At 43.1% G+C, this 491,774-nt stretch overlaps 43 protein-coding genes, 4 long non-coding RNA genes and 1 other non-coding gene across 120 annotated transcripts; 22 read left to right on the top strand and 26 right to left on the bottom strand.

Moving 5' to 3' along the window:
- Positions 1–5,606: 5,606 nt before the first annotated feature.
- Positions 5,607–11,685, bottom strand: zdhhc18a (zDHHC palmitoyltransferase 18a). 4 transcript variants are annotated; one of them, XM_011605536.2, is made up of 10 exons: positions 11,058–11,683; positions 10,793–10,953; positions 10,418–10,567; positions 9,871–10,008; positions 9,616–9,667; positions 8,916–9,018; positions 8,703–8,815; positions 8,469–8,574; positions 7,495–7,567; positions 6,782–6,919 (listed from the first exon to the last, which is right to left on the bottom strand). In XM_011605536.2, the coding sequence occupies exons 1-9, from the start codon at positions 11,288–11,290 to the stop codon at positions 7,526–7,528; spliced, it is 1,098 nt and encodes a 365-aa protein (XP_011603838.1). In that variant the 5' UTR covers positions 11,291–11,683; the 3' UTR covers positions 6,782–6,919; positions 7,495–7,525. The 4 variants fall into 4 exon arrangements, with proteins under 4 accessions (XP_011603837.1, XP_011603838.1, XP_011603840.1 ...); XM_011605538.2 differs by having other exon boundaries at positions 6,783–6,919; positions 7,484–7,567; XM_011605535.2 differs by lacking the exon at positions 7,495–7,567 and having other exon boundaries at positions 5,607–6,919; positions 11,058–11,685.
- Positions 11,684–12,939, top strand: LOC105416674 (uncharacterized). The gene is made up of 4 exons (XR_964669.2): positions 11,684–11,825; positions 12,220–12,483; positions 12,566–12,612; positions 12,815–12,939. It is a non-coding gene; the product is annotated as an uncharacterized lncRNA (long non-coding RNA).
- On the bottom strand, positions 12,532–15,279 carry pigv (phosphatidylinositol glycan anchor biosynthesis, class V). The gene is made up of 3 exons (XM_011605539.2): positions 14,936–15,279; positions 13,582–14,748; positions 12,532–13,493 (listed from the first exon to the last, which is right to left on the bottom strand). The coding sequence occupies exons 1-3, from the start codon at positions 14,996–14,998 to the stop codon at positions 13,206–13,208; spliced, it is 1,518 nt and encodes a 505-aa protein (XP_011603841.2). The 5' UTR covers positions 14,999–15,279; the 3' UTR covers positions 12,532–13,205.
- Positions 15,280–16,326: 1,047 nt separating this feature from the next.
- arid1aa (AT-rich interaction domain 1Aa) lies at positions 16,327–32,038 on the bottom strand. Of its 5 annotated transcripts, XM_029838411.1 has the most exons (21): positions 30,835–32,038; positions 28,551–28,594; positions 28,376–28,511; positions 27,698–28,285; positions 27,493–27,588; positions 26,640–26,880; positions 25,341–25,430; positions 25,078–25,248; positions 24,206–24,539; positions 23,979–24,124; positions 23,803–23,888; positions 23,498–23,707; positions 23,198–23,402; positions 22,915–23,068; positions 22,602–22,771; positions 22,311–22,509; positions 21,408–21,533; positions 20,754–20,844; positions 19,737–20,580; positions 19,531–19,661; positions 16,327–19,456 (listed from the first exon to the last, which is right to left on the bottom strand). In XM_029838411.1, the coding sequence occupies exons 1-21, from the start codon at positions 31,753–31,755 to the stop codon at positions 17,603–17,605; spliced, it is 6,837 nt and encodes a 2,278-aa protein (XP_029694271.1). In that variant the 5' UTR covers positions 31,756–32,038; the 3' UTR covers positions 16,327–17,602. The 5 variants fall into 5 exon arrangements, with proteins under 5 accessions (XP_029694271.1, XP_011603831.2, XP_029694270.1 ...); XM_011605529.2 differs by having other exon boundaries at positions 28,376–28,594; XM_029838410.1 differs by having other exon boundaries at positions 19,737–20,582; positions 20,759–20,844; positions 28,376–28,594.
- Positions 32,039–34,258: 2,220 nt separating this feature from the next.
- On the bottom strand, positions 34,259–37,388 carry gpn2 (GPN-loop GTPase 2). Its single transcript, XM_003965998.3, has 6 exons — positions 37,301–37,388; positions 36,738–37,169; positions 36,457–36,613; positions 36,182–36,342; positions 35,012–35,142; positions 34,259–34,829 (listed from the first exon to the last, which is right to left on the bottom strand). Exons 2-6 carry the CDS (start codon positions 37,158–37,160, stop codon positions 34,757–34,759), a joined length of 945 nt encoding a protein of 314 aa, XP_003966047.1. The 5' UTR covers positions 37,161–37,169; positions 37,301–37,388; the 3' UTR covers positions 34,259–34,756.
- Positions 37,389–37,590: 202 nt separating this feature from the next.
- On the bottom strand, positions 37,591–40,079 carry gpatch3 (G patch domain containing 3). The gene is made up of 7 exons (XM_003966054.3): positions 39,618–40,079; positions 38,811–39,298; positions 38,536–38,710; positions 38,343–38,402; positions 38,151–38,272; positions 37,944–38,071; positions 37,591–37,859 (listed from the first exon to the last, which is right to left on the bottom strand). The coding sequence occupies exons 1-7, from the start codon at positions 40,027–40,029 to the stop codon at positions 37,676–37,678; spliced, it is 1,569 nt and encodes a 522-aa protein (XP_003966103.1). The 5' UTR covers positions 40,030–40,079; the 3' UTR covers positions 37,591–37,675.
- A 4,291-nt stretch (positions 40,080–44,370) lies between these two features.
- Positions 44,371–45,423, top strand: nr0b2a (nuclear receptor subfamily 0, group B, member 2a). 2 transcript variants are annotated; one of them, XM_011605527.2, is made up of 3 exons: positions 44,371–44,611; positions 44,684–44,966; positions 45,049–45,423. In XM_011605527.2, exons 1-3 carry the CDS (start codon positions 44,432–44,434, stop codon positions 45,288–45,290), a joined length of 705 nt encoding a protein of 234 aa, XP_011603829.1. In that variant the 5' UTR covers positions 44,371–44,431; the 3' UTR covers positions 45,291–45,423. The 2 variants fall into 2 exon arrangements, with proteins under 2 accessions (XP_011603829.1, XP_003966046.1); XM_003965997.3 differs by having other exon boundaries at positions 44,371–44,966.
- Positions 45,424–45,864: 441 nt separating this feature from the next.
- kdf1a (keratinocyte differentiation factor 1a) lies at positions 45,865–49,847 on the bottom strand. 3 transcript variants are annotated; one of them, XM_029839294.1, is made up of 5 exons: positions 49,522–49,847; positions 49,331–49,444; positions 48,194–49,242; positions 47,823–47,897; positions 45,865–47,305 (listed from the first exon to the last, which is right to left on the bottom strand). In XM_029839294.1, exons 3-5 carry the CDS (start codon positions 49,221–49,223, stop codon positions 47,217–47,219), a joined length of 1,194 nt encoding a protein of 397 aa, XP_029695154.1. In that variant the 5' UTR covers positions 49,224–49,242; positions 49,331–49,444; positions 49,522–49,847; the 3' UTR covers positions 45,865–47,216. The 3 variants fall into 3 exon arrangements, with proteins under 3 accessions (XP_029695154.1, XP_011603825.1, XP_003966102.1); XM_011605523.2 differs by having other exon boundaries at positions 49,384–49,444; XM_003966053.3 differs by lacking the exon at positions 49,331–49,444.
- A 480-nt stretch (positions 49,848–50,327) lies between these two features.
- LOC101067166 (trophoblast glycoprotein-like) lies at positions 50,328–52,269 on the bottom strand. 2 transcript variants are annotated; one of them, XM_003966052.3, is made up of 2 exons: positions 51,826–52,269; positions 50,328–51,653 (listed from the first exon to the last, which is right to left on the bottom strand). In XM_003966052.3, the coding sequence occupies exons 1-2, from the start codon at positions 52,083–52,085 to the stop codon at positions 50,675–50,677; spliced, it is 1,239 nt and encodes a 412-aa protein (XP_003966101.2). In that variant the 5' UTR covers positions 52,086–52,269; the 3' UTR covers positions 50,328–50,674. The 2 variants fall into 2 exon arrangements, with proteins under 2 accessions (XP_003966101.2, XP_029694202.1); XM_029838342.1 differs by having other exon boundaries at positions 50,328–51,731; positions 51,826–51,946.
- Positions 52,270–52,422: 153 nt separating this feature from the next.
- On the bottom strand, positions 52,423–54,618 carry LOC101066940 (transmembrane protein 222). Its single transcript, XM_003966051.3, has 6 exons — positions 54,232–54,618; positions 53,970–54,054; positions 53,769–53,800; positions 53,583–53,679; positions 53,379–53,509; positions 52,423–52,840 (listed from the first exon to the last, which is right to left on the bottom strand). Exons 1-6 carry the CDS (start codon positions 54,348–54,350, stop codon positions 52,753–52,755), a joined length of 552 nt encoding a protein of 183 aa, XP_003966100.2. The 5' UTR covers positions 54,351–54,618; the 3' UTR covers positions 52,423–52,752.
- Positions 54,619–54,861: 243 nt separating this feature from the next.
- On the bottom strand, positions 54,862–60,615 carry wdtc1 (WD and tetratricopeptide repeats 1). 2 transcript variants are annotated; one of them, XM_011605522.2, is made up of 16 exons: positions 60,458–60,615; positions 59,854–59,974; positions 59,681–59,764; positions 59,436–59,482; positions 59,054–59,165; positions 58,715–58,902; positions 58,452–58,634; positions 58,257–58,351; positions 58,068–58,183; positions 57,909–57,984; positions 57,734–57,833; positions 57,486–57,656; positions 57,155–57,390; positions 56,822–56,990; positions 56,401–56,593; positions 54,862–56,265 (listed from the first exon to the last, which is right to left on the bottom strand). In XM_011605522.2, exons 2-16 carry the CDS (start codon positions 59,899–59,901, stop codon positions 56,068–56,070), a joined length of 2,016 nt encoding a protein of 671 aa, XP_011603824.1. In that variant the 5' UTR covers positions 59,902–59,974; positions 60,458–60,615; the 3' UTR covers positions 54,862–56,067. The 2 variants fall into 2 exon arrangements, with proteins under 2 accessions (XP_011603824.1, XP_003966045.1); XM_003965996.3 differs by having other exon boundaries at positions 57,734–57,830; positions 60,458–60,614.
- A 516-nt stretch (positions 60,616–61,131) lies between these two features.
- Positions 61,132–70,672, top strand: cep85 (centrosomal protein 85). Of its 6 annotated transcripts, XM_011605520.2 has the most exons (15): positions 61,685–62,090; positions 62,523–62,582; positions 62,692–62,823; positions 64,760–65,020; positions 65,105–65,541; positions 65,983–66,101; positions 66,271–66,388; positions 66,494–66,679; positions 67,228–67,380; positions 67,464–67,618; positions 67,725–67,842; positions 68,143–68,193; positions 68,409–68,516; positions 68,602–68,845; positions 68,924–70,672. In XM_011605520.2, the coding sequence occupies exons 1-15, from the start codon at positions 62,024–62,026 to the stop codon at positions 69,085–69,087; spliced, it is 2,373 nt and encodes a 790-aa protein (XP_011603822.1). In that variant the 5' UTR covers positions 61,685–62,023; the 3' UTR covers positions 69,088–70,672. The 6 variants fall into 6 exon arrangements, with proteins under 6 accessions (XP_029694198.1, XP_011603823.1, XP_011603821.1 ...); XM_029838338.1 differs by lacking the exon at positions 61,685–62,090 and adding an exon at positions 61,132–61,175 and having other exon boundaries at positions 64,760–65,541; XM_011605521.2 differs by lacking the exon at positions 61,685–62,090 and adding an exon at positions 61,482–61,670 and having other exon boundaries at positions 64,760–65,541.
- ubxn11 (UBX domain protein 11) lies at positions 70,483–73,398 on the bottom strand. The gene is made up of 14 exons (XM_029838341.1): positions 73,194–73,398; positions 73,089–73,129; positions 72,783–72,866; positions 72,600–72,700; positions 72,475–72,526; positions 72,310–72,389; positions 72,162–72,231; positions 71,866–72,080; positions 71,716–71,793; positions 71,596–71,644; positions 71,403–71,506; positions 71,258–71,328; positions 70,946–71,074; positions 70,483–70,877 (listed from the first exon to the last, which is right to left on the bottom strand). The coding sequence occupies exons 1-14, from the start codon at positions 73,247–73,249 to the stop codon at positions 70,742–70,744; spliced, it is 1,266 nt and encodes a 421-aa protein (XP_029694201.1). The 5' UTR covers positions 73,250–73,398; the 3' UTR covers positions 70,483–70,741.
- A 39-nt stretch (positions 73,399–73,437) lies between these two features.
- fez2a (fasciculation and elongation protein zeta 2a) lies at positions 73,438–77,860 on the top strand. Of its 3 annotated transcripts, none has more exons than XM_029838345.1 (10): positions 73,438–73,507; positions 73,833–74,377; positions 75,078–75,186; positions 75,340–75,459; positions 75,536–75,665; positions 75,773–76,047; positions 76,129–76,209; positions 76,329–76,404; positions 76,478–76,543; positions 77,117–77,860. In XM_029838345.1, exons 2-10 carry the CDS (start codon positions 74,046–74,048, stop codon positions 77,131–77,133), a joined length of 1,206 nt encoding a protein of 401 aa, XP_029694205.1. In that variant the 5' UTR covers positions 73,438–73,507; positions 73,833–74,045; the 3' UTR covers positions 77,134–77,860. The 3 variants fall into 3 exon arrangements, with proteins under 3 accessions (XP_029694205.1, XP_029694204.1, XP_011603907.2); XM_029838344.1 differs by having other exon boundaries at positions 73,463–73,580; XM_011605605.2 differs by lacking the exon at positions 77,117–77,860 and adding an exon at positions 76,723–77,107 and having other exon boundaries at positions 73,463–73,580.
- A 535-nt stretch (positions 77,861–78,395) lies between these two features.
- Positions 78,396–80,717, top strand: clec3ba (C-type lectin domain family 3, member Ba). The gene is made up of 3 exons (XM_003966047.3): positions 78,396–78,686; positions 79,265–79,363; positions 79,436–80,717. Exons 1-3 carry the CDS (start codon positions 78,587–78,589, stop codon positions 79,834–79,836), a joined length of 600 nt encoding a protein of 199 aa, XP_003966096.1. The 5' UTR covers positions 78,396–78,586; the 3' UTR covers positions 79,837–80,717.
- On the bottom strand, positions 80,058–85,598 carry cdcp1a (CUB domain containing protein 1a). Its single transcript, XM_011605517.2, has 9 exons — positions 85,335–85,598; positions 84,544–84,747; positions 84,102–84,458; positions 83,649–84,017; positions 82,887–83,078; positions 82,362–82,724; positions 81,926–82,282; positions 81,634–81,721; positions 80,058–81,546 (listed from the first exon to the last, which is right to left on the bottom strand). The coding sequence occupies exons 1-9, from the start codon at positions 85,396–85,398 to the stop codon at positions 81,186–81,188; spliced, it is 2,355 nt and encodes a 784-aa protein (XP_011603819.2). The 5' UTR covers positions 85,399–85,598; the 3' UTR covers positions 80,058–81,185.
- Positions 85,599–86,308: 710 nt separating this feature from the next.
- On the top strand, positions 86,309–89,215 carry LOC101065584 (axonemal dynein light intermediate polypeptide 1-like). 2 transcript variants are annotated; one of them, XM_029838962.1, is made up of 8 exons: positions 86,309–86,360; positions 86,616–86,699; positions 87,117–87,208; positions 87,281–87,450; positions 87,561–87,626; positions 87,684–87,739; positions 87,922–88,086; positions 88,166–89,215. In XM_029838962.1, the coding sequence occupies exons 1-8, from the start codon at positions 86,337–86,339 to the stop codon at positions 88,199–88,201; spliced, it is 693 nt and encodes a 230-aa protein (XP_029694822.1). In that variant the 5' UTR covers positions 86,309–86,336; the 3' UTR covers positions 88,202–89,215. The 2 variants fall into 2 exon arrangements, with proteins under 2 accessions (XP_029694822.1, XP_029694821.1); XM_029838961.1 differs by having other exon boundaries at positions 87,561–87,739; positions 88,166–89,211.
- A 407-nt stretch (positions 89,216–89,622) lies between these two features.
- Positions 89,623–91,172, top strand: LOC101065353 (axonemal dynein light intermediate polypeptide 1-like). The gene is made up of 6 exons (XM_003966044.3): positions 89,623–89,676; positions 89,945–90,039; positions 90,114–90,283; positions 90,393–90,571; positions 90,750–90,914; positions 90,994–91,172. Exons 1-6 carry the CDS (start codon positions 89,653–89,655, stop codon positions 91,027–91,029), a joined length of 669 nt encoding a protein of 222 aa, XP_003966093.2. The 5' UTR covers positions 89,623–89,652; the 3' UTR covers positions 91,030–91,172.
- Positions 91,173–91,927: 755 nt separating this feature from the next.
- Positions 91,928–93,499, bottom strand: tmem158 (transmembrane protein 158). The gene has a single exon (XM_011605516.2). The coding sequence runs from the start codon at positions 93,183–93,185 to the stop codon at positions 92,484–92,486; it is 702 nt and encodes a 233-aa protein (XP_011603818.1). The 5' UTR covers positions 93,186–93,499; the 3' UTR covers positions 91,928–92,483.
- A 5,688-nt stretch (positions 93,500–99,187) lies between these two features.
- lars2 (leucyl-tRNA synthetase 2, mitochondrial) lies at positions 99,188–118,369 on the top strand. The gene is made up of 21 exons (XM_011605515.2): positions 99,188–99,334; positions 101,326–101,567; positions 102,756–102,887; positions 105,807–105,898; positions 105,975–106,035; positions 106,115–106,204; positions 106,344–106,487; positions 108,562–108,669; positions 109,242–109,401; positions 109,651–109,755; positions 109,854–109,969; positions 110,049–110,332; positions 112,639–112,737; positions 114,140–114,277; positions 114,351–114,454; positions 114,957–115,136; positions 115,255–115,424; positions 116,140–116,217; positions 116,302–116,413; positions 117,173–117,300; positions 118,045–118,369. The coding sequence occupies exons 2-21, from the start codon at positions 101,337–101,339 to the stop codon at positions 118,222–118,224; spliced, it is 2,712 nt and encodes a 903-aa protein (XP_011603817.1). The 5' UTR covers positions 99,188–99,334; positions 101,326–101,336; the 3' UTR covers positions 118,225–118,369.
- LOC115250513 (uncharacterized) lies at positions 114,980–115,711 on the bottom strand. The gene is made up of 3 exons (XR_003889080.1): positions 115,570–115,711; positions 115,250–115,358; positions 114,980–115,122 (listed from the first exon to the last, which is right to left on the bottom strand). It is a non-coding gene; the product is annotated as an uncharacterized lncRNA (long non-coding RNA).
- Positions 118,370–120,632: 2,263 nt separating the features above from the next.
- LOC105416671 (LIM domain-containing protein 1) lies at positions 120,633–133,287 on the top strand. The gene is made up of 8 exons (XM_011605514.2): positions 120,633–122,323; positions 125,596–125,697; positions 129,280–129,347; positions 129,776–129,838; positions 130,115–130,245; positions 130,841–130,892; positions 131,697–131,765; positions 132,237–133,287. The coding sequence occupies exons 1-8, from the start codon at positions 121,129–121,131 to the stop codon at positions 132,366–132,368; spliced, it is 1,812 nt and encodes a 603-aa protein (XP_011603816.2). The 5' UTR covers positions 120,633–121,128; the 3' UTR covers positions 132,369–133,287.
- Positions 133,288–134,567: 1,280 nt separating this feature from the next.
- On the top strand, positions 134,568–148,892 carry deptor (DEP domain containing MTOR-interacting protein). Of its 4 annotated transcripts, none has more exons than XM_029838288.1 (11): positions 134,568–134,707; positions 134,781–134,953; positions 135,132–135,224; positions 137,052–137,230; positions 137,573–137,696; positions 140,706–140,884; positions 142,282–142,464; positions 143,109–143,246; positions 144,251–144,321; positions 144,636–144,740; positions 146,773–148,892. In XM_029838288.1, exons 3-11 carry the CDS (start codon positions 135,139–135,141, stop codon positions 146,893–146,895), a joined length of 1,188 nt encoding a protein of 395 aa, XP_029694148.1. In that variant the 5' UTR covers positions 134,568–134,707; positions 134,781–134,953; positions 135,132–135,138; the 3' UTR covers positions 146,896–148,892. The 4 variants fall into 4 exon arrangements, 3 of the variants coding, with proteins under 3 accessions (XP_029694148.1, XP_011603814.1, XP_011603815.1); XR_003888879.1 differs by having other exon boundaries at positions 134,573–134,953; positions 146,773–146,972; positions 148,339–148,892; XM_011605512.2 differs by having other exon boundaries at positions 134,573–134,953.
- Positions 148,893–154,625: 5,733 nt separating this feature from the next.
- On the top strand, positions 154,626–218,496 carry col14a1a (collagen, type XIV, alpha 1a). Of its 4 annotated transcripts, none has more exons than XM_029838423.1 (49): positions 154,626–154,863; positions 156,011–156,126; positions 162,606–162,722; positions 163,834–163,899; positions 164,717–164,860; positions 165,026–165,121; positions 176,374–176,529; positions 176,664–176,783; positions 176,973–177,137; positions 177,231–177,395; positions 177,649–177,806; positions 178,594–178,723; positions 178,915–179,060; positions 179,283–179,412; positions 179,625–179,764; positions 180,005–180,131; positions 181,475–181,614; positions 181,915–182,047; positions 182,361–182,396; positions 183,176–183,312; positions 184,902–185,034; positions 185,876–185,998; positions 186,446–186,595; positions 189,475–189,591; positions 190,611–190,757; positions 191,154–191,228; positions 192,778–192,917; positions 194,575–194,698; positions 196,738–196,881; positions 197,056–197,220; positions 197,381–197,419; positions 197,530–197,668; positions 198,289–198,431; positions 198,767–198,876; positions 201,325–201,483; positions 201,961–202,038; positions 202,593–202,679; positions 204,250–204,303; positions 205,226–205,321; positions 205,717–205,770; positions 208,334–208,387; positions 209,744–209,797; positions 209,895–209,966; positions 211,563–211,598; positions 212,423–212,489; positions 212,597–212,788; positions 214,221–214,298; positions 215,171–215,326; positions 216,388–218,496. In XM_029838423.1, the coding sequence occupies exons 2-49, from the start codon at positions 156,033–156,035 to the stop codon at positions 216,402–216,404; spliced, it is 5,403 nt and encodes a 1,800-aa protein (XP_029694283.1). In that variant the 5' UTR covers positions 154,626–154,863; positions 156,011–156,032; the 3' UTR covers positions 216,405–218,496. The 4 variants fall into 4 exon arrangements, with proteins under 4 accessions (XP_029694283.1, XP_029694282.1, XP_011603811.2 ...); XM_029838422.1 differs by having other exon boundaries at positions 216,383–218,496; XM_011605509.2 differs by lacking the exon at positions 163,834–163,899 and having other exon boundaries at positions 216,383–218,496.
- Positions 218,497–218,501: 5 nt separating this feature from the next.
- mrpl13 (mitochondrial ribosomal protein L13) lies at positions 218,502–225,238 on the bottom strand. Of its 3 annotated transcripts, none has more exons than XM_029838424.1 (7): positions 225,001–225,238; positions 224,201–224,416; positions 223,942–224,060; positions 223,782–223,842; positions 222,961–223,047; positions 221,644–221,765; positions 218,502–218,904 (listed from the first exon to the last, which is right to left on the bottom strand). In XM_029838424.1, exons 1-7 carry the CDS (start codon positions 225,025–225,027, stop codon positions 218,880–218,882), a joined length of 657 nt encoding a protein of 218 aa, XP_029694284.1. In that variant the 5' UTR covers positions 225,028–225,238; the 3' UTR covers positions 218,502–218,879. The 3 variants fall into 3 exon arrangements, with proteins under 3 accessions (XP_029694284.1, XP_011603810.1, XP_003966044.1); XM_011605508.2 differs by having other exon boundaries at positions 223,942–223,981; positions 224,293–224,416; positions 225,001–225,223; XM_003965995.3 differs by having other exon boundaries at positions 223,942–224,035; positions 224,293–224,416; positions 225,001–225,158.
- Positions 225,239–225,537: 299 nt separating this feature from the next.
- On the top strand, positions 225,538–228,086 carry dscc1 (DNA replication and sister chromatid cohesion 1). Its single transcript, XM_003966039.3, has 9 exons — positions 225,538–225,854; positions 226,205–226,373; positions 226,458–226,592; positions 226,716–226,806; positions 226,883–227,021; positions 227,097–227,149; positions 227,238–227,392; positions 227,519–227,667; positions 227,779–228,086. The coding sequence occupies exons 1-9, from the start codon at positions 225,685–225,687 to the stop codon at positions 227,888–227,890; spliced, it is 1,173 nt and encodes a 390-aa protein (XP_003966088.1). The 5' UTR covers positions 225,538–225,684; the 3' UTR covers positions 227,891–228,086.
- A 4,896-nt stretch (positions 228,087–232,982) lies between these two features.
- On the top strand, positions 232,983–237,912 carry LOC115250494 (high-affinity choline transporter 1-like). Its single transcript, XM_029839205.1, has 8 exons — positions 232,983–233,344; positions 233,466–233,579; positions 234,528–234,683; positions 234,772–234,920; positions 235,020–235,154; positions 235,936–236,089; positions 236,311–236,528; positions 236,597–237,912. The coding sequence occupies exons 1-8, from the start codon at positions 233,161–233,163 to the stop codon at positions 237,089–237,091; spliced, it is 1,605 nt and encodes a 534-aa protein (XP_029695065.1). The 5' UTR covers positions 232,983–233,160; the 3' UTR covers positions 237,092–237,912.
- Positions 237,913–238,517: 605 nt separating this feature from the next.
- LOC101064025 (high-affinity choline transporter 1-like) lies at positions 238,518–264,251 on the top strand. 2 transcript variants are annotated; one of them, XM_029839207.1, is made up of 8 exons: positions 238,518–238,569; positions 260,098–260,211; positions 261,114–261,269; positions 261,358–261,506; positions 261,616–261,750; positions 262,261–262,414; positions 262,636–262,853; positions 262,922–264,251. In XM_029839207.1, exons 2-8 carry the CDS (start codon positions 260,124–260,126, stop codon positions 263,414–263,416), a joined length of 1,395 nt encoding a protein of 464 aa, XP_029695067.1. In that variant the 5' UTR covers positions 238,518–238,569; positions 260,098–260,123; the 3' UTR covers positions 263,417–264,251. The 2 variants fall into 2 exon arrangements, with proteins under 2 accessions (XP_029695067.1, XP_003966087.2); XM_003966038.3 differs by lacking the exon at positions 238,518–238,569 and adding an exon at positions 259,674–259,976.
- Positions 264,252–271,129: 6,878 nt separating this feature from the next.
- Positions 271,130–272,157, top strand: LOC115250542 (uncharacterized). Its single transcript, XR_003889117.1, has 2 exons — positions 271,130–271,928; positions 272,010–272,157. It is a non-coding gene; the product is annotated as an uncharacterized lncRNA (long non-coding RNA).
- A 2,241-nt stretch (positions 272,158–274,398) lies between these two features.
- Positions 274,399–285,510, bottom strand: LOC101063801 (carboxypeptidase Q). 6 transcript variants are annotated; one of them, XM_029838322.1, is made up of 13 exons: positions 285,210–285,510; positions 284,617–284,698; positions 283,883–284,024; positions 283,299–283,514; positions 283,094–283,210; positions 282,815–283,022; positions 282,496–282,703; positions 279,641–279,752; positions 279,318–279,409; positions 278,785–278,880; positions 278,565–278,670; positions 278,227–278,383; positions 274,399–274,451 (listed from the first exon to the last, which is right to left on the bottom strand). In XM_029838322.1, the coding sequence occupies exons 3-13, from the start codon at positions 284,022–284,024 to the stop codon at positions 274,409–274,411; spliced, it is 1,497 nt and encodes a 498-aa protein (XP_029694182.1). In that variant the 5' UTR covers positions 284,617–284,698; positions 285,210–285,510; the 3' UTR covers positions 274,399–274,408. The 6 variants fall into 6 exon arrangements, with proteins under 6 accessions (XP_029694182.1, XP_029694184.1, XP_029694181.1 ...); XM_029838324.1 differs by lacking the exon at positions 274,399–274,451 and adding an exon at positions 274,846–274,879; XM_029838321.1 differs by lacking the exon at positions 274,399–274,451 and adding an exon at positions 274,955–275,015.
- Positions 285,511–286,670: 1,160 nt separating this feature from the next.
- On the bottom strand, positions 286,671–294,436 carry LOC101063580 (syndecan-2-like). 2 transcript variants are annotated; one of them, XM_029838326.1, is made up of 6 exons: positions 294,160–294,436; positions 294,039–294,062; positions 290,780–290,906; positions 289,313–289,503; positions 288,865–289,156; positions 286,671–288,773 (listed from the first exon to the last, which is right to left on the bottom strand). In XM_029838326.1, exons 1-6 carry the CDS (start codon positions 294,217–294,219, stop codon positions 288,610–288,612), a joined length of 858 nt encoding a protein of 285 aa, XP_029694186.1. In that variant the 5' UTR covers positions 294,220–294,436; the 3' UTR covers positions 286,671–288,609. The 2 variants fall into 2 exon arrangements, with proteins under 2 accessions (XP_029694186.1, XP_003966085.1); XM_003966036.3 differs by lacking the exon at positions 294,039–294,062 and having other exon boundaries at positions 294,160–294,434.
- Positions 294,437–294,973: 537 nt separating this feature from the next.
- Positions 294,974–302,284, bottom strand: mrs2 (magnesium transporter MRS2). 2 transcript variants are annotated; one of them, XM_029839110.1, is made up of 12 exons: positions 301,402–302,284; positions 300,424–300,505; positions 300,162–300,265; positions 299,959–300,071; positions 297,627–297,788; positions 297,369–297,499; positions 297,161–297,277; positions 296,443–296,512; positions 296,182–296,264; positions 295,924–296,041; positions 295,711–295,824; positions 294,974–295,620 (listed from the first exon to the last, which is right to left on the bottom strand). In XM_029839110.1, the coding sequence occupies exons 3-12, from the start codon at positions 300,196–300,198 to the stop codon at positions 295,561–295,563; spliced, it is 1,005 nt and encodes a 334-aa protein (XP_029694970.1). In that variant the 5' UTR covers positions 300,199–300,265; positions 300,424–300,505; positions 301,402–302,284; the 3' UTR covers positions 294,974–295,560. The 2 variants fall into 2 exon arrangements, with proteins under 2 accessions (XP_029694970.1, XP_011603807.1); XM_011605505.2 differs by having other exon boundaries at positions 300,162–300,198; positions 300,441–300,505.
- trnar-ucg (transfer RNA arginine (anticodon UCG)) lies at positions 296,836–296,908 on the top strand. The gene has a single exon. It is a non-coding gene; the product is annotated as a tRNA-Arg (tRNA).
- On the top strand, positions 297,967–300,120 carry LOC105416669 (integrin beta-1-like). Of its 2 annotated transcripts, none has more exons than XM_011605504.2 (7): positions 297,967–298,074; positions 298,158–298,412; positions 298,495–298,705; positions 298,783–298,906; positions 299,010–299,313; positions 299,382–299,660; positions 299,748–300,120. In XM_011605504.2, exons 2-7 carry the CDS (start codon positions 298,159–298,161, stop codon positions 299,923–299,925), a joined length of 1,350 nt encoding a protein of 449 aa, XP_011603806.2. In that variant the 5' UTR covers positions 297,967–298,074; position 298,158; the 3' UTR covers positions 299,926–300,120. The 2 variants fall into 2 exon arrangements, with proteins under 2 accessions (XP_011603806.2, XP_011603805.2); XM_011605503.2 differs by having other exon boundaries at positions 298,771–298,906.
- A 179-nt stretch (positions 302,285–302,463) lies between the features above and the next one.
- Positions 302,464–306,892, top strand: LOC101063134 (cleft lip and palate transmembrane protein 1-like protein). Of its 2 annotated transcripts, none has more exons than XM_029839109.1 (17): positions 302,464–303,054; positions 303,411–303,502; positions 303,582–303,759; positions 303,859–303,968; positions 304,063–304,141; positions 304,228–304,345; positions 304,473–304,567; positions 304,652–304,736; positions 304,815–304,915; positions 304,985–305,044; positions 305,158–305,208; positions 305,477–305,559; positions 305,682–305,716; positions 305,813–305,868; positions 305,968–306,012; positions 306,125–306,258; positions 306,354–306,892. In XM_029839109.1, the coding sequence occupies exons 1-17, from the start codon at positions 302,854–302,856 to the stop codon at positions 306,418–306,420; spliced, it is 1,590 nt and encodes a 529-aa protein (XP_029694969.1). In that variant the 5' UTR covers positions 302,464–302,853; the 3' UTR covers positions 306,421–306,892. The 2 variants fall into 2 exon arrangements, with proteins under 2 accessions (XP_029694969.1, XP_011603905.1); XM_011605603.2 differs by having other exon boundaries at positions 303,856–303,968.
- Positions 306,893–307,886: 994 nt separating this feature from the next.
- On the top strand, positions 307,887–309,322 carry LOC105416668 (lymphocyte antigen 6D). The gene is made up of 3 exons (XM_011605501.2): positions 307,887–308,015; positions 308,740–308,856; positions 308,964–309,322. The coding sequence occupies exons 1-3, from the start codon at positions 307,910–307,912 to the stop codon at positions 309,167–309,169; spliced, it is 429 nt and encodes a 142-aa protein (XP_011603803.2). The 5' UTR covers positions 307,887–307,909; the 3' UTR covers positions 309,170–309,322.
- LOC101062908 (focal adhesion kinase 1) lies at positions 309,316–343,168 on the bottom strand. 25 transcript variants are annotated; one of them, XM_029838919.1, is made up of 37 exons: positions 342,937–343,168; positions 338,867–338,893; positions 333,482–333,768; positions 333,224–333,390; positions 332,201–332,288; positions 332,033–332,112; positions 331,843–331,905; positions 331,695–331,749; positions 331,411–331,551; positions 331,010–331,087; positions 330,369–330,476; positions 329,882–329,999; positions 329,573–329,603; positions 329,225–329,295; positions 328,828–328,845; positions 328,201–328,257; positions 327,229–327,249; positions 326,096–326,193; positions 325,852–325,936; positions 325,675–325,775; positions 325,114–325,229; positions 324,799–324,899; positions 324,588–324,677; positions 324,300–324,504; positions 321,278–321,389; positions 319,020–319,892; positions 316,586–316,663; positions 316,308–316,484; positions 315,894–316,019; positions 314,506–314,568; positions 313,137–313,185; positions 312,774–312,868; positions 312,508–312,516; positions 311,624–311,779; positions 311,415–311,495; positions 311,239–311,324; positions 309,316–311,094 (listed from the first exon to the last, which is right to left on the bottom strand). In XM_029838919.1, exons 3-37 carry the CDS (start codon positions 333,722–333,724, stop codon positions 310,968–310,970), a joined length of 4,167 nt encoding a protein of 1,388 aa, XP_029694779.1. In that variant the 5' UTR covers positions 333,725–333,768; positions 338,867–338,893; positions 342,937–343,168; the 3' UTR covers positions 309,316–310,967. The 25 variants fall into 25 exon arrangements, 22 of the variants coding, with proteins under 22 accessions (XP_029694779.1, XP_029694772.1, XP_029694773.1 ...); XM_029838912.1 differs by lacking the exon at positions 342,937–343,168 and adding an exon at positions 341,143–341,312; XM_029838913.1 differs by lacking the exon at positions 342,937–343,168 and adding an exon at positions 341,143–341,310 and having other exon boundaries at positions 313,137–313,176.
- Positions 343,169–344,915: 1,747 nt separating this feature from the next.
- LOC101073364 (protein NDRG1-like) lies at positions 344,916–348,482 on the bottom strand. Its single transcript, XM_003965994.2, has 12 exons — positions 347,586–348,482; positions 347,254–347,359; positions 346,984–347,104; positions 346,841–346,903; positions 346,665–346,725; positions 346,450–346,536; positions 346,305–346,361; positions 346,060–346,226; positions 345,869–345,968; positions 345,727–345,762; positions 345,601–345,652; positions 344,916–345,426 (listed from the first exon to the last, which is right to left on the bottom strand). Exons 1-12 carry the CDS (start codon positions 347,634–347,636, stop codon positions 345,194–345,196), a joined length of 1,134 nt encoding a protein of 377 aa, XP_003966043.1. The 5' UTR covers positions 347,637–348,482; the 3' UTR covers positions 344,916–345,193.
- A 2,928-nt stretch (positions 348,483–351,410) lies between these two features.
- On the bottom strand, positions 351,411–352,165 carry LOC115250417 (uncharacterized). The gene is made up of 2 exons (XR_003888969.1): positions 352,034–352,165; positions 351,411–351,791 (listed from the first exon to the last, which is right to left on the bottom strand). It is a non-coding gene; the product is annotated as an uncharacterized lncRNA (long non-coding RNA).
- Positions 352,166–352,812: 647 nt separating this feature from the next.
- On the top strand, positions 352,813–357,775 carry LOC101062689 (protein tyrosine phosphatase 4A3). 3 transcript variants are annotated; one of them, XM_011605494.2, is made up of 8 exons: positions 352,813–353,444; positions 353,898–354,011; positions 354,652–355,101; positions 355,397–355,514; positions 355,589–355,681; positions 355,762–355,892; positions 355,983–356,057; positions 356,196–357,775. In XM_011605494.2, the coding sequence occupies exons 4-8, from the start codon at positions 355,419–355,421 to the stop codon at positions 356,311–356,313; spliced, it is 513 nt and encodes a 170-aa protein (XP_011603796.1). In that variant the 5' UTR covers positions 352,813–353,444; positions 353,898–354,011; positions 354,652–355,101; positions 355,397–355,418; the 3' UTR covers positions 356,314–357,775. The 3 variants fall into 3 exon arrangements, with proteins under 3 accessions (XP_011603796.1, XP_003966081.2, XP_029694793.1); XM_003966032.3 differs by lacking the exon at positions 353,898–354,011; XM_029838933.1 differs by lacking the exons at positions 352,813–353,444; positions 353,898–354,011 and adding an exon at positions 353,713–353,854.
- Positions 357,776–358,027: 252 nt separating this feature from the next.
- On the top strand, positions 358,028–366,356 carry zfat (zinc finger and AT hook domain containing). 5 transcript variants are annotated; one of them, XM_011605491.2, is made up of 24 exons: positions 358,028–358,217; positions 358,798–358,953; positions 359,114–359,281; positions 359,549–359,671; positions 359,767–359,871; positions 359,957–360,079; positions 360,178–360,251; positions 360,635–360,705; positions 360,836–360,919; positions 361,173–361,321; positions 361,493–361,584; positions 361,730–361,878; positions 361,971–362,628; positions 362,845–362,950; positions 363,070–363,302; positions 363,402–363,483; positions 363,611–363,730; positions 364,113–364,286; positions 364,453–364,541; positions 364,658–364,796; positions 364,960–365,066; positions 365,431–365,518; positions 365,640–365,737; positions 365,809–366,356. In XM_011605491.2, the coding sequence occupies exons 1-24, from the start codon at positions 358,199–358,201 to the stop codon at positions 366,049–366,051; spliced, it is 3,450 nt and encodes a 1,149-aa protein (XP_011603793.2). In that variant the 5' UTR covers positions 358,028–358,198; the 3' UTR covers positions 366,052–366,356. The 5 variants fall into 5 exon arrangements, with proteins under 5 accessions (XP_011603793.2, XP_011603792.2, XP_011603794.1 ...); XM_011605490.2 differs by having other exon boundaries at positions 359,767–359,880; positions 365,815–366,356; XM_011605492.2 differs by having other exon boundaries at positions 358,029–358,217; positions 359,767–359,880.
- Positions 366,357–366,589: 233 nt separating this feature from the next.
- mtbp (MDM2 binding protein) lies at positions 366,590–383,208 on the top strand. 3 transcript variants are annotated; one of them, XM_011605489.2, is made up of 23 exons: positions 366,590–366,791; positions 367,005–367,088; positions 367,159–367,232; positions 367,767–367,915; positions 368,140–368,198; positions 368,860–369,004; positions 369,302–369,416; positions 371,266–371,370; positions 373,835–373,929; positions 374,003–374,069; positions 374,247–374,364; positions 374,648–374,668; positions 376,048–376,161; positions 376,792–376,953; positions 377,844–377,937; positions 378,011–378,169; positions 378,513–378,608; positions 378,751–379,014; positions 379,683–379,858; positions 380,880–380,992; positions 382,346–382,459; positions 382,676–382,741; positions 382,812–383,208. In XM_011605489.2, exons 1-23 carry the CDS (start codon positions 366,725–366,727, stop codon positions 382,848–382,850), a joined length of 2,496 nt encoding a protein of 831 aa, XP_011603791.2. In that variant the 5' UTR covers positions 366,590–366,724; the 3' UTR covers positions 382,851–383,208. The 3 variants fall into 3 exon arrangements, with proteins under 3 accessions (XP_011603791.2, XP_029694791.1, XP_011603789.2); XM_011605487.2 differs by having other exon boundaries at positions 366,591–366,791; positions 374,648–374,821; XM_029838931.1 differs by lacking the exon at positions 378,513–378,608 and having other exon boundaries at positions 374,648–374,821.
- Positions 383,209–386,474: 3,266 nt separating this feature from the next.
- On the bottom strand, positions 386,475–411,046 carry sntb1 (syntrophin, basic 1). The gene is made up of 8 exons (XM_011605486.2): positions 410,337–411,046; positions 401,897–402,140; positions 396,275–396,392; positions 396,058–396,147; positions 394,707–394,843; positions 394,240–394,436; positions 389,905–390,137; positions 386,475–388,678 (listed from the first exon to the last, which is right to left on the bottom strand). Exons 1-8 carry the CDS (start codon positions 410,863–410,865, stop codon positions 388,586–388,588), a joined length of 1,641 nt encoding a protein of 546 aa, XP_011603788.2. The 5' UTR covers positions 410,866–411,046; the 3' UTR covers positions 386,475–388,585.
- Positions 411,047–415,435: 4,389 nt separating this feature from the next.
- On the bottom strand, positions 415,436–418,138 carry ccn3 (cellular communication network factor 3). Its single transcript, XM_011605602.2, has 5 exons — positions 417,967–418,138; positions 417,583–417,802; positions 417,233–417,487; positions 416,719–416,948; positions 415,436–416,629 (listed from the first exon to the last, which is right to left on the bottom strand). The coding sequence occupies exons 1-5, from the start codon at positions 418,006–418,008 to the stop codon at positions 416,336–416,338; spliced, it is 1,041 nt and encodes a 346-aa protein (XP_011603904.2). The 5' UTR covers positions 418,009–418,138; the 3' UTR covers positions 415,436–416,335.
- Positions 418,139–422,757: 4,619 nt separating this feature from the next.
- scgn (secretagogin, EF-hand calcium binding protein) lies at positions 422,758–427,968 on the bottom strand. Its single transcript, XM_003965993.3, has 11 exons — positions 427,793–427,968; positions 427,533–427,603; positions 426,651–426,743; positions 425,709–425,798; positions 425,414–425,470; positions 425,120–425,197; positions 424,605–424,660; positions 424,422–424,467; positions 424,233–424,292; positions 423,294–423,362; positions 422,758–423,192 (listed from the first exon to the last, which is right to left on the bottom strand). The coding sequence occupies exons 1-11, from the start codon at positions 427,860–427,862 to the stop codon at positions 423,070–423,072; spliced, it is 813 nt and encodes a 270-aa protein (XP_003966042.1). The 5' UTR covers positions 427,863–427,968; the 3' UTR covers positions 422,758–423,069.
- A 179-nt stretch (positions 427,969–428,147) lies between these two features.
- Positions 428,148–461,996, bottom strand: LOC101061786 (F-actin-uncapping protein LRRC16A). Of its 3 annotated transcripts, none has more exons than XM_029838872.1 (39): positions 461,547–461,995; positions 458,633–458,730; positions 450,420–450,470; positions 447,741–447,800; positions 447,002–447,123; positions 446,647–446,744; positions 446,459–446,529; positions 446,297–446,370; positions 446,117–446,192; positions 443,409–443,497; positions 443,091–443,185; positions 442,684–442,770; positions 441,863–441,966; positions 441,215–441,292; positions 440,714–440,790; positions 440,081–440,185; positions 439,666–439,735; positions 438,838–438,849; positions 438,602–438,683; positions 438,405–438,504; positions 438,228–438,282; positions 436,740–436,912; positions 436,548–436,616; positions 435,717–435,810; positions 435,526–435,624; positions 435,331–435,459; positions 435,119–435,250; positions 434,828–435,003; positions 434,642–434,729; positions 434,267–434,407; positions 433,309–433,375; positions 433,000–433,211; positions 432,721–432,830; positions 432,383–432,619; positions 432,088–432,298; positions 431,304–431,340; positions 430,980–431,216; positions 430,763–430,903; positions 428,148–430,461 (listed from the first exon to the last, which is right to left on the bottom strand). In XM_029838872.1, exons 1-39 carry the CDS (start codon positions 461,584–461,586, stop codon positions 430,283–430,285), a joined length of 4,176 nt encoding a protein of 1,391 aa, XP_029694732.1. In that variant the 5' UTR covers positions 461,587–461,995; the 3' UTR covers positions 428,148–430,282. The 3 variants fall into 3 exon arrangements, with proteins under 3 accessions (XP_029694732.1, XP_003966077.2, XP_029694733.1); XM_029838873.1 differs by having other exon boundaries at positions 430,334–430,461; positions 430,713–430,903; positions 461,547–461,996; XM_003966028.3 differs by lacking the exon at positions 438,838–438,849.
- Positions 461,997–462,744: 748 nt separating this feature from the next.
- Positions 462,745–464,904, bottom strand: LOC101061564 (tumor necrosis factor receptor superfamily member 11B-like). The gene is made up of 5 exons (XM_011605485.2): positions 464,780–464,904; positions 463,801–464,194; positions 463,497–463,676; positions 463,333–463,414; positions 462,745–463,251 (listed from the first exon to the last, which is right to left on the bottom strand). Exons 1-5 carry the CDS (start codon positions 464,780–464,782, stop codon positions 463,059–463,061), a joined length of 852 nt encoding a protein of 283 aa, XP_011603787.2. The 5' UTR covers positions 464,783–464,904; the 3' UTR covers positions 462,745–463,058.
- A 1,046-nt stretch (positions 464,905–465,950) lies between these two features.
- LOC101061342 (tumor necrosis factor receptor superfamily member 11B) lies at positions 465,951–477,779 on the bottom strand. The gene is made up of 6 exons (XM_011605484.2): positions 477,667–477,779; positions 472,007–472,234; positions 471,618–471,762; positions 468,935–469,150; positions 467,125–467,349; positions 465,951–467,049 (listed from the first exon to the last, which is right to left on the bottom strand). Exons 1-6 carry the CDS (start codon positions 477,712–477,714, stop codon positions 466,655–466,657), a joined length of 1,257 nt encoding a protein of 418 aa, XP_011603786.1. The 5' UTR covers positions 477,715–477,779; the 3' UTR covers positions 465,951–466,654.
- Between the last annotated feature and the right edge of the window lie 13,995 nt (positions 477,780–491,774).

The raw sequence follows: 491,774 nt of genomic DNA, 5'->3' as shown, positions 1-491,774 counted from the left end.
TCGTGGTCAGGAGGTCTTAATAGTCCTGCAAGCATATAATTTGGACCAAAGTCACTTCCTCTTTTAAAAGGGCCCGAGTGTCTCAGGGCGAGCGGCTCGTACTTGGTCACTCAGCGTTTTAATGCACCTGTAAAATGTTTACAAGAGAGTAAAGTTCACTCGGCGATTGGCCTGTTATGTTTTTGAGTTCTCCTGCAATAAATCGCGCTTGGAAACCAGGGCCGTTACGTGGGAGCGCACGCAGACCTCCTCAAACGCATTTTTGGGCGTGTTTAGCCAACGACTCCTGTTGGCCTTTGTATCCTGATGTCCCCGTGTGAGCTGCAGCGGACCAGATATGCCACCGCGGAGACGGGGCCGAGGGCACGCACCGGATCCAGCTTCCTGGAGGATCTTCTCAAATCCTGTAAGGTCAACATAATGCTGTTTCCCGGGCAACAGCATCTCCGGTTATCTGGCAGCTGGGCAGAGGCGTCTCCAGTGGAGGGTCCTACCAGGTGCTGCTGCGTCATCCAGCTATAAATAACCCTCCGTACAACAACACTGCATTCTGGGAAGGGAGCCGGCGAACACACGGGGTGGGGGGCTCGGGAAGGGGTGGGGGGGGTCTCAGGTTACCTCACATGTCAGAGGCGAGGGCAGCGCTTTCGTATGGTGGAATCAAACATTTCTGCACGTTATTGTCCGCGGCACATATATTAAAACACATATATATCAAACACATATATTTGCCCATTTAGCCTCTCTGGATCTTCTGTTTATCCCTCGCTTGACATCCTGTTGCAGCCATGACAACTGTGACTGTGAGTCTTCCAGGCGTGGTGCGATAATCAGTATTTAAACACACCTTAAACAAATGATGCATCAGACAGGCTTACACTCCAGCCCTGACCAGGATCAAACAAAGCTACCACCGAGAAATCTTCCACCAGTAAACAAACACACGTTTTGAATCACCGATGACAGGAATCACACATGTCTTTGTTTCTCTTCATGGCCCGCAGAGCTCTTCGGGCTTTATTGTTTGTTTTTTTAATGTCAAGAGCCACAATGGGACCGAGTTTGCTCTATTGTGCCAGCAATCTTTGAACTCAAAATTCCGGCTGAACTGAGCATAATAAATCGGTATTAAAGGCCTTCGGCACAAGATTTGCTCCTTTTGTCCTCTGAGAAAAGGCAGCCATGTTTATTCAGAGGAAGAAAAGTTGCCGAGCTAAAGTTAGGCTTATCATCATAATGATAAAACAATCCCTCGAGACAAAAGGGGAAGTGTGTGTCCGTATGTGTGTGAACTACTACAAACGCACGCGGCAGCAGGTTTTACGTCTTTGTCTTTATCAGAAGGTCAGTAAGAGGAAGAACGTGGATCCGACTGTAAAAGCTGGGTCGAATATTGATGTCGCTAAACGACCAGCTGCGTAGCTGCAGCCAACGCTTGCGTGGAGACAGATAACTGAGGGAAGACTTCATCTCATTGGACAGGTTATAATATACGCGGAGACCAAACTGTTGCTATAACTGCACTGTTCGGCGTGTTCATTACGGTGGCTAAAATGGCGACGCAGCTGCCACCACGCTGCATAGCACTTTAATTTTAGACAATCCTTTGATCTTGTTTATATCAGGCTCTCTGGCTCAAGCTGCCACGGTGACGGAACCCTTTTTCTATACCAACCGGGTCGGCTTGACCACACCAGTGGGCCCAATAGAGGGCGGGACGTGCGATAAGGCAGGTAAATTTGTTTTTCTGGATTGCTCCAGACGACACGGCTATGGGGCAGTGGAAACGGGTTACGCAAGCAGCCGTGCCTTTGACGTCAGGCACCGTCCGCTGCCTGCTTGATTTATTACAATAGCACTTGGCAAAGCAGACAAGAGTGCTTCTGGGTAAAAAAACATCGCTCACACACACATCGACACACCTGAAGTGTCTTCTGTCCACACAGACTGGAATGGAACACTGACTGTAATGGAACAAAATGCTAAATGGGGACAAAACAGGGACAGTGGACTGTTTTATGTCCACTGGTGACTCCTTTATTACGCGTACATGTGAGATATTTCCTGTGGTTCTGTAGCTCTAGGGGTGAAAGTATCACTGGATAAGGGAGGTTATGGTATAGTTCATGCACACTGGAGCTCAACGGTCAAAAGTGCTGGGCTAAACGTTGCATAAGGCACGCCTCATCTTACACCCCCCATCCCTGATGAACACGGGAGGAAAAAGAGAAAATTTAATTTTACTTTAGGAAGAGTAGAACTTCAAGGCCTTTGATTCTATGCAATGGTCGAAGGGAGAGCTGACGATTGTTGTCCTCTCATTCTTATAGTTTATACCAAGTTACGCAACGGCTCCAAACCAGCCCAACAAGACACCAAGAGTCCCGTTTTGAATCCCGAACGCCCCACGAGAGCTACATCTTTCAGCAGCTCAGGATTCAACGGCTGGTCAAACAGGTTCGAACATCAGGAACGCAGAAGGACCCTGACAGCTGCCTCTAATGGGAACCAACGTCCTCATTATAAATAGAAAATAAATCTGCCCTCTAGTTTTTGCACCTGGCGAATATTGCATATCACACTGGGGGGAACTGGTTCCCTCCGCTCTCTGAAACATTCACCAGACATGAGAGGGAACCCCTTTTAGCAGCACGCTCTGGTTTCATTCCCAAAAATACTTTCTCCTCTCCCCCATTTGGGACCGGGGGGTGGGTGACCTGTTGTTATGCAAACCCACCGGAGACCTTCGAGGTCAAGCCTCGCAGATAACGAGGGCTAATGTCACCGTGATACCGGCTGGAGTGACCCCGGCCCCGGCCCGAAACGACACAGCAGCTCTGAAACTGCCTCTCCCGGCTCCTGGACACTATCCGGCACACCCGTAGAGACCCCTAAATAAACCAGGTCTGAGTGATCCGTGTTGGAAGGTCCTGATGTGCAGGTCGAGACAGCTGTGATCAGAGGAAGCAGGTAGGCTTTTTCCCCTTTACGCAACTTTTAAGTAACATACGCAAACGCGATAAGCCGAGCAGAGCTTAAAGGTGCACTGCGGCCCTTTTGTCACCGTGGGAGGCTGTGTGGTGGGGCCCTCTCACTGACTCAGCAGAAACTCTCTACCTGCCAGTCACCTGCTATCGCCTCTCAACTTTATTGTGATTGCCACACCATCCTGGCCCGTGTCCAAGTCCCCAGATTAGCACATTATGGCTGTCTGAGAAACGCCTCCACGATATCAGATATGAAGCTGCAGCATTAATTAGCATCCAAATGAACATCCAAAGTGAGCAAGGCACAATCACCCCCATTCCAGGCTGGCGCCGGGTTGGTACACAGGTGGGTACATCAGTGCGGTTCGAATCAGTGAAATCAGAATAAGATGAATAGTTAATAAAAACAATAACAGTCGACTCTACAACAGGATTAGAGAAGAGGGACATGTTGTTGACACAAGACAAGAATTCCCAAGACAGGAAGAACATTCAGCACCTCTCTGCAGATGAAGCAGCAGGAAGTCAGATATTAGCTGATCAGACCTCCAGACCTTGGACACACAGACAGATGGAGGTCGCTCCAGGACCGATCCGGTCTGATTGCCTCGCGTGCTTTGGTTTGATATTTTTCAAACGTGCGTGAAGCGTTGCTGCCGCTCAGGTTCCCGTGACGACAGCGCGCCCAGGACTGGACTACTGGAGTCAGAAATTATGGGCTCCATAAGACATGTTGACAGATTCATCCCAACGGTAACGGCAGTCTCTTCTCGTATATGTATGTAATATTTCGGGGGCTGCCTGTTACTGATACGGATACGGTTGCCATGGTGACAAACCCTCCCGACTGCATTACACATAGTGTGGAATTTGTTGTATGTGCTCAACCCCCAGCCCACTGGTGGTGACACACCGACCTCCAGGCCCATCTCATGGAGAAAGAACTCAGTCCAGTCCCAGAGGGAGACATTTTCCAGTCCAGAATCATGTGCGGTTTCCACTCATCTCCCATCCACCTCAAGTGGAGAATGATGGGGGGAAAAAGGGATCCATAGCATCACATTCTGTTTATTCTGACTGTGTTGGGCCAAATCCAGTGTGTCAGTGTCTCACAGGACCGGCAGTCACGACATGTCCCTGGAGAGCAGCACTACATAAAAACACGCTGCTCGAGGTGGTCGTCTGAGTTTCCAGTAATAAATGTCGATATTGAACAGATCCTTATTTATATCGGAAGCCTCTGCCCCCCTGAAATTGCTGGAAATTTAGTTTTGTATGAAAGGACATCGATACTGAAGTCCTCACGTTAGTTGTCTCACACCCGAAATTCAGATTTAATCAGGTTAAAAGGTGTAAATGTGATAGTTGAGCTTTGATATTAAATGCCAGTAAATGGCCGTCAGCCAGCAACTATTTAAAATGAGTCATACAGCTGTTACAGCTGTGTACAGTTTGCACAGTGTGGAAAGACCAAACTCCAAATTCTCAAGGTCGTTGTTACAGCAGCTCTGAGTTAATGTTCCCTGCAAGAATCTCCAAGTTTTGGTTTGTTTTTTTAAAAACAAAATTGGTGCTGCAGGTTTTCAGACGCCCGAGCAAAGAGCCTGGCGGCACTCAAAACCTGGCGCCCTGGCACGTTCAGTCCTCCAGGAGCGGCCTCGGCCAGTTCTCCTGCCAGGTCAGACCTACGACTGGCTCCTTTATGATGCATGCGCACGGCTAGGTTGCCATGGCTCCAATACGTCAGTTTTAAAGTAGCACCGGTGCTAATACATCACTGTCAGCGCTTTTAAGGAACACATCTCGCGTCTGTTACAGCTTTATCAGCCAGATCCATAAAAATGTCAACGTTTTATCTTTCCAGCGTATTTGGTCACATCCCTGCCCAATGTTTCATAGATGTTCTGTAAATCTGTGATACACAGCAGCACAGGGGGCGCCAGTGGAACCTTTAGTTGCTGGATCTCCTGCAGCCTGACGGCTGCCTCGCTGGTCCTCCTGCCGCCATCACGGCTGGTCATGGCAATTTTCCTCCGGTTTCAATAATTACAGGCACAAACTTTCTTTCTCTCCCTCGTCTAAGTCAAACCCTGGGCACAGGCTCAGCAGCGCCAGGGAAACCATTTTGGTGACCACAGTAAAGGACGATACTCTGTTTTGCTTGGTTGTGTATAAAAGATGGAAAATTCTGTCAAAGCCCACAATTGGAGCGATTTGATCTTATTAGGTGAAAGAACATCTCTGGAGACAAACACAGTCACATCTGTGAATTTAATTCACTGTTTTCTTTTAATATCTCCTACTCTCTAGACTGCGCACGCACACACACGCGCGCGCGCGCACACACACACACAAAAAGGGATGACTCCCTCTGTCTTTGATTTACTGTCTTCACCATATGAGAATGCTTTGATTGATCTCAATGCAGTTTATATAAATATCCTGGATATGGTTTTGATATGGGACTTAGCTGCACAGCACATTTGGGGGTTCTTTAGAAAGAAAGGGTGAACTAAGCAGTTAGTCTGAGCCAGCCTGAAATGCAGATTCCACGCTGTAAGTTTCTGTTGGGAACCACCATTTGGTGCACAGTAAAATAATTCAGAAAAACGACTGCCATCCGTTATTTATTTGTTTTTTATTTCATCAAATGTTTCAGTTCCACTGACACATCCTACAAAATATGACAATATGACCTCGTCTTCTCACACAAGCACGGCTTGTAAGCACAAAACCTACTGGACCCACTGACTAAGGCAAATTCACAATCTATGTCCAGCTTTGACGCTCAAATTTTAAAAAAAGAGAGAAAAAAAGATGATGATAAAAACAAGTAGTAGCACTATTCTGCTGGACCGGGCTGCATTGTCTGTCTTTTGCTGCCCCCTAGTGGCAGCCTCTACAGCTGTTTCTTTTGCAGGATTACTCTGATACTGTAAATAATGGAGAGCAGTTCCAAGACGTGATTGACAGTAGTCTTAAAGAAGCTCACGTATACAGTTTGATACTGGGCAAGGAGGCGCACGTTTGAGCTCACAGACTTTGACATTTAACAGATTTGTTGAGCTATTTCAGATGGTTAGCATCCAGTTGTACAGGACAAAATGAAGACACACTGCAGTAACCGCTACGTCAATAACCTCCATATGCCTTCATTCGAATTAAGTATATGTCCATCTTTAAAAGTGGATTTTGATAATGATGCACTGGGTTTTCTTTTGAGTCCTACTCCACTGTCCAGAGCACAGATGTACGTATATACATGTATGTATTTTACAACAAATGTGCCCAGATTTGAAGCCTTGCTTGCATACGATCTTAGCAACTTTACACTGTGGATGTGACATATGGCTTTAAGGTTCAGTGATAGACAGTGATAGAGGCATGTCCTGGGCGTCTTCATAAAAAGCTGTTAAAAAAATACTTCTATTTTGTGCTTCCAAACTTTACTAAGATTAACCTTCATATTGAAAGACACGAGCGGGGTATAAACTCACAGAACACACCAGCGAACTGTCAGCTGAGGTCCCGCCGACTCCTCTGTGAGGAGCATTGAGGACATGAGCTACGCCCGCCTCGGGTTTAGGCCCTTCTCAAGGCAGCGGCACAAAACTGACCTCCGGCGCATCCTCAAGAACAAAACCAGCCCGGCTCAATGACGGCGAGGGAGAAGCCAGGCGGAAAGCCGGGTTAGTGGAGTGCAGCGAGTCCCTCTTGTTGATTCTGCTGAAGTGGGGGCAAGGGGTCACCACAGACTGAAGGGTGGGCTGTGGCGCACAGCTGACCGAGGCTGAAGGTTGTGCAGAAAGCGCCACCGAGCTGGAACCCTCCGGGCCCATCGGGGTGGTCTTTGGGGTGCCGGGGGGGCACAGTTCGTGAAAATCGAGGGAGCGAACCACTCTCCCCAGCATGCCCTTGGTGCTCTGAGTGCACTGTGGAAGTGTGAGAGAAGAAGACACGTTCAGACGCGTCTGGTGGCTGTGACAGGAGAAATAAGACAAGCAGGAGAAATCTGTTGGGTTCGCTTCGACGCTCATGCACAGTGAAAGCAAAGGCGGTCCTGATGATGACGGCAGTCGGGTTCATATGAGACATGGAAAAAGTGAGTTAAGAGGCAGACAGATACACGCAGAGAAGCCAAATATGCACAGAAAAGCCACTTTGTCCCCGCTTTTCTTCCCATCGTGGAAGGAGACGCAATCTGCAGGCTCGCGTCGGCTCTCATGCGCACAAATTCATCGGCCCGAGAAAAGACATCGCGTAAATACAGACGGGGGTCGTGACCTTCAGCCAGCGCCGAGTCAGTCATCGATTTTCAGTGACAGAAGAATGAGTGACAGTGAAGCATGCACATTCAGGAGTAGGTCAGTGAAGCCCTCGCACCAAACACAGCAGACAGAGACTGAAGCAAACGTGTCTGTGCACTGCTGAGGGAGACGCTGCGTTATGAAGGTGACAATGGGAAGTGGAGAGATGTGATTGGCCCAACGTTCTACCTTATTCTTACCATCGACCGGCCTTACAGGTAGCAGTGGCCTTCAGGCTGTGCAGGACAAAGCAAAATCCTGACAGTTCTCCTCCTGGCAGGGGGGAACGGATACAGTGTGACACCGACTGTAAGGTGTTTTCATCGCAACAACGGAAAACAAACGCTCCCGTCCGGGCAACGGCTCACACAATCTTAAGAGTAACGGCAGAAAATGTAAAAATCCGGGCACAAAGAACAGGCAGTCTGAACTGAAACACAAAAAAAGTAGCAAAATATAGAACAAATTTTATTTGAAATATAAAAAGCTGTTTTAACAAATCAGATGTGTAAACAACAAAAGGGCATTTAAGAGTGCGTTTTGTCACAACAGCGTGATAAAGTGCTGGTAAAACAAAAATATGACCGTCACCATTCGCATCAGCTGTTTATGCAGGAAAATCCAACTGTCTGCTACAGGAAGCACAGAGGAAATTCTGATAACTTGCAAGCAGTTGTCATGGGTTGAAAATGTGTTTACTGTCCCACAGCAGGTAATAGCCAGATTAATATCTGCAGCCGTATGATGACCAGCTCAACAGCTGCTTAGCTGACGTCTGGCTGCAGCAGCCGTCCACCTGCTCGTCTTCTGAGGTGCTCAGAGATGCTGATACTGATTTGGGTGGTTCCCGTCACATTATAGCTTAAAAAAAGCCGCTTCCCTCACACTCCAGTTCTAAGTAACGTGCATATTTACTTTTACATCGCATCAGGTCCGATTTATAGCTTGGTAAAGTTGTTCCAGTCAAGTCTGCGACTGTCTGAGCAACATCCTTTTTCTGATATTATCGACAAAACCACAAAAAAAAAAGTACCTCAAGTCTGAATCAATGTGCTGCAGTTTGGCAAATCAACTCCAAGGACAGAAGCTAGAGGATGAATTAGTATAAAATAGACGGGAGGAGTCTAATGAGAACACGGGGACATGGGAGGGACCAGGAGCTGGTTCATCCTACCATGTGAGCATCGTTCTTGGCCACAAACGTGGGCAGCTCCATCTCCGAGGTAGAGGCAGTGGGGATCATCTCTTCCAGGGGCAGCCAGCCTCTCCTGTCTATCAAACTGGAGAACAGGGCAGAAAATCCCCATTTTACACACAGCCAAAGGATGAAGACATGACTGAGGCAGGAAAATGTGTATAGATGCTGAAAAATGAGACACACAGAGGTGTCAGTGCCAATCTTACTGACCTCGGGGGCATGGGGCCACATAATGTAGCACAGCAGTTGGTTATAATACTGTTGTAGCTGTATGGGTTTCCGTACTCCTCTCCGGCTCTTTTACTTGACCAGGAGCCCTTAATCTGCAAAATTAAAGGACATCGCGAGCGGTGAGTGAGCAGACATCTTGAGCCACAATGACTGTATCAGATGTTCTGCCAAAAACCACACACAGGTACTTACATCTTCATTTGTTGTGAGGTTAGAGGCTATTAAGTATGTATGGAAGCCTGAGAGTCCCAGAATGGACCAGATGGAGAAGAAGCAAATCACCAGTTCGACCACAGTGCACAAGCAGAGTCAAGGTTGGTAACACTTAATGCACAAAATGTCAAAGCCTACTTCTACCATTTCTTTAGCTTCTCATGATATCTACATTTATACACAGTCAGTGGAGAAGGTTATCTTACAATAATGTTAAAAATACAAAAGGGAATTTAAGAATTCCATTTTGAAGATGAGTGAACCTGTAATACTTAGGAATGTGCATCCACTGGAATGTAAACCAACTCATCAAGAAGTTGAGGGATGCAGGTGGTGGCATGCACGTTGTGTAATCATGTAGCAAGGCGTGGTGAACATAAACAGGTAAATTACCCCACACCCTCAAATCCAGCTGCAGTCACGCCAACAATGGCATTGTCTCAGTGAGAAAGGAGGCAGCAAACCGCCTGCTGGAACGCCATCTGCCTAAAAGTGGCGCCTCATTGCACGTTAACGCTGATCCTATTAAGGCCGGGCTTAGTCCGAGGAGTCGCTCCAAAGGCCTTGTCAACAGTCTGACTCGTTCCATTTGCTGGCATAAAACAACAGCAAATTCTAAAGAAAAGTTAATCCGTGGCCCAAAAAGGGTGATGGTGCAGCTGGCATTTCAGAAGGATATCTGGCCGGGCTCTCTTGAATGGCTTGAATAAGGCTTTTACCTGCTTGTGAACCTGATGAAAGAAACAGAAAGTCAATTAAATTATGTGCAAAATAAGCAGTAAAATCAGAGAACAAAGCAAAACAATGACGCAATTCCAAATGACTGCTATTATTTGTTTTTAATAACAGGACAACTACCGAGTACCTTTGTGCATGCATGCATGTTTGTGTGTGTGTGTGTGTGTGTGTGTGTGTGCAGAATGAGGATACTTACGCAAAGTAATGTGCGTGATGACACAGCCAAATATGAAAGATGTCAGGAAAGACAGCGAGACGATGAAGCTGTAGAAGAAGCGGTAATTGCGCTTGCCAACACAGTTGCCCACCCATGGACAGTGGTGGTCAAACCGCTCTGGGGGTAAAACCAGCCACAAAGATTAGAGTCAGCTTTACAATGTGTTAAAAGTATTGGGAATATTCAAGAGTAATGTATTCTGTCAGGACTGGATAAAGGTTTTTCAGACCACACAAATATACTAAAAAGAAGATGTGTAGATTTCACTATTTTCTCAGTTAAATCTTGTACATGTACATGTCAAATTCCTTCAAAGATCTTAACCATTTTCTTATGGAAAGCAGGAGAAAGATGCCAGTAAGCCATGTAGGGTGATTATGTTGGGACACGCAGTGAGGATAAATTAAAAATAAATAAATTCTCGATCTATTCTGTTGCTGGTGTTTCTAAAACAGTGTGTGCACAGTGCCTCTCCTCCATTTTATATATATATATATATATATAACAATTCCCACCGGATTCTTACCCACACAGTTGTCACACAAGCTGCAATGGGAGGTCCGAGGAGGTCGGAAGGTTTTACAAGTGAAGCAGTATTTGAGCTTCACCACCTGCTGGTTGATGAGGACCTCCTTGGTTCTCGGAGGTGGGCGATATGAAGATGATCCTGAGGTATCTTGAAATAGAGAAGTTCAAGGGAGGAGCTGAGACTAAAATATGTGACCAAGACACACACTCAAAAGGTCTGTGAAAGCAATAACACAGAAAGCCAGACTGCTCTTTAACTTAAACAGTAAGCTACTTAGGTCTACAGTTACATTTCTAGCAGCCTCCATATGGCAAAGCTTTTTAGCCCATCTGGCCTGCGGCGAACCGCCACGGCCTCCATGTCGGCCCTTACCTATTTGTTTCTCTATGTCCGCTGCTTCGTCTGGCGTGGCCCTAGGTAAGATACCTGGATCTGTAAAGCTGGTTCTCAGCAGAGAGATGATCACAAACACAAAAAGCACGCCACCGATCACAGGTATGAAGACGGTGAGGTGCTCCACAAGGAATGGGCAACTGTGGAGAGGAAAAAGAATTTGTTGCCACGGTGATAAGTTGAGTCCCACGTGTATATTCTACAAAGTGGGATGTTGCGCTTAATGGACAGACAAGATACTTACTCGAATGCAAAGAAAAGGCCACATGTGACAACAATAAGGACCAGAGTCATTGGAAGGACACCATTCTGCCTGGCCAGGATGAGTCGTCCATCACAGAAAAACCTGTTTTTCCCTGGAAACACTTCCCATTTCCTCCGCGGCCGCTGCGACCTCTTCCCGATGTGGTTCTCCGCGGACGAGGGCGACACGGACAGCGCCCGCGGGTCTATCTGCTGGTACTCGCAGTTCTTCATGGCGTAAACGGTATCAGCACAGTTCAGTGGGAGAGAAAGGCACGAAGTAATCGCTCTTCTCGCCGAGTTATCTAGAGTCAAAACTCTCAAGTATCAGTCATTGTACGCGGACATCTCGCTCGTTCCGATAGCGCTCAGCAGGACATCCTGAAAGCTAACGTTAGCTAGCTAGTGGGACAGCGAAGACATTTCGCTCCGCCGCAGATTTTAACGAGCTGAACCACTTCCCCGGTTGATTCGACGCAAATGAACATGTTTGGGGTTCAAGCTAAATCCAATCGCAAATGCTGGCGAACATTTCGTAGTATTAAAAACATCACAAACGGGCTCGAAGTGACGCTCGTTGGAACGGGTCACGGCTACTTTTCGCCGTCGCTAATCTACGTCACGAGGAGGATGTGGACGTAGTCGCGAGAACACCCACTGACGTCACATTTCAGTGTCTCTCGCGACCAACCTGCAGAGATCCGGAAGCTGGAGGAGCAGATGGTTGCAGAGCTAGAGATGGTTTGATTCACGGTTTAGTAAAGCCCAGGTTAGTTTTCCCAGCTCGTTTATGGAGAAGGATAAATATGATGCTGCAGCAGACAACATGAATAATCTTGTTGGGGAACTTTGGCCCTGAGCTGGCAGAACAGATGATGCCAATAAGATTTTTTTTTCGTAGAAGAAGAAATCCATAATCAACGCTAATGAAACCACTACAATAACTATGAAACGTAGAAATAAAAAGTCGACTAACAATATCAATATTGCAACAATCGTGACATAATCAAAGGTTATTATAGACATTGCGAAACCATTATCTGTAACTTATCATTTCAATCTGTTTTCATTTCTGCATGAAATGACAGTAAAAGTCAGTTAGAAATTACTCCATACTGCCACAGGTTTCTAAAAACTAATAATAGACTGGATTTTCTTTACAGTTAAATATCATCTACTCAATCACTGCCATTATGGATTCAGAGAAAAAAGATCAACACCACGGCAGAGTCCACCCCTGGAGGAGCCGCCAGTTCATTACAGAGCCCGACAAGCATTTGGGGGTTCGGTACCTTGCTCAAGGGTACCTTGGCATTGCTCTAAAGTTGTTCTGGAACCTACCACCTACCTCAGCCCCAGTTCCCAACAGACTGAGCTACCACCACCCCACAATATTAGACTCAATTGTACCCAATCCCACAGATGAAGTAATTACAAATTATAATTACAATAAATGGAATAATGAGCAAGTTGAGTAACATTTTTGCCTGTTTAATTCTGTATTGACAGATTCTACACTGGAAAAAAGAACAAAGACAGAGTTGTCTTTACATCAGGTGACCATGTTTTTTTATATCCTTGAGTCTTTTTTAAAAACTCAAATATGTATTCCTTCACTAATGTCATGACCTCTATTGCTTTTAAAATAGACATTTCTAAATTTCAAGGTAAAGTCAAAAGGACAAAATACAAAGGCAAATCATGTACGCTGTACTTTATAAAACAAATAAATAAAATAAATCAATCATTTCATTACAGGAGAACACCAAAAAAGCACTGGCTTTACAAGGACTACAAATAAATGAGAACTATAAAACAGCTACAATTTCTATGAGTTCCTAAACATTCAGAATTCCCCGTGTGTCATTCAAAAATCATTAAAAGCATGCAGTGCAATATCAACATTATGGAGGACTTCAGAAAGCTGCTGGAAACACATTTAACAGGGAAAAGAGGTTATTGCTCAAACAGAGTTCTAAACATGAATGATCAATTTATTATGTAATAAAGCGTGGAATAAGGAAACGAAGCATTCAAGTAGTTTCCTAACAATTACCACAACAAAAGTGAGATTTTGACGTCCTGTTAGAAAACGCCATTCTGTAGATTTGAGTGGGAATAAAAATGTGGTAAAGGCGCAGTTATTTCTTTATGTCCATGGAAAAAAGTTACAGTGAAGAGCAAGTCCCAACACCCAGTAAGAGAGGAAATATCCCAAGATGCTTTGTGTTATTGGACAACAGGTTGTGAAATGTGGAAGAAGGGCAATGATGGGGTTTGGGGCTGCGTGCTTGCATCCCCCTCTGGCCGCTGTCAGCAGCTGAATGTTGGGATTTGATGTTTTCCTGCGATGAAGAAGAGGTTCATTGAGGAGGAGCAGGTGAGCACTTATCCAGAAGGGCACGGGAGACGAAGACGCCAGGAATCTGGTCAGAACCTTGAAATATCAATGAAAAACAAAGGCAATGAGAATGTGTAAGGGACAGCTGTGATGTTCTAGACATGGATTTATATGATTTACATACCTGAACATGCATGCATAATGTCCCAAAAGCCAGAAGAACTGTTGAATGCACCACATATACAAACACTTTTGGATTGAACAGTCCAGGTATGGGTTTGTCAAGCCCCCTATTTGTGCCTGTCTCCCAAAGTCCAAGTCTCAGGCACAGTTCCGGATTTGCTTGAAGATAAGCATAAGCTGCCATTATACCGAGAGTAGCCATAGGTAGAGCTAGAAGGAAGTTTGGTATCTGTTTTAATTCAAAGTAGCGGAAGAATCCCACATCCCAATATACATCCTGGATATGAGAATAAAGAATGGGGAGGGGTCTCATACACCAAAGGGGTGGTGGGCCATTTTCATCTGGGACTCGGTAGCCCTTCCGTTCACCCAGTGACAAGAGTGCAAGGGGGACCCTTTCCAAGGACAGGGATGGCGTGCAAAAAGTCCTATATCCATAGTACTGAAAAGCACAAAATGGAAGGGCGATAACCATAGTCCCCAAGATGGAGGTTAATAACAGACGACTTATTACCCAAACATATTGGAGGACTTTCCTGTGGCCTTTCGTTGTCACTCGATATACACGAATCTGGGAAATTGCACGCAATGATGGAAGGTAGAGCAGAAACCCGATGTTTACCAGTCCATTGGATCGTGCTGCAGTGGCTATGCTGAGGGCCAGACAGGCTCGGAAGGTGAATCCTTTCTCCAGCAGGTACAGGCCACCAAATGTGAGAGCAGCAAACAGGCTCTCAGAATATCCAGCAGTCATGAAAACATTAGCAGGTGTAATGCAGTACAGCAGAGTGGACAGCATAGCGAGACGTCTGTCCTGGAGGACGGTTCTACTAAGGGCGTGCAAAGCAACCACACTCAACAGAAAAAGTGCACTGTTCCCCAAAGCCACAGCCACCAGCAGCCGCCCACGCATGCCCAGCCAGCTGCTTACTGGCCAGAGCAGCGTATCTGCCAAGCCCCTGAGCAAAATGGGGAAAAGTGGGAAGAATGCAAAGTTGTGCTCATAAAGGTATCCCCTCTCAGCAATGAAGAGGAAATGCTCAGCATCCCAGCGAGAGAGGCCACTGAGCAGCCAGTCCACCGTGGAGTCCAAGTACAGGGGCTCCTCTGTCCTTGGTGGCATGAATGCTTCAGCATTATGGTCAGGGATGACAGCATTAAAGGCAGCCTGCGGAGGAAATGATTTTATAAGGTAAATCTGCAGTTACAAATAGGAATGTGCCGTCAACAGAAACAAATAAGCACATTGTCACCAGGAGGTGAGTCAAAAATCAGGTAAACCGAGGACTTACAGCCAGCATTACTATAGCTACGAATTTCGCTTCTTGAGAAATTTACCACGAACCAAACTTTACCTGCAGAAACAGTGATAAGCCCCTGGTGACAGCGGCAAAGTGTACAACTGTTCTGACATCCATTGTTATTGCTGAAATGAGCAAAAATGGACAAAGCAGGTTGTGACAGGTCTCGGCATTGTCGCTGTAACAAATCGGTTTTTCCTTTTCAACAGTCCGATTACAGAAAAGTTCAATTCTGTGATTGTCGCAATTCCATTCATTTTACGGTGAAGGTGGACGCCCGTTTCTATTTTATAGCTGCCATTGTTAAACACAAGTTTTATGTCCGTCCATATACCGATCTCTTCTCGTTCTCCCGCAGTGCCTCAGCTCTTTTCTTCGTTGTTTGCCAGAAGGCGGCTTACGACCCATAGCGCCACCTATTGTATCGGTAGGCACCGGCAACGTTAGACTATAAATATATATCAATTAATCAATGTATATGTATGCTTATATATGTTTATTTTAGCTTATACATAACCGCATAACCGCTTTCTATGTATTTTAATCATCTTACCGATGACTTTATTGAATTCTTAAGATTCTCTAAGTCTAAACAGATATTTAACTTCCGGCGTCACTGCAGATCCAATTTCAAAATAAAAGCTCAGGGCCAACTTGATGCGGCACTATAGGATTCTCCGAGATATTCGGAGAAAACATGTCAGGAGTTTTTTTTTTTTTTTACAATTATATCAAGAATTATTCTCTGAAATGTCTGATCTGTGCATTAATTCACGTTTTGATTAGGTTCATTTATTTATTTTTCCACACTTCATACTCTGAATTATGACAAAAATCCTAAAATATAGTCTGGTCTCATCAGACAGCCGAAGTCTATAATTTGAGGAACAACCGCAAACATTTCCATATCTTGTAGCGTCCACCAGAGACAATGTGTATCATGGGACTGTGGGTAACATGATGCTATACTCATTAAAATTCAATCCGAAACCATCTTTTAACAAGTATATAGCACCTCTCCTCACACCTGCAGCTAACAGTGACTTGTATTTATTTATATTTAGTATGACACGGTCTTTAGTGTAATATACAAAAGTTCTGCAGCAAAACAAGATCTAAGGATTTTATCCAGAAAGAAATTACATTAAAAATCAAAACTGCATCCAATTCAATTCCACATGCACATGTAAAATTAAGGAAACCATTTGTGGTTAAAATAATATTCTATGCATTATTGCTGTTAACTTACTTTAAAGCATGTCAAAACTGCACATACAATATACTCATGAAGTTTAATCAGTTATTGACACTTTAATTTTTTTTAAAGGCCAACTCATCTGCCAAGTCAGTTGAATCTGAATAATATATTTTGTTATTTTCCTGAGGATAAATACCCATAAAAGTGCCTTAACGTCCAGGATTTTTCCAGAAGAAAACCAAACAGCTTACCAAGATTTAATGTACATTTATTTTTACCACGTGGAACATATAGTATAAAGATTTCATACTGATAAATGATATTCATTGAGCCAAAAAAGGGAAAGGGAGGAATTTACATGTGTTAGCTACATAATCTGAAATACAAATATGCAGAATCCATGACTGAAGAAAAATTGTCAAATGTGTACTTCATCTAGTTTATTTTCATTGTACCAGGAGATAACAGGTTTGAGCCGTGTCCGCTGTACTAAGGAGCTGTGGAGTTACCAGAGGAGTGATCTAATCGGCAGGGACTGGAGGTCACAGACCACACTCACATCAGCCTCAATCCCTCACCAATAACAAGTGTGAGAATAGTGACATAGACAGACACAGAGAAAGGAAGTGTAATGTACAACATTATATATACTGTATATATATATTTTTTTTATATATATACATACACCACAGCAAAGCTGTATTTGAAGTTGAAAACCAGTCCTAAGAGGTGATTTCTTTCCATAGGGCTATTCATACAATCAAGGGATAAGAGGAGGTAAGGGTGTTGTAGGTTCTTGATACTTTGGGGAAGAAAGCCATTTTCTGTTTAACACCAAACTAAAATGGTCTCAAAACTCTAGAAGAGCTGCATGATTTGCTTCTGTCTGAAACATGTTACACTCAAGAGCAGCACGGTACAGAAAATGTCCTACAATCTACTGCACACTGCACAGGCCTCCCCGGTGAAGGTGTCTAGTGACAGCACTTTTTCTACTGTCAGGCTAACTGGTGAGAATCCAACTCCAGCAACTATAACCAGTAAGCCACTTTTCCGTCTGCTTCACCTCTGTCAACCAATTATTGACTCATTGTGCCCTCAACAGGAGAGCTAGGGCACGCTATTCCTCCCAAACTCACTGTAAACGAGACAGCAACTTTGGTTACAGTTTTTGTTTTACTTTATTTATTTATCTTTATTAAAAAGTACTCTCCCCAAGTGCAGAACCGTCTCCCAAACTAAAACTGTGGTGCTCTGCTCTGTCATCCCATTGGCAATCACCTTCCAAGTAGTGTCACTTTGTGGGCATCTCTGGTTTGTAGTCCACTACAGCTCTGCGATTACCCTCCTCCACCAAGAACAACCTGGGGAGGGCTGAAAGAATGGAATCTTCAAGATTTTCATAAATTAAAAGACAGTCACTTGAACTTTCTTTGCCCTGTTATACACACAAGCCAGGCTTCTACGAGGAGGGGGTCGGGGATAAAACCCCTCAAACATGGAGCCACGGCCCCCTACAGCTGTCATGACTGGCCAATTAAAAAGAGTACGTCACAGATAACATGGGAAACCAGTGAGTTCATTAAGGGAGACACTGAAAGGTCGAGGAGCCGGGATTCGTGTAGTGTGAATTCTCCGTGGTTCTCCTCCACCCTGGCTAAGGCATGCAGTGCCCGGGCAGCTCGCCGCATCATGTCCGGGCTGGTGGGCTCAAAGTGCATCCCCTGCAGGTGTAGCAGAGAGCTCTGGCTCTGCTGCAGCTGTGTGGCAGCCAAACTATCCTCTAGAAAGCCAAGCAAGTTGCCCACGCTGCCTTTTTGGACAGCAATCGCTCGAGCTGCCAGAGTGTCTCCCTGGGCTAGGTTGGCCAGTAGGACCACAGCCATCTCCCTGCAGACTGCAATCTTCCTGTCTCCAATTAGTCGCACAAGGTTTCCGTACAGCTTCTCTAACCGAACAAAGGGCGGAGTGGCCAAGATGAGGTCCACATTGTTGTCTTGGATGCTCAGCTTGCTTAGTGTCTCAAGAACCAGTCTCTGAGGTGACAAAGTGCTGTTAGGGCCCAGGGTGGGGAATGGGTCTTGAGCCTCTGCTGAGGGGCAGACGGCCCAGTGGAGGAGACCATCCAACAGAGGCAAACAGATGCTCTCACTGTAAAGGGAGAGATCTAGCTGGCCTGAGATGTTTGCCAACGTGACCAGTGTGTTCTCCCTCAGGAGCTCCAAACAGTCCCACCACCATTCATCTCTTTGTCCGATGCCATCATCCGACTCTTCGTCCTTCTCATACGTGAGCGGAGCCTGTTTGCGTTCGGGGTGCCTATGGTGAAGCAGAATCAGGCGTCCCAGTATCAGGAGAAGCCCTGGGTGTTTGGACATCTCGTGGTCATTGCCTGGCACAAAAGACAGGCTGCGGACTATGTTGGAAATACAAATGCAACGGCGGGCTAAAGAATCCTGCCAGTCAGCAAGTGCAATGAGCGGCCCCTCGTCTTTGCTGTGAGGTTCATCTTCCAGGATAGTACTACTCTGCTCGGACTTCTGGGTTAAAATGCTGGAGGAAAGAATGGGTCTATTATTCTCTTGGTGGCTTTTAACGCCTCTCTCAATCACATTTGTCTCAGGATCTGTTTTTCCCTCCTCGCCATGGACTGGAGGGCTGGTTTTGTCTGGTGCTGTATTTTTCTCTAAGGAAGAGGACCCTCTGGAGTCATCCTCTTCGCACTTCTGTTTCTCCTCTTCGCCTGATAGAAAGTCTTCCTGCATTTCTTCTTCTGGGGCCTGTCGCCTCAGCAAAACTGGGGGTAAAGTTACTCGCTCTCGTCGCTCAAGGAAGTCTTTGCATGGTTCGAAGTGAGTCTGGATGTGATCTGTTGAATCGCCTCCTCCGGCACTCCAGTGAAGCAACCCGCTATCAAACTCCTGCAGTTTGCCATGATTGTTGGAATGTCCATCCACAAATGGGTCTCTCTTTCGTACCACCTTTAATGGAAACTTGTCAAACTTGCTGGCCTGTTTAGGTCTCTGGTGGGTAGTTAAGGACTCCGATGGAGCCGTCTGTTCAGACAAAGTACCCTTTCTTTTTCGCTCCTCATCTGGATCTCGCAAATCTTGGCACTGTTCTTTCTCCTTCTCCTCTTTGACACGAGTCTGGCCATATGCATCCGGCTCTTCCTCCTCCTCCTCCTCTTCTTTCCCGTGTTCCATCTCCTCTGCCTCTTGTTCTTCATCCGTGTTGTCACAATCACTTTTCAAGGCATCGGGATCAAGTAGTGTCCTCTGGCCGGGGTCTCCAACTTCATACTCTTTCAGAATTCCAAAGATTTCAATGAGACAACGTCGGAAATACTCAACCACCAACTCCAAAAGGCCAGGCAACTGGAGAAAATAGATGAAAAAATATTAGACATCACATCAATTGCCACTATAAAGGATCTGACGTCAATTCTTACTGTGTTGAGATCAAAAGTGGAAATGGTGCTGTCATCATAGAGGAGAACATTGATTGTATCCAAGGCCCATGTACTTTCACCCAGTAAACCAGACTTTAGTGACATCATGACTCTCCAGGCCTCAGGTGTTCCTAACAGTCAAGGAGAAAAATAGTTAACCACAACAACAAAAACAACAACAACAATAATAATAAATATCATCATACCGATATCTTTCACAGTGAGTCTCCGACGTGGTTTTAGAACTGGATGAGAAGCTTCTATAGAGCCTGGGGGAAAAGGCATGTCCCGCCTTATTAGAGGCGACTGCACTGGAGGGGGCACTATATGAGAAGCAGGTACTGGGGGGCCAGCCTTCTGCATCTTCATTACTCCGTGCATATAAGGAGATTTACTAGGTGATGTCCTACTCTCCATGGGGCGGGGCATGGAGGCTGGGCTGGACACCTGTGGAATGTGGTTCTGTACACCCTGAGGGGGCTGGTAGTTGGCCTGTACTGACCGAGGCATAGCTTGACCTGGCCCTCCTGGACCATAAGGAGGCTGTCGAGGTCCCATCTGACCCCCCCACTGGCCATCATGATTCATGCGCTGTTCTGTAGACATAATTTCCTCTGAGCGGTTCATGCCTGGGTAACCAGGTCCCTGAGGTGGGCCCCCAGGTCCACCCTGCCGACCAGGGTAATTCTGATAGTTTATGTCTCGTGGTCCCTGCCACATAGCACCCTGAGGACCTTCAGGGCCTGACTGCATCATATGAGGGGGCATGTTTGGCTGAGCATTGGGCCCTGTTGCTCCCTGCATACGTTCACGGCCAAAGGGAAATGGGAACTGATTGCCCGGGCCAGTTGGACGGCGATCGGCACCAGGATATGGGCCGCCACCACTGAACTGATTGTATGTTTCCGGCTGTCCTGAAGAGGGCGCTGAAGCACCACCCTGCTGTTGTTGCTGCTGTGGGGGTTGCTGACCACCATGGAAAGGCCCACTGTACTCTGCTTCATGACGTTTTGACGGAGGATAAACCCCATCAACAGGACGCTTGTAACTCTACAAGAAGAAAAAAAAAGCCACTTATTTTACTGAGAACTGAGACCTAGATGAAAACAACATAACGACAGTCTCCCACCCAACAAAGAGCTTCAGAGAAATAAATGCAACACAAGAAAGTGACATTCAATGACCCCTTACAACATTTTGTCAAGAATAAATGAAAAAGTGACCTGTTGTTGGTACAATCCAGGCTGCTGATTTGGGTAGGAGCCAGTAGGGGGCGTTCCCTGTCCAGGATACTGATTACCATAGGAATCATGTCTGTAAAGATAAAGCTTTTTTAGTGGCACCACAAAATAATGTACACAATAGTTTAAAATGTTACAGCTGGAAATGCATATATTCAAAACAATGGTAACATTAACTGTACTTATTTTACACATGATCCACATCCAATTTACTTTTCTATTTAACATTATCTGTCTAAAAAACTGTAAATAAAACCATCAATTTCTTAACCCTGGGGCTCGAATGTCTACTCAAACAATCTTCCTGATTGTACAATCATAATCCTTGAGACTAGAAAACAACAATATCTTTTCTGGTATTTAACAGCAGTCTACTTTGTGCTTGAATCATTACATCCACCCACACTAATCTTAAATCTAACAGCTCTGAATGCTAGTTAGAAATCAGAGTGAATTTTCAAACTCTGAATAATTTTCTATGTTTTCTTACAATCATACAAACATTCAATTCATACACAATTATACGCTATTTACCTAAAAGAAAATACACTCTTTGCATATCACACAGTTTAAGCCTTAAGAAAGGCTATTTATTTTAGCACCATCATTTTCTACCCAATTATTTGGCAAACTAACCTTGACTGCTGTGGTGGGAAGCGATTTGGCGAATACATCCCAGTGTCGGTGTTTGCAGACATCATAGGATTTGGCTGAGGAGCACCAGATCCCATGTTGCCCTCTGGGCCCATTCCTTGCTCAGATCTGGTATTGAAAACAACAAAATTTATTATTGATTCAAGCCCGGAAATTTAACAAAAACACAGTGAAAGATTTTATAATCATATCTTCTACAGTATACTGGATGCATTTTACAAACAGCTATTAAGCATTTTCTTTACACTACAATACACTATAGATTTTCCCATCCCTCAACTATTATGTTACACGATAAAGGTACAAGAGGAGTATAACGATACCCATCAATTAGAAATGTGGCACAGCTCCTTTGTAATAATACAGATGCGCTCAGAAATGACAAAGTTAAGTTCATATCAGCCATTTTGCTTTGCTAGCAACAGGCTGGGTGTGCGTCAGTATGGGCGCACTGTTCTGAGCTTTGCTCATGTTCCTAATGGATAATGTGGGCGTGCCAAACGGCTGCTTGCTTTCAGAGACAGAAGCAGAAAAAGAGGCATGGCTGCTGTTTCATTTAATAATAGTTCTCTACGTTTTAATGAGGTATTATTTCATGTCTGATGACAAAACTAACACGAATAATTTATTCAAATAGAAGATGGTTACTGTTTCACTAAAAATATCAAATGAATTGGAGTCCAATTTGTTGGGATAATGTAGTAGCAATATACCAGCCATCCTCTTAAAAATCTGTCTACCCATTTTTTGCCCAAACACGTTAAATAACATAGAGCCTCAGCAATTATAGATGATGACAGCAAGAAAAAAAAGCAACAACCAAAGAACAAAAATGATCAATGACTACAAAGGCCAGCTACCCTACCCTTCAGCTACCCTTCGTACCTCCTGTCATAGCCTGGTCCATAAGGATACTGCTGTCTGGGCCCCATTGGCATTGTACCCATGGCCCCTGGTGGTCCCCTGTTAAATGGAGGCTGTGGCGGCGGCTGCTGCTGCTGCTGCTGCTGTGATGGTTGCTGCTGTTGCTGGTCACCCACCCCACTGTTAGAACCCTGGTTAGCAGGCAGAAATTGCTCTCCAACTGCAAATGCATTCAGACATAAAAATTCAGATTTGATGCACCACATGAGCACTTATATATTTTAAAAATATATATTCATCTCAAGTGCCCACCTTTCCTCATGTTCCCAAAGGGATCCTTGTTGGGCTCGTAAGTGCCCATGCGTCCTTGCATGTCTGGTGTGTTCATGCCGGCCTGGTAGGCCGAGTTGGGTGTCAGGTTCTTCCTGGGAAAAGCAGGGTCGTTTCCCTCAGAAAAAGGATCCTGTAGGTTTACACTGCTCCTACAGAGAAGCAGAGGTGAGGGGGGAGAAAATAAAAGGACAAGTGGGGATAAAAAGAAATAGGCAGAAAGACATTAGTTTATTTTAATAAAACAAGGAAGTGGATTGTGATCATTTTATTTATTTATATATTTTACAGTCACCTGGACCCTGGTGGCAAGGGGGGCATCTGGGTGTGTGGGGTAGAGGCAGGGGTCGGGGGTTTAAGGTCTCCGCCTTCAGCCATAGAACTACTGGTGGACTGTGGTGTCTGTGGACCTTGCAAGGAGCCCGACCCAGCTGTAGAGCTAAGGGATGCTTCAGTTTGAAATAAGAGACAACCAGACAGACAAGTTATCGCTTAATGTCAGTGATTAAATGTCGTGGACGTGTTGAACTGCACTAACACATGCTTATTTGAAAAGAAGGCATAAATAAGGCTCTAACCTGGAGACGGAGGCTGGACTTTGGCAGGCTGGCTCTTTTTGTTGTCTGTAAAAATCTCAGGAGGGGGGTCCTCGCCACGCTCGATTTTGCATTCGAAGGCATACAGACACTGGATGTACTGTTTCTTCAAAGAGCTGGCAGCACTGCTGGATGTACCCACATTCAGGGAAGCAGCCAGATCACGCCACTTCTTATTTTTATTCACCTGAGTGACAAAAGACATTTTACCAAACAAATTGTAACAAGGGACAGCAGATAATGTAATTTTGGACTTCTTGTTGCCAATCACATCTCATTAACCTGCGACATTCCGCCAAATCCTTTAACCGATGTGTACAGCAGGAAGAGGTCGAGGGGTTTACGGCCTACAGCAGGCAGGTTTGTCAAGCCCATGGCTTTCTCCTCAACAAAAGCCAAATAACGCTCCACCCACATCTTCCTGTCTGGCTCTGGTCCTAAGTCATACAGCCGTGTTATCTTTTCATTCGATGTGGTCGAAGAGTTCGATTTCTGTGCATTAAAAGAGATAAAAGTAGACGTGAAAATTAGATATATTTTGTGAGCAGATATAGATATAATGCCCCCAAAAAATATGTAGAACATACCTTTGCTTTAGGTTCTGGCTTGGGCGTTGTATTCCCATCGACTTTGTTATTCATTTTATTGTTTACTTCGGGGCCAGAGGCCATACCTAAACAAGATTATATGATTTTAAATTTGCTCTAAATCTATCACATGTAAAGCAACAGGCTGAAACTTAAAGTGGAGTCTGCAAACTTACCACTTGAATTATTGGCTATGTTTGGCCCTATTGCATAAGGTGAGCCACCTTGTGTGTTCATCATTCCAGGCATACTATTCATTGGTGGACCATAGTGGGGTCCAGACCCCATCATTCCTGGAGACATGTTATGGTAACCAGGCATCCTGGACAATGGACCAAAGGTGAGCATTCATATGAATGTATCTATGCTCTGTAAATATGGAAACTATTTATCATAAACAAACCTGTTGTGCATCGAGTTACTGGGAGGGTGCTGCATGGCGGCAGGGTCTTGGGGTTTTCTGTTCATCACTGGAGGAGGACACATTCCCGAGCTCACCTGAGGTGGCATATTGGCCATGTTGGGAGGCATGTTCGGCCCCATGTTGGGCCCCATATTTGGACCCATATTAGGACCATATGGACGTGCCCCCATTTGATTTGGAGGCATTCTTCCTGGAGGCATTCCACTATATGGTGATCCTGCACCTTGCCCTGTCATTGGGTTCATTGGACCCATACCCACGCCGGGGTAATTTGCATTGGGCATACTGCCATAACCAGGTTGCCGGGGATAACCTAAAAGGACGAGATTTTTTTTTTTTTTTTTTAAAGGAAACTTTTTTGACTGAAAAATCAACACAATATAAATTCATGTGGAAAATATTTTTCTTTTGGAATTAAATTAAAAACAAGTTGCTAAAGATAAGTCTAAAAAGAGCTTTACTGAGAAGACAGTTTCCCCTTCTGCTGTGCTAGCAGAGAGCAGTACACCCTGAGCAACAAGCCTTCGTCACAGTCGTCTCAGCTCCACTGACAGGAGGCTCTGCTACGTCAGCTGACTCTTTGCTTCACAGCTATAAATAGCTGCAACAGTCAGAGGGAGGGACCAATGATAACTAGGTATTCCTGTGTGCATATGCTTTTCTAATGGGATTTGAAGATGGGAACTAACTCCAAATTGGTCAAATAGCAAAATGAAGTAAATGAAAAAGTCGATACGTGTTGCTTAAAAACTTGTGTTTTCCCCCCCACAATATTACAAGAATTTCACTAACATTGAGCTGACTTCTTGAAATTACTCAAACTTTAGCAGAGACCATTATAAGATTTATACCTTGGGGACCATATTGCCCTCCCTGCTGTGCATAGACACCCATTGAGTTGTTCTGCTGATATGGACCCATCCCAGGATGCATCTGCCCACCAGAGGACTGACGTGGCGACAAAGCAGAGGCAGACTGAGGGGAACCATAAGGTGGCATCTGGGGATTTCTCTGCATAAACCCTGAAAATGACAAAAAAGGGCAAATGTTAACAACGTGTACTGAACTCTGTGTAGTTTTCTAAATATTTTGATTTATTTTAGAGGCAGCATACCTCTGTCCTGGGCCATTGGGGACTGGCTCATGGCTGGATGTAGACTCCCATCTGACTGCACGCTCGATGGTCTGGGAGGCATCTGGGTACCTAAAAAGTAACATTAAAGTAAAAGAAGTGTAAAGCTTAGTTGTTTAAGCCAAAAACTTGGTGTGAATTCAATATTCCTCAAAAATGCTAGCTTCCCAGCCTTTTCAATGTCATCTTTTTTAATGCAGGAGAACTATATATCCTGTAAAATATTTATTATATTCATTCATTGCTATTCAGATTTACACAAGGCTTTCTTGTGTATACACTCAAAATTAATATTCTTGGACAAATCAAATTCATGCCAACCAGTGGGATTCAATGTGTGCATATAGTATAGATTTCTAAACTTCAAAATTCATTTTCATACTTGTGTCAGCAGTTGCATCATTAATTAAGAACACTTAAGTTACATAAACATCTTTTTCATAACTGGATCCCATTAAGATGTGAAACCTAAACCATCATTACATCACACATGAAGATCAGCATCCACTTACCGACAGTGGAGGACTCTTAGTGGAACATTAGTCCACGTTTGTGAAGGGCCTTTTGAAGTGCTCTTGTAATGTATAAAAATCACAGCACACTCTTGCCATGCATTTTAAAAGTTGGCCCTAGTTTGCTTTGTCATGGTAACAGTGTAGGGACATCACAAAACCTCTAATGGCTCTATTGCTGTTGTGTACAAGTTTAAAGAAACCGTGTGTGTGTGCGGGGGGTTATTTGTGCAATGTTCTGTCTGAAAGAGGTTACCACAATATTTGTCAGATGCTTTACATCTTGTTTTACATCACAAGCTGTTGTTTTTCTTCTCCGTAGATTTTTTTTCCTATCGTTTAAAGTTGGTCTTGGGTTCATCTGTCCAAAGTACCTGATTCACAACTGATCAGGCAGGCAGCCTAATTGGGCCTTCCAGTTTTTAAACTGCAGTATAGTTTTTGTTTACTATCACAATGTCCAAGTCAGTATGGCCCCAACGGTGCAACTTCATGTTGTTATGTTACATTGTTTCACAAGTAAATCTCGATGCGGAGGCTTCACTAGAATGAAGATTTAGGAAATGAAAGCAGAAATCCCTCTCAGTCATTTTTTCCACTTCAAATGAGTAAGTTGGTGGAAAGTTTTTTTAAATATGAACATCAGTAATATTTTTGTCTCACATTTAATATATTCCAGGTATCATATTTAATAATTTAACAAGTTGCAAATGAAGGTGTCAGCATTTGCTTACTAATCGTCATGTGATGGGGAGAAGATATAACTAACCTGGCATATTGGCAGGGGACAGCGGTCCTGTGCGTGGGGTGCTGGAACTGGCAGGGGAGCCAGCCGGGGAAGGGGAAGGCCCCCGAATGCCAGGCAGGTGAGGAGATGTGTGAGGAGAGAAGGGTGACTGAGCCTGGTTACTCTGCTCACCCTGGTTGCTAGACACACCTGATGTGCTCACGCCAGGACTCAGAGCACCCTCTGTGCCTGTGGGCAGGTCATCAATGGACCCTGACAGATCCTGAAAACATACAGTAAGGGATAGGCCTCAAAAATATGAACACCGTCTTAAAACTAGACATTGGAAACTTAATCATTTGCATTTTGAAATAATTCATCTTGCATAAACAGATTTATGGCTTATTCATGTTTACACTCACTCTAGTATTTACATGATGAAAGTCCCCAGATACAAAGCAGCAAACAAGCAAATAGTTTATGCAGACAAACACCAGAGGCCCTTGTCCTTATTCATCTCTTTCAAAGAAAAAAAACTGAGTGCACATTAGTGCCCGGGGTTGTCATGGTTACCAAGGTTTGCAGGATGGGAGCTGAATCAGCATGTAGCAGCAGCCTTGCCGAGTGATTTCAAAACATAAACTCTCCTGCTTACGCATCAGTCACACCGTCGTACAATACAGCCATGGCACACAAGCTGACGTCAACAAGCCAAGTTTTTAAAATGTTAACACTCAACATTCAGTCACAACAAGTGCTTCAAATGTGACAAGCCTGGTGCTGTTCCTCGTTTATAAGCTGCGACTCCAGATTAATGAAAACTACCATTCAAAGACAAGCCCCAAAGCAAGTGTTTCTTTTACGTCTCAATATTGACAACACAAGCACAACTAACCGGAAGGCTGGAGGGGCGGCCTTGACTATCCTCTGTGCCAGATTTAGGCTGAGTGGACGGAGGGACGTTGGACTGAAATGAGTCTTGGGATACCTCCTAAAGTAATCGGAACACAAGCTTAAGTATAATACCAGAACTACAGGGCAGCATTCCTAGGAGCCCACAGGCAAAAAGATAATTCCGTGCTCAAATGTGAGGACGTTACCTGCTGGGGTGGAGGGAAGCGCTGATAAGGTGACTGTTGTGCTTGCTGCTGCTGAGGATAAGCAACAGGCTGACCTTGTGGATGTTGGCTGTGTCCAGTTGGCTGTGGTGGAGCCTGAGACTGTGGTTGCTGCTGCGAGGGGGGCTGTGGAGGGACCTGTGTGGATCCGGGGTAACTGGGTTGGCCCTGTGATCCAGGTGTATCCTGGGAACTCTGCTGTTGCTGCTGGGCCTGGTTAGGAGGAACCTGCTGTTGACCATACATCGACTGACCAGACTGTGGGCCTGATGCTTGGGAGTACGGTGGCTGGGCCTGAGGAGACCCTTGGGCTGAAGCCGACAGAGGACCCTGGGATTGTGGGGGCATGTGGGGCTGCTGATACGGTGGGCCGGCTTGCCCGTGCGAAGCAGTCGATGGAGGGTGGGGTTGTCCTGGATAAGGAGTCTGGCCACTTGGTTGTCCTTGTGGAGATGGTGAATAAGGAGTCTGCTGTTGGCCTGTGTGAGGAGCCTGGCTAGGCTGGCCATAATATGGTGCCTGCCCTTGTGAGCCATACCCTCCAGGGCCCTGCTGTCCATAAGAACCCATCTAAAAGAGTAAACAGAGTATTGAAACATAACTGAAGACCATGTTCACTCATTTCCAAATAATTTACAATCATTTCCCTTTGTGAAATACCTGTGGAGCATATGGCATTCCACCGATGCCTCCAGGAGCACGTCCTTGCATTCCCACTGGATATCGCTGTTGACCTGGTGAGCCATAACCCTGGCCAGGGTAACCAGGCCCTTGTTGTGGTACAGTGGGGGGCCCTTGTTGTGACTGCTGACTGTATGGACTGCCCGCTCCGTATGGCTGGCCTCTCATTTTTGCCATTGGGTCCATGGAACCAGGTGGCTGGACACAGCAGGGACAAGAGAATATACATCAACCACAAAAAGACAAAACTGAATGAGAGCAAAATTAAATACTTGATTTCTGAAAAGAAATGATCTGAAAGACAGAATATTAATACACTTTCAATGGCGTAACTTTTTCTTTTCAGACTTTTGCAACAGTTGTAATCTTTATGAGCTTTAAGTGAACGAGGACATATTTTCTTTTATGTTCTTTCCCACGGTCATTATCTTAACCTCACTTTGCTATAGCACTGAAAGTCAGAAGAGCTATATTTATCTACTTTCAAATGAAGGGCAGTCTGCCCAAACTTAAACATATCCCAGCTGTGCTCCTGTTCTGACTCTCATCCAAGGAGGTTTGGCAGATTGGCACTGAATGAATGACACCAAGAGAAGGAAACACTTTCACAACCGCAATAGAGTGTGAAAAATGAAAATGAAACCCTTACAATAGACCAAATGCTTTGTACAAAAAAAATTCAGGTAATAAACCAAGCGATGTGTAAACTAAGAAGAATAATAGCTGTGCTTACATCAGAGCACATCATCTCAGCAAAACTGGCACACCAGAAAAAATCCTAACTTAAATTCCCGCTGACCTAAAGCGTATGATCTCATATCAACTAAATGCCTAGACGTGTGTCCTCACTTCCCAGGGAGCACTTGACAAATAGCATGCAAAAGGCATTATGTGAGATTTTGCAGAATCAAGATAATGAAAAGAAATAAATAAGAGCAGCACATGGCTAATCTGCATAAGACAGAGAAGAAACTCCCTTGGCTGGTGAGAGATGGTGGACTGCTTTCTGATTGGCTTGGGGGGAGGATTGGGGGAATTCTTTGCAGTCACAGTCAAACTTGTGTGGCATGCCAGACACAGCAGAAACACACACATATACACCCACACGTATATCCCATTTCCTCCGGAGCAGACGTCAGCCTTTGGCCGGCAAAGGAAAACAAGTAACAAAATAGGAATTTAACATCAGGTGCCCACCTGCCCATAACTTGTTTTACTAGGAAACGCAAAGTACTTAGTAGATTGTGAGAACCCCAAAGAAGAGCTAGTGTTATCTTAATTAAATGTTTATGGCTGGTGACTTAAGTATAATACGTATTCAGGCAATGACCAACAGTGCCATGTTTAATATGCAGTCACCTACTTAATGCAACAAGTAATGAAATATAGCTATTGAAAACATATTGATGTACAGATCAAGAGTTCATAATTAGTCATTACCAGCAAACCACAACCTCGCTGAGTGTTTTGTTGTAACAGAAATGTGGAGCAGAGGATTGAACCTGTGAGACCTCTGGTGACCCTATAATGACTTAATGCTCTGTTATCAGCTACTGCTGCCTTGCATCACATGTAATTAGAAATGGCCATGAGCAGCGGATCAGGAGCCAATCAGATTCCAGCTAGCATGTCAACCAAAGACCAACTATCTCCTGGCTTTGACAGCAGGATTTTACCTCCACAATTCAAATCCCAGAGCAAACTAATCTACAGGCAGCAGCCACTCGTGCACATCCTATATGGCTGGACTGTTGACAAGCCAGCGTGCGCGTAAACTCCGGTCACTCTCCAGAAAATAAGATTATAATAAAAGGTGCGTGCATAATATAATTATGCAGCACCTTTACCAACACATGACGAGACATCTTGGACTTTTAAACGAGGCTTTTGACGAAGCAGGAGATTTGAAACGTTCGCCTTCGAAGTTGGCTACATCATTACATCTTATCAGTCAAAAAAAACAAGCACGGATGTGATGATATAAACAGGTTCCCTAAAATAAATTCAATCACAACAGATTCAACTGTTATACACGTGTTTACTATACAGATTACCACCGTAAACACTCTAAATTCGGTGTAAAAACAACTAAAATGACAAGTGAAAGGGCAAAAAACGAGCCGATTCCCTACGCGGTGGATTTTTTCGCCCGTTTTCAAAGACGAAGCTTATTAGCTTCCAGGAAGTCGTTACGTTGTTTCTGTAATTTATATGGTCTTGGACGAACATTCCTCAAACACTACGTGGCTTTAGGGGTTGCTAAAATGTTATTTAACAGTGTAGTGTAAAGGAAAAAACACACACGAGAGGCAGCCATTTTAGAGTCTTTGCGAACTAGTATCAGACAATGGCTGGCCTGCTACGTTGTGAACTAGCTAGGAGGAGGGAAACTGGGCTGCTAAAGCCTACACAATGTTCCTGTGATAGCGTGTCTTTACCTGGTTCCTAACTAGCGGCTGCCCGGCACTTCCCGGGCTCATAGGCGACGGGAGATGACTTCTTTGTTGCCAAGCCGGATTGCTCCCTCCATACAACCCGCTACTGCCCATGTCACTCGGCCCCTTACTAGCTCCTTCTTGGCTACTGTAGTCGCTAGACGGGTAGTTTGAATATGCCCTCGTCGAGCTGGGTGACGTTAAAAGTTTGTTGAGTGTCGGTGTGGATGTTGGCTGAGGGTTTCCAATATTGTATCGCTGGTTATTGTAAGATCCAACCATCGCCGTTGGTCCTCCCGACGGTGGCGGTTGCTTCACGTTAGCTGGCTGCCCCCCAGCTGTCGGCGCCTGGTTACTGCGAGGGGAGTTCATGGCGTATGCTTGGCCGGGGTATGGAGTCCTGTTCGGGAATGGGCTGTAACTGTTAAATTGATGGTTCGAAAAGCCATGGTCGTGTGAATTAGGTTGATATGGGTCCATTATGTTGCCCGACTGTACGACCGGACCCGCAGCAGCTGCCATGCCAGGGCTTTGTTGTCCGCCATGTTGATGAAAAGGGGCCCGTCCGTAATGCTGACTGTATCCGTAGGAAGGTGGAGGAAAAGCTGGTCCGTGGTGATGTACAAAACCGGGATGGTTATTTCCCTCCGGTCCGGCAGAGTCATTCTGGTTATTATTGTTAGCCCTGGGTGGGTTCCCATTCCCGTTCTTCATCTCAGGTTCCCCTCCTCCCCCTGCATTTCCAGAGTCGCTCCCGTCCTGCAGATCCCCCCGGCCCGGCGATCCGCTGTCCAAGCCCGGCTGCTTTTTATCTGACTGCTTCTCCCCCGGTACCGACTCTTCCTTTGGGTCTCGATCCGGCTTTTTGAGTTCGGAAGGCGGGCTAGTGTTAAGAGTGGTGGCGCTGGCGACCTGAGCGGCCATGATATACCCCCCCACCTCTCTCACTCTCTCGGCGAGTCAGTCACAATCAAAAGCTAGCATTAATGAATATAAATAATTGTTCATAGCCATTTATCCTTGTGCCGAATCATTCCCACCCCTCACACCGGACAAAATCCGGCTTCCATCCCCCGATTCTGGTTTCCTCCCAGCTCAGAAATGTGATGTAGGCTCCATACAGTGCGTAAAAAGCGACAGAAATTGTTGTGGGAGTTGTGTTACTGAGCCCGGGTAGAGGCAGGGAGCGAACCCAACCAACACGAGGCTCCTCGAGATACAGCCATTTTACTGAGCCGCGGATGGCCGCAAAACACGGACTGGATCAGCTCCAGTACAAAGTGGACTTTTGAAAATAAGGGGGGGGGGGGGGGGGTCGCCTTATAACCACCATGGAAACATCGGGCTTTAGAAGATATGCACATGACGAATTTAATAATTCAAAGAATAAAAGTAAATATGTATGTTAAACTAACGTCAGTTTGTACAGTTGTGACATGTGTGGGCAGACTTGCCACACACTATTAAACCTTGTTTGAGGAGAAAATTGGAGTAAACGCAGTAATTTGATTGGCAAATCTCTTCTTGTGGCTCGTCGTCGATCTCTTTGCGTTCATGCTTTGATTACTTCTACTTCAACGTGTAAATGGTATTTAGGCGAAAAGAAGCAACTCGGGTTTTTTTTTTTCCAGAGCAAAAGGAGGAAGCCTTGCAGCAAACAAGACTACCAATGCACATTCCCTCTAGTTCCCTCCCCTGCCTGCTCCGCTCTGCTCTGCTCTTTTACCACCCCCTCTCTCCTTTCTGTCTGTCTCTCACTCCGGCAGAAACACTCCTCTGCTGAGTGTGGGGGGATGGGTGCACAGACTCTCTCTCTCACCCTGCTAACGTTGAACTGCGCTGCACAGGGGAGAAAAAAACTCTTATCTGTTCCAGAGAAAGGATGCATGAACAGTTGCAGAGTCTCCAAAGAATTTGGGGAGAAAGTGAGCATTTGTATTCTTCTCCATTCTGCCAAATGAAGCAGATTGTTGTTGTTGTTTTTTTGTTGTTGTTTTTTACATGCACGGTGTGGGTACAGCATTGAGCAGGGTTGGGGTGGTAATGAGAAGCGTGTACGTGTGGTTTCTCGGGGCGTGTGCGTGTATGTGTGTGCGTGCGTGCTGGGGGGAGTTTTTAATATAAAAGTACAAAATATAAATTCACCTCGGGGCAAATTGGTGGTTAGTAAAACGATTCTGCACTGACGAACATTCCCATTTTCGGTTTAAGCGGAACAAACGTGGCTCACACAAACCGTCTCACCTTCTTTCACACACGCGCGCACGCAAGCGCGCACCAACGCACATCTACCTCTAGGGGGCTTGCAGGCGGAAAAAAGGCAGGAAGTACCAGCGAGCAGGCATACTTGATCACATGTACAAACATCGGAGCAGTTTAACATTCTGCCTGACACACCCCCCTAATGCACGGAGAGCAGATCCTGTGCAGGCGATGTGCTGCCCCGCATGTAAATTCACAGCCACATCATTCCACACGGAGATAATGTGATTTCCCACACCGGTGCGAGTTCGCAAAGTGGATCAGACGTTATTATAGTCCGATTATGAAGATGCATGCACGCACACGGAGCCTCGCGTTTTGATATTCGGATAAGGGGGTCTGGTTCGTGTCTATAGACCAGAAATCTTTTCTTTTTATTTTTTACATTCGCATGACTGGCATGGAAACGAGGTTTCACAGCTGAGACGGAGTACAATAACAGCAGTGAAACTTCGTTCAAGTTAAAACCAGAGTTTTGGTTGCCTTTAGAAAGACAGTCTTCCATCCCAAGGAGCAGACACAGGGCCAGTTGTGCAGAAACAGATTTAATGTAGCTTCCTCTCCCCGCCTGACTAAATTTTTCTGGTTTGGCCTCTGAAAAAACCCGGGCAGGACTTTGAAGGATCTGGGAAGGACGGATTCGCAAAGCCGTGCACCACCTGCTGGAGAAAAGACAAATCCAACCTACAAGGACTTTGGCAAAGTCATCTTTTATTTGTCTTGTTGATGCTACAGTGGCATTCGCGTTATTATTTAGCGGCAAGGAAATGATGTTACTCGGATTTTTAACCTCGTTGGGGTTTGATCTTATTAGATCATTATGATTCGGATGATGACCTGGTGTGTTTTTGCTTCTGTACATGTAAGCCATCGAGTTGTAACCTAATTTAAAAGGCTCACAATTATTTCTGGTAGCCATTCATTCAGAATACATTGATTTTAAGGTGGATCTTTCGACAAAAATATCTGGAAGACTGGCTGCTAGCAGATCAAAGGGTACGTGTTTTGTCCCCTTGTAACTTTTAGGAATAGGTTAAGATTTCCCTCGGGACCTGAACTGGTATTTGGCAACTGGTTGACTGGTGCCCCAGTATCAACGTGTAAAATGTGTAGGGAATTTAAGATCATGCAAACGACCTGCATAAAAAAACATGACCAAAGAGGTTGCTGATAAGAATCCTTTAATCAGTGACTAAAACTCCTCTTTACTCCACACTAGACATAATCTTGAATGCAGATACACAACTGCTAGTGTGACCTAACATTCAAGGTCACACTAGCCTCTTGAAAATATTTTTTCAAAAGTTCTTTGGACAGAAAATGCCAAGAGAAGCTTGGGTCTTAGTGATGCAGGAGAGAAACATGAAATAAGTGAAGTGTGGGCACGTGCAGCAGCCACCAGAAAAGGCTCACCTGTGTTTATGAACTGTTAACAGCAGCAGAGGCCATTCTGAACTGAACAGGTCCTAACTTATTACAAACCACACATATTCAACATGTGCCTCAGTAGAATTCAGGCAGGCATCAATTCCAATTAAAGTTCTCCCCAAAAAGTTTCACTTCAAGTGCATCAATGAAGTTGTTCCTTTATTGATTCATCATGAATATGGCTTCATATTAATGTGGAGACCATTAACAAGTCAAATTTGCATTGTATTTTTATTTACAGGTCCATCATCTCCTCCTCCACAGTCCTTCCACCAGTGTTGAGGTATCGCTCTTGTACTCCCAGAGTACTTTAGGTGCTGTTAAGGAAAACATTGCATTCATAAATCTACTCTAAGAATCAGGTTTTAGGTGAAGAGATCTCCATTCGCGACTGATTCGTTCAGTGCTTTTGCTCCCTTCTTCATCTTTATGTCTTCACTTTAAAACGGGTGACTCAGAGTGAGTCACAGCTACGATTAGGAAAGGATACGAGCTGAACTGGAAGTCTGCCCCGACAGCGGCTGACATCATGGCCTGGAGGTTTCTCTCTTCCAGGTTACCAAAGCAGCAGCCGTTGGCTTTGTCCACTGCTCGCAGGACCTGAATCATGCTTTCTTTGTCCTGAAGGCACAATTAGGTACATTATTATTACTGGAAAACCTCTTAATGAACAATGTTCTGTTTATGTGAGGCATCAAAATTCCCTAAAACAAACACAGAAGTATTCATGTTGCATGATGAAGCCTCAGTCAGGCCTGCTGCATGTTAATCAAATACACTGATAGACTTTTAAACCCTTGAACACACACACAGACACACACACTTCAATATATAAGGTTCCGTTGGTAACGAGGGAATTTTAAATTTCACCAGAACAAAAGACAAATGATTCTCAAATCTTTATCCTCACCTTGATGGAGGAGATTTAATGTGACACTGACATTGAAATAAACTAGTCATGCCCCAAGCAGAGTCTAGACACACACACTCGGTCTCCATAAAGAAATAATCTCAGGGAATTAATACAGTATGCAGACAGCAGGCTCCCTTTTAACGGGCCGATCCATCTGCAGACAATTGATTTAGTGCTCGCTTTCAGATTATGATTTATGATTTGCCTGTTGATTAAATGAAAATAAAAATGTGATTTGTAGGCACCATTTGGAATAGGTGTATTACTGAATTAAATGGCTCCGAGCCTGTGATGGATATACCGATGCTGTTCTGGCTAATGCCACCACTCGCCATCGACTCCGGATGGCTTCACTTAAATGACTACAGACAATTTTCAGACTGTGCGGTTAAGCAGAAAAAAAGATATATTATCAGCTCTGACTTTGTTTTCAGCCATAACATGTAATGGTTCATGTACTGAGTAAAAATTGTCTCCAAGGCCTCGTTGTTGAGTGTTACAGTGATAAAGAGGCTTCGGTTTGAGGCTTTCAGATTAAATTCTGAGAAGACAATGAGTAGAATATTATCACGGTACATTATCCACACTTCTTTGGTAGACCAAAGTATATAGTATCTACAATTCTATTAAAATTTGAATTAAACACTATTCGACAGATGGGTCCAGAAAGTGTGGATCATTCATAGAGCACCTCTGTGGGAGCACTATAAAGCTACAGACATCTTTTATCTATGTCCTTGGTCTTACCTGCACATTCAGGGGCACAAAGGACACCAGGCTGTAATCTTGAATGACTTCTGCTATCTTCTCGTTCAGCAATCTGAACTTCTTGAAGAAAGGGTCGGCGGCCAGGTGATCTAGAAGGTAGCTCAGGTCCATGACTTCAGTGTAGAAGTCAAGGTTAAAGGCTGGGCCGACGCAGCAGCAGAAAGGGGATTGGGTTTGAGATTTAATAGCTGTGCCTACATCAGTATCATTCAAGCTGATTATTTTGTGGGTGCGGTGAAGGTTTCCAAACCTACCCAATTTGCCGTACTGCTCAATCAGGTCCATCTTGGATAGGACATTGACATGCGGAAGCTCCACGTGAAGCATGGTGGACAGAGAGGTGCAGAGCACAGAGATGAACTTGGCAGGGTCGGCACAGTAATGAGAGTCCACAAGGTGCACCGCTGTCAGCTGAGAGAGGTGGGAGACATGTTGGAGGAACTGGTCAAGACTCAGAGGACAGTAGTGAGACAAACGCGTTTCTATTTCATACGCATTGTGGCTTAAGTTAGTATTTCACATTTCAGACTCTCACCCTGAAGTTCCACTTGGCCAGCTGGGAAAATATATTCTTTACTGAGTTCTGATGGGTGTAGAGTTCCACTTGGCCAGGACAGTCAAACAAGAAATAACAGTCCTTGTGTTGTTTTAGTTTGTTTTCCAACCAGTCCAGATTGGCCTCCACATACTCCATACAGTAGAGGAGCCCACCATTAGGTCCCAGTTTCAAACCATCCATGACATCGTCCAGAGTCACCAGCTCGGAGATGTCTACTCCACAGGAATAGGGCAGTCCGTCATTAGCTGGATCCATATTCACCACAACCACCTTTCGTCCCAGTTGAGTCAGAAAATCCTGCATTCCCTGGCAGTAGGTGGTTTTCCCAGAACCCGGGGGCCCGATGACAACTTGACCAAAGTGTAAAGAAGGTGGCGGTCGCCTCTCGCTGGACATCATTTTACCGTGCTAGGAAGAAGAGTGCACTTCTACGTCATACGATTAACGTTAAAAAGGTATGACACAAAAACAAGAATGACCAAGAAGCAACTACAATTTCGCTGCTAAATATTGCAATGTTAATAACTGTGGAAAATTACCTGCGCCGCACTTCCATTCACATGTATACAACAAGTAGCTAACAAGCTACAAAATACATCCGGGTCACAAACTTTCACAATAAAGGACTTGTATTTAAATGTTCTGCCTGCTAAACAAGAGCTCAACAATTTAATGTTTATAGTTCTCTCTGTATTATTTACCACGCATTAATAATGTTACATATGGTAACACGAGTTATTGTAATACCACAATGTTACCAATTGCTTCACATCATGGATAATCACATATACGAAACAACAGAGACAAACACAAAACCAGAACGCAAGAATTAAAAAGTCAGGGAGCAACTTTAATGTCACTGTTGGAGAAGTGAGAACATCACAAAAATAAATAAAATCGTCACAATATTCCGGTCATTTCTTTTGACCAATGCTGCCCCCTGGCTGCCACCCACGGTACTTCATACTAGTGCTGGGTTGACGTCTCAGCAACGTGTCACCACCATCGATGTGTTTGGCCTTGTCATATACTGTAGATATATAAAAATCTGTTTTGGCCTTTTTTCCAGGATTTGGGAGCAATTTCTCTCCATGGTACCTTAAAGAAATAGTGAAATTCAATCAGCGCGAGACTAACCAATGCTCACAACATATCAGTCATTTTATTTGCGTTTATACACACCCAAAACCTCTTTTACAGTAAGGATGCTGGCCTTCATTCTCAAGGGCTTCAGAAATCCCTACCCGGCTGTGTCCCAATCCGTCCCCATCTTTCCAGCCTTGCTGTTCCATTACCCGACGGCCAAAACCCTGAAATAAAAAATAACATTTTAAACGTGCTTAGAGAGGCCATATAATGAACAACAGGTGATATAAGTCATCGGCACACCTTAGTAAACCTCTCAAAACTGCCAATGGACTGGTTGTATCCAGATGTGTCTTCCACACCTTCCCTCAGCCTTTTCTCATACCGCATTCGGACACTGTCACGTGCATCCATGTCACCGCCATCTGTGTGGGGAAGTGAGAAGTTTAAAAATAAAAACCTCCCCAGAATTTAGAGAAAAGAATCCCCGCATACCTTGATCGTAGTAAATGCTCATATCAACATCCCAGTCATCTGCTGTTTCTTCGTCGAAGTCTTAGTTAAAAAACAGAAGAGGTGATTCCATCATTCATTAAGTTAATATTCTCTCTGCTGATTTGAATCATTGTAATAAAGTATTAAAATCCATAGCAACTTCTACCAAAAATTCAAGAAAAAAAAAACATACCTCCTTCTTCCTCCTGCCAGTACTGGGCATCGGTGTAGAACACCAGGCCTGAACCACCTTTCTCCCACTTTAGTTCAATCTCCTCTTCATACAGCCTCTCTTTGCTTCGCTCCTGGCTTGTTACATCATCGTGCAAAGCTTCGTGCCGCTCCCACTCCTCACAGCGGTCATCGTCCTAAAATCCACAAGATTACGCAAGAGCAAGCCATAATTTATACAGATTCAGACACCATTGCAAAGGCTAGCAACAAACATGCACTTAACAGTTAACCTACATCATCTGCATTGGATTGTTGGTCCTCTTCCTCATCATCTGCATTGGATTGTTGGTCCTCTTCCTCTTCTTCTCGTGGCTCATCATCATCTGTCGTTGCAGTGTGATCTGATAAATGTCCCTTTCCTGAAGCTGGAGCAGCTAAAAATCCTGGTCCTGATATTTCGTGACCATTAGCTGTTAACACTGTCTCTTCCAAGACTGGAAGTGTCTGAGTGTTCTGATATTGGAAAGGTACGTTGCCATAACGACGATTGGAGCCGGTCTTTGGAAAAGTGAGGCCCAGTTTGCGAATGATTCGCGGAGGCAGTCTGCAGGCCTGGATGAGCTGCAGGAAGACTTTCACGGGGGTCCCCACGTTCCCATTAGGCATCAGAGCCGGGGGGTTCAACTCCGACAAGTTTCCAAGGTCGGCCTCGGTGAAACACTCCGTCAAAGATGACCTGTGCCGCTGCTCGTGCTTTGTTTTGTAAGGGAAGGAGCCATTATCTGAAACCATAACAAACAAACAAGTAAACCAATTATTATCCTTACCATTACATGCATGACACATGTAAATAATCATTGTGCATGTAGTCGACTATGAGGTTTTTTAAGAAACAATTTTTGAACGGTTAAGTATAATGAAAACTTTGACTGGAGCCTGTGTTATAACTTTTTAAGGCATTTACGTAATAAAAGCTTTATAATGCAGCTGATTGACAGCTGGAATCTTTGAGCTGGTATTATTTTCTACGTTCTATTCGAAGAATAGAAAACAAACCTCCACGGAGACCACTTTTAATGATTTTTAACGTGGTTTACTGACCTTTGTCGTTTGAAACTTTGACTCTTTTGACGACACAGCGTCGAGCCAACAGGTTCCCCTTAGAGGAAACCCAGTGGTTCCCCGCGTACATTCGGACAAATCTGTCCGCGTCTTTTGCGCGAACTGCAACGACACAGCAGCGCGACTTCGTCGTTCTCTTCTTCGCAGAGCTGACCGGCGTTCCTTGCTCGTTTTCGGTGTCCGGTGGTGGGGAGCTCCCCTGGTCTCCGCTGACGAGTTCGGGCCGGTCGTGTTCCCTGATTATCTCCGGTCGATGTCGGTAGTGAAAACACTGAAAACCACCGCTTTCTACGAACTGACTAAAGTAATTTCTCAGGTCCGCAGAGTGGAACGACTCAGGAATGCTGCTTATAGCAAAATATATCGAAGAATTTGGTTCCGAATCCGCCATATTTGTTTTTTTATTCGTCACTGAATCGTTACGTACAGACACGTATGACGTCACAAACGTATTTTTCTTCTTCCTCTTTTTCTTCTTCTTCTCTTTTTGTCTTCTTCTTCCTCTTCTGCTCTGCAGCTCAAAGTCCAACAGCACCACCTCACGGTGCAAAGAGAACTGCAGTTAAAACGTCGCCTGTACAAGTCACGACACAGAAACAGAAACACGTAAATGACATCAAAACAGATTTTCTTTCATTCCCCAAAACTCATCAGTGCCCATGTCTTCTGATAACTGCAGAAATTCTGACTAAAATCAACTATAACAACTAATCTTTTACATGATATTGGCCAGATACCACATCAATTACGGTACATTATCCTGCCATCCCTTTTTAAACAACTCCTTTCACACTTTTCCTCCACCACACTACATGTCTCCAAAATACACGACAAAGAGCAACTCATTATCAAATACTGGTCTGATATTTCATGACATTTATCTCTGTTTGGTCCGCCCACACGTTTTCAGTTACAGATTTTCTTATTCTTATTCACCATTAACATTTGTTACTTCAGTTATAAACCTTGTTTGAATCTGTTTTATCTATTCTGACAATGGCAGACTAGTCCACCTTTATTAAAAATACCAAGAATAAACATTAAAATAAAAAGTTCATTTTATCTTAATCTTAATCTTAAAACAAACACATCTGTATTCTTAGCAACAACTGAAAGCTCAGTTTTGTGCTGATGCAGCCTGTAAGTGGTGTTCTTAAGATATTGGTGGATCAGCAGTGCTATTGCCTCTAAAGCGAAGCAGAGACCAAATTAAATACAGTAGCCGAAAATGACCTTTGTTAAGTTTAAACGTTAAACCTGTTGAAATGATTCCAAAGATTTATAGAAGAAACCGTAAAGTTTACATGTACAGTATATATTTCATTTGATTTCCTTAACATCCCAGAAACAAGTCTGGAGTTCATTCACCCGGAGCTAACAGTTCAGCTGACCTTCACCTCACTTTTATTGTCATGTTGTGTTGGTAATAGTCCGTACAGCATGGATTTAGCCAGTCTGACATGACTTCACTCATGATGATTACTCAGATTTTGGCATCTCTCCCAGTTCACATTAATCTTTAACAGACTATTAGAAATTACTCATGAAAAGATGTCTACTTTAAAATGTGTTGACGCCAGCTTAACTTCACAGAACGGATTATTGGCGTTAGTTTGAAATTCATTTTTCCTTACAAAAATATCTTTTAAATCAAATACAGAAAAAAATAAATTTATAATATAAAACGTTATTTTATAATGGAGTGCTTTTGTTTTAATATCTTTTAAATGAATTACATCACTACTGTGCATTTTGTCATCACAATAATCCATAATTTGTGGAGAGTTTCAATCAAACCAGGTGATAAAACAGTTTTCAAAATCAGCAACATTATATCATTATATCATCACAATATCATTCAAATTTAATTTGAATTCCTGAATGACAGAAATGTCGTAACAGTGTAAAAATAACAGTCACCTTCAGGTCGATGACCCCAGAGGAGCAGACCTTCACTCTATTAGAGGGAAGTCAAGGACAAGTGTAAATTACCACATGGTGTCCATCATGCACTGCGAGGTCGACGGCCCAGGAAGCATAAATATAAACATAAAAGTCAATATTTGAGGGGGGGGGTTTATGTGAAAAGTAAACCGAGTCTTACTTTCAGGGGTGAGGCACACTTGGCATCAGAAATAATGGAATAATGACATTTACATTCACATTTCACTTCTGCCCTTTGAATACATTTATGAGCATTTTTAGTTCGGGGGTACAGTTCAGGTGTGGGCACCGTCCATGGGCCAGTACAACAATATTACTCCTGAACAAGATGGTTTTGCCCATCTGATCTCATTGTTCACTATTTGTTCCATTTGCGGGATGAAGGCCGTTACATTTTTACGGTCCCAGTTGGAGATAAGCGTCTGTCCTCCGTGTCTGTCTCTGCCTGCTCCCAACCTCTATAAACACCAGCCTTATCACAGGTATTTACAACCCTCCTTATGCCTCACCGAGCCAGAGGGCTGCCGAGGGCATTATATGTCACCTGTCCTGAAGCTCCAGAGCATTACATCATGTGTTTCACACAGACTTAAGATGTGGTGGTTCAACTCCCTTCAGACAAAAAGTGACTGTGTCATATCAAGATAACTTCATGGGGGAGCTAGAGAGGCGAGATCTGCTGTAGAATATTCTGGTACCAGGAGTAAAAACCATAAATTCAGTGACCGGTGCTGCCAGTAGTGTCTGGCTTTTAATCTCTTTATTCATTTATTGATTTATAGTTTATTATTCACAATCCGACCTTGACACTGTGTCGACACTCAGGATGACAGGATGGTGTGGGATCCTGGGTACTCAGCATTGAATTCAGCATTGGAACATTGAATTCATTGAATTCAGCATTGAATTCAGCATTGGAACTGTTTATTTGTGACAATAATAAAACAATTAGCTTATCATTCTCACACCCGTGTGCCAGGCACCACGGAGATAACAAAACAAGAAAAAATTGACTTAAATGACTTGTAGATTGTGGCACTACCAGCTACAGATGTCATAAACTGATGATCTCTTGGAAAGATTATGTCCAGAAGAAGACCCAAAACAAAGAAAAACTTGGAAATGTACATTTTTTTAAGTTTACCAACGGTTAAATTTGGACCCCTCGTGTGACCTGATCTTACGCAAGATGAACCCACCTCATTTAATCACCCATTGATCCACCATAAGAGGAGCGTGACATAAAGTTACCTCGCGTCAACAGGTTTATTCCGTTAATAACATGCACTAAAGGTGGCACCATAATCATTTAAATTCACAAATTGTTTTAGTTTATTCAAATCACACAAGGTACTCAGTCATCCAGGTCACGTGAAGTGTTCCAGTCTGTCCACTTTCCTGGGTTTTTAAAGATAATATCCCTCTCAACCCAAGGACCCTTTCAGGTTCTTCACTTTATCTATTTAATCTGTATTTATTTGTTAATCTCTTTGTTGTTGTGCTGGGCGTCTCATTCACAATGGAATGGATGCCTCAATGACACCAGGATTCCTACATTTCTCTCATTGTTGCCAGCTGTTTGAAGTGACACATTGTAGGGAGCGGAGACAGGAGAAACAGGACCAGTCAGGATCAACAGGCAGCAAGCAAGTAGAAACTAGCAGGGCCGCAGTGAACGGCACCGCCTGGTTGCCAAGCGTCTGCAGGCTTCTCGGCTTCTTAACGGTAAAACATGACGAGGTTCTGCAGTTGATCCTGTTCAGAACAGGGAGGAATCCACCCAGGCCAGCTTCAGTCACACCCAGGCCAGCTTCAGTCACAGCCCTGTAAACACAGCTGTTACCAACAGTGATGAAGGGTCAGTTCCATTTTGAGTTATGTGTTAGTTGATGTGGAAAAAGCTCTCTCTCCCCCCTCTCTCATGCTAATATGGGTATGCTAATATGCGAAACTAAACCAATCGACCTTTACATCAGTTTTTAAACTTCTATTTACACAATGATGCACAAACTCTCAGCACAGACCTGTGGTAGGAATATGAGCTTGACTTTATTTGTGTGATACGTCTATGTAGAGTTAGAGAGGTGGATTCAAATAAAAATGAATTAGGTCAATGGTCAAAAAGTAATCAAGCAGGAGTTTTCGTGAATTTTATGACAGATTATCACCTGTTAATATTTTTTGGACTCATCTGTTTTAGGTGTATTTCATATAAATGATTTACATATCAGCTGTGTGTGTAGACCACACTCAAGGCTCAGCATCACATCTGGAGATTCAGTTTCTGGGTGTTTCCTTATTGAGGGCTCCTCATGAAGTTTCATATCATCACAATTTAATGTTGATTTCAATGCATTTTTTGCCATAAAGCAGGCACACAGACAAATAGGCCAGCCCAAACCTTAAAATAAAGTCATTGACTGCTTCACCCGATGAGGACTTGTAGGTCAATGCCCTTTTTTCCCAGTCTTGCAGGTGTGAGCTGGCAGTTTGCAGGGACGCTTGCAGTGTGTGGCCGGTTATCACTACAGTCCTTGGTAGCTTGGTACTGCCTGGGTTAATGACACTGGTTATAGGAGATAAGGCCAAACCCTATTTGATATCCAGCTCAACTCCGGCAGCTCCTTTCATTGAGAAAAGCTTATCAATTTCTCAGGGTTATTCCATCTGTCACCTGGCTGGAGACAGACTTGTTTATGCAGAGTATATTGACAAGTCAAGGTTCAGTAAAGCAGGGAGGGTTGGCCTTATAAATACAGACCTCGCAGAGGAGGCAGCAGTAGTACTGACGAGCTCATCTGCAGAGGATTATTCGCATTTGGTTTTGTAGATCTTCGTGGTGTTAAAAAATGGATAACAAGTGTCCCTGTTCAACCGGCAGTGACAGGCCTTCTAATCCAATCCTCTTCAACATTCTCAGCCAAATGGATACCAGTGAGCCTGGCCAGAGCAGCCTCAGCTACACTTCAATGCCTCACAGGTGCAACTGTGAACAGCGACGGACGGTGTGTTTAAAAAGACCCTCTGAGGTGTGTAAAAAAGCGACAGCGGTTCTGGTCAAAACAGTCCAGTTCATGAAGAACCTGCCTGCATTTAACCAGATGCCGCCCAACGATCAGTTCTCGCTCCTCAGGAGCTGCTGGGCGCCGCTCTTTATTTTGGGTTTGGCTCAGGAACGAGTGGACTTCGAGGTGACGGACACCCCAGCTGACAGCATGCTGAAAAGGATTCTCCTAAACCGTCAGGAGAGCCCAAGGGCGGAGAAGGAGCAGCCCACCTTGGCTGGGGTCAGCAAACTCAGGTCCTGTCTTAAAAAGTTCTGGAGTTTGGATTTAAGTCCAAAGGAGTACGCATACCTCAAAGGGACAGCAATATTTAATCCAGGTGAGAATTCTTATGGTGCATTTTCCCCTCACCCGTTACATCTGTGTCATATAACCAACTCCGGTGTCTTTACTTTCAACAGATGTGCCAGATTTAAAAGCAGCTCTGTTTGTTGAAAGCTTGCAACAGGAAGCCCAGCATGCCCTCAGGGAGGTGGTCCTGCTCCTTCACCAGGAGGACCACGAACGATTTGCCCGGATCCTCCTCACTGCCTCCATGCTGCAGAGCATCACACCCAGCCTCATCTCTGAACTCTTCTTCAGGCCCGTCATAGGCCAGGCCGATCTGCTGGAACTGATGGTGGACATGCTCTTCTTCAGATAGGACATCCGCAACCGTCAGTGACTCGCTGACTTATTTACGCTGCTTCTATTTACACTGAAGTTGAGGTCACTTATTATTTTTGTCTGTTGGGCTGAAGAGATTTGACTTTTTCCATTCAGCACTCAATGTTATGTTGAAGACCTTTTGTGTGCTTCAGTGTTGTGAATAAGTGTCAATATTGTGAATTTTTTTCCTAATAAATATATTTTTGTACATGAACACATTAAGATTCAAATGGAATCTGTTATATGTTCTCATGCCTGTTCATTTTTGCTGTGTCTTGTTGCAGTTTATTCATTTTTAAAGTTCAAGACAGCAGATGTATCATTGTGTGGATTTATACACGAGAGAAATACTAAAATATGATTGCATACTTGAGGATCTATTAGCAGAAACTACTTTGGAGGTTAAATAAGCAAAGTAACCGAGTCGCTTCTGTGGTTCCAGTCTGGCCATGATGCGATTTCTTTTGATACTTTGTCTCCCTCTCCTGGAAAACAGCGGAAGTAGAGAATATGACCTGGCCTCATTCTTGCACATTTGAGAAAAATGTAAACCTGATCGAAAGCAAGGCTCATTTTATAATGCATTTAATTCACCTGAAAAACACAGAGTGTAGTTCATCCAAAAAGTGCACAGAAATGTTTTTGCCCTAACCTGCAGGCTTCACTCGATAAACAAGCCCTCATGATTCAGTGCAGTTTGTGGTATGTTCGTTGTGAAACAGTGAGCCTTTGCCTGACACCACACATCATACAGGTAAAACAGGAATGTGGTGGTGGGGGCAGAGAGCCAGAGGAAACAGGGTCGCCCGGGTCAGCTAAACCAAAAATACAAAGGCAGCAAGTCTGATTTTTGATCAATTGCCTGCTTGTGGTCTCGAGGGATCGGTTGAGTCAGATGTTCTTCCTAAATAAAGCAGGAGTGAAAATCTGATTATTGTCAGAGTCGTTGTCTTGATGGGTGCTCAGTCTCCTGAGGAGGAACGTGCAAATATCAAAATTAAGGTGGATGTGTGGTTTCATTGAGACCATAAAGAGACCCAAAGCTTGAGAACGGATTTCTGAAATCAAGCAGATTTTCCACACTTCCTCTTTCCACTGCACCTAATGACTAAGACAAACGCGGGGATTTTATTTCATTTCGCCAGAACCTGCTAAACTAGTTTTTCCTTTTGCTGAAGGCAGAAAAGGCCTGCCTGGTACAGCACAGTGACCTCCGGAGATGAGCCTGACAACAATCATCCAGCATTCTGCAGAAAATTCAAAAACTTTCCACGATGCCCTTCAAACATCAAAACAACATACAGTGAAACAGATGCAGCTGTCGACACTCTCACGCATCACTGAACGTGCACAGAGATGTAAACAAGACAATTTTTTATTTTCTTAAAAACAGGACCTACCCATGAAATTAAAAAACAACAAAAAATAACGACACACACGGGGGGGAAAAAATGAAGGCTGGATTTAAAAATATGTGCATCAAAATATGGCTTGACTATGCATTTTTTTCAGAGCAGCACATGCTTTCAGAGAAGTCTAAATGGCAGGAGTGTGTAACCACGTACAATGCACAAAAGCTTGCATAAACAGCCACACTGGCAAGAATGAGGACGGTTATGTTCTGCTGTCAGTCTCTGTCCTCTGGACACACGGCTACATGTAGCAACTAAACACTGTATGCAGAATACACATCAACTTGGACTGTCTCTGCATCAAAAAAATAAAATCTTGGACTAGCTACATCCACAAAAACAAGAAAAAGTCCACGGAATGGAACTTCGGCCGCAAAACCACGGCCAAACCAGAAAGGCGAAGAACAGCTGCTGAGGATAAAAAAAAGGTGCTCCGTTCAGTAACAGCCAAAACAGACCCCACAGGGACGGACCGCGGTTCCCATCGGCTACAATACTCGTGGTGATCTTCACAGGAGGAGGGGAGCGCCTGAAGAGTCTATGTCGGTGTAATGGTGGCGAGGCGAGGAGTACGCCGTGGCGGTGCCAGAGGAATATGCTGAAGTCAGAGAGGGCAGAAAGAAGGCAGCGTGTGAAAAAGAGGTGACGGCCGACTGTGGCAGATCGGCTGTTCAGACACGAAACGGAACACCTGACCGCTTCATCCAGGACACAACAACGAGAGAGGCCGTGGCGGCGTAATCCAGCGGAAACCAGAGCCCTTTTCTAAAGTTACATGATTAAAAAAACTCACGGACAGGCGTATATTTAATGAGACCTGATCCGCTGCTCCAGAGGGCAGTGAAGCGTGGGGTCAGATTGATAGGCGGGTGTAAGGTGGCGTGTAATGACTACGGGATTGTTATGAGCAAAGAAAGGCAACAGGAATGTGGGGCTTTTACTCTTGAAAGCGTGGCGTGCTACTGGAAAGTAGAGAGGAGGTGAGAAAACGCCTGCAGGTGCAGCAGGTACAATGGATGAAACCTCGCTGACCAGGACAAAGAACGACATCCAAAAAGTCTCCAGGAAAACCTGCAAACGGCCGATCAGCCATCATCTAAAATCCCCAAACTCACTTCTCCCGCTGTGGAGCCTCATTTTCCTGGCCAGCTCATCCGATGGCGTCTGCTCCGACACCTTCACCTCCGGAACTGTGATGAGAGAGCAAAGCGAGGGCGTGAGCGCCAGAGGTTCCGATCAACAATGTGACCTGGCTCGCCTGCTGCTGTCAGACGTGTCTCCAGACCCAGCGCCTGTACGGACTTGCCTCCAAAGAAGCATTTGCTATTGGGTCAGCGGCTGTCGGATATTTGCTTTACAAGGAAGCGGGCTTTGGCAGCATTCCGACAGATCAGATGAAAGAAAACACCAGTGTTTGTAACATGTGTTAGCAGAATTAGCACCGAGGGCTCATTTCTATTTAGCGCGCCTGGCAATCGATTCTTACCGTCACTGAAGGTGTTGGTCATGGTTTCGTTCCCACTGTCAGGCAGCGTCCCGTCGCTCCTGCCGTTCGGGCGCTGTCCTCCCGACTGGTAGCTCCTGTTTCTCTTGCCCTTCCTGGTGCTGATGCGGATGACCCCGTGCACCAGCTTGCACTCAGCCTCCTGCTCTTCCAGGTTGTAGTCCTGCGCAATGCTGTAGATGAGCTCGCTGATCTCGTTGGTCTTGCGGGAGAAGGACGAGTCGGAGGTGCACTTGGCCAGCTGGTCGATCTGATGCAGCGCGTAGAGCTCCAGCAGCTTCTTGGTGATCAGGGAGTCAATGTCTGTGCCCGTGTCGCTCACGTCCAGGTCGTAGTTTTCACACGACAAAAGGCTGGTGTTGCTCACGGGCCGCTGGCTGTCCCCTTTCCCTGGGGTTCGGGTCCGCTTGGGGGCCGAAACCTGGTACCTGACCGTCCGCCCTGCGATGCGCACATCGGGGTAGCGGAAGCTGTCGCTGGTGGGCAACTTGGAGGGTTTGGCAGACTTGTTCGCCTCCAGTGGAACGCCACACGTGGGGTTGGTCAGGGGCAGGCCGTTGGGAGGGTGGGGGTCGCCTCCCGCTTTGGTGGGCTGGTCTGTGGAGCTCTCGTTAACAGGCAGGCAGGGCTCCCTGCTGCCGTAAAATCCACACGTCAGTACGCAGCAGATAAGCGCCTTGCAGCCGCTCCAGCCCATGGAGGCGCAGGAGCCACAGGCAGGTCTGTTGGCGGGGGTGCTGTCTGCTGAGCCCGGGATGAACCCTATCGTCTCGGAGCCCCGTCCGGCGCCATTCCTCGGGTGGCTCCTGCTGCGGCCGTGCTTGTTCTCTGGGCGTCTGTAGTGGTCGGCATGCTGCTCCTGCTCCCTGTGGGGATCCCTGTAGAGGTCCTGGCTGGCCGTGCTCTCCTTGGAGGCCGACCGAGTCTGCCGGTACTTTTCTGCCCTGGAGCTGGGGCCGTGGTGTCTGTGATGGCGAGACGATTGGTGGGCTCCCGTGTTGTAGCCAGACATGGCTCACAACGCCTGGAACCTGGCGTGGGAGAGGACTGTTCAAATAATCGGGCACAAAATGCTCGCTCTCTCTTTAACTCCACACAGGCTTGTGCCATTAAACGCACCACATCAAAATAACTTGTGCATCTTCCCGCGGAAATGATGGGATTAAACCCACCGATTGCTGTCGCCTCAACAACTTTAGATCTCCTCTTGAATGCTCGTTTGGCCGACACAAACTATGCAGTAAAAGCAGGTTAAACCAAAGGACATTATCCTTTAAATTTCACATGTCACCATCAAAACGTTGACTCACCGCATATGAGGACACGCTTGTCGTCTTTTGCTGCAGACAACTTGTTCAGCGAGCAAACCGCGGAAGTTGAGCAGAGAAAACTTCTGCTGGCGCTTCAAACACTCACGCAAGAAAGCCAAAATACGAGTTGGAGCAAATTCGGGAGACTTTAACGCGAACGAAACGCCAATGACCGCAAGGCAAGCGGGCGACCAACACTCCCCGGCCCATCCGCGTCGTCTCCTGTGGGTAAAATGTAATCTTCTGTGAGAGTCTCCCGGTGTTTGGCTGTTACCTGCGGCCACAGCTAATTCCAGACCTGCACCCACCCACAGGTGGGCCGTGACGTAATCCGGAGGCGGACTCGAAAGAAAAGGTAGGCTTAAAAAAGAGACAACATAAAGTAATATGGTAGAATAATCTTACAATTATATATATATAAACATATGTTTCTTTGTTTTATTTTATTTTTTTGCGTCATTTATTAGAATTCGGTGCCAGGTGATAGTACACGAGGAATCGATCTGCGTCGCGTTCATTTGGATGTGAAGATGCCGTGAACACACACGCGCGATCCCAGGTAGGTCACGAAGGTGCACAGCTGCAGAGCCAGCAGGTGTTTCCCGAGCCCCTATCCTTCATTCTGCCCCATTTTCCCCCTCCGTTGAAACACTTAATCACGTTTTGAACTGAAGAAGTGGGGGCACCTCACATGAAGAAAAAAACAAACTCAAATCCTCCTCTCATAATGCCCCCCCCCCCCCCCAATCCTCAGAATACAAACCATACATTTCATAGCAAGATTTTTTTTAAATGATTATTTATTGAAACATCTACAATTCTGCGCAATTTAACACTTATGTATTTCCCATGCCATGTGACTTCTGATGTATCTATGTAGCCATGACACTGATATTAGGTGAAAAACAATCATAGTAAAGTAAATAACAATGCATTGACCTGTTCTTATGTACACTTATAAAATGAACTTATATATATATGTATATATGTGTGTGTGTATATATATAATACTACAATGCCTTGAAAACACAAAGGCCCTTTTTAAAGTGAGATGTTAAACTGCAGTACATGCAGCATGCTCTTGCTACTTATTTGATTCTATAGAAACCATTCACAACCACATGCTTTTTTCTGTCAGATTATTGGGGCTTTGTTACAGCCTCACAGGCTCACGGTGGGGAGAGGTCGTCAACTGTTCCGCATTTGGGTTCGAAGGAACGCGAGTGATGCAGGTGTCACTTGGAAGTTGCTGGGACAGAGGGATTTCTGGGTTCCTCCGTGTCCTCCCGTTCTGCGACGAAATGTGACCCAGATGAGGGTCCGAGTCGATCTCGAACCTGTAGTTGTATCCCTCCAGCACGTCTCGACACGCGTCTCTCATTTCAATGATCCAATTTTTCATCCCGTGGCGATTCAGGTAGAGCACAAAGAGGAAGACCATCCCCACCAACCCCAGCACCAGCCCGAGAAAGACGTAAGACGTCTGCAGCGTGAGGTCGGCCACCTCCGCCTGCGCTGGAACGACACATCCAATAGCCAGGATGCTGATCCCCCACAGCTGGGTGTTGCTTAACTCTCTCGGTGAGGCACACCTGAGCGCGTCCACGTCTACCTGAGCTCTCGATTCGTTCAACCAGGCCACAAAATTTCGGATGTCGCAGGAGCAGGTGTAGGGGTTCTCCCCCAGGAGGATCTGAATGTTCCCTAGCCTGTCCAGCTCTTGGAGAGCATCGGTCCTGAATGTAGTAAAGGCATTGTGCATGAGGTCCAACATCTGTAGATGGCTCATGCCTGAAAAGGTTCCTCCATAGAGGGCCACCAGAGAGTTGTTAGCGAGGAATAGCTGCTGAAGGCTGGGGAGGTGGGAGAACATGCCTGGGGGCAGGAGAGTGAGCTGGTTCCCTGAAAGGTCCAGGCGGAGGAGACCTCGGAGGCCACCCCAGCGCAGGGCCGTGGTGAGATCCGTCAGGGAGGTGGAGTTGTACAGCGAGCGGCTGAGGTTGAGATCCTGGAGGGGACTGGCAGGAATGCTAAGAGCTTCTGGGTGGATGAGCATGAGCCGGTTCCCACTGAGGTCGAGGAAGTGCAAGTTTAGGAGGGTCGAGAAGCTGTATGAATCCAGCGCTGTAATTCTGTGGAAATAACTGTTCCTGTCACATCTGTTCTGAGGCATTTTAAATCACTTTCATGCAGGAATGTAGCAGCAGATACTGTAAACAAGCAGCAACATTTATTTACTATACACACGTCGTAGCATTAAGGCTCAATAAACATGCATACGTATACCAAAGGCTAACATCTCACCTATTATTGCTTAAAATGATGCTGGTCACGTTGGTGAGTTCTGCAAATGAATCGGGTCCAATCTGGGAAATATGATTCCCCGTGATGATGAGAGTCCGCGTGTATCCAGGGACACTTTGGGGAACCGCTTGGAGATTCGATGAAATGCATTTCACTGTACGAGTGACTGCGAAGCACTCGCAACCGAAGGGACACTCCAAGCACCGGCAGGGTGAACAAAGGAGGATTCCCAAAAACACTCGGAAAACAAAAACACTCATTTCTTATCTGTAGATAAAAAAGAGAGTGAGTCTGGGGCTGGAATCCTGCCAGGAATGCAAATAGCGCTGCAGCATCGGCCTCTTTCAAGAAGCTCCACTCCGGGAGTGAGGACTCCTGGAAATTGATGTGAGTTCATATCACGCACAATCTGGTGGAAGAAAAAGGTGCGCTGTTCCCTTAAAGGTACAGAGGACAATTAGGACATCCACAGCAGTCAGCCAGAGGAGACAGGTCTGCACAGCACATCCGAAACAGTACAGAAACAGGAATGCACAGCAAGAAGAATACATTCTGGGCTCACACACACACTAAAAAGATCCAATAAATACATTTTTGATATCATGAGAGATTTCTACAGTTTGAAAGATGGTAACATTCCAGAGTGAGGGCGCCGAGGCAAACAATACTTCACAGATTTGTCTTTGTCCACCCGGAGATGGAGATTTTTTACATGTGTTACAGGCTCTTTGGTTGCAGCTGAGCAAACCGCGGCGATCACTTCACCATCCCCGGGAACTACACCGACCCCACCGTGGACGCATTTCTCAGGGGGAAGAACCCGTCTCCTCCTTCTGAAACCGGCTCGTGTCAAAAACAGATCTGCAAAGCATTCGTCAGTTCAAAGGTCAGCGGGGGAACGAAGGAGCGTCCTGTCACGACAAAGCCCTACTGAAGGTAGAACGTCAGCCCGAACGTGGCGAGGACTCCGCAGAGCATTAGGCACGGAAGCCAGGTCTTGAGGAGCGCTGCCCAGCTGGAGGACGCAGAAAAGTTGGTGTGTGTTAGAATGATCATCAACACCTGAACACCTGTGTGTGTGTGTGTGTGTAACAGTGGGGGTGTGATGCACCCTCGGTTGTATATTTTTAGACAGATAAGGTCATGGATCACATGCGTCACAGAGGCCAATCGCTGTACTCCCAAATGCCCACAGCTCCCTCACCACCCCCCCACCCCAGTCAAAGGTGACCTTCCGCGGTGAGACCAGGGGCGGGGGCTCCTGTGTCAGTGATAAATTACATGACGCCAATGCTTTTATAAAAAAAAAAAAAGGGCTCCGGTTGTTGGGGGGCGTAGCGTAGGGGGGCGTAGCCTAGTCTCTTAGAGGCAGCACAAACAGTGACACCAGACCTCTCTATGTGGGTCAGTGGAGACTATTGGGGGGTTCTTCTCAAACCCTTAGACACCGTGCTGCACACCAACATCAAAGCAGCAGAAAGACACTTATGTACGCACATTAAAAATGTAATACATATGTAATAGTGATGTTGTTATAGGGTGATAACACTTACCTCACATGCTTTCCATAGATGAAAGACCTGATGCACAGGTTCACCATGTTCCACGATGCGCTGTTGTCGTAGCACATGAGGTTGAGGGCCATGGCAACATGGGAATGGCAGTTGTCTAAGCACAGATTGTGCTTGAACACCAAAGAGAAGGGCACCATGAGAGTATGAATAATGTCATGAAAGAAACTGTAAACAGTTTCTTACCGGTCTACATTTGTATTCCTCTGACGCATCATGCACGGCTTTGTCCCACGTGGCAGCGCCATTGCCACACACTTTGTCCACGTCAAGCTTCCAGTACCTGCAATATGAAGGACAATATGTTCATTCGTTCACTCGGACGCTAGATGAGACACTGAATGAATGGAGAATTATAACTAAGACACCTACTTGGTTGGTTTACCAAAGCCCATGTTGTCCTCCTGGGAGGCAAAAATAAAAATTCAGAGCATTTAATTCCTTACATATTTATGTTCACATGAACTTGTTATATGCTTAAAGTTAAGCCATACAGGATACTGCAAAAGACACACACATTAATCTCAGGTCACATATGTGCACGCTCATTTCTAGAGCCTGAAAACAACTCACCGAGACAAAGTATGATCCTGCAAAATCCCTTATAATCCCCGAAGAGGTGCATATGCCCATGTGACCAATGAACGGAAACAGCCACCTGCAGGATAGTGCAACAGTACGTCGACAACTGATTTAATCTTAATACAACGGACTGAACATATCACACAAGACCTACAGAATAACCACGACTAATCGGCTCATACATCTGGCCTAATGCGGTGTTAAGATTAAAAGCAACAGATTAGTTAGCAAGACGTGTGCGCTAGCCTCTTACGATAAAATCGGAATAGGCGTCCAAACGATGCAGTAGGGGTAGCGTGGGCTTTTTCTGTCGCTTTTAACGAAATCGACTTGGTAATTCATCATGACGTCGGTCTCGCAAACGTCCGCCATCACTGTCTGGAGTGACCGGAGCTGGATGACAGTGACGCACAGGCGGGGCGAGGATGCGTAGAGGCGCAAGCGCGCACTCGGCTGGTCCTTGAACGCAACATCGCCGATTCGCCTTGCTTTTGTTTCGGCCTCTTATGATTTAAGCTTTCTTCCAATAATTGGTAATTCGATTCCACTTTTATTAATACACCCATTCAGTGTCCCTGCCTTTTGCATTTCGCATTTGTCGTCTCTGTCCTTTTCAGGACCACTGCTAAAGCTGGGTCACCTCATTATTGTATAACATGCGGGGACAGGAGAATCCAGCTGCTCATGTTTATGATGTATGATGCTCATATTTGTGCCTGCTAGTCAGCAAAAGGGGGAGCAGGGCAGATGCTGATGATAAATGGGCAGAATATCCTAGAATTCATATTGTAGCTACAGAACATCTTCACACTCTCCAAGTCGTTACTCAGCATCAAAGCCGTGCAGCTAAAATAGTAATAAATGTAAAACGAACAACGGAAAATGAAGTGTTGAATAGCTTTATTCTTTGCTCAATTTCAAAAGAAATGTTATGGAATCTCTCAAAGAAAAGCTGTATCTTAAATTAAAGAAGAAAGAAAAAACATGGAAGCCGAGTGTTGCATGTTATTACCGAGGGCCCATTCTGGAGCAAGAAACCCAAAATGTTCCCTTCCTGGGATGGCTCTGTGTCCTTTTTTTTTTTTGCCTACAACTTAAGTCAGAGAAGCGTTGCGCAAGCAGGACTCAACTGACTGCAGCTACAGCAATGCAGCTAAGCAGGCTGGAATCCCCACAGACACTTAGTGCATCAGTTGTCATACAACACAAAACATGTCCCACCTTCACCAACAAAGGTTTCACAGTGACTTTCACGTTAGCAATCAATCTAAAACACTTGGATTTTTTTTTTTCAAACTTAACTTGTTGCAGTAAAACTTCTTAACTAAAAAAAGCACAGTGTGCCAAAATTATGTTTCCATGAAACAAAGAAAACAAATACTATTCCTTGGCCACTTAATTGGTCAAACTTTGGCACCCTTTGTCCCCCCCTCCACACAACTTTGAACTAAACAAAGCTCATAAATGATTTTTTTTTTAGAGATACACTTGCAACTTTCACAAGGTGGCAAGTGAAAAAATTAAATGCGCGCTTTCTTTGACATAAGCGCCACACAAAATACAGTCAAGTTGAACTTGGAAGCAATGACTTGGATGTCGAAGCCTTTCTGAGGTGAGCAGGCATCCAGCTGCGGCTCCATCTGAAGAGCAGACTGGAGGCAGCATACGGATCTGTCCTCTGATTCTCCGAGCACGATGCAGCGACCTGAAAATAGGCCATCCTGCCACAGGATTCTCCTTCCATGCGTGGCCCCTCCAACGTCGGCCTGAAGAGTGCTGAATAATGAACTCTTACTCTTGGAGAAACTGGGTAGTGACATGGAAGGCGTTCTCCTCAAAGTTGTCCCCCGGTGGTGATTTTGAGGTGTTGTCGGTGCTTTGAAGGGGCAGGATGGATGTGCCAGCCTTCACAGAGTCCTCTCCCTCTCGTGGTTTTTACCAGTCCACTTGTTGGACAAAGGAGGGTGATGCATAGTGCAGTAATGTGACATGACATTCACTCAATGTTCTAGTCAGACGGGGGAGAATTAAGATTCTAAAATAGCACTTTGCTTCCTATAGCCATTCTATAGAAAGCTCAAGAGTTTTCTTAGCTAGGCCGACACTGCACTTGTCCCTCTGAGCTGTCTTCTTCATCTGAGCCATCAGGGCCTACGCCGCGCAGACCTGTGATGCGATAGCCCATGTTGAGCAGCATCACCTCCAATGGATCCGCGTTCATACGTCGCTGATTGGCTTGAGCAGCACTGTCCATGTCCTCCACCACTCGGCCATTTTCAGAGTCCGTCTGTGGTGCCAGGTAGCATGGGGTAAGCAGACAATACCAATATCGATGCATGCTTAGATTAATAATTTGGTAGAACTGTGTGAAGTCAGAGCAATGTTTTGCAGGGAATTTAAAACAAACTGTCGGGTGTTTTACCTCTGGTCTAGGGTTCCATAACCGTACAACAGGGTCAATACCACTGGTTGCAAGGAAGCAGTAGCTGGGGTGGGGCTGCAGGCAGTTAACGATGGATTCATCCCCCTGCAGGATCCGCACCAGATTTGTTGTCTCTTTCTCCCAGATGAAGAAGGAGCCGTCGTCTGAACCACTAACAATGTACTGGCCTTTGCTGTTCACATTGGAAAAAAACAAAAAATCAAATGTTGTCTTTATTTGGTGTTTAGGGATTTTTACACTTTTACATGGGATATTTAAAATTTACAGCATATTTGCAGCCCTTCAAAACCACACGAAATAATCACATTTTCTGCTTCTTATTCTTTTAGACAGGATAGAAGACGGCTCTTGGCTGCCCTCTAGCGATGTCTTATCAGACTGACTGAAGGGATTCACCTACCTTCCAAAGAAGTTGGCCTCCTTGATGTCAGTAGTGGTGTTGCAGTGGCCACAGTATCTATGCTTGTAGTCAAAGCTACGCTCTCTCAGCACCAGCTCATCCTCAGGGATGGACTCTTTTCGACTGAATGAGTGGAATCGAACGGAGCTGTTTGCCTTCTTGTCTTCGGCTGGCACAAAAAGATGAATCCCACATTTTAGTGGGTTTAAAAACACAACCTTTTTACTTCTTAAATGCGTAGGTAAAACAGATGCACAGATGTGTGCCTAAATTGTGCAGAGTATAGTTTTAAAAATGATCTAAAGGGGTTCACAAAAACCCTTAATTGAATACCTGACTCTGGTTTGGAGTAGAGAGCTGCCTTGATATCTTTGTCCAAAGCATTACAGGCACTACTGTTGGCCTGCTCTGGGAACTTCCCTTTGAAATCATCCAGACACTCAAGAGCCTCAGCCAAATACTTCAACTCAAACAGACACCTGGCCAGCCTGAAATGAGCCTTCAGGTGCCCGGGGTTTAGGGTGAGAGCTTTTAGGCAGTCCCTGAGGGCGTCATAATGGTCTCCATCCCTGAGAATCATAGATGTAAACACACACTTGATAACTGGATTCAAGACCAATCATCTCTGCACACACTGGCACCTACTAAGATAACTGGCACCTACCACTTGCGTTTCATATAAGCTGCAGCGCGGTTCCCATACAGCATGGCGTTCCAGCTGGCCTGATGAATGCCTAAACTGTACAACTGGATGGCCTGTGTCCACTGCTGCCGTGCAAATGCATCGTTAGCTTGTTGCTTTATCTTTTCCAAGTGTGGAGGGAGGTCAGCGGAACTGAGAGATAGTAGAACAATCACAACCTGTGTGAAGGGCAGTCGGACTTGGTATGGGTAGAATCCATGAACTTTTACCTTGAACAAAACCTTTCCGCAAAGTCAATATGTGTGGTTGGCAATGGTAAATGAAGTCTATTTGAGACACCATTGGTTGTCTTTCCATTCTGTATATCTGCTGGAAAACCAAAGAAATTCAGTCACGGTTCTAATCATCTCAGCCCCATTTAAAGTCAGTACGGCGCAATCTAACCTGAAGATGTTTGGCACTTTTTGGGAAGTAAGAAGGTGTATGGCCTCTGTTTGAATGTCAAGTCGAAAAGATAAACCTAGAAAGAAGCAATAAGAAATGCTGTAATCCCAAACCAGAGTGTAATCCCTCCTCTCCCCACTTCTCGACAGTTGTAATTACCTGTTCCCCGCCCATGTTCACGAGTAACTCGGTGCCATCTGGACTGAAGGTGACATATGTGGCCACCAGGATCCTCAGTCGGTTATTGTAGTCTGGAAGTTTCACTGGAAGGTGACCTGGAGAATTTAAACAGAAGGTATTTAACGACTGGATGCACTTATATCAGTTAAATATATCTGTTATCAGCACCTGCAACATAATACTGCCCGGCTCCATCTGGAATCGGTTTTTGCCTTTCACAGAACGTATGCACGGCTGCTGATGTTCCCTGAAGCGCAGACTTCCTGTGTAAGAAAAGAGGCATATGTAACGCCAGAACTGGAAGATCTGCCATATCCAGGAGGTAACTGTGATTATCCACACTGAATGACGTCAAATGCCAACCTGTAGTTGTGAATCATCCTGATGTCATAAAGGCGAACGAAAGGCCCGTTAGCGCCGACCGCCAGATAATTGTTGTCCCGTGGGTTCACGGCTAAGCACTTAGCCTCAACCAGCTGACCGCAGAACTCTGTCAGGTCGATCAGTACCTCAGAGCGCTTGCTGCTCTCCCGTAGGTCATACTGCCTGTAGTAATAAGCACAACGCTCGTAGCAGTTCACCATCAGATATCTGAGAAGCAATGTCACCGGTGCACGGGATCCGACCTGATGGTTCCATCCTCCGCCGCGCTCCAGAAAGTGTTGGGCCACATGGGAGCTGTGGCGATGCGTTTGACTCTGTTGGTGTGGTCAGAAAACATGTGGATGGTTTCTTTCACCGACACATCGTGCACATGCACCTTGGTGTCAGCTGCACCTGTCACCAGAATTCTGTCTCCAGAGTGAGGAAGGAACTTTAGTAGGAGGGAAAAAACAAACAAATAAAAAGATTCAAGTATTACGAGTCGCAGCTTAATACAAATCAGAGCCATTTAGATAAAGTTGTGTATGTCGAAAGTGTTATTTCTGACTTCTAACACATCGATCACACCAAGGCCTCCTTACCTTAACGGAGAATATGTTTGCTGCGTGACCAGTGTGCATAGTTGTAAGCTTCTTGTGTTTGAATGGATCCCAGATGATGGCATGCTGATCATCGGAGCCTGAAGCCAGTAAACTGAATAAAAAAAAGTGAGTGAGCCTTTAAAGGTCTGCAGAAGGTGGCTTCAAATGCCTGATTGAGTTTAAACCAGCTGAGAGAACTTTAATCAAACAGTATTTTTGAAAAGCCACTATTGATCCTTTATAGAACAGGCTATTTTTTAGTGATACAGCAGAATGATTTACACTTGCTGCCTCACAGAAGAATGAGGGCCTGGGGATTATTACTATACAAGACTGGTATGTCAGACAAGATCTTTATATATGTATATCAAAAACAACTTACTTCCCCTGTTCATTCCATTCCAAGCAGTTCACACAGCCAGTATGGCCCTACAGAGATAGGAAAGTAAAATTTTTAAAAACATACAAAGCAAGTTTTAGAAACTGGATTCTTGTTCAAGAACCAATCATTTAATGAGCACATTTACATATTTACACCCAAATACAATTGAAACAGTTATTTTGTCATGATGTTACATAATTTCTAGAAACTTCTAGAGTGATTTTAGGCAAATTTGACAAGAGCACCTGAAGTTCAGCTTCCAATCCAAGTCTCTTGATGAAGGGCTCGGTGACATGATAAGCCCTCTGGAAGCCTGGTGCGTTCCTATCCTATGGGCATGAATAGAATTACTGTATGTCTTACTGTCTCAACTTAACCCACATTTTTTCTTTTGATGATAACCTAAATGCTTGCTTACTCTGATCTGCCTGTGCAGGATGTCTCTGGTGATATTACCAGCAGTCATGACAAATAAAGTTCGGGCTAGTGCTTCCAGGTGTTAGACGTCACTGACATGAACTCTATTTCTCGGGAATCGCCTGTAAAAAAAGTAAATGAATAAATGCGTATTGCAGGGAGACACATTCCAGCATGCTTGAGGGCAAATCAATAAACAAGGTGGTCATCGGGTAATCTAAACAGTCAAGCAGGGTGCCTATTTCAAGAACATCAAACCATTCGGTATCACGCCAAAGGAGAAACGAGAATCCAGACTTTGGCCACTCCAGTACCAAAATGCGAGTTTAACAACTTAGCCAAGTAGCTAGTATTAGCTGTGCACATCTATCTTAAAAGCCATGCAAATCTCAAAACACTGACATTTACTTAAACGTTGACACCCGTCAGCCTGTCAGAACCTTAGAACCCCTGTGCACCGGGCCCTTGAGACGCCAGTCATTAACCAGGTAGCTGGCGTTAGCGGTATTTGCGCTACCTTGCTAGCTAAACAATACGTCCACTTTAAATAACGTCAAGGTTTGGGACGCTGAAATATACCTATACCATTGCGGTACAATCCTCACCGTTTCTCTTGCGCGAACACTGTGTTTGTCAAAAATTGTCCATTTATCAGACGTCATAAATCCCACTCTGTGAGTTTGTTGACAATGTTCACGCTAATTCCTTCCCCGACTTGGACACAAACGAATCACGCAACTTTGTTCCGCCAGCGAAAACAGTGTAGGCACTTCCGCTATGTGTATTTCAGAATAAAAGCATAGTTTGTAAACCATTAAAAACCAATAATTATGTACGGGCCAAAAATGGAAAACCCGCCTTGTCCAATTGAATTTAAACACACAAACCCAATGAAAATGCTTGTTGCAAACAGGCACAACGCATCTAATATGAGGATATTTCTGTAAGCCCTTAAGTAAACGCGTTTATCTAAATTATAATTGCGTGACTGTCGACAGTTTGGTTGCGCTTACTCCAATCATCCAGTTCTGGTCCACATCAGAACCAGACACAGTCCCAAACAGTTACAATTTTCTTATACAGTATACTTTATACATATCGTATATGAGCCCTCCAGTCGCTGACAAATTCCCCAGGTTGAGATAAAGTACACCCGTCTCCGAAACTATGAACTATCTGATTTGTACAAAAAAATCAAAGGACAAAGAAGCTTTGATACAAACCATCATACTATTTCCCAACACGTTACATGTATTACAACTGCTCTATTAATTTCCATCATTGAACAACTAAATAGAAATATAAAATTCAACTGAATACAAGGTTAGACATTGAAAACCAAAGCCACGATTCTGTCCGCCACCGTTTGTCGTCCTTTTCCAAATTCTCAACATCTAACTTGATTCTGCCTCATTTAGGTGACGCATTGATGTTGGAACAAAAAAGACAGACATCAAAGTGTATTCCAAATATAAGAAAACTGTTTTCCGTGTTAAAATTAATATAAAAACACGGCGCCTCTTCCAAAGGGGGTTTTATTTTGAGGTTTCTCGAGTTTGTGTGTACGGGCACTGATCCGGGAGGCGGGCGTGAAGAATCTAACGGTTTTTTCCTGACGATAGGAGGCTTCGCTACACGACGGGCGGCGCTGTAACATTAAACAAGCAGCCATTGTATCTTTGATGGGTCGCCCGTCCTCGAAGGAGATTTGCTCAGTTGGCTAGCGGAACAACGGCAGCGGATGGTACAGATTAGGCTTCGGTTGCCATCCTCACACCGAGATTTGTAGCTGAAATTCGGGTTTATGTGAAACGGAAGGTGAGGTAAATTTTCTTCAGCGCCGACAGCGGACTAGAGACGTTAGATAACCACGTAGGCGAACTGAGATTTGTGGCTCGTGTGCTGAACCAACTGGTAACGTTGTATTAGCGGCTAGCGTTAGCCAGCTCGTTAGTGGGGAAGGGATTTGTCATGGATTAGCTTAAATGGTTAACGACCCAGGGCATCGCAGCAACGTTAGGGCAACAGCCTTTGTTCGGAAACGCGAGGCGAACTTGAAGAAGTTTCCGCTTCAAGGCCGTGCGGATTTGAAAATGCTCTGTCGCATTTAGCTGGCGTCTATAAAACGTCTTTCAGTTTCACAGTTCATCGCGTCTAGCTCGGTTTGATGAATGGACTGGTTAAGTTTGCAGCAACGTGGCGAAATATCCGACTGCTCCTGTCCAACAGAAATACTCGGTGAGCTCGCCAGGAGGGCTGTAACCCTCGCAGTGTCGTCTTGGGGGGGTTTAATGTTTGTGTAACACGTTATATAACGTTAAGACATGTGCTCATGTTGTTATTTCTGTTCCTGCTAAGAAAAATATGTCACATATCTGCGACATGTGGAGAGGTAGATTGCATTTGATAGGCGAGATCAGTCAGTACCCAACAGCTGTTTCGTCCCAGGCTAAGGAGGCTTATAATTGTACATTGTTCAAGAGAAGAGATCATTTTCTGTATCATCCCGAGAGCCAAAATAATGTGCAAGGATTGAACTAGATCTCAGTAATAATGTAGCTTTATTTGAGGCAATGTAGGTATGCCTCGAGTCATTTGTGTTTTAAAACCTTAACTCCCCGAGAACAATCATGTCTTTATTAAAATGTTGTTGTTTCCTCTTTTATTCAGGTGACATTCATTTTGATGGAATGATGACTTCTCAGAGATATATGGAGTCAAAACCAGCGGGTAAGTGGGGGGGGGGGGGGGTGCTTGCAGTGAAAATTGCCTAGATCTCTATCAATGCACCGCCATGTTGACATAATCGGTGCGTGATTCTCATTCACTTAAACATTAGCTCGGTTCACTGACATGGAATGGCAGACTCCAGCTGTGTCGGAGAAGTTCCAAAGCCGTTTTGGCCGACGTCCCGGAACAGCGGACAGCGGGGACACTGGTCTCGGTACCTCGGCATCTGACAGCACAGAAGGTGATGACTTTTGTATGGAACCTCGCTCGAACATTGTTTGCTTGAACATTGCTTTTTTCCAATGTTTACAGCAGAGTTCCAGTTTACGCTGTGCAGAAAGGCAGCACGCTGTTCTATTAGATAACTGGGGTCATAGCAGGACAGGCCTTCTCCTGTAACACCAAACCTCACTTCCAAAGCACTCGCCCTGTTTTTATAGGGTGTTTTTGGGAGTTAAATCTCAGCGGAGATGGTGCACGGATGTGTGTGATAGAGAGATTTTGTTTTCATGCACACACAGATGTGGTGGAAAATATAACGGGCGTGCACAGCAGGAAGCAGCAACAAATAATCGGGTGGAAAATGACTTTTCAGCATTTTGGGGTGCATTCGCAACATAACATCCCAGTTGGAAACTAGGCAAAATGTCAACAAATGGGTTTTTGCTCATCTCACACACCTATATGCTTTGGCTGCCTCGAGCGTCGTCGGTTTCTGAACACAAATGTTTTTGCTTTTTCTTTCCAAGTGGTTAAATTTTTAGTTTGAGTGGGCTTTGTGTGTGTGTGTGTGTGTGTGTGTGTGTGTGCGTGCGCGCACTTTACAAGTTTACCCACTTAACTCCAACTGTTGATCATACTTCTGTTGCTGGTACAGCTCTGGTCTGGCCACTTCCCTGACAACTGCGCTTAGCAACGTGACAATTACCCCCAACTTTAGCCTCAATAATGACCTGTTGTAGATCTGGTGTAAATTAAACAGCAGACGGGGTTGGGGTATTAAAATGCAGTCTTTTTCAACTTAGCTGTTTATTTAATACTATAGTTTTGCCGTTGAAGTTTACACGTTGCGTAACAATAGTTTCCAAAGACAGGAATGTCTGCTGAGCAAAATGTTGTTGGGGTTTTTTGGTCTAGACTTGTTCCAGCTGGTTATGAATTCTGGATGCTTCTGGAGGTTTTCCCCTCCTGAAAGCTTAATATTCACACACAGACCTCACTTGTCAGTATCAAACCCATATTAATTCAATTAAACAGACAGAGCAGCTTTCGGTCTTTAAGAAAGACCTGTTTTCCTCAGCCTTCAGCACTTTGACTTTGGATGTACACACGTGTGTTTGACAGTGGGGGAGGAAAGGTGCCGAAATAAGCGGTACTCACCGATCACTCTGTAACACGAGAGGTGGCCTATAAATACCCCTAACCTTTCCTGTGTATGCCTGCCTGTGTGTTTGCGTAAAGCTCCATGCAGACTGGTGCTTCAGCCGTCGGGAGACAATACAAGCCTCGTCTGCTGCCACATCAGTTTTAGCGTTAGGGAGAGTTTTTGCTGTTAACCAGAGATGCCGAGGGGAGAGAGCTTTGGTTCGCTTCTGCTCAGCTCACCTTTAGGGACAAAATGCCTCCGCCGATGACGTGTTTGTTGTCTTGGACTGAACGCCAGACTTGCAAACTTCAACAGGTCTCTGAGGTCGGTAATGTTGTTAAAATGAAGAGCTCTTGTTGTTATGCATGTTTCTCGGAGGGAAATGAGATGCGCGCAGTTTATTATTAGCCTCATACGTTGATCAGGGATTTATCGGTTGTGTTAGTTTGAAGGAAGAGTCGGTTCCGTTTTTAGCAGAACTCTGCAGGTTTTTCAAGAAAGGCAGGCTCGAGTGGAGTCGGTCCACCACGTAATATAAAAGAGGATTTCATGTCATACGGCCATACATTGGCTTTGCAAATTATATAATCGTTTTTAATTCCGTGCCTTGAAGTCTATTATAAGCCTATTCCCTTGGTTGACTCATTCAGAGCAGTTAATTCTTTCAGCGGTGACACCTCATCATCAAAGTAGGACAATCTCAAATCCTTCTGCGATGTCATTGGCTGAATATAGAGAGAAAGGCCTGCAGTATTTCTCTAAATATTCCACATTGCTTAATCGCGCTATTTTAATCTTTGTTTTGCTTTAGGTGACTTCCGCAGTACCAGCAGCAGCCCCCCCTTCCAACCAATCCGCAGTCAGATTCCCATTCCCACCGCACATGTCATGCCCTCCACGGCCGGAGCCCCGGCCTCCAAGCCCCAGTCGTGTCACCAGGATGACTCCTTGAGCTCTGAGGGCAACAGGTCTTCTTCTGGCTCCAGAACTCCAAGCGGCTCCACCTCAAAGTCTTCCTCCCTCTCCAAATCAGCATCTTCTCCTAACTTGGATGCTCAGGCCAATCCTGGAGGTGAACCTGTGGCGCCAAATCCAGACTGCCTGAGTCGATACCGCAGCCTTGTGAATGGACTTGACCACTCCCTTTTCCCCTCAGATCTCACACGTGTGGATGATGTCCAGAAGTTTGACACTCCCGCTGTGGAGCCCACGCTAAATCAGTCAGCACTGCTGGGGGGGTTATGCTCCGATGTCAGACTCCGATTACAGGCGACCGGGATTAGAGATCCCTCAGACTGTACGTCTGATGCCTACAGAGGCGTCATGGACCACAGCTACAAAGTTCTACCTGAAGGTAGGCCTGGAGTTCCTGGCCCGTCAGAAACGTCTACGCAGAGGAGCAGTCAGCCCAGTGTACCTGGATTCTCTGGAGTTTACACAAACCACCTTGGCCTGCAAACACAATCTCTGCTGAGGGAGCACGCAGGCTCCAAAGGCTACGAGTCGCTGCGACAGGACAGATGTGGTGAGATGTCCAGCTGGCAACACAAGCAGCAACTGGAGAATTTACGGCTGCAGGTTCAGCAAATGCAGGTACGTGAAGGTGCTTTTTCCTCCTCTTGCCATACATATTTGTTGGCTGTCTCTAACTAATGCAAACGTGATTACATTAAAGATTACTAAAGGGGTAATTGTTGATGGTCTGTGTATGTCTGGTTCCCCATTAAACTAGGTCAGATGCTGGAGAAATGACTCTAAATTGCCTGAAGCCACAGACACACTGTCCTATTTTCTAGCTGTAGCAGGACGGATCAAGTCTGGCATCAAATACGACGTCAAAACTTTCATTTTGACGCAAGATTTAATTTGCTGCACGATCGCTGTGATGATGTCGTAATAGTTGTTGCGCAGTCAAGTCGGCAGAACATTCAAGCCTTCCTCATTTTTTTTGTGTGTGTTGCGAAAAGTAGGAGTGATAAGAAATATCTGACTGCAGATGTTAAACAGTTTTGCCATGTTGTGTTTTTGCTACAGTTAATGAGTCAGTACCCATCTTTGTACTCGACACCTGCTCACTCCGAGTCTGGCAAATGGGACGCTCTGGTCAAAGCTAGTGAGAGTCTGCTGAAGGAGAAGGAGCTCATCATTGAGAGGTGACCGTTCTCACAATATATATTGAAATACTTCATTCTAAATGTATTTTTTTTAACTGAATATAAAGGATCAGGAGTGTTTTTCTTTTCCCTAAGTACTGAAACATTGTACTCTGGACTTTATGCTGTGTTGCTGCTGATAATGACTTTAAATCTGGCTGTGAACCAGGCAAAAGCAACATATGGCCCAGTTGGAACAACGTCTGAGAGAGAGTGACCTGCAGGTGCACGGAGCCCTCTTGGGTCGCGGAGCATCGTATGGGGACATGTGTGTGCTGCGCCTACAGGTCAGGAAAAACACGAGAAAGCTCCCAACAACAAGAAGAAATGATGTTTTAATAGCTTTCTAGTAACACTATCACAATCCCTGTCATCACACGGTGGCTTTGCAGGAGCTTCAGAGAGAGAACGTGTTCCTGAGGGCACAGTTTGCTGAATGCACCGATTGTGCTGCTCTTGAAAAGGCGGAGGCAGAGCGCAGGCTCGGCGCGGTCGAAGCCGAGACGCGGCGGCTGACGGAGAGCCTGAAGGAGACCTGTGAGAGGCACGCAGAGGAAATGAAGAAACAGGAAGAGAGGGTTTGTTCTTGCTTAACCCATCTTCCCCAACTTTGTTGCAAGCAAGCAGATAAATGGATTCTGATGAGTGCTGCACATCTGTAGCATGTGTGTGTCAACATATTTTTTACCTGGAATGTTATGCCAGGAAATTTCTGGGACGGTGAGGGGTCATGTCCGTAAATTATGCTTAAATGGAAGAGAACCAGAAGGGTGACATTCACACGGAGACGCGAAAGCATTCTTTAGCCTCTCTAAAGTGATGTCCATTGCAAAGAAGAGGATGTAACAGTAAAGGTTACTGAACTATCACACTGTGGAGGGAGTTTTTTCCCTCCCCAATAAGCTGACATACTGATAAAAGCAACTTGAACAGACAGAAATTTTGTATGGTCATTTTTGCGTCGTCAGTAACATCAAGAAAGGTGTTAAAACCACTTCATTGGGGTGTGTGTGTGTCTGTGTGTGAGTGTGAGTGGGTCTGTCTGTGTGTGTGTGTGAGTGTGAATGGGTCTGTGTGTCCTAATCACTTTACAATCTTTTAGCTGTGTTGTTTATGGTTTTTTCAGATCCGCAGTCGAGACAAACACATTAACAACCTGAAGAAAAAATGCCAGAAGGAGTCTGAGCTGAAGAGAGAAAACCAGCAGCGCATCGAGACTCTGGAGCGTTACCTGGCGGATCTGCCCACCTTGGAGGACTACCAGAGCCAGAACAAACAGGTAAGAACAGGTTCCGTCAGCTCTTGCTGTGGTTGATCGTATTAATCTGTACACGCACGAAACATGATTCTGTTGTGTTTCAGCTTCTGGAGGCCGAACAGCAGGCAGCCCAACTCCAAGAAAAAGCCCGGGAGTTGGAAGTCTGCCTGGAGACGATGCGATTACAACTACGGGAAAAAGACGCCCATCTGGAAGAACAGAAACGCAAGGAGAGAGAACTTCTGACCACTGTCACAGAGTATGTAGAAGCATATTCTCCCAGCAATGCTCCCTCTGCATCCAGCAAAACTGCATCCTGTTGGTTGATTCTTTGGGGGGGGGGTTATTTTTCTTGTCACACTCAGCATGCAGCAGCGGGTTCAGCAGGGCCTGGAGGATGGAGCAAGACTGCCCTGCCTGGATCTGGAGAAGCTAAGAGGAGAGAACAACAGTCTGAGAGAAGAGCAGCAGAGGCTCAAAAAGGTCCGTAGTTACCTGTTGTCACCAATTGAGTTACTACATTTGCGTCCTGTGTGTTTCATCTGTAAATAATTTCAGTCTAATACACACACGCCCTGTCCCATCAAGCTGAGGTCACAGCCTCAGTGTTTCAAGAAGATGCAATTTTATATTGAAATTACATAATCAGACATTCCTGAAAGCCTCTGTCAGAATGGGATGTTGTTCTAGACTTGGTAAAACACTATTAAATTGTGAGGCCTTTTGGAGTTCTGCATTTTCTTTTGTTTTTAAGAAAGAGACCGTTTATGTTGCTCTTTGCAGGTAATCGAGAAGCAGCACAGGATGATGGAGCAGCTCGGCTCTCAGATTAAGGTGTTTATCTCTTCACGCTTGAGACTTTTACACAAACCAATACCCAGATTCATAGAGCCAATCTTTTCTGGTGTCTGATGGACAGTTTGCGTCCCTCTTTAAGTCAATGATACTCTTCCTCTGCTTGCCTGTTTTCAAAGATGTTAATCTAGAGATTTGTTGGGAGGACTCCATTGCTTGTGCGTTTACTTCCGTTTTATTCATTGTGTCTTTAGACTTTGGAGGAGCAGATCTCCCAGGAAGATAGTGCCTCTCAGGCTCTCAGAGAGGAGGTGTTGGCCAAAGAACGAAACATGTTGGAGCTCCGCACAGCCATGAAGGAGGTGCAGCAGACTTCCTTTCCTCCTCACGTTCTACCCATTTGTTGCCTATCATTGGCTGATATGAACTCTGGCTACTCTGTTTTAGCTGTCAGCCCAGAACCAGGAACTCCTGGAGCAGAACCTCACTCTCCAGGAGCAACTGAGCGATGCGGATCAGCAGGGCGGCAGTCAGGCTTCGTCTTCCCTGCCGCCGTCCGGGGCTCGCCTCACGCAGAAGCTGCACGCAGAAATCGCCTCTTGCCTCAGCGACCTACGCTCTCTGTGCAGCATTCTGACCCAAAGAGCTCAGGGAAAAGACCCCAATCTGTCCCTACTACTTGGCCTCACAGGTAAGCACTGGTTCATTTTTATTTCTTTATTTTTGTGGGGCCACCAGCACAAAACAGAAGATTTATTTCCCCCCGCAGCAACACAGTCGGCGACAGAGCCAGCAGAAGACTGGATGGATCCAGAGGTGCTGCAGAGGAAGCTGGTGGAAGCCCAACAGCTCCGGCGAGACGTCGAAGAGCTACGCAAAGTAATACTGGACCGCTACGCACAGGACATGGGAGAGAACTGCATCACCCAATAACGTTGCCAGCAGATGATGGAAGACGGCGGATTCAACCCAGCTTCATCTCCGATGCCTAAAACGGACGTGTGAACTCGAGGGCCGGGGCTTCGTTTTCTTGAAATGAGGACAGAGGAAAGCTCAGATGGCTTCGTTTGTGTATTCGAATACTCAAGCCTGCTCGTAGCTCCGAACCCATCCCAACTCCCCCAGTGAGTCCAGCTAATTCAGTCCAAGGGCTAACAGGAATTAACTTACCTCTAATACTTGATCCATTTTACGTGTGCTTTTTTTGTCGAGTGACGACGTACTGTCGGTAACCAAACAGTCTTAGATTTTTGATTCCACTCTAGTGGGTTAGTATTTGTGTAGAAATCCCACAAATATAATTTATTTTACCTGTAATTTCCCTCTGGATTGGGGAAAGTTTTCCAATAAGTGGTTGACAATCAACTGAAACTATTTTAACTGAACTTTGAACTGAATTCACACGTTACTAACGCGCCGTTATTTCCAAATGGCCAGCGCGGTAACATCGGACTCTGCTGCGAGTGGAGACACGACAGCCGATGAAGGGTTTAATACCAAATCAGCTCCTTGCACCAACAGGCCTCTGTCAGCTTTTTTTTTGTAACCAAAGAAACTCCAGGTGACACAGTTGTGCAAGTCTGTGAATGTTTTGGGGAACTTCTCTCCACCACAGGCTGTTCTCGCTCCGATCAAACACCAGCCACGTGCCTTTTTCTGTCACATTTGCAACCACAATGCTAATTCTGTTATCGACCAACCACAATACGCCGCTCGCTGCCGACTCCTCTCTGTAGGAGCCTGCGGGGCAGCGATACATTCCCTGATGCTAACTGTAACGGATCACATGATACTCCCATTGGTCCTGCTAGAGTTAAGTGTGTGTGTGTGTGTGTGTGTGTGTGTAGGTGAGTAACCCCACATGAATACTGTACGTTTCAGGTTAGTAACAGTTGAATTGCATTTCACAGTATTAACAGTTAGTATTATTTATTTGTTTGCATCGACAACTCAGTGAGTCTTCCTAAAGTGTTACGCTTGTGTTGATATCTTTAAGCAGATTTTTTCGTCCATGAAGGGCAAAGGTCCCATTTACTGACCGCTTGAGAGTATTTTTTTCCTTCCTGTAATTTTTTTTTACGCGAGATGTTGGGTCTGATTTTATGTCGGGATGATTGTTGTTGTTTACGCTCTTTCGCACACACTCGATGATGATGATGATGATCGGGCTGGCCGGATCACCCCAACATCACCAGTTTTATTTTACCCGTTGGAAGTTTATAAAAGATAAGCCATTAAAAAAGAAGATTTGAGAGGAAGAGAAGGGATTTTTCAGAATATGCAACAGCGGTTATTATTTTGGACAATAAATATTCAGAACCCAGGAAAACACGAGCCATTTTTATTGTCATGGGACCTTTTTAAAAAAAATCAGCACAAAGATGTATCATTGGAAAACCAGGCCCTGCATGCCTTAACGTCTCAGATGCTTGTTTTTTTGCAAAAGGGAAAAAAAGATGTTTATATTTTCATATTTTTGTCCTCGTTTGTACTTTTAGAAATAAAGATTTTCATCATTTGCTGTTTCACATTTGGAATTTCTGACAGGTGCGACTCTTCTCTGTGGCTTCCTGCTTCTGAGAAGAGTTCAGCGTTTCCTCTTCCTCCGCAGCAGCAGCGCGCTGTTGCCCGTGAACCCGCAACAGCCGAGCGTCTGGCTCTCATCGCTGTAGCAGCGCCGCGGGTACGCGCTGATGATGTCATAACCACAGAGACCACTTCCTCTGTAACACAAGGCGCAGACGGTGTTGCGTTTGGGATGCCGTCGACGTGCAGGCTGACACGGTCTCACCTGTGCTCGTCCAGGTACCGCCGCAGGTGCCCAATGGTTTCCGAAAAGCACATTTTCAGTATGAACACGCAGTTCCCGTCTTCTGACTTTATCTTCAGGGTGAAGAGGTCAGAGCTGGCGGGTTGCACCCTGCGAAGTGTTTCCATTGAGTTTATTTTTTTAAAAGAGCTTTTAGTAATGTTTTTGCTCTGTTTTGGAGCCAAACAATATTAGCGCTGGAAATGCTTATGTCATTTGGGTAAGTTATATTCAATCAAAGCTTAATTCTATAGATTCAGTCAAATGTATTGAATGGTGTGTAACGTGTAATACCTCCTTTCATCCGCGCGCAGCGCTGGTGTGTTAATGATCACCGAGGGGATCGTCTGGGTTTTGGTTGAACCCTGTCAGGAAGCACACGTTAACTCACGATGGTGCACAATTAGCAGGAAGCATGAGAAGCATTAGAAAGTGTCACCTGCAGAGTGTCCCTCAGAGAGTTCCTGATGTCAATCACATGACCATTTTTTATGACCACCTTTGGTAACCGGTTCAGGAACTGCTCTGCCCTCACCTTCTTACCTGGGGTCACATGAAAATCAGAGAGAGACAAAGTGAGCACTGGCTCAACCTTAGTGAGAATCGCTGTGATGTTCTCCAGCCTGTCTCACCAGGAAATGTGAGCCTGGAGGTGAACTCCTCGTTTCTTCTGTCACAAACCTGCTCAAAAGAAGAAGGAAGCTGCAGAATTGCCTGTTTGCTGCACTCCTCCCTTCACTAAGTCAACAAACCTCAAAAGGGGTGCCGTCGGGGAATCTGCTTTGAAGTTCGGATGGAAAATACCCATCCATCAGGTCTCGTATGAACTGCTGCAAATGAGAGTGAAGGTGTGAAGCAGCGGTGAGGAGCAGCAGCGTGGTCTTTCCCTGCGGCGCGCTCACCTGTGTGCTGTGTTCCTGGTAAGACCGGAAAGGGCCATCGAACAAGACGATCCCATCCCTGTAGAGGCTCAGCCGGACAGACTCCTTTGTGGCCAACTGGGCCCCTTTAGCTGTCAACCGCACGAAACTTTCTCCTTCGCCAGCAATGACGTTCAGTTCCCTTATCCTCTGAAGCACCAGGTCAAAGTTCACCCCAAAGCTGGGTGTAGAAGCGTCTGTGACGGGGCAAAGCCAGAGTTAGCCTGTTTTAGCACAGACAATAACTCTCTTTTTATAGAATCTGCAGAGTAGCTGACCGCTCCCGCCACCAGGATCGGATCCTCCGACGTCCCCCACCCAGATTAAGCCATAGTCTTTTAGAAAACTCTGCAACACACAGATTAGACATCGCTGTCAATCACCTTCGCCACAGCCCCCTGAATTAAAGGTTCCCTCAAATCCGACCTCCATCTCCCACACTTGGTTCTGCAGATGCTCGCATCTCTTTTCCAGAGAGCTTCTGGCACTCTGATCATCCGTGCCATCTGCAAACACACACGCAGGAAATAAAATCAGGACATTTCTTCTCAAAAATAGGACCTGAATCAACCTGTGTATGTGGACGTTCACCTGATTCATGCAGCGGCGGCGCTTTCCTCTCCAAGGCTGCAATCTTTTGATCCTGCAGACACCAAAGGTCAGTTTTTGATAGGTATTAAAGATCTCCATGCTCTTCGAGAAGGATGTGGCTTCACCTTGAGCTTGATCTCCTTAGCTTGGCTCCTGACCATCGTCTCCAGGAGGGTCACCCGCTTCATCATGGCCGACAGCAGCTCCGTGTTGCTGGGTGGAGCGCCTGAATACCAGGAGGGCGAAGAGAAGTGCCGAAACATTGGGTGTCACAGCTAATAACTGGTGTGCTCCACATTCCTTTTTACCTTTTCGTGGCGGAATCTGTGGTGCTGAAGTGGAGGCATCTGACGCGTGAGATGGATCAGAGGGTTCCAATTCAGCTGTAACCTCTGGCAGAAACACCGCAGACACGGTCCAGTTCATGCCACAAAATATCATTTAACTCTTAATGTGAGCAATTTAATGAGACTTTCATGGGGCGAGTTTCTTTATCCAGCCTTACAACAGAAGGTCCGTCCCAACGTGAATAAATACAGCTGGAAAATATCTAAAATAACAAATATACCGTTGTTGCGTTCCTATGTCACATTATCCTCCAGTTATCCTCATACCTTTCAGCAGATTCCTCCTGAAGGGCACACCCTGGCTTTGCCTGTCAAAGACAAAGCTGTGAGATTTTACAATTTTCAAGGACTTTCCCAGGTGAGTTGACCTGCCTGTGCACATCCAGACACGTGCGCTTCTTCTTCAGCACCGCCAAAGGTGAACTCATTTCTGCCCTGAAATGCTTCAATCCGAAATGAACAATCCCACTGGAGACCAGCGTTTACTGTGTCTTCAAGTTGCTTGGAGTCTGTTACCAATGGCAACGGACAGGCAACGGTTCAGAGGGGAGGGGGGAAACGCCTGGTTGGCTCCCGATGAGTCCACAAGAGGTCGCTTTGTTCCTTAAAAAATTGTCAAATTTGCGCTTTGTCTGTGAAAGTCATTTGGATTTATCCCAACCACGCACGTCTGGCCTCGCGCGACAGTAAGTTTCACCAATTAGTCTAAACATCAAAGCATCACTGAGGCTTTGAAACGTGATCTTTCAAGGATCAAAGGTCAGTGCATTCCAATTCCTGCTCAACACTATTTTTCTTCTCGGAAAATAAATTCGCTGGAAACAAAACAAACGCTACAAAATAAAATAAGAATCTTGGAAACTCGTTCCCACCAATTTGCTCAGTTCTTTGTCACTGTATATGCTTCCTGTATTTCTATAAAACAGGCATGCAGAATTATTACATCGCTCTTTTAGATGTCAGTTTAACCTAAACGTGTGTGTTTTCTCTCTCTCTCTCTCTTTCTATCAGATTATGCTGTCAGAAAGCTCTCAGGACCTCACGGACACTTGATCTGCTGCACTGGTCATTTATTATTCAGTCGGTGGAGGCTCGCAGCGGCCATACTGTCTGGATCAGCCTGTTTTATGGTGGAAGGGAGCGGGCTCGCAGAGAGGATGCTGAGGCCTGCCAGTCCCCCAGAATACCCGTCTGTAACCCGCGGCTATTAGGCCGGCGGAGGACATGGCTGCATCGCTGCTGCACTTCGACGACGAGGCGTCGGTTTTGGATGATTCCAGCTTTTCAGAGCCGAGGTGGCGGCCGCAGAAGGACCGCTTCACCGCCACGGTGGAAGCGACACAAGCTCTGCTGCGCGCCCGGGATGGCAGCGGCGTCCCCCCGCTGCACGGCGGCAGCTCCTCGCCCGCGCACGTCGTCGCTTTGACGTGCGCGGAGGACGCGGCGAAGCATTTGGACGAGACCATATCGGTTTGTTTCAGAAGTGTTCACGCCAGGACAGACACGGCTGACCCAGTGAGTTCGATCTCCGAGGACTCGTTGCTGGAGGATGACGAGTGAGTGTTTTCACTGGGTGCGTGTGCGCGCACGCACGCACGCACGACGGTTTCAACATGGAGACTCTTAAGATAGATGAAATTATTTTATTTGGAATTGGAACATTTGTTCTGACAGGATTACAACCCCCCCCCCCCCCCCCCCACACACACACACACATACATACACACATACATACTTTCATGTCTGACGTCATGAATATCACTATCGTTGTGAGGACCCCAAAAGATCGAATACACCCGCCACCTCCTTGCTAAAAACCCTTTAGCTTATCCTAAACTATAGTGCATCTGAATTTATTATTAATATTTCAAAGGCCTGTTTGATTTCCTGTTGACTCTAAAAGCAGAAAAGCGCAAAGGAGACATTAGGAGTTCATTTTAGGTTTTGTTGTCCTCCCCGTGGAATACTGAATTGTCTTTAAAGTGTAGCTGAGATGAAAAGACTCGTGTGACGCCTCCAGAATCAAGAATCCTCATCGTAATCCCTGATCTGCGGTGTGCTCTACACGCTACATTCAATATAGGATTATGCTTTCAGCCCCGGAGAAGAGTTTAATCCGAGTGTAAGGTCTGTGGATGTGGATGGCATCTAAAAGTAATTCTGTGCGCGGTCACGAAAGGGCCTGAGATGATGTGATCACATGATATCTGTCCTAAAATCAAATCTCTGGATTTGAACCCCTCTCCCCCCCCCCAGAGTGTGGATTGCTCTGACCAGCAACTACGGCCTCGTCAGGCCGGTGGACTGGAAACAGTCTCAAACCTGTTGCCTCCGGACCCCCGCAGTCAACGTGAAGGAGCAGCCTGTGAGTGTCGCCGCCCCTCCCATCTAACTGTCCCACTTTCCTTTCTTTCCCCACCCCCCCCCCCCAAAACCGTGGCACAAATCTCCTGATGCTTGTTGCGCTGGGTTTTAGCGCCTTGATTAATTTCCCTCCCCCTGGTCCGTCTCTGACTAGAGGAGGGTCGCGGTCGCTGCCGAGGAGCCGTCGGACGAGGAGGAGCTGAGGGAGCAGCTGGACATGCACTCCATCATCGTGTCCTGCCTCGCCGAGGAGCCGCTCCTGACCGCCGAGCAGGTCAGGTCCACGCAGGCGGGAGAAGACCGCGCAGAAAGAAGACCTGGACCTCATCTTTGTTTCTCTTCCATTGCAGGTGATTGAGGAGATAGAGGAAATAATGCAGGACTCCCCTGGGGTGGAGGCGGACCACCCACCTCGCTCAGGCCTCTCCGCCGTGTCTGCGGAGGTCCGGCGGGCCACCAGTAGCCCCAGCTTTGAGAAGAGTGAGTGGGTTCCAGTTGGATTCCCTCCCTTCAACAAGGTTCTGAAAACATTAACATAGTAATGCCACGCAGTTGTGCTCTAAGCTGATTTCTGCGTCCTCCCCCAGGGTTGAGGGCTCTGAGCGTCGCCAACCTCAATGAGCATCTGGAGGGGACGGAGACGGACATCAGGAGGTTCTCTGAGGAGCTGGTGCAGCAGCTGGCCCTGCGAGATGAGCTGGACTTTGAGAAGGAGGTGAAGAACACCTTCATCTCCACCCTCATCGACGTGCAGAACCGTCAGAAGGAGCAGCGGGAGCTGATGAAGAGGAAGAGGAGGGAGAGGAATCACCGGGGTGGAGCCGGGACGCCGCAGGGCAGCGCGGAGAAGTCGCCGGCGCCGGTGAGCCGTTGTTGTTTCAGCGACGGCGCCACTGGAGCTTCTGCCTCTCACATCTCCTCTTTGTCCTTCTCTCCTCCTCAGCGCTTCAGCATGGAGGCGCTCTCCTCGGCCATTCAGAGCAGCTTCCGGAACACCTTTGGGAGCAGCTGCAGCGAACCACAGGTGATCCCTTCAGCTGATCCCTTCAGCTGATCCCTTCAGCTGATCTTCCTCTTCCTCTCCCCACCATGGATGACGATGTTCTCGGCTCTCCTTTATGCTTCTCCTTCTTTGCCTGACAGTATTTAACCACCGTCATTCCCTATGAGAAAAAGGGACGACCTCCTTCACTCAGGGATCTCCAGATCCTGACCAAGAGTAGGTCTCCTCACGCTATCGGGGCATCGCCCGGATCGGGTCGATCCACTCACGACTGCGTTCTGCCTTTCAGTTCTACAGGCGATGAGAGACGACAGCGACAAAGTGCCCGGCCTTTTAACTGATTACATTCTTCAAGGTGAGATTTATTTTGTGGGGTTTTTATTTTTTTAGGGATTATATTTCTTAACGGAGCAAAGTTAAGCGTGATCCCCTGAGATCCTCGGTGGGGTCCTCCAACCATCTGCGCTGCTGATGTCAGACTGTCACATTTTCATGCTGTCGTCTTCTCTGTCTCTCTGCTCCTCGCGGCCTCAGCTCTGGTGTGAGAGGTTTGTGAAGCACTCCCACGTCAGCCTGTGTGCACCGTTGTTTTGTGTCGCTCACAGTGACCCCCCCCCCCCACCAAGACACCCCCGACGTTGTCCTGTCTCACGTCTCCCCTCTGGCCACGGCCACACAGTGGATCCTTGCAATGACTTGCTGCCACGCACCTTTCAGCTCCATAGACACTGTGGATGTTGATATTAGCAGATTTAAGCTGCGTTAAATCTGTTAAACCCCACCCACCCTATTCAGAAATTGGTTTGAGTCTTAAAGGTTAACCTCCGGCGAGGCTCCAGGAGGATTTACCCTGTTGTTGGTGTCCTGTTATTCCTCTGGTGTGCTCCATCTTTAGTGGCGCGGCCGTTCACCTCTGCTGTTTTTACAGTGCTTTGCCCGACGTAGACCAGTGGGACGGCGCCCCCATCTCTGCCGAAGCTTCGGGTGGACGGAGACGGCATCAGAGCGAAGACCCTCCCTCACGTTTTCTCCGTGGTGTCTTTGTTTCCTTTTGCCTCCGTTATTTGTAGTTCTGTTTGCGTTGACTTGTGTGATTCGTGCGTCCGCCTCTGCTCTTTTTGGCTCGAACAGGTCGAGGTTTTAGTGTTTATGTGCGGTGCTTAACGATCTCTGAGCAGGCAATAAATGCACAGAGTATAAGTAGTATAAGAGCGAATCTGGGGATATTGAACGTTTTTTCTTAATTTCCAGGAAGAGAAACAGCAGCAGGATAGATGTATAAAAAATAAGTTTACTTATTCGTGACCTAAGTGTTTATTTTAGCCTTTTGGACTTAAGATGACTGAACCAGTTACGTGATTCTTTATCAGAACAAGCAAGCAAACAAATGTCTTACTAACCCAGCTGCTGACGCCTGCGCTGAAATGACCTAACTATGCATCCGGATGTAGGCAGCAGAGGCTGAACTGTGACTCCTGCACGCCGCCCTGGAGGTGTGTTCACAGGACAGCGTGCACACTCCTTCATATCAACGCTCTGCCTTTGCTGTAACTTTTGTACGTCACAACTGAATGATGTTCAATGAATGTCCCATTTCTGGACTTCATACAGAATTCCATTTTGTCAATTTCTTTTTGCAAGTATTTTGCTTCAAATATATTTTTTAAAAAGCACTCGGTTCTTCTCAGCTCAGCGTGTTTTCTTCCCAGCGACCCGTACACTGAACTTGAACAGGAATCACACGCGATGACCGTAAGCGGGGAGAGAAACTTTAACTGGTTGCAGAAACATCACATTCACAAAGGTTGTTCCTCCATTATCTGCTGCCACGTGTCAGCTGCAGCCAGTCCGGCTCGCTGAGGACTTCCAGATGTGGACTGGATGAGGCAAACACCAAAACACCCAAACCTCTGGCTGGTTGGAGCCTCGGGATCGCCACAGGCACCAGCTCATTACGAAAGAATTTAGCATCAGTTTATGTAACAAATCTGGTTCAACAGACTCACGACTGCACAACAAACATGAACTTTTAAACTTCTACCATAAACGACACCTACCCAGGTGCTGCGCCTTCAATCGGGCCTTTGAAGTTCAAGCTCACACCCTCACACACACATGTGGTTTAGTGATGACCACATGGAACTTGAGTCATGCTTGTCTGAAGGCTGTTAAACCCTCCACAATATTTCCCCATCCAGCTTTTCAATAGCAAAACAAACGTCTGTTAGACATCTGTAAAACATTTGTTCCCTCTCAGATAAGATTTCCCCATCTACTCTGTGTGTGTTAGACACTTTTGTCAGGCTCCTAGTTGCCAGCAGCTCGTTGTGGTGTCGCTTTCCCCCCTAAAAACATTGACTTTTCGGCGTTTTGTTTCTCCCTTTTGAAATCTTCAAACATGAATGGAAGATGGTTCAGATTTATCTTTTGCCTTCTCCTACTGGCACACAGCTCGCTGCAGCAGACTGCTGAGAAGAAGAGACGGAATGGGAAGAAAGGTAGGGTTTGACGTTAACATTCATGCATGGGTTATGAAAACCTCAGAAAATTTATTCTCAGGTTACAACAGAGATAAAAAATAGATTCTATCATCGTCTTGATCAGTTTAATCCGCGAGTTACTGTACATAAAATGAACCACAATGTACTGACAACAGACAGTCGTTACCCGTGGGTGACCTTTTATGGAGGATTGAGCAGGAGGTTTCACGGTTACACGCCTGATTACCTGGTGACCAGTGCGGTTTTAGGAATGTTTTTTTAATTACGAAGGTTGCCCGTTAGGTGGCGGTGTAAGCACGCTAAAGTTGGCTGTAACCGTGTCAACATAATAATTCGATTTATGAATAAATTGTTATAAATACCTTCTTAGTACCTGTGCATTTAGTAGTGGATTCGTGTGACATTATCAAATCAACCCTAATGTAATTATTATATTATTGTGTACTGTATGATAGCTTCTAGCGCAGTAAATAGTCTTAAAATATTATCCTATTTTTGCCAGATATTTATAATCCTCATATTTTCCTTTTCCATTTGAAACTTGCTTTCTAATATTTTTGGCACTTTCTCAACAGACTCTGCCAACAGTTCTGCAATAGAGGAGCTGAGAAAACAGATTAATGACCTTGCTCAAGAGCTGAACTTACTGAAAGAGCAGCAGGCTTTACAGACAGGTACCGTATATATGTTTTTGTACATTTATTTTACACTACCCATTAGACACCTGATCCATTTCTCTCCCTCAGTGTGTCTGCGAGGCACCAAGATAATCGGCAAGTGTTTCCTGGCTGATCCGGTGAAGAGGACCTTTCATGCCGCCAGTGAAGACTGCATCGCCAAAGGAGGGGTCCTCAGCACGCCGACCTCAGGATACGAGAATGACGAGCTCTACGACTACGTGCGCCAGAGCATCGGCCCAGAGGAGCACATCTGGCTGGGCATCAATGATGTGGTGACTGACGGTCAGTGGTTGGACCACTCAAGCTCCAACGTACGCTTCAAGAACTGGGAGACAGACATCACCCTGCAGCCAGACGGAGGCCGCAGCCAGAACTGCGCCATCCTCTCCACCACGGCCAACGGGAAGTGGTTCGATGAGAGCTGCCGGGATGAGAAGGCTTCCGTGTGCGAGTTCAACATCGTCTGAGGGACCAGTCCTGAAGTCAGCATCAGATAATCACACCATCAACATGCCGCTCGCAGGGAAGTATATATGGAGGATGGCCTGTGCTATGCGTTAATAGTCCATGTTATGCATCTTTTCATAAGCTTTTCCTTTCTAAGCCATTCTGATGTTAATACATGATGGTTGTTGGGATTTGGGATGCCAGTAAAGGAGCAAGAGGGAGAAATTACATTCAATTCATGTTCAAAACGTTACTTTTTCTTTTTATTAAGGTAAACATCACTGGTTTCTGGATGGCTTCTCCTGTTTCTTTTTAAAATGACTTTCTATACAGTATAAACAAAGTTGATTTTTGACTTATGCTCTAGCAGTTTTGTCAAATTTTTCTTCTGACATTACATTGTATAAAGTTAATAAAAAAAAGATGACAATGACTTAGTCAATTTTCGTCATGGTAATTTTGTTCCTGTGTTGCACTCAGGATCATTTACCCACCCAAAGGGGGATTACGTCAGATTCAGGATGTTTGGGCGTCACTACGGAAACCTAAAAACATGAACAGCACCACATTTGTTGATCCTGTACTCATCCAACTCTAATCAGTCGGACTGCATATTTATTGTCATAATATTTATGACAGGAAATTTACTTTCTTTTTTTTAGTCCAGTAAAACAGACAAATGTGGACTTTGTCTCCCTCTGCAGTTCGTTTACTGAACTGCGGGAGCGACATTTCAACTCCGACCATGATTTGATTAATTTCCTCCTTTTAGACTTAACGTGTTGCTGAAATCAATGCTATAATTGTTTGAAATATCCAAATTAAAGTTAAAATATCCTATTAATGTATAAATTGTATTGTGAAACAATAAAAACATTTTTTGGCTTGTTTTGTAACTTGACAATGTACGTCACACTTCTAATATTGTCTAATTAAAGGTCCAAGCTTCTTACCAAAGCAGCAGCTTTAAAAATTTTTTTGTCAACTTTCAAATAACAACTAACAGTATAAAATTGTTTTAATGTTACTTTAGCCCAGGAAAAAGGACCTATTACTGCTGTCACAAACGCAATATAAGAAAACCAGAATTCCCAAGTGTAAACATTTTGAAGCCACGTACAGTTTATGCTGGGAAATGATCTCAATCAGCAAGCTCCCCTCATCTTCACCTGAGAAAGAAAATGCAGTTTGCAGGGTCGCTTCCTGCGTCTGCGCTGCAAAACTGTGCTGGAGGCAAACGACAAAGGCTGGACATCGAGTTATCGCACAGATGCCGGGCAATCCTTTATCCCCCAAAGCTCCGGTGGGTCGAGTAAAAAAAACAAGAAGAGTGAAAAATATAAAGAAAAATATGAGGATGAATCCAATCTCAGTTCCCTCCCTCCGGCTCCAACCGTGGACCCAGATTTGGGGAGTGTTCCACTTCACTCTGGCCGTCCGTCTGGTAAATCACATTGTCCACCAAGCCCTGGTCATTGCCGCTGGGGGCCGGAGGCGGCTTACACGCCTCCGTGCGCCCTGTAAAGGGCCGGTAAGTGTCAGTCTCTCCATAGATGTCGATCTCCTTCCCCTGTCTCAGCAGGTGGGTGTAGACCAGCGTGTCCTCGATGGAGGTGTACACGTGATCGTCGTCTTCACGCGTTTCTGGGAAGCCATTGTGTCCCGGCAGGAAGCTGGTGCCGTTTGGATTGTAGATGGACACTTGATGACTCAGTTTCTTCTTTTTCTTCCTGTTGAAGTGGAAAAGATACATTTGAGTTTACAAAACCTGTGAATAATAATTATGGCCAAACTCTAAAAAAAAAAAAAGCACTCACCTAATTACCACGCAAACCACAATCAGCACGATGATAAAAATGACCAACAGGACGGCCACCACGCTCAGGACGATGCTCAGGAGACGGTCTATAGTCAACAAAAGTAAAAAATAAATGCAACACCGCGTCCAACAACATCAAATCCCTAAAATGTCGGCCACGGCAGGTTGCATTCTCAGGGGAATCGAACCCTAATCATCCCTTGGTGTTGTGACCTGACTCCCTTAACCCCTAATGAAAGGTGAACTGAAAAGGTTTGGAGCCTTTGTTCAAACATAAACTGTCTTCTTACTGATGCTGTTCTGCAGGGTGATCTTGGTGATGACGCTAAAGTGACCTCTTTCGGGCCTGCAGTTGGACATGTTGAGGTAAAAGCTGCCGGGCACGGTGATCTCGCTCTCGGCCTCCTCGTCCTCCCGCCGGCTGTAGACCTCCTCTCGGTGGCCGATTTGCAGGACCTTGATGTTGGTGTGCCGCGTGTGGCATTTGGGCTGGCTGAGGTTAAAGAACATGAGGTGGGCCTCCATTTTCTCCGGAACAGAGACGATCCAGGAGATGGTGGAGTCATCCTGCATTCCCGACGGCCAGCCGGGAGTAGCCAAAAAGACGGGCGTGTTCCTCTTTGGAGATACGGTGACGATGTATCTTTCTTGGAAGGAAGTAAAAAAAAAAAATTTGATCTCACTGTAAAAATGTTTTGACTAAATTCATTTGAATCAGTCTCTTACCAGATATCTCCTCCTTTATCAACGCGCTCATCACGTGTTCGGAGAGGTTTTTACCCCCCGTGTGGGACACAGTGACGGTCACGTTACAGTGGTGGATTTGGATCTTCTGGATGGCTCCCTGGGGGCAGAACTGTCCAATGGTGCCAAGGTCTTCCTCTAGGTTAATAACAACGCTGTCGTTGCACGGCTGATCAGGGAAGGACTGCCTCATGTATCCCTGAGGACTGGTCAGCTCCACTGTGGCCTGGCGGGGAGGACTGACAGTCCAAGTCATGTTGCTCAGAGGGGCAGGGAAGCAGGCTGGGAGCAGAGGAATCACCAGGCGGGACGCAGTCTTTGGACAGTCTTTGAGGTGACGACACACTGATATAAAAGCACATCAGCACATCAGAATGGACGGCCTCCGTTGAGATAAGGCAAAGAATTTCTAGATACAGTAAGAAAATCTCACTATTACAATAAAAATGGATTGTCGTAACTCTCCAGGACAGAAAACTGCCGCTAAGCGCTGGAATGTGGGTTTACCTATGGTTGTCTCAGCAGTGATTTGCACATCTTCAGGGAGGCAGTCTTGAAAAGACACGTCAGCCTTCGACGTGAGGGTGACCTCCTCCTTTAGAACAGAGTTCACCTTCATCTCACACTGAGACGTCGGCCTCATCTTCTTAACACGAAGAGAATCCACCCCCAGTTCGCCCACGTCCACATTACAAGACACTAGAAAGAAACAAAACATAATGTGTCTCATTCTGTCTCACGCACCAGGACGATGTTTGGAAGGTTCATGGCGAGTATGTGCAGACGTGTGATTTCTGTAAATTCCTGGTAATTCCTAGTAATGATTCCAGGTAAAAGGCCTCAGATGTCATCTGTGACTCAGTGATGAGGCAATCTCTGAGCTCCCCTACACCGAGCCCCTCTTTCATTACTCATCCGCACCGAGGTTCTCTCCGTCACACCCTGACTGCTCAGTGCTCGTCCTTGTTATAACACGATGGGACAACTTAAAATCAGCATATATATTTAGTAATCCCACACCTGCTACAGCATGTACATCAAATCTCCTTAAAACCCACGATAAACTCTGAACAATGGACCCTCTGTCAGTACTGAGGACACAAAATTTAGTTTAAACGTTAAATCAGCATTTCTATTTAGTGTCCAAGGACACTGCAATGGAATATAATGTAGAATACTAGTAAATATATAAAGAAGGATGTATATATTCAGCATATAATTTTAGATGTATGGATACTTTAGGTACGGACTGAAGATTCCATGACACACCTGGGAAACTCTCACTTGAAGAAGACACCAGGAGCCTTACGGCGAGTCCAGAAGATCCAGATCTTCTTCTGTCCATCTCACAGTTCCTCAGGGTCAGGGTGAAGTTCCCCTGTCTCTGTTCCGGCTGAGGGGCTGCCAGTCCCACCACCACTGCGCCCCTGGCCCTGTTGTGGTACTCCACCGCAGTGTTCTTCTTCAGACAGACCGGCTCTGTCAGCCTCTCCAACCGAACCGCCACCTTGTGTTTATTCGGGACCTCAAAGTACCACTCCATCACGTCATCGTCAGGGAAACTTTCCGGGTAGTTCGGAGACAGCAGCTCCAGGGACGATGTCCCTTTTGGCAGCATCAGGGTAATTCTAGCAAGAGCTGTGAGACGGAAAGATCAGAAATCTGATGATATCACCTGAAACACAAAAGAAAAGTGGTTATCCTGCATTTAAAACCACTCACATTTGATTTCATCACCCAGGTGCACATCAAACTGAGCCCTCTGCAGCTTCTCTCCTGCTGGAATGTCCACAGAAAAGTCTCCTTGATTCAGGATCTGGACGTTAGCGATCCGGCCCACTCTGCAGTATTTACCGATGACCACGCCACCTGTAGCCTGAAAGGCCTGCAGGGTGTAGCTATGTCCATCTGGACATCTGTCTGTCACTTTGATTTGTCTCAGACCCCCATCAGAGAAGTCTATTTCAAAGGCCTTTGCTGACTTCAGGTTCCACGAGAACCTGCGGTTGAAACGCGCCAAGGCCAGCGGGCCGGAGTCGGCCAGGACGATGTGGCTGTTGCACGACTTTGTAGTACATTCTGAAAGACATTTGATCAGATTGACTGTCAACACAATAAACCCAGCTTCCCAGTAAACGCTCTGTTTGACTTCACCCCCTCTTACCTATGTTTCGCACAATTTCCACGTTGAACACGTCCTCGGGTCTGCTGCAGTCAAACGCCACCGTCAGAGAAGCGTTCACCTCTAAGTAAGTATTGCACAGTTTTGTGCGTCCAGAGCCGGTGCACACTTTACAACCGTTGACCTGACGACTCCTGATCCTGATCGTGCTGCCCCTCTCGGGGGCAAGGGTCAGCGCTTGGACACCTGAACATGAGGACATGGCAGAAAACATGCAGATTAAAGCCAGAATTATATGTGGATGTGAAATCTGTCTGTGAATTTAACTGCAATCGGATTGCAAGACGTTTCGTTTATTTTAAGCTTTTTGTTTTTTTTATTCACAGCTTACGAAGCTGTAATGACTAACTTGATCCTGGAAACACTCCTGTGATTTACCAAGCCTGTCTGAAGTAAATATTGCCAGCACACATTAGCCATAGTCTGTTCTCTCTGTGTTTATGTAGTTTACACTTGATTTTCTGAAGGCTTCTGAAATGAAACTGAGATGATCTGGAAATGATGCATGAAATTGTTGGATCCGGTTCAGTCTGATCTAGACAAGAACTGTTTAAAAAGCCAGTGAAGTAAATTATTACCTATCAAATTATTGATCAGCCACTAAAAAGAGTATTCAAGTCCCAGCTGTTCACCAACGCCCATATCGAAAGCAATTACAGCTTATTAAATAGAGCACTGAGTGAGCAAATCTATGTAAATCAACAAAGTTAAATTTTTAGAGATGTTTAAGATAAAATCCGTCACATTTCGATAATGATTAAACTGTACCTTACCTGAAACAGCAGTGAGAATGATTGTTAGCAGTAAAACCAGATGGCTGGCTGTTAATGAGAACATACTGTCCGACACTTCTATTAATTTGACTTTGAATTTGATTGAAATCGAAGCTTTTTTCAACGTCTTTCGGCCCTCTTGCGCCACATTTTCCCTCCTGTATACGTGCAGATCGGTTTCTTGTCCCACCGGTCCACTTCCTTAAAGACTCTGCTCAGCGTAAATGTCCAGTGAGGGCGTGGTCACCTCCACTGGGCGTGGTCAGAGCGGCCATTTTGACAGGTGAGGGAGGTGAGAGACTCCGCCCTCTCGTGTCGGTTCCGGAAAAAATATTTCTTTTTTGCGCATTTTTCCATATATCAGCAACAATTTGGCCATTTGCTAACCAGCTCGCGGCACGTTTGTTCTTATTGCCAACCCCGTGCCAACACGAAGGCTTTGACAGGTTGATCAGGGTTTTTTAAAATATAAAATAAACCTGATCGTTTTGCTATTGTAACCTTATAAATTGGGTGTTATGTTAGTATACACAATATATTTTAACCAATACATCAGTAAATATAATATAACCTTTTAAAAAACAGTTACCATCAATGTAAAAGAGAATTGGGAGAATATTGTTTTATTACTTTAACTAGGAGGAAGATATTGGGCAGACCTGAGGTTAACAGGTTAGAATGAAATAGACAGCTATAATGCTGTGCACCCCTGCATGAACCGCAAGGTGCACAGACCACCATTTACATTTCACAGACCACAGTTTGTGTAGTCACCAAAATCTGCATCTGGACCCGGAACAGTGTGAAAACTCAATATTTCTGCAAATATTTGGCCCAATGCAATAAATTGAGAAGACGTTGTTTTGGTCGGACAGATTTGTTACCTGTCATGGCCAAATTTGATCTTTCATTGATCAAAGCTTAAAATACCTTTGATTCAAAGCAACATACATTATTAGATTGTATTACAACTTCCCTCTATAGTTTGCATTAATTTCGACCATGGAAAGAACTAGAAAATATGAGGTAAAATATTAACGATATATGTTTATTTTGGTATCGCTGTATGAAATGCAAGGTGCACAAAACATTACACAATCTGCTGTATGTCAATGTGGATGTAACATCTAAGTGTTTGCAAATTTTAAACAAAAGTGTGCTACATTTTAGAAAAATGCTTTTTGTGTTACAAAGTGGATTCATTGTCTATAAATACAACGAAGGTGCCTCCAACACAATTTTATGGTAATTTCTCACGCCTTTTTTCGGGCCTGACACAAGTGGCGACCTGAGGGAGGAGCATGCACAGGAAGCGACCAGAAGCCAGAGGTCTGCAGCCAGACTCTCCTGAAAAAATCAACAAAGGTTTTTATTTTCATTTCTTTGTTTATTAAATAACTTGGAGAAAAACAATTTAATAAGCACATGAATATATTTAGTCAATGTACATTCAGAATATTAAGCATTATGTTTTAAGAAAAAAACATCCTCAGGGTGTTATTAACATAAAGCGGCGATAAATTAGGCAATCAAGAGAGACGTGTGGCTGATGTGACCACGCAGAAGCCCAGCATTTCGATTTCATAATTTGTGCTAACAAGAAAATAAACTTTTTTCCATCCAAATGAAGTTGTCATTCAGAAGACACTTCAACTTGGATCAAGAACTTTTACTTAATAATTACTATTACTGTCATATTTTTCTGCACACAAGACCTACTGCAGGTGCGAACAACAAAATAACATGAAACATTTAACATGAAATCCTACCAAATTACCACAGGTGAGGTTTCCCCCTTCTCCTCCACGCTCAGATGAGTCTGTCCACAGAGAGAGCAACAACTGGCTGATCCTGGACACCATATTTCCACCCAAGTGTGTTTCAACAGTAAATTGGTAGGGAAAAAATGTTACACTATGAGAAATACTCAACCAATTATGTTCTAGGCAATGGTCAGATGGAGAAGGCACGTGGATACAGCGAGTGTCCAGTGACCCTTCTACAAGAGCCGATGTTATTCAGCTCGAACAATCTCTGAACAGAGAATTACAGCGAAGACATGCAAGACAGAATGGAATGTGCCCCATACGTAGCGAGCTTTATTCCCAGTGCTTCGGTAAGGAGGTGGCGGGGGGATAAACGCCTCTGGGGTTCAGATAATACTTCAAGACCAACATACAGAAGACGTACTCTTATCACATTACTCCTTCGCTTTTTTTTGTTAAGATGAACTGATCAGACAGATGACCGTCAACTGTGGTGAGAGGGGTCTGCTTCTCTCCCGTGTCAGAGGTGAAAGTCAATTAACTATTGCTGCCTACATGAATCTCTATGAAAGCTCCATATCTGTTGGCATCAGGAAGGCACTGCTGGCAGAGAAGGCCAAGGCTGACAAGGAGAAAAGAGTTAAGCATAAGACCCTAAATTCAGATAGTTTTATCTTATAACATTTATTAAAAGATTAAATCTCTGAACTACTCAGCTATTTACTCAGCAGAGAGTACTGTTTAAGAGTTAGGGTTAGCAAATGACAACTGTTGACCCGATAGTCAAAGGCTTACATCTATCTAACTTATTAAAACCCTAGATTGCTGATCTGGTGAAGGAGAATGAAGAGCTGAAGAAGCAAGTGACTGAACAGAGAGCTAAAAATGATATAATTGAAATTCAAGAGATTGACAGACAACAACAGGAGAAAAAGAGGCAAAAAGATGAGCTAGAGGCCCTGAAGAGGATCAAACAGCTGCTCATGGTGCCGTTTCCTGTCATGGCAACGAAGTAACCATTATTTTAATACCATTAATAACTCTTATAACTGTCTTCCCATTCAGGACCAAGTGCTAAAAGTTTTAACACCAAAGATGTAACTAACATCAACCAAGAAGGAATCAGTCTCATATTGAATCTCAACAAAAGAACAGGTCACAAACGCAAACCTCTACTCATCACTGTGTGGACGGAGGGATATTAAGTGTCCACATTTTATCCAAAGTGACTTACAAGTGAGACATGCAATCAAGCTACAATGTAACTGAGACCAATGTAAATAAAAATACTGCCTTATAGGCCTACACCACCGGATACAAGTGCAACTGCTAGTGCAGCATTATGGAGAGGGAGTGAAGGGGGATGTTTACAGGAGAGAAATAAAAGAGAGGAAGAGAGAACAGAGAGGAGGAGAAAGATATGTGCTGTTAGAAGAGCAGGTGCTCTTCAAGACCTTTTGGAAGGAGGAGAGGGTCACATCTGCTCTGTCAAAGCTCGAGCGGCCGTTCCACCATTGGAGAACAAGGTATGAAAATCCCCTGGATTGTCTGGAGAGACCCTCATGTGCAGAACGCAGCAGATGATGGGCAGCGTGGGCTCTGAAAGATTGTTCACGACAGAGGGAGCAGGACCAGCTAGTGGCTCAGCTTAAGTGACTTGAACTTAATGTGGGCAGCTACAGGTAGGAAGGGGAACTAGATAAGCAGCAAAGTAACATGGGTCCACTTGTTGGTTGAAGACCAAACCCATCGCCACATTGCTGACCATCTAGAGCAGCTTCACCACGCACATTTGAAGGGTAGCTCAGTAGTCCATGTGGGAGATGACCATGACTTGTGACAGCAGATGTGCGTAAGTAATATTATTCATGTTATGAACTGTTGTTTTTTTCAGCCAATAAACGCCTCTCAATATCACATTCTCACATAATAATTCACATCAGAGCAAATAAATGTAAAACAATACAAATAAGAAGCATGAAGAAAGAATTATGGCTCATTCCTCATTGATCAAACAAAGTGGCACAATCCAATTTGTTCAATGGGGAACGACGCTGTACAAACCCATGAATTTCAAAATCCTGATGGTACACATGCTGATAATATTGCCATTATCCTGTGCTCAATGACTGTAGTATCATGCCAAGTCTAAGTAAAGTTGAAGCCATGAATTCTTGCCTCACGTCTCTTCTTTCTATCATGCCACATTTATCTTCTACAATGTAAAAATCCCATTATATAAATACATCTCAAAATAGCAGTAGTTTCTAGTGATAATGTGATACTGAGCACCCACTGTGTGTCTGCATCCCAGAAGCGCGTGACAGCGGTTTCATTGGCAGAGTAAAGATGTTACTTTATACAGGGAAAAGCTTTGGTGCACAGATAGCATCAAAGGGTTAAAAATTCAAGCTTTGTCATTTGATCTTATCAATGATCCAAAGTCAAATTAGCTTTGATTCAAGACAACTTACTAAATTACAACTTTTTTACATTATATTGTAACTACCTCCTGTACAACTCGTATTTATTCATATAAACAGTCAGAAACTATGAAAAGCACAAAATCCAACAAGGTAAGATGTTGACAAAAGCCATTATTCTGAGTCTGTGCACAGTTGCTCTATAACGGTCATTCCTACTATCTAGTAGGTTTCACATCGATACATGTGTTCTCTGTGTGTGTTCTCTGTTAAAAATGCAGTGCCCTGTCATGATATACAATTATATTATGTATAATTTAATTATAATACAAATGTATTTTTATTGACACCTGCTTGCTTGAGTGCTATTAAAATAAGTGCAAGCAACACAATATGTAACATGAAATTCTCATTACTCCAGGATAGGGTTTCCCCTTCTCCACCATCCGAAAAAGAGATGGCTGTCCACAAAAGGGGCAGTAATCAAGAGATTCTGAACATCATCTTTCCACCCAAGTATGTCTCAGCAGCTTATTGGTAGAAAAAAATAAGAATGCGCGGTCACAGATTCTCAACCAATTGTGTTCTAGGCAATGGTCAGATGGAAAAGGCACGTGGATGCAGCGCGCGTCCAGTGCACCTTCTACCAGAGCCGATGTCATTCAGCTACAACAATTGCTGAACACAGAGTTACAGATCAGACATGCCAGACACACAGGAATCTGCCCCATACGTAGCGAGCTTTATTCCCAGTGCTTCGGTAAGGAGGTGGCGGGGGGTAAACCCCTCTGTGGTTGGGATTGACTTTAGGGTTAGGGGTTACAAGGCGTTAAACCCTCACCCTAACTCTTGTGTTCCTTTTTCGTTAGATGAGATAATCAGACAGATGACCGTTAACTGTGGCGAGAGGGGTCTGCTTCTCTCCCGCGTCAGAGATGAGAGTCAGATGACTATCGCTGCCTACAGGACTGTCTATGAAAGCAGCATAGCCTTTGGCATAAGGAAAGCACTGCAGGGAGACAAGTGCAAGGCTGAAATGAAGAAAAGAGTTAAGCGCTTGAATTTAATAACCAAATCATTGAATTATAGCAGGATCTTTAAAAAATTTAGTGTATTAGTGATCTAAACAAAATTGAGTAGTTTGTTTTTCAAGATTTTGCAAGGACAACAGTTCAGCATGTTTATCCAGCTTAAAGCTTACATCTAACTGACATATAACAAACTAGATTTCTGATCTGGAGAAGGAGAATGAGGAACTCGAGGAGCAAGTGACGGAACAAACAGCCCAAAATATTGAAATTGAAACGAGAGAGATTGAGAGACAACAACAGGTGGAAAAGACGAACATTGAAGAGACTGAGGCCCTGAAGACGACCAAACAGGAACTCATGGTGCCGTTTTCTTTTATAGCACTGAAGTAACTGTATATTTAATGCCATTAATAACCCTCACAATTGTTTCCTTATTCAGGAGCAACTGGTAAAAATGGTTACACCAAAGAAGTAAATTCATCGAACAAGAAGGACTCAATCTCATCTTGAATCTCAAAAAAGGAAGGGATGGACAAAAACAAAATGAAACTGAAATAATGCGTCCAGCTCCTTAATAAAAAAAGCAAACAACACCAAAATAAAATCCTTACTTCTGTGGTTTTGTGTAAGTGATCATGTGCTCCAGAAAAGATCCCATTTTGTTACAGATATTCCAAAACTGTGAATACACACCTCATGAGCTGATTGGAGTTTGCAAACCAATCGACAGGGAGCTCCGGTCTTCGTTGTATAAGGGACGCGAGGTGATATGCATTGTTTTCTTATTTTCTATAGAAAACATCACCAGAGGATGGAGCATGGGGGCCATGTTTTCTAAATGTTGATCCTGGCCAGAGATCACCCACCAGATCAGCCATAAAGGTGACCCAGATGTGCACACAAATATCAGCTCACACCTTAATAGCCTCTGTAACAGTCCCTGTGGGTTAGGGTTCGGCTTCACTTTGAGCAGTGGGCAGTTTCAGGCCTTTTCTGTCCACATCTTGTATTCCACATGCGTTTGCCACTGTCAGCTCATCTCCAACCACCTGCTTAGTTATAACAAGTGCCACTTGCACAGGTTCAGCAGCATTAAAATAAGGTTACAGCTTGGATTTAAAACTGGAAAATTAGGATTAAGAAATACATTAATACATATGAAAACTCTGGACATTGATTGTTATCATATAAATGAGGTAACATCCTACCTGGTGCCTACAGTGGCAGTGAACCGTGACCAGTCATCCTGATCATGAGGGGTAAAATCTTTCCAAATACACATAAGACTATGACATTCTGGAAAAAGCGTGGTTTAAATCAAAGTGCACTTAAAATGGATCATGTATTACATGTGTTACATAGAACAGGACACAGAAAGACCCAGTAAGTTTTATTGTAATTTAAACTTTTATAACATTGATACAAATAAACACACATATTGAACTTGACATTATAAATTGTACAATGCAAATACTGAAACCTTCTCAGTCATATTATGTTAACTTTGAAGATGACAATAGTCTGTGTTATGGGTATATATGTGAGCATATATATGGGTATACAAACGTATTCTCACACACTATTTTTAAAGTTCAGTCTTCAGTGCAAAAGTCCTACACATTAATAAGGCAAAAACCTTTCTAGAAAGATTAAAAACTATACAAACACTGAGAAATCTGATGCTCACGTAATCTATAGGAACTCTTAACAATGGTATACAAAACACGTCAGTGTTGGTCCCAGTAAAGATTAATATTGGCTAATATAATCCATCATACTTTACCTTGATAGAGGTGTAATGACATCCAGACTGAAAGAATCTAACCAAAAAGGTCGTCCAAACTTCCACAATCATTCATTCTCGAATGGCTACAATTATATTATAGGCAGCACGGGCTAAATATAACTAAATTATTTGAATTACTCCAATTATCTCGGTCTCCGCTGCTCCATCCCGTTTGGGAGGAAACCAGCAATGATCGGAACCGGCCATATGAGGGCAGCAACGCTCCACACGATGATGACCAAAGTCATGAAACAAGCCACAAGTGTTGACTCGATGGGTTTTCGGTTCAGCCTCCAACTTTTGTCCCCCTTCAGCTCGTCTAGGCTGAAATCCACGCAGCAGAAGGCGATCTGATCACCGCTATTCTGGCCCCTCGACCTGCCCTGGCTGAACCTGCGGTAGCGGGACATCCCGCATCCCACGCACAGTCTCAACTCCTGCTGACCCCCGGTGACCCCGAGGTGCTCGATAACGACGGGCGAGATGGCCCTGTTGAAGGACGCGGAGAAAAAAGCCCTCCCGTGGTTGTTGGTGGTGTAGATGAGGACATCACACTGGAAACCGAAGCTGCTGTCCCAGCGCGCCACCAGAGAAGTGGGCAGCAGCCTCTGGACGCTGACGTTGCACTGGGACACAGTCTGTTGGGGGGACGCGTCGGGCGAGGCTTCGCTCTCCTCCACGGACCTCTTGGAGAAGCGCACGTCGACCCCCAGGTTGGCCAAGAACCTGCTGGAGGAGTTGATGGGCGGCAGCAGCAGGTCCTCGTCGCTCCAGCCTTGGCATCGCAGCAAAAGTCCGGCCACCGCGGTCAGCGCCACCAGGAGAGACAGAGAGTCGTTCAGCATGGCACAAGGCGCGTCTCTCCCGCTCGCATGGTGATGTGACGACCCGCAGGCGATGTTTGAAAACGCCACTGAGGGATTTAAAAGGGGGAAAAAAATCAAAATGCCGCTCTCGTTGGAGATGTGCAGTTCCCCGTCAGAAATCCGATCGTCCAAAAGCGGTCACATGCACCCCCCTCCCTGCTGAATATTTTCCTCTTGATAGATCTCCAAATGTGCGTTGCATTAGATTAAGAGGAGGATCATTGCGAGCGGAGCCGTGCGCCGAGCTCCAATCCTCCTTTGTGACTTTAGGTGTGAGCACGAAAACACAGAGGAGTGGCGAAGGGAGAGTCTCCAGTGCGCAGGACTTCGACGCGCATCTTTCATTCAACAGCCCAGATAAAAGCCCAAACTTTCTCAGCCCAAATGCATGAAATCACAACCTCCCTCTCCCGAGAGAGATCAGAGGATTGGATACCAAAGTCTCAAGCATGGAATCCAATATAATTGCGGTAACCTCTGTGGATAAAGTTTTTTTTTTTTTTTAAAAAAGAAAAGAAAGTATGTTTTGCAGGATTATTTGTGTGGAGTCAGTTTGTATTTAAAAATATGGCTACTCTGAGCTAAATAAATTGCTTTTTTTCTTTCGCTTAATTTGCAGTTACTAGATTGAAAGTGGACTATTGATGGTTAAATTGGTGATGTCATCCCAGTGATTGCTCCAAAAGATTGGAAAGTGCAGCAGCGGTGATTGAATTTTTAGCCGTTATGCAACCACAATGCTCACTGAATGAAGAGTGCGGGGGTCTTGAGTGCCTTGCTCAACAGCAAATTGGCAGAGTCAGTGAGGTGAAAGCAAGCAGCTAATGTCTTAAGTAATTTCCATTAAAGTCAAAAGCTTACGTGATATTTTCCAAACATACAATCGTGCCTGCTCCGGAAACTGAAAAGTGTCATGTCTTCAGAGGTTTTGTCCTTTATTCATTCTTTTCCCGCTCAGTATTAAATCAAGTCTTCTGTGCACTGCATGATCATTTGTCACGGTTGCCTATAGCGATGTGCTGCAGGTAGAAATGCTCTTTGGTTCATTCCCCCTGCATGATGAGCTGTCAAAGCTTCGTACACTGTGTTCAAAACAAATAACTAATTCATGATCCTGAGATTCCTGATATTTGCATCACTTCTACCCTTTCCCTCTCTGCACATGGGTTAGCAAGCACAAAAGTGCCAAGTTTTGACCAAAACTGCTAAAGCTGATGCATCACTGCGTTAAAAATGCTTCCACTCTGACTAAATTTAACCCCTTGTTACCCTAAAGGTGCGTAATCCCTTCCCTTGTTTGTTCATCTGTTCTCTGCTTTGAGCGCAGTCTGGTTGGTGATGTTTGCTTCCCTCAGCCTGACAGAGATGTAAACACACCGTTCATCTCCAGTGTGCCAGCAGAGGTTTGTGACACACAGCCAACCCGATGAGCATTAAGCCCAGGACACAGCTGCAGTTAATCTCAATTCCGTGGACTTTAAATGTTGCAGCAAGTGGATGAACACCTGGTCTACTTTGTCAGGACCAGGTTACAAATCTCACTGAATTCTGGGTAAATTGTTCTGTTTTAAACTGGGCAGACTCACCCCCCTCTCTCTGTACACCCTTGATTGTACAATATCTTTTTGCACATTGGTACAGAACGCCTCCATGTTAACCCCAGATTATATTAGAATCATTTTATTAGTTGATTGATTGGTTTTTCCTATTCCCCTTGTCCTGTTCTGAACACTCTGGTTGTCATGTCAGCATGAAAAGGATGAGAAAGAGAAACCTGGCTCAATTAAAATGAGAAACTGAACAGGTTCTTAAGACTACCTGGTTTAAGGTTCCCACTTCAGTTAGTTTAAGAGAGCTTGTCATTCAAGGTCCTGTGTGGGAGATTTGGCAGCATCTAGTGGTGAGAATATAGAATAGATCTCTTCAACCTGCTCCTTTTTCACAAACATCTAAGAACTAAGAACAAAATAGATTAAAAAAAATCAATACTAATGTTTATTGGTTCGAGTATGGTTGTCCATTCTGGGCTCCTGTAGCAGTAGCTTTCTGTTGTATTATGTGTATTTTATTCTCAAAGAGCAAACACACACACACACACACACACACACACACACACACAAAATAAGCTCTGTGCATTACACACAATAAAAAGCACCTAAATCAGATTTAGCAGTTATTTCACAATTAAAAGATGAACACTGTGGACTTTGAACAACAAAGATTTTCTTCCTCATCCATATGAGAGGCTAATGTTATAACTGATTATATATTTTCCGCATAAAGAATCTAATTTTTTTGCATGATGTTTGCTGTGTTTTGTGAAGGTCAGTAGCGTTTGATAGGTTTTATCATCCCCCACCTGTCACTCACCTAAAGGTCCATTTGGCTCTCTGCTGCTTCTGGAGTATAAATGTTCCTATATTTATTAATGGGGGAAACACTTTGGCCTTTTGTTTGAATTCATAATATCTGTGAACTACTCTGTTTCATCTGCAGAGGCTTGAAAACATAAACAGCTCTTGTGTTGAATATTTCCTTTTTTAAATGGTGTAATCTGCTGGAGAGGTCTGCCTCCATGTGTTTGATGTGAGCACTGGCTGAAGTGAAAGCCGCTTTAGCCTCTATTTGCACTTGAAAGCGACTGAACATCCTCCTCCCTGTTTAGACTGCGATGACGCTTCCTCCACAATCTGCCTGAAAATAATCATGTAACTGTTTTATTCTCTGTGTATAAACTCAGACATCGCCCCTCTAAACGGGCAGCGCTCTCCCGACAACGTAGCGGTGAGCGAGTGAATATGTAAATGACTTTCTTGTTCATTAATTATGCCATAAAAATGTAAATTGCTTTGGTGACATAAATGCAAATGGGACTAAGATAAAAGTCTCTTTTGCCAAAGGAGAGGGAATGAAAGATTTAGTTGTTCAAAAAAGGGCTTTTTTTTCAGGAAAGCAAAATAAAAGGCCTGCATGTGACCCCTGGCTGGCCGTTGGCTGCCCTGTGCTCGATCAGATACCATTAGTCTGACCCACAGTCACCGCTTGTCTCCGGCACCACTAATTACTGCTGGGACTCATCAGTGGCGCAAAGCAACACCGACTTCCTGGAAGTGAAGGTGAATGCATGTGGAGCAATATGAACACTGAAATAAGATGGTCACAAGTCTGCAACGATATCTTTGCCAGTTTCACTCCAATCTCAGATTTCCTTGCATTACTGCTGAGCCCGTAGAGGTCAGAAAACAAAATATCTCAGCAATCTTGTCATTTTATTGATTTGCCTTCATCCTCTTATTGGTTTGGCCTCGATGGGTGATTGTGGCTTTATTGCAGATTATGGAATTAAAATACACAAATGGGTGCTGAGTTCAATTTTTTTCCGCAGCATTTTGACATGGTTCATTATTGCATGGCCTCAGTGAGAAAGTGAGAAAGAGGAGTAAGCAGTCAACACAAAGATGGCCCAGGGAGTATTAAAAGCGCCTTTACATATGGGATTATAATGTGTTTCTGTGAATGGATTACAATCAGAAAGTACTTCAGTGCTTATGTTTACTCCCAAGTGTGATATTAATCCAATATTGGTTGTTGCTGCCTTTCCTGGCGGCAGACGGCACCGTTAGTCTTTTCAGGGTGTTAAAAAAAACAACGGCTCTAGAATCAAAATAGTCAAGGAAAAAGTTCTTCAAGAAGAAAAGTTATTCAATCGCCAAAAGATGTGGTCTTTTAGAATAAGATGACAAAAATATTTATTTGTGCCTCACTAGCTGCTCTCACAGTGTGTACCTGCAGCCTGGACCCACTGTTTCTAATGGATAGCTGCTCTGACATCTAAAAAGTAAACTGGCAGCCAGGCACAAATATGTATGTCGGTTCATCAAACTAAAGATCACACCAGGAAAAACAATAAAATTCTGCCAAAGATTTTATATGATCTCACTTGAAAGCTACTCATTTCTACTGCAGGTGTCTCCCCAAGGATTTTTGTCTGCGGGAACAGCTAAATGAAGGATACATGGTGCTGTCAATGTGAAATAGGGCCTGGAAGCAACATCACACTTATCAGGTAAACGGAAACCAGCATCTGTGATCGTCCCCGCCGATCTCCGCTAGCATAGCTGCTGCGGGAGATTGCTTCTCTGTAGCACCAGCAGCTTTTTTCTCATCAATGTGGATTGTGAAGCACACACACACACACACCCATCCACCCACACACACACACACACACACACACACACACACACACACATAAAGGTCAGCGTGTATAGGTTAAAACAAGTCCCCCCCACTACTATTGGCTCAGTGCCATCTGTTTTCTCCATCATATTACACACAGCTGCTGTAGCTGCTCCGCGTGGTCGTTTGTCATCGGGTTTTCTGCTGGTAGAATGTAATCGGCCTCTGAAACAGGAAGAAATGGGATGATTACCATGAGTTGTCTGTACTGGTGGGACTGGGGAGGCAGGTGTGGGTGAGTAAGGGAAAAGCGGATGATTACATTGCTTCAAAAGTAATTTCTTTTTTTAGACACGCGCACAAAAAAGAAAAAAACAAGCTGGTTATACTTGAGACCAATGCAGCACTCCAAAAACCAACTTGACAAAAATCTAAAAATAAATAGTGGCGCGAAGATGACGGGCGTGCTGGTTTACTTTTAATTAGCGGACACAGAAAGAGGTGGAACACTGGGTGAAACTGGCAACTAGACAGAGGATGAGACTTCCAGACTTTCAAGTGGTTCCATGTTTTATCTCAATGTTGCTGTAAATATTGTCAGTAATAAACTGGCTCAGCTTGCTTAGATGCTCCCTGTGGATGCTTGGTCTCCATCTGCTCGATATAATACAAATCAACTTCCATATATGTCAGAGAAGAGTGGAGAAAATCATTTATAATAAAAAATACTCTTTAAAGAGACATATGCTTGCTTATTAAAGTGAAGGCACAGATTTTGAAGTTTCACTTTTCTTGATAAGCACTGTCAATGGAAGGAACTCCTATAATTTAGCTTATTTGATGGTTGTGATGCTGCAGGGGTTCTTCATGAGAGCCGAATTGCTACTGGAGAGTTTAGCATGAGTGTTCCTATATTGCTATATTTTACATTAAAGTTAAAATTTGGGAAACACCCCCTGCTGCCCTCCACAGTGCAGAACTGCCAGGTTGGAATGAACATCTGCAACGGTTTGTGTGTGGACAGTTGTGTGTCTCCAGTGTGGAGGGAGCCAATTTCCTATTTCAATTTCATCCCTTCAACAACATCCTGTTTTGCTCTGTACAGAAGCATTAAACTTTGCTGTAGGACAACAGGCTGGAGCCAGCAGGCTTAGCTCACTGACATCAGGCTGCTCTCTCTGTCTCCTGCCAATGATACCCCATCCTCCCTGTTTCCCCTGCATCTGACTTCTTTGGTCCTTCACTGATTCTATCTAGATGACACTTCAAAGGTAAAAGCTACAGGGAGGACATGTATGAAAGAAGGCTCTGATGAGACATTGCCCCCTCCTTTGCTTAGATCTTTCCAGCTCTGTGATAAAGATTAGAGTGAGAAAAGGTACGCTGACAGTTGGCAGTTGAGACAGAGAGAAATAAGACTTCTATCATATATAAGCCTCTCATTGTGAGTCCTGTTGGCTATAAAATGTTGTAACATTGTTACTTGAATGAATTCCTTTTTTAATGTGAAATTTTTAATGTGAATAAAAAAATAAAATAAAACAATAAACATGCCGGCAATGCAAAATAAAATGACAACAAAACAATTTTTATGTTCAAAAAGAGTGGTAGGCAATCAAACTTATTCAATCTCGCCACTCCTCCTTATGTTGATTCAACATATACTATAATAAGAAATAAAATATTTATTTAAAATAACATAAATAAATCTTAAATACAAACACATATTATGGGCTGACACAGGGCAAACTATAGACCAACGCATGTGTCAGCCTACATGTTGTCAATAAAGTTTATTCAAATCCAAAATGGCGGCGCCCGTAGAGAAGTCGTGATATTTGGAAACAGGGCGGTTATACTATATTTTGTCGCACAAGACGATTGTAATTAAATGGAGTGGATGCATATAATTTCGAACATAACGGCGATACAAAGAATCTGGAAATAAAAACGTGAGTACAATAAAATAGATTTAACAAAATTATTAAAATGAGACCCATAACCTGCTGACTTAGAAGATGTGACAAGAATTACCAGGAGGCTTATTTATAAGTTTGCTGATTTGCGCTTTGAGGGACATTTTATTCATTATTAGTGTCAGCACACGTTCGATAGCAAAATACTTTGTTTAATGTCGCAGATTTTGAATTTGGTTGGTTATAGCTCTTACAGATGCAAAATATTTAGGTTTCTGATTACAGTTATCATGGTAAATAATTTAACCAGTCTTTCAGCTTATAAAGCAATAATTCATATGTACATAATCATAATACATGTGTTTAAAACATTTAAAAAGGCTTCCTGTTAAATTAAGTGAATCACTTTTCTTGTCTATATGCAGCTAGATATACATCTTTAATGTTAACATTGACAATGACATCTAACAAAAATTTAAAATATTCCATCAAACACTATGTTAAATCTATCATTACTACTGACTACTGATTTAAAAGTGGGGTCATAATAGAGACTGAAAGTGTGCACATATGTCAGTTTTATGTCAGCAGAAGTTGTCCATCATTCCTTTTAGGAAGCACTGAAATGCACGAGTCCAGTCACCATAGAAACATTTTTCTCAGTCTCTCGCCTCAGCCCACTCACTCACACCTTCAGTGATGCGCACAACCTTGGGTGTTCATTCCTCCCAGCCTCAGGATGAAGGTCTGTTGACTTCTGCAGATGCTTACATTACACTGGTGAAAATTATTTCACTCCAAACGGCCCTTCATATAGCGCTACTTAAATTTTTATGTTTATTACATTTCATCTATGTGCTCAGTTTGGGTGCATGTTTTCACAGAATATTCAGTCCCCTGATTTTATTCTTTCTGTATGTTAATCAGCATTGACTGTGGAAATGTCAGGCTGTCTAGGATTTAGGTGCAACAAATCCCTATCGTTTTATCACCAAGAGGAAAATACTGATATTTTCGTTACCTTGGAAACTTCATATACATGTCTATGTCCAGATGGTGTTCAAACAGCAAATATAGGTCATTATTACACACACTATTGCCTGAGTGCCCTATATATACACACAAGTAAAGCCTCACCTATATGCTTTATTTATTACCCTAAGGATAGAATTGAAACAGCTTTTGTTAATTCTAATACAGAATGATTCTCAGTTATTACCCAGAGATGCACAAAATACCCTTGGCTTTGGACACCCTTTTACCTCTCCCAATACAGGAGCTTATGTGACAGCTGGCGTTTGTCTGTTTATGAGTTAGCAAAATAACTCAAAATGTGATGAAGAGATTTTCATGACATTTTCACAAAATGTTGATAATGGGGCCAAGAACAGATGATTTAATGACGGAAATCAACCTGCCTTATCAACCTTATGTACTCTTATATACGCAGCATATAGGCAGTAGTAATAATACTACTGCTATTGGTAACTTGTACATTTAGACGTTGAACAACCTCCATTAAAGGTGAGGTAGGCAGTCCAAAGAAATCTGAGTGAGCAAAGGAAAACCTAAAAATTTAAGGCACGTTCTCCGACCAGTTGCACGGCAGACCAAAATACTCTTTTTCACATCTGAGCAGATCAGGGTTGCTTTAGTGACGAGAGTCCATCGCTGACATCTCAGCTGACAGCATAATGACATCTCGCTGAATGAGCCTCTGATTTCACAAATCCATGTGTGAGTGACGTGGAGAGAAGTGTGAAACAGGAGTGATGATCACATGGCGAGCTGCTCGCCCACCTCCTCAGTCACTGGGACAGAATCACATGCACTGTTCATGTGCCAAAACTAGAGTATCAATTGTATTTTTTTTTTTTAAATGTTAAATTTAGCTGTTTTTTTTAGAGAAAACATGAAAATAATCAAAACACGCCGAAACATATATGTGTAATGTATTTTTTCTTTGGGGTTGATATCCTAACAAACTGTGTTTTTGCATGCTCAGCTCTTATTTCTCTCTTTTTCAGGCGACTGGGTCATGCAGGGGTCAGTCAGACGGTTGGCTCAGTACCCGCTGGGTGTTGTGTGGTCTGGCCATGTCAGAGGTGCTCTTCGAGGGCCATCTCCTTGCCTCCTTTTTCCTAGCATCAGGACTCTCTTCAGTGAGACAGGAGTATGGGAGAAGGTCTATCAACCAGAGACCCGACGCAGGGTGGAGGAATGGTGGCACCCACGAATTATGGCACGGTGGAGGGAGTCAGCAGAAGAGGTGAGATGGGCTTTCACTGTTCAGAGTTTTCTTTTACGAGACAAGGCTGAACCTTGAGAGCAGAAATTATAACCAGGATCCCAGAACAAAAATTCTTGATGACATCTATGTGTACGAAGCTACAGTCAATTGCATTTGCAGAAACAAGGTCATTTTTAATCAAGGCTATGGTGCATTTGCAGGCTCTAGTAATTTTAGTTAGAGAATAGGAAAATGAATTTGGAAGAATAACCATGGTCTTGTTGGTGAACATTTCCATGGTGATTATAATGTAAACACCATCTTTCATAGCATAAATTGTTGTTATTAAGGGGTAATGGCATCATATTTAGCTACAGGGCCAGCGTATTTCTAAGTGGTCGAACCATAACATTGTGGAGGTGGAGTGCAGCTTTCTACATGGTTATAATACATTTTTGTTGCTGTCAGGTTCAGATGATTTGATAACACAATGGCAATGATCCTTACAAAGAGCCGTCCTCATCTTTAAAGTGCTGAAATTGTTTTCCTTTCTCTGCATGAAGTCATTTCCTAGCTCTAATCAAAGCAACTTGAAGCACAGGGCAATTTTTTTTGTGTTGTCTTGTGAACTGTCAATGGTGCTTTTATTGTGTTAGTTTAGTTAAAATAGTGAAACAAATGAAACAAAAAAACCTTAAAGCATCCTTCCTGTTATTTCCTGCTATTACTGGCAGTGACTCTGGCAGCTCGTCTCAGAGCCGGAGGTTTGGCTCATTATATATCCTAATGGTCTCAATGTGCAGCCGTCTGCAGCAGACCGACAGTGATTAAGTGTATTCACGACAGACCTGGGCCTAATGATTTTATTGAAAAATTCATGGCTCAGGGTTGCTGTAATCACATATAGCTGAGTGTAACCAGTACTTACTGCGTTGCCATGGGAACAGTGTTTTGACTGTAAGCCATCCACTATCAGAGCCAACGCAGATCAGACACTATAATCAGATACTCTGAGTCTCAAACAGTTATACAGAAACAGGCCATTGGCTCTCACTCTGTGATGTGATGAGTTATTATTCCTTGACCTCATAGGTTAATCCGGTGTCTTATTTAACACTCATCTGGAAAGCGAATGGATAATAGAGGCTCATGCCCTCTTATTCTGCTCAATATGAAAATAAGATTTTATGCCATTACTCATTCTTCATTTTTTTTTTTAAATCACAGGGTTCCAAGAGGAAAAAGTTTTATGTCCTCTCCATGTTTCCGTACCCATCTGGACGCTTGCATATGGGCCATGTACGCGTATATACCATCAGTGACACGATAGGTCACTTCCAGAGAATGAGAGGCCATCAGGTTTGTCTGCTTTTCATCTTACGTTCTGTGACAAATTTCCTCTAAAGCTCACAGACGAGAGCAACAACCCAGAGCTGGTGTTAAAGAGAAATTCACCCACAACTCTCAGTGAGAAAACTGGTAAAGAGTACCTTTTAACTCCCTATGCTATCCTGCTACTATGATGAATTCTGAACTTTAGAATAAATGGAGTGTCCGGCATCTGTTACATGATGATAATCTAGAAAAATAGCAAGTTTATTTATTTTTTTAAAGCAAATGACTTTACTTCTAACTAGCATAGTCATTCTCAATGGTGAAATCCGTTTTCTCATGATCATATTACACCATCCTAGAAGGGTGTCATTTTACTCCATCTATTTCTATTTCTGGTGAGGAATATTACATGTTTATTTTAAACATTTTGCACTAGCACTGAAAAAGAGACCTTTGATTAGATGCAGCACATCAGTGCAGTTTGTTTTAAAAACCTGCCACTGTAGAGGTAAAATTTATCCTTCCAGTTTCAAGTCAAAGCCTCGCAGTGGGTATTTAACGCTCAGCTTGATTTCAGTAAACAGCTGGAGTCGATGGTGCTCTGATTGGCGTTTGTCAGGCGAATCATGCTCCTGCAGTCACACACACACACACACACACACACGCACACACACGCTTCTTATAGAGCTAACTCATTCTTTCTTCAATGTTTGATTTTTCCAGCAGGTTTTGTGTCTCTCTCACCTGTAGAGGAAATCTCCACTTCCCTCTTTCCTCCCTGAACAGAATCACAGTTTTACCTGACTGGAAACCATTTCCTGTCCAGCACTCTGCTCTCTCTCAGCATCTGTCACGATGCATACCTTGTTCCGCTGCATGAGCACAGTCTTTTCCATTCAGTAATGAAGAAGGGTTTGTTCTGTCAATTTAGTTCACCTTAAATGCATCTCATGGCTTTTAAATTACATTTCTTGGGGGTTTTTTATATGAGGAAAAATAACAGTTTTATACTATTATTAATGCGTTTCTCATCTTATATCCGATCTATAGTAGAATGTTACAAATATGTCACCAGATTCACGACCTTGTTACTTGTTCACCCTGTTTGAGTTATGAAAAGCATTGTTCTTTATAAAAAAGTGGATCCGAAGTAAGCTTGACAGATAGGCAGCCCTTTGAGCAACTGTAGCTGATTCTGTCATTATTTCATGACAAATTAAAGATTTAAAAATTATCTGGAGTTAATTCTAGTGTTAAAAAATTCAAGAGAGTTATCACTACGGGAAAAAATAAAAAGCAGAGAAACCCTAAAATAGCCAACATCATTGGCAAAGTCTATGATGAATATACCCTTTCATTAATGTAACTTCAGAGAGAGGTTAAAAACTAGTAAATTAAAACCTGGAAAATCAAATTATTCAGAAAAATCTCCAAAATTGGGGTTGGCACTGCAGCGGCATGTATGGAGGCTGATGTAACTGGCTCACTGCTCTTGATTCATGTGACACATCTTTCTGTGTATTTCTCCTCACAAATTTTTGCACATAAATGACCAGTTCATCAATTGTGGGTTGTGGTGGTTTTTTTTGTGATGAATGCTGGCTTCCATGAGAAAAAGTGTCTTAGGGATAGAAATTGTTTGGCGTGATGGCAATCGATCGGATCGAACGGTTGATTACAGAGGAAATGCTGTCTTTCTCTGATCCTGGAGCTTGATGAGGAAACATGCATTTTGATGCTGCCACAGATGGAGAGAAGCCTCTCGCTGTGTGGGTGGACACTTGCATGCAGCCGAGTGGCGTGACATTGACAAGTCTCAACATTTCTGTCATCGTTGTCGACTCTGTCGGCTGCGGAGTGATGCATCTCTCCCGGGCTGGCACTGACATGCTTCATAGTGCAGAAGAGCAATTTGAGGCAAGGTGGCATCTACAGGAGTGAATGTATTTTTCACTGAATGTCCTCTGACTCCTGCTGGTGGCCATCTTTCATGGCCGTACTGTGAGCCGCCAGTTGACAGGTCGGTGTCTGATATCCTGGCTGTAGGGACAAACACACACCTGAAACAGCGAATGATGAATGAATCTGACCTTATCTCGAACACTGTCGTGTTCCACATGCTACACACACATGACTAAACAGCTCAGGAGCACGGCCATGTTTAAAAAAGCTGTTTTTCTGTTTTAGGTTTGTGCCCCACTCTCAGTTTTCCTCCTGGGGAGCCACAGTCACAACGATTTGCTCTTCTTAGCGCTCTTATCCTGATACCGTCCAACCCCGGCTTTACAAATGAGTGCCATGCAGTTACCATAGATACCAATCCATCAGAAACCTCAGACCCATTACAGTCCAAACACTGATCCACTCTGGTCCTCGACTTCTTCCCCACTCCTGTGTCCAGCCTTTTTACACTCTTCTGCCTTTTTTGTCACCTACAAGTAGAAAAATACGAATAAAAGCGCTGATAGATCGTAACTGAGAAAGTTTGCTTTGTGAATCATTTGTCTTGGACTGGCTACTTGAGTTCTTCAATACAAAGCTTTGTCGGGCTTGTTTTCCTCTCGATTTGACATTATGTAACTGATGTGGTTACATAAATTTGACAGAATCTGAATGCATTAACCATCACAGAGTGCATAATGGATCTGAGATCACAGAGAAGCACACATTATCATATATAATTCTACTACTTACAGGCTAGAGCATTTCAGAAATGTTTCTCTTTTATGGACACTGTCACAAATTTGGAAAAGTGGTGTGTAAATCTTATAAGCAGTAGACGCCGGACACCATGAATTTCTTTTGTATCGTGTTTTTTTATCTACATAATTGCAAAGAAGACAAAAGAAATGGATTAAATACATCTTTTATTAAATATATATGCGTATGTCACTTAGCTGTGAATCACTCAGGCATCCATTTCTGATATTCTCACATCCACAGGTGTTGAATCCAATGGGTTGGGATGCTTTCGGACTTCCAGCGGAAAATGCAGCCATTGAGAGAGGCCTTGATCCAGAGGAGTGGACTAAGAGGTACGTGTAAACGCCAGTGTCTTCCTACCAATCTTTAGCCTGTACCAGCTTTAACATTGCCCCCGTGTCACCTCAGTAACATCCAGTCCATGAGGGAGCAGCTGGACAGCCTCGGACTTTGCTTCGACTGGGACAGGGTGAGAAAGAAGTGAAGGCTTGTTCCGGTTTGCTCTGTTATGAACGATTAACCGCTGACCGACTGGCTTTGCCCAACAGGAAGTGACCACCTGTCTTCCAGACTACTACAGGTGGACGCAGTATCTGTTCATCAAGCTGTATGAAGCAGGACTGGCATACCAGAAAGAGGTTAAGAAATGTCTTGAAACTACTGTTAGGATTGCTTTAGATATTAGAGACACTCTTTGGGGTAGAAAAGAGAGTATTAAACATAAAATCAAAGCAAGAGGATTGAGCTCTGAGCAACTTTTCATGTCTGTGTTTGCAGGCTGTGGTGAACTGGGATCCTGTTGATCAGACGGTGCTAGCTGATGAGCAGGTGGATGAAAATGGTCGATCCTGGAGGTCTGGAGCTGTGGTGGAGCAGAAGATGCTCAAGCAGTGGTTCATCAAGACTACAAACTATGCCAAGGTAGGACTCGTTGGAGTGCCTGTGCTTGACAAGTGGTGTTTGAAGAGCTGATAGCAATCATGGCTGAGGCATAAGTCAGAGCAGCTGCAGCACTGGCTCTGCAATCAGACCCCTGGAAGCGGTCGCCTTTAGCCTGGCGTTTTCTGACAGAGAGTAATGTCATCAGTAGGCTGGTCTTGTTGATGAGGAGCCTGCACCTTTTCAGAGCGCAGAGCCAAGCCTGGGCCTGCTGCAGGGCAAAATCGCCCTCCTTGGACCCAATTCCCCACAGGAAAGATGGAATGTAGAGCACAAACACATGCAGCACATCGCTGTTGTTTTCTTACAAATACACAATGCGCAGGTGAGGACAAAGAGGTTTTCAGTCCTTTGTAAGGAACTCAAAAATTCTGTTGTGGGATTGACTTTGAGGAATTGCAAAATCAGAATAAAAAACCTTGTGATGAAGTGTTGTCCATATATATTATATTCAACGTGTTATTTACTGTACAGAAAAAGAATAAGAGGGAGATCTGCCTCCAAACGTTTCTATTGTTTGAAATTGAACAGTAAATAAATGTTTTTTGATGAGTTTTTTTTTTTAAAAATGTATCTGCGACTTCCATTATTTGAAGAAAAAAAAAATCTTGGTCCACGGTAGGAGGTCTCCCAGTTCTAGCTGCAGCGCTGAAGTCGGCCATTCTTGTCGGTGTCAGAGGTGTAAGAGGAGGTGGAAGCAGCCTGCTGTGACAATGTGTTCCTGCATTTCTAATTTTCTGAACAAAGAGGTGGGAATGTAAAAGAAATGCAAGGTGTTGAGGAAGAGAAGTGAGAGATGGAGAGGAAGAGGAAGGCAGACGCGATCAGTCCACTGCCTGCCAAATAAAAAGCTCTGTAATTGGACTGATTTGCTAAGTTGATGTTTCTCTGCTTGCCTTCTGTGCATGTTTGAGACAAAAAACATTAGCTCCCAATGATGCTTATTCAGAGGTCGTCAATTTTACCTGTCCTCCTTGTTCCACATTGCACCACGTGAGTCGTTACCATGTTGCTTCTTCCATAATGCGGATGACTGCATTTTATTGCTTTCATGGATTTTTAGAAATGGGACCTGAAGATGCAAAATGTTCACATTGCAGCGCTACATAGATTTCGATTTCTTGCATGATCACACTTCAGCACACGCACCCTGGGCACCTGCACATTACACTTCACTCCAATGTGTATTGCCCAACTGATGTTTAACTCTAATGTTTGTAGCTGTGCTTGATGTCATTTAAGTATGTCAGGAGGCGTTTACAAGGACGTGCACCGATACTGAACCGTATTCAGGTGACCACAGAGCTTCTGCCCTTGCTCGGAAATTTATAAATACGCATTCTTGTGCACTAAACACTATGCTAATCTAGGATTGTGAAAACATTTGCTTCTTTTAATAGATTATCTGTAGGTTATTTCTGGTTTCCTCACCCCCTCTTCTGTCAGAGTTCACAGTCACTGGGATCATCTTCCATTATTCAGAAATTCTATAACCGAGGTTAAGTCACGCTAGTGATGAATAACTTGTGTTCATGTTTGTTACTGCCTGTGCTGCGATGGGGTAGTGCATACGATGTTGCATAATCAATTGTGACAAACTTAGAATGAAATATAGAGCGGCATCGTCTCTGCCTTCAAACCAGCTGCGGCTTTTTGGCCTAAGCCTTGTTGTTATGCATAGCCTCCTTTAATCTCACAGAATAACTGTTGTTGGGATGCACGTGCGTTTGGGACAGAGCACGTGTGTGGGCTTTATAGGCGATTGCTTTGCGATATCAAGCAAAGTAGGACGAGTGGAGGTCAGGATTTTTGAAAATCCTTCTTTTTTTGCATAATGTGGCCTGGTTGTCTCTGCTGCTTTGTTAAAATAAATTGGCTGGAATTCTAAATATGCACACTGACTGGATTGGACTCAATTGCTTCATTCTCCAGCACTTTAGACAACCGTATAATTATCGAGAACTGGTTGCCCACTTGCAGAACATACATACATTTTCTCTTCAGAACTTGTAAAAAGAAGTAAACTTGTGTCTTTGTTTTCATCTTCCTCCTCCAGCCTCTCCTGGATGCTTTGGCAGACCTTCCGGAGTGGTATGGGGTCAAAGCCATGCAGGCAAACTGGATTGGAGAGTGTTCAGGCTGCTATTTCGATTTCAAACTCAAGGTAAATTTGTGCTCACTGCTTGGTTTTTATTCATTCATCATCCCGGCTTTCTTTCAATCTCAGGCTGTCCACCAAAGGTTGCTCCCTCTTTTCTCTGTTTTCTGCTTTTCATCTCATCCTTTCTCAACACTGATTGCTGGTTTTCTTCTGGACTGCTCTGTTCACATTTGTGTTTCTATTAAAAAGGCAGCACCAAAGGAATAAGTAATGGCATCTTGGTTTTCAATTACTGCTGTATGTTTAAGTTCATGGTGCCATAATCAGGCATTGCTTTCTCACACACTTTCAAGAGCTGTAATGTTTTAAATTTGGAGGGACTCTTTAATTTCCTGCCCTTAGTGCTAATCATATACAGTATATCAAAATGGATCAAGGTAAAATCCTTTTGCCTTATACAACTGAATCAGTTATTTTATGGACAGATGGTATAATGTATTAAACATACATTTCATTTCATTCTATTTTCAAATCAAGTAATTGTGGCAGACTAATGAGGCAGAAGGGCCTCCTCATTAACTTCAGTGCAGCTGTTGATACATGGAGGCTGAGAGGTCGCCCCTCTTATCTTCCAGGTGAATGGTGAGGAGACGGGAGAGACCTTGTCAGCCTACAGCTCCTCCCCAGAGACTGTGTTTGGAGCGGCTTACCTGGCTATCCTCCCCACCCACAGACTGCTGTACGGTAACAGCTCAGTCCGCCCTACCCTGGAGAAAGCCTTTAAGCCTGGCAGAGGTGAGTAGACTGTGAAGGATGCCTTCAAAAAAAGCATTTAAAATTGCCTAAACAGTAAAAAAAACCCACAAAAACTATATTCTTTACACACATACCTCATGTATGATTGCATGTTTGAAGAATTCTAACATGTTCATGTAGACACCAGAGTCCTGGTTAATTGCGATTTCTCTGGGCTTGATTGTTGATAATGAGCTACCAGGGGAAGCAGCGGTGCCTCTCTCACACCCCCTGCCCTCTCTTTTCCAGACTGTCTAACAGAAGTCACCGCCTGCAATCTTTTCACCGGCCTCGAGGTTCCATTGGTCGTCTCGCACAAGGAGGCATTTGATGGTTATCTAGATACCGTAATTGGTGAGTTTTTTTGATGTGAGCACATCATGACTAGAGTAATTTATAGAATATTCAGTTCTAATGGAGCCAAAGTTCATGCTTTCACCTCTGTCCAACAGGTATCCCTGACTGCAGCGAGGAAGATCTGTCGATTGCCAGATCGCTGAACCTGAGCTGGAACACTGCGCTGAAAGAAGATGATAATGGGATACAGATGCTCATCAATTCTGCTGAGGTCAGCGCTCTTTACGATTAACACAATTATTAAATTATAAATATGGGTTTTTCCACTTTATTTTATTTCCTTTCTGTAGTTCTCAGGCCTCACCAGGCAGCAGGGATTTGACTCTATAACCCAAAAGGCCAGAGAACAGAAAGTTGGAGGCCACCTTACCAGCCCTAAACTCAGGGACTGGCTGATATCGAGACAGCGGTACTGGGGCACGCCTATCCCTGTTGTACACTGTGCATCTTGCGGTACAGTGGCTGTCCCTGAAGAGGAGCTACCAGTTCTGTTACCAAAACTGGCATCGCTCACAGGAAAAGGGGCTTCTCCTCTGGAGGCAGCTCATGACTGGGTCGACTGCAAATGTCCCAGGTAAGAAAATCCAAATTAATTGTTTTAATATTTTATTTAGTACAGTACGGTGGTGCTACATTTTCAGGTAGTCTGGTTCCTCCCACAGACCAAAAACATGAACAAAATGTTGTCTGGAGACTAAATTGGCCCAGGATGTGAGTGAATGGCATGTGTGGTGGACTGATAACATATCCAAGCTCGATTCCTGCCTCTCACCTGGTGACTGCTGGAATAGCCTCCAACGTCCCTTGTGAGAGCAGAAACAGAAAACAGACTGATGGATTCCTTTACTTATTTATGCAGTACCACGTTATGTTTATTATCCTTTTTTCTAGTAATATTTCTTTACTCAAGTTACCCATCATATTTTTAACTTCCCCTTAAATCCCTTCATATGCTAGGTGCCGACTGACAATTAAATTATTGTACGTGGTGCGTACTCAGAAGGTGTAATGCTGATGAAATGAGCATGCAGCCAGTCAGCCTGAGAGGTCTGACAGCATTACAAGAACACAGAGCACTGACGGGGAGCTGTGATGTGTGATTAATAATTGAGTCCTGACAGGGTTTGTAATAAGTGGCATCTGTGACAGAAGGAGCAGGAGATGATGATGATGATGATGATGATGATGCTGATGGAGGTTATGCAAACCAGCAGCGCCTACACAGACACACGTTGTGTTGTACATTTCAAACTTGAACAGAACATTGTACATTTCAAACTTGAACAGAATTTTATTCCGCACACCAGCAGTTTTCCCTCACTGACATGGAAATTCCTTTCGGAATAGAGCGAATCGCTTGCTGATATGGCAACACGTTGATTAAAACGATGGCCGTCCCCAGTCGCAGATGGCACTAGTCAACGGATTATGTGCGCACACTTCCACAATACTACTGTAACAATACTACTGTGACATTGTTATTGCCAGTCTTCCCATCTCCCCTCTGTTGTTAAGTGACTGTCGAAATTTGTTCTGCTCATTCCTCGACCATGTCCAATTAAAGTCTGAGAGGAACAAAGATGGGGTGGGTAATGAGAGATTGCTTTATTTGTCCTTTAGGTAAAGTAATTTCCTGTGTGCTTGTTTCCTGGGGAAGCCATCAGCAGTACTGTAAATGGGGCTGCCAGTTGAACCCTAGCCTAGTTTGGCTAGGCTCAGCTGGGAGATTGTGTGCAGGTAAAGACAGGGATCACCTAGTTAAGACAGGCACAGAGACAGCAGATGGTGGGCTGTATTCTGGGAAGAGAGCTTTTGTGGAGTGGGCAGATGCATCTCTTTCCTCATCTGTTTAAGAGCCTTTTGGCTCTTTTTGGCTCATCCTGCAAACACTCACTCACACTTCACAGGACTTTTGTGTAGAGGTTGTTCCAGCTTTAGTTGCCCACTGCTGTTGCAAACTCCTTAGAGACTGGGGTGCACCTGTGCATTGTCTGTTGTTGCAGTTGTGCATCAGATGACCACAAACTGGCAGAGGGGAGAATTGTTGAACTCACCGCTTTGATTCCTTGTTATAACGGTGCTGGGTTTTTATGATTTTTTTGATTTGAAAGAACAACTGTCTTTGGAATATTAACCATGGTACACCTTGGTCTTGTTGCTAGGCAACCTTTGGTTCCTACCTCATCAGCACACCCTTATTATAGACCAGTATAGTAAATGGTCATAGGGTTTTGGTTGGTGTGCCTGTCTGTGTCACTGCCTCTGACAAAGAAATATTTGAGACAGACAAAACATAAATATCCCACAAGATCTCGAAACAATATGTGCTCTGTTGCACATAGTAAAGCTCAGAGCTGAGCGACTGTTTATCTTTCCGGGATGCTGATTTCAACTCTAGAGACTCATTATGAAGTAAAAAGGCAGATGCTCCCAGTGTTCCATTTTGTGCTATCCATCAAAAATCTAAGCAGAAAAAAGTCCAAAGCTTTTAAAGAGTCTTTGTGTATGTCCTCTCCTTCACCGTGAAAGTACGGTAATGTTTAGCAGATTCCCATCACGTTCCAAAGCGCCGTTTGGCTTGGATAGCAAGGGGTACAAAGTGACATTTCCAACACAAACACATGATCATGTGTGCCGACCTGTCAGTCAGGCCCCTGTTAGCACAGCCCGTCGGTCAGGGCGCAGGAACAAGAGCGCCGCTGCCAGTGTGGCCTCAGCTGTGTCTCTCTGCAGGGACGTCCAGCCAGATTTGCACACACATTACACGCATCAACACAATTTGTCATTTCAATAAGCTTACAAACACTGTGCGATCATTTGCTCGGGTAATGATTCGTTTGGTCGTTGCAGTGCCCTTGCCAACTCTTTGTCTCCCGTTAGGTGTAAAGGCCCAGCCAGGAGAGAGACAGACACCATGGACACATTTGTGGACTCAGCCTGGTATTACTTCAGATACACGGACCCTCGTAACCCACGCAGGTATTTAAGGCCACCTCTCGAGACTTTAATTTGCAGTTTTCCCAAACACTGACTCAGAGCAAAGCCTGCAGCATTCAGTATTTTTGTTCTGGTCTCCTTTTTTTTTTTTTTTTTTTTTTTAGCACAATCTACACTGTGCTCTTTTAAATTAAAATGAAATGTCGGGAAAGCAAAAATACCTCCAGCAATGGGTGTCTGCATTCCTTGAGATATATTTTTAAAACTTTTCCTCTATTAAATCTGCCGTGTAAACAGAAACTTCTGCGTTCATTTTCTATGAGCGTCATTTAAAAGTTAATACTCGAACAACGACTTTAATTATGTTCACTGTTAAAAACGCCCACTAACCCGGTATAAACAGGCAAATTCAGCCGTGTACAATCACTCTCATGCTCTCACTCATCTGGAAGTTGCATTCCCCGGCCTGTAGAGCTTAGGAGGCCATGGCTGTCACCTGCTGGGATGATGGCGATACCCTGAGTCTAACAAAAGAGATTAATTTCCCAGTGACCTGACCTCACTGTAAAGCTGCTTTAAAAAGGAGAGGGAGACTTCTTTCCTCATCACTTTTCATAGCAGGACAGATTACTGCTCTACAGAAAAAGCAATTACGTTATTTGTGCATTTCGGTTAGCCTGCTGAGCCTCGCGTGCGCCATGGGAAACGATGTGAAAATAAGAAGCAGGAGATGGTGAAAGTAGCAAATAAGAAGGTGTTATACGTAAGTGTGGGGGGATGCAGGGTTATATATTAGAGTTCCCCAGCCTGAGTCTGGCAAACAGGCTAAATTACTTTCAGCTTTGTGAGTTCATAAGTTCTTTCCCTGGTTTAATTATCCACAAACATCACGCCATCAGCCAGAGAGAAACTAGTGACTAGTGAGAAATGGGACACAAAGATTTAAAAAGAAGGAAAAAGCAGTGAAAAGCGTCACTAGATGGAATTCCTGCCTTTCTTTTCATCATAGCATTTTAAAAGAAAGTCTTAACTTCTTTTTTATCATTTGAAGAGCCAGGTTACAAAAATATCACTGCTGGATTAAAAATGTAGTATTTTATTCATGTTGTGAGTATCCAGTCAGAGAGAAGAGACTTCAGAAGAGTCTTTAGAGTGCTTTCCCTCATTCCTGTGAATTCTTGTGCATTAGCTTCAGCCTGCCCTCTAGAGGACATTTTTTGTTCATATTTATTGAGCTTGTCCCAGTCAGCCATTGCTCAGCAATGTAAGTTATAGACCAGGTTTATCCTGAGGTGACATTAGATGTGCTGATGAAATGAAAAGTTTTGATGAATTTTTTCACAATGTTTTTTTTTCCCACCTAAATGTGCTCTATTTATTACAACTGTGACAATTAAAGAGAAACTCACAGTAACAGATTCACAATCTTGCTCCTCCCTTTTAGACCATTTGAAAGACAACTAGCAGATCACTGGTTACCTGTGGATGTGTACATTGGAGGGAAGGAGCACGCTGTCATGCACTTGTACTACGCACGCTTTCTGAGCCACTTCTGCAAGGATCTGGGTCTGGTCTCTCACAGGTGCAGTAACAAGGGCTTCATCCTTTATTCCATGGAAATGTGCTAATTAACTGCATTTCTCCTTCACTCTCAGGGAACCATTTTGGAAGCTGCTGGTCCAGGGCCTTATTAAAGGCCAGACTTTTAAGCTGGCTGACAGTGGCCAGTATCTCAAGAGAGAAGAAATAGACTTCACAGGTGACAGTTAACCTTTGTTCTCAGTGTGTTTTTCTTTGTCCTTCTCAGAGTTCTTATCAGTCCTCCTAAATTATGCTGCAAATTAAAAGTGGCATCAAAATCCAGGCTTTGTGATCAATATAACAGTCTCTCTGGTTTGCTTAGAGTGTTTTCAAATGACTGCCACTGATTGCCTTTCGTAACTGTCTCTGTGATCAAAGATCTTCCGTCTCGCTTTATAGCTCGGATAAATCGGATCAATAAGAAATGCAGTAGTTACAGAGAAATGGAAACCTTGATTTTTGTTTTATGGATATAGATTGTTTGTTCTTCTGCAATTCAATTGCCTTCTAAATAATTGGTTGTTGAAGAGGAGCCAGTATTGATGTTATGACATTCAGTGCACAGAATGAAACCAAATCACTGTGGAGAAAACACATTATTTTAATAATTTGCACAAATGCAGGAACTTTCACTGGCTTTTTTCCACCAGCTGCTGATCTCTGCGTCCTTCCTCTTCCAGGTAAAGAACCAGTTGCCTGTGGTGGCGGTCGCGTCGAGGTGACCTTTGAAAAGATGAGCAAGTCCAAGCACAACGGCCTCGATCCTCAAGACGTGGTCCAGCAGTATGGTGTGGACACAATGCGACTGTATGTCCTTTACGCTGCGCCCCCAGAACAGGACATCCTCTGGAATGTTAAGAGTGAGCAGTGATGCTGACATCTCGAGTTATTTATAAGCATAGATTGAATGTAACGCTAGGTCATACATTAGACTGGCATGCATAATGCTCACAATGTCTGAATATATTTTTACCCCAGCGGATGCCCTCCCTGGAGTACTGCGTTGGCAGTCACGCCTGTGGCAGCTAGTGACCAAGCTGCGGGAAGTTCGACAACATGGAGACGTGCCTATCCCTTCATCTCTGAAAAAGAAGGAGCTGGCTGAGGCAAGAAAGATTTGGGAGAACATGAACTACGCCATTCAAGAGGTAACGACTGATATGTCTCCTGTTTGGGGACAGTTGGTGTGAAAAATAACAGCCAGCGCTCATCATCCTTAAATAGCATTCAGTTTCTCTTATTGTTATTTACACTCAACTGTAAACTTTGAAAAAAAATAATAATTTGATTTACCTGCTGTAGATTGTGCTTTTTAACAGTTTCAAGGTCATACACTGGTCCAAGGTCTTAGGGCGGTTATTGAGAGCCATGGCCTCGCCATTCTCATGCACTGTAACCTGAGACTCTCCCAGGGTAAAAAGTAAAAAAAAAAAAAAAGAAGGGGACGTAAATTGATTTTAGATCCACTCCATCTGCTTTCGGACTATAAATAATCTCCACAGCCTGCCAGGTTTTTGTACACTGTCTTTGCCCCTGAGGACTAGAGCTTTTAGAGGACCTCAGGCTGTTTGTTATTAGCCCCCACAGCCAAGAGAGTCCTTTGATCCATCCCTCTGAATAGCCCTGTGATCGACCTCTTGCTCCCTGTAGGCCTTCCCAACAGGGTTCCTCTTCCCAGAAGGCTAAACAGAAGGCTGTTTACAATGTGTGCGTTTAGCTGTTACATTTGAGTGTAAACAGAGAGGCTCCTGCGTGGCTGTGTAATTTTTCTCTCACAATTACTAACGGCCAAACCCAGAAATTTACCATAACCAAAAGTAAAAACCTTTTTACTACCCCAGCTATTTCTGTGTTTTCTGCCAGGTGACAACTCACTTTACAGAGGACTTCCTTTTTAATACAGCCATCTCTCGCCTTATGGGACTTTCTAATACACTGAATGTGAGTGCGCTCTCCAGTATGTTGAAATAGACATGCAACAGTTATTTTTAGCTTGAGGAAGTCACTTTTTTGTGTCATTTTCAGGGTGCAACAGCCAAGGTGGTGCAGCACAGTTTGGAGTTTGAGGAAGCTCTCGCTGTGCTGGTCTTGATGACAGCACCTATGGCCCCTCACCTGTCGTCTGAACTTTGGGCAGGTCGATGGCATATAAAATATTTGCACATAATCCTTGAGATGATGATTTTAAAGATGTGTAGAGAGTGAAATGCTTTGAAAAACAGGGAAAAGGGGTTAATATTGGAAAAACATGTCTTTTAAGTTTGTTTTTCTTTTGACTAAATGTGCATTTTAGATTTATTATACTCAGAGTATCATCCTGTCTTGCAGTAGATTGATCTTGAACGCGAGCATGTGAGTTTTTTAGCAGAGTAGCATAATGTCTCTGTAAGAGGACGTTGTCTTAGTCTAGTACCCTTGTGTGATTAGCGCAACAATATACCGCTGATGAAATCAGAGCAACTGATCACGACAGTTGCCCAACACATGACAAGAAGTTATGTTCTGCCACTTTAAATCATCCCCTGATTGTCAAAAATGAAATAAGATGTGGGAAAAAATGTGTTGTGGTCGAGATCTGCACTCAGGTTAATTCGATAAATACATAGAAAGAGGAAGAAGCCGAGACGTGTTTGTGTTTCTACACGTTAAAAGGTGTCATGTGACCTGCGCTTTCACTTCGGATGGAGGAAGTTCACATCCTTCCCCTGTGCATTCAAAGAGAGGTTAAATGAGGCCTGATGTGTGTGTATGTGTGTGTGTGTGTGTGGGGGGGGTGGGGGGGGTTTTTTTTTTTTAGATTTTTAGCATACATCAGAACAAGGACAGCAACCTTAGCTTTGCTCAGTTGTAAACCGACACAAGAGATCCTTCAAACCTTGAATATTGTTTTCCCCAGGTCTCTGTCAAGTGAATAACCCCCTCAGTGACCTAATACAGCGGGGAGGGGATGTCCTGCAGCAGCAGTGGCCAACGGTGGACCCTAAATACCTGGATGTTCCTGAGTTTGTAGAGCTCTCTGTAATGGTAGGAACAAACACACACACACACACACGTGACATGTGATGAGAGCAGAACTCTGCCTGTTTTTCATGGTTTGATTTGGTATTTATTCTGGGGGGGAAAAGGAAATGAAACTTGAAAAGTGAAATGAAACCTACTGTTTTGTTAGACTTCCATTAATTTGGGGATTGCGTTCAATGTCAAGCCATTGAAATGAGGACATTCCTCTAATAGGATGTCAGTTTTCACCACCTCAGAGGGATTTTTTCATGTTTTTTCACCTTTCTGATAGGAACAACCATACACACACACACAGTTGAAATATTTGAGCTCCCAGTGCTCAGTGATGATGAAGTTGGTTTTACTTTTGACTGAACACTCTGTTGTGGGTTTCTTGCCTACCCGGAAAATCTTACTCTCTCAGGCCTTTAATCATGTGCTCTAGAAAGGGACACATACACACACACACATACACACACACACAGACATTAATTTCCCGCTACTTCCAAGATGTGGTCAATTTGCCCATGTGCACACATCCTCGGCTTGAATGTCAGACCCAGAGGACTTCTCCCATGCCTGCCACTAAATATGCCTTTCATATATTTAGTGTATATGTGACGGAAAAGGGGGAGCTGTTATTTTTTAGATATTTACGCCACAAAGAGGGATGGATTCACAGCCAGACAATACAAACCTTCAGCAGAGGTTCAAATCTGTTGATCCTGGGTTAACGGTAACATTTTATTTTCTTTCTCTCACACTCAGATAAACAACAAAGCCTGTGGGACAGTGACAATCCCTCTGCAGGCTTCCAAGGATTTAGAACTGGTGCGGCAGCTCGTTCTCGAGAGCCCACTCGGACAGAAGCTACTGGCAGGGTGCTTCATCAAGAGAGCCATCTTGTCCCCAAGGACAGCACTAATCAATTTCCTTATTGATGAGTGATGTTTGTGCGGCTTGTGTCACTGCTGGTCGTCGTTGGCTGGTGTCTTTTGATGAGATACATTCAGCCAGAATAACTTAAGTGTACATATTTCAAGATATTTTTTTAAGTTAAATGTGTTCTTTTAATAAAAAAAAGTGAAATGAGTCACCTCTTTTAAACACTTTAATCGCAACATCTTGAGTCCAAATAGCACTCCCAGCCCATAAAACCACTTGGCACCATCGAGCACTACATCACACCTCTCTCCTGCTATATGCTGCTTTTGGCTCAGCCACACATTTGTGACATTCCTTATCAGTGTTTGTTTCAAACAGTTTCTACATTTAGCTGCTGATCTCTTCTGTGTGAAGCATTTGGACCAGCCGATTGGCTCCTGGGCTCCAAACATCCCTCTATCAGTAGGTGCTGGAAGTCACGCTGGTTATTTTTCAGCACTGTGACACTATCGTGGCTGTTCATTGCTGTGTGTTTATCAGTTTTGAGTCACTGAGACAACATTTCCAGTGACGTTTGAATGGAGCATATGAGTAGTCAAACTTATTCATATGTAATCTATCTAGTCTTCGGGAGGCTGGTTCACCAATTTCTGTGGCTTTTAAACAAGATCTAATACTTTGTATGATTATGAGTCATTAACTATTTTGTTATAATTAGAGAACCATTTGAATCACAGAAGATTTTAATAAAAGGTGAAGATGTGCAGACAGAATGCAGGGTTTGATCACCCCAATGACACCCCCCCACTTCTCCCATGATGTATCTCAGACAACCAGGTGACAGGAAGTGACCCACAGGACAGACAGAATAACAGGAAAAGAAGCCAGAAATATGAACAGAAAGCAAAAAGCCAAAGTTATACTTTGACTTCTCTGCATTGCAATGCAATGCAATGTCTAGATTTGATCCCCATCTGACGCAAAATGTCAGACACGGTACTGGAAAATAAATTCCACCCTCATCTGAGAAATAGCAATTATTAGATCTGCCTGGCTATTACTTCTCATTCAGTATTGTTATATATTCTTTTCATTCTTCTAACACTGTTTTTAGCTTTCACTATTAAATAGATCTGACATTGAACTGGCATTTCAAGAAAAACTGGTATTGTTGACATTTAAATGGATCAGGAAAGTGAGCAAAAACTCCAAACGTTGGAAGCAAATAGTAAGCAAGGGACTTCTGACTTCATTTCTTATAACCAATTTATGTTGTCACTCACAGCCCCTGTAGCATTTAACAATTTTCAACAGGGCCACTGTTTCCATGACAACCAGGAGTATTATTGAATAGGCAGGAATAGACCTCCGTGAATCATTTTCTCTTCAGCTCGCTGCCTCTTAGATGACATGTACAGCATGAATTGTCTCTGCTGGGTTAAAGAAAATCACTTCCTGTTAAGAGACTCTTGGTGGAAGATAAGGGTGGGGTGGGAGACACCAGAGTCCAGTTGAGTCCCACAGGGAACACAGTAATGCTACAGCTCATTATCTTGTGAGCCTTGAGGCCAATAACTGGGTTGTCTGAATATTTTCAAGTCATTACATGTGTGCAGATATTAGTCATTATAAAGTGTATAATGGTGAACAAGTCTACTGTCTTTTTATTTTAGATATCTTCTAATTGGTCAAGGACAAAATTATGTATTGATATATTGTTATTTTTGGTATTACAATGGCTAGTTTTGAAAGCTATAGGTGGCTGTATGACCCTCGATTTATTGACATCAGGCTTTACAGAGCAAACATGCTCAGTTTCCATCCCGCTTACACAGTAGATGTCTTTCTCATCCACTTTATAACAACATGCAATCTCAAATTCCATCACGGGGCCGCAATGTATGTGCATGGCTGTGTTTCATGGGGTAGGATGTGTGATACCAGTTAATGAACACAGTGCAGGAAAATGAAAAATGACCTGCTGGTTTCATTTACATGTCAACGTACAGCCATAGGTTTTCCAAGCAATATATGGATGCATGGTAGGAAAATTGCAAGTGAACTCTAAGAGACCTTACTCTATTTAACCAGTGAATAATGGTATTGCAAGAAATAAGTGGCTATTTACATATATTATTAAAAAACAAATTTGAATTTACATGTGGAAATAACTCCATGTAATATTACTATGCTTAAAGGACCATGATGATGCCTCTGAGTTCTTAGAACAGGCTCAGACAACTCAACTTTTGGGTTGTGTTTTGAATAAAATGAACCTAAACGTCACTATAGTGCACGCGTTTAATCTCGATAGTCAGTGAGCCAATCAAGACACGAAATATAGGAACCATTTGTATACGTACTGCTATTTAAAGATAAGACGTCACGAGTGGGTGACAGCGACACTGAACTTCACGTAACTTTGTCGGGTGCCTTAAAGGGGACACTGTACCTTTAAAACCAACTGTTCCTCTTTGAGGTCCCGACTGTTGACTGGTGGCCACGTTCGGCTACGCAACTCGCTTTAGCGGTCTTGTCCGTGACTTTAAGCATTTACCAGTCAACCTTCGCGACGTCTCCGACGCGCTTATCTCGGCGGGATTTACATCCATGGAGCTGCGGAGGATATAAAGTTTTGAATGAAGCATTCCCGCTGGGGCTGTGGAGCGGGGAGGAGCGGGGTCGTCTGGGCTATCGGATCTGGGATCTCCTTCACGTCTCTAACCAGACAGACGACGGATCGTCCGGTGATACGCTGAGCCGGACGGACGGAGCGACGAGCGGATTCACCGCCGAGGACGTGGACCCTTCATCTGCTGGTGTCCAAAATAACCCGCAACTTTAGACTGAAGACTGAAAAGTTTGTCCCCGTCTCCTGTCAAGTTTTCGGGCTGCTGGACAGTAAGCTGGTGTTTCATTCTGGAAACTTTGTAAGTGACTTTGCCGAAGTAGACAACGCAGATCAGAATGGATAAATACGAGGACCTGGGACTGGAGGCGAGCAAGTTTATCGAGGACTTGAACATGTACGAAGCATCGAGAGATGGTTTGTTTCGCACGAGAAGAGATGTAGGAAACAACCCAGATTTTGAAGAGACCAGGAAAGTTTTTGCCTCCAAAATGACTAAAATCCACATGCAGAAACACCAAGAGGAAATGGCAAGAAACAGCCCGGCGATGAAAATGAATGGTGGCCACGCCAGTGGGTATCACACCAAGGACAGACCGCCTATTAATAGCAACAGACAAGCGGGTGAAGCGGCGGCAAAGCCCCCGATGCTCTCTGGCCCTGCGCCGGGCACCGCGGCCGCGAATCAGTGCGCTCCGTTTGACGGCCAGAAACACCACACGGGCGCGCAGCCTGAACTCCCAACCGGAAGGGCATATGGCTACGGAAACAATTATGATAATACGGAGAGTTTAGAGCCACATGCATACCAGCGCGCCACCCATACTCCCCCCAGCCCAGGAAACGCGTCTCCCAGCGCGCCCACACATGCTCGTCACCCCATCAGCCAGTCTGCGGTTTGGGCCCCATCCACTGAGAGCCAGATTTCCACTGCTGGCTCTGGGAGCAGTGCTGCATCTCAGCTGCCCCGCCAGCCGACACCACCCAGTAGCATCAGCGTCCCGCCCCAGCACTTTCAGACAGGCACCTCATCAGGAAACTGGACTTCACCTTCTTCTTCCAGGGGATTGTTAAGGGAGTCCAAACCAGACCTCATCCCATCCTTGCCTTTAAGTGCCTTCATCGGAGGAGATGACTTGCACATGCAGCAGCCCACCACGCAGGCCTCAGCCTATTACGACCCACAATCCCCAAGACCCTCCTCCTCCCGTAATGGTTCCGCACCAGTTTCCCCAGTTCCACCTTCTCCCCACGAAACGCCTCAACTCAAAGCACAGGAGGCTTCTTCGGCATCAGCACCAGGCAGCATTGCCAGGAGCAGCAGCCAGATTCAGTCCAAGAGCCCAGTGCCTGGCAATGTCCGTGGCTTTGAGGCAGATGTCCCGTGCTCCCCAAAGTCTGCCCAGCTGGTTTCTCAGTCTCTCCTCACTCAGCCGCAAGAGCAGGGATCCTCAGCGGCTGAAATGAAATTAGAGGCCATCGCTAAACGGCTGGAAAAAGAGATGGATGCTCAAGCGAAGGGTGACTTCTTTGGTAAGATATATTAGTCTGCCTGGCCTCAAAGAGGGCTGCCTGTCAGTTAATCCACCACTATAAACCATGTTTGACTGCGACTAAACGCCCACCCACACTTAACCCCTCAACCCTCGCATAAATGCACTTGTTAATTCAATGTATGCGTCGTCGTCCTCTGTCCCGATGGTTTCCCCTGAGACTGTCCTGTCAGAAGTACCTTGAATCTTGCGGTAATATGGATGATATTTGCTGCTGTCAAAGCTGGACGTTATTGGGTAATAACAGTGGCGGGACCATGAAGGAAACGTGCGTCTCAAAGGTCTCCCTGAGACCAAATGCCTTAATGTTGAGGCAACAAATGTTTTAGTTGAGTTGGCTTAACTGGCGCTGATAGTCATTGTTCTCTGAACGAGGTCATGCTACAGACGCAGCACATTTCTGATGACTCTTTTTGTGAGCATGCCACGCACGCCTGTGCGACTGACGCGCACGTGCAAATGGGGAAGACGGTAATGAAAAACGGCAGCTGTGACTGTCCCCTAGAGGCACGTATTTAAAATCTGGACGAAATGTGCTTTTCCTTGAAGATTTCTTTTACAAATTCAGGGCATTATTCACCAGTGTGTGGAAAGGGAATACCTCCAAATACACCTCTCTATATAACTTCATTCAACACTTAAGTTGCCCTTGAAGTATGTTATGTAAAAACCTGAACTGTCATATATTGAGAATTTAATGCACCATCCATGTGATATGCTTTTCTGTGGTGCGGGTTGCCAGGTTTGACTACAGCTGCTTATACAGTAAATGTCTAACTTTGCTGCAGAGAGAGCTGATAATCACGTGGTTGCCAGGTGTTTTTTCCCAGCCTGGGATATTCATGGAAAATCTGCGTCCCACTAGACTGTGAGGGAAGGAGTGTGGAATGGCTGATATGGTGTTCACAGCTGCAGAAGACCCTCCTCGTCCTCGCTGGAGGGATTTCCTGTTGGAATGTCTGCTGGAGTTCAAGGGAAGATGCTCTCGTTAGCGCCCCTGTCACGAGGAGACTCAGAAATAGCAAAATGACGCAAATATTGCAGCGGCGGTCAGCAAAAGGGCAGGATTTAGTAATGTCGAATATATCTTTTTCAACACAGATCTTCCCACATAGCCCACACAAAGTTTCCCACTAGACCACAGCTCATCCTCTGACTCACGCTTCCATGCTGGGAGAAAAAAAACCAAACTGTGTAGGCTAGTTTTCATTGTGCAAAACGGTATAGATGCCCATAAATGTAGGGCTTTAGGCCGTAGACAAAGGCCTAAGAAACAAGGTCAAATAATATATTAAGTGGCCGATTATATCTGTTGTACTGAAAATATCTCATTTCTAAGTTTAAAAGGTCAGAAACTTTTTTTTTTAGATTCAATTTTACTTCTCCAACGCTCAGATCCTGCTGGCCAGCGGTCCCGACTGCATCCTGAGTCCGTTTGCTGAGAGCTGATTGCAGCTGGAGGTTCTGGGAAAATCAGTCCGGTGTCAAACTGTTTCACCGGGGGAACGCTGGGGAATGTCTGCCGGAAAAGCGTAAAGAATGTTAGAAGTGAGGTCTTGGAAGCAGAGGGGAGACGAGTCCCACATACGTTCTGAGGTCCCTGCGGTGGTTTTGAATGGGCCAGAGGACTAAGGGGGAGATTTAGGGAGCAGTTCACAGCTGCTTCTTTGTCCTTGACCGCAAACGTCTGTGGGGTGATGGGATTTGTGGACGGGTTCTGGTGAGTGGGGAGAAGCGGGCTCACGTGTTGAGCCTCCCCATTTCCTTTTTCGCACATTCAGTTGAACATTTAAATAGAGGATTAATTCATCCCATCTGTGGAGTGGAAACCAGTTCGCAGCAGCTCCTCCCAGGGATTTTTGGCATCCATGCTGCCGGCTTTAGGAGGCTGACATCTGTGTCGGGGAGAATGCAATATTCTCGTGGTCACGGCTACGTGTCAGTAAACACGCTCCGTCACCTTTAGGTGTGGCGCCTGTGCTCCGTTTCTAAAAGGGAGAAGACGATGGCTTCTCCAGCGATCCATATGGAGACATATGGTGTTTGTTTTGTTTCGATGGGATTTTTGTTCAGCTGTTGATGCACAAATCATCTTTGCTGTGACTTTGAATCAGTAATGTGACTAAAGCCCCGAGCTTGCACATACCTGCACAGTCACAAGTTCATGTTTTTGTTTTTTTTTCTTTCAGACTGCATGTCGGCGTGTTTTTCCTCCCCCCCCCTCCCCCCCCTCTCACTCGGTACCAAAATAATCTTGCCATTTTGGGGAGAAAAAAAAAGATTGCCCAAACTGATGAGACGGCTACTTTACTTTTGGTGCAACTTATTTTTAGCCATCATTTATAACAAAAACGCTCTACAGTGCAGGGGAAAAAGCCTGATCTATGTGTTTATGCTGTTAGGTAATGAAATAACGTTCTGCTGCGTTCTATTATCTGCTGTCTCCTGTGCCGCTGTTGGGGCCCTGATGATCCGTCCTCTGTTGTGGCATCAGGGGAGGTTTAGGTTGGATTATATATAGGCCCGCCGTGCGTTGGATTCCTGGACGTTTATGGAGGGTAACATTTGAAGATGGTTATTAAATAGCGGCGCGTTCTTGGCTATGGTGGCCGCGTGATACGTGTCGGACACGGCGGGAACAGAAGTCTCTTTGTGTGCGTTTGAGGAGGACCAAACCAGAACTGGGTTGGGATCAGCCACACTCCTCTGCTCGGCTGCCCTGCCCTGTCGCCAGGGCCGTTCTAGCAACACACACAACCTCATGCGCTGATATTTCAAAGGGTCTCACCATTTTCCATTAAGACCATTGAGTCATGTGATGACATCACACCACATCTGGTAGAGTTATAATCTTGACAACTTCCTAATTACGCTCATTAGTGTTGCCACTCGCCGTAGTCTTCTCCAGTTACTCCATCATTTGTGTGTCACTTGCGCTGAGCAATGAAATGTAGTATTTCCAGGAAAATATGTTGAAACTGAAGTTGTAGCGCTTTGAGCTCCCATACACAGTAATGTTGCTGTTCATAGTCTGTAATTATGCAATCTTGCCTGACATCCTCACATGTGATTTTCCTGTTTTCTGCACAGCGTTGCATAACTATTATTATCTCACATGCTCTGTAATATTCGGTAAAGCCTTCATATGACAGCTTATATTCAAAGACATCATTAGATGGTTCCTCAGTGACTGAGTCAAAATGGCAATACTGAAGTTCCTTTAACTTTTCTAAATGCCCTTTGTTGTTCCAGGAACCTGCGTTAAGTGCAACAAGGAGGTCTACGGAGCCAACCAGGCCTGCCAGGCAATGGGGAACCTTTACCATGACAACTGCTTCACCTGCAGCGCCTGCAGTAAGCGCACACGCTGTACTTTGAACACTGCCCCACGCATCTGCCAATTTTGCACATTTTTAAGCTTTGCCTCCCAACCAAAGAGCAGAGGCTCGCTCTTTATTCGTTCTCAGACGCACAGTCATTAGGGGATTATTGTCCTGTGTCATTGGTGTTTGTTTTCTGGGCGCGCCCGCCACTCCTCGGACACACAGACCAGAACATTTACTGAGCTAATGCCACTCTGTAAAGGAGCGCTCACTTTAAATTCATGTGTCATGAGAGCGAACATAATTATTCTCTGAACTCACTCCTAAACCACACTGAAGAAAGGTGAGAATTATAAGTGTCAGTTTATAGCTGAGGGGACATGAAGCACTAACTGCTTGTCACACCTTGTGCTGATTCACTGCAGGACATATTCATTAAAATACAGTGGCTTCAAAAGCTTTTGTGATCGGTTTTTAATGCCGTCTCTCCTTTCTTAAGCTATTATAAGTGACTACACTACCTAAGTCTGACATTTTAGTAAGTGCTGTGAATCATTACCTCATGCAAAACACACAATAGGTCATTTTCTGAACAGAAATGTGTTTTCTTCAGCGATCTGAAGTGGGTAAGAGTTGAAAGGAGTTGTGTGAATTGTGTGCTCGTGGACTGCTTGCCGAGCACGTTTTCAGCCCGCTAATTAGATAAAACTAGGTATCGCTTGCAGTTTATCATGCTGTCCTGTGTACGTTTGACCTGCTTCCTGGGTAGACAATAGCCCCGTGTCCTAGCCCCGGTTTGACCTTCCTCACTTCTCCAACCAATTAAATTCTCTGTTCCAAGTATCAGATGCTGGGTATGTGGAGTATTTGTGGCTCATCTGACATCTGCTCCCGTTTTGCTCTGCAGCACCTTTGACCTCACAAGTGAGCAAGTTATGCTTCCAAATGTACGAGTAACAGCCCATTTTCCCCCATTTAGGCTCCATGTTGTGTGTTTTCTGGGATGGGGGGGTGAAGATGAAAACAAGGACTTGGATGGTCGCCTACAATGAAACTGCTGTACGGAATCAGGGGTGGGGGGGGTTGTAGTTTACCCACCACATACCTCTCATAGTTTTCTTATGTGAGGGCAGAGGGGCTGTTGTGCTCGCTGTGAGTGGCCCCGGGGAAAAGCATCTCAGCTGGGGTGGAATGCAGGCACAGAGGCCCTCTGTAGGTCTGGGTCCAGGCGGGCAGTGGGTGCTGTTATGTCAGCTGGGGGGGGAATAAAAGATTGGAAAACAACATGGGACAGGGAGAGCATTCAGTAGAAGCAGCAACCCATCATGTACAGCAGAGGCATGCTGACCTGGCGTATAATGTACAGTATTCATGCCAGCAGCGGGGCGCATGAACTCCACTGTTGCACCAGATTTCCCAGTATCCTCCTCAAGATTCTGTATTTCAACAACCTGCTTACGTAACAGGATATAGACACTGTTTATCGCCTGTCAGTTCTCTACCAGTTTCCACAAAAGGGCTTGAGAAAATATACAGGCCGCAATCATCGGGGATTCAGCACTTCTGGGGGGTGGGGGGTGGGGGGGGGTCTGTCTCTGGGGTGCTTATTGACTGTTTACAGTTAAGCTGCCCAGTCAAGTCTCACTTCTGAACACAGCTCAGGTCTTTAACTATGGCTTTAAATTCTGTTTTCATAATATCAGCTTCCATATCCCACCCCCAAAAGACAAGAGAAGGTCTAACCGCTACTGGATCCACTCATATCTTAACATCTGTTCAGTAGACTTTCTGAACCTTAAAAAAATAACGTTCCAGGCGCTAAAAATGTACTTGGACCTCCAAAAACCTCCTTTTTTCATCATCAGTCAAACCCTCATGACGCAAGTTTTACTCTTTTTTTTTTTTTACTCTTTATGTGATTTCATAAAGGGATGTCGTGGGACCTTTGAATTTGCAAATACACTTTTGTTGTGTTATGTTCTGTCCTGCAAGTGTTTTATAGTTTTATGAAATGGTCACCATTCCCGCTGGTGCCTTTCCAACAGTAAGCCCTGACTCCTGACTTTAATTAAGCCTTTATCTTTTCCACAAGGCTCAGAGCCTTCCGTCTTTCACTCACGGGGAAATAAAAGACAGGATGAAGAATGTGGAGAGGAGCTTTGGACCATATCTTACTTTCACCCCCTTCACTCTTAACTCTTCTCTTTAGGGACGTGGCTCCCAGACTGTTCCTCAGTAATTACACACGGGGCCCGGGCTACACCTTTGGCCTGCTGAAATGAATGGCCTGCTCGGGCCTATTGTGTGAGCCTTGGATAGACTTGCTGCATAACAATTGTCACTGTACCAAAGTATCATAATGTAAGGGTCAGTAATTGCTTTAAAGAATTCCATCTGTCATGGTTCATAAAAAGGGGTCGATTTTCATCTTTTTCTCCTCCCGTTCAGCACTGTATTCCAGCCGTTAATTGGGTGTCATCAAGCTTGTTTTGTTCTTTTCAAATTCCTCCAGACAGTCAAATTATCGCAGCAGACGGCAGGTTTTAGAAGAATATTTTTTTCCTCCCACAGTAAAGCAAAACATTGACTCCTTCCCTTTAACGGTGGATTGCAGCTGGTTTGGTTTAAAACATCACGCTGCCATTTGCAAAATTGACTCCTTGGATATTAAAGGAACGATAATTAAAGCAATTAAGCCATCTGACACCATGAGTTAGCAGCTTTATGTCTAGTATTCACAGCGCTCTTTAGGGGGCACTACAGAAATTAGTCCAGCTATGTAGAGCTAAAGCCATCATGTCGGTGCCATATTTGTTTATGCTTGGCACTTTTTCTTTTTTCCTCCTTTTCTGCTACATTTCTGGCATTTTGACCCCATATTTTTATTATTGCAAAGTTTCTGAAAGAAGAAGCCGGGCAGAGATGAAACATGGCTGATAAAGGAGGCTCCTTTCCTACGACAACCCCTCCTCCTCCTTCTCTGCTGTCCCCTCTTTTACCTTCCCAGTCCAAAAAAATGTCAGGAATGTTGAGTCTTCCTGTGGGATCTTAACAGGAGTGGCTTTGGGATGTGTGCAAACAAATTCCGACTCACGTAGATGTCCGTGTGACAGCATTTTGTTTTGCAGGCTAAATTCTAGGCGCTGCAATGGTAGGCTACACAAGTAAATTCTCTCGGTAGATTGAATCGAGATTCTTGTTAAATCTGTTGCACTTGTCTTGTAATTGGATTTAGCTGATGTTTTTTTCCATGTGTGTCACTGACCCAGTGAAACCTGCTCTGGGTGATGAAGAATACAGTACAACGCTCATCCATCAGTAATTTGATTTATCTGCCTGGGATCCAGCAGGATATAATGAATATTGTAGGAGTATCCATTACCTTTGAATGGGACTAATTAATCATCGTGGTCTTGTAGTTTGCCTGCAACTGCTTTTGCAGGACTTTCCTCCACGACTCTTTTAACACCGGCTCCCATTTTCTTGTCTGATATATGATCACCTTGTCAATATGATATTCAGTCATACGGGAAGATTGTTAGTTTTTCTTGGCTGTGCTGAAATTATATCGTATAAATGAATGTATTAATGACTCTGTTATCCGTGTCTGCAGGTCGACGGCTGAGAGGAAAGGCGTTTTACTACGTGGGTGGGAAGGTTTTCTGCGAAGAGGACTTTCTGGTGAGCCAGCAGTACAACATTAATATTTTGTTTATGGAGCAAAATTCTGGGAAAAGACCTCTCGGTGCCTCGTTTGAAGTCTTTAGCTCGTTTCCTTCAGTTCACTCGTGTCTCAAAAACGGCATTAACACCTTTAATTTAAAAAGCGACCCACAGACTTGATAATGACGTCTTATCCTTCAAATGTGGTGCAGTTTGGATGGATTTTTTTTAATGTTTCCAAGTATGGCTGAGTGAGGGCTGTTAATGTAACTGTGCCAATTAAGTAAACATACGGGGATAATTGGCACGGCTACGATAACAGCCCTCACTCAGCCATACTTGGACACTGTTAAATTAAACCCCGACTTTGCACTCCTGCCTTGGGTCAGTAGTGTTTCAGGCATACATGGAATTCCACAGAACTCACTCTCTCCTGTGTGTTGCAGTACTCTGGTTTCCAGCAGTCTGCAGACAAGTGCAATGCCTGTGGACACCTGATCATGGACATGGTGAGTGTCTGTGCTGCTACTTCTCTCTGTGTGTGTCTGTGAGAGACAGCGAGGGGGATCTTTGTGGACAAACCTGTCCCGGATCTTTCCCATCTGCACATTTGATATCCTTTTAGTGGAATTCAGGTCCATTTTTCTGTCCGCAGTACCTTTTCCTTTGCGCAGTACATGTCATCCATCCGCGTCTTAACCGAAAATACCCTCGTTCAGTCATATCGTAAATGGCACTGGCGACATACAGTCAGCTCCGATTTTCTTCTCTTGCTTCCGTTATAGATCCTACAAGCCCTGGGGAAGTCCTACCACCCAGGCTGTTTCCGCTGCGTCATCTGTAACGAGAGCCTTGATGGAGTGCCCTTCACCGTGGACACGGAAAATAAGATCTACTGCCTCAAAGATTACCACAGGTGAAGAGCACCTGCCGGAGGAATGCTGTCGGCTTTTGTGCCGCGGCGGTTTAACACGACAACAAGGTGTCGTGTTACAGGTGGACCGACAACGCGGCTCCTTAACGTTCCCTCGCTGCCACGGGATCAGCTGGAGAACGGCCGAGCAACTCTGCCTCTGCCACGTGTGTCGGACACACGACACAAATGGAAAATGTGTCCAGTCAGGGTGGGAATGGTGATCCCCCCCCCACTGGTACAGAGAGCAGGCACATGTCTGACCATCGCCCGGCAGCTCCCACCTGTGATCTCAGCGCTGATTTCATCAGTAAAACCTCGATTGTGTAAAGAGCATGTGTTTGACTTTTAGCCACAGTCACGCCTCTCTGCTCCGACAGGCGCTCTCTTATTCCCCCCCGGCAGCCATGTGGCAGCCATGTGTGTGGAAATAATGAATTTATTTTGCGCTTTGTTTGTCTAGAAATTGTGCGCGAGATAGCACGTCCAGTACAGTCAAATCAAATATTAACTCAGCACGGTTGCACAATCAAGTTCATTCTGTGAGTAAATCACAGTTCACTTGCATTAACGTTGGTTTTGATTTTCTTTTCTTTAGGGTCCTCGCACCAAAATGCTCAGCCTGCAACCAGCCCATCCTGCCATCAGAGGTAAGTTAGCGCCACGTTGGCCTTACCATCTATGCCTGGATCGAACTTTTCTCAACGAAACATACAAATTCTAAATAATGGTGCCATATGTGAAATAGCAGCTTGGAAATCGAGGCAGAGAAACATGTTGTGAATATTTAAACATTTTTACATCCAGGCCGCCTTCACTGACTGCTCACATCGTTCACCGGCAGATTGCACATTTTTTAGAATCATGACCCAAATTCAGAATCCAGCTGATAACTCATTATACAGTAGTTTCACCCCCCCTCAGACTACAGGTGGAAGTCTGAAGAATGTTTGATTTGATGCGCTGTCAGTGAAGAACAGACCAATAGTTACAGACAAAACTTGTTGGCAAAAGCAATTAAACATCCAAAATTAGAGTTGACTTTCCTGGAATGTCCCCTGCCCTCCCTTTGAGTATTGAAGCTGGTATTCAGAGAAGTGTGTGTGTGTGTGTGTGTGTGTGTGTGTGTGTGTGTGTGTGTGTGTGTGTGTGTGTGTGTGTGTGTGTGTGTGTGTGTGTGTGTGTGTGTGTGTGTGTTGGGAAAGGGCTTTTTCTGATTCGCATCCTCCCAAACTGTAATTGGAGAAGGTGACTACACATTTCCCACGTTTTGAATGACTGGGAAGAGGCAACGATCACAACCGCTTAGATGTGTGGGACGCTTGTCCTGATTTGAACGTTCAGTCCACCAACCTGGACGTGTCAGCAGTCCTTTGAACAGCTCGTCCATGTGGTCGTTTCGGTGATGCGCCGCCAGGAAATGTGCTGATGAGATCTTCTCTCCGCTGTTTTAGGGCTCGGATGAGACAATCCGAGTTGTGTCCATGGATAAAGACTATCACGTGGAATGCTACCGCTGCGAGGTACGCCCCCCCCACCCCCCAACCTCCGCCCGTTCTTCTTTTACAGAAATTAGACTAAAATCGCGTGTGTTTGTGCGGCTGTGATCCGGGAGAATCCTGACCTGCTCATTAAGACAAAATACATCCTATGCAGATCTCCCACCTTAATTACAGCCTTGGTGGTAATTATGGATTGCTCAAGAGAGTTGGCATGCAGCCCCTCATCATCTCTGCTCATCAAGTGACTTTTCTTCTCGAGATTGATTGACAGCTGATTTGTTTCACTTAACAAAAGGTGTCCTGTGAGGCATAAGTGCGCTCCAATCTTTCCATTTCTGTGATATGGCTGCATCGCTCTGCATCATCATTTAAAGTCTTTTATATCTCAATTGTGTCTTTCTAGACAGAGTTATTGATTTGCTTCCTGGATCTCGAAAGAGACAAAATGCCCTCCATGTATTTTTGACATCGTCTTTTCTGCTGTGCACTTAGGAATGCAAGATAGAGCTGAATGACGAGGAGGGCCACCGCTGCTACCCTCTGAACGGCCACCTTCTCTGCCACTCCTGCCACCTCAAGAACATCCAGGGCTGCGCCCCCTCCATCACCGCCTCCTCCTATTAACAGCGGAGGGAGCCACCTGGTGGACGTATGGAGGAACTGCCACAGCGTGACGAGGCTGGAGTTGATACTGACAATTCTTGTTGTAGAGGATTGATTCATGTGTTAAATCGATTAAATCATCATCATTGGAGGTGTATTTCAGTGGAATGTTCATGAGCTTATGCATAAAAGGAAGCTTAGTATTAAAGCTTAGTATTGTGTGAGATTTTATTAGTACAGCTGCCTTGGTTCTGTGAATATCTGGCATGCTGCACCATGTTCACATTGCTGCAGTGGAATTACTGTTCACAGATTTAAAATGGGCTGTTCAGGTACCACATGTGCCTTTACATTAGTTCCCGGCCAACATAAAATATACTGTTTTTATGGAAGAATTGAATCATGGACTGGTAAAGCACTGTAAAGTCAGTTTTTCCTCTTCGTTCATTGATAATCTGGACCCATCACTATAGTCCACATTGAAAGAAAGTCAAAGCTAGTCATTATGGAACACAGCCATGCCTCTAATGTTCACAGTGCCTTTATCCTTGATGAAATGCTTTTCTGTGCTTTGTGATAATGGTTTCACCTCTGCTTCGGTTTAAAACTATTCTTCGGGAGGTCAGGTTGCTATTATTATCTTTGTGAATTTATCTGTAGGTAAAAAAAACAACAAAACAACAACCCAAAAACCTTTAGAAGTAGATCTGCTTGTAGGATTTGTATTTTTAAAAAAGATTAATAGTTGGAGTATAGTCAACCAATTTTCTTTGACTTGCTTAGAGAAGCAGTTCCATGGTCTCGGCAATCTGTGTATATGCCTGCCTTTTGTTTGCTTTTCCTTTGAGTTCCTAATTTCTTAGCTGATAATTATAATAAAGGTCAGACATGTAGACGTGTATGATTCTCAATATTTAATAAATGCCTTCAAATATGCCACATTTTCAGTTGTTTGGTCTTCTTTAGAGGGAGGCAAATTGTAAGCAAAGCATAACTCTACAATTAAATTTGACTTACCATAAAATCATTTAATTAATCACATAAATGAACTCCAAACTAACAAAGGTGATTCAGTAATGAACATGACTTAGAGGAATGAACATCTGAGAGTCATTAAAATGAACTCTAATCATTATCCACCTCGGTGAGAACCGCTACATTTGGAAAATGAATGCGCGCATCAAGGTTTTAACTTAATTTAATTACGGGCCAAGATGATAACGCAGAATGAAACTGCATCTTATTTGTCCCATATTTGCCGACGTAATCGAGTAAGATGGCGAAAGGAACCCGTTTAGTTGTAATGTCCCAAATTCAGCCACCAGGTGGAGCAAGTTCCATTGTTTAAGTTGAGATTGTTTTCCCATTTAAGAAAAAACTAATTTTCCTTTCTGTAAATGCGGTCAATCCCAAAAGGGGCAAAGTTACTAATCTGGCAGATGCTTTAATAAAAAGAGCAGAAAATTATGATTCGAAAGTTCAATTTACGCGCTAATAATAATAATAATAATAATAATAATAATAATAATAATAATAATAATAATAATTACTGGCTTGATGAAGCAGGCAACGGTGTATTCTTTTATATCCTTTTTAATCAACAATACAATTGCAATGGAATATACTCAGTTAAGTTCCACGTCGTCTAAACTGTACAGCCTTATTTCTGCCATATCTGTCAATTATCACATCATCCATGCGTAATAAAAACACAAAAACTCAGCGACATAAAAAGAAACATCCATAAAAAGACTGATAAAATGGCAGATTGATAAAATATATCACCCATTGATAACCTATATTTAAAATGGATCACCACAGTATCATTTGGCACTAGATTGAAGCCGTCAGGCGGAAAATAAAACAGTCAACCACTAAATAAGTAGGTAGAGTGCAGTAAACTGGATGAAAGAAAGCTCTGGTTACAGACATGGCCTGTAAATATATGTTTGGCTTGTCTTTTCAGAAGAAAATCCTGAATTTATGGAGTTTACATTACTTATATAGCGTATTGTCTTCATAGTTTATAGTGCAAACAGCATAAAAGTCTTTAAAAGGTCCTCTAAACTCACCACCACCATTAATTAAGATTAACAACCACCAATTTCACCCTTTACGAAGCTTTCCCGCATGACGCGGTGTTGGAAACGAGCGCACCCAGGCGCCCCGTTAGCCCCGCCTCTCCGGTTAACTCCCCCACTGACGACACCAGAGTCCTCCCAATGCGGCCAGTTTGTACAAAGGACAGTGGCAGCGTCGTGGGGGAAAACGTGCCCCCGTCCCGTGTTGTGTGTCAGTCAGCATCGGTGACAAACCCGCTGGAGCTGCAGCGCTGAGAGCCGCCAAGCTTCCCCGCACAGGTGCGGCTTAACAGCGTTCGCACGGGGTCGAACCCGCATCTATGCATCGGTGTGGGTGTGCAGATGTCTGCAGGTTTTGGAGGAATTAAGAGGGGAGCGCGGCTGATGGAGATTCTTGGACTTTGGGCTCTGGGAGTTTCCGACTGGCTGCAAGTGTTGCCTTTAATTCCCGTCACGTAAAAGAAAAAAAAAAAATCTCGTCAAACGTCGGAGGGAAAAGATCAACTTCTTCATTGTATTGAACAGGTGAGAGGAGGGGGAAAGGACCGTGTGTATTTGAGATCAACCTTTGGATCGTTGCCTGTTTTCACATTTTTTATACGCCCTTTTTAAGAAAAGACAAAAGCATGTTAAAAGAACATGCGAGGCTGGCGCATTTTCCCCGCTGCAGAATGATGTCTTTGTTGTGTGCGTCGTGTTCCAGCACAAGCATGGACGGGATCGGGAACACCATGCAGAAGAAGGCTGCAGAGCTGGAGCGGCTGGCCGAGGTGCTGATCACCGGAGAGCAACTGAGGTGCGTGCTCCCGCCCTGACCGTGTCACCCTGGCAGGGAATTATCGGTGTTGGGATATGCATGAGGAGGAGCGGGTGTTGCACGCGCGGAGGTGTCCGACTCTCGGACCCAGTTGAAGCTCCGCTGCAGCAGAAAGACGTCCCAGTGCTCACTGCAGCAGGACCCCGCTGAGCTCCGCTGCCCTCATAAGCCAGCAGTCCATTCGGTTGCTCCAGTAACCTTTGAGCGGGGAACCATCAACTCTCTCACCCGGTATTATGATCCCCCCCTGCCCGTTCATTCAAAAGGGACGGTTGCACCACAAAGACTGGCATTTCGGACCCTTTGACCTAGTGTATGTTGTGTTGTTTTTTTCTTCCGAGGGCCCCCACGTGTTCCCGGTAATGAATAGAGGCTCAGTAGGTAAAGCATGGCATCAATGCCTGGAATTCCACCCCCCCCCCCCCCCAGCCCACTGAGTAAAATACCCTGAGTTGTAGTTTCCAGCTGGGGAGTAGACAGCAAGTTACTGCTGGTGATGAAGTAGAAATACGCGCCGTCCTGTTCTGCAAGTCCGTGAAAAGAGCTTGGCCACTCATGTCTGGATATGCTCTTGTGGGTTGTTTGTCCCCAAGTGTCTCTGCCGTGTGTGTGTGTGTGTGTGTGTGTGTGTGTGTTTATTGGTGTTCCTGGCACTGCTGCACTTTACACCGGGGGCTGCCAGCTGGCCGCACGGATGGCGTCTGTCCTCTTCTCCGCCGCTCCAGGGAAAGGTCTTGAGGTTTTAACCTTTGTCTGTGTGGAAGCGAAGCCCCCCAAAACAAGAACTTTCACCAGTTTTCATCGTTCTCTCACCCCACCTCCACCCCCACCCCAACCACTTCGACTCACAACCAGCGACCTTTGACACAAATATACTTCCTCCTATTGTCATAAAGTGATGCCAGCGCATCCTGCACATCTGGAGTGTCTCCATGTATGCCCGTAGCGTGCACTAGCATGGCAGGATGCACCGCCACTGTCAAGGTGATGAAACTGTGGGAAAGAAAACAAAACCGGCGCTGTTATGCTACAATAGTGCAGCCACTGGAGAGGATACGTTATAGCTTAATGATTGACGGCCATTCTCAATATTTGACCAGGATTTTTCCGATTTGAGTCAATAATTCAGAGAGTTTCAGCATGTGAGCAATAAAGGGGACCCGATCTGATAACAAACGCCTGACAGTGCATTATCTGGTATTTTGGTGTGCCCATTTGCAGCTGGCCATCCATTCATATGATGAGCTCCAGGCTGGGAGCCAATGTGACACTGATATCATGACAATCACGGCTGTTTCACAAAGTCTTGTGACCCGCTCGCGGCGGTGAGAAGGGCGTTTGTGATACGTTTGTGAGCATTTCCCCATTCTTTTAGTCATACACTGAGACAATTGTCAACATTGGAGCAAAACCTCCAAACCAGAATGCTTTGGGGAGCGATCCCAGGGTTGTCAGTGCTAATCCAGAGTGATGCTAGCCAGCTGCACAGACCCAGCAGGATGTGGAACTAGCTAGCTGCAGGAAGCCTGGCTGAAGCCGCAACGGGTTGTTTCACAACTCTCAGGCTCGGGGTCGTGTTGACGATGTGAAAGCAGCATTCAGGTCACCCAGAGAAACGGAGGAGCGCTGTTACGTCATCGTGGCGAATGCAATTGCATCAAGGGGAGAAAGAGTGTACGCGCATGAATGCAAAGAAGTTCTTCTGTGTACAGGTTCTCTACAGAGTCTTGAATTTCAAGCTGGTGTCTGTAGCATTGGTTGCTAAATGTGTTGTTTACCTTTGGTGACCCCTTCGCTGTCGGTCAGGCTGCGGCTCCACGAGGGGAAGGTGATCAAGGACCGCCGGCATCACCTGCGCACGTATCCCAACTGCTTCGTGGCCAAGGAGCTCATCGACTGGCTCATCGAGCACAAGGAGGCGATGGACCGAGACACGGCCATCAAGATCGTGCAGAAGCTTCTGGACCAGAGCATCGTTCACCACGGTGAGGTTGCGCCGTGTCCGTTCGGTCTTCTCACAGAGGAAATGCGGGCTCTTAGTCATTCTTGACATTTTCTGGGAAGGACGCGCACCTCTCGGCCCGTGTTTGGCTCCAGGGAAGCTGTTGCCAGACAGGCTGACGTTCAGCCATATTCCACCGTCGCAGCTGTAGCTGAATGATTTAATGATCATCAAAATTCCCATGAGCTCATTTACCAGCTGATATTTTAACTCCTCAGGTTGAAACGGGTTTTATCTGTATGCGTCCACGATGTCTGCTGCAGCGTTGCCATGGTTTCCCTGTCCCATGCTAATTTCATACCTCTGCTCGCTCCTGTGTTTCCAGTCTGCGACGAGCACCGAGAGTTCAAAGACCTGAAGCTGTTTTACCGCTTCCGGAAAGACGACGGCACCTTCCCGCTGGACAGCGAGGCCAAAGTCTTCATGAGGGGACAGAGGATCTATGAGAAGTACGAACACACAAACGCACCGCGCAGAACACCGACAACCAGTCGGACGAGTTTGTCAGAGATGAACTGCGAGATAGAGCTGCGAATTCTTGAGTCCTGAAGTGGAGGCAGCTATTCTCCAAACCTGTTACGTTTGGGCATCTTAAAGTCGATACAGCCTTTATTTTATCTGTTAATCTGCATTAGTGTCGAAGGGATTTGTTAAATTGGCAGCAGTCCTTAGAAATTACTTCTTCGACAAAATCTTTTATATGGTCAGCAAAGAACTGAGGGGTTAAAGGTTTAGACAGAATTTAACATTGACATTATACTTTTCTTCCTCTCTTTGGATACTTTCTGGTTTCACTCTTAAAGTTGAAGTGATTATTTACTGTGTGACTGTGTGACGCTTTGAACTCTGTTGTTGGTCAAAATGTGAACATATTGAGTTCATTACGGGACACCCGTCAAACATGCAGGTCAAGACCTCAAAGTCTGTCGTTTTAAATGTGATGCTTGAGAATATTCATATAGATTAATAAACGCAGAATGAGAAACACAAATGAAGTCAACACATAGTTTTAGTCTCCAAAAGACACAAACAGATCAATTTCCTCCTCTACTTATCCCACAACCAGCACAAGTAAACTCCAGTTTAGCACACACACACACACACACACACACACACACACACACACGTTGCGTAAGAGGAAGAAGAAATATAGTTCAAGGGAGACATCTGTCGTTTTAGCACTCCAAGCTATGTGTTTATGTAATCACCATGGTGCGGTGCAGGACACACACACACACACACACACACATACACACACACACACACATATGCAAACACACACTTCACTCAGCTTCATTCTTGATGTTTTTCTTAATGGTTCTTCTCTTTCCGTCCACCTCTCTGTCCTGCATCCTTCTTGGATGATGTTTGGAAAATCTGCTTCTCAGCCTCACAAACACATTAAAAATGCACAAGAGAGTTTTCCGAGATGGTCGTGTTGATCTTTTACTGCTGAGGCGAGTTGGAGTTGGAAATGCTAAATTCCCCGAGGGAATCAAACTAATCTGGTAACTTCTAAGATCCGAATACTGTCTGTGTTGGAACAGTTCAAAGTGTTCCTCCTGTGCAGCCTGGATGGGAATCTAAATCAGTCTCCATGTTTGGGGTCGGTGCAAAAATATCTCACTGTGCGGAGGAGTCCTAAAATTTGATCAAGACACTCACATGGGGTATGAAGACCTAAATACTTGACCTCACAATCCCGTTCTGTTCAGCTGGACTCTCTGAGGACGCATCAGTGTGAACACACACCACGCTACAATGGTGAACGCTCCTCAGTCCTGTTGCTATAGATACAAGCAAAGTCAAGAGCAGAGGTCCTGTGGACTGAAGTACATCCTGCTGGATGGGTGAGCAGCACAAGAAAAAAAACACAATCATCCAAACTGCCACAGGACTAGAGACTCTCGCTCCTCGGTCGGTCCCTCTTTAAATATTTGCTGTGGCTCGTTATTAGAGCCACCCCTCATGTGACAGGCTGGGAGCTCTTTGGCACCAGTGGGAACCTTTAACCTTTAAAGGATGGAAACTGAATACAAGAGAGTGATGAGCAGCCTGTTAAAAGCCTGCTTTTCTCAGTCTGACAGGGTTATTCCCTCACTTCCCCTGTTCATCTGTTTGTGTTTTATACGTATCATTCCTGCTGAAAACTGGCTAATTACATTAGCTGCTCCCTGTTGGTGAGAGTCCAACATTCTCTCCTGATTCTGTGAAGACTCTTGACAGTTCCCAGTTATTGCTCAAAAATGTAACTAATGTCAGTAATCGTACCATAAAGTGTTGCGTTTTCTCCGGACTATTTAGACCAATCCTAATCTGTTCGACCTTGATAAGATTTCACAGGTTGACCTGAGAATAAAGACAGTAAAACTGAGTCACATTCCACATGAAATGATTAAATGCCATTATCTGAGGGTGTGTCTGTTCCAGAATTCAACCTGGGCTCTTTGGGTTACAGGTCAGTGCTGCTCACTTATTGTTTTATGAATACAAACATCAAAATTAGCTGCTCTTTACCTCCCCAGCTGAGAGGATCTTGATAAATATGACCCACTTACTCACAGTCATAAAGCTGAGTGTTACGGTGCACGTGTAACGGCCTGGCCCGCTGTCATAAAGCCTGTGGCGTGGTGCTGCTGGAGGAACACCAGTGCTCCCAGCTTCATGCCATTTTCCAGGATACTTGGAGAATGCAGCGACTCTCCCGTGCACATGCAGCTTCTTCTTCTGTTGGTTTAAGATGTTGATAGGGATTAAATGGCATTGTATACACAGCCAAGTTTGGCGGAACATCGTGGCCTGTTATTTCTGGGCCGTATGTGGGGCGTAACAGAGCACCGAAGCTTCACATCCATCAAAATTTGACACATATAAGACAAGTTTGGCCAGCGTCAGCATAGAAAAGCTGTGTTTCTCCTACCGACCTCCTGCTAAAGCAGCTTTTACGTGGCTACTATAAGGCTACTCCTCTTACGGCTCTGCCTTTGCAAACACGTAGCTTGGTTTATCCCAAAGGTAACAGGCCTCCTGGCACCACTGAGCCCATATTTAGATGTTTTGTACATTTAATCTCTGTTAATTAAGCCAGTTTTATGGCAGCATCCAAAACAATCTCTTCAGTGAATGATTGATCGACTGATATGTGCAGTAGGAAGACAAAGTGGGTTATCTCGTGCGTTTTCTTTAACAGAATTAAGTTGAGCAAGTCCTTTTCTTGCATCCCCTGGGATTTCACCAAATTTGGACCTCTGTTTATTTCCAATAAAGCAGATCTGCAGTGGTTTTTCTCAACCTTTACCTTGTCATCGCGCTAATCTACTTGAGGAATAACAGTTCTGAGACGTCTGGAACCCTGCACTGCAGTGATTGTGCTTAATAAAACACATAGAAGCGTGTAGCAATGGGAGAGGTTGCTGGTTTGAATCCACATTAGAGTTGTGTGTATTTTTTGTCTCCAGGCTGATGAATACAGAAAACAACCTTTTACAGACCAGGGAGGAGGATGGCGGGGCGTTTGAGCGGGCGCTGGTGGCATCTGAGTTCATCGACTGGCTGCTGCAGGAGGGGGAGATGGGAACACGGGCAGAGGCGGAGCAGCTGGGACGGCGGCTCCTCGAGCACGGCATCGTCCAGCACGGTGAGGTTACTGCTCTCGGGGTAAAGTCCAGAAAATGCGATTCTCCCGCAGCGCCGGGCTCATCCGGGTCGCCTTTGCTTTGGCTACCACTGCAGACGTATCTTTACACTCAAACTTAACATGCTGGGCCAGTTTTGGACTACAGGTCGCTCTGGTGAGGATTGTGTTTCACCTGATTCTCTGACTCCGTCATGACCTGTCACATTTCAGGCCAGGGTCAGTAGTGAATCGAGTTACAGAGTGAAACACAGGGAACCCACGCCACCACACCACCCCACTGACCACTAGCACTTGGTACTTCGTGTCATCTTTCTAGAGAGAAAACAAGAAAGTAATTGTTTCACATAATAGAAGCGCCCCCCCACTTCTCTTCCTCACATATTGGCAGATCTTTGAGCCAATTAAAGGCCCATCTGGTCGCTGGTGGGAGTCCCTGTTGACACGAGCTCTGCATGAATTTGTTAAAAGAAAATTTGAACGCGAAGCGCACGCTGACCGCCGTGTGATAGCCCGCACTTGTGTTTTACGCTGAGATTCGGTTCTTTCTCCACCGCGTGACATCAAATTTGATTTACCGGTCACTCGGTCGCTAATGGTATTTTCACGGGAGGGGGGTGGGTCACAAGGTTTTGCTGCCAGCGTAGCTGCACACATTAGTGCGCTTCTGTTTGATGTAACTGTGCATTGTGTGTTACGCAGATGATAATTGGACTCATGCATTTACAGTCTTCAGCTTTATTAGAAGCTGTATGTTCAGAGCGTTTACAGAGAAAGAGATCATTGAAACTAGGGAGGCCAGCTGTGTGTGCACAGGTCACACACACACACACACACACACACACACACACACATGCGCGGTCTGGTGTATATAGAACGCAGGTCTAGATGCATCTGTAGTGTCTCTTTATCATTGTTAACCGTTGGCCAGCGCGGAGGCTGCTGAGACTGGCGGATCCCAGCACAAAGAACCAGGACAGTTCAGAAACAAACTGGGTGCACAGATCACACCAAGGTCCCGCAGTGATCTAAGGACGAACCGAAGAATTGACCAATTTTAATTCAGTACCCTTAAATGGCCATTAAATTTACTTGAAAAGGGGAGACAAATGCATTTTATTTCATTATCTACAGTGGAGCAACATGTTAAAGTCTAGAAACACTAAACCAACTGCAGAATTCGCTCATGTTGTCTGGCACATGTGAAATCCTCCCTGGGTCGGTTCAGGCCTCAGGTGGTGCAGTTTAGGTCAACGCTCCCCCTGGTCGCCTCCTGTTTGCTCAGCAGAGGTTTGTTTAGTCTGCGCTCCGCTGGTTTCAGAGTTCTGGTCCTGGCTGAGCTGGGCTCGAGTGTTTGGAGCTTTGGCATGATTCCCCCCTCTTATCCTCTCTGTCTGCAGTCACCAACAAGCATCACTTTGCTGACGGGCCGCTCCTCTACCAGTTCAGGATGAATTTCCGACGGCGGCGGCGGCTGATCGAACTTTTGCACGAGCGTGGCCGAGGCATCCCCGAGAGCCACGACAGCCCCTTCTGCCTCCGCAAGCAGAACTCGGATGGAGGCAACACCAGCTTCCTCTCAGGTAGAAGCACGTTTAGTTAAGACATTCCTCAAGTTTAGTGAGCACGCAGGGAGGACAACCGCAGTAACATATTAACTTTACAGACCAGGGAGGAGGCCCACACGCCCACACACGAGATAACCGGTGTCCTTGGTGATTTCTGCCACAGAGATAATAGAGGTTATGAGTGAGTTCTTTGATTGGGCCACAGTGGCTACAGTGATGCAGAAATGGACAGAAATAAATCATGCTGTCTCTAAATATGGCAGTGCAGTGAAATGCAGGGATTCTATAGAATAAATATAAAATAATGAAATAATTGTATTGTCTAAAATATGATGTGATGTGGGTTTCAGTAGAGGTGTGCAGGTGATAGAAAAGTTCATTATCCTGCACATTCAAACACTTGTTTCCCTTATTTCCACACAAATAATATGCATCATCAGATGCATGGAAATGGTGAATAATGGCTGCAACAAAGTGCTCCCAGTCCTGTCACAGGGAAGAGGGAGGAATCAGGATCAGGAGAAATTATCGGAAGAACGCTTTAGACACTCGGGGAAAGTTTTGCTGGCCCCAGTTAGATCAAGTCCATATCCTGCCTTTCTGTCCATATCCAGTTGGGTCTTTGTCTTCATTCTAATGTCTCTGTATGTGTGTGTCAGTGAGTCCCTCTAAAGAGATTAAGGTGGTGATCGGAGTTCGGCGGAGCAGCTTGAGCAGCAGCTGTGGCAGCAGCGGTTATTACAGCAGCAGTCCTACGCTCAGCAGCAGCCCACCCGTCCTTTGCAATCCCAAATCCGGTAAGATTAAGGGCAAGCACATACATCCTTGTACTTGTAGCTCCTTTATAGACAAAATATATTCCCCGGTACCTTAAACCCGTCAAAATGTCTTCACTTCCAAACAATGTCCACAAACCAATATAAATGTCTTCTGTTGAGGCAAATGTGGTTTGTACTTCATATGTGATCTGGTGGGTGCGATTGTGACCCTGCAGTCAGTGTTGTGCAACATTAGCTGTCCTCTTCAAACCAGCTTTACTCCACTGGCTACGCTGGTATGGAAGAACAATCAGGATCGTCATTCAGAAGAGTGCTTTCACTTGAGAGTGGCAATTTGGATAAAAAGCTAATGCCTTTAAGCGTGTGTGTGTGTGTGTGTGTTGCTTCCATGTTGTGTGTCGTTACTACTCTGAGGTTTCCTTTGGGCTGTTAAATCCCCCCAGAGTCCTTGAGGGAGTCTCTTTGTAGCAGCCGAGGCCCTCCAGCATGAGAGCTCACACACTCCATATACAATGAACAGGAAAAGGAAGGCGCACACAAAATTCCTCTCTGCGTAATGTGACTTTGAACATTTGTTTAGACAGAAGCGTCCAGCAACACAACACATTTAGAGCAGCGTGTGATGGTGCATAGTTCCTGGAAAGGGGCTCCTCTTTATTTATCTTAGATTATGGAAATATCCAAATCAAATTTCTCAATTGACTTGAGAAGAGGAGGAAAGCTTTGATCCTTTTAATGAGTATATAGGATGAACACATATGAATATAGGGATCTCTGTTCATATGTGGAGACATGAATAGTGTGACTGACTGTAAAGGTACGTTTTTGTTTTGTCACAGTCATGTCGGGGTGAGTAACAACTTGGAGATAGAGGTATAGCTAGATTTCTAGGAAATGACGAACCTCCAGGCTGTGTTCACATACAGCTGAATTCAGCTCTTTTGCACATTAACACACATGTGCACAGTATTTCCACACACGACTGAACATTTAATCATATGTCTTTGTGTCTCGTTCAACAGTTCTGAAGAGACAAGTGAGTCCAGAGGAGCTGCAGACGCCAGGAGGACCTTTCCTGAAGAAGACCTTCACTGTAAGCTCTGACACAGACTTCGGTTGCATAGATGTGAAACGCACAAAGTTGGGACTTTAATTACAGAACATGCATTCATTTATACCCCAATTTCCTCTCTCCTTCCAATGCCGTGTACAATGGAATGAACCCTTTCACATACCCACACCACACTTCCCACGCCAAAGACCTGCTTCCTTCAGGGCGAAACCGCCCGCTGAAGGATGTGGAAACTGTTGTGGACTGGGTGGAGATGTGCCAGCAGCAGCTAAAAACTGCAAGGTTGCAGATCTTCACGTCAGTTGTTTTATTTCCTGTTGGTGTTTTGCTCCCAGATTGTTGGCGATGCTGTGGGCTGGGGCTTCGTGGTCCGAGGCAGCAAACCCTGTCACATCCAGGCCGTGGACCCCGGTGGACCTGCGGCTGCTGCTGGCATGAAGGTAAATTTGAGAACCAGAAACGACCTCGCGTAGCGTGTGTGAATGAAGAGGTGGTTTATGACATAAAGAGAAGGTGCGCCTTGAATGTTTGTTCTCCGTCATTTGAGCTCTTGTAATCGAAGAAGGTTGCTTGAAAAAAATGAAACGAGATTGAAAAAACAGAAGAGAAAAGCTTCCTGGAGCCAAGGCCCATGTGAGGAAGGTGTGTTGGGTCAGGAGGAGAGAAGAGAAGCAGGAAAGATCCTGAAAGAGGCAAACAGGGTAGTCGTGGATTGGTTACCACAGCCGGCATGAAGGTATGTAGGCAGAGTGGCAGCAAGGAATCCTGGGAATGTGGAGTGCAGCAACTTAGACCACAACATGGATAAGGGTGAGGAGGACCAAGTGGAAAAAGCAGCTGGAGCCAGAAGAGGAAAATGGGAGAGCAACTAAGTCAGAAGGGACAGGATCGAATATTCCGGACGTCTTTTACGAAGAGGAGGGAAAAGGGGAGTGAAGGGTGAAGAAAAGATGGTATCGCTGAAAGAGGAAATAGCCTGCATTCAAATCCTATCACCTACTTTGGAATATCACTGTCCACGGTAATATTTAATTGCCAGCTAACTATGTTTACTCCCAGGTCATAAAGCGTGTGAATTCTGTGATTTACGCCCGCACGCCAAAAGGCCTGAGTGAGGCCAAACACCTTTTGAGAAGGAGAATATTTAACTAGGAATAGGAGATTTCTGCTCCCTCTCGACACAGTGCTGGGAGACAGCCCTGTCTTCATATCTGGAGCAGGTTGATAATTAAGCTGTAACGCAATACCGGAGAGGCAGCAGAGCCCTGTGAGGTGTCAAAAAGAAAGCTGCACCCGCTGACCTCAGGGGGCGAGGTAGTAAAGTGCATTACGGGGCTCTTCACATCACGCACAGGCGTCCTGTCCACCACTTTGCGCCTGCTCGTGGGCTTTTTTCCCACCGCACACAAGACGCAAACATCAGCACTACTGTGATATAAGGGGCCCGAGCTCTCCCGCAGCTGGTGGAACCAGTGCTGATGCACTTCTGTGAGGCGGCGATCACAACAGTGTTTGTCCAATGAGATACCGTTTACCATTTCCACCTCCCACCACCAGTGAGTTTAGTAGAACAGTCGAACCCTCATAGTTTCATCTGTAGGTGTCTGATTCCCAAAGTCTCAGCCCTTCTTGTGATATTGCACAGCTGTTTCTCTCCACTGAGTGTTGTTTACGGGCTCCACACGTCTCCTGTTTATGCGTGTTGGTCCCCCCCCCCCCTCGACGCGCATGTGAGTTTAACCCTGCGAGGAGCCGACTGGTCCGGCTGGGCCCGGGCCAAGAGCAACAAGGCCACCGCCTGAAAGGAGAGATGCATCACCAGGAGAGAAAAGACAGGAGGTTTTAAAAATAAACGTGAAATGCAGTGAAAAAGGAATCATTTTACCACACAGATGTCTTTGAGGGAACGTATTTAGAATTTACAGGGTACAGGTTGACCAAACCTGACAAAACTTGAATTGGGTGAGGGTCTGAACCCCCCCTCTGTCTCTCTATCGCTCTTAATGAGTCCTCCGCTCCGTCAGTCCCTCCTCTCCCAAAACAACTGCAACAGCAGCGACGTGGATTTAAGCGTCTGCGCTGTCAGACACTTCCTCATCTGTGAGCCACATCTGGAACAGCTTTGCTTCCATCGTCGCTCAGCAGGCTGTTCTTTGCATTTTTTTTTACATTTTTTTTGCATGTTAAAAGAAGAGAGTGCAGAACGTGGCTCAGACAGGGTCGACCTTATCTGGGTCCGACCCGCTCAGCTGGAGCTGCTGGTAATCAGCGATAACAGAGGTGCGGTCCCGGCGTGACCAGGGAGTGATTCCATCGCGGCTCTTGAATCAGCGCTTGTTGACCTGTCTATGCTACAAGGCTAAATTCTTTATAATGCTGTTAAATTATGCAGTGAATAAATTCTCTTCACGAGGGATAAAAGTCAAACCCATCGTTGCCGCACCATCATTCACGCGGCTTCTCTTTGTTCAGGTGTGCCAGTTTGTGGTGTCTGTGAATGGACTGAACGTCCTCTCCCAAGACTACCGGACCGTCAGTAACCTGATCCTGACCGGACCCAGGACAATCGTCATGGAGGTGATGGAGGAGGCATAAGCACGAGGAGACGAAGGACCGACTCCCCCACGCCTGGATGAGTAGTGCGGCGGCGGCACAAGAACTATCAGGAATCGGTACGACCTAGAGGTTCAACGCACACGCACGCCTGCGGCCATGTTTGGAGAAGGTGGATGACTTACAGATGCAGTGTGTTCAAGAATTCAAGTCACGTAAAGGAAGTCCACCCGTAGGACGTAGACACACAACTAGCACTTAATTAAGGGGGAAAGTGCCATAACTCTTATATTTAAGAAATCATCATGAAGCATTTATATAAATCAAATGGTTGAATTTCAACCCATTAGCATAAACTATAGAGTTGAGGAATATTTAGTGTTGACACCAGTCAGTGACCTCTACTAGTTCCTGTTCTAGCAGACGGTCGGTGTCTTGTTGCTGCCTCCTAGAGGGAAGACAAAATAAGACACCGAGAGACCGTCTGTCCCAGAGTAGATCTTTGGAGAAAATATTCTTTTAAATAAAAATGACCCCCCCACCCTAGATGTTGTGTAGGTGCTAGGATTTATTCTACTAAAAGAACTGCAGTATTAAACTGTATGTGACATTAATGGCACAGTGTACATAGGAAAGTTAGTCACAGGTTTATGCATAAACATTGTAAAGAAACCCTGAAACCTCATAAACGTGCACTGAAAATTAAGGATTTGGAAGATAAACAGTAACAGAAAATCTTCACTGGAATTATTTAGCTCTTCTATCAAAAAATACATTTTCAAATAAAATTTAGATACTAAGGGGAAAAGCACACTCAGTTTACTGAAAATGTAGCATTTGCATTGATGTTGGCCATTTGAATATAGAAAGGGCTTTGTGCGCTTTAAAAAAATTGTACAAAAGCTTTGTTTTAAAAAGTCAAATTCAGAAAACCCCCACAGAGACTATAGAAAGATCTCCTAACAGCAGCATAAAACCTGCACATTTTATTTAATTGTATTGTTATTAATTAAGTATGTGATTGAAACAACAAAGTCTTACAGTCATTAAGAGCCTGAGGTGTGTTTCTAGCTGGCATTAAAGCTAATAATATTAATAATACGTATATGTGGTCATACAGAAAGTGTCTGTACTCAGTGAGCAAACAATCCATTACTTTTCTCCTTTTAGAACCAATAAAACTGCCCGGTTTGTGGACTAGACACAGCAATAACAGCAATAACTTTTTAACTTTTTCCTCATGAGCTACCTTCAGGAAATCTATAATGCCAAACCATCTAACGTACAATCAGCCTTCGAGTGTTTTTCAGCACATATCTCATGTTTTTTTGTTTTGTTGTTTTTTTGTTTTAACTCTCAGGACTGACTGAATGAATTGAAAGTATTGTTGTATAACAGGTTCACATCATGTTTCCTGTGTCGGCATGTGAGTCCAGGCTCTGATGGTGTTTTGTTCAAACATCACTTCTGATCCCAAATTTTCAGAGTTAAGCAGAAACTGTCTGAAGGGAGGTTTGGAAAGTGCACGAAGGCAGTTGTGGTGGAAGCGTTGAGGAAGCATAAACATGCTGAGTGAGTGTTTCAGAATGTTTTAGAATTCTCTGAACCGGCTCTGACTGTTGAAAAATAATCCTCAAAGGATTTTGCTGCTAATCACAACTGTGCTCACCCAGGTCCTTGGTTTGGTTCCAGCTCTGTTATCTCTGAATGGGAGTTTAAAGTGATCGTGGCTCACTTCCATTGACAATCATCTTTCTTCTTTAGATCCGACAGCCTACAAAAGCACAACAGCCCTTTTTTACTCTGACTGATGCTGTACTGCCTTCTGTCTTTGATACTGCGCTATCCTGTTTTGATTATCAGTTCAGTAAATCAATGAAGGGATTCTTCATTTCGTATTCCTGTCACCAGGAGTAGAATGTTGGGTTTGATAAGCTCACAGTAGCACAGTCTGTGTTTCACAAAGCTCTTTCTGATGTATGAAATAGTTGGTTCAATAAACGAATCTCTGAACCCGAAGCTTCGTCTTCAGACCCGAAGATCATCTTCTCATTATTTTTCTTGCATGTCTGCCTATTGATAGTGGAGAAAAGAGGATGTGCCTCTCAAGTCATGAACAAAAATAACTGAACTTCAGCTTACAGAAGATAATGTGACCTTCATCTTGTGAAAAACCACACGTTCCTCTTTTTTCTGTATTATCACAGCACATGTTCCAAATCAGTGCACGTGTTCATTTGCTCAAGAGGCGGATAGTAAACAAACAAACAAACAAGCGATAAACTAAATGTACTTGGGGGGGGGGGGGGCGCACAATCCCCTGACATAAATCAGAAGGCAGGCAGAGATTTACTGGAAAAATTATAAATAGTACAAATCGTGTCTATTTTTCCTTTTTGTCTGTTTTGTGATGGTGTTAAGATGCATTACTTGTATGCTACCAGCAGGGGGAAACCTCGTACTGCCAGCGTAAGATAAAGGCGCCTTTTCCTTCTATTTCTTTCTTTTTTGCCCTTTATGAATGCATAAAAATATATTTGCAAAAAAAGAAATCACCCCAAATCAGAAACGCCATATAATGATAGATGGAGAGCAGTAAATTTGTTTACTTTCATATTACTGATGTCCATTTATTTATTTATTTTTATTTATCAACATTGAGTTCAACAACATACTTGAGCACTTGTCTCAAACCGCACAGACTTGAGAGCGTGATGCATTAAAACAGGAATTGTTTTAACAGGCTTTGCTGCTAAAATGCAAAAGAAAATATACGATACTGCTGGACTGGTTTAATCATGGCGCAGATAAATATCTGCTTCTGCAAGAAAATGATTAACCCTCCAGACAGGGTTTTCTCTCACTGAATTGCTTGTGTGCACACAGGTTTCTGTCTACCCTCTTTATCTCCATCACCCATACATTTTCAGGCCAGAGTCAACAGAAATAGACCCTCATCAATTTCCCTCCATTTATAATTCATCTGTCCTTGTATTCACCAACCTGGATCCCAGGGTACCTTCGACTTATTCATCCATCTGTGTGTTTATTCTCGGCATCTGATGCATCTGCACAGGAAATTAAGCACATATACACACGCCTGCTGGATGCATTCCTTGAGGGGAAGATCTAAAAAGATTAGGAGGTCTCCCATTTAAAGCATAAGTGAAACAGCTGATAAGAAATGTGTTTATTTAACAAGAGAAGCAGCAGACAGCTCATAAACAATTTATGAGGTTAGCAGAGAATACATGGGTTTCGGTGAACCGTGTGTATTTTTATGAGTGAATTATGTTTTATTATTAGGAGCTCAGAGGAGTACAGCTCCGACGAGATGCAGCGCTGCCAAAGTTTTGATTCCGCTGAGGCCAAAATAGCAGAAAATGCATGTGTTGAGAGGAGTCTGGGATGAGAGCATTCACATAGTTTACAAGATTGTAATAGACTGAAAACCCCAGTTGCTTTAGTTAAAGGAACACCAGTGCAGGGACAAACCAATCAAAAGTCAAATAAGAAAATCCTGTTGTTAAAGTGACCAAAGCCAAAACATACAAGTATAAAGGGCAAAATAAGAACCAAAACAGGACAGATCAGATTGTCTTTCTTCACATCCTTTTTTGGGTGATGTTTTTCCAAACGTTTTTATTTGAAGTATGATTTTGTGAATAAGCAAGATAAAATCACTCCCCTCAAAAAAAAAGTGTTGAAGGAGGCTTTGACACGGAGCGAACAAATGCGACTGCAGGACTGATGGAACAACGGCAATAAAGTGAAGGGCGGAAAGAAAAGAGGTGTATGAATGGCTCTTCATTGTCTGAATGCCTTGGAGGTACGTTTTAGGGATTGCAGGTCATCCTCTTCCCCATTCCCGTCCATCAGGACAGAAATCAGGACGAGTCACAGCGTGCAGAAGCAAAACACACTCGCAATGCAGCAAAGAATATAGAAGAATAGTTTTCTTCATGAAGGTGGATGTGCGATCACCATGTCTTTGCTCACGAGTGTCACATTTTATCGTTATATTCAACGCATGAAAACCGCCCATTTTGCTTTAGTGCATGAATACAACCATATGCAGGGTAACAATAAGACATTTTAAGTCATTTAGTGATCACAAATGGGGGGAAAAACCCACATGAAAACATGCGGTTGTGTGTTATCATCCTACATGTAATATGAATCATTAAAAATGAGAGGTAATGACATATTTGAGCATATTTACATGTTGCCCAGCATTATATAGAAAAGTTCTGTTGTCTTTTGCCCTACGGAGGTCAATACTTTCTCAAGTTTATGTACATATAGTTATGAGTGGAATTCCACAGGGTAGTGTATGAAGTTCATTAGAATTTTAAAAAGTTTAGCAACACCCTCAGAATGAGCGAGGTAAATGTAGGCAGATGATGAGATGGGGAATACGTCTCATGTCCAGCAAAAAAGTAAAGGTGAATTATGTCAACATTGTGGATCAGACTGCAACTTCAGCGCCATTATTCCAGACCTGTAACATCACAGACACCCGTCGCTCTGTGAATAAGTAGCTTATCAAGCAATCACAGCTAGCCGGGTGGGCAGAAACGGGATTAATCAAGCGAATTTCCAAGGTCTGAGGGTTGTTTGAATGTAACGTTAAACAACACTCAGGGCAACCAACAGTAAAACCTCTGTCCGTCTCCTTAGGTGGGCTCTTAAATCAATAACACTATTTCCCTGCATCCATCACCTCCGGCCCTTCTCAGCGTGAAAAGTTGGATAACGGTCTCAAGAGCTGCCAGGTTAGCAGCAGTCTGGGAACAGCAAGGCCAATGCCAGATGACACGGCGGCTAATGACTGTGACTAGCTGCACTAATCAGTAGTCTGTGGTCAGCTGAGTCCACCGCTGCCCTAATATTACCCTGCTGTTTGTTATTAACACATGGCTCCACAATGTGTCTGACTCTGTGTGTGTGTGTGTGCGTGTGTGTGCCCCAGAAAAAAGGTCAAAACTCACAAAATGAGGTGTGTCTGAGTTCAGGTCTATGCACACATTTGTACGTGTCAACTCTATTTGAACTTGTGTGGGTCAGGACTTTTGTTTGAGCTTCCAAGCCAAACAAACGGTCTTAAACCCGTGTGTGTCCGTGTGTGTGCATGTCGTGACGAGGCATTCTGGATTGAGTGCTTAGCACCCCCCCACCCCCCCCACCCAGGGTTAGGGTTCTCTGAAACTTGCTGTAGGGCAGGGGTCTCCTGCGCAAAAGAGAAGAGTTTGAAACCTCCTAGCTATGAAAAATGATTATTTGTGTCTTTAGGTGTGTGTTTAAGTGTAGGAGAGATATTTCCTGCACAAAACCGAGATACTGAGATTACCGGGGGGTTGTGAATGAACGATTGAAGGAACTCTTCACCTGACTGTCTTAGTTCAGTTCAAACTTAAACACACGCTTCTTTAAACACTGATCCAAAGGTTCCTGTTTCCTGGAATAAATCTTCTGCTGCCTGGAAAATTGCGCTTTCTGTGTTTGTCTAAGCAACAACGCCGTCCAGTTTATACTAATTATGGTGAGGGGCAGGAAAAATGACAGGCCGCGGTGGAGTTTGATCACTTTTATTATCACAATATGTTGGTTACGTGCAAACAGTGTGGGTGCACATCAAAGGCAACGCCACTGGAATCAAGGAAACAGCTGCAGCGTGGATTATCGATCAAAGTTGTGTCTCAGCTGTTGCCCAGAACTTCGAAAAGGTGCATAATTTAGGTAAAAATATGCTTGTGGAGGCCTGAAATGGATCAGTCACAGTTGGTTTGTCGTGTCTGGTGCTGGTAATCCCTTCCCAAAAGTTTTTCTTTCACTCTGTCACGTTTAAAAGTATGAGCGGATCTGCATTTTTCTAATTCCTGTGGTGTTTTATCGGTAAAGTTATTTGAGGTGAAGTGAAGTAACCCACATGTCGTGTCACAGACTGCCTGCACCAGTGGAGAAAACAGATATTTGCAAAGACTTTGAAAAGTTGCTGAAGCTTCACAGTTGGACCATATGGCGCTAAGCTAAGTGACCCATGGATCAGCTCATGAGTGATGCATTTATTCACCAGAGCTACGGTGATGAGATGGAGGGAGACGGCCAAGACGCAGGATGGGGACACACAGAGTGATCAAAATGCAAAGAAAGAACGTGATGAAGTCAAAGAGAAACTCGATAAAAGACGGGGGAGGTGAATAAAAGTCCGCTCTAGAATGCAGGACCTCAAAGACATGCAGCTTCTTTAACACAGATTAAAAGAAAGACAAGGCTTTAATGTGGTCTGTATTAGTAAATTGTATGATTTATCTTGGATTTTGAATCTGCGCATAACAACATAGTCAGCCAGCACTAAAGAAACTTGGAGAAAACTCACACATGCAGAGCAATCCATGGAAAAAGAAATCAAGTATGGGCAAAAATGAGCTTTAAACATTAGTGAAACAGCACCAAAAATCTAGCGTATATATCTTCCATCATTCCACATTTGTGTAAACAGAGGAGAGCTTAGCGACTATGAGGAATTTAAATTCCTCGTTCCTCATATATAAAGGATATAAATATAACCACATTAATCCGGTTTTATAGATCATGTAAAGGTCAAAGGGTCTGGCCCTCCCTGCAGACACACAGTAGCAGAGCATCTGCCAGCGCTGTATTTGTTTAGTGAGCAAACTGGCAGCAGATGAAGTGATGACAGACAGACAGACAGACAGACAGACAGGAAGACAGGAAGACAGGAAGGACCAAGGGGAAGAGGAGGATGGAGGGAGGGGGAAGAATCCTTATCCACTTGATTATAGTGTTTGTGGCGCTTGGACAGTTGCTTGGCCAGCCGCTGTGTGTGTGTGTGTGTGTGTGTGTGTGTGTGTGTGTGTGTGTGTGTGTGTGTGTGTGTGGACGCACCTGGACTTCAGCTATTCAGCGTTTCAACTCGACCAGCTACTGGTGCATTTCTCTCTGCTCTCTGTTTCCCATGACTCCCACTCCTCTCCCCTCAGGCTCAGTCACAAAGACGAACCTCGGCATATAGAGGAGGATTACACAAGTGCACCCGAAGCTTTTTCCGTGGCCCGAGAGAAGAAGAAAGTATTGCTCACTTAAGATAAGAAAAGAAAGAGTTTTGATCTGAAATATAAGACGTTTCCCACTCGCTCGTGTGCCCACTGGATGTGAAAATAGCCACCAGTTTCCCTAAAGAACTGGGAAAAGACACATTATCCATCATAAGTCACACGCAAAAGAAATAACGACGCAAATTAGTCAAGAGTTGATCAGTAGTGACGTAACAGTTGTTAAAGCCTGTTTGATGTTGAGCCATCAATCACTAAAAGAAAAACATCTCTCTGTCTGTTCATAATCACTTCTTAAAGTTTGTTTTGTGTATTGGCCATAATAATTACACAATTTAAGACTCTGTTTCTTCTAACGTACTCTTTTTTTTGGAGAACCACTTGCGTTAAACTGCGTCATTGCGCCTTTATCGGAGCTCAACGCGCGGCGAAGAACGGTCAAGCACCTGCTCCGGGAGCGCGCACTGAGCTCTGTCCTTCCGAGTGAAACACACGGATTGAGTTGTAGCATTAAATCCACATCGCAGTTTATCTAATTGTGATTGCAGAAGTGCACAAGAAAGATCCTTAAAAAAAACTCCGCAGGTTGGCGGAAGAGGCTTTTACGCAGCCTCTCTCTCTCTCCCTCTCTCCCTCTCTCCCTCCATCTCTCTCTCTCTCTCTCTAAAATGAACTGGAGGTTAGAAGACTGTGAGACTGTGACAGGAGAGTAACAACCGGAGGGAGGGATGGCTAAATAACGACCAGAGGAACACCCACTCCGGACTGACCCAATTGCATCCGGACAGAGAGAGAGAGAAAGCGAGAGAGAGGAAGAGAGGAAGGAAAGAAAGAGGGAGAGGAGAGAGCAGCCCACTGAGAGGCAGCAGTCGTTGGCATTCAGAGGATTATTTCCTTTGGGAATAGCTGGCGCCGTGAATCGATGATCGGAGAGGTACGAGGCGCGAATTCATTCATAGACGCACACGTGTTTGTTTGGGTGCCTGTGTGTGCGTGTGTGTGTGTGTGTGTTTGCGTGTGTGTTGTCTCTGGAGCATAAATCTGATAGTTTAACTCAAACCTGATGAAAAAAACTTCATTTGCAACGCAGCGAACGCAGCTGAAGACAGATCTATTGAGTCAAACGCGCGCCTACATTTTTCTCTTCTATTGAACGTGATGGATGAGATTAGAATACTTGTTTATTGTTGTCAATAATGACTTTTCAGCAAAGGATCAAACAGTTGCCTTCTGGGTAGGACGGAGCAACTTTCTCAACTTAAAGAAAAGTTTTAACCAACCTGACCGGCATTTTCTGAAATGTTCAATAATGATTACCCAATTTCTCACCTCATTTTGGAGAGAATGGGCTTCTCTCTATCTAATTTCCCCTCATTGTGTCCCGGGGCAGCTCTATATAAAAGAATTAATTCTATTTCAAAGATTCTGCTCATTAATATGCATTCTAATTACCGTAACCTTTTGACACCGTCTGAATGGAAGACGCCGGCTGTCCTCTCTGTATCGTGGGGTTACCAGCACATCAGAGGATAGCTCAGTCATGAAATGACTATTGCTGCTCACGCTGCTTCATTTGCACCATTATCCGAGAGCGGGTTTTATCTGGAGCCAGCAGTAAATGAGTGGCAGTCTTGAGCAGTGGTGAGGAGGGGAAGAGGGACGAGGCAGAGGTGAGAGAAGGAGATAGGGAGAAAATGAGTCCATGTGTTTGCTCTGACAGTGCAGCTTGTGAGCGGCTCCTCCGCGGGAAACTGCGCCCCCCCCGTCTTTCATTTTGTGTATCCCGCATCATTTCTTTCCCCCTTCTCTTCTTTTTGTTTGTTTCCTCTCGTCTTTCACGTGACAAAGTCCACTGTTAGTGCCCTCAGCCTGCTGAGATGTAGCTGGGGGGCCCGATCAGCCTGCCAGACAACTGGCTGTTCCTCTAGCTTGTGTGGGCAAAGCAGGTCTCAGATCTCATGCGAGGATGCACGAGGTTCACAATGCTTGAGAAGAAGAAATGATTTACCTGCCTCTAAGGGGGGGTGGGGGTTCTTGTTTCTCTGCTTTTTCTCACAGTTGTCTTTAACGTCTCTCTTCAGGTCTGAGCTGCTGGATGTGAGGATGCTGTCTACAGGGAAGATTAGGTGGTGTTTGTGGGCTCCGCTGGTATTACTGGCCTTAGTTTCTGGTGTCCCCAGTAAAGCACAGGATATGGGTAAGTGCTCTCCACCCCCCCTGCTTCTTTCTCTTGTTTCAGGCCTTCATCCTACACCCACCCTGTCCCCAGGTGATTCGCTCTCAGTCTCCCCTGATCTTTACCCCTCATCACTCTCCTCTCCACTTCTCACCTCTCCTCATTTCTCTGCCTCCGCTCTTTTCTATTTCCACATCATCTCGCTTGTTTGATGTGCAGGCTCACTCCCCTCAGATTACACGATCGCGTCCCCACCGTTTCACTCAAGTCTTTTGCCAGATCACACACATGTCAGAGGGGTGTAATTCATGCACGCGCAATGGTTTTGCGTCATACTGTGATCAAGCCGCCAATGCACAATGCTCCCGCAGGCTTTGCCTTGACACTTTGACTCAGTAAAGCTTATTTAATCAACCTAATCTCCTACACCTTCAACAACACAACACACGCACAGCGTCAGCATGCTGACACACCTTTGGCATGCTGGCATCGCTTTTTATTTTCAGATCTTATTTAAGTGTAACAGTAGTATTCACTTTCTTTTTACCACACTTTGTTAAAAGCAGCTTTAGAGGGAAAACTGGTAATTCCCAGATTTCCGATCTCTGTTTGCACTCAAATGTAAACTAACCGAAACAAAAAGATGTCAAGATTTACTTTATCTAGAGGAGGAAGGGGTGGGAATTATTATTTACAGCTGACAGTCTGTGTGGAGCTCAAAGCACACCTTAATTATCTGGCTAAAGATCAAAAGAAAAGGACCCAAGGGGACACTTAGCTGTGTCTCCTTTGTGTGCGTGTGTGTTTGTGTGTGTGTGTGTGTGTGTGTGTGTTTGTGTGTAAGCAGAAGCTGTTTTTGCAGTAGGACCACACAAAACTGTTTTAATCTCCACCGTTTAAAAATGCAGATAAGCTTCAAGTACACATGTGCATTTTATGCAATTTGAAAGCAGTTCCTTGGTGATGTAATCGTGGTGGTTTTTCTCCAATCCTTTCCTGTAAAAATCTGAATGGATCCACAGACTATTTGTATTCCAGCACTGCTTACTCTTCTTCCTCCAGCCTCTCTTGCCGTTTCTCTCTGCGTATCTGTGTTCTCTCCTCCCTATCTTAATAGAATTCTCATCAGCAGGTCTCCAGGTCATGTTTTTCATTGCGGGCAGGCAGAAATGAGAGGTGACAGAGAAGTGTAACAGCATAAATTACGCTGTTATTTGATCCCAATGAATCACGGCCAAGTATGGATGACCCTGCTGACACCAGGGGAGCGTGCCCTCCTCAATCCCCTCATTAGGGACATGTGATAGCCCTTCAATTTAGGCTTATCTGTCCCCTACAAGCTGCAACATCTGGTCAAAGGGGATTTGAGTGTGAGGATTAGCGTGATGGTTGTTTGTGTGTACAAAACATAAGTCTGGAGCTCATCAAGAACTCCCACTACCAGAGCGGGTCAATCCAGGGAGGAGTTTCACCGCTCGAGCAGTCACAAAGTCACCATTAACAGAAGGATGTTATTATATTATTTTCTTTTGTACTGAACAGGAAGTGGGTTTATTTTAGGTTGTAATGGACGGTGTGTTGTAAACCTTGCAACAGGACCCCTGGGATGGTTTTAAAAAAGGGTTAAGATCGTTGGCTCGGTCACTAAAGGGAACTAAGTGTTTGGACTACATTTTATTTAGTCCAATCCAATACAAATCATGTTGGTATTTAACTACAAGAAAAGGTCAGTGACCAAAAGGGTGAGTGAAATATTTCTAAAAAAATATGTAATGACAGATCACAGCTCCATTACACTATTAAAAGTTGAATTTCTATCTCAGTCAAATCTCCAAAAGGTTGATTCCCACATAAGTGTTTTTTACAGATTAGGAAATAATGTATATTTTGTGTAAAGGAGGGTTTGTTTGTTTGCCACTCGATCGTTCTCGGGGGAACAGCCGTGACGCTGCTCCCGCTGTAGGAATTGATCAACGTGCTGTGCACTGCATTGTTGCACTTGTTTGTTGGTTTTTCCTTTTTTCTTTGCTCTAGCTTCAACTTTAGAGCCACTCTGAGTGGGGAGATGTAAATTGGTTCCTGCTCAGTAAATGTAAATGTTTCCTCCTCAGCGCTCAGAAGGAAGCGTCCCAGTGCCTGATGTTTGTATCTTTAATGCAGCACTGACAGAAGCCTGATAGATAGTGGAAGGATGCACGATGGGGGTGGATTGCCACTCTTACGTTCAAAACAGACACATTGTACCCTATTATTAAACAAGCCTTTATCTGTGTGTTTATGGGTCTGCTGCCGTGATAGCTCTCCAAAATATTGCACAACGATGTTTGCTCTTGTTTACCTGCTTCACAGGTTTGTGTGAGTAGTGAAGTATCCGTAAAATATGATGGCTAACATTTGTCAATAACTTGGTTATTGCTGCCATTAAGTGGGCAGTATATATACAAGTATACATTTCAGAAATGAATGAGAAAAAGAGATGAAAAAACTGTTAAATCATTCAGATCTTGATGACTGGGACCCTGTATAACTTGGAAGAAGCCACTTGGCACTAACTGTTTCAGGAAACTCTCTGCAGGAGGCTCTGGTTTTACCCCCACTCATTTAGGAACATGGTAGAATGCTCTTTAATTTAGAATTCGAAGAGAACTAATACAGGATAAACCCCACTGAGATATTCCGTCCACTTTATATGCATGGAAATGGCAAACTAACTGTATGTGTACTGCAGCATAGGCAGGAATAAAGTGTGCCAGGTGAAGTGGCTGAGGTCTGAAGCGGTGCACTTTAAGCCTTTGGGAACATAGAAACGTTCCCAAAAAGTGGAAAAGCATTTAAAGCCTCAAGTGACTCTGTCTGGAAGGATGGTAAAAAGTTGGGAATTCCACATAAACATCTATTCAAAATAAAACTTTCAAATCTAACAAGACGAAATAAGCCTGAATATTGTTCTTTTCTATGTTGATCGGGGACTGTCAAACCGCGTCAGCCGGCTGCTCACAGGATCATCGGCTGCTTTTATGATATTCAGTCAATCCTTACGAGGGATTATGCACACACACATTGTGCAGCGGCAGAGAAACAGCTTTCAAAGGGAAATGATCATTTACGCAGGTGCAGCAATGATAGAGAGTAAAAAAGGAGCAGAGAGTAGTGGGAGAAAACAAGAGGTGTGTGCGCGTGTGTGGGGAGTGGGTGTGTATGTGGGGGGGGGGGGGGGTGGGTGTGTGTGTGTGGGGTGTGTGTGTGAAGGGATTAAATTCATAGATGTGTTGGGGGGGCTGCTAAAGAAGTGAAGTGTTCCATGAGAGTGAGATATCAACGAGGTGATAAAAAGGGAGGTGAATAGAAAAAAGGCAGAGTGGATTTTATTTTGGCAAAAGGAGGGGTGCACGTTCCAGCAAGCCTGCATGCACATCAAATGACACATGCGCGCGTGTGTGCGCGCGCGCGTCTGTCTCCCTCATGTACAGTACGATCATGTTGTGACAGTACAAGCGAGCGGTTGTCACCCACAAATCCTGAGCATTAGTGATGCTACTGTAGCCTGGATGCTGTCTGGACAGGGGGGCTAATCTGCAGAGAGGAAGACATAAACAGGGAATTTGAGAGGAGGTGCAGGAGAAGACGAGGAGGGGAGAATGAAACCAGCAAGAAGGAATCAAATAAGGTGACAGCTACGATAAAATGAAGAAGGATAAAATGGATGGGTGTGGTGAAGAAAGGGGGAGATGGATGGTGGAGGCTTTGGGGAGCTTAGAAATGAAAAAAAATATCTCGAAAGCTCAGGAAATACAAAAGAAAAAAAGGGGAGGAAGTGAAAATGAGATCTGGCAACGAAGGCAGCATGAAAAGTAGGCAGCATCCAACAGGAGCTTGAGCCCAATGAGGAGTTGGGAAAGTTGCTCCAGATGAGACGAGGTGTGGAGAAAGCAGATGACGCGAGGGATTGGACGGTGAGCATTGATCCTCTACCTACCAGAATTCTCCGCTAGCTAATCCTGAAAAAGAAGAAACCAGGCTGTCAGGCCGCCCGTCTTTCTCCACATCCTTCTCCCAAATTTTTTCTCGTCCACACTTCATACAGTCTCAGGCGAGTCCTGGATTTCATAAATAAGTCTCCTTTGAAACCGCCAATCAAACACGGAGTGAGAGCAGGTTAAAAGCTATATTTAAAGAAATACCTGTGATATTTTTTTGAGGCTCTGCTGTAATTTCTCCTCATCGAGGTTTCAGCCGCTCAGACGATTTACAGCAGCCAAATGTTGTTGCGTGGGAGTAGCTGCCAAAGTTCTGCCAAGTAGCCCAGATCACATTTACCGCCTGGCAGGAGGATCGCGCACGTTGAAGTTTGGGGCTTCATTGATTCCTGTGGCGAATCTTCCAGATGAATGGCTCTGGTCTGTGTGATATACTGTTACGCTGCACATGCGCGACCTCCCGCTGAGGGTCTTGGGGCAGACTATAGCAGCAAATATTCATGCAAAGCGATTTATCGTGTGATCCAGAGGGAGCATATCTAATGACCTTTCACAGAGGCATCTTGGCACGCGGAGTCAGAAGCAGAAGTGTGCTTTTGAGCGATGTTCATGGCTCTACAGTGGTAAACAAGTGGTTTGTGAAGGGTAATTTATATCAGAGACACTCATTCACAGCCACTGGAGCTACTCTGTCCATTTGTATTAATCACTGTTTTCTCTGTGGATAGTCCTCAGTTTTACAGACCTTTGCACGAGTTGGTTCATTCAGTTTCAACATGTTCTAATTCTAGGTGCAAGCGCATGTGAGGATCTATATGTGTGCATTCATTTATAAGACAACGATATTCGAGGCAATTTTCACCCACTTATTAGTACCCTTCAGCCGCCGCCTTCATTCATCCACTATCACGCACACAAGAAACGACGCTGGAGTAATGATCAGCTCTGAGAGTGACTTGAATTATTCATAGACTCTTATTGTGTGGTGTAATTACACTGTTTCATCCTGTGCATTTTGAGTGTGTGATATACGTGGTGCGGTGATTATTTAAGGAAAGAAGTGAGAGCTGTGTAAAGGTGCGCTTGGTGAAGCAGCATCACAAGTTCTGCTGGAGAAAGCTTCGAGTCCCTCCTCACTATGCTGAACTTTTGTTTCTTTATTTGTTCCCAAAGAGATAAACACAATAAAACTATATTCAGAAAAATGCAAATGCAAGACAAAGCTGAATTTCTCTCCAAGCTGAATCTTCCCGCTTTCGTCCTGCAACAAAAGCATCCGGTAACAAAGTGTGGAGAGTAAACGCCGCGCTCTGATGTGTCACCACCGATGGGAGCTTTTTTCTTTTTGCTGGCATTGAGAAAGATGGAGGTTTGTCCTCATCATCCAGTGAAAGTCCTGCACAGTACCCCTCAGGTTTGTCTGACCCATTTCACCCCCCCCCCCCCACCCATGTAGTTTCTCCATAAAGGCTGATGCAGTCGCTACCTGTCAGCACACTCATTGATCTCGTCACTTCCAATCCAAGGATCAGCATCAAATCAATGAAGAGGGCAACAGTCTCTGCAGCTTTATTCGAGTTGAAAGGGATTTGTTTGATGCCCATTAATTTTCCACTGTTGTCATCAGGCATTTAAGTATTGTTTGGCCAACAGGAGGCAATTTAGGGTTGACATGTTCACCTGAGTTAGTGCTGACAGGTAAGGTGACAGATTTATGGGTGTAGATGCAATAAAGGAGCTGTGGGATTTAGTCTTTACCTGGTTAAAGTTACTGAAATGGTGATATGTGACATACAGGTTGGTGTCAGAGACTGTAGTTTTCATCTGAGGTGAATTTGTAGCGTTCTGCACTTCTTCATGCCTGGCTTAGTGCTCTGATCTTTTTAAAATATAGATTGAACCAGTCAAATTCTCAGCTTCCACGGCTGCTGTCACCATTTTTAACAGACCACTGCCCACATCACCCAGAGTCTGGAAACCCTTCGGATTCCCTGCGGGAGTCATTGTAAGATCAAGCACATCAGAAGATCCCGTTTGTCACATCATTTTTCCATGAAAATGCATCTGGTCTGAGAATTTGACTGGTGCTCTTTTCTTTAACATGCATCTTCTGGAACCTTTTTCTAGTTCAGGGTTGAACCGCTAGCCCTTTTTACAGAAAGTTCACGCTCAGCAGCAACATAACGCTCATTCTGTCAGCAGCAGCTAAGACACGAGAAACTAATGAGACATAAAACACAAGCAGCAGCACAAGCAGAAGCAAAGCTGACAAAAAGCTAAGAGTAAAAGCTGAGATTTCTGTCACAATTACCTGATAACTCCTGTGAAGCACCTTCACACAGATATTACTGCTCAGCCAGGTCTGTGACAAAAGTAAAAAGGGCTACTCACTTTATTCTGCATTAACTGGTGGAAGGAAATAAACTGCTTGTTTGAGCCACATGTAAATTATTTGTAGTCATTCTCAGATATACTGGAATATATTTAAATTTGTTTTAATTGACGCATTGATTTTGCTTTCAGTTCCAGCTCCAAGAAGACTGCGTTTCAAAGTGCTGAGCTCAAGCAAACTCCTTATTTCCTGGAAAGAGCCCAAAGGAGACTTTGACAGCTATCTGTTCCTCTACAACAGTGTACCAGGTAGGATCATTCAGCAACACATACACTTGTAGAACATGTTGATGGAAGGATTCAATTATGCAATGTTTTTTTTTGGGGGGGGGGGAGGGGCTGTCAGAAAGGCACAGCAATTTAGTCCTTATCAGTTTTAATTTGAAGGATTTGAGGAAGAGGCTCCTCAGAGCTGTGGAAGTCTCACAGTCCTTCCTTCAACTCTGCCAAGTTAGAGACAAAGTGTTTCCTGGAGTGTGTCAGCAGATTTGAAAATGCAGGGCTGATAGGAAGCAGAGATGACAGGACCTACAGCTTGACAGAGTTCAGTCAGGGACGGGCGAAAGCAAGGGCATCCTTAGCAGTTGCTCATTCAGCATTTAACTTCATTATCGCCGGGTGGTCGTGTGGGTATGATGGATGTCTGACATCCGGCTTTTTTCCCCCTTTTTTACGAGTAACCGATGATTACACAGACGCAGGGCATGACCTCGTCTCTTTCTTGGTGTGCGGAACAAAGTCGGTAATCACCCCACTTCTCACTGATGTCCCCTTTTTTCAGCAATCACAGCGAACCTTCCTCCACAGTCTCTCATTCACATCAGTTCCTGAGCCTTCCTGCATGCATTTATTCAGTTTTAAAGCAGCGCTGAACACAGCAGAAAATTATTTCACAGCTGCCGTAAAAATGAATTAAAAAGAAAGACTCAGTGCAATTCTCACTTGCCAGAGAAGTATAGAGTCAGATCATGGCGATTAAAGCAGTGCAATCAGAGATGTCCTTGTTGCATGGGTTTCATAAGGACAAAGACCTGTCCTCTCTTCTGAGGTACTGCCCATCTAAGTCATAATAAGAACATAATGGGCAGAACAGGTGACTCAGGACTTTTTCTTTGAGTATCAGCTGATGAATTATATGACAGATGCCATGGTGACAGGAAAAAGACATTTGATAATATTCCATCCATTTGGCTGTTAATAGGACTCACTGATCAGGGTCGCAATTAGAGTTTTTAGAAATAATTTAATTAATTTGGCCTTAAATTCAATCTAGCGAAACAAGATTGTAACGATAACCACCAGGGGGCGATCGCGACGTGCTGAGGCGTGTACCTAATTATCGTGGGTGTAATTATCTCAGGTACCGACAGGGGGCAGCGACGAGCCCAAACCGCACTCGGAAACATATTCGTGAATCACTTCAAAGGTACGATACAGCTTTCATAAACTTCCCAGTTAAGTTCCCAAATAAAGCGGCCAAAGTTTTATGATTAAGGAGTTTACTTTCCAAAGTTAGGACTGATTATTTGTTGCCCTTGCATTTAACAGCGTCCCAACACGTGGTGTCATTGTTGCTAATGCTGGGAAGTGCTAAAGAGGCGACTTTCACATCACCGTGCATGGCCATCAATATAGGATGTAACACTTGTTGCACTTACTAAATTAAGTTTTTAATTAATAGCAACATTAATGTCTTTATTTCTGGGCGGGCCTGTGTTTCCTCCCTTAACCTGCTGTCCTAACCAGTGGGCTCTTCCCTCCACTGAGGGTGTCATTAGTCACCTCACTGGGGGCCGGGGGCCAGGAGAGCTGAGGAAGCACACGAGACACCTTTATCGACGGCTGTATCGATTGCAGGGTCAGCAAAAGGTTGAAATAAGGCGATAATGTGACCCTTTGGCCCGTTAATGATTTAGTGCTACAGAGATGACACACAGGTACACACCAAAGAACATTTTAGGGGCAAATTATTTTCCTCCACTGAGTCGACTGCTTTTACCAACAAGTGTCACCAACACTATCAATCAGGGGGTTAGGATACGCTCTTCATGGGTTTTTCCTGATTATGTTATATGTGCTACACTATCCCACACATAATAATATATTATGACCCCGAACATGATGTGGGACGTTAGAATGGAAAATATTAACCGGCTCCTCTGTGGAAATAAACTCCTAATGGTTCGTTTATGTGAGGATCTGATCGTGCTGGCTGACCATTGATCTTCATTTCTGTTTTCCAGGTGGGCAGCAGAGGGAGATCATAGTATCTAAATCTGACACGAAGGTGTTGATAACAGACTTCAACCCCTCTAAGGACTATATTGTCAGTGTGAGCGCTGTCAGCGGCACTGTGCAGAGCAGACCCCTCCAGGGGAGGTATAAAGGTATACATCTTTCCTCCTATTTCTGATTTATTTGTATCAATTTCTCCATTCTAGGTTTTATCTTGATATACCCTTATCTAATCATTGTCCTTATTAGAGGACAAATTCTCTTTAAGAACTCAAAAATAACAATTTCTTCCTTTTGTGATGAATCTCCCTCTGCAGCTGAAGGAGGTGAGAATGCAGGTGGAGGCAAGACTGAGCCCCAAAGGCAGGCAGAATCAGTTGCACCTCCTGAGGATGCCAACGAGATCGTTGGAGGTAGGACGAATGCATGCAAACACTATTTCCAGAAGAGGATGCTCACATAGGCAGAATTATGCCCAGGTGCTGGTGTCGCCGTTGGATTGTTGCTGGGTCAAACCCCCCGCAAAATATTTCAGTTTGAGAGTCAAACTCACAAGGATTTCCAGCAATACAGCAGTCTGTTTACCCAAGTAATGATGTCCAAATCACCTCTGTGGTGCTTTGTGGAAAAAAGGGACACTGCGTCGTACAGAAGGAGACGGTGATATTAGCGGACGAATGACCCACACTATCCATTTGTGCCTCTGCGGTCGCCCATTAATCTGAGCTCCATTCCTCAGCATGACCGTCTGGCTTTTCTGTTTGCTATCGTAACCAAGTTCTTTTGGTTGGCAGTGTTCATGTCCTCACATTTAAATGTCCAATATTTCAACCTGCAGTGAAATGCGAGAAAAGAAAAGACGCCATTCACTGTCGGCTTGCGTGTATATGTGTCTGTTCACTGAGAGACCGCCCGCCGTTGATGTCTTTGCCATAAATGCCGCTGCTGCGGGGAGTCTTTGGCTATAGACCCTTCTGTGTGTGATGTGGCTTGCTGTGTAAGGTCAGGTGTGTATTACAGAAAAGCGAAACCTGTCATTTTGCAGACATGAGGCTGAAACTGAACGTCTCACAGCTGCTGAAGTGTTACAGTTCCTAAACAATCGCACAGGTTGTATCAGTTCAAATCTCCTGCATTTTTATGTATATATGTTTTTTTTGCAGAATGATTATTTCTGAATATAGTTATCACCACAGTTATGCTATGCTCTGATTGGTATAGGCCACAACCCACATATAATATTTGTGCACGCTAGATGAGCCCTGGAATGCATTTTGTGTTTAGTACTGAATGGCCGTGTTGGAAAAGGACACACGCTCACACATAATTGAGAGAGAGAGAGAGCAATTAGACATGTTATAAAACTTATTTACAGCCCATTTGCATCCTTGAATGCATAATAAGTTGGCATGATGCTAGTGAATTGGCGAATTTAATTTTGTCTCCAGTCTCTGGTAACACTGGAGATGTTCAGAGTCCAAACTGAGCGGCTGCGCTATTCACAATAAAGAATGTAGGAAGGCATCTTTATCAGATATGACAAATGAATAGAAAACAAAAACAGCCTTCTTCTGAAGTGAAGAACATTCCTCTGTTGGGCACCTGCCATAGATGTTCTTATGGATTAGGCGTCAGCTCTCAGAAATCGATTTAGTGGCAATATTGTAACATTTTAATTCAGGCGGCGCATTAATCTTTACAGATTGTGTGACCTTTAGAGATGCTTGTTTATGGAACGCTAAATTATTATTTTATTCTGTGGTCAACCTCTCGCCAAGCTTTGGAATATATTTTATCTCCGATATTCATAACTGCAGAGACAAATATCAACCCCTCACCTGGATAGTTTGACCTGACATGAAACAATAAACTGCACTTCCCCCCCCCCCCCCCCCACACACACACACACTCACACATTCCAGTGTTTGATGCTCTTCATCTTCCTCCCTCCTCTTCTTCCTGTCAGTGCTTAGATTAAACGCTGGATTTCCTTCGGTCTGCTGTTATCAGGAGCACCCTTAATTTGTGGCTGTAGAGGTGACCTTGCTTGGCGTTCTGCCCCCTACCTGTTAAAGATTGTGATAATATCCTGTGTTTTTGCCTTGATTGTGCATTCGCCAGCATGGGTGTTCAATGTGTGCTGCTTTGTGTGCTGTAGTACGGTAGCTTTTTATTGCTGTCCTGTGACTGTCTCCTTTTATCTTCCTCTCATCCTGCCCTGCATGTATGTGTATTTATGTTCTATAGCGATAAATCCAGTGTTCCATAGAGCTACAGAGCAATGTTGTTGTATGCAATCCCCATTCGTGGGTGTGTGTGTGTGTGTGTGTTATCATTGCTAACCATGTACATCACTGCATGTTCATTGAGTGGCTGGGATTTATGCCTGAACGTGTTTATAAGATTTTTTTTTTTTGTGAACAGCTCGCTCAAACACTGGTCTCGGTGTGTGTCCATTTTTGGCAGAGGGCTCTTTTTGGTGAGCATGCAAGCAAGAAGCTTAGACACGTGTTTGCTCGAACTTTTTGTATGGACAGGCGCGTTCTTTTTACAAAGAACCAGCATTTTCAGCCATGGAGCAGAGTTATTGCAGCAAGTTGTAAGGTTTTTCTCACTTATTATAAAAGTGCTTCTTCTGGAAACACAGCAGAGGTCATTTCTGTCTGGCCTTGGACTATTAATGAGTGACTGGTCTGGTTCTGGGATAGCAGAAAAGGTTTTGATGGCTGTTTTAGGCAGAACTTTCCAGCACTGATGACAACACAAGTGTTGTTCTCGGTCCATCCTTAAACAGTTTATGATTTAAAGCATTGGTCAGAGAGCACCAGGTCAAACTCTCAGTTTGAATAGAAATGTAGTGTATTCTCACAGATCCGAGCAGTAGATTTTGCTGCTCACTGCGGGAAATGTTTCAAATTCCTTTTCTCCTTGAATCAGTGAGTGGAACCGTCTGACTTTTTCTTTTTGCTGTGTCATTGTCTGCGGAGAAAGGCAGGATAAATAGAACCGCATGATCAAACAAGGCAAAAAAAAAAGAAACCCACAAAGACTGTACAGTGTAGATCGGAGTATGACTTCAAATTTAAATAATTGTCATTGCAAAGCAATTCAAGCTCATGAATTCACTTCTGTGAAATGTCAGAGTGTCACTTAAAGTTATTTCAACTGTGGGTCTTCACTGTGAGGAAATTCAGTTAGCATATGTTTCATCCTTCAGTTGTGTTATTAAAATCTAATTTCAACCCTTAAGGGAAGGATTTTCTTAGATGGCTTCTGAAGACCTGCAGAAGTTTGCTGGATGCGGGGGTGCGAGGCCCAGTAATGCAATAAAGGTACGATAAGATCGTGGTTGGTCTGGCTCGGAAGTTTGCTCGCCTCGTTTGCTCGACAGATGTCGATGCGATGGAGTAGGAGACCAGTCCGGTCCGTACAGACATTTTGAGAGGTTCGTCTCCTGCAATTTTCACAGTGACCAGAGCTGAAGCAAAGAGACAAGATGTTTTAGAGAGCAGATCTGGAGAAATGTGGCTGCCTGGGGTCCCACATAGCCCACACAAGCCAGGGGTTAACGTCAGTCCGGGGCGAGTATCCCTTTATCAACGGAGGAATGTTAAACTTTGGCGAGACGATGTCTCGTCTGGCTCTGCATGTGCTGTCTACACACACGCGGGACGCTTCTGTTAGCCGAAAACGTTTCCTCAGCGTTTCAGAGAGGTTCGGGTGATGTTGCGGGGAAGCTGCAGACGGTTGCCCAAGGCTTCACAGCCAATGACACAGTTCTCTGTTGGTGAAGGGTTTAAATGTAACTTGAATTTAATTTGGCTCGGATTGAATCAAAGACCTATTAAATTAACCACTGTTGCATTGTTCTGTATTTGCTGTAATCACGTTACGGTGCAAAGCTTATGAATGGAAGCTATTGACATGTAACATATTTGTCCTTTACAGTAAAAAGATGCATTTGCCTGTCATTCATTCATATTTTCTTTCTGTATATCTAACAGCATTTTGAGGTTAAACCTAACAAAACACAGCGCCTTTGCTGTTTTATCTCCACTGCTGCTGGGTTTTTATCTTTTCAAAGTCAATAAAGAATTCTTCAGCCAAGAATAATAAATGCAAAAGCAAGAACAAATCCATTATTACAGGATCTTTTTGTGTTTCCATCGTAAATAGAATGTTCAAAAGTAAAAGCCGCTATTTGGACAGCTGCAGTTATAGATTAGAAGATGTGTGTGTGTGTGTGTGTGTGTGTGTGTGTGTGTGTGTGTGTGTGTGTGTGTGTGTGCGTGTGCGTGTGATTGTGTGTGTTATAGTTAGAAGATACTGCAATTCACTAGCTAATCCAGGCTTATTGCTACATTCTCCACAGCTCCCCCACCTTTAGAAAATGACCATTTGAATTTTGACAAATATACCGTATTAAGGTGCAGACCAGAATGAGAAGATGCTGATTATTACCAACTGGACATGGATGCCAGTACGACTCGACTGATTAGACAGTTGACTCGACAAAAATTGATAAAGTAAATTAAATGAAGTGGAAATGAAGGCACGAGGATGGAGGAAAAAGTCTCCTCTTCCATCTACTATCGCCTTTTTACACACTATCATCATCTGAGTGGAGAACTGCTACCCACATGTGCTCCACACACACACACACACACACACACACACACACACACACACACACACACACACACAGTGAGACAGACTCATAGGACAGATGTTAAAGTTGAACTAGAGGCCAATGAGATTCGGTTGACGCTCCCAGCTCATGACAAAGAGCAAAGACACGTTCCTTCCATCTGCTGAGGGTAAATCACCCTTTTATTTCAAACTCTTTTGAAATAGCATTGTCATTATTTCAGTTTTGGCTCAATCCGTGCATATGTCTTATACGGTATTTACCATTGTGTACACTATGGTGATTCATAGTCATCTCTTCGTATGCTCGTTTATTTTGCTTTTACTTATCGCACTGTTTGTGCAGAGGATTACCATTTAAACACAAACATCCGTTTTTATGCTAGCATTATGGTGGTTTAATTCCATCCCTCCATTTTTAATAATGCTCAGTAAGCACATCTAATACACAATAAACATACTGCATGATGACATGCAACATTGAATGCCCTTTATTTATATCGTGCCCTAGATTGCATTAAAGTCTCCCAGAAAAAGAAATGTTGCGGCAAATACACATTTTTAATATGAGCCAGTGAGCAGCGTGAAGGGCAACGGAAGGGTAGTGTGAGGGAGAAGTGTATAAGAGGATGCATTAATGTAAACCACAATGAGGGGTGAGGCGACAAAGAGGGCACAGAGAAAATGTGCTCCACAAATGCAGGTTTAATTTCCATTTGTCTTGTCTTACGCCCATCACTGGAAGTTGTGTTTTACATTTTGCTTTGGACCGCAGCCATGTGCTGAGTTATTCCATTGAGATCAATTATGAAATGTGTGTGCACGTGTGTGTGGTCTCAATGCTAGCCTGGCTTCTTTCTTTGCCCTTGACTACAGTAAAGCAGGTGGTTCATGGCTGACTAATTGTACAACGGTGGCTGCGTGTCTCAAATGTAGAGGTAAATTCACATCATTAGCTCCAGCTTCATCTTTGCTTCTCCATTGGACCCTGTTTTTGCTCATGAACGTCAACAGAACTTCCACGACACTCTGCCAAATTTGGGCAGCGCTGCAGGTGTTGCCCAAATGAATACAACTTTCATATGCACCCAATTGCCATGTCATTAAATTAGAATTGTATTATTTTTCTGCACATCCGGGTTGTTTTATATTACACACTTAATTCCGTGCACAGGCTTCCCCTGGGCTTTTACGCTCTTATTCTTTCCACGTGGTTTGTCCCATCAGCTTTGTTTCCTATTCCTTTGAATCCTCTCCTCGCCTTCGTCTCAGATCTTCCCTGCTTTGTGAGCCCAGTATTTGTGGTTGCTCAAACACAGCAGACCTTGACCCTGTTGTTGGCGCTGCTCGTCTAGGACGGTAAAATCAACCACATCCCCATATTTTCGAGAAAGGCTCATTCAGTGGTCAGAAGAATGCGGTTCGGTGGTTGACATCATTTGTGTAACATAGACAAATTCTAGCTTTGCATGCTTTTCCAGGATTGTCCGGGGGCTCGGAATAACTAGTTTAGCAGCAGGAAGTTGGACTGAGAATATTTCCTGATTGTGTCACAGCAGCAGTTGGATTTAGCTGACCTGTACTACCATAGCAACATGTGCTAAAAGATACTAAGATGTGATAAAGGCTTGACTGTTGAAAACGGTGTTAAGTTTGTCAATTCTGATTGTATATTATTCTATTGAATAACACACTAACACACTTTAGTTTGATTCATATTCTGAGTCATTTGAAATCTTTAAGTCATAGTCTAACACAAATATCACAAGAGATTTAGTCACTTAAATCTATAGTGGATTTAGTACACTAGAATGTATATCCAGAATTTCCATTCGTTAGAAATACCCAACAATTATGGTTGAATAGCAACTGCTAGTCTAGAATCCCTCTGTATATGGAACAGCAACCAATCTCTCTGCTCTAAACATTAAAGCTGTATTTCTGGATGAGGGGGCTGCAGATGTTGCTTCCAGTTGGTGTTTTTCCCTCTGATTTTTGCTCCACACGGAGCGTCCTGTTGTCCTCGCTGTCACGTTCTTCGTCTTAGTTGTAAAGCCTGCGCTGACATTTCTGCTTTCTTCATGACACATCCCTTTGCACTCGGACCACGTAGTAGAGTTGCTTCTAACGACTCGGTTGAAGCCAGTTTTGAATCCGGTGCTCTTCTTCCGGAGAGATCCTTCCCTTCCCTCACGAAATGATTTCGTCTGGATCTCTTCTCCATTCAGCCCTCCCCAATATTTCCCTCTCCTTTTGATTCATTTACCATTTTGTCATATTTTGTCAAAGTCTTCTTCATTGTAGCTGACTTTTTAGTTCGCGTTTATTCAGTTATTCAGGTTTGTTGGCGATTATTTTTCTTCATACTCTTTATAAAAAAAATAAACACTGCTTAGAAACGAGTGTGAGTGTGAATCAGAAAGTGAGATTAGACAAAGCTTAAACAGCAAAGGAGGAACTGTGTGGTGGATGTGTTAGGTCATGTTTTACGCTCTGCATACATATGGAATCGGTACTCTTAGAACCTGGTAGAACCCAAGACAGTGGATTAAAGATCAGCACAGGCAGAAGAGTCTCTGGTTGAATGACACAGACCGTCTATAAGATCTGTCGGCTTACATTTTAAAACCCAGCAGATCTCTCTCTCTCTCGGTTACACACACACACACACACACACACACACACACACACACACACACACACACACACACACACACACACACAGAGCAGCGCAGACTCACATGCACTCAAACCATCAGGCACACAAACTCTCACGTAGGCCTGCAGGTCTCAGAGATGAATATGAATGTTTGTGCCTGGCTGAGTTGGAGCTCTGCTGAGAGCCACTGAGCTAACAACAGGTGTATCAATGTGCTGCCTGTCTGTCCTGATTGAATAAATGGGCCAATAAAACAAAGAAAATATTGTTTGTGGAACATTTCTGTAGCGGTGTTCCTGTAAAGAAGCAATCTTAGACTGGATAGAGGTAAGGGGGGGTTTGCCCTCTGCAGTTCCTATGGTTTTATTTATCAAAAACAGGTTTGTTTCTCAGCAGTTGACAGTAAACTTTGAGCCTTTTACCTTTCAGCTCCAGACCTGAACAAATACTACTAGAATGACATCAGTGTGAGTTGATGAATTTAAATATTTCAGGTTATTTTGAAGCAGTAATGGAGCAGTTCATCTGGAATAAATAACTCACAAGCTAAATACTCACAAGCTAAAATGGATCACATATTAGACATCATCACTGAACCTATCACAGGATGTGAATTGCAATCACTCAAATTGCAAGTAATTTTGTGAAGCCATAAGCCTTTTTTTAAAAGAGTCTGTGGCTCAGATGTGATGGTTTCTGTGAAAAATACGTGATAAGAAAAGTAATGAGATCGTTGTAATGACTCGATTCATAGACCCATCATCTATTAATTGTATTTACAGATGTTAACTTTATTATGTGGTTTTGGGTTTTATTTATTCCTATCTTTTTCAATACTATCTGCATTTCAGTCGGTCTGGCAGAACTCCCAGCAAACACACCCACACAGGAGCAGATAAAACAGACAGGATCAGGCTGTATCGGTTTCAGGTAGTAATTTTGAACAATAGGACAACATCAAACTGCCTATGGGCAGACATTAGATTATTCACAAATCACAGCAGGTATGAAAATGGCCCCTTGTTATTCATCCTGCAATGATATAATAAGGTAAAAACATGCTCCCCCCTGCATCATATTAAATCAATCCACTAAAGAGTTTTCTATTGTAAAATTAATCGAGCCATCAACCATAAAATTGCATTGGACTTAAAAAGGGAAAAAAGGTCCAAGTGCTAACAACTGGTCTTGTCTTGGAGGTGAATACCTCTTCAAAAAGATAAGGGACAGGTTCTCGGTGATGGTGGAACTGCTGCTGTGCCATTAATCTGCATGTCGGTCAGCATTAACCAGAGCCTCTAACACAGACACAGCGGCTGCGGAAATAAAACCCAACTAGCAAGAGATTGGTGTGACAGCACACTCCGCTGATCCTCCCGCTATATATGGTCCAGTGATAAATGTGAGCCAGCAGGAAAGCGCTCCTGCTAATGAAATCTGTGACACTTGTCCTGGGAAAGTTTTAAGCTGACAGCATGTGATTAAAGGCATGCTGTACATACACTTCGGTTTACCACCTCTCTGTTGGTTACTATTGTGCCATGTCTGTCTACACTCTGGGTTGCAGCCAGTTAACGGTGGCGTCTGACAGTGCGCTCCCATATTTTACCTCCATTTTCCTCTCCCATGCAAGTTAATTCAATTGTAACGCAGCCACTTATTTTTTTTCTTTCCTCACAGCTCTGCACACTGGGCTCGGGTGTAAAACACGGCAGCCTGCTCTGTCACAGACGCCAGGTGGACGGTCTGTCCGATCGCGCGCTCGCGGGCCAATTCTGCGTTGTGTTTTCCCAATTATGCGCTTAGTTAAAAAGGTTTAATGATGACTGCGCCTCCTCTAATCAAGTCTCTCTATGCAAATATAGGGTTCAGATGTAGTTCAAGCAGCCGTTTGCAAACATTAAATATACAGTATGTTACAAATCTGCTGATTCAGCTCCATTATGAACGTTTGGGCAGCAGTAGCTTGTTTGTTTGAGTTCTGCATTGTTAACATTGGCTCAGTTTGACTCGCCTACTGGTCTGTCTTCAGCAGAGCGGAGCGGATCCAGTAAAGCTGTGCTGTGAAACAAAAATGTCTTGTTTGTCTTTTAGATTTTTTTTAGAGTTAAAATATTGAGTAGAATTAATATACATGTGAGCTTTTGGCCTAAAGGAGAAAAAGAACATTTACTGGTATGTGATAGGAAGAGAGGTCCTTAGTGAATTATGAAGTGGGTTGCTGAAATTTCTACAGACGTGCCAGTATGTCTCTTGGCAAGTAAGAAAAAGAAAAGCAAGAGCCAAAAAAGAGTAACCAAAGACTGACAAGAGTTGCTAGTCTTTATCTGCAGTATTTGATCAAACAACAAACACAGTGGGTGTCATTTTTCCCCCCTTTGCTTTCACACCATCCCTCCCTACATGAGCGCACAGCTCCCCACTGTTCCCCCGATAACTATGGCCAAGGTGTTAGATGAGATGAGAAGGCACAAAGGGAAGATGAGGACAAAGAATGGAGAATATCACATGGGTCTTGAAGGAGCATAAGGGCTGAGTAGTCTTGTGTTGAGGCAGAGAGGGGTTCAACAGCTGTGAACTTGTGTTCTTTTTCTATCTCTTCTCGCCTGACTAGACTCTGCTTTCTGGGTGTATATCTAATTTACAGTAGCTGTGACATTATTGCCTGTGGTGTTTGATTTTTGGATTTTTTTCTAGTGAAAGTGACAAGATGTTATGCAAGATTCTTAGATTATATATATTATAAGATCCATTTATAATTATAAACAACTATATCATAGTATGTTTGATATTGTGGCAAAATAAAAGGGGGTTTTGCAAGTGTGGAGGCTGTGAATACGTTGTAGCCATGTGACTCCCAAACTGGAACAGAACAGTCGGACAAAAGCTGTAATCTGTGTAAACACGGGCCACTGGCTGGAATGAGGTGTGTTCCAGCATTGAGAGCTCTCCCCACTCTCTGTTGTGGCCAGTAATCCCAGCTCTGATCATCTAAATGTGGCTGTTACAAACTTTCTTTAAAATTTATTCACAGGACGATGTGGTCTAATTTAGTGTTAATAATTTACTTGGGACGGCCAAGGTCTACAACCCTGCCTGAATCAATGCAATCTAACAATATTATGAATGCTAGCAAATTTTAAAACATTTATTTTTATAAAATATATACTTTTAATGAGCTCTGAAATAAATCATATGGTCGAGACATTTGCTGCTTTTGCCAACATTGAGATCTTTGCTACAATAAGAGGGAAACCTAAATTATGCACACGTTTTTAAAATAAATGGAAAGAATCATCATCTATTTGTGATTTATGAAAATACACCAGTTAAAAGGTATTTTGTATTGAGCTCATGGTCTCTCTTCTATCTTCATACCAACCCCGATATAGCCTCTTGTAGCTTAGATGTCCTCATCCTTTATGGGCCTTCATTACTTCGTTTATTTATGTAGAATAGTGAAAATTGTACTTCCTGAAGTAGAATTCTCCCGAAACGCCACCAGCAGGTTTTCATCAACCTTGTTAGCCCCTTAAGTCTCCTTTGGCTGGCATCTGTAGCAGATGGATAGTTCAAACAGTCAGACAGACAGAGACGGCTGACAGAAGGCTCTGTCTGGAAAAATCACTTCTTGAAATTAAAGTCTTATCATTATTTTGAAATTTGGTGCTGACACGGTGTTGGCCAGAGTTCAATAGAATTCCAATTATCTGGACCAGCTAATAGGAAATGAACAGGTATTGAAGAATTTCCATGGTGACGGTCAAAGAGTCAAATGCAATTATTACGACAACCAGTGCTGAGTCTAATGTTGATGTATAGTGCGTCAGCTGGCTGGATAGGCTTTTAACCTTTTAAATGAATATACATTTGAGGACAGCAATGAAGAATGATGATTGATTTAGACTTTTATTCTAATGCTTTTCATGCATTCAGACACAGATGTTAGGGTTTGTCAGCAGTGCGTGGACAAATTTATAGTTTTAGAAATAAACAGCTATGGTATTCTGATAAATTAACTAGGGAAAGTGTGTATGAGCATGGAGTTTCTTTCCAGTTCAACTAATTTAACTAAACATTGTTTAGTTTTATAGGAAGCTTATATTGAAAGCATGTATTGTGTAATTTGCTAAAAATTGTTTTCTACATTTTTTGTACGTGTGTTTTAAATAATAAAGAAAGTTTGAACTCTGAAGAGTGAGTTGTGTTTTTTGGGGGGGCGTTTGTTTGTGCATTCTAAATTTTGACTGAGGGAAAAAAAAGATAATCATTTTATTTAATATTTATTTTATTTAGAATGTATTATGCAACACGCCTCGGGTTTTTGAAATCAGCTTCTGTTTTCCTCTTTCTTTTTAGTTGATCAGTTTGTGTGCCGCACTGAGGCCATTGCAGACATTGTGATCTTGGTGGACGGATCCTGGAGCATCGGCCGGCTCAACTTCCGTTTGGTCCGCATGTTCCTGGAAAACCTTGTAGATGCCTTCGATGTCGGCATTGATAAAACAAGGATAGGTGGGTATCTGCTGCTACTTTCCATCGTGGACAGATGGGTGAGCCTTGGAAGCTGTATGCCCTCCTAATGTTTGTGTAAATTGAGTTTCCTTAATACACGTATATGAATTTTTCATGTGTTTGTGGGTTTGTAGGTCTAGCCCAGTACAGTGGTGATCCCAGGATTGAGTGGCATCTAAATGCCTATTCCACTAAAGATGCTGTCATTGATGCTGTCAGGAACCTGCCTTACAAAGGTGGAAACACTCTCACAGGTGCGGAAAGAGCTACCCTCATATGACTTACTCCCCTCCCACTATTACCATATAGCTCCTGTTCTTATTTTCCCTTTTCTCTTTTCTGAGATCATTTTCTCTCTTTAATCATTTTGTTCTTCTTCGTTACCACCTCCCTCCCTCCGTTACCCTTGCACACATTACTTTCTCCTCTTTCCCTGTCTCCAGGACTCGCTTTAAACTTTATCTTGGAGAACTGCTTTAAGCCTGAATCTGGCTCACGGGAGGGGTTGCCCAAGATCGGGATCCTCATCACCGATGGGAAGTCTCAGGATGATGTCATACCCCCCGCTGAAAGCCTGCGAAATGCTGGCATTGAGCTGTTTGCTATTGGTAAGTCTAAAAACACCTGCAACACCGTGAACACACTGAAACACTCCCCTGTCAACAAAACTAACTGTCTGATATTTGCTCTTTCCACTCCAGGTGTAAAGAATGCTGATGAAAATGAATTGCAGTCAATTGCCTCACCGCCCGAAGATACCCACGTGTATAATGTGGCCGATTTCAATGTCATGAATTCAATAGTGGAGGGACTGACCAGAACAGTGTGTGAACAAGTGGTGCAGCAAGACAAGGAGATAAAGCAGAGTAAGGGGTCAATAGGGTGGGGAGGATGAGAAGCTGTTTAGCATGAATAATATCTTTATGCACTCGAGAGCCAACTGCTCCACAGCAGCATCCAAATGAAGCCACAGAGAAACATTTGAGGTCAAGATTGATTAATTTCCCTCTGGCTGATGTGACTTTGAATGGCTGAAGATGAAGTGAAGTAAAACTGGCTTTAAACACAATAACAACCCCATAAGAATGAGTTTCTTTCTATCCTTATTTTTATGTGCAGTGTCAGAACACACAGCAGAAACTGTCGGGGCGCCACTTGAACTGGTGACCTCAGAAGTGACGGCGCAAAACTTTCGGGTTTCGTGGAGCCCCGCCCCTGGAAAAGTGGAAAAATACAGAGTGGTTTATTACGCTGCTCGAGGAGGAGAACCACATGAGGTGCTGTATTGACTATGTTTTTCTTTACAAAGGCTACAAAATACCTTTAAGTTTATAGAGGAAAAGCTGAGGGCGTAAACAACCAATAGAAACACATTCATCACCACATAAAACTAAGAAATATTTGTGTCATCGCAAGATGTGCCCGTGTAGCCGGAGAGGTGTTTAGGCCTGAATGCACTCTATTTTCCATTATATTTACTGCACCAGTGGGAGACTCGGGCCTGAGGCCACCTGAGCATCATATGGATTGTTCTCAGGTTTAGTCTGGGATGCTGCAGGCATCATTCATTCAGTTTTCTAGCTTTTATCCGTTTGTTCACAACTCCCCTCCGCATCTCTGTAGACAGCTGAATCTCGACCCTACTTGATATTTCCAGCACATTTTACCACAGAAACTATTAAATCTATTGCTTAGAGGGGGCTTTCAGGGACCAGATGGTCTGGACCAGCATGTGAGAACACCTTTCCAGCTGGCTCCTCTCAAACTGAATCTGTATCACAACTGTCATCCGTTTAGATCAGAATGAAGAATATAGTTTTGCTTTAGACCCTTGTGCTTCATTGCATTCAGTAAAATATTTTTTTTTGCCTCTCCTACCATTCTTTCAATCTTCCTCCATTGTCCTGTCTCATTTTTCTTCTTCCCCTATTTACTGACACTCTTTATATTTTCCTGCCATTGTTATTTTCCTTTTCTTCCATCCATCCACACACCCAATTTCTCTTTTATTCAATCTGTCTTTAACGGCCCTCTCCCTTCCTGCTCGTACTCCTCTTACCCCAGGCGGTTGTGGATGGTAGTGAGACGTCGGTGGTGTTAGGCCATCTCAGTTCGCTGACGGAGTACCAGCTGGCTGTGTTTGCTGTCTATGCAAACGAGGCGAGCGAAGCTCTGAGAGGATCAGAAACAACATGTACGTTTGCAGTATCACAGATCAAAATGTAATAGTGGCATGAGACCTGCACTTGTTAAACCAGACAAATATGTGTTCAACACTGAATCCTGTTGCAACATTAGTAACAATTCATGAATCGCAGACTTTGTGTGCAGTTACGTGTATGTGGTTAAGTGGTCTTTGATTGAAGTCTTTGTGTGTGAGTGTAGTGGCTCTTCCCTCTGTGACGGGTCTCCAGTTGCTTGATGTGACTCACAGTACCATGAAAGCAACATGGGCCAGTGTTGAAGGAGCCTCTGGATACATGTTGCTGTATGGACCACTTATAGAAGATGGACAACTGAATGAAAAGGAGGTATTAAGCCTTTCATGTATGAATTATGAGAAGCTTTGCCAAGATTTTAACTGGCCATCAACTGGCACTTCATATACAACAGAACAGCTTTGGAATCCCTGTTCACTATAGTGACCTCTATGCATGAAAGGGTTAAAACAAAAAGATACAGATTGCACTTAAATGCTGCATTTGTTTGTGCCTCATCTTTTTATTTCATGAATGGAATCTATTTATCTGTAGATCAAGTTACCTGATGCTGTGACGCAGCTGGAACTTCAAGGTTTGAACCCTCAAACCGAATACACTGTCACTGTTTATGCCATGTATGGAGATGAAGCCAGCGACCCCATGACCAGCCAGGAAACTACATGTGAGTACTTTAGATAGAACAGCATGCAATTTTCAGCTTTGGTTTCTTTTGAAGTCCCTCATTCTGAGCATTTATCAACCCATCATCCTAAATTCACATCTCCCTGAAGATCTGAAGATCAGACAAGAGTTCAAAACTCAGGCTGGAGAGCCCGAACCTCAAAGCACAAAGACATGGCAGCACAACAAACGCTTTCTTCTCCTTGTTTTTAGTGCCGCTGAATCCTCCCAGCAACCTCCAGTTCTCAGACATCACTCACAAATCTGCCCACATTAGCTGGGACCCTGCATTCCCAGCAGTCAAAGGGTACCGCATCATGTGGGTCAAGACAGACGGGCTAGTCATGGAAGAGGTGTGTGTGTGTGTTTTGTGTCTGTGTATCTACTTTAATAAAATGTTATCAGCTGAATGTATAATAACCCACAAGATAAAAAAGCAATTTAAACATAAATCAATGTGGAATCTCCTTGTGAATTATATCGTGGCGTGTCAGACACCAGCTATTTTTATCAATAGTCTTATTACAGACACAATAGACGATGTACTTATGCATTGTAGTGCAGTTGTGCTCTCTTGTCTGTCTGCTGTGTAGGTGATGGTTGGAAATGTGAACTCCTATGACCTCGGCAATTTGATGTCTTTGACGGAGTACTCAGTGGCCATCTCTGCTCTGTACAGCGAAGGGCAGTCGGAGCCTCTCACAGACGGATTCACGACCAGTAAGAATAGACTGTGTTTTTGTTTATACATGGAATAACAAAATAATGTTGCCATGCACAATAGTGTAGTAGAGTGCACCAAAGTGCTGTGTAGTGTAGTGTAGTTATTCTGAGGTCTTCTACTATCATCTGTGTTTTACTTCCTTATCAGTGTTTCATCTGAAGACAAATTTGTCTCATTTTCGAGAAAATAATTACATCAGTCCTTTTATAAGGCACACCATTTCCTTCTAAATGCCACCCAGGGTTGAATTTTATTACCTCTGCTGCCCCTTATATCTCGTTGGCTGGCTGCCCATCTCATTTACACCTCAGCCAAATAGCCCAGTCACTTCAAAAGGTCATTTCACAGTCCCTTACTATTTTTGTCTGGCTAAAAGATATTGATTTTTTGACATATCTTTTTACACAGCAAAACCTGAGTCATCCGGAAAAAATGTATTTCAATTAGTCTGCTCACTTAGCTATGCTGGTTATTGATTGTCCTCTGATAACATTAAGGATTTCAATGCAAATAAGTCATTGTAAAATTTCTTATTTTTATTTGAAGTGTAAGATTTTAGAAGACTGTATTGGCTGTCAACACAGAGGGCATTTGTGCTAAAGTAAGAGAAGATTTTCCTCTTGAAGCTTTTGATGTCGGCATCAAACGCATATTGTTCCATAATCTGAGCTTCTCATGTTATTCTTGAGATTGCTACAGCAAAAATCATCCAAAATGACCTGTTATTGCAAAGCTTAAATTGTTGATCCTAGCTTTTAATTATGATGGTGTTTGGTCAGCCTGTCATTTTGCCTCCGCTTTGTAAATTATTTAAAATAGTAACATTTTTAAATGTTCTCACTGTGCTCTTACACTTATTAATATTGGTACAATATACGTAAAAGGAATTAAAAAGCTTATAGCATAATATTGAGACCACCCAAAGTGGTTTGCTCATTTCACTTTGTCAACCAAAAATAATGAAAGAACAAAACAAAGAACAAAATGCTGTGAGAGAAGCAAATAAATAGTCAATATTTAGTCCTTTGGTGACCTGCAAACAAGATTTAGATTAAATAAATAAAAACCCTAGCAGAATTTTTAACTGGAATATTTAACCAAAGTTTGACTCTCTTTTACACATAGCTGCAAGTATTGCATGCAACAATTTAGTGAAGGTTTCATCATTCTGTGCATATCTTATATCAGCCCAGCTCTCTTTAATTCAGGAAAATGGGGAAAAAAACATATTTTGACTATTATAACGGAACTTGCAGCTTTACCAAAATTTGCAGTATGCATGTCTACATATGAGATAGAAGGAGAAAAGTGAATCCTAAAGACATAATCCCTCCTCTAGCTCCCGTTCCTGGCCCTTTGAACCTGCGCTCCACTGATGTAAGCACCGACAGCTTCCTGGTCATTTGGGACCACTCAGCCAATGACATCGTCCTCTACAGACTCTCATGGGCACCATCCACAGGTGGTGACACAAAGGAGGTCAGTACAATAACAGCCCACTGATTACGGTTAAGTTGCAGCTGTCAAGTGGAAATGCAACAACTAGAACAGTAAAATTTAGAAATAACGTGTTAATTGTTCAAGTGTGTGTAATTGTGTGGATTATAAGGTGTTCTCATGATTCAAGCTGAAAATGATTAAAATTAGCTGTGTGCATAATATGCATGTTACAAACAATTAGCTAAGTCATTACTTTATATCTTTGGGGGGGAAAGTCAGCATTCTGACTTTTATATTTTGACGAGACAAAGAAATCTGAACTGTGTTTCTCTTATGTAGGTCGTCTTAAGTGGAAGTAATAACAGATATGTCCTGACTGGTCTGAATCCATCGACGGAGTATGAAGTCCTGTTGACGGCTGTCTTCAAAGATGAATCTGAGAGTGACACCATCTCTGTCACTGAGACAACATGTACGTTTCTTTCTTTAACTAGCAACCTCTCCAATCATTGTGGCAACTCACACAATAGCGGGCTTTTCTGGACAAAATGTCTACTTTCAAGATCTCGGCCTGAATTTCCATAAATCTTTACCAAAGTGTCACAGAGAAAACAGTGATCACAACTGAGGTTGTATCGACTTGTCTGTCACAATTTATCTTGGAAGAAAATGGATTTTCTCATCAATATTTTACCTCTTTTTTCTGTCTAATTATCTCAACTATTGACACAGCTAGTTGTTGCCGAGTTTCTATCCAATTATCTGATTTATGTGTATTTCCCCAGTGGCCAAGACAACAACGATTGCTACCACAACCACAGGTGAGACATGTCGCAGCACACCATCTAACACAGGAGCAGTTCAGCAAGTTTTTTTCACATATTGTTGAATCCATGTACATTCGTACAGTGGGCCACAACATAATTTGTGGGATTTCCTTCAAGAAAACTCATTGTTAAGGCAGAAAGTCTGGCCCGTTAAGTTGTGATTGCAGCTTATTCTCCTCATAGTCAGCTTGCATGAAGATCTTGAAAGGTCACCGTTGTCTGTGCACCCTTAAGTTGCCAGACATTTACCACAGTCATAACAGGATTTGGTAATTATTCCCCATTTTGCTGTAATTTTAAGGGGAGGCGGGACTCTAACCCTGCTCTTTGATGTATGCAAAGCATTGGTATTCCAGTGGGACCATCCTATGAATAACATTTTGGATTATCTTTTGTGCTTTTTCGAAGAGTGTTTGCTTGACTTTGTGGAGACTTTGAACTTCATTAAGTTGAGGCAACCCGTACACCACCTGGATTGTGTTGATATGAGCTGAAGAGTAAAACTAATTAAGTCTGAGGTTTTAAGTGCTTCCATGAAAATCATCATTTTTTTTTTGGCTATAAATGAGTCAAGTCACATATTGTCTTAAAAATAAAGACAGCTATTATGGGTAGCCCAGACTGATTTTGATGCATTTAGGCTACCAGACCCAGACTGTTGGTTTCATCACCACTCCCGTGGGGAGAAAATCTAACCGCACCAATGTTGTATTCATACGTAAAAGCTGCAGTGCATAAATCTTGTGACGTTTGCTTGTGATGTGATGCGACAGTGGTGCGTCAAGCTGTGAGAAACCTTCAGCTGAGTGATGAGACCATCGAGAGCTTAGAGGCATCATGGGAGATGAACAACCCCTACGTGGAGAACTACAGGATTTCTTACTTTGGCGATAACCACAAAGAGGAGACTGTGAGTTAATTTTTGCTTATCACACTGGTTCCTGTGATTCTGACATGCACAAATAGCTCATATGAGGGACTCGTGCCCCTTAAGAAATACCCCAAAAATTTGCAGAAAGATTGTTATATAACACTTCTGGAACAAGTGCAGAAGTCAGTGTTGGGTCATGTGCTGTATTTAAAAAAAGGAATTACTCTTTAAGTTTGGGTACTCTCTCCTGGCCTCTCCTGTTTGAATCCCCTCACTGTGATAAGAGCCCTTGAGCTCAGTGCCATGAACTGACCCTGACTACAGACATATACACATACACACACCTTTAGCATCCTTTCCTCCCTCTATCGGCCCCCTTCCTCCAGCCTCTGCTCTCTTGCACATTCTGCTCTTCTCTCTCCTCCCGTTTTAATTTCCCAACGTGTTGTCAGAGAAGCAGAAGATGGAGAGGCCATTCCAACCCAGAAGACATTCCATTATCTTTTCAGTGAGCATTTAGCTCACTGGGAGTCACAGTGGAGAGCAGCAGTGTGCAAAAGAAACAGAATGAAGTAGAAAAGGGAAAAAAATAAAAGGAGAGCTTAAAAATGGAAAGGCTACACCCCTGTCCACTGGCTATTAGATAAAGGTTGATTGTGGTTGCATCTCTTCTTTTTGTTCACCTGTCAATGCGTGTAAGACACAGATAGAGGGCAAATGAGACAGCAGGGACAGGCTCGTACATGCCAGGAATCTGTGTGTTCCATCATCATGATATGGACACCTGAGATTTTTGTGGCTGTCTAATGGTTTCTCACTCTAAAACCGGTCCGAACCAGAATGACTAATTGTATACAGAGTCTTTAAGCTTGAAATCATGTCACTCTGAACAAACTGTAATGCAAGAGAAACCCTCGTGCGTTTGAGTTCTAATGTCGGAGAGGATTTGCTTCTTTCTCACTGGTTATGACATGTTGTTGTTTTCAGAATGCACATTATGGAACACAACACATCACTTGTTTACTAAAATGACATAATAATAAAAAAAACGGCAACAACATAGGCTGGGGAAAGGTAACCAAGACTTTTGTTAGATATTGAAGGAAAATGCATGAAGAAACACAAAAATGGCATGTAAAGGCAAACATACGATCGTTTAATTAATTAATAGATTTTTCGATGCAAATTTTACTTTGTGTAATCAAAAATAAACTGCCAAGATGCTAATCACTATACAGAGCAATACATTGGGTGCTCAAGTGCAGAAAATGCGTCAGCTTAGCCAGTGGCTAATTAAAACATGGCAGCGATGGATGTTGAATCTTGCATTCTGTAAGAACTTTGTTTCAGTAAATAACCAACAAAAAAACAACTCTTGGTTTTAGTCTTCCTAGTGTGTTTGCTTGTGTAAGACTTTTATGCTAACGATCCACCTGGCTGCAGTAAACTTAGTCCCAAGTGACTCGAAGTCATTCATTGCTTTAAATGTCTCTTCTCATAACTTCTTCAAATGTTTCTGTGTGTGTGTGTGTGTGTGTGTGTGTGTGTGTGTGTGTGTGTGTGTGTGTGTGTGTGTGTGTGTGTGTGTGTGTGTGTGTGTGTGTGTGTGTGTGTGTGTGTGCAAATAGTTGTTAGTTCCAGGTGGTCAGAGAAGGGCAGTGCTTCGGTCATTACTGTCAGACACTCAGTATAAAGTGACGGTCACTCCGGTATACACAGATGGACAGGACGGCATCAGCACCTCAGCACTCGGCGCCACGTGTAAGACTCACTAACTTGCAACACAACAAAAATATTCTACCAAATAGTTTACCGGTGTGATTCACTTTCAGTAAGTTCCTATGGTGCAGCTCCCACACACAGAAAAAAGGAAAGCTAATTAATCCAAAAATGAAATAAATTAGATTGTTGCAGTCTGAATATTCATTTGCATTGCATTAGTTCCATGTTCATTTATATTCCTGAACGAGAATGTAAATTAAAGCCATGACAAATACCGGCGTGTTCCTAATTGTCGTAATGAAGACCATTTATAATTAAAATGGCTGCTTTCATTAATGAGACGACAATTATTTTGCTCAGGTCTAATTGATTTTCCCAAACTATTCTCTTGATTACCTCTCATGAGATCTCAGTTGTCTTCATGTTCTACTGAAAATTAAAATGTCAGATGAAATATGTCACCTATTAAAGTGAAGGTAATCTTGAAAAGGGCCTACTTACTGGTAATAAAAACCCTTCCCAGCATAGTAATTAAGCAGAATTTATGAATATTCGTCATACACTCTGACACGCTTTTGTATTTTCTGTGTTTGAATGAATGAAAAACCTTTTGATTCATGTGATTTTGGCACTATTTAGACAAAGTATGTTGATTTATGGAGTCTAGAATTGTTGAGCTTCCTTGATTTTAAATTCTAAATTGTTTTCTAGAACAAGAACAGAAAGCTGCGTATCTTTGATCCCATACATCTAATCATTGATGAATAAAGATTTTGTCTGTAAGAGTGACAAGAAGGAGGAGACTTGGCACCTTGTTATGAAGTGGTGTGATTTACTCTGGTCCGTTATCACCTTGAACTTTATGATTGTGTCTCATTAGTGCCGCTTTTGTCTCCTGGAAATCTCCGTATATCAGAAGAGTGGTACAACCGCTTCAAGGTTACATGGGATCCACCTCAGTCACTTACAGTTGGTTACAGGATTGTTTACCAGCCCGTCTACGGTATACAAATAAGCAGCATTCTTGTTCTTTTCTTCACTTGATTGCTATTCACTTGAAAGAACTGATAATTAAGCTTTTGTTGGTGTTCAACTCTCACAATTCATCATCTCTGAAAGACAGACTAAGGCTCATGGTGTATTTCTTAGGAAAAATGTTCAGCCCTCTCACTCATGAGTAGCACACATCAAATATATAAGCGCTGAGAACAGTGTTGCTTCAGTAGCTAATGTTTTGTGCCTATTTTCATCCACGTGTAAAATAGGAGCTATATTTTTAGGCTTAAATTTGAACCATGTGTTCTGAACCAGGCTAATGTTCTTAGCAATATTTCAGTTATTATTTCAGTTATTGCTTTATTTCTATTTGTTTTCTTTTATTGTTATTTACATCAGCAGCCCGTTTTAGCTCCTCTTCACTGTCTGTCTGCTCTCATGTGGTTGTTCTTAGTTCCAGAGCCAATGTTGGAGACAACAGTGGGTGAAGATGTGAACTCTGTAGTCCTTGTGAACCTGCTACCTGGGGCCGAGTACAATGTTCAGTTGACAGCGTCCTACCCTACGGGAGATAGTGAACCGCTGCTGGTGAATGCCAAGACATGTAAGTGTCCTCATACAACCTTATTTTTACTATCCTAATTGCACAATGCTTTTCCTTGTCATGTCATTTCTTGTGTGGAAGGTAATCCTGAATTGATAACTCATCCTGATTGAAACTTAAGTCTAAATTTGCCACCAAGGACAGCATGTCTTTAGAAGGACGTGGCAGCAAAGGAAAGGAAGGAAAATGGCTATACGCTCTCAACTACTGGGACTTTAGTAGTCAGCCAGTGCGAACAATGCTTTTGCATTTAAATTTGCCGTCTGCTGGTGCAGTATGACTTAATGAAAGCTTTTCCGTCTTTTTCATCTAAAGCAAATAGACTGCGGGAGAAGGACGTAGTTAGGGAGAGATTAACTGTCAGGAGTGTGTATTTTGTACGGCTCTGTGTGCATGCATCTGTCAGTTTCTGCATTTCTCATTGTAAACCTAATCTCCTGGGAGTTCTGCATCACTGTCTATCAAAAAATGTCTTTGTAATGGTTGTCACCCGCAACTTTAGAATTGATTGTTGTCTTTTAGGCTTAGTTTCTCAGTGGCCAGAATCATCTTACCAAATTCTCATGTGCCAAATAAAAAACAGATTCTTCCTTCTTCCTGTTAAAGCTGTTTGCCTTAACTTTATAAGACAAAGTTGACAAATACAATTCAGACACAATGTGTGTACTGACAAATGCATTCATGCATAATTTAACATTCTGGGTCAGTGCTGTGCTGGAGTGCCATTCATCTCTCCTTTAATCATGCCACTGTTGCATAACTGACAACTCCTTCACACCATAATTGTCTGTCAATGATGACAGGTGATTTCATTAAAAAGAGAAAGTTTAGGTATAAAACAGACACAAGGTGTTGACAGTGCACAGATACATTAACATTTGTTGCATTGAATTAGAAAAAAAAATCTTATTATTAAGGGGGCATCTGCCATCATAATCAGGAAAATACAGCCTCATATTTCCCTAGATGCGCTACATTCCATATTACATTACCAAGGGAGCCAACTTGCATCGTTGCACCAGTAAATTAAGCCTTCCAGAAAGTGGACTCAAAGTCTTGGTACCTTGAGGACCATAGCATGAAATTAAATTGTTTTCCCTCAAGAGCACTTTATGTGGTAGGCAGTGCTCTTATGTGTGCAGGGTCCACTAAAGGGTACTTCCTCAATCTGATTGTGAGAAAATGAATCAGAATACGGTGTCTGAAAATTCAGACACGCAGAAGTGAAAGTGGAAATTACTGTGGGTCTACATCCTATTCAGTTTGTGTACAGAGTCGAATGTTTGCACATATCGCCTTTACATCACACCGTCTTTTAAAAAACACTTTAGCTACGAATGCAAAGGATTTTTGTCTGACTTCCGATACTGACTTTAGTAAATCAGTCAGGCAATAATAGTCAGGCAGTTATTTGCGGCACGAAAAAGAAAAATCATGACTAGTTAAGTCATTTTAACTGATGACTTTAAATTTTAATGAGGAAAAAGTAAAAAGGTATGTAAACAAATGCCCAGAGCAGTGCTATTGTGTGTTTAAATGCATGTTTTTGGTAAAGTTTGCATGCCTGCCTTCTCCGGAGTAGAATGACGGTTTTGTCGACGTTGAGCAATATTTAGTGTAAAGCAGCAGCCTTATGGTCACAGCTTAAAATATGTGTGCACTGGTGCAAAAGGCACATTTGTCTAAAATCCCATCAGAATAACAAATGTTCATAAAAGGTAAAAAAAAAAAAAAAAAGCAGCAAGAGAGGATGCAAAACTGAGGAGGCAGACTTGTAGGAAGTTAATTTGCCCATTATACACTAAAATCTTGGCTCCAAACAAACTCCGATTGTTTTTATTTCCTTAACTTTCACTGCCTCGAGCCTCGTTGGCTTTTGCCAAACACCAAAGCCAAAGTAATGCTATTGCTTTTTTAATTTGCTTTAACTTTAACCAGTGAGCGTTAATATATCTTGTTTCTCTTTGTTGTTTTTATCCTTTGTGAGGCACTTTGTGCTACCCAGTGTATGAAAAGTGCCATATAAATAAAGATTGAATTGAATTGAATATGTTTGCACATTTTACTCATTTGGATAAGTTGTGCATTTTTTAGATAACTGTTTCAGAATTGTTTGACTTCTTCAGCCTAATCGATCCATAACAATTATGTGCGGTGACATGCTGAGTTAGTTCTGAAGTTATCAAAGACAGACACACTGCATTTCACTGGCCATATAGACACTTTCTTGCTTAATGTTATTAACAATGGCTGCAATTAAAACAAAAGTGCAGCATTTAAGTCTAAGAACAAAAGGTCACAAAACTATCTGAAAATTACATTTGTACTATATGTTTTTTGAAACTTATAGAAATAGGACTTCATACTGAGAAGTTATCACACAAAGGCAGAGATGTTTAAGGCATGTGTGTGTGTGTGCGTGTGTGTGTGTGTGTGTGTGTGTGTGTTGTATAGAAAAGCCATTTTACTGTCTTTACCCAACAGCTGCTTCTGTAAAACCAGACTCAGCTTTAAAAAAGGAGAGGTTTGGTTGAAAAAGATGTAAAACATCTTTAATGAATACAGTTTGGGGAAGACTTTTAAATGCATGCGGTTCTTAGCTTTAGCAGGTCCAACCCCAACACTTTGTGGGTGGGTCTCAAAGTCTGGCAGCTCCAAGCAAAGCTTCATTTTTACAGCAGAACCAGTTGGTTGGTGGAAGGTTTTTAGCACACAATAAAAACGAGACAAGTTTCTATCTTAAATGTAAAGTACATTTTAACGGGAGTTGGCAAAAGGTTTCCAATCCGCAGACACTTTATGTTGTGTTGTGTTTGTGGTGGTTTGTGGTGCTGCCTGTCAGACTTCCAGGCTGATCTTTGTGTCTTTTTTTATTTCAGTGTTTCTCGGTGTCTCTGGTTTATCAACATACCAGGTACGGCCTGACAGCATGTGTGTGCAGTGGCAACCTATTCGACAGGCCTCGTTGTACAGAGTCTCCATACATTCTCCACTCAGTAAGTAGATTAAGGCTTAACAAAAGTGAGTTAAGTTCAACTTAACTGCTCTGATCCTTGGAACCTGTAAATAAAGACAAAGTGTGCGCATCTCTTGCACACCTTACAGGCAGGTGCGAGTTAAGCAGATGGTCCGAGGTTTCTCATTTACTCGAGGAATCATGCGGGTGAAGCAGCTCTGCCTTTTATTGCTTTTTTATCCAGAACACAGGCAGCAAAGGGAGGCAGACGGAGGACATCTGTTCCCCTTTAATTTTAGGCTCTTTATTTTCTATTTATTTCTCTGTGTTTCCCTGGTCTGTGAAAAACATTGATATTTTGCAGTTTAGACATTTGCTGTAATTCAGGTAGTGACATTAAGATCCCTAAACGCTGTCAGATTTTAAAGTTTTGCTGAAGTTTAGCCATGGTGCCATGGGGTAAGTTGTCTTTCCAGAGTGACCTATGGATTTGAAAATAAAATTAGACTATGCAGCTAATAAATGCTTGATTATATTGACCATTCTGTCCATATAACTGGGCTTAATCCTTATTTAATGGAAAAGGCAATTATCTTGATCTTTCATAAATCAATTGATTTGTTTATGTTTAATATTTAATAGCAGTAGTTTTCCAGTAGTTTGTTTTATGTTTCAATCCCAGTTGTTTTGATAGTGATGTGAATCTGTCTTTATTGATTATTTACCCCTTAGCTTTTAATGCAAAAGGCAAAATAGATCAAGCCATATTTCCTCGCTCACGGTGTCAAAACATTTGCAGTAGATTGAACCATAAATCATGTGTTGTCATACCGTTGTAGTGTTCTCACTGAGTTTGTGCTCTTGGCATCATTTTACCTCACTTCACTATAAAGTTACCAGCCTGTTTTAAAACAGTTGCTTAGTATCCCATTACGAAAGACTATTGTTAATGTTTTTACTTGAATTTGAAATCTGAATTGTGTATTGAGAGTTGAGGTCCATTGTGATCATTTTGCCTTAATCAACTGGTCCTACAACCTGTAATTTTTTTCTTATTAGATGGTCAAAAGCAGGAAGTGACCCTGGGAAGTGGTGCCTCCAGGCAATGCTTTTATGACCTCACGCCCAGCAGCCAATACCAGATCAGTGTTCGCACGGGGATGCAAGACACAGAGGGACCTTCTGTTTCCATCACTGACATGACATGTATGTCATAAACAATAGTATATTACATTACTCTTGTGTGTGTTTCTTGACACTAGATTCATTTGGACACTATTTTCCCTTTTGTGCTCCATCTCTGGGCATTCACCCATGTTTCTGGGGTTCTTTATTTTCTCTGATTCAGTTGAAAAGCCCCCCTCTCGCATCAAAGAATGTGGCATTGAAAATGCAGTAGATTGTAAATACAGACTGGAGTAGATTGTTTCTGTTAAAGTTCTGATGAAAGTGTATGTGTGTGTGTGTGTCTGTGTGTGTGTGTGTGTGTGTCTGTCTGTCTGTCTCTATGGTCAGCAGATAAACCTGATGGTGGTGCCACTTGCCACTGCAGTTGTGATCAATGACATTGCGTTGTTTGCTTATGCGTGTTGTTTCTTCCAGTGCCAGCCCCCACTCAAGCTCCTACTGAACCACCCACCACAGAGCCCCCACCCACCATCCCCCCACCTAAGGAAGGTGAGCAAGAGTTGAACACAAATACTGTAATGATAGTATTGTTATACTTACACCTGCTGCAGTCAACAAAAGAGAAGCATTCTGCTCCATTTGACTGGAAAAGGTATGATCTCAAGGGGGAAAGAAGAGCGGAGATGTTCTGTTCCAATTTCAAGTTGTGCAGATATGGTGAAGGAGACGAGACCTTCAGGAGAAATCCGCATATTAGAAATCCAATTAAAATTTTATTATGTCAAGATAAGATAAAAAACTGCAGCTTCAATCACCTTTGTTCAGTCAGGTCCTTCTCTCCAAATGCAGTGTGCACCTGTATATTCACGGTTAGACGTAAGCTGTAATATTAACAGCTGTATGTTGTTTATGTTGACACAAAAAAATATATTTTTCTGAGAAACACATTTAACAAAACTGAACCCAAAACCAAAAATGTTTTATTTTTTTATTTTTATTTTAAACACTGAAAACAAAGAGAGGCTCTTTAACCTACTGCTAAGACAAACCTCCGTTCCTGTCTGGTGAGTTCAGGTAAAAGAACTGACCCTACAGACAGGAACGGACACACACGCTGGGCACGCCTGTAAGCATTTTGGTTTAAGTTTGTGACCTTTGTCAGACTGATGCCCACATCTGGAACGACAGGCAACCTTTAATCGCGGCGCAGTCAAAGTCAGAGAAGAGGTGCACACGTGTCAAAGAGCAAAAGAGGATTTGAAATAAACAGTATGATGGGAAGGGCCCCAAAAGCAAATAGATGCAGAGTCGGAGCACAAACATGAGGAGAGAGAGATGGTGGGGTCAACAGGCAAGAAGTTAAAGTGCAGCAGAAACGGAGACAATAAAAAAAATGTCAGCAAACCCAACACTGGAAATGTTTGTATCTTTTTTGTGGATAGAATTGCATCCACCTTTGATTCTATTATCACCAAGATTATTGTCATCCCATCATGTTCTGCTTTATCTTATTTTATTTGTTTGGTTTTGATCTGTTATTTGCTCATCTGCGCTATAAATGAGGCCTGCCTTGGTGTACTCACGAGTCTAAATAAAGGAAAATTGTATTAATAGTTAAAAAAAATAAAATAAATCAGGTTTTTTTTCTGGTCCTCAATGGGGGAGTTTGCAGAAAGTGGAAAACTTGTTAAAACCACAACTTTACAGAGGAAAATACATGTCTACTGGGAGTGATTGCAGAGAATACAAAAAGTGGGGCAGTTGCTGCTTGAAGAGGAATATGAATGAGAAGGAAGGAAAATGTACACAGAAACAATGTGGAAAGATATAAAATGGAGATTTAAACAATTTGTTGCGTCCTTTTTCTCGTAAAAAGTGTGAAAAAAAATTGTAAAATTAATCTAAGGCCCTTCTGCTGCATTTATCATTTCCAGCAAATACATAATTACAACGGTTTGTACAATTGATATTTATTTGAGCTTGAGTATATTAAGCAGCTAATTACCGCTCAAGACTGAAATAACTATTAAATGCAGATTCAAATTTGAATCCGAGCTAAGGGTATTTACATGTATCTCTCCCGTAACTTTCTGTCTAGTGTGTAAAGAGGCCAAAGCTGACCTGGTGTTCCTTGTTGATGGATCCTGGTCTATTGGAGATGAAAACTTCATGAAGATCACCCGTTTTCTCCACAGCACCGTGGGCTCGCTTGACCTGATTGGATCAGATGGAACCCAGGTGAGTTAGGGTGCCACACTTTAATTTTATACTTATTATCATACCTCTAATTTTCAGAAAGCTTTTGTCTGTAGTCCTTTATGTACAGGGAGGATTTCACTTTTATTTTTTACAAACAAAATACAAAATGGACTTTTTTCCACCAGATTATTGCATTTACATGAACAGTTTGTGATCAAATTAAAGTCTGTTTTTACTCAGAGGTGGGATTGATGAATGAATTGGTTAATGGATGATAAATACCTTTTGCTCTATAACGAACCATACCTGCTGTTATCCTTATAGTGCCATCTTTGATGTGAACATTTTGTCTTTGTTTATCTCGGTCCCTTTAGTACTCTGAGATGATCCTCTTCTAGTTGCTTCTTTTTAAGCTGCAACATCATGCTGCTGTTGTTATTGTTATTATTATGTTCAGAACATTTTCACTGGGCAATCAGTGATCCACATTTGGAAGTAAATGTGTATGCTGCAGATTATAAACATTTTGGTCTGGGGAAATTTAGACACGCGGAACTTGAGGACCTTTTTTGTGATGAAGTATAAATGTGGGTCATCTGCTGCTGCTGCCAAATATAGATGCATCAAAACAGGAAAAGAGACGAGGTGTTTTCATGGCTAAACAACATGTTGGCCATTTGTTTCACATAAAAATGAGCAGTTACTAGAAAACATTAGTCATTAGATTTGTTGTTGTGATGCCTTTTTGTGTCCAATATGTCAGTGGGGCTAAGCTCTTTCATTTGTCATACAGCGGCGGTGCGTGTTACACCATACTCTTTGATTTCCCTACCTTTAAGCAGTTTGTACCCCCCCACCCCCCAGCAATCAACTATCAAAAGCAAAACACTGGGTGTGAGAGAGTTGGCTTGCATTGAATAGAGCTTGCTGTTAAATACAGACTGCTGTTTGCCACAGTAGCCCCATTCGCGGTCTGGGGGTAATGATAGCCCAGCAAGCCAATTAAAGTGATTCTAGTTTTGATATACTGTTTAGAGATATAAGTGAGTTTTCACCTATAGGGACGGTCTACTGCGGTGATATTGTTGTTGGGTCATTTACCACGAACTTTCGCCTCACATTTCAAGTCGTGTGGTAATCACTGTTGCTGTTTCAGCACAGCCCAATTTGTGTAACTGCCATTACCGTTTGGAATAGATACAGAAGTTGTAGGTGGTAATGAGGTAAATATTGGGGATTTAAATGCTAAGTGCACACATTTGTCTTAAATGCATAAACTTTATAGCTGTGTGAGCTGTAGGCTAATTTGGCCACTTGCTCTCTGAGGAAACAGAAACAAACCTCCACAGACAAACTAGATGTGAGTGGAATTTAGACTAATATTATTGCTGGTAATTATATTGTGAAGTCTTTATTTAAGGGCATTTAAAATAATAGGAAATCTTAGAATCTCATTTCCTTTTCAATCATTAATTGTTTTTACCCAAGGATAAGAATTAATTTTAAGTGGAGGTGAAAGTAAAAGTTTTCCCTCGGCCGTATTGTGTTTTCCATTTCATTCTCTTAAAAGGAGACAGCAGGATTTTTTTTTAATGGTTTAATCACTGCTGAAGTGGAATTTTAAATAACTTTTAAATTCCAAAGGTTAGGTTAAAGTTAATCAATGAAACATTTTTATCTTCCCGACACTCTGCAGGTGGCCATCGCACAATTCAGCGACGATGCTCGGACAGAATTCCAGTTGAGTTCCCATAGCAACAAGGAGGCTCTGCTGGAAGCAATTCAGAAGATCAGCTACAAAGGAGGAAACACGAAAACAGGTGTGGACAGCATTTTAATGTACAACATTACCTATGTGACAGGACATTGTTCCTCAACAGATATCAGTTCAAGAGCTCTTCGTCTGTGTTTGCTTGTGATCACAGTGCAGCGTTAATGTTGGAACCAGCAGGCAATAAAGTTGCTCCTAACTCTAACTCCTGAGGACATATATACTTACTTTCATTTTCTACCTTCCTTGAATTTTGAGATAAAAATTTCCTTTTACTTGGCTTTTTTTCAGATTTGAGTTTTGGTTACAGCCCTGCAGCTCTTTTCTTCTCTTCTTAAATATCAACCTTTCATTACAAGCAGTTATTGCTCTTATTCTCACAAATCTCCCTCTTATTCCTGTAAAAATACTGTAGCTTTATGTCATTTTGATTCCAAGACTCTGGCAAATTTATCTGGGTGGGTAGGACTGCTGACATCACAAAACCCTGCAGCTATACTGATATCTTTATACATTTACTTTTTATATACTGTAGTGTCTCTGTAACACTTGTGTCAGCAAGAGAATTAAACAAAACCAATAGAATTAAAAGGTGAAAAGTACAATAGATACTACATTGAAGTTAGGATACTGACATTTTCTATCATTTTGTCTGTTAAGAATCTTTGTTAAACATTATCTTTGCGCACTTTTAATAAGATTCTATAATATTCACTTAACAGATTTAAGCTAGAACATGAAGGAAAAGGTCTTAAGACATTTTTTTTGTAAAATTCTTTCCTTTTTTCCAGTTCCACCTCGCTATAACTGTGAAATTAAAGGCCAAACGTGACTCACAAAAGCAAAACACATCATTGATAATCCTCTCGTGGATTTTTCCTCCCTTTTGTTCATTTTCTTCCCATATAAGCTGTATCACTTTCCAACCCCCCACCTGCCTACCTCCTTTTAAACACCATCTGCCCAACACCTTCTTGTCTTGTCTCACCTCTCCTTGTGTCCATCCTGTTTATGTCTTCATGCTTGAGTAGCTGCTGTAAATCCAGTCTCTCCCGGTGTGATCAGAGGACAGTGTAGAAACAGATGTATCACCGGCAGCTATCCGACAAGAGACCATTTTACAGGCCAAGCACTCGTTTTTCATCAATGACAGCCCGGATAAAAAGAAGCTGAAAAAGGCCGTCATGATTTCATTTACTGACAAATGGAGAACACCTTACGCAGTTAATATTTATATCACCACAACCCTCACATGTGCTTAAACTCCCAGGAATAAGAGGATGATAAAGAACTCTCAGACTTGAGAGGTTTAATGGTAGTCTGTTTAATGGTTTTCTGTTTAATTATGGAAAGGTCAGGTTTAAATTAGCAGTTGAGCTACAGCACGTATGATTATAAGTATGCTCAATATGTGAGGTATGCAAAAAAATGCTACATTTCATTGCTTTTTACAGTAGTCATAGTGTAGTTGTGCTCATTAGCAAACAGTGACATTTTCAAACAGGATTTAAAAAACAATAAAAGTGCATTTATGATGAGTAGCTATAGCTGAATGAATTGCTCTTTCAGGCTGAAGGAGAACAATAATGACCCACATAAACAAGTACTTGGATGACAAGAACACATTGATGCCACCTGTGGGAGGGTCTTGAAACATTTCAGAGCTGTCTAGACAAATTTGATTGACTGATTAAATTTGTTAGCCACCTACTCGCTTGTCAAGAGCTCATCTGCTTTAAACTTTCTGTAGATAGTCTTCTGCCTTTTGATTGGTCCCATCCATCAGAATTTTGTTTCCATTTAAAGCATTGCAGTTTTAGTCACAATTCAATGTACCCAATTCGTTAAATATGTTTTAAGTAATGTATGTTTACAATCAGCTGCAGAGTAACAATAGATATTGTTACTTATAGGAGGGATGTTCACCTGAAGATGCTATATGAGTGTTGGTTAGTACCCACAGAGCTAATGGACCCTGGTTGTGCACCTGAAGATGTTGGAAACTAACGATATGCCAGACAGTCCCAGTCTTCATCAAAAACAAATCCATTATAAAACAAACTAATACCATTGGTGTTTTCTTTTCAGGTCGAGCCATCAAACACGTAAAGGAGTCTATATTCTCCTCAGAGGCTGGAGCGAGAAGAGGCGTTCCCAAAGTCCTGGTTGTTCTCACGGATGGACGTTCGCAAGACGATGTAAACAAAGTGTCCAAGGAGATGCAGATGGATGGTGGGTATTTTTTTAAACCAAACCTTCTATCACATTAAATAAAACAATATGTTAAAATTTGTACTGAGAACATGGTGGTTTAAACACTGTGAATGTCATTTTATTTTTAAATAATAAACATTGGTTTTACTGACTGCCTTTAATCATTTCTGATTATGTGAATTCCACTTTCAGGCTACATCATATTTGCCATTGGCTTTGCGGATGCAGACTACGGAGAGCTTGTGAATATTGCCAGCAAACCCAGTGATCGGCATGTCTTCTTTGTGGATGATCTGGACGCTGTGAAGAAAATAGAGGAGCAGCTCATTACCTTTGTCTGCGAGGCTGCGACTGCCAGTGAGAAACCTCGCAGTGTGTTTAAAACAGAGTGTATGGGAGGAGGAGGGGGAAAATGTTCAGAAATATCAGATGGGAAAATGACGCTCGACGGGGAGAATGACTGATGAAGAGGTTTTTTTGAAAACTTACCCAACTAAGAGGCTCTTCTCTCCTTCAGCTTGTCCGTCTGTTTTGATGAGTGGAAACACAATAGCAGGTAAGTGGGAGATGGCAAGAAGAACACCTCATTTATTCCAATGGTCACTTCTCTTAACTGATCAACATTAACCACAATTGCATTAATCACATTGATGATTTGGCTTTCAGGTTTTCGGATGATGGGCAAATTTGGTCTTGTTGAGAAGGAGTACAGCACCATCCCTGGAGTTTCGCTGGAGCCGGGATCTTTCAACAGCTTCCCATCTTACAGATTACATCGTGACGCACTAGTGTCACAGCCTACAAAGTAATCATCTGCCTTTTAGTAGACCTAACGTTTTAATACAACAAATGACTTGTACAGCAACCCTTAATTAGGAAATTTATCCAACAAACCGGTACGGTTAGTTAGATAAATGAAATCATTAGCCAACAGCTGGCATAGAGTAATGAAAGGTCCTCACCCTGAATATGATAGCTGGGTCTTTGTGTGTTGGTTGTTCAGGGCAAAAGGGTGCAAGTCCCACTCATAACATCTGAACTATATTAGCTGCTGTTCAAAGACCATCAATGCAAAGCAGATGACACACATGTTGGATGATCCAGCGATGTAGATGCTGTGCCAAACTGGATTTTCTCTCTCATGTATTATACATACAGAGTTTCCGTCACTTTCTCATAAAATTGGAATTTAAAATAAATTCAGGTACTCCATGGATGCAAAACTAAAGTCAGAGTTCACAGTGTATATTTATTTTATCGTTATTTACATTTCTTATTATATATTTCAAGTGTGCTATTCAAATCTGCCTTTAGTCAAAGGTTATTGTTGGTAACCTAACATATTCTAAACTCCTTCACAAAAGCTAAGAATACCTGAAGTAATAGATACTTTTAAAATTCCTTCCTGTTTTGTGTGTCTACAAGGTACCTGCATCCTGAAGGTTTACCATCGGACTACACCATTTCTATGATGCTCCGCCTGCTTCCTGAGACCCCGCAGGAACCTTTTGCTCTGTGGGAAATCCTCAACCAGAGTAATGAGCCATTGGTGGGACTGATCTTGGACAGTAAGTGCGATTAGCCATATATAGTCCCTGTCCCGCGTGTGAATACAGAGGAACTTATTAACTTTTGCCTGCTGATAAGCCTTGGAGAGGGCTTTTCAGGGTGGTAATTTAAATAGCCATGACAAAGTCAAAGGAGAAAGAACAAATATGTAATAACAAAGGCCTCTGGCTGCTCTTAGTATTTAGTTGGATGAAACAAGCAATGTGGTAGCACATCAAAGATGAAGCTCATAATTGGGCAGAATACCTAAAATCTACTAGACTATTAACAAGAACCAGAAATAATCATCCTAATGCTTGCCTCTGTCCTTCACCTCTGTCTGTTCTCCCCACAGACTCTGGAAAAACGCTAACGTTCTTCAACCATAATTTTAAAGGAGAGTTCCAGACTGTCACATTTGAAGGGAATGAAATCAAAAAACTCTTCCATGGCAGCTTCCACAAGGTAAACATGTGCTTAAGAAAGTGTCAGACTAGAGGATTTATTACAGTAAGATTTACACATATTCTGCTACTAACAGCATTTTTCAAACATTTTCTGGAAGCAGAATGTTACAATCACTTCATCAACTTTTATTAGACATCAGCATAATTTAGTTAAATATGACTAATTTGATGTTAAGATACATTTGTAAGTCTAAAAGCAGAAGTTTGTTTAGACAGTGAATTTTAAACCAAGCTGTAGAGAAAGAAAAATAAAATGCACTAGCGTTTTATTGTTTTTAGTGGAGTCTGTTGGGTAGAATCCAGTGTCTCTGGAGCAGCGTTTTTCCTCTCGACTTGTCAGAGCTGATGTGATATGAAGTGTGTGCAGGTAATGTTTGTCCACCTCCTTCCTGCCTCCACTCCTGCACCTTTTTCTAAAACTGTTGTATTGTTCTGTGGGAGTCAAGCTTTATGTTTCCTCATGATTACAGTGCTCTACTTTACAGTGCTCTACTTTACAAGGATAAAGGCAACTTTTTTGTCATTAGTTCTATAAAGATATCAGCTCTATGGTAAATATAGAAATTATTGCAAAGGAATTTTTAATCACAGCACATTTGATCAACAGATTTCCATTCTGTATTAATACCTCTCATTTTATTGCACTTTTCTGTGCTTTGATTGATTGGAGATGGCAAAATGACTCCATATTGTTGTTCTGTGGCCTTGTGCTGAATTTGAGTAAAATAAAATGTGCTTTGAAGGGTTTTTACTCGACTCCTCCTGTCGGACATGGAGGTTTTCTCAGTAGAGCCGTTGTTGTGTGGTTTTCAGTATTTCAGGTTTTGTGCTGTGAAAACGGGAACTTTTCTTCATCTCACTTTTCAAAATGTCAGGGATCCGCTGTCCATCATCTTCATTGTTTCTCTGCCTTTATGTTAGAGAACATGACAGTACTGTTGAGAGGGGGAACAGCTGCGGCACACTGCTGGGCAAAAGGATGTGTTTGTCTCTGTTCAGACAGGATGACAACTGAATAAGATGAGTGTCCGTGTGCTTGTGCACGATGGTGTGCTTTTTATAAAGAGATTACCATAAAACAGCAGCTTGTGTGAAAGCAGGAATATCCTGCAGGATGTGCCATTGCTCAGTGAAGCACAGGGATGCAGAGAGTGAAACACTGAAAACAGGATTCAGAAGGGAAATGGGAGCGGAGGAAGATCTCAATAACAAATAAATATATGTGCTGCTTGGTTGCTCAGTGGTTAGCTCTGCCGCAAACGGCTTTTCATTTTGGAGTTTATGTGTTCTTCGCATGACTACAGAGGGTTCTCCAAATCTTCTGTTTTTCTCTGCTATCACAAACAACGCATGGTCTCCAGTCAGCCAAGCCCCATCCCAGTCACTGGGCCTGGTCAAGGGATTATTGTCAGTGATGTGGAAAGTTAAATACATCACATCACATGTCAAACATAAGAGACGTACAAGTACGCCTCACCTCATACACTATTTACTTTAGGAGTCAAGATTTCAATATTAATAGTTGACACAGAATTTTTGTGTGATACTTGCAAAGTCACAATATTTCAGAGATAAGATTAGAAAATAAACTGTACCTAATGCATCTTAAATCCCACAACTATAAGGACTAACAATAAATTGCTGAATAAAACATAGTCTGACAGTGAATGAAATATTACAGTGCGTTTCTGAAAGATGTTGCTGATCTGTCAGACAGTAGTAGAGTTTGAACCTAAATGTGCATTTAGCAGATTGTTTATCGTCTGTGCTTCTTTTCTTTTTTAAAAAAAAATAGATTACTGTGACTGTGCACTGGCAAGGACTTTGTCTGGATTGTGCCCCATTACTGCTGACATAATCATCATTTCCAAGAGAAAGTAAATCATAATTGTCACCGTAGCACATTTGCAGTTGGAAGTGAAATCAGCCAAGAAAATCACCCGCTCTCTTGTTTATGTGCATCTATGCACTGCTTCTGTGCAAATTTGTGGAATTTCACTCAGAAATTAAAATTTTCAGTACTAATCACGCAATCAAACCTCTTGTTTTTACAGAGCGTGACTATTACAATACTGTCATATTACAAAAAATCCCACTGCCACCATTTATTGTAATTACATACACCAGGTAGATGTACCAGTTTGACTGTTACGATAGTTTGAGCCTCCATAAAAAATGTCTGGGACAATTCTTGAACTTGGTGGCTTCTTGGCCAATGACTGATCCAGATGTGACCGTGCACATCTGTGGTATCTTAGCTGTTCTCATGCAACATTAAACGTTAATATCAGCCAGAGGAAAATTGGCTCCTGTCACAGATTGAACATAATGTTTTACACCCACTTGGAATCTGTCACACTAATTAAATCATTACTGATTAGAGGCCAGGAAGCTGCAGGAAACATTCTGACGTCTTCCGCCTGCTTGTAATCTGTTTCCTCTGCAGCTCCACGTGACCGTCAGCAAGACATCTGTGAAGGTTGTGTTGGATTGTTCTGCGGTTGGGGAGAAATCAGTGAATGCTGCTGGAAACATTACCACAGATGGAGTGGAGATCTTGGGAAGGATGGTTCGGTCCAGAGGGAGGAGGGACAGCTCCGCACCAGTCAGTATAAATTTTTGTCTGGGTCACTGTTAAGTGCGCTCTTAATGCAGACTGATTACTTACCCGTTCGGTCAAAATTTCCTCTGGTCACAGATGTGTGCACGCTGACCTTTAGACAGACAAAAGGATTACACAGAATGTCTATCTTTACCTGACAATGATTATTAAAGAAACCACCTTTCTTATAAAATAGAGGGTGAAGATTATTGTCTTAATTGTTTTTGCTAATGTTGATGAACTTTACAAATGAGCCACATACTAGTCCAAGGCCTTATTTATAATCTGGCCTATAGTTTAAGACGAGCAGACACAAACATTAGCCTGACTCAGTGCATCAATTCTCAGCTGATGATAAACGCTTGTGCAGACAAACTCTCTCAAAATATCATCAACTACATCAATTTCAAATGTGTTGATACTTTAATCCCTGTTTGGTAAATTTAGACCCTGTGTGAAACCGTATACTTGTTTTTACAGTTCCAGCTCCAGATGTTTGACATCATCTGCAGTACTTCCTGGGCCAGCAGAGATAAATGCTGTGAACTGCCAGCATTGGTAAGGAAGTCTTACAGAACTCCTACACAGCCTTCCTCTTCTCTGCTAATTAGAGCAATAATAGTATTTATGCCCAGACTGAATTATGATGGAACCAGAGTGATTAATTGAGAATTAAGGCTAAACGACTTGAAAAGTTTCTGACTGGCTATTAGGACTTGCAAATACCTGCCGTAACATTAGTGCCTGTGGTCAGGTAGGCAATTCCATTTAAAAATGTAATGAGCACATTGAGGATGAGCAGTTTTTGTTGACTCTTGCGCCACTCAGGTCTTTGCACGCCTGTGTCACAGAAAAGTACGACTCTGCAGACACATTTAATAGCAGTACTCACATTTTATAACTGTTCCTGAAATGTTTGACAAATGGAAAAATGTTGAGCTTTCTCTATATGAATTCATGAACTTCATTTGAAAATGTCCATTAAATATGTGTTGAAGATGTACCGTAAACAGACCTTTTCATACCCGCAGTAAATCAGACAGATGAGAGTCCAACACATGAGAAGCACGTGGCAATAATGTCACCATCTTTGAACTTATGTGTTCTTTCAGAGAGTTGAAGAGCAGTGCCCTCCCTTGCCTCATGCATGTACCTGCTCCCAGGACAGCAAAGGCCCTCCAGGACCCTCTGGACCTCCAGTAAGAGCTAACAAATGTTCACCATGACAGCAATCTTTTTACAACCCCCCCACCTTCCCCAAATGTCACTTGTGTGGGCTCTATGTATTTGATTGAATTATCACAGAGTTGGTTTTTTACACATCTGGAGAATATTTCAGAGACAGTTTCTTTTGGACTGATTTTAAATGAAATGTAAAAAAAAAATCTGTTTATTCTGGCTCAGGTGAATAAAGTCCTTTGCTTGATAAATTTGATAAGATTTGGCGTGCATTAAAGAAACTGATTCACACTTATATCTCTTTTACTAAGGCTAAAGGGATCAAAATCTCTCCATCCTAATGCCTTTTCATCTGCCCTTCCCTGTTTGTTTTCTGTTTATTATTGAAGTTTGGAGTCAACGCTAACATAATGCAATTGTGTTTATCGCTGAGGCCTCGGCCTTCCTTTTCAACCGTTGCTCTTTGGGACTAACTTAAACATCTGACAGAAACACTGATGAAATCCAAGATTAGATCGTTAAAAAACAGACCTTCAAAGTAAAGCAGGAAGCCCTTAAAATAAACACAGAGGACTGGTGACTGTAAAGTAGCATCAAGTACTAACATAAGGTAATGTATTTTACAACAAAACTAAAACAAAAAGGACACCTCAAATATAGAAACTCAAGGATTAGAAAAATACACTAAAGCATAACACAGAAACTCAAAAGCACATGCAGAAAAGTGGAACGCGAAGGGAGCCACGAGTTAAAATGCCCTTTAAGGCAAATAAATATTTAAAAAGTAAAAGATTTAGACTCATTAATTGCACTCTGATTGCAGAGGCTATTAGAGGGCACCCAGTGATTGAAAGAGAGAGCCACTATTGTGTTTGAAATGGTAAAAATAAAGACTTAGTAAAGTTATACCAAATATAATGATGTCATTAGATTTCCGTTCCTCCTGCAGCTTCACTCAGGTTCAAGCCAAAAACAGAAAATACTTTGAAAGTGTGAGTTTTACATCAATATGCTTGAGCTCAAATCAACATGTGCAGTGCCCAGATGTGAAAAAATTTCTAAGTAAATTATTATTTTGTGTTCAAATCAATTTAAATACACTTTTATTTTATTTGTTTTTAAAATTATTTTTAGACATGAATTAAACTAGACTTTTCCCAGTTTTGAATCACCCTCAGTCTCCAGGGAAGCATTTTTAAGCAAACAGGGGAACATGATGTATCCTAAGTGGACCGGTGATTCACGGATGTGTACATTTCCCCTCCTCACATCCATGTCGTGGCAGTCTGCCTCAGATTTACTTCTCCAGACCAACGCTGTGGTGTGGTGATACTGTGCAATAAAGCACTTTGCTCAGGGGGACAGTGTGAAGTACAGAGCAGCGTTGGCCTCCATGCATTGGCCAAATCAATTCATATCCTGCTCATATCAGACAAGCAGTTACAGTCATACTGACATTTTTAAGATGAATTCCAGTGTGTACATGGAGCAGATTGATTTTACATTTTATTGTTGCATGTTTCCTGTATTTGTAAGTGAACATTTTACAAACATGCTGTTTTGACAGCTTACGTTTGATTCTTACTTCAGGGAGGCCCAGGAACGAGGGGAGCCAGAGGAGACAGAGGAGACCCAGGATTGACGGTTCGTATAATGCAGCGCCTCTCTACACATTAAGTTTTAAGATTCCATCTATATTCCATCTGCTTCAGGCCCTTTTTCCAACTTAAGATAAGGTGAAGCCCAGTAATGAGCTGACAGAGTGGGCGGTTGTTCTATAATTATTTCGGAATTTTCACATAATATAACTAAAGTTTAGAGCTTAATCCCACATCCCATTTTTTAGATCTTAATCCCTCCTACCACCTCCTTCCTCAAACAGCCAACTTTAACTTGTGAGAGTTTGGAGAGATGAATCTGCAGCTAAAGTTAATAAGCCCCACCCACACACTGCCTTCATGTCAAGGCAACAAGCATTGTTAAAAAACATCACTAATAACCTCGGCATGTCGGTGCATACCTTCACCTCCAAGAACAGAGAACTTTCCAACTAGGATTAGAGGCTTAAAACACTTTGGCTGAGAGAGGTGGTAATTTTTGAAAAGCTTGCAACCTAAACTTCTACCATCCACCTGTAACATTCAGCACAAAGTTTAGCCTTTTGGAAAAGTCTAATACTAATACGAGCTGGGTGTAAAACCAGTGTTATATTTTGGCTGCACTGTTTGCTGAACCAGTCTACAACCCTCATCAAAAACCTCATTTCTGAACGAGTCTATGAAATTTCTGCTGCTTGTAATTGCTTGAATCATAAAAGGCCACACTGGCAGAACTGGATTACACATGAGCAAACACAGGTCTTGTGTTTTTTCCTGTAGTAGAGGTCATTATTTACAGAGGCTTATAAGCAACAACACATTACTGCAAGATGGAAAAGCAACCAATCTTGTTTTGTTGTCAACTTGTACACATTTTCGCAAAGAGATTAAAAATAAATTGGGTGTGTTAGATTAAGTTTAAAGACAAATCTTGAAACACTGAAATAATTTTTTTTTTTTTTTCACAGGGACCTCAAGGGCCAGTAGGAGACGCCGGTCTTCCAGGACCGCCAGGACCACCGGGTCCCCAGGGACCCAGTGGTCTGTCTATTCACGGGCCCCCTGTAAGACTGCATTTGCTTGCATGCTGTGTACATAAAAACAGTGCAGTGCTAAATGTTAGAGGTGCCCAGTCTTGGAAAAGTGCTGTAATTACATGATAATATCAACAGCATTGGTATAAGCAAGCGTGGCTGATTAGGGCTCTCAAACAGTTGAGGTGGAATGTGTTTATGATTTAAGGGAATAAAAACATTCTCCTGCAATGAAGCATCACTTCTAAAGCGCAAAAAATGTTGACCAACATGCTACTATAGGTTTTAAAGTGAACTCCACCTACTTATCCCAACTCACAATGAAAGTGTTGTAGGATTACTGGAATCACCTTATTATAATAATGTTTGGTAATGGTCTGCAAAACACAGCAACAGCAGAGACGTAACCACCTTGTCTTTTACAGGGTGTTGCTGGAGAGAAAGGAGAGAGGGGGGCAATTGGTCCACCTGGACAAATGGTAAGACATTGTTAAAAAAAATATAAATAAAACAGTTGCCACAGCGCTGAAGTCTGTATTGAACAAACGACATCACGTCAGGAGAAACAATTTTCTAGTGATTTTCTCCCCTCAAATTTTCTGGACCAAATAAACTGAAATTAATCCTGGGTTTGAACAAATCCACGTGTGTGTGTGTGCGCGCATGTGCGTGTGTGTGTGCGTGTGCGTGAGAGAGAGAGAGAGCAAGACAGTGTTTATAAATCATTCACCTTACAGTGTATGTGGTGAGAATTTAAATTGCTCCCACAAGTATTATCACTGAGGTTCCCTGGACCCCACAGGCTGACAGAAATTAGTTGTTGGCTCTCAGAGGCACATTTCTCCACTTTTCATTATCATTTGGCTCACTTCTCCTCAGCTGTATTTGACCTTTTCCACATGTAATGTATATAAAATACATGCATATTAAGGGACTTACCTTTGTTCAATGTATAATGAAAAGAACATTATGAAGTGTAAAATGAAACACATCATTCAGCCTTTGTAGTGATCATCGAAATGTTGGAGCTACCTGCAGCTTCTGATTTCAGAATTTATTGTTGGAGCTCTTCATAAATAAAAAGGTGCCTGAATGCCACTGGATGACAAATTCATTCATTTTCTTTATGCCCTAAGGGCAGAAAGTGGCACTGATACACTGTCAGCTCTACAAAATTTCATCATGGCAGACAGAAAACTAATTTATTACCCTAATAAATCAATGGAATACATCCTATATGCTTACATAAGGTCCAAGATTTAAAGCAAAAGACCTTAGCTCTCACTAAGTATGGCAATGTCTGTATCATTTAAATGCAAACTAGTAAGAGCAAATCACACAAATGTTTCTTAGAGCTTGAATACTACCGTAATATGGATGGGATGGTTTTTATAATGGTTTGGAAAGATTTTAAAAGGAAATCTGCACTTTTAGCTGGCCCAGGCAGCATTTATTTCCATTAAATTCTAAAGTTACAGTCTGATGTCTGTAGTAAAAACGTTTGTGTGTGTTGCTGACAAATTCACATCCAAGTGAATTCCTTGAGACGTGAATAATCATTAGTGGCCTCCATTATTGGGCAGTGAACCAGTCCGTGGTAATATACTGAGTTAATTTAATGGTGTTCTACTGGGAGCTCTGAACAAGGACAGTGGTACTGTCCTGTTTCCTGTGTTTCTACCATTACCAGCTATTATAACCTTTGAACTCAAGTGCATTTCTCATTGGTTGAAATTAAACCTGTTTGCTGAGAGTTTAGGAATTTACCAAACTCAGTATACCAACTATACAGGTAAATATCGAAAGCATGAAATACCATATTAAATCAACCATTAATGATTGCCCTCTGGTACTGCTAATAATCCTAAATAATTTTGGAAGGGAGTGTTTGCATGCATCCATTTAAAGATCAGATCTTGTACAATGTGCAGTATTAAAATTTTCTCTTAATACATTGTGCCTTCATAAAGTGGCATGATATTCTTTTCCTTTAATAAGGAGAATTAAAAATGTAGTTGTTTTGGGCTTAACACTGCATTATCGCTGTAGTCAGAATGTAATAACTCCAACCTCTACTCATGAGAAGAAAATGTCTGAACCAGCCTACAAAGAGCTGCAACACTTCCTGATGCAGCACAATCTGCTCCTCTCTTAGCCGGCATGGTGCTATTAATAAAAACTGGCAGTGCTACCCTGCACTGCTCTGTGTTACAGGGTAATAATGCATTTTGTCAGAGACAAATATGAATGGGTGTGTATACGCATGTGTGTCTGGGGCAATATTGTAGCTTCCTGGGCCCCGTTGTAATATATGAAGGACCACAGAGAATAACCCCACTCTAAAACATCAATTACCTCTCTAGTTCTTGATCATGGCTTCCTCGCCCTGCCACTGTCTGTCTGTCATTGCAGCCACTTCAATCTGAAACTGTCAACATCTTGTTATGATCTTCAGATTTGACCCCATAAAACAGCTGCAGTGTGCAAGTGTGCCCAACTGCCTCTCGTTTCTTTCTTTTAATTTGGTGGAATGTGTGCACAAAGGTTTATGTTAATATGGCCATCTCTCTGTCTCTCTCTCTCTGTCCTTGTGCCCTGTAATTTGTTGAACCCTTAATAGTAGTAAGTGTCCAGTTTTAGCGGCTCCCCTCTTAAAACTCAAGTGTGGAAATAAATCACTCCAGCTCTTAATCCATGGCTGTATTTTGGAATCAGTCATGTGCGGTGACCTGCAGCAACAAAGATGAAGGATATATTGGGCAGGTGATGGAGCACAGCATAGCCGCATGCTGCTCTCGTGCCCTCAGCCTCACAGCCTTTTCTTCTCCCCACTGCTCTGCTGCTGCTTGGAGGAAAGGGTTTTCTACATTCTCCATTTCGTCTGTGGTGAAAGCCTGTATTCACTGATATTCTGATATCTGAGTTGATAGGATCTCATCACTTCAGATTCTCATTTTCTTTTCTGTATTTGCTGTGACTTGCTGTACTTTTTGTGCCCTCTAATCTGTTTTGTGAAAATAAACCTAATTGTGTTTTGCTTAGGGTCTCCCTGGAGGTCCAGGTTCCCCTGGGAGGGATGGCCCCCCAGGTGTTAGGGTAAGACAGCACCCTGACTGCACTTGTTTGGAAATATATGTGCATTGTGTTGTTGTGGTATTGTCATTAGGTTTCATTTGAAAGTTTTCGAATGCTATTCTGAAAACATTTGTGTAACTTTATTGTAAAAATCAAATGTTTGATTGTTATGTGGTTACCTGGTCTGTCTGTGTGTCTGAGTTAAGTAGAACTATAACTCTTAGTTATGTCATTAATTTTATCTATGCAATATATGTGTGATGAAACTGTGAAAAGACCCTATTTTCTTCACATCCTGGCTCATGGAAACATGTGACCCTCCTGCCGCTTATGAATTATCCAGCACTGAGGAGGTGCTCTTCTCATCAAAATTCAGCTTGTGTCTCCAGGTTTACCATGCAGCCCTTTGTAAAAATACAATAAAATAAGTGTATCTCTCTTATCAATAGAAGCTACATGGAAATAACTGTTTCAGAAATCAATGCAGACGTTTGACTCAGTTCAAATGGACCTTTTCCGAGAAAAAGGTTTTTAAATTTAAATGTCAGGATCATAAAGAAATCAGTGAAATAAACTTACAGTGCTTACTGCATACTTGCTGCTATTGGTATGTTGGTAGAAACTTGTAACTTATTTGTTTTGGGATTTTATGTTGTCCTGCTCCTGATTTGCGTAGTAAAACTCGTGTAAAGATTTGAGGCGTGTGTTTTGGTGAGAAGTAAATTAGTGGCTTTGCCAGGGCAAATGTTTACTGTGTGGCATCAGAGTGACTCTCATGAGGCTTCTAAAGTCATGTACCGGTAGTGGCTCAGAGAGGATGACAGCGATGTAGAAGACTTTGGCTTTTTTGAAAAGTGAATATTCCCAGGAGCGCTAACCGAGCTTGAGGCTTTTACTTTTGCGGGGCGCATTTAGGATGTAACTTCACCTGGGAATTTCCTTTGCAAAAATGTTCTGTCACCATTATGGGATTAGACGGGCTGTATGAGGGAAACATTCCTGGAAAACATCACAAGAAATCAGAAGCGGTTTGTCGAGCTTTTTACTGAAACACCCAGCACACGTGCATCCGTGCAAAAATAAAACAGTGAAGCTGTTTTCCAGGTGTTCAGCTTCCAAAATATCTGTTGTGTGACTTGTATGAATGAGGCATAAATACTGAGCTACACCAAAGCGCTCATCATGAGATTACATATCATACTATTATATGAAATTTAAGAGATCTGAATTTTAAAAGTGCCTGTTTTTATATAGTCTGTATGAAAGTAGAACCATATCCACAGAGTTGCACATATCTGCTACCCCTGCTGCTGTAGTTCTATGGTTAAAAATACTAATATTTAATAAATAATTGTTTTATTCATATGCATCGTGCAGGGTCTGACAGGTAACGCTGGTCCTCAGGGACGACAAGGACCGCCAGGACCAATTGTAAGTCTCTTTTCCTGGAGTAATGAGCTTGTTATTCTCTGTCACTGTTTGTCACAGCTCTATTTCTGCTTTTCGTTCTCATTGCGGCTGCTTTTAGGGAGCACCAGGAGCACCAGGAGCTGCGGGGCCTGGTGGGTCAGCAGGGTCCCCAGGAGAACAAGGGCTTCCAGTGAGTGAGCTTAGACTTCTTAGACTCTGACTCAGCCAAAGCTGCAACAAGGTATTAACTAAATGGGGTGGAAATCTTTACAAAGGCAGTGTAGAAGAGCAAGAAATAGTCATCAAAATAAATGTAGTGGGTGAAGGTTTTGAAGGTTGCATATTTAACAATTAATAAAACCAAAAAGATGCGCAAATTACGCAAGCTAAGCAGAGAAAAGCATGCAGAGAAGAGCATTAAACTTTGTATAATGCTAACAGGAGCAGATATCTGTGACAGCTAATCTAAGTGGTGGGTCAGCCCTGCAGGTCAGCACTAAAGTTTGGCTCAGAGAAGAAGAGCTATAAATCACTAACTGACACCTTCTCCTCTCTGTCTCTGTCTCTCTCTCTCTCTCTCTCTCTCTTGCTCTCTCTCTCTCTCTCTCTCGTGCTCTCTCTCATACACACACACACACACATATGAACATATACACTCAATCAGTGAAAGATCACATCGGCCTCATCTTGATCTCAGATATTTCATATGAATGAGCACATATACAACTACATATACAAAGAGAGTCAGATCTCTGTTCTCTTTGTCATAATCCTCAACTTTTAGTGTAATCTTGACCTCAATATTCAATTGTTGGGTCGGTTTCTGCAAAGCTTTACTGGGTCTCTGCAGCAGTGTTATTTAAAGAGTTTTTAGCTAAATTAGCATCCTAATAAATGCATAATTGCTTCAGACTTTGTGCTTCCTAGTGCAGAATTTAATGATAGTCTCTTATCATTTACACAGATAATCCACATTCTTGTTCAGATTCTGACACGGAGCCCATGTAGATGTTTTTCTTTTCATTTCTCTGTTAAAAGGAAAATATAAAAATACCAAAATTTTGGATAAAGGGCGTCGTTGGTAGAGCAGACATTCTGCAGTTGTTTTAAAGCACTAATATTTGCTTTGGAGACGGTGCATTTTGATTTGGTTTTTCATGCTTTCCCTATTCAACTGGTCGACCTTTGTTTGTCCAATATAGACTCTGGAAGTCCAGGGGAGAAGGTCAAGGAGTTGACTTTAAATGTGGAGATCTGCATCACAATTCAGTGTTCGAACAAGCTGTCTGTGATGCGCTACAGTGTTGCTCTATACTGTGATATGCAAATCGCTCCTCAGACCTGCACACTTTGTGGCATCTCTGCACGACTACACACCGAGGCAGTCAATTGTGGTCAAGGACGAATCCCCCAAGATAAACAAGCTTCTATTCAAAAGCCGTAATGGCATCAAGCTGATATTTATCATATCAGCACAGAGCTTTCTGGCCAGGAAATATCTGTCTTTTATTTGCCTGTGGTTTCCAGTGCATCGTGCTGTTGTGTGCACGCAGGTTTGTTTTATTTTGCGATCAGATTTGCATCTGCCTTATCTGCCTGTGGCAAAGAGCAGAGACTTATCCAACTAAAATCACATCTTTAAATGTAAATTGTGTCTGGTTTTACCGACTCTTAGTGTATATGTGTGTATGTATGAGGAGGAGGCACAAAGAAACAAGAGTAATTGGGTGCAGACATTAAAGGAAAGATGAGCGTGCTTATTTCTGAATGCTCCTCTGTGCTTCAGGGTCCTGCTGGCACCAAAGGAGATAAGGGAGAAAGAGTAAGTCAAACCACTCATGATCATTCTTTCAGAAAATCCATTTTTAGACCTTTTGTTGAAATATTTTTCTTTTCTTTTACTATATATATATATATATTTCTTTTTAATTGTATTTTTTTTTTACATTCTTGATATGTAGATGAAAAGAGTCTCATCTTCAGTGCACTTCACAATCATTTTTTTGGCAACAATGTGTGTTCTGTCCTCTCCCTTGACCTAATTTAAAGCAAATCAAATTATTGCTTGTGGTTCACTCTTACAACAGAGCAGGTTGGGCCTTTTTCACTGACACTGTAGTCAGCCCAGCACCTCTGAGGGTAAAGCTTTATGTTTGCAAAGTTGAAGCAAACCTACTTATTTCAGCTTTTCCCCCCTCACTTTACTTCTCAAATTGCTTTTAATTGTTACTGTACCTGTTTAAATAATCAGCACCTCCTGTAATGGCAACTTCCTGTTTGCAAGCCTAATCTGTAAAACCACTGAAATTTCTTGGATTTTTTTAATGGTTCAGTCATGAATAAACAGATATTTGTTCATTTAAAAAGTGGAGCTCTTCAGACTTTTACAATCCCGCAGGTTTATTTTTGAAAAAGTGGATTTGTTGCTCAGTGAAATACAGCCATTTATGCAAAGTTTATGACCCAGTTAAAGAAGCACTAGTGAGAGAAATAAAGTGGGTATAAACAAGCACAGAGCAAGAGTGATTAGTCAGACACTAGTTTTGCTTCTTTTGTGTGCGTCTGTGTTTCCTCACACAGAAAGTCTGTTTAGAAGTCGTCTGTGTGGTTATCTAACCTCAGGCTCTTAAATCCTCATTTCATCAGGGTGATGTACAGTCCCAGGCTGCAGTGCGCGCCATCGCACGGCAGGTGTGTGAACAGCTTATCCAGAGTAAGTAATGAATTATACCCACACACCTGTTCAGGTACATTTCTGTTTCTCCTGAGATTATAAAGGCTTCCTCGGGTTTAACGACTCTCCTCTGCCTCCTGTCGCAGGCCACTTGTCTCGCTACAACTCCATATTGAACCAGATCCCCGTTCAGTCCTCCGCGTCAGTCCGTACAGTGCCAGGACCGCCCGGTGAGCCAGGTCGGAGAGGTCCCCCCGGACCTCCGGGTGAGCAGGGCCCCACTGGTAGGCCCGGTTTTCCTGGCACCAATGGGCAGAGCGGACGACCAGGAGACAGAGGTGGGAAAAGGCGTCGATCTACTGAGCTACTAATAGTCCTCACTCTGTTCCACTGCTGTTTGAAAATGGAAAAGTGGAACTGCAAAGCTGGGATTCCATCACACAGTCACAGTTCGTCTTTTGCTTTTATTTAAAGACAAATTTATGACGTCTGCCCAATAATAAATATGCATCAAATCGGTTCTCGGATGAAGCTCTGGGGTTTTCATTAAATGTTTACGGGAGCAGCTAGTGAAAGCAATGCGGTTGCAGTGTAGATGAGATGCATCGCTGAATGCAGAGCGATCCATTTTACTTTTTATTAAGGCTCTTTGACTGTGGGCCCCCAGTTGGAACTGCAGCCTTCTTGTTTGTTTGCCACTTTTCCTCCAGCTTCGACCTTCACGCTCACTCACAGAAAGGTTGTATCCACCCAGGCAGGTTCCATGAGGTCATTCCACGAGTACTTAAAAGAGAACCAGCCAGTATGAGTCCCAGTCATCATCACAAAAACATGTAACTCCACAGCGCTGAACCACTTACACACACAGATTTATGAAGCCTGCTGCAGTCAAATATCTGCTGGGAAACATCCAGGATGCTTACCTTCTCTGTGGCTCTCTGACTTTTGATTTTCCACATTAAAATTTATTGTCTGGGGCCACTGGCTAACCAATCACTCCCACACACACACACACACACACACACACACACACACACAGAGCGTTGCTTTGTTGTTGCGTATACTGACACCAAGGACCAGAGTAGACCACAATTTACTAAAGATCTATAGCATCAGTAATATTATAACTCAATGACCATTGTAATAATGGTGTCATTAAGTTTGATGGCTCGTGTGGTTTTGACGACGAGGAACAAAATCATGTTCACTTTCACATGAGATAGAGAACATATCACAATTTCGGTGGTAAACATAGAAAATCCATTTATATTTCAGGAAGGGTAAAACATGCTGCGCTTCCTATTTACTGAGGTAGTTTATTAGAAGCTATAAAAAGCGGCAGCATGGTAGACCTTGTCTCACATCAGCGCATATAAAACGATTACATTATGTAGTTCAGTCGGCTGCACCATTGCACAGCATCGCGGAGACGACTCTGCTTCTATTGCACATTTTAATAAACCCAAAACACAGATATTTACCCCGCCTTGTTTCTATCAAACATCCCTTGTAACACTGATTTTGGAACAGAAAGATTTATTCCAAGCTTCCTGGTATTCCAGAGGCTCACATGATGCATCTGAACTGTCCTGAGGTGATTTATGAGGCCAGGAGGAGTGAGAGATGCTGTCCTCTCCCTGTCACAAGGTCCAGGACAGTGAGAGGACGTCTCCCTGTTATTCTAAGTCTGGAGCTCCAGCCTTAGAATAATCACTATTCCCTAAACTGTGACGGGGATGATGTGTGACTTTGGATGTCACGTGTTTCCAGGTTTACCAGGAGAAAAGGGGGAGCGAGGGACTCCGGGCGTTGGGAGTCAGGGACCTCGAGGGCCACACGGACCTCCAGGTAAGACATGAAGACCTAAAACAACTGATGGCACCTTCTTCAGCATCAGTGTTCAGATGTCACTGCAATTAGCGATCCTCTCTAACCACAAACTTTTACTGATGTTGCTTCACCGCTGGATGCTGCCTTTTTAGTGTTTTCGGAACAGGATCTAAAAAGCAACCCGGTGCGTTTTGGATCAGCTTTACTTCCTGTTAAATCTCTGTTAACGGGAAAAAGAAACCGTTTTGGACCGTGAATGCAAATCAGCGCATTGATTCCCCATCACCTCTCTGTGGGGTCGAGGATGGTGCTATGAAACGGTGTCTGTGCTGGGATTTTCTGTTTACTGTGGCGCGATCAATACTCAGCGAACAAGCTGACACAACTCCCCAGAAAGTTGCCTGTCATCAGAGAAGCGTCTGAAAATGAAAATATATGCAAAAGTAAGTTTGATGAGAGCGGAAGGTGCTGAGAAAAGCTGTCCGTCTTCATCATTTCCACCTCTGTGAAATAATTGTGGTGGAGAGAGTTTGGCGCATCGAGCTCCAGTCAAAATATTGATTTGATATCTGTGCTGACTGCTGGCGCGAGTCCTGATAGGTCCATTTCTCTCATGTAAACAGAAAAGCACAAGTGTTGCTCGGCTGCATCTCGGCTACTATCTGACGTTGCTGCTCCAGCTCTCTGGACATTCCTCTGGCAGGAGCCTCATCCATTTATTTAGCGTTATTTTTTTGTTTCTGTGTCAGCAGCAGGAAGGGAGTTTAAAGATTGATGGGATGATGACTGGATGACAGATGGAGCCTTGACTGGGCATTATTAGTTTACTCTGTTTTTCTTCCTTTGTGGTCTCACCGTTTGTCAAATGTTTGCTTTCTGTGGCTCTGCAGGTCCACCCGGTGAAGGTCGGGCAGGCAGCCAGGGCCCTCCTGGTCGCCCTGGTAACCCTGGAACACCAGGGAGACCAGGTAATCAAGGTGCACCGGGACAAACCGGACCACCAGGATACTGTGATCAGAATTCCTGCCTGGGATACAATGTTGGAGGTAAAGATTCTAGATTGATGTTCTCCCATGATCACTAATTTAACTGCTATTAAATATCGATAGACAGTAATGCTTTGAATTTAAGAGAAGAAAAAATATCTATTTTTGTGAAAGCTAAAATTCACAATTACAAGAAACTATTTTGTTTACTTTCCCAGACCAACTTCTGTTTTACTTTGGCTGCTTTTCTCTGTTCAGTCAATTAGCAGTTATTTGGATTTATTTCAGCTTCCAGATGCAGGGCATGACCGGAGTAGTTGCAGACCAAAGAGCACAAAATACACTGTACCCAGAAAGTTGGGAACTTGTAACTAAAACAAAAATAACATTCAGAGGGAAATATTTTCCTAAGTGCCCTGCAGTCAAATAATGGGAGTCTCAGAATTTACACACCCAATGTTTCTTAACATTGGTTGGTCATGTTGGTTTTACTATAAATATTTAGTTTACATTTAGTTTTCAATTTAATTCAGAGGTTTTATTGTCGTGAAATCTCAGGTAGTGGAAATTCAATAGATTCTAGATTCAGAGCTAATAAAAATTAAACAAAAGAGTCAGTCATGAGCATAAATGGATTTGTCCTTTCGCACTACATCTGGTCTTCGATTGTGCTGATATTTATACTGTGTTGGATCTGGACTGTCCTCCACATGAGCGTTTGCTGTATGGTCCTGCATGTTCTCATCCTCTAGTGCTCCAGCTCTTTTCTGTGTTACCACTCTTTATTGGTATTTTGGTGTGTATTGAAAGAAAAATTGAGTTGTGACACAGTTTCCCTCCAAACAAAGAGCTGATATGGAGATAAAAGCTGTCACACACAAACACACATGTGCACACACGCACGCACACACACACACACACACACACGCACGCACGCACGCACACACACACACACCGGGTTGTTTTGAGGAGCAGATTCTGCTTCTGCAGTGAGGTCAGTGGTGTTTGATGGGGATGGGTTTCCTCCTGATATGTTCTAACATGGTCTCTTCCTCCCCCCTCTCTCCCCCTCCTCTCTTTCTCTTTCTTTCTCTCTCTACATGTTTGTGAATGAAGTTCAGCAGGATTATGGGAATGATTACTGAGGAGCATCCTCCAGCCGTCCTCCTCCTCCTGTGTTCATCTACCTGCATCTCTCCTTCTGTGCCCTGTATATAAGACTAGAAACTGGGGAAAACTGATAAATTGTTCCTCCGAAGCCTCCGTATTTCTGGGGATGGATCACTTCTGCTGGTGTTTGACATCTAATCCCTGCAGCCAGGATTTCACTTTTTTAATTTTGGTGCTCAAGAGACATCCCCCCCCCCCCCCCACCCCCTTGCAGAATTACATTTTTAAGGCTGTGCTGTAAAATCTGTTGTTTTAATGAAACAAACCCAATTTGCTTTTCTTTTATTAGCAAACTCATAAAGAAGCATGGCACCACAATAAAACCAAAATAAAATCAGCTTTGTAGTCTGATTTTGGTCTGGTGTACAGTTTTACCAAAACACCAGGCAGTCAAGTACAAGTACAAGCTGAAACTGGATCTTTTTTGGGTCGGCTTTATTTCTACCATTTCAACATCTTGACAGAGCTGGGTTGCTAATCTGGCTGTGTCATCATTTGGCAGTGTGAGACACAAAAATGGATCCATTTAACTTCCCTCAAGGCCAAACAAAAGCCCGTAACAGTGCTGCCATGATCACCACCACTGATGCCAGAGCCATCTGTCAGCAGACTCTCGGCACACAATGCTTTTCTGCAGCGTCCCCCCCCCCACTGCAAAGCTGATCTCGTCCCTCAGAGCTTGATGAATCAGCTGAATTGTGATGAAATGCATCCATGCGCTGGGCTTTGTTCATCACTTCCACTCTTTCTGAGTCTAAAACCTAAATTTTTAACTCCGAAACGAGTGATGTTTTCCTTGTAAATTTCCTTAACTTTTTTGATTCACCCAGTCTTTTTATTTTTGATGATTGTAGTTCAGAACTTTGCTTTTGCAGCTTGTTTTAGAACCTCTTTGTATTGCACTGCCTCCACACTGCTTCATTATACTAATAACTGACCTTAGCTCACCCTTCTCTTTGTTCCACTCTCACCCCGGTGGTGGTGGTTATTTGTTGACTGTATTAATCTCTAGACGCTCAAATTGATCTTGATTATTCCCGCCACCCCAGTCCAAACCTTGCCTCATGGAGGCTACCAACCCTACAACCCTGCTCCACTGACATACAACATCCAAGAAGAGGACGGGGAAGAGGTTGAAAGCGAGCCGGACGACTATTACCGTGGCCATCCCTATCAGTACTATCCCCAGCCGCCCCCTCAGCAGGTCCACGCTCGCCGCGGCTACCCCGCTACCCCGACCCACTCCGAGGACACTGAGGTGAGGTCACCGGGCGTGGCCAGAAGGTTCCCACGTGACGTCGTCATCGAGGAAGGTCAGGAGGGAGGACATTAGAAGAACGGACTCACCTGAAGTGCTTGAGCTTTGCATGCCATTATACTGTTGTAAATGAAAATGGCCACAAATATACACTGTCCCCCATTCAGCGGTTTCCTCCATGAGGTGTAAATATCTTTGTGAAATCTCAATAAAGGGGGGGTCCAAAAAGTGCCTGATCCATGTTATCATCATCCAGTGTTACAGTAAAGGTAAGATACTTGCCACAGCTGATGTCATGACTGAACATGAGAAGCTGCATGGCCCTTTGAACATTTGTTTGTGGCTTGATCTGTTTTATCCAACGTTTATTGCGTATTTTCTAGAGAAAACCAAGCTGTTGTTACATTTTGTCCGGTGATATTTCATTGATATTGATCCCCAGATTTGGTCTTGTACTTCTGCACCAGGTTGGTTCATTATGGTGCAATATCGGTCTTGCACACTAGGGGCGCTGTTTTGTTCCAACCTCGTGCTGGAATGACGCCTGGCTCCAGTTACGCGACCTCTCAGCAGCACCAGTAAAAAATTGAACCGTGCGTGTAAACTGTCCCCCTCCTGCACTCCCATCTGACAAACAAGCACTAAAGATTATTTAATCTGTGAGCTGCCCTGCTGGATTTGGGATTTAAACTTGTCGAGTCGTTTTAACGAATGTTTCCACTGTCCCCTCTTATTACGATAACCATTTATTTATTTCACATTTTGTTTGCTTTTATAATCAATAAATCTGTAATTGACAAAACAGTGTTTTAGGCCATTTGTTCAACTTTAATGAAAAAAGGAAAAAACTTTATTACAACCAAACAAATATGTTTATTAGTTACAACAGATAGAAGAACCAATAATTTCTCTTATTGATGAGACCAGAAGCTCTACCCATAAATATCTTTACAGGGCATATAAATGTGTGTACAACATGTAAATATCTTAACTGCTTTCTTATGTTTTGGGACAGAAAATATTGGTTCTGTGTGTTTCTATACACATCTCAACGGCCACAGAAAGGCTGGATCCAGCCACAACGGGCTATCAGGTATCCCATTATAACAAATTCAACTGTAGCTTCCAGGGTGGAATTTATCTGGAGTAAACTTGGGGGTTCGGTCACGTCCGGCAGCCTGGATTTCATTTCATCTTGTAGTCTTGAGGTCTGTGGACAAAGCACCAACCATTAGTATGAGGAGGCATAGAGGTCTGCAATAAGAATCGATTTATCATGAAAGACGCAGAGAGACCCGGAAGCAGAAAGGATCTTATCGTTTCTCTTTTTTAAATGAGACCAGACTGTCATGGAGGGTGGGTGGGTGGGGGGGGCAGCTGATAGCTCAGCCTGCTGAGAACCGGGCTGAGAAGCAGAGGGTTCTTGGTTCAAGCCCCAGTGCAGACAACACAGATGGTGTTCTGGTGGTAGGGAAGGAACCAGATACACCCCCAGAGAACTGCCATGGTACCCTTGAACAAGGCACCAAACCCACAGTTTGTATACCCTCCCTGTGACCCCAACAGCACTAAAGCAGTTGACAAGACGCAGTGAAGATCCACAGAAATCATTATGGCTTCATGCATCCCACCCCCATTTTGAACAGTAAATGCTTCACTGACTTTGATACAAAAAACAAACATGTTTTCAATTGTAATAGCTCTGCCATCATCTACAACAGTATGTTTATGTTGATTTTCTGCCTCAGCCTGTGTGTTGGTGTGTGAGAGACAGAGCCAATGAGTCTGCATAGCCAATAATATTCTCTCTTCTGCTCCAAGGTTTTCTGAGAGAATATTAACTATATATTTAATAAAAGGGCATCGATTCAATTGCACCGTATGACCTCATCAACCTCCCCAAGATGTAAACTTTACAGAGCGTATACACACACACCGACACACACATGAACAGTGCGCTGAAGTAGAATTTTCAAGGATACTAACTAAGCAAAAGTCTGTCGTTTAAATACACCAGGATTAGTTTGACCTTGACGACCACACAGCGACAGGCCTGAGCACATGCGCTGATTGGCTAAGATTGGACCAGTGACGGAACAGAAGTGGCTCATTTATCACCACACCGACAGCAAAGCCGAACACCAAAATCAACACATGTGTGCACATGAGAGGGAGAGAGATGTTTAAATTCAGAGCTTTTACCATTTTTAAAACCAAATGTTTTGTCCAAAAGTAACAGATTGAGAGTCATTGAGATACTTTCATAGCCCATTTAAGTACTAATCCACCACTTCAAACACCAAAACATCATCTCAACGGCCTCTTTAGGGAACCACACAAGTAGTTTTTGATTTTGGTTGCCAGGGTAATGAGATCAGAGGTTCCTCCTGCTGCCCAAATAGACATGGACCAGTCTCATCTACTGGAGCGTTTGGGGTTAAGGTCGCGAGGTGGAAACGGCCTGCTTCTTCACTTTTCCCGCCCACCCACCAACCACTCATTTGTCATCTGTCAATGGCTCACAGTCTGAAATATAAAGGGCAGCCGTTGGCATGATACAAATACTCAAACAGAATAAATAACGTGCTCGACAGGATCCGGGCGGCCGAGAAATGCAGAAGTTCCATGTAATTTATGAGACTGTCAGACATCATGCGGGGAGGCTGTGGTTTAATTTGGTTTGACAATACAACAGTTAGTAGTTTAGAGGCTGTAACTGGTGTCCTCAAAATTAAACTTAATGTAATATTAGATATTGCCCACATACACAACCAGCCATCTTATTAAGTCTGTCCCGACGTGATCTGCAACCTTGACCTGGACGAACACCTAGAAGATGGATAAGGGCCTGGCTGAGCAGGTGGATGAAAGGCTGCTCTCAGTTAACCCCGCAGACGCACAACAGGACTACATTATCATGACGGCAAACCACCGGTCACCGTGTCAGGCTCATCTCCAAATGGAAAAATGCTTCCCTGCGAAAGTCATGAATATAATTATGCTGAAAAACATATGCTGACCCTCTCTCTCTCCTCTAAATGTGGTGGTGGGAGAAACAGGTGACATCTGATGAGTCTTTGAGATAATCTGTCATCTTTATTCATGTTATGCTCAGGCCAGGTCTGATTTGTTGGGTTTTAAAGTGCCATCAAGCATACACACAGGGTCTGGACGCGCCCTCTTGATTGTATGCTGATGATGGTGAAAATGTCCTGTGTGTTACAATGACTGAGCTTCTAATAATGATCCTCCTGCAGGAGACTTTGCACCACACTTCTGCAGAAAGGAACATCCTTCATTTGAAAGAAAACGGAACAAATGACACTTCTTGGTACTGTAGGCTACTTCCTGAGAGTCGATTTTGATGAAGCACGCTGCTCATTCGCTAAAGTCTGATCTGTCAAACGTAACACAAACATGCGTTTGTCTCTGACAGATTTTTATTATATAATAATTACTGGTGCAGATGGCAGCATTATACATATGTCACGATCGGCAATCCTTTACACCAAAACCCTCTAAGCAGTAATAATATATCGCCCCCGTCTGGCTGCTCTATGTCAATACAAGCCCAATCCTACATCCTACATGATAAAAGGCATCAAAACATGGAACTGCACATATGGAGGTCTGACATATGTAAAACAACAATAATTGTATATGTCAGATGATTGTTTGATGCAATATTCCTAACACATATACAAAACTGTACATGAGCATGGCTGAGAATGTCCACCTCAGTGGGTGTGTTGACCTCTTCAGTCAGAGGAGGAACATTATTTCAGTGTCACCCTGCTGAAACATGTGGAAGTCACTTGATGATGATGTTTGTGTGTGCACAAAAATAGTGTGTTCTCATCCGCCTGTACAGGCGTATTTCATAGACAGTCACGCCAGCATGCTTCCTGTGTTTATGGACTCTGCCTGTATTTGTGTGTGCTCTACATACGGCGTCCACAGCCTGGGGAAGGCATTCATCTCCTCCTGACTGTACTCGTCGAGTTTTCTGGGGATTTCTCGGGGCTGAGGCAGCTCTTCTGTTAGGTTTGCACGGATGTCGTCCGGCAGCTCCTGAGGAGCGGTTGGTGTGGGGTAGGGGGGGGACAGAGAAAACGAGAAATAAAAGAGCCGATTTTACTTTCCAGTCATTGTAATTCAGATTTATTTCATAATTGAAAACACCACTGTGAACTGAAGCAGGCGAATGTTAAAAACTATAATTCTGAAAAGCTATCAGATTTTTCTTCCTTGACTCTATTCATACATTCAATTATGCCCAATGTCCAATTTTGTTTCATTGCCGGCTGTGAAAGCACGATAGATTTGATAAGCATTACATCTAGCTAATCTGTGAGCAGGCTGCTGAGGTCAGATATTTCATTTTAGTCCCTTTACAAGCCGCGAGGTGTGACGAAACGGCTTCTCGTCGCAATGTTTCGCATTATTTCGGGAACCCGTGAAATTGTAATGCTGCAGCGTGCCAGAGGCCACGTCTTTGAACTGCACTGACAAAATCAGCTGCAACGCTGACACGACTCAGGTTCGCTCCCCCAATTTAAAGACTATGGCTCGAAGTTAAGGGAAATTATTTTAGTCACCTAATATTCAGGCAACGCCATCAAAGCCGCACTCCTTTGCCAAAACTACAGAACCTTTTTGTATATTTCTCCAGAATCCTGCATCTCAACAAGTGCATGGAAAGATCTAAAGTCAGGCCAATTTTCAAACCTTTATGCGCCTTAAAATCTAATATAGATCTCACATGGATTTTCATTAAATATAGTGTCTGTGGGCTTTAGCAGATTTCAACCAGACTCCAATTATCCAATTATCTACTCTCTTTCTGCTCCTAATATTCTTCCTCAACTCCTGCAAAAGGTTCAATGAAATAAAAAAGAGCTTTAAGAGCTGTGACAGCCGAGATATATTCACAGTTCAAACTACTTCAAAGAAATCCATTGAATTGTTAATTTTGATGTACCGGTAGTCTGATGGAGTTCTTTTGTGTCTGAAGCAGCAATTGTTTCTTTCTGACACATCATTTCTAGTTATGCTTTGTTTTTCAGGCCTTTGTGATGATCATGACATGTGTTTAATGTGTTCAGCAGACCCGATCTGATCTGCACCACAATGTCATTGAATCCATATAGACATGAAAATACAAACACCTTTTAAGATCTGCACTCTTTCATTCCTGCCTATGTGGTAATGAAAATGACTCTAACAATATCACCGGCTGGGAGAGATAAAAAGGTTCTTGACTTACATCCTCAGGAAAGATGTGTAGCCGCTGCATCATGGTGCGCCGGTGCAGATTCCTGGGCAGCATACCGTACACGGCCAGCTTCACAATCTGGTGAAAAGAAATGTGGTGATACTCGGGTTTTGTTTGGCAGATACAGCAACTTTTCAAATGGCAGAAGCCAGGCAGTTCATCTAAGCCTGTCTCTTTGGATGGTTTTCTCCCTCTGCACCAGAGAGATAGAGACAGAGGTCACAACTCAACTGGGCCTTTAAACATCTGAGTATGCATCATGTTTGGCCTGTGTGACAGGAGCTCTTTTACAAAATATGGCATATCAGCCACCACTGTCGATAACAATAGTATATACTGTCAGCATAAACGATAATAAAGTTGTCAGTATACTTATTTTTAACCTTTTCTTAAAGTCAAATGTCTGGCTCCACACCCATCAGGGCAGAATGTAGGTGACTACAAATTCGGAATTTAATTATCATTGTGTTGGTAACGGTGAAGAAATCATGAATATGCAACACAAGAGAATCTTTTAGAAATATCCTTGAACTGTCATCCCTCACGCTGAGCTCAGAATAAACTAAAAAAACACCACCAGTTCCAATCAACAACTCCTGATCCCTCCTCTCTGAAATGTACATATATGCACGAGGTGCACATCTGTAAGAAGGGCTAAAGGTCAACAAATACCAACATAGAACGGCAAGATTAATCACCAAGAAAACAGTGTGGAAAAACATAAAAATTCAGTCAAAGGTTTATTGGAATATCTAAATTTATAAAATTCTTTCTCCGTTTGGAAAAAATATGTAATGGTCAGTGATTCTTACAGCAGTTGGGTCTTTGTGGTGCAGCTGGGCAGCAGTGACTTGTTTGAAACTACCTGGGTAACTAAAGGCGGGAAAGAAAACACACAGAAATGGGATAAACAGCCATTCATTAGATTGTTCAGCAAACAGGGCAAAGCCACAAATTTCAATAAAAACATACCCTGAGTGAGAGGAATAGACTTTCTGTTCCCATTTATTTCCTGAGAAAGCAATGTGTTTGGTGTTTACTATCACCACATGGTCCCCACAATCACCTGCAAAGGCATTCGAACATTGATTCTTATATACACACACACACACACACACACACACACACATACATACACACACACACACATAAAGTAGAAGAGCTTCTCTTCCAGAATAACAGACAGGTCTCACGGACACAAAAATGCACAAATACTACTATTTTAACTCACTATAAAATCATCCAGAGCTAGCTTTACTCTCAGCATAATGATATAAATATCATTCACAACATGAGGTATGTTGTGTAACAGCTCAAACTCACTCAGCGCATGATAAATAGGTTTGTGTTTTCCCTGTAACCTAATAGAAGTCATGGCTGCAATCTTCCCAGGAGGCTGCATCCTTGCATCAATCAGAAACCAGGAACGGGCAAATGTTGCCCATTGCTAAATGGGAAAACAGAGATGTTAAAAAAATTACTTTTTAAAATCACTTGTCACCCAAGGTCATCTTATTAGGCCTTTTCTTAAACCCACAAATTTTGGGGGTTTAAGAAATCTCATTCAGCATTGATACATGGGCCTAACACTTCAAGTGAGCTATTGCAATCATCTTTACATGAAGGACATTTTGGAATGTGACAGTGGTAAAAAGACAAATGATAACTTGGCTAAATGTGTTTAAAATTTACTGTACACTACAAATTTACACTAATACACAGCAAATTCTTGTAAAACCCTTCATTCATGGTCGCCTGAATTACAACGCAGCATTACCACAAGCGCTAATCCACAGCAAGACAATAGAGATCTATGCGCTCTGAACATAACTACGTTAAACCCTGTGTGTAAACTACAAGAAGGACTTGTGATAATACACATGTATACCGTAGGTTACAATTATATCCAGTATTTGCAGACAGTCGCTAATTAATTGGCTAACCACGTTTCCACATGTTTATTTTTACGTCGAAAAACATGGACATAAGTAAAAGAAGTTGAAAATTATTACTGTAAGACAATATGCTTACCTGGGCAGATCTTGAAAAACTAGACATTTTCACACTGCTGCTAATACTCTCTTAACAATTTGACCCTTAACGTGAGTGGCGGTTCTTCTGATTATTTTTCTCGGGTAAAACATTCAGTGAAACATCAGTGTTCCGACATCATTAAAACTATCCTCTATCGCACAAACTCACACAAAGTATACATTTATGATGGAGGTTCAAAATAGCACTGCAATCCATAATTTATACTCATCATTATTAGTGATAAATGGGTGTACTGGAATTTATCTGACAAAAATCGTTTCTACTCGGGTGTATTTTTACGTGACGCAGCAAACCTGTCGCTGAAGGAATTTCTTTTTTCTCTGAGATCGTCCAACTAAAGAATTGCCATTTTATTCACTGAATTTCTCTTTCTTTTGTGTCATTAACCACCAAATAACTATTAATATTTCGTGAAATATATATGATATTGTTGTTCCAGGAATATTTGTCCTTTAGGGGCCGGTAAAATAAAAAACAGCGTCCAAAATACCCCAAGTTTCCACGAAGAAGACATTATACGTCACTTCCTTCCAACCTCAGAAGAGCGCGGGGAATTTTGACAGGCAGGAATTTGCTTCAAGTTCGTTCATGCTATTTGTTTTATAGAACATTTGTATTGCATTCTACTTTGACGTATCGTAAAGCTTTACCTGACACAAAATGAGAACATTAGAGGAGGTACAGGCCACACTGGAAATTGCCAAACTGAAAGAAGAGGATCTCCAAAAAACAATCCACTGTCTGTCTTTCGGAGAAAGTGTTTCTTCTGCAGACTATTGTTTGATGGAGCTGGACGACACTTTGTGCAAACACATTGAAGCTGGACAAAGGTATGATATTAGTTGTTGATATTATTTAGAGTGTGACTAAAAAAACAAACAAAAATAAGACCAATTGGCTTCTATTTTGTCATAAGTTTTTCCATTTCAGTACTGATTCGTTGGTCACGATATATCCCCTATAAGTTCATTTAGACACATGTTTTATATCACATGTAATGTATTGCAAACTGTAGAGTGATATCAAACAAGAACTCATCTTATTTCTTGTGTTTGTGACTTTATATAATAAATTCTGTATCTACAATATATCCCCATTTTTGTGTGATGTTGTGAAGCCTAATAGAAAGTCAACAGGTCTATTGACACAGGGGTGTTTAAATTTATGTCTTTACGCCCAGTCTAGTAATTCGGGGAGATAAGGATGAACGTGCAGTTCTATGCAGCGTGGACACGACCTACGATTTAAAGATAGCTGACACGTCCAATCTGCTGCTGTTTGTGCCAGAATGCAGAAAACCAAATCATGTCACAAACAGCGAGGGCGTCTCTCACGTGGCACACACAGAGGTTTGGAAATGACAAAGACACAAAAGCATGCCATGTATGTCACAGAAGCACTTTATTATTAACACTATCTTACTTCTATTTTAGATCTGGGGATTTTGTAACAGCTACTGGGAGCTCAGGAAACAGCGTCCTAAACTGAAGAAACTGAAGAAGCTTTTAATGGAAAATCCTTACGAGGGTCCAGCTATAGGAGGGCAGGAAGAGAACACTGAGAACAGGGTATAAATATTAGTCAGCTTTGTGGTAATAATTTCAGCAAGTGATCTGTACCAAAATGGTTTATGCAGAGTCACAGTTACTTGTGTTAGTAAATAGCTCCATTTAATCTGTGTTCTTTATTAGTACACCATGTTGGATCTCCTGGAGAGGATTCAGGCCAGTGAACAAGAGATAAACACCCATTTGGAGACCATCCATGCTTGCCAGATTGATGGTAACGTAATGTTTGTGGAAATGACCACTTGGATAACCATTCTAAGATTAGTGAGCATGTCTTTTCTGCCTTAAAGGCTACTGGAGGATACTGGATTTTGACTATGAGATGAAGGTGCTCGGTCATCTGACTCAGCTCGTGGATTCTGAGTCGTGGTCTTTTGATCAGGTACCCCTCCAAACCTGTCTTGAAGAGTTGGCTCCACTGGAACCCAAGTAAGGCTATTTAGGGAGCTAATTAAAAAACAAAATTGTAAGCTGAAATTAATTTTGAACCTTCCTTCAATACAGAGAGATGATTGAGCACTGTTTGAACTGCTATGGCCAACGCTATAGTGAAAACGGTAGTTACGCTAGTTGACACTAGTAGATTCCCAAACAGACATGATGACACCATTTGAGAACACCACTGTATTGCTTTTCTCTACACAGACCAGGTCTTTTATGCACTTAATGAGGATAAGGTCTGTCGGGGTCTGGCACTGATGTTACTTCAGAACGCTGTTAAATTCAACCTGAGGGAGTTTCAGGAAGTCTGGCAGCAGAGTGTCCCTGAGGGAATGAGCACGAGACTGGATCAACTAAAGGTTAGTACGCTTAAAAAAAACATTATTGGTGTTATACATGCTTGTGGTCTCGCCTATCTTCAGATATTATGAAAGTGTTGCACCTTTTGTCTGCTTGCTAAACCTCCGGCACTGCAAATGTTGCAGAGTGTTGCCCTGGTGGACCAAGCCTCCCACCCTGAGACCATCTGCCTACTGCGGGTGGAGGATCTTCCAGAGGACACACTGGAGCGCTTCCACCACCTCTTCACGCTCAGGGAGAAATGGACGGAAGATGACATCACACCTTACATACAGTAGGTGTTGCACGTTTTGGAAAACATCAAAAGAATCCAGGCGTGAATCTAACTCATTGTCTCTAGTGTAGAACTGGATCACACATTTTTTGTTGTGTTTTTTCTTTTTAGGGACCTGTGTGGAGAGAAACAGACCACCGGCGCCCTTCTAACCAAATATGCTCGCTCTTCAATGCAGAATGGAATCAAGGTCTTTAACTCCAGACGACCTGTAGCTACGTGAATATATGGCCTGTCCAGTAATGAGCTTCAGCCTTTATGTGATTAGCTTTTGTTCAGGAAACTTGCAAGTTCAACAGAGGAATCTCTTTACAAACCTTGGTGGGATATATACATTTGGTTGTATGTTGTTACCATTCTGGTGTTGCAATCATGAGATTGTTGGGAAATCGATTAATAAAGGATTAATTGTAAGATATCAAATAATCGTTAACACATTTCTCAATACACATCACTCAGTTTTATTAAATAATTTATTCTTGTCACAGCAACAACCTCTCATAATCCTATTTTTCGAAGGTGTCAATGAATACCAACCAGGTTAATACTGAAGGGGACATTAATTATTAACAATATTAAAGCTCGCAACCATAATGAATCACCAGTTGTTTCATAGTGGAGTTCTATAAAACTTTTTTACTGTGTTTGAGTCTGACCGACTCGGGTTCCAACAACATCAAAACAATGTTTGATAATATCTTAATTAAGGGTTGTCAATCTCCTTGTAGACATATTTGGAGATTATGTAGAAAATTCTTTATTTTTCTTCCTGGCCTTGCAGTAATTTTACTAGCTCAAATGGTATTGTTACGACTTGGCTCAAAGTTGTAACAAAAGGAGGGAATCAGCACACAGAAAGATCAAATTATCTGGATATGTTTATTAAGAAACCCAAAGAGTGCTGAAATAAGGATTCAAACCCAAACTAAAAATGATGAGACAGCCATGAGGTATGGTGGCAGCAGCACAGCCAGAGAGAGACAAAGGAGAACCGCCCCTTTTATGCCCTCTGGCTCCTCGCAGGTGAAACCAGTCTCACTGACGACCCGCCAAGTCTCTGGGTAAACAAAACAAAACACATGGGCGGGCCGTCTTATGGAAGATAAGCATCCAGGTTCATGCTCATATGTTCAGCTGTTGCAAACCCACAAGCTGGTGTGCAGGGTCAAGATCCTACTATCATGGTGTACAGAACCTGGACTCCAGAAGACTGTAAAAAAGCTTGTGATGACATTTTCTCGCCCCAAATGGACATAGAGTCGTGCATCCAATACATAAGACAGTTACTAAGAAGTTACCATACTGAAACACAGCAAGTCCTCATGTGCGTTAATGGCAAGAAATGGGGCACTGTCAGAGGAGATTGGGTCCCAGTGGATCCAGCCACTCAACAACCATGGCAGCCTGGCAGCCAAGAACTAAATGACAGACTTGACAGACTGTACGAGCGCATGCGAACTACTTTTACTAGACGAGCTGACTACAGCGCCATTACGGCCACGAGACAAAAGACTGACGAAAGTTTTGAAGACTATAGTATGAGAATGAAAGATGTGTTCCGGAAGGATAGTGGAATTCCGTATGCGGAAGAACCAGAAGGTCCCTACCAACAGCAGTTAAAGCAAGCTATACATGGGGGATCAAAATCAGAGATAAAAACCTGGGTAGAGAGACAATTAGTTGATTTCGGAACTTGTAACCTAGGCCGCTATGAACAACATGCTATGCATGCTGAAAGACAATGCCAAAAGAGTAAGAACCAATCAACAGGCATGTTTTTCAATGCCAACCCTCTCCCAAGCCGAGGCCGCGGACGTGGGCGAGGCCGAGGCGGAAGGGGAGGAGGAGGCAATTTCCGTGAAAATGATCAGTGTCATTATTGTAAAAATTATGGACACTGGGAACGTGATTGTAAAAAGAAACAACGTGACCAGAGATACAATAGAGGACAGCAGCAAGGTTCTAATCCACCCCAGCAATGACTAGAACCGGAAAAAGATGTCACAAAAATTAAAACAAATCAGGGCACAAAATTTGACCAATTGGAAAAAGATGACTTAGAAGATGTTTTGGACTTAGAAACCATCTTCCTGTTTGCTGAAGGCAAACCAGAAATACAACTGACCGTGTTAGGCAATTCTTTAACATTCTTAGTAGACACGGGTGCAAGTAAATCAGTAATTAGAGATCCAACAGCCGTGAAGCCAACTTCTACACAGATTTTTGTGAGATCAGCAAATGGTCTCGTAACTAAAGAAAGAATGTCAGTTCCTGTAGATGTTTGTGACCCTGTAAGTGGAATCACACTTAAAGCCCCTTTCGTGATCTCCACCACGTGTCCCGTAAATCTATTAGGAAGAGATCTTATCTCTCAGCTTCAGTTGATGATTCGCACCACAGCCGAAGGGATGTGGTCTGTAGATAGAATGGTTAATCTGTGGGTAAGAGAAGGAGAGACGTGCAGTAAATTTTGGTCACTGGACATCCCTGAAAAGCAGCCCCCTCCATTTTCTGACCCAATCACTATGATATATGGTAAAGCTCTGTCATACTTACAGCCTGAAGCCCAGCTCCACAATCAAGCTGACCTGCATGTAACCATGCACGTGGAGCGCATAGGTGAAATCTGTAAATCAGACTCACACGGCACATCAAGCTATGCAGAGCAGTTTGCTAAACTCAAAGATCCACAAATGATTGTAATTATGCATCTATATGTGTGTGGTCAAACAGCTGTCTGCACGGCAGGAAGCCTTTCCGCTGAAGCAGCAGCACTATTCAAAGTGTCAGGTTCTGTACCACATGTTTCTATTGCTAAACCGCTTAAGAAAAGATGGCAAGACTTGGGATGTGACGTAAAACACTGGAGCAGCCTGCCCTATAGGCCTAAGGGTGAGGTTGATTTTAATGATCAGTTCCAGGTGTGGCGCATTCCCCTTAAAACATGGTGGCTGACTCATCCAGCAACGCACCTCACAGACCAGAGTTCATGAGAAGAAAACATCTTCCTCACGCAGGAGGAAGAGGAGAAGCTGAAAGAGCTTCCCCCTGAATTATGGTCGGAAGGACCTGCGGATGTAGGGAGCAGAACCTGTAAAAATAATCTCTAAATCAGATTATAGACCATTCCAGAGACAATATCCCCTTAAGACTGATGCACAGGAGGGTATTGTTCCGATATTTAACTCACTGCTTAAAGCAGGAGTCATCAGAGAGTGTCCTGAGTCTCCTGTAAATACACCCCTATTTCCAGTAAGGAAGTCACCACCATCTACCGACTGGCGGATGGTGCAGGACCTGCAAGCTGTAAACGCTGCAGTGGTCCCTAGGTCTCCTTTAGTCGCAGATCCATACACTCTGCTGAATGACTTAAACCCTGAACATCAGTGGTACACGGTGATAGATGTATCCAATGCATTTTTCTCTGTACCAGTACATCCAGACAGCCAGTTTTGGTTTGCGTTTACGTTTCAAGGACGAAGGTACACCTGGACAAGGTTACCTCAGGGCTACTGTGAGAGTCCCACAATCTTCTCTCAGGTAATGATGTCATCATTAGCTAAGTTTAAACCTCCGTGTGGAAGTCAAATCCTCGTCTACATGGATGACATCCTCATGGCGTCAAAAACAGAGGCAGATTGTTGGTCAGACACGCTAGCATTGCTACACTGGCTAGCCTCACAAGGCCATAAATTAAGCAAAAGCAAACTGCAACTGGTGAAGCAGGAAGTGATTTATCTGGGCCATGTTTTGACACATAATGGTAGAGCTATTCTTGAGTCGAGGAAAACAGCAGTGCTTGAAGCCCCAAAAACAAAAACAAAGAAGCAGATGATGTCATTCTTAGGACTAGTGAATTTTTGCAGATCATGGATCTTAGACTATGCGAAAATAACTGCCCCTTTACAAGCATTGATGTATGATAATCCCTTAGCAATGACTGATGTGTTAACATGGACCCCTGAAGCTGAAGAAGCATTTACACACACAAAGCAGGCCCTTGTAGGTGCTGGAGTGTTAAAGCTGCCAGACTATCAGAAGCCTTTTGAGCAGGTCGTAGATTGCAAAGGTGATTTTATGACATGAGTTTTGTTGCAGAAGCACGGACATAAGAGGCAGCCAGTGGCCTACTACTCTCACAAGCTAGATCCCGTAGCTTGTGCACTCCCGCCATGCGTTAAAGCAGTGGTGGCAGCATCTGAGGCAGTAAAAGCCTCCGCAGGAGTGGTGCTATATCATGAGCTAACTTTGCTAGTTCCACATGCAGTGTCAATACTGCTGCTACAAAGTAAGATAGCATTCCTGTCGCCCGCACGTCTTTTCTGCATGGCAGTGTTGCTGTCTCAGCCGAATCTGACGATTCGTCGCTGTACGACCCCAAACCCAGCAACGCTGCTACCCACCGCAGAAGAGGGACACCAGCACAACTGCCTGGATGTTCTCAGCCTCTAGATGGCGCCACTCTGTGAGGTCACCGGAAAACAAAGAACACAAAAAGAAACACCAACAACTCCCCTGACATGTAACAAGCACACAGAGACAATTACCGGTAAGATAAAAATAAAATAGAATAGAATTCGGAATATACAAAGAGGAAGTATATTTACAGTAATCCAGATAAATGGATACTCGGCCCCTGTATACCTGTACATAGTACAGAGGGAGAATACAATATACATATCAGAATATATAATACAGTATTCACATTGTGCTAGCGAGCGTTATGACAGCAGCTGTGGCCAGCAACAACCCCACTGATAGTAGTCATTCCATGCTGCAACAAAAAGATGATGATTGCTGGAATGAGCACAATGTTCACTCTGGCACCTGACCAAAAGTACTCCCAGGTGAACAATGTGCACTCTGGCACCTGTACATATGTTCTGCAGAGCAAGCTTTACCAAGCTGTGATCAAAGAAGCTGGGGAAGCACATCTGTAGGTACATTTCAGAGGACCATACAGTTTCATAATAAAGACAAAACAGAGTTCGAACCCCCCTCATTACTGCTCAGAACGTTGTTTGCATAATAGGCCCAGTGTGACTGAACACTGTTAAAGGGACGTTACTTTTAGGTTAAAGACGTTTTCTGTTAAATAACAGGTTTTTCCACTTTGTTTCGGTTATCTCGCCTATTTTACTCATTTTAAAAATGATCTCTCTGGCACCTCAGTCCTTCAAGAAGCTCGCGGATCGACAAAATATATCCAACCCATTAATCATGTTTGTTGGGGGAGGGGTCAATTTAGTCCTGTCAGTAAGGTCCAGTAAAGTCCTGTCAAGATGCTCCTTAAAGACAGATCAGAAAGTATGGTTCAATACATTTTCCTGTTTTTCTTTGTTTTTAAATAAGACGGCAGGTCCCCAGGTTCGAACCGTAATTGGAGTCACGCCTTTTCTCGAGCACGTGATTAGACGTTGCAGGTAAAGGGAATAGGGTTTCCCGACCCGCAGTGTTGTCTATCACAACTGAAATTCAGTGGAACCCTCGGCCATGGCTGTCAACGTGCCTGCTCTGGTGGCGGTGGTGTTTTTTTACATCGTCATAGTGGCCATCGGCTTTTGGGCTTTCAGGAAATCAAAGGAAGTTGAAAAGACGTTGGGGGGCAGCAAGGCAGAAATCACTATTGTCGGTGGTCGCAACATCAACGTCCCGGTCGGAATTCTAACCCTGACAGGTAGAAAGACAATCTTTCTTGTGCGTCATGACGCGCGCGGCACTCTTTGGCCCACTTCTTTTTCAATAGAATAACTTATTAATCACTCAATCAAGCTTAATTAAAGTATTTTTTATTTCAGCGACATGGGTCGGTGGAGGTTATATTCTGGGAACTGCCGAGGCAGTCTATTCTCCGAACCAAGGTCTGGCCTGGGCCATGGGACCGTTCGCATACGTCGTCTGTTTTATTTGCGGTAAGTGGCCGAAGACAAGCACTTTGCATCACACTGAGCTCCAAGGAAGTTTTCTATGTCAGCTGGACTGGGTTTCTTCTCTTGAAGACGTTTCGCCTTCTATCCAGAAGGCTTCTTATATAGACACCCAGCGATTTCAGAACTGAGAATCTACACAGACATATCACACTGAGCTGTTGGGTATATCCGAAAACTTCTGTAGTAAGTCGCTTTATATCGGACACCCAGTCAGCGCACAGGGGGAAAGGGGAGGGGGCCTTTTCAATCTGTGTAGTCACACATGCAGATGCTCTTTAGGTGTGGGATTTATGCATGATTGTTTTTTCAAACGAGACACAAAATGCTCACATTTTGCGACTAAAATCAAAGTGCACTAGTGCCTGTGCTGCAGTGTTGATACCTGCATGGAAAGAAGCCTGTTTTCAGTCTGAGGTGACGTGACATTCACTCCCCCGTCCGTGTTGGTTACAAATCGTACGATGTGACTGCTGCACGACCGACGTCTATATAGGCGTTCCGCTGTTACACAGTAATCCGGAGGCTTTGGCACGTGTAGTCACACATTCTTCCTTCTTTTTATGGCATGTGTGCTGGAGTCCAGTCAGCATTAGCAAAAATTCACAAATCCAGACTTTATTTGTCCGCTCCTGCCCAGAAGGATTTTATCAGAGCTTTTAACCCACTGTTCCATCAACTGGATCCAACTGGATCCGTCACCAGGTGTAACCCGGGGACTTTAACATCATCTGGGATTAACAACATTTGTTTTTGTATTAGCTTTGCACCTTTGATTTCAAACATCAAACAATTAAGATGTTAAAATTAATGTGAACTTCTAAGAGGGTCTTCTACTCTTATGCAACCAAGCTTGAAGAAAAAAATATGTTGATTTGTTAATTTGACGACAAACATCATGTTGAATGACAAAGGCTTTTCTCTCTTCTGAAGGAGGATTGTTTTTTGCTAAACCAATGCGGTCCAGCAATTACGTCACCATGATGGACCCGTTTCAGCAGCGTTACGGCAACGTGTGCACAACGCTGCTGCTCATTCCTGCCTTAATCGCTGACATCTTATGGGTCGCCTGCATCCTCGCTGCTCTTGGTAACTGGCCCTGACCTCCAGGAGGCTATCCATCTGTTTGTGTTTGAAATTAAAGCTTCTTTCCTTGTGTCTTCTGCCTGCTTCCTAGGAGGAACCATGGCCTTAATTCTTGGGCTGTCCTCGACCATCTCCATCGTTATCTCAGCATCTGTGTGCATCGGCTACACCCTTCTGGGGGGCCTCTATGCTGTTGTCTACACAGATGTCATCCAACTGCTCTTCATATTTGTCAGCCTGGTTAGGAACATGAAGTTGGAGCACTCAAGCAATAAAAAAGAAAAATTCATTTACATATAACCTCCCCCCCCCTCCCTCCCTCTCTCTGTCTGTCTCTAGTATATAGGTATTCCTTTTATAGTTCTCAGTCCTGCAGTTACTGGGGCGTCCCATTTCAACCAGTCACACTCCACATGGGTGGGGGAGCTGAAGTTGGAAGATACAGGAAAATGGATTGATGAATTTCTGCTATTAGTGAGATGTTTTCATTGTTTAATTTGCCTATTCTTCTTCCTCCATTTGCATCAATGTTTACTTGAGTTAATCATAAACACATACATGTTCAGGGTTTACTGTAAAGTTTTAAAAGCTGCAGTTCAATTCCTCAAGCTACAAAATGTTAATTCTGTTTTTACTAGACTATTCACAGAGTAGCTCTGTTAGCGGTTGTCATCTATGAAATCAATCACCCATGCATGGAAAATTCCAAACCTTTCCAGGGGTGGGGTGAGAGTTCTCCCAGTACGCACAAATCTGTATTCGGCATTCAAGCATAATGCCTTTATTGTTGGATTATCTCTGTATTGGGCCACTGGCTTTTTGCGCAACAAATGAACAGGAAGTCCTCAAAGTTGATATGTTGGGATCATAAAAAATGACATATGTGTGACAACAGCCAATGTTTAGCATTCTTAAAACCACAGCCCTGCTGGGATGGTCCCAGTCTGCACTGGCAATACTCTATCAAATGTCCAAGAGATTGGATTATTTGTTAAGGGGTTGATTTTTACACTCAGAACAGTGTTGAGGTGAGTCCCAGCCAGCAGTTGCCAGCTTGTTAGTAATGTTCTTACCCAAAAAAGGGAGCTGTACAATAAGTAATTCCTTATATTCCAATAACTTCCTTCCTTATTTACACCAGCATGTGTTTGGCACAGAGGTGGCACTTTGGGCTAGCTATGATCTCAAAAAAGAGCCACCTTCTGTGCTGTGGGTTATATGTTTTTCTACAATTTTCTGTGCATGTGTGTCACAGGCTTTGGGGGGACTGTCCTACCAAGCTCTTTACCAGAGGATCCTGTCTGCTGCTTCGACCACACAAGCTCAGGTCACCTGTTACGCCGCCGCTCTGCCCTTTTTCATCATGGGAATCCCTTCCGTTGCAATCGCGGCAGCGGCTGCATCTGCAGGTAACTTGTTCTCAGGAATATTGGCTTTAGGGGGAACACCTTTGGAGTCTGGGAAGACAGATACTGAGGGAGGAATGACACATTTTCTTTGCCAAAAGAAAAGAAATGAAAATCCAAAGAACAGCCCTTTGAGTGCATGTTTGATGACGTTGGTCAGATGAGTTCCTACTCACTTGAATACTCTTTTCTCCCCCCTTGGTTTCCGCTCTTCTCCCTCTGAGACTGGAATATGACAGCATATGGTTTGCCCTCTCCCTTCGAGCGTGGCGAGGCAGGGAACATCCTCCCCCTGGCCATGCTGTACCTGGCACCCCCCTGGTTGTCAGTGTTGGGCATCGGTTCTATAGCTGCAGCGGTCATGTCATCCATGGACTCTGTGCTGCTGTCCTCCGCATCCATGTTCACGCAAAACATATACAAAAGATGTTTGAGGAAGCAGGTCTGTGCACGTGAGTGGTTTGTTATAAAGAACGAGGTCGACGTCTTTATTCATTTGTCTTCCTGCAGGCCTCGGACCGGGAGCTGCAGTGGGTGATCCGTGGCAGCCTGGTGGTGGTGGGCTTGGCAGGAATGAGTCTGGCATTTGGTGAAAAAAGTGTGTTTGCTCTCTGGATACTGAGTGGCGATCTCCTCTACTGCATCGTATTCCCACAGCTCACCTGTGTGCTGCACGTTAGCTTCGCCAATGGTTACGGTATGATTGCTGGGTTTGTAGCGGGGATGGTGCTACGTATTCTAGGTGGCGAGCCAGGACTCGGCATCCCTGCTCTCCTCCTGTACCCATGGTGGAGGGAGATAGACGGGGTGATTATACAGTACTTTCCCTTCAGGACTTTTGCTGTGATTTGCTCGTCTGTGTGCGTTGTCGGGATATCAAAGCTGACGGAACTGGGCTTCCATCACAAAAAGATTCCCGAATCTTTGGATGTACTGCAAGCGTTTCAGGAAGATAAACGGAGATATAGGAAGTCCCATCTTTGCACCATGGACACAAAACTTTAAAGAAAATATAATTCTCTAATCATGTTTTGTTACCGCCTCTTTGGCAAAGATTTTGTTTACCCAATACTTGTAAGTTGCACCAAAAACTGTAAAGAGTTTCTTTGAAGATTCCAAAAGTAGGTTTTCTTGGTGGAGGAAAATAGTGACTTAATTAATAATTTTGTAGCTTGGTACCGTACCCTAAGGTTTGTGGAACTACTGTTGCCACTGTGCTGGGGAGAGGAAATATAAGGACATTCAAATAAAATTAAAGGAAATACAAATAATTACGAATATGCACAGAGTACAACTGTAATACCAATAACACAATTCTAATTGATTGAATTGATATCTAAGAGCCTACATTAATCAAAGAGGGTCCTCGGTGCTAGATAAAAGGTCTCCTTTTCTACGTTGCTGTTTACTTTTTAAAAAAAAAAATCACTTTAACTAAAATAATTACCAAAACATGGTAAATGGGAGATAAAATTTGCCTGTCTTTTTAGCTTTTTTAAAAACTGAAGTCATATTGTTTCCAGTTGAAGCAATTTGGCAAAAACAAAACAAAACGGAAAAACATTCATTTTGGCGACCGTCGAACCGTGTTTGACTGGCTGCACCTCGGATTTCTCGTTATCAAGAGTTTATTGAGCATGAGATCATTTTTTCCTTGAGCTTTGCTTAGATAAGAGAAGAGAGCCGCAAACTAGTTTAACTAGTTTAACGCCGGGTGACATGAGATGTGACCACTTTGGGTGTTTCGGCCTCACCATGAACGTTTCCATCTCACCAATACAGTACACTGTTGCTCATGAAGTCGGAATAAAATATTTCTGCCTCTTCGTTGGACCCCATGTTTTGTTCTTGATGGAGAACGTGTGTAAACCCTGAAAACTGTATCGATCCTGTGAGAAGAATTATTGTTGTTATTACTATTATCGTTTCAATGCTATAGTAAGTATAGTAAGTAGATTTAGAATGTTTAATCAAAAGGAATGTATGAGTGTTTGAACCAAGTGTTGATGCTGTTAGGTACCCAGCACTGAGAGGTACCATGTTCAAGGACACGGAGAAGTCGGAGAAGGAATCATGAGGTCAGATTGACATAAATCTTGTGTGCACCAAATAAAAGAGGAGAGCGAGCAGCAGACTGACGGAGTTGAGAGAGGAAGCTTGAACTGCTCGTCAGCTCTCCCTTGCAAGGCCACCTGTTGTCTGTGTGGTTGATCTGAGTATAGTAAACGAACAGCGCGGGTGACCAAACATCACCCTCACAAAAATTGGTCCTTCGAGCCGGATCCCAAGACCTGGAGAGGAGCGCCGTGGGACGACCGAACGCCGAAGTCTGCGCGCAGCCGGAGTCAAAAGGACGTCCGAAGTGAAAGACCTTTCATCACGAGTTGACGGAAGGCCGGTCTTCGTCCCTCCCAGGGCGACCATCTCCAGTGACGGGAAGAAGGCACTAAAACAACTCAGAGAGAAACCATAGCGACAACGGAGTGAGTATAAGACACAAAAAGCGCTACACAGAAAATACCGCGGTATTGCCTGCCTGGTCATCGGGAGAGAAGCAGAGGCAAGATACACCCGCCTCCTCGGAGGTAGAAGCCTGGTGTATACTCTCCTGATCGAGAACGATTGACTATAAGGCCACGGCAGGGGGGCTGAACTAGATATCCTGTATGGATTGAGGGTTGTTCAGTCGGGAGATCAGGCGTCTCCACCCAAGTACATAAAAACTGATGAAATAAAGTGCAAACATGGGCAACCAACATTCCACAAAAGGTGCTGAATTCGAAATCCCAGCATCATGTAAACACATGGAAGACAAATATCCAGGTTCATGCTCATATGTTCAGCTGTGGATGACTAAGTTCGATTGGGATGGTAACTTAGACAGGCCAGGCAATATTATAAAATTAAAAGAAGATTTAATAGAATATGGAAAGAAACATCCAAAAGTAAATGTGGGGTTGACACAATGTCATCTCTGGCTCACTGAATCAAAATATAGAAGAGAAAAACAAAATCAAGAAAAAGAGAAACACAGCAAGTCCTCATGTGTGTTAATGGCAAGAAATGGGGCACTGTCAGAGGAGATTGGGTCCCAGTGGATCCAGTCACTCAACAACCATGGCAGCCTGGCAGCCAAGAACGAAATGACAGACTTGACAGACTGTACGAGCGCATGCGAACTACTTTTACTAGACGAGCTGACTACAGCGCCATTACGGCCACGAGACAAAAGACTGACGAAAGTTTTGAAGACTATAGTATGAGAATGAAAGATGTGTTCCGGAAAAATAGTGGAATTCCGTATGCGGAAGAACCAGAAGGTCCCTACCAACAGCAATTAAAGCAAGCTATACATGGGGGATCAAAATCAGAGATAAAAACCTGGGTAGAGAGACAATTAGTTGATTTCGGAACTAGTAACCTAGGCCGCTATGAACAACATGCTATGCATGCTGAAAGACAATGCCAAAAAAGTAAGAACCAATCAACAGGCATGTTTTTCAATGCCAACCCTCTCCCAAGCCGAGGCCGCGGACGTGGGCGAGGCCGAGGCGGAAGGGGAGGAGGAGGCAACTCCCGTGAAAATGATCGGTGTCATTATTGTAAAAATTATGGACACTGGGAACGTGATTGCAAAAAGAAACAACGTGACCAGAGATATAATAGAGGACAGCAGCAAGGTTCTAATCCACCTCAACAATGACTAGAACTGGAAAAAGATGTCACAAAAATTAAAACAAATCAGGGCACAAAATTTGACCAATTGGAAAAAGATGACTTAGAAGATGTTTTAGACTTAGAAACCATCTTCCTGTTTGCTGAAGGCAAACCAGAAATACAACTGACCGTGTTAGGCAATTCTTTAACATTCTTAGTAGACACGGGTGCAGGTAAATCAGTAATTAGAGATCCAACAGCCGTGAAGCCAACTTCTACACAGATTTTTGTGAGATCAGCAAATGGTCTCATAACTAAAGAAAGAATGTCAGTTCCTGTAGATGTTTGTGACCCTGTAAGTGGAATCACACTTAAAGCCCCTTTCGTGATCTCCACCACATGTCCCGTAAATCTGTTAGGAAGAGATCTTATCTCTCAGCTTCAGTTGATGATTCGTACCACAGCCGAAGGAATGTGGTCTGTAGATAGAATGGTTAATCTGTGGGTAAGAGAAGGAGAGATGTGCAGTAAATTTTGGTCACTTGACATTCCTGAAAAGCAGCCCCCTCCATTTTCTGACCCAATCACTATGATATATGGTAAAGCTCTGTCATACTTACAGCCCGAAGCCCAGCTCCACAATCAAACTGACCTGCATGTAACCATGCACGTGGAGCACACTGGTGGATTCTGTAAATCAGACTCACACGGCACATCAAGCTATGCAGAGAAGTTTGCTAAACTCAAAGATCCACAAATGATTGTAATTATGCATCTATATGTGTGTGGTCAGACAGCTGTCTGCACGGCAGGAAGCCTTTCCGCCGAAGCAGCAGCACTATTCAAAGTGTCAGGTTCTGTACCACATGTTTCTATTGCTAAACCGCTTAAGAAAAGATGGCAAGACTTGGGATGTGACGTAAAACACTGGAGCAGCCTGCCCTATAGGCCTAAGGGTGAGGTTGATTTTAATGATCAGTTCCAGGTGTGGCGTATTCCCCTTAAAACATGGTTGCTGACACATCCAGCAACGCACCTCACAGACCAGAGTTCATGAGAAGAAAACATCTTCCTCACGCAGGAGGAAGAGGAGAAGCTGAAAGAGCTTCCCCCTGAATTATGGTCGGAAGGACCTGCAGATGTAGGTCTTATAAAAGGAGCAGAACCTGTAAAAATAATCCCTAAATCAGATTATAGACCATTTCAGAGACAATATCCCCTTAAGACTGACGCACAGGAGGGTATTGTTCCGATATTTAACTCACTGCTTAAAGCAGGAGTCATCAGAGAGTGTCCTGAATCCCCTGTAAATACACCCCTATTTCCAGTAAGGAAGTCACCACCATCTACCGGCTGGCGGATGGTGCAGGACCTGCAAGCTGTAAACGCTGCAGTGGTCCCTAGGTCTCCTTTAGTCGCAGATCCATACACTCTGCTGAATGACTTAAACCCTGAACATCAGTGGTACACGGTGATAGATGTATCCAATGCATTTTTCTCTGTACCAGTACATCCAGACAGCCAGTTTTGGTTTGCGTTTACGTTTCAAGGACGAAGGTACACCTGGACAAGGTTACCTCAGGGCTACTGTGAGAGTCCCACAATCTTCTCTCAGGTAATGATGTCATCATTAGCTAAGTTTAAACCTCCGTGTGGAAGTCAAATCCTCGTCTACGTAGATGACATCCTCATGGCGTCAAAAACAGAGGCAGATTGTTGGTCAGACACGCTAGCATTGCTACACTGGCTAGCCGCTCAAGGCCATAAATTAACCAAAAGCAAACTGCAACTGGTGAAGCAGGAAGTGATTTATCTGGGCCATGTTTTGACACATAATGGCAAAGCTATTCTCGAGTCGAGGAAAACAGCAGTGCTTGAAGCCCCAAAACCAAAAACAAAGAAGCAGATGATGTCATTCTTAGGACTTGTGAATTTTTGCAGATCATGGATCTTAGACTATGCGAAAATAACTGCCCCTTTACAAGCATTGATGTATGATAATCCCTTAGCAATGACTGATGTGTTAACTTGGACCCCTGAAGCTGAAGAAGCATTTACACACACAAAGCAGGCCCTTGTAGGTGCTGGAGTGTTAAAGCTGCCAGACTATCAGAAGCCTTTTGAGCAGGTCGTAGATTGCAAAGGTAATTTTATGACTTCAGTTTTGTTGCAAAAACACAGAGATAAGAGGCAGCCAGTGGCCTATTACTCCCACAAGCTAGATTCCGTAGTTTGTGCACTCCCACCATGCGTTAAAGCAGTGGTGGCAGCATCTGAGGCAGTAAAAGCCTCCGCAGGAGTGGTGCTATATCATGAGCTAACTTTGCTAGTTCCACATGCAGTGTCAATACTGCTGCTACAAAGTAAGATAGCATTCCTGTCGCCCGCACGTCATCTTTCCTGCATGGCAGTGTTGCTGTCTCAGCCGAATCTGACGATTCGATGCTGCACGATCTTAAACCCAGCAACGCTGCTACCCACCGCAGAAGAGGGACACCAGCACAACTGCCTGGATGAGGTCTCCACCAAGGTCCTGCCGCGACCAGATCTCAGTGATGTCGCGTTGACGACAGGACAGACACTCTTTGTGGATGGATCATCAAGAAAGGATGACTGTGGACGCACTAGAACTGCCTATGCAGTAGTTACAGCAACTGAGGTGGTGGAGGCGAAATCACTTCCCTCCTCCTATTCTGCTCAAGCTGCAGAACTCGTCGCACTCACACGTGCCTGTGAACTAAGCAAAGGACAAGATGTTACCATTTATACAGATAGTCAATATGCTTTTTCCACGCTGTTTGTGTTTGCTCAACAATGGAATTTAAGAGGGATGAAAATGTCTACGGGCAAACCGGTCATGCATGCAGAACTATTAAAAAAGTGATTGGCAGCAGTACAGCAGCCAAGCAAAATAGCTGTATGTAAATGCGCTGCACATACTAACAACACAGACGCAGTCTCACAAGGCAATGCCTTTGCTGACAGAGCCGCAAAGGCTGCAGCAAATAACAACACACTTCTTGATAATATAGAATCATTTACCTTAGAACCTGCAGATAATGATATTCTAAAAGAAATGCAACAAAGTGCTCCAGAAAAAGAAAAGGCCACGTGGAAGAAGCGAGGAGCCAAACTGGATGACAAAGGACTGTTAACCATAGGAAACAAACCAATCCTTCCCCGGAATATGCATAAATGGGCAGCATTAGTGAGCCATGGGCCATGCCATGTCTCAACAGGAGGGATGGTACAGATGGTTAATGAACATTATTATACTATAGGATTTCATACCTACTCAAACATTTGTTCACAATGTGCTATTTGTGTAAAACACAGCCCACAGGGAGCCCTTAAGGCCCCTGCAGGCACTACACCATTACCAAATCATCCATTTCACAGTTTTTCTAGATTTTATTCAGCTAACACCATGTGAAGGTAAACAATATTGTCTAGTAGTGTTAGATGGATTTACTAGGTGGGTAGAAATTTTCCCCACAGCAAAAGCAGATGCACTGACAGTAGCAAAAGTCCTGTGTAGAGAGATCATTCCCAGGTTTGGCATCCCGAAGGTCATCTGGAGCGACAATGGAAGCCATTTTGTAAATGAGATAGTGAAAACTGTAGGAGTAACTTTGGGCATTGATTTGAAGAATCACTGCGCATACCACCCCCAGAGTGCAGGGTTGGTTGAAAGAGTCAACAGTACTATTAAGAACAGACTGAAGAAGTGTATGGACGAGACAGGAAAGATCTGGATGTTTTGTCTCGACCTGGTGAAATTATGGATGCACATAACACCACACAAGAAAACAGGCATCACACCCTTTGAAGCATTATATGGGCGGCCTTATTGCCTGCCATACTTTGCAACAACAAATGAGCTAAAACATGTTGAAGAAACAATAGCAGATTATCTGAAAAAAGTGTTACTTAACCGATGTGTGAATACAGTAAATGTTCTGCCTAGTCCTGTGTCTTCCACAGATTCCACCCCCCAGGAACCCATTCAACCGGGCGACTACGTGTGGGTGAAGAAGTTTGTGCGGAAGAGGTGGAACACGCCTAGATGGGAAGGTCCTTATCAAGTACCGCTGACCACAAAGACTGCAGTTCGAGTGGACGGGAAACTGTCGTGGATACACCTTTCCCATTGTAAGAAACAGAAAATTCTTCCAGGTGAAGGCGAGGGAGCAGTGGTGGACTCTCCGTAAACGGCTGACGGCCTGTATAGGTCCAGCAACGGCTGAACCCCGTCGGAACCTGTGAAGAGGATCTAAAAGGAAATGAAGTTGTTCTTCCCAATTGTGGTGAGTGCTGTGACGGCAGGGCTCGTGAGTTTTGGTCTTTGGAACTTCCGACAGGAGGGAGGTAATCAGGGACAGAAAGATGCTCTGAGACAGGATGAGAGCTACGCGCACGCTAAACGCACCGTAGTTAGCCACTTAGAACATTCGTGGTTAGAACAAAATCCAGAGTCCTCACACACTTATAGTTTGAATACATGGTGGCGCTATGCTAATTTCACAGCTCGGACACAGAATCATTCTCGTTGTTATGTTTGTTCTATGCTACCAGTTTCTGTGCATACACCGCGGGTAACTGCTGAACCGATGACAGGGAGTGTAGGACAGTGCTTTGTCCACATAGGGCTAAGCCGTGACCCGAATTTCACAATCAAGTTGTTGGATGGAACGTGGTTCGCTTGCAGCAACTGCACCCAAGAGCCACTACGGACAATGGCAGGGAAAGCCAATAGATTCAGATTCCCTGTGCTAGGTGCAATAAATCACACATACTGTTATGCACGGAGTGGTGGTAGGGGTCATTACACAAGGATGTCTGTAAAGTTGTTTATACGTCACTGGGAGTCAGTCGTGATGTGAGGTTTGACACTTCGACTAATCGGCCTTATCGGAAAACGTGTCTACAGCAAAATAAAAGTTCCGAACAGTGTGAACAGGAGTGTATTGATGACCCCCGGCACTTATGTGGTTTATTTACCTTAGATGAAGCAACACAGAGGTGTCCAGAAGGTTATAACTGTACATGTAACTATCCCGCTTTCGCGCCAGGAGACAAAGGTACGCAATTAGTGGATAAGGGATGGTGGTTATGTGGACACAATGCGTATGCAGACCTACCAGCAAACTGGTCAGGAGTGTGTGCTCCAGTACACCTCAAGGATCACACAGTCATAATTTATGCTGCTAATGCTAGATCTGCACCACAGTTGCGCTCCAGGAGAGATTTGAATGACGAGTTCAAACCACATGACTCAGTGTGGGGCACAGATGTACCACGAGAGTTTAAGCATTGGTCAACCGGAAATAAAGTGACCATGACTCTCTTTCTGTGGCTAGGAATAGGAAAGAACATATTGAGATTGGAAACAGTTGATTACAGGTTGAAAGTATTTGCTAATTTGACAAAAGTTGCTCTCACAGGAGTCAAGGAAGAAATGACAGCGCTAAGACTGATGACCATGCAGAATAGGATGGCCTTAGATCTCATAACGGCCCCCCAGGGAGGAGTGTGTGCAATGGTAGGAGATTACTGTTGTACGTTCATCCCAGAGAATGATGCGGACGGTCACCTGATAGATAGCGCATTGAAAAATTTAACTAAACTACAGAGAGCTATGATTGATGATGGTAGTCCCCCACCAGACTGGCTTACAGGAATGTTGTCAAGGTGGAGGGAACTGTTGTTCAAGATAGGAATGATGATAGGGATAGTGCTGCTAGTATTAGCCATACTAGCTTGCTGTGTAGTACCTCTTGTTCGGGGTTGCATTGGCAGGCTCGTGGGATCAGCTGTTACTAGTACTTTGCTGCAGGTGGAAGAACAATCTCTACTGGACAACGATGAAGAGGAATCAGAAGAAGAATGGACAAATGTGATGCAAGATGTAAATGAAATGTTTAAGATGTCTTAAGCTGTACCCATGTTGAACTCTGAGTGTAAGAAATGTGTTTCTAGGAAAATGACGTAATGCATTTAAATTTCATGAAATGAAAAGATGTAATACTGACAATGAGAATCTAGACGCATTTAACGATAAACAGGAGGGAAATGTGAGAAGAATTATTGTTGTTATTACTATTATCGTTTCAATGCTATAGTAAGTATAGTAAGTAGATTTAGAATGTTTAATCAAAAGGAATGTATGAGTGTTTGAACCAAGTGTTGATGCTGTTAGGTACCCAGCACTGAGAGGTACCATGTTCAAGGACACGGAGAAGTCGGAGAAGGAATCATGAGGTCAGATTGACATAAATGTTGTGTGCACCAAATAAAAGAGGAGAGCGAGCAGCAGACTGACGGAGTTGAGAGAGGAAGCTTGAACTGCTCGTCAGCTCTCCCTTGCAAGGCCTCCTGTTGTCTGTGTGGTTGATCTGAGTATAGTAAACGAACAGCGCGGGTGACCAAACATCACCCTCACAAAGGCACTAAAACAACTCAGAGAGAAACCATAGAGACAACGGAGTGAGTATAAGACACAAAAAGCGCTACACAGAAAATACCGCGGTATTACCTGCCTGGTCATCAGGAGAGAAGCAGAGGCAAGATACACCCGCCTCCTCGGAGGTAGAAGCCTGGTGTATACTCTCCTGATCGAGAACGATTGACTATAAGGCCACGGCAGGGGGACTGAACTAGATGTCCTGTATGGATTGAGGGTTGTTCAGTCGGGAGATCAGGCGTGTTGGATTGCAATACCTCTTGTGTGTCACTGCCAATCCGCGTGTTCTTTAAATGAAGACTTCAAGTAAACAAATGCCAATTTCAAAATGTATTTACAATAAAATTATTTCAAGATACAAATATTACAGAGCTCTGGGCCAGTTCATAACCCTACAAACAACAGAGTCAATTGTCAGGGCATGAAGTCTGACGACCTAACTATCCCTTGACCCAGTCTTTTATAGAAAGATATATGTAAATTATTGATGCTAATTCACTCCAATCCAGTCCTTCTTCTTGGATGACCCCATCTTCTTCTTCCCGCCTCATTTGGTGTTGGTGCAGTCCTTCTTCTCCATTATCTTCCCAGATAGCCAGGTCAGAGGTCATTCCTGCCGAGGAACTTATCAACACCAGTAAACTATTCTGTCACGTTTTACGATGGGGGTCTACCACTTTCCTTCTGACTGTCTCCTCCTGGCTCCAACTGTCTAAACAACATTCATGTCAAGGAAGGGTCAACTGACTGCTTATCTTTATTCCACTGATTAAACATTCTACTATTCCTAACTTCTAAAGTGCTTATAACAGAAAACAGAAACATATGGTACAACACATGCTAATAAGATAAAAGATGCTAACAAGATAAAATAATTCTCTTCAATCCCCCTTTTGGCCTAGCCTAAACTAGGCCAATACTACCAAATTATTGTCAATTCCCTTAAATCTCTCCATCACTTACTCCCATCAAGGGAATGGTTTCCCTTCGAATTTGAGCCATCTGGTAAGGAGGAGGTTGCTTTCCTTCAATTGCAGTTACGATTATACGATTACATAGAGAACGAATACAAGGAATACAACAACAACCACACAAAATTAAGCCGGCGGTAGCAGAAATTAATGACATCAAAACAGATACAATGATCACTTTCCATTTACCAAACATTCTATCCATCCATTTCTGTAGTGGATTAGTTACACCAGAATGCTCCTTCATTTCGTCTGACAATGTCCGCAAACCTTCCAGTGCCCGGGTCACAGAACCATCTGGAGCTGTATTATTAGGAATGAATGTACAACATTGATCTCCAAACATAGCGCAAACCCCTCCTTTTTCTGCTAAAAGCATATCAAGTGCCATTCTATTTTGCACAGTCATCAAAGAAGTGGCTGCAACCTGTTCTGACAACCCAGCCACTGCATCTCTGGTGAGATTTGCCAATCGCTGCACATTATAATGAACATAATTGATTCTATCCACATTCTTATTTGGGGTTATAGGAAACAGTGCAGAGATTAAAGGTAAATTTTCAAATCCAGCTGATACCTGGTCCACTAATTTATATTCATCAGGGACTCCCCTTGGAATTCCAATTGAATCAATATATGTTGGGGATCCCTGTGTGAGATCAAATGATGTTCCCCTCCTATGTCTAATTGAAGGTAGCACCTGATCCCCCTTTGGACTTAATAAAGTGATAGGGAGTAGGAGACGAACCAGAGTACATGTTCCTGACCAATCGGGTGGGATTACTGGCATCAGAGCGTGTGGATCACAGTGCCAAAACAAATCAGCTCGATGAACTGGAAAGTGTGAAGCGTTACTCCATGTAGTGACATTTACCATGTACTTACACCATGTTGAAGGCAAGTCACCTACCAACCTTCTTCCCATTCGTGACAAGCAGGTAAAATTGGATCTGACTGAAACAAATGTAGGAGGAGCTGTCTTATTCGAGACCACTGGAAAAAGATCTGACAAAGTGGAACAATTAACAGGATTATCATACATGTGTAAACTTAACATACAATGAAATCCCTGAGGGTCTGCTTCTACAAGCAATGGGGCCAGAGCTGTATATAACTTAGGTCTAGCAGCGGAGCAGGCAACACAATTTGTCATTTTTTGATCCTTTGCTGTAGCCTGGATCCATTCCAACCAAATATTTACATCCCCATAACCTGTAACAATCTTCACCACATCTTCCGCAGTAAATTTACTAAAATCTACTGCTACTACATTAGGATCGGCCACTGGAGTTGCCAAAGTTGGTACAGGGATTGAATTATTCCTAAAATTTATTTGAATTATACCTTTAGGATCTTGACCTCCAACATGTACACCTAACACTATGAATAACCTATCATCACCTTTATTATTTATTATCTCCGGAAAATAATGCATACTTTTAATAGAGAATAATAAAGGATTCAACCCCTTATGATTCCGCCGTGCTAAAAGTCCTCTAGTGAATGTAATTTTTTCCCAGTTTTCTTTTGACCAGCCATGTGGAGGAGAGGCACTCCAGGCCTGCCCTGTCCACCAGTTAACATAATCCCAACCTGGACACATTGCCCCAAAACGTGGCCCATAACCATTTTGGCAAATCTGATGGACATTTCTGTACATACATAAGTAAACATCCATGTTCCTCCAATTTCCAGGGTCTCTACAGCCACCTATAACCTCACATAAATCAAACTGAAATGTTGTATCACTCCCTTTGATGTAATCAAGAATCACCCCTGTGTAACCCAGGCAGATCTCTCCCACGTTGCCTTGAGATCCTCCCCACAACGCATACAAAAGTAGAACTGTAATCATTGTGCCTTCTCCTGTAGATGTTTCCGAATCTGTCCAAGCGTTCTCTGTGAATTACCTGCTGGGGTACATTGATTCCAGTGATACCAGAGTTAGGGTTAATGTGTTAGAGTGTTAGTATGTTAGTATGTTAGGGTTAACATGTAATGTTCACTCTACAACTTCAAAGGGACCAGTCCACCTGTGCTCTGACCACTTTCACTTGATGACTCTCAGAAGAACACATTCAGCTGTGTGTGGAATTCCTGGATCCTCACTGACTGTGGTTACAGAGGTTGCCTGTTGGGAGAAAACTGAGAGAGTCGTTTTTAGTTGAACAAAATAAGATTTATATTTCATAAAAGTGCTGGGCTGGCCTATGGATTTTCTGCTTCTGGTCCCAGAAAGGGAACACCCCGCTCGAGCTCAAAGGGGGTGAATCCTTTTCGGGAGCTTAACAGAGCTTCTCACTGACATCAAGGCTATTGGAAGCGCCTGTGTCCATTTCATTCCACTGTGAGCACATATCTTGCCAATTTTGCTCTTCAGTGTTTGATTCATTCTTTCTACCTTCCCTTGTAATTGTGGATGATAGACGGTGCCAAATGCATGTTTAAGGCCTAATGGTTTTTCTACTTCTTGTAAATCTTTATTGATTTAAAGTGTCCTTTATTTGTTTAAGTAAACCATGTGTCGGATTAATCAAAAATTTTTGCATCTTCTGCTTTTACGGGAACCGCCTCCAGTGTATGCAGCCAGTGTATGCATCCACTGCCACCAAGAGGTATCGGAACCCATTGACTCAGTCTATCATATCGGTGAAATCTATAATTTTCCTTGCCCTGCTATGGAAACTTGCCCTCATGTGGTCGAATTGTTGATTTTACATTAAAGTGTTTGCATATTGAACATTCTCTGCATCATTCGTGGTTTCCCACAGTGTGTCAGGCCGTGGGCCTCTTCCAGAACGGCATCTACCAGACCGGGCGGAAGAACAGGTCTGCCGTCTGGGCCCCGCCAAATTCCTTCAACTTTCACAGCCCCCCTTTCCTTCCAAACTGTTTTTTCATGTGGAGAAGCTTCTTCTTGATCACAACTAAGTCTTTCCCTGTCGTATCTTGGAAGAATTTCATGAACCGTTTTCTCTACCATCAACAAATTGTAACTTAGTTTATAACCTGCAGCCTTCTTTGCTGCCTGATCGGCCACCTCATTACCTTTTCCCTCTAAAGAGTTCTCCTTGCTGTGACCTTTGCATTTTATGACTGTGACCTCTGCTGGTTCCATGAGTGCCTGTGCCAATTGCCTCATATCTGCCTAATTTTTTATAAGAGAGCCTGATGCTGTGTTAAAACCTGCCCGCAACCAAAGTTCAAGTTGACAAAGTTCTAAGTGAATCGCTCCCACTACATACGCTGAATCTGTATTGATGGTCACTCTCCCTTTGATATTTCTAATGCTCTAATAACTGCCCTCAATTCTGCAAGTCGTGCTGACTCTTTACCTGTTATCTTTCCTGTTTCCACTTCCATTTTCTAACTATTGCCTAGGCAGCTTTCAGCCCCTCCTGTGGGTTTCTGAAACAACAGCTATCTGTGAATAGTATTTCATCTGGATCCTTTAACAGCTCCGCCTTGAGGTCTACTCTGATTCTTTCATCTTTCTTCACTTTCTTCACATCTGTGTGGTTCACCCTCTCCTATACCATCTGCCATATTTTATCCCTTCATGAGTGTATGTTATGTGTGGTGCCGTTAAAATCTTGTCCATCCTGGTCTGCCTAAGTGAGGTCAAGGTGAATGCTGCTGAGCTGACCAGTGATACCACACTATGTGTTGTAAGAACTGTCAGAGCGTAACTAAATGTGCTGTTTTTGTAAAAGTTTTGCTACCCCTGCTACATGCCTTACACTGTATTATCCTTGCATACATTAATACTTTCCTTTCACCCCCTTTTTTCTGAAAGAGAACACCATTTACTGTATGTTCTCCTTCAGAAACATCCAAAAAGAAAGTATCCTTATAATCTGGAACTGCCAAATGTGCAGCTGTGGTGAGTGCCTGTTTAAGAGCAATGAACGCTTTCTCTCCCTCAGTTGTCCATGTTAACCGAGCTGCCAAATCACGCATTCCCTGTTCATTTACCATTGCACGTAGGGGCGTAGTCTTTTCTGAATATGTAGGAATAAAATGTCTACTATAGCTCGCGAGACCCAGAAATGACAACATTTCCTTTACAGTCTCTCATACCACTCATTCTGTTCAGCAAAGTCGACCTGCGCAGCCACACCCTCAGGCCCAACACACAAACACGGTGATGTAATCATCCAGAAATTTCCCTGTAACTTTTCTCTAAACGCATCCTGATAGACCTCATTATTCCCACGGTGGTAAAATAGGGTGACATGATAGGGATCAACTGGCGGGGCAAAAGGACTTAGCATCGACAACCAGGGCCTCCAGCTCTGAAACAATGCCACAACACCGACACCAGGTGAGGTCTCAGGCTCAAGTTCTCCCCAATAAATGTCCGCCCACACCCCCTGTTCTGGCGAGGGTGTCGGACTCATCAGCATTTGTCCCTTCACACCTTGGTGTGAAATACAGCAGTTCAGTTTCATTCCATTAGGAAATTGCACCACAAGACCTTTATCTCCACACAGAATTACTGCTCCTGTCCTCACAAGGAGATCTCGTCCCAACAGGTTGATAGGGCAATGTGGTGAAATCAAAAAAGGGTGCAACACAGTCTGTCTGGCAACACGAGTCACTAATGGCACCGAAAACGGCAGTCTCTCCGGGCTTCCTGAGAACCCCACAAGCTCGACGGTGTCAGATGAGATCGGCTCCGGTGATAAATTCCATGAGATGGTGGAACACTGCCTGGTACCTCTGGGTAGTTGTGATATGGACAGTCCCTTTGCCAATGACCATACTCTTTGCAGGTGTGACACTGATCTCGGCCTAAGTACCCGCCTATCAAGCCGTATCCCTGCCCGCCGCGTCTCCCACACATGCCTCCCCTTGGACTGACCCAATACGGGTTTATCAGAGCAAAATCCTGTTGCGGACATAACTGATCTGGCTGCACCTGCCGAGAAAACTGCTGAACCATCTGTTTCTCTTCCTTTTGTTTATCATATAGCTTTTTCCATGCTTCATCTAACTGCATTTTTAGGAGCTGTTCCTGCGCTGTCATCACCTCCTCTTTCTTTCCCTGTTGTTTAACTTTAAATGTATTGATGTGGTGAGAGAGATGTCTCTCCCAGACATCCGCTGTGCTGCCTGGAAGGTCAGGATTTCCTTCCATGGCTTCTTTCACTGACTGTGGAAGTCCTAAAATTATTGCCTGACGGAACAAAGTGGTGTGTAGATTATCTGAGCCAGGATGGCACCATGTGGCACACATCCATTCCTCTTTACACCTCGCAAGGAATCCATGTGCTGACTCACTTTCCTCCCACTTAAATCTTAAGTTCTGCATTGCTCCTGGAGATACTGGAAATATCTGTCTCATAGCTTCACCAACCCTGGTTGCACAAGGGCCAAAACGTGCAGCGTTAGGTCTGTCTTTAATACCTGCTGCTACCTCGACCTTATCCAAATCCCAGAGAGACACTTGTCTCCCTAAAATTCCTCTAAAGTCTCCCATCGCCAACTGCATGCTCTGTGTTAAACTAAAAAGGCTGGACATCCACTTGCCGCCTCCCTCTGCAGGTGGGGGCATCTTATCCACCAACAATTAATGTCTGTGATAGCAAACGGAACATATACTGGTTCCTGTCCTCCTCTTTTCTGTATCAGAGGGGCCTGTAGCTGCGGCATTCCTGAAACGGGCCCCTTACTCCTCGTGTGTATTCCTGTTTGACCCACCTCCTCATTATTTATGGCCCCTGTCAACGGTACACCTCTGTACTCACACTCACTCTCTTCCCCTGATTCTGATTCATAATTTTCCATACTTGAAGCTGGGTCTTTTTCATATAATTTTGTCTGAGCTTCAACGGGCTCCTGAAGATCCGATTCTCCAATAAATGTAGCTGGAAGTTTGAGGGTGTCTGTCTTACTCTCACTCTCCTCTTTACCGTATTGGCCCGAATATAAGACGACCCTGATTATAAGACGACCCCCTCTTTTTCAAGACTCAAGTTTGAAAAAAGACTTTTTGAACACCAAATTTAATTTTTATACAGAAAATAATTACAGTACATCTGAAACAAATGATTATATCTTCGACCCACTTTTCTCCAGATTGTCGCTACATTTCTCTATTTTCTGTTATCTCTTCTCTTATTTTCTTCTCTTTTCCTTCTTACCGATATTTTTTTATTTTTCTTCTTCGTGCTACCGCTATTTTTATTTTTCTTCTTCGTGACAGGGGTTCGCTTTTCCCTGGGACGTTAAGTTCAGCATTCGCTTCAAATATATCTGGCGCCATCTAGCGTTGTGAATGGGTATAATGTCTAGACCGCGAATGTAAGACGACCCCCACTTTTTCAGTCTTGTTTCAACGCAAAAAACACCGTCTTATATTCGGGCCAATACGGGTATCACTGCCATAAATCAGTCTTGTCTTCTCCTCCCTCCGCTCAGCCCTGGCAAATCCTCCTGAGGGATCAGCTCTTTTCTCTTGTTTTGTTTGATTGTTAAGTCTTTTAAAGACATTTAATGCAGATTTTTGACTGTCCTGTTTCTTAAATATAGTTTGTTGGGAGATTTTAGGGCGAACCACTTGACCTTTCTCTCTAAATTCAAATTTTCCCAAGCTATCCTCAACCTCTTCCTGTCTCTGTTTGATCCTGCTAACCTGTCTCCGAAGATCCCACACTGTCTCACGTAACTCCTGCATTTCTTCATTTCTGTCCACATCTAACTGACCACTATTAGGAGTTAAAACTGGCAATTGATATGGGGGTGGGGAAGTGGTAGTAGGTAATGATGGATAAAGAGTGGTGTTAAGTGTCAGTGCCTGGTTTGGATCTTCTGATGGAGGCTTCTCTACATTGGGCACTCGTGTAACCCCCCTAGCTCTGCAATAGTGCACCGCTGCACATGTCACAGCCACAACATGTATCCTTCGGCGCTTATCTTCTAACTCCTTACCCTGTTTTTTCCATGATTTTCCTGCTATCAAGCCTAATTTTGGATTATCCAAATGATCTTGTAATCTAGTGTGAATTTCTGACTCCCACTTACACAATGCTTCAGCTAAATTAACCTTCACCTCTGGAGGGGGAAGTATCTTCTGCTTCTGAGCTTCCTTCCACAACTTTTTTATTGCATCCAATTCTCTTTCCCTGTCCTGTTCTTTCATGCCACTCACCACCTGATCAAGAGTCCACTTCCACTGTTCTTCCACAGACCGGGGATAGGGAGAACATTCTCCCTGATCCCAACATGCTTTGCCACATTCCAGTTCCATCTTTAACTATGATCCCAAGTGAGATTGAATGTGAATGACTCCAACGGTCAACTCAATGCCTCAGTGAAACAAGCTTCTAGACCAAACTCCGTTGATCCGGTTCCACTCTGGGGGTTAATTCCCAAGGACAAAGAGCCTTTAAATTCACGTTCACTCTGTCACTTTTCCAACCTACACAAAAATACAAATCTCGGGCGTCGGGAGTGTCCGTCCCGTCAACTGTGCTCCGAGTCCAAACCCAAATCTTTTTCATATACAGTGCACTGTATATGCAATACAGCACTGTACTAGTTCCGGTTTACTCTAACCGTCTATTCCCTGTTTTTTCAACAGTACTTCCGGCCTCTAACCGTTCAACTTTACGGACTCTAACCGTACTTATGGACTCTAACCGTTCAAATTTACGGACTCTAACCGTACTTACTGCAGTCGTTTCAATATTTGCAATATTTGTATCTGGAATTTATAACTAGGACACTTCAATTGACAGTGACGACAAATTTTTGGAAATTGCCAATGTGCAGAACTTTTGATTAAACAGGTGTCTGCTTACCTTTTATTAGGGATCCCTTTGTCGTCAGTTGTCCTCCGAAGTGACCGTTGTTGAATTCTTTGCCTCAGATGTCTTTTCTGTCTTCATCACGTCGGGGTCACCAAATTGTTGGATTGCAATACCTCTTGTGTGTCACTGCCAATCAGGCGTCTCCACTCAAGTACATAAAAACTGATAAATAAAGTGCAAACATGGGCAACCAACATTCCACAAAAGGTGCTGAATTCGAAATCCCAGCATCATGTAAACACATGGAAGACAAATATCCAGGTTCATGCTCATATGTTCAACTGTGGATGACTAAGTTCGATTGGGATGGTAACTTAGACAGGCCAGGCAATATTACAAAATTAAAAGAAGATTTAATAGAATATGGAAAGAAACATCCAAAAGTAAATGTGGGGTTGACACAAAGTCATCTCTGGCTCACTGAATCAAAATATAGAAGAGAAAAACAAAATCGAGAAAAAAAAGAGAAACGAAAAATAAGAACCTGGACTCCAGAAGACTGTAAAAAGCTTGTGATGGCATAACCTCGCCCCAAATGGACGTAGAGTCGTGCATCCAAGACATAAGACAGGTATTAAGAAGTTACCTTACTAACGGTACTGAAACACAGCAAGTCCTCATGTGCGTTAATGGCAAAAAATGGGGCACTGTTAGAGGAGATTGGGTCCCAGTGGATCCAGCCACTCAACAACCATGGCAGCCTGGCAGCCAAGAACTAAATGACAGACTCGACAGACTGTACGAGCGCATGCGAACTACTTTTACCAGACGAGCTGACTACAGCGCCATTACGGCCACGAGACAAAAGACTGACGAAAGTTTTGAAGACTATAGCATGAGAATGAAAGATGTGTTCCGAAAAAATAGTGGAATTCCGTATGCGGAAGAACCAGAAGGTCCCTACCAACAGCAGTTAAAGCAAGCTATACATGGGGGATCAAAATCAGAGATAAAAACCTGGGTAGAGAGACAATTAGTTGATTTCGGAACTTGTAACCTAAACCGCTATGAACAACATGCTATGCATGCTGAAAGACAATGCCAAAAGAGTAAGAACCAATCAACAGGCATGTTTTTCAATGCCAACCCTCTCCCAAGCCGAGGCCGCGGACGTGGGCGAGGCCGAGGCGGAAGGGGAGGAGGAGGCAATTTCCGTGAAAAAGATCAGTGTCATTATTGTAAAAATTATGGACACTGGGAACGTGATTGTAAAAAGAAACAACGTGACCAGAGATATAATAGAGGACAGCAGCAAGGTTCTAATCCACCCCAGCAATGACTAGAACCGGAAAAAGATGTCACAAAAATTAAAACAAATCAGGGCACAAAATTTGACCAATTGGAAAAAGATGACTAAGAAGATGTTTTAGACTTAGAAACCATCTTCCTGTTTGCTGAAGGCAAACCAGAAATACAACTGACCGTGTTAGGCAATTCTTTAACATTTTTAGTCGACACGGGTGCAGGTAAATCAGTAATTAGAGATCCAACAGCCGTGAAGCCAACTTCTACACAGATTTTTGTGAGATCAGCAAATGGTCTCGTAACTAAAGAAAGAATGTCAGTTCCTGTAGATGTTTGTGACCCTGTAAGTGGAATCACACTTAAAGCCCCTTTCGTGATCTCCACCACATGTCCCGTAAATCTGTTAGGAAGAGATCTTATCTCTCAGCTTCAGTTGATGATTCGTACCACAGCCGAAGGAATGTGGTCTGTAGATAGAATGGTTCATCTGTGGGTAAGAGAAGGAGAGATGTGCAGTAAATTTTGGTCACTTGACATTCCTGAAAAGCAGCCCCCTCCATTTTCTGACCCAATCACTATGATATATGGTAAAGCTCTGTCATACTTACAGCCCGAAGCCCAGCTCCACAATCAAGCTGACCTGCATGTAACCATGCACGTGGAGCACACTGGTGGATTCTGTAAATCAGACTCACACGGCACATCAAGCTATGCAGAGAAGTTTGCTAAACTCAAAGATCCACAAATGATTGTAATTATGCATCTATATGTGTGTGGTCAGACAGCTGTCTGCACGGCAGGAAGCCTTTCCGCCGAAGCAGCAGCACTATTCAAAGTGTCAGGTTCTGTACCACATGTTTCTATTGCTAAACCGCTTAAGAAAAGATGGCAAGACTTGGGATGTGACGTAAAACACTGGAGGAGCCTGCCCTATAGGCCTAAGGGTGAGGTTGATTTTAATGATCAGTTCCAGGTGTGGCGTATTCCCCTTAAAACATGGTTGCTGACACATCCAGCAACGCACCTCACAGACCAGAGTTCATGAGAAGAAAACATCTTCCTCACGCAGGAGGAAGAGGAGAAGCTGAAAGAGCTTCCCCCTGAATTATGGTCGGAAGGACCTGCAGATGTAGGTCTTATAAAAGGAGCAGAACCTGTAAAAATAATCCCTAAATCAGATTATAGACCATTTCAGAGACAATATCCCCTTAAGACTGACGCACAGGAGGGTATTGTTCCGATATTTAACTCACTGCTTAAAGCAGGAGTCATCAGAGAGTGTCCTGAATCCCCTGTAAATACACCCCTATTTCCAGTAAGGAAGTCACCACCATCTACCGGCTGGCGGATGGTGCAGGACCTGCAAGCTGTAAACGCTGCAGTGGTCCCTAGGTCTCCTTTAGTCGCAGATCCATACACTCTGCTGAATGACTTAAACCCTGAACATCAGTGGTACACGGTGATAGATGTATCCAATGCATTTTTCTCTGTACCAGTACATCCAGACAGCCAGTTTTGGTTTGCGTTTACGTTTCAAGGACGAAGGTACACCTGGACAAGGTTACCTCAGGGCTACTGTGAGAGTCCCACAATCTTCTCTCAGGTAATGATGTCATCATTAGCTAAGTTTAAACCTCCGTGTGGAAGTCAAATCCTCGTCTACGTGGATGACATCCTCATGGCGTCAAAAACAGAGGCAGATTGTTGGTCAGACACGCTAGCATTGCTACACTGGCTAGCCTCACAAGGCCATAAATTAAGCAAAAGCAAACTGCAACTGGTGAAGCAGGAAGTGATTTATCTGGGCCATGTTTTGACACATAATGGTAGAGCTATTCTTGAGTCGAGGAAAACAGCAGTGCTTGAAGCCCCAAAAACAAAAACAAAGAAGCAGATGATGTCATTCTTAGGACTAGTGAATTTTTGCAGATCATGGATCTTAGACTATGCGAAAATAACTGCCCCTTTACAAGCATTGATGTATGATAATCCCTTAGCAATGACTGATGTGTTAACATGGACCCCTGAAGCTGAAGAAGCATTTACACACACAAAGCAGGCCCTTGTAGGTGCTGGAGTGTTAAAGCTGCCAGACTATCAGAAGCCTTTTGAGCAGGTCGTAGATTGCAAGGGTGATTTTATGACATGAGTTTTGTTGCAGAAGCACGGACATAAGAGGCAGCCAGTGGCCTACTACTCCCACAAGCTAGATCCCGTAGCTTGTGCACTCCCGCCATGCGTTAAAGCAGTGGTGGCAGCATCTGAGGCAGTAAAAGCCTCCGCAGGAGTGGTGCTATATCATGAGCTAACTTTGCTAGTTCCACATGCAGTGTCAATACTGCTGCTACAAAGTAAGATAGCATTCCTGTCACCCGCACGTCTTTTCTGCATGGCAGTGTTGCTGTCTCAGCCGAATCTGACGATTCGTCGCTGTACGACCCCAAACCCAGCAACGCTGCTACCCACCGCAGAAGAGGGACACCAGCACAACTGCCTGGATGTTCTCAGCCTCTAGATGGCGCCACTCTGTGAGGTCACCGGAAAACAAAGAACACAAAAAGAAACACCAACAACTCCCCTGACATGTAACAAGCACACAGAGACAATTACCGGTAAGATAAAAATAAAATAGAATAGAATTCGGAATATACAAAGAGGAAGTATATTTACAGTAATCCAGATAAATGGATACTCGGCCCCTGTATACCTGTACATAGTACAGAGGGAGAATACAATATACATATCAGAATATATAATACAGTATTCACATTGTGCTAGCGAGCGTTATGACAGCAGCTGTGGCCAGCAACAACCCCACTGATAGTAGTCATTCCATGCTGCAACAAAAAGATGATGATTGCTGGAATGAGCACAATGTTCACTCTGGCACCTGACCAAAAGTACTCCCAGGTGAACAATGTGCACTCTGGCACCTGTACATATGTTCTGCAGAGCAAGCTTTACCAAGCTGTGATCAAAGAAGCTGGGGAAGCACATCTGTAGGTACATTTCAGAGGACCATACAGTTTCATAATAAAGACAAAACAGAGTTCGAACCCCCCTCATTACTGCTCAGAACGTTGTTTGCATAATAGGCCCAGTGTGACTGAACACTGTTAAAGGGACGTTACTTTTAGGTTAAAGACGTTTTCTGTTAAATAACAGGTTTTTCCACTTTGTTTCGGTTATCTCGCCTATTTTACTCATTTTAAAAATGATCTCTCTGGCACCTCAGTCCTTCAAGAAGCTCGCGGATCGACAAAATATATCCAACCCATTAATCATGTTTGTTGGGGGAGGGGTCAATTTAGTCCTGTCAGTAAGGTCCAGTAAAGTCCTGTCAAGATGCTCCTTAAAGACAGATCAGAAAGTATGGTTCAATACATTTTCCTGTTTTTCTTTGTTTTTAAGTAAGACGGCAGGTCCCCAGGTTCGAACCGTAATTGGAGTCACGCCTTTTCTCGAGCACGTGATTAGACGTTGCAGGTAAAGGGAATAGGGTTTCCCGACCCGCAGTGTTGTCTATCACAACTGAAATTCAGTGGAACCCTCGGCCATGGCTGTCAACGTGCCTGCTCTGGTGGCGGTGGTGTTTTTTTACATCGTCATAGTGGCCATCGGCTTATGGGCTTTCAGGAAATCAAAGGAAGTTGAAAAGACGTTGGGGGGCAGCAAGGCAGAAATCACTATTGTCGGTGGTCGCAACATCAACGTCCCGGTCGGAATTCTAACCCTGACAGGTAGAAAGACAATCTTTCTTGTGCGTCATGACGCGCGCGGCACTCTTTGGCCCACTTCTTTTTCAATAGTATCACTTATTAATCACTCAATCAAGCTTAATTAAAGTATTTTTTATTTCAGCGACATGGGTCGGTGGAGGTTATATTATGGGAACTGCCGAGGCAGTCTATTCTCCGAACCAAGGTCTGGCCTGGGCCATGGGACCGTTCGCATACGTCGTCTGTTTTATTTGCGGTAAGTGGCCGAAGACAAGCACTTTGCATCACACTGAGCTCCAAGGAAGTTTTCTATGTCAGCTGGACTGGGTTTCTTCTCTTGAAGACGTTTCGCCTTTTATCCAGAAGGCTTCTTATATAGACACCCAGCGATTTCAGAACTGAGAATCTACACAGACATATCACACTGAGAAAACTTCTGTAGTAAGTCGCTTTATCTCGGACACCCAGTCAGCGCACAGGGGGAAAGGGGAGGGGGCCTTTTCAATGTGTGTAGTCACACATGTAGATGCTCTTTAGGTGTGGGATTTATGCATGATTGTTTTTTCAAACGAGACACAAAATGCTCACATTTTGCGACTAAAATCAAAGTGCACTACTGCCTGTGCTGCAGTGTTGATACCTGCATGGAAAGAAGCCTGTTTTCAGTCTGAGGTGACGTGACATTCACTCCCCCGTCCGTGTTGGTTACAAATCGTACGATGTGACTGCTGCACGACCGACGTCTATATAGGCGTTCCGCTGTTACACAGTAATCCGGAGGCTTTGGCACGTGTAGTCACACATTCTTCCTTCTTTTTATGGCATGTGTGCTGGAGTCCAGTCAGCATTAGCAAAAATTCACAAATCCAGACTTTATTTGTCCGCTCCTGCCCAGAAGGATTTTATCAGAGCTTTTAACCCACTGTTCCATCAACTGGATCCAACTGGATCCGTCACCAGGTGTAACCCGGGGACTTTAACATCATCTGGGATTAACAACATTTGTTTTTGTATTAGCTTTGCACCTTTAAAATGAATGTGAACTTCTAAGAGGGCCTTCTACTCTTATGCAACCAAGCTTGAAGAAAAAATATGTTGATTTGTTAATCTGACGACAAACATCATGTTGAATGACAAAGGCTTTTCTCTCTTCTGAAGGAGGATTGTTTTTTGCTAAACCAATGCGGTCCAGCAATTACGTCACCATGATGGACCCGTTTCAGCAGCGTTACGGCAACGTGTGCACAACGCTGCTGCTCATTCCTGCCTTAATCGCTGACATCTTATGGGTCGCCTGCATCCTCGCTGCTCTTGGTAACTGGCCCTGACCTCCAGGAGGCTATCCATCTGTTTGTGTTTGGAATTAAAGCTTCTTTCCTTGTGTCTTCTGCCTGCTTCCTAGGAGGAACCATGGCCTTAATTCTTGGGCTGTCCTCGACCATCTCCATCGTTATCTCAGCATCTGTGTGCATCGGCTACACCCTTCTGGGGGGCCTCTATGCTGTCGCCTACACAGATGTCATCCAACTGCTCTTCATATTTGTCAGCCTGGTTAGGAACATGAAGTTGGAGCACTCAAGCAATAAAAAAGAAAAATTCATTTACATATAACCCCCCCCCCCCCCCCCCCCCCCCCCTCCCTCTCTCTGTCTGTCTCTAGTATATAGGTATTCCTTTTATAGTTCTCAGTCCTGCAGTTACTGGGGCGTCCCATTTCAACCAGTCACACTCCACATGGGTGGGGGAGCTGAAGTTGGAAGATACAGGAAAATGGATTGATGAATTTCTGCTATTAGTGAGATGTTTTCATTGTTTAATAAGCATAATGCCTTTATTGTTGGATTATCTCTGTATTGGGCCACTGGCTTTTTGTGCAACAAATGAACAGGAAGTCCTCAAAGTTGATATGTTGGGATCATAAAAAATGACATATGTGTGACAACAGCCAATGTTTAGCATTCTTAAAACCACAGCCCTGCTGGGATGGTCCCAGTCTGCACTGGCAATACTCTATCAAATGTCCAAGAGATTGGATTATTTGTTAAGGGGTTGATTTTTACACTCAGAACAGTGTTGAGGTGAGTCCCAGCCAGCAGTTGCCAGCTTATTAGTAATGTTCTTACCCAAAAAAGGGAGCTGTACAATAAGTAATTCCTTATATTCCAATAACTTCCTTCCTTATTTACACCAGCATGTGTTTGGCACAGAGGTGGCACTTTGGGCTAGCTATGATCTCAAAAAAGAGCCACCTTCTGTGCTGTGGGTTATATGTTTTTCTACAATTTTCTGTGCATGTGTGTCACAGGCTTTGGGGGGACTGTCCTACCAAGCTCTTTACCAGAGGATCCTGTCTGCTGCTTCGACCACACAAGCTCAGGTCACCTGTTACGCCGCCGCTCTGCCCTTTTTCATCATGGGAATCCCTTCCGTTGCAATCGCGGCAGCGGCTGCATCTGCAGGTAACTTGTTCTCAGGAATATTGGCTTTAGGGGGAACACCTTTGGAGTCTGGGAAGACAGATACTGAGGGAGGAATGACACATTTTCTTTGCCAAAAGAAAAGAAATGAAAATCCAAAGAACAGCCCTTTGAGTGCATGTTTGATGACGTTGGTCAGATGAGTTCCTACTCACTTGAATACTCTTTTCTCCCCCCTTGGTTTCCGCTCTTCTCCCTCTGAGACTGGAATATGACAGCATATGGTTTGCCCTCTCCCTTCGAGCGTGGCGAGGCAGGGAACATCCTCCCCCTGGCCATGCTGTACCTGGCACCCCCCTGGTTGTCAGTGTTGGGCATCGGTTCTATAGCTGCAGCGGTCATGTCATCCATGGACTCTGCACTGCTGTCCTCCGCATCCATGTTCACGCAAAACATATACAAAAGATCTTTGAGGAAGCAGGTCTGTGCACGTGAGTGGTTTATTATGAAGAACGAGGTCGACGTCTTTATTCATTTGTCTTCCTGCAGGCCTCGGACCGGGAGCTGCAGTGGGTGATCCGTGGCAGCCTGGTGGTGGTGGGCTTGGCAGGAATGAGTCTGGCATTTGGTGAAAAAAGTGTGTTTGCTCTCTGGATACTGAGTGGCGATCTCCTCTACTGCATCGTATTCCCACAGCTCACCTGTGTGCTGCACGTTAGCTTCGCCAATGGTTACGGTATGATTGCTGGGTTTGTAGCGGGGATGGTGCTACGTATTCTAGGTGGCGAGCCAGGACTCGGCATCCCTGCTCTCCTCCTGTACCCATGGTGGAGGGAGATAGACGGGGTGATTATACAGTACTTTCCCTTCAGGACTTTTGCTGTGATTTGCTCGTCTGTGTGCGTTGTCGGGATATCAAAGCTGACGGAACTGGGCTTCCATCACAAAAAGATTCCCGAATCTTGGGATGTACTGCAAGCGTTTCAGGAAGATAAACGGAGATATAGGAAGTCCCATCTTTGCACCATGGACACAAAACTTTAAAGAAAATATAATTCTCTAATCATGTTTTGTTACCGCCTCTTTGGCAAAGATTTTGTTTACCCAATACTTGTAAGTTGCACCAAAAACTGTAAAGAGTTTCTTTGAAGATTCCAAAAGTAGGTTTTCTTGGTGGAGGAAAATAGTGACTTAATTAATAATTTTGTAGCTTGGTACCGTACCCTAAGGTTTGTGGAACTACTGTTGCCACTGTGCTGGGGAGAGGAAATATAAGGACATTCAAATAAAATTAAAGGAAATACAAATAATTACGAATATGCACAGAGTACAACTGTAATACCAATAACACAATTCTAATTGATTGAATTGATATCTAAGAGCCTACATTAATCAAAGAGGGTCCTCGGTGCTAGATAAAAGGTCTCCTTTTCTACGTTGCTGTTTACTGTATTTATTTAACTTTTTTTTTAAAAAAATCACTTTAACTAAAATAATTACCAAAACATGGTAAATGGGAGATAAAATTTGCCTGTCTTTTTAGCTTTTTTAAAAACTGAAGTCATATTGTTTCCAGTTGAAGCAATTTGGCAAAAACAAAACAAAACGGAAAAACATTCATTTTGGCGACCGTCGAACCGTGTTTGACTGGCTGCACCTCGGATTTCTCGTTATCAAGAGTTTATTGAGCATGAGATCATTTTTTCCTTGAGCTTTGCTTAGATAAGAGAAGAGAGCCGCAAACTAGTTTAACTAGTTTAACGCCGGGTGACATGAGATGTGACCACTTTGGGTGTTTCGGCCTCACCATGAACGTTTCCATCTCACCAATACAGTACACTGTTGCTCATGAAGTCGGAATAAAATATTTCTGCCTCTTCGTTGGACCCCATGTTTTGTTCTTGATGGAGAACGTGTGTAAACCCTGAAAACTGTATCGATCCTGTGAGAAGAATTATTGTTGTTATTACTATTATCGTTTCAATGCTATAGTAAGTATAGTAAGTAGATTTAGAATGTTTAATTAAAAGGAATGTATGAGTGTTTGAATCAAGTATTGAAGCTGTTAGGTACCCAGCACTGAGAGGTACCATGTTCAAGGACACGAGGAAGTCGTAGAGATAGGAGGAGAAGGAATCATGAGGTCAGATTGACATAAATCTTGTGTGCACCAAATAAAAGAGGAGAGCGAGCAGCAGACGGACGGAGTTGAGAGAGGAAGCTTGAACTGCTCGTCAGCTCTCCCTTGCAAGGTCTCCTGTTGTTTGCGTGGTTGATCTGAGTCTAGTGAACGAACAGCGCGGGTGACCAAACATCACCCTCACAAAAATTGGTCCTTCGAGCCGGATCCCAAGACCTGGAGAGGAGCGCCGTGGGACGACCGAACGCCGTTGTCTGTGCACAGCCGGAGTCAAAAAGACGTCCGAAGTGAAAGACCTTTCATCACGAGTTGACGGAAGGCCGGTCTTCGTCCCGACCAGGGCGACCATCTCCAGTGACGGGAAGAAGGTGTGAGAAGAATTATTGTTGTTATTACTATTATCGTTTCAATGCTATAGTAAGTATAGTAAGTAGATTTAGAATGTTTAATCAAAAGGAATGTATGAGTGTTTGAACCAAGTGTTGATGCTGTTAGGTACCCAGCACTGAGAGGTACCATGTTCAAGGACACGGAGAAGTCGGAGAAGGAATCATGAGGTCAGATTGACATAAATCTTGTGTGCACCAAATAAAAGAGGAGAGCGAGCAGCAGACTGACGGAGTTGAGAGAGGAAGCTTGAACTGCTCGTCAGCTCTCCCTTGCAAGGCCTCCTGTTGTCTGTGTGGTTGATCTGAGTATAGTAAACGAACAGCGCGGGTGACCAAACATCACCCTCACAAAAATTGGTCCTTCGAGCCGGATCCCAAGACCTGGAGAGGAGCGCCGTGGGACGACCGAACGCCGAAGTCTGCGCGCAGCCGGAGTCAAAAGGACGTCCGAAGTGAAAGACCTTTCATCACGAGTTGACGGAAGGCCGGTCTTCGTCCCTCCCAGGGCGACCATCTCCAGTGACGGGAAGAAGGCACTAAAACAACTCAGAGAGAAACCATAGCGACAACGGAGTGAGTATAAGACACAAAAAGCGCTACACAGAAAATACCGCGGTATTGCCTGCCTGGTCATCGGGAGAGAAGCAGAGGCAAGATACACCCGCCTCCTCGGAGGTAGAAGCCTGGTGTATACTCTCCTGATCGAGAACGATTGACTATAAGGCCACGGCAGGGGGGCTGAACTAGATATCCTGTATGGATTGAGGGTTGTTCAGTCGGGAGATCAGGCGTCTCCACCCAAGTACATAAAAACTGATGAAATAAAGTGCAAACATGGGCAACCAACATTCCACAAAAGGTGCTGAATTCGAAATCCCAGCATCATGTAAACACATGGAAGACAAATATCCAGGTTCATGCTCATATGTTCAGCTGTGGATGACTAAGTTCGATTGGGATGGTAACTTAGACAGGCCAGGCAATATTATAAAATTAAAAGAAGATTTAATAGAATATGGAAAGAAACATCCAAAAGTAAATGTGGGGTTGACACAATGTCATCTCTGGCTCACTGAATCAAAATATAGAAGAGAAAAACAAAATCAAGAAAAAGAGAAACACAGCAAGTCCTCATGTGTGTTAATGGCAAGAAATGGGGCACTGTCAGAGGAGATTGGGTCCCAGTGGATCCAGTCACTCAACAACCATGGCAGCCTGGCAGCCAAGAACTAAATGACAGACTTGACAGACTGTATGAGCGCATGCGAACTACTTTTACTAGACGAGCTGACTACAGCGCCATTACGGCCACGAGACAAAAGACTGACGAAAGTTTTGAAGACTATAGTATGAGAATGAAAGATGTGTTCCGGAAAAATAGTGGAATTCCGTATGCGGAAGAACCAGAAGGTCCCTACCAACAGCAATTAAAGCAAGCTATACATGGGGGATCAAAATCAGAGATAAAAACCTGGGTAGAGAGACAATTAGTTGATTTCGGAACTAGTAACCTAGGCCGCTATGAACAACATGCTATGCATGCTGAAAGACAATGCCAAAAAAGTAAGAACCAATCAACAGGCATGTTTTTCAATGCCAACCCTCTCCCAAGCCGAGGCCGCGGACGTGGGCGAGGCCGAGGCGGAAGGGGAGGAGGAGGCAATTCCCGTGAAAATGATCGGTGTCATTATTGTAAAAATTATGGACACTGGGAACGTGATTGCAAAAAGAAACAACGTGACCAGAGATATAATAGAGGACAGCAGCAAGGTTCTAATCCACCTCAACAATGACTAGAACTGGAAAAAGATGTCACAAAAATTAAAACAAATCAGGGCACAAAATTTGACCAATTTGAAAAAGATGACTTAGAAGATGTTTTAGACTTAGAAACCATCTTCCTGTTTGCTGAAGGCAAACCAGAAATACAACTGACCGTGTTAGGCAATTCTTTAACATTCTTAGTAGACACGGGTGCAGGTAAATCAGTAATTAGAGATCCAATAGCCCTAAAGCCAACTTCTACACAGATTTTTGTGAGATCAGCAAATGGTCTCATAACTAAAGAAAGAATGTCAGTTCCTGTAGATGTTTGTGACCCTGTAAGTGGAATCACACTTAAAGCCCCTTTCGTGATCTCCACCACATGTCCCGTAAATCTGTTAGGAAGAGATCTTATCTCTCAGCTTCAGTTGATGATTCGTACCACAGCCGAAGGAATGTGGTCTGTAGATAGAATGGTTCATCTGTGGGTAAGAGAAGGAGAGATGTGCAGTAAATTTTGGTCACTTGACATTCCTGAAAAGCAGCCCCCTCCATTTTCTGACCCAATCACTATGATATATGGTAAAGCTCTGTCATACTTACAGCCCGAAGCCCAGCTCCACAATCAAACTGACCTGCATGTAACCATGCACGTGGAGCGCACTGGTGGATTCTGTAAATCAGACTCACACGGCACATCAAGCTATGCAGAGAAGTTTGCTAAACTCAAAGATCCACAAATGATTGTAATTATGCATCTATATGTGTATGGTCAGACAGCTGTCTGCACGGCAGGAAGCCTTTCCGCCGAAGCAGCAGCACTATTCAAAGTGTCAGGTTCTGTACCACATGTTTCTATTGCTAAACCGCTTAAGAAAAGATGGCAAGACTTGGGATGTGACGTAAAACACTGGAGCAGCCTGCCCTATAGGCCTAAGGGTGAGGTTGATTTTAATGATCAGTTCCAGGTGTGGCGTATTCCCCTTAAAACATGGTTGCTGACACATCCAGCAACGCACCTCACAGACCAGAGTTCATGAGAAGAAAACATCTTCCTCACGCAGGAGGAAGAGGAGAAGCTGAAAGAGCTTCCCCCTGAATTATGGTCGGAAGGACCTGCAGATGTAGGTCTTATAAAAGGAGCAGAACCTGTAAAAATAATCCCTAAATCAGATTATAGACCATTTCAGAGACAATATCCCCTTAAGACTGACGCACAGGAGGGTATTGTTCCGATATTTAACTCACTGCTTAAAGCAGGAGTCATCAGAGTGTCCTGAGTCCCCTGTAAATACACCCCTATTTCCAGTAAGGAAGTCACCACCATCTACCGGCTGGCGGATGGTGCAGGACCTGCAAGCTGTAAACGCTGCAGTGGTCCCTAGGTCTCCTTTAGTCGCAGATCCATACACTCTGCTGAATGACTTAAACCCTGAACATCAGTGGTACACGGTGATAGATGTATCCAATGCATTTTTCTCTGTACCAGTACATCCAGACAGCCAGTTTTGGTTTGCGTTTACGTTTCAAGGACGAAGGTACACCTGGACAAGGTTACCTCAGGGCTACTGTGAGAGTCCCACAATCTTCTCTCAGGTAATGATGTCATCATTAGCTAAGTTTAAACCTCCGTGTGGAAGTCAAATCCTCGTCTACGTGGATGACATCCTCATGGTGTCAAAAACAGAGGCAGATTGTTGGTCAGACACGCTAGCATTGCTACACTGGCTAGCCGCTCAAGGCCATAAATTAAGCAAAAGCAAACTGCAACTGGTGAAGCAGGAAGTGATTTATCTGGGCCATGTTTTGACACATAATGGTAAAGCTATTCTCGAGTCGAGGAAAACAGCAGTGCTTGAAGCCCCAAAAACAAAAACAAAGAAGCAGATGATGTCATTCTTAGGACTTGTGAATTTTTGCAGATCATGGATCTTAGATTATGCGAAAATAACTGCCCCTTTACAAGCATTGATGTATGATAATCCCTTAGCAATGACTGATGTGTTAACTTGGACCCCTGAAGCTGAAGAAGCATTTACACACACAAAGCAGGCCCTTGTAGGTGCTGGAGTGTTAAAGCTGCCAGACTATCAGAAGCCTTTTGAGCAGGTCGTAGATTGCAAAGGTAATTTTATGACTTCAGTTTTGTTGCAAAAACACGGAGATAAGAGGCAGCCAGTGGCCTATTACTCCCACAAGCTAGATTCCGTAGTTTGTGCACTCCCACCATGCGTTAAAGCAGTAGTGGCAGCATCTCAGGCAGTAAAAGCCTCCGCAGGAGTGGTGCTATATCATGAGCTAACTTTGCTAGTGCCACATGCAGTGTCAATACTGCTGCTACAAAGTAAGATAGCATTCCTGTCGCCCGCACGTCATCTTTCCTGCATGGCAGTGTTGCTGTCTCAGCCGAATCTGACGATTCGACGCTGCACGATCTTAAACCCAGCAACGCTGCTACCCACCGCAGAAGAGGGACACAAGCACAACTGCTTGGATGAGGTCTCCACCAAGGTCCTGCCGCGACCAGATCTCAGTGATGTCGCGTTGACGACAGGACAGACACTATTTGTGGATGGATCATCGAGAAAGGATGACTGTGGACGCACTAGAACTGCCTATGCAGTAGTCACAGCAACTGAGGTTGTGGAGGCGAAATCACTTCCCTCCTCCTATTCTGCTCAAGCTGCAGAACTCGTCGCACTCACACGTGCCTGTGAACTAAGCAAAGGACAAGATGTTACCATTTATACAGATAGTCAATATGCTTTTTCCACGCTGTTTGTGTTTGCTCAACAATGGAATTTAAGAGGGATGAAAACGTCGACCGGCAAACCGGTCATGCATGCAGAACTGTTAAAAAAGTGATTGGCAGCAGTACAGCAGCCAAGCAAAATAGCTGTATGTAAATGCACTGCACATACTAACAACACAGACGCAGTCTCACAAGGCAATGCCTTTGCTGACAGAGCCCCAAAGGCTGCAGCAAATAACAACACACTTCTTGATAATGAAGAATCATTTACCTTAGAACCTGCAGATAATGATATTCTAAAAGAAATGCAACAAAGTGCTCCAGAAAAAGAAAAGGCCACGTGGAAGAAGCGAGGAGCCAAACTGGATGACAAAGGACTGTTAACCATAGGAAACAAACCAATCCTTCCCCGGAATATGCATAAATGGGCAGCATTAGTGAGCCATGGGCCATGTCATGTCTCAACAGGAGGGATGGTACAGAGGGTTAATGAACATTATTACACTATAGGATTTCACACATATTCAAAACATTTTTGTTCACAATGTGCTATTTGTGTAAAACACAGCCCACAGGGAGCCCTTACGGCCTCTGCAGGCACTACACCATTACCAAATCATCCATTTCACACAGTTTTTCTAGATTTTATTCAGTTAACACCATGTGAAGGTAAACAATATTGTCTAGTAGTGTTAGATGGATTTACTAGGTGGGTAGAAATTTTCCCCACAGCAAAAGCAGATGCACTGACAGTGGCAAAAGTCCTGTGTAGAGAGATCATTCCCAGGTTTGGCATCCCGAAGGTCATCTGGAGCGACAATGGAAGCCATTTTGTAAATGAGATAGTGAAAACTGTGGGAGTAACTTTGGAAATTGATTTGAAGAATCACTGCGCATACCACCCTCAGAGTGCAGGGTTGGTTGAAAGAGTCAACAGTACTATTAAGAACAGACTGAAGAAGTGTATGGACGAGACAGGAAAGATCTGGATGTTTTGTCTCGACCTGGTGAAATTATGGATGCACATAACACCACACAAGAAAACAGGCATCAGACCTTTTGAAGCATTATATGGGCGGCCTTATTGCCTACCATACTTTGCAACAACAAATGAGCTAAAACATGCTGAGGAAACAATAGCAGATTATCTGAAAAAAGTGTTGCTCAACCGATGTGTGAATGCTGTAAATGTTCTGCCTAGTCCTGTGTCTTCCACAGATTCCACCCCCCAGGAACCCATTCAACCGGGCGACTACGTGTGGGTGAAGAAGTTTGTGCGAAAGAGGTGGAACACGCCTAGATGGGAAGGTCCTTATCAAGTACCGCTGACCACAAAGACTGCAGTTCGAGTGGACGGGAAACTGTCGTGGATACACCTTTCCCATTGTAAGAAACAGAAAATTCTTCCAGGTGAAGGCGAGGGAGCAGTGGCGGACTCTCCGTAAACGGCTGACGGCCTGTATAGGTCCAGCAACGGCTGAACCCCGTCGGAACCTGTGAAGAGGATCTAAAAGGAAATGAAGTTGTTCTTCCTAATTGTGGTGAGTGCTGTGACGGCGGGACTTGTGAGTTTTGGCCTTTGGAACTTCCGACAGGAGGGAGGTAATCAGGGACAGAAAGATGCTCTGAGACAGGATGAGAGCTACGCGCGCGCTAAACGCACCGTAGTTAGCCACTTAGAACATTCGTGGTTAGAACAAAATCCAGAGTCCTCACACACTTACAGTTTGAATACATGGTGGCGCTATGCTAATTTCACAGCTCGGACACAGAATCATTCTCGTTGTTACGTTTGTTCTATGCTACCAGTTTCTGTGCATACACCGCGAGTAACTGCTGAAATGGATTTAGTTGCTGATTTACTGTCAAAGCCATTTTCAAGACGGACTTTTCAAGAAAAGCTGGACATTGTTAAGCAAGGTCGGGCAACTCCGAAGCCAGCAAGCCTGTCACAACCGGGAAGAGGATTTGTCCGCCACTTTCAGTCCACTAACTACGAGCGGTACTCCTGGCTCACAGGCTCCGAGGAACGCTGCTAATTGTCTTGCTGGGAGTGCTTGTTATTGGCCACTGATCGACGTGGTGTTTGGAGCCACACTGCATTTGTAAATTTGCCGGACACTTACAAGCAACGGTGCTTTCCAAAACTTTTGGGGAGACCAGAGTGGATCTACAGCTGAGCGAGCAAATGCGCAGGGAAACGGAGCTCCGCAACGAAAAGGTGAAGAAAAATAGGGAAATCTTAAAAAGACTGATAGACTGTGTTTGGCGGTGACCATCCCCGTGTCTACTCCTTCTGTTGAACGGACATTCTCAGCCCTAAAGCGAATTAAAACTTATGCCAGAAATACGACAGGGCAGGCTCGACTTTCAGCGTTAGCTTCGATGGCGATAGAAAAGGACTTCTTGATGGAACTGAAACGCACGGATAATCTGCACAACAGAGTCATTGAAATCTTCTTGAAGAAATAAAGGAGGATGGATGTTGTGTACAAATAATCAGGATTTTTGGTGAGTAAAATGTTGCTATATTCCTAAATAATATTGCAATTTTATCAGGTTATCTTTGATGCTTTTTTATGTGTGTCGCAGGTGTACCTGCAGTAGACGTTTTAGAGCCATAAAATAGTCATTGAGGGTTGGACTGATTCAGACGGAGCACTACTGAAGGCCCAGGTGTGAAATGCACGGCCCGCCACTGGTTTTCATGGAGTATTCATCGAAACAATGAATATGTATACCAAAGTGGAAAAAAGACTTTCGTAACGTAATTTTGGAACGATGAAAGCATTTGGGGAAAATTCATATATCAGATTTTGGGGAAGATCCTAGTTATCACCCCTTTTTTCACTTCAGCCTCATAGTACTCGACCTCAGGACACCTCCTTAACGAATTTTAGAAAATTTAAATAAACCTCCTTCAAATGTACTTGGTTTCAGATTCAAATTTTGCGGAAATCAGGTACACTATAACACACCATCTCAATTTTTGAAGGTTTATTTTTAAATGCTACATCAGAATTTTTTTAAAATAAGTGGGATAAAGAGGAATTTTACACAAATTAGTGTCAATATCTACTTTTTAAATAATTTCTGTCTGTCCTAAATCCTTTTCAATGATTTGTTTTTGTATTGTTATATATTTTTATCCCATGAATAGTTTCAATGCATAGTTTTCATGCAGAACAAACGCGCTCATTTCTGTCTGCGCTTTTGTGGGAAGCATTTACGGTAATGCCTCGCGTACACAGGTTTCGGGAAAATGGATATTTTCAACTATGGAAAATATAGAATCTGCCTGTGTATATTTACATACGTAGGAAGAATCTTCCATTCAAAAAATTGGGAATCCACAAACTTTGTGGAAACTCTCGAAAGAGAACCAAAAGGATTTTTGCCATTTTAAATTAGCTGTATCGGACCAGAGTAGCACATAAACACATACACAGCATAATAGATAAATATATAGGTAAGACAGCATTTATCCCAGCCTTTTTTTTAATTGGGTGACAGTAGTGTCTGTAGTAGGTGTCTGTAGTAGTCTGTCCTGGTTTTACCGGGATGAATTCTCCTGGTTAATGTTCTATGTCCGCATCAATATTCCTGATGTGTTTATGTGGAATGTTGCTTTTTCCTGTGCGCGCTCGGGGCTGGGTTGGGCGGGGACGACGCGCCATGTACATCTGAGACAAGCCCGGACCGCATGTGGCGGCCTAAAATGTCAGTAAGCTCATCCAGCTGGCTATTAGCGGGCACGAAACTCTCTTAAATATAAAGGGTATTGTGAAGAATGTCCACCCACACAACGGTTTCCTTTATTGAGCTTAACTGCGCAGGGAAATTAAAACAAAACCGATTTCTTTCATTCTTAGCAGTTTCATACCACATATTTCTGTGCAATTTATACTGTGTCATGTTTATTAATGTCGCATTCGTTTGGTATGTTAATGTAATTCTGATAATCCCGCTCAATAGAGCAAACATATTGTAGCGTGTTGGGGAGGGTCAGAGTGGGAATTTCCCAGCATGCTTTGTAGCAGTGTGTTCTGTGGGTTCAGGTTTGTGTTAACCCTGTTTTTTTATTTGTTGTAAATGTTATCCTTTGTAACTTTCAATGTTAATGTTCCATTTATTGAGTTTTGGTCGTTAATGTGTTTAATTACTGTTTTAATTATTGTTTGCACCTGGACACCATAAGCGAGGTTATGTGTGTCATTGAAGAATTCCCTTTGTACATGTGTTTTCTGTTGAGTGTTGTTAATTAAAGTGGCTTTTTCTGCAGTTAAACAGCAGAATAAGCTGACTAAACTTGGCATCTGAGTTCTTCCTGCGCAATGTATGCGTTCTGCGGCATGTTTGCACAAGCCTTTTATTAGGTGGTGCAACATGTGAACGATGGGCCAGATTCACCAATATGTTCTTAAGAATCTTCTTAGATTCGTTCTTAAGAAAACCCTATGTCGGATTCATCAACGCGTTCGTAAGCCCCAGAATTGTTCGCAGCTGTGTTCTTAGATTGATGAATGCCATCTGTTCGTAAATTGCGAGCGCGTGCCAGGTGAGTCTAATTAACATACGATTAGCACAAGTCACCGCCCACTAATGCCCAAAAAAGGAACTGCAGCAGGACCCTGTAGACAGAGCAAAAAGCAGCCAAATGCTCAAAGCTTGCCTCTCCACGCCTGATTTCTGACGCCGTGTTGAACAATCAAGAAAGGATGGCTAACACGCTTGATAAAATTGCCTCAACCCTGATGACTATAGCCAACACGCTTAAAGAAATCAACGAAAATGTAAAAAAATAAGAATGTATAAAAAAAATAAACGTGTAAAAGCTGTGCTCTGAAACCGGTCTCTCTTTTTTTTTTCTTTTTGAAGTGAATCAAGACTGTTAGACTGAAATTGTGACAATAATGCATTTTATTCACAAACGGGCAATTAATCGCGCTTGAACGTGAACCGCGTGCCTGCAGTCTGGCCCCATCATTGCGTCAGGAGTCAACAACCAGGGAGCCAGGGCATATCCTCGATCCCCTAATAAAATAAATCAAGATAAAATCAAATAAAAAGACAGTTTTGGCATGGTTTCCAATTTGGTTGATTAATGTTAAGTCATTGGCACATTTACGTAATTTTAAAATTCTCCGCAAATCACCAAAAATAGGGAATAAACAAATAAATAAATATGACAGAATTATCATTGTAATATTGAATTTTATTGAACTGCACAAGAGAAGAAAACACAACCATGCCAACATGTCGGCACTGAAATGTGCGTAAGAGTACTCCTGAGTGTTCGTAGGATTTGTTCTTACCTACGCATAAATCCAGGATAAGAAGAAATTGGTGAATGCCACAATCTTCGTAAAATGTTCGTAAGTGGGACTTAAGAACAAATTTGTCCGTAAGAACGTTTCGTGAATCCGGCCCGATGTCTCCAAAGTTACGTGTCACCTCTGACTCTGACTCATACAAACATGTGAAGACAGGAGGAAGAACGAAACAGGTCAGGGGTTCGTTTCCATGTTGGTTCACTCAGTGCGTGAGAGGCGTCAGAGAGTATCAGCGCCCCCTGCTGGGAACATCGCAGATGGCTCACTTTAAATGGGAAGAAAAAAGGTCCACAAAGCATTTCTCAAAGGTAAAATCGGGAAATAATAAATGAGTTTGTTCTTTACATTTAAAAATGTCATTAAAGCAGCTTTGTGTTTTTTTCTGTTCACAATCAAATCAAATATTACCTTCACGTCGAACTTAATTGCATAAGATTTATAAATTTATCTCAACAGTTGTCTGTGTAGATTCTGTTCTGAACAGTTGTTTTTTTTAACTTTATATAGGCAACTCTTTATATAGTTCCACCACATTCATCCAAGTCCTTTTCCCCTTAATTATAGGGAGAAACAAGATACAATATCAGAGCTAGTCACAGTTAGAATTGCTTGGTTTAAAATTGGAATTTTCATTGCAATTTTTAGAGAAAAATTGATTAAAAAAACATTGGGCCCGATTCACCAATATGTTCTTACGAATCTTCTTAGATTCTTTCTTAAGTTGTCCTTAAGAAGTTTTTTAAGAAAACCCTATGTCGGATTCATCAACGCGTTCGTAAGCCCCAGAATTGTTCGCAGCTGTGTTCTTAGATTGATGAATGCCATCTGTTCGTAAATTGAAAGCGCGTGCCAGGTGAGTCTAATTAACATACGATTAGCATAAGTCACCGCCCACTAATGCCCATAAAAGGAACTGCAGCAGGACCCTGTAGACGGAGCAAAAAGCAGCGAAATGCCCAAAGCGAAATGCCCAAAGCTTGCCTCTCCACGCCTGATTTCTGACGCCGTGTTGAACAATCAAGAAAGGATGGCTAACACGCTTGATAAAATTGCCTCAACCCTGATGACTATAGCCAACACGCTTAAAGAAATCAACGAGAATGTAAAAAAAGAAGAATGTAAAAAAAAATAAACGTGTAAAAGCTGTGCTCGGATTGTGACAATAATGCATTTTATTCACAAACGGGCAATTAATCGCGCTCGAACGTGAACCGCGTGCCTGCAGTCTGGCCCCATCATTGCGTCAGGACGCACAGCCTCACGGGGTTGTGGCTCTGTGTCCAAACACATCCAGCGCCCCTTTAACATGCCGATGGTGCGTTCAATGGTGGAGCGACTGCGCGCATGCATCTGATTGAATAAAACTCCTGTGGAGTCTGAGGGTTGGTCAGTGGTGTCAACAACCAGGGCATATCCTCGATCCCCTAATAAAATAAATCAAGATAAAATCAAATAAAAAGACAGTTTTGGCATGGTTTCCAATTTGGTTGATTAATGTTAAGTCATTGGCACATTTACGTAATTTTAAAATTCTCCGTAAATCACCAAAAATAGGAAATAAACAAATAAATAAATAAATATGACAGCATTATCATTGTAATATTGAATTTTATTGAACTGCACAAGAGAAGAAAACCCAACCATACCAACATGTCGGCACTGAAATGTGCGCAAGAGTACTCCTGAGTGTTCGTAGGATTTGTTCTTACCTACGAATAAATCCAGGATAAGAAGAAATTGGTGAATGCCACAATCTTCGTCAACTGTTCGTAAGTGGGACTTAAGAACAAATTTGTTCGTAAGAACGCTTCGTGAATCTGGCCCATTGTGTCCCTGACAAAATCTTGAGCAAGCTTGAATGGTTAAGCTTAAACTTCCTGGGATAAACGTCCTGTATTCCAGTCTTCTGTAAACAAATGCTGCATTTTGGTATAATGATATTTACCCATATTTAAAAAATATGTAAAAATATGAAAATGAAGATCTCTCTCTTTTAATGTTTTCCTGTCTTTCTTGGTCAATGATTACACTTATGGGGGTTACATGACATGATTGTCTATGCCTTTCTTACAAAATTGAAATGAAGATACATTGAAAACAAAATGAATGACGCGAGTGGGCACATTAATTTTATTTAGGGCATTAATAATGTTTACAGAACTGAGCTGCTTTCTTTGCTACTGCACCTCTTGCTTAAGTAAAGAGTCATCTCATTTAAAGAAAAATCACAAAAACGGTTGTAATTTAAAGCATCTGCGTTTATTAGCAAAGCGAATTTTAAAAATCCAGTAAAATTTACTACATTGCTCTCCTCTTCAGACATGCAAGATAAAGAGATAATAAAGAGTATTAAAAAAAAAAATCAAGATTATTTTGCAGCTCGTCCACACGGTGGCGCCCCACTCAACAAATCCCACATTCAGCCGTTTTGTGCTCTGAAGCGCAATACCACTTACTCCTCAGGCGTGTTTGATAACCACCTCCTGTGTCGACTTGTAACCTTACTTTCTCAACGAAACCAGTGCTCTATAAATTTGTTGACTTCCTCTTATGGGACTGTTGTTCTAAGGCAGAGCTTTGGGACGGACAATTCTGCACTAAAAGGATACATTTCTGGTCAGAACCAATGACCGTTCTGATGAATCTGGAGATGATCCCCCTCCTAAATTCATTTACCTTCTTCACATGAGGAAGGTTTTTTTCGGATGACAAGTTTAAAATAATTATGGACAGTGCGTGTGCGTCACACACAGGCGATCAATCCGTCCATAAAGTTTACACTTTAATGCTGGTGAAAACCTTCCAACTAAGATGATGGGAAGTGACTTCCTACAGATGATGCAGACAACATCTCTGTGCGTCACTTTGCTAACACAACTGTGTGTGAGTCACTTGAGACTGAGAAGTTGGATAGATATCAGGCTAAATGTTGCGCAGCTCTGTTTCAACACAGACATATGTCCATACAGGAATTTATGTGCACCGGCAGACTGACTAATCTTGACATCACCCTGATCCGGAGAGCTGACTTATCATTTTATGCTAACAGCATCCCAGCTCTGTGTGTGTGTGTGTGTGTGTGTGTGTGTGTGTGTGTGTGTGTGTGTGTGTGTGATACATCCACTGAGCCAACATTTCAGTGTCTGTTTCACATCTTTTCCATGACAGTCTGGCTTGTTCCCTTATCATCTTTCTCTATCATCTAAAGTAAAGACATTCAACCACTGGAATTTCAGGCAATGCGTGCTTACCCAACACATTTTGTCGTTCCTAAGTTTACCATTTGACTACAGATCAACATTTAACTTTTTTCCCCCCATGCTGGTCATAGTAAGAGTCATTGACCCAAGAACATTTCTCATCCTGCTTTCGGGTACATTGAAAATGAAATATATACATATTGTAATTTCAGTCATTTTATGTACATTATAAAAATGGTGAATTCCTTTCTTCACATCATTTCGTGTGCCAACTACCTGGGGAGCATGTCCTCAAGGTCAGCCACAACGTAAGCGACCACGGCCCACAGCGCGGAGCAGAGGTTCATGTCTCCAGGGTCCTGAACAGTCATGGTGTCACCTTCAGTGTGGTGGAACCAAAAGTACCGACTGTTTTCCACATGGAGGCTGGCACCTGAGTGACAGATGAAGGGGAGGGTGAAATATAATATGACAAACATGATAATCTACCAAACCGTCCCTGGCATTTTGGAAAGATACCTCAGTGTTGCGTAATTTCAAAGCACACCTCAATGCTACGTATGCTATGTAAAAGCTTCATTTTACATAAACTTAAAATATAGACAGCAACTCACCCGGTACCCCTGCCTTCATCCACAGTGCGATATCCGTCCCTTCTGCGCCCCCCTCCAGTTTGGTTGTATTAATGGGGGCCAATAATTTAACCACTTCCTCCATGATCTGTTATAATAAAGACACATTAAAGCACAATCCCTAACATATCACCCCTCTATCTTAAAGTTCTTGGTTCTATTTGGGATTCTTTCCTGCAAGGTCATCAACAGTCATCAGCACCTTTTTTGCTGCGTCAGAGCCGGAGAACTGCAGAGCCACTGGCGTAAAGGTGCCCATGTCAGACTCCATTATCAGGTCAAAGTTAGACAGGTTCCCCTGGAGTGGGAGAGGTCACAGAACGAGAAAATATAAAAAGGAGCACATGGAAAAGCAAGAATATAATTCTCCTCTCTCCATACAGGTCAAACTTAAAGAAAATCTGCTGCTTCACCAGTTAACTGTGAAATTATAACAACTGAAAGCTAAAAAGGTTTTTGGTGAACAGTTTGACGTCCAAGTGAAGCTGACAGTTGACATTTTAGGTTTGAAATGGCATTGTTAATAAATAGCTTGGGGCTCCATTATGACCAAAAATGTACTTTGTTTGGTCAGAATGACCTTTAACAGATGTGTTGTGATCACTGCATCATTAAAGTCTTTTCTATTCGTCCAGTGAGGCCTTGGAGGCAGCCAGAGATAAGTAATGTCACAATGCTTGCACAGCATTTATGATATTTCCTGTTATAATTTCCATACGGTACAATAAGCCGTACCTTGTGGAAATTATAGTACTGCTGCGCTCCGATTCCACCTTGCTCTTCAGCCGTCCACAACACCGTCCGTAGGGTCCTTCTTGGACGAAGACCTGGAGAACAAAACAACATTTTCTCTCTATATTAGACAAATGCACAAACTTCACTGAAAGTATTTCCCCTCTTACCCTCTGGTGTTATTACAGATTAGTACTTTTTAATCCGGTTGACCTCGGTCAAACAAACAGATTGCTCAAAGCTTGTGTAATACTTTGATATCTTCTTGTTGTTTTTTCTCCACTGGATGCCAGCACCCATGCATATATACACGTCTGCTGCTGTACCTAAGTCCTTGATCAGTGACAGCGCCTCCCAGGATATCATGGCTCCCCCTCCGTCATCCATGGCCCCTTGTCCAACATCCCAACTGTCCAGATGCCCGCTCAGTAAGACGACCTGGAAGATCAACACGACACAATGATTCCAACATAAAAACACAAAAAGGTGTGCGTCCGTAGCAAAGTGGTCATTGGTCCAGAACCAGAGCAGACAAAACAGTTTTAAACCCTTCAATGTGGCTGCATTTCTACTAGCAATGCTTTAATACGCCAGGATGGACTGATTGAAAAAGCAAAAGTCAGAGATAACACATCTCTGGTTCCAGGAATTTCAAGGACTAGGATTCCCATCAGCAACAAGCCTCTGACCTCATGTTCCAGGTCACAAAGCATTTTCTGACCATTTACTGGAGCAAGTCTCAGTCTGTACAAATACCAGGAGGCTGCACATTCCAGTCCACAAATCAACACGAATGCATATTTTGACTAACTTAGTGTCACTTTGTTGGCCTTCATGAAGTATATTTTTAGCATGACATTAAATCCATTAAATCAGTCGGATGCAGTGACAAGTCACCAGACGACAGGGCTGGAACTGGCCTACATCGATTAACAGCAACAAGCAAATAGGACCAACTTATTTTGGAATGGGGGTAGAAGCTAAAATATCCAAATATCCGGATGCTGAGATGAAAGCTGGGGCTTAAATGTCAAACCTGCATGCTGTGCCAAGGCACATCCACATGTTATCATAGGTTTTTGTATGTCAACGGTCTATTTTTCCCACTAACTTATATATTTTGATTAATAAACTGTCAACACCTTAATAAAAATGCTAATAATAATCAAATAATTATGATTAAACTACAGAATTATGAACAAAAGATCTGCACATAAGATAATTCAGATTTTCTTCAAATTGTGGAAGTGCAACAGGAAAAAAAAGTGGGCAATTCATCATTCTGAATATGACTATGAAAGGATAGTGTGGAAATGACTCATAAAACCACATTTAGATCTTTTTCTTGAGACACACACACACACAGTCATTCATGAAGCCAGAAATGAAGTCAAACATGTATTTTGTTCCTTTCCTCTTTTCTATAATGAACAACCACGCATTGGTTCCCAGGGCTAACACTCAGCAATGGTTCTCTAAAGTCAGTGCTTCTTGGTTTTTCGCTTCGCTGACCATCCCAAACACAACGCCCCCCCCCAAAAGAGACCAATGTTTAAAATATCCCTGTTTCCTATCAACATTTAAATGGGTCTAGTGTTGCATAGGAGTATGTTTCTTTCATTTTAATGAAACAATCCTGGGGAAGCCCCAGTAAAATACTGTCTTTCCCCTTTTAACAAAACACAGCTAGTCAGAAACACACCCAAACACACTTCCCTAACAGCAATGGCATGAACAAATTTTGGCTCATTTGGGTCATTTAGTGATCATCTTAAAAAACAAGTGCTACTGCTTAGCCGATGAAACGAGGACAATCCTTATCAGCAGAACGCTTTGCTCCTGCTTGTCATTCATGTTTACTCTGATACAGCTAACAAAAACCTTGAGCAAGTGTGTTTTAAATCCACTCTGCTGGTCTTACCAACACACCTTGGGGCTGGATATCAGTTAAGGTGTCCTGAACCTACTGCATTTTTTTCGGTCCTGTCCACTGAACACTCATTTACTCGCTCCCATACAAGCAGCATGTACCTGCATGCACTGCAGCTTTGTTTCGCAATATCTTCATTGCTTAATCAGGTTGTTCCTGTATGACAACTGTGCCTCTGGGCTAAATGTCCTTATTGGCTGCATTATGTGACGTTAGATGTATCTTCAACCTCTCCAAGCAACTGCGTGTGTTGCCCTTTAAAAACAAGTGTTACAAGCTGAGTCAAGTGAAGTGATAGGTATCTGACACTGAGCAGATAAGGACATCTTATAATGAAAACAGCCATCATCATTATTGCCTATGCTTAATGCAACAGCTTATAGAGTATGAAGCTATTGTTTATTGGAGTTACAAGCACAACACTTGTCATACCATGAAGGGATTAAATTTAACATTAGCAATTATTCTGTAATTTCAGTTGAGCTGCTTGGACTTGCAGTGATCTGTAAAAAAACAACACACAGCATGTTTTGGTTTAAGGTGATTAAATTCATCAATCAGCCGCAGCACTGAAACCACTGACAAATGAGGGGAACAGCTATAATCATGGTGGAGCAATGCAATTTTCTGCTGGGATATTTTGGTTCCAGGCATTCATCTCAGTTGTTTCTCTGTCAAGAACCACCCACCTCAGCAGTACACCCCCACTTTAATGGCATCACTGAAGTCACAGAGCCAAGGAGGGCACGGGGGCCAACTGAAACTTGAATATGTATTGTAATTTCAGGAGATAAATTTCAGGAAATTCAATTATAATATTCAATGTTTACTTGGGTAGTTCTTAATGTTGAGTTGCCATAAAGAGCTGGTTAATCCTGAATAACTGTCAGTGTCATTCCCCACAATTTTCAGAGAGAAGCTGAATGTCCACTGGAAAGATTAGATCACCCACACTGGCAGCATACAGCCAGACTAAACAGCTGTGGGAATATCTGGAATCAGCAAAAAAGAGACTACACTATTAATTCCCCCTCCGCCCTACCAAACCAAAAAAGACTGAAAGTCTGACAAATTAAGAGCGAGAGAGAAGAACTTAATAATAGAGCATGTTTTTGCTGAACACGACATCTGTTTCCCATAGATTTTTTGGAAGCCCACATGTTTTGGTCACTTTGAGTCACGAACACAGAGCTGATGACATGAGTGGACAAACAAACAAGGCGAGAACGTCTGTGATAGGAGAGGATTGACCTGTTCAGGGTGTTGCCAGCCTTTTATCTCAGCAACTGTGTTGAAGGAGTCAACGTCCGGCAGGGTTCTGGCTCCCATTGTGAGTTTGACCACGATCTTCTGCCCCCTCTGTGCTATACGCCACATCAGCTCAGCATCCTCTATGGTGATACAGGCTGTAGGAATTTGTTTCACTCCTTCCTGGTAGTCCTGCCAGCCTGTGTGAGGACTACAGAGAGAGAAAATATAGCCACTATATGTGTCACTATATGTGTTTCCATAAAATATTTGAGGATGAAAAGACTTCTCTAAATATAAATACAGAGTATAGTCATCATACCTGTTGATCGATAATGGTGTGATGGATCGAATGAGCGTAGCCACTGCTCCTACTTTAGCTGCCTCAGAGGCGCCATATTCTCGGTAAGCCACAGTCTCGCCGTAGCTGACAAATGGCTGGTTGAACACCACTATCTTTCCTTCTGCATCACTTGCTCTCTGCTTCAGTTCCTCAAAAGATTTAACCACTAACACTTCCGCCTGGATGCCTGATGAAATTATCGTGAGGTATTAGAGCTGCAACAGATACAGTTGAGACAATAATCAGGAAAGTCCTTACCATCAGGTGGAGTCCCCACACTGCTGCCCAGGCCCAGGATAGCCAGGTTTTTAGCCCTAGGTACAATCATCTCCGCACTTTCCTTCCCTCTCACCCAATGTGGAATTTTAACAGGCTCTAAAGAAGAAAGTGACACATGTGTTGTTTAATTTCAACAAACCCCTATCACATCTGCACCCTGTTGGAAACAACAGTCCTAACTCACCCAAATGTACATCCAGCCCATCCTTTGTCATAGCACTGTACATGTATTTGATAGCCCTATCCAGGTTGTGTGAACCACTGACACGGTTCCCAACGGTGTCAGTGAAGTCTGCCAGTCGTCTGTAAGAGCGGTTCTGGGCGACTCCAAACACAGCCAGATCAATGATCTGTTTGGCTACACCAGTATATCCTGCAACTTCTGCGGCTATATTAGAAACTGGGTTTATGGAGAAAGATAAACACACAAGCAAAAATGTTAAGCCATACCAAAATCAATGGCAAAGTTCTAAAAAAAATGTGGTTCTGTTAGATAATCTACCCCAAAATTCACTTCATAGCATACAGTAAAATTATATGACAAAGACAAGAAATGCAGTTAATACACTGATACTACAATAAACAAACTGTATTGGTGATATTTATTATATATATTGTATATTATTATATATTGTATTTTCAAATCTAGTAATATAGTTTGTGACTAATTCCACCATACAAATACAGATCCAAATTAAAATAAGCTTCAATCAACCCTAGTTTCATAATATGTTTGTTTGGTTATGTACTGTGGATGTGGAAGAGTACCATTCTTTGCACCTTTATTGGGCATGGGCCTGGCTCCATGGCTCATGGTCCGAGCAGGGGGGACATGACAGTCACTCAAAGACAGCAAGGACAGAAAAAGGAAGCTGGAGAGGAGGATATGGAGTACAGCCCTACGGAACATCTGCAGAGAAAAAACAGTATTAACAAAAACACCTGTCGCTACCAACAATTTAGTTACAATAGTCAAATGTCATTTTTATGAAGTCAGAACTGACTGTAAATTACTCAGTTGTATAGAAATCTCATGTTAGATAATGAATAAATTAAACTTCTGCTAGACACTCCACCTAATTCTACCAATTTAGCAGCATTGCTCAGTTTAAAAATCCACGATTTAAGACTGGATGTGTTTTTATGTTTAGAAAATATGATAAATTGAACTATATCATTTTTAAAGGAACACACATATACAGTAAACATACCAAATTATTGCCATGATATAGTAATTCCAACGCCTCTGTAGATCTTTGCAAATTGCATCAACACCCATATATTTACAAGTGGTTTTTATCCTCATTTTTCTGTAAATCCCAAAGAGTACATTCTTAAATAACCGGTTGTATTCACTGTGAGAAACTTAGTTTGTAAATAGTTAAATAGTTCCTTTGCTCTGTGACTATCTGGGACAGTTGCTTTTCTGCAGAAACCTGCAGAATATTGCAAACAAGTTGAAGAACTAATTGGAAAAATAATGACATATATGGTCCACCTACCTTAGTCCAAGCTGATTATTCCTTCTGATACCACATGTAAGTGTAAGATTCTTACTGGTCCAGCCTCCAACTCAAAATATACCTTCATTAGTGACATAAATTAAAAAGCAATTAGGTCATCAACATTGGTTCTTGAACATCTTAAAAATCTTGGCTTTTACCTACTGTGATTGTATTAAAATGCAATTCAAATGTGAATACGTGAAAGATGACAATCCTGCCATAATGGGACTTATTTATAGGTTATTTATAGGTTAGTATTATTATGCATGTTTAATAGTTTCATTTTCACACTTTGGGCGTACAATTTCCCCAGATGCTATTTAGTAGCCACTATACTGCCTGACTGCGAAGACATTTGATAGCTTTGCCTGTTGTGTTGCATCATGATTGACCACAATCACGACCAATCGACACTTCAGATGTCAGAAGACTTTATTTGTTGTGCATAACGGTACAGTTTCTTGCAGTATATAAGATGTCTCTTCTCCTCGTCAAAGACAATCGAATCGTGCAACCTGAAATACAGGAAGCGTCTAAGCCCCCGCATGAAACATCCCTTTTCATGCTGCTACATTTTGGCTGTTCCTTACCGGACTGGATGTATCTGTCCTGACCTCTTCTATCAGTACCTGTCGTATTACTCTCTTCGGAAACTACCTGAAGTTACTTCGCCTTGCTCCGTGTTACTACAATGTAATAACACAGGAAAGGGGGGACAGGGATCGCATTTATCGTTTAGGCAAATTCAGGCGAAATTTCTAGGGGCCCCAATCATCTGATAAAGTCAAATTATTACGGATTAATTCGATTCAAAGCAACTATTTTAGTTCTAATTCAAGTGTATAAACTTAATCTGCTTTATTGTTTCGACGCCCCCCTCCTCTCTTATGTAATGGTCAAGTCTATCTTTTTACTGCGCATGTGCAGACTTCAGGGGAAAAACTTGTTTGTGCGGTTGTGAGGCGCAAGAAGTTACCCCGGCGGAGGGTATTACAGAGCCCTTCTGGTGACATTTATCAGAAAATTGCGTGGCTACAAGATAATTAAACTTCAGTCGCGGGATGGTTGTCTCTGTGGATTTAAAAAGTTATGCTGTCTATAATTCATGAAAGCCTGCTACATCTGTCCGATCCGCGACAGCCACTATGACGCCTGGGTCGCTGCTTGTGTATGCAGCTTCCAGCCAAATTATTTTACACGAAAATTGATCCACGGAACCACTGATACGGATTTCATATGACTTTGACTTGTAAGAATCGATCAGCAAAGTGCGGCCTGTGGTTCAGTCCTTCCAGCTGTTGAATGATGACATCTATGACTTCTGGATATCATATGGTCGAAGCCCATCCATTTCGAGCAGCCGAATTTAGTGACCTAAAGATGTCATTGTAATTCATTCCTAAATGAGAATATAATAAAAACAATTCAAACTTGCTGTCAGCATCAGCAGAGGTGGGTACAGTAGAGGCAAGTGTGATGCTTTTCATCAAGAAGATGTGAGTATTAAAGCGGTCCAAATGGTAAACTACATTAAATGCTGATTAATGTTCTTTTCAATTCCACTAAAAGCGATGACTCAGAATGAGACAGTGATGGATTCAGGGGAAAGTTAGTCTGGCTCTAAGTATGATTAAGAGGCAGATTGTGAGGCTCCATCACCATCGGCAGTTTATAAATCTGTGTTCCCCACTTGAAGATGATCATAATGGACAGGAAGACAAAGGGAGATAAAGAAAACATCCAAAAAAAGGAGGAAGGAGAAGATAAAGGTGCATTTGATAAAATTGCACTGTTTAAATGGGTCTTCTCACAAAAATCTCCATCAGGGCTGAGATGTCATTGGACAAGCCCAGTGTCCTTCATGAAAATCAATCACTGGGTCACCTTTCATGTCTCAGAAATGGTCAATGATTATTTAGAATGTACAAAGTACAGGCTAAAAATGTTTGCTGACCGACCAGGATGAATGAGTGACAATGAAAATGAGCTCATGAACTGTTCAGATCGATCTTAAAACAATAAACACCATTCTTAAACTGAAACCAGTCAAATTAAAACTTAAAATAAAATGTTTATTTAATTCATTGGGGAAGGGGCATTTAGAAAAGTTATACAACTAATTATGACAAAGAAAAGAAATTGAACCAAAGCTCGTCACTGAAAACAAGGATAAAACAAGAAGAGCAATAGGAGCTAAATACTGTATAATGATTTATCACCAACATATTACACTGGATTATATTCTACGCAAATATAAATTAATGCACATAAATTATACCAGTAACATATTTAAATTAACAGATTTGTCTTCACCTATGAATTATGAGCAAGTGCAAACCTCGTCTTAAAACTTAATTTTGGTTGATTCAACTGACTGCATTTTCAGGTGAATCTTGTAAAAGCACAGTAAACAGGAAAAAGAGTTTGAGGTACTGACAGTTTGTGGTGTTGCTAGATCGTCCCTTTATCTGGTTTGTGTTTGCACTTATACTTTCAGCAGTATTTTCCGTGGAAACTGTTGTGTAACACAGAAGGAAAAAAGACCATTATCCTTGCGGAAGTTACAGAAAAGAGAAATCAAACAATCAGACAAAACAACTGCTGCTACATTTGCTAACACACTAATCTAATATCAAATAAAGCAGCACAATCCCACAATGTGACTCCAGTATTAGATTTTAAAGAAAACAAGTGGAAACTGGTCTTTGCTGCTTTGACAATCAAATGTGGATTTTAAAAAATATATTCGACCCCTATAAAGGTTACCATTTTGAGGTTGTATCACATTTCTATTTCCAAGACTGATGTGACAAATAGTTGCACAAAATGAGAAGTATAGGTTTAAAATTCAGAGGCTATACTTAAGGCAAATCGTCTTTATTATAATATGTACATATTAACAGGGTGTACTTTGGGTAAAGATATATGTCGATGGGGAATACGACCCTGTTGATTCAATGTTGTTCTGCGTGTCTCTAAAACTCTTGCTTCTTTGGCTGGTTGAGGCAAAGACCAACAGGGAAGAGGGATAAAACCATCTCAAACCCAGTTGTGTCAAATTTAAAAGAGAATAAATAAACCAGTTTAGCAAACTCCAGACCACTTCTTTGATTTTCACAGCTGTGTCAGCAGTTTCACATGGCGGAACCCCAACTATGAGCCGTTAAAATCTTGGACTGAAATCATCCCTTTAATTCCAAATATGCTACTGTAGCTGCACAGTGGATATTCTGAAATAAATGCAGCTTCCAGATTACAGTGTTGTCTCTGATTTAGTAATCGTGTCTATGTGCTTAGTCAAAGTCACTGAATAGGACCATTTTTGCATATTTCTCCGAGAACAGACTCAAGGTTGGGGGGGCTTTTAAGGCTTTGACTCACTACGTTATCATGACAAGAGACATCACCTTTATAAAACGTCTTACAGAAATATAATCTCTAACAACTGAAAAGGCACATTTAATGGTAGATCCATCTTCAAAGTGTCACATATCAAAGTCAAAAAAAACAAAAAGTACCTGCAGAGTAACAATCTCTCATACCAATACTGGACAGCATCTAAAAAACCGTACGCATTGTTAAAAAAAAACAAAAAAAGATTCATTCAACGTAATCGTACAGGAAAGGAAATGCAACAATCAAGAGGTTATAGGTCATCTTTGGATAATACTTTAAACATGTGGTGTGATTTTTATTAATGGCATGTGTTAACCTTTCGGATGTGTAACAGAAAAAGCTGGACTGGGACAGATGATCTTTCTGTCTAACCTGGGCTCCTCAGCTCAGAGAGGTGATGGGGGTTTAAAGGCACGGTCGATGGCTGAAAAGATGACATTTCCTGATCCCTGGTGATACTCTAGGAAGAAACTAGAATAGTCTGATGGGAATGTTTTTTGATAAATTAATTGGATCCCTTATGACCTCTCTTTGCAAACCCTGAACCATGTATTGGTAGGACATTTTCAATTTTTAAAGCCCTTATTATTCAGGTTAGGCATAGAACTCCTTGGTGGGGGCTTTGTGATACTGTGCATTGGAAAGTTTGGTGTCTCCCAGGTCATAACTGCCTTCATCCTTCTTCTTCATGCGGTAGGCCAGGAGGAGGAGGAGGAAAACGGCACAAAGGAAACCAACTACTCCACAGGCTATTACAGCTGGAGAGAGCAAGAAAGGGAATTAAAACCTCCACACTCGATGGAAAATGTATTCACGAAGTCTTTATAACCTATTAGAAACCAGACTCACCTGCCAACACCTCTGTCCGCTCCCACAGATTCTCTGAAGTCACCTCCTCAGGACGTTGGCTGTCGTATATCCTGCTGCCTCGACCATTACTGGGCACAATTTCATTCTCAATGTGCTTATGCTGGTCGCCATCGTCTTTGGGCGTGGGCAGTTGCCATCTGTCCAGACTGTTATCCCCATCGGTTTCTTTGGGGACAATGACGTCGGTGCTGAATCTGGTGGTTTCAGCGGGAGGCGGGCTGCTGGGACTAGTTCTAACAAACCTGTCAGCTGCTGGGTCAACAGTCGCCACCTGGAATAATACACGCATTGGTTCCAAATTTGTTATAGGAGGAAGTAAAAATGTTCTTTTAGCAGTTTCAGTAACAACTCTTCAACTCCATACTGTAAGTTGGAGTTTTAGTTCCTGCTCAGTATCCACAAGCACTACGAAGTGACTCTACATTACCTCCTCATTTTTGTTGTCCGATTCCTTTGGTGTAGTTGATAGATGCTGGCTGTCTGCTGCTGTGGATTGTGGGTTGTCAGGGAAACCTGCGGTCGTTGGTTTTAATTCAGGAACCACTTCACTGGAAACGGTGCTCGACATGTTGCGCAACTTCACAAATTCCTCTTTTTGATTCATCCAGTCTGTAAACGCTGAGGAAATAATCACCACAAAAGGGATTCATGATTGGGATTTGTGCAGGCGTTTTCATTCAAAACTATCAATGTAATGAGAGAAAAGGAAATGACAGCTTTTAAAACACTTCCCTGAAGACTGAACGGTCATGAACGCATTTCAAAGCATCCAAACACATTTAGAAACACTGTTTTTGTAGATTAGTGAAACCAGACCGATGCAATTTGTTAATTTTAAAACTATTACTATTATGACCTCAATAAATTCTATGAGTCACGGTGACATAAAGAAGAGTCAGTGATAATAAAGGCCATCTGACAGCTGTGCCCCTCCAATAAAAGCTCACCTGCTTAACTCCACCACCCCTCAGGACAAACATCTGGCACATCGTCACTGCTTCTGTCTGAATATACAATCACGTCTACGCTGTGTGCTGCTCATTCTTTTGCCACATGTTATACACACAGCAATGGTGGAAAAACAGACAGACTTTGGAGAAACCGTTGCAAAGGCTGTAACAACATTTTCTGCCCCTTCCATTAACTTAATAAACAATATATTGTTGATATTTTCAGAGGACAACTTCAGACTCATCTTTTTACTTTAGCTTTTTATGAATGCTAACAGTTCTCTTAACCTAATTTGAATGAATCTGCATTTATCCTTGCACTCTTCTATTTTGCTTTGCTTCTCTTAGAAAATACTTTTTAAAATTCTGTCACCTGATGCTCTTTTACTCATTACGTGAACTCAAGAAAAATGAATTCCTGCATCAGTTCGTTTGCAGTCCACATGTGTGAGGATGCCTTAGGTCAACCCTGAGAATGAATTCATGAATGCCAGCGAGCCTTTGTGATCCGCTACATTTCACTCATATTTTGTCACCCTGGAAGCAGAAACGTCCCACTGAACTGTTTCCTAACAGTTTGCTGTGTGTGGCAGCATCTGATAGGAATGTAGGGAACATTGTGAAAGTATTTTCTGAAGGGACACAGAGGCCGCTGCGATGCTGATTCAGAATGTGTACACAGTAATGTCAAAGTACTGTAGTAATAAGTGCGGGTGTGTCCTCATGTCAGTCTGTTACTGTTTGAACAATTGTGGGGGGTGGGAGGGCTTTTCCTTTATTACCTGCTTGAAATCTTTCATTACTTTTCTTGGTTTCTATCTATAAAGCACTTGGTCCTGCTTGCTGTACAAAAAGTGCTTTACAAATAGAATTGATTGATTGATGCTAATTAACCAGCTCCAAAAAGATGAATGGTTTGAAAACAGACCCGGGGGTTTTCTTACCATAGTCTCCAGATCCAGAGCCTGAACCATCGTCTTCACCGTCTTCATCATCCACAGGGAAGTTGCCTGAAGTTCTGCCCTCCAGGTACAGATCATCTGTCGTGAGGCTGGGGGACCGTGCAGAGACCTACAAGAGGGTAGAAAATTACAGATATTATTCAAGCGTTAAAGACAAAAAGAGAGAGAGAAAATGAACAGAGCTCTTTTATCACTCTCCCCAGAATTCTTTCCACTAATCAAAAGCATGTGAATGTCTCCTCAGTTGAGGAGTAAGACAATACCCCTCACAAGCAGTGACCTAAGCTGTCCAAGTATGCAGTTTAACTGAGGTGTGTATAGTATCCATACTGTAACATGTATTGTAGAAAAAGGCCCCGGTCTCTTTTTGATTTCAGTGGTGGTCGTAATTCTTGATGCTTTGCAGAACAGAGGGGGGGGGGGGCAGCTTCAAAAGATCAGTGGTTAGACAGGAAAACCGGTTTCAGACTTAGAAAAGCCTCCCACCAACTCAAAGGCCACATCGGAGAATGTAAGTGAAACCAAAGTCCCCATCGCACTGCCGAACATATACTGACAGAGGAAACTGGGCCCCAACCAATGAAAACACAAAGGGGGACTCAGCCATACTTTTCACACACATGTGCTTTTGCACTGAAAAATCAGAGGAGCGATAATAGAAAATGAAAACGAGGGAAAGGCTGGCAGATGTTGGTGGAAAGAGCGACAGACATGGGGAATATGGTCCATCGAGACCCGGAGCATGTCTGGTATGTATACTATGCTGCCTCTAACACAGGTGCTGAGAGCTGGAGAAAAGAAGGAGAATCCAGGAAAGAAGAGGGATGGTCAGCGCTGCTTGTTTCTCATAAAACAGGTGGTGTGACAGGAGACGGTGAGTGAGGGCAGCGTGCTGCTGGAGCCTTCAGCAAAGCTTCAGCAAAGCTAAAGAAAAACAACTTTCTTTGGTGGCAACAGATGGGAATAATGTTAAAACCCAAATCCGCCACAATGTATGCTGTAGCTGTTTGCATGTGGCAGCCAAAAGGATAAAACACCATTTAGATCTATTTCCTTTGCAACGTTCCACATGGTAATTTCCCAACCCACAGGTGTTATTCAGTGTGGTGAAAGAGTCCAAAAGGGACAATATTCCAATCATTTTCCAAACGTCACCAGCATCTCATTGCTTTTGGTGGCATGTTTGACCACAGGCTACAACACCAGAGGCAACTGCACATGATTTACATAAATTAAATCACTAAAAACATTTAGCGCCGAGGTGATTTTCCTCTTCATCTATACAATCCAAACAAGGATTTAGAAACATTTCTTAAAATAAAAACACCAAACGCTGACAAAATGACTCCAAACAAAGAAAAAAAGCTCTATATGACAAAGTGTTCATCACTGTAACTGGAAAATCAATCTTTGATAACCGACTATTTATGTGCATGTGTCAGACAAAATGAATCCCTTATTCGCTTTTGTTCCCTCAGGGAAGCGAAGCATCAAGACTTATTATGTGTCCGAGTCACTGAAGGGTTACACACATCTGGAAACACGTGTCTATCATCCACACAGACAACACAACCATCTGGCGTTCCGGCGCTTTGTCCAAGTGGAGACAGTTTTCTGGGGAGGGGAAAAAAAAAAAACCCTGGTCAAAGCAATAAAACACTACCGTCTGTCAAGAGGAACGCCGTTTGAGCGCAATATTAAAGCTTGGACAATCAACAAGTCCATATTTCTTGCCTCTGCAAGATTAGAATTATGACAGTCAATTTCCCCATTGAGACAGAAGTCAGTGATACGGAGGGAGCAGCGGGGAGGTTGTGCAACAAGCAAACAAGCAGCCAGGCTGTCATCACATCTACAGAGCAGCGGAGACAGAAGGCTGTGCTCGAGGGGGTGTTTGAGCAGGGTTTGGACTGTTGCATGGATCTACTTAACAGCCGGTACAGTGGAAAAGAGGAAATCAGCTTTCCCTCCACTGCTTACATCTCAAACCCCACCTTTCCGTTGTAAGTTAGCACGGCTTAATTTGAACACGAGGATCGATAATAAAGAAACCAGGGGGCACAATCTTCCGACCTAATTGGGAAAACTACGTGCGTGCAGCTCCGTGCCTGTCTGAACAAGCCCAGTGGGACTCACAGTGAGTCATCCATCCATAAAATAACACCACTGACTCACCAAATCTCACAAGCTGGAAGCACGTTCCGACATCCCATCTTCAGATGTGAGCGGCTCCACGGACCGGACAGCCAGTAATTCAAAAGCCACCGTTCAAACGTACTGTAACTTATCACACCCTGCAATTTAGAACTGAAGTCTGAAGCACGAGATGAGAGAGGCACAGAAACAGGCGCAGAGCACAATGAGACTGCTATCCCTCGTGCATTTATCCGATTTAAGCTTTAATCAACTCCCCTCATTTCCCAAATATCATACAGCAAATGGTTACAATCTGTTTAGTTTCTCCTACGCAGTAAGAGTTTAAGGGCTCTCCCCCTTTCACAATGCAGGAGTTCATAAATCACAAATATCACGTATTCCTGTAGAGGTGTTGAAATTCCCTGGCTGCGAATTTTGGGAATTTTGCAGCCAATAAATCATACAAAGGGGATATTTTTTTGACGTGTGTGACGATCTGCAGAGCTCTGCTGTAGCTTGTCATTTCCAGGTGTTTTCCTGCTTTACTGAGAGAAAACACACGCGCGCACACACACACACACGCACGCACGCACGCACGCACACAGCTAAAGGGAAATATCTGGCCTTGCTGCTTTGTTCAAGGCTATTGTGATGATATTCCGTATTCAAGGCAGTTTTGCGCTTAATGTTTCATTTCTAAAATATGAAATTTTAAAATCTGACCCCCTTGATGTGTGGATGAAAAATACAGGGCAGTTACACGTTGGTGAGGTTTGTCAAACCTGTGTGGAAAGTTGACACTAACCAACCGCCTGAACCTGTCGTGATTCCACCATTTACCAAGAGATCTAAAGCAGCATTACAGCCGCCACAAAGGTTTTCTCGACTGAATAATATTGAATTTTGAAGAGAAATTTTGAACATTGTTTTAAAAGACATTTACGTTTTACTTAAAAAGACATTTCATTTTCCTAAAATATAAATGCTGCAGAAATAAAACACCAGAAAAACTATATTTAGATCATTTACAACACTCCCCCCAATTATTAGGAATTTGGGATGAAAACCACAAAAACAACGGCGGGTTTTAAAAGGCGGCTGTTACCGAACGATGTCTTCGGTAAACTACCTAAACGGATAAATAACGCCGTTGTCGGGAGAAAAACGGTCAAAAACACAGATTAGATGAAGTGTTGGAAGTTTTGAATGAAATAAGAGAAACTCACAGTTTCAGCCACGAAGACCGTCGCGAGCCCCACGAGAAACAACAGCCGAAGATTCTTCATTTCAACTTCAAAAGAAACCGCAAATTATGGCGAATCTGTCCACTTGAACAAAATAAGTCGAGCTGGGTGTAACTAAAGACGCCTTTTTTCCAAACCGAAACGCTTAGTGCTCGTTAATTTTTCGATGGTAAAGTCCTTTAAGTCTCGGGACTTTAATGGTCGGCTCCTGGACGCGCACTGCCGCGAGGCTCCTCGCGAGGCAACGTTGTTTGGTCTGGAGGAGCAGCGTGACTGCGCGGTGACGTCACCACGGCGTGACGCTGATTGGGGCGCAGCGCCTATATTACCGGGGGCGTTCTCTCCATGGAGACGCGTTCAGGACTATGGACAAACACACACACACACACCCACACACACACACACACACACCGGTGCTGGATACAGGTCACATGACGTCTTTGTTTACGGGAATTTCTCTTGATATTGTAGATTGTCTGCCGCTTCACACTTCACTACCGTCGAAAAGTGGAGATCGACTCCTCGAATTAAGAATGTCTGGTTCAAAACTGTAAAACTCACTAAACGACTTAATCACATACAGTAAGTGTTGTTCAATTCAATTTCCCTATGGGGATGAATAAAGTAAATCTTCGTCATTATGCAGTTTGTCTCGTTCATTTAGTATAAAGATCAGACGTTCTTGTTGAGTTCCAGTCGATTTGGAGTCCGCGCGAATGTCTCCCTATAGTGTACAAAATGATTCTGGTCATTCAACCTCGCACGTCTTCTCCGAACACAAGGCAAAACACCACGCTTTCAAAAACTTTATCATTTTACTTCCAGTTAAAGGAGATAACTGAGACACAAATGGTGAGGATGCGCGGACATAATACGAAAACATTAAACATTAGAAATATGCCCATTTCTATGACAATAAATAATTATTATTTTTTTTACAATATTCTAGATAAAGCTTTCTAAGGCATAAATTGTTCTATCTAACCCATGGACAACCACAAGATGTTGATACTCTTTTGACTTTCATTATTCCCAACATGTCATCAACATGCTGCATAATATGACACCAAACCCGAATGGATGAGGCATTTTTGGATGCCATCCAGCCATTGTTCCCAGTAATCAAATCAGGATATTAACATCTTGTTATTAAAGGTCCAATCCTGGTACTTAAACATAAAGAAATATACTCACTGGAATTCCCTCAACATGGTAAATTAAATACAAGACCAAGAACACAGAGACATACAATGAGGCACCATTTGGCACCAAAAAAACAAATGGGATGTCTTACAAAAATAATATTTCTGAAGAATTTAGGAGGTCTTCGGTGTTGAAAAAAATATTATAAAGCAACAGTGTCATCAGGGCTGGAGGGTGTCATCATCTGGCGCCTATCTTCACGTCTGATGCTTTCAGATTTCTCTTCCAGACTGTAGGGATCTGTATCACAAACAGCGGCAACGACAATTACACCTTCATTCACCTCTTTGCCTGGTTAAATAAAAGCACATTTGTTGGGGTATTTGTTACCACTGGAGGCATCGAAGGTTCCAGATGTCGCCCCAGAAATGACAGCAGCCGTCTCCATATCATCCCGCTACCCAAGAACATAAAGCCCGTCACCAGCCAGAAAGCCCAAGGATCCTGGTGATAAATGTTAGTGGACATGGTTATGAAGGTTCAGAAGTAGGGAGCAGAAAATTGTTGTACGTTAGAAGCTCTAAATTACAGCTGTTAAATCACCTCTTCAAAAGTGGACGATAAATTCATGCCGAAGGCTACACCAATCAGACCGAACAAGGTCAGGGAAAAGGAGCCCATAGTCAGCTGGAGATTCAGACGCATCATCACATTGCGATGGCTGAGGGGGGAAATTGATAGAAATATATAGATTTGCGCTGGCTAGTTCAAACACATTCTTTACATTTGCAATTTTTTTTTGTCTCAGCCATGTGATTTAGTTTTACAGACAGGTTTAATCAGACCTTCGTGTGTGCTCACCTGTCCAGGTTGATGAAGATGACACTCTCAGAATCATCTATTAGACCTTTCAGCTCTCTGGTCCTGTTCCCCAGCTCCTCGGCCTGTGGTGACGGTCACCAAAGAGTGAAAATAAATAAACACAAACAGATCCAACTCCACAGCAGAAATACACACGTATCAAGTTTGGTCACATCATTTCCCGTCAGCAATGATTCTCTAAACAAATTACATTAAAAAGGATAAGGTCTATACTAATTAGTTAATCAGAGATCACTCTACCTGTAAATAGTAATTATCCAATAGCAGCTCCATCTCCTCAGCATGGTCAATGCCCAAACTGATTTCCTCACTAGAAGCAGACATATATATGTTGATAAAGACATTTAAAAAATGCATTATCAAAAAAGGCGGAGCAGCTAGTTAAATTTATCAGCATCGTTTTACAGTTTGATGTTTATTATAGCTGTGTAGAGTACAAAAACTATCGTAATAATAGTCTTCCTTATATACTGTACATTAAACAGCATAAGGATAGCAACAAATGTCCAGGTTAAAAAGGTTAACAAGTGGAATTTTGGACAGTGCATTTAGATGATGTGATGCACAGACCAAGTTATTCGATCAAAAACCTTTCCCTCGGTAAAAAATAAAAGGAAATTGGCACAGAGCCAAGGCTACGTGGCCTAATGGAGAAGGCGTCTGACTTCGGATCAGAAGATTGAGGGTTCGAGTCCCTTCGTGGTCAACTCTTTTAGGAGCTGGACGTGGCAAACCTGCCAACTGTTGCTGTAACACAGCTTCTATCTTTGCAGTAATGCTTTTAAGATATTTCAACTTTGTGGTTATGATTTTAAAATGAAGCATTGCATCATTACAGATGTTATCATATAAAAAAATTGTGAAATCGCAAGTTTTTAAACTAATTAATCTTGGTGATAATTTATTGCCTTTTACAGCATTTAAGTTAAAGTAGGGTTGAGTGTTGTGGGTGACCTACAAAACTCTGGGGTCTGTCCACTTGGTCAAACAGAATTCTTCAATGAGCTCATCCTCATCCAAAATCTTCAGCAAAGAATCCTTAAAAACCTTAATGTCCGTCTCCAACTCTGATAAGCTGTCAGTTGCACAAGAGGGGAGATGATGTAACTGAAATCCTGGAGTTAAGAGTGTTCATGCGAGCTGGTGTCTCCAAAAATGTGCTTTACCTTTTGCTGTTCTGAAGCAGAACGTGAAGTTTGCTTCTATCAGCAGAGAGAATTTTAGGATCCACCAGAGATTCCAAAATGTCCATTATTACTGGTTCAACGTCATTCAGCCAAGCTTGTAAAGAGTTCACCTATCACATGAAGTCACATTCTTCTTTACCAAAACAGAAGCATGTTATCACGTCTGAGAACAAAGTTCTCTTCAAATCTAGATCAAACGCTTAAATACACATATAGACAGTGTTTCTCTTATCTCGCCTTGTGCTGCAGTATGGCCTCCAGAGCTCTGAATTCAAAGGGCAGAGAGTGTGTCTGTGATGCTAGCTGAGAGGCTAAGTCCAGCACTAGCCAACGCTCCAGGCCAAGACCACGGAAATCCAACACCAGCAGCGACTGGGGGGTCACAATTGCTTTCAAAGTCTGAAACACAACACATTTATGGGATGCATCAATGGCACTTTGAAAACCAACGTTTGTGGGTGCTGAACTACATTTCCATGACTGAAGCGCCAATAGCTGACTAGTATGTAAATATTTGCAGTGAGAGCTGCCAATAGGAAAGCTGCTCTTATGAAATCAATTGTGCTGAAGAACACTTTTGTTTACTTTTTTATAGTGATAAGACAGCAAGCAATATCTAGTCCAACATAGCCTCTGCAGTAGAAACCCCAAAACACAGCTGCAGCAGAGGGCTTCAGTACTTCAGGTGAGGCTCCTGCTCTACTGTATACCTTATTCCCTGTTTCTCCACCCGCAAATGTACTATTCTTTAATGTATTTGTGTTTCAGGATGGCTATAAAGCTGCACTGCCTCAGCCTGCTGCTGCTTCTAACGTGTTCCAGCAGAGCCAAAAGGCCACATTGTCCTAAATCTGCCACCGACTGTAATGAGTGTATCAGGTCTGGCCCAGACTGTGCCTGGTGCACCGCTCCTGACTCTGACATCCGCTGTCAAACATCAAAAGTTTTGAGGAGAGCAGGATGTCCTAAAGATCACATCTACAACCCTCGGGGAGAGGTGCAGGTTGCCAGGAATGACAGCAGGTAACGAACGCTGATTCATGCGGGACGCCTAATGGCCACCCTCAAAGTAGTCATCAGCTCTCTTTCTACTGAACCTTTGCAGCGTGGAGCCAGTGAACGCAGACTCTCTTTTCCTCCAGCCTCAGGAGTTATCTGTACAGTTGAGGCCAGGAGTGAGGCAGTCTTTCTTCATCACTATCACCAGGCCTTCAAACCAGCACATTAGAGACCTGACTATGGATGCTTCTCCTCTGCCTGTGGGAGTCAACATCACCTTCAATAACATCGCAAACAGAAGCCCCACTGTCGTTGAGGTCAGGGAGAATCACACAGACACAGTGCATAATGTATGTGTAAAGACTTGGTGACATTTTTTTAGGTGCTTGTGAAGGCCACAGGGTGTCTCAGGGAGAAAGATAACTCAAACCAGATGCACAACCGGACTGGACCTTGGTCTGTCCAACTAACACCTAGAGGATATTCACTGGGTGTGAAGTTAGAGATAAGTCTGGAGTGTGAGTACAGCTTTAGATCAAGGGTACAGACAATATAGGAAGGCAAATAACAGTATATTTTGTGCTATGGGGCTCCAAAAAATAAAAGAAATGCTTTCCTCAGGTCAGTGTGAGTGCACAAAGACCCGTCAGGAAAGCAGCCTGGACTGCAGTGGCCATGGGGCTCTAGTGTGCGGCAGATGTGAGTGCGATGAGCCGTACGCTGGACAACGGTGCCACAGTAACCTGGACTCATCATCACAAAATGAAGATGCGTGCCGGCCAGGTCCGAACGAGCCTGTTTGCAGCAACAGGGGGAGGTGTGTGGAGGGCTTCTGTGAGTGTGCCCAAAGGGAAAACCCAGATGAAAAATATTCTGGAAGATACTGCGAATGCGCAAACTTTGACTGTCCGTACTGGAACGGCAGGTACGATGTGCAAAGATTGATATGGTTTTTTAATGAGATCTAGCTTAATGAAAAATCTCATCCAAAAGAGTGTGTGGAGGCCGAGGGCAGTGCATGTGTGGCCAGTGCCTGTGTGATGATGGCTGGACAGATGACGACTGCGCCTGCTCCATGGACACAGCTGCATGTATGACAAGCAACGGCATGCTGTGCAATGGGAAGGGCACATGCCAGTGTGGGATATGTAAATGCGAGCCACCATATGCAGGTCCCACCTGTGAGACCTGCCCCTTTTGCCAGGGCCCATGTCTGCGATACAGCGCATGCGCAGAGTGCCAGGCGTTCGGCACAGGAGCAGCTAAGGATAGGTGAGCCTTTCTTAATGTTTGCATAAGATACTTCAATGAGAGGTTTTTAGAATTTAATTTAAGTCCACTATCTTTTTTTCCCCACAGGTGTGAGAGAGAATGTTCCTCTGTCACTGTGACAATGGTGGAAACTAGACACGATCTGGCCGAACAACTGTGTAAAATGAGGAGCCGTGATGACATGTGCTCCTTTTACTTCAGCTATTCCAGAACCGCCTCTGGACCCCAGCTGACTGTGGCGCGGGCTAAAGATTGTCCCAACTAAGGGTGTTTTTGAATTGGATTAACGAGAGCGTACCTGCATTCGTATAATAATGCAGTTGTTTCTCGCGGTGAGACTGGTGCTGTGCTGAAAACGAAGGTCTCGAGCCTGAAGACTTAACTCCTGGCAGAGCTCTGTTTTCCTCTTCTCTGTAAAGAAGATTTAAAAAAACAAAATAAAACCCTTAATATACATAAATATTCTTCTATTTCATAAATGATGTTAAAACAAGAACTTACCAAATGTTGTCACGTTCCCTTCTTGGTCAAACTTCATCTGCGAAGTAAAGCATTGTTACTCTTTTCAAGTTTCTTAATCCAAAACAATATGCATCTATAACCAACAATTATCAATAGAGACAGAAATATACATGTTAAATTTGCAGAAATTCAGATAGATTTTTGGCTGTTACAATAGAGAAGAACCTCATCTCCCTCATACAGCTGTTGCTTAAAACTTAAAATGCTGGAGCTACTATAGCACAGTGGACGTTTCTGGCAAAGATTAGTGTGTTTTACCACAATAAAAGATGGGGGAACACCAGAAAGGGAAGCATCTGTCACCCTGCAGCGGACAGATGATACTGTTCAAATAAAAGACAAAGTTAAGAACAGTAGTTATTCAAATATTCCTGAAAGTCCTAACTAAAGACAATGATCATCAAAATGTCTGAGATGTGTTATTGGTTCAAACATCTGACTGGTTCAAAGACCAGGTGGCCAGAGCTAAAGGTGAAAGAACAGTAGCAACACAGTAAATGACAGCAAACAGTGACTAGGTATGGCGTAACACTGCTGGACTCACTGCCAAAAAAGGGAGACAGGTTGAGACTCAAAAGTGTCCAAAAGAATTCAAAAATGATGTTTCAATCAACTGGAACAATTTTTATTTTAATGGCAAATGCAGATAAATACAATCCAATATATTACAGTGGTGTGCTAATGTTGTCACTTAGTCTAAGCCATGAGTGTTTGGTTAAATCAACTGGAATTTTTCATATGTAAAAATTCATAATGTCTAACAATAAAAGCTGAAGCAATAGACCTGGTTACTGTTAGCAAACAAAGACGGCTGCAGGCACAATGTGGTAACAGATGTTTGGGCTTCTTCGAGGAGGCTTTTATGGCCTGCTTTTATAGTCTACAAAATCACAGAAGGCACAAACTCAGGAGGATGCCAGTCCGGCGACTCCTCCTGCACACACTGCATTAAATTGTGGGTCTAGGCTTAGCAATTGTTTATGAAAACCAGGCTTTCTAGTGATTTTGGTCCATCTTCCTCATCTGTTTTAACAACAGGGGACACCAACTGTGGGTACACCATCCAAGGTGCGTGCAGCTTCTTGATGACATAAACAGTAAATGGATCTATTAGGAGAATGGTTACATTTTTGCCATTCAATAGAAAACTGCATGCATATAAAACTTCTGAATGCTTTTTTAAAGATGTCAAAAAAGTGTGTCCCATTGTTATTCTTACCGGGCACCATTGCACGTCCTTGCAGCAGCGTCTCATTCCTTCGTACTGCAGGGTCACAGCTTCCGATTTGATATTGTGGCACAGTTGGACTAGAAAATACCTTTGAACCAGCAGAACTAAAACTCTTGCTGTACAGTCCAAGCTTTCTTTGTACGCTGTACTTAAGTGGGTATAATGTTGTATGAGCAGAACAAATCAAGTTGGTTGTAGTTCCATTTATCCGTAAGCAGATCGGACTAACTGAACTGAAAAGGCGCATGAAATAAAGGTTCCTGCAGCTTAGCTGATGCATCCTTGTGCATCTCTCAATACCGCCTAACAACACACCCTTCACACAGATTGTCATGGTGGAATCACCAGGCAAGAATGCTGCAGGAATTCAAAATAGCCCCCCAAAAAGCGAAAACTGGTGCTACAGAACGAGATGGGAAGATCGAGTTCCAGAGAAGACATGAGTACAAATACTGGAAGAGTAACATTTAGTCTTTCTGTCTTCACAACATAGTGCCCTGAAGTTATTTCCTAAAGACAAAAGCTCAGAGCCACAAGGATAATAGAAATAAGATGTCATTGGTTTTAAGGTAAGATTATATATTGAAGAACATGACAGAAAAGACGGTGACCTCTTCTCTTAGCTTGACTGCTAACTTTCATAAGTTTTCCTTGGGTTATGCTGCTACGTTTGTTATGCTAGGTATGCGGGGACACGTTGCGCTCATAAAGGCGATACTTCAAATGTGATCGATGACAGTTGACAAAAATACTGGGAACAGATGTCAGTTACCCACTGAGGCCTTCAATGAAATACATAAATAAATCAAGATCCGTTTCAGTCTAAAAACCGGTGACTGTATTCACTCGTGTTAGCAAGAGACTAGGAAGAGACTGCTGCGGTTACCCACAATGCACCGCAGTAGCAAGGACCGACCTCCAAAGATCGTCAAAAGCAAAGTAAATCACTCTGAATGCTAATGTTTTTCTCTGTCGTTATTATTTTGCTCGAATAACAGCCGAAGTGATGTTTTTATCTTGAAGGACAGGTAACCCCGAAATAAATATTGTATTTATTTATTTTGATTGCAACTCAACTAACGCACTTTTATTATATTAAATGCCCCATTTATTTTCAACGTAAACGCCCGGTGCTTGCCTTAGAATAGATTATAGTCTTTTAAACGTTTCTGCTTGCTCAAAAAATTCTGTCGTGTCTAATCACGGTTATTATTTGAGTATATATATTTTGTAATAGACCCAGTACCACAAGGACAAAGAAAAACCGAATGTTATTTGTAGCTGTGAACTTCCGGACAACCAGCATCTCACCGCTGGATGCGGATAACCGGAAGGATGCTGTGACGCGCGAGGGACTGGGGTTGATGCGGCAACCAGTTCCGCCCGCAGCGCTCTTGACATAAACATTCTTTAATCAGAGATATTATTTTATTCGCTATCATGTTTCCGTCCTGTTATTCCAAACCCGCCGACGGCAGCAATAAAAGGATCTCGGTCGCAAAGATGCTGCTGGGGGTGTTTGTGGTTTACATGCTCCATTCAGTGTGGATGCTGCACGGCTTCTTCAGCACGAAGAGCTGTGATAAAGGCCGAGGAGAACAGTGCATCACTTCCTACCTGGGCGCAAAACCCAGAATACAGGTTGGTTAAAACCTGCTTTATTTTTGATCTTTGGCATCTAGACTGAATTGCTGTAAATTCACGTAATTACAGACGAGAGACTTCAAAGTGTTAATATAGGCTGCACATTAATTGTTTTGATCTTTTTGTGTCTACAATAATCCAGACATACACTATGTTTGCTTTCTATTAAATCCAAACAGATCTATATTTGGCAGCAATGATTAAACACAGTCACAGATGCAATTGGAATGTTGGAATGTCTTCTAAAATAAAAATAAATCTAAGTGTTTTCTTTGCAATGGTTAAGGATCAGATAGTTTTGGAGTTTTCTTTTCTTCCTCAACTGACCATCAACTGACCATCTTTTTATCCAGCTAAGTGTTTTTACCTGCTTGGTGCCGGACAACAGTCACATGGACCTTATTGTTAGAGAAGATCCATTTAACCCTCATGCCACCTTTGAGAGGTGGGTTTAACACGGAGCTGCTCATTTTAGGTCAAAGAAAACCTCCTTGTTCCTCACTGTAGACCCTCCCCTCCTGTAGGCACCTGAACATCTCATTGCCGCAGGAGACGAGGAACAACGGCACCCTTTACGCAGTGGTTTATGTCCACAAAGCTGGCGTCTCACCTCTGGAGGACAGCAGAGAGGTCCACTATGCAGCTCCGCTCACCACTTCCATTGTCCCCATGCAGGATGAGGAGCAGAAAGACACGCAGAAGGTTAAATACAGTGCATATCTGCAATTTTTCCCCTTCTTCTTTACCACCTTTATTGTAGATTCTAGATGATAAACTTGCAGCTTGCCGTTCCCCCAGAAGCTACTTCCTGTTTCTCATTGGAGACCTCACCTGTCAATCACCATAATGTCAGAGGACTTCACCTTCAACAAGCTGGGGCTCCCTAGTGATGTAAGGCGGTACATTAAGGTGTAAGTCTCTTTTTAGGTGGAGATGAAAACACTTCAAACATGATTTAAAAACAAAACAGAAACATTTAATCTGGAAAAACACCTCCTCCTTTAGTTCCCAGGACAGCAGACAGATGATCTACCTCCCTCTGCTGCTGGTCAATGAGCTCAACGTCAGGGTCAGAGACCTCATGGTGGGTTGTTATTCCACTCATTTTAAATATTCTCTGTCGGTTTTTCAGTGAAGTGAGCTCATGTTGTATCACTTACACATTCGAAGGAGATCAACAGCAGCACAGCTGAGCTGCCCTTGACCGTGTCCTACGAGGGAATCTCTTTAAGGACCTTCAGGTTCTGGGTGCATCTGCATGATGTGGTGTACTCCCTGCGACAGTTTGGTGAGATCTTTGTGATTCTCTTGGCATCTGAGGTCATTCTTCATGATTTGATAGGAAGGGGATGTTTTCCTTGCACAATTTTTTTTTAAAAGTCTTTAAATCAACGGAATCATTTGTATTTATCAAGGTTTCACAGATGAATTCATAGACGAGATCAAAGAAACCTTGTCCAGTTCCAACCTCTACGTGTTAGGAATGGCTGCACTCGTCACAACTGTGCAAGTAAGATCAGGCCTTGTAAAATTAGATATCAAGCTGCACGAGTGTCCGTGCACATTCGATATAAAGTAACGTGTTTTTCTTCAGCTTGCCTGTGAGTTATTGGCCCTTAAAAATGACATCATTGCATGGAGAAAGAAGAAGAGCATGGTGGGAAACTCCAGGACATCTGGTGAAAATATAAATACATTAACATGTAGTAAATAAAGTGTTCCAGAATTTTTCTAACTATTCTGTCTCTGTTTTGTAGTTCTGTGGCGTTGTCTCTGTTCTTTGCTGATTTTTCTCCACCTGCTTGAAGAGACCAGTCTGCTGGTGCTTCTTCCTGTTGGACTGGGAGCCTGCGTGGAGGTATTTCAAATATTTTAGTCTCCTTCAAAAGAATCAGATAGAGGCAGACTAAATTGCTCTTATCTGTAGGTGTGGAAAGTATTTAAGTTGTTTTGCATCGAGCTGCAGCGGAACGCCTCTAGACTCCACGTGAGTATGGCCTTATTTAACCATCCACAGGCAGAGAGTTACTGGGATTGTGTGGAGAAAAAACATGATCTGAAACAGGAAATCATCATATTCTCCACTGTCTGACTTTGTAGGCAATTAAAATGGATGAAGAAGAAAGAAAAACGATGGAATATGATGCACAGGTATCACTGTTTGAGCCTTATTAGATGTTGTTTTTAGAATTATAGCTGAGCTTGTATAACAAGATATCATAAATAAGCAAACTGACAACACAGTTACTATGAAATTATGCATAAAGTCATGATATAATAAATTAGAAGACTTTGAAGAGCATGTATGTCATATTTTATGTTTGCTGCTCTAAACTATGTGTGTCCTTCGGGAAAATCCAAATTTACGCCTCCGTTTATAAACCACCCTCTGAGATATTGTGTGTTCTTCTCTATCCAGGCATCCAGATATTTGTCCTACTTAGTTTATCCTCTGTGCATCAGTGGTGCCATTTTCTCAATGTTCTATTTGAGGCAACAAAGGTGAGAGAATCTGTTGACGCTTGCAGATCTGAGACCTCTCAAGGTTTGATGCCATTGATTATGTCTGTCCAGGCGGAAACTGACCACTGTAAAGCAGCCAAATGTTTTTTTTCCCTTCACAGTTATTACTACTGGTTGATCAACAGCCTTGTGACTGGTGAGTTCACGTGCATGCGCACTTCTCAAACATCTTCACTGTGTTTGTGATATGCGTCCTGACTGACCTCTACTTTGACCTCTGGCCTCCTCTCAGGAGTTTATGCTCTTGGCTTCCTGTCAATGGCGCCTCAGCTCTTTCTCAATTACAAGGTCGGTTCTGCGTCACGTGTGAATATTTCAGACACTGTAAATCAGCCTATGAATGAACGTGTGACGCTTCTCTGTGATCCTCCAACCTGTATGGATCAGCTGAAGTCGGTGAGCCACCTGTCGAGGGCGGTGTTGGTGTACCGGGTGAGTGTAAACACATTCCTGCATGTTGTCTTAAAAGAAGGCTGAATTAGGGCTGCTCCAAATATTTGTTTTTGCCTTCCTGCTTTTCACCTCTTCTCCAACTTCCCACCAGGGGGCGAACACGCTGATCACAGATGTGTGCTCCTGCGCCTCCTTTTTCTCCCCTTCCCTTTCCATCTCCTCGCCTCATCACCTCTCCTGCTTCAGAGACGAGCTCCTCCTCTTCTTGTACCTCTACCAGCGACGGTGGGACACCACACACACATTAATGACCACAAACTCGCTCGCTCGCTCACTCATAAACTCTCTCACCCTCGCCTGCTGCTTCCTCTCATCACCAGGTGTTACTCCCCCAAGAACAGACGAAGAGAGTCTGGGTCACAAGGCAAGAAAGTCAAGACTCACTGAATGGAAGAAAAAAAAGAAATCTCTGAACAATGAACACCCAGAAGCTCTCTTTGAAACACACGTCCATCCTGAAGTGTCGGATTGGTTGGATCAGACAAGACGTCATCAGCACTGTTTCTGTCTTCGCCACAGTCAAAAGCAGCATCTTTCTATTTTAATGTATGATGTGATCAAGTCAACTCTGTTCATGCACAAATCCTCCCTGTCAGGTTAGGTTACGTTGTATGTTGTGTGCAGCTGTGATGAAAAGAAAATGAATGAAAAGTAAATTAAAAAAACAACAGAGAAATCGAAAAGATGTGGAAGGTTATGCTGCAAATGCAGGTGCATGGCAGTGTGTGTGTGTGTGTGTGTTTGTGTGTGTGTGCGCGCGCTAGGGGAAAATGTATTGTGCAGCTTCATAAGCTTCTAAAATTTTGTCCAATATTTGGTGGAATCAATTCTTAAAATTAAAACACAAGTACCACTGTGACATTTGTAGCAGACTCTGGTTTTTGGTGTTAAACCTCCAACACACAAAATGTTCACCTTTAACCACATCGTTTTAGAGCTTCAATGTTTTTCACACCTCTGATTCCTAAAATGGAGCGAAGTTTGATACAGATCAAATAAGTATCGCCTCTGTGAGCCCGTAACAACACCTGCCATCAACAAAACCGACAACACACCGGTTGCCATAGCAACTGCACAGCTAGCTGTGCATGTTTGTGTGTGTGTTTGGGAATGCTTTTCATGTCTTTACATGGGTTCAGCTCCAGGTTTTATAATTAGGCATCAATCATTGATAATATTATATCAATAATAGATAATAGTTATATGAATGTTCTATAAAAGAGTGTGCTGTGTTGCTGTAGGTGTGTGATGGGTGTGTACTGACACATTCCTGTGTTGACACCGGACAAATATAATGATGTCATAGGTGAAGCCTGGAAATGGCGCCCGAAATATCTGCAACACAAAAATGAAATGCAGATCATTTTTCCTTTTCATCCAGTTTTGCAATAAAGATTTTTTGAAGACATTGATTAAATGATTAAAAACTTACAGAAAGCACACACACACACACACACACACACACACACACACACACACACACACACACACACACACACACACACACGCACACAATTTTCACTCTTGATTTGGAAACTGAGAATTTTAGTGAGTCTTTCCTGTAGATTTCTTCAAGTCTCCTGATTTCCTGGACCATCCAGGTGTGTAATACAACAATAAAAATAATGTTTTTGTATTTAATTACTCGCATTACCGTGGGTTTATATTCCCGGCTGTTTCATGGGTAGCGACAGCAGGTCTGTGGCAGATGATAAACAGTATCATTGAAACCAGAACCAAGAATGTCACACATGCACACAAGAAGGATGCTTTCTGTGCTGTGCAGTGGGTGGATGATGTGGGTGGGACTGCTGTGATCAGGTGCATCTGTGAGGCATATAGTCCAAAAGACACACACACACAAACATGTACACACATGCACGTGAACTCCCAGGAGAGACAGCCACAGCAGGTTCAGGTCAACTCACAGATAAAGGATATGCTGCTCAGCCTGCTGCTCCTCTTCGTCCTCGCCTCTCCAGGTATGTCCAGCCGAAGTGTCGGGGGCTTTAATCCAGCCTTCAATCTCATTTGCAAATTATTATGTGTGTATCAGAGTTGTGGTCAATATTAACGCTCCTTTTAATGACTACATACCAGTATCTGACTTATAAAACAATCCCTATTTATCCACTTGTTCACTTATGAACAAATCTACCCTCCTACAAAGGTTATGGAAGGTGATGGTTCCTTCAAGGGATTCTGGTCGGCAGCGTAGAATTAATCTGCTTTTACAGTAATGCTTTATGTAAAACAGAAGAGCAATAAATCTGAAGTGGGAGGATGACTATTATTACAAAAGGCTTATAATAATCAAAGCAGCAAGCCTGACGAGTTTTGACAATGGCTCCTCTGGGAGCAGCTGACCTGTTGTTTAAGGTTTCGATGCATCTTTAGAGTTTGTAGTAAACACAGCAGACCTGTAATTGGCCTCCTCCTATAGAGAGTGAACAAGCGTTGAGTAAAGCTAAATAAATTCTAATTAGGGCTGGCAGCAGACAGCCAGGAGCCCGTCTTTATTTAGAGGATTATCCTGTTAGAAAGATAAAAAAACATATTGGTTCATTTATGAGAGTTGCATCATGGACAGAAGCTAAAACAAGTCAATGAACAATCATCTCCAAGTCACGAGTCCAAGTCTGTGTCTGATCATTTCTCTTTTCTGTCCTTTTATCTTTTTTTTAATTTATTTATGGGCTTCTGAAGCGCTGTCACTGAAATGCTATGTGTGCAGCTCATCCACCACCAATGAAGAATGCAACAACAACACTCAGGAATGTCAAGCACCTGTTGACATGTGCATGACCGTCGTCGACACTCTAGGTGACTCCAGCGACTCAAGAATGCACGGATGATTTAAGTGGTCCAAACGGTAATGAAACCCTAAATCCCAAATTTCCTGGTGGTTTTTTTTTTTTGCTTGTGTCCAGGCTCTGCCAAGTCCATAGTGAAGCAATGCGCCAGCCAAGACACCTGCAACAGCGCCTCCTCGTCCGTGGACGCCAACGGAGACGGCAACACCATCAACTGCTGCAACACTCACGATCTGTGCAATTTCAGCGGAGCAAAGTCCGTTCACGTGCGCACGTCCGTGCTGCTGTCGGCCGCGGGGGCGTTACTCCTGCTGTCGCACTGAAGGTGGTCGCCGTCGACACGTTGTCGGGATGTGTGACTAATTTATGAAATAAGGTTTTGAACATGTGTTTGTTTATCTATACATGCAGGAATGGCCTATAAAATCCTACCTACTTATAAGAGGTTGGCACATTAAAACCAGGAAAACCCATTTTCCATTTTGACATTTATTTCCTTTTGTTTCTATTTGACAAGATGGCCAATTTCGCCAAGAAGACAAAATAAAAACCAGTGTTTACTAGTACGAGATCTGTACATTCACCAGTGATACACACCAGTATAGCTTACAATATACCAACATGAGCAGATTTACACTACAACAAAGAAATAAAATAGTTGTTTTGCTTTCCCCCCCAAATTCCCAGTAAACCCAGTGGTTTGATAGTGTAACTGCTGGCTAAACATGGAAAACAAATCTGGAGGGTAAAATTTTTTTGGTGCTGTGCAAATAGGCTTGTTTCCATCCCAGTATATGATTTGATACCAGTACAGTCACCAGTAGGTTTCAGATAACTGAGTGTCAGTATATATTAAAAAAAAAATGTGTGAGACAAATATTCCCATCATGGGACACTTGACAGGAAGTGGAGCTCATTTCATGGTGACACCAGCGAGTGAGGGGACAGTTTAAAATGTGACACTGCTCCTATATCAGAAATGTGTGACAGTAATGGAGAAAGCAGATGCTGTTCTCACAAAATGGGCTAAATCAAGTTCAGTGATCACACTGAAACAAAATGTGAACCCTTCATCTACGATAAAAAATAGTATCCAGTCACCCAGACTGAATCTTCAGGAACATTGTTTTCATTTTTACATCACAGTCAATGCTGGGATTGAATCTCAGTGTAGAGGAAGAAGACTGTGAGCGCTGAGAAACGGCGTGTCAAGAACATGGAGCCAGCCAATAAAAAGGACAACAGAGGGAAAGTCTGGAGTTTCCTCTTTGCTGAGTCAGATTCTTCACATTTGCTCAGAGAAGAGCTGAGGAAGACTTCAGGGAGGAGTGGGACAGTGAGCCAAAAACAAGTAGAAACAAGAAAGTGTAGGATAGTGTCAGGCAGCAGATTGATGCTAGCATGTCTGAACTCTTCCGGTCTCCGTTTGCTGCTTCCTCTGAGATTTTTGAGTCTATAAATAAAGAGTTGGGGAGATGGAGGGAAGACGAGAGAAAAGGGAGGAGCCACTCCAGGAAGAGTCGCTCCAACCAGACCACCTTCCACAAGGCAGTGTAGCTGAACAGAAAACACCAGGTTTGATCTGCTCGTGTGCGGTGATGCGGAGGTATCGGAGCTGACGGGAAGGTTTCACATCGAAGGGTCATAACACGATAGACAAATGTACCAATGTGGCTCCGCGCTGATGTCCAGTTTCATGCAGTTTCAATTTGCAGATCAAAACATAGTCCAATCAAGTTGTGATGGCTTTGCTCAGGGGCCTCCTGAAATCTTTTTCAGGTGCAGAATCTGAGTTAGCCATCATTCCTTCACTTCCCTGGGTTTGATTCCAGTCCATGGAGAGTGAAGCTGCCAGATCCCTGATTCAGGTAGCATTTTTGTTTCTGTTCTTGTAGCAAGAAAGTCACAGTGAGGGAGAGTTAAATCCCAGAAAAACGCACAGATGTGGTTTACACAGGATTTAACGTCAAGTGATTCTTCACAGACTCTTGCCAAGGGTATCAGAGCCATTTTCTCCACTAATACAAAATCTTTCAGCTCCAACAACCCATCTTTGCTCTGGGAGTCTTTACGTTTAACAGGAACCACCAAGGCCTGAGGGTCAGCTCAGCTGAGGCAGGGCTAATGTGGGCGGGAGTGCGCCATCATCTTTAGCCGTGATTGGTCGATGACATCAAGGAGGTTCTTGGCATCGACGGCGAGAGCGTGAGCTGCGGTCAGCATCTGCTTCTTGTAGTCCTGTTGGAGACTGCGGCAAAGCAAACGCACAGATTTTTTCATCACACAGAATTTTCCCAACACATGACAAAATTAGCTACTTTATCGTGGAAAATTACACTGAAGAACTTGATAAGTTGCGAAAATAAAGACGCCATCGTATAATTCGACCCACCTGGTCATCACATATTGCTGGGCTAACTTCATTTTCCCAATCAGCTCTGCCAAATCAGAGTTTAGGAGTTTCTGTGCCATCTCGATCTGTCGAAGTAAACACAGACACGCAAACCACCACTTTAGCACAACTGTCAACGCTTAGGGTGACGTTAATCACAGAGTGAGAGTTATTACCTCTCTGTGGGTGCTAGCTGGAAGCTGTGGTAATGTTTCATCTACGGTGGCTAATAAAGTCCGAAGCGCCAGGCCGACATCCTAAAACAAACAAGAAAATGTATTTAAAATTGTATGAAATGATATTTACAAACCATTTACACACCTAAAAGATTTGAATTTCAATTCAAACATTACTTCCTGGGTAATGCCAGACAAACGTGAGGTACCTTGACCATGGGAACATATTCCTCTGGAGGAGCTGGCTGAATCTTGCTCGACATCTCGATCACGGCTTTGACCAAGCCGGTCACGTTCTCGTACACCTTGTCATTGGAGCGGTCCAGGTTGGCAGTAGGAGGCGGGCTTATCTCTTGAGGCTGAAGCTAAACAGTGAGAAACGCTGAGTAAGTGAATGAAAGAACACCCGCAGGCCTGTGCAGAGAGCACAGAGTGACAATAACGAACAAAAGACAGGACGACGATGATGACTAAGATTTCAGTATCTCAATAATCAATAATTGATCAAGACAGAATGCTTAACTGAAATCTGTGGAAAAACTTTATAAGAACAAGGGTATAGATTAAAGAGAGAGTGACAGATTGAGAGGGAGAGCGAAAGAATGTTGCAATATATAGTTAATGAGGGGTGCCTAAAAGGGGTGCGTGTAGTTCTCCGGATGGCCACTGGGAGGCAGTGACACAACCCATTAACTGAATAAAACTAAACCGAATAAACCAATAAAAATAATCATACAAGTGAAGAACCAGGTCATATTACAGCAGAGCAGGACCACAGCCTCTCATAGTATACGAATTAACATTCATAATTTGCTGATCACTTTCAGAAAAGACTAAAATTAGAGAACGTTACTCAAACCTTACAGTATACACAGAAAGACAAACAATGATTCTGCTATACGATGAAGGAAGATAAACAAGGAGAAATCAGACAGAAATCTGGAGTAAAATGATCCAGAAGGACATAAAATGATCTGCGGTTGTTTTGCTTTGTTGGCTTGAAAGAAATGATGAAAGAGAAAGAAGCAAATGAAAATAGGAGCGATCAACTAGCACACAAGACGTAAACACACACAGACGTGGTGCTGCTTACCCGCCAGGGCTAGGGGTCAACAGTAAGGCAGGGTGCAGGAGGAAGAGGAGGAGGAGGAGAGGAGGGAGGGAGGGAGGGCAGTAACCAAAGGAAAAGAAGAAAATATTAATGTTCAAAACATTGAACATGCAACCTATATTTGGCGAATGCATCCTTAGCAGGTCTTATATGTATCTGAATGCTATTTATGTCTCACTGTCTGTGATAGTGTTGTGCTTTCTTTGGTTATTAGATCACTTTTTGCTATTAACTCTGTCTGGGCTTACCTTTACTCCATCATTATAACTGTCTCCAGTATTCTGACAGGCCAGATTGCTTTGCGCGCTGGGTCGAGGGGGTTTCTTTGGAGGAGCCACATGTTCTGCAAGATACAAATGGGGGAAAAAATGAATAAAATGAAATTAAGCATACATTTACCTTAGATTCAACAGAAGCTAATGCTTAAGACAGCTGTGAAGCTGTATTAAATTCAGTCGGACATATTCACAATGACAGATTTGATGTTTGTTAAAAAAACACCTGGACACTTTAATATATTGTTCACAGAGATGGTAGGTACTGCAGTTTGCTATTGCAGAGAATAAAACATCAGCAGTTGTAGGACTGTAATTGCAGACTGTGTCTATTACCTGGTTTACCAACGGGCTGGTATATGTGCTGGTTTCCTGTCTGTACAAACAACATAAAGAGAAAAAACTGGGTTAGCACCTCAAGAGCAGTACACATAATTAGAAGCTGCCCAAGCAATATATATAAATGTATAAAAAGAGTTCTTAAGCAAAGGAAACCGCCAAGTTATTTCTAGTGTTACACGACAGCAGCTCAGTTTTCTTCACAAGGTTTGCAGTCATTTCCTGTCGTCAAGCTCCTTCTGCTCTCACACATCAGGTTGGAATCGGCTCTTATCTTATCACAGATGACCACTCAGTAAATTGGAAGACCTTAAGTGAGGAAACATGCTTTGATTTTTCTTTCCTCAAAATTGGGCTGAGTTTTATCATTTTCTTGAGGACTTCTTCCCTCCTTCCTGAATTAGAGCCAGGCCAGTTGCATTTTTCTGAACCCACATATAGACATACTACATACACTCCCCCATGACATACACAAGAACCGCTTGACCAGCATCATTTATGTTACCATAAATATGGATTTAAAGTGTTTTTTTGAGACATATTTATAGTTATGCACATGAAATGGTGTCAGGAGTCTCTAGAGATGGGAGGTGCGAGAGTTGAGAGTTGTGGTGTGACAACCACTGACCCCCAGAAATACTCAAATACAATGTTACACAAACACGAGCGCACGCATGAGACTTTCCCACCACAGGCTGCAGCCATGAAACTGGGAGGAGCAAGAGGAGAAAGAAATGATACAGACAGATATCTGGCAACTGCTGCAGATATATGATGGCATATTTAAAAATAAAAAAGACTACAACTACAACTCATTTTGTGAAAGAAACTGGAAATTCTTTTATTTTCCAACAGCTGAGACACAAACTGATGTTGCCTTCATGATGCATAGATGTATTTAACCTCTCTGGAGGATCTTAAAACCACTCCGCAGGTACTATAATTACAGCTGACCATGACAGACTTAAACTTTTGACTGCAGCTCCAATATTCCAGAGGAAATTCAACCTATTTTCCCAGGAATGGTGCTTTGGTGATGTATAATTACACCCAGTGATGCTGTGGGAATCCACTGACCTCCTCATAGCTGACCCCACCCCCCAACAGGTCACTTCCTGTCCTTGAATCAATCTCCTCGGCACTAATGAAAATAAACTCTCCATAGCAGCAAAGGGACAGAAATGTGGAGTCGTATCAGGACTTTATCAAGTATTCTTATCAGTTTGAAAAACAATTGAGAAAAATAACTATAAAATAATGTGGGAGTGAAACGCTAATGATTCTGGCGGTCAGCATTTGGCTCAGTCAAGAACAGCTTGGACAATCTCTCCTGGGCTTCAGTGTAAAAGCAAACAAAGCAACTTACTGGGGGTTGTAGTACTCCGTCTTCTCTGTCCAGACTCCCTCTAGAACCTCGAGATTCTGGTTTCTAAACACAATTTGAAAATATTATATCATACATCACCAATTAAATACCCAATTTGCTGTTAAAATGGTGCAAAGGTTAAAAAAAAGCCTCAGGTCATTTAGTAAAGAATGACCACTGGATCAGAGTCCAGTACTACCAGTCACAGATTAATTAATGAAGATAGTAATCGAAAATCCCCACAATCACTTCAAAACTCTTCAAAAGACAGACTATTTCCTTTCACGCATCCTTTCCTACCAGTTTCCCGAGGCAGGACTTGAAAACCATCATTGTGTGGAGCTCATCAGTTGTCTGAGGAATCCCTGTGATGCCTCTGATTCTGCTCTCCTGTTCTGTCTGCTTGTATGACTCTCTGTCTATTCTCTCCTTGCCTGTGCCAGATGTTTAACAAAGCCAAGAATTCAGATGCAACGCTTGCTTCCTCCCTCCTGCCCCCTTATATTTCCCTCATTCATGGAGACGGGGCAGGATAAGAGGAGGTGGAAGAGGGAGGGAGCAGTTTTCAACAAACCCAGAGTGAGGAGAACATGGACTTTCTTTACCAAAACCTTTCTCCTTTTTCATTCCTGCTCTCTTTACCCCTCCCTGACGTGAGACTATTATAAAATCCAGCCAGGCAGCAAGCACGCAAACACACCACACGCACGCACACAGTAGTCCCGTGCGCTGTCAGTGGTTGTGGCTCGGAGTGTTGACTCTGTTGTCAGAGTTTCGCAGCCCATCATTAGTCTGGAATTCACACAGGCCACACCTGCCTACAAACTCAAAAACGCGCATCTATATGTGCACATGTGTATATGGACACCAATCAGGACAAAGGCACAGACAAAGTAAAATGTAAGAGTAAGAACCAAAAACAACTCTTACAAACAGCGTTGACATAAGGATCCATCCATCTTTCAGGCAAAAGGGTCCCTGAAAACTGCATTCCTCTCAGAAGTGGGGACATAATATAAAAAATAAACAATTTCCCCCCACGTGTTCAGGTTTTCAGTCTCTTACACTCCAAATCTCTAATGTTTAAATACATTTTAACCAGCTAAGCCTGGTTAGTTGCTGATATTAATCAATTGTGATGGATTGTCAATAAAAACAATACCCAGCATACATCACGACATACTAATACACACCAAAAAAGCAACCATGACACACCATGCACCAAAGTACACACAAAGTTTCCTTTGTTGCAAATCTACTTTATAGAAATACAGTAAATACAAACACAATGGACACAATGGCAAACAGATCTCACTTAATTTGACTGCTTTGATGTTAGTATTGTTCCTGACTGTAATTTTTTTTTTTTTTTCCAATGTGTGTGTTACCAGCAGCCTTTCTTCCTGTTCCAACCACCTCTGGTCCTCCTCCATCTGCTGCTGTTGCATCATCAGCTGTTCTTCCATGAACAGGCACTGCTGACCTACACACTGCTGCATGTCTACTGCCCTGTCCTACACACAGATACACACAAACATGCAACAAAAGACAGGAACAGTAACACACATGCACACATAAATAAAAAGAAACAAATGAGAGACTGAACTGAAAGGATGGACACAAACATACACACACTAAAATAATGGCTCTTGATGTGCACCATTTAAATATTTTGAAGATAAAATTGTGGGCGGGTCCTTTTTACCCCTTTTTCTCAGACAGTCTTCACACCACTCAAACCCAATGATGTCATAGAGGGTAATATATGTAAAAAAAAAAAAAAAAGAAAAAAAGCCTCCTACCTCTATTCCTGGGCCCCACAGTGCCATTTCATGAGGAAGGTGCTGTGCATGCGAGTGTGCATGGACATGGTGGCGGGGGTGTGTGTGAGCATGGTGTGTGTCCACCATCGTTGGCTGTGGAGGGTACAGGGCGCTGGGCACTGAGGGGAGAGTGTGAGGCCCGGGGTATCCTGCCATCTGAGCCAAAAGAGCAGAAGAGAGGAACACACACTTATCAGTCGCTATTTCATGACTGACTGCTTCATGCTTGTATGTCTGACAGAAATTTTTCTCTATACCTGATAGTGTCCAGGATGTTGGGAGCTGGGGTAAAAACCTTCACTGGAACGAGGACTTGGATACCCTGGCCTACTGGGCTAAAGAGTGAAGGAAGGGGAAAGAGAGAAAGAGAGAAAGAGAGAGAGTAAGACAGACAGAGAGAAAAACAATTATCACACTTATAAGTCTTTGTCCTCATACTGAAGAACAAGATATGGGTCATTCACACATTCAGCACACAAACCTCCAGATGCTGTTTGTGTGGCCAGGTTAGCTGTCAATCAAAACAAGGAACACCCACTGGGCTGCAAGTCCACCAAACCGTTAGTTGAACGTTTGCATTAATACTCGTGAGATATTATGATGTCATTCTGTTAATGTTAAAGTCATGAGCTGTCATGGGTTGCAGTTGGGTGCAGGTGTGTTATGGTTGCTTGTGTTCAACAAAGACATTTCTTTTACGCTTTTATGAAAATTAGGGGGGAAATATTTTCCGACCAGTATAAAAATCAATACAAAATATGAATCATCCACACACTGAAGCAACAGTAGCTTAAAGAAGTCTTTGGTGAAGCCATAGTTTTGTTTCTTTTCTTGATTTCAGGTGATTTGTTGGGATGAAACTACTGAAAGATGAACGTTTTCCCCTCTTTGGCAGAGTTTTTTCCTTCATGATGAAATCTTCTGACACAGAGTTCATTTTTAGCATTACAGAGTTGTAACCTCTACCTTCCACAGCCTCTCACAGTAGCTTTCTCTGGACCACATCTTCGGTGGCAATGCAGACACAAAGACACACAAGGTGGGAAAAATAAAGAAAAGAAGAGCAGTAGGGAGACAGAGAAAGAAAAAGTAAAGCAAACAAACAAAACCCAGCAGACACGACAAAATACTGGCACAAAGTGAAGCTAAAGGTCTGAGATTCAAATAAATAAATAATATCATGGACACACACGCAGGGTCAAGTGATTAAGGTCCACTAATGTCAGCTAAAGTTAAGTCTTCAAAAGCTAGGTGTTCATAAACACACTCAAAGCATAAATTCCAATACAATGACAACAGACTAGTTCAGGAATTTGTTTTTGGTGTTAAAACCTTGTTAGATTACATGCAGTGATGAAGGTCAGTGATCCGACCTCGTGCTCAGCTGTGTCAGACCTCTGCCTGCTTGTATTTGTCTATCTAACTGGAAGACTGCAGATATAGATATAACAAATATAAACTCAGTGAAAACCCCAAGAGAATAAACTCTGAAAATGTTAAAATAAAATGGGTGAAAAGTGCTCATCACTGCCTTTGAAATTGATGAAAATCAATGTAAAGGTATTTGCACAATTTGTACAATGTGGGCTGATTTTTCAGATTTAATTAGCAGAATTGTATTGGAATGATATAAGGTTTAAGAGGACTGATCATTTTTAGGTCACTACTGAGTAATCATGAAGATGACGGTATAAAAATACTGTCTTTTCCCACAAAGTCTACTGTACTTTCCACATTATTGGCTGGTATAACTATTGCCAGGAAAAGCAAGGCTATATGTTACCAACAATTCAGGAACATCGAACAGGACTATTTCAGACCGTAATCCGGTTATATAAACATGAATTCCTTCGAGATAGTCGCCTATCAAAATCAAGCCCCACGTGTTCCAGAAGACAGCAGCACCCAACAGAGAGATCAAGGTGACCCAGCGGCTGTCCTGCATAAACAAGCTTATGTGCAGACACATATTTTAGTTTAGCTCACCCTTCACATATTAATAGCCACCATCCTTCACTTGGCATATTCTCAAATGCTTCATAGAATGTAGACAAACAGCACCATGTTTAATTTGTTATGAAGCAAAGACACTGTTAAGTCCTTCTACTAGAAATAAAGCAATTGAAAGCTTGTGGCTGTTTGTTTTGGGGTTTTTAGTACATTAAGTGTACTGTCAGATGGTTAGTGGAATGGAGGTTTATGACAGGCATGCCAAGAGGACCATAAATAGGATGCAATAATCCGAGGTCAAATCAACACAATGCCTGATCTGCGGTCGGTCATGACAGAGGACGGCAGGTCCAACACAAATAAAACAGGCCACCAACCAAACCATAAATGGGCTCATTCACTCTGCGTTGACTGGCGATTACAACCGCGGTACTAAAAACACTAGTTAAAATGGATTTAAAGACTGGATTAGTATTATACACGATTGAAAACATGATCACAAAATGTTGCAACATTATATCATCTTTGAAAGAGCAAATTCCCAAATTAATTTTGCAGCAGACAATTGTCCCCCCCCCCCCCCGTAATAGCCTTGTGATTTGTTGCATCTCTATTGTGGAATGATGATGGAATATCATTAAGTTTAAAAATGAGATTTTATTCAATTATATTCAGCGTAAAATTGATATCAATGTTACAACTTTTTGATTTAAAAAAAGGTTTTAAATTTAAAGCACCTGCCTTTAAAGATTTAGTCATGGGTCCTTCAAAGCAGGGAAGATGATGTGGGTGGGGGGTTATGGTGAGGCTTTGCAATGAACTGTGTGCACTGTTGGTGTAAGACAGAGTACAGGTAGAGGGGGCTGCTAATAATCTCTCTGGGGGTGGTAGACAGGAAGCTGAGGAGGGACCAAGCCTGTCACAAGACAGCATGGCAGGACGCCTGTTCTGCGGGTCAGAGTCAGACTGTAATGGGGTAGTGGGATTAGTCTGAAAGCCAGTGTGACATCTGGGCAACAGCAGCGTTTGAACACCAGAATTTGACTTGTGCTGGACATCTTGGAAGGTTTGAGGACAACCATTTGACATGCTCCAGTGCAGAGAGTTAGGGTTAGGACTAGGCTGGGAATAGAGCGTGAAGCGACAAGAACGGGAGCGAGAGCTGTTTGACTTTGGATGGGATGGACACGGGGGGTGGTTGTTAGTGAGGGCATTTGTCTTGTTAAAGCAGCTGCTATTGGACTGGCTGTCTGAACTGGCGTAAAGTGGAGAAGAGAGGCTAGCAGGGAGCACTTTAGTCAGGCTGGGGTGAGCTTTAGATTCAAACTTCAAACTGGTGTTGTACTGGGAGGAAGAGTGGCTGTTGTTAGATGTGGTTTCAAAGGGAGGTGACCGAGGCTTAAGATCAGGGCAAGAAAAAGACTGATGAGGGAGCGATGATAAGCACAGTGAAGGAGAGGGCTTGTGAGAGAAGGTACAGTCAGATGAAGAATGAGAGTTTCCAAGGCATAGAGAAAACTGTGAAGTAAACTGCTGGTTTGGATGGCAGAGGTGGTGAGGAGAAGGAGCAAACAGACAATCCAGACTGGGCTGCAAGGAGGGACGGCGGCAGGGCTGCAAACAGAAGAACAAAGAGGTAGTAGGAGGAGGGAGAAATGGAAATAAAGAAGGTAGCATGAAGGACAAACACACAGTTGACAAGTGAGTGAGACGGGGATGGTATAAAGCAGATTGGAGTCGACAGGGCTGAAACAAAAGCCATAATGTGACTGATCAAAGTGTCTACAGATGATGAATTGGATGTCAAAATGATCAATTAGACCATGTTGATAATAAATGCTCAATGTTAATCAAATTCAACTGGATGGTTGGATCTTACTGACACACTTGGATAACAACTCTACAGCTGTATGGGGGACAGATTTATTGAACAATCTAAGATGTGGCCGCCATGCAAAGGTGGGGAGTAGATTAGAGATAAGGAATATAATCCCTTTAACCAATTTAAAGATTTTATCTGGAAAAACTATGGCTATAAAGGTCTATGAAAGCAAAATCCTGAAACGTATGGGCTACTGCTTTAAACATATGGCTTTAGTTGTAAACAAAAGAGGCAGTTAACAGATGCTAACAGCAGGGGCGTGGGGGAGTCGGTGAGGGGGAAGCAGCTGGAGCAACAGGGTTATGGGGTGGGATGGTCTTAGATGGTGATGGAGTAGGAGGAGGGTCAGAAAAGAGCTTATTATGAAAGAAATCTACCTCCTTTACACACAAAAAATGTGCTGTTATATGCTTTACAACGATGTCTTTAAGAGAAAAACTACAGATTCTAATGATCCAGGGCCTGTTTGACATTAGGGGAGAAACACCTGAGTGGAAGCACAGAGACCTGGATTTAATGAATACCGGTATTAGAAAAGTATCATACGTACTCCTAAACCACATTAGAAAAGTTTTAAAACGGCAGCTTCAAGTACAGTGGAAAGTGCATGTGGGGCTCTGAGGAGTTTCCTGATCAAAATGATGTTCAGTTTCTTCTGTCGGATGTGTCACCCTTGTTCATGAGAGAAATGAGACTTTGGATGGAACACATGATGAAGTAGCCATGCAGTTTCTATTATACATTGCATCCATGTCAGGTACAGCAGAGAAGGCTTACATTAAAATGAGTGAAATAAAGTCACACATTCATTAAGTAACTGGTTATCATCACACATCATCACTCTGTATATGCAGAACCCAATAAATCTCCCCTTTGTGTCTATATTAATATTATAATGAACTAGTCTGCTCATCTATTTATTAATAAAATTAATAATAAAATTGCTCGATTTTATTCATTAATCAATCATGATTCAAAGAGTTGTATGACTGAATATTGAAAACCTATCAGAAATCCTGCAGTCCTTCTATACAGAACATAAAGGGAAGATTATCAATCTATTATGCTCTAAAAACAACAGCCAGAGACAAATACAGGTAGGGTTGAAGCCCCTTACTTTTGGGGGTGCTTCGTCAGAACCCCCGGAGTCCCACGACACAGTGACTTGTCTCCTCATTTCCATCCTGTTCCTCTCCTTCTGCTGAAGCTTCTCCTCTTCCAATATTGTGCTGAAAACACAGAAAATAGATTCAATGGCAATGCACAGTTTCAGAAATAGTGTTGAAAAATACATTTAAATGTAATGCAACACCCACGTCAGAGCAAAAATGTGAATCCCCAAGGCTGTTGCATACAAATTCTTAAAAAATAACCTTAAAAACTAAATAATATTATTTCAAGATCTATCAGGGAAAACAACAACTGTCTGTGTTTAGCCACAGTAACCACACAAATGTCTCTTACTGACCTGTTCCCTGGGAAAATGCCTGCTAAACCAAATTCCCAGAGGAAAAAGGAGCTGCTGTGGCAGAGGAGTGATGACTCCACAACTCCAACATGCCAACTCCCCACTTTGCTACACACTGTTTACGCCCTCCTTTCTTCAGTGAGGTTAAGAGCTACTGCTGTATTTATAGCAACATCATCACCCCCTCTTCAGCCATCTCCTGCTGTGTGTGTGTGTCCTGTCACACCTGTCACACTCACTGGCCTCTCTCGAGAATCAATATATGATGGAACAGTGGCCCCACGTATCCCAACCAGCAAGACCCCAAATATCTGCTCCTGATATCCTGATGTTTGTCACCTCACAGGTCGAACATTTATGTATGATGTCATAACAGGCATAATAATGCACTTGAATGGTGTCAATTTTGCCAACAGGAACACTAAAATTTTGATAATGATAATAATAAATGAAAGATGTATTTCTCTAAAACGAAGACCAACTGAGATGTTTGTGATTGTTATGCCTTATACTAAAGAAACATTGAATTAGAGGAGAAATAAGTATTAAATATGACTATAATCATTAATAACTATGTTGTTACTTATGTTGTGACATTACAGATGTGAACATTTCACAGCATGTTCACCTGTATAAGTGATTACAAATACTCCTGTAAGTGCATCGGAGTAATACTAATAAATAACATGATGAAAATGTGGATGAATCAGAAACATCAGTGGCAAACAAGCCGCGTGTATTCCCTTAATACATATGCCACCACCTGGAATAAAATAGAATATTCTAGGGATGATTGTAAACTTCTATATTTTAACAAAATATTGCTCTGAGAAAATACAAACTGTATGTTTGCATAGTTACTCAAAGAATGCTGCAAAGAATTACGTGAACCCTTCACTCATGAGAAGTAGGAAAAGACTTTACCTTATGATGGGGCTAATCCAAAAGCACCGGTACAGTAAGAATCTTCTGAAACCATAATGAAGCCATTAATACTAACAGGTGGTGGCACCTACCACAGTCATGCTAATAATGACCCATGCAAATAACCACAAAACACCACGCCAAAATAAGGACCAGCTACTCCTGGCAGGACTCCGCTGCAGCTACACACCACAGTAGGGAGTAGGCAGATATCCTTCACCCCAGGTAGACGTGCAGCCTGCAATAGGTTTACTTTTTCCATTCTGCCTAGTTTCCATCTCTCTCTCTCTCTCTCTCTGTTCTTTGGAATGCTCTATGTCTTGGCAGCTGCCCACTGTGTAAACACACACACAATCTAGGAAATATTTAGTAGTAGCTGAGAGCTGAATATTTGGCAGGAGAACCCTCTAACTGATATTATTAAATAACAGTCAGCCAGACTAAAGAAACAGCAAAGTGTGCATCCTTATACGGTGACTTTCTCCTAATAATAGCCAGAGTTCACATAACACTGTCAATATTGACTTGGTTTCCAAGACATCGGTATTTTGAGGCACACAGTTTCTCACCATTTCTTCAAACCAGCATAGCAATGCCAATTAAAACAAATGTTCTGTAGGTTTTCAAATTAGTGCACAGCTGGTTTTCGGACCAGTAAAACAGACCTGCAAACATGTTGCACATGTGTCAGACTAATGAGCAGAGATCAGGAGGATAATGAAAAGATGGAGAGCTCAGAGAAGTAAGAGGGGAGAAAAACTGACCTTAAGAAAACTGTATGATATTTTATGAAGGAATTTAACCTTGAAATCAAACATAAAACCACAGGAATTTCGTGTGGGTTTTTTTGTGTGAAAGTAAAACTATGAATACTAAGGGGAAAGAATAACGGCCCCCTGCTGTGCCATTAAAATGTGCACTGATACACCTCTATTATTAGGCAAACATGTCCAGCTGAATATTATTATACTGACGGCATGATGTCAACAGTCCAAACAGGATGTGCAATCTCCAAAATATTTGGACATTAATGTTTTGTCTTAATGCTAGCGCACCTTGCATCGACCAGCAACATTAAGAGGTTAAATCAGAGGGTATTGTCTTCTGAAACTGAAACTTGTCATGTGCATTCATCATTGTGTCTGGACCTTGGAAGGATATCTACTTAAATAAACAGTTGTTTTAAACAACCCTGACAGATGTTATGTTTCAAATTAAATTCCTTTAACCATGTCTTTCTTCATCATTAAGGATGATGAATTACTGTTGGCTACCAACACTAAAAATTGTAATTCTTCGAACACGAAAAGGACATTTAACTGTGGTGACGTGTGTGCTTCAATTATTGAACAGGCTATCAGCGACACCTGGTGGAATATGTGAGAAAACACTCTTGGAAATTTCTTTATCTAAATGACCACTGCTAAATAAATATCGCAACAGTGCTCTTGAAAGAGTTGGATTTTAGAAATGAATCAGCACGTCAAGTTATGGAAAGATGATGATGAATTATGGGATATTGTACAATGTAATTTTTCTAAAATGTTTCGTTACATTTTTATGAGCACACAGACACAGGCAAAAGATAAATGCAAAGATATGTTTAAACCTAGCTTCCATTTACAGCTGTGGAACACCATACACATAAATAATCAATAGATATGGGGTACCTGCACTTCACATGAGGTGTCACACTGAGACCCATTTTAACTCATAGTCAGGAACGTGTCATACTCATCATCAATACCTCAGTTGTGTTTTTAGTTCGGTGAATCGGGGCCTCTTGCTGGGATCGTATGACCAACACTTTGTCATCAAGCTGTAGAGAGTAGGAGGACACTGAGGGGGCATAGCAAGACGCTCGCCATTCTCTATCCTGCCAATGACATCGTTGTTCTTTACGCCCTGGAAAGGCTTGATACCAAACATTAGGATCTCCCACATGCAGACACCTGGAGAAAAGGGCAAAAGATATGCTTTCACATGAAACTGGAACAAACAGGTACATGAGTGAAGACATGCATCTCAGTCTCACCAAACATCCAAACATCACTGGCTGTGGTAAATCGTCGAAAGTTGATGGACTCGGGAGCCATCCATTTAATTGGAAGCTTTCCCTTCGATGCTAAAACAAGATCAATCAGAAGAATTGTGTTCACGACCCTTCCCTCATGAAAAGAAAACTGAAGATAAACTGCTTAGATGGGACTGGAAGCAACCCAGAAGCATGAAGTTACGATAATTACCTTTGTAATAAGAGCTGTCTTCCATGTACCGTGACAAACCAAAGTCACCCAGTTTCACACAGTCAACTGTTGACACCAACACATTCCGTGCTGCAATGTCTCTATAGAAATACATCAAACCAGTGAGACATTGGATTTAGTGAATTTTTTCATAAACTTGGCATTTAAGGTAATAGTTAAGCTTTATTACTTAAGGAGAAAACGTGACAATAAATGTAATTATTTGCCTCTATTTTCTGTTTGTAAGACAAAATAATAATATATTTATTCCATATACAGCTCCTAAAACACAGTTTCTGAACTATCCATTTGTACCTGTGCACAAAGCGCTTGCTCTCCAAATATGCCAGTGCTGTGCTCAGTTGGTATGAATACAAGATGAGAGTGGCCAAGTCGAGACTGTACTTTCTCACTTGGAGAAATGACCGTAACTGTGGGAACAAGCAGAGGAATGAGCTGTTAGGCAGATGGGAAAACAACAATTTGGACCATGAAAATCAGAGGAGGAAGAAAAAAGCCAGAGGAAATATGGGCATACAAGTGAAATTGGCAAACTGACAAAGAAAAATGTCTAACAGTGATAGTAATGTCACACAATGAATGTATTAGCAGAGAAATGTGCCGTAACAGCTACTAATTTCAGCAGGCAGCTACATTGTGACCCACATAAGACAGTAGTGAGTTTAATGTGCTACGCTCATGACGTCACTCAACAGAAACAGCTGAATATTTTCCTCAGACTTAATCAAATCATGTTCTATAAAATATCTAAACTATAATGCATCATTTTTAAACAATTAAAGAAAATGAAAGAGGTTCTGTAGACAAATACAATGTACGGAAGCAGTGGTTACTGTCCTGTAATGCTCATCTCACCTCTCCGAGTGTGCAGAGCTCCATGATGATCCAGACTGGATTCTCTGTGATGACTCCCATTAGCTTCACAATGTGGGGATGATCAAACTGACGCATGGTCACTGCAAGGAAAGGAATCACGGAGGTCAGAGGTCAACAGTGTGAACAAAAGTCAATGCCGAGACTTTAAAAACTTACATGCTTCTTGTAGAAACTTTTCCCTTACGCTGTCCGACGTTGAGTTTTTACACGTCTTCACAGCAACAGACAAGGCTGGATTCTCCTACCATAAAATAAAATGAAAAACAGTCACAGTGTAATGAATTAGTGACCTTGCACACAGATAAACCATCATTGGGACTGTGTTTAAGTATTACTGATGGCAAACCCTGTATATGGTCTGCAGTAATTTCTGTGTGTGGACCTACGGTACTTTACATACCGGGCTGATGTAGAGTCCTTGGTGGACATCTCCAAACTGGCCCTCGCCTATGCAGCGTCCCAACTCAATACAATCCCGCTGAATCTCATAATCCCGTGCTAGAAATAAACAGAGACATGGACACAGGCAGACAGACACAGGAACAAACAGAAGACACATCTGGATTAAACAAACACATATTTCTTTATTGTCAGGATTGCATTTACTAAACTTGTCAGAGTGCATTACAGCACACAGGGATCAAATCTGACTCTAATCTGAGTGAATAATCAACAGTTAAAACTGATAATGAAGAAATTACACAGCAGTGTGACATAGGTCCTATTTAAAATAGATCCAGTAATGGAAACCAGACAATATATTTAATCTTCCATTTCTAAAATCTTGATTAACAGAACCTACATACCACCTACCTGCTCTGACAAGCTTAGTTTTGATAGGAATTAGTGTCGCTTGACGTCAACAACATGCAACAACAGCATTGGCAGACCAAAGCCAAACAGGCCAAATGACACAGAGGAACAGGATCCAGAAAGATTAAATGCATGAAATTTGTACATTAAATCATATTTAATATGTATATACAGTAGTCAATAGGACTATGGCGTAAATCTAAAGGCCAATCTAGAATGTTATCATTTTCTTTCGTCTGTGCAATGTTGACTGTTGAGGCTTATGGTTTGCTTTCCCGACAGGCATGATACTGCCATGTAACCAGCATATCAATACAGTTCACAATGGCACATCTAAAGTTCTGAGTCAGCGTTGTATTTAGAAAAACAACAAGAGTTATGAAAAGTCAAAATCTGTGTACGTCTGTCATATAAACCTCTTCCCTCCTGCAGGCCTACAGTCACGGGTTCCTGACCTTTGTAAATGTAGAACTCTAGACATTAGAGCAAACACTGTGCTTTAAACTTTTAAAGTACAAAAATGGATCTCTGGAAGCTTCAACTCCCAAAATGACAGCACATCACACGTCAACACAGGGGGATCAAACCAATGGGAAACAGATGCCAATTTTTGGTTTTCATTTAACTGTTGCAAGCAAACATAAAAGAAGGGTCACAGCAACCACCAAAGTAAAGTGCCATCACAATACATTCAGAATCATGGTACATTCCAATTATTACCTTGATCTAGTCCATAGTATTCTGGGAAAACGAGTTAGTGATAGGAGACAGAAATAACTAGCTGTGAGTACAGAGAATCTTCAGTTATAATGCCATTAAATCACCACAATTGCAATTTGGAAGAAAGCAGATTGTGTCAACGTTTACCCATCCCTCCTTTTGCAGTTGTGTATTAAAAAGCAAAAATTAAAAATATAAATGCTAATAATGTTTTGAGGCAAGCTCATTAGTGACTTTATCAGTAACTTTGAACATTATCAAGACGCCTGGCCTTTATTTCCCATTAATACATCATCCATTCCCGTCACCTTCAACTGTTGCCTCCGAGCAGGATGATTCTTTTATTTTAATGTGAATATAGCAGTTCTCAAGGAGACAGATATTTTTTTTATCAGCAACAACAGCAGCACCAGAGTGTCATTTCAGGTTTTATAGTATCTTGTAAGTTCTTCACAGAAAAGGGAAGTTGTTCGTTAAATCTTATGACAGGTCACTCCACAGATTAGTGTGGTTTCCCCTTTTATTTAAAGACTAAGAAAAAAAAAAGATTGTATTCAAACACACAGAGACACACACACACAGTAAGCCGTCATTTTACTAAAAATCATACTTCAGATGTGATTTTAGCTTTTTTTAAAACTATGATTGGCGTAGATGATTACATATAAACCGTTTGATCATTTCACCATGTCAAAATCTGAATATTTCAGTATGATATTAACAAAACAAATCAACAAAAAGACACACTAGTAGCATTATTTTTTTTAAAGCGAATCTGGTTTGGGGCAGAATTAGACGCCAAATGATGAGAAGAAGATGAAGATAAGTAGATAAATACGTCAACAAAAAAAGAATAGACAAAGAAAAACACAAATGTTATGTAATATAACAGTAAATGCGCGCGAGCACACACACACACACACGAGACTAGTCACATTAGCTGCAGACATTAATTAGGATATCAATGCTTACTTGATGGCATGGTATACGTGTCCTCCTCATCTATGATTTCAGCATAGTCGTCAGTTTCTGAAGAAAAAAAAGGGGGCGATAAAAGATGATCTCTCCTGGCAATGCACAATATCTGTTGAAGATCATTTACAAATATACGTCTAAAACCTATCTACTAGTGCACGCTGAGCTCCATAATCCTAAGATTTTGCACAAACAAAACCCCACAACTATTGATTAACTACGATTCTGCACGCAACCTAAAAAGGCACCTTCTTACAAAATAAGATGTAAATACAAAATATTACAGCAAAACAGCAGTTACAGCATACCGTTCCCAAAAGTTGTGACCATAACCAATTCCAAACATGCAAAATACGTAAATGCTAATGCAGTAAAATGCTGTAGCACATGAGGAATGTAACACAGAAGTGTGTAGCAGACGAGGGGATGGACACAGATACATGAACGGAAAGGGGAGGGGTGGAAAATTGATTCTTTCCACAGAAAAACAGGTTGAGTCATGGATAAAACCCAAACAGCAACGTGCAGATTCAAAGAAACAAAAGTCACACGCAGTTTTGCTTGATAAATGTGGACACAGATTGGGATTTCTCCTGTTAAATAATAGAAAAGATTGTTATTTACCATCGCCACTAGTATGACCTGCAGCAGCCGTTTACAGGCACAGATTGGGAAAGGAAAGGAAAGACATGTTAATGTTGAGTTATGTGAAAAATAACGCTAAAGGTACTGATCTATGATGTTAGATTCCAGAAAACGCTTGTTTAATTCTGCGTGAGTGCCAGTTAGTCAGAGGTCAGTAGACAGGGAATGACAGTGACTAAGACCCTCCATTGTGACATCTGGAAAGACAAGGACTCTTCACTGCACACAGATGAAGCTTTATAAGGGGGGAATAACACATCTGTGAAGCCATATTTAGCTCTCAGCACTGAAAGTCATGAATGGTCATGACATTTAAAGCAGCAGAAAAGGAGGCTCCAACGCAGACCATCATCCGAGGAGAAAGGGAAATTTTTACCTGAGACACAAACTGCTCGACTCCTGACTCCATCCATCCGTTTCTCCATCCGCCTTTCGTGATTTGAAACTCTGAAGATGGAACATTTTTGTAAATTTTTAGCCTGAAGTTAAAGTTCAAGGTGAAAATGAATTGAGCTATAGATTATAAAAATCCTGAAATATGTTTTCATCATAGCAACAATGCTGATTAATTTTCATTTATTACTAGAGCTCCACTCGCGCTGTTTTGCAATGCTAAACTTAAGTAAATCATAGAACAACACCGGCTCAAGTGGCACCAAACCTCCTGAAAGTCTTATTTCGGCATAAAACACAAATGAAAAATAGCAGAGAGCCACAGACTTACTTTGGAATAGAGGGCAAAGCTCTGTCCCCATCTGCAGAGATACAGCAACAATAACGATGTCAGTCACGAAACTGAAACTATAGTTAACAGTGCAACTTTTGTCCTTACTCAAAAGTCTGTTTAATATACTCTTTGCAATCAATGAAAATAAATAACTCCATTACAGGTTTATAGTTATCTTCAATAAAGGAAACAAGCAGATTTTCCTGGGTCAAACTCAACCCAAGGAAAGGTTAAATATTTTCTACAAACTAACAGTGGGTTAATACATATTAATATTATTACTCTAAAAGTAGCTGTGCAGCCTACCTTTATGAACTCTGACAATGAAGGAGTGAGGAGATGAAGAGACAAGCCTACAGTAACCGTCAATCAAGTCAGCCATGTTTTCTGCTGTGGTCAGTGATGCCGTCGTGACTGTGAGGGGCTATGCACACACATACAGATTAGTACCAGAGAGAAGGACAGTGCATTGCTTCATCGCGACACAATGCGGGCTTTATTATGGGTGTCTTTGACCAACACACATATGCACACACACATCCTTCCACTGACGACTTTTCTACAGTAAGTCCAGCTTAACCACACGTCTACTAAAAAACACTAAAGAGGAGACACGTTCACATTTACCACATCCATAAGTGTCACAAAAACGTACATTTCTAACCGTGTTATAAACTGTGGATGTAAATGAACGATGGTGGTGAGGATTAAAATAGTTTGTTTATTTGTAGAATGGAAGACATCTCTTTCACAGCCAGAGAATGGTTCGAGGTGTATGGGTGTGTGCTTTTACCTCAGGAGCTCCTGCTACGTTGAGCTGTAGCATGCCTTTCCTGTCCTTCTCTTCCAAAGGAGAATACTGAATTGATTGAACCTGGTTGAAGTTAGCCAAGTGTGTTGGCTGCAGAAACAAAAACAGATAGTCAAAAATAAAAAAGTTTGCATATTATAAAAACACACATGAGCCCTGTAGGTGAGTGGAGAAGTCCTTTACTAAAAATGATTAAAAAGAAAGTAGTAAATAGAGGAAGTAGAATTTCTATGGCTGCTATCCAGGAGTGACAACACTGTTGCTGTTTATGAGCAACAGAAGCTCTGATTAATTTAATTTGCATGCAATATTAACATATTAAAATAAAAGATTGTGGGCTTGACGGGTAATTTGTCCTTGTTAAGTTTAAATGAAATAACTCAATTTACACAGTGACGTACCATATGCGCAGTCTGCAGTCTCATTTGTCACTGTGGTGAGCAACTGTGCATATAATGAAATAACATCACCTGATTACCATGCATATGGCTATTTTAAAACGCCACCTGAAAGGCACGCCAGCAGAGGGCAGTATGGCCAATTCACCTTCAGCATTGTAATTAAGAGCCAACATGATTAAGAGGAGTGTTTTATATATGAGGTTATATATGAGCATTACTCACCGTCGAACCTTTATCTGTGAGGTAGCTGATTCCTTCTTCTGGCCCAATAGCTAACTCAACCGATATTATCCAACTAGACTACAGACAGAGACAGAATGTGAAGAGAGTATATGAAAACATGCCATAACTGGTCAAATAAGCTTTTTTTTTTTTTTTTTTTTTTTTTACTAACAACAACACTGTCACTGTCATCTGAAGAGTCCAAAGCCATTATAATTTTAAATGCTCTTCAGTACAGAGAAATACATGCATTATTTACCAGAAAGCTTTTCTGTGATGACAGTATATGAATGTTATAGTAAGAATTATTATTGTAATGCAAATCAATTTATTGACTTGGCGATAATTTAAATAAATGGACAATGTAGAAGACATTTCAGTTAAAATGATTGTTAGCCTACCCCCAAAGCACATTTGAAGCACTCTTTATCGAAGCGGTAGATGGGCGAGACTATTTCAAAGAACTTGTGGATGCTCTGCTCATCATTGAGGTTAGCAAACTGCTTGAAAGTCTGCTGGATCTGCTTTCGAAGAGTCTTCGCCTGGCAGATATGAGAGGGAAAGAGAAAAAAGTTATATCATTGGAGGTTAAATCTTTGATGAGAAAGATCAGTGTCACTTGTGCTGTATGACCTTACATGGGAGATTCATTATAGTGACCATCTTGCTGATGTTTCAGGCTTACCTTGAGGGACTCCAACAGGCTTCTGGGGAAGAACCTTCTCAGACCAACATCTTTCCTGTGGATTTTGCATGAAGTGTATACATTAAGACATATTTCTTGCAGTTGTATTAGCAGCCGTAGTAGCAGTAGTAAATAACAAAATTCTTACTCTAATAATTCATAATTGGACTTTTTATCCAGGGCATTTCCTGGCATTTCTCTGAAGAACCGCCTAAACAGATGGAGGGGAGAATAATTTATATACTGTTTGAATTGTAATGCGATGCAACACAGTGTGATAAAACACAAACGTTGTGTGTGTGAGTGTGAGTGTGCGTATGCATATGTGTTTCTCTCACCTAATTTCCAAACAACCCAGTTTCAAGGCAACATCTTGATCCACCTGATCAGCTATATGTTGCATGTAGTCGCTCTTGACCTGGAAAAGAATAATAATTAGACTATAAAGTTGCTTTAAAGAAAATAAAACGTGCACAAAAACATAAAATCCCTTCTTCATGCCTCACCTGATGATAGAGGTAGTTGAGAGAGGGTTTGTCTTCAGAAAAGTGGCTGAGGTAACCTTTAGGAAGATACCGTATCCGTAACTCATACCTGAGAAAGGGAGAGAAACATTTTGGCTCAAAAAGCAATGGTATTAAAAACCAATGTTGTATAAAATCCATAATGGAATTCCTGCTGTTACAATTGACAATTAACTGCAACAAAGAAATGCCCACATGTTTATAATTTCATACTGTATTAAGTTATGACTGAGGCACAGCAGCAGAAATGGGTCGGAACAGGAGCGGTGAGCACCAAGCTGCTGTAATAATACAGGGCTGCAGTTAATTAATGTCACCAAGAAAAATGAATAAAACATCCCTCTGTATAATGAATGAACAAAATAAAAGAGAGAAGAAAGAACTCTGCACGAAGGAGAAAGAGATCAAAGCGAAACGAGGGAATGCAAGCGGGCAAGATAAAAAGGAGGGGGGGGGCACGAGACAGTGAGAGTGCAGCCGAGTTAACGCATCCCCAGGCTACTTTCGGATTGTTCTAACAATAGCCTGGCAGAACTGAAAGAAGCTCCTGTGGGTTTGCGATTCTGCTGCCCTTCAAGACACAACTGGAAAACAGCAGCTTGGAAAATGTGCTGCAGCTGATGTGTGTAAACAGCGTTTGCAGTCTGGAATAATGGACAGTGATAATAAAGGATGACAAACATAACCCATTAACTATGCATTTGAATGTAAGGCAAGATGTTAACAACGTCAAGTGCATTATAGTATCCTCGATGATGTAACCAGCTTGGATTTAAAAGCCTTAAACAGTTCAGATTCTGACTCGAATGCATTGAATGTGTGAGGCCACCATGGCCTCGATCTTTCAAAATTTAATCAGCTCATCTTTGAGGTCGAGTTCTGTATACAGAATGTGTATACCCTGTATACAAAATGTGACGTTAGATGCTGTGACGCTCAAGCTTTTGAAGGAAGAGGGAAATACATGTGGAACCCGCAGAGAACATCAGCTGATTAGAACACTACCTCCACTCGTCCTGGGGATGTTGTTTTTCATATTTCTCCCTGATATGGGAAACACCTAAATCGGGGTGTAACCAATGGAGTGCATCAGAGTGGAGATGGGTGAGGCGGAGGCCCAGAGAAGACACGCAGCGCAATTTGTGGATCTCTGCTATCTTCTGGATAACACCCTGTTACAACACAAGGAAGGAGAATAGTTAATATCAACACTAATCATGACAATATTGCAAATGTAGCATGTAAAATGCTTCTCTGTCTTACCCTGACATCTGTGCCATCCCCATGCCTGATATTACTGGCCCAGTTGCAGGGCTCATTATTTGTTTCAAAGTAATGGAAGATTTTCAGAACCCGATCCATGGAGCCCGGGGGTCGTTCAAGGCCTCCGGCAGAGCCACCAGTACCAACACCAGTGTTGCTGGGCATCCCAGAACGGGATTTAACCCCACAACCACTGGCTGCTGAGTGATTGTGGTTGGGTTCCAAGTAGGAAGACGATGCCATGTCTGACTCGGGAGATCTTCCTGGGGCTAACTGGGCATCATATTCTAAGAGAGTAGAGAAGTAAATGCACAAGAGAGTGTTCAAGTGTCTTTAAGGTACCGTAATCTTTATAGCCAATATATTTTTCCACTACACAGTATCATCTCTACACGGTTCGACTCGACGTGGATACGGTTGCTTTGATTTTCCATTACACCTTTGTACCTCTGCAATGCAGGTGGGTTCTTCATAACAAGGCAGTCCGAAACTCTGACCACGCCATTAGCATGTCTGCAGTTGTTGTTAAAACCAATCAATATCTGTTTCGTACATTGCTCTCATGACTTGTCAGCAACATCAATCCCCTGGCCAGTCAGGGCATTAACAGACTTCATTAACATAATAGCAGCTACATGCTTGGAACCCCAGCTGAGTACCAACTCAGCCCCGGGTCCCCCTAGTGGAAAAGCCTCTGAATCGTACCATGTTGAGTCGAGGCGCGGCGAGTTGATAGTTGCAGGAAACTGGAATTATATATCTAAAAATGCACTCAGCTATGAGCAATAATACAACATCTTAGGGATAAAATGTTTGAAATGAAGAAAATGATTGATATAACAAAAAAATAAAATAAAAATTATGTTTTAACATCAAATAAGCATTGTAAATTAAAGGTGAGCTACTACTGTATCTAGATTGAACTGATGTGGATTATATTCACAGGATTGGTCTTAATAATTATGTTGTAAGGATTACAGAAGACGAGACTAAAATATCACCATGTTGTCATTACCATGTAGTTAAAATAATCCCACTGTCACAACCTCTGGAGACTGACTGGTTGCCATTTCAGTGATCTCATTACAACACACCAGCTACTTAGCTAATAACAGGCGACCTTGGCTAATGACTAATGAAGCCTTGTAGTATAAAGAACATATCAAAGGTACAAAGTCAAATCATTTATAGTAACCCTGACGTCCTTCCCCCAGCTACTGTATATATTCAGGCTGTAAGGATTAAAAAAATCAGTTACAAAAAAGCTGCAGCATATTTGTTCAGCGGGCTTAAATGCCAGAAAGCTCTCAGCTGCGTCTCATGTTCTTACAATATATAGATGGCTCATTAATCAGTTTACATAACAAAAGGAAGGAGCCGAGTGCTACATCCTGCTGACCATTTTCCACTGTTGACGCAGCAACTTGATAAAGGCTTCGTTGGATATCTCTCTAAAGACCTAAAGGATGAAAAGAATAATGTAGACTAAAAAAAGGAATACTGTAGATAAATGTGTTGCTTTAGATGTATGTTGTATGTTCTTAAGCATACACATTTAAGTGCAATACGCAATTATTGGCTGTTCAGATGTAATAGAGCAGGGCTGATTTATCAAAAACACTATTAAAATCTATTTATTTAAAACCGCAAGTTCCAAACTGCATTACCTACCAAATACAATATCATTACTTTGGAAAGTGCTGCGCGTGCAGCAGCCATATAGTTTAGCCATGTGTTAATGTATAATCATTACATAATTCACACCACTGCATAAGCTTACCGGTATATAACACACACCCACACACACATAAATCAATATTCCATAGAAGGTTTAAAGAAACCTATGATACCACTGTTTCATTCTGATAAAGTTACTGGAAATATTTAATTTCACATTTGCTTCCAACAAGCAAGAAATTCCTGTAACCAAAATGAATAAATAGAATTATAAATATCAAATTAAAAAATTATAATCTATGAATCTCATTTAAAGAAAAAAAACACTTGGAAATAAAAAAGTGGAATAAATTAAAGGTGCTACCAACATGAATTATTTTTTAAAATATGAATTCAAATTAAAAGCCAAATGATGGATTCTTTTTGCCTTCACCAAGCAACTATCGTCAGTCATAAATTTCAACATGTCTGACTGGGAAGAACATTCCAGAATATACTGGTAGCTGCTCTTCCCACATTCTTTAACCATTAACAAGACTGCACCACTTATATTTTGAAAGAGATTTTGGATGGTAATAAAGAAAAATCATCCATTTGGAATGTCTCTTAAAACACTACTAATACTCAAATCCTCGTTTAATCCTGTTTACATATTATAAACAGTAATATTTCATCATAGTTGTTAGCGAAGCCCTAACTGCATCTTCCCTTCCGTGTCTTGATTGCGTATTGTGGCACTCTGTATCTCATCATGATGAAAAAAATTAAAGCTTTGGAGGACATAAATGCATCCCAAACAACCCTGCTTCACAATTTGTGCACAGCTAATAACAAATGAAGTCATTTCTCTTTGCACCAATTACAGCACTGACTGCTCATAGGGATAAAACAGACATCACATCAACTAGGCCAAGCAGGCTGCCAGAAGGGGGGCGGGTGGCTGCCAGGTCCCCCATAGCCCCTCTCGGTGGGGCCGCAGCGACTGACACTCAGCCTGTTAAGCTACTGTGGTTTAGAGTTGAGCTGTGTCCCACAGCGGCAGCAGCAGAAGGACGGCCGATCTCTCATCTAACTGGTATCTGGGTTACTGGGGTTAACACACTCCTGGGGGAGCTCAGGCCTCTCTATATTTTCACCATCCTTTTCTCGGTCTCTTTCTACTTGCTTTCAGTTGTTCATTCTTCACTTCCATCCAAAAGCCCTAAATTCCCCCTGACTTTCAGTCCGACAGCCCTTCCGCACGCTTTTCTCCCTTCCCCATCTACAACACCACTGCTCTCTTCTCTTAATCTCCACTTTATTGCACAAGCCTTTTAGCTCCTCTCTTCAGATCTATTTGATGCCACTGTCCTATTGAACCATCGCTCTTCCTTTCTCCATCTCATCTTACGTTCATCCTTTAACACTTTCCTCTCTTGCCCTCCCTGCATTGCAACCTCCCTTCCCATCAGCTGGATGCATCATAGCTTAAAACGTCTGCATGATATTTACAAGTGACAATATTAGAAAAAACAAAGTCCACAAATCCAAGAAACAGACTGAAAGAAGTGCAGTAAAAAAAAGAGCTCCATGAACCAGCAACGGGCATCTAAGAATAAGAATTTATCATAAACAATTTTCTGTATTGCTTTTTCATTTCCCACCGAAAGCAATAAGAATGTTATTCTCAGAAGCCAGAACCCCCCAATAACACCTACACTTGGACAAATATGAAAAACAAATCTGTCTGAACCAGATCCTGCGGCTGAAAAACCAAATTGAAGTTCATCCAGCCTGACAAAATTTGCATAGATGCAAACATCAACAGGTCCCAGTTCAGATTTGTATAAATTATTTACCTACTACTACATGCTGCAGACTGCACCTTGATTTAATACTTATGTTTTAGCTAAATTATTTCCTGGTAATAGAGCAGAAATAGACACAAAAGCCTGTTGGTATTTATGTTCTTATTGAAAATACATACTTGGAAGTGGATGCTGTGCATAGATACAGGCCCCCTTGCTCCAACAGAGAGGGATGCACCCACTGTTCTCCATGTGTTTTGTGGTGTGGTTCTGTCTAGTGTCTGGCCACAGGGCCCAGACAAACCTGTTAAACCCTAAAAACACCATAGACTATCCTATAGGACTGCCTTTTAACAGCCTTTAACAAATCTGATTAAGACACGAAAAGAAAGAAATCAATCCTAATGTCTCTGGGTCATAACCTGTATCTCCAGTATAAATCCCAGTCGTGGGAAATAGCATATGCTGAATATACTGTACTAGAAAATCTATCACAGGAGTCTCAGCATGTCCTGTCGCACTGTTGAGGTTTTACCAGCCACGCCAGAGTCCAAGTCCAGCTGATAAGGATGATTCAAATGTTTTCACCATGTAAACCAAGATACAGGGATCAGGAGCTCACATCCACAGTGGGCAATAAAATAATAAAATAATCTGGTCATTTCAAGTCTTTAGGCAGAGGCTTAGCTTCCACATCCTAAATCAATCCACAAAATCCTGTCAGGGGTTTTAAACCAGGACACACTGTTTAATTTCCCAGAGACACAGTCCTTGAAGATTCAGTGGATTTTCTGTCCATTAGAAGTCACAAAACCCCCCAAAAATATCAAATTGCGTCCATGCAGAGTCGTGGGTCTGCTCAATCACTCGATGTAGAATTAAAAAAATGTGATATCCTTGCGCTGAAAGTCATCCATCCAGATTACGAAACCTGACATCACCGGCTGGAAGGTTACATTTCTAATCCAGTTAAAACGGTCAGGGAAATCCAACAGTGTTATCCGGAATTGATGGCAAAACAGAAGGAAAAAAACAGAAACAAGCATCAGTGAAGAGACGAAATGTAGGGCAAAGTGAGGCATCAAGAAATGGAACAGCAAGTGAGAGAGAGACAGAGAGAGAGAGAGAGAGAGAGAGAGAGAGAGAGAGAGAGAAAGATGAGAGTGACCGAAGCAGGAGGGGAAAGTAGAAGTACAAAGAGAGACAAGACTGAAATAGACTAAAGCATGGTCGTGAAAAGCAGCGCAACATCTGCAGAGAAATTATAAACTGGAACAATGAACGAAAGGAAAAACAGAGCGGAAGCAGAGAAACCCCTGGTGAGAAGCTTCCTGACAATGCGGAGAGCTTGGAGGAGTCAACCAGGTCAGTGCAGGTATCTGATGTCAGAAAGACACGTAAAGTGACGCAGAAAAGGTCAGAACTGTCAGAGTTGAGATATGATGACATACAGGATGGGAGGACTTGCAAGGTGAGGACAAGGTGGTGATGTAGGAGCTTTGGATTTATGAATAATGATGTGGTAAAGTCAGTGCCAAGGCAGACATCTGGGCGTTCTTCATCTGGATGGGGAAGGCAGCTAAACCATGTATAATACACAGGCAATTCAAACCATTTTTAAGCAGCTGTGGAGCAGAAAACACATATTCCAGTGGCTGATCTTTCGTAGATCACTTCCTTCACTTCATTTCTTTTCATTATCCTCCCACTTGATCTCTGTCCCTCTTTATCCAGTGCCTCAGCAGTGCCCTCTGCCTCATTATTATACTTTTGTGCAGTGACGAAGAGAACTTCAACTCGACACAAAAATATCCTGATGATTCATGGAGGTTATAGATCAAGAAGGGAGACTGTAAAACTGTATATGCCAGTCAGGATGGGCTTACTATGTGTATATATATATATATGAGAAAGTACTCACCAGCATAGTAAGATATTCTGGAAATATCTACAAAAATGACAAGAAGAGAAAAATACATTTTAATTTGACAAATTGTTAAAGTGATGCAGTTTCTACACATGAACAGGAAAAACAAGTTTCATATAATGTGGATTTATAACAGATGATTAAACAGTGGATGCAATTGATGGAAAATAGAGTAAATAAATAAGCAAGTAGATAAAATTGAAGGAAATAAAGTGTAAAAGGGTCCAACTGAATCTCAACTGTCCCACATATTCAGTCAGCATATACTGTAAGATCTCCAAGCAGCAGGATTCTGCGTCTTTCTGCCACCCTTGCGACCTTGTGACACCCTTGTCTCTGACTCAGGTGTGTGCTGCTGTGATGCAGCACTTTTGCAGCTCTTGTCAGTGACACACCTGCATTAGTGACACTTCGTGATGCAAACCCACAATAAGTTGCAGTATTCTGCGGTTTTGGAGTAACTCTTCCCATGAATACGACCGATACATCCTCCCTGAACCGGTAGCCCTTCCATAAATATAATTATTATAACACCAAGTTAAATTTCATTTCTCCAATCAATATGCTGAGCTGCAGGCAGCGGCTGAAACTCAAATAAAGAGGTCGAAAACGTGCAGAAAGCTTAAACCTAGACTATAATTCCCATTGACGCCTTTTCTCAGAGCTTCTGCCTCCAACTCAGAAGCATCTCCTCGCCTCAGTGCTCTCATCCTTTTTCTTTCTCTCCCACTCAGTTTACAAACCTGCCGCCTCTGGCTGCCCACCACTACACCACACTACAGCTGACACCCCATTAAGCGCGCTGCACAAATTCATTCTCATCAAGAAAAGGGAAAAAGATGTCTTTTTGGAACTGCATAGTACTGCTGAGGGGCACAATGAGGCAGAAAGGATCAAGACCTAAAGTAACGTCACAGACAGTTAATTACTGAAGCAGCTTTATGGAGGTTACTCACTGCAAAGCTATAAAAACACCATTGTAGCATCTGGACTGCTGCAGAGATAGAATTAAAATACTGCCGGGTTTTATTTATACCACGGCTCTTTTCTTTGAGAAAACCTTTCACATGATGGCGCTAAGAATCATCTGAAATGAAAAACATGCACCCTTATTATTTTTACAGCGAAGATGCAGCGACATCCTACCGAGCCATCTGGGCAATATAATTAAATCCTTATTTTTATTCATTTTCTATGCTGGTTGCATACTCAAATTGGCTTCTGTGCGTCAACTGGGCTGCTAAGATTTCTACTTATTTCAAAAAACAATTGGGACCATTGTTACGCTACTGGTGCGTAACAATGGTCCCAATTGTTTTTTGTTTATTAAATGGTCAAACTGGGCCATAATGTATCCGGTACCATTTAAAAATGCATCACTGCAACATAGGGAAAAAAGAATATGACACAACCTGTCAGGTATCTTAGTAATAACTATTAGCACAGCAGCAGAAAACATGGCCCGGGGCACAGGATGGGTGTTGAAGGGAGAACTGTCCTGGAATTCAATACAGCACAATGAAATCACCACAAATGAGACAAGACATGAGACGATACCACCATTGAGTTTGTAACAAGGCAGAAATCACACATCACGTGGATGTTTACAAGGCTGTGTGCAATTCTTTCCAAAACTTAAGCAGAAACAAACACACACTTCATCCATTTCTATAGTTATGACCCCTAGAGAAACGTTGGGTATTTCACAGAAAGCCTTATTTTACACACATGTGTCCTGTACAGAGGAAAGGTGACATTAAATAGCTGTGGTAGCTTGGTATAATTTTGCTTCTACATAAAAGTAGAATCAGGATTTTTACCTATATGAGGTACAGATATAACCAGAGATAGCAGAATTCTTCTGACCAAAGAAGGAAACTCTGATATAAACCACATTTAAAATGATTCACCTTCTTTTTGGCATTTTGGGAAAGCCTAGTTGGTGTTGTTAGAATCCGCTTTTGCTTCTGCCAAAACTAAATGTAGTTCACCAACTGTAGGCCTACGCGGCTAATCAATACACATTAAAAGCACTACATAAACTGAGGTGACACTGAAGCAAGAAGCCTTTGGCGTCCTTGTTTGTGTTCCGCACTCGACCTGTCTGACGTTTTCACAAGCAACTGCTTGCATGGCGGTGAGCAGCACAAATTCCTTTCCAGCCCTCAGTATACCAGACCCTCTATCTGCCGAGCACAGAGCACCAGAACCAGTCCGATCGCGAGCAAACACATTCACTGAGTCACCGGCATGACTGCACGTATTCATACCTCCGTTGGCGCAGCCCAGGAAGCCCAGGAACTGCATGTTGACAGTTGTTAAGACTCCTCAATCTTCACGAAGTGACATATGTGTGCGTGCGTTGCCGCCTGTCTGCTCACTTCCTAGTTGCACTGTACACTGTCACTTATAACAGTGTGAGAAGACCCGCCCACTCATTGTTTTAGTCAGACACACCTGGAGGCTGAGTTATATGTCCCAACAAGGGCCGCCTCCCCTTGCTAATAGTACTGACACTGCATCTGCGTTCACTTTGCATCTTAGCCACTGCTTTTGAACACACAGATGATCTAAACTTGTGCTCTCCATCGCTACATCTTTTGATTAGCGAACATGTTTCCACACTGTACAATCTAATACTTTTACAAATGCATGTCTAAACATGTATTTCATGGCAGTCTGGGGTTTTTTAATGATGGAAATCATTAGTACAAACAAAAAATACACACCGTTCTTCCACAATGACTTCAAGTACAATTGCTTTTCTGAGACTACAAGCTTATTATATTTGGTCAACAACTTGCGTGCAGCAACTTGAATGAGCTTCAGTCCTGTAGAAAGGCATTATTGGTTGGAGAAGTTGCATGCAACCTTTTGAGAACAAGTCATTTGAACCTTTTCTGTAGCACTAGATTACAAAAAAAATTAGTTGCATTACTGAAACTCCAGAGCGCCATAATTTACACGTTTTTTTTTCTCATGGTTGACAGCAGGCCTGTGTTCCTCACACAGGCGTGGAAAAAAAATATATCCATGAATGGCATCATTGGACAGCCTGGCAAATATTAACAGCACGTCAACAGCATTACACTGTAAAGTCTGAACTCAAGGTAATTCATGGGAAGGGAAGTGACGTCCCGAAACAGAGCGAAAGTTATAAGATAGAACAAGACAAGCGTTTAGCACCAGATTTGAGATGCTTTGGCATTTTCCAATACAAGCTGCACGTGACTGGTGGGGATGGTGATGTCAGAGACTTCAAGGATGTGATCAGGGGCAACAGTCAAGGAAAGGAAACAGGGATTAGGGGAAAAGGAAGGGTATTGTATCATCTGAGGAAGACATGACTGGACAGCACTTTTTTTTAACCTCAATCAGTAAAATTTGCAGGAACAGTGACACCCAGGGGGCTGCCTGAACCAGGCTGCACCCGGCGTTGGGGTCTCGTATTTTTAGCATTGAGATACCCCTCTAATATTACCATAACTGCTCCATTTATGTAAATCAAGTTCTAAATGTGGCATTTGTTCTTCATAGAAGATTTCTGCTCCTCACATGGAAGCCGTGTAACACATTTAATTCGGCCTTCGTGGCGTTTCTACTGTTATTGTGGCTGACATGGCAGCGAAGCACCCAGAAACACTTGGAACGCACAGGAACAATCTTCTTTGTCCGCGATTCGCCAAGTGCAACAATGAGCCTGAAGTGTGTGCAGACCGTAATTCCACATGGCTTCTGAATGCCACTCTTGCAGCTCTTATGACAGAAAAGCCTCCCTGACTTGGACCTTTGCACCTAACCGTGGAGCCAGAGAGGGGTGGTTTCGGCCACTGCACCACTGTCTGTCTGTTAGGAATACAAATGACTTCGCGGTGTAAAAGCACCAGCGTTCAATCATCTCCAGTTCAGCAGATTCCTCCATAAACTCCACCACCAGTCTCCCAACACACCCATTCACGTATTCCATCTGCGGCATTCCCATTGTCTGTTCCCAGCTGAGCTAGCTCGGCTAACGGAGGACCGTTTCCATTTAATCCGCCCCCCCAGATGGGATCAATACTCACCGCTTTAGCGCCGGAGCTCGGCCGCAACAACGCTCCGCGACCGGTCAGAACATTTAAAATTTAGACGGTTGTATATCGGCGTGAGAGCCGGCTGGGTGACTGTATCCCTCCCTCACTGGTCCCTCTCGCTGTCTGTATTTTTTGTGTCCACAACAGCGCCGTGCCCGGTGGTTAGTGTCCACTGACGCTAGCCGTTAGCAGCGCCGCCGCCGCCGCTGTAGCCGCCGCTGCTGCCGCTGCTGCTGCTGGAGCCTGAGATTTTCCAATATGGCTGCAGCTGGAGGGGCTGGCGGACAGGAGGAGTGGGCCCCTACGTGTCAAGCACGGCAAGGGACCCCGAATGGCTCTTACGTAAGATTTCAATTTAATAAATGTTCCCATTCCTCATCAGCGAGGGGGTTAAAGTTTGATCAAGTCATAAAAAGCGTGCCATTCGTCCAACATATAGTTTAAAATTTACAACAATCGCTATAACATGTGGCCACTTAAGTCTTCCATATATACAGTATGTTGTAAGGGAAATATGAGCTTGTAGTACATGTAGGAAAAATACATTTTGAGATCCTAACCTATCATCTTCATCAAGAGCTCCTCAGCTTTCAAGGATGTCAAAATATATTTGTTTAGTAAAGAGCTGTAGAGTTTCAGCGGCCATAACGCAGTCACACAATAAACCTTTTGGTAATTGCTTTACATTGATGAGGGCTGTTTGAATAAAAAGTCAATTCAAATGCAGACCGCTCTCAAAAAGGACTTAAAACCAGTGGAGCACATTGAGGTCTATGAAGATGATGCTTGGGTACATTTTTGTCAATCTCCAGCCATCCTGCGTACATGCAGGACCATCCCTTAATAACAAAGGAAGTGTGCAGATTTGCTGGGATGCACCAGTGAATTATCAAGGAGCAAATGGTAGTGCAGATTTAAAACCCCATAGTGCAGAGGCTTTTTCATGTTTATAGGAAATCACTGGAGACTCCGAACATAAATTATTCATCATTGTATCATGGTGTATGACAAAAACACAAAAGAGCCTTTCAAAGACGCTCCCATCACCCACCACCCACAGACACGCAAACAAAACAATGAATTGTGACTTTGATGTCTGCTTCCATAGTGCAGCCTTGGGTCCCGTGTGTTTGCACTAATTCACAGATGGGGTTCATTTTTATTTATTGAGGACCCCACAACATATGGCGCACATAATATCCTTGCAAAAACACCGTTGTGAGGCAAAGAGCATCAACTTCACATTGAAACTGAAGTTAAAACTGCAGTACACAGCACTTATTCATTTAATTATGTATTAATCGGGCAATTTGTTATATACGTATATTATAAAAGTGGGAAAATATAATGTTGGGGGGGGGAATAAAACTGATTTGTATTTCTCCCCTATTGAAGTTGTAATTTTGATATACCGATAAGCACACCTAAATAATGACAAAATATGAATCTAAGGCAATAGAGATTACAGCAAAATTAAGAAAAAAATGCTTCACTGTCAGAGTGAACAAACTGGACCAACTACAAAACCATGTGGAGAGCGCAGATCAAAGGTATAGGCCCATTGTCAACATTTCCAGAAAATTAATGATTTTTTGAGTTATTTTGTTCACAAACTGACAAATAAACGCTAGCTCACATATTCGTTTGCGGGGGTAATTATACGAACTGAAAATATGATGAAAATTATACTAAGAGGTTCCTCCGATGCGCTGGAGATGCGCCGGTCAGAAGCGGGTTTAGACCGCCCCCTAGTGGACAGAGTGGCGATGTGCACGGAAATGTTTGCTTAAAATAGATTTATATCATATTTTTTAGATACGAATAACTCACATTTTATCTGGAAATTCAAAGCGAAATTTATACTGTAAGGTTAAATAATGTAATGATTATAATCAGTCAATAATTATTAGCATTTATATAATATAAAATATTTTGAAAATGTAACAAAATTTCAAACATTTGGTCATCAGTTTATTGATTTATTACTGTATTTTTACATTCATGAGCGTCTTTATACATTTTCTTATCACATTTTTCTTATAATTTGAATTCACATATTTATGTTCCTTTAAGGACTAAGCCATGATACAACATGAAACAAACAGTATGATACATGTATGTGTCTGCCTAGTAAGTGCAGGTCAAAGGGCATTATGGGTTAAACTGAGCTAGTGATGGGAAGTTCTACATTTCTAGTCATGAGGCATTAGTGGATTAGTGTGCATGAGATTAGGATGAGGGCTGCGTTCTAGCACGTCACTTCAGTGGACTTGGAGATGCTCTTGGACATGTTGCTGGTGGAGATGCTCTCCATGGAGACGTCTGTGTGCGAGCGCCCGCGTTTCTCCTCGGCCCCACGCGAGTGTGTTCGGCCCCGCAGCAGCTCGTTGGTGTGTGAGCGGCTCCGCGAGCCATCAAAAGATGAGATGCTTGAGCTGGAGGTCGTCCTTGACCGCAGTCTGGTCATACTGGCATAGGACACTGGAGATACAGGAGGTGTTTGGAACACATTTTATACAGGTAATGTTAATTGGAACAACTTTTAAAAAAATTATTTTATTAGAAATAAAATAAGAAGGATTCAGTGCTGCACGAAGTGAAAAAGGTTACGGATGCGTCTTTCTACCATTTAAGTCAGAAAAAATGGTGGCTTACAGTATCCCATTCCCTGGATGAAATATTTGATGGCTTCAATCATTTTGGCCGGCTGTTGAGAGACAAAAAAAATGTTAAAAATATTTGCAAGCGAGTCACTAGCAGGACTAGAAGGATGCAGCCTACCTGATCCACCTGAGGAAGTCCTCCACAGTCCGCCATCTGAAACAGCCCAGCCCAAAGATGCTTTAGTCTTATTATTGTGTTTAAAAGACAGCGTTTTTTAAATTATTTAAAAAAAAAAAAATCCCTTCAATCATTCAGTCACCTTAAGCAATGTGGTTTTGGTGGGGTTGAGTTTAGCGTTGCAGTCGACCACCGATTCCACTACTGGAGAATTATCTCCTACCACCAGCAGAGTCGGGCATCTGAGAAAAACAACACATCCACAAACATTTCTAAACAATACGTCCTCCAAACTATCTCTGGTGAGACAGAAGGTGGTGGTTTGGCCCTAACTTGAGGGTTCTGGCGTTGATGTTTCCTCCAGGAATGGGCCTCTCCACCTCCAGGGCGTTGCGGCTGTTGTAGGAGCGGAGGAACTGGCTGACGTTGGCTTGGTTCATGGTGGCTGTGATGTAGTGACGGTAGGTAGCGATGAGGTCGTGGTTGTTTTCAATCTCTTCCTGCAGAAAACAGCGAGACAACCATCTGTTACTAGAGACTCCAGACACAAGACAGCAGGAGAAGGTTTGATCATTGACCTTTCCAAACAGTTGTGTGATGATCGTGTCCGGGAGAGTGTGTGTCCACTCAGTGATCTAGAACACACATCACGTGCATGTTATTACATTTAGTAAGGGAATAATAAGATCTTCTCTATTGTATGACTAATGTCACAGTACCTACCTTGTTAGCAACGCTGTTCATTAACCCTTTAGAGTTTGGGTCAATATTGATCAAAACTAACCCTTCCACCAGCTCGGGATGATTAAGCTGTGGAAACACAGAGCAACACGCTGTTACCGCACTCTTCTCCCTCTCTGCCATGTTTTTGTTAGTTTTCCTGTTAATTTAACAGGCTCCAAAGGTTAAGAGTATTCAGAGGTGCCGATATCACTTACAGCTAATTTAGCCAGGGCGTAAGCGCCTGCTCCGACCCCCAGTCCGATCACGCTGCGCATCCTGCAGAGCACAGCAAACCGTCAAAACGCTGCCTCACACCAAGGGCAAACCTGTTTATAGTTAGAAGTGGCCTTTCGATGCTGTCTGACTGTGTTAGTTCCAATATCTGTCGTACCCAAAGTGTTTGAGGACTGCGGTCAGCGCCTCAGACAGCTGGTCCATGGACGGGTAGGTATACCTGAGAGGTCAACGCAGAGGTCACTAAAAGGATCACATGTAAGTTGAAGGAAACGGGAACGAGTGAGTCAGTGTACTGACGCAGCGGGCAGGGTTTTGGCTCCCTCCTGTTGTCCTGGTGCTTCAACGTGGCAGTGAGGGAAATGCCTGATGATTTCCTGCATATCTTCATGATCAAACAGCGCTCCAAAACAGGACTTATCTATCGGGAGGACAATGGTTGTCAAATTTAAACTGCTAAATATCACAGAGCGAGGAGTTCTGGGGTAACATTAAGGGGGAAATTATATTAATACATGGATACATTTTTAAGGGGAGTTATTTAAACTGGTTGTTGGGGGTCAGACTCACAGTTTAGTCCCACGTCATGAAACGTCAGGATGACGGGATGGTTCGATCTCACGGTTCCTGTCATGGTGCAGTGGAGTTTTCCATATGGAGTCTCTACATTTTCCTCCTGAAACGGACAGAATAAATCCTTTTTAGACAATTCTTCTACAATGAAGGGTAAAGCCCCTAAAGGGGGGTGTTTAAGTGTTTTTTCATGTTTCACAAAACCAACTAGTGATGTTAAAATTGTAAATCATATTTACTGAGTAAAATCTGGTAAAACTACGCTTTAAATCTTATCTCGATGAATAAAAGTGATTTTAAGCGTTGGATCAAGATGAGGAGGTACTCACAGTGATTTGAGGCTCAAAGACGGAGTCACACACGTTGTCCTCCAGAACCATGGCTGCTGGCTTTGAGGAGACTGGACCTCTTCTTCAGTCGTTAAGACTTCCTGGATCCTGCAGTGAGATGAGACAGCAGCAGGGCTCTTTGTTTGTGCCTGCTGTGCTTGAGCTGGTTTATATATCCTCAGATGCTGATCTGCCCATAAGCTCTAACTCCAACCTGGCTCTGATGGTCAACAACTGGTTCCGTCTTGTTTTAATCGGATCGCAGGTTCTTACAGTCCCACAAAAACTGACCTGTAGAGGGAATTGACCAAACATCTCTATTGACAAACACCTCACTCTGGAGCTTTCCTGTGTTTCTCAGTCAAACTAAATATCATGAACTCATCATCTCTCTCTAAATTCAGATTTGATGAAGAGTTTATTGGTGTTTTGTGGGAAAACCCTAAATGTTCTCATGTTTCTGCCTGGTATCATTCCATAAAACAAGATAAAACTTACCTGTAATCAGCTGAATGTTTGTCAATTTTTCTCTGGAAAAACTGTATATCACATGAAAAGCATTTTATTTTCTGCCAGAAGGTGTTAACCAGCAGGTCAAGAGTCTAATCTCAGTGAGCCACCTGTTCCTCAAGGCCAACATTCAGACCACAGTTCAGTAACCTTGATCCAGCTCATTAACAGGTGGAAGTTGAAATCCAGCACTTTTTAGATTTATTCATCACTTCTGAAAAATGGATCTTGCATCGTAGAATAAAAGATGATTTGTTAGGATTTATAGTTAATACAGACTGAGGCAATTTGTCACCAGTTAGCAAAAACTTGTTGCATTTGTTGTTGACTGAGGATGTAGATGTACACATGATTTGATGGATGTGAGGTTAACCTTCCATCTCTTTTTGTCGGGCTTGCATTAAAATAAAATACCTTACCTCATGCGAAGCTGAATGTGTGATCATTTGTTCATTTAGCTATTTATTGTGACTGAGATGGTGTTTTCCTCTTAAAATGACAGGTTGATGGGTCCACTGCAGCCACGTATCAACGATCATTGAATTTAAATTTGTTTGTTCCAGAGCTTAAGTGCTGTACTCATACATGTTACGCTGCTTTTAACACACGTACAGAACTCAGTGTAAGCAGCAGCCTTAATCTTTTTAGTGACGGCTGTTGGCCAGAGGTCAGCAGATGGCTCCTGCCGAGTCTCACGTCTGCCTGCAGTCATTATAGCATCAGTGCTAACCCCTCTGGCCTATTAGCCTATTTCACCAACGTCTCTGTCCCATATTTTTGTACACTAACTTCAGCAAGTCACATTTAACATACGTAGATTATAATGCATAAACAGAGGAAAATTTTTAATTGAAGAAGGGTGTTCCTGCTCATGAACTGCCGCTGACTTTTATAACAGTTTAAAACATACAATGTCAAATTGTGACAGTCCAATGTAATCCAGGGTTCTGGAAGATTCATTTCATAATTTTAGAATATTCTATTCTATTCCATGCTGAAATCGTTTCAGGTGGTTTGTTATTTTGACTATACTGGTATTATAACACCTTAATACATTTAGATTCAGTATAGATTCATTATTACCAACGACCCCATGGGTTAATATATAATATAGAAATGCATTTTTGTATTATATTACAAGGACAAGACACCACTGTGTGCTACACTTCTTTCTGGTGGCAGAAAGGCGCTACAGGCACTCTTCAAGTCACAGAACTTAACGAATTCGCAGATCTGCAACAGAAATGTTGCAGTTGTTACATTCAAACCACACCGAATTGATCAGATCTACAAATGAGTACAATTACAGACTGACAAAGCTCCAAGCAATAAATGAAAATGTCCAGACCTGAATAAAAAATTTATTCAAGACACCAAAATGTCGGTCTTTTGATTGAAATTTCTACCTGTGTCCTTGTGGTGAGAAAATACATTTAAAAAAGAAAGAAATACTCATTCCACAATCGACTGTTGTGTGAATAATGCTGAAAACTCTCACATGATATCACTTCGATGTGGTGTTTAGGAAACAAGATCCTGATTTAATGTATGGGAAAAATGTCCACAAGATGGTGCTGTTTCTCCAGATAATCACAGTTATAATCACAATTTTGAGACGCTTTTTCAGGAGTCTTCATAGCATTATGTTTCCAATGAAGAATGATATACTAGAATTTAGCATCTGCACTGAAATTAAATGGTTTCTTCTGGTTTTTATTTATTCTCTATGTTTGATACAATTGGAGAATACTTTCACTTCTTTAAATAAAGTTAGAATGTTCCATAACGGGGTCACTGGAACTTTGGAACTGTACTAGTCTTTTCCAAAACAGATGGGACGGACGGTGAGATGGAAAGTTTAGAAGAACACACACCCCAGCATATGGTCAAGTGACTGCTAAATGACAGGTATTGATATGGACCCCATGTACACATGCTGTAGCCCGGTACAGCAAAGCTGAATTGTTACCTTTTTAATGAAAAGTCCGCAGGTGAAAGTGTCTATCTGAATCTCTGATTTCAAAACTTTCTAATTATAAACACAGCAGCTGCTGTTGCTCGCTCCAAGCATGACTCTGCGTGCGTGTGTGTGTGTTTGTTTGTGTGTGTTTGGGAGTCGTGCTTTCTCTGTACTTTCTATGAATGTGACCGCGTGGTCATGCTTGTTGTGATTGACTCCTTTTAAAATTTTCCTTTATTGTGAAGTAATTTGGTTCCAATTGAGGCTGGAGAAATTTTGCTTCCAACCTGTTGAAAAGAGTTTTAACTCTGTGTGTTTTTCTTGAAAATGGAAATATGAATGAAATTCCAATTTTCTGTCAGCATCCTTCATATTTAGGTTTAGCATTCGAGTTTCCTCCACTGCAACCACACATATACAACAGTTTCCTTCTTTAACTTCAGTATCTCGGTAGCCTTGAACATGCTGCAGCTTTGCCGCCATCCCAGCTGTGTACCGGTGCCCCTTCTGCAACATTGCGTCCACTAAATAGGTCCTGCAACACCTGACAACATTTATGTGAATGCATGTGAGACACCACCAAGGCTTTCTCAAACAGGAAATGGCAGCGCGGGGTATAAAAATATGATTCCCTTTCATATCCGGTTTCTTCCTAATGCTGTTGGAATGACAAAGCATGTCACACGGCTACAAGAGTGTTGCGCCTGGGGGGGCTGTATTTCCAATGAAAGGGATGCACTGCGTAACTGTGTATATATATCAGTATGTTAAATCGGTGTGAGTGTTTTTCAATCCCACTTGGACCATCATGATGATCTTCCGTGAATACCAAAAGCAATCTTCCAGGGATGTCAGCAGGTGAATTCAGGGAATTCCAGAGAAATTTGCAGATTAGCACCAGCTGCTAACAGGGAATTACCTGCTTGTACCAGCAGTAGCAGCAGTTCTGGAAGGTTACATCACTGCGGGTCATGTGTTGTTTTGGGGTTTACGTTCACCGGACACAAACACAAGTGTTGCAAAGGGATTCCGAGCCAGATTAGAGACTTTATATCATTGATTGTCGATGAAAATAGCACCAACGGTAAAAAGAGCTTCCCGGCCACAATCTAATTAGGCAACAGGTAAACAAACAAACACACTGGGGACACGGGTGATTTATAGATTTAACCTATTGACTCAGTAGGCTGTGTTCTCATCCTTCTTTATTTGTCTGTTTACAGGAATGTTATCTTTGAAAAGTCAGTGATGAACAGGTGTGAAATGGTTCACGTAAACCATTTGTGTTGGGGGGTGATCTGAAGTCCAGGATTTGTTTCACCTTTCTTTCTTTCCTTTTTTAAAATTTGAGTTCATTTTCCCCATCACCTGCGGCAGTGTTAGCTTACTTTTATGACACAGGTCAAATTATTTAGGCTTCCCTCTGGTAGTTGAGCCCGTGGTTATTGTTTCACTGTTACCTCATTTGTCACCAGCAGAAATATTTGTTTTGCAAGGCTCAAACACTTCCTTGACATTTTGTGCCCAAGCAGGTCATCCCATCGCCATCATCGCGCTATAAGCGGCACTCAGTGTCCTTTAGACTTTATAAAAAAAACACCAGGCAGCCAGCTGACCCGCAAACTGTCGGCTCACATTTCCAGAAACCGCTGCGGCGGCCATGTTTGTGAGGCCACACGGTTGTTGGACTTTACATCAAAACAGAAGTTGACACGACAGAATCATCCAGGGGGGACCTTTAACACGGGGAGAAGTCACAACAAACAGTTTACTGCGTAGTTTCATCTGCAGTTTTTCATAATTATCAAAATGGATGCGACTTAAAATCTAAGATCTTCTGACACCATGAAACATCAAAGCAATATAAAACCGTAAAGGAATATTTCAATCAGAAATTGAGCATGCCAGAATTGACCAATTATAAAAACAGAACCTATTTGCTAAAGTGTGTCTATGGTTATATAATGCATCTACTCACATAGCGCTCCCCCACACTCAGAGCATTGCTGCGTGTCAGGCCCTCGCGTCGCTCCTCACAACTCTCAGATTCACACTTGGAATAATCACACCGTGTGTGAGCAGTTGTTAAAGGAGTGTACAGAATGTGGACGAGCTGTATTCAATTCTATCTAGAAACGCTTTTCGCGGTCGACAGTTTCATTTGGAAAGCTGCCGTTTTCTCCTCCTGTTGAACCATCTTTTGCTTTTGACCCACTTGCAATGTTTATATTCAGTAGTAAAAAAAGAAAATAAAACAAATAAGCCAGCTTATGTTAAATGATGACGTCTGCAGGCAAACATTTCTACTGGTGCTTCAGCTGATTTTAGCTAAAATTAACTTCTAGTCTGTTTTTTTGTTGTAGTTTTTTAGTGCCACGAGTGGTTGAACAGTCATGTTACCTTTATAGAGTAAAGTATGAACGGGAGATGCCACACTTTGTATTTAAAAACAACCCAACAGGCTCAAAATCTCCTTTATTTTAATTCATTAACAAAAAAATACAGAAAAAAATTGTTATTGTGGAAATTTCTTCTTGCAGCCATCATAACTGATATGTATTGGACAAATAATCTGTGGCAGCAGTAATGTGGCTCCTCGTGATGTATGAAAACAATGATGACAGTAAATTAATGGCTGTTCGTCTGTTGTTAGTCAGCTGTCAGTTGGGGAGAAAGTTAACTTCATAAACTGGGACCCAAAGGTTTTTGGTCTGGTAGTTAAAAGGGCCAGCTATTTTTAGCCGCTTCAGTGAAAGGAAGGGGGGAGAGAGGGAGGAAGGGAGTACGAGAGATGGTCCAGGCAGACGTGTTGTAGCAGAAAGGGCTCGTTAGGATTTCACAGAGTCTTGTCGTCATTGTTGAAAGAAACAAAGGGCTGCACTAAGGTGGTTAGCGTGCTCTTGGCTACACCAGTGCTGTAAGACGGGCGAGGAAAGGGGAAAAACAGCCCCTCTCCACTCTGAGCGAGAGGAGGGAAAAGTGGATGAAGAGGAGAAAGAACAGGGGGAGGGAACCGGACTCTTCTCGTCTCTCTCTCTAAGAGCATTATCTGTAGAGTGTTCTGGCAGTGACAGGGCTGTCAGGGTCAGATGGCTGCTCAGCCTGATTAGACCAGCTCACAGCAGATCCTCCAACCAGGCACGCTGCAGTGCTACGAGCAAGGTAGAGCTCCAATCTGGTGTGTGCAGGACGCCACAGCAGGTCCTCAGAGCTGTTTACGTATAGAGGGAGGAGGGCGGCTCGGCGGTATACAGCCACAGGTTGTTGCAGAGCAGCTCCAGTTCCTGCAGCTTACCTGCAAGACAAAATAAACACGGGCAGGTGGACTTTAACAGGATCATAAACGAGCTGAGGCTTTGTCTGTTGTTGGAAATGACATTTGACAACAGGTAAGGGCAAATAATCAATAATATCCTTTCCTCCCCTTGTTACAGTTAACATCCAGGTTTCCCAGAAGCCCCACTACAAGAAGTGTGGAACAACATTATATTTATGAAAGAATACTTCAACTCCACAGGGACAAGCTGGGAGAAGGGCTTGTTTAGGTTCACCACACATCAGAGATGGTCATTTCCAAAAATGAATAAAGATGATTTAAAAAAATGTGATGTGTCATAGAGGCAGCCCCTCGTATAGATGCATCTATAAATACAGCTGTAGGGTATTCAGTGTCTGCAGGGGTCTACTATAACAGGCAGTCAGCTGGTTCTCTGTCAGCACTCACGCGGTTGTAGGGCTGCGGCGGCGGCAGGAGCCGGTTGTAACGATGTGAATTTTCCAGTTGAGCAGCCAAACTGAGGTAAGAGGAACGGCTGTCCACTGAAAAAATTCCGTCTCTCCAGACAGAGCAGAACCGCCATTTGAAGGCAGTAGAGGTGAATGATGTGCACTAACCGGATTTGTTCGGCTTGACACCACTACTGACCTGTGTACTACGACTGACAAATGCTGTGCAGGTACTTAAACATTTGCTGCCTGGCCTGAAAATACACTGAAATTTAAATAAAAAGAACTTTACAACTTTGCTTCATGCACAAAGTCAGCTATATTTACATTAAGCATTAAGAATTGTTGCTATTTTCTTTTCATGTGCTTGTAAAGTTTTGTAGAAGTTAAAATTAGATCACTTATTCACTAGTAAACAATAACTATTCCGTCCCGGGTGTGAGCTGTCCGGGTGGGGAATAGTTGGCATCAATCCTGATTAGCTGTAACGCAGGATAAATTCCTAATTATAGACTTGAAAACCCAAACAAGAGACTCAGGGTCAGACTCGCCTTCCTTCATGTCCATTCTTTACAGTGATGGAATAGTTTTGGACCAGTACACTAGTATAGTCAGTCAACGAGTTTCTGTTTCAAACTCTCTATCGTAGTTATCAAGGTCACGTAAAGTTCTGACTTTATCTGAAAGATTTTCACCCCTCGGATGGCCAAGATCCACCATCAACAACCTGCACCTTTGCCTCCTGGACTTCGTGACAAATATTACACCTTTTCATTTTATTCAGCCATTCATTCAGCCTCACGTTTGGACAGCTCCTCCTGTTTGCAACTGTTTTCATGTCTCTATTGTCTTGTATGTTTTGTGTTCCAGAATTGCTGGTTGATGGCGTTTCTACGGCAGACTGGCGACTACTGTCATGCCCAACACATTTAGGCCCAGTCAGCGTTGAGGATCCAACCATGCCAACCTGTAGCCCCGAAACCTAAAAGATCTCAGGCCTCTGCCCTCTGAACCAGCCAGCTGATGGGGTAACAGGTGGAGCTTTATCACCGAACGCTAACAGGAAAGAGAAGGAACGAACCACTGATAGGAAGAGAAAAGAACTGAACAATTCAATAAAAAGACAGAGAGTGAGAGCCGGAGTTGACACTGAAGGATACGGTCCACTGATGGGGTAATATCAAACAGCAGGCCAACACTGGGAAGAATATTTTAAACTGCTGTAAACAGACTCCAAACAGGAAGTTCCACAAGAGTCAGGAAGTCCAGCAGCCACCTGGATAAAGGCACAGCGGATAACTTCTACAACTGGAGTATAAGGTGACCAGATATCCTCCATGCACTTCACTGGCTCTCTCTGATGCTTCTTTGTTAAGTCTGTTCTAGTTTGAACTGAGGTGAATGAGTTATTGATGAAGATGAATTTGCAAACTATATGTACTCAGCAGCAACTGTAGTGACTATTTAAGTCATTTCCGCACATAACTACTGGCATTTATTTGCATGGTTGCTGCAGTTTGCATGCAAGGTGTTGCTCTTTTTAAATTACTCAAGCTTTGTTCTGACAAAAATAAATAAATTTGGATGTAAATCACAAAAATAACAATTATTATAGGTCAACGGGTCCCCTGGCCACCATGAATCGCCCCGCTCCGGTAGAACTGTGCCACAAGAACATGAGGTTCCTGATCACACACAACCCCACGGACAGCACACTCAGCTCCTTCATAGAGGTAAGAAATAGGAATTTGTCTTCTCAACACATGCAGAAAGAATCATCTGTATGTTCACTGTCTATTTCTATCAGGATCTGAAGCATTACGGTGCCACCACAGTTGTTCGGGTCTGTGATATCACCTATGACAAAACGCCATTGGAAAAAGATGGCATCAATGTGGTGGTGAGCATGCAGGAAAACACACACCAACATCCTTTACCATAACTCAGATGCTGGGAAGCGTTCTGCTCTGATTTAACCAGGACTGGCCATTTGATGACGGCGCCCCTCCTCCCAGTAAGCTGGTTGATGATTGGCTGAATCTCCTAAAGAAGAAGTTTCAGGAGGATCCAGGGTGCTGTGTAGCTGTTCACTGTGTGGCTGGGCTGGGAAGGTGGGAGAGCTTAAGGAGATAAGAAGATGAAGATGCTAGTGACATGCATGTATAGACTGAGCTGACTGGAGTGTGTGTTTATTCATGCAGGGCTCCCGTGCTTGTTGCTCTGGCTTTGATAGAGAGCGGGATGAAGTATGAAGATGCTATTCAACTCATCAGACAGTAAGCGAATACAGTGTAAACTGTTGAAGCACACGGAATTAACGCGTCACATCTTAGATGACTAACTTGTGTCAATAGTGACACCTGGTGTCCAGGCTGTTGAATTCCGAATTCCAGGACTGTTTCTGTGTGTTGCAGGAAGCGCCGTGGAGCCATTAACAGCAAACAGCTCACCTACCTGGAGAAATATCGCTCCAAGCATAGACTCCGCTTCAAAGACTCTCACACACACAAGAACAAGTGTTGCACCATGTGAACACACACACGCGCGCACGCACGCGCGCGCGCACACACACACACACACACACACACACACACACACACACACACACAAATGCTCTCAGGAACTTAACCACTCAAGCCTTGTGTCACTGTAAGAAACTATCTGAATCAGTTGTTCCTAGTTGTTTTTTGGTGTGCTTTCTTTATAGCCTATAATAATAAATACATTTATTATACAGGGAGAGAATAATTTCCCTGCAGACTGCTGTAATGATCCATAGCTCAATGCTAAAACATAATTGCTTTTCAGATCTTTTTTAAATAGTTATAAAACACACACACACACACACACACACACACACACACAATGTTGAGTCAGGGCTTGTGTGTTTATGTTTATGAATCAGCAGAATATTTTTGGCAAGTGCATAGCATTCTTTTTAATGTCTTCCTGAACCTCCTCCCTCCACATAATTTTCATTATATACCTTTTGGAATTTGGTTTCATTTACTTTTCAGTGAGTTTTTCTTTGGGGTATATTTCTTTTTTTAAAATGATAGCTCTAAAGTCATTCTTGACACTGAAAAGAATGCATTCATCCTGAGATTCTACCATTATCTGCCACTGTGAAATTCTGCTTTCTATGTGTGATGGATAATTTTTAGTAAACACAATGATTTCATCTGGGTTTGTCACAGCCACTGTTCTCTTATTCATTGTGCTGAACTGTTTACATGTCATTGTGTGCATTACAGTATTGTATACTCTGTTTACACACACCTGCAGAAGGAACATTCTTTCTCAACAGCTGCTTTTTCAAGCTAGAACTTTATAGTCTGAAAAAACAATGTTTCTACACAATATCAAATCAGCCAACCAACCAACCAACCAACCAACCAACCAACCAACCAACCAACCCTGTAGCTGCTTTTTACCTCTGAACAACAGGGAACCACTTAACCCATTCATTTATTTGGAAAAAGGGAAAATCCTATATTCTATGATCTGCAGCATGGATGTTTCTGTTAACAGCATTACCCTATGTTAAAGCTTACCTTTGAGAAATTTCTAAATGTTGCTGTGCATCATCATTCAAATGTTTTAGATATTTATTTTGTGGTTAAGTTGATCTTCTATTTTTTTTCTTACGCAATGCATGTAACCTACTGCTTCTAATACTTTTTTCCATCAAAGTTCTTTCTGACAATATAGCATGCACACTTGCGTTTGTGATTTATTGAGCTTGGAGTCACCTTCTCATCCTCTGTGTTAAACAAACCATAATGCCCTGAATAACAATTCGTGATAAAGGCAGACGTATGTAAAATACAACAAAGGGAGTATCTTGTCTACCAACCCAATTTTTTAAACAAACTGAATAGACTGAAAATGAAGTGTATATTTGAATGTGTATGTTAAGGAATCATCAGATGTATTGTGACTGGGCACTTTTTTAATGTAAATGCTGTAAATAAATGCACTTTATTCCAACATATGATTGTTCATGTTTTATGATTTTGTCCAGTTAAATCATTTTATCCACTTGTTTAAAAACACTCTTGTTGTTACCCAATTGATATAATTCTATAGATTTTTACTGATTAAATATTATAATTTGAATCTCTTCACACTCTACGTTCTCCCTAATAAACCAAAAATAGGTCATTTCACTGAACTGTCCAGCGCCCTCTGTGGCAGGACAGTCCTCCTGCCACAGAGGGCGCTGCTATTTGACTGCACTGACGCTTCGCCCAATCTGCTTCCGGTATTTGGAAGGACCTGTTTGGCAGATTCGACAAAATTTTCAGCGTCCATAATGTTAAAATTTGATTTTAAATTCAACTTCCTACATGTATTTATTTGGACAATTGCTTAAAACGACACATTATACTGTGCATTTGTTTTTACAAATCTAAGAATGGATTTACCAGAAGCACGTAAGAATTTCTGCCTCTTCATCACGAATATGTTTATCGGGTCTGCATGTCAGTTGGACTCAATCAAAATAATAGCAAAGCTGATTTTTTTACGCTCCTATCTGCATTTTATTCTATGTTAGAATTTACACAGATGACAATATGTAAAGATTATGTTTTACGGTAAATGCAGGAACGTTTCTGGCTTAAAGTAATCCATTTTTGGTTATTTTAATGTGTTTTCCGAAATTCCAACGCTAAGGTAATAAGAGCTCAAATAATATTTGATTTATAACATTGATTTTGTAGTAATTTGCCCAATAGTGTATATTTCCTTTCCTACCATGCAATCTCAAACTAGCATACTATTTTTTGGTCTAGTTTAGAACATATTGACATGTAAATGAAATAGTCCAATATGAGGGCATATATCCTTTTTTAAAAACATATAAAAAAAAAAAAGCAAGACCGATTTTAAGGTGTAGTGAGGAATAAATGGTTTTTTTTTTTGTTTTACAGCAGAACATAATGCATAGTACTTCTTTGGGCTGAATGATTGGTTTATTTTTTGCCAATGACACATTTCTTCTTCCACAAGCAGCTGGTTCTGTCTTTATGTGCCGACTGTGCAACCTCTTCTCTCCAAGTCACACCCAACTGTCAGCACATTGTTCCCAACTGCACCCTGAGCAGACCTTTGATGACATTATTATTGTCCTACAACCCCTTGCAGGAGAGCCTTTGGAGACACCGCAAGGTCATAATCATTTAATTATATATTATGGTTTGAATCTTGAATACATCTTCAAATCCGTAGTTATTATTTATTTTGAGATACAGCACTCTTGTGTTAGCTAAAAGAGAGTAGAATCCATCACTATTATCCTTATATTTAATACTGCCTTGATGGCCGACAGTGAGCCCATTGAAGCGAAAACGAGGACGACCAAAAGGTTCTAAGAAAAAGAAGACGGAACAGAAAGAATCCAAGGCAGACTCTGCCCAGTCACGCAAGGATAATGGTCAAAGCCATGAAGACATGAATAAGGAGGAGGATGGCAGGCAATGTAGTCTAATAAAAGCAGGTATTTAAAAAATTATAATTGTAACCTGTTGTTTGCAAATGTTAATTAGTGTGACAGAATAGATTCTTCACATGAATGCAAATATCACTATTAATATGGAATGTAGATACTTAGTAGCGCTACCTATTTTAGCAGCTTTGGTTTCACCTGATTAAATAATTAGATGAAAATAGCATTTTAATGTATGTTTAACCATGTTATTACTATTTAGTAAACACAAACATGTCGAGAGAATTTAACATTCTGCAAAATGTCCTTTTTAAAAAGAAAGCCAGGATGGATCTCTGGCACTGGAATGTAGAAGTTGTCATCGCTCCTTCCGGAACAGACGACAGATCTTAAAACACATCTGCCTGGGAGAAGTGGAAGAGGAGAATGACGAAGAAAATGGTAAAGAGCAAATCAATTTAGAGGTAGATACTGTATGTTAGTATATGGCAAAGTCTTGTGAATAGAAAATTGTGATGGGACATTCTCCTTTGCAGGGAAAATCTCTGATGATGCTGGAGTAAAGGGTTATGGGAATTTGGGTCCTGGGGGAACAGATTCAAACCAGACACAACAAAAGTCAGCAAGACGAGGTTTCATAAGTAAGAAGGGTATGTGGGTCATCTGAGTTCTTGGCTCTTGATTTGTTTAAGCAACAGTTTAATTGTATTATTTTTGTTCATGTAGAACATAGTAACCTAAAAACCTTGAAAACCAGCCAAAGCAGCATCTCCAGGGAAGGAAGCCTGTCCACAGGTAACAAAAAGTCAGTCGTCAGCGTTGTTCTAACAGAAGAGGCAACAATACCAGGTCAGTTTTTTTCTTTTATGTATAGATATGTATGCTTGTAAGTATACATTCATGTAAAAGATATCTACTTATATTTGAGTTGCATTCAATTGCAACAGGTGTGTTTAAACTGGTTCCACTGGAGGAGCGAACAGCAGAAACAGACGTCCCATCCATCCATCTTCAAGATCAGGTAAAGACTGGAGTATAAAAAGTTTGATTCACCCATTTAGCTGTCCAACCTCACCCATTATAGTTCACATGCATTTGTCCTTGTGTATATTGTAGCTAACAGATATTTTGGATGTTGGATATAAAATTAATTTAAGTGTGGCACTCACAAAAGCAAAAAGTTGCCACTTATAAACTATAGGGTACATCAGTTTCTTTTAAAATGATTTCTATCAAAACAATGAAATAAATAAGACCACATGCAGTTTTACCAAATAGAAAAAATACATTTAAAATTCTCATCTTCTATATTATCTGTCTTTTATTCAGTCTTAATTATTTACTATTTAAAATGTACTAATTTCTTGATTTTTGTATGTTAATTTATTATATTTTTATATCCAGAGTCAGTCCGCAGAACCCGCAAGTAATGTGAATATTCATGAAGCTGGCACAGAAATGGATTTGAAATCAAGGTAACAAAACACACACATATATAAAAGTACATATTTCTTTTTTAATATACCATAATATGTAAGGGTCTTTGATATGAGTGTAATATAACCTGTATATTTTCCTGAATATTCTGCTGCTTTTTTCTCTTAGTAATGACGTCACCTGCACAAAAGTAACAACAACAGCGGCCAACAAAGGCTTCTCAGAATATTCTATCCAACAACACGCTACCAAGTACAGTATGAAATTTTCTTGCCAAATGCATTCATTATGCTTGTCAATAAATACAGCCTTATGATATATAATAACCATTTTCCAGCAATGTAAAAGAACAGACATTTGGCTTTAATTTTCTTTAAGATTAGATTTAATGTAGATTTCTACTGATAACTGTGTTATTAGTACTGATGGCATTACCCATAAAATGTATTCACTTATAATCTCAATTTTGAAGAATGATTTACCATTAATGTACTGTTTCTCTCAGTTTCATCCACAGCCAGTTGAAGATCTTTGCCTGCGAGTTTTGTAACAAGATCTTTAAATTTAGACACTCACTGGTTGCCCATCTCAGGACACACACGCAGGAGAAACCTTTCCAGTGCCCACATTGCGACTATGCATCAGGCATCAAAGGTAAACCGGAACTTCCTGGTCAAACTGTTGGAACATAAACACTTATATGAACCAAACATGGATTAATGAATTTAAAAAATATATATATATAGTCGGACATGTGACAATACGAAATCAACATTCAGGTTAGAATTGGTCAACTGATACCGTCTGTGATTCTCTACTTCAAAGCTAATCTGAATGTTCACCTGAGGAAGCACACTGGAGAGAAATTCAGCTGCCAGCACTGTCCTTTCAAGTGCCTCAGTCCAGGACATCTCAAGGTAGTATTGTCATTGTTAATATCATGTTTTTGCGTAATTCTTGACTTGTTTTTCGTCGTATAACTTTGTGTTTACGTTGGTCTTCTGTTTTTCTTGTGAATTCAACTTGTGAGTGTTAAGATCTTAGTTGTTCATTCTACTGCAGGTGCATATACAGCGTGTCCATTTGAAGGTGAAGCAGCACTGCGGCTTCTGCGATAAGAAGTACTCGGATGTAAAAAACCTGCTGAAGCATATGGAGAAACAACACAATCTCAAAGACCCTGATGTGAACCAAAGTTACCAAAAACTCAGGTAGTTTTGATGTTCTCGCTTTTATTTTACCCTTCTGTCCATACCAGCAACCTTCTGACTCCCCCTCTGTATAATCTGTGTAAACGTTTCAGGTTAAAAACCCGTCAGGGTCTCAGACAGCTGCTCTATCACTGTCCAACCTGTAACCGTGGCTTTAAGAATCAGCTTGAGCGTGAGCGGCACCTGTTGGTCCACGCGCCCCATCGTCCCTTTGCCTGTCTTCTGTGTGATCATGCTGCAACCAAGATGGAGGCACTTGCTGCTCATGTCAAGAAGCACCTCTTCATATACGTGTGTTACATGTGCGAGGGAAAGTTTGTCAGCTCTCAGGGGATGACAGCTCATCTGAAAGAGTCACACACTGAGCAGGACCAGGATCAGGCCTTCACACGCTGTATTAACAACAGCTACTATCTGATGCAGCCTGGAGAAAACATATGGGGCAATGAGGAGAGAGAAGATGCGAGGAATAGGATAAAGGAATGTAATACAGAGCTCAAGGGTGGAGATGATGGGAGAGTGGAGGAAGATGGAACATTAAAATTAGAAAGTGGAGTTGAAAATGGTGGGACAAAATCACTTTCCCAAGAAATGGAACAACACAGAGTATCATCTGAGACTCAAGTAACTGTACTCCCAGCTGATAAGTGCTCTAATGCAAGTACAACATCAAAAACAGCTGTGTCACTGGGTGTGAGCAATATATCATCAGCACCTCTCACAGAAGAACAAACTCAACAAAAAGAAAAGGTAACTGAACACGATGGTCAGACACAATCATTTTTTTTAGCTCCAGATTAGCTGTCAGGTCTATGAAACATTGCAATACTCTTATGATTGGTCAAACTCTTTTTTTTAGTTAATTGTATGTCTGGAATGTGTTTAGAAGAGTTCCACTTTTAAAAAAATCTTTTCAGACTTTGTTCCTAACAATCTGGCTTGTTGTCTCTTCCCTGCTTAAATCAGAGTGCGTTCCAGCAGGTGTTTGCTTCCCTCCCAAAGACTCAGCTTAATATGGAATCTTTCCAACAGCTCAGGAAAATCTACGGAGACTTAGAATGCCAGTACTGTGGTAAGATGACCAAAGTTTGCTTTCTTTTATGTGAAATCCTGACACCTACCCAGAATGTGTTGATTTGTACTCAGGCATATTTTTTAACCTGCCTCTAAATGTGTTTACATTTTCTACAGGAAAACTGTTTTGGTACAAAGTCCACTATAATGTCCACGTCCGTACGCATACCAAGGAACACTCTCATTACTGTTCAAAGTGTAGCTACTCTTCCATCACCAAAAGCTCGTTAAAGCGGCATCAGATCCAGAAGCACAGCGGCTTGCAGCTATCTTGTTCCAGTGCTGGCTGTAAATACACCACACCTGATAAATACAAACTTCAAGCTCATTTGCGGATGCACCAGCACCAGGTATCCAACCTCGAGCTCTCTTGTAGAACAGACTCTCTATAAACATTTGATTATTTCTCACTTGGGAGGCTTTTTCAAATGTGCCATGGTTGTTTACAGGGGAAAAATGTGGCTTGTCCCATCTGTCAGAACAGTTACCCAGAACACCGACTAAAATGCCACATCAAAACAACTCACCCTGGTGAACAGCACAAAATACACCCTCACATATGCTGTCATTATTTAAACTACTCATGCTACATTATTCCTTCTAGTCTGCTGTCCCATAATTTTTTTTCTTCCATGTGTTTGTGTTTGTGTGTGGACAGATGCACTCCCGATACAGGCCAAGGGTGTCATGGTGAAGCGTGCAGAGAAGTGTCCCTACTGTGACTCCTATTTCCTTAAGAACAGCAGCGATTATCAGCGACACATCTGGGCCCACCAGGGTTTGATATTCCTCCACATTTATTTCAGACAAACACACACGTGGCTCCATCAGAGTCGTTGTTGAACGTTTCAGGTTCTGATGCATCTGTTGTCTGGGCCTCCATCTGTCTTGTCTCCTGGCTGTCCTCCAGCAGGGCGGACTGGATCACTCAAGAAACTTTAGAAAAGAACATAGCCCGATGGTCAAGTCTGTCATAAAATGAGGAAAACAAACAAACCAAAAGAGACACCCATACATATGCTGCTGTATTTTCCTCAAGGATGAGGAAACCTTGTGTTTTGGTGCTTTTGCAGCATTTAAGCTTTGCTATTGCTAATCCACTCTCATCCTAAAACATGTTACAGTGCTGTTGATCTGTTAAAATGTGTTTACGTGTGCAGGTTTGAAGCCGTATGCCTGCACTATGTGCGACTACGCAGGCCGCAGCAGGAGCAACTTGAAGACTCACATGAACCGACACAACACAGAAAGATGCCACCTTTGTGATTTGTGTGGTAAAAAGTTCAAATCAAAGGTTACGCTGAAAAGCCACAGACTGAGCCACACCGAGGAAGGTAGGTACAGTCGCTCTGTAACACACTGTCCTTGGCATTCACTCCCTGGTTTTATTTTCATTTCTGTATAAATTATCTTATCTAATTAATACTTTTGCGACTGATGGAAAAACAGTTGGAAGATATTCGCAGATATAATTAACGTGGACGTTCTGTGTTTGTTCAGGAAAGCAGTTTCAGTGTCTACAGTGTGACTTTAACACGGTCTCCAAACCTTATTTGCTCAGACACATGGAGCAACATGCTGAATTTAAGGTAAATTGTATATTCAGTATTTAGTCAATCAGGCCTATATCACTAAATTCCACAGTTGGTTTTATCCATAATAAGTTATTTGCATTCATTCAAAATTGTTTTACCCTTCATTGTAGCCATTCCGCTGTGCCCACTGCCACTATTCATGTAACATTGCTGGTCCTCTAAAGCGGCACTATAAGAAGAAACACCCTGGTCAGAAGTATCATAATGTTGGACCTGGCCGACCAAACCCTGATTCTCTGGAGCAGCACGGTCAGCTCCCATACTGCCATATTTAGACCTTTTGTTCGCCTCGAATATCTTTAAACAACATTAACAGTGTTCTAGTTGGCCTGAAATGACTCCTGCGCATTATTCTTTCAAGTGTGTAACTATAGTGTTTATTGTAAATGTGTTTGTGAATGTCGCTGTTTAGGTGGCATGAAGTGTCCTCAGTGTGAGTTTGTTTATGGAACCAAATGGGAGTTGAACCGTCACCTTAAGAGTAAACACAACCTAAAAGTTATGGAAGGCAGCTGGGAGGTAAACACACAACTTTGATCCAACTGTAGTACAGCACTGATAGACTCTTGATTAGTGTAACACAATTATAATGTCAAACTACTTTGATGATATTTCATTTTGCTTTTTTCATTCTCATTCATACAGTCATAGCCCTGAGAGTGATACTGTTTGGAAAATCAATAGAGTAGAAAAATTCTACTAATTCTTTCATAGAACCTCTGTGTTCTGTTTTAGTTGATGTAACTAATATCAGATGTAGCTTTGTGTTTTTTCTATATCGATACTTTTGATATTCTTGGCTTAATAAAATTCAACCAGACTTTCTTTAGTTTTTCAAAGCTTATTATTTATTGACCAAGGCCAATAACTGTGTTATATCCAGGTGGGGGAAACAGTGGAAGCCCAGTATAATGCTGTGGAGGATGGACAGCAGCTGATGGAAGCAACTGAAGTGACTCTGCAGGACAATGGTAAAAGCAGCCCCCTTTGTACACAGACACAGCATTCTGGTAAACTCATCAGCCAAAAACTGGAGGTTGATGCCTGCTGTGTTTTTAGACCTATAGTAATTATGTATCTTATTTTGTACAGTTAATATCCAGCAGATCACTGAACTGAGTGCCGAGACCTATGATGCTGTCACCTCTATGGTTGCAATGGCTCCGGGCACCGTTACCGTCGTGCAACAGGTAGACCAGATCACATCATTTAGAAACAGTGAATGCTTGAAAAAGAGGGTGATATTGAGTTGTGACTGAAGTTACAGATGGCAGAGGAGCAGGAAGTCAACAACTCTGGCAACCAGCTGATGGTGGTGAACGAGGAGAGCAGTCTGACCGGTAATCAGGTGATGGTGGTAAATGAAGATGGGGGTCTAGCAAGTAACCAGGTGATGGTTGTGGAGGATGGACATGGCCTGGAGGCACTGACAGTCCTCACACAGGATGAAAACACTCACCACTATATTGTGTATGTGCAGGAGCACACTGTAGAAATCAATTAGCTCTTCTAAATTCCACTGCTGGTCAGCCAGTTTTTGATCATTGTATTTATTTTAAGCAACATAACGTGTACCAACAGGTAATAACTCAATTGTTTGTGCTAAGTTATGGAAATAGTAAGTGCAATACATTGATATTTTGTATATAGCAAGTATATTTTAAATAAATATTTTTTTTCAAGTGCTTGACACACTGGATCATTTTGTATGGTAGAATTTAAATCTCATTGCTTTTGGTTTTAATTTTGTTGTTACCCCACTCAATGTTTTTATCTGGAACACCTGTAATAAAATACATGAATGTTTGATCTCTGTTTAATCATGATGGACTTTTCTTAGGTGTGGCATCTTATTTATGAGCATGTCAGATTTGTTTGAAGCTATATAATTAGTATATATTTCATCAAGAAGTGCTGATCATAGCTAGGGAGGTCTTCAACTTCAACAGGGGATCGATAAAGGCGATAAAGTCGAGGTCTTAAGCAAGCGTTGATTTCGTTTCACCGGTAGGTGGCGATCACGGGCGTCGCCGGTTGGTACTACCCCTGACAAGTTGCAGATACCGAAGAAGAAGACGAACTGGTGGGAAATTTAACATTGCGCGAAAGAGTTGTTGTTTTTGTCGGTTTTTTAATCAGATATAACAATTGGCTGGCAAATTGGAAGATAACACGACATGGATCGGTACATATTAGTTGTGTCGTTTTGTAAAAGTGACAACGGCCCGCTGGGACATTCTAAATGTAAGTTTAGTTTCTGTCATTCCTCTTTTTCCACCACCGCTAAATCCCTTGTTAACTAGCTGGTAAATTCTGCTCTGTCTCTCTAAGGTGAACACTAACTACCTACTAGCGTGACTTGTAATTTGTACATATTTGCTTTTACACGCTAATCTCAGCTAGACTCGCACATAAAGCCAGTTATTAATCATGGCTTTTCGATTGTCACTGTGTCAGGTTTGGAGCCATTAAAACAGATATACGAAACACTTCTGGAGGTCTCAGCCCAGGAACTAAAGCGGGGTGTATCTGTGTTTCCAGGTATAGTCAATATAAGGAATCACCACCTTAGTTAGCCACTTCTATGTCACATATCTCTCTGTTTCCTCAGGTTGTTATCTCAATGGCAGCCCATCAGTCCAGAGGTGGTATTTTGCTCTTCAGGCTTGTCAGCACTTTACCCAGGTTAGACATCTTATTGGGTTTTTTGTATTGGTTGTATCCCGAACCTTTTGTTCCGATCATTTGGAAGGTTCCTGTGACGAGAAATCCAAGTCATAATTGCTTATCTTTTGTCCTTATCTTTAACATGACAAAATAATGTACTTTGGGATAAATATATAAATGATTTTATGAACAAGAGTAAGCCATAATACAGTGATGCAAAAGAAAAAAAATGGCAAAAGTGTAAAGTCAAAGCAGAGTTTGAGATCGCATATATACAAATTTACACACAACATGAAGATGAAGCAGTCACTGTCTCGCTGGGTGGAGATTGCAGCACTGTTGATATTGTGACATGGGTGTATTCAGTGTTTCAGAAATGGTGACAAACCAGGCTGTCAGAATAGAAAAACAAAGCAGACATGACACTTTTGAAAGATGCAGTAGACATTTATTTTCTAGTTGCAGATGTGAGATGGAACGACATCACAGGGGGTTTGCAATTGAAATTGTTGGCTGAAAGTTGGATGTGTTTTCATATCACCACTCTGGTAGTTTTGCAGTTCAGATTGGGAAGAGCTGGGAAAGGACCTTCAAAATAATGAGGACGAGGAACAGACATCCAAGACTGTGGAGTCCCTTCAGCGATATCTGAATAATCAAGACTCGGTTGAGCAAAAGTCTGACCAGTCATCACTGACAGAGTGAGTCACAGACCAGATTTCAATTATGTGAATAAACACATGTGTGTTTAAATGGCAAGTGTGGGAGCCGTATTGGATCTACCCTTTGGTCAATGAATACAATTATTTTTCTATTCAAATTCAAAAAGTTTGACTTTCAGGCAAATTGGCAATATATTAGGGAAATCATTTGAAATTGGTTCATTCTCATTACCCATTTTAATCTTTGTGTCTTTAATGTACAGGATTTTAGTGGAGGCCGCTGAAGGACTACATCTACTGTCAGACAAGCTTCCACCTCCAGGTACTCTTAGCGAGTTAGTTTTGTGTGCTGTGTGTTGAAAAACTGAGTCCGATTTGTCTTCACCACCTTAGCCTATTATTCCGCAAAGTATCCACAGATGTGTAGCTGAAAAAGCCCCCCCAAAAAAACCAAAGCAAAAACTACGATTACTACATATAGTTGGATTTTAGTAAATTGAATATTTTTGTAAAAATCTGCCAATGACAAATTTAAAAAAAGTCTTTACTGTGACAAAAATTCATTCCAATTTCAAGCATTCACTTTTTGACAATCTGCTGGCAGCAGCTTTATAGAAAGTAACCTACTGTTTTTCATAAATATGCGCATACTGTAGCAATGCAGAAACTGGAACATGTTCAGTCCGATTACTTCTTCAGTCTCCCTCCTGGAGTGAGATCTCACTTTAGAAGAAAAGAACCTCTGCAGGAGTTCAGTATCAATCTCCCTCCATCATTTCATGCCCTAAAGAGCTGCAGTCATTACTGCTCCCAACCTCTTTTGCACACATCTCAATATCTAGGACACAAGCATCTTCGCATTTCACTTTTGGAAATATCATTCTAACAAACTATGTCCACTGCTCTGTTTGGAAGACAAATGTATATCAGATATACGGTATGTCTCATTGATTTCATTGTGATTCATTCTGTTTCCTCTATAGGCAAGGCCTTGTTAGATGTTCTGGTCTTGGGCTCCGTAGAACAGTCTCCTCCTGTAAAGGACCTGCTTCCTCTGCTGGGAGCTCTCAAACACATGTCCTGCTGGCACGCTGCAAAGATCACAGTTGTTACACAAAACATAAGCGGGTGAGAAATTCCGCAGGCGCTCTCACTGTTTGCCACAAGGGGGCGTTGAATGAATACAAATGTGTATTTACGCTGTTGTCTTACAGCAAAGGCAGCCTTTTAAAAGCAATAAATATGGGGAAGCTTTGATATTTTGCAACATACGTGATAGAAAATATATGATTTCTTATCAGTATTGTTAATCTACACAATCATTCAGGAACTCTAAATATATCATGCAATGAAGATGCATTTTTTGTGTTCTTAGAGTTCCTTTCATTGTCGTTTTAGTTTTTGTTTGGATTTTTTCCTGTGCAGGTGGCAGAAAATGGCATCCTACCTATGTGCTACAATAATAGAGCCTGCTGAATTGAGGAACTGCATTGACCACAGGGAATTATGGAGGGGTTCACTGGTTATCAGAGAAAAGAAGGTAGGAAAATTAGATCAGTAGTCGTTTGAAAACTCTAATAAATTTCAACAATGCTCACAAAGAATGAAGCGCTTTTTAGTATTATTTTATTAAAAATACAGTCCTGGTGATCCAAGGAACTGATGGTCGTTAAGTATTTTAACAAAAGTTATTTTGTATGTACAGTATTTAGCTGCCAATTTGACAGTTTTTTTAATTCACACCTTAATTGAGACATTTAGAAGAAATTGTGTGGGTGGCAGCTCTCTTGCATAACAAAGTAAGACAATTCTAAGACATCGTGTAGGTTTATGAAACTGTTTTTAATTATACAGCGTTTTTTTTGTTATTGTGTGTTTGCTCTGAATGAAGCATCAGAAAAACAACAAATGCTTGTTGAGTTGGACGCATAAATTCAGTAGTGTCTAAGCTTGTACAATGGAGCAGTGCAGCGGCATGAATTCAAATACATCCCAATGTGTTCTTTCTTTACTGCACTGTATGAGGGTTAAAACTCTGTTTGAAGCTCAAGGTTAAGATAGTCCTGAAATTAGTCCTCACGAAGATGGAAGTAGACACTGTACAGTTTCGTTGGCAGAGATCAACTTGCAACTGACGTGTGAGCGTGGCAGAGAGCAATGCAGGATATGGTGGGTATTGTTGTGACCCAGCCATTGAGGGGGGGGGGGGGGGGGGGGGGGGGGGGGGAAAGGTCAGGTCCTGTAGAAAGATTTAGAAGCCATCAGGGAGAGAAGCAGACACACCTGTGCCTCAAGCGAAGCTGGAGAGTTTGGTGAGGACAGCCATGCTCTGGGTCAGCCTTGGCTTTTTTATTTTGTAGCTGTTTTTCTTAGCTTTGCGCTAAGGACACATTTTTCATTGAAGGTAGCCTTGGCATGAATGCCCCCCCCCCCCCCACACACACACACCAAAATCACGAGATACTTACCAACAAGGTAGAAACATCGAAGAAACATTCCTGTTTTATTTTGTATCACTAAAAGCTTGTTCAAATAACATGTCGTGAATTTAACTCTGCTTGTTAATCAAGGCCGCGTGCTTTAAGAGGAGTTTGTTTGGAAGTTTGTTTGATTTGATTTTATTCCACACTGACCAATTCAATTCTTTTTAATCTTAATGAAGCTCTTAATGAGGTTATTTTTGTCATTTGTAGCAAAAGTCTTGCTGCTTTCTAATACATTAATGTTGTTCTTTAAAAACTAATTTAGCTTCATTAACTCATCATTCAGGCCCATTTGCCAGCATCAAAAAGAAAACAGTGCTACATTTTATCCAGATTCGAAAATCATTCATGGTTTAGGGATTTTCTGTTCCATTTACGTTAAGCTGGACCTCAAATCCTTTGTTAAAACAGGAGATTTATAGCCTGATAGTGCAGACTGTGTTAAACATTAGTTATTTTCCACAGACTCATTCATTTACTCTGTAAAACCTTGGTTGAACTAGCCCCACAATTTCTTGACATAAGTTTTCTCCAGTCATCACTTGGATCCTTTTTAGTGCATTAGAATAGACATGCAGATTTATCTTAAACAAAGTGACCTTTTTCTAAAACGAGCCTTCAGAAGTGTGAAGGTTCTCGCAGTAACAATCTTCATTCACGGAGGTATTCCTACAGGAATACTTCAGAGAGGAACTGCCATGGTTTTTTTTACTGCCACGTTGTCCATAGCATAATAATGAATACACATCAGATAATACAGTATATCCTCCTGTAAGCTGCATTGGAGAAAAATCTAGGTTGCTGCTTGATAATGTAAAATAACAGGAATGTGAGCAGTGTAAATGCAGCAATTCACCCACGATCTCATGACCTTTTTGTGTGTGTGTGTGTGTGTGTTTTCCTCAGTATGCATCAGAGCTCCGTTTTGATGGATTTTCTCTGCGGTCTTGGGGTTCCAGTCTTCTCTCACAATCTGCTTACACCACAACTGACCACAAACTTCAGTCTGAGGTAAGTGCTGAGCTCTTAACTACCACACATTTTAGTTTATTATTTAGGTATTAAAGCCTTCACATGCAAAGGAGTGATCATTTTCAAAGGGATACCACGTCCATAAAGCTGGACATCACATGTTTTTAGGAGCGTACAGTCTGTCACAGCATCAATAGTTTTAACCAGCAGGGCTGTATCATTCTGAAATCCAAAGTACCTGAAAGGTTTTATTAGAGACTTGGAGACTTCACAGCCCCCGTATGTCATCACTTTAATGACTATAAACACTTACTAAACACACAAACGAATAATCTGAAAGCACTCTTGTATAAATGTACCTCCCATGCCTCTCATTGTGACTCGGTGTGCAGATACAGAATAAAACTTGTGATTTATGTGCAGGTGCTTGTTAAAGAGCTAACAGCCCACAGAGAGAATGAACTGATCCACTGCAGTGATAAGTGGGCTGCATTTCAGAGGTCTGGAAACAGTCTTTGTCATGGAAGCATCTCATTTAACATTTTTTAACACCCCGGGTCGTCAGATTTATGGATTTTTATAGCCAGACAGTTGCTTTGTGGATTCAGAAGCAGTTCCCCTCATTATTTTCTGTCTTCTCTCTGTAAAAGGTTTGTTCTCCAACATGCCTGCCATTGTCCCACAAAAATAAGCAGTTTTCCTCCAGAGTGATGCAGAGCTTGTTCTTGAGTCAGATGTTGTGTGTCTGACTTTATGTCAGTCTAAAACCTGGTTTAGAGATTTTCATATGACCTTTAAGGCAAAGCTGTGATTGACAGCAAACTGTGAAGATAATGACTGAATTTTCATCGGGGGCAGAAGTGTTCTTTTAACTCCTCACACGTTACCTTCAAGCTAAAGAGTTAAATGGAGTGCAGAGGGTGTCATTTCTTAATGATTTCTGGCAGCTAGAATGAGCCAAAAGGTCGTTTCCATTCTGTTCTTTGACCACATAAAGAACCTGCTATAGAAGGTCTTATAGACCAATCTGACGCCTTTAACTTTCGAGTCTTTTGTATGTATAATTATGCTGTTGCCTGGAAACAGGATTTAAACACAGGATTTGTGTTTGATTAAGGAGTGCTAATGTTATGTAGGAGAGTGCAGTGGCCTGCTGTGTAACTAAATCAGAATATTTTATTTTGCAAGGTGTGTGACAAACTATTAAATAATTTAATGGGAACTATTTGTAGGGTCACAAGCTAAACTAGCTAAATATTGTTGTTGCAGGTTATGGTCAACATAAATGGCAGTTAAATGCGCATACATTGTTCTAATGTACTGCTTTTGATTCTTGTTATCCATATATTCGTGGACCTTCCATTGCTGTGATGGGAACATTAAATATTTACTCTAGTCTGAGTTTTACCTTTATGTATGTTGATATTGGTAGTTTTGTCTATTCAAAACCAATGTTGTCCATTGAGACAGTGGACTCTGTGAAAGTAGGTCTTTACTTATCGTTGATATCATTTTGCCGTGTAGCGTTTTTTTAAAATAATTTTAAATTAAGATATATTTTTACTATAGCAAAATGAGAACTTTTTCCAGGATGCCATGAAGCAATTTTCAGGTCTGTAATAGTGCACCTTTATTACCATTACCAGCCTCATCTAAAAAAACCCAAACTTTAAAAGATCTCTATTAAACAGATTACATTTTCAATTAAATAATCTAATCTAGGCTAAATGATACTGATGTCAGTGTTATGTAATATGTGTAGTGTTTACTTTAGTCATTCACTTTTTGGCAATATTACACTTAACACAAATAACGTGTACCTTGTTATCTGTGTGTGTGCACACACTCATGGTACTCATTGCATGTGTATGTAAGTGTTTTAATGCAGACACGTGACTTCCTTAGTCCTCTGTACAAGAAGCAGATGGTGTTGATGGTTTTGGCGCGCACACACACACACACACACACACACACACACACACACACACACACACACACACACACACAAAACCATCACATCTCTCCACTGCTGGGAAAACTGGCTGTTAAATAACTCTGCTGCACAATACACACACTGTCTGTTGCTCAAATAAAAACGATTTAGCCTTCTCAGTTGGTCTGTAGAGAAATACTGATGAGGTTTATACAGTTATACATAAATACAATTGCACAGCTTCAGGGGATGGGAGAAAAACAGTGATTTCTTGCATGTTAGAAATCAAGCAACTGCAGAATTAATTCTAAGTTAATTCTAATTAATACACAGAAAAAGATTTTTTTTGCAATTACCTCAAAATATAGGTTTAGAAGGAAGGAAGCTCCGATTTTAGGCTTTGTAATGTAACAGGTTTCTCAAGCATGGGGCAGTGGTTCCTCTCCATCAGGCAGCCAGTAGGTCACTGTGACTTTTCCTACATTTTTCCTTCTTTGTCCTCAGCTCTTTGGTTGTATCCTTTATGGGTTGATTGCGACTCTCTGCTGTTCTCCCCCTTGTTCGCTGCAGGTTTTCCATTACTACACACCAGCTTTAGATTTGATTCAGCTGATAAACTTGGCAGATTTACCCAGCTTTCTGGTGTCCAGGACCGAATGTGACCTGTATCCTCTGAAGTGTGGCTTAGCGTGGGGGGGTCACTTATGGTTATGTTGTTCCTTGACCACTGACAAAAAGAGGCCTTTCTGGGAAGTCGGTTAAAGCAAAACTTCTGCTGGACCAGCTAACGTCGCTGCGTGGAAAGGTAACCCTTCCCCAAGCCCAAGCAAATCTTTCATAGATCATTACATTATTATTACATTTCACTTTATCTCTGAAGTCTCTTTAAAACACTATTGATAGATATGTTCCATGTGTGATTCACTGAAACTGTCATATAACTATGCCTCTCAATATGTACTGTGTACTGTTAAACATCCAGGTTGGAGCATTATTCAGCCTCTCTTGTACAGTCACCCATGTTGCCCAGTCAGCAGCCAGCCAACTCAGCTCTCAGCGCTGGAGGGAGACTATTGCCAGAAGACCAAAGTCCCTAGCTGGTATTTTTAAAATTCTAAATAGTTCTACCTCCTGCCTAATGAAGCTCCTGGGAAGTACATGCAGAAGTGGCACTGGATATATATTGGCAACACAAAGTGGTTATAAATGTTTACACGTACTTGAGGTATTTTGATAAAATGAAAGACTATGCAGGGGATATAAGGTGTTCTTAAGCAGCATAATGTGTAGATCTAATAATATCTTGTAAAATTCAATGGAAAACATTCCGTTTTGGTAATAACAGCATTTAAAAAATGACTTTTTTCCCCCTGCCCCATCTAGTGCCTGATGTTGAGGTCAAAGGTGAAAGTGCTCACTACTTCCTGTTGGTCCAGGGATGGGAAGATGCTGGGCGTGTAACCTGTAGGGTCAGGTTTTTGAACTCAGACAGTCAAGTCAATGGTGCTGCTGCTATGGAAACTGTCTCTGGGTTGCTGAGAAGGACATCTTCATCTGGTACAGTGTTTAATTTAATGCTGCAATTAAAAGAAAATGTTGCTGTGGTGACTTCACGATGACTTTTAAGCCAGCACAACAAGTTTTGCATTTACTGGAGAGACGGAGAATCTGTCGCACTCTAAAAACTTTGAGGAGCACTCATTTATCAACCTTTTTTTTTTTTTTTGAGAACATCCAGCAATAATTGGTTTTGGGTCCATAAAAAGTGACTCAAGAATTGTCTTCATTTATTTTCCTTCTGTTGTAGCAGCTCCTCAGTTTGTCTGGAACAAGAGGTTCCGTTCACTGGCATCGACAGGAGTTGCAAATTTTTACCGCACTACAAAAACATGACAGTTTGCTTGCGAGTTTCTGTCTTTTTCTTTTTTCATGGATTCTTGTTCTAACCTGAAAACTTGATTTTGGCGTTCAGAAGAACTATGATTTTTACTTCGGTCACATTAATTGGCATAAATGACAGAGTCACTAATTCTTTTCAGTTGAATGTGATGAGAATGATAAGTGGATCACCTTGGTTGATGTTGACATTTTTTATGTCTCAACTTAAAGCCTCTGATCCTGGTAAATGTCATGTTGTCTTCTTTATCTTTATGTAACCGAGAGTTGTTATGAAAGAGTGTTTGCCCGCGTGAACATTTCATCTGTCCTCCAAGATTTGAAGTACTGGTATTTTAAAATGCAATGCAACACTGTAAAGCATGCTTTAATCTCTTATAAAAGCCAAAGTGCCCATTTAAAACATTTTTGAATATGATCAAAATCATCCATAAAAAACTTTACACTAGGTAAAGTTTCTATTTACTAGTGTAAAGTTTCTGTTTACTAGTGTAAAGTTTCTATTTTTGTTTTAGGGTTTCTCTTAACATCATACATTCTTATATGGAGGGGGAACAATAATAATTGACTCAAATGAAGAAAAATGACCAGTCGAAGATAATAATTGCCCTAAAACCAGAATGTAGAAAAGTATCTAAGAGTCAAATTGTCAAAGATTAGAAAAATTAAAATCCACATAGTTAAGTTGCTTATAGTATCCAGCAGTGCGTTTGTAATATGTAGTGGGTCAGAATCACTGAAGTAGACAAATCTGCTGTTACCTCTCTGACTGCAGTAAGTTTCTGTATGGATGAGGTTGAGTACCTTTGGAACCTACTCTGGACCCCGATCCCACTTTCAAATGAGTTAATGATGCTCATTTTTGTTCCTTGCTCCTGTTTGACCAGGAGGAGCTGTAGGCAACATCCTCTGCACTCTGCCTTGTCTCCAAGGAGACATGCTCCTGAAAAGAGAGAGGAAGGTGAACCAGCTACAGGCACTGGTACTCAAAGAATACCTCAGTAAGTACACTCTTTTAACGAGACAATGGCACATTAGAAGTGCCTCACAATATATAACACAATATCAGGATATGCTGGCTATAAACATTGTGTTTTATTACCTACTATCAATTCATGTAATATATTATTTAAATTTGGCTCTTCAAAGAGAACCTTTAGCCCATTGTTGTAATACAACTGAGATTTTCCGGCTTAACATTTAGCTTCTGTACCTAATGGTTTAGCTGCAGAGTCCCTAAATCTGTTCCACCATTCACTGATACCCCCCCTCTAGGTACACCTCCTGGTCCCAGGCAGCGGTTTGAAATTTTTAATTTTTATAGACTTTTCACTTATTGGCATGCCAAGCCCTCAGGTCAGGCTGCAATAGAAAGAATGTTTAAATATAAATATATTACTGACTCACGTGTTGTCAGCTAGGCTGGAGCCAGAGGAGAGGGTAGGATGGTGTCCTGACTGACCACAGGCACTAATGAAACTCAAGAGTAATTATTCTGACTGGAAAGGATAATTCTTTATGAATTGTAAGGAACTACGTTAAATATGTTTGGTGGGTTTTCTTAAGGATATTTAGCTGTAATGGTGAGGCAAAAGAAAAATGTGACAAACTGTGGAACTTTGTTTGTCCAGGACAAAAAGAAGAATCATCAGGCTCAAACTCGGTACCGGTCAGTGAACTAAAGGACATTCTGAATCTCGCCAGGAAGCAATATCTGAAGATGATGGACTCTTCTTTGCCTTCTGCTGCGTCCTGTCTTACCAGGCAGAACGACACAGTTTCCAATGACTCAGGTAAAAAAAAATAGACGAATGAATGAGAGAAAAAAAAATTGAGTGACACCGCTGACATACTTTCATACAAATAATCGCGACCAGTTTTTCTGTCTGATTTTTCATACATTGTTTTTCACTATAAAATGTGTCTTTTACCACTTTATGTGTTTTTCGCTTTTACCATATTTGAGTCACAGAATACCAATCTTACATTTACGGTAACTCATCTAATACCTGTTTGATAAATGTCATTATAGTCAGAGTGTGTGCGCAACTCGGTTTATATGAAGATTATGGCCTTTCGGAGATCAGCTGTATGTTTTAATATTGTTTATTTCCTTTAGGGATATTTACCCTGTGTTGGTTGACTCGGGATAGATTTTTACAAATGTTTTTTGGTCATTCTCAGCTGTTTATGGTCAGGGAATGAACAACACAATCTTCACATGCCCTGAAGGAAATCACCTTCACAATTGATTCTTTTCTTTTGAATAGTCTCACAGCAATGTATCACTATCTACTTTGCAAACATTCTGTGGATCATAACAGAATAATATCCGAATTAAGTGTGGGAATCAAATCAAATACCCTGCGGCTAGAATAAATGATTACAAGAGTAGCACTTGCCTTAAAAAATACCACATTGGTGTTTTTAAGGTCTCCAGGCTTTATTGTGATGAATGGAGGAGTGGCGAGAACACACACTGGCCTGGTATAATGTCTTTATGTTTGTGGAGGGGCACTATGACCACCTCACAATGATGAAGGGAAAAAAAGCTCCAGTCACATGGGTTCCCTTTACTTTTATTCACTTTAGAGAGTGACACGGTACATTTTCGTTATAAAATACCTGCTTTGTGCGCCGTGCCCCCTGAAGCCTTTTATATTAGTTTAGTTTTTCGTTCTAGGTTCACATAATATGTCCCAGCTTCAGTGTGAATGGCCTGAGAGGAGCGTCCTCCAAAATGCAGAGAACTTGCAGAAGAGACGGCAGAAAAGGAGGTAAATAGAATTTGATTTCACACAAAAAAAGTGATCTAAATCTGGTATTTGATCCACATCCTCTGTGTTATAGGTTTGGTCTGTTGGGTCCAGGGTCCAGTGATAATCTACTGGGTCCTAAAGATGGACAGAAGGGCTCTCCTGCTTTACTGGATGCTGCAGAATTATTAAAGCACTTCACCCCTGACGGGTTTCCTGTGGGGGAGTTACAACCACTACTTCTCAATCGAGGGTAGGTTTAGTGATTTTTCTGCCTTTCCTGACTAAATTATATGTACATAATTCAGAAAACTGCAATGTGTGTTGCTGTAGTCTGCGTACAAACGAGCGCTAATGGGGGTCATAATGAGGATTTGATTACGCTCATTAGCTTTCATTAGCTCACAACCTTTCTACTAAAATTATTTGGGTTGATCCAACTGTTATTTTGAACCAGAGCAGTCATCAAGCAGGTGTTATCATTCTTTCAGGCTAATTTGTTTAATCCTATTATTTGTTTAATTAAGACCCCTAACACTTTAAATTCACACTTTCTCACCCCCAAACCACATCTGTTCATCTCTCTCTTTACCCAGTGATAATTCCTTTCAGCTGTCACCAGACCTGTCTCCTGGTAGAGTCAGCCTGATGCCCTTCACTAAAGCCTCAGCCTTACATTATCATGGCTTAGAGTGAGTTTCCATAATAGCACTATCCAAATTATACAGAACTAATTCAGTTGCGGTACATCGCAAATAAAGGCTCCAAGTTTGGATTCGTCATTGAATGCCCCTGCAGTTTTAATATTTGTATTTGTGTTATATTTTGACCCAGGTTCTGTCTAGACGAAAAGCGGTCCCTGGTCCAGGATCAAGCCTTTGTAAAACTCCAGTCCCGTCTGATTCGTTATGAGACCCAAACCACGTGCTCTAAGGAGCCCTCGGCTCTTCCTTTCGCCCTCAGCCCTGCTCCGTCCCCTGCTGTGATGTCAGAACCAGGAAGTGTGCCAGATGGAGAGACTTTGGAGAACGCTGATGTAGCCCGACTCAAGCGCAGGTCTTGGGACATGGACATACTTTCAGGGTGTCCACAGAAGAGGTATCGTGTGTTTTTTTTTTTTATCAGTCCTCAGCAGGACGAGTGTTAATCTGCTTTTAATGAAAGTTATCAGATTGTTTGCAGCTGCATTTACATCTTTATTATGCCACAGCAATAATGTTCCATGGCTGCAGAGAGTGAGAAATTATATTAAGCTTTATTAAATATAGATTTAGAAGGATTTACCAAATGCTCACAGATTTGGATTCGTACCACAATAATGACAATCAATAACAATCTTCAGCCTCTAACAAGAAAAAAATAAGAATGAACAGTAACAAAGCAGCAACCACCAACTTTTCAAAACCCAACCACAATTACTAATCTATCAACCAACAACAAACATCAACACTAACGGACAACAATGACAACAAATCAACCAACATTCACCAGCGCTGACAAGCATCACCTGACGCAACCAACAATAATCATGAGCAACAACTATTCAATGAGGATCAACTAGCAATAATCACTTTATTAACAGACACAAATCAAGCACAAGCAACAGTCAACAAAAGCAACCAACAACAGACGCCAACCATCGTCAAAACAACAACACACCAACCGCTAATCTCAAGGTTTCAAATAGCGACTGTGGATTTGTAGTTGTGCTCGATGACATCCTACCAGTTCCCGTTGTTGATCATGTCTTTTTTCGAATGCTCCAGGCTAGTGAAGTCGGAGAGCAGCGACTCTCTGTGTTCTCAGAGCAGTGGCAGCAGTGGGACACATCCTGCCGTCAGGTCTTTACGGCGGCAACCTGGCAGATCCAAGTCCTCCACCTCCTCCTCCTTCTCCTCTACTGGTCTTTCCTCATCTTCTTCTACGAGACAGACAGCCTCAGGTACGACAAACACGCAACAGGCCCAGAGTCTTTACTGGGTTATGTCCTCTAGTCAGCATCAAGAATTGGGTGACTTGCATATTGACACTTTGGCCACATTCACCCTGCAAGAAAAATCTAAAAAAAAAAAAGGTATTTAAAGACCAATATGAACTGAGCCAGTCAGATTTAGTGTCATTGCTCCACAAAAAGCCATCATTTGGTCTTTACACTCATTCTCATCATAACGAGAAGTAGTGTCATCGAAGTAATGTCATTTTATTGTTCTGTGAATGCAGTGTGTTCTGCGTTGATATACTCTGACAACAAGATAGTGAAAAGACCTTTTTCTTTTAAGAAAAAGTCACTGATTGTAGTTTCCTTTGAAGCGTCGGGGCTGTAAGCAAAACATGCTGCCGCTGCAGAGCGGCTCCAAAACACATTATCTTGATCAGTAGCAGCAGCCATTGTGAATTCTGTAATAATTAGCTGTACTTTTTAAACATAATTTGCATTGTGTAGCTGGGGAGAATCAATCAGATAAAAAAGCTTTATTCAGCCAATTATGTAAAAATGATTTTTATATTACTCTTTTAAAAACTAATCCGTAGATGGGGCCATTAGGACCAAGGCCATGTAGATTGGGTTGACATAACTAACGAGGGCTTTTTTTGATAACCTTTCGCAATCAGTGTCAAGTGTGGCATCACACTGATAAAGCGCGCTTTAGAAAGCCGCCGACAGCAGCACCTCAGGGTATCTTCAAATTCAGCTAAGGATTTAATTATTTCTTTATTATTTCACACATTATAACAAGTGTATGTTTTGCAGTTCTGCTTCAGTCATGAAGAAAATGTCTGAGTGCTTTTTTAAAAGGCTTCCACACATGAATCCATTTTGAGTGACGCGTTTGAGCGTAAACACTTTGAGTTCTGCTTTACTGCCAGTCTCATTTTCCTGCTTCTGTCATTACTGTTAAAATCATGTGTGCAATACTGTTACTGTGACGACGTCGATGCCTTATAGCTCTGTTTCCACACAGGTGGAGCGACTCTTCCTTCTTCAGGCAAACACAAACCTCAACAACAGACGACTCTTAATGGAGAAGCTGAGGAAAAAACAGCCAAAGAGTCACGCTCGCAAAAACATAACCGAGTGAGTGCTCCCATGTTTTTAAGCTCAAAAGATTTCTCTTTTTCTGAACCATCTTTGGATGTAGACATAGAGGAATACTTTGGAAACCTGCCTTGATCCATTTTTGGCTTGAATTGACATCATGTTTCATAAACAAGTTTAAGTTATTGAGGAAGTCAGCAAGCTCAATGGCAGAAAATGGATTCACCGGCCTTCAGTAATTTGTGCTATTTTAGTGTGTTTAGATGGAAGTTTCTTAAATTTTCCTCTTGGCATAAAGGCTTTTTTATATTTTGAAATGTATGTTTTTGCAGTTGTGTAATATTCCATTGCTTTTCTTTTCTTCATCTATATCATCCCTAAGATCCCCATTTAGCTCAGAAATATGGCCTATTACAAGAGGCTTTAAGCTATAAACATTTTTACATTTAAAACAAAAAATAGGGTATTGAGAAATCTGCTTGCATTGTAGCAATGTTCATTTTATTGGCTCACTTTTCAACTGTGAATTTTTAGGTTTCTTTTATCCAAAGAATGACACCAGAACTATAGGAGGCATTGGACATAAGTGGCAATTCTAAAAGGTCATATTCAGCCATAGATGGGGGGAGGGGGGGTGTTGTGAGAAAATCTATGAGAATTATTGTTTATTGTCTCACTTTCATCACCAATCGAACGGCTGCGGCAGAGTCGTGCATCATCCTCTGCAAAGATAAATGACTCGCGTTTTGCATAGGGTCACTGAAAGTATGGGCGACATCATGACGCTCTTTCAGAAGTACATCTTAGCAGCTAATGTCATCTCTCACACACACTCACACGCTCACACACACAGTATAGTGTGTAGAGGTTTCGCTGTAATTTTGCATGTTTTTCCAAGCACACACACTCTCTCTCGTCCCACACACAGCCGGCAATCTGCTTTCTGACCTTGAGTTGTTCTGATCTGATTGCTATGCAAACAGACTCATCATACGGACGCGAGTACAGGAGCGAACAGTTGCTCCTATACAGAAATACTAAAAGTGGGTTATTTTGGCCAGAGAGGTAAAGCTGCAGCTCTGCTCCTCGTGAGACACAGCGGCACAGATGATTCTCAACGCGGATTCTTAGTTTCCTCAGAGCAGTCGCGGCGTCATGATTAAAGGCAGAACTTTGTAGCCCAGGATGTCTCCCTGCCCTCATACAACAACACGCAGGTTTGTGCAAGGACGTCCCCTGACATCAAGGCATTTTGACACAAACACAGAAATAATACATAAAAAAGCAACATTTCTCGGAGGTGGGTTGGCATCGAGCGGTTTGGACAGCCGAACATCAACATTTTAACATTCCCCAGTGTAGATTTGAAAAGTGTGTCTTCTGTGTCCTCAGATGCTGCTGGAGGTGGTTGCCAAAACGCTCAAGCATCATGGGATCGGTGTGGAGCACGAGTGCTTTGAGGCCTGCAGCAAAAGGCTGTTTGATATCTCCAAATTTTACCTGAAGGCAAGTCCCGTCGCCTCTTCCTTATTGTTGAGCTTCTGTCCGACCAGGGCTCCAATCCCTCGCCATATGCTGTATTTTGTTACAAATTAACTTCATATCAGAACGGCTGTGAAAAGTAGAATCCGGTGCTCTTTCTGAATAAACGAGCTGGCAGCAAAAGTGGAGTGTAACAGTAGAGCAGGCAGAAGTTAAAGTCCTGGGGTTTTTCTTGATCAGGATTTAAAGACGTCTCGCGGTCTCCACGAGGAAATGAAGAAGGCGGCTGGCAGCAACGTCAAACAGGTATCGGCCGTCCCGCTGGTTGGTTTGTCTTGCTCATGCCCAGACTGAAGGGTGTCTCCTGCTGTTGTAGGTCATTGACTGGATCCTGGAGAAGAATTCAAAGAAATAATCAGGAAAAGAAGAACACCTCTCCTGATTGGTCATTTTCAGTTAAACTCTTTCTTCATGTCACAGATCCAAACTTGGAGGGATGTTGAATTTATTATCTTTCCTAATTTACTTTTATTACTTTAGCGCCATTGTAATCAAATTTTATGGTTGATTTAATGTTTAAAGACAACCTTTAATTATTGTACAGACTAATGGGTTTTAGCTTGACTCACGTTTCTGCTTGCTAGTGATTTCAAATCTATTTTTATTAATGATCTTTTCTTTTTTAAGTAATTTGTTTTCTGGTGTATAACTGGACATACAATATTTTATCAGTTTTACAGGTTTGTTTTACAATAAAACATTTTTTTCAGTGACGTATTGTAACAGTCTGGTATTTACACATTTATTTTTTGTTTTAAAGTTAATATTACAAAGAAACATTGCAAAGTATTAAAATGAATCATTGGAGTTCTGCAAAAAAAAATGAAGTGAAAATGGAACTCGAGGGCGTCAAAACCCGTCCCCGTCCACCATCGGAACACGGCACAAATAAGAATATTTTTTCAGTCATCTGTCTGAACAGCATTTTTCATTTTTGTGAAAACATTAAATCACAGCATCTGTTCAGTTGGAGCAAAATTGCATTAAAACCAGTGGACAAATGCTGAAGATAATGATCATTTCTGTTATTTCTAACTTGATATTTCATGCACGCCGGGTCTGAAGTTACTCTGTCCTCATGAAAAATTCTAATGCCCCCCTGTCTGCAGCTGGAAGCAGCTGTTCATCCAGCCTGTCGTTATTTGTCTGTTGGATGCATTGAAGCGATCTAGAAACCAGCCACGGAGCGAAGTTCAGCTGCTTAAAGGATCCGAGCAGATGGCTCAGAGAGTGGAGCCGATTTCGATCCTCTTCAACTCTAACCAACAGGATTTGAGCCTTTTGTAATCGAGCCACGATTTAGTTGTTTTAAAAGAGCTTTAAATTTGGTTTTTCACCCAAAATGGCCGAGTCTGCGGTGACACTCGGTTCAAAGACGAGTGCAAAAACAGAAATTGACTTATTTCACCTTTGACTTTTTGAAGATCTGATACAAAAAAAACCCAAAACGCTCATTCCTCTTAAAAATCAAATGTTCACCTTTAAAAATGTGGAAATGACTCATTTTGCATTAAGGTACAACCCTGATGGTGCGTTAGAAGAGGAATAAGTGGCAGCTAAGAGGACTGGTATGGTTTTCCCTGCCTCTGTAATACCCCTGGACACCAAATCCCATCAGTCCATCCCCTCATTTGTCACTTCAGAAGCTTTTTGATCTCAAGAATCCTAAAAAGCAGGAGGAAACCCTTCCCCAGAAGTTGTCCCTTGAAGATTAAGGACTCCGTCATGCTGTCCTCGCACGAACGCGTGGAGACGTTAAAATTGTGAAAACGAACCAGATTGTCCCCAAATCCCAAAGACTTCCTGGTTTTCCCGGTGAAACGCTGTCCCCTCGCCACGCGCCGTGAAGAAAGACCCAAGCACGCCGGCATTACCGAACATATTTATGTGCTTCTGTGCACGTTCCCCAGCACAGCACAGACCACAACGCGCACGCTGTGAGACGTGTGCACGTGAGAGAGATGGATGGGGGTGCAGGCTGCCTCCCCATCTCTATCTGCAGCTTCCCGGAGACGGCTGGAGAAACGTGATGGGGAAGGTACCCGTGCGGATGGTCACCACTCAGGGGGTCACGGGAGCAGACAGGCATCCATCAGTCCGCTAATGGCGGAGGGCGGCGCGTCCTCAAAAGTTATTTATCCTCTTCTCCTCAAATAACAGATAATGACGGGGACGGGGACGGGTGGGGGGCAATGGCGGTGGCCTACTTTCTTCATCCCAAACATGCAGAGTTCCATTTGTCTCCCCTGACAGTTCGCACCAGCCGTGCTCATCAGGAGGGCTGTGATTTATGGTGGCAGCTTTTATTTGTAGGTAGATTTGTTTCCATTTAGATTTAAACAAGCTTTGAATTTGTCCCATCCGTGAATTCTCTTTTATTCTGCGTACACGATTCAGATGTTACGCTCGAGCTCATTTCTTTGGCCTGTGAGGTTTCGCTTTATTGTTGAGGCCACCAAGGTTTTTCTTTTGATTATTTACAAGTTTTACTAATATTTTTGGTTTTTCCCATGTCCACCTTTAACCAAATCTTCAAGAAAACGCACGAGCAAGGTCCGGAAGTTGATGTCAAGTGCACAGGAAAGATAGGAATATTTCTTCCAGAGGGTGGTGGAGATGAATAGAGAACTTTAAGTACATGAAGATTGGACTCAAGTGCTCAAAAATCACCTCTTTGAAGAAGAGGAAATGAAAGGCCGGAAAGTGCACGACAGCTTTCCAGGCGTGACTTGCAGCCTGAGTGGGGAAGTCGAGCCCTTTCTACAAACTGAGCTCAGTCCTGCTGTCAGAAACATACAAAAGACCCTCCACCAGTTCTCATCATCATCACCATCATCATTATCATCATCATCCTCCTCTCCAGCTCATCATGCCAGAACGTCCCCACTCATGCCCAAAATGGACAAAATGAGCACAAATGTGCAATTCGACATTCCACATCCAAACTGAAGCACACGGTTTAAAAGCCTCAAATCCCCCCCCGCCCCCCGCCCCCCCAATAGACGTGTTGTTAAGCACAGGGGCCGCCTGTAACCGGTGGAACCCGTCGCCCCTGAGGAATGCAACACACATTTAAAGAGAAGGGGGCCGTTCATTCAGGGCCCCCTTCCACACACAAACCAACCTGAGCGGAATGTGCACTTGACTGAAAGTATCCGCTGTGTGCACATGAATAAAACTCAACATTTCTCTCTCTCTCACACACACACTCACACACACAGACACACTCACACACTGTGTGTGGCTGCTTGCTAATTGCTTGGCTCCTGTCCAGCCTCTCAAAGCGAATATGCTGACAGTATCCATCAGTTCCTCTCCGCGCAGGTTTGTGCGCTGGTGAAAACGCTTCAGTGGCGGCGTCACTCTGTGCAGATTTGTAGACTTTAGGAGGGTAACAAACAGTTTTTCATTCGTGCCCCCGTCAGAGGGAAGCAACGGAACCTCAGAGGAGAGGTTGTTTTTTTTCTCCTCTGTTACATGATGCAATGGTTGCTCAATATTAAGCTCCCCGCTGAGAGAAAAACAGGCCATAATAACCAGGAAAGGATAAAAACAGCAACAAAGAGAGGTGCTGAACAAACAATATCAATCTCTGCAACAATGACCAGGAGTGCGGGAGGACGGCCTCATCCTGAAGAGTATAAATTAGTGTATCCATCCGTTTGTCTGTGTGTGTGTGTCTGACAGCCAGTTACTGTAAATAATGTCAAAGGCTTCAGATCGTGTAAAGAGCTGCCCAAATCTCAATTACGCAGGGGCCTTTTAGCTGAGGATAAATGAAGCCTTTCTGCAGAGCTGGTTTGCAACATATTGCTTCAATTAAGCACGAGTGTCACTAATCTGCAGTAAATTAGTGCAACGCCTCGCGTCATAACGGCCCCTGAAATGAAGCAGTGACCGTTTGCATTCCACCGCAGGGAAATCTCCCAGCGTCATTCTGAGAGTGGAAAAAAGGAAGTAGCGTGAAATTGCCCACAAACTGGTTCTGTAAACTATATTAGCTGTAAAATGTTGATATGACTTGTTGCCAGTTGCTTCTGCATCTGGTGTGAAATGATTGACGGTTTCAGACAGTAAAAAGAAACTTCTTTCTTAAATACATGATTTATGTGCATCGTTTGACTTCAAACTAAGCTTCATCAGTCTGAGTGACAGTACAGCAGCTGCCAAAGGCATTGGTGGCGTGTTTCTACAAGTCAAAAGCAGATTTTGCTCATAAAGCTTCTCTCCATTCGATAGGTGGGATCACGTCATGTAAATCATTCTTCACAGTGTCCATGAGGAAAGGGGTTAGACACGTTTGATGCCAGGGAAAACACAAAATCTCCGTGCCCGTAGCCGCCAGTGACGCAGCCATCGCAGGAGCCTCGTTGCCGTGCCACAAAGATTTAAATATTTTCCTCTCAGTCATCTAAAAGGCACCAGAAAGCGGCAGCAGGATAGGAGGTTTTCTCTCCTGCTGAAATAATGAGATCACGGCACTAGCGCAGGACTTCAGACTCCCACGATGGCTACGCTTCCATTATGAGAAAAATAATACTTGACATGAAAATACGTGATTGAGGCAGTGTTTTGAATCTGAATAGATGAGTCCTCCCCCACCACAGAGAAATAAAGGTGATTAAAATGGCCCAAAGCTGTAGCCTGCCGCTGGTTAGCTACGGATTAGCATAAACAGTTAAGCGCTGTCAAAAACAAAAAACACAACCAAAAATTCAAAGCCCAGAGTTGCACAACTGGATCAGCAGTGATGTAATCATCAGTGCACTCGTTGAATTCAGAAGGTTGCAGTAAAGCACCTGGAAAAAGAGGCCCAAAGAGAAGAAAAACATTCCTGTGTGCTAACAAGTTCAGCAAAGAAAACTGGTGCCAAACAGAAGCAGGTGACGTGGACGTGCATACAGAACTGCATGAAGGGCAGGACAGAAGCAGAATTATTTCCACACAAACATCTTAATCAACAATCTGCCGCCTCAATCCACAATAAAGCAACGAGAAACAAATTATTCTGCCTTTGATCTGCTTTGATTTGTCTGAAAAGGGGAAAAAAAAGATTGGAATCTTGTGGGTTGTTCTTTTTCCTGGTAGCTTCCCCAGTGTCAGATGTTTCACCTCTCGTTTTATTGATTCCACCGTCGTCATGGAAGCATACCTATGCTTGCAACAAAAATGCAGCAGCACTGTAACTTCTGGCAGATCTCAGACAGGTGTTTATCAGGACACCTCAGCATCTACAGCCTTATTTTAAGGTAAAACAATTCTGCTTCATCCTGCACTTTGTTATTTTAATTAAATGAATAAAATGTAAATGAAAAGCAATATTGGCCTCTAGAATTATGATTGTTTTGTTTTGAACAGGATCAGCTGTTTCCTCTCATTTAAGCTAAGCTAACCAGAGTTACAAGCTTTCGCTAAACTGATGGAAATTTAAACACAATTATGTTAAAAAACAAACCCACTTCCATTTACAAGTGACAGTGGGACTGATTTCAGACAGCAGGAGAACCAGTTAAAGACTGAAACACTTGGACGTCAGACGTTACCTGTTCAAAGAACAACATGACATTTTGAATTCGAGTCAGATGTCAAACCGGAAAAACTGCGGACGGTTGAGCCTCGATGATGAATGCTGTCACCGCTAACAAGACATCTGGGGGACGCTAACAAAGACAAATGCTTGAAGTTCTTCTGCAGCGTCAAGTATATTGCAAAGAAAAACGACCGGGAAGAACTCCGAACGTCCTTTCAGAGCCATCGGTGAATAAATTATATAATTGTTAGATGGAAGGCAGGTTTGCCTTTTTGATTGAATTAAAGGTTATTTATCTCAACCACGCTAAACATGTCCAGTCCGACCGAACCCTAAACGTGATGTCGATGCCAAATCTGCTACCCAGAATCATTCCCCGCGCCTGTTCATCATCCGTCTGCTCCTGCTCCATTCCTGGTTTTCTTCAGTCGACACTTTAAACTCATTTTCAGGGCAGAACCAGGCTGGGTGCATTTCTTCACTTTTACGATGGAGGCTACATTCACTCAGTTTGGGTCCAGACACGGTGGGCTCCTCCTGGTCGGTGCATCTCATCCATGTCAGGCTACCAGACCCAGACGAGAGATCTTCGCAGAGAGGAAGGAGTGCAGGATGAAGACAATGGGCTTTGGACACGAGTGGAGGTCCAGTTGCTGGAGGACAAAAAAGAGACAGTTTGGAATATACACCACTTGTCCAATATATATGAAAAAGAAAAAAAAGATACATTTTTGCATGCACATACAACTCTCACGCGAGCCTCACAACGTTTTGGGCCTCCTCCCTCAACATTAGCATGCTAACACCAACCACTTTGGTGGTGAAAATACTTACTGATGTGCCATTCAGGCACCAACCTATCAGCATCGTCTCAGTGAGGATCCTCGCATGGCCGTGCCAGAATGGCGGACGGTTATTTATTTTATGTGTCTGTTGTTTTTTTCGAGCAGCAATAAAGGGCCGGGCCAGCGCTGAAATGCAACTTCTGTATTCTGAGATAAACTGGGAATCGCCGTGACAACATTAGACATGCATCGTCTCTGCCAGCTAATAACAGTGGAGTCACAACTCTAAAAAAAACATTTGGAAATGCTGAACTAATGAGGCGTCGGCCAGATCTGCATGTGCCTGGGGGCTTTTAGAAAGCCTCGTCTATGGCTGCGTTTGGATTCTGCGGCGACACACAAGGCAAAATCTGCTCTGCTTTGGTAGCCAGTCGAGGGTTTGAATCCAAGTTGCAACCCATAATTTATTTTCCTCGCATTCGCACCTGCGTGCTCACGTATGTGGATTAGAAAAGATCAAGCCCAGATAATCCTGATAGGGGATTTCTGTCAGTTCAGGTCCGAGCGCCTGTTATGGCTGCAACAGTGTTTATATCAGACGCTCTGATAACTTTTGAGGGAAGGGGGGGTCAGGAAAATGACGGAATGCTGACTTTTGGTACTCGTTAAGTAGCAACTGGCCCAGATTACTTCCTGAAACCCCGGCCTCTGTTTACAGATTAAATCTCCTACCCTGAATGACAGGCAATTTTTTGTTGTTAAAGAAAAGTGGATTCCCTCACAAGTGAAGTTCATTTTTGTAGCAGAAGAATGATTTTTTGTGAGTGTGATGAAGTGCTCTAATTTGCTTTCTGCTGCTCGGACTTTCAGCCTGTCACTGCAGTTTCTGTTTAGCTTCATTTCCCAGAAGGCCCTTCTGGAACTTGTTCTATTTATTGTGTGTTGCACGTGACCGCAGCAATCTTGGGTAATCTCGTGAGCTCTGAATGAAGCTAAAGAGCTCTTGTTTTTGTTTAGAAGGCTAAAACAAACTCCTAAACGCGCTGCGGTACCCCCGGCGCCTTCAACCTTCAGCGGTACGCAGAGACACTCACAATCTCGCCCTCCTTCCCTCCGAAGTCGAGGAGGAGCATGCGTATGCCGTCGTCCGAGGACATCTTTAGTTTTTCGTAGGGGTAGGACAGGAGGACCTGGGGGGGAGCGGCAGCGGCAGCTTTTCTCCCCTCGCCGTTCTCCCTGTCCCCCAGCGGCGTGGGGTCAGCCAGCACGGAGAAGCCCTGTTCGTAGTGGATGACCAGCCGGCACTCCTGACCGCGGTAAAGACAACCTGGGGAGAGCAATCGAAATATCGTTTCCTTTTCCTGCTGAGCAAGACTCACACATTATTTTGCAGGTTAGGTGGTAAGGTGGAGATGGTCACGTCCGAACGCTGGAGCCAAGCGTCCACGCCAGTAAGACTTGGCCACAGCAGCAGGGGGAAATTAATGGGAGGAAAACCGTGGAATTGCTCTCCGCTGTGGGTGGGCGGGCGACAGCCTGGAATGGTTGCCAGGTTGTTTCGGAGGAAAGAAAAACTGGGATGAAGACAAATAGATGGAGGGGAGGAAGATACAGTTGATGTTTCTCTAACGATGATTCCGACTCACAGAACAGCTGATCTCGGCCTGCAGCTGCATCAGGAGGTCTGATGGTATTCCAGAAGCTAAGGCGGAGCCGCAGTAATCAGCGTGGACCCTCATGTTTACACCCTGTCACCCTTCAGAGCTCCTTTAAGCTGGACGACTTGATCATTTCACCTCTGCACATGCGAACCAGCCCTCTAAAAGCGCTGCGCAGTCTTCCTCGCCACTTTCCCTCAGCTTTCACACGACAGCACCAGGCTGAAAGCACCATCAAGTGTGCTATCTTCATCCACTCTCCCGTTTCCTCGTCTCTTTGCACGGCGGCGATGACAAATCACCGTCTCCAAGCGGCGTGATTGAGCCGCATTTAATCCTTTTTTTCCCCTGACTGGGCGTCGGAAAACTTCATTTCCAGCATCTCACTGGACGGCGGGCTTTTTTGACACCAGAGATAGTTGTCGTCTCGGCAATGTTTGTCGACAGCCCGAACAGGATGTGTGTGTGGGTGTGTGTGAGGACAGGGAGGGGGACTTTGCATGTGTGTAAATGATGGTGAGCCAGTGTTTATGACACTCATGCACGTGTACAGAATGTGGGGCCTGTTTCTGGTCTCTTTGGGTAAATCATCACACACACACACACACACACACACACACACACACACACACACACACACACACACACACACACACACATATGCGCACACACACACACCCACAACTGGATCCCTCCCACACTCTTCACGGTATCTCACAGTGATCGCGGCACCGAGGTTGCAAGTGTGTACACAGCAAGAAAACAAACACAGATGACTGTTGTCAAACACGGTCGGTAAATAATTCGACTGTTGAATTTACCCTGCGCATAACTGCAGATCAATGGGCTGCAGAGCCGGGAGACAGCAAACCATAACACGCGTCTCACCTTTCCAGCATTTCTAAAACGATGTTTCTCCTTTCGCCAGAGCTCAGCAGAGGCAGAATCCCGAAAGCACTCCGAGGAAGAAACGTCTTCGCGCGAATGACTGAGGAGGGCGACTGTCAGATAGCAGCCGTTGACAACAACAGAGGAGTGGGGCTTTTTCTTTAACCTCGGGATTTGCGGAGTGTTGCGTAAGATGGTGACAACATTTTATCACCATTCTCTCTTTGTTCAGTCACAGTATCAGTGAAGAGGATGGATCTGCTGAGCCTTTATCCTCAAAGCTTTAGGTCATTTTTCTGCTTCTTTCCAGCCTTTAGAAACCAACGGGAGAATGGGAGACTGACGGGCAGCAAGTGCAATGAGCCGAATCGAATCTGGGCCCAGTGAATTGAGGAATACGGCCACACGATCAGCCAAGCTAGTTGTCTGCGTCTCTGAAGCAACTACTTTAATTTGATTCTCTCCTCGTTATCTCTTTTGGGAGACTGTAACAGGGCATCACCAAGGTCATCCGAGTCAGCGGCCGAGCAGCGAATTACATTAAGTTCTTTTTCTTAAGAACTGTAAAACAATGAAAACAAGGAAATGATAACACTGGCACACAGCAACGTACAAGACACATACGTGACCTCTGACCCCACGATGCGTACGATGAGTCTCTGCTGAGATCTTAATCCACCTGAGAACCCTGATCTGTGGGTCCAGCAGCCAGAAAAACACACACACATGCAAAGAATGGGGCTTTCAAGCTGTAACAAAAGGCCCTTTGGGTGAGCGGAAAAGAAAAAAAGAGGGACGAAGGGGGCAGAAAGTGAAAATGCTGGATGACAGAAGGAGGGAGTGAATGGAGGAGACGTTGGAATGCAGAGGTCGGTGCAGGACAGGGACTCTTTTTCTCCATCGTTTGTCTTCAACTTAACTGGCGTTAGCAGCAGGTAAAGAAGAGATCTGGCAGCGTCCCACCGCGCTCATGTGTCACAGCAGGTTTCAAGGTAAATTTTACTCAGCCACTGAGCCGGAATTGCTTCTTTTTTAAGAAGCCATTTGGCTGTTTACTCTTTCATTAGGGAGCCCCGGTCTGGCCCAATGACAATTTGAAAAAGTTTTAAAGCTGTCAACACTCACAACTCCTTAAACAACGCTGTTGGTGTGTCAGACAGATCTTCAGTATCTTGTTACTCTCCACCTTGGACATCAAATGGCTCAAAACGAGACTTATTTAGTCGCAGTTCAGGGGCTTTAGAGAAGCTGCTTAATCAAGTTTATCATAAAGCTGCCCCCCCCCCCAAGCGCTCCGTAGAGGGCCTCCTATTAACACAGCAATGAATCTGCTGAATCCTCACAGTGCCTGCACAACCAGTTAGACCGGAGCTGGAGCGGGAGCTATTTAAATATACAGAAACTGGCGGCGACGGCACCATCAGCGCCAAATGGAGATTCATTAGCTGTGCAGACTTGGTGAATAGGAACTGAGCAATTTTCCTTGAAGCACACTCAACCACTCGACATACCCGGCTACAGCACGCACAGGACTACAGGACACATCTGCTCCAGAATGAGTGGTTCTGTGTGGTTAGGTACTCTCTGGAGGGATTGATGCCTCTTACTGGCAGCATATGCGTCCAATTAAAACAGCGTTGATAAAAAATATGCTACTGTATTTATTATTCATTTATTATGGAGACATATAGTCCACATCTGTTTAGGAATAAATGCTCACTACATTATTTATACCTGCGTAAAGTGCATGTTTACACACGCAAGCTATTTTCTTATTTAAAACTCTATCAGCTCAACTATACTTGATAATAGACAGCAGAACTGTTTATTAAATCACGCAGACTGAAGCTAAAAGGACATTGATAAGAAACAAACAGCATTGTTCCCTGGAACTAAATAAGGCATCCTTGTTTTAAAAGAAAATCAGGATTTTTAACAGACACCTAGGAGTGGCAAAGACGAATCTAAAATTGTGACATCGAGCCCTCGCGCAGAGACCTGTCTGCTGTGTGTGACAGAAAACCGGGTCGATCCGTGACAGCTGATGCAGAAACAACCCACGACAGGATTGAAGACACGTAGCGGCGTATATTTGGAGCTGGATACGTGACGCCTGAAGTTTTAGGTTGAGCTGACTGAAAGGGACAGGGGTCCCAGGGGAGGCACACAGTTCCCAGGACATTTTGTGCTTGTAGAGGGAGGAGAGCCAAAGAGAGAGGGGGGGTGAGGGTATTCACTGGAATTCCCTGGACGTCCAGTACTTAATGCCAAACAGTATACACACACATGCACAGACACACGCATTCCTGTCTATAAATAGTAAGCACATTGTCCAGATCTGCATATATGGAAGATTTACACACAGCTGTAAAATCTTATTCTTTGTCTGTATGTGTATTCTTGTATATGCTGCAAAGCGAGGACCAGAATAGGCATTTAACCTACATAGTCGGGACATTTTGGCTGGTCCTCACAAAGGTCGGGTACAGGATCAAGAATTGGTTTTAAGGAACAGTTTGGTTAAGGTTAACAACAGGGTTAGATCTTAAGCTGTGAGGATTATGGTTAGAGTAAAGGGCGTGGTGATACATTACGAGTCCTCACAAAGATAGAAGATAAGTGCGTTTGTGAGCCGGGTATACCGTGCTTTTTTTTACTGGGTATAGATTTTATTTTTGGCTTGAAAGACTTCAGGCAGCAGTTAGCCTTGTTCATTGTTAAAGCTCTGGGGACTTGTGTTGCTGCAGCATGCCTGAACCTGTGAGGGGAAGCATCACAGTACCCAGCTCAGTGACCTGCACTGCTCTCTTCTGTTCCCGTCCCTGCTTACGTGTAGCTGAACCAGGTCTGAGCATTTCTATGTAATTTTCCATCAGCGCTTACTCGTTGTGACTTCTTTGATCATCTCAGCTGAGGCGTGACAGCCGTTGACGATGTGTCTGGTCCAGAGGGACAGATCCTTGGTGGTCTCCACCCGAAAGAGGTGAGCCTCGATGCCGAGTCGCGTGCCAGTCCGCGTGGCAAAAAACAGTTCTGTCCCAGAGTGGGGGGAACCCCGATCTGGGCCGGAGTGGACGAGACTGGATGAATAAAAGACAAAGATGACATTTTTATTGTCTAAAATGTGTCTAAAATTACAAAGCGCGCACGTCACTGTTGTGTCCTACAAAAGTCCTGCAATGACATTATGAGATAAACACCAGCGGTACAGAAAGCAAAAATCAATATGGTTCATCAGTTTCCCATTTTAGCTCCTTTAGAATGAACGCCATTAATCAGAGAACATCTGTTTTGTCCTGTGCAGGTTAAATATGACAGAATACACACAGGAGCATGCATGTGGACCCTACCGTGTTGCTAAGAGCGGGTAAATGTGTGCGGGGCAGTGCCAGGCCTCCTTGCTCCGTGGTAAACTGTCATAGAGCAGTAGGTCTTTCTCCGTCACCACCACCAGCACCGGCTTCCAGCTCTGTTTCTCACTTTCCGTCTGCGGCACCAGCAGATCAACAGGGAGGTTAGGAATACACACTCACCCAGTGTGTCAATCAGAAACACTGAACACGACATTTAAATAAAGTGTAGGTAGTACGAATGATGATTCAACATAAAGATCTGTATAAATGTAAAGCATCTATGCATTTAAATACACTGCAGAAGCAACCTCTGGGCTGCACATGATTATCTTTAGACCTTTTCATGTCCCAGATGCTTAAATCATTAAAAAACGTGGTTTTCAATGTTGCCCTCTGAACTTAATGCAAGCTGGTTGACATTCGACTTTGAGAGGCTCCAAATATGATCCCAGCGGGTTTGAGTTACAGAACTGTTCTAGTCCTCCTCCTGAACCATATGTAAAGTACCTATACAGCCCATATACATCGGGGAACCCACTGGGGAGTTGAGAAAAGGCGTTTGTTGTGCAGCTGCAGATGCTCTTTCCCCACGTTTGCTTTGCTGTGCCTCCTCATCTACCATTTAAGGTGACAAAACCCATCAGTTTCTCCTTTAAACACGCGCTGTTAATCTTTCAGTTCTCTCTCCATCTCACATACACACACACACACGCACGCACCGGTATTTCCTTTTACAATGCTCCATAACTATTCTCATTATGAGAGCTTATCTGTAACCCAGCCGTGGAATCCTAAGCTGCTTTTTGAAGTCCTGCCACAGCCAATCGTTTTGTGGGATTTATAGGGTCAAAGGTCATTCTTTTAACAAGAATATGTAGAATATGTTGCTAAGTAACAGTAGTGTACTGCATTTGAACAATCTAAATATCAGCACAGTCTTGGATTGCATGTGTGTGTTTGTGTGTGAAATGCTTTAAATATCTTTGTGTGCATGCGTACAGCAAGGATTTGCAATATGCAAATACAAGAATATGCTGTACAGCTTCTTGGGCCCAAACTGAATGATACAGAAGCATTTCATGTTCTTCTCTTGCTATTATTATTATCATTATCATTATTATTATAATTATTACTACTACTACTACTAATAGTAGTTTTCTTACATCACTATCCTCCATTTTGTGTTCCCAAAGTACAGACAGTAAGTGACATTCTATAATATCAAAAAGTAGCATTCTGAAAAGGGTTCTTGTTAGTGTAAGCACGCAGGTAACCATGGAAACGTAAACACACCCTGTACAGGTGGGTATTTCATCCACATCTCACAAAGTAAAACATGCATTCCTACCTTCCCTGCCAGCCACCCCAGGTGCCGTATCTCTTTGCTGCCAGCGATGCCCATCCTGGCCGTGTTCTGGACGACCTCTGCCAGCGCCCACTGTTGGGGGGGGAGGGCACATGATGACTCGCGATGAATTACATCAGAAGCAACTCTGAGGAGCCAAAGTGTCCGGTCGTGTCTTAACGCAAATCAACTCGCAAAATCAGTGCAATAAAAGCCAGACCTGTGCCAGAGAGGATGTAACAGAGTGCATGGCGGCAAACCAGGAGAGGGCAGATGGCTGATCTGGGCAGCGCAGCACCACAGTGTGCCTGGTGTCAGGAGAGTGCAGCTCCAGTTGTCTGAAGGAGGAGATTAGAAAAATTAAAACAGCTTTAACCTCTCTTATCACCAGATGGGCGCTAGGACTTTTTTACTGCGCAGTCCTTGGCGAATAAATTCCTTTTGAATGCTGAAAAGATTTTAGCAGTCTTATCACGCAGATACAGTTTGACTGAGTTCAGTTTGAACTTGTGTGTTCAACAGGGTTTTATTTTTCTTAAAAAGCAAAGGTTGCCCTTTTAGATTGTTGCCTTAACAGATGCTCGTTTGTCTCATCCACTTGAAAAGTGGTACTCCAAATGATGAAAGAAAGCACCTTCACATTTAAGTTAATGGTAATTCAATACCCGGGACCGGCATCGCTTTTGCATCCTGTGGACCATGTGACCCAATGCTGTCTCCCGCTAAATTTCCATAACTAATCCCCTTATATCACGTTGGAATATTTCAGACCTCAAGAGGAAAGCCCGCGTACGGCGCGTCTCCATCGCACCGAGTATCTCTTTGATTGTGTGTTCAGTGGAGATGAATTTTAAAAAGGCACATGTTGCAGCCTTTAAAGGACATAAAGCGGTGCGCTCCATATTGCAGTATCAATACAGTTACGGCTCATCCGTTTGGAGTGATGCCAGCAGCGGCAATACTCTCAAGAGTGGCGCCGAGGCGGGGGTAAACGGGCGTTCGTATTTGAGAAAACAGGAGGCCGAAAGCCTGATGTTAAAATAAACTTGCCGCAAAGGCATTCAGGCGTGACAGACTGAGAGGTTTAAAGTCCAGGAAGGTGACGCTCCTTCAGCGTGTGCTCGTGCTTTGTTGGCAATGTTTAAAGAATAGAGTGTGCACATTCCAAGATGTTGCATCCCAGAGCAGAATCACGTCTCATCGGGGTCACCGCTGCTAACAAATTTGCCTCAGCTAATTTAGTTTCTATGTTGCAAGTGACTTCACTGAAAATGTGCGTATCTGTGAAAGTCGACCGGTAGTTGTGGCCTATCCCATAAGAGAGATTTCTTATCTCATCATGTCATATCTGTGTGGGCTTTCTTATCTTTGTCACGCAACCACACAAAGCAGAAACCAGCAGATTCCCCCGAGACAGGAAATCCAGTGTCCAGGTGCTCCCGGTAGTTTAAAATAGAAACCACTCCAAACAAGCGAGGTGGTTTCAACCGTGCAGACGAGCGTTCTTTATTCAAAGAGTCAGCACTCACGTGGGACCAGCAAAGACCCAGATGAATGTGATGAATCAGCTCCAGGTGCTTCTGCGGGTTTAAAACACAAGTGCTGCCTGTTAAAAGGCTGGGTGATTAAGAGGCAGGACAAAAGGAAGTTATGGAGGGGGGAGGGGGGGGGGGTGTTGTCGCAGGGCCAGATGTGCATTCTGCTGGAGGGGTAGTGATGTGTAGAAGATTCGGGGTTACGTTGACGAACGCGCCGGCGTGATGACTGATGGATGGAACAGATGTGCGGGACCATTCAAGTCTACGCACGCTTTAATGATCAATCGATTATCTGCTCAAATTCTATTTTTTTCCTCACAGGAGTTGACGTGTAATTTGTTTGGTAGCTCATTGTTGTTGCCAGGTGGAACATCGCTCACACATAACTCTTACCGATTTGTCACAGCTGGACCATGTACTGCTGATTTAATTAAGGCAAAGTAACAGAAAAACACACAGGTGCCTTTTCACACAGTCTTTCAAAGTAAAGGCATTTTCTTTTCCCAGTTCTGCACCTTGGGAAGCCTCAATACTGGTTTTACTGGTTTTGGTATAGCTTAGGATGGAGCTTCAAGACTAAATTGTACCCTTTTGTAGAAACAGCTTTTTACCAACACAGCAGAGACGCACAACAGGACAACAGGTGGGTAGAGGGTATTTCCCCCCCCTTAAGTTTCAAGGTTAAGGTGCTGCTGAAAGGCGACACGCAGAGAGGCACCATGCTGGCTCTGTCACACATGGATCGAACGGTCACATCACGTTCACTCAAAGATTGCCAATAAAATGAAAAATAGATTGATTTCATCGGCTGTGGCACCAAAGCGTTTGCTCTCACCTCCTTCAGTTGTCTCTTTTCATTATTGCAGCTCATCTGTGCCTTTCCTGTTCCTTCTCAATTCACCCCCCCTCCCCCACTTATCCATCCCTCCACAGCCTTTTAATCTACGCCACGATAAGAGTGTAATCCTTTAATTTTTTTATTTGTCGTCCCCAACGTCACAGAAAGTGAATCTTTCTATCCCTAAAGTGACATTAATTGTAAAGCCCATTTACAATTCTCGTCACTCCTCGTCATTCAACATCTCTTCTCATCATTCTACGGATTGAGCCTTTTTTTCATTTCATATCGCCGTCTCTCCTTTGAGGCGTAGGAGCATTTTAATAGCTGCTGAAATAAAAAGAAAACCCCTCAAAAATAGGCAGCGCTACTCTAAGTTTGCTAAAAACAAGATACCCAGACTTCACTTATTATAAAACCCTTTAAATGATTTAGATCCAACCCCCCAAACAAAGAAAACTCTTTTTTCTACCATCATTCTTAAACAATGATGGAACTATTTAACTTTCATGGATTAACCAACAAAAAGACCACGTTTGGACTGTTGTCCTCTCTTGTAAACATTTACTAGACATTTGCTTGTTGGTCAAATGACTGTGACGATAAGGAAAGAACATTAAAAAAAAAAACCCCGTAGAAGGTAAATTTATCTTTATACATGAAAGCGCTCCTACAGCTCTAAGCATGATTTATTGTCTTATAAAGCACAGAATTATTCATGAAATATTGACCCATGTTCCCTGTAAAACTAGCTGCCAGGTAAATTCAGAGTTACAGATGATAAAAGTGAAAGTTTAACTGCACTGAGGTCATTTTAAACCTGTTTCTGCACATATGGACTTTTTTTATGATCACAAGTTCACAGAAGAATAAAGCCCTCGTTCACAGGCAGGGATGATGAGGCTTGTAAACAAGATTTGGTTTATAACTCCCATTCACACTGTATTTAATATATTTTAAGCTTTTTCAAAGCCAAAGTAGTTGGGTTCATGTTTAAAAAAAAAAAAAACCCAAAAAAAGAAAGAAAACAAAATACGTTTTTTAGTTTTGATTTTGGAGCACTGGCTAGGACACAGGAGGAGGGGTTACTGCTCTTACCAACCCTGGCCTACAGGGGGCGACCAAGACACTTTACTGACAGCGGGTTCTCGGTTCGAGTCCCAGTGCAGACAAAACATTGAAGGCATTCGGGTAGTAGGGGAAGGTGCCAGAACATGTTCAGAGCACTGCGGTGGTACCCTTGAGCAAGAAATGATGAGAAATGAAGCCTCAAAGTAGCACTTTCTGTCTTGTAGCCCACACTGTCATATTGGGTGAATACCAATATCACCGGGGGTCACTTAGGTCTGAAGCAACTCACAGGATTAACGAACACTGAACTGTGACAGAACGATCAATGTAATTCACTTCAAATGTCAGTGGGACTGTGTCCACCAATTGACAGTCTGTAAGTGGCTTTCGCTGTCATTTTAAGGCACTATAAAATAAATTACAGGTAATAATGGATTATGATGTTCATTATTATCTGCGCAGGTATTTCTTTTTCTATAGCAGCAGGCAGCAAAAAGATGAAAGATAAAGTATTGCAAAGACAAATACTAAAATATATCAACACATCGTGATGACATCATGCTGCTGGCTTGGTTTTGATCCGCTGCCATTTTAATTTGCCTTTAGGCATTTAGAACTACATGTTGCAGAAACCAAAGCCCCGGGCACCGAGACAAAAGATGCGATTGTTCAGCTACAGCACATCAGCAGCAGCGGACCATCCTCTGTCACCTGTCAAAATGAAGAATGACCTTGTCTGACAACGTATTAAGAAAAAACTCTGCCAGTGACAGAAAATATTCAATATAGGAGTTGGCGCCTCAGTAAACTGCAGGGCACAATGAGCGAAAGCATAGACTCCCTGATGGAAGGCTACAGAAATGTCAGATGATAAAGTAGCTATTGGCGCTTTCCCGTGTTTCGACAATGGACCTACTGATAATTGTGTAACCAAATTGGCGACCGTGACCTTTGAGACCTCTGGGGTGCAGAGTGTTCTTTGCAGAAACAGTAGAAACTGTTTAGTTTCTGCTCATACTGCAGGAAATGTATGAAGAACAAGGACCCAATTTACCTTTCTTTTTGCCGGTAAAAGTTTCTCAGCCAACAGAGAACCATCTGCTCGGTGCACGGCTGATACTTTCCTTCGCCGCGGTGATTATTTGTGTTAGCGGTTACATTATAAAGTGGCAGCACAAAGCCAAATAACAATGTCTACACTGAGAGAGAGAGTGTGCGGAGCGACTTCGCACTTCTGCCTGCTCGACTTTGATGTGGCTCCATCGTCTGCCGCTTTGAAGTTTATTGAGGTTCAACAATTTCAGACTTCTTAAAAATCATGCATATGCAGACAGGGATGCGCGTGGATGGAGGGGCAGGATGACAGATGCTGAACGCTGTGGTGGGGAGCGAAGAGAAATAAATCAGGTGCGAGATAATAATTGGAAGTGGATGGAGGAGGACGGCCGAGTGGCAGATAACGTAGCCTAGGTGGACACAGATAGACAGTTCAGGGAAGAAAGGAAAGGCAGACATGAGCGAGAAGATAAAGGGGGGGGGGGGGGGTGAAAACGCAAACGAGTTCAAAAGAAAATATTACAGCTAAAATAGGAGAACAACAAAACAGATAGGAGGCGAGAACGCCACGGTGAAAGAGACGCCAAGTGAGAAATGAGGACAGAACACGCTTCCAGACTCTCTTTTTGCCACCCCCCCATGCTGTTTGAGTGGGCCATTGTCATATTACCGACCAATTAACTTGACACCTCCTAATAGACCACCTCTCACTGGGTTATCGGAGCGCCATTCTGCAAAAGTCCCTCTGTAAGAAAAACTGAGCGTGGCCTCGGGGAGGGTGAGGAGGACACTGCTGAGTAATTCCAGCAGGAAGGAGAGAGGCTGAAGGCACAAGTCACACTCTTGGTCTTTCCTCCTGTTGAGCTGAGGATCAGAGAGGAAGCAGTTATCCTACGGTTAGTGAGGATCATTGTGGGGCTGCTGCAATTTCTGAACTCAGAGAAGGGAAGCGTGTAGTTTAGAGAGTCGACCACACTCACACGAAGTCACTCAGTTCTCTGGCTCTCCGCATATTTGAGAGGATAGAATGGTCTTTAATGAGGTGGCTGTTGGGGGTTTCGGATCATTTGACAAGTAACAGTGCTTTCTAATTAATTTCATTCTCCATCTCATTTACTTTACACCCTGACATGTCACGATTATTCTAATTACCCGAAACCAACCCACCAGCAGTGTCACACTCTTCCCGTCCCAGCTGCAGAATGTAGCCTCAAGTCCATTTACTGTTATTAAAGATTTAATCTTCACAACGCTGCGCATGTATTCGGCTGTGATTGAAAGAACAAAAATGAAAGATGGAGGATACCGGCACTAATTTCTGGATGCGAGCGTCTCCTACCTGTTCTCAGGGTCCGCCGTGGTCATGGCTCGGGTTACGTAACACATCTTGAGTGGTATGCACCTCCTGTCACCTTGTGGAGAGAGGAAGGGCTGAGTAGGGGGACTCGGGGGGTTCGAGATGGGGGAGGAGGTGATGGGAGGAGTGCCAAGACGAGGGGACTCGGGAGGCAGAGTTTCCCAGCCGATCTCCGACACAGGGGAGCCCCTTTTGACGTACGGGGTGGCCTCACGCATGTACTTTACTGGAATAATAAAAAAAAGAGTTTAATGAGTTTTGAAGTTGAAGTTTATTTTCACTGTCACTTCATTCAGCCCTGATTTCAGCACCTATGCAAAGCTAACGACACTGACCTTTGCATTGTACTCTGTTGAGTTTTATCACTGTAATTTGACTGTTGTTTAGGTCTTCCCAGAGAAAAAGAAAACTTTATCAGGGCTTTTCATGCTTTTTAGACAACGTGAGCAAAGCGGAACAATTCAAGTGCATTTTTAGTGTGTGAAAATGTCTGAGAAACATAAGGGGCTGCAGGAAGGATGTGGGGACACCACAGAAATTCTAAAAACATAAAGAACTCTGTGTTGTATATAGCTTTCATTTGAATAGTAGTGTGAAAACACCACTTCAAGTCACACTACTATCCACAAAAAAAGTGGTCATAGTGCAAATTAATATTTCCATCACTAATGAAGGCAGTGAAGTCCACTGAATCATCAAAAAAGTGTAGATGGCTGTGGCTCAATATCACAGGTAGAAACAGAAAACTGGTTCATGCTACAAACATTTAATGTAATATTCCACAAAACAACCCCCCCCCCCCCAAATAAACTCTGTATGACAATGGCAAAAAGTGAAAATGTACATCTATGTCTGGCGAGAGAAAAAACACAGAAACATGCGCCAATGAGCGTGCACGTCTGCAACCTGACAGTGTCAGTGCGCAGCTTGTCATGTACAGTGTCGCAGAAGATCGCGGTGCACTTTTCAGATTATATCCGACCCCAGCACATAATCTGGAAACTCCGATCTTCTGTGACACTGTACATGACAAGTTACGCACTGACACTGTCAGGTGGCAGACGTGCGCGCTCATTGTGCTGCACACGTGCTGCCCAGCACAAGTCCAACCAAAGACGTTCTCTTAAGGCAGATGAGTCATCCTGCCAACCTTAACAAGATGGTTGACTAATTGTGCGACTACAAATTCAAGTCGACTCGGTTTTGTTGAATTGATTAAAAACAATGAAATTACATAAGAGCAACCCCCCCCCCCCCCCCCAAAAGAAAGGTTAAGATTCATCCTCTGCCTAATAAAATGCTCTTCACCTTCAGTTAAGTAGTGGAGATTAAATCCTTATTAGTGTGCAAGAGAACTGAAGCGCCTGTCGTTTGAGGGCACGTACACTCTATCCTCCTCCTTACATAAAAACTTTTGAGGCTGTCGCAGGAAAAAGAGGCCACTCTCAAAGTGTTGCGTGGTGCTTAGATGAATGGGGAATATGATTTGGCCTGGAAAAAAGAAAATCAGTCAAAGATTTTTTGCTTTAATCCCTGTGGTAGTTTGAGAAGGTGCAAGTGAGACACTGTCTGTTTTATTAATGCTGCTTCACTTATTCAGCTTCGCACGAGGAAGGGGGGGGAATATTTATATCACCGCCTTGTGTCGTTGCGAAAATGTTGAATTTGACACAACGCAAACAGAGCACTTCAAGAACTCTGCAATCAATTTGAGCGCCAATGGCCAAAACAGGCTGAGATATCTGCACAGCTCCTGAAGGATTCACGCGGCTCTGGTGATTCACACCTTGTCTCCGCCGCTACAGGCGGACAGTACTAGGAGAGGGCAACAGCACCTCCAGAGAGGGCAACAGCACCTCCAGAGAGGGCAAAACACCTCCAACAGGACAGAAAACAGGGAGCTTCACCTGCAAATGTCAAGCAGTGAATCACCAGAGGTCTGATAAGATCATTAATTCCTAAGGATTTTGGTTTGGAGAGGAAGGCAGGATGGGTTTCAGTGAATGACAGATAGAGTGGGACAGGGGCAGGTGAATTCCCAATGCGCTCCACCTTGAGATCCTTGAGTCTTTGCGCTGGGTGTTTGTTTAATCGCCGTATCCATCGTACAAGCTGCGAATCAATGCCATATGGCTGGTTGCATCTGCTATACAGGATGTGAGTGATTCTGAGGCAAAAATGCTAAAGACGGTGTAACGAGCCTGACCTCCAACCGGCAGATACGGGCTTACATACAGCACAAAAACATGACGCGTGTCCCCAATGGACAATCCCATTTAAACTTCACAGATAACCCACACAGTTTGATCTGATCAAAAGACTGAAAAGGGCGACTGATCTGTGCATTAAAATGCGCCATAATGCTCCAACACAAGTAAATGCAATGGACTGAAACCCGAATCTGCCTGCTTTGGATTCTTTAAAGCCGAGCATCTACGCGATTAAGGCACACATGCTGCCGAATTATGGTTTTTTTTTTAAAGAAGGGCGGTGTGGTATGTGATTAAAGTCAACAGACTGATGCATGTGTAAAAAAATAAATAAGATGAGACAAAAACACACAGCAGCACCGACTACCCACACCTCTTTTGTGGTGAAAAACAGATGGAGCTGTGAACACACAAAATTACCTTTATACTTGCTTACAAAACATGCGCCTGTGCGCAAAAGAAAGACGGAATCACTTCAAGAGCTTTAAATAAAAAAGGAGGGAATACATTAAAGAAACGGCATATGTTAAAAGATTATTTTCCCATACACCAAATATACACAAGTGGTCCAGTCAGTAAAGTAAAACAAAAAAAAAAAAAAAAATTCCATTTATACTAACAGAAATCGTTTGCTTGTTTCAGCACAGAACAAAGCGCCATGTTCACAGACATCATTTGTGCTTATTTTACAAAGTTTGCAGAGTGAGACAGTGTTAAATGATGGATTAGACCATTTCTAAATGAGGATTACAATGGCTGTGTGGTCCTCACTAGACTGGGTAATTTTTCTTAGCCTCTGAACAAACACTTCATTTCTACTTTGCAATAATCCATAAATGAGTAGAAGTAGTTTGTATGTGTGTTACAATAAAACTGAATCTTCAGTCATATTTTACCATTTTTTGTTATATGACAATTTGCTTTTTAAATTCTTATTGACAGTTTCTGTGTTATCTGGTATTAAGATATATCCTTAGGCTTGACAGGCTTTCTTTATTGCCTAATGTCAAACACAATTACAGTTGAAAATTTTTAATCTTTCCAAATTGACTTTCTAAGCCCAAATCTAAATTTGTCTGGGGAGAAGTATCAATGTTGTGGCATAAATTAACCCGCGTCGGGTGCCAAAAGGGTTTATCCTCTGCCCAAATTCTAAATTAGATCAGCAAATTAAAAAATATAAACTACAAGGAAAGAGAATCTAGTTTTTGCAGACTTGCAACTGTGCCCAAGCTTGGATTCAGAATCCAGGTTGGCAAAAGCACATTTACAGATGTCCTGACACCTTAGCCGGTCGTGTCACAAATCTGTTTACAAGTTTCAGTGCAGAAATGTGGCTTTACACCATTGTCACAAATGGTTTTGCGACAGGAATGCAAAACTGATAAGAGGAAGCGTAAATGTGGCGTCATGTGTAACCGTTCCCACAACTAAAATGTGTCCTGGGGCAGAAATTTAAACTGGGCGGAGACAGTGCGATTGTTACTGTGGAAGTGTGCAAACGTGTGCGTTTTCCCCTTGGGTCATGCTTCTATTGCATTCCTCGGCCAACTCTAAACAATAACCTCGATGGTGTCTGTACTCGCTCGCCTCCACTCAAACCCATCTTTGCGTTGTTCTCCAGACAAAGCAAAGGCATTTGAATCCATCATTTTGTTTTCTATAGCAGATAATCTACAGTATCCTATAGGAAATGATGACTTTAGTCAAAGCTGTTTTTATTCCTTCCTCCCCAGCGGTAATAAAACATCCACTGCCATGTTTCCGCAGTAGCCTTGAACAGTGAAAAACTTGAACGTGAACTTTTATATCCGTCATCAGATTTAATCCATGATTTTGGCGAGACAAAACATTTCAAATTCCGCTGGTACGTTGTAAACGTTTCTATGACAACGAACCCCTGAAGTGGAAATATTACAGCGAGTTCCTCCAGCATTAATGTAAGAACCATCTGCGCTACAGAGGAACAAAAAATATCTACTGGACAATAGAAATGTGAGTGGAGTCAAACTGGGATGATAATGGGAAATCAGTGAATCCAAACCCTGAAGAGAACCTCAATCAAAACAAGCTGCAACCCGAGCCTTAATAGATCAACACCTTAAACAGCCATGTAAAGTCCTGAGAGCTGAACAGAATTTGCTCACTTCCTTACATTTACACGTGTGTGCACACACACACACACACACACACACACACGCGCGCGCACACACACACACACACGCACACACACGCTCAGGCACGCGAGCAAACATGTTCAATCACATTCCTGAGCATGTGTGTATGCAGTGCCAAACCTCTCATATATACAGAAACACTTACAACTCTGCCAAAAATGTTATAATAATGTCAGATTTTGCCCTTGTGTTGTTTTCAACAGTCCATTTAAGGCGATCTGAACTCACGGGGCTTTTTTTCCAGATACGTCAAAAGGGGATTTGATTGAGTAAAAGAGGAACCGTAAAGAAAAAATGAGGAGAAAAAAACCCCAACCAACCTTGCGAGTGCAGAATCGAAGTTTAAACTTCTTGTAGGAGGCTAGCAATTAGCTGGAGGTAAAGGTCACAAAAAAAAAAAAAAAAAATATTTTGGACCAATAGAGCAGGAATAAAATCACTAAATCAAGTCATTTTAAACATTTTAAACAAGGGGGAGCTTCCAGACAGGAGACATCACGACCTGCCGTTTACTTTGACCAGGACAGGAAGGCTCCGCAGCCGGAGAGGGAAGCTGCCGGGAAGATCATCCGTACTTCGGGAATTCCCCGAGCGCATGCAGCCGTGGCCAGCTGCCAGGCCTGACTTGCCTCTCAGCCAGGCCAAGTCATCACATTTTAACTTCAGTCATCACATTTTAACTTCAGACACAACCACAAATGCACCGCCTGAACAAGGCTCCTCACTCTGACTACATTATGGGTCAGAGTGAGGAGCCTTTTTTTCAGACTTTAATTTTCTGTTTTTCTGGAGGGGAACTGTTTAGTAAACAGCCCCGTCCACTGGTTTGATAAAGGCAAGAAATGAATCCAGCTCGATGAGTGTCTGCGCCAGATTAAACATACAAATCTGCAACATATATAGACAAAACCCTTTAGTGAGCAGAAGAACGTAGCTCTCATCACAATGTTCATTAACAGGACAGACACGTTTCACATCAGGCTTTGGTGTCACATCTTCCTCTTGTTCCACCAAAACCACCAAATGCAGACCCAACCAGAACCAGAGTCTGCTTGTGCAGCGGAAATGCAGATTTTTTTTTTTTTTAAAGGGAACCTGAACAGACAGTATATCTACTTTTGTTCTGACTGGGTGACGCTCACAACACGAGGCTGATGAGCTTTATCGGTACAACTGTGACACTTCCTAATCGCCCTGAGTCAAAAGTCCCCCGCCCCCCACGCGGTCTGGTCTGCATGTACTGTATGGGTGAGAGCGATGACACAGTTACTGTAAACACACACAAGTAGGTGCACGCTCGCACCCACAGACAATAACCCAGACGACAAGTACGGCTCAAAGGATCGACAGGAGAGCTCACAGGACACCGACTCATTTCCTGTCTGTTGAAGGGGGGCAGATGTTGTTCAATGGATTAATTTATTGCTCTTTCATGTTCTTAAGGCAGCAACAAATGATGCTTAATGACACTTCCTATCTGCCCGACTTGAGCTGCCCTCCGGCTTTTCTAAATCTGATTTTCCTGAGGTGGTAAAATGAAAAGCGTTCAAAGGTTTCGCAGGATAAAAATAACAAACTTTCGGTCCTCTATCAGCTGGTTGTTGGAAGCCTTCATATGTTCTTCTATCCTGTCACATGACGACATCAAAACCTCCAATTAAGGGCTGTGACGCAGGTCAGCGTGGCAGCGCTCTCACTTTGGCGGCGCTAGGCGCGCCACCGGCGACGTCTTTGGTGATCCATGAGAACAAAAGCAAAGCAGCTTTGTTAAACTTATTGTCACCAGCGGTGAGTGGATAATTGAAGGTGACCTGATTACACAGCGTTGTAAGCGCGTTCTTTTTCACCTGCAGCAGTTTATCAGCAGTATATGATTGAAGCCGCTGGTTGTGCATACTCGCTTGTTCATTAAAGCTGCATAATGAGGTTGCTATGAGATCTGATATAGCTACTCAACCTTGATTGATCTCTGCAGGGAAATCCACTCGCAGTCAGGTAGGCTACATGCTGCAGCTCCGCACAGAGCCAAGGTAAACAGAGCCGCCGTCGCGGGGTGACGGGGCGGGTTTCAGACGTGCTCCTCCTGGCTGCCCACTAACATCCTGCCGCTGTCACCACCCGCTCCAGCTGGACCTGTTCACAATCTTTCCATCCTCCGCTTCCACCCTGGTGGTGAAAATGCAGACGGCAAACATGCCCTGAACAGCACCAAAAAGGAGGGGCGCGGCAGGGGGGGGGGTAATATGCTGCACGCGCACACACCCACGTGCGCACTCTTCTCCTGTGAGATGGGCTCTCCTATCAATTAAATCAAATGTTTCCGCCAGATTTCTTTTTCATCTCATCTCCCATTCTACGCCTCCCTCGGCTTTGATGGCAGCCTGCTCAGGGATAAATAGAGGAGTGTATCTCTCATTTGAGGATTCATGTATCCCAACTCATCTTTTTATATGAAACGAATGTTTACACGCATTCTGGGGTGTTGAGCCCCTTTCCAGTGATCCACAGAAGCACACTTTATTTCACTACTCTCCCGAAAAATGCAAATGATCTCCATAAAATTGCTGTTTTGCTGAACTTCCACTAACCCTCATTGTCATTTTTATATCACAGTTTTACGCCCCCATTATCGCTCTTCAGTCTAAATCCCTCTTCCTCTCAGCTCTTTCGTCCATTAAATCCACATTTCAGCTTTACCTCCCCCCTTCTGTCTCTCTCTCCCTCCCCTTTTTCTTTCCTTATCTCGGTAAGTTTTCAACTGGGACCTGCAGTGCAGCCTCTGGGATCATCACGTCTGCATGTGTGTGCGAGAGAGAGAGGAAAAATGGGGAGGCACAATATTAAGTCCATGACTTCTCAGTCGGTCACCTTTCCCTGTATGTGAATATATGCATGTGTGGCCTGGGCTTTCTACACACACAGGACCCTAATTTGTGGATTTGGGCCAAGGGTGCTTAATATATTCTGATAAAAACTTAAATTTGTGACCTTAATCCTTCATGTTTCCACTTTTTCCTGTAGAAATCTGTTCACTTAATTTAAGAACTATTAAATTCAGTAGTGAATTATATTGAAGTGTCCATCCTGCTGTAAGTCAAGTGCAGAGGAAAAAGGCCCCCCGCTGCTCAACAGCTTCATCATGATGACTGTGTGAATGTATAATATTAATAAAGAAAACAGGACTAATAGAGAAAGGTGTGATGAAAACATGCCTCCTTCCTGGTGCTCATTAAATGCTTTGGTCTGCTTGCTATATTGGAAAGTGACTCACATACAGCCGAGTCCTGCTGGACGCCACTTTGCTCCTCTAATCAGTGACTGATTTGTACCTGCGACACTGATGAGTGGATGCAATCAACTAGCAGTTAGAAAAGAAAGAGGTTGGCTTTCATACCTACTCCACTCCAACAATGATGTTAATATCGACAGCCGCGTGCGATGAGAAACCCTGCCTGAGTATCTCCTGGATAATCACCCTCATGCTGCTTTTAACTGGACGACCCCGCTATAGATTCAAGCTGGCCCCCAAATCAGCTCAATTTAACCCAAATAAGCAACATTGTTGACCAGTCTATGCCTGGTGCATTCATCCCCTCACTGATTCAGCTAATCTTTTGCAATCTCAAAATCTTTTGCAGGTCACAGAGTTTCTCTTTCTCTTTTTGGTTGCATCATGGGAACTGCTGTGATTACGCAATACTGAGATGAAATTTGTCTCAAAGCTGAGAAAGAATATTTCATACGTAGGGAGATAGTGAGAAGTGGAGTCATTTCAAGTTTACAATTATTGCATTTGCTTTTTAATGAGCTGTGCAAGGTCAGATATAAAGAAACGTGATATTCAGCCACAGGCGTCCTCAGAATATAGAATGGACTCGGATGAATTTCCATTTCAGTCATCTCCATGAGGATGTAATAGAATTGTAAGCACTCCTGTGGGCTCCCAACTACCACAACGCGCACTGGCACTTGCAGCTAAAAATATAATGAATTTCCAGACTGGTCCAGCCCGGTGGGTCCCTCCAGCCTGCCTACCTTCCAGCGTCACCTCTCTCCCGGCCCGCTTCAGCGCCTGCACAGCCTCGTCGTGCGTCGCGTCCCGCAGGTTCATCTCGTTCACAGACAGGATTGCGTCTCCAACGTACAGAGCCTGCGTCTGGTCCGCTGCGAGCCCTTTGAAAATCTTACTGATGAGGATGGGCATTTTATTCTCCTTCCCTCCTTTGATGCTGATCCCGAGTCCGCCAATCTCCTGCTTGGCCACCTTGACGCACCGCTTTCTGTTGGCGATCGCTTCGGGCACTCTCTCCGTGCAGGCGGGGCGCACATGCTGGTGGCCGTTGTTGGAGTTGGCGTTGTTGTTGTCAAGGTAAGACCCGTTGCAATTAAAGTTGACACTGTCGTCCGCGTCGTTGCCGCTGTCCTCCTCGCAGCTCAGCGTCAGCGCTTCCTCGTTCAAGTTGACCGAAACTTTGTGCCACCGCTCCCGCACCAGAACCTCCAAAACCCCACTTTTTCGCACCCCGCAGGCACCTGAAACTCCCTTCGCAATTACCACCGCCATCTTTGGAGCATTTCTTTTAAAACCACGCGTGATTGTGTTCCCAGCGCGCCTCACGCATGAGCTCCCTCCCCTTCTCCCAAAAGGCCGGTCTGGGTTTTGCTCTTCTGAAGTTTTGTGCGGGACTTGTCAAACGTCCCGACCGAACGGCCCGACCCCTTTTCCGCACAAGCTGCCCTCCGCTCCGCCTGCCTGCCTGAGATTCTATCTGCTGGGTGGAGTTTACTCCCCCCACCGCCGGTCGATCTCATCTCCAGATCCCGCATGTACTAAAGTCCATGTGTGAAACGTGACAGCTGACGCGGTCAAAAACGCGGGTTTGCCATGTACTTGCAGATATCACGGAAAATGGTAAAGGAAGAAGTGTCAGATGTGACTCAAAGAGAAACACTAACTGCGTTTTGTGAGTTCTTCTGAAGCGTTCGCGTTTTTTTGGCGTTGCAGTCCGGTTGCGCGCACAGAGGAATGCGCCTGTGCCTGATGTTTAAGAAGCAGCGACGGTTGCAAGACATGGAAACGAGACCCCCCCGCTGAGACGCCGCTCTTCGTTTCTTGCAGAATCAGTTTCTTTTTCTGTCAATCAAAACCGGCTCGCAATCGTTCAAATAGACAAGGTAACCGGGCAGAGGGTGTGGGTGGGTGGGTGGGTGGGGTGCTCGGCATCAGCCAGTGTGAAGAGTGCAGGGAGGCGCAAAGCCATGAGAGTGATGGGGTTTCATAACATCACACAGATCTGGCAACATGCAGGTTTCAGCAACTTGCCTCTCTGAAGTGTGAAGTTACAACTGTCACACGAGGATTCGCTGATTCATCAATAATGTAACAGCGACGCCTGCTGGTAGCTTTTTAAAAATGGCTGCTCGTCTTCATCGCCCCAGGGAGCCTCAACTGATGAAGGGATGCAAGTTTTTATCAAGGCCGGCGCCATCTGCAATCAGTGGTGGGTAAACGGCATGAAAAGCGTCTTCTAGCTGGGAGATTTGATTTCAGTTATTTCAGTGACTTTGTCTTTTTTTTTCTGTGAGGAAGTTATCAGATCGTTCTGTTCTAGTGTTAGAGCTCATTGTTCAGAATAAAAAAACACTTTAAAGTTCACAATGTGTTGTTGTGGCCCCTTTTAATAAGACTGATTAAAGAAAAGAAGAAATGTCTCTGTCATGGGCTTAAATTGAACAAGTAATTTTAAGAAATAATTAGGGTTGTGTGTAAATTGGGTTGCAAGAATAAGAGCATTTATCATGACTTGATGGAATCACATATTGCCTTAATCACTGTCGGTTACGTACTGTCAGTGATGCAAATATAGTGTTAATATCCTTCACACATCCCCCCTCCCCCATCCTGGATCACAAAACGCACCAAAGCAGGGATTACTTTACTTTAGAAAAAGACACTAAAACAGAAATATCAAACACATTTTGGGTTAATGAGGCACTGGAGTCATGCTTGATTTTTACTTTTATATGGAAATGAGCTATCAGGTGGAGTGTTCATTCTTTGTTGTGGTAATGACCTTCCAAACAAACATACAAACAAACAGAAAATAAAGCATTGCTAAAGGCGATGGTATTTAAAGGCCGTTGATGAATCTCTGCGCAGCAGTTTTGGGGCAGCTGAGATGGTTTGTGGAGCCCTGACTGGTGGAAATGGCCTTTCTGAAAGGCAGCGCGGCAGGAAAACTTACAACATAAAAAATGAACTACAGATACTGCAGAATTTTCCTCTCAAAGGACATTCGTTCTCTTCCTGTCTTTCCTCATCTTTTCCCTCCATTCTGCCACAATCTTGACCTTTCCATACTTTGTAAACTGTAGAAATTGAAAAAAAGATCACATTCAGACATGCATGTTCCTAAACAACTTCTGAAGTGGTATAACAGATTGGATCATAGGCTGTTTCCCACAAATTCCCACGTCATCAGAATGCACCAGGTCGAGATGTGTTTGTCTGTCACGATCTGTCTTTCCCCCTGTCTTTCCGGGTGTGCTCTTGTTCCTCTACTCTCACCTTACCTAACTGCCTCCCAGTTTTACTCCAGCTTCCATTCCATACAACTTTCATAAGGGTGGTAGCATCAAATAAGCCAAACATATTTCCACTCTGCAATGAGAGCCTCAACAATAAGCGAAGACATTGAGTTCATACGGCATTCAAGGAGGCCTCATGGTGGAGTACAAATGAAGGTCATATACCTTATTTTGACGGTAGTGTCTCTGGGTGTAGTTTCTCACGTGTCAGTGTGCTGGACAGCGCTATATAGGTTCACCGATAGAGGGCGCAAGATCTCAGCTTTGAGTAAATCAGGACACTTGATTTTGTTATTTTTATTTCAGTTATATAATGTTTGAGATACTGCCAAACTCTTTATGATGTGCTATTTAATAATGGTTGGGACAGACATAGTAAAATTTATTTTAAGATCTTTAATTTTTTTTACTTTTAACGTCTCATTTTGAAGACACCATAGATACGATACCAAACAACCACTCAGGCCCAAAATGCAAATACAAATTTGACAAATAACAAAAGAATGACTTGACTTAAGCACTGTTTTATCGCATTTTATTTTTAGAGTTGAGCAAGATATGTTCAAATAAAATGGCTTTAAAATTAGTCACTGCAACATAATGTATGTGTGTGTAGTGAGCGTGTGTCCTGTGATGTACTGGTGACTCGAGCACACCCAGTTACAAAATGAGGATGGATGGATGTAACTGCATTTTTTTATCAGTCACAAGGAGCCAAAGGAAAAAAAACACCTTCAAACATTCTTTGTACCTCTAGTCTTTATGGTAACAGAAAAAAAAATGTTTGAGCAGCAGTGAAGAAGAAAAAAGAAAGTAGAGCAGGTCAGTCTCACCAGAACGATATGTCTGTGTCACTTCCCTGCCTTGATTTTACTGTAACATTCTTTCACAGCCAGTCCGGCAATAAATTCAGCTTTAAAAAGTCTCAGTTAGGCTGCTCGGATGCGTCTGCTCATCTGACTAAAAGAGAACAGAAGTCAGAGGTGATAGAAAAACATAACCGAACAGCACTTGTTCAACCACAGCTGGTCGGCCGGGTGGCAGGCCAGCCAGCCAGTCAGTCAGTCAGTCAGCCAGTCAGTCAGTCAGTCAGCCAGTCAGTCAGTCAGCCAGCCAGTCAGTCAGTCAGTCAGCCAGTCAGTCAGTCTGCCAGCCAGTCAGTCTGCCAGCCAGTCAGTCAGTCAGTCAGTCAGTCAGTCAGCCAGTCAGTCAGTCAGCCAGTCAGTCAGTCAGTCAGCCAGTCAGTCAGTCTGCCAGCCAGTCAGTCTGCCAGCCAGTCAGTCAGTCAGTCAGTCAGTCAGTCAGTCAGTCAGTCAGTCAGTCAGTCAGCCAGTCAGCCAGCCAGTCAGTCAGCCAGCCAGCCAGCCAGCCAGTCAGTCAGTCAGTCAGTCAGTCAGTCAGTCAGTCAGCCAGCCAGCCAGTCAGTCAGTCAGTCAGCCAGCCAGCCAGTCAGCCAGTCAGTCAGCCAGTCAGTCAGTCAGTCAGTCAGCCAGTCAGTCAGTCAGTCAGTCAGTCAGTCAGTCAGTCAGTCAGCCAGCCAGCCAGCCAGTCAGTCAGTCAGCCAGCCAGTCAGTCAGCCAGTCAGTCAGCCAGTCAGCCAGTCAGTCAGTCAGTCAGTCAGTCAGCCAGCCAGTCAGTCAGTCAGTCAGTCAGTCAGTCAGTCAGTCAGTCAGTCAGCCAGTCAGTCAGCCAGCCAGCCAGCCAGCCAGTCAGCCAGCCAGCCAGTCAGTCAGTCAGTCAGTCAGTCAGTCAGTCAGCCAGCCAGCCAGTCAGTCAGTCAGTCAGCCAGCCAGTCAGTCAGCCAGTCAGTCAGCCAGCCAGCCAGTCAGTCAGTCAGTCAGTCAGCCAGTCAGTCAGTCAGTCAGCCAGTCAGCCAGCCAGCCAGCCAGCCAGTCAGTCAGTCAGTCAGCCAGTCAGTCAGTCAGTCAGTCAGTCAGCCAGTCAGCCAGTCAGCCAGCCAGTCAGTCAGCCAGCCAGCCAGCCAGCCAGTCAGTCAGTCAGTCAGTCAGTCAGTCAGTCAGCCAGCCAGCCAGTCAGTCAGTCAGTCAGCCAGCCAGTCAGTCAGTCAGTCAGCCAGCCAGTCAGTCAGTCAGTCAGTCAGCCAGTCAGTCAGCCAGCCAGCCAGCCAGTCAGTCAGCCAGCCAGCCAGTCAGTCAGCCAGTCAGTCAGCCAGCCAGTCAGTCAGTCAGTCAGTCAGCCAGTCAGTCAGCCAGCCAGCCCCCACCCTCAATTCATCATCCACCCAGCCAGATGTTGAGTGTGTTGCCTGTCCCTCACTGATCCGTGCTGGTGATGAGCTGAAGTTTCCACTGAAAAGTTATATTAGGAAGCTGCAGTTATCCAGGGAATAATAAGGTTTTCCACTGTGAACTTCCTGGTGGGAAGGAGCAAAGGTCAAAGGGTCACCCCCCCCCTTTCCCCCACTCTGTTGGCGTAGAACTTTAGGTAGCATGTGTTTCATACTATTTGCCCCATAACAAAGATGGATCAACTCTAGTGTTTTATTAGCCTTTAATTTTAGGTGTGTAGTATTATCCACTGCAAACAGATGCTTTTAGTTCAGTTTATTCCATATGCCTAGTTTATTTGTTAGGTTATCGTGAAAATTTCACTGATATATTATCATCAGAGAACAACTTTGATACAAAGGAAAACTCAAGTTTATTCTGAAAATTTTGGCATTGGCAGTATTATCCAGGCAGATACATGAGCAGAACAGGTAATGAGTGTTGTATTACAGCTTATGAAGCAGATGTTGGAGGAGAACACGGGTTCAGGCATTTTACAGCGGGGGTGAGATTTCAGACAAATGCTAGAAATAGCACCAGGTCACCAGGGTGACCTCTGTTATTGGTTGAGCCCTCGATTCGGACCAAGTCAAAGTACACAGCGTAGATATTTTAAAAATGTGTGGCACAGTTGAAAAATGACCACGGTGATGCCGGGGAAGCCGACTTCACCCACAGACCAATTTCCTGACAGCTTCATCTGTCTTTTTAGATTAAAATGTCCAGCCTTTACACGACAGGATGTTAGAGTATTGTCTGGAGGACAGACATCAGTCAGACAACAATTACAACAGGAGGCACTTTCAATGATCTCACTGGTTAATAAAAAAACTAATTCACACCGTTTGACCTCTAAAAAAGAGGCAGTTTTAACCTGTTTTGAGCGTCCCGATCACATCTCAAGCGTCCTTTTCTCTGGCGAGCCGCTCTCCCCGATTCACTTTATCGAAACGTTTAAGTGCTTCACTCCGGCGGGGAAGATGATGCTTTGTCCACAGGATGTTACGCAGTTACATTTTCCCACAGCTCAGACAATTATTATTATTATGCATCATATGATACATAATTCTCACAATGAAAAGATTTTCATTTCGACCCCCAACTCTCGACCTACTCTTCGGCGTGACCTCGGTATGACGTGCACAGTGACCTCTTGACCTATAACCTCATGCTGCTGCGTGTCATGCCCGGCGGCGGCCACACAGCGTTGTCTCGGGGGCAGTGACTGTGGCAGGCACAGGTCAGGATCACCATGACCGGCCTCCTGGCGCTTTTACCGTTGGTGCACTGGAAGTCCACCAGGGTCGTCTTGGTTCTGTGGGGGGTGCAGCACCGGCCGTCTGTGCAGGACCCGCAGTAACGTGGTTTGTAGGCCTGGATGCTCGTGCAGTTCTTGTAGGCGAGCTGCACGGCCGTGCCGCTCTGCACCACCCTCTGGCACTTGCTGCCTCTCTGCGGATGAAGAAAGTTACACTGTTTTATTCAATGGTGAAAATTCGAATACAGTAAAGTAATGTGGTGTTTCTGTTTTTAAATAGAACCTTCGGTGCGGGATATGCGAGCTGTCTCCGGTCCAGCTGGTCCGCGCAGGGCCTGATCGTACACAACCGGCTCTGCTTCACCATCTCACACCGACGGTTTTTGTTGGTGACCCTGGTGGACACACCCATCCCACACGTTTGGGAGCAGGCGCCCCACTCTGTGGTCTGCTCGATGCAGTTCAGGCTGGAGTCCCAACCGTCAAATCTGACCGTTTCCTCCTGACGATAGGCTGAGACGAACATGCAGACGGACAAATGCCCAGAGCTCAACTCTCATTCAATAATCCGACACCTTTATAGTTTTAACGACTTTATCGGCATTATATCTGCAAATTTCAGTGACATGTCATGTGACCACCAGTGTGTTGCATTTAGGGACATTTACAAATGCGAAAGCTCAACAGTTACTTTAAGATCATGTAAAATCCAGAGACTCATTATGCTGCTGCTCCAGCACAGCCTCTCATTTTTCTGTCACCATAGTAACTGACACCATGGAGTGATGTCCACTCACCAGCCATGGCAAAGCCACCTAAAGCGCTGGCCTCAGCCTGGGGGTCACAAACCCACTTTTCGCAGCACTCTCCAGGCACCTGAACCCTGCGGGGCATGGGGCAATCGGGCCCGGGCAGCATCACGTCAAGGCTGCAGCGCGGCACGCAGCCGATCTGCCTGTCGCGGCACGTGCACTGGTACTTACAGCTGGGGAAAAAGGTCTGTCCGCTCTGATAGACAGACCCGTCCAACACACATGCATCACCCCCGTGAGCTGCAGGGAGGGGGGGGAAAGGGGTTAAATTACTGTGTGGGTCCCTGGATGTTTGATCGGGTCATTTATCATTCTTGGGGGTAGACACAGCTCACCGACACAGATGCCCGTCCTCTTGTGGACGTCTGTGGAGTATTCACACCGCAGCCCTTTATGGGTGTCGCAGGGATTCATGTCCGAACATGGCTGCCCTCTCTGACGGGCGCACACCAGGCAGCAGGCGCAGTCGTCCAGGATCAGGGGCACCCCGGGGGGACACAGTGGGGGCTCATCCGGGCACTGACATCTACGAGGACAGACCTGGGACCAGGTCACCTGACAAGAAAAAGAATAGATAAAATAAAGGTTTTAAAATGATGGATGAGATTTTGTCGTCATTGATTTTGTGATTTGAAAGTTGCCTTTTATAGTGCCATCATTTTACATTCCAACTGACATTCCTGGTGAAACATTACGCAGAGATCTGTGGTGATTCTCACCTGAGCGGTAAAGGAGAGGACCAACAGAGCTGTCAACATCATCAGGTTGTTGAGTCCAGCAGAAACAAAAGTGCAGTCGGAGTTTCAAAAGTCCAGATGAGCCGGTCGGTTTAAGTCTGGGTCAGAGTCGTGCTCGTAGCAGAAGGCTGTGATCTCTTTGTCGTTCTGGCTCAGGAGTGGGAGCCGTCACGGAGGAGGGCCTTATATAGCCCAGCTCTCCTGCTGTCACTATGGCGACAAACAGGAAGGAATGTGTCGACGGAAGAAAGGAGTTTTATTGTTAGATTTGGTCAGAGGGTATCATAAATATACAGACTGATGTCACTCTTGGCAGGTTGATTCTTTTGTGATCTGACAAGTGTTCGGTTTATTCGTGATGGTTGCGTTTTTATAATTAATTACTTATAATCCTACCTTAGATGTTTATTAACCTATCTTTGCTTAAACCAACACACACGCTCTCTGTTAATGATGTCAACAGACCGGTAATTGTTGCTGTGGTTTGGTGAGATCTGCGGCTCGCTCTCTGGTCCCAGCAGCTGTGGGTGGCAAAAACATTTGACCTTGCTCCCTCTGAACCCCACCTGGGAGGTCACCCTGGCAAACACCCCTATTCCCTACTGAATTGTTAGTGCTTCCAAAAATAGCCGGTGGAAACTTTGTTCCATCTGGAAGGGCGGTTGGCTGACAATGTGGTGGACACATCTGCTCAGAAGCGTGTTGATGTTTCTTCGGGGACGAGCCACGCTAAAGGATGAATAGCTGTGCGCGCGCAGTTTAACGCCACCGCTGCATTTGATCAAGACAGGATGTGTCAGCAGCGGTCGAGGAGGCTAAACTCTTGATTCAATGCTGGTCAAACAGGCTGCACGTTGAAGAATGCCAGACGTCACAGAGATGGTCGTGTTTGCATTGACCGTGTTTGCATTTGTTCCCTTTACTGCTTCAGCCTTCCTCTTCCTCCGTCCAGCGTCTCTGGAATCCTGATGCAACAGCATCATGGATCCTGTCTCATCAACAAGACGGCCTCATCCATCAGCCTCATCCACCTTAACTCAGAAACTGTCTCGTATGACCACAACATTTATTATTCCAATTTGCCTCCACAACATTACACATAGTCCAAAATCCTTGAACGTAGGTCCTGGAAAGTTTTGGATTCATTCTGTTGTATCAGTGAGTTTCTTCAAAGTTTACATCGTGTTTATTTAATTCATCTGTGAAATGTTTCTGCTCTGAGAGGAAGAGAAGCGGATAGATGGAGAAATGAGCCACAGCCATGTATATTTTTTGGTCACCTGTCAGGTAGCTTGACCTCTGCCTGAGGAGGGATTCGGTGGCTGAGTGAGTTCCTGGTCACTCATCACCCACTCACGGATGGTTTTACTTTAAACTGAGGTTGGATGCGGTCTGTTTAAGAACGAAGACGGAGCCCACAGCAGAGGCGGAGCTGCACCGCTCTGCTCAGACCACACAGTGGACAGCTCCTGTGATTTTCTCAGCATCGTGAATCTCTGTCTTATTTTCTTTCATTTCGCAGCAGTGTGTATCGGCGGTGTGTGTGGCACCATAGTTAAAGGCGATTTTCCATCTGTTTCCACTTCCTCATGATGTCATTTAGCTCACAAGTACAAAATATCCCACACTGGGATGTTTATGAGCAGCTATTTTGTTAGGCACTTGCCCATATTTTACTATTTTACTCATATTTTTTACTATTATGTTTGAAAATTCATATGTCTTATTATTTGTAGTGTTTTTTATTGTTTTATCTTTGGGTGAAGAGTTATCCATTAATTGACATTGACTATATTTTCTTACACATATATTTTATAATATGCATATAAAAATTCCCAAGTAGTGGATGTCATTCAGTGTGTTTTTCTTACAATACATTTGACTTAATTTTGCTAATCCCACTAAAAAGTAAATAAGTGTGAATAAACTGTGTGATTGAAAAGTAAAGCCTATGTACTGTGGGTGTGCACGGTCTTTAATTGAAGGATATTTGGTTTGGTTTAACCTAAATAGCTCAATAATCATCATTGTTTTGCCTCCCTGAGCTGCAGCTCTACAGTAAACTCTAGTGGCTATTTCAGCTCTTTGACATATGCTGAACAGAATTGACTCTCTTGATCCACATGTGCCTGTGCCGCCACTGAGCTGATGCACTGCAGATGTTTCCACAGGAGTGAGCTCATATCAGGTCCTAGAATCGGGTTCAAGAGGGCATTTAGATTTCATTTTTCTTTTCTTGCCAACGTGAGATGCACTTGTCATCAGCATGAAGGATTATGCACATGTGTGATGAACGTCTTGACACATCTGTGGCCCACATCTCTGCCCCTGCTGTAGCTTCTCTTACTCACACATGTCGTCAGTTTACATTTCACAGCTTCAGACAAGGAAGTTTAAAGCTCGTTGGGCTCGGCGGCGGCGGCAATGACAGCCAGCGGGCTTCACAGTTTGGGAGGCCAACTCAAATCTCTCATTGCGGGTTTATTTGCAGGATGCCACCTTACATGTGCTGAGACAGCGGGATAGAGGCAGATGTGCTTCACGTGGGTGGCACGAACCCACCAGCACCTTCGGTTTGAAAAACAGAGAATTAAACCTTTATTTTGAAACAAGCGAGGAATCTGTGCAACAGTGCAACACTTTACTACTTTTGATTTGACTTCTCTGCCGCAAAAGCTCTTAAACACACGTTCTTAAGAGATTCTTAAGTTAAAGCAAACTAAATATTCACCTCAGATGGGGAGAACAGAACGGAGGAAACCCGAGGAGGTCGACCAGGAAGTGTTTCCCCTATTCTGCCTTTGTTGTAGTCATTGGATGAAGAGCTACATTTACTATGTTTGTCAACTGCGTGAGCCGTCCAGGAGACGTGCGTCACACTTTGTAAAACTTGACAACATGCACGATGTGTCTAACAGCATTTAAATGTGTGTCAGTAATTATTAGCAATCTAATGAGTTATAAATGACTATTGGTTATTTATCAGACTTGTCAGATATTGAAATTGTAAAAGTCAAGCTGTAAAAGTGACGTTTTATTTATTGTCTGAAATAAAATATTTACATTTTGCTGAAAGAAATGTGTAGTCAAATTAATAAGTTTAGATATTTAGGTTTAAGTTTTACAAAGTCATGGGAATTTTGTGTATTTTAACAAAAACACTTGTTGAACATGGACATAAATTTCAGCGCGGAATCCCACTAAAACGTAAATTTTCCTCTGGATGCCTTTATATCATCAGGTTTGCTGACGTGGTGAGCCAGATCCATAGCAACCAGTGACCTAACTGATCCATACATTGTAAATTATGTTTACAGTTCAGCTTATAGGCCCGGTGAACTGCGTTTAGCGTTGGCATTTTGGGCGCAGGAATGTTGGGTTTCACCTAGGAGAGCGACAGAAACGTAACCTTAAAGCGGGCAGAGGAATACAATTTACTGCACCCTATTTATTTGTTGTTTACTTAGCGGGGATTGTCCCAGAGCCAGAGAAGAGATGAAGAGTTCCAAGACCAAAAAAAGAGCAAAAGGTTCTGGTGCCCAGTCAAATATCTCTGTGGGCCACTGCCAGAATGTTTCTAACTTTATAATGCTCTTTAATTTAACTAACATCATGCAGAAAGGTATTCTTTTTCAAAATCCCATAAAGATGTTTTTATCAGGTTGTGTAGATAGATAGATAGATAGATAGATAGATAGATAGATAGATAGATAGATAGATAGATAGATAGATAGATAGATAGATAGATAGATAGATAGATAGATAGATGGACCACTACATTATCACAACATTACCACTAGAGGGTAGTATAACATTATGCTTTACTCTTGTATGTTTGCCTGATTTCTGTGAGAAGGAAGATATATGAAATACCTTGTCTTGATTTTTTTTTAAATTATTAAAATGATTAAATGTGACACATATACAATTATTTTCTATGGGGTTTGAATTGAGTGTGCGTGTGTGCGTGTGTGTGCTTGTGCTATTTGATTCTCACTATTGTAAAGGAGGCTTCAGATGAAAAAATATGTGGGAGAGACTGTTTGCTTTGCTGCAGCTGCTCCGCTCCCACCAATAACAGTTATAAGCATTTCGGTCTCCAGCACCGTTTAGAGGCAAAACACTATTACGCCTGCTTCATTTAAACTCTATATTCACTCTACTTCTACTGTTTTGATCGAACTCTTTATTGTTGTCCGTTTAATGACCACATACAGGAAATGTCCGAACATACTCTGCAGCACTATTGGGACCGAAACACCAGTCAGATGGACTGTGGCAGGCTAAAGCTTTTAGGCCTGCACCATTATGTTCCTCTTTGTGGGTTTCCATCTACTTAACCCTGTTAGTTTGCGTAAGTGTGTGTGCGTGTGTGTGTATTTCTTCCTTTGGTGGACTTAACAAACAGCCTTTCAGTGTTGATGACTTGCTGAGTCACATCGATCTGTGTTTACTTGAGATTAAAGTATCCACACTTTAAATGTGGAGAAATGGCCTTAAATATCTCTCGTTACAACTCTCCTGGTCTTTTATTGTTTTCTTTCCTCCAATCTCTCACCACTTTTGTGTGATCTTTTGTTTTAAGATTGCAAATTTGATCAATATTTGCCACTTTGCTTGGTCCTCCACACTGTTACTGAAGTCGGACTCGTTATATCATTAAATGAAAAGCCCTCATCAATCGTAATTTCTGTAATCTGAAACGCTGACAAATGAATTTTTGAAAATAATTTTTGAAAATATTTTTTTACATTATAGTAAAATGAAAAGTTCTCAAATCAATTAATTTATTTTATTTCTTTTACAGCACATTTTATTAAAATTACAACAGAGAGAAACATGCTTTTCCTCCACAAATACTGCTAAAAACATTTAGTTCATAATCCTATTTCTCAAAACCGAGTTCACTGATCTACAATTCCACTAATTCTACCTCACAAAGGAAATCACAGATACACGTGCACAAAAATCTATCATTTCAAGTCACTTAATGTTGAATCCATTGATTTTCCCTTTATTAGTCTCTAAGACTTTAAGTTCCGTATCAGCCTTTTACGGTTTTACTGAACGCACCACAGACGGAGGCTAGGGCTTGACTCCCAGGCACAGGGCGAGCTCGTTTCTCTGGATTTTCCCGTCTTTGTTGACATCACAGTGGCACAACAGAACGGCTCGGAGCTGATCCAGCTCAGAACCAGTCATGTTGGGCTGAAGATGTAAAAACAGATCATTTAAGACTATTAAAATGAATGAATATGTAGAGGGGAAAACGCAGCATGTTTGTGGATCAGGCTATAAAGAAAACTTACTCTGACAAGTCCCATCATGTCTTTGACAAATCCGTCCACTTCAGGACCTTCCAGAGCTCCGGTTTTACTCTTAACAGCAAAAACCGAAGGAAAGGAGAGAGACAAAGAGTCATGAATGAGAAAAGGTGTAAACTATTGACCAAAGGATGTAATTTACATCCTGCTGATTTTAGCCGCCCCTAAAAAGACGTCTCTTCCCCGAGTGTGGACCCATGACTGATGGACCAGCACCCTGGAGCGGGACATATTCCAGCTCGCTTAACATTTATGTCCAATTTTCTGAGGAAGTAAAATCGAATCAGCGGAGTAACTCATCAATTGCTCATCAAACACCTCAGGCTGACAACTGTTAATATCTTGAAAGCAAGTTTTTAAAAAGTACACAACACGACACATTAAAATTTGAATAATACATCAGGAGATATTTTAGCTCCCTCGAGCTCTGCCCTCCCTTTGCCACTGGATTTTACCACTTTTCATATATCATTAGTCTTAAATAGATTTGAAGTAACCCTCAACTCTAAATGACTGCAACAGATCAATTTGAAGATAATTTTCCCTGTAGAACAACCACATGGTTTTATGTGTCCACACCAACATTAGTATAGTCGGAGTAGATATGGCTGATCCAACCACAACTGTCTCATGAGACAGTTCCTGAGTGTCTCTGAGCATGAAAGGGTCAGCCAAGAGGGTTTGCAGCACTCAAGAGAGGAGACGGATGACTTACGTGTGGAGCTGCACCAGGAACGAGACTAATTATCATACAAAGTGACTCTGCAACATGATGGCTGTTTTATTTTATTAGGCTTCATTAACGAGAAAAGGGAACTAATTGGAAACCCAGTTGCTGCATTGAGTCCTTTTTCTGGAAATCCTGCAAATGTGGGCGTGGCGGCGATGTCCGAAACTCTGCCGATTTCTTTTGAAGGTACTTACAACATCATAATGGGCAAAGATCTTGTCAAAGTCTCGCTTTCTGTCCTCTTTGCTGCAGGCCTTGGGGGAGGAAGTGAGACTATTCTTAGAAAATGTGTGACAGATTAGATGTGCATAATTTCCTAATCTGCTGCATTCGTCTCCACCATCCGCCACACAAACTAGATAGCACTAGACAATCATGCTTACATCCATCTTAAACTGGAGCAGGAAGTTGTTTTCTAGAGCCAAGATCCTAAATGGAAAACAATATTCATGAGCATGAACGTACTTTTGCATAAATGTGCATTATGTGTTTTTCCTGCAATGAATCCACTCTGTCTTTAAGGGATTGTACAGTGTTTTTCTTTAATATGCGTATTTAAAATGCACCTGGCCAAGTCGTTCAGGTCCAAACAGCCGTCCTTGTTTTTGTCGAAGATCTTCATCTGTGGAAAAACAGGGAGGGTTACTGAGAAAAGTGATCTCAGTGGTTAGTTCCTGACGTCACCTATGGTTTCAGCATGCGCTCATTGATTCTCTGACTCCGAGCATCAACTACTGTCGGTCAAAATTGAATTTTGGAGACAGACGCTGAAGGAATACAAATAAAAGTCAGCGCACCAATGCCGATTCATCCTCCTGGCATAAAACAAAACTGATCTTGATAAACTGCATTATTGTAAGTGCAGGAAGACCTACAGCTGATGAAAAGTGGGATTATTATTATTTTTTTTAAAAGTCTGCGCACATCCTGCAGTACATGAGTTACCATAGTGATCCAACTAGTCCAACAGAGCCACACCAACCCATTGATGCTTCTTCATCAGTCATTATCAACCCTGCTACGCAGCAGTCTGCCAGAGAAATGTTCACAAACACAACATTACATTGGAATATAACGCTACCATTGTGTCCGTGTACTCCTCCAGCTTGTCAGCCGACACGTCTTTGTGATGCTGTTGGAATAAATCACCCAGGAAAGCCTGAAACGCATAAACAAAAGACCAAAATGAGCAATGGCGTTGAAAAGAAATTGATGTGACATTTATATTCAAATGCAGCTTCATGCTGGAATTTGGTTTGGCTGTCAAAGGACACTTGTGCTTTATATTATCATTGTGCACACAAGAATGCGGCTCCTGCTGCCCACTGAAAGCTTGGCCTTCAGGCGATCTGGCTTACAACGTAGATCGCCTCACCTTGAGCTCCTGGGCTGATATGTAGCCACTGCAGTCCGCATCATACTTCCTCCAGATCTACAATGGACAGGAGAAGGAAGACTGATTAGCGAGAACACGCCGTGATTAGAACTCATACTCTGGTGAAATATTGCTATGGTAACTTAATAAGACAGCAGTTAGATGGAGTAAGAAGATTAGGCTTTTGTCAATATATCAGAGTTAGGAAGAAAGCACCACTGTGTGGTTTCACTCTCACGTGTTTCCTATTGCAGCTGATGCATAAATATGTGGTGCGTGTAGCTTCTGAGCTCACCTTCATGAAGTCAATGCTGTTGTCCAGAAGAGCTTCCCTGCGGAACACTAACAGGAAGTTCTCGTCTTCAGGCAGGATCATGTTGGCCAGCTACAAAACGCAGCGAGAGAGCGGCGATGGGTTACTGATGAGGGATATTCAATTTATGGAGACAATGATAGAAGCAAGGTCTCATTCTGGTCGACCAGATGTGATTAAATTAGCTTTTCTTTTCTACAGAAGAGCAGTTCTGGGATGATCTTCAGCAGAGATGTCAAAAGTCTGGCTTGTTAGTGAGACCTTTTTTACCTGTGTGAATAAAGTGGCAGCAACTGGCGACTGCAGTGGGTTCATTAGCCGTATGACCATACATTAAGGTTTTCTCTGATGCTGCAGCTCCTCCTGACTCCTCTTCACTTTTGCCCTGTTGTCTGGCAGCAGTTTAAACGGCCCATTAGCCGATTAAACTGGCTCCAACTATCATATGTTTAATTAAAATACAAGAAGACACCGGAACCGCAGTGCAACAGGACCGATGCCAACTCCAGAAGAGCTGGATTGTCATGACAAAACACTTTCAGGATAATGGCTTCTGCCTCCAAGACTCAGATCAATGCTGGGGCAGCGTTTACCTACGTCCCTCCATATGAGAGGCAGCCCAGCAGAACGTCCTCCCATACAAAAACAATTATAGACCCAGGCCTAAGGTGAAAGACTGGAAACGCCACCCAGCATCGTTAGGCTGCATAACCTCAACAGTAACAGGTCTGACAGGCCTGAATCAACCACAGCCTCTGGGGAAACCTGCAGAGATGCTGTATGGATTTGTCTTCCCAGGGTTTAGGAATGAAAGCTAAAACATTTCATCTGCCCTAATGGATGTACTGGTCTACATAACTGTGCTAAGACTGTTTCCCTTGGACTTGGCGGAAACATTAGAAAACAGGACGGTTTCTGAAATACCTCCTGAATCTGTAGTTTCCCATCCGCAGTGATGTCATAGGCCGACATGAACCTTTTCTTCAGTCTCTGCACTCTTTCTTCGGTCACTTGCTCCTGTAAAGACGTGGGATTACAGTGAGATGATTCATCGTTTCAACTTCTAAATTCTTCATTTTGAAGGACGAATGTTGTACAGTTAGCAGTCAGGATTATTTTAAGAAATGTCACCATGGATACGCCACCTTTCCTTTGGTTTTTCCCCTCTGAATCCAGGGCCACATATAATAGTAATTTAGATTCAGAACGATTTCAAGGAGCTAAACTAAAAAAAAAACAAAAAAAAACCCACATGACTGCTGTACTGTAACTATAGAAACCTGCTGCACACTTGACAATTGTTTCACATCATGAGTGTGCCAAGCTAGAAAAAAGGCAGATGCAATACCTCATTATAGACATTTATTTCAGTCTTGCTGGTATGTATGTTTATTTACTATAAACTTATTTATTCTCCATCACAATGTAATCTGTTTGAGGTCTTGGGCTCATTGCAATGATATAATAGAACAGAAGTTAAAATGCTCTTGTTCCTGTCAGTGATGCCAAAGTAACCAAAAACACAAACCAGTGCTTGTCCTGGGGCCATTAATGCTCAAAAGCAAACATGACAGCGACAGGCTGATGGTCTGTTTGTTTTACATCCCCATTAGTATCCAAGGAAGTGGGACCGCTCACGAACAGCAGAGAGCACTGATGGCTGCGCTGTGAAGATGAAGGCTCTTCATCATGATTGCAACTGACGTTCTGTGCAGTCGCTCCACCCATGCATACAGCTGCGGGTCTGCCATCCACACCGAGCTGCTGTCGCCAAGTAAGTCATGAAGCACAAGTATGTTGCCTTACCTGCGGACCCAGTCTCTTCATCATGTGACGGAAGAAGTCATCCAGCTCTTTACCCTCAATGTAACCATTATCTGTCAAGACAGCGTCTGTAAATTTACTGTGATCTGTCCTCAAAGATAAATCATCGTCATACAACAGCCTCTGATCCGTGCAAACTCTTCTGCCTCCGTTTGTGCATTCAGCGGGTTCAGACATTCACGCGAAACTGTTTTCATTTAAACTTTCTACAGGCCATAAATGTGTATATTAACTGTCCTCACCATCTGCATCAAAGTGTTGCCAAATTTCCAGGAAACCAGCTGCGTCCAGGTTATGGAAAGAGGACTCCATCGTAGTAGTAGAGAAAAGTAAGTTTACTGCAAACTTAATTCATGAAACAAGAAAGATGAAGGCGGTTAGTGCTCAGCTGTCTGCTCTAGGCTGACATATGCTGTCTGTAAAAAAGTAAACCACACCTCCTCCTCCTCCGGCAGAGAGAGAGAGAGAGAGAGCGAGAGAGAGAGAGAGAGCGAGAGAGAGAGAGACACACACACTGTAGTGTCCACCTAGTGGTCACAGGCGGCAATGCACATCAGATCAAAATAAAAGCAGTTTCACAAAGGAATTTGAGGCCTGTGAAGATATTCTTTTTAATCATTATTAACAATTTGCAAGAGACAGCAGCAAAGTGACCCAGTAAAACTTAACATTGACAAAATAGAACAAATGGACAAATAATTAGCAAACATTGCACTGGCATTTATGTATTTTTTTTCCTGCCAACCATCATTTTTTACATTGACCAATAACTTAACAGGGGCAAATGGATTCAATTCTACGAACACAATGTACATGGGAAAGAGACCAGAAATATTTAGATGGCCTTTTATTCCAAAAAGGTTAAAAACCCTTAGTGTACTTAGTACCAAATCAGTGAAGGATTGCCGTGTTCACAAAAGCGTGTCAATATATCACAGTGTGTGTATATTACAGTACATGTGTGTATTAAACATACATCCAGGGTACACACACTCACTCCGACATGCATGAAAGTACATATATACATACAGCACAAGTCACAGCGACATGCAGTCACAGAAAGACTTGACAGCAGATCTGAACTCTTTAAAAGAAGAGAGAAGAACAGAATTCAGGTGATAACACATTTACAGGACTAAACAGGTAACAGAAACACAGCCAGCTGCTTCTGAAATCCACATACAACAATAATTAAAAAAAGCCATACATTTCTGCAATAAATATAATAAAAGTATTGTTATTCAGTGTGTTAGAACAGGTGAAAGAAAAAAATGATGTCTAGGACTGAGCAGCCCGATTATAACTGGAACAAAAGCAAATCGCAACAGTTTATGCTCGGTGCAATCAATCACGTGCCTCTTTCAGACTGCACATTAAGAGTGAGGCCCATCGTGGACACTGGAGCATGTTTTGGCACAAAGAACACAGCGTTTGATGTTGAACATGATCAATTTCAAGGTTGTGATGCAGGTGCAGTGGGAAAAACAGCTGGATCTCCAGGGGCAGAAACTACTGGAACTGACTTGAGAGCTGTGGTTGTAGCTGGCAGGTGCTCAGCAGGCTCCACAGAGAAGAGCCCCGAGTTGGCTGTAGTGGCCCCCAGGTTGCTGTGACTCCACGCAGAGCATTTTCAAAAGCTCGGAAGTATGAAAGGATTTAGGTTGTGAAAGCGTGAAGTTCAGTTCAGGTTCTGAGTGAGCGTCAGAAGGCTGGCGTTCCCTCAGTGTCTCGCCTTTGAGCACAAATATGGCCCGAGAGGCGTTTGTGGAAACAGGGAAAAGGGGTGCAAATGTCATTTTCTGCTACTCTTTCCATCAGTCGTCTTTATAAAGTCAGTTCTTTTCATTAGAATGTCAGGACAGCAGGGGGCGATCAGAGACTTCGAGATGGACAGCATGAAAACCGACATTTGCTCAACAAGAAATAATAAAGAGCTTTGATTTATTTGAACTTTTGAGGTTAAATTGAATTACACACAGACTGAGACCCCATTATAAAAAAATACAATAATAAAATAAACATCTTTACAGATCAGTGTTAGTTAACAGTGCTGAAGCCTTTTAGATTATCAGTTAAGTTAAAGTAAACGGTGTCCTCTTGAAGCAACACTTTACAGGGTTACTCTGATGCTGATATCAGCCCATTCAGAATGTGCCTACAGACCTTTGAGGGACTTTTTCTGGCACCTGAACCAAAGGTGTTGAGTTGCATAATGGATTTAGTCAGAGTTAATGAATTTGCATGTCCTGAAATTAGCAGATAGAAAAAAATCTATACAAATATATGAAAGGACTAATTAGTCTTGGTCGTATAGATGAGTTCAAGTACAGTACAGTGATTTTAGTATTACTGTTACATGTGTTTGGTCCCTGGGAAACTAGGATGTACAACGTGTGTTTTAGTACAGAATTTCCCCTGAAAGCTGAGAAAAGGAGTTGAGAAACAGGAAGCACTTTTTTTTAAAAAAAACAAAACAACCTTTTGGATGACATGTGATTGGAGAATGTACCAAAGAGTTCCCTAAGTGTTCCCCTCTATTTATTATTCTTTTTAAATCACATCAAACTTTTTTTTTAATTGTTACCTGATAGAGCAGGTCACCCTGCAAACCAAATCTTTTTAACTGAGGCCAAACAGGACCAGCAAGCGCTAATATTAACAAAATATAATCATTTGTTGTGTCCTCCAGAAGTTAGCACCATGACAGGACTCTTCCTGGGGTCCAGTAAGTGTTAACTTAAAATTAAGTCTTTGTCTGCCTCCTCCCCAGAGTCTGACGACTTCTTCCCTGTCGTCTTGTCCTTGTCTGGGTTTGGGGATTGGTCCTTGGCCTTGACCGAGCTCTGATCTTCGGAGTTGGTGCGGACAAAGCTGGGTCGCTGACCGGGGTCCGACACAGGTGGCGACCTCACTGAAAACAAACAGAGAGGGATGTTTTTAACAGTGCTGGAGGACAAAAGATGGAAACAAAAAGAAGGAAGGAGAAAAAACATCTTTATGACATCTATTTTAGGAAAATCAGCAGGATCCTGTCTGGTTCCATCATATTTCAGAACAGTGGTTTTAATCTTGGCCACAAACCTCAGATCCCACCCCAAAGGAAGACATGGAGAAAAGGAAAGAACAGAGGAGACAAACGAAGGAGAGAATAAAAAAAGAAACCTTGCTGGTGTAGTAGGATGTACTTAAAGGTTTTGGAAACTGTGACCCACCATCCTGAGTGGTTTTATTGGGAGAGCCTGCTGACTGCACACCAGTTTGGCCCTCTTTCTCTGACAGCATCCTCTTTAAGGGTGGAAGCGTTGTGACCTTAGGAGAGACACAGCCACTACTGGGTGAATCTGCACCCTCATCTGTAAAAATCAGACAAAAACGTGAATATTCAGATTGAAGGACAGAGTCGTTGGTGAGAGAACAAACTGAATGTACCGATGCTCCTGTTGCTGGCAGTCCTCGGCTTCAGGGGGATGGTGGGTCGGGCAGCCAGAGCTGGCTTTGTCCCCTGGGACACAGGCGGTTTGGGATTTACTGGCCCTCCAGGGGAACTACCTAAGGATGCAGCCTTGAGGCGAGTGGCCGGCTCTGGTTTTACGTCACCACGGGGGTGGGTTTTCTCTGGGGAACCCGGGTCGGATTTCAAAACCAAACCAGTAGAGGATCTGTTTTCTGGAGCCAAGCATTTAAAACCATATGTCCCAACTGTCATTTCTAGATACATGTGTGTAGGAAGAGTTAACAGCATTTACAGCTCACCTGATGTATTGCTGTCAGGCCTGTCAGGGCTGGAAGACTGGAGAAGACAAGGTACAAATACGGGTCAGCGAGCGAGACATTTTCAAGTATTTATTCTGTTTTCTTGCACAAGAATATGAAGACATTTTTTCATTTCGATATCATTCCTATCATTTCATTTTTAAGATATTCAAACATTGTATCTGGCAGCAGGACAGCTGTTTCTCTATTCATCAGTTTGGATAAAGTTGAAAACGTGCTATTTAAGACTGTAAAAGCAGAGGGCGCTGTTGCACGACAGGCAATTTATATATATATATATATATAATTGACAAAGCAAAGGGAAAAAAAATCCTAATTTAAGCATAAAAGAAATGAGCTTTTCAGCATTTGAGTTCCACACTGCAGTAACAACAAGGCTGGAGTGGCATGACCTGGCAGGTACTGGTTTTTGCAGGCTTCCTTTAGACCATCATGAGTATTGATGTTTCCTGACAGCAGCAAGATGTTTTTCCCTCCCTCTAACATCTAGCCAATTGAATTAGTCTCCTGAGATAATATGCCAGTATCTGCATTTAGAACATTTGCCCACGATGACCTGGGTATCTTTCATGCTTCCCTCCATCTCTCCACTCCCACCTCTCTTCTTTGTGTTTTTATGTCCCAATGCTGACAGCTGCATTGACCAGCCTGCAGAGAACTACACATGACCGAGCACATGCACGCGTGTGGGTGCTCCTTGTTGTGCAGCCTTGACGTGTGGATCCTGAACACTTGTAACACAGTAGAAATTGGCCCTACCCACCTTGTGTGCTCTCCTCTCCTGCTTGGCTTTCATTTCAGCCAGGAGGCCGCTGCCCATCATCTGCACCCCCGGGTACCTCCTGCCACCCTGAGGACTGCCCCTGCCATCTGAGCCCTCCCAGGGCTCGTCGATAGAGTCTGGCGTCCTCGGCTCCTCTGAGCGGTCGGAGCTGCTGCTACAGTCTGTGTGCTGTGAGCGGCTAGAAGCGTCTCTGCAGTGAAGAATCAGAGGTGATCTCTAAACTCAGGCTAAATTTAACAATATTATTTCATATTTAATAAAAAAAACACTTTACTTGGACTTTGTCTCAGGTGCTGGGCTTTTTAGTGCCACCCTTGGTGAGGAGGGCTCCTCGGGTATGGAAGATGCTGGAGCTGTGGCTGAAGTTGCTGAGGAAGCCCCCAAAACTGAAGGGGCTGTCTGAGATTTGTCCGATTTATCCGATTTAGAGGAGCGTTTTATGAGATTTAAGAACCCTCCTTTACTTTTTTTTTTCTCTATATCCTGAGATTCTGAACCCTTTAGGGAACGTCTGAGGAGGGAACAGAAGAAAAGACAAACTTGCAGACAAGCAAGAGGCAATCCATACAATAGATTGACGTTGAATCCACGAGATGTAAATGTAATCCTTACTTTGATTCTATCTTAGTGACTTTTGTAGAGAAAAACTCATCCACGCCTTCATCTACCCTTCCCATGAGGCCGTTCTGCTCTCCATCTTGAGATGGCACACTGCTGATTTGCTGAAACAGGGAGTTAAATATCCAACTGAAAACTGCATATCTGCAATATCTTCACAGCATAAGTGGATTCTCGCCATCTTCAATCATTTCAACGGAAGTCTATCCAATGGTAACTTCTTTTGAAGAAGTAGATTGATTAAACTTCCTCCGGCTGTCAAGTTCTACTCACAGGAACTTTGCTCGAATGCAACTTCTTCTTCCTGCGGGGACGCAGTTTAGTGAAGTGCTGCAGCTTCTTCTCTTCCTCTGACGGCAGCTCTGCCATCAGTCGCTGCTCCATTTTTGGCACGACCTGCGATGGCGTGGGCGGAGTACGGGATGAGGCGTCCTCCACATGGACAGGGACGTCCTCAAGGGCCTTATCCAGGTCGAATTCCATCTCTGTGGTGTTTAGAGTGCAGATACAGACCCAATCAATCCAATAGCTAATGTTCTACCGAGCCGAGTCAGCTTTTTATAGTGTGACGTGACATTTTACCGAAGGCACGAGACACCGGCCGAAGCATTCTGCTGTGGATGCTCTTTCTCTTGGACTTGGGAGTCATCTGAAACAAGAATTTAAAATAATAGGTGTAATAATGTTCAACAAAGGAGGAAAGCTGTTGTTTCTGTTGAGGTTTAAGTGAGTCTACACTAAATCAAATTCATCAGTTGTTCAACAGAAACGCCCAATATGACACGTGACAAATGTTTGAAAATGGCATGTAGATCCAGTGGAGAGGCGCGGTGCAGTGGGGCAGGATGTGTGGATTTAAATGTCAAAATTCAAATAAAAAAATTCAGGAGAGGAGCTTATATATCACTTAGGAGACTTTGTGCTTCAGCAGAGAGAACTGTGCAGCAGGCAGACACAGTGCGAGGATGAGCATGAAGGAGCGCACAGAGGAGACGGTCCAGACCAGAACTACTTACACTGGTGCAGCACAGAGTCTCCATGAAGCAGAGGTAGAAAGGAAGAGGACAGACAGAGAGGGGAAAGGAGATCGGAGGGAAAGAAAGACAACACACGGTAAAATCTAGTGCACGCAAACAAAGGAGCAGCCAGAACAGAAGAGAAGAGGGACACAAGATGGAGAGAGACAGACAGGACCAGAGATGAAGCATCCTGCTGACTGCAGCTCATGTCTACTCGGCATTTAACTCACACCCCAAACGGCCTCACTATGACGAATACAAAAATAACACATATTCCACAACCGTCACCTCGATACTCACGTTTTCCATGAAGAAACCTGAGTGTTCTGGCCCCGTGTTAGGGCGGAGCCCCTGCACTCTTCTACTGTTTGCATACAAGCTAAAGTTTCAGTAAATCCAGTTCAAACCACAACATGCCTTCAGGCAATGCTGGCTCAAGTCAGCTGCTGCTCCGCCCTCACATATAGGAATCATTTGACAGCTAAACCAAACCCGCTGATCTCCAGAAGGTGCTCTCCTACCATGCACGACTCCAGGTCATCCAACCTCTCCCCCTCCAGGATCTCTGTCGACGCCCGTTTAGCAACTTTCTCCTCTGGGACATCCAGATCTACCGACTCCTGCTGCACCAGGGGGCGACCTCGCCGCACCAGATGGTCTGCCTGAAGATGGAACAGGGAGTGGGAGGAAGATGAGGCAAGCAGGAGAACGGAGGGGTCAAGTTAGAAAGGCTGACACACTGAATGAGTTACATAATTAGGTAATTCCGCTTTTTAGTTCATTAAACGTCATTCAAAGTAAGAAATATATGAAAGAAAGTGGAGCTGCAAGGGCTCCAATTTGTCAGAGTTGTCAACAGTCACAGTGAAAAAAAAAAAAAATTCCTCAGATTTTACCAGAGTGAGCTGAGACGTGGAAAGAGCTTCCAAAATCTCATCGACGATCCGATCGGAGAGGAAAGATGCCAGACTCAGCTTCACCTCGCTGAGACACAGGGAAAGATGGTAAACAGCAGATCACACACACACACACACACACACACACACACACACACACACACACACACACACACACACACTTGCCTAATCTTATTAACAATGTCCACTCCAGACTGCTCCAGGAGGGTCTTGGTCACAAAGCTTTTGGGGACAACCATCTTGGATGAGCTAGCTTGTATTAGCTCTGTGCGAAGATTAGTCCTCTTCATCACATGAGGGCACAGAGACTCCGCTGCATCCACCATCAACTCCAACAAACTCTGGACAGATGCATGTAACAGGTGGGAAAAATTAACCAAATAGCTTCGTACGAAAACCTCAAAGATTAATTTAAAAGTACGACAATTTTTATATCTGTCCACGTTTCCTCTCTACCTGCAGTTGCTGGTCCATGACCGTTGTCACCTCTCCAGCCATAGACTCCAGTTTCTTCTGAATAGGCCCCACTGACGAGCTGTTCAGCTCCTCCCTGGCTGCCGAGCCTAAGTGATAAAGGTTGGGCAGCAACTGTGGGGGGGACAGATGTATAGATGCAAGAATGGTAGAGAGACCCGGCACACTCGTGCACAAAACTTTGCAATCCTCACCGTTTTTGAGTTCCTGGCATCTTTGATCAGGTTCTCAGCTGACCTGCTGTCGTCCAGGATGGCTTCCATCTCAGAGTTCCTCAGAGAGTTCAGGTGGTCCTGCACCTTCACACAAACCCTGTCGATCATCTGCAGGACAGAAAAAATTTGTTACATTTTAATGAATTTGCTAAATTTTGTTACACGGGTTCACACCTGTTGTGTGGTGGTGGTCACGATGCCCTGCTGGAGTCTGTACGCCTGTTCCTGGAGGTATTTTCTAGTTTCGTGATTCCTGTACAAATAATTCTCAATCTGTTGGGATGAAAGCGAAACTCAAGTTAGCATATATATTACCGGTATAAGACACGTTTAAAAACACGCACAGCAGCCACTGAGACACACACCTTCAGCAATGCGTCCTCGGTTTTTTCCGGGCTGGCCTTCAGAGCCTGGGAAGCGTCGATGATGGGGATGGGCATGAAGCGAATGGTGAAGTTTCTAAAAGACACACGGGCCAGAGGACATTATTCCACGAGGGAGATAACTGTCACGGCTGCTCCATAGAAGGCAGCCTGCTGCCTTTACAAATGAAAGTTTGATGCCTTCATCCGCCTGCCTTCTACTCTTCAGACCACAAATCTGCTTTAATAAATCATGCTCTCACCAGCATCCCCCCCCATCAGCACAAAAAGGTCTTTTTCTACAGGGGAAAAAAACCCCAATACCCTGTGTTGCAAAGTGACACAATGTAACGTGCTGCGTTCCCGAAAATCCTGCTCCGCCACTGACAGCTCAAGGGATGATTCGTACACGTCTTTATTATTTTATTTCAAGTGTGTAATGTGGAGAATCAGAGGGTTGTGAGAAAAAGGCTGAGGGACGAGAATGCACAGATCCCAAAACCAAATGCAGAGAGACGTGCCTGTCATTTCATGGTTACGCTGGAAGTATTTGCATACCAAACCGGATTTTCTATTCAACAGCAAGAAAGACAATGCCCCCCCGATGTATCTGACCTTCTATCTCAGCATATTTTCCCTTTTCTGTCATTTCTTTGCTGTTTTATGCTGTTTATCACTGATTTACATCCCCCCATTCTACTCTCTCTTCCCTTCGAAGAACACCGCTAGGATTCTTTCTCCTCCCCACAAAACCAAACGGGAATAAATTCATGCACCACATTCTTCCCTTCAGCGGTTTCAGTCAGGACACCACACATCATTACTGTCACTCACTTTTCCAGAGCTGCTGCTACATCCTGAAGACCCTGGGGGCTGGTGTTGTTCTTATCCCAGATTACCGTCCTGCACAGTGCATCCAACAAGGTCAAACACCTTTTAAACCAGTGTTCATTGCATCGTTGACTATTGATACAATACCATGCCCATGTGGAACTGACTAAGAAACTGACTAAGTTTCGTCCTCACCTGAGTTTAGAGTTTATTTGCAGAGCCTTTGCCAGCATCTTGGCTCCCATGTCCCCCATGGCGTTCCCGCTGATGTCCAACTTGGCAAGTGTGGAGTTGCTCCCGAGTGCATTCAGCACAATGGACAGATCGCTCTTCAACCTGGAGTCTGCCAGAGACAGAGAGGTGAGGGGCTGGAGAGGGATGGGAGGGAGAGCGATGTGCGGGGAAGAAGAAAAAAGGTGTTGACAGTTTCAGTACAACTCAATGTTGGATTTGTCTACATTAGATCTTTGGAAATGAGGGCAACCGCTAATCAAACACGCATCAGGTGATCAAAGAGAATTCAAAGGTTTGATCCCCGCCGTGACGCATGAAAAGTTCAGGACTCTGTGAGAATTCTGCGAACGACACAAAGCTTTACAAAGTGTCCAACGGTGTCCGTCTGCACACTAGAATGGAGACGCTTTGTTTGGAATGCCAAATACCCAGTTGGAGACTCCTGGGAACCAGCTTTGCAAAAACAATCTGAGGAATCAAACCAGCCTCCTAGTCATGAGAAAACCCTACATAAGCTCTGTAACCATGCTGAGAGTAGACTTTTTCAAGCTTTATTATTACTCAAATTTGCATGTTTTTAAATATTTTGTGATTAATTCACCCTTCATTTGTAGTTTATGTAAAACAAATGGAATAAAACTACTAAAGTAAACAAAAATCATGAAAATGTTCAACCAGGAGCTCAGTCAAATGCAGAAAAATGTCCTGCCGAGCGAAGTCTCAAGCTCGTTATCGTTACAGACCTTCGCTTATCTTTGTTTGCACATCAGCTCTTGCCTGTAAAGATCCTGAGAGGCCAGGTGTCTTGCACCACACAGTGTAAGTGAATCGCTCGATGCTGCAGCTTGATGAAAGGAATTCTGAACCTCCCATTTTTTCATTCCTCTGACCTGCAGGACAACCTCTGAATGATTTTTCAGGATGCATCAGTCAAGCGGGATCTTTTCAAAATCAGCCCTGTGAGGCCAGATAACAGCCTCATAAATACACAGCTCTGCACAATCACACACATGTGCACGTGCAGACATGGCGGAAAAGTCCATCAATCTGGCGCATCTGCCACCGTGGAAGACAAAAAAAGGTCAGAGACTGGGGCCAAATGTGTTACAGCTTCCATGATGGGGGATCAAATGAGAGAGATTGAGTGAGGGGGCGAAAATTGAATAGCTGGAGAAAAGGCTTCATAAAAATGCAAGCTTTGGTTTATTGAAATTAGCCATATCCAGTATCTCATCATATGAGAAATGAGACAATTTGGATCTCCTGGTTATGAATTCTGATGAGTTTTTATACAGAAATGGGCCTCAGCAGCAGATATTAATGTCTTTGGTGGTTAATTTCCAGCTAAAATGGATACATTACTGGATGGTATATTCACACTGCCCTTCAGTGGAGAGGTCAGAGGTCCGATTAAAAAGGAATGGCAGGAGAAGGAAATTAGAAACTCACCGACTCCTCTTCCTGAATCAAGTGGACCAGGCTGTCCAACACTGGAGCAAGGTTTCTGGGTCAGGCAGGGACAAAAAGGCATAATAAAAGATTTATAAATCAATAAATCAAGTCTCTGCAGACTTACAGGCTAATGTCGCCTCCTGATGCATACAGTGCACTCTCTTTTAGTCTTACTTGGACTTGATGTTGTTGAAGTTTTTGCCCAGTGAAAGGTGCCTAATTGAACGGTTCTTGGCCAACCACACCAGCAGGGTGGACAGGTCCGAGTCCAGGCCTAAAAGTAGACAGAAGAAAAAAAAAAACGGACACTAAAAACACACCCAAAACTGATACTAACTTATTTAAACAGCTGTTGGCGACGGTCATCGCACCATTGTCAGAGATGTCCAAGCTGGAGATGTTCGGGATCTCGGCAATGCAACCCTCAAGGATCTGAGAGCCTCCTGAACGCAACTGCAAATACAGGAGAGCAACACACCGTTTAACACAAATAGACCTGATCTAATGGATCTGTGCGGCAGCTGGGGGTTCCTGGTCAGTTTTTTGATTTTCCTCTGAAGTTTTGATGCAATACGGAGCTGAGAAAGGAGATATTTCTGGTACTTACGCAATGGCCCAGCTTATAGAAGCATTAGGGGAGAGAACAGCATGTCAGAGCCACAACCAAGTATTTCCAGCAACAAAACACGCAGATGCTTAATGATCACTCTCTGCTACCAAACACACCCCTCGCTGACACGCACACACAAACACAGTTTGCAAATCTCCCCCCTCAGCCCATATTTTGCGTCGCCATCAGCCCACTCACTGTGTTTTTGGGCTGCCAAACGCTTCATTACGACTTCAAAGAGGATAGAATGCACCATTTCCCCTGCAGCTTGAGTTTGGGAAGATTTCAATAGAAATCTGGAATTGGATTTCCTGTGTAATTTGTATTCATGTGTTATCTTTAGCCATCCCATTCAGTCTGCAGAAGCTGCCTGTTTTTTGTTTCCGAACATGGCACAGAGGAGTCGAGGATGGGGGGGGCAAGAGAGTTTGGAAATATCTGCCAGCTAAAACCCACCATCAGCCTGACATCCTCCATCACCTGCCGTTTGTACGCTACTATACATCCCTATACAGCGTCCCTGGACTTCCCTGTGGTTGCATTTACACCAGTTACACACACTGATCACACCTGGGAGCAATGGAACATCTTCAGTAAACCTAATCTGCATTGAAATGTCAAACTGTGCCAATTCTCAGACACAGCCGCCCTGAAAGTCCCAGAATAGATCCAGATGCTGCGCTGCATGAAAAGTCTTCCTGTTATATGAAACAATCTGGAGCGGTTGTTAATGATAATCCACAGATGGCACCCACAGTTTCCCCTCACATGTTCATTAAAAAGGATAAGAAGGTTCCCAGATTCTAAACTAAAATCAGGTCTTACCTCACAGCAGCTGAGGTCGAGAGACACGTCCTTCACATTTAAGTTACTGGCAAGGCCGAGCAGCAGAGCCCTGAAAACAACGTCCGTGTACAAATAAGAGCAAGTTTAGTTTCATTAACCTCAAATGGTTTGAATCAAGGACATTTGTTTTAGCTACACATTTTCAGCGTAAATTGACTTTCCAGTTGTTTTAAAAAACCACACTACAGTCAAATGTTACAGTAAACGGTGGAGACACAATCCTGTATCAGTATTCATATAATAATTAGGTCAGATTTACTCAGAGCTGCAGCATCAGCCACTCAATGCAGCTCCCTGTTGTGGTAAACTACCCTCTCACATGATGCATTCATTGCTGAGAGCTGATGATACAGAATGTGCAACCAGATTAAATGTGAATAATTTGGCCCCCTACTTCAAGGCCTCTGGCGGCAGCTTGGTTCCCGACATGTTGATGAGTCTGAGAGACATGGCGCTGCTGAAGAAATGCTTGAACGACAGTGGCACCTCTTTGCCTTTCCTACAGGTGAAGGAAGGAAACCATAAACAACACTGATGTTTCAGTCTGGTTAAAATATGCAGCACTTGTAAGTCAACATGAAGCTTTTAACCAGTTAAGTCTCTCCCTTTTTTTTAAGGTTAATGCTGTAGGTGAGAATTTTTTTGCCAATATTTCAACTATAAAAGCTAGTTCCAGTCCTAGAAGTAATGCCAAACCCCCACTTTGTGATGAAGCACCCAACTGCCCCCAATAATGTGAAGTAAACCACCTACAACCCATGTGTTACAACACACACACACACACACACACACACACAAAATCCAAACGAAAATCTAAGTCCATCATCAATATTATATAATTCCTGCCATTTGACCAAATTTGATCAACATTATTTAAAAATGGTTAAATGAAACAAAATTTGAATTACCCACAAAGCAGATGATGGATACTCCAGACCAGGAGACCAATTTAATAAGGAACACATTGTCAAGGAACCCTACAGTCTCATTGAGAAGCAATCTTATGTCTGTACGAGCTGGTTCTTACCTGTGAGGAAACACACTCTTGGACACATTGAGGACAGCGAGGTGTTGAGCTGAACCTCGCAGAAGAGCCGAACAAACCTGGAATCAATTCACAAAGAAATTCAAGCTGCAGTAACCTGTGGAAAGCAGTCATTTGAGCAGAGCTTAGTGGGTGTCTGACTGTGAGAGATTGAGTGTTTATATATGTTATTATCTGGCTTATGCGAGGGAGAGATGGCATGACTTAAGAGCTAATCAATATGTTCATTAGTAAGCAGACAGCCAGTTACATCTCAGGCTAATCAATAAAAACCACATCAATACTTCAGATGCAGCAGTATTTAGCTACTTTTACAAGTAGCAGATGGCAACAAGGACTGAGCGGATGTACACTAAAGTCCAAAATTGGTAACAATGGCAGAAATGTTGCTGTAAACTATTGGTTTTCTTGTGGACTTTCAGTATTATTCTACTTATTCCTTGCGAGCATCAGCAAAGCCTGTCGACGGTCCTCGTGACTCACATGATCCAAAGAGCAGTCAGTGTTGGAGAGGTCAAGAGTTTCCAGGCTGTTGGGTTGACTCAAAAAGTGGTAGAAATGCTAAAAGTAAAGCAAAACACTACATTAGCACTTAATCCATGCTCTGTAGGAGTTGTGAGAACTATTTTCTGCTCTGTGTGGTCGAGGGCAATATTCTGTCCTAGCTCCAATATGTTGGAATCTGAATTTATTGTGTAATCCAGATTGGGTGCACAGCTGCTCTTTAGCTGGCCATGATTGACGCATGCAAATGCTTTTTGTAATCAGATAATTAATGGCTATGAGGTGAAAATCACAGGCAGATCATGTTCAAAGTGACGCTAACCAGCTGTTAGAGAGTATCTCACACTGCCTTGCACGAGGGATTAAACACATGGCAAACTATTCCTGTAATAAAAACATCACTCACAGCAGTAGAAATGAAACTCTGTGTTTGTGCCTTTGTTCTGATTTACTTGCAGTTACAGCAACAATCGGCCCGACGCCTTCGATGTCTCCAATGGATCCAAACTTGTCAGATTTATTACGAGTGAAAATGTCCCTGCACAACTGAAGCACTGCCCTCATTTGATCATTGAAACACTACTGAGACAAACACCTCAGGGGATTAGAGCCTCCACTTATGTGTACCTGCATGTCGTCTCCACGGAGGACATTCCCTGAGAGGTCCAGATGGACCAGGCTACTGGGGATGGACGGATTGGCACACAGTGACTGGCAAAGGCTGTTCACCCCTAACACACACACACACACACACGCACACACGCACACACACACACACACACACACGCACACGCACAAAATGTCAGCACCATCACCGACCATAAATCCGCTGCTGCTTCAACTGAATATTAAAGGAAATAGCAAAGGAAATGATCAGAAGGTGCAGACAGGAAATGTTGTCAGAATTTGGTGAAAACACCCTCTGTCACTCAGCGGAAAAGTCCCCATGTTTAACTTGTGATTCTAAAAAAAATAACGCAGATTAAAGGCAAATATAGACATAGAGCTACAAAAAAATGACACAGTTGATCATTCGATTAGGGCTTCTGTATCACAAACACATTGGATGCGAAGTGCTGGGAGTTTCTGGAGTTCATGACTGGGCCTTTAGCTGGATACGGAGTTTAAAAAGCACCACGCTCCCGTGAATGCCACACTGTGAAATGTGATCGCCGTCTATTGATTTCCTGAGTGCTAGGCATGTTTACAGTCCCTGAAGAAAATACTGGGTGCAGCAACATTCACTTTAGAAAGAACCAGAAAGACGAGCAACAACAGGGTTCACAGAGGTCACAATGAATCTGCGGATTAGCATGACAAGGCTGTGGTACGTTCCACTCACGGTGATCACCTTAGTGGAAGATGCAAACTACATCTGGCCTAAATCCATATAAATATATCTACCATCCAGAGGTTTTGGAACTATAAGATCAAGTAGAAGAACAAACCTTTGGGCGACAATGAGGTTTTGGAGAAGTTTAAATGTTTGAGCCCCATACGAAGTTTGGCAAACTGAGCACCGAGGGAGGAAATACCTGCAGGCAGAGAATAGCAGGGAGATTTGTGGTCAAAGACACAAAGAAACAACCTGGAAACTGCTGGGTCACCACCCGAACATGCAGCTGCTTCAATATTTGGTGGAATGTATGTTTAATGAACGTGTCCTGGATAGACTGAGATGCCTTCAGACAGAAGACAGAATAAAAGCTGATAAAATATTAAAGTAGCTGCACTCAGTGACCTTCCTCCAGTCAACTCTGCCTGTCAGCCTTTCAAGACTGTAAAACAGCGAATCACGAGCTTTTAAAAGTAATCTGATTACAACACGCTAAAGACGAGTGACTCGGACTGGTACCTCTGTCCTCCAGTGGGTTGTTGGCAAGATTGAGGGTGGTGAGACCTGAGCTGGGGTTATGGGCCAGGGCAGCAGCCAACTTCTGAGCGAAATCACTGCAGAGAGTCAAAGACTGCATTCATTATACGCTTCCAGCCACAGTCATGCATGCTCGCACGCACGCACGCGTGTGTGTATGTGTGTGTGTTTATCCTGATGGAAAAAATATCTGGAAATATGCAGATTGGTTTAAACTGACACCCTATTGAAAGGCGGGGTATTTTCTAGACGGCGTGCTGATAAACTCGATTTGCCTTCAACACAGTTTGATATCCTCACGTTTTGAGTCCAGCACTGTCCAGAACCAACTCCTCCAGGCGACCGGAGCGAGACACCACCCGAAGGATCTGCTCACACACATCTGCAGACTGGAGACACAGGCACATCAGTCAACAAAAAAAATAATCCTCTCTAAATGTGGGATATAATAAGAGTGATTAAAATGAGGAAAACTGAGATGAGTCTCGCTCACAGCCGTGCGAGTAGGTCTTATCTCACCGACTCAATCGTCAAAAACATAAAAACACTAATTAACTGAAACGTTTTCAGGGCTTGAAGCACTCCTATCCATGAAAGAACATCCAGGATTGAAGTTTTCAAGGTCGCAGGAGTAACGGAACTTTACATCTGGGATTCCTGCAAGTGTTCCGCTGCAAAACAAGCAGCCTCCTCTTTCATAAATCTGCCGCCTTGTGCTAATTAAAGCTGCGCTGATGAGGAAGGTGACGCTAGACGCGCAGATTCTCTCTCGCCCCAGCTTAGAGAGCATTTATGCGAGAAAAGGGAAGACAGGGGACGACAGACTCGAGGCACTTCAGAGAAGAGGAAACGTCTCGCTTCTGTGGTTTAAAGACCGCGGGGGGACGGAGCGAGCGGAGGAAATCTAACTCGTGTTTAATAGACATGAAAAATTCAACAGTTGGAGGTCCAACCTAGATGTTTAGTGACCCAGTTCACCGTGTGCTTGGGCACAGTCAGGCACGGAGACGGGCCTCGCCGTAGCGAGCCGGACAACAACGCAAACATTTTCCAAACGCTGCGTTGCCGTTATTCTTATTAAGTGTTAACATTCCTGTTGCTCTCAGCCTGCTCCCTTAACACTGGCAACACTGTCGCGCACTGTTATCTTTAGTGGAACGAGAGAAAACGGTGACAGAGAGGGAGAAGAAAGGTGCCGTTGTTCAGGTCTTCTCAGCGACACAGAAGAGGAATGAGAATGATGGAGGGCAGCGAGGGATCAAGCACGACAGAGAGAGGGAACACAAAGAGAAGCCTGTACGTTCTGCTATATCAACAATAAAACTGAGGCGCTGTCAGCATCTGCACCATCCACTGAATAAGTGCCATGTCATGCTGAGCTATTCAGACCCTGCTGCATGTTCTGTTCATGCATGACACACACAATGAGGCAATCAGAGGGCAGATCCTCCTTTCACTCTTGTCCTCTCCTCCTCCTCCTCCTCTCATATCTCATATCTCAGCCTCTCTGAACTTGATGTGCAGCAACAGTCAAATCATCGTGGAAGGGTGACAGAAAGTTTCTGACTGGGTGTTTTTTTATTATCTAGTGCACTGCCGAGATTAATTAACCTCACAACTGAGGTTTAAGCTGCCGTTTGAGCCCGAAGGCATCACAAAATCCCCTCACTTCTTTTTCTTTCAGCCTTGAGAGTGGCATTTTACTATAGATAACATCTATATGCAGCTTTTCTCAGTCACAGATAATATAGACTGATGGGCAATGGTGCTCTTTGTGTTAACTTGTGACTTTCTGCTCAAAAACCCACTCACAGTTTCCTCTGCCTCTATATTTTTCTTTAACATTCATTTGGATTTTTCCCCTTCACTTCTTTATCGTTTACAGGTTGGTGTATTTTTTTAGCTGCATCCAAATGGAGATGATAATTGGATTCATGCCATTATTTCTGCATACTGGACCTTTATTTCTGCTTCCTTAAACAATAACCAACTATTAAATCGGCTTTGTTGGAGGGACCGCAACAAAACCATAAACATCAATCTCCAATATGTCACATTATTTGGCAAAACAACACAAAAGCAACATAATTGAAAATGTAAAGCTTTAACAGGACTTTCTCAGACAAAAGGAGCAGTCCGTGATGGAGGCAGGAGATAGTTTGAATTGAGGAAGGAGTGTGTGGTAACTGGTGAGAGTGAATCGAGAGTTAGCGATGGTGCGCTGGGGGGAGCGCTGAGCCCTTTTGTCTTGATGGGATTAGGAGTCTTATCACATAAAAACATTGGGCAGATTCTCAGTCGACACGCAGGAGCGAGAGATGGAGAAAACAAAGAGGAGAAAAGTCCGTTCAGACACGTTCATGTAGAGAGGAGAAACGGTGAACTGCAGCGAGACACACGGTGGCAAAAACTGCTGTGTAACAGACAGACGGTACTGTGCCAAAGTTTTAGGCACGTGCAGATAAATGCTGTGAACTAAGAATGCTTAGTTTACATCAGGCTTATTTCCTTTAGAAACAGGAAGATGCCCGGCAGTGCCATCAGCTCAGAACTGGTGGAACCCAAGGACCCAGGTACGCCCATCTATTGTCTGGACATGTTGGGACAGAAGTTTGGGGCTGGATTTCTGCAAATGATGGAACAACCTACCAGCTGGAAAACTCTGCAAGTGTACCTAAAAGAATTAATGCTGTCTTGAAGGCAGAGGATGGTCATCAAATATTGACTAACACCAACATAAACACCTCTGTTTTTGAAAGCATTCTTAGTTTACAGCATTTTAGTTTCATACCCACCTAAAACTTTGGCACAATATATACATATATACGCAATTATAATATGTTGCAGCAGCATTTTCAATCAAAACTGCAGATATCATATAGTATTTAACTGGTTCAGAGAATATTCTAACACGGGTGACATAGAATAGCAGCCTAGAAATAAATGCACCTCCGCAGCTGGCAAATGATGACAAGTAATGGAAAGAATTTAACAAAATGTCAACTAACCAGTTTGTAGTCTTTACTGGAGAGTTTAGTGAACCACTGGTTAAACTCCAGGACAGCAATAATGGCCACCAGATCCCTGAGATGCAGAACGCAGTCGAGTTGTTACAGTTGGGCATTTCTTACAGTTATAAAACTTTATGAAATCTGCTCAAATGCCGGCCCGTTGCTGCAGAAACGCACCTGTTTTCAAGATGGCTGAAGTCCTGCAAGTTGAGCTCCCTGGTGTCTTGTGTTAAATAGATGGTGTCCACATCCTGTTGGTCAAACAAAAAGTTACCATGTTTTATTTTTATTTTTTTCGAGCATCAATGCACAGATAGACCAAAATGTGTCGATACCGACCCACTGCACTTCTTCCTTATAAGGCAACCCGAGCCAGTCGCAAACACACCTGTACATCTGAGAGAAACCACCTGGACAGAAAAGACAGCAGAGGACCGTCTGTGAGCACAGATGATGCTAAAATACACACAATTTCAAAGGACAGTAAAGCAAATCAGTCATTAGTATCATAACAGCACTGTTCTTACCACAGGGTCCAGGTTCTGCAGGTTTATTGTTCTCCCAGAGTGTCTGCAGGCAGGACACCCTGTCTGCAGGCTCCATGGAAAGCTTCTTCATCATTTTGCTGAGGGAACACAAAAAGATTTATCTGAGCTACTTCAATAATAAATGCAGCATTACGCCAAATGAAATGTGAACAAAAACTGTGTTTTTCTCTTCCTGTTCTCTTTGGAGTGAAATGAGAGATGCATATTGTTTCCTAACAATGGATGTAATTATCCACACAAACACAGCATTAACGATAAAAATAAGTGCATGCAAAGCATTTTTAAATCCTAAAGATAAAAATGGGGGGGGGGGGGGGGGGGGGGGGGGGTTCACCTGGGTGGTACACCTGGACATATCCTCAGCAGAGAGTTTCCGATATGAGCGACCACATCGTTGACCTCCTCGGTGGTTTGCAGCCTCAGAGAGAAGGAGCCCCGCTCATACTCTACCAGCAGCTGGAGGAGAACAGATCATCTATTTCACATGCGCACTTTTGCCCATGAATCTAATAATGTAACAGAAACTAGCAGGTCTCCATTTTGGCATTTGGTGAAATTATGCACAAGCTGATGGAAAACCAGACATGTCTGCAGCTTAAAGGACTGGAGTTGGCATAGCTTAAGCTCACAGGTATCGAAATATCAGGGAGCAGCAGTTTGATATCTGTGGAGATGAGATGAGGGGGGCAGGCAGAGGCTCAGCTGCAAGTACAAAGCTGAGAGGGATTATCATGTATTTTAGATAGATCCTGCTGTGTGACAGCCAGCCAGTTCCATGTAGGAGACATGATGGACTTCTTGCACAGCATTAAAAGACTGAATACAATAGTGTCTTAATGCTACAATTAGCACTGAAATTAGCAGATGCTTTGCTACAATGCTAGTAAGTAAATGTGTCGACCAGCATCTATAAAGCTTAGAAAGATCAATGATAACTTTGGGAACATTGAATGAAACCAGTTTCCAGCTCTTCTGAATGCCACCACCCACCAACACTGAGCCTCGAAACACTAAACGCACAGCAAGTGCATAAAGTGACGTGATGACTATAGTGACTTAGTGACAATCTATACCTGTGTAGGCTTGTTGCAAGCAATCCCCTGGATCTCCAGGTAATTAAAGGAGTGTTCCACCTGAAAAACAGAGCACAGGCCTGGAGAATTAACCCAACCAGGAAGACAGCATGTGATTAAAACAGTGCAAACAAATAAACAGCAAATGCTACAGGTCGTTCATGTGTGACAGTAAACAGTGTCTCAGACACAGTCGCCGCGCCTGAGGAATGTGGTGTAAAAATGCACGTTCCATAATTAGTAGGAAGAGATGCAGTCATTTCTTGTGCAAATGACATCATCGGTTGCTGCAGTCATGTGCTAGCATTTCTGGTCATTTCTAAGAAAGAACATGACACTGTTCTGAATTTAGACCTAACCCCTTTTACACAAGCAGTGTGAACCCACGAGGACATGACTCTTGCTTTTCCTTCCTTTGTTCCACATCTAAAGATAATTTAAAAAGCTGGGCTACAGGCAACCGCAATGCTCAGGCAAATCCCTGCTCTCCCCGTCAAGAGAAAACATCAGGACAGCGGCACGCCTCCCTTTCATACCAACGAACCACAGAAAAGCCTATTACTTTGAGAGAGAGGCTGGCGAATCTAAATAATCACCACGCTACACATTTTCCTCCCTCCCTTCAGCTGTGTTTCTTCTTTCCTCCCACACAAACCCAGACAGAGCCCGAGGGCAGGCCAAGCAGCGAGTCCAGACTATTCCAGGTGGGTTCTGTGTTCCTGAGGCTCAAACACGAGACGAGGGAGCTCATCAGCAGACTGCTCGGCTGCAGTCTGTCAATGCTGTGGATGTGTTTACGTTAACACCGCCTCCACGTTCACTCACACCAGCAACTGGAAATAACAGATCCACAATAGCAAAATATATATCCTGAACACAGCGAGTTAATCACACATTCCTTAGAAGAGCCACTATTTATACATGTAAACAGCTGGGACAAGCCCTCCCGCAAGACACAACATACTGCAACACATGTATAGGCAACATACTGTACATGTTGCAAGATGTCTGGAGCATTTAAACATATAATTACATGTGCAACACAGACACAGGATCCAGCAGGGGCCTATGTGTGGAAATTGCAGCTGATCGTAAAGACGTTAGCTTTAACGAAAATATGCTCATGCAAAAATCACACAGCAGTTCCCTTTGACATGGCGGAAGACAACGTACTGCAACACAACTCCAAAACTACTAACTACTACTAGGTTTTGTGATGGCAAAATGACCAAAACTAACCTTCTTTCATGAAACTGATTTTTTAAAAATGAAATCATGGATACTTATAATGAATATTTAGGTCAGTAGAAGTGTTTTAGTGGTTTAAAGTTGGTTTCATACAGCCATGATGCAGCAGCACATTAAACTGGGCACCCGCCAATGATGAAAGCATGGACGGATATGAACTCCAGCCAATGAAAAACATCACGCTGGGAGGCGGAAGGGCACTGCTCACTCATTCGTTCACTGTCCGTCTGTCTTTAACCGTGTTTTTTTTTCTTTTTAATGGAACTTTGGACAGTCATAAGACAATCATAGATCGGCTATCAGACATGCTGTAGCGATGACTGGCAGATGTCCACAGTTTATAATGGAATAATTTTTGAACGAATGTGAAATAATGCAAAGCAAAAGCATGAGGAGAACCAACACAGACACACAACAGGCAGAGAGACTAAAGAACCCACTTATGTGACTGGTCTTCAGGGGAAATTAACTGGGAGAAGAGATGCCGTTTAAACTGTGGGCTTATTACTAAAGCAATACCATTACTGTGCCCTTAAGCCCTGGAGAACATGACTGGTGAAGTCTAGGGTGTGTGTGCATGTGTGTGTTTTAGGTGTGCCAAATAGATCAAATACAGTCAGTAAATTTAAAAAAAAGAAGCTTAAAGTAGCCTGAAATGGCAGTGGTGTTGTTAGGAAGAGTGGGAGGATAAATTCACCAAAACAAAGAAAGGTAGGATGAAGGTGAGAAAGATAAGCGAGGGAGTAGAAAAAGAAGGGAGGAGGCACAAAGATGAGGTTAGGTGTGTGTATTGTAGAGAGCTAGAGGGACAGGTCAGCACAGGATTGAGTCCACTTCCTGTTTGGGAAAATGATACGCATGTGATTTGTGATTCATGACTCGGTGTCCATATTAGGAGACAGAATGAGACATGAAATATGTGAAGTATGTGCTTCCATTCTAAAGCTGAAGAAAATGACAGTAAACCTGCAGCAGAAGTGTGGAACCAGGGAAGTTTGACTATTATTTTATTGGTTTTAGCTGCACTAATAAAACAGGCATCAGCTAGTAAATGACCTGAAGTATTACCAGATTAAAACCATCATGAGCAGCCTCAGTATCTGATAATTAGGTCTAGCACGGGCCTGTGGCAATGGTAACGATGCTGTAATAGACAGGACCCCCTCCTCCTGCACACATCTGTTTGTGCCCATCACGCCACACTTTAAATATGAACCCTCGTGTGTTTCTGTTGCGTCACGCTGGGCTACACAACGTACTGACTGCGTGGAAATACGCGCACAGTCTGAATCATCCCTACACGAGGGTCATTCAAGGACCATAAATGCTTTCAAAGTCATGGGGAGAAAATACTGTATTCATTATTGAAAGACATTCATTTACCAGTCCCCTCCCACCCCAGAATAAACACGAATCGGCTGCTGTTCTTACCTTGGCGGGAATCCGCGCGGTCAAAAGGTAGACCCGGTATGAGGCGAGGGCCTGGGAGAGAGACAGAGACAACAGGGACAATAATGAGCATGTAGCTGTAAACACACACTCAGAGACACGAGTCCTCTCATCTGGATGAGTCGGCACCCCCCCATTCTTTGTCATTCCCTGGCTGTTGCTGTTGAAACACATCCCCAATGAGGAAGATAAAGAAAGGAGGAAGAGAGAATGCCAGGACCAGCAGAGAACATTAACCCATATGTTACTACAGGGTTTTTTCCACACCTGTCAAATAATATCAGGATATTATTAAGTTTGACCTTTATAAAGTAAAGAAAACATCCATCATGCCAACAAGCAACTCCAAAGGAAGGAGGGGGGGGGGTTAAAAAAAGGACGGATGCCTGCTCACCCTACGTTGCGAAACTCCACAGGCAGAGTCTGTGGATCTGTGACGTGATGGAGGCAGACAGGCAGGCCTGTGTGACCAAAGATAGCCTTCTCTAAAAAGCACCAGCCACCGCTTTACTCGCCGGCTTTTCATCTCCGTACTCGGGTTTACTCAGCAGATTCAGGTATGCAGCGATGGGGGCTGCCAAACAGATAAATCAGCTGGAGTGTGTAACCTCTGTCTGCATAAAACATGGGAGATGCAGTCCTGCCTGAGAAATCCCCACATAAAACATATTTCCGTCTCTGGGTGGGACTTTCCAGGGTTTGAAAATAACCCAGATGTCCCTGCAGGAGTCTAGATCTGCTCCCGATGTCCTAAAATCTGGGCAAAATAGGATGACAAAAACAAAGACAAAATACGCTTAGAAGCCAATGTTTGCATGGGACCGTTTCATGAGAGTGTGACATCGTTTCTGCTGCCACTATTCAAAGTGGGAGAGGGGATAATTGCTGCTTTACACCAGGTTTAGTCATAAACGACTATACTTGAGAGGGTCACGCACCCAAACCGCTGAGAACCCGGTGAGTGGAGGGGCGGGGCAGAAACTAACCACTTGCCAATAATTCCAGCGAAATAAGGCACCGAGGGACAGTTTTTATGATGTTTGGTGGGGGATGATGTTTTGCCTAAATATATTTATTTGCCTAAAATATATTTATTTGGTTTCCTTTGCTTTATTCTCTTCATGTGTCCTTGTCGGAACAATGTCAAACAACCTCCATGTCTCTCCAACCGCCCTCCCTTTTGCTTCCTTCACCATCTTAAGTAGACTTTAGTCCCCTAGCCTTCCCTTTAGCCAATAGTTTTACAGTGGCCACCTTAAGCTCCAATCAGCCAACCAGATGGTAGCGGCAGTGAAGCATGTCTGTGACACCAGAGAGCGCGTCTGTCAGCATCTCTCTGGCTCTCGCTCACATGCACACACTTGTCCAATGATGTAAACTTCTGAATAAAATATCTGAATGAAAAAGTCAGAATTAAGAATTGTATGCTCTTGCTCCCTCTTTCTTTGTGTGTGTTCTTGTACTTTGCTGCATACCAAGTACCAGAATCCATATTCTAATAGCAAAGTGAAGATATTTTTGGGAAGGACTGTTTGAGGGTCAAGGCATGGCTTTAAGGTGGAGGTTAGATTTGATTTCAGGTTAGGGTTAGGCGGTTAGTTGGGTTGGTTAGGGTAAGGAGATGGGTAATGCATTGTGCCTTGCAAGTCCTTACAAAGCTAGAAGTACAAGGATGTGTGTGTGTGCGTGTTTTGTGATATTACCATTCCCAGATTTCCCAAGTCAACCTCTCAAACCAAACAATGGGTTACCATGGCAACGGCTGCCCATACTGTACGGACGCTTTTAAATGCATGAGCGCTCACTCACACACACACACACACACACACACACACACACACACACACACACACACACACACACACACACACACACACACACACACACACACACTTTCTCACACAAGAGAGCGGCACTCTGTACTAGTCTCGCTTGAAAATGTCAACGTGATTTTAACCCCCTAAACGAAACTCCTGCTGGGCTACAGTGAAATCTCCGCAGGAACCGAAGTAAAACAGATCAGTGTTTAATCTGCCATCCTCGAGCCGTGGCAGCACTCATCCACAGAAATCCCCCCTCCTGAAAACACTTTTGTTCCTCCATCATGTCCTGGGGTGCATTCACTCTCTATTATACAACACCACATTATTTAGGCTGAGAGCAACATCTGCGAAAATGCTTTTAAAACAAACGGCCACCCTGAATGTCTGAGCAAAGCACAGTTCAAAACGCTTCAGAAAAGAAGATTTATTCACCGTCACTTAATTAATTATAAAAACATCTAAAAAATCTAATTCCAAGACATCTCTTCCTGCATCCAAGTCGTCTGAAACATGGATGAGTAATGAAATAATGGCTTCAAACTGAAACTGTCAACGCAGCACGGAAAAAGGAGTGTTTTTTTCTTTAGAGAGATGTACAGAGACTGTCTGACCTTTCTTAAGAGGTCAGACGAGGTAAAACAGCTTCACGGATCTTAAATGCTGCCTTTGCAGATACGAATGAAGTCCAATCATTGGGTAAGAAATGGGTTCCACATTGGTACCATCTTTTTGTTCTCCTGGTCCTCGAATGACGATCGGAGCTAGTCAAGCATGAAGTAAATAGACAACACAAATCACATGAAAACAACAACAAAATTGTTGTCTTATCACATCTTATCTGAAACACACTGGAACTGCATCACACTAGGAAAAATTGCTTTTTCTCATCTGTTTTTTTTTTTCATACTGACCCTCCTCAACATCTGTTATCTACAGCAACAGCCCACAACTGTGCATATAAACATGCACGCTTTCCTCATCCTTGCACGGGTGTCGTAAGAAAGGTGGCGTGTAGCGACAAGGGGCGAAAAAATTAAGCCTTGTATTGTTTTGTGAACCAGGCGGAGTATTTTAATCATAACCAGACTCAACAAACTGTTGGAAAAAACAAAACCGCACCCCACCTGCTCCATCTGTGCCTGGTCATCAGACACGCTCGTGCGGGACAGGGACTTCCCAGGGTGTTATAACTGCTGAACAAACTTGTTCAACAGTGGATGAAGACGGAATGAAATTCTTTTTTCAGCCAATGGCAGCGGAAATCTGTGCCCTGAACCGAGATGGTCCAGGAGATATCCCTGGCTGGATCCAGCAAACAGGAACTTCCTCTCGTTTTAGAAACACCTTTCCTTGCCCTGTCTGGAACAAGAACATTTGTTTTTATATCAGCTGGTAAGAAACAAAAATGCTGACAGAGCTGAGCTCAATTTGCTGACTCGTGCTGCAGAAGAACCACCACAAGGAGAGAATACAGACAGCAGTGAGACACATATGCTTGGTTTTACACAAATATCTCCTAATTTAGGAAGGAAGTCTGTCTTTTCAGTGAATCGCCCCCCCCCGCTCATGCAAAGCAGAGCCAAGGACAACATCAATCCAGAAGAATCCTTTCACGATCGTCCTGCTCGTCATTATGTGTCTCGGTGCTGTGGAGATGAGCAGAGAGGGGAACAAAGGGGGCCGCGTGTGGGACTTCCTTCTCAAGATTTGATTGGCTGCCCTCATCAGACCACAGCTGTGCTGAACTGTGGAGTAAATAAATGCATCTGATTGGCTTAAATTTAGCCAAACTGATTCAGTTTTATCGATACTGCTGCTTTCTTTGTCTTCGGGAAGAAATGAAAACGCTGCAAAATAAATGAGCCGTCTGTGCCACGAGCTTGTTGAGATGTAAATGGTTTGGAGGCGATTAAATGCCCTCAGCAGCTGACAAACGACCCAGCAAAAGGGCCCTTTTATTGTACTGGGTAATCAATAACGCTTAATATGTGTTTCTCTGCGATATCTCTGCACGCCGCCTGTTTATCATCGCATGAAACATGGATGAAGAACTGAGTCAGCCTCAAAAATGACTCGTAAAGCAAAGATGAAGCGGGCAGAGCATTCACGGGGGTGATTCAGTCATTACGGTCCACGCTGCACGTGGCTCTGCGCCGAGTGATAGATGGAGTTCCTGTGGTGAAACCCCTGCGGGGTGTCCCCCAAGGACCCCCATCTGTGTTTAGGTTACAGAGATAGGGGATAACCAAGAGAGTTCATTCATTCATTCATCAGCATGCCAGCTAGACACAAAGGGGAGGAGGCTAGCGCACTGTGTGTCTGCGTGTGTGTGTCTGTGTAGCTATGTGATGGAAATCTGTGGTTTGTGGGTAAATAGGATATCACTGCAGACCGCGGGGACAGCGGAGAGGCAGATAACAACAGTGCGAGCAGACCAGACAAATGATTGTGTTTATAAGCAACAAAGATGGCAAAGTGGAAATCCTCCTGAACTGAAGTGCAGCGCTTTGTAGAGCGGGAAGAGACGTGCGCAGGTATGACACAGGGAGACAGGAAGGAAAGAGACAAAGGCTGAGTAGGGAGAGAGTAGCGGAGAAGGGAGGGAGGAGGGAGGGGGGCTTTCGGTTTGTGCTGGTGCTGGAATTACCCAGTTTCCCTCTCCAGTAAGGGCTGCACAACACAGCATGAATCTATCCCTCGTGCACCATAAACATCATTGCAAAGACGAGTTGATTTGCAATAAACAGTGTTGCATTGCAGGTGGCACGCGTTCACGACGGCCATGCCAACACGACTGGCCAAGCAGTGGATGCGCCAAGCTGTTTGCTGAGCTTAACATATTACTAAATTATTCAGTTTGGGCTCCACGTTTACAGCGAACACCATCAACAATCACCAACAATGTCATGTTCTGACACCCTACAGCCTAGGCAACACCCAAAGTTCATGCGAGATAGTTCCACCTTTGATTTTATTTCCTGTTCAGGTAATTAGAGATGTGAGGGACTCAGTTTTGTCATAACTGAAAAGATTATTTTAGGACGCTTTCCCAAGCATTTTTTTTTGGAAAATCCTTGAGGTCTGTAGTCATTAAAGGCCGAAACCCAAGCCCACACAAATATCAGCTGTCTGCTTTGTTCATGTTTAAATATTAGACGCACTAACAGCGCAGAGTGAAATGACACGGCACAGTGGACAGAGGTTAGACTGCAGAGCGCGATGATGGACGCAGCGACGCCTCAGCTGCAGGGCCGCCATTAAAACCCACCATGCAAAGACGTATGACAGAGCTGGTGACCTCTGTAGATGGAGACACACACTAGGAAACATCAGGCACACATCTCCAAGCTCTGATCCGGCTTCAAGTGAAGCTCCAGTCTCGTAAAACACAGCGTAGACTATTTTTGCTGAGCTCTGCGTTTTGACAGAAAACGTCACGTTGATTAGACCCGAGCGCTTGTGCTGTTTACTACAACACAGTGGGCACAAACGTTATTGTCACCCAATCAATGCCGACTGGGGCCGTGACCTACAAACCTGCTTTCAGACACATCAGACGTGAACAGACCGACGCCGTTCCAGCCAGGCCATCAGCTGCTTTTCCCACATGCAGTTGTGACGAGTTGGAGCTGTTTACATCGGGGATTCAACAGATTCAAATATCTGCTGATTTCGAGCCAAAGTGCAATCAAATGAGGATCCAAATCCAAATAAAATATAAAGCAACAACGTCTGTTTTGAAGCCAGATATAATTAGTAGCCAGCAGCCTGATATAAAATGTAAGCTATTAACAATGACTAGAGGCAAATTGAGCGATATTAACCTGGCCTATGAAAAAAAAAAAGATTAATAGCTGTGGGCGGGGCCTGAGAGGAGCCAGGCTGTGGTAGGTTTAAAGTCTCTCCAGGGAGGTTTGCAAATATGCAAGTCCTCCTATTAAAAGATGGGATATTCTGGTACACAGATCATAAGAGACAAATTTTCTTTGAAGACAAGATTGGTGACAGGCTAATAAAAATCCCGATCCTTACTATCGTGACTGTAGCAGCATCAGACACCAAGATTTAAATCTTATTTCCTCCTTGAAATGTTGCGACACTACAATGTAGAAGACTTGTACACACACCAGGAAACTGCCGGCCTGTGTGACTCATTCCTTTGCTCCATTAACTCAGAGACACCACAGTTGTGTTAATAATCACCTCGGCATTGTGACAGGAGACACGCAGGACTTTGAACTGGAGTCAAGTGTTTAATAAAGGCAGTGGTTACTGAACATGCCAAACATGAATGGTGCTGAACTGTTTCTACCAGGAGAAAGAAACGTGGTTCTCTCAAATACTGATTAACAGCCTGAGAAAGACGAGATACCAGTGATGGTTTCCAGGAAAGGGTGTTCAGCAGGAAGCCTGGAAGTGGGAGATTCTGTTCTACTGTTGCCACTGAAGTTTCATCAATCCTATATTAACTGTACGCTTGCAAACATAAGCAAAACTGGCACGAAAGCTCAGTCAGATGTATTACTGGACTGTGAAAGTTGTTAAAAATGTATTTTCCATGCAGGCTTTTAATCTGTGCTTGACCACAGACGAATTAAGTGTGTCACCATGTCAGAGTGTTACAGTACGGCTGTTTCAATTTACTCTCCTCCCAGTTGATCCCCTCCGTCCTGCAGTATATCTCACTGCCCACATTTCTTCCTCTCCCTTGTTGTCCCATCCTCCTATTCCCCAGGGTGTGTTGGATGGGCCGGTGGTATTATCTCGACCTCCTTCATGCGTCCGTCTTCAAAAGGAGGGAGGTGACTGTATCTATCAAGCCTTAGCGTGCTTAAGAGCTGCCCTGGGCTGTGTGGAGCTGAACTGGCGGTCTGAAGAAAGCTCTGTTGGAACAAGTAAGCTTGGGTAGTGTGTGTGTGTGTGTGTGTGTGTGTGTGTGTGTGTGTGTGTGTCACAGGGAGTAAAAACATGGGACTCCAGGAGGTTTAATTAATGGCATCCAAAGCCTCGTGTCTGGATCGAAATAATGTCAAATGTACTCAAAAAAGCAGGAAAAAAGACACCAAAACAAATTTGTGAAAGATCAAAAAAACACTTTCCAGTGCAGGAAGCAGCACTTGAATCCAATTAATTGCTGTTTTGTCCCCCGTTTGTCACAAATATCTCAAGTCTGTTTGGGTTCGCTCCGAGCCACTTCCTGCACAGCCGGGTTCCTGCTGCAGGCCAACACACAGAGGTTTATTTGTCCAGCCCGGTCGAGCAGGGCCTTGATACGAACTCACCGATTCATTCTCACGCTCTCCCTTCCACCACTCCGCTGGAATTCATCACTTCCCAGCACCGACTCCCACGTCACTGCATTGTTTCGTGTGGACGCACAGACTGCGAGCTGTGTGTCCGACTCCCACACGCCGACGCTGCCGTCGGCACTACGTCACAGGAGTTAACCCCGCGGTAAAAACTGGATTGCTTTTCTTCTTCTCCCTCAACATTCATGCCATATTAGACGTATAAATCCTGCTAATGCGATACAGAATTTGCATCGTGTCGTTAACATTCCCGGCTCTGCAGACGTTCATATTTCAGGGCCTGAATCTCTTGTAGATCCAAAAACTGGATGTACACGTGGACAGAAGTGCGACACAGAAGTGTAACAAAGTTTAATCTACTTTCCCAGATTATTATCTGATTTAAGCCTAGAAAGGCTTCTTCCTCTGTGGTTTTAATTACTAAAGCATTAATTATTAAGCACGCAGCAGTGGGGTGGGAGGTGGCCAGTGGTTCATGGTCTGGGCTGGGCTGCTATTTCTGCCTGACTGGTTTGGGTTCTTAAGTACAGGTCTGAGCCTTTCGTTAGCCATGCACTCAGCTACGATGACCAATACTGATAACGATGCACAAAAAAAAAAAAAAGCTGCCACCAGTTAAAGGCATTTTATCAACCCTTTTGTCACTTGACGTCCAAAACTTCAGAACATAGTCACAGTTAGCGATCAAACGTCCAGGGGTTCCATAGAAATCACTTGCCCCGTGTTTAGTAAAGTCCTAGCACAGTTGCTCTAATAAAACAGAAGTAACAATCACCTTGGGGCAGATCTAAAGCACTCCCTACTGAACTTTCCTGGGCTAGACTGACAGCTAGTCTTTGGAAAAAAGGTTGAACATTGCAGTAATCCAACGATTCTCAAATGAGCTCAAGCTAGCTTCATTATTGAGACAAAATATATAGACGGGGATCAAAGAAATCCTCCTGATAAAAGGAGAAACGTGGTGCTTTACAGATCAGATGAGAGCACATTTTGAGAGACAAAGACAGAAAGACTGTGTTGTCCTGATGAGGAGGCAGGTTGGCGGCAGCAGGCATCGACTCACCAGAACTCTGTTCTCCGTCTTGTCTCCTTTGATCTCTAGTTTGACTCTCTTCCTCAGTGACAGCTTCACCTTCCTCCCCACCGCGTCCCGCACGCTCTCTGAGCACAGAAGACAGGAGAGGACAGACAGACTCAACTTTTGGACATGGAGAAAGAGTGGCTGCCATTAACGGTATCCTGAAAGAACATAAGTATCAACCTGGGGAGAGAGAGGTGCTCAAAAAGATTTACTCAAATGTGATTGGGCCTTGGTGTATTCCAGCGTTGTTTGGCATCATTACTACTTTACTTGTAATTCAGCTGAAGGCCAGGTCATAAATCAGAAAAGGGCAGCGGTTCTATTCCAGCTTTTCTTTTGTGAAGACATCTGTCTTTAAATGTCAAGTTCCAGCCATTGATGGAGCCCTTTCTAAGTAATTTATTATGAAAATTTCATGAAAGAGATCAATTTGTAACAGGCTGGGGTGTAATTCTACGCCGATACTTGATACAGCTTAAGAGAATCTGCCGCTTTGTCCACACCTGGAGCATCACCCCCTTTCTCGGGGGTGTCAGTTTCATTTTTTAATATCCTGTTATGCTACAGCATGACGGATTTCTTCATCCAGGCATGTTTGGATTCAACACTAAGGCATTTAAACGATGAATTCTGCTTTTAATTCTATTTTCCACAGCATTAGTCCTCACACCTGCAGCCTGCCATGACTGGTTCCTTTCAGTGCATTCAGACAGCATCACTGGTGGAGTGCAACCGCATTTTTTAGTGTGCAATTGAGCTACAAAACAGCACAGAGAGTACACAACTGAATAACTTCTTAATTGTGTACTGTCCAAAATGTCTGATAATCCAGGCACTTTTTTCAGTGAAAAGTTCGGTGACCGAGTTTTTTTTAAATTTTTTTTTTTTTAGTGCTTTTGCTTTGAAAGGGTCTTTAAAAAGGCAAAGTGTTGGTTTGGCAAAATATACAAGATAAAATAAAGGTGTGAATTTCTATTTTTCAATATCGGCATTTCATCAATCAAAATCGGATTTTTTGTGTTAACGTGCGGTGGGTGTTTTTCGGACTGATCTCTGACAAACAGCGGGAGCCTCTGCTGGCCGGGACCTGGCTTACCGGGTGCAGAACTGGGTCATCTGACTCTGCATGCTGCTCATTCACCCAACACACAGCAGCTGATGTAGTCTGCACATATGTGTGAGACTGAGACGGACTGTGTGTTTGTGTGTGTGTGCACATGCATAATTCCTCGCCTACAGGCTTCCTAAACCATCATCAGATCAAAGAAAAGCCAACAGTTGGGAAGTCAGCGTGTGAATCTGCACCAGTTTCTGCCGCAGGATTCCCAAAACCCTCCGACAGTTGACGAGTCTGTCGGGTTTCTGCGTCGAAATGGCTGTTTTAATGAGCCCAATGAGTGTTTGATGACCTCCCTAAAAAAACTGGTCATGACAGGCGCTCCTAAATCATTTTCCTCCTAACATGATTTTCCTGCTCATTCATTAAAACTCTGACAGGAGCGGACATTTCCCTAATAAGCTGCCCTGTGGTCCATATTAGCTCATTTAAACATGTTCACAGGGTCACCGAAGGATGAGCATCGCATTGGAACTGGGGAAGGTTGAGAAATGGGCGACCTGTGGCCTTGAGAAGGATAATAAAATACTGACAAAGACATAAAGGCTCGTTCTTTTGACCTGTTTGTAATCACAAAGTGTGTTTTCTTTGCATTGCTGATTCAAAGAAGTGGCAAAATCTGACTTTACATGATGGAGAAGCTCTATTACACTCTACCTTTTAGCATAAAGGACAGTGACAACTTGTTCAGATTCCTTGTGTGTCTGGGTCCATTAGAAATACAGCAAATTACTCAGCAGTGTAACAATATCTGCCTTTTCTCCTCCATTTGCAGCAAACTGTTGAGTACTTCTGTGTGATGCTGAATCACCCACGGTGTTGACAAAGGCTGGTTCACCCTGACAATGCCACGTGTCACCAGGATGATGGCAGACCAAATTCCTGGTATTAAATAAGCACTGTCAGACAGATTAGTCATCTACATCAGGAGGATTCTTGGCGAGGGAGGCAGCTTCTCGGGTCGGGGTTTGAGTGCAAGTTGAAAAATGATCTTCGTGCCAGGGTAAGGGGTTGTGTTTGAACGGGTACTTATCTCATTACCACTGAGATAATTATCCTATAACCAAGTTCCTTTTAATTCCAGTTAAGAGCTTAAAACAGACGATCATACTGAGCCCTAGCAAAGCAAATGAGTAAACCGTTAAAGTATGAATGCACAACTGGCCAATGACTGAGCAGTTTTTCCCCTTCAAACAGCTCATCAAACATCACACTTGGCTGCCAAGAATTGAGCTCCTTCCCTAAACAAAGAGACTCTGAGCTTGCAGGGTCTATGTGCCCACATTTAGCCTAAAATGCAGTATCATAAAAGAAGAAAGAGTTGGTCAAACCCCAGAAACTGTTTAGGGGGTTTCTGTTTGGCTTATAAATAACAGGCTGGACACCTGCACCTAAATAATTAAAATGTTCTTCCAAATATAGTCTCTATTTCGCTATAACATTAGCCCAGTCAAGATCTGGTGTGTACACAGCACATTGAAGTAAATTCTAAACAGCCTGTTTATACTGTATAAACAGACTGTTCTGACTGGTTTATCAGTAGGAAATTAAGTAAACCTCCTGTAATTTAAGGAGTAAACCAATCTGTCCATGTATGGCTCTTGGAGTTATTTTTTTTACTATTACAGGAGATGCAGAATTAAAGCTGTTTGCCTGCCACAGCCAGCAATAAATGGGGTTTATTGGATTAGTTCAAGAAGGTCTCGCTCCGGAGCGCATGCACGCACTGATTGTTCCAGCGTGGACACATGGCTGCGAATGATCCGCGTCGGTTCTTACCCACAAGCTCTTTGGGGACCTCTGACACCTCTTCACCCATTTCGCTGCAGATTTGTTTTTAAAAAAGATCCCTCAAAAACAGCCGGGAGAAAGTCCAGTCAACGCATGAGAAAGGAGGACCCAGTTCCGAGGAAGAAAAGACGAGCGTGAGACGCAGAGGTGTCAGGTGGTGCCGACGCCGGTTACACGCGTCCCTCCGTCTCTCGCGTTGTCCGGACAATGTAACCGCGTTTCCGTGCGCTCATCTCGCTCCCGTGCGTAGAGGGTCCAAGGCTGGAGTGCTGCAGGAAGACGTGGGATAAATGAATAAAATGGAAGAACCCTACGATCTCCTTAAAGTCATGCTGAAACGCGAGCAGATTCTGCGCTCCGCGGATATGATCTGACTGGGAGCTCTCTCACATCCTTCCCTGCTTTGGTCCCACCGTAAAAGCGACACCAGCCAATAGTGGGATCCGGAGCCCCTCCCCGTTCGGTGATGCCACAGCCGAGAGCCGATGCGGTGCCGCTGCTGTGTGTGGCGTGGCAGGAGGAGGCGTTGATTGTGTGCAGACCGATGTTAATGAGCAGGCAGCGCCAGGGCCGCAGAGATAAGAAATAGGGACCTCTAGCGGCCAGTAGGGGGATTGCATTGGGTCAATCCTATCAGGACACAGGGCCTTTCCCTTCTTATTATTAACTTCTAATCAATACAAATTGAAAGAGTTTTTACATTTTAAAAAAAAAGTATCACCAGGATAGAAATTTTACTCTGGAGCCCTGTTATGGGTTAGTGTTTGCACTTTTTCCATAAATTTCTCTGTGATAGAAGCAACTCGCATGTTGTCAACCACCATTTTTATTTTTGTGTGTGCGTGTCTGTTGAAGGGGTGGGGGGTGGAGGGGGGTAGGGGAGCACAAGGGGAGTGCAGACCTCTCCCCAGCAGGTTATTTACCCACATATAGTGGATCAACCCCATAGAATAATATTTGAAGCACTAGTCATACAAGGTTGCATATATATTGGATTGCTTTATGATCATTTCCCTCTAGCTTTTATCTTGTTCTTTAATTTTTGGATGACCAATGGTCAAAGTCTGTCTCGAATCCAGAACATTACCAAAGTGTAATAATCTGTTTCTTTGTCCAGTGTCAACATTATTTTCTTCAGTCAGATATGTGACGGCTGAGGTAACTACTTGTCACAATTCTCAGTGCGTCCCATTGACACGCTGTATTGTAAACGTGAGAGAAGAAACAGCGACATCGCTCGACAAGTTTACAGAATTACATCCGGCAGTGCGCAACTCGATTTCTTGCATTTCCCAAGATTTACTTGTCACAAAATACAGGCAACATTTTTTTTAGTTTAAAGTTTACTCATTATAAAGCTTATACTCACTTAAAAATACAAAATATTTAGCGCAGTAGAAAATAACATTATCATGCACTTCAACACGCATTTCAAATTAGAATTACAATCCAATAATAATTTCGAGTGGGCAAAAATGACCCCCAAAATGCCCTTCTGTGTCAAATGGAATTGCAGTTTAGGGCAGAGACGGTTTTCTCTAGTTTGTCTGCCAGCGAGTTGAGCTGCGTTGCCCTCAGCACCTCCGGCAGTTTCTTCAGCTGCTCCACAGGCGCCTCGGACAACCATAGCGTGATCTGCTCCAGCAGGGTACCCCTGTGTCTGGAGACTGGCCTGCCCGGCTTAGAGACGTACCTGACGGAAGGAGGTGACGTGTATACTTTAGGTGAGCGTAAGAAAGAGGGTTGCAGTGATTTATAAGACAGCGAAGCTCACCTGGCGACGAATTTCCTCATTTTCCCCAGACGCATCCGCTGCGTCTTGAAGAGTCTAGAGACGATCACCCTGTAGATCTCACCTGAGAACACGAGTTGCTCCATTGAAAAAATATCAACCCTCATAAATTGCTGGTGATAAAAAGATCTTTTTAAAGAACTGACCCTGACTGGCAAGATCCTCGCAAGTGCCGCACACCGCGTCATGGTACACTGATCCGCAGAGGAGCACATTCTGTCCCGGTGCGCATTCCCGGTGTTTTACGCACGGATCCTCCGCAGAAGACGAATTGGAGAAATAGCCATCAGCGCAGTGTTCACACACGGTGTCCGTTATGGACGTTCCTGGAAGACGATTGCGACAACCTTTTTTCCAGGGAGTCCCTCATCTTGAAACATTACTGCTATAGTGAGACTGGGGTGCCTGGTTCCCCCTTCCTCCAAATCAATCAGACAGATCGTTCCATACCTTTGGTTTTGACTCCCAGGCCAGGCTTGCACTCTGAATGCCTGAAGCAAAAGTCAGAAGACGAGTAGAAGCCCTCCTTACACCGACAGACCCTGTTGCTGGTGGCCGAGCACTCCGTCTCCACCTCTTGGTTCTCATAGCAGAAGTTGCCGCAGTACAGACACCTGGGCAGGTAGTTCCACAGCTCGGTGAAGTGATTCTCCCCGCATGGCACACACTTGGTCGACGTGGAGGGTGTGCAGTGCGCGGCCATGTGCGTGCCTGGAGGACATTTGTCACAGAGGAGTGTCTTCCCAGTGGACGGATCTTGGTGCTCATAGGTAGGGGTTGAATCCACCACTGAAGAAGCGCACAGGGCAGATGAAGGAAGAAGGAATAGCAGCTTGACGAGGAGCTGTGGAGAGAGCCGATGGTGTTCGTTACGTCATAATACTACGACGTCCGAACAAGATGCCCTTCAGTACGGATGATTGCGTAAGTCAGCCAATAATATTAAATTAAGCTAAGTATGACGTCGGCATTGGGAACAAGCGCGGGGCAGTCTGGATGAGGGAAGGACCAAACATTGAGTCTAAACAGTTTCATTGATTCCCGTCGAGCAGGATCAACAAAGGAAAACATTTCGCAACATCTGCCTCTGGGAAATTGTGTGTTTTAAACAAACCTATCGGCCGGATCGTAATATTTACACTGAAGCTAAAGTTTGGATGAAAGGAAACTGCAAAGTTTCCTTTCATCAGGATTAGTGAAAATTAATAGGATTTGAAAAGAAAGATAGAAAATATGTCATTTCAGCCTTAACAACCATTTATAACTACAGTATATCTGATTTTAAGGAATCTAAATGAAAGCATAACACGTTTTTCTCTCCTGAATTTACATAAAACCAAAAATCTCGACCCTGTATCTCACTGAGTTAGCCTGCAGAGCATCACAACGAACAGAAATACATCATTAAAAAACACCCCACACGACTCACCATGACGTCGTTTTGGTCGTAACTGCTGTTTAGGTAGAATTGAGAGGAGAATCATATTCGAATTTATAGGGGAAGTATTGGGGGTGTGTGTTTTTCTGTGGTGGCTGATGTGTGAAACCACAGAGGTCAATATGCAACGGGGATATTTAACCTGTACCATAGCAAAAGATTTTATTTTGGGGTACATTTCTATAAATACTGTCTCGTATCCAGAGATGAAGCCCACTTTGCTCTAAAATATCATGTCACACCAGTTTCAACTATATTCATATTGCCTGTAAAAACCAACTCGGGGATTTGGGGCTTGTGACTCACTGATTTTGCCACTGTGAAATTTACAGCATTTTGTCTTTATTTTCTTTACGAAAAAAAAAAAAATCCTAAACTTTCTGCAGTTCAAATCTAAAACGAAATAAAATCATTGCCTGCATACTGGTTGATGAAACATCTGAAAATACAGTCAGGAAGTCAGCATTTTCCATTGAGAAGATACGGCAATCGGTATGTTACGAGCTGAGTCAAACCTATATCGACATATTTGTCATTTCCTCCCCGGTTTCCACCAGAATATGTCTTAAAACTTACACCACAGGGTGCAGCTCCAATGAATACGAGACTGGAGAAACCCCCTTTGAGCTGAAACATGAGCTGTTCTTGTAAATATTGTCAGCATATTCTTCAACCTCATTGCCAGATTTTACATTTCATTGTTTAATTCTGGCTTTTTGATGACATCCTCTCCTCCCCACCAAGCACAAGTGACCTTCACGTCACTTCACTCATCTAAATCAAGTTGAATTCCAGCGAAACACATGGATACTGCCACAGTGAAGGACAAAAAAGGTAACGTGGAAGGTCTCCCACGGAGAGGGTCGATGATCCACAGGATGTGAGCAACGTGGATGGAATCCTCTCAAACGTTTACGCACCATCATTCCTCCCAAGTGTAAATGAAACTTTATTTAACCACTTGGCTACAGTTAAAGAGTTGAAGTCAGACTGAAACGAGCCTGTAAATGCCAGCAAAGATAAATAGGTTGTATAAAAAATTCTCTTTCCTGCACGTACGTGCCCAGAACCGCATTGCTACAAGGCTGCATGATGGCTGGTCGCAGGTTTCCAACATATAAAAGTACAAAAAAGTATAAAAGTACCAAAAAATAAAATAAAATAATTACAAACTCGTTTTAATCAGAGCATTAGTGTTTACACAAGCTTAAACGGGAGCAGTATGGCAAAAATAGACAATAAAGAACATAGGTTTCCAAATATAAAGGTGAAACCCATTAAACAAATATCACTTCATGAGTTTGCAGCATTTGGATCAGATAAAGTAAAAACAAGCCTTTACATATTAAATAGACAACAAATTGCACTCCTTTATACATTCAAAAAGCTGACAATTATAAAAACAAAAACAAAGATGAGCTTTTTTTGCCGACAATCCAGTCCAAACAAACAAAGAAAAAATTTTAGAATAGAAAACACATATTTCATGATAAAACTATTCCTTCCTCTCAATCAGCGAGAAAGCAACTATAATACAGACACAACAGCCAGCTTTCTTTCATAAAATAGTGTAATATTTACATTTTAAATAGTGTTTTTTTTCTTTCACAGACTCTGGTCAGAAAGTTCTTTCTTTTTCTTTACTTGATAATTTTAATTTCCTTTTTAGGTCATTGAACGCATCGCTGCAGACTGATAAAGAGCCTCAGGGTGAATTTGGTAGCCTTCCTGACAAAACATCCTCATTTTGACCTAGGGAATTGGATTAAATGAGGCCTCCTCTTGAGCCTCGGTTGACTCTGAAGTCCTGATATATAACCTGCTCGTTCTCTTCTGCTCACATTATCTCTTTGTACCATCTGGTTCCTATTCATTTAATGGTTTCAGAGCTTTAAAACATGTCTCATCCTGCAGCATGCTGACGAACATCTTCTCGTATAACTTGTGCGCCGAGTTGGCTCCGATGATGCGGCTGATCTTCTTCAGGCCTCGGAGGAGGTAGCGTGGTGCCTCCCTGCTACGCATCACCCTCAGACTGTGCGACAGGCCTTTGGCCAGGTCTAGGTCGTAGTTCGCCGTCTGCCAGAGGTGAAGCAGCTGCAGGATGTACTGCCTGGGGAGGCAGGACGAAACCACAGCCAGGATGTCCTCCTGATGAACTTTGACCCCCGGCAGGCTCTCGGCGACGATCAGGAGGTCGTTCAGGGTCAGGTTTTTCAAGCTGTTGCAGCGGGAGACTTTCCTCTCACAGTGGTGCACCCCTGGAGGGACACGGTCGTAAGTAGAAGCATTCAAATGCAGCACCTGATGCCGGGGAAACGGCGGCGCCACCGTACCTTGTATGATGCCGTAGAGCTTGTCCTGGTCCTTGTTCCGCTCCCGCCACAGCCGCAGCAGCTGAAGCACCTGCTGCTGGGGCGAGCAGGTTTTCTTCAAACGCTCAAGGCTCTTGCGATCCACCTTGCGTCCAGGAAGACTCTCCAGCAGCCTCTCCAGGGGCACCGACGACAGCCGCAGCGAGGAGAGCGACTGGTAGACGGCCTCCTCGCACAGCGTCACATCTGGGCAGAGAAACAAAGTGAAAATCTCTACTGGTTCACGCTGGACACATTATAATGCAGCTATGCTGCTACAATCATGATAGTCATGATTTAAAACATGGCTGGGAAACCTTTATACACACTAGGACATTTTGCATTATCATCATGTTTGGAAGCAGCCTGTGCTGACACTGCACATTATGATGTCACATTGAGGATATTTCTGATGAGTCACAGCGTCACTAAACGCGTCCCTACCATCGTTCTGAAAGGATAATTCAATTCATTTTACTATGAAGGAATTTTGCCCGATTTTTTCAGACCGCAGTGACTCACCCTGCAGACTTGACGTCACAGTCACAATTTCAACACGCGCCACGCGTAACACAGATTTCCGGAATAGAACATGTCAGGCCTTAACCTCTGATATTAGCTGTGTTGGTAGGTCAGCAAGATTAGCTCACTAGCCTGAATCTGAGCAAATTTGAAATGCAAGCTATTGCCCGAGATGTTCGTCACAGAGGTTTCCTTCAGAGTACACACGGCCATGTTTACACTAGTTCTGACTATACTGTGGGCCCTGGAGTTCCATCAGCCTAAGTCTGGCTTTGTTTGTGCATGTTTGTGTGTGTGACTGTTGGCCTGTAATTCAACCGCAACAGAAACAAAGATTTCCCCTCATCCTGGTCCCCACTGGCATCATCTAGCGGAGCCAAACCAAACTGAACCCATTTGTGCTGCAAATCAGTGAACCGGAGTGAGCTGCACCGATGTGGTACGCTAGTTTACTGCTCGCCTAAAATACAGACTGTTTAACTTTTAAAAAAAAAACCTCCAAAACCTTGCAGCGTGAAACTGCCCTGACACTAATTCCGACTTGACACCATTTCTACCTCATCAACTCCGAAGATTGTGAGGTTTTAAACTGTCGGATAGTCGGATTCTGGACATACTGACACTGTAATGTTGGGTTTTCTCCATATCATGTGGCAACTCTGGGAAGTTTTCATCTTTCTTTGTTAAAAAAAACCCAATACAAACAAACATAAAAAAAAACCAGCAGCAAGCTGTGGTGGTGCAGTCCGCAGGTAAACAATTTGAACATTAATGTTTGTGGGCATGTCAGCGTCCCTGAGGGACAGTGGGTTTGAATGAGACACCGTCTGCACCATCTGTACGTGTGTGTTCCTGTGGTTTCTGAGGGTCCAGGACTTCAGGCACATTTTTTGCGTAATTTGTTTTGTGTGTGTTGAATGTGTTGGCTTGACATCTCTTGATTTTCCCTGTTATTATCATTCAGGTATGTCGCAGACATAGTGGATCCATCAGGGGTCATTACGACAGCAGTGCCTGGAACATGCCCTTCACCCCCACGCTCTGTGTTGGTGTTCAAACACGCAAGAACTTGGAAAAGAATGGAATCTGGACGGCGGACCCGACCGAGGAAATCCCCCGCGCCGGAGAGAAACGACTGAAATGATTCGGTTTGTTACTGATACGAAGCTGTTGACAATTGGGGTTTTGGTTGGAAAACACCATTGGATGCGTGCGAGGTCGCATTCCGGAGCCTCCCCATCGGAACCCTGCGGCGTCCTGAACATCTCACCATTGTGGCACAGGGCGTGATGATCAGAGCACTCCAGCATGGCCGCCTTGTCCTGGGTGGCGCAGAGGCTGTCCGTCGTGGATGTGCCCCACCTCAGGGTCTTAAAGCCCAGATTGGAGCAGTTCCTGTGGGGCTGACAGGGCTCGGTGGAAGAGTCGCTGGCGGAGAAGTGACCAACAGGACAGCGTTCGCACACCGTGTCACTCACTGGGGTCCCTTAAAAGAGAGGAAGATAATTGGTCAGTTCCACCATTTTAAGAGATTTAATCCCATATAAACCCATCAAGGCTACTAAAGTGCTTCCATTAAATATCGGTGCTGTAGCCTGCGTGTTGCATACGCCATATCGGTTACGCTGAGGCATTATTTTGTCTTCTCACGCTGAGCTCAGACCGAGGATTTCTAAGAACTGCGACCGCAGCTGAGAGATAAATGTCAATCATTGGAGCACAATGCCGTAAGTGAGTCACTCGGTTCGGTTTCAGTTTCACCTGGGAAATATTGCGTCATCTCGCCCCAGCCGGGGCTACATGTGTCGCTGCAGTGACATGTCAAAAGCTGCAAGGCCAGGTGTTCTCTGAGGGAGAACATCCAGGCCGACTGGAGCCAGGGACAGATCAAATGCTGAAGTCCAACATTCACTTTCCGGCACCTTGTGACAACAACAAGCAAATATTCCTGTTGCTGATCGATTATTTCCTCAAAATCAACACTGTCACTTCTGGGACACAAAAACACGCGCTGATGTCACAGCTGATAACTGTTCACCTCGATGAGTTCTTTTTAACTTTCTTTTTGTTGTTGCTGTTATTTTAATTCAAAAACTTGTCATTCTATAAAAGGAAATTTCTACCATTTGACTGAACGAATCAATTTTACTAGAGGAGAGAAACGATGGGTGTCATAATGCGTCATTTCCTGGTGCGGTATGCGACCTTCAGCACTCAGGCTTGGTGGAACAGTGACCTATTAATAAGTTCTACATGTGTATACGTGTTCTACGGTGTTTTATTTTTATGATCTTTGATTTTTGATCAGCACAGGGTGGAATCATAATGAGTGGGAGGATCCTTCGTGTTTATCAGATTTGACCTTTGAAGAGTTTCCCCGCAATGCTGTGTTCCTGTGTGAAACCATTACAGCAGCTAACATGAGAACATAAAACCACTGACATGCATAAGCCAAGTGATGTTTCCTGTGATGTCATAGCAGATTTAACACAATCGAACTAGAATGAGTAATAAATACTGTCGAATTTGCACCTCAGTTCAGTTGGAAAATGTCATATCAACATATAGTTTTCATATTAGCAGAGGAGAGGAGAGGAGAGGAGAGGAGGGGAGGGGAGAGGAGAGGAGAGGAGAGGAGATTGAACCAGATATTTTTTTGAACGTTGTTCATTCAGCATTCAGCAAACAATTTGTGCCCACTTTTCTAGTAAGGAAATCTCTTGCTGGGGTTCCCTTTTACTAGACTTTTGTGCGTAACACAAACAGGAACACACGTCCAGTGAATATTCGGAGTCAACATATTCTTCTGATTGTTTAAATACGAGATATCGCATATGATGCAGCTACTCTTTCACATGACTGAAACATGACCTATGGGGTGAGTGATCCAACCACTGCCCCACTGGAGCATCCATCCAAAATGACATTTAGTGTGATTGGATACGTCACACTTGACCACAGAGTGACTGCGTTGAGGCGTTGCTGAATGGATCGGGTGAAGCTGTTTATCATTTCCACGTTTTATCCTCTCTAAAATGCTGCACTGGCAAAATCGTGACATTCACGGAAAATATCATGATCCATCCTCACACTGTAAAAACTGTGAGGATGACTTTTTCTTTCCATAAACATCACCCTGCAGAAAGACTCGGTATTTGTATGTTGCCATCACCGAGAAATAAACACCGCTTTTGACTTTATTTATTTAGATACTTTTAATTTAAACCAGTCATCTGAAATCAGACAACAGGAGATCGCGCCAGGCTGCTGCAAGCGGCTCCATCTTTCTTTAATTTATCACACTTTAAAATAGCATTATTATGAGGTAGCTGATTAAAAATCTATTTTTACAAGAATGTCTCTAAATTCGTATCAAACTTCAGTCCACTGAATTATAGCTGCGCTGGAAGTAGGTTTGTACCTTCCACTAATTAAAGATTTAAATCTGCCTAAACTCAACAGAAGTCCCATTGTCTCTCTTTGAGGCTTCTTTGCCAATTATTAAATTGGAAACACAGGCGGAACAAATAGGCATTTTGCTCTACTCTATTCATTTGAATTTAGAACAAACACTGTACCTGTATCTAAAAGGTCATGAGCAAATGATTAGGAACATGAGATTTTAAAAAAACAAACAGTAAACACTGGTTCTGAAAAAAAAGAAGAAATATGAGCATCTGGAATAGGTCAGACACACAAATGACACACAAAGAGGAAGATGAAAGAGACAGGAGAAAAAGGCTTCCCATGGTGCAAAAGAAGAGATTTAAGGAAAAATATAATATACAGCAAAGGGTTTCTGTTAAAAATAAACCCACATAATAAACCAAGCACGTGTCTTATTAAGTCTTGTCTTAAAAGTCTTATTAAGCTCATTGATCTTCAGACAGAGAAATAATCTTATATACAGACGACCTTATCGCGAAGAAAAATCAATGTAATCCCGTTCTTACCTGCAGCTGTCACTCCATAGCCTGGCGGACAGCTATTGTGTGCAATGCAAAATTCCACCACTAGGTGGTAGCCTGGCGCGCACTCGCAGAGCTGATCATGCGTTCTGTTACACTGCTGCTTGACAAGTTGCCTCTCTTTACACACCTAGACACACACACACACACATACACGAAAAGCAGTCACACACCTGTTGCATGTACAGCATACATAAGACAGCATATGAATCACAATGTATTTTTTACGATGGGGAAAACTTTTGAAAAAAAGAAAAAACAAAGATGTTCATCTCAGGGAAAGACAGTAGCAGGGAAAGGAATTCCGAAGATTCCCGAGTTTATCTGTGTACAGAAGAAAACCAGCATTGCTAAACATTTGGGTTCATACATACTGAGGTGCAGAACTGGCACGTATCTCCCCAGTGCCAATTCTCTGCAAAGTGCTTCTCGGGGCAGGCCTGGCACTCTGTGGGAGCATCAGCCGTGCAGTGAGTTTTCACGGCTGTGCCTGGCGGGCACTGGTCACACATCAGGAGGTCTGAGGTCACAGGGTCAAGGTATTGGTATTTTGGTGGGTCACCCTGCTGCTGGAAGGCCCAGGAAAGGGAAGCAGTGATGAGCTGCAGGAAAAAAACAAGGACTTCAACTCCAATGGCATGAAAATCATGTTGTGCATAGCTCTCTCTTTTTTTTGTTTTGTTTTGGAGAGCTTCCCAACAAAGCTTCCAGTAAACCAGAGTTCACAGAAAGGTCACAGCTGTAAGATTAAAGGTCCCGGTGGAGAGGGTCCTGAGGCGACTTCTCCCTGCTCTACAGAAGACACTTCAGGAAGGACGTCCATCTGCAGTATTGGAGACAGATCACTGCATATCTCTGCATGTCAGTCACTTTTTTATTTTTTTTAAAATCCCTGATGGGCTGCAGCCACTGAGCCTTTGAAGTGAGTAGGACTGCACAAACTGTTTGGTAGTCATTGCTTCAAAACCTGTATGTAATTTCCAGAGAAGATCAGGCCGAAAAACTATGACCACTCAGTACGCCTGACACGCAGCAGGTCGATGCGCGCCAGATGTCGCGGATGTCTGCTCACTAAATCAGTTTAGCTGTTGTTTCTGCGGACTTTCCCGTTGGCCAGGACACATCTTCACTGCTTGAGCAAAATAACAATGGGCCGTCCGTACATTGTGTGCATGTGTGTGTGTGTGTGTGCCTGACTGTGGTTGTTCTAGTTGCCACCACAGTTGTGGATCTTCCAAAAACGAATGAAAAACGCCTCATTTCAGGAGCGCACAGTAAAGAAATGTGTTGGTTACTGCTCGCGCTGACATGGATGTGTGTTGCGCGTCACTGATTGCTATGTGTTCGCCTCTCCTGGATACTGTTTATAAAAAGAGCTGTCAGAGGTTGCTGGGCTTTCCCCTGTCTGCATGAGTGCAACATGCACATTTCTCATTTACTTTCTACTCGTAAACATTAAGAAAATAGCAGCGGCTATAATACAGTACAGACCATTCTGTGTAGCCTTAACTGATATAAATGCACTTGTTTTTCTTTTCTTCTTTACTTTATTTGTTCCTTGCACAACTCAGTTTTAACAAGAAAAAAAAACAGCTTCCCTTTATTCCGGTGTTTTTATTTTTCCGAATTCAATATATATCATATCAAGACACAGTAAAAATAGAGAGATTTAAGAATTAAGAATTTCCCCTCCGTAAAACAAATTTTGGCTTCAAGCTGTGTGGCAAGTGCAACGGTTTCCCCGGCAAATCCTACAGATCCATGAATGCCAGTGTGCTGGGAGACTTACATCCCCAGTGATGTACTGAGTGGCACCATGTGTCCATAGCACAGGTGGCCACGGCAGGGATCAAACTCTAATCGGGGCCTCAGTTTTAAAATGGTGAGTATAGACCGTATTAAGCTCTGAGGCCACATCCAATTGGTTCAAACATATAAGAGAGCGGCGTGTGCTGAGGGACTCTGAAGGTCACCCCTGAAGGTCACCTGGGCTTTAGCACAAGTTACATATGGGTACACTTGTTGCTTCAGACTTTGATTGGATTCAGTCTGTCAGAGACTATCATCAGTGATGAGATCCAGTGAGTCCGAGCACATGTGGAAAACATCGCTGTTGTTTTCCCTCCTTTTACTTCCAAATTACAGCACAGTATTTAGGGTGGACTTGCTACTCGCTAGGTAAAATTCATGCGAGCTAACTGATGCAAAATAGTTGTCCAGGTGTGTGTTGCTCCGATCATCAGCACATCTTAGTAAAGAAAGTGTTTAAAGGTGCATCCTATTTACATAGAGGCTGATCTCCTCGGAATGAGCTGTCTCTGTTTACCTCGAGTCAGCAGCTTTTTATTTAACACTAAACTGATCAGATAGATCTGAACCTATCTGTCTGTGTGTGTGTGTGTGTGTGTGTGTGTGTGTGTTTGTGTGTGTGTGTGTGTGTGTGAACCTTTCACCCTCTTTATTCTCTCAGAAGATCAACATCAGGAATGACTCCTAGAAACCCCAATTACACAGCAGCCAGGTTCCACTGACAGCTGCAATCCTGCTGTTAACATAATTAGAGAAAGACTTAGCAAGATGGATGTCCTACATGAAAGAATGCTGGCTGAGAGGAAAAGGATGGATGTGACTATAAAGGCAATCCCAGTGTTCTACCTTCGAGCGTTGTGTTTAGGGCAGCAGCTACATCTGAATGACTCTAACTGAAAACCCAAATTTCAAAGCAATTTGCAGGAATTGGCAGGTTTTAACCATAGCGACTCACATCCTCTTAAAATAACACACCCCAGGTTTAATTTGCCTCATTTGTCATGCGTCCTGGATCTCGGTTTGAAATTTCTGTAGTACACACAGAGAAATCTGCGTAATCTTCTACAACTCTAAAAGAAGCGGAAAAAAAAAATCCATTCCAAATCCGTGTTTTGAGTTGCAGGCAGGGAATTCGCAGCCGCTCACCCTGGAACATTTTTATGACTTGGCACACCTACAGTCGACAGCTCCCCAGTCAGATTCGGCTGTATGGTTGTGACATGAGCGCAGATTGTTGCAGCAAAAGCTTGATATCAGCTGTATAAAAAAATAAATCCAGTTTACACCAGACAAGGAGGCAACAAACACAGCTGACAACAGTTTATATCCACAGGGGAGAGATGAATATCTATGAATGGCTAATGCAAAACCCTCCAAGTACTTTCAAAGCCCAGCCAAAATGATTTTTTTTTATCTACAAAAACCAGCGTATGTACGGCTAACACAAGGTTAGCTTTAAGGTTATGGTGCGAGAAGAGCCCAAGGCCCCGAGGGACCAAACCACACCTCACCAATGTACCCAGTCTGCACATGGCTTCAGTTAACTGCAGAATGCAGGTGGTCTGAGGGGGGATTCCAGCAGTGTGTGTGTTTGTTCTTGTACATGCTATATTGTGAGGACCAGAATATCAATCTCACATGAGGACATTTTGCCTGGTCCTCAAAGGAGGACCAGAGGACAGTTTGAGGGTTAAGACTTGGATAAGGTTGGCTGGAATGGTTAAGGTTAGAATTGGGTTTAGGTTAAGGTCAGGGTAAGGTCAGGGTTAGGGTAGGCGGCTGGAGAATAGATTATGTCAACATAAGTCCTCACAAAGATACATATTCATATGTAAGTGTGGGGCTATGGGAAATCTGTTTTTATTACTCTCACAGAGATATAGGCTCCATCAGATATTACTTTTTTTTTCTCTAAACAAATTAAAGCCAGTCACTCAGCTGGAAGTTGCACTTTAATTTAAGAATGTCAGCTATATGAAATATATCCTAGATTTGGGAATGAATCTGTCGGTCTGCATTTCCAAAATTAGATTCTAAATGAAACGACTGATGAAGCTGTGAGCAAAGTGTGTTTAGACCAATGCAGGGAGGAGGCAAAATGCAAGAAAACCATAAAAAAAAACACCTATTGGGTGATTGGCACAGTCACTGTGAGGTGATTTTAGAAAAATTAAAGCTAAAAGGAATTAAAATAAAATAACCAAATCCCCCACACACGCACGCACACACACACACACACACACACACACACACGCGCACACACGCACGCACACATACACACAAACACACACACACAAACGTCTGCTATCAGTCCTACTGTTGATAGAAAAGGGGAAGTCTGATGGACGGAAGTAACTTCCAAGAGTGATTTCTGACTGAACGTTTGTGCTTGTTTGTTTAAAACCTGTAGATCCCTTATTTTCACACACCCTCCGTGGAAAAAACAAAGGAGACACAATGTCATCCGCCAGGCTGTCCCGGTGACCTACTGGGTGTCTGCGGACAGGCTGACGGGTTTAGGGAAGTTACTGTCAACGGCCTTGACTGAGTCATGAATGGGAGGAATATAAAAGGAACCCAAATAAAAGATAAAAACAGAGGGACATAGAGTATGTCTGCAATGTGGTGTTGCAGCTCTCTGATTGGTCGGATGGCTGCTGCAGTCAAAGCAAGCACAAGAAGGGATCCTCGAACCCTATCCTCCACCAAACTAACCATTTTGCTCCTTTGCACTAAATGTACGGCAATATTTTTTCCACTGAGATCATCCCAGAGAAAAGACCACAACGCCAACCCCGTGTGTTTGAAGCATGCACGGACGCAGGTAGAGTTGCATGTGTTGCACGTTCCCCTCGTCATCTTTGGCAAGTCAATGTTTTGGTAATAGGATCGCGAGACAAAACAAGCAGAGAATCAGTCAGAAAGGCATGAGAGATTGTGAGCCTTGCAGATTGGGCGACTGGCTGGGTGCTGACAGTCGGGGTTGACAGAGATGACTGACTCACTAGTTGGCTGGATACAGTAGATGCTTGTTTAGCTGGCAAAAAAAAAAAAAACCTCCCGCCCAAGGATGGATGAATGCAGGAACGTTGCAACAAAATCCTGCCTATTTTAGGCAGGTGGTAAAGTGCAGTTTAAATTCAAATTATAAAAGTGGGAGCACCCGCGGGCACAAACATTCATCTGTATTGCACAGCCGTGACGAATAAATACACAGAAAAGATGCGATGGGGCAGATTGCACAGCGTTCTGTGGCTCGTCTCTGAAACACCTCCGTAGATGAACATGTGCAACACCCATAAAAGACCTCAACCCAGCCGAGAGCGTCAAACCTGCATGCAGCAAACCGCCCATGCCCTGAGGCACACGTTTAAAAAAAATAAGACAAAAGGCCTTCAGAAGTGCAGCACAACCAATTAGTTGTGACACACGTGGTAAACACCGTACTTGGAGCCCAACATCTCTGTTTAGGCCTGACAGGTTTCAGTTGAGCAATGTCACTGGCCGTGCAGCATTTTAATTCCTGATCAAAGAGGGCTCTGCTCTTCTATTTGGAGCAAAGCTTGAGTAAATAGAGGGAACATCGTGAATTTACAAAGCTCAGAGGCTGAATCTGATTCTGTGTGTTGATTAAAACCTGACTGACAGCAGATGCAATCATTTCTATGGACCTTGATCAAAGCAGCATGTTAGTCGGGGTTAGAGAGAAATTTGAGCGCTCAGAGAACAGGTGCTCTATTGTCAACCCTTAAGTTAGTTGCAGTCAGGCACAAATCCCGGTCCTTTATGGAAATGTCATGCAAATATCATATGCAAACACTCGAGGCAGATATAATGGAGTGATTTTACTTCATGAGCTTTTAAACAGCTTAAATGGGTGCAGCACAAGGAAAACATCCTGATTTGCAGGATGGTATCTAAAAAAAAAAATAAGCCAGTCCCGACAACGAGCCTTGTGTCAACTGCGCCTCCGATGCGCACAGATAAGAATGTCAGCTGTTAAATCCTGCACACGACCGCGCACAAGCCCGACGTCTGATCATTTTAGTTTCCGACAACTGATCGTGCCGTTTTCACTTCTTTAGACCAAATAATCCCCATCTCGCAATAGTCCGATGTTAGGAGGGGAGAACCCGCGGGAAGTGTCCCCCTGCGCTCCCGGGGATCACGTTGGATCGTCGTGAGGAGACGCCGACGAAAAAAACAAGCTCTTATTAGTACTCACCAATATCAGTTTCATTGTCGGGTTGGATTTCAACGTCCGAGCGCACATCCTCAATGCGAAAGAGTGGACTGCGATGTGATGGGGTCTCCATCACAGATCACTTCTTATACTGCGCAGGGAGAGAGAGAGGGAGGGAGAGAGGGAGGGAGAGAGAGAGAGGGAGAGAGAGAGAGAGAGATCACACCCACATTATCATTTACTGATCCTCTCTCTCTCCTCCCATCCCCTAAAAATAAATGCTTGCATTCTTGCAAAGTTGTGAAGGGGAATGGATTCGCAATAAAAGCCCCAGCCTGAAGATGATGTCAGCTTCATTCATGAAAACAACTTTTAAACTGCCATCACGCTCCATAAAAATCCGCAATAAAACGAGATTTCGTCAATTTGACGAGGCTGAAAAAAGGGGTGTTTTTTCCTTTTAATTTGCAATATTGACTGGTGAATGCGAGTGTGTGACCTGACAGGAGAGATGACTCCTCACCGTGATGTTGCAAAACAGCAGTATATCATCAGGACAGCAGTTTTGGATTCTACAAGCAGACTGTCACACACCCAGTGAGTCAAACAAATTATTTCAACCACCATGAATAAAGAGTTACGAAAGCGCATGATTGACGGCAAGACAGTTTCACTATGTCAGGATCTTTTTCCCCCTCTGCTTTTAAAACTAACATGCAGGTGCAAATATTATTGCAGTAATGGCTGCGTTTATTTTTATTAACTTCTTAAAATTCCTGCTGACTCAGCCAGAAGAGGACCACTGGAGATTTCCAGAGGTGCGTTTCCACTGCAGGAGCTCCTGGTAAATGCTTGGGGCAGGAACCATAGAGGAACCTTTTCTCCCATTTGGTCCTCATTGGTGGTTTCTACCCTGCTTGGTGACGTCGTGACTTTCGACTGCCACATAATCGTTGAGCGATAGTTTTGACTGTGATGTCACCGGGGTGAGTTTCCAAAATCAAAAATCATACCAAAGAAATTAAGGGAGGGAAAGGCGGAAGGAGCTGAGGCAGTTGCAGTGTGGTCTACATGGCGTTGGATTCTATGAACGAGAGGAGAAGGTGTCAGTTCCTGTCAATGGCCCTTCAGTGGAGGCGCCTGCTGTGAAGACACGCACCATCAGCCCCGGACCTGTAAAATGACCCCGAAATTGGAAAAACGCCCATGAGTGAGGGGGACACTGGGTAGATTTCCTCTTCATCACCGAAAAAGCAACTTCAGAAAGCTTCAGTGAGGTCACTTCCTCCAGTGTTGGTCTTTTGAACCGACAAACATTTGTCTGGGCACAAACAGATCCCTCAGAACACAAAACGGGTCGTTTTAGTCACAGTTGCCGTTGACATTTTGGAAATTCTACGTCTCAGACTTGTTTGAACGTCTGTCCTCTTTTTCTCCTTCTGTGTGTTTATCCAGCAGCCACAATACAGTAGTAGAACAATACAATAGTACCGTCACTCAAGGTTTCCCACAAAAATAAAACTCCTACGTGGAGGTCAAACTGCACAACGGGCAGTGGACGACTCACGCCGTAAACCAAAAGTGGCACCGCCGTGCGGTCATCTGGACGGATGATGTCAAATTCCATAAAACAAACGTGCTTTTCCTTTTGTCTCCAGTGTCTGTTCCAAACCAGAGTAGGAACAAATGTCGCAGCACATTTACACCAGAAAGGTCTCGTACAACCCACCTGCAGGTTTCCTGACGCATGTCAGACACACACACACACACACACACACACATCCCTATCTTAACCCTGACCGCTCCACCCTGACCCTGACCTAAACCCAGTTCTAACCTCACACTTTAAACGTTTGTATGTACATCAGTGTCTGTGTTTCTCTTCATACAATGAGCTGTGTGAGTCAAATCTAGGGAGAACAGAGAGAAGATAATCAGATGGTTATACTTGAGGGTGTCACCCTGCCTTGCTTGCATGCACTCAGATAACTGATCAGGTCCATCTTCACCTCTTTGCAGCCAACGCTGTCTGCTCACCAGTTCATACATGAATGGACCCTGAGATATTTTAATGAGAAGGTAGCTGTGAATCAGCTTGTCAGTATCTGATCTGTCAACTATGCTTAAGACACAGTTATGAGGTGATCCTAGTAAAGATGTAAATCTTTCATACATGGGCTGTTAACCTTTTCAGACTGCTTCATATATTCTTTTTCCCTGGTTTTAAATGGAAAATCACTCATGTTCTGTTTTTTTTCTCAAATGCTCTGAAGCAAATTTTAGTGAAATAAGGGTACTTTATTTGCATTTATGAGCGATAGAGTGTGGCATGTTTGTGTGTGTGTGTGCGCGCGTGTGTGTGCGCGTGTGTGTGTTGAAGCACGTGGGTGCCTTAGGTTCACATGTCTCTGAATAAGAGTAAATTTTTAAACCACACCATTAAAGGCCCATTCTGTTTAATATATATTGTGACTCCAGGGTCATGAAAGACTTCTGTACTTGCTCAGCAGATCAGGTAACATTTCTCAAATTACACCCTCATTACTCCCTTAAAAACCTTTCTAGGAAACACCAGTAACATAAAGTTAACAACCACCAGCCAAATGTAATGTGTTTCTCACTGTAGCTGCAATAGCTAATTTGCATATTCCCAATGGTCATTATCATTTTTTAATTGTCATTATAGCACCACTGCTCTAGAATTTCTCCACAAATTCCAAACAGGTTTTTGTTACATTCTTCTAGTCCATCCATGTAGTCTCTCTACAAAACCCAACAAAATGACCAATGTCTCCAGATCAAAGCATGCTGAGATGTTAGGGAACTGATTGCTGGTGGATCTGTGAAACTGCAGGAATGAAACTCTCATCCAGGATTATAAATCTGCCAGTTAGGTCAAAAAAAGGATGGTGATTATAGAGGAAACAGTGTTCAAGACACAGAGACCACACCACTTTAATATATGTTGTTGATCTGACCGAGGAGAACATGTTGCCTTGTAAAGGTTCTTGACATTCTCAAATTCTCCTCTGCGCCTCCCTGCGGTCCACCTCAGAGTTCCAATTTCAGGATATTTCAAATTTCTCACTGCCCGGGCCTCTGGGATGGATATCACATTGGACAATTTTTTATTTGACTAACTAATGAAAAATCCCCAACATGCGTCTAAAATTATCAATGTGGTGCAAAGTTCCCAGGAGGAAGCGTGAAAAGGCTTTTGATAACGATTACGAGAAGTCGGGGGTCGAGTGAGAGAGCCTGCAAGAAACGTGTTTGCAGAGTAAAGAGAGCAAACTGAAGCAGGCAAAAAAAAACCTCTGAAAGGTGTCCCAGAAGGACATTGAAGGATTTGCCAGTCAAAGCATTAAGTCACGTGTGACCTTGAGAGAAGGAATAACAGCAAAGGGATCCCTGGAGTTCCACGGCAGCCGATGTGGTCACCTTATTTTCCTTCCTGAGGTTTCTGAAATGATTTAGATACTCGTCTGGACTCCTGAGCTGTACAGTATTGAGAGGGCTTGTCTTGGGGGTGTGCCCCCGGCGGTGGAAGTGCCGGAGCGAAGCGCTGCAGCAGCTGCAGTGCAGGGTTTGGGTTACTCACCCTATGCGACACAAGATCCTGTAAGGCTTTATTGTATGTTTAGTGGTTCTGTTCTGTCTTTCATCTCAGGTGATGTGATAAATGAAATTAAATCCCCTCATTTTCCAGACAACAAGTGTTGTCTGGAAAATGAGGGGATTTAATTTCAACACTTGTTGTCTGGAAAATGAGCTGAAAATCCAAAGGCATGGCCTTTTTGGGGTTCAGAGAAACATTTTGCACATCTACGGGTCTCAAAGGTGGAGTAGAATCATTTTTAAGAATTTACTGTTCACTGGGTATGTCCCAGAGGCCTCAAAAATGCAATCCAAACAAACAGCTGAATTACAAGGACGGACTTGACAGTGCTTTAATTATTGTGCCGCCAGCAAGGGAAAAGTGACGGCGAGGGGAAAGTCAACAGACGAGAGGCAGCTGCCAGCTTCCCTGTTCATCTAACTGGTTTCATGAAAGGGGTGATGAATGTGTGTGCTTGTGCCGAATGTTTACCGACCCAAACGAGCACACGGCAAAAAAAATGCTTCTTACATGCTTGGCCGCAAGCTACAGTGGTGTGGTTCCAAAGTCAAGGCGGCCTGACTTCGCAGCTACTGTACTTATACCCTGGACCACAAGGTCCAAAAATGAAATGGAAGGTGACAAAATGCAAGAAAAGAAGGGGGGAGGAAGTTGGTTTTGTCAGTTGGCCAAGTCTGCATATAATTATTTCAAATGTTTTCTATCCCAGTAAGAAATTAAAATGTGGCCTAAATCTAGTTGCAAGGTGCTCCTTGATGGACCCTATCCCAGGGCTGGGTCCAGGGGGTGGCCACAGCAACTTTCTGGTCAGTGATTCTTTCTTTTTATTATTAGTTTTTTTCACGAGTTGCTCCTTGTCTAGAAACAATTTCTTTTTTCTGCCCCTGGTCCTTCAAGCACCTTAAGAACCCCACCAGCACAAAAATGTAGCAGTTCATAAAGTTGCTATTTCACTCAACACCCCCCAGACATTTTTGTTACGACCATGTCGAGCCAGGAGACCACAAGCCCAGTCAATAGCTCCGGTACAGCTCTGGAACACCTTGATGCTCTCCCAGAGGAGCTGGAGAAGCTAGCAGGACAAATAATGGGGAAATATGCAAGATAAAGATATCCAGATAGATAAGTTAAGGAACCAGGAGAAGAACAGACATGCTCGTTCAGAGAAACCATTAAGTCATAGCTGACATGAGAGAAATGTCAAAATGACAGATTGCCAGCAATTGAACCAAGATCTACTGTCAAATTATTCATACACACTTCAAACTGCAAATGCTCTCATACTCATAAGTCTGTCAGTGTCTGCGCTCCCATTGAGTCAATCTCATGGCAGCCCTCAGAACCCCGTTTTCTGCTGCACTTTCCATAGCTTGTCATTTAAGACCCACTATCAGACTGTTATTTCAAATCTAAGACGAAGCGGGCTCGTTCAAAAATGACATAACCGGGACTTGACTGGAGGGTTTTCGCTCGGGTCCTTCATTTTCTCTTTTTCCATCATTACCTCGGTGAGTGTTTTCCACTGTGTTAATCACTTGCAGTCTCTGGTTACTTAGGAAAAGATGACAAACAGGCCAGCAACCTTCTGAAACAGCAGCATGTTTTCCTGCTCTCTCCCCAGGATTCCACTGCTACTGGGCGCTTTGCTCTCAGCAGCGGCCTATACCTGCCCTACTTGTGTACTGAAAACACACATTTTACATGCAGTTTTGGAGTAATTTCTCTCTTATTTGACTGAATTATCAATTATCTTGATAAACAACTGAATAAAGACTTTGTTGCATGGTGAGAACCATCCAAGTTTTAAGCACTGTAATCAGGCAGGCTGTAACAGGAAGTGGAGGGGTGACCATACCTTGCCCAGGAACATTGAGAAATCAGCAAGAACATTATGTCAGATATGTTCCGTGTTCAGCTACAAATGATTCCAAAAAAAGACTTTTGGGTGGGAGGCGAGGGAACGTGACTGGAAGCACGGTCTGCAGTTTGACTGACGCAGTAAATCAGTCAGCAGCAACATTTTTGCATTCGGCATCGAACCTCATTTCTGTCAATCACGGTCAAGACCCTTAGAACCTACTGCTTCTCCTGAATCAACAACACGCTGCCAACTGACTCATTTCTCTGGTAATGGCTCACATTTGAACCAACATTCTTAAGAGGCGGTTGTGGGTAGAAACGAGCTTTTTAACAGCATGTTGGATCCTCTGTCAGCTTGTGCTACTCTGTTGGACTCTTATACCAATGTAGTCAACCTTCCACAAATCCCAGCCAAGCCAATGTGGTAAATAAACCAATATCGCACCGGAAAAAATCGCACTTGGGTTGTAAAAGCAAAACCCTCAAGTGTGCTCTTAATTTTAATAACTCCTGCCCCCTGACAAATAAGAGTCCCAAGGGGATGACGCGGGTCTTCCAGTCACCCTTTAACTGTCATTTACAACTGATTACGTGCTTTACTTTTCTAACATATTCCTGAATCAGGGCCATGGGGTCACAGCAGTCAGCTGATGAGAGGCAGGGATACACCCGAGATAGGGGACAGACATCATTTATTCATACCTAGGGGCAATTTAGTGGCTCCAGTCAACTTGGCGTATCAGAGTAAACATGGAAATCTACTCAGACTGTAATCGAACCCGGAACCTTTGTGCAATGCCATTGCTAGGGTACTAAAAAGGGAACTAAAAAGTTTGTTTGTCAGAGCTGTTTTCTAACTGACTGGAAGCAACACCGAGAAAAACACATAAATCACGAGAGAGGGGACATAAGAAAAGGGAGATTAGATCAAATAAATCAACTGAATTTTATCAAACAACCTCAAAGATAATGAAGGCGATGATGGGAAAACAGATCAACAGAAGCGGGAAATGAATAAACGTCAGTGGAGGCTCTCGCTATACCATGAAATGTTTGTCAAACAGAGGTCATCGAACCGTTCGGCTGCACCACATCCATCCACATGAGGTTTTCTTTTCAGCGAGGACTCCCTCTGTGACCACAGCCTGGTCTGCTGACGGTCACGGCGCAGCCAAACGTAGAGGCTCACTCAACCTTTTTAGGAGCATGATCATAACCACATGAGAAGAGAAAGGGAATACCGTGTTGTTGGGTTAAAATAAGACCTGTGACCATGTGTGTATCGCTGACAGGAAAGGACTATTTACATACTGTAAGCGTGCACACAAGCATGCTTATATATACATTAGCATCCACACAGGAAGACCATGAAAATGGCCTTGGCTCTTTGTTTATTACTATTTATAGATTAGTTTTTGTGTAATCTCTCTCAAAGGGACAAAGTAGGTTAGATGCTAACACACTCCTAGACATACTTAAAAGGTGTTCAGCTCTGTTACCATAGAGAAAATCTAGTCTCTCCTCTTTAAAAATAAATAAATAAGAAATTGGAGCTCACACACAATAGCATAATAACAGGAAACATGATAAATAAATGACTTCAGAATTTATCATAGCTATTCCGTCAAACAACAAATCTCTGTGTGCAACATGTAAAAATCCTGCAGCTTCTTTCCTACGCTTGCCATGTAGCCTTTGAAGCCATAACTTGCTATGCTCTGTGACGCCTCTAAAAACAGTATAGCAAACCCGTCTGGTAGGAAACTATTTATTTCCACATTCAGAGGCCATAGGAAACATAAATGAATGTTCTTCAGTGAAATCACTCAGTGGCTCGGTGCTGGGAAATGCAGTTGTGGGCCAGCCAGGAGAACAGGCTGGTCACAAATTAGTGTGTGGGCCAGTCACTGCCTCTGCTGGTAATGCTAAGCTAAGGGGAGGTAAAGCGGTGGGGAACACTTAAAGTTATGTGCGAGAGGGGAATAAACAGTGAAGCCTGCTGCTGTAATGGTTGGAAGTTATAATCAAATGCAATTTTTGGAAGAAATACCAGTAAAGGGCTGTTAATTCTCTTTTGGAAGAAAAACACCAGCCATCATATAAAATATCCATCCATCTCCTGACCACTTTTCCCATATAAAATGCTCATTCCTACAAATAATGAAAGAACATACTTCATAGACAGTGTCATACAAAAAGTGGTTTGTTTTTTTAAACACAGAATACCTCGTGCATCTTTTGGACATGGGCTTGGCATGTTTTGGTTTTATTTTACATTTTTTTAATAATACTGTTGGTAGCCTTTTATTTCCTCAAGTTGAGTAAGAAGTTTGAAGGAATTCTCTGTTAATTATAGTGGAGATTTGTAACTGTGGAATTAAACAGATAAAAGTGCCTTTTATCATTCTTATTAAAGGAAGAAGGAAACATGCACCCAGAGAAGATATTTGGCGAGACCTTGGAGCCAAAGAGCCCTGACCAAGACAGATTTGAACCCTAGGGAGCCACCATTACCTCATCTGTTTCCACCATAAAATAGTCCCTGATGGATCTGTTTTTTAATTAAATTAATGGTTTCTTACCCGTGAAGTCTCTAAAATGCTGTTAATGCCTTAAAAGCCTCTCAATTTTTTGTTCAGTTGCGTGGTTGCAATAACAGTGGTACAGTTAATGGGTGTAAACCACGGGTTCGATGCAGTAAAGGCTGGCAGCTCTGTGTGGTCTGCATGGCGGCTGGAGATTGTAAACAGTCACTGAAACCAATAAAAATCTACCACAAAGCATTTGGTTATACCCCAAAAGAAAACCTGCGTCCTGAAACTCGCAGCCCAGTCAATGGATCTTAAAGAACGTATGTTAAATATTTAGGCATTCGAATATTTCAAAATGTGCAAGCTAGTATTTATTATTACAGAATATTAGTTTTCCCATGTGCCAACCTTGTTTTTGAGTGACGAGTGACGTCAGTGGTGGTGAAATCTAAACAACTGGTAGTGTGCTGTAACTTCTAACTGATGCTCACATGGACACGCCTGACAACAATGTGATCAAGCCAGTAATCATCGAACTACAAGTCGATCCCTCTGCAACAGTTTAGTAATCCGAGCTGAGCCATCGCAGTTTGTGTTCTGTTGCACAGTCTCTCCCGTGTTTGTCATAATTCCTGCTGTGTTTGTGAATATTTCGGAGGCTTGTGGTCAAAGAACACCTCGGGCTGGGTTTCTTAATCGCGATTTTGCTATCTGTCAAACACCAAGTGTGTTTCCCTAATTTTGTTTACGGGGAATGCATTTACAACGCCAATTCCAACCGACGAGGGTTTTCGCTCGGTTTTATGGAGACGAGGCTTGCTGTCACACATCGTAAAGACAACCGTATGTTTCCCCTCTACGACAACAGTCTTAACCTGCTCCCCCAAATCATCGCTGACTGACTCGATGATGACTGCCCTTTTTGAGTTTGACGCCGTGCGACAGCCACCGCGGCGTCTGTGACCGAAGACAGTGCTCTCAGCTCGCCACTGCTGGAGCAGGCTCCGAAAACCAGGCAGATTCTATAGAATCCTGTCAAGTTTTCCATGTGTTTGTGGTGTTGCCGGCTGCAATATCCTGCAGGGCTGCCATTGCTTTTGGCAGCGCGTGACTGATTTGTTTCGCTGCTGCATCCTACAATCAGGGCCAGTCAATACAGTATGTTTGGTCTTACTGTACACGCTGTGGAAAACTGGAAGGATCCCCAACAGCGGTCTCATCAAGCCTTAAACTGACCTGATGTGCTTTTATATATAGTTTTTCCCGCCAGAACCGAAGGGACGCATGTTTTTACCATCTGTTACAGACATCCTGAGCTGAAGCTGGGAAAGTGAAGCTGAAATTCAGCACGGAGCCAAACTACACAAATCTCAAATCTCAGCGAGGTGGCAGAGCTCTCATCTTTCTGTAAAAGCACCTCTAATAACAGCACCGGGCTTCAACGCGACCCTGCCAAAGTCTTCAATTGCGGTGGGGAGGAGACAAGCGGCGGAGGCGTTTCTGTTGACATATGTCCGTTAGGGTGTGGCGCATTCAGGGTGTGAATACAACCAACCACAGAAATGATTCACTCAAATATACCCACTGATGTGAAAGTGGCCCATCAGTTCCAGTGAATGGAACCAGGCAGGATATTCTGAGATGCTACATATTCAGGACATGAATCATGGCCGTCTCAGTGGTTGCACAAATTCACACTGTGATGTCGGCCAATCCCAGTTTCTGGTCCTAATGACCTCAGTTTATTCAGGCTTCTACTCAGTTTGACTCATTTTTTGCTGTATTCACTTTGTTTAATGGTAACAAGTAATAATCAAAAGCTGTATTAGTTGTGATTCATTGAATTGAAGCAAAATCTGAAACTGATATTTTGTGAGTTATTGTTTTGATTAATAGTTGAGTTGCTGCAGTCATAAATTGCTTCCAGGTCATTTTCATGAGCAGTTTGTAATTTCAACAACTGAACCAGTAATGCTGCTGAAAATTGTGAGGAATTTACATGTGAAAATCGTGATCACGTGCTCCTAGGAAACAATGCCCGCGTGTGGTTATCGTTTATAAACAGAGGCTATGAGATAGCGGTGAGACGGGGTTCATATAGACATCACAAACCCAACATCTGGGAAACATTGTCCATCAGTTTTGCATTCAGCGCCAAACATTTTGAAGGAAGTCAAACTCGGTCTCATCCTGGTGGAGCCGACGGCTTCGTCTGGGATTGAGACGCTTTCTCGGATCATTGCTACCGCTTGTGTGTATAGTCTCCTAGACGGTAATCACACTTCAGAATTCCTGTAAAGGCCTTTCCTTCGTCATCCAGGAGCAAAATTAAATCCAAAATTAGCACAAGGTTCTCTTTCTTTACCTTCTGGTGCCAAATGGCTGCATGGTTAAACGATGAAATGAAGGCAGGGATCATTGTTTATTTTTCCTATTGCTTCTCTCTTTTTTGGGGCGTTTTTCAAGTCACATTTCGCAACGTTAAAGCCTGAAAAACCCATTTGGTATCGCAGCCCTGCGACCACTTAATCTGCGTATTCTGCAGCCAAATTTGACATTACAGAATATAGGAATCCAGTAAAGGGGCATTCTATGCTTTTTGCAACCTGCCACACTACAAAGAGCTCAGCCAAACCTTCAGCCAGCTGCTCAGGGCCTCTGAAGGAAACATCAGAGAGCACAATGTGGTTGCTAGTGGCTAACCAGTAACCATATTATGAGCGGAGCGCCTAAGTCCTTCTATAAACCTTCAGAAGGTTCAAAGCAGCAGTGAGGTTTGGGGAGAAGGCCGCTCTGTCATGCTCACCTCCAGATGGCCGAACGCAGCCGTCCACATGAGCACATTAGACAAACTGGGGCCACAGTTTATCAATGAACATCTGGAATCTGTGTGTGGATGTGGGTTAACTGGCCAGTTACTGGATGGTTGGCATATAAGTTTAGGTAATCTGTCACCGGCATCGGTCAGAGTTCTGTTTGAAAATTACAGCTTTGTGTACTAATAAAAGAATTTTGTGAAAGTTAAACAAGAGAAAAATGCTTTGATTCATCAATAAAGATGGCTCGCGCGCAGGGGTTTTCTTTTCAGCGCTTTGCTTGGTCAGGTACGACCAGGAAACCACAACTCTTTCAGCTCAGTCTCCTCACACAGTCCAAAACACACGGGAACAGTAGTTCACACACTAGTCCCTAGGCTGGAGTTGGCTGCTAAACTAAATCTAACTAAATCTTTCCAGTTCTAATCACAATTTTCTCGGGCCTTATCGCAAAAGGTGTATTTACAGTGCGTAATAGTTCTGTAATTACACCTTTACAGCTTGTCTCAGTTACAAACAAATGCATTTGCATGTATTCAAATGTATTTAGAACAGAAAAGTTTCATGCTAGTCAAACCTGCTGGAAATAAATTTAAAAAAAACCAACTGGCTTGCTATAAATGAACAAAAATGCTAAATTAAATGCTAAAAATGTTACATTTAAGAGTGAATAGATGAACCGGTAAAGGCCACTCTCACCCTAAGTAGTTAAATAATGATGTATTAATGCCTCATAAATGTTATGAAGTTACAGTATTTTGGGAGGAATGCAGATTTTTCTGAATCTTGATTCATTTTTTAATCATCCGGGATATACTGGGATACAGAAAGAAGACTTGTGACTGCAGATTAGCTTTGGTCAGGGCCCAAACGCTTCATTCAGGTGAAGCCCTTCTCTCTGTACAGTATTTAAAGATCAGAAACAAATCCAGGCCTCTAATCAGGCACAGAACTCCTCCCTGACTCAAGTTATTTTCTTTTCTGACTGACATTGCCCTTTAAACTGCCTCTGTCCAGCCAAAACAGCAATAATATATACTGTATAATCATCTTGTTATAGTTTTCTCTCATCCTTGTCAATGCAGCATCTGGTAAAAGTAGGACACCCGTCCAGGAACATGTGACATTACTGCCAGTTGCCATGTTTCTGGTCATGTGAGCGGTGTGTAGGTTTTTATGGAGTTTGGATGTCCCTTCTATAAATGTTAGATATTATTAATTCCAGCCACTGGATGGTTTATTTCCAAGTTTCTGCTTTGGTGATTGGTTTTATTCTTGTGTGGCCTGCTTGTGTGACTGATGTAGCCTTTTTAAAATGTACATTTCTTCTGGTGAGCCGCTCATGTGGCACTGTGGTCCATCACGGCTGCTGGATGTCATGTCCAAATTGGGTATAATCAGGATTTTATTGCACTGTGGTCTAACAGAGCCTTAGACTCTTCTTTCTTCAAACTTTCCAGGATGGAACTATTTTTAAGTGTTAATTTACTAATTGGGTAACTGAAAACACTCCACTTTTTCCAGAAACATGTGGAGGTCAGTGAAAATGGGTATAAGTGAGTTAGAAATTGCCTTATTATTACAAATCCCTGCCGTTCTGGCTGAACAGATGGCCCGACTTGTGAAAGAGAAGCTGCCGAAAGCCCCTTTTGTTTCTTTCTTTTATTTTCCCTGCTTTAGCGGGGCTTATTAAAATGCTCGGTGGTCTTTCTGCGGTCGCACAGTGTTCCAATGTCTTCCTCTTCGCCTTAAATCTACCGCTCTTTGCTCCCGCTGTCTTCATTCTGCCTTTACCAAATTGGCCATCTGATGTCAAAGCTCTAATCATACCACAGGCCCTGGTTCAGCAGGAGCAGAAGGGTGGTGGTTAGAAGTGCAGATACATTTACGCTGACCCAAAAGAACCCTCCGTGGAACAGAATAATGGACCAGATCAAAGCACAACAGAAATTTGGTGCTTTGATTTCCCTCAACTGATGATGTGCTGGTGATATGGTATAATTGTGATAATGACCAGCTCTGATAAACGTCGATATTTGAGGTCTGTTGAACCCAGACTGAAGTCAGGACAATGAAAAGCATCCATCCAAAAGACAATGTTTCCCCGAGCTTCTGTCCTTACAGCCACTGAGGTTGCCATGACAATTGTGATATTCTACATATCTAAGATTGTTGGGTAGTTTACAAAGATTTCAGATCAGTTTGGGTCAGATTTTGGGTCTACTTTGTTACACATTCTGGCCTTTAAAAACACCTCTGTGGAATCATCTTACTGCCTCAACGAGGATGCTACACGCACACATGCACGCACACACGCACGCACGCACACACACACACACACACACACAATCTGTCAGGACTGATGCAATTTTTTTCCTGTTCTTGTGAATTGTTTGTGGGTTTTTTCCATTACGTAGGTTTTCTTTTGTAAGTGTAAAAGCCAATAAATAATTACCATAAATTTTAAAAACAGAAATGAATCACACAGCATGGCTGTTGGAAACAGACCCATTGCATTAAATGATGCTTTGCAAAGAGCCAAAAAAATCATCTGATTTATTCAAAGGTGTGTGTGTGTGTGTGTGAGTGCATGCATGTGGGTGTGTGTGTGTGCGTGTGGGTGTGTGTGCGCATTACACTTTCCTGCATGTGTTTGGTCTCATCTTGGGAAGTTCGTTCACGTTGTGCATAATACATCCTTCGTGTGCTTTTGTGGGATTGAAGGCTTAAAATCACAGGTGATTGTATTATTAGATTAAATTAAGGTTGGAATTAACGTGTTAGGATTAGACTGAAGCTGTGCAAGAATGAATGGAAGTCAATGCAAAGCTACGCAGATTAGACACAACTCTGTGTGCACGCGTGTGTGTGCATTTGGCTGTAACAGGGGAGTTTCCAGCCTCCACAGACTGTGATTAATGGGTCGCTCTGTGTGTGTGCGTGTGTGTGTGTGTGTTTTGATTGTGGTGCTATGTGATGAGAAGAAGGATCAGTATTTTGAGGGGAAAGAATTTTTGCTTTGATGAGAAATCGAGGAAATATTTCAGTCTATCTTTCCCTCTAACACACGCACGCACACAGAACCACACACACACACACACACACACACACCAAACACACACATTCCATAATATAATATACACATTACTTGTCTGATTTGCCACATTTTGTCATTCCACCTGCTCCTGGTCGCTTATCCTCTGATGCCAGATCACTAGAGAAGATCAACACAACTTTCCCCATTGGTGACTCCCCCCCCCCCCAACACCCACCACCCTTGGACGGCGATTTGCGTGACCTCCTGCAGGTCTGGGAGCTTCTGTG

The sequence above is a fragment of the Takifugu rubripes genome, chromosome 7 (genome assembly GCF_901000725.2).
Source record: "Takifugu rubripes chromosome 7, fTakRub1.2, whole genome shotgun sequence".
Classification (NCBI taxonomy): domain Eukaryota; kingdom Metazoa; phylum Chordata; class Actinopteri; order Tetraodontiformes; family Tetraodontidae; genus Takifugu; species Takifugu rubripes.
The sequence above is the reverse complement of the archived record's forward strand: the minus strand, read 5'-3'. Positions and strand labels throughout refer to the sequence as shown.

What these genes read in the sequence shown, in the direction of transcription:
- zfat (XM_011605492.2), top strand. An exon ending in GAAATGGATTTGAAATCAAG is followed by an intron (nt 360,706 to 360,835) that starts GTAACAAAACAC and finishes TTTTTCTCTTAG; the next exon opens with TAATGACGTCACCTGCACAA. An exon ending in CAAAGTTACCAAAAACTCAG is followed by an intron (nt 361,879 to 361,970) that starts GTAGTTTTGATG and finishes TAAACGTTTCAG; the next exon opens with GTTAAAAACCCGTCAGGGTC.
- LOC101063580 (XM_029838326.1), bottom strand. Translation starts at nt 294,219, where the DNA reads ATGAAGAATCTTCGGCTGTTGTTTCTCGTGGGGCTCGCGACGGTCTTC. An exon ending in CTCTGGATCTGGAGACTATG is followed by an intron (nt 289,504 to 290,779) that starts GTAAGAAAACCC and finishes TTATTTCCTCAG; the next exon opens with CGTTTACAGACTGGATGAAT. An exon ending in CGGACAACAAAAATGAGGAG is followed by an intron (nt 289,157 to 289,312) that starts GTAATGTAGAGT and finishes GTATTATTCCAG; the next exon opens with GTGGCGACTGTTGACCCAGC.
- kdf1a (XM_029839294.1), bottom strand. Translation starts at nt 49,223, where the DNA reads ATGTCTGGCTACAACACGGGAGCCCACCAATCGTCTCGCCATCACAGA. An exon ending in GACCAACACCTTCAGTGACG is followed by an intron (nt 47,898 to 48,193) that starts GTAAGAATCGAT and finishes CTCTCATCACAG; the next exon opens with TTCCGGAGGTGAAGGTGTCG. An exon ending in GAGGCTCCACAGCGGGAGAA is followed by an intron (nt 47,306 to 47,822) that starts GTGAGTTTGGGG and finishes CTCTGACTTCAG; the next exon opens with CATATTCCTCTGGCACCGCC.
- ccn3 (XM_011605602.2), bottom strand. Translation starts at nt 418,008, where the DNA reads ATGATGTTGACAGCTCTGTTGGTCCTCTCCTTTACCGCTCAG. An exon ending in TCCTCTCCTTTACCGCTCAG is followed by an intron (nt 417,803 to 417,966) that starts GTGAGAATCACC and finishes TTTTCTTGTCAG; the next exon opens with GTGACCTGGTCCCAGGTCTG. An exon ending in TCGCATATCCCGCACCGAAG is followed by an intron (nt 416,630 to 416,718) that starts GTTCTATTTAAA and finishes CTTCATCCGCAG; the next exon opens with AGAGGCAGCAAGTGCCAGAG.
- ubxn11 (XM_029838341.1), bottom strand. Translation starts at nt 73,249, where the DNA reads ATGAGTTCACCTTTGGCGGTGCTGAAGAAGAAGCGCACGTGTCTGGAT. An exon ending in CTCTGAGGGACACTCTGCAG is followed by an intron (nt 71,329 to 71,402) that starts GTGACACTTTCT and finishes GCTTCCTGACAG; the next exon opens with GGTTCAACCAAAACCCAGAC. An exon ending in CTGCGCGCGGATGAAAGGAG is followed by an intron (nt 71,075 to 71,257) that starts GTATTACACGTT and finishes AACACTTCGCAG; the next exon opens with GGTGCAACCCGCCAGCTCTG.
- LOC105416669 (XM_011605503.2), top strand. Translation starts at nt 298,159, where the DNA reads ATGGCTATAAAGCTGCACTGCCTCAGCCTGCTGCTGCTTCTAACGTGT. An exon ending in GTTAGAGATAAGTCTGGAGT is followed by an intron (nt 298,907 to 299,009) that starts GTGAGTACAGCT and finishes TGCTTTCCTCAG; the next exon opens with GTCAGTGTGAGTGCACAAAG. An exon ending in ACAGGAGCAGCTAAGGATAG is followed by an intron (nt 299,661 to 299,747) that starts GTGAGCCTTTCT and finishes TTTTCCCCACAG; the next exon opens with GTGTGAGAGAGAATGTTCCT.
- LOC101063134 (XM_011605603.2), top strand. Translation starts at nt 302,854, where the DNA reads ATGTTTCCGTCCTGTTATTCCAAACCCGCCGACGGCAGCAATAAAAGG. An exon ending in TTCTATTTGAGGCAACAAAG is followed by an intron (nt 305,560 to 305,681) that starts GTGAGAGAATCT and finishes TTCCCTTCACAG; the next exon opens with TTATTACTACTGGTTGATCA. An exon ending in GATCAACAGCCTTGTGACTG is followed by an intron (nt 305,717 to 305,812) that starts GTGAGTTCACGT and finishes GCCTCCTCTCAG; the next exon opens with GAGTTTATGCTCTTGGCTTC.
- LOC101067166 (XM_003966052.3), bottom strand. Translation starts at nt 52,085, where the DNA reads ATGAGTGTTTTTGTTTTCCGAGTGTTTTTGGGAATCCTCCTTTGTTCA. An exon ending in ATCATTTTAAGCAATAATAG is followed by an intron (nt 51,654 to 51,825) that starts GTGAGATGTTAG and finishes TTATTTCCACAG; the next exon opens with AATTACAGCGCTGGATTCAT.
- col14a1a (XM_029838422.1), top strand. Translation starts at nt 156,033, where the DNA reads ATGCTGTCTACAGGGAAGATTAGGTGGTGTTTGTGGGCTCCGCTGGTA. An exon ending in AAGGACCGCCAGGACCAATT is followed by an intron (nt 209,798 to 209,894) that starts GTAAGTCTCTTT and finishes GGCTGCTTTTAG; the next exon opens with GGAGCACCAGGAGCACCAGG. An exon ending in GTGTGAACAGCTTATCCAGA is followed by an intron (nt 212,490 to 212,596) that starts GTAAGTAATGAA and finishes CTCCTGTCGCAG; the next exon opens with GCCACTTGTCTCGCTACAAC.
- LOC101061564 (XM_011605485.2), bottom strand. An exon ending in CCTGGGAGTCAAAACCAAAG is followed by an intron (nt 463,677 to 463,800) that starts GTATGGAACGAT and finishes ATCGTCTTCCAG; the next exon opens with GAACGTCCATAACGGACACC. An exon ending in CGAGGATCTTGCCAGTCAGG is followed by an intron (nt 463,415 to 463,496) that starts GTCAGTTCTTTA and finishes TCGTGTTCTCAG; the next exon opens with GTGAGATCTACAGGGTGATC.
- cep85 (XM_011605519.2), top strand. Translation starts at nt 62,024, where the DNA reads ATGGACTGGTTAAGTTTGCAGCAACGTGGCGAAATATCCGACTGCTCC. An exon ending in TGTGTGTGCTGCGCCTACAG is followed by an intron (nt 66,389 to 66,493) that starts GTCAGGAAAAAC and finishes GTGGCTTTGCAG; the next exon opens with GAGCTTCAGAGAGAGAACGT. An exon ending in CTTCTGACCACTGTCACAGA is followed by an intron (nt 67,619 to 67,724) that starts GTATGTAGAAGC and finishes TGTCACACTCAG; the next exon opens with CATGCAGCAGCGGGTTCAGC.
- mrs2 (XM_011605505.2), bottom strand. Translation starts at nt 301,747, where the DNA reads ATGACAATCTGTGTGAAGGGTGTGTTGTTAGGCGGTATTGAGAGATGC. An exon ending in GCATTATTATACGAATGCAG is followed by an intron (nt 297,789 to 299,958) that starts GTACGCTCTCGT and finishes GTTGTGTTTCAG; the next exon opens with ACTTTGAAAGCAATTGTGAC. An exon ending in TGGACAGACCCCAGAGTTTT is followed by an intron (nt 296,513 to 297,160) that starts GTAGGTCACCCA and finishes GTCTGCTTCTAG; the next exon opens with TGAGGAAATCAGTTTGGGCA.
- mrpl13 (XM_029838424.1), bottom strand. Translation starts at nt 225,027, where the DNA reads ATGTCTAGTTTTTCAAGATCTGCCCAG. An exon ending in TAGCTCTGGATGATTTTATA is followed by an intron (nt 224,061 to 224,200) that starts GTGAGTTAAAAT and finishes TGTGTATATAAG; the next exon opens with AATCAATGTTCGAATGCCTT. An exon ending in TACACATCTTTCCTGAGGAT is followed by an intron (nt 221,766 to 222,960) that starts GTAAGTCAAGAA and finishes ACCGCTCCTCAG; the next exon opens with GAGCTGCCGGACGACATCCG.
- LOC101063801 (XM_029838321.1), bottom strand. Translation starts at nt 284,024, where the DNA reads ATGTTCCGTAGGGCTGTACTCCATATCCTCCTCTCCAGCTTCCTTTTT. An exon ending in ACACCATTATCGATCAACAG is followed by an intron (nt 282,704 to 282,814) that starts GTATGATGACTA and finishes CTCTCTCTGTAG; the next exon opens with TCCTCACACAGGCTGGCAGG. An exon ending in GCTCTGACGCAGCAAAAAAG is followed by an intron (nt 278,671 to 278,784) that starts GTGCTGATGACT and finishes TTATTATAACAG; the next exon opens with ATCATGGAGGAAGTGGTTAA.
- mtbp (XM_011605487.2), top strand. Translation starts at nt 366,725, where the DNA reads ATGGATCGGTACATATTAGTTGTGTCGTTTTGTAAAAGTGACAACGGC. An exon ending in GTTACACAAAACATAAGCGG is followed by an intron (nt 369,005 to 369,301) that starts GTGAGAAATTCC and finishes TTTCCTGTGCAG; the next exon opens with GTGGCAGAAAATGGCATCCT. An exon ending in TCAGGGTGTCCACAGAAGAG is followed by an intron (nt 379,015 to 379,682) that starts GTATCGTGTGTT and finishes CGAATGCTCCAG; the next exon opens with GCTAGTGAAGTCGGAGAGCA.
- LOC101061786 (XM_029838872.1), bottom strand. Translation starts at nt 461,586, where the DNA reads ATGGGTGAAGAGGTGTCAGAGGTCCCCAAAGAGCTTGTGG. An exon ending in CTGACTGCTCTTTGGATCAT is followed by an intron (nt 440,791 to 441,214) that starts GTGAGTCACGAG and finishes AATTGATTCCAG; the next exon opens with GTTTGTTCGGCTCTTCTGCG. An exon ending in TGACCACCACCACACAACAG is followed by an intron (nt 435,460 to 435,525) that starts GTGTGAACCCGT and finishes TCTGTCCTGCAG; the next exon opens with ATGATCGACAGGGTTTGTGT.
- wdtc1 (XM_011605522.2), bottom strand. Translation starts at nt 59,901, where the DNA reads ATGACTGCTGGTAATATCACCAGAGACATCCTGCACAGGCAGATCAGA. An exon ending in GCGGAAAGGTTTTGTTCAAG is followed by an intron (nt 57,657 to 57,733) that starts GTAAAAGTTCAT and finishes ACTATCTCTCAG; the next exon opens with TTCCGCTGACCTCCCTCCAC. An exon ending in TATGGAACCCTAGACCAGAG is followed by an intron (nt 56,266 to 56,400) that starts GTAAAACACCCG and finishes CTGGCACCACAG; the next exon opens with ACGGACTCTGAAAATGGCCG.
- lars2 (XM_011605515.2), top strand. Translation starts at nt 101,337, where the DNA reads ATGCAGGGGTCAGTCAGACGGTTGGCTCAGTACCCGCTGGGTGTTGTG. An exon ending in AGACTACAAACTATGCCAAG is followed by an intron (nt 106,488 to 108,561) that starts GTAGGACTCGTT and finishes TTCCTCCTCCAG; the next exon opens with CCTCTCCTGGATGCTTTGGC. An exon ending in TTGTAGAGCTCTCTGTAATG is followed by an intron (nt 117,301 to 118,044) that starts GTAGGAACAAAC and finishes TCTCACACTCAG; the next exon opens with ATAAACAACAAAGCCTGTGG.
- nr0b2a (XM_003965997.3), top strand. Translation starts at nt 44,432, where the DNA reads ATGGATAACAAGTGTCCCTGTTCAACCGGCAGTGACAGGCCTTCTAAT. An exon ending in GACAGCAATATTTAATCCAG is followed by an intron (nt 44,967 to 45,048) that starts GTGAGAATTCTT and finishes TACTTTCAACAG; the next exon opens with ATGTGCCAGATTTAAAAGCA.
- dscc1 (XM_003966039.3), top strand. Translation starts at nt 225,685, where the DNA reads ATGAGAACATTAGAGGAGGTACAGGCCACACTGGAAATTGCCAAACTG. An exon ending in CCAACGCTATAGTGAAAACG is followed by an intron (nt 227,150 to 227,237) that starts GTAGTTACGCTA and finishes TTCTCTACACAG; the next exon opens with ACCAGGTCTTTTATGCACTT. An exon ending in CGAGACTGGATCAACTAAAG is followed by an intron (nt 227,393 to 227,518) that starts GTTAGTACGCTT and finishes CAAATGTTGCAG; the next exon opens with AGTGTTGCCCTGGTGGACCA.
- zdhhc18a (XM_011605535.2), bottom strand. Translation starts at nt 11,290, where the DNA reads ATGAAGAACTGCGAGTACCAGCAGATAGACCCGCGGGCGCTGTCCGTG. An exon ending in GGCCTTTTCTTTGCATTCGA is followed by an intron (nt 10,954 to 11,057) that starts GTAAGTATCTTG and finishes TCCTCTCCACAG; the next exon opens with TTGCCCATTCCTTGTGGAGC. An exon ending in CTTGTGTGACAACTGTGTGG is followed by an intron (nt 10,009 to 10,417) that starts GTAAGAATCCGG and finishes TTTTACCCCCAG; the next exon opens with AGCGGTTTGACCACCACTGT.
- LOC101062908 (XM_029838912.1), bottom strand. Translation starts at nt 341,179, where the DNA reads ATGCAGTTCCTGGGCTTCCTGGGCTGCGCCAACGGAG. An exon ending in AGACAGCTCTTATTACAAAG is followed by an intron (nt 324,678 to 324,798) that starts GTAATTATCGTA and finishes ATCTTGTTTTAG; the next exon opens with CATCGAAGGGAAAGCTTCCA. An exon ending in AACATCCTGGACACTATCAG is followed by an intron (nt 316,485 to 316,585) that starts GTATAGAGAAAA and finishes CTTTTGGCTCAG; the next exon opens with ATGGCAGGATACCCCGGGCC.
- gpn2 (XM_003965998.3), bottom strand. Translation starts at nt 37,160, where the DNA reads ATGATGTCCAGCGAGAGGCGACCGCCACCTTCTTTACACTTTGGTCAA. An exon ending in TGAGCAGTACGGCAAATTGG is followed by an intron (nt 36,343 to 36,456) that starts GTAGGTTTGGAA and finishes GCGTCGGCCCAG; the next exon opens with CCTTTAACCTTGACTTCTAC. An exon ending in GCAGACTTCCAGTTCAGCTC is followed by an intron (nt 34,830 to 35,011) that starts GTATCCTTTCCT and finishes CAGCACCTAAAG; the next exon opens with TACTCTGGGAGTACAAGAGC.
- fez2a (XM_029838345.1), top strand. Translation starts at nt 74,046, where the DNA reads ATGGCTGCATCGCTGCTGCACTTCGACGACGAGGCGTCGGTTTTGGAT. An exon ending in TCGTTGCTGGAGGATGACGA is followed by an intron (nt 74,378 to 75,077) that starts GTGAGTGTTTTC and finishes CCCCCCCCCCAG; the next exon opens with AGTGTGGATTGCTCTGACCA. An exon ending in TCAACGTGAAGGAGCAGCCT is followed by an intron (nt 75,187 to 75,339) that starts GTGAGTGTCGCC and finishes GTCTCTGACTAG; the next exon opens with AGGAGGGTCGCGGTCGCTGC.
- LOC101062689 (XM_003966032.3), top strand. Translation starts at nt 355,419, where the DNA reads ATGAATCGCCCCGCTCCGGTAGAACTGTGCCACAAGAACATGAGGTTC. An exon ending in CACTCAGCTCCTTCATAGAG is followed by an intron (nt 355,515 to 355,588) that starts GTAAGAAATAGG and finishes TATTTCTATCAG; the next exon opens with GATCTGAAGCATTACGGTGC. An exon ending in GCTATTCAACTCATCAGACA is followed by an intron (nt 356,058 to 356,195) that starts GTAAGCGAATAC and finishes TGTGTGTTGCAG; the next exon opens with GAAGCGCCGTGGAGCCATTA.
- arid1aa (XM_011605529.2), bottom strand. Translation starts at nt 31,755, where the DNA reads ATGGCCGCTCAGGTCGCCAGCGCCACCACTCTTAACACTAGCCCGCCT. An exon ending in GCTTCCCTCCACCCCAGCAG is followed by an intron (nt 27,589 to 27,697) that starts GTAACGTCCTCA and finishes CGATTACTTTAG; the next exon opens with GAGGTATCCCAAGACTCATT. An exon ending in CCACTTTTGATCTCAACACA is followed by an intron (nt 19,457 to 19,530) that starts GTAAGAATTGAC and finishes TATTTTCTCCAG; the next exon opens with TTGCCTGGCCTTTTGGAGTT.
- clec3ba (XM_003966047.3), top strand. Translation starts at nt 78,587, where the DNA reads ATGAATGGAAGATGGTTCAGATTTATCTTTTGCCTTCTCCTACTGGCA. An exon ending in GAGACGGAATGGGAAGAAAG is followed by an intron (nt 78,687 to 79,264) that starts GTAGGGTTTGAC and finishes CTTTCTCAACAG; the next exon opens with ACTCTGCCAACAGTTCTGCA. An exon ending in GCAGCAGGCTTTACAGACAG is followed by an intron (nt 79,364 to 79,435) that starts GTACCGTATATA and finishes TCTCTCCCTCAG; the next exon opens with TGTGTCTGCGAGGCACCAAG.
- LOC101061342 (XM_011605484.2), bottom strand. Translation starts at nt 477,714, where the DNA reads ATGTGCGCTCGGACGTTGAAATCCAACCCGACAATGAAACTGATATTG. An exon ending in CGTGCCAGTTCTGCACCTCA is followed by an intron (nt 471,763 to 472,006) that starts GTATGTATGAAC and finishes GTGTGTGTCTAG; the next exon opens with GTGTGTAAAGAGAGGCAACT. An exon ending in GCTCTACGGCATCATACAAG is followed by an intron (nt 467,050 to 467,124) that starts GTACGGTGGCGC and finishes GTGTCCCTCCAG; the next exon opens with GGGTGCACCACTGTGAGAGG.
- pigv (XM_011605539.2), bottom strand. Translation starts at nt 14,998, where the DNA reads ATGGATGTCAGAACAGTTGTACACTTTGCCGCTGTCACCAGGGGCTTA. An exon ending in GCTTATCACTGTTTCTGCAG is followed by an intron (nt 14,749 to 14,935) that starts GTAAAGTTTGGT and finishes TTTCCTCCGCAG; the next exon opens with GCTGCCTTTAATGCTGTCAT. An exon ending in CATTATGCATGCATGTTCAG is followed by an intron (nt 13,494 to 13,581) that starts GTATGTAAATCA and finishes TGATATTTCAAG; the next exon opens with GTTCTGACCAGATTCCTGGC.
- LOC105416668 (XM_011605501.2), top strand. Translation starts at nt 307,910, where the DNA reads ATGCACGTGAACTCCCAGGAGAGACAGCCACAGCAGGTTCAGGTCAAC. An exon ending in CTTCGTCCTCGCCTCTCCAG is followed by an intron (nt 308,016 to 308,739) that starts GTATGTCCAGCC and finishes GGGCTTCTGAAG; the next exon opens with CGCTGTCACTGAAATGCTAT. An exon ending in GACCGTCGTCGACACTCTAG is followed by an intron (nt 308,857 to 308,963) that starts GTGACTCCAGCG and finishes GCTTGTGTCCAG; the next exon opens with GCTCTGCCAAGTCCATAGTG.
- LOC101065353 (XM_003966044.3), top strand. Translation starts at nt 89,653, where the DNA reads ATGAAAAGCACAAAATCCAACAAG. An exon ending in AAAGCACAAAATCCAACAAG is followed by an intron (nt 89,677 to 89,944) that starts GTAAGATGTTGA and finishes TCATTACTCCAG; the next exon opens with GATAGGGTTTCCCCTTCTCC. An exon ending in AGGCTGAAATGAAGAAAAGA is followed by an intron (nt 90,572 to 90,749) that starts GTTAAGCGCTTG and finishes ATAACAAACTAG; the next exon opens with ATTTCTGATCTGGAGAAGGA.
- deptor (XM_029838288.1), top strand. Translation starts at nt 135,139, where the DNA reads ATGGACGGGATCGGGAACACCATGCAGAAGAAGGCTGCAGAGCTGGAG. An exon ending in CCAGAGCATCGTTCACCACG is followed by an intron (nt 137,231 to 137,572) that starts GTGAGGTTGCGC and finishes CTGTGTTTCCAG; the next exon opens with TCTGCGACGAGCACCGAGAG. An exon ending in CCTTTGCAATCCCAAATCCG is followed by an intron (nt 143,247 to 144,250) that starts GTAAGATTAAGG and finishes CTCGTTCAACAG; the next exon opens with TTCTGAAGAGACAAGTGAGT.
- sntb1 (XM_011605486.2), bottom strand. Translation starts at nt 410,865, where the DNA reads ATGGCGGTGGTAATTGCGAAGGGAGTTTCAGGTGCCTGCGGGGTGCGA. An exon ending in TACCCGCTCTTAGCAACACG is followed by an intron (nt 394,437 to 394,706) that starts GTAGGGTCCACA and finishes TTATTCATCCAG; the next exon opens with TCTCGTCCACTCCGGCCCAG. An exon ending in GATCAAAGAAGTCACAACGA is followed by an intron (nt 390,138 to 394,239) that starts GTAAGCGCTGAT and finishes TGCTCTCCCCAG; the next exon opens with GTTGTCTTTACCGCGGTCAG.
- LOC105416671 (XM_011605514.2), top strand. Translation starts at nt 121,129, where the DNA reads ATGGATAAATACGAGGACCTGGGACTGGAGGCGAGCAAGTTTATCGAG. An exon ending in AGCGAAGGGTGACTTCTTTG is followed by an intron (nt 122,324 to 125,595) that starts GTAAGATATATT and finishes TTGTTGTTCCAG; the next exon opens with GAACCTGCGTTAAGTGCAAC. An exon ending in CTTCACCTGCAGCGCCTGCA is followed by an intron (nt 125,698 to 129,279) that starts GTAAGCGCACAC and finishes CCGTGTCTGCAG; the next exon opens with GTCGACGGCTGAGAGGAAAG.
- LOC101064025 (XM_003966038.3), top strand. Translation starts at nt 259,793, where the DNA reads ATGGCTGTCAACGTGCCTGCTCTGGTGGCGGTGGTGTTTTTTTACATC. An exon ending in CTGCATCCTCGCTGCTCTTG is followed by an intron (nt 261,270 to 261,357) that starts GTAACTGGCCCT and finishes CCTGCTTCCTAG; the next exon opens with GAGGAACCATGGCCTTAATT. An exon ending in AAAGATCTTTGAGGAAGCAG is followed by an intron (nt 262,854 to 262,921) that starts GTCTGTGCACGT and finishes GTCTTCCTGCAG; the next exon opens with GCCTCGGACCGGGAGCTGCA.
- LOC115250494 (XM_029839205.1), top strand. Translation starts at nt 233,161, where the DNA reads ATGGCTGTCAACGTGCCTGCTCTGGTGGCGGTGGTGTTTTTTTACATC. An exon ending in CGGAATTCTAACCCTGACAG is followed by an intron (nt 233,345 to 233,465) that starts GTAGAAAGACAA and finishes TTTTTATTTCAG; the next exon opens with CGACATGGGTCGGTGGAGGT. An exon ending in GGCAGCGGCTGCATCTGCAG is followed by an intron (nt 236,090 to 236,310) that starts GTAACTTGTTCT and finishes TCTCCCTCTGAG; the next exon opens with ACTGGAATATGACAGCATAT.
- scgn (XM_003965993.3), bottom strand. Translation starts at nt 427,862, where the DNA reads ATGGAGTCCTCTTTCCATAACCTGGACGCAGCTGGTTTCCTGGAAATT. An exon ending in GCAACACTTTGATGCAGATG is followed by an intron (nt 427,604 to 427,792) that starts GTGAGGACAGTT and finishes CTGTCTTGACAG; the next exon opens with ATAATGGTTACATTGAGGGT. An exon ending in GGAAACTACAGATTCAGGAG is followed by an intron (nt 425,799 to 426,650) that starts GTATTTCAGAAA and finishes TGCGTTTTGTAG; the next exon opens with CTGGCCAACATGATCCTGCC.
- cdcp1a (XM_011605517.2), bottom strand. Translation starts at nt 85,398, where the DNA reads ATGTTCTCATTAACAGCCAGCCATCTGGTTTTACTGCTAACAATCATT. An exon ending in GATAAAGGAGGAGATATCTG is followed by an intron (nt 82,283 to 82,361) that starts GTAAGAGACTGA and finishes CTTCCTTCCAAG; the next exon opens with AAAGATACATCGTCACCGTA. An exon ending in GTGGTTTGCGTGGTAATTAG is followed by an intron (nt 81,547 to 81,633) that starts GTGAGTGCTTTT and finishes CCACTTCAACAG; the next exon opens with GAAGAAAAAGAAGAAACTGA.
- tmem158 (XM_011605516.2), bottom strand. Translation starts at nt 93,185, where the DNA reads ATGCTGAACGACTCTCTGTCTCTCCTGGTGGCGCTGACCGCGGTGGCC.
- gpatch3 (XM_003966054.3), bottom strand. Translation starts at nt 40,029, where the DNA reads ATGGCGGATTCGGAACCAAATTCTTCGATATATTTTGCTATAAGCAGC. An exon ending in CAAAGTTTCAAACGACAAAG is followed by an intron (nt 39,299 to 39,617) that starts GTCAGTAAACCA and finishes TTATGGTTTCAG; the next exon opens with ATAATGGCTCCTTCCCTTAC. An exon ending in CTGGCAGGAGGAAGAAGGAG is followed by an intron (nt 38,403 to 38,535) that starts GTATGTTTTTTT and finishes TTTTTAACTAAG; the next exon opens with ACTTCGACGAAGAAACAGCA.
- LOC101073364 (XM_003965994.2), bottom strand. Translation starts at nt 347,636, where the DNA reads ATGGTTCTGGAGGACAACGTGTGTGACTCCGTCTTTGAGCCTCAAATC. An exon ending in ACGCCCTGGCTAAATTAGCT is followed by an intron (nt 346,537 to 346,664) that starts GTAAGTGATATC and finishes GTGTTTCCACAG; the next exon opens with CTTAATCATCCCGAGCTGGT. An exon ending in GACTTCCTCAGGTGGATCAG is followed by an intron (nt 345,653 to 345,726) that starts GTAGGCTGCATC and finishes GTCTCTCAACAG; the next exon opens with CCGGCCAAAATGATTGAAGC.
- LOC101066940 (XM_003966051.3), bottom strand. Translation starts at nt 54,350, where the DNA reads ATGGCGGACGTTTGCGAGACCGACGTCATGATGAATTACCAAGTCGAT. An exon ending in GGCTTTGGTAAACCAACCAA is followed by an intron (nt 53,680 to 53,768) that starts GTAGGTGTCTTA and finishes TTCATATTGCAG; the next exon opens with GTACTGGAAGCTTGACGTGG. An exon ending in AGGAATACAAATGTAGACCG is followed by an intron (nt 53,510 to 53,582) that starts GTAAGAAACTGT and finishes TTGGTGTTCAAG; the next exon opens with CACAATCTGTGCTTAGACAA.
- LOC101065584 (XM_029838961.1), top strand. Translation starts at nt 86,337, where the DNA reads ATGGAAAGAACTAGAAAATATGAG. An exon ending in AAAGAACTAGAAAATATGAG is followed by an intron (nt 86,361 to 86,615) that starts GTAAAATATTAA and finishes GCCTGACACAAG; the next exon opens with TGGCGACCTGAGGGAGGAGC. An exon ending in GCTTTATTCCCAGTGCTTCG is followed by an intron (nt 87,451 to 87,560) that starts GTAAGGAGGTGG and finishes TTTTTTGTTAAG; the next exon opens with ATGAACTGATCAGACAGATG.